Genomic DNA, 576716 nt, shown 5'->3' with positions numbered 1-576716 from the left:
GGGTGACAATATAGAGCCTTGATGTACTCCTTTCCCAATTTGGAACCAGTCCATTGTTCCATGTCCAGTTCTAACTGTTGCTTCTTGACCTGCATACAGATTTCTCTGGAGGCAGGTAAGGTGGTCTGGTATTCCCATCTCTTTAAGAATTTCCCACAGTTTGTTGTGATCCACACAGTCAAAGCCTTTGGCATAGTAAATGAGGCAGAAGTAGATGTCTTTCTGGAACTCTCTTGCTTCTTATATGATCCAGCGGATGTTGGCAATGTGATCTCTGGCTCTCCTGCCTTTCCTAAATCCAGCTTGAATATCTGGAAGTTCTTGGTTCATGTACTGTTAAAGCCTTATTTGGAGAATTTTGAGCATTACTTTGCTAGCATGTGAGATGAGTGCAATTGTTTGGTAGTTTGAACATTCTTTGGCATTGCCTTTCTTTGAGATTGGAGTGAAAACTGACCTTTTCCAGTTCTGTGGCCACTGCTGAACTTTCCAAATTTGCTGGCATATCGAGTGCAGCACTTTAACAGCATCATCTTTTAGTATTTGAGATAGCTCAGTGGGAATTCCATCACCTCCACCAGCACACCAAATTGTTTACAATTATCGTCTATGGTGGCAACTGTTTTTTATTATTTCTTTAGAGTTTTATATGTTTTCAAATTTCCATGACTTGTATATTTTTATGATCATAAGAAAGCCAATGAACTTATTTAAGGTTTAGAAACAAAAAAGTTTCATTGTGGAGACAGAAGAATAATGAGGCAGAAGACTCAGGAATTTTGACCAGCTCTCAAGGCAATTTAAGAGACTGGGAATGAAAGTCAAACCTCAGACACCCAGGAGAGGCTCTGTTCAGGTCAAAAGGATGGTCTTAGAAGTCCTTACCACTTCATGCCTGCTACAGGACCCTATTTGTTTTTCTTTGCCCTAAAAATATTGTGATTAAAATGTCTAATTCATTTGATTTAGTTAACATTATTAAAGATAACCACAATGTTACTTTTAGTTGCTGATTTTTTTCGAAATGCTGACACCAATGCTATGCTGACAATTATGCAGAAAACATTTCAGTGGGATGTTGCCTCCTGCAAGTCCACCAAACCACTTCCCAGTGTCCTTCAAGCCTCAAGGAGGGCTGTCAAGAACAGGGGATTTTCAAAAAGGTGGAACAAAATCAGAGTTGTGCTTAGCAGGAGGAAAAGGAGCAAGGTGGTGATGGATAGGGAAAGAAGAAAAGACTGGAAAAGCTCTGTGTGTGTGTGTGTGTGTGTGTGAACGAGAGCGATTTAGCAAGAAATTGTGCTGTTTTGTATGATGTAATTGTCCATCTTTGCTTATAACTTCAGTAAAGCCCTATGTTACATTTTCCACAAAAGTTATACATTTACTTCATTTACTCTGAATGCAATAGTGTAGTGAATTTAGCAAATTTTTAAAAAATTTTATTGGAGCATTGTTGATTTACAATGTGTTAGTTTCTGCTGTGTACCGAAGCAAATCAATTATCCATATACATGTATCCACCCTTCTTCAGATTCTGTTCCCATATCGGTCACTGCAGAGTGTTGAGTAGAGTTTCCTGTGTTATGTATGCAGCAGGTTCTTATTATTCAGTTCAGTTCAGTTCAGTGGCTCAATCGTGTCCGACTCTTTGCGACCCATGAATCACAGCACACCAGGCCTCCCTGTCCATCACCAACTCCTGGAGTTTCTTATTATTAATAGTTATCTATTTCATATACAATACTGTGCGTATGTCAATCTCAATCTGCGAATTTATCCCTCACCCCCTTTCTTCCTTGATAATCACTAAATTTGTTTTCAACATCTGTGACTCTATTTCTATTTTGTAAATAGTTTCAACATTTTTTTAGATCCCACATATAAGCAATATCATATTCATCTTTGTCTGACTTGCTTCACTCATTATGAAAATCTCTAGGCCCATCCATGTCACTGCAAATGGCATTATGTCATTCTTTTTTAGGCTGAGTAATATTCCGTTGTATATATATACTACATCTTCATGGTTCATTTTTCCATCAATGGACATTTGCATTGCTTCCATGTCCTGGCTATTGTAAACTGGGGATCATATTGCAGAGCCTGCCATTAGGAACTAGGGACCCAAGGTCCAGCGTTCACAGCTCTTCTAAAATGAAGCAAAGAGTGTAAATTCATCCGATGGCTGGCCTGCTAGAGCAAGGCACAATAAAAACAGAGCTATCTGGTCCTTTCCATTCCAAGTCAAAGTTGGAGCGAAATCATGGTGGCTACTGACAAATTGAATTACAATCTTAGGGACAAGACGTCTTATTGGTTAAATATTTCAGATGAAGCTATGAGCAAAAATTTCTATCAACACGTAAAATTGCTAAAGATAAATTTTTTCTTCAGTGGAGTAGAAAAAGTTTTGACTAGACTTATCTTCTCAGGAACTAAACTCAGTATTTTGTTATAATCTATAAGGGAAAATAATCTGAAAAAGAATATATTTGAATTTGAATCTCTTTGTTGTACACTTGAAACTAACACAGCACTGTAAATCAAGTATGTTAAAGAGAAAGTCGCTCAGTCGTGTCTGACTCTTTGCAATCCCATGGACTATACAGTCCACGGAATTCTCCAAGCCAGAATACTGGAGTGGGTAGCCTTTCCCTCCTCCAGGGGATCTTCCCAACCCAGGTATCAAACCCAGGTCTCCCGCATTGCAGGCAGATTCTTTACCATCTGAGCCACCTCCAATCAATAAACAATAAACAGAAGAATATCTTATCTTGGAAAAAATACGGGGAAAGATGAGTATACTTCCCAAGGTGGAATATGGCCAGGTTGAGCGTGCAGTCACTTAAAATGATACCATCCGTGAAGACGTGCAGGCAAGAGGCAGATGCGAATGAAATCTCTGTGTCCACTGGGGCCTCCATGAAGCATGAGAAAGGAGACAGAACAGAGCCACCGCCTTGTGGTGTGAGGCTGTGGGGAAGGAGACATCTGAAGAAAGAAACACTTCTGCAAACGCAAGCAGTTTTGTGGTGTCCTCTATATGATGTGTTCTCTTTCATTGCTGTTTTAAGAATCCAGGAAAAGACTGATATTACTTTAGTGTTTCTTTAGGATGCTGACCTTCAAAACTTCTTTGCAATGTGTTCTTGACAATCAAGACTTCTGATTTATGCTGTTTCTAATTCGATTTAATCAAAACAAAGAACAAGTTGATCACAGAATTCTGGAGATGGAAGAAATGGTGGACCAACTTCTTGCTGCAGTAAGTTCATCTCCGACCTTCAACTTCATGGTAATGTGATTTCCACTGACTTTCCAGCCATGACACTTGCCCCCTGGGTCTTCCTCCTGCACCAGGTAAGGGCTGCTCTTCCAGGGCTGTGACATAAGTATGTTTTTGCTTCCACCACCTTGCCTTCCTCCTTCTTCCATAGGGATTGCTTGAGTCTCTGTCTACATCTCTCTTCAGATTGTAACATGCCATGCATGCCTTTCCCCAAATGCCTGCATGCTTTGCTCCCTCATGTCTTCCCTGTTTCTGTTAAAATGCCACTTATCCTCCAGGTTTTCCACTCTCCCTGGTGTTTCTAGAGCCAGTCACAACCTGACATTACAGTGTATCTTTGTTTAGCGATTATTTTCTGTCTGACCAATCAGCACATTAACTCCATGTAGCAGGAATGTCTTCCTTTTTTTCCTTTGTTATCCCTCTAGCATATGGAAAAATTTGGTCCTCAGTAAGGGGTATTTGGGACTCATTCACAGAGAAATGAGGCAGTTCAAGCTGAAGACTTCTCTAACTTTTATATTTTCCCAATAGTTGGTATAAGATCTAGCATAGTAGAAACTCAAAGATTATTTATTGAATGAATGCTAGCCTCCCAAAATATTAGAATAGGAGGGCAATTATTGCATGGTGAGATGTATCTTTCTTTGAGACTTCCCTGGCGGTCCAGTGGTTAAGACTCCATGCTTCCAGTGCAGGGGGCACAGATTGGATCCCTAGTCAGAGAACTAAGATCCCACAAGCCAGAGGTATATATATCATATATGTATGAGGAATGCTTCCTCATCTGGAATAAAGTACATTATTTTTTTATAGTCCCTATTAAATTCCTTATTTTTGAGTGGTAAGTCTCTGGATGGCTTTTTCCATTAATGCTTTCTTGAGTTTTCCACTTTTCTGTTAAATCAGGCTGAGCTTCTATAATCAGCACAAATACAAGTGCTCTAAAAATTGCCTATGTACTAGTTTAAAAAGTACGAAAGGAAATTAAATGCATTTTGGATTTCACTCTGCTCCAACCTGACTACTGTGGTGTTGTCATCCAGGTGAACTCCTAAAAGAATTTGCAGCGTCTGGGTGTAACTAATGCCCAGCCCATATCCCAGATCCACCCAGTCAGAGCTAGTAAATTTAGTCACTGGGTGCTTTGGCATTGGGAACTGACTTGCTCATTGTATTGTGCAATCATGTTGCTTTTTCTACACAGGAAACTCAATCTCTGTCCAAATTCAACTACTTGATCAAACTCATTTAAATAGTAGTAGTACTTTTGAAAAGTTGGATTTTTCTTCTTCTTTTTTTTTTTTTTCTCTCTGCAGCTGTCTTGGCAACATACAATTCCAGGCTGGGCAGGAAGTATCCTAGTCAGAAATGAGGTGAAGTAGTTTTTCTGATGGGGTTCCCAATCCTCCCACAAGAATTGCCTCTCCTGGAGCCTTCTGCCTCCTTCAACAAATAGTCTGTAGAGAGTAGGAGGTTGTATGTAATGGGATTCAACCAAAGACATTCTCTAGCCCATTCTCGACTATATTTGAAAAAAAAAATAATAGTCATTGGCATAGGTCCTGTCCCCTTTAACATTCTCAGTAAATTAGCAATTCCCAGAAAACCTTTTTTTGTAGGAATGGGAATAAATAGACCCAGAAATAGACCAAGAAGCAGGGAGATGTGGGCTGTAGCTACTACAGCACATAATTTTGTAAGATATGCCTAGACAAGTCCAGAACGGTCCTGCCTGCCCACCTTAAAAAAAATAAAGTTTTGTTTGTTTTTTTTTTAAAAGGAAAGTGCTGGATTCTTAAGACACAGTTTGGTTCACTACTCTAAATAGTAAAGTTAATCTTTCTCCTCTATTTTTTTTTCCCCCTGTATCTTTCTTTCTTTGCTGGATGGTGGAAGTTTGGAATGTAGCTTATCTGTAATAATCACAGTTACTCAGCTTGTCTCCTCTACAAGGAAAATGCAAGTATTTCCTGTTTCTAAACAAAGACGAGTTAAATGTAATTGGTTTGAAGTGGACTTACCATGAGATGGTCCCAATATTTCTATCTCCAGACTTAATCTGTTAGAAGTCATGAAGCAACTCAATAGACTGACCAGACTGTGATTGGGTTTACCCAGGTCACAGTGATACTCTCCTGGTTTGAAGAATAAAGTGGTGAATATAACATGTGCAAAGACCTGAATTAGCAAAACTGCAAATAATTCAGTGCAAGTAAAGAGAATCATAGATGTGATTAAAGTGGCAGGAAGCCAGGCTGGAGATTTGATAAGATATTGAAACTTTAAAGATGGTGTGGTTTAGACTTTACCTTGAAGACAGCGTCTGCCAATGAAGCGATATTTACAAAATGTTATTTGAGTTTTAGGATTGCCATGGACAATGAAACTGAATGTTGGGGAAGGCTGAAGGTCAAAAGATCAAGTAAGAAAATGAAGCAATAATCCAGATGACCTGAACTTTAGCTTGTTAATTTAAATTTATACTCATTTCTTCTTCACACCAGGATGATTTAATTTTACTTTTGAGGCAATGAAAGTGAAAGTGTTAGTTGCTCAATTGTGTTCAATTCTTTTCAACCCCCTGAGCTGTAGCTCACCAGGCTCCTCTATTCATGGAATTCTCCAGGCAAAAATATTGGAGTGTGTACCTATTCTTTTCTCCAGGACATCTTCCCAAACCAGGGATTGAACCTGGGTCTCCTGCATCGTGGGCAGATTCTCTTCTGTTTGGGTGATGAAGTAGAAGAAAATTCCTTGGGAAAAAAGATTAATTGTGAAAAATATTGAGGTTTCAATAGCATTCAGACCATGGCTATGAAAGTTTTCTTGGAAAGTGGAATCACAGAGGTCTTAGAGGAGGAAGGGAAGAAAAAGGCATAATTTTATCTTGAATGATTCCACATACACACCATGCAATGCCATTTCTATGCATGTGAGCAGCTCTCCACAAACTGTCAGAGGTGTATTGTGCTCCAGGTCCAACTCTGCACATAGGGTATTTCACCTGAATCTTCATGGTGTGAACAGTCCTATGACGTAAGACCAAAATGGGCAAGGATGCAGTAGCATTTCTCAAGCACCTCAAGCATTCCAGTACTAAGCCGTCTAACAACGTCTTACCTCAGTGATTCATCTCCAAAGTGCATATACCATAATGAAGAAACTGGGGCTCAAAGATGATGCCATTTGCCTAAGAAAACAAAGCCAACATACACAAATCTTGTGTTTCTCTTGTAGACTAAACTGGTCCCAACACACAGCTCCACACAGATGTCTCAGGGCCCACGCCTGAGCTCACACTGCCCCTGGAATTACCTATCAACCGTCAGAAGAAGCAACAAGCATTTCACTTTCTTTCTAGATTAGCATAGGAATTTTAAGTGCAAGTTCTGGAGTTAGATAAATTTGGGTTCAAACCTAAGGTTTGAGACTTGCTATCCGACTGATAACAGGCAAATTATTTCATCTCTTTAAGCCTCGGTTTCCTCACCTACAAACTGGAATGATCGTGGAGAGGATCGCATAGGAATATTCCGAGGAGTTAATGTGTGATGGACTTTAGACACTAATGGAATATCTGGGGCATGGTAACTGCTCATAAATGTGACCTAATACCTGTTACCTTTTCAATGACTTTCCACTCTACTGTTTCTATCATAAAAGAATCAACTCATGTGTGATGTGAATTTAAATCAAGAATTAATGGGATTTTCCACAGCTGGCTGAAAATTTTATTTCTGTGAGAATAATCACTTGGAAGAAACAAACTTTTACTTCCAATGTCTTTTCTCTCCTTTCCAATTGCTCTTATTTCTGTAGTGAGGAACTGATGGGCTTTTTGCTGCTCAATTTATTCAAACTCCACAATCCTTCTTTATCGCCTTGCTTTGCTCAATAAACCTGAGGGATTTTGTTCACATCTCTACTATAGTGTGTATGTTGCTGTGATGACAGAAAGTAAGACTGAGTTATAATGTAATAGGGCCATAAGTGTTAAGACATCCTTCAATTTCCTCTTTGGTTAAATGAAATCTATCCTACGTATCTCACCACTATTATGAGAATTAAAAGATACAGCAGTGGTAGTACACATTATAAAACTTAAAGTTCAGTAAAAATAAAAGCTCTTTTCATTATTTTATTGCTGTTATATGATAAAGAGAAGCCATCGATTAAAATGATCACCCACCTGTTCTAAATGCTAGCTCCAATGGTAGAGAATTACTGAAAGAGCATGTTTGTTCTGAAAATGACATTCCTTTAAAAAGAGCAAGGGGATGGCTTATTTTAAAATCTGTGTCTGCTTTGTTAAACTTCATTAGAAATAGAAAGAAGCAGAGGGTTGACCATGACAGATCTTGGGGAAATACATGAGAAAAGACTCACATACACCTGATTTGGTTAGGCTTATACACATTTAACTGTAGAATCTAAAAAGAAGGAAGGTCAGTATTGAGGCAGGGATGTGTTTTCATGAGACCAACCCTTTTCAGTAAGGAAGATACTGCAAGATATTACATAGAAAATAGAGGTGGGGGGGTCTCAAAAGAAAGGCATTAACCAGCGAGAATGAGACCCAGAGAGAAAAAAATCTCACCTCCTCTGACATGTGCTTGCTTCTCATCCCCACCTTGGTCCCATAGCACTTGCTTACCATGTACTCTTAGACAATATAGTCTCTCTAAGCCTTATTTAGTTGTGCATTGGCAATGCTTCAAAAAAACATTCATGTATATACATACTTATGCTTAATATAAATTTTACTGACACAAAATATGTATACCTTGCATTTTCTAAATAGTAATAAACATATCACACTCTTCATTAGAGATTCCCTACAGCCAGTTGCTTGTTATTGAATGCTTTCATTGATTTTTGCCAAATTCTCTTTTTTTTTAAATTTATGTCATTGCACCAGGTCTCAGTTGCCACATGTGGGATCTTCATTGAGGAAAGTGGGTTCTTTAGTTGTGGCATGTGGGACCTAGTTCTCTGACTAGGAATCCAATCTCAGCCCCCTGCATTGGGAGCACAGAGTCTTAACCACTGGACCACCGGGGAAGTCCCACCAAACTCTTATACTTGCAGCCAATTTGTGGTTGCACTTGACTAATGGGTATCATCCTGAAATGAACATTGGTTGAGATTAACTTTACATTTGCAAGATGAAAATGAAACAATAAAGGTAGGTGGGAAATTTCATTTGTTCATCAGCAACCCAGGTGATCTTGTTGCAGAATCAGATGATGATAGTTTTTGAGGGCTGAAAGGATAGTTTATCAGTTTCTGTGCTAGTCATAATCTGATGGCTGTGAACACCATTTTTTAAAAATTTAATCTGAATCATTGATATTATACCTGCACATTTCTTCAGTCCAGACAAGCAACAAACCAGTGTAAGTCAAGTTATGGTTTATAAATGCCATGCAGTATGTATAGTATTGCTCATGCTGCTGCTTCGTGGCTTCAGTCATATCCGACTCTCTGCAACCCTATGGCTGTAGCCCTCCAGGCTCATCTGTCCATGGGATTCTCTAGGCAAGAGTACCAGAGTGGGTTGCCATCCCAACCCAGGGTTTCAACCTGGGTCTCCTGCATTGCAGGCAGAGTCTTCACCGCTGAGTCACCAGTGAGGCCCAGTATAGTTTATAGTATAGAGTATAAGCTATTATTTATAGTTTATAGTATTTGCTGACTTTTGGGTGTAATATTCCCATTGTGGTCTATTTCAAGCAACAAGATGACCTCACCAAGCGTGGAGATGGGGAAAGATGCACATTATCACAGAAATCTATAATCTTTGCGTTATACAATTACAATAGTTATATATATATTCTTAAGAGTATAAATATTAGTAAAATGTAGTAAGATAGAAATTGATGTCTTGAGTATTGACTTATTCACTATGATTTCTTTAAAAGTAAGCTTATTTTTTAAAAAAACAAATAAATAATGGCTGTATTTAACAATTGACTTGCAAAATCCCTGAAGTTTAAAAACCCACTCTCATGAGCTACTGGAACTTGACTCCTACTAGCGACCGGTCCTTAGTAGTGTTTTCCATGTAAAGAGGATGATCATATACAAGATTTTGAGAATGCATGCAAGGTACTTGGTAAGCAGTGTCTAGTTTTTAAATGTCATTAAAAAAAAAATTCAGGGCTCTTTGCTTTGGTCCATGTTGCATCTTGACTGAGAACCATCAACAGACCCCAAGTGAGCTTCCTTCTCTACAGTGTAACACTTTGTTGCATCTAAAAGCCACATACTGGGGCTTCCGTGGTGGTCCAGTGGTTAAGACTTCATCTTCTAATGCAGGGAGTGTGGGTTCAATGCCTGGTCAGGGAAGGAAGATCCCACATGCCTATGGCCAAAAAAACAAAACATAAAACAGAAGCAATATTGTAATAAATTCAAGAAAGACTTTTAAAACGGCTCACATCAAAAAAAATCTCAGAAAAAACTTAATAAATAAAAAATAAAAGTAACATAATGAAATTATTTCTGGTGTAATAGAATATGAATCTCAGATATCACATTAGCATTTGATGCTGATAGAAAAGGATAGATTATTACACAATTAATAAATCCACTTCTCTTGTCTCTGGAATACACATTTCTACAGTCATTAGAAGTCTCTTTAAAGCTCAGTCTCAAAAACAAGCTTTTTATCCCCACTTGCCTCATTTCACTTTTCCCATTAGCAGCAGTTTAAAAATTCTTCTAAACTGCAATTCTCATTATGCTTTTATTCCTTTCTGCAGACTAGGGTCTTTATTCTCCTTATTCTAAAGCTTTAATATTTGAAATTAGTCTCATAAATTTAAAAAGGACACCCACGTGGTTGATTATTTTAAAATTCAATCAAATGGGTTTATTTTATTTTATTTTTTTACCCTTTCTTGAAGGCAGTGGGGGAGTAATGGATAAATGTATAATCAAGCTACATAAAATTTGACAGACAGATATTTTATAATATTGCCATGCGGGAGTTCAAATACCAGATGCTCTTTCTCATGACAATTCAGTTCAATTCCCTGACCAAGAGAAAAGAGTATAGCACATTTGAGGACCAGCTGCAGGGACCTAACTCTGTCTCGCTGCCAACAGCAAAGCTGAAACACAGAATCCCAGCCTGAAATAGAGACAAGGGGCTTTGTGAGCTCACACAGACAGAGATTTTAATGACAGGCTATTAGGACATCTTCTGTTTGTCTCCCATATGCTCAGCTGAAGAACTGCAAAATAAGTCTGCAACAATTTGAAGTGCCAAGCAGCTAAAATCACTGGGCCACCTGTGTGCTTTGATGGTCCCTGCTTTAAGGCAGTTTCTGGCTAATAGGACTTGGAAAAGTCAGAGCTGTCTGCTCCTTGTTCAATGAGACATTTGCCAGTAGGGTTCAAGAAACCTGGACAGAGGTAGCTGTCCTTAGATTTAGTGCATTTCCAAATTGGAACCCACCAGGTTTAGGGCAGTTGATTCCCAGCGTCAGGAATGGGAGTCTGATCTTTTGTTCACCAGGGTCAACCTGAAGCTGACATTCACAAGTAGAGGCATGACTTTGCAGGTCTGTGCAGTATAAGGCATGAATCTGGAAGCAATGTACTAAATCCAGAGGAAGCTATGAGCAGAATCTTGAGGAGAATGTCACCTATAATGTGGGGTGACACGAAACCAATGGAGTGAGGAGACAGAGAAGAATGGAATCCTACTGATTTCAGTAGAATTTCTCCTCCTTTAAAAATGACGGGAATTTTCCAGTTTGAACATTGAACCACAGGCCCACACTTGAGAGTAGGAATCAGGAAACCACTGTTGAATGAGGTGCAATGGGGCAGTCCTGCTTCCATTTCCCAATTACAGCGTGCAGTCCGGAGCTCACCGACCTCCTCCAGGTACCCAGCTGGCTCCTTGGACAGGAACACAGCCTTGTGAAGAAGGCTGGCTACTTCAGAGGCCAGGATCAGGGTCTATAGCACTGGACCCAGCCCACAGAGGCTCAGGATTTTCCAAGAGGTTCCATAACAGTCAATGACTGCCTGAGTCTCTTTCCCAGTCTCTGTTCCGTTTCCCAGGCAGGACTGGTTCCCCTCTTTTTCCCTCACTCCTGTTGCCTCTCACCATGGACCATAAGTTAAGTAAAGTAAGTCAAGTGCTCACATGCTCAGCTGTGTCTGACTCTTTGCAACCCCATGGACAGCAGCCCACCAGGCTCCTCTGTCCATGAGATTCTCCAGGCAAGAATACTGGAATGGGTTGCCATTTCCTCCTCCAGGGGATCTTCCCAACCCAGGGATCAAAACTGCATCTCTTACATTTCCTGCATTGACAGGAGGATACTTTACCACGAGCACTGCCTAGGAAGACACCACAGACCATACCTCACCTCTAATTTTCTATGGAGCGTCCTGCACCTCCAAGCATCTCTGGTCCTGTTTATTGCACCTTCACTACAGAGAAGCCTGGTAGGCTACAGTCCATGGGGTCGCAAAGAGGCAGATATGACTGAGCAACTTCACTCACTCACTAGGGTTTGATGAGGCATCTAAGCCCTCAAAGCACCTAAGTTTCATAAACATTCCTTCCTATTTATGTTTCTTCCAAGCCAAAGAAGGCAGTTTGGAAGTTGTCCTCTACTCCATCCTCTTGGCAGCATGTCTTACAATAGTCATTCCCAGATAAAGAAATTGGTTCAAGGAGAAGTGTTAGCCAGGCCGAGGGACAGGCCTGGAGTCATGCTGAAGAGGAAAGAGAGCAGCTTAGGGGTCAGCTCTTAAGGGCCAACTGTCTAACCTTATGGGACCTCGAATTCCTCCCCCTAGAAAGTAAGCGGCAATGATGCAATAGAGTTCAATTTTTTTCTACCTTCAGACACGTTTATTAAATTGGAATATCATTCAGTATTTAAGCCTGTTTTTTCAGAGATCACGAATGAATTGGTTTAAAGCCCTGGCAGCCCACTGGGTCTCCCCCTCACCTACCTGGGTCTTCCAAAGCACCTCTGCATAACCTAGGAACTTCTCAGAATCCCGTGTGAAAACCACAGAGCTGAGTGCTCTATAAATTTGTTACATCATGACTATCCATGGTATCTTGGAGATCACATTAACAGGAGCTGAGACTCCAACCGAGTCTTTGCATAACACCTTCCTCCCCAGCATCTCCTCTTTATCCCAGACTGTTTCCAGCCCTGGGCGCACTCCACTGAGCTTGGAGCAGTAGGGTCAGGAAAAGTCAACTTTACACTTTTAGGAGACATACGACAGAATCACACAGCCTTGCCTTGGCTTTGGGGGCAACAACTAAACTTTGGGTTCCCAGTTCAGATTTACAAGTGGGAGTGGGAGCTCGGAGTTATTTGGAAGCACCTAACTGGAGAAGACTCTTGAGAGCCCCTTGGACTGCAAGGAGACCAAACAAGTCAATCCTAAAGGAAATTAACCCTGAATATTCACTGAAAGAACTGATGCGGAAGCTGAAGCCTCAATACTTCGGCCACCTGATGCGAACAACCAACTCACTGGAAAAGACCCTGATGCTGGGAAAGATTGAGTGCAGGAGGAGAAACAGGTAGCAGAGGAAGAGATGATTGGATGGCACCACTGAGTCTATGGACATGAGTTTGAGCAAACTTCGGAAGATAGTGAAGGACGGGGAAGTCTGGCATGTTGCAGCCCATGGGGTTGCAAAGAATGAGATGTGACTTAACGACTGAACAACAATAACAACTCCTGACGGTCTTGGAATAGTTCTCCTCGCAGTCACCTGAAAAGCTTTGCCCACCTCTCTATCTTTCACCTCCGGCCCTCATGTTCACAATGTTCCAGCCACTATGGCCTTCCTTCACTTCCTAAAACTGAAACACCTTTGGATGACAAGGCCATTGCATGTCTTGTTCCTTCTGCGCAGAGCACGTTTCCCTCTGCTGGCTTTTTGCCAAATTAACTTCTACTCCATCATTGCTGTGGCAGCTCAATTGTCCCTTCTCCCGGGAAAGACCTCTCTGACTGTTTAAGTCCACATGGAAGCCATCTGTTGTTCATGCTGACCATCAAATGCAGCCCTCATCCATGGCCCTTCGCCAAATGTGGTTTTACAGTCTGCAAAGTTACCTTTGCAAATAATCTGCCTGATTATTTGATAAGTATGCAGCTTTCCCCCTAGACCAGGGGTTGGAAAACTACAGCGCGAGGTCCAAATCTAGTCCCTTGCTTGTTTCTGTAAAGTTTTGTTGGAACACAGACATGCTTCCTACTTTGAGTATCACCCACTGCGGCCCTTGCCCTATAACAGCAGAGCTCAGCAGTTAGGATGGAAACTGTATTGTCTCCAGAGTCCCAAATTCCTGATTCTTCACAGGAAAAGTTTGCCAACTATTCGCTTAAGGCCATAAGAATTATTTTAAAAGTATGTTTATTTTGATCATCGTTCATCGTTTTATCCTGCCGGACCTAACACAGCTCCTGGCATATATTTCCAGCATAATTAATATATGTTTAATGAATAATTCAATGCGGGAATCCACAAGCATCATTAGTTGTATGGATATAATGTAGTCAGAATCACAAACAAACAAATTGTATCAATGGCTTAAGAAAGAAAGCCCTGTTTTTGTTCTTTGTTTATTAGGGTTTTCTTCCAGTTGTATTAAGATATAATTGACAGAGAGCACTGCATAAATTTAAGGTGTAAGCTTAGTGGCTTGACTTATACACATCATGAAGCGATTATGACAGTAAGTTAAGTGAACATTCATTGTCTCATACAGACACAATAATGAAGAAATAAACACATTTTTTGTCAGATGAAAATCATAGGATTTACTCTCTTAGTAACATTCACATATAACAGAGAGTAATGTTAATCATTTTTATCATGTTATACATTGCACGCTTAGGACTTATAACTGGAATTTTGCATATTTTTGACTGTGAATGAAAGCCCTGTTTTTGAAAGGCGTTTTTATTTGTTAAATTTTTTATCATTATCAAAACAAGCAAAAACTAGAAAATATATGAGTGAATGATTGTGTTATTCAACAATATTAGAGTTGGATTGATCAAAATTAAAACCTAATCTGGTATAGGGCTAAAACATAAAATCCTGATCAACCAGCCAAAGCAAATAGTTCCACACAGGACATAATGCCCTTAATTTGCCAGCCAGCAATTTAGCCTTTTTAAATGAGGCATGAAACTCACAGATGCTAGTTTTTAATACTATTATGAAATATGATTTGTTCCCACTTGGTTTTAAAATATTTTTATTTTTTTTGTTACATAGATGGTCTAAATTGTGAATAAAATAATCACATTGCCAATTCTCCTATTCCATGGCTAGGCATGCACAGGTATCAATTTTCCTTTAAAGGACAGATTACAATGTTTGAAGACAGTCTGTCTTTCAACTATTGATTTTATTCAGTTCCCAAGTCGTGTCCAACTCTGCGACCCCCTGGACTGCAGCACACCGGGCTCCTCTGTCCACTGTCTCCCAGAGCTTGCTTAAATTCACGTCCATTGAGTCAGTGATGCCACCTAACCATCTTTTCCTCCGTCTACCCCTTCTCCTTTTGCTTTCAATCTTTCCCAGCATTAGGGTCTTTTCCAATGAGTCAGCTCTTTCCATGTGGTGGCCAAAGTATTGGAGTTTCAACTTCAGCATCAATCCTCCAGTGAATATTCAGGGCTGATTTCCTTTAGACCTGACTGGTTTGATCTCCTTGCAATCCAAGGGACTCTCAAGAGTCTTCTCCAGCATCAGGATTCAAAAGCATCAATGAGCATATTAAACACACATACCTACATTCAGTAAGTAGCATTATGCTTCCTTTAAAAAAATGTTGCTTAATTTTTTTTCCTGCTTTTATAGAAAATAACCAATGTACAGACTGGGGCTAGAAAGGGACGGAAAGCTTTTGACCATATTGATAGATTCCTGCTTGGCGCCATCCTCTGCTTTCCACAGCACACCGTGAGCAATTTATGACAGCGATAAATAGCCAAGTATTTTCTGTATTCAAGGTAGCTGCCTGGATCCAGAAGAAACATAGCTCTGCTTTCAAATTTGATCCACGTAATAGATGTGGAAGCCAGTCCTAAGAAAGGGAGGTCATTAGATCAGGAAGCAGCTGTCTGGCTCTCCTTATTTCTATTCAGCAACCGTTCCCGAGGCGTGACTGTCACTGCTAAACAATTTCCCAAGGCCTCGTTCATTTGGCAATTTAGGAAGAGCCAGCCAGCGCCTGCTTGGTGCGTCTCAAAAGGCAGGTCTGCACTGCAGCAGATTAGAGCCCAGGCTCATCTCAGGGCAAAACCTGCTTCTGTCATGGAGTGACTGCCTCGGGTAGTGAATGGACTGCTCTGTGCCTCAATCCCTTTCTCTAAGAAGGTGGATAAAGGGATGACACCCACAAATAAAGTGGTAAGTGCTTCCCAGGTGGTGCTAGTGGTCAAGAACCTGCTAGGCAATGCAAGAGACATAAGAGATGTGGGTTCGATCCCTGGGTTGGGAAGATCCCCTGGAGAAGGAAATGGCAGCCCATTCCTGTATTCTTGCCTTGAAGATTTCATGCACATAGGAACCTGGTGGGTTACAGTCCATAGGGTCGCAAAGAATTGGACACAACTAAAGCCACTTAGCACAAGAACAGTAGCATGTATAAAATGCTCAATAAATTTGAGCTCTCATTACAGTTTTGAGGTGTTCTATATCTTTTTCCCACAAAGTTTGGCTTTCAGTTCCTATTTACGCTTATTCATGTTCTCAGTCATATGTTTAATCTAATTGTTCAAGGCAGTTAAAAAGTTCCCAAGCTTTACTTAACAAATTCCAAGCTGAGTTCTTTGGTTCTAAAACTTTTCAGCTTTTATTATAAAATGCTCTGGCCCCTTCATGAAAATAAAGAAGAGCTAGCATTTATTGACTACTTAGTTATATGTCAGACGTTGAGTAAAGTGACTGTGCTTTGCTGATTTGATTCATGTAGTCCTTAAGTGAAAGTGAAAGTGTTAGTCGCTCAGTAATGCCCAGCTCTTTATGACCCCATGGACTGTAGCCCACCAGGCTCCTCTGTCCATGGAATTCTCCAGGCAAGAATAATGGAGTAAGTAACCATACCCTTCTCCAGGGGATCTTCCTCACCCAGGGATCAAACCCAGGTCTCCTGCATTGCAGGCAGATTCTTTACAATCTGAGCCACAAAAGAAGCCCACGCATTCCTTATGATAATCTTAAAAGCAGGCATTACGATCTCCATTTGACAGATGGATAAGCTGAGTCTTAGAAAGGTAAGATATTTTTCTAAAGATTGTTAACAAGAGCAGAATTAAAACCCCAGTCTATCCTGCCCAGACTAGTCATGTGACCTGGGATACAAGTGGTTTTTGGTGGATGTTGTATGATGCAAACATCTTACAAGCAGAGACTTAACAAGTTTAGTTTGTCTAATAACTTATTTATCATCTCCCACTGGCTTGACAAATTCTGTGCCTTATTTAGTTCTTAGGCAAGAGATAGACATGCAGGTCACTTCAAGTAGCAAATGTGGTTTCTATTCTGAAACTGATCTGCCAGAACTTGATTTCACAAAATGGTCCAGCCACCTTTGAAGACAGTATAGTGATTTCTTATAAAAGTAAGCACATTCTTATACAATCCAGCAAGTTTGCCCCTTGGTATTTACCCAAAGGACTTGAAAACTTATATCCACACAAAAATCTGCCCACAAAATTTCTATCAGTTTTATTAATAATTACCAACAATTGAAAGCAACCAACTCCTCCTTCGGTAGGTGAGTGAGTAAATAAACTGATACATCCACAACATGGGATATTCTTCAGAGCTAAAAATACTAATAAATGGGCTATCAAGCTATGGAGAGACATGGAGGAAACTTAACTGTATCGGACTAAGTGAAAGGAGCCAATCTGAAAAGGCTACATATTGTATTTATTCCAACTGTATGGCATTCTGGAAAAAGCAGAACTAAGAAGACAGCAAAAAGATCAGTAGTGGCCAGGGGTCCGGGAGAATAGATGGCGCACAGAGAATTGTTTGGGCAGTGACAATCCTCTGTTTAATACTATAATGGCAGAGACACGTCATTATAGGTTTGTCCAAACCCACTGAATGTAAAAAAAATCAAGATACAAAAAGACAAAAAAACAAAAAAAGAAAAACCCACTGCTACTTCTGAAGACCCTGGAGGAAAAACACAGTGTTGGAAGCAAAAACAGGGAATTGGGAGCAAAAGCAAGGAAATGGGAGCAAAAGCAGGGTACTGTGCATGTCCCCCGCACTCAGCGCCACCAGAGGGCTGGGCAAACCACCTAAGGGCAGCCGTCCAGCCGAACGGCCCGGATACACCCCCACCCTCGCCCCATATAAGGAACAAGCTCAATGCCCCTCAGTGAGTGAGCAAGGGACTTGTAGTTTCTCCTGACTCCCCACCTGCTCTGGCAGGGGCCACAGCAAAGCCTTGCCTGAAAAAAAAAGAGCTCACCATAAGTTTGTTCTTGAAGTCTGTGAGTCTGATTCTGTTTTGGGCATAAGTTCATTTGTATCAATATTTTTAGACTCCACACATAAGCAATATCATTCACACACCTGAAACTAACACACTGTTAGTTTACTATACTTCAATACGAAATTTAAAAATTTAAAAAGAATAATCTTTTTATTAAAAAAACAAATCAAAATTTAAAACTAATGTGTGCTACAGATCTTGGGTAGCTTCATCAGTTGCAACAAATGTAGCCCTCGGTGGGGGATGTTGATAATGAGAGAGCATAATGTGTGGGGACAGGGTTTACATCTCTGTGCCTTGCCCTCAAATTTTCTGTGAACCTAAGACTACTCTAAAAAATCAGTCTTAAAATTTAGTGTGAAATCTTGGGTCTTCTTATACCTACTTCTTTTTTTTTTCCTTTTTTCATTTATTTTTATTAGTTGGAGGCTAATTACTTTACAATATTGTAGTGGTTTTTGTCATACATTGACATGAATCAGCCATGGATTTACATGTATTCCCCATCCCAATCCCCCCTCCCACCTCCCTCTCTACCCGATCCCTCTGCACTGTTTATAATAGCCAGGACATGGAAGCAACCTAGATGCCCATCAGCAGACGAATGGATAAGGAAGCTGTGGTACATATACACCATGGAATATTACTCAGCCATTAAAAAGAATTCATTTGAATCAGTTTTAATGAGATGGATGAAACTGGAGCCCATTATACAGAGTGAGGTAAGCCAGAAAGATAAAGACCATTACAGTATACTAACACATATATATGGAATTTAGAAAGATGGTAATGATAACCTTATATGCAAAACAGAAAAAGAGACACAGATGTACAGAACAGACTTTTGGACTCTGTGGGAGAAGGCGAGGGTGGGATGTTTCGAGAGAACAGCATCGAAATATGTATATTATCTAGGGTGAAACAGATCACCAGCCTAGGTTGGATGCATGAGACAAGTGCTCGGGCCTTATACCTACTTCTATCTCTTTCTTCTTTCTCTTCTTCCTCGCCGCTTGTTCTACCAGCAATCAGAGCATGCATCACTCTCCAGGTGGTCTGCTGAATGTCCTACTGCTAGAGTTTAGAGCCAACAAAGGTCTGTATAGTCAAAGCTACGGTTTCCCCACTCAGTCAGTTCAGTTCAGTTGCTCAGTGGTGTCCGACTCTTTGTGACCCCATGAATCACAGCACGCCAGGCCTCCCTGTCCATCACCAACTCCCGGAGTTTACCCAAACTCATGTCCATCGAGTCAGTGATGCCATCCAGCCAACTCATCCTCTGTTGTCCCCTTCTCCTCCTGCCCCCAACCCTCCCAGCATCAGGGTCTTTCCAATGAGTCAACTCTTTGCATGAGGTGACCAAAGTATTGGAGTTTCAGCTTCAGCATCAGTCCTTCCAATGAACACCCAGGACTGACCTCCTTCAGGATGGACTGGTTGGATCTCCTTGCAGTCCAAGGGACTCTCAAGAGTCTTTTCCAAGTAGTCATGTGCAAATGTGAGAGTTGGACAATAAACAAAGCTGAGGACCAAAGAATTGATGATTTCAAATTACAGTTCTAGAGAAGACTCTTGAGAGTCCCTTGGACTGCAAGGAGATCCAACCAGTCCATCCTAAAGAAAATCAACCCTGAATATTCATTGGAAAGACTGATGCTGAAGCTCCAACACTTTGGCCACCTGATATGAAGAGCTGACTCACTGGAAAAGTCCCTGATGCTGGGAAAGATTGAGGGCGGGAGGAGAAGAGGGCAGCAGAGGATGAGATGGTTGGTTGGCATCACCGACTCAGTGGACATGCATCTAAGCAAACTCCGAGAGATGGTGAAGGACAGGGAGGCCTGGGTGCTACAGTCCATGGGGTCACAAAGAGTCTGACATGACTTAACAACTGAGAAGCAACAACAAAAAGAGGTTAGGGAGGGGGTGGTGCCTGCCAACCCACGCTTCATTTGGCCTGAGAGTGGGGCAGGAGGAGGTGTTGACAAGATTCCACAGCTTTCTCCAAAACTCCTCACCAAGTTTTTATTTCTGTAACTTCTCCAATGCATTCATTGCCTTGGACTAGATGTGAGGATTCTGAGGGGCCCAAGAGTTGTGCAGGGAACTCTATCTAGCTTACTTATTTTGAAAATCCACATTTTTACCCTGGAACCTCACGTGGGTGTGCTGTGACTACTATGCCTGATTAACACATCAATTTTAACATCTTTGAATAAGTACAACAGACAAGAACAGTGTTGTCAACTGCTTGACCCTGGGACTTGGAGACCCAGAATCTTCCCAAGTTCTGTTTCTGCTGAGATATACAGGTTTTCTTCATTGAGCTCAGAACAGCTATAGGCAGCCCAGCAAGCATTTCCATGCTTGAGGGGCTGGCACAGAGTGTATTGCAGAAATCCTGTGCTCAAATAGTAGAGATACCAGGGTCCTGAAGGAAAATGACAAAGTCAGACTGATTTCTAGCTCTGGTCCCTATAAATTTATGTACACGGCCAGTGGGTAGGCAGCACTATTTGCAATAGCTAGGGCATGGAAGCGGTCTAGATGTCCATTGACAGATGGATGGATAAAGAAGTTGTGATACATACATACAGTGGAATATTACCCAGCCATAAAAAAGGAACACGTTGAGTCAGTTCTAATGAGGTGGATGAACCTAGAGCCTACTATATACAGTGAAGTATGTCAGAAAGAGAAAAACCAATCTCATATGTTGACACATACATATGCAATCTAGAAAAATGGCACAGATGAACCTATCTGTAGGGCAGGAACAGAGACTGAGACATAGAGCCCAGACTTGTGGGCACAGCAGGGCAGAGAGAGTGGAACAAATCGAGAGAGTGGCATTGAAGCCCATACACTGCCATGTGTCAAATAGACAGCTAGTGGGAACCTGCCGTATAGCCCAGGGAGGTCAGCCTGGTGCCCTGCGACCACCCAGAGGGGCAGGGGTGGGGGAGGAAGGTTCAAGAGGGAGGGGACATATGTATACTTACGGCTGATTCACGTTGTTAAACAGCAGAAACCAATACAACATTATAAAAAAATTATCCTCCAATTAAAAACAAATGAAAAGAAAAAGAATACATGACAAGTACACAAATTAGGAGCATCAGTAAATCTGGATAGAGGACTAGGTGTGTGTCTTTCTCTGTGCTTCTGTTAGATGATGCACCATGTCCCCTGCACTTCAGCAAATCCACAGTCAGAGGACAAAGGGTGAGAGAAGCACAAAATGTCAGAATTCCTCAAATATCTGATGGGGGAGCTGCAGCAGGAACAGAGGGTAGTGTCTTCACCCATGAGCAGACACGTCTGCGTATGGACTACAACCCAGGGAGCCCCGGGAAGATGGTGACATCAGGAGAAGGGAAAGTTGACTTTCCATAGAACACATGAGAGATCTATTGGGGCTCCCTGAACAAGCTGGGATGGACTAGGGTGGATCCAGGATTCACCCTATGACACGTGTGGGGCCTGATCTAGGACACTAAGTGGGACCCCACTACACCCAGGGAACCCAGGAGCAGATCTAGACCATCCTCGCCCTTCTCACGTCCAGTTTACCCCTGGCTCTCAGGAAGGTCATCTTCATGGCAGAAACCAGGGAACAGCAGCCCCTAGGAATGTTTGGAGTGCCTGTTCCTTTAGCCCTTGCATCCACAGTAACCTGGAGGACAGTCCCTTCCACCTCTTCTCGTCATTCTCAGGGGAGCCTGGCTGAGGGTCAGAATGGTTTTTCTGACCACCAAGGGGAGATCTGCAGTGGTCAGGGCCAGGCTTAGAAGCACCCAGATGAAGCAGAAAATGACCAACAACAATGGCATGCCCTTGGGTTGGTTTGGTCCTGATGGGGCTTCTAGGCTGACCTGCCAAGGTATGAGGTCATGACAATTTCTATTTCAGCACAGCCCCAGGTCACGCCCCACGTTTTCTTCTGGTTGGGACTAGTCCTTGTTTGGCTTAAGCCAGTCCGTTGAGCATATGCCATAGGAAGAGCTTAATGTATCCAGAAGCTGGGACCCCAGGGCTGAGGTGGGATCTGACGCTGAGGTCAGGTCCTGAAGATAACGCCCACCTTTCTGATGACTCAGGACTTGAATCATAGGGGCTTCTAGAAGGAAAGGTCTATTTTGACCCTCAGGCAGCTTTGAAACTGCCTGGTTCACATTATTTGTATGTTGCTTTGTATGTTGTTCAGTCACATTTCTGACTGTTTGTGACCCCATGGACTGCAGCACGCCAGGATTCCCTGTCCTTCACTATCTCCTGGAGTTTTCTCAAACTCATGCCCCTTGAGTCAGCGATGCCATCCAACCATCTCATCCTCTGTCGTCCCCTTCTCCTCCCGCCTTCAATCTTTCCCAGCATCAGGGTCTTTTCCAATGAGTCAGTTCTTCACATCAGGTGGCCAAAGTTTTGGAGTTTCAGCTTCAACATCAGTCCTTCCAATGAACACCCAGGACTGATCTCCTTTAGGATGGACTGGTTGGATCTCCTTGCAGTCCAAGGGACTCTCAAGAGTCTTCTCCAACACCACAGTTCAAAAGCATCAATTCTTCAGAGCTGAGCCTTCTTTATGGTCCAACTCCCACATCCATACATGGCTACTGGGAAACCATAGCTTTGACTATCTGACATATGAGGGGGAAAAATCTAGAGGGATAAACTAGCTCATCCATTATAACAGAGAAGAGTAGATTGCTCGCATGACTCCAACAGCCTGGGTAGCTGAGGTCCTCCTCACCACTTAAGACTCTGGGGAGGTTGCCCTTCAGGGAAGTAGGAGTTTCCTAAACAGGATTCTACTTCAACCACGGATTTTCTGAATGAGCTTCTGGCAGTTCATTTAAAGAAAGAAAGAAAAACACAGGCAAAAACAACTTCTAAATCAAGCGCACCCATTCCAAGTCTCCAGGCCCCAGTGCTGAGGCAGTTCTTGAGGTCTTCAACGAATCAGAGCAAAACAAAAATATTCCATAAGCAGGTCACGCAGCATTTCTCGTCTCCAACGTGTAAACCTATGGGGCTTTCAACTATTTGAACGCGGGCGGCACAGAGCCTTCTCCTTGGCAGAAGAGTTCACAACTTAATAAAGGTCGGCTCAAAGGGACACTTCCATGTTTAGCTTACATTTTTTTCTTTCCTTTAATTTGTTTTATTACTCCCAGACTCATTTCTTGATACTTGATACTTTGTCCACTTATGCGTTTCCTGTCATTAGCTACAGTCTCGGAAACTTTCATCACTTCTCCAGAGTGAAGGGGAGGTCAGGTCCTGCCTTTCAATTAGGGCTGCTAGATGGGGTTGTTGTCTTCTGCCCTTTCCAGAAGCAGAACACTCCACAAAGGATGAGACGTTTGTAACAGGATGTCTGGCGCGGGGGAAAAAAATATGTCGTGAGGGACCAGAGTGAGGGGGTGACGTGAGGGATGGGGGAAGATGATAACCCGGATGGCAGGAGGTTTCACTCTGTGCCCTGCTCCCTGATTAACGGAGGTGCTCTCCATGGACCAATGAGATGCACTTAAAGGGCAGCCGGAAGTAATGCTTTTTTTTTTTTTTTTTTTTTTGGTCTCAGCGGCAGGGGATCTTCCCAATCCAGGGATGGAACCCAGGTCTCTGCAGTGCAGGCGGGTTCTTTACAGTCTGAGTCACCAGGGAAGCCCAAATTGTTATTTAACAAACTTTCTAACTGTTGGCTAACCTTTCTTTTCTGATTAAAAGAAGGAAACATCACACTTCACAGAACCTTATTTTCTCATGTATGTAAATTGTTTTCTTTTTCCTTCATAACAATAGGCAGAGCTCAGCTGGTCCCTATCCCCGAAAGACTCTTGGAGCAACTGGAAAATTGTAATTTAAGAATCATCCAACTCCAAGTGCACTCATTTCACTCGCCTTAAATAAGGATCTTTCCATCATTACATGTTATAATTATGTCACCACATGCTATATAATTCCAATTAGATGATGATTGTATGCCATATATTAACATTAATTGTGTAACTAGACATAACCATATGTTTATATGTGGATTTAATTGCCATCTTTAAAAATCCTACCAAAGAACAAGTATGTAAGAGATTTTTTTAAAAGAGGGAAAATAGCAAGGAAAAGCATGTTCAAATGCATACGTAAAATCAAGTATATGGAGGAAAAGCAAATACTTGGAATAGGTTTTCAAATTTGCATTTAATTATCCTGGTTTTTGTTCTTTTGTTTGTAAAAATCATATTATAATATTATGGTAGTTCAAAATAATCAGGTAGATAGCCATGATTCCACTACAACATGTCTCCTTTCCAGACCCAGCTCACATCCACGTAGATCTGTGCACATCTGTGATGTTAGCATCTCATAAAATTTTGGGTTCTGCATCATCATGTAAATTATTATGAGTGATTTTTCCTTATTTGTTGCTAAGTCCACATCATGCACCACAGTACAATCCATTGATTGAAAGCACTGACCCTGAAATAAGACTGCCGGATTCTGAAATCCTCTGCTACTCACTAGTTTTGTGACTTGGTTGAGTTGGTTAACTTCTTTACGTTTCAGCATCTCCATTCAAAAATGAGCAATCATAAACATCTGCCTCATAATAGTACTGTGGAAACTAAAGCGGTTATTATAGGTGAAGGGCTTTGAAAATGGCACACACAAGGAGCTCAAGAATGGTTGAGCTGTACTGTTGGTGGTGATGTTTCCAGCCAACTGAGAACCATCATTTACGGGATTCTTTTCCTGTTTGGTGACATGAATGTCTCCGGTTTCTGATATCCTTCGGAAAGCTTTGCTTTTATTTTTTTAGTGGAAGATAATTGCTTCACAGTATTGTGTTGGCTTCTGCTATACAACAGAATGAATCAACCATAAGTAAGCATATATCCCCTCCTTCTTGAACCTTCCCCACCCCATCTTAACCATCTAGGTTGTCGTAGGTTACCACGTTGAGCTCCTGTGTTAGACAGTAAATTCCCATTAGCTATCTGTATTACACGTGGTAATGTATACGTTTCAATTATACTCTCTCAATTTGTCCCACTCTCTCCTTCTTCCCCTGTGTCCAAAGTCTGTTCTCTATGTCTGCATCTTTATTCCTTCCCTACAAATAGGTTCATCAGTACCATTTTTCTTAGATAAATATTTTTGTGCATATAACTTTTCTCTGTCCTTGAATTCTTCAGGGCAAAATTGTCAGCTAAACATTTGAAATACACCTGTGTAAAGAGCTTATTCTAACCCCATCTCAACACAGTCCTCAGCCTGAAAAGCAAAATCAGCTCAGCATAGAAAAATAACTGAAAGAGGTATAAATGCTTGCTGCATTACTTTTCAATATTCCTGAAAGAAGCAAAACTTAATATCCTCTTTTCACAAACCCATGTCTCCTGCCTCATCCACACATATATTTACCACTAAGTTAAATTCCTGCTCCAATCCTCCTTCCCCTCTCCCATTTAATTCCTTCCATAGAAGCTTGTGTTATCATCTCCTAAGTCTCCTGCCAATGACTTTCTAATCTTCCTAAATCCAGCTCTTACCTCGTTTGAATCTATTAAGAGGCCCAGGGCTGACCTGCCAAGAGTTCCCTGGAAACAGTCAGAGTGAGAAAAATTGAGTGGGGAAAGGGATATTCATTCACCTTAGCACAGAGAAAAGATAGGAGCATTCATTATCTATCTATCTATCCATCCACACCTCCTTTCATATGTAACATATACAAGCATTGATACATAACAACAAATTAAGTTTCTGCTATATGTTTACTGCTGGTTTTCTATATTTCTAATCGCTTTCTTTGTTTTAAGATCTTTTTATGTGGACCATTTTGAAAATCTTTATTGAATTTTTTACACTATTGCTTCTATTTTACGTTTTGGTTTCCTGGCTGCGAGGCATGTGGGATCCTAGCTCCCTGACCAGGGCACGAACCCATGCGTCCTGTGTTAGAGGGTGGAGTCTTAACTGCCGGAAAGCCAGGGGAGTTTCCCCAAATCACTTTCTTACAGTCTTATGCCAAGTGTTCAAATTACTAACAAAGTAAGTATGTGCGGTGCTTAGTCGCTCAGTCATGTCCGACTCTTTGTGACCCCAGCGACTGTGGTCCACCAGGCTCCTCTATCCATGGGGATTCTCCAGGCAAGAATACTGGAGTGGGTTGCCATGCCCTCCTTCAGGGGAACTTCCTGACCCAAGAGTCGAACTGGGGTCTCCCAAATTGCAGGCGGATTCTTTACTGTCTGAGCCACCAAGGAAGTCCAAGAATACTGGAGCAGGTGGCCCACCCATTCTCCAGGGGAACTTCCCAACCCAGGAATCGAACCAGGGTCTCCTGCACTGCAGGCAGATTTTTTTGCCAGCTGAGCTACCTGGGAAGCCTGTAAGTTAGTATAACACAGTTCATTACAGCTAAAATCAGCCTCATTTAATGGTCACTAGGCACAAGGGGCTACTTCTTTGAGCTTCTCAGAGCACAGACATCTCATTGACCCCTGAAGAGATGAACAGAGTTTAGAAGGCAAGCTTCAGCTCACTGGCTTCCATAATGAGACGTACCTGAGTTACACCTGGGCACCCTGGTTGTGCCATTGGGAAGCCTGAGGGCGGACGTGCAGGATGTGTGTAATAAGTCAAATGAGCCCGGGGAAGGCACGCTGGGACCTCAGCACAGCTGACCGGCAGGAAACGAAGAGAGGAGGCGTGTGAGCTGGACATGAGCTTGGGGTTGACGTTTATGGGGAGTTAACTGGATAAAAGCTCTTAGAGAGCGCAAATATAGTTTGGGCAGTTGCTGGTAATAACAAGAAATGGAGGCCCGTTTTGGTGAAAATTTTGGCATCAGAGGAGCACTGCTCTGTCGGAGCACACGAAGGACTGTGAGCAAAGGAAGGGTCAGGCGTCGCTGGCGGGATAGGGTGTCAGGCCCGGGTCAAGCCAGCCGGGGTGTTAGAGGAAACCTCTGGCAACGTGAAGAACTGAATATTCCCGGCGTGGGGACTCTGTGGTCCAGCCCCATATTGCCCAGGCTGGACCAGCAGAACAGAAATAGTGAAAGAGGAAGACCACGTGCTACCCTCTGCCATCAGGCGCCGCTATCTCACCAGGTTGTCTCACATACAGTTTCCTTCTTTTGCTCACTCACTGCTAAACTCTAAGGACAGGGCATCATTTCTTTTTTTTCCTCGAAGGGATATCAGGTCCTTTGTTTAGCCTCTCTAGAATGTTCTTCCTTCCCTGGTTCCTCTTCTAGGTAATTCAAAACTGAATTCCTAAAAGCCTTTCCAGATTAGTTTGTTAGTCCATTATTTCATTTATTCAGTAAATTCATTGTGCACTTCCTATGTGCTAGGCACTGTGGGGGAAAATCATAAAGAGAGCAAACCCGTGAACAGATAACAAATCAGAACCTACTATAGAGCTCAGGGAACTCTGCTCGATGCTCAGTGATGATCTAAATTAGAAGGAGGAGATATCACACACACAACACTTACACACACACATACACACACATACACACACACATACACACACACACATGCACACACACATACACACATACACATACACACATACACACATATACACACATACACACACATATACACATACACACAACACATACACACACATACATACATATACACACACATACACATACACACACATACACACACACAACACATACATATACATACCCATATACACACATACACACACACACACACATACACACATATACACACATACACACACACATGCACACACACATACACACAACACATACACACATGTACACACATACACACATACATACATACACACAACACATACACACACATACAGACATACACACATACACACACATACACACATACACACATACACAATTAACTGATTCACTTTGCTGTACAGCCAGAAACTAACACAACATTGTCAAGTAACTATATTCCATAAAAATTAATTTTAAAAAGGAGAACAAAGCCCTGCCTTCCTTGGGTTTACGTTCTAGTGGAATAGATAGCTATGAAATATAAATTAACACAAGTAAACTAGAGATTTATACACATTAGGAAGAACACACAAGCTAAGGGATTATAGCTGAGAAGTCCAATAGAATCTCCTGCAATAACAGAAATGTTCTGTATCTGTGCTTCCCATTACGGCAGCCAAGAGCCACAAGTAGCTATTGAGCACTCTAAAAAATGCAGTTGGTGTGACAGAATCAGTTTAGTTCAGTTAATTTAAATAGCAATATTTGGCTAGTGGCCACCATATTGGACAATGCAGCTCTATAATATCACAGATTTCGGTTTGGTAGGAATTATACCAATTTCTATGCTATATCTGCCTCTGTGATTCCTTGTCTAAAGCAGGAAGCATTTGCATTTTGTTTGTTTAACTAATGCACAACATCTCACCTTGTACCTAATAAGTGCTCAATTACAAACATTTTAATGAACAATGAGAAGTGAAAACATAGGAAACATAAGCGATTTGTCAGTTGCTCAATATATGGAAAGGAGATTATTTCCACCTTTCTCAAGACAGTGGACTAAATTGGCTACCGAATTCCCTATTCTTTCACAAAGGCAAAATACGAATGGACCCTTAATGGCTGTTGTTGGTCACTTGGAAGGGAATCACAAAGAAGCCAAGACATGATCATTGTGGATGAATTTTGAACTAAGCCTGGGATTTGGGATGTGTCTGAAGAACCCATTTTCCTACACAAATCCTTAAAATGTAGGAGTGTTGAGTCCAAGTGGTACCTGCTCTGAGCTTCTAGAACTTCCTTATTCCCTGAGTCTCTTTTGTTTCAAAAATGCAAAATGTGCCTACCTGATTAGGCTGTTCTAAGAACTATGAGATAGTATTCATTTTGTTGACCATATAGTAAATGAACATTTAATAGCTTCCGGCTCCTGTCATTTTCATTCACTCATCCCAGTGTTTGCCTTGGCATCCATATTTTCCAAAATTCTTAAGGAATAGCTGAAGGTACCGCCACAGAGAATGCTTTCTGAGCTGCAGGCATCTTGCCACATGGTCATATTCACATAGTGATATAGCGCTGCCTTTTTACTCTACAGAATTACAATATATGGAGCAAGCTGGAAATATTCTTGCTGACACATCGATTTTTTGCCCAACTCTTCAATTTCTATTTTTGAAAGTGTTTTCAATCATTAAAGGAAAACACTAAATGGTGAAACTTTAAAAATTTTAACCAGAGTGATTTTTTGAGAAGCTTAGACTGAATCCAATAAATGTTCCACTATTATTTAAAATAAGAGATATTATAAAGAAATTGAAAACACTTTGCAATTGCTAACTCCCATCAATAAACGATGAAAGTTTTTCCAGATAGGTTGGTCTGTAACTTTAGCCTGTTCACATTTCCAATCCAGATCAATTCTGCAGTTAAATTTTCCACAATATAAATTAATGTACATGGATATTTCAAAAAAGTATGTGTGCACTCAGTCGTTCAGTCATGTCCGACTCTTTGTAACCCCATGGACTGTAGCCCAGAAGGCTCTCTGTCCACGAGATTTCCCAGGCAAGAATACTGGAGTGGGTTGCCATTTCCTTCTCCAGGGGATCTTCCTAACCCAAGGATCGAACCTGTATCTCCTACATTGGCAGGCAGATTCTTTTACCACTGAGCCACCTGGGAAGCCCGTTTCAATGAAGAGGGAGATATTATTCATTACAATGATGCCAACACAAAGTTGATTTCATTTTTTATCAAGACCTGTTTTATTATTGTCTTGAGTGTCCAGATTTGACATTTTAGCACCACATTTCTCTTAGTCTCTCCCTTTTTTGATTCCTGGATCCAAGACTGAGGGTGGATGATTGTTTATCTGCTTGTGTATGGAAGGTAATTGCTTTTGGCACTTCATTTGTACTGTTGTCAGATCTGATCACATCACAGTCATGACATCCTTTCTGGTCTGTACGCTGGGAAAATGTGTGGCTGTTCCCAGCTTTATCAGCTCACTGCTTTAAGGTGGCCTGCTCTGAAATCCCAACAAGCACATTTGGTGATACAAACTCTGTCTCCATTTTTACCCAGAACTGTATGTCTGGACCTTAAAGCCCTATAACTTCTCCTAACTGAAGTGTATATCAAGAACAGATAAATAGGCTTGATAATGGTCTTTTAGCAATCTAAAAACACACCCATAGTCCAACAGCTCAGCAGTAAAGAATCTGCCTGCTAATGCAGGAGATGCAGGTTTGAGAAGATCCCCTGGAGAAGGCAATGGCTACCCACTCCAGTATTCTTGCCTGGAGAATCCCATGGACAGAGGAGCCTCGTGGGCTGCTCCACAGCATCGCAAAGAGTCAGACACGATTTAGTGACTAAGCAATAACAACAAAAAGTCCAACAGCCTTCTGAAGAGGTTTCATGGCTTCTTTTGACATGAGACTGTTGGATAGCCTTTGGTGTATGAAAGGTTATGGCTGCACATGCCTAATTCCTCCTATAATAGTTCAGAAACCAAAGGGATGCCCTACAGGCAACAGGGAAAATGCCCACAATATGCAATACTGTGGAAGGATTAAGACATAGACTTTGGAGCAAGAACTATATGGGATTGAATTCTGGCTGCACTAGTTAGCATATGCAAAGTTATTGGCAAGTTGTTAACCCATGCCTGACTCAGTTTTTCCATCTGTTAAGTGGAAGAATAATATTTAACCCATAGTTGTTAAGAACATTCTAGGTGTTATCACATTGAAAGGGCTTGGACAAGTGCCTGTACACAGTAATTGTTCAATAAATATCTATTGGAGACTTCTGGTTTCCATTTTCTATTTCCCCCACTCCAGTCCTTAACAACAATTTGTTATTGGTGTTTGAGTCTGTTATCAAGAGTTTTCATTTCTCATGAGTCTGTGAGTTTCCTAGGTGATAGCTCTTCTGGCCTTGCCATAGCCCATTTATACAGCAGGGGGCTCACCCTGGGGGACTGTAGGACCAGCTGTGACAGCTAAGTGTTCCCATGTGCGCTTTTCTCCTGGACTCCTTCCCAGGACAGTTGTCTCAGATTCCAAGTGAGAAAAGAAACTGCAATAGCCTCTTAAGCCCTAGGCCCAGAGGTTACATAATATCTCCTGAAACATGTTCTCTTGATCCAAGTAAAATATCAAGGTGAGCGCAAATTCATGAGATGGAAAACATCCCATTTTGGTAGGAGTGGCAAGATCACATTGCGAAGGGGTATGCACAGAGAGAAGGGTAGGATTATTGCAACCACCTTTGTAAACAATCTACAAAATCTCAGGTAGTACCAAGTCTCCATTATCTGTCTATGCTCATAACTATACCGGTAGTTGAAAACGAAAAACTGACCCATGAAAGTCCAAGCATCACCCTCTACAGTGACACATTGCTGCCTCTTGGTTGCTCATTATAGCCTGGCTCTTGCAGTTCTTCTTGCATCACCAGTGACCACTTCTCAGGGTGACTGGTGACCAGAGTCACACAGAGGTGGCGTGTCACCTAGGGTCAGACCTCATAATTAACCGGGCTTGAGCCCAAGTCTCCTCATTGCCTGTATCAGCATCTTTTCAGCAAGACATAGTTATCTCCTTGGCATATGTATATTTCCCCTCTGAGAGGGATTTCCCCAAATTCAGAACTGATATTAGGGAGTAATAAATAAAAATTGCATCTGAGAGTGGGGCCAATCCCCATGCTTTACGCACAAGGGACAGACAGGGTGGCAAGTCAATGAATGTTGGTTCAATGAAATGCACACCTCGGCTTTAAGAATCAGGGAACGGCTTCTGCTATCCTCCTCCTTCTGTGTTCCTGCTGCGGTGCCACCATTTAGATTCGCACTGCTCGGGCATTAAAGTGATTGTGAGCCGTATGTGGTTTCAGAATGAGGCTGTGATGTAGCCATCATCTTAGTTTTCAGTCCAGAGCAAGAGAACCATTTGAGATAATAATATTAGCATATACATAGAACTTTTGATCTTTAAACCTCTTTAAAGTCGTTAGCAAATTAATTTTCCCAGAACTCTCAGGAAGCAGGTAATTATTTTTACGGTTGGAGAGAGTGAATCTGACTATATAGATGACCTACAGATGCTACCCAATGCCAGCTCGCGCCAGAGTCCTTCTCCGTGTCACTTCTGGTTCATCAGCACATCGGTCACAGGGCTCTCAAGTGTCCCCAGGTAATAATGACGAGATTTCATCTCACCAGCACTTATGGGAAATATTTATCATAGACTCAGCCCTCTTTAGTGTTCTAATTGGGTGAAGGGGGAAGTCGATCAAGAAGATATGGCTTCTGATTTTAAATACCATAGCCACCAAAAGCAACCATAGATACATGGAAAAATGACTGAGTCTAGGACTGGCACAGGAAAAGTATAATTTGACCCTGGAACATCTTGCTGTGCTGGAAAGCAGCGAGTACTTCAAAAACTAATGCAAGGACTTCCCTGGTAGTCTAGTGGTTAAGAATCTGCCTGCCAATGCAGGGGACAAGGGTTCAATCCCTGGTCTGGGAAGATCTTACATGCTGTGGAGCAACTGAGCACATGCACCTCCATTCCTGAGGCCCGCACACCTAAAGCCCATGCTCCACAACCAGAGAAACCACCATGAGAAGCCCATGCAACAACAAAGAGTAGTCTCCAGTCTCTGCAACTAGAGATACCCCCACACAGCAAAGAGGGCCCAGCGCAGTCAAAAATAAAATAAGTAATAATAAATATTTTTTTTAAAACTGATGCAGACATATAGAAAGGAAAATATGCTGACTTAAGGAGACTAACCTGGCCAAATTTAGGACAATATGAGCATAAGATAGAATCATGAGAATGAATTATAACATACTGAATGAGGAAGAAGAAAGGTGTCCATTGTGATAGGCAAAGAAAATAGAATTGAGACTGAACTTTTCTTTGTGGAAGGGTGCCAGCTAATAAACTTGAAGAAGAAATTTTAAATATTACATAGCAAGCATTTTGTTGGGAACAGGGTATTCCCATAGTATCAAAACATCACCCCATAGATTACTTGTTAATTATGCAAGAGAAAGATATATTGCAATGGATGGATCTAGTAGGTAGCACCTGACCAAATGATCAAATTAAAAAAACAGGGAAAATGTAAATCATGTGCCCGTGAATGGCTGCAATGAGAAAAATCCAACATCATTTATGTTGAACATTTTAAAACTGTGAAATGTAGAATTTAAAAACTGAAATGTATCCAATTTGTGGTTCAGTGATTTTTAGTAAACTTATGGAGCTATGAAACCATTGATATGGTCCAATTTTACAGCTTTCTGTATTCCCCCAATAGTATTCCCTAGACTGTGTGTGGTCAATCTGTGGTCTCACTTGAAGCCACAGACAAAGACTGATCTGCTTTTGTCTCTACAAATTTGCATTTTCTGGGTGTTTTATATAAATGCAACATACTACATGTGATTTTTTTGTGCCAGACTTTGTACAATTGCAAACAATAGTTTTCAGGTTCACATATGTTATAGCATGCACTAATATTTCACTCATTTTTATTTTAAACAGTATTCTATTGCATAGATGTTGTTGTCATTCACTCAGTAAGTCATGTCCAACTCTTTGAAACTCCAAGGACTGTAGCACACCACACTCTTCTGTCTTCCACTTTCTCCTAGAGTTTGCTCAAAAAAATGTCCATTGTCAGTGATGCCATCCAACCATCTTATCCTCTGTCGTCCCCTTCTCCTGCACTCAATCTTTCCCAGCATCAGGGTCTTTTCCAGTGAGTCAGTTCTTCACATCAAGTGGCCAAAGTATTGGAGCTTCAGCTTCAGTGTCTGTCCTTCCAATGAATATTCAGGGTTAATTTCCTTTAGAATTGACTGGTTTGATCTCCTTGCAGTCCAAGGGACTCTCAAGAGTCTTCTCCAGTACCACAATTTGAAGCATCAATTCTTCAGTGCTCAGCCTTCTTTATGGTCCAATTCTCTCATCCATACATGACTACTGGAAAAAACCAAGCATTGACTATACAGACAATTCTAGGCAAAGTGATGTCTCTGCTTTTTAGTGTGCTGTCTATGTTTGTCATAGCTTTCCTTCCTAGGAGCAATCATCTTTTAATTTCATGGCTGCAGTCACCATCTGCACTAATTTTGCAAGATGTGCTCTGCATATAAGTTAAATAAGCAGGGTGACAACATACAGACTTGATGTATTTCTTTCCCAGGTTTGAACCACTCCGTTGTCCCATGTCCAGTTCTCATAGTTGCTTCTGGACCTGAATACAGATTTCTCAGGAGACAGGTAAGGAGGTCTGGTACTCTCATCTTTTTAAGAATTTTCCACAATTTGTTGTGATACACATAGTCAAAGGCTTCTGCATAGTCAATGAAGCAGAAGAAGATGTTTTTCTGGAATTCTCTTGTTTTTTCTGTGATCCATCAGATGTTGGCAATTTGATCTCTGGTTCCTCTGCCTTTTCTAAGTACAGTTTGTACATCCTGAAATTCTCAGTTCACATACTGTTGAAGCCTAGCTTGAAGGATTTTGAGCATTACCTTGCTCGCATGTGAAATGAGCACAATTGTACTATAGTTTGAACATTCTTTGGCATTGTTCTTCTTTGGGATTGGAATGAAAACTGACTTTTTCCAGTCCTGTGACCACTGCTGAATTTTCCAAATTTTCTGGCATATTGAGTGCATTGCTTTAACAGCATCATCATTTAGGATTTGAAATAGCTCAGTTGGAATTCCATCACCTCCACTAGCTTTGTTCATAGTGATGTTTCCTACAGTCCACTTGACTTCACACTCCAGGATGTCTGGTTCTAGGTGAGTGATCACACTATCGTGGTAATCAAGGTCATTAAGACATTTTTTTGTACAGTTTTCTGTGTGTTCTTGCCACCTCTTCGTATTATCTGCTGTTCTGTTAGGTCCATACCATTTCTTTCTTTATTGTGCCTATCTTTGTATGCAGTGTTTCCTTGGTGTCTCTAATTTTCCTGGATATCTCTAATCTTTCCCATTCTATTGCTTTCTTCTATTTCTTTACTTTGTTCACTTAAGAAGGCTCTTTTGTCTCTCCTTGTAATTCTTTGGAACTCCGCATTCAGATGGGAGTTTCTTTTCTCCTTTACCTTTCACTTCTCTTCTTGTCTCAGCTATTTGTGAGGCCTCCTCAGGCAACCATTTTGCTTTGTTGCATTTCTTATGTTCAGAGTATATGATAAATGTTAAAAGTTGGGTGGGAATCAAAATTCATGGGGCAGAAAGAGGAATTAAGTCAAAGAATTTTATGTCCTTTTAAATGTGGGAATTGAACCCAGAGGCCTGATGAGAAGGGAGGGGTAACATGAAAAATTATTTGCTTTAATGTATTTTGTGGAAATACTTGCTGATAGATAATGAGATCATCAAAGATAATGGTATTGATAAGGTTTAAATGCTGCATAGGAGAAATAGCATAAAGTTCAGTGATCTGAAAAGGGACTGAGAAATGAGGAGAGAGAGTCCCTACTCCTCTCTCTCTCTTTGCTTAATTTTATCAAAAGAGCAGTGATCCCATGGGCTTCCCAGGTGGCTCAGTGGTAAAGAATCCATCTGCCATTGCAGAAGATGCAGGAGACACAGGTTCGATCCCTGCATCAGGAAGATCCCCTGGAGGAAGAAATGGCAACCCACTCCTGTATTCTTGCTGGGAAAATCCCATGAACAGAGGAGCCTGGTGGACTACAGTCCATGGGGTCACAAAAGAGCTGGATATGATTGAGCACACACATACACAAGTGATCCCATGAATCCATAAAGAATCCAGGTCCCTACTAAGAAATAGAAAAATAATTTTAGGGTAAAGGAATATTTGCACGTAACAAAGATCGATTTTAAAAATCACTATAGAAAGTTGCGATGAACATTCTATAGTGATTTTTAAAATCGATCTTTGTTACGTAGAAAGTTAATAGCTGAATGTTAAGTTTCTTGGTTATCATTAAAATTTGAATTTTTCAAAATAAACTTAGTTGTTACTCTGTCCCTCATGAGTGTAATCAATTAACTCAGCTTCTTGTATGACTTGTCACTTCCTCGTTATGTCTCTTTCCTATATGTGGGAATCTCACTCAGTTATGGACTCATATTACTGTTGTCATTTTCATGAACCTTTCCCATGACAAGTTAGAAAAACCTTCTCTGGGCCAAGGAAACAAAGACCACAAAATCTATGTTCTGCCAGAAGTTATTCTTTCTAAGTCTCCCAGATACAAGTTCATGGATTGACTATAATGGGAAGCAGAAACCTATTAGATAGCTATAACATCGTTTTCAAAATAGTTCTTAAAAAATGACTAGCATATATATTTTATATATATTGAATTTTATATATGTTTTATGTTTCATGCAAAGATTCTAATATATATCCAACAAAAAATAATAACTTGCACAATAAAATTAACTGGCACTCATAACTTCTTCCTACCATCTGTAACTTTTCTTTATTTAACAAATAAAATTTAGATACTGTTTAGGACTGTGCTGGCTACATACATGAATATATCACAGTCCTCATCTTTGGGGAGCTTGGGAAAAATATCTTTTCTGAAGTAAAGAAGACAGGAGAGATGATTAACAATACGTATAATTTTATTTCCTTTTTGTGTATCCATAACTGATTCTTAATATGTATAATAGAACTGAATATAATTCAGTGATGTGGTCATAACAGTTCCTGGTTAGAACATGGACACAGTACATTCACCGTTCAGGGGATTATATTACAAGTTGACTTCCACTCTATTTCCGGTTTATTAAACATGTGAGAGTCATGTAAAACACAAGAGGCCAGCCACAGGCAATAGCACGTCTCATATTTCATACAACCCAGTCCTCCTGCCTGACACGTTGCTTTCTGCTGCTTCGGATCCCTAAGTACATGACCTCTGTGTACACTCAGTCGCCCAGTCATATTTGACTCTTTGGAAACCCATGGATTATAGTCCACCAAGCTCCTCTGTTCATGGGATTTTCCAGGCAAGAATACTGGAGTGGGTTGCCCTTTCCTCTACCAGGGAATATTTCTGACCCAGGGATTAAACTCATGTCTCCCACATCTCCTTCATTGGCAGGCAGATTCTTTACCGCTAAGCCACCTGGGAATCCCCATATGAACCCTACCTCTGCATTTTAGGTTAGATATTGATACCCTATCTTGTTCCTCTCTTTGACTGAGTGATCCATTCAGAACGCCCTTCTTTTTCTTTTTTTAATTGGTGGAAAATTGCTTTAAAATATTGTGTTGGTTTCTGTTGTACAACAACATGAATTAGTCATAATTATATATATATTCATAATTATATATATATATCATATTATACATACATACATACATATATATATATATATACACCCCTTCCCTCCTGAGCCTCCCTCCCCTATTCCCACCCCACCACTCTAGATCATCACACAGTACCATCACAGAGTGTTATTTAGCAACTTCCAACTAACCATTTATTTTACATATGATAGTGAACCCTCTTCTGAATTACTGACCTTAGCCTTCTACCTGATGCTCTACCTTATAAAGACCCTTGAAGAATTACCCATGGGTTTTAGGTAAACTTTGACCTTAGTCCTGGCTCTAGGGAACATCTGACAGACTGACTGACCATCACCCTTCCCTGACTCTGACAGTCAAGGCTGCTGCTGCTGCTAAGTCACTTCAGTCGTGTCTGACTCTGTGCGACCCCGTAGATGGCAGCCCACCAGGCTCCCCCGTCCCTGGGATTCTCCAGGCAAGAACACTGGAGTGGGTTGCCATTGCCTCCTCCGGTCAGTCAAGGCTGGGACATTCAAAAAATGGTAGAGACTCGAAATTATTAAAATATTGTAGTTTGTGGCAAACATGTAGAATCAATGTTTAAATGCACTAATGCACCAGTACATGGCTCCTTATATAATGATCCTTTAAGACTATTTATGTTCTATTCATGAAAAGGAATTCCTTTTCATCCATGGTTGATGAAACAACCATCAAACATCATTTATAGTTCAAGTTATTAAGCTTTTCCATTGTAACTAGCCAGTTTCACTTAGACTTGTAAATTTAATAGAATCCATCTGCCACACCTAGTCAATCCTGCCATATTTGCCTTCCAGAAGAAATAATAACCAATTTGCCTGCTTTAGCTTCAAGAATTTAAAGCCAATTTGTCACAGTACCCAAAAGTTAGTAAGTACTATAAAGTCAGTTAAACTGTAAAGATTAAATAAAGTTGATTCTTGTTTATAAGGCACTCTAAAACTCTTTCATGAATACACTTTTTTTTCCCTTGAAGCATAGACATTTCAATAGAGAAGCAGATGATCTGTTCTTAATTCTCCAAATTGTCTTTCCCATTACACTTGGTGAATTGTACCCTCAAGGCACAAAAATTCATTTTAATTTAATATAGTCTGTGTGAGAGAGACAGGGCCCAGTGCAAGTATATGGGGCTAAGAATGAGGGTTGGACATGGGGCTCATTCTCCCAAATTAGGGCCAAAGCAAGAAGTGTTAGTTATTGGTTTGATATTGATTGCCTTGGAGAGATCTGAGAAAAGAAACCTAAGTGGTTCTTTAATTATGGGAAACATTTTCCTTTGTTAATTGTCTAAGAGAAAAAGGGTACTTCAGTTCAGTTCAGTCACTCAGTTGTGTCCGACTCTTTTCGACCCCATGGACTGCAGCATGCCAGGCTTCCCTGTCCATCACCAACTCCCGCAGTTTACTCTAACTCATGTCCATTGAGTCGGTGATGCCATCTAACCATCTCATCCTCTGTCGTCCCTTTCTCCTCCCACCTTCAATCTTTCCCAGCATCACAGTCTTTTCCAATGAGTCAGTTATTCGCTTCAGGTGGCCAAAGTATTGGAGTTTCCGCTTCAACATCAGTCCTTACAATGGATATTCAGGACTGATTTCCTTTAGGATGGACTGGTTGGATCTCCTTGCAGTCCAAGGGACTCTCAAGAGTCTTCTCCAACACCATTGGTCAAAAGTATCAATTATTCAGCACTCAGCTTTCTTTATAGTCCAACTCTCACATCCATACATGACTACTGGAAAAACCATAGCTTTGACTAGACAGACCTTTATTGGCAAAGTAACGTCTCTGCTTTTTAATATGCTGTCTATGTTAGTCATAAATTTTCTTCCAAGGATAAAGTATTTTTTAATTTCAAAGGGTACTTTAAAACTAATAAATTGGTTGGCCCAAAACAGGTGAGGTAGAAAAACATAATATCTAATTCTTATGGAATATATACGACAAGTTACAAAATATTTTAGATACTTGTATATGTACATATACTCATGTAATCATACAGTAACCTGTGATGTCAGTAGAAATATTATTCCCATTTTACAGGTCTGGGATATATTTATGAAAATGTGAAATTAATCTTGATAACAATACTTATTGAGCATTTAGTAACTAGCAGGCACCATGATAATTGCTACATGGGAATTAACTCTAGGTCTCAGGGAATATTTATTAGGTAGGCACTATGCCTACCTATTTTATCAACTGGAAAATCTAGACTCAGTGATTTTAAGTAAATTGTCCAGTGGTCAGCAAGCAGTAGTCCTTATAACACTGTAGATGTCTTATGTTTTATCATTTTTCTATACTGTTGAAAGAGAAAGAGACTTTAGAGAATTCAAATATAGGTCAAACTTAAAGGTGACAAAAATAACCTAAATGTAGTGTGTGACTTATAGAACATAAAAAGTGGTCTCTTAAAAAATACATATGTGTGTGTGTGTGTGTATATTTACTTTCATTAAAACACTTTTTTCATATTGAACTGCTATTAGCAATTTATTTCTATGAGTTATGTCCTCTTTTTATTGGAAATACATTCACGTTAAACCTTCAGTGGTTAAAACTTGGAATAAGATGTTTGCCAATTGAGACTGAGACCCTGGGGTAATTAAACATAGGGCCAGGGGCTCTGGGAAATAGGTATGGCAAGGCCCAGGAGATAAACACAAATAAGAAAGCATGGACAGTCTCTGGGTCCTCAGTAGTTTTGAGAAAATGAAGTTTCTAGTACAAAGCACAAGCCTCCTCTCCTATCTGTAGCCTGGCTGCTAAGCAGTTGGGTCCCATCTAATTACTTAGCTTATCTTCTTCTCTCCAGGCCATGTGGATTCAATTTTCCTCATATGAGTTTGCTGAGAGCAAAAGCAGAGATCCCAAAGGACTATTTCTTAAACAAAAGGAGATTTATTACTTTTCACTGAAAGGGTATTTGTTATCGTTGGAATTGTATGTGTGTCAGCTGGAAGGACGAGGGTCCTGGCTGTGGACTGGAAGACTATAGAACAGCTCCAAGCAGCTCTTTAACCTCTCAGGGTTTTTCGGTTGTCATAGATGTAGCATTTGACCTTCCGAGTACACGCTGGAAAGGGAAGCAAGAGGTCAGGGCTCTGATGGCCTGGTGACACGTATACCTATAGGCCCTGACCTTGGAGCCCCAGTCAGCCCCCCTGTCCTACAGCTCTGAAAGGCTAACTGTTTTCATTGATAAGTGCCATGATGTGGACTTTTTTGTTCTTCCAGTCCCTGGGAAAGGAGTGGAGGGTGGGGAAGCCAACTCTTGGCTGGATTTCAGGTAGCAGGGAACATCTGGGATTAGATGTTCCTGCGATGAACTGAACCGTGTCCTCCCAAAATTCATACACTGAATCCCTCACCCTCAGTGTGACAGTTGTGGAGATAGGGCTTTCAGGAGGTCATGAAAGCTAAACGAGGTCATGAAGATGAGGTTCTAATATGGTCGTATTTTTTGGTTCTATTAAAAAAAAAAAAGAAAGAGAACAAGAGAGATCTCTGAGTGTGCGCAAACCAAGAAAAGGCCATGTAAGAAGACAGAAGTTAACTGTGTACAGCCCAGAGCAGGGACCCTTCCAGAGCAAGGCACACTGGCAACTTGATAAAATGTGAAATCGTGGAATGAAGACGTCCACTCAGGGAATTGTAGATAGAGAAGAAATAAAGCCCAAAGATTGCAACCCTGGACATTTTACAGATCCAAGACAAGTAGCACAGGCAAAGGAAGGAACAAGTGAGTGAGGAGGAGCAGACTGTGAGACGGAAGGATCAGCAGTAGAGACGGTAGACTGAAGAAAGAGCTGCAAGAAGCAGAACAGTGGACTCTGTCAAACGTGCTGATCCTCCAGGGAGGATAAGGATTAGGAATTTGCCAACTTGTGCAACTGACAAGAGCATTTTCAGGGGAGGTTAGGAGGCAAAGAGCTGATTGGAGAGGGTTTAAGAGATAGTGGGAGGATGAAAGTATAAATAGCAAGTAAAAATAAATGTTAAGCTTATTATATAGGGGAAGAAAGGAACAGCACAGTTATTGAAGGGAGAAATGGGGTCAAGAGTTTTTGCTTTGATTTTTTTTTTAATAGGGAAAGTAAATTTCTTTGTTAGTGGTAGAGAAAGAAATGTGAAAGAAACATTCTTATTTCTGTGATAAGTTGGCTTTTGCTAACAGCACAGAACCCGTGGTAACTGGAAGACAAGCAGAGTCTGAGGGCTGAGGGCACAGGTGGGTGTGTATGGTGGAGACACATGCAGAGAGGTTCTCCTTTTATTGCTTTTTTTCCTCAGAGAAACAGGAGTCAAGGTCAATACTTGAGAGTAAAGAGTGGGCAGAGGTGTTGTGGTTTGAGGAGAGAGAATAAGGTGACATATTTGAGGAGCGAGGATAAGGTCTGACATATGCGCATATGCACAGGGGAATGAATGATTTTCAGGCACCATTAATTGATCTGCTTGATGATGTTGGTCAGGAGTTTTATTTCGCCAGTGCTTTACTGGTGCTTACTTAGTCAGTTTTACCTGTAGGATGAGAGCAGTATAAAATGACTCAGTAGTTAAACAACTTTACAAAGTACCATGTCAGTTCAGTTCGGTCACTCAGTCGTGTCCAACTCCTTGTAACCCCGTGAATCGCAGCACGCCAGGCCTCCCTGTCCATCATCAACTCCCGGAGTCTGCCCAAACCCATGTCCATTGAGTCGGTGATGCCATCCAGCCATCTCATCCTCTGTCGTCCCCTTCTCCTCCTGCCCTCAATCTTTCCCAGCATCAGGGTCTTTTCCAATGAGTCAGCTCTTCACATGAGGTGGCCAAAGTATTGGAGTTTCAGCTTCAACATCAGCCCTTCCAATGAACACCCAGGACTGATCACCTTTAGGATGGACTGGTTGGATCTCCTTGCAGTCCAAATACCATGTACAAGAGAGTATAATAACATTCTTGATAAGATGGTGCAACACAGTTGTCACCACATGGGAGTGGATAATCTAGGAATTTGCAATACTACATTGAGGTTCAAGTAAAGTATTGAATTTCTAGATATTTTCATTTTATCAAATTCTTTAAACATTTCTAATGTTATTTTGCAATATCTATATTATATTATATAATCACACATGCTTATAATTTTAAAGTAAACAGGGAACCAGTGGATTTGAACAACACGATTGACCAAATAAACCTAACAGACATATAACATTTTATTCAAAAGCAGAGGACACACATTCTTCTCAAGCACAAAGAACATCATCCAGGATAGATCACACGCTAGGTCACAAAAGAGGTCTTAAAAATTTTAAGAAGATTGAAATCATCCCAAGTATTTTTTCCAACTTAAGAGAGTGAAACTAGAAATCTATTACAAAAGAAAAATGGGAAAATTCAAAAATATATGGAAATTTCAAAACACACTCTTGAATAATCATTGAGTCAATGAAGAAACCAAAAGGGAAATTAGGAAATATCTTGAAACAAATGAAAATAAAATCACAATATGTCACATTAAAATTACATGATGCAGCAAAAATAGTACTAGTAGGGAAATTTAGGGTGATAAATGCCTATATTAAAAAAAGAAGAAAGATCTCAAATAAACAATATAACTTTATACCTCAAGGAACAAGAAAAATTAGAATAAAATAAGCATAAAATTAGCATAAGGAAGGGAATAATGAAAATAAGAACAAAATAAACAGGATAGAATGTAGAAAAACAATAGAAAAATCAACAAAGCAATATAGAAAATTGAAAAAAATTTCAAAACTAAGAGTTGGTTATTTGAAAAGATAAACAAAATTAGCAAAACCTTACCAGGACTTACTAAGAAAAAAGAAAAAGCTCAAATAAATAAAACTAGAAATTGAAGAGGAAGCATTAAAACTTTTGCCAGAGAAATACAAAAGATCATACAGTTCTATTGTAAACAATTACACTCAAATGAACTGGCCAATCTATAAGAAATAGATAAATTCCTAGAAGCATGCAGTCTACTAAGACTGAAGAAGAAATGGAAATCCTGAATATACCAATAATGAGATTGAATCTGTAGTCAAAAACCTCCCAACACAGCAAAACCCAACCGAAGGCCTTCACAGTTGAACTCTACCAAACCTTTAAAGAAGAATTAATACAAATGCTTCTTAAACTCTTCCAAATTAGAAGAAGGGAGAATACTTCTGAGCTCATTTTATGAGTGCAGCATCACCCTAGTACCAAAGTCAAAGACACTACAAGAAAAGAAAATTGTGGACTAATATCCCTGGTGAACACAAACAACACAATCGTTAAGAAAATATTAGCAAACCAAATTCAACAGCACATTAAAGGATCATACATCATGATCAACTAGGAGTTATCCCGGGATGGAAGGATATTTGAGCATCGTTGTTGTTATTCAGTTGCTAAGTCATGTACAATTCTTTGTGATCCCATGGACTGCAGCACACCAGGCTTCCCTGTCCTTCACTAGTTGAAGCATAACACAAGTCAATCAATGTGATATACCACATTACCAGAATGAAGAATAAAAATCATATGACTATCTCAATAGATACAAATAAATCATTATAAAAAATTCAATGACTTTTTGTCATAAAAAAACTCTCAACAAACTAGGTACAGAAGGAAATTATCTCAAAACAATAAAGGCAATATATGAAATATCCACAGCTAATTTTATGCTGAATGGAGAAAAACTGAAAGTTTTTCCTCTGAGATCTGGAACAAGGCAAGAATGCCCATTTTTGCCACGTCTATTCAACATTGTTCTGTGAGTCTTAGCCAGAGCAATTAGTCATGTAAAAGAAAAATAAAAGGAATCCAAATTGGAAAGGAAGAAGTAAAACTGTAGATGACATGATTTTAAATGTTAAAAAAAAAATCTAAAAACACCACACATACAATTGCACACACACAGAGTTAGACCTAAAAAAACTCAGTAATATTACATAATACAAAATCAACACACAGAAATTGGTGGTATTGTTATATACTAACAATAAAGTATCCCTAAAGGAAATCATGAAAATAATTCTGGTCACATTAATGTAAAGAGAATAAAGTACTTAGGAATATATTTAACAAAGGTGGTGAAAGACTTGTAAAAACTATAAAACACTGATAAAAGAAAAATTTAAAGTTACAAACAAATATGGCATACACAGACAATGGAATATTCTGCCCTGAAAAAGAAGGAAAGGAAATCCTGCAGTTTGCAACAACATGAATGAACCCGGGGGACATTTCACTAATTGGAATAAATCAACACGAAACGACAAATATATACTATATGATACCACTTGTATGAATTACCTGAAATAGTGAAACTCACAGAAGCAGAGAATAGAATGGTGTGTGTCAGGAGTTGATGGGAAAAGGAAATGGGAAGTAGTCTGACCCAAAGGTATGAAGTTTCAGTTTTACAAAACAAGTATGTCCTGGAGATCTACTGTACAGAATAAAGTCTATGGTAAACAACATAGACTGTGTTATATACTTAAAATTTTGCTAAAATGGTAGATTTTGTATCGTGTTCTTATCACACATTGAATTAACAATAAAAATAATAAAGAAGTTGGGAAAAACTTTTAGAAGGAATGGAAGTGTTTATGACATAGATTTTAGTGATGGTTTCACAGGTACACATTTACCTCCAAGCTCAACAAGTTGTTTATATTAAATACATCCCTAAGAATTCTACACATGTTTTCAGTTGCCATTAGTGATCAATTATTTTAAAGACAGTTTAACATCCTGTATTTAACAGAGGAAATACAAAGCAAAAGAATAATGAAATATAGAGCTCCTGATACAAATATCACATCTTAGAATACAGCTGTTATTTCTCTTAACATAAAAAATTCATATGTAATTAAATTTTTTTCTTTGCTAACAATTTCCTCCTCTCAAAGAGTTTTACCCCATTTCCTAGTTCTCTTTCCATATACCCTTACAATTTTCCACTTACAAATACGTGATTATTTAAAATTTTCTATCTCCTTTAAAAAATAAATTTAATTATATGACGTTTTATGTTAGTATGTATGTTCACATACTGGAGAATTAGTTCATCTATCAATCTTCTATTAGATCATTTATACAAAAGGAAGAAAATGTGTTTCTGGGAATATATTGGATTTTCCAAGCAGATTTTTATATTCTTATCATGACCCAGTTTATCTTATTTTCATTGGTCTAAAAGGCCATGAATGTCTGTTAATTTACGATGCTGAATTTCCTTTTGCTTTCCCTGGGGTCTCATTTTTCCCAAACAATCCCTTCAGCTGCACACCCATTGAGCAAGAGAGACACTCTTTGATGATGGGAAGATTCACAATGAAGCTGGCTGCCTGCCTCGTGTGAGGAAATCACATTGGACCATCCTGCTCTGCTAAAACAGATGTCCTCCACTAATCCACTTAGACAACTATGGTCCAGAGAGCTCCTATAAGAAAACAATCTAGCGCCTGGCCCCAAATAAGAAACAAATACTTGACTCACAAAGTAAACCCTCTGCACTTGGATTTTTAAGATCCACACAACTAACACATTTTTAAAATCATTATTTTCCCAGGTATTTTAATTGTGTAATTGCTTTCTTCTCTTGATCTCAGGCATACTTATTATAAACCAAAAGATCCAGTTTGAGATTTTCCCCAAAGTTTATATTTTCTATGCTTGTTGCTTTTCAGCCATGAAGTATGACCGACTCTTTTGAGGCCTCATGGACTGTAGCCCACAAGGTTCTTCTGTCCATGGGATTTTCTATGCCTGTTAGAGTTGGATAAATGAAAATGGCAGTCTGCGGCGGCTCTTTAGATGCAAGAGCATTATAAAAAAATAATGTAGTTTGTCTTCTTTCTTCCCCTTTCCCCAGTCAAAGCAAGAAGAGCAAACTTGTCTTTAGAACTATTAAAGGGTTATTTTTAAGAGATGATACAAATGTGCCCCTTGTTAAAAAAAAAAAATGCATGTCAAAGACAGGTAAAATGTTTTGCTGTTGTTCAGCCACTCAGTTGTGTTCGATTCTTTGTGACCACACGGACTGCAGCCCATCAGGCTCCCCTGTCCTTTGGTATCTCCCATAGTTTGCTCAGATTCACATCCGAGTTGGTGATACTTTCTAACCATCTCATCCTCTGCCATCACCTTCTCCCTTCGCCTTCAATCTTTCCCATCATCAGTGTCTTTTCTCTGGTTGAAACAAAATCTCAAACAGCAGAGATGCACACAGGGAATTGGGGATTCTGAAATAAAAAAAGTACAAATTGATGCTAAATTGGTCTACCTGCAGGACAATAGTAAGTTGCATTCCATTAGACATGACTGGTTTTCAAGAATTAGTTTGCAATATTGTGATCTTTCTATAACTTAGAGAATTGTAAAATAGTTCAAAGACAATGAAAAACAGATAATTTGGATGGGTGGGCATGACAGAGCTCTTTTTGTTTGTTTGCTTTGACTCATTTTGAAGTTTTACAATTTTTTCCTTACTAAACTAATCAACCTTAACTTTTTAGAAAAAATATATGCATATATATGTGTACATATAGAGATATGTATATATTTATATGTAAGATTCCTATGGAAATTCCTTCTGAAAGGTTTTCTACAACTTGTTGTTCAGTTGCCAAGTTGTGTCTGACTCTTTTGTGACCCCGTGGACTCTAGCGCACCAAGTTCTTCTGTCCATGGGATTTCCCAGGCAAGAATACTGGAGAGGAGTGCCATTTCCTTCTCCAGGGGATCTTCCTGACCCAGGGATCGAACCCACATCTCCTGCATTGGCAGACAGATTCTTTACCACTGAGCCACCATTTATAAAAAGCAATAACTATTAGGGCAGAGTTTCAGTTATGGAGTGATGAAATTTGCTGGCATATGAGAGTTCAAGAGTACACACACACACATCAATTCCTTTGCAAGAGTAGAATGTTCCCAAGTAATGCAAGATCATTCTGTTAAAAAATGTACATTTTCAATTATTTCAATTATCTCAGTTACAAAAGAGTAGTCATTTAGGTTGTGCTTATCTGGCAGAGGGGAAAGCTGGTCTCAGACCCTCTGAACCCACTCATACTGGAAAAAGACTGAGTTAAGAGGAAAGATACAAAGATGAAATAATACATACATACAAACTTCAGCTAAGTGCTTCACAGATCACATAAATTTGAATCTAAAAAATGCACAAAGAAAGGATTATTTTCTTCATTTCATAGACTGAGAAACATTAAGTAATTTAACCAAAGGAGAATTGGGATTCAGATGCAACAGTTCTGATTCCAAAGCCCCATGTTCCTGTTTGCTCCCAAAGAAGGGGTGGAAAGATATAGTGACTTGGGATCAAATAAAAGCTTCCCACAGGTTGGGGTAAAATAATTAAATCATAAAATATTAGAGCAAAATAAACTTCCCTTGGTGGCTATATTTCTGAGAAGCAAAATAAAGACAATAAAGGCAGAGGGGCTATGGGGGGAGTGTAGATGGAGACCAGAGCTTCCTATGTTATGGTCCCCCTCTCCCACTCAAGTATTTCCTAGCAGCCTCTAAGGAACTTCAGAAAACAGTTTCAAATCCTGAGCTCATTCAATCTCAGCAAAGACATCTCTTCATTCGAACTATATTTTCTGATTCCAAATCAGTGCTCTTCCAAATAATTCATGTTGTCTTTACTGAAAATAAAGAGTTGTGCATGAACCAGGATTTAAATGTCAGATCCAATGCTGTAAGCAGATAACACTCAGATCTGATTTAGGGGAGACCTGCTTTCTTGTGGTTCTCTGAGCCGATCCATGTAGAGTCAAGAAAGAATTTCCCAGCTTCTTTTGTGGACAATCTCCATGTGGGAGGGCATATTAAGACAGCTCTTAGGCTGCACAACATTCAGAAAACTAAGATCGTGGCATCTGGTCCCATCACTTCATGGGAAATAGATGGGGAGACAGTGGAAACAGTGTCAGACTTTATTTTTTTGGGCTCCAAAATCACTGCAGATGGTGATTGCAGCCATGAAATTAAAAGACGCTTACTCCTTGGAAGGAAAGTTATGACCAACCTAGATAGCATATTAAAAAGCAGAGACATTACTTTGCCAACAAAGGTCCATCTAGTCAAGGCTATGGTTTTTCCAGTGGTCATGTATGGATGTGAGAGTTGGACTGTGAAGAAATCCGAGTGCCGAAAAATTGATGCTTTTGAACTGTGGTGTTGGAGAAGACTCTTGAGAGTCCCTTGGCCTGCAAGGAGATCCAACCAGTCCATCCTAAAGATCAATCCTGGGTGTTCATTGGAAGGACCGATGCTGAAGCTGAAACTCCAATACTTTGGCCACCTCATGTGAAGAGCTGACTCATTGGAAAAGACTCTGATGCTGGGAAAGATTGAGGGCAGGAGGAGAAGGGGACGACAGAGGATGAGATGGCTGGATGGCATCGCCGACTTGATGGGCATGAGTTTGAGTAAACTCCGGGAGTTGGTGATGGACAGGGAGGCCAGGCGTGCTGCGATTCATGGGATCGCAAAGAGTCAGATATGACTGAGAGACTGAACTGACTGACTAGGCTGCACAAAGAAAGAAAGCCAGCTTGAAGCTATCGTTCACTTTGGCTAGGGATAAAAGTAAGAGAAAGAAGATAGGATGAGTGAAGAGGAAGTTTGATTCAGGAACACAAAAGTGAGCGGCAAGCTAGAGTATCTCTGTTTGCCTCGTATGTCAAGTCTACTGAGGCTGGGGAGTTTGCAGCTAGTCATGTCCTTCAGGAATCTACAACAGACTTCCAAATACCTCCAGACACATTAGCAGTTGCAAGAGCACCAGTCGGGTTAGGCTAGGTTATGCTTCAGAAACATGTAATTCTAAAAGTCCAATGGATCATACAGCAAAACTGAATTCTGATTTCTATAGATATCCAGTGCAGATCATCAGGAAGGCTTTGTTCATAATGATCCCTCAGGGACCCAAGCTGATGTTACAAGCTCAACATTACAACATAGACTTCTGCCATCTCCACAGCAATGGAGGGAAATGTGGCCCTTAAAACTTTGTTTGTGATGCACATCGTGTTAGTCCTTTTTCAGTCAAGGCAAAACACGTGGCTGTACCCAGCTTTGTTGAGGACAGAGAAGTACTATCCCACCATGAAAGAAATGAAAGCCAGAATAACCCAATGACCCCAGTGCCAAGACCCAAAGCACAGGAGAACTTTGAATTTGCATGGTATGCAAGACCCAAAGCACAGGAGAACTTTGAATTTGCATGGTATGCATATCTTTCTAAGTGCATTACACTTCATGCATCCTTAATTCTCTTTGTGGGCTTCCCAGGTAGCACAGTGGTAAAGAATCCACTGCCAATGAAGGAGACTTGGATTCAATCCCAGTGTTGGGAAGATCCCTTGGAGGAGGAAATGACAACTTACTCCAAGGAAAATCCTGTAGACAGAGGAGCCTGAAGGGCTACAGTCCATGGATCAAAAACAGTTGGACAAGACTTATGACTAAGCAACAACAGTTCTCTTTTGTGCATTTATTATCTGTAGTCCCTAATGTTACTGTTTTTCTCAGGATTTCTCATTTACTACAGACTTCTTCACCCAAGGCGTTGGTCCCATCTAACTCCCCAGTTAGTCCTGAAGAAGGCTGGCCATCTCCCTGGACTCACTCTGCAGACACTGCCAGAATGAAAGACACTGCCCAGGCTAGAAGCTTCCAACTGTTCTTCCCATCTGCACATTTGGACTCATCTGGCTATTGGCACTGAATGCATCCAGCCTGACTTTGCACAACCCTTAGTACATTGACATTTGAATGCTTCCTTCAATGCAAAAGGGAGGTCCCCACAGATCTCCAAATGTCCTAACATCCTCCATTTCATCACTCTGAATGACTCATATCCATGTACTTAGTTATAATACTTCACAACTTTCTCCTAATTCTCTGATCTGATAAATCATGACAGATTTATATATAAATAACAAATACAGTTTAATTTCCCTTTGAGTTGAAGCTGAACTGTTAGTGTGGGGCAAGTGTCTACCTGACTAATGTCCTCAGCATCTTCTCCTTTCTTCCTTTCCCTAGTGTTTCATTCTGTTCTCCTCCAGAGCACAAGAGTCACAATGAATGGATGGAAGAACCATGAGCATGAGACAGGTTTGTGACTCCCCCTGCATGTGACTAGTTTTAAATTATATGACTGCTTCCTTTACAGTTCTCAAAATCCCTTGGAGGCTTGGAAGAAGGTTTGAAGAAATAAAATCCTCCCTCTTTCATTTCCCTAGATTTCTACAATGTTATTGAGTTCAAGTCTCAGTGTTTATTTTAGGACTTAGCTTGGAAAAGATGAGACATGAGAATTGATTGACCTCTCCATGAAAAATGTATTCTGTGTAATTTTTTCAATTTGTCCCTTTAGTGAAGATCATTTTGTCCCAATAGCCTTTGGCCCAGGGCTCATATGGAAACCTACAATGGAAGAGCAGCAGAAAAGGAGGTATCCTAAAGTCTTCCCTTCTGAGAGAATTCTGGAATAGTGTGAATCTATTTGGGAGTTTGCTGGAGATAAACCCCGCCCTTCCTTCAGGTTCCACTCACTATTTGCCTCTTCCTCTATAGGGGTGATTTCTCTCTGCTAGAGCTTCCTACGTGAAAAACCTGTATTGTTGGAAGCACCTGGGGATCTAGTCATGGTTCAATTGCTTATATTTAATGCAAAAAATTGGGCAATCTTTGAAAGTCTCTGAATTTCAGTTTATGCGTACATCAAATGCAGATAATGTTCCCCATTCCCCAAGTCTTGTTCACCTTAGCAAAGAGTTTATTCTGCTAAAACTTTCAGACATGAATAGCCAGGACTCAGAGAGCATTGTGCTATAGCTAGATTTCATTGAATTTTCACAATACTGTTAAGATATGATGACTAGTCCATCTTTTAAGAGGAGGAAGCTTAGAGTCAGCATGGTCAAGTAATTTGTACAGATACAGAGTTGATAACCAGTTGAACTAGTAAGAGCCATACATTCTATTCACTGTGACTCCAAATCCCAAACTCTTAATTATTAGGAAGCTCCTCTCAAATGAGCCAATGGGCTGATTCAAAATTACAGAAAAGGCTCTACAAGTATGAGAATTGCTCTGTAGTGTACCCTCCTATCAGGAGAAGGGACTTTGGCCACCAAGTAATGGTGGGAGTTGGATGAAACTGGAAAGAAGTAGCAGGACATCATAGGCGCCTAACTCACTCTGAGTTCATCAAATTCTCTTTCGGGAGACTCTCTGTCAAGCTGTGATTTTTGTCATCCTGGAGGAGTTGTTTAAAGTAGAGATGCTAGGCAGCCATATGTGGGAAGTTGATCTCAAAAGGCAATGAGACAGGAGCAGACAAGCAGAAGGTAGCAGAGATGAGGCCAGCTGACAGAGCAGAGAAAGGGTGAAGGCACATGCCCATGGCTTCTGCATCCAGGTGCAGCCCCTTCGGAAGAGTCACTCTCTGCCGTTCAGGACCATAAATCAGCCCCAATTCCTCTCCATTTCTTGTTTGAGCTATTTTGAGTGGTTTTATGTTACTTTATCCCAACCTCAACACTGCCCTCTCAAATCTACCCTATTTTCACCCCCAAACTCATGTTCTTACCCTCTGCTATTCAGGCGTTCTCTTTGGGCAGTCACTGGTCACTTTGGCTGATTACTCCAACAAGTCAATTGTCTTCATTTTATTGCAAAATTACATTGGTTAAGATTACTAGCTTTGGAAGCAGACAGACTAGGTATAGCTCTGAATCCATTTCTGACTGGTTGTATTACTTGGAATACATTGTCAGAGCCTTGATTTATTAATGTGTTGAAAGAGAAACAATAGTAACCTCTTTGTAGATCAATTAGGGAAGACGGAGAGCATGCATAGCATGGATGGCAGAGCATAGCATGTCTTTACTAGCTGATGGCCATTACTATCATAGTGCAATTTTTTGTTTGAAATGATCTTTCTAGATTTGAGTTCTCAAGAAGTCATTCCCTGTGTCCATTTATAAGCCCTAGGTAGATGGAGACCAATGAAATTGTTATTTCTTGGCTAATTTCCTGACTCAAAAACATTGATCAGAATTCAGTTATTTTAGGATAAAAAGCCCTGATTGCCCTTTGTTGTTAAAACCGCCATCACTATCACCCTTCTTGGCTTAAGGCCAACTTGATTTCTGCACTGGGAGACTTGAATTTTTCTTGTAAAACCAAATGGCTGCTGGGAACTCCTCCGATGCTGTCTTCGTGGTGATAGCAATAAACATCCACGGGGAATGTGTTAATTAGTCTTTATCTTTCTCATTTTCTGCCTCATTACTGAGCCAACACCAGGTAGACATTGTCAGCAAACAGACAACAGTGAGAGCCATCCTGATATAGGGTAATAAAGAGCTTTGGCGGTGGTGGCTTTTTGCATTCCTACTCAATCTCATTGACAGATTAAAGATCCCCCACCCCACCCCTGCCCCACACATGTTTCAACCGCTAGGTTAATATATGTATGGGCATTACTTCACCGGCTTTGTTTATCACCCATCTGCTTAAGAGATGGAAGATGATTTACTGCTTTGAAGAGGTTTATTTAAAAACCACTTCCTGGAGGCAGAGAGAACTGAAACACCCCAGCCAGATCTCTAAATACAGGCTTGAACGCCTGCCCTCCAATTTTACAGATGCCCCTCATCCCTTGCTGGGGCTAAGCGCTATAAATGTGAACCATGAATTTATACATGGACAGATTATCAACTGTGGAGGACTTATGGTACCTTTCCTCTTGCTAATTGAATGTATGATCTGGGCAAGTGTGTGTGTTTAGCTGCTACAATCATGTCCACCTCTTTGTGACCCCATGGACTGTAGCCCACCAGACTCCTCTGTCCATGGGATTTCCCAGGCTAGAATACTAGAGCGGGTTGCTATTTCCTCCTCCAGGGGATCTTCCCAAACCAGGGATCGAAACTGCATCTCCTGCATTGGCAGGAAGTAAGGATTAAAGATTATGCATAGATACAGATAATGACTAATGCATGGTAAAATGGTAAGTGTTGATAAAAGCATCGTTGTTGCGACTTCCCTGGTGGTCCAGTGACTAAGACTTTTTCTTCTGATGCAAGGGATGTGGGTTCGATCCCTGGTCAGGGAGCTAAGATCTCACACACCTCATGGTCAAAAAACAAAACATAAAATACAGAAGCAGTATTGTAACAAATTCAATAAAAACTTTATAAATGGTCCACATCAAAAAAAATCTTTAAAAAAATAGTTTCCATGATGGTGCAATGACAGCCATGCTGGTAATGTCAAGGGGCTCAAAGTCCTCTTATGCTTGAAGTCCTTGGTGAGAGGTTTAGAAGACACCTGCCCCTTTTGGACCATGAGTAGCAACACAACAGTTTTTAAGCTCCTTTCACCCTCTTGCCCGTAGTTTCTTGCCCAGAGACTGTGCACCTGCTTGTTTTCTAGTTCTCCAAACAGGAGTTCTTCCAACTGAAGTTACACCCATGACTTGGGTCATATGAACAGATGTGACCCTTGAATCAAAGGCTTATTTTGTTCTTACTTTTTAAACACTGTTGACCCTTAGATCCTAGCAAAATAAAACACCCTACATGAACCATGGTCTTCCAAAGCCACTCATACAGGCCTATGCCAGAGTTGGTCAGGAGCCTGGTTCGGAAAAGCCTGTAGAGAATTGCTGATGACTCTCCAGGGATCCTGGGAGGAAACCCAGATTCTATCCCTGAGTTGAGAAGATCTCCTAAAGAAGGGAGTGGCTACCCACTCTAGTATTCTTGCCTGGAGAATCCCATAGACAGAAGAACCTGGAGGGTTACAGTCCATGGGGTCGTAAAGAGTCCACACCACTGAGCTACTAACCATGATGGTGGGACTCCAAGGAACATGGCAGCCTGTATCCACTCAGCCCTGTAGTTAGCTCAGAGAGGTACCTTGAGGATTCTCTTCTTTTTCTGGAAAGCTATCACTGAATGCATCTTCTTCACCGGTTTGGAGGAGAATACAGTGAATGTTCCTCAGAGGAGAACTGAAGCAGAAATGGTGGCCTTGCTCTTTTGGGAAGCATTTAAGTTACTACTATATGGTAACAATCTATATTTGAAATGCTCAAGTTTCAGACTATAAATAGATTATTTTCAGTCGTGAAGGACAGGGAAGCCTGGTATGTTGCAGTCCATGGGGTCAAAAAGAGTTGGACACGACTGAGCAACTGAATAGCAACAATCATTTTGGAAATCCAGACAAAACAATATTTACCAAATCATTTTCAGAGGCCAATGAGGAAGTCTAAGATACAGCAGCTACACCCATGATTTTTACTTCTCTACGTTGAAAACAGGATCTCCCTCTTCGACTTTAGATAATTATGAATAATTTTGTATGTCCAGGAACATACTGCCAACCTCAGCCTTTCTTGCTTCAGCTCATTATCTGCTAATGATTTTCTTGGCCACGAAACTCAGAAAATTCCCTTGAGTTACTTAAAAAAAAAAAACAAAAAAACTCACAGGACACGGGTCCCATTTGTTCAGCATCTGTGCTGGACATCTGGAACCTGAGGAAATTCCACTGCTCGGGGTATGACGCGTAAATGAAATTACTTTTTCATGCACTTTAGAAAAGAGTCAAGAGCATCTTTCTGACCAAACAAGCCCATTTGTTCTCTTCCTGCAAGTGTTTCTCATTAAAAATGTCATATCCCTAATAAATTGCCTTAATGCCCCCACAGCTGGGCCTATTGTTTTCCTGGTTTTGTGCACTCTCTGATTCTCACAGGGAACAGAAAGTGAGAGAAAAATGGGATTTCCTCCCCCCCACCCCACTCTGTCTGCATGAATTGCTTTTCATTCACTCTCTGTATTGGAGTGGGAACTTGGCTTTTATCAGAGACGTCTAAGTGCTCAATATTCCCTACTTTTGGCACACTGTCCTCAAACACATCCTGTCAGATTTGCCTTTCCGATCCAGATATTGGATGGCAGTTTACTGTTAGTGATTGCAGGCTGAAAGGTGGCATTATTAAAAATTATTTCCTAGTGATTTATTTTTTGCAAGAAAATGACCAAGTCTTTAGTCTTCTTGCTATTTTTTTGCAAGAAAATAGCAAGTCTTTAGTCTGCTATAAGAATATGGACTTCAAGGGTTTCCCTGTTGGCTCAGTGGTAAAGAGTTTGCCTGCCAGCGCAGGAGACACGGGTTCGATCCCTATGCCGGAAAGATCCCACATGCCAAGGAGCAGCTAAGTTCGTGCGCCATAACCACCGAGCCTGTGCTCTAAAGCTGGGGAGCCATGACTGCTGAGCCCATGTGCCGCCACTACTGAAGCCCACATGCCCTAGAGCCCGTGCTCCGTAACGAAAGAAGCCGGTGCAATGGGGAGCCTGAGCACTGCAACTAGAGAGTAGACCCCACCCACCACAACTAGAGTAAAGCCCTCACAGCAATGAAGACGCAGCACAGCCAAAAATAAATAAAATTATAGACCCCAGTTTCAGTGAAACAAGATCAAAGAAATTAACTGAAGACAAGAATAGAGGGTGGAAGGGTGTGTGCGTGTGTGTGATCAGGCATTCCTTTAGAAGTCACACAGAAGTGTCACAACAATCTTAGAAGCAATCATCCAAATTGTGTCCGAAGAGTTGAGATGTGACAAAATGCCTGGTTTTTGTATCTCTGGCAGAACCAGCCTTGAATGTGATGGGTTCAACTTTTATCAATTTCTTTTCCCTATAGCTATCATTCCCCTCACAACCAACTTTTATCCACCAGGTCACTGGGGCTTTGTACACCCATTTTTCCAGTCATTCAATTCACTTTCTACATGTGACATAAAAAAATAAAATAAATGCCTAGTGGTCCAGTGGCTAAGACACCACACTCCCAATGCAAGGGGTCCAGGTTTGATCCCAGGTTGGGGAATTAGATCCCACACGCTGCAGCTATGAGTTCACACAACACAGCTAAAACCCCTGCATGCCACAGCAAAGACCCAGTGGGGCCAAATAAATAAGCAAACATATAAAAATTATAAAAAATAAAATTAAAATAAAAAGAATGGCCCAACTCAAAAGGACAAAAGTTATTTTGGGCACATAAATTTCTTTTCATTGGAAATTATTTTCAAGTCTCTAAACTCCCTCTGAATTTTTCAGCACCTATAAGGGGTGAATATGGGAGGCTAATAGACCGAATTGGTAGGTTTGTCATGAACTGGCCAAGTGGCCTGATTTTTCATTCAAGTTCCCAGAATTTTCTTCGCCAGACCCAGACGCAGGTCCTCATTTACATCTGACTTTTGTGATCCTTTTGCGACAGAGCTGTAGATTCTGGAGGCCGAGGCCCATTAGCAATGTGGGCAACAGAGTCTGCCTTGTGCCCTGGGGCACTCCGTTTCTAACTGAGAAGATTCTAGACTGGCAAGTCCCAGACAACATTCATCATCAACAAGCCATTAAAAGACGTCTGGGGGCACACAGTTCGATCCAAAAACTGTCTACCAAGAGTCTCGCAAACGCCTGTGAAAATCTACACTGGCCTCCTCAAAGTCCCACCTCTGTCCTGGGGGTCTTAAAGTCTACACTGGGACAAGTTTCTAAATATTTACACATTATGATAATTACAAGCCCAAGTTACAAAGACAAGAGAAGCAAAGAGTTTCACCTTCATGGGAAGGGAGTTTGGGGGAGAATGGATACACGTATATACGGCCCAGTCCCTTTGCTGCCCACCTGAAACTATCACAGCACTGTTAATCAGCTATGTGTGTGCTTGATTTCAGTCATTGCCAACTCTCTGTGACCCCATGGACTGTAGCCCACCAGGGTCCTCTGTCCATGGGATTTTCCAGGCAAGAGTACTGGAGTGAGTTGTCATGCCCTCAGGGGATTTTCCCAACCCAGGGATCAAACCTGCATTTCCTATGTCTCCTGCATTGCCAGATGAGTCCATTACCACTAGCGCCATCTGGGAAGTCCAATCAGCTATCAGTTCAGTTCAGTTCAGTCGCTCAGGTATGTCCAACTCTTTGCGACCCCACGAACTGCAGCATGCCAGGCCTCCCTGCCTATCACCAACTCCTGGAGTCTACCCAAACCCATGCCCATCGAGTCGGTGATGCCATCCAGCCATCTCATCCTCTGTCGTCCCCTTCTCCTCCTGCCCCCAATCCCTCCCAGCATCAGGGTCTTTTCCAATGAGTCAACTCTTCGCATAAGGTGGCCAAAATACTGGAGTTTCAGCTTGAACATCAGTCCTTCCAATGAACACCCAGGACTGATCTCCTTCAGGATGGACTGGTTGGATCTCCTTGCAGTCCAAGGGACTCTCAAGAGTGTTCTCCAACACCACAGTTCAAAAGCATCAATTTTTCGGCACTCAGCTTTCTTCACAGTCCAACTCTCACATCTATATATGACCACTGGAAAAACCATAGCCATGACCAGATGGACCTCTGTTGGCAAAGTAATGTACCTGCTTTTTAATATGCTATCTAGGTTGGTCATAACTTTCCTTCCAAGGAGTAAGCGTCTTTTAGTTTCATGGCTGCAGTCACCATCTGCAGTGATTTTGGATCCCCAAAAAATAAAGTCTGACACTGTTTCCACTGTCTCCCCATCTATTTCCCATGAGGTGATGGGACCAGATGCCATGATCTTAGTTTTCTGAATGTTAAGCTTTAAGCCAACTTTTCACTCTCATCTTTCACTTTCATCAAGAGGCTTTTTAGTTCCTCTTCACTTTCTGCCATAAGGGTGGTATCATCTGCATATCTGAGGTTATTGATATTTCTCCCGGCAATCTTGATTCCAGCTTGTGCTTCTTCCAGCCCAGCATTTCTCATGATGTACTCTGCATGTAAGTTAAATAAGCAGGGTGACAATATACAGCCTTGGTGTACTCCTTTTCCTATTTGGAGCCAGTCTGTTGTTCCATGTCCAGTTCTAAATGTTGCTTCCTGACCTGCATACACGTTTCTCAAGAAGCAGGTCAGGTGGTCTAGTATTCCCATCTCTTGAAGAATTTTCCAGTTTATTGTGATCCACACAGTCGAAGGCTTTGGCGTAGTCAATAAAGCAGAAATAGATGTTTTTCTGGAACTCTCTTGCGTTTTCGATGATCCAGCGGATATTGGCAATTTGATCTCTGGTTCCTTTGATTTTTCTAAAACCAGCTTGAACATCTGGAGGTTCACATATTCCTGAAGCCAATCAGCTATATCCCAATATAAAATAAAAAGTTAAAATGATTAAAAAGAAAAAAAGTTTCCCCTTAACTTGAAAATCAAGGGAGGCTTTACAGTGGAGTTAGTGATAGAGATAGATTTCAATGAATAAATCAGAGTTTCCAGGGAAGACAGGTGGGGAAAGGCTTTTATATCAAAGAGACTAGCCTCTGAAAGCACAGGGGTGCGAAAGATCCCTTTATTTGTTCCTTAGCTTATTCTTTGTTCTTTTCTTCCACAAATAGTTAGCACATACTATTAGGCGGGCACCATTCTAGATGCAAGCAATACAGTGATGTGTGCATGTGAGCTAAGTCACTCCAGTCGTGTCTGATACTTTGTGACCCCACAGACTGTTGCCCCCCAGGCTCCTCTGTCCATGGGGTTTTCCAGGCAAGAATACTAGAGTGGGTTGCCATGCCCTCCTCCAGGGGATCCTCTCAACCCAGGGATTGAAACTGCATCTCCTACGTCTCCTGCACTGGTAGGTGGGTTGTTTACCACTAGCACCAGTGAGAAGCTAATATAGTGATGAGCATGACTAATAGCCTGACGTTCTTTTTCATAGGGAATACAGACTAGGAACAAATATGCAAGTCAATAAGTAACATACAATGCTATAGAGAAAAATAAATCAGTATAAGGGGGATGAGAAAATGGTTAGGAAAAGGAGAGCTTATCATGGTGGTCTAGAATGATGTCTCTAAGGATGGGACATTTCTTATGAGACATGAATTTGAACAGGCAAAATGTGATGTGTTCCAGGGACCATAAATACTTGGTCTTTGTTGGAACATAAAGTGACAGGACATTTAAAGGTCATGAAGCTCCTGAAGGCATGTAGGGCTATATAACTAGTGACATTTTGTACACACTTAGCAACTTCATGTAAGTAGCATAGACAAGACCAGCAGTGCAGTCATTAAGGGATGGTATCCACGTGGTAGAGTGCAGGTGAAGATAAGGCAAGTGTCTTAGAAATACAACTAAAATATCGATATGTACAGGGCTTCCCTGGTGGCTCAGAGTAAAGAATCCACCTGCCAAGCAGGAGACACTGGCTCAGTACTTGAATCTGGAAGATCCCCTGGAAGAGAAAATGGCAACCCACTCCAGTATTCTTGCCTGAGAAATCCTATGGAGAGAGGAGCCTGGTGGGCTGCAGTGCATGGGGTTACAGACACAACTTGTTGGCTAAACAACAACCATCAATATGTACATTGCTTTAGAGTAAGGAGGCTCTGGATCTACAAACTTTGGCTTACAAGATGATGTTCTTGTTGCAGATATCATAATCAACAGCCGCAGTTAAATTCATTGAATTCCTCCCATATATAAGGGACCATCTTAAATGTGTTACTACAATTAACTCTTTCAATTCCTCAACAGTACTATGAGCCACAAAGTTCAAGGACCTTGCCCAAGGTGTCACAGCTGCTTCCTGGGAAAGAAGGAACACCACTTCAGGGTGTCTGGTGGGTTCAGAGCCAGAGCTGAGCCACTTCGCTGTACTACCAGACTCAGTGAGAGACCACGGGAGCCGGAAAGGAAGGCGTTTTTCTGGGAGACTAGACAGGAGTTGAAAGTTTTAAGGGACAGTAGCCGGCAGGACTTGCTTAATTGATTAAGGGGTGGCAGTGATGGGGAGGAAGGAGTGGAAGATGCTTCCAGGGGATCTAGCTTGATGAGCCTTGTGGCTCAGGATGCCTCCAACAGAGACGTGCCCTGGTTACCTAAGGTCCAGGCAGACTGCCCTGGGGATTACACAGGACACAGCTGGGCCTTTCTCACAAATGAGTTATTTGAGAGTCACCCAACAGGACCAACTTTTACTTGATTAGGGAGCAGATTCCTACAGGATATGACAGAACAAGCCATGTCTCTGCACTGCTCAAAATTTTTTTTTTATAATATCATAGTGCCTTCCGAATAGAGTACATGCTTCTCTTTCTGGTATTAAATTTCAAAACTCTACATTATAGTTCAAATAACTTTGTTCATCCCATTTCCTTCTGTTTTCCTACTAAAAGTCCAGTGTCCAGTCAACAGGACCCAGAAGAGTGTCTGGTTCCTGGTGGGTGTTCTGAGATTTAGACTCTGCCGGGCCTATGAGAAATGGCAGGATTTTAATATTGGAAAGACTGGGCTATAGTACCTAGTAAACGCTGGTGGGTCATTTAATTTCCCTTTCAATTTCCTGGCCAATCTTGGGATGATTTTTAACCCACCACCTAATGAAGACGACCAAATAATAATCATAATCATAACATTTGTTGTGCCCTTTCAAGTGCCTCAAATTCTTTTAAGGTCTCCAACCAAATGTAGTTTTTAAGCTGTATTTTATTTTTTGGCTGTGCCAGGCAGCATGCAGGATCTTAATTCCCCGACCAGGGATTGAACCCATGCCCCCTGCAGTGGGAGCCCAGAGTCTTAACCACTGGACATCCAGGGAAGTCCCTGAATGCAGTTTCTTGTCTGATCTTCCAAAGACCCTCTGCACAAGGTTCTGGTGGAAATTACCGAGACACAGGGCAGTTAAATAACTTGCCCAAGGTCACATTTGACAACTTAGCCCCAAGCATAACTTAAGCCCCAGTTGGCCTGGCGCTATCTTCTTAATACAGCATTAGGCTGACAAAGTGAGAATGCCTATCATGAAACATCAGACCCACAAGGGCCCCTCCACACATGCCCTTCCCCTCCGCTCTCTTCAACTCCTGTCAGCAGCTTCCAGTTCAACTGCACTATAGTCTTAAACTGGTTTTGCCACCAAATATGCCGGGTATACTGGAACTGAGCCAGTGAACACCTTGCCATGTTGATCACACTGTGCAAGAAAACATCTGCCTCTCTTAGTAAAACACCACTCCCATAATTAGAGAAACCCACATGCACCAAAACGCCTCCATTATTTTAAGACAACATCATCATTATTGTAAAACCATGTGGATCTTTAAGTGCTTATGGATAGCAAATCTGTTTCTTTTTAACTTTTTTATTTTATATTGGAGGATAGCCGATTAACAGTGTGACAGATTCAGGTGGACAGCCAAAGGGCTCAGCCATGCATATACAGGTATCCAGTCTCCCCCAAACTCCCCTCCCATCCAGGCCGCCACACAACACCGAGCAGGGTTCCCTGTACTGGACAGCAGGTCCTTGTTGGTTATCCATTTTAAATATAGCAGTGTGTACCTGTCGATCCCAAACTCCCTGACTATCCCTCCCCTCCATCCTTCCCCACTGGTAACCAAAGTTCATTGTCTGAGTCTGTGAGTCGGTTTCTGTTTCATAAATAAGTTCATTTGTATCATTTCTTTTTAGATTCCACATATGAGGGATGTCATATGATATTTTTCCTTCTCTGTCTGACTTCCTTCACTCGGTATGACAATCTCTAAGTTCGTGCATTGTTGGGGTCCTTTAATGGACCGGAACCTTGTGGTGCGGAGTCGACGATAAGAAAGTGAAAGAGAGAAAGAGAGAGAGAGAAAGAGAGAGAGAGAGAGACAAAAAGACCCGGGGACCTAAGCTCTGATGGAGCAAAGGTGCTTTAATGATTTTTCTATGAGTATATATAGGCTGCAGTATAAGAAACTTCTTTCGGGAATGATAGAGATCAGAAAACCAAATGTACAGCAACCGTTACCACAAGGTCAGGAGACAATCCATATCTCAAGAAAGGAGAAGGAGATTAAGCTGTTTTGTCTTAAGGAGAATGTTTACTAAAGGAGACTCATGCTTGCCTCACACAATGACCTCAGTCCCTGGGAGCAGCGTGCTGTTCCGCTTGAAGAGGGACAAAGGACTCATGAGAGACAGCATGTAGGAATCCTCCCGTCAAACATTCCCTGACAATTCCCCCTTATTTATTTACTTACCACAAAGAGATGTTTTGACAAAAGCAAAAAACAAACAAACAAAAAAAGAAGTTTTTAAACATTATAGGACACCTCCTTTCCTTTGCCCATTTGATATCAAGACGGGTTAACTAATCAATAGAAATCTAAGAAACTAATCTTACAGGGAAAGGATATGCTTCTATTTCTCCAGATAGATCCAACGAGCTCACATGACTTCCTCTTCAGAAGATTCAACCTAAGGGGGCCCCCAGCATTCAGACTAGAGATGAAACAGCAAAAAACCCAGGAAGAAAGAATTCCAATATAAGCCATGGCGACATTAAAAATTTCCAAAAAACGCCGCACTCGACGTCATCGACCTTATGATCTCCCTACTTGGGGACAGATAAAAACCCTTACTAATTAAACTGAAAACCTGATTTCTCAACAGGGAATGCCTCAGAATCCTAAAAATATTTTTCTTCGCTATGCTTGCTTTGCTTGCTTTTGCTTCCCCCGCTCAGGCTGACCTGATTGATCACACTTACTGGGCTTATATACCTAACCCCCCTTTTTTATTGTAGGTTTTAAAATGGACAGATATAGAACCAATCACATCCACTAATGAGTCAACACATATGCCCCCTCCTTGGAACTGGAGGGGCCCTCTCATCCTGAAGAAAAAGAAAAACTAATTAATATTGTTCTAGGTTATGAAGTCCTTCCTTTATGTATGGGCCCCAGAATTATGTATAAACGTTAGTCGACAAACTTGGGCTTTCGTCCTGCCTCCAGAAAAGGATTTTCGGACACTACTTGGATTATTTACTGCCCTTTCTTTGTCAGTAAACCATGTTTATACTACTGAAACTTTAGGGAAAGAATTAGGGAAAGAACAAAGAACAGCATGCCAAGGGTTTACTAATAAGAACTTTAAATATATTCCTGATCATTGGGACAAATGTCAGGCCAAACCAGGAAAATTAATGTTTATAGCTAATCATACAATTGTCAATTGGGGAACCCATAGTATGTGGTTATTGAACTGCTCAGATGATATTAACAATACTATGTATGATTATATTACTCAAGTAACATGGAAGGTTACTAATACTACAATGGAACATTACCATGACAGAGGACTTCTTGGCTAGCTTGATGATGGAATGGCCCCCACCTCGTCCTCGAATCATCTTTGATAAACAGGTTGGGCCTAAACAATGGGACATCTGGAAATTTGCTGCAAACACCGAAGAACTTAGGACTTGGACCAGACATTCCACAGGGACCAATCATAGCTATAACAATTATTTCTTTTGCTATAATCAATCATATTTTATACAAGCCTGTGTTCCATTTCCTTTTGTTACAGCTATAGGAAACTTACAATTCAATAAGACTATACGTTCTGTAACTTGCATAAATTGCAGATTATGTACTTGTCTTAACTCCTCTATTTCCTTAAGATATGATTCTCTTTTAATTCTTCGATCTCGACGTAGTCTATGGTTACCAATAAATCTCCAACGGCCCTGGGAAGAAGGTCCCATGGCTGGACTTGCTTCCTGGTTGCTTACTAAATTGCTCTAGCGATGTAAACGATTCATTGGATGGCTGATTTTTGGCATTATAAGATTAATAACTATTTGCACCATTGCTGTCATGACTAGCGTTACTTTACAAACCTCAATTCAAACACATAATTTTATCCAAAATTCGACTAAAGATGCCCATACTATATGGCCCACTCAGACTCAGATAGATGAGGAAATTCAAGAAGAAATACAGGAACTGAAAACAGCCATCGAATGGGTTGGAGATCAATTAACAGATGTACAAAAACAGGTGATGCTAAAATGTGACTAGAATTCTACTCAATTTTGTGTTACTCCTGTTCATTTTAATAATAGTGCCTACAACTGGAAACAAATCAAGTATCATTTACAAAACATACATGATAATGCCTCTCTGAATGTACAGTTATTACAAAAAGAAATATTTGAAACCTTTTCTAATAATCTGCCCTCTTCCATTGATATGGAAACTTTAGCTAAACAATTAGCTGATCAATTATCTGGGCTAGACCCACGTGGATGGTTTCAAAGTCTTACTCATGGCATTGGATCTGGAACCATAATTTTGGTGATTGTCTTAACAATTATATTTGTTGTCTACCGTTGCCTTCATGCAAAGATTGTCAAAACTAAACAAACTCTGATGGTCAGAACTCTTCTTACAAATATTATAAATAAATAAGGGGGAATTGTCAGGGAATGTTTGACGGGAGGATTCCTACATGCTGTCTCTCATGAGTCCTTTCAAGCGGAACAGCACGCTGCTCCCAGGGACTGAGGTCATTGTGTGAGGCAAGCATGAGTCTCCTTTAGTAAACATTCTCCTTAAGACAAAACAGCTTAATCTCCTTCTCCTTTCTTGAGATATGGATTGTCTCCTGACCTTGTGGTAACAGTTGCTGTACATTTGGTTTTCTGATCTCTATCATTCCCGAAAGAAGTTTCTTATACTGCAGCCTATATATACTCATAGAAAAATCATTAAAGCACCTTTGCTCCATCAGAGCTTAGGTCCCCGGGTCTTTTTGTCTCTCTCTCTCTCTCTTTCTCTCTCTCTCTTTCTCTCTTTCACTTTCTTATCGTCGACTCCGCACCACAAGGTTCCGGTCCATTAAAGGACCCCAACAGTGCATGTTGCTGCAAGTGGTTATTATTTCATTTCTTTTTAATGGCTGGGTAATATTCCATCTTCTTTAACTGGACAGTAATCTTATCCAGGTGTACTGGTTGTACGTTTTTGAGTTCTTCTCAAATCTTGTGTGTCTTTACATGAAGGTGATCAATTCTTACAGTCATCAGTAACTCAGTATATTGGTGGGAAGGAATCTGTATGCTGAATTTAGTGAGTGGATCCACAGGATGTAATTATGGACAAACGATTCTCAGTAGAATTGCAAATGAAATATACAGTAAACGATTAGCTGGTTGTTTATAAAGTTGATAATTTCTATTGGTAAATAACACAAACCATGTGTTTCCCATTTGACCTTAATTTAAACTTGGACAATTGAAAAAACCCTTTCAAACCAGGAAAGTAAATATTACTATTGAATAGCTTATCTTATACAAGAACACAGATCAGTATCATGGATAATATTTTCCCCAGGCAAGAATACTGGAGTGGACTGCAATGCCCTCTTTCAGGGGATCTTCCCAACCCAGGGATCGAACCCACATCTTCTGCATCTCCTAAGTTGCAGGCAGATCCCTGAGCCACCAGGGAAACCCAATGTTCACCCAGATTCAGCTGCAAAGCATAGTCCATGTAGGACTGGTTTTTCTTTTTTTTCTTTTTCTAAACTTTCACTGAGTTAAACACTTCCAAAGAAGTACAATGGCGAAATATGGTGGCTTCGAGATATGTCAGTTTGACCAGTTTGGTTTCTCTTTCCAAGAATTCTCTTCTCTGTATATTTCTTATTACAGTAGGTCACAGGAGAAGTTATTGGACAAGAGTTGGAAGGAGGAAGTGAAGTAGCAGCCATTGTTTTAGCTTCCCTATGATCAGAGGCTACATGTCTCAACGGCGTGAGGGCGGAGAGCTGGGCCTGCGCCTGCTCCACCTTCCACTGACTCCTTCAGCTTCTCTGACTCCTGGGCCGGGTTTGTGCGCTCAGCTCCAGGATGAAGGGTCCAGCCTCCGAAGGACACCCTCACCAGGTCAGAGACAACAAGAACTGACACAGCTTTCAATTCATTCTCAGGAACTCCAGCCTTTGCCTATGGGTTCCAATCAGCCCTTCCTCCCCGACTTTACCCTCCTCCTCTCCTTTTAACAGCCTGCCCTGTGAATTTCTGCATGCTAAGTCACTTCAGTCATGTCAATTCTTTGTGACCCTGTGGACCAGGGCCCACCAGGGTCTTCTGTCCACGGGAGTGGGTTGCCATGCCCTCCTCCAGGGGATCTTCCCCACCCAGGGATTGACCCTGCCTCTGTTATGTCTCCTACATCGGCATGTAGGTTCTTTACCACTAGTGCCACCTGGGAAGCACCTGTGAATTCGAAGTTCCGGCATTAAACACAGGGCTTCCCAGGTGGCACTAGGGGTAAAGAACCCGCCTTCCAATGCAGGGGATATAAGAGAGGCAGGTTCGATTCCTAGGTCGGGAGGAGGTCATGGCAACCCACTGCAGTGTTCTTGCCTGGAGAATCCCGTGGACAGAAGAGCCTGGCGGACTCCATAGGGTTGCACAGAGTCAGATAGGACTAAAGTGACAGCATAGCAACCAACAAGTAACTTTTTAGGGAAATAAGCCCTAAACTTAGTGCTCTGTAGAGAACATTTTGGAAACACTGGATTAAAGTCATCTCTGATTCCAGATAAATAGGCTATTTCTATCCTTCATGGCACAACTTAGTGTTGGACTGGCCAAAACATCTGTTTGGGTTTTCCTGTAACATCTTAATGGAAAAACCCGAAGGCAAGTTTTAATTAGCCCAGTATAATAGGAGGACATGAGTATGACACTCAGCCTGATTTGGGATAAAACTCACCTTCATCAGTCTCCTTTGGTGTTCACTTGGGCACATTATGTAATAGAAAAGGAACCAGCTACTTCATCTACAAAAAGCGGGGAACAATTTCAGAAACATCGCTTCATTGCTGAGAATTGAACAAAATGGAAAGGACTGAGGACTACTTAGCATAGTTCTTCATAAGCATTAGGCATTCTCTCAGGGATAATTCCTTTTCTTTTTTACTACAGCTTAGTTTGAGGCTTTGCTCCCATCCCTGGACTCCTGAAGGCCATTTCTAAAGATGACACTTATCAAAGTGATTCATTTATACATATACATATATATGTATATACACATACGTACGTACATATATTCTCTTTCAGACTCTTACCTTATATAAGTTATCACAGAATTTTGAGTAGAGTTCTCTGTGCTATACAATAGGTCCTTGTTGGCTAGCTGTCTTACATACATCATAAATCAACTCTACTCCAATAAATTTTTTAATCTATCTAAAGGAAATTACCAAAGATTTACACAACGATGCAAATCCCAGGCTGTTCTTTGCAGTGTTATTTTTTTTTTTGCAGTGTTATTTATAAAAATAAAAAGGAAAGAAAACTGAAAATCACCTGATCGCTCAACCATATAAAATGATTGTAGAGACTTCCCTGGAGGTCCGGTGGTTAAGAATCTGCCTTCCAATGCAGGAGAAGCAAGTTCAATCCTTGGACAGGGAGCTGCGATCCCACATGTCTCGAAGCCACAAAACCAAAACATAAAAAAACAGAAGCAATATTGTAACAAATTCAATAAAGACTTTAAAATGGTCCACATCAAAAAAAAACCTTTTAAAAATGGCTGTAATAAAGGATAGCACATGAGAAAAAAATAAAGACGGCACTTATCAATGGCCCTCATCCAAGGGAACATCTCACAAACATGATCTGCAGACCACAGGATGTAATAATTCCTGTCTAATGTGAAAATGTCGGGGTTCATTTTGCCCCTGTTCCACACTGCCATGGCATAATTTTATTTCCTTTTGCTCATAAGGGAAATTTTTCACTCTGCAACCTCTGACCTCTGCCTGCGTCCTCTTTTATTCTTTCAACTGCTTTCCTAGCCCATTTGGCCACATGTTACAACCCTTCACTCCCAAACCTGAAGTCAAATGAAGCAAGAGTGTGAAATAACCCTTATTTCATCATTCCGCATTTTGAGAGCCACTGGTTTCAACAGCATATAGTCAGAGAACTATAACCACTCTTTTCCTGTGGGAATATCTAATGGGCCTTCTGTGGACCAGCTTTCTCTTTCTCTCAAACTCTATCTTAGTATTGTTAAAGGACTTTCATGCTTTGTCAAACTTCAGCCGTGGCGGACTACTTCAAGACTTCAGCTCTGTAAGCGAGGTCGAGAGACCTATTTTCTCAAAACACCTTTTTGCCAGTTAGGTCATGTGCTTACTTTACTAAAATGTGAAATTCAGTCACTTTTCTACCAACAATTTTTTTTTTTTTTCTGGTGGGAAAGGGGATGGAGATGTAGGAAAGGAAGCAAGAAAAGGAAAGTGTCTGAAAACCTGTGCACACACACATACACATTCACATACACTCATACTCACAAACGCATTCATACACACAAATACATTCTATAATTCTGGGCCAGAAGAAAATAGGAAATATCACCTCACCATGATCTTTCTTCTTCAGCCAGAGAGGGAACCGAGCACCTTCTTAAAGAAAGTCAAGGTCAATGTATTTGGCAACTGTCTGACTCAGGGGCCAAATGGTAGATGAATAAGCCATTGTTTTATTAGCCCAAGTGGAACTGAAACTTCTGATCTGTTTATCTGACTTCATTGGAGGTAATCAGGATCTGCCATTATGTGAGAATAATGTGACTTTGTGCAGATATTTCAAGTAGGTAACAGCCTAAGTTACCCTTGGACAGCAAGGGGATCAAACCAGTCAATCCTAAAGGAAATCAGTCCTGAATATTCACTAGAAGGACTGATGCTGAAGCCGAAGCTCCAATACTTTGGCCATCTGATGCTAAGAGCTGACTCACTGGAAAAGACCCTGATGCTGTGAAAGACTGAAGGCAGGAGGAGAAGGGGACCACAGAGGATGAATTGGGGATGAACAATAAGACTGGCATACTGCAGTCCATGGGGTCACAAAGAGTTGGACACGACTGAACAACTGAACTGAACTGAGAGACTAGGAAGTTCAAAATCGAGACCCCTGCAGAGTTGGACATGACTGAATGACAACTGCACTGAACAGCCTGAGGGCCTTCCCAAAGTAAGAAGAAAGAAGCCAAGAAAGGGAAACCAACGCATACTGAGAGCCAACAGCCCTTCTGTGGTGCTGGGTCCTCTCAAAGGCATTTCAAAGAGAGGGTCTGATCTAGCTTAATCCTCACCATAGCCCTGTGAAACAAATATTAACTTACTGGTGAGGAAGAGGAGGCTCAGAAAGGTTATGTAATTTTGCCAGGTCACACAGCAAGTAATTAACAGAAAGAGGCTGAAAATCTAGTTCTGTCTCTTTAGGTTTCAGGACTCTGCGTACCACACTACTCTGCTTCCTGCTCACTTTACACCAGCTCTTACGGTCCATTTTCCCCCTAGATACCTCTCATTCATCACTTTCCTTTTTTCTTAATGAGAAATCAATTTTTTTTTTTTTACTGCATTTCCAAGCACCTGAGTAATCCCTGGAGGTCATTTTCACAAGACCGTGAAGAAGTTGTAAGACCTGATCTTCTTGGAATGCCGGCTATAAATGGCAATAGGACAGCTTATTTCCAAGAACTGTTCTCTCCTGTGTCCATCTCTGTCTTTCTCTCTTTCTTATACACACACACACACATTTATACTCTGAAATTCACATGCACATATGGCTTATTTGTCCTACAGTTTAGTAGGTTAGTAATTTTTACATTAGTTAATTCATTTTGCAAAAGAGAGAGAGAGCGAGAGTGCTCTGTTACCTGCTGGTGATTGGCATGGCTACAAATGCATATGAGGCAGAAGGGATGGCTAATACTCCTGGCCTAGAATGCAACTTAAATCATAATTCCTAAGATAGATCTCTTCTCTTAATGTTAATGAGAACCAGATGCCCCTTGTTAATAATAATGTATGCTCAGGGGGGATTTAAAAAAAGAGAGGCTTAAAAGTTTTGTTTTACTTTTCCAAAAATATCACTTCTGTCTAGCTGGAGACATTGTGCAATTCCAAAATATATTTATTTTGAAAGTCTACTATTACTCATGTAAATCACCTGCATCATTTATTTCCCTGCAAGAAGGTAACATGGAATACAAAAGATATTTTTATATTTTTATGTATTTTATTCATTGTTTATTGCCTTGACTCCCTCTTTCCAGGATACGTGACCAGCACTAATATTAGCATTATATATTCTTTTCCCATTTTAAATGATACTGTTTCAATCTTAATTCAATTTAAATGGTGATACTAATAGATGAGAAAGTTTACTGTTACTATGCAAATCATTTAATTATAGTAAAAATCATACATTTCAATCTCATTATTATTTCTATATCAAAACTTTATCCATTATAATAAAATTCATGCAATGAATAGCTCATTAATTGAAAACTTATACATTTAAAAGAAGACTATTTTAAATGATATACACAATAAGTTTTTTAATTAAGCCTATTTATATGCAGTGTTGGTCAATCATGTCCAACTCTTTGCCACCCCATGGACTGTAGCCCACCAGGCTCCTCTGTCCATGGAATTCTCCAGGCAATGATACTGGAGTAGGTAACCTTTCCCTTCTCCAGGGGATCTTCCCAATCCAGAGATCGAACCCAGGTCTTCTGCATTGCAGGCAGATTGTTTACTGTCTGAGCCACCAAGGAAGCCCATTTATACGCAATAACAATACCAAATAAGACCTATTCTAAAGTAGTTCTATATCCTGGACATGTATCTGGACAAAATTGTAATTCAAAAATATACTTACATTCCAGTACTCACAGCAGCAATATTTACAATAGCCAAGACATGGAGACAACATAAATGTCCATCAACAGGTGAATGGATAAAGAAGATGGACTATACAATGGAATATTACTCAACCATCAAAAGAATGAAATAATGCCATTTACAGCTACAAAGTGGAGAAGAAAATGGCAACCTGCTCCAATATTCTTGCCTGGGAAATCCCTTGGACAGAGGAGCCTGGCAGGCTACAGTCCATAGGGTCACAAAGAGTTGGACATGACTGAGCATGGACCTGAAGATTATCATACTAAGTGAAGTGAGATAAAGACAAATATCATGATATCACTTATATGTGAAACTAACAAATGGTACAAATGAACTTATTTACAAAACATAAACAGAGTAGTCACAGACTTCAAAAACAAATATGATTACCAAAAAGAGAGGGTGTGAATTAAGAATTTGGGATGAAAATAAGCACACTAATAAACATAAAATAGATAACCAACAAGGATCCACTGGGAACTATATTCAACGTCTTATAATCACATGTAATGGAAAAACTCTTGAAAAGAATAGATTTATGTATAACTAAATCACTTTGCTGTATACCTGAAGCTAAAACAACATTGTAAATCAACTATATTTCAATAAATTTTTTAAAAAATATGGTTCCATCTTTAGGAAATTTGAGAATAGTTCATTGGCCATTGAACAATCTTTTTCTTACCTTTTTTCCATTGCCATTTGCAGTTGTTTACTTCTTTTCAAGCTAAACTAAGTACTGCATGCTATATCCATGTATTTGTCAGAATTATACATTCTTGATTAAAATATATAATAAGATTTAGGAATAAAGCACATCAGTCAAATAGCTCAATTATTCAAGGACCCCAGTACTCCGAACTACTAATCTAAAATGAGGGTATAGTAGTTAAGACAGAAACTACCTGAGTGTCCATTATCAGATGAATGGATAAATAAAATGTGGCGAATGTAGCAATGGAATATTACCCAACCGTAAAAAGAAGGATATCCTGCCATGTCAACAATATGCATGAAAAGTGAGCATATTATGTTAAAAGTCAGAGAAGGAAAAATACAACATAGTCTCACTTATACATAGAATCTTAAAAAAAAAAAAAAAAAGACACACAGAAATAGAGAGTAGATTGGTGGTTGCTAGGATCATGGGTGGGGGTGGAGGAAGGCAGTCAAAAGGTACAAATTTCCAGTTATAAGATGAATAAATTCCAGGGATATAATGTACATCATGATGACTAGAGTTAACAATATTGAATTGTATATTTGAAAGTTGTTGAGAGTAGGACTTAAAAGTTCTCAACACACACACAAATTCTAACTATGTAAGATTCAAGATATAGTAACCAACAGTATTGTGATAATCATTTCACAATATAAACATGTATCAAGTCACTGCACTGTATACCTTAAACTTATACAATGTTATTTGTTAAGTATATCTCCGTAGAACTAGAAAAAAAGTAAAATGCAGGGAAACCCCACTGTGTGACCTTAGGTAATTCTCTTGACATGACTGTGCCTCCGTCTCTTCATCTGTAAACTGGAGGCTATTACTAACTATCTCACACAGTTTTTGTACAGGTTAGATGGGATAATTTGTCTAGTTTCTTTAATAGCTTTTGATGTACAGTAAGAGATTGATACACAGGGCTACAATATTAATTATGATTATTATTTCTTCCTGGTAGCTGTGGTTGTTCTCTCTAAGTCATATCTGAATGCTGTAAAATTACAATAGGTGGGATGAAACAAGAACACGCAACTCCTAGTTACCTTTTGGACATCACTAGAGGGAGCCAGAGGCAACTGAGCAACCATCTTTCCAAACTTAACTTCATCATGCGTGATCAATATTTGCCAAACTCTGATAGCGTATCTCTAGTGAATGCATTGTTATATAAAGTTGTTAGTCAATTCCAGTGATGTGTGTAATATAATTTCAGGTCTCAAGAAACTTATACTTTAATTGAAGAAACAAATAACATGCATTAAAAACCCATTAAATGATAATGCTTGACAATGATATATAGCAAAGCAGTAACAAATTGAATGCCTCATGGATAGGCATATTCTGTGCTAAAGAATGTCTGGAAAGGGAATACGGTGTCCTGGAAATGGTTCGTGCACTTAACATGGAGCTTGAAGGACGAGGAGGATTTAGAGCTTTGAGTTCAGCATTCCAGAAAAGTGAAACAAAGGAATCCAAGAAAAGAAATTGTCACTGTGTCCATCTCTGTCTAATGGAAGGCTTATATTTACCACTTTATGCTTAATTAATCTTCCCAATTCATGACTCTGACTCAGTTATTCCTATCAAATGTTGGCAATGATTCTCACTGCTTATTAGATTAAACAAAATGTTTAACCTGGCTTTGCATACCTGGATTCTTTTACATCGAAGGAAGGATGGAAAGATAAACTGGAGCTTGACTTTAAAAAGATTAGCAGGTCAGGCAAGAGCTATATATTATGGACAGTGGGAACCACTGGAGGTTTTTGAGCAGCTGATTGTCATGCCTTAGTATCAATATTAAAATTATATCACAGACACAAAGTCAAATAATCCAAGGTTGCACATTCTTATTAAAATCACTGCCTTAAAAAAATGGATCAATACAACTTCAGCGATGGGTAAGGGCTGAAATTACCAGTAAAAACTAGTTTTTAAGTTTCTCTAAAATTTGAGGAAAAAACATGGAAGAAAACTAAATAGAAAATAGTGCAGTTTTAGCTGCTTTATCGCCCTTTCCTTTTGCAGGCTGGGAACTTGGGAAGAAGCACAATTAGTAGTGGAAGTTACTTTTCCTGTGAGACCTATCCGATATGGGGAATGCCTGTTATGAAAGGGAAGGTTTTACAAGCTTCCAAAAAGTGAGACCTCGAGAAAGAAATCAATGAAATTTAAAAGGAAGTTACTTTTCCTCTTGCTTTTGGAAAAAAAAATCAAATCTCAGGTAAGATCAGTTACAGTAGCTACATGGAGGAGAGGGCAATTTTGAACAGCTTTGTCAATCACAGCAGAGATAATTGAGTAAGGCTTCATCATGATGCTGACCTTTGAAACACAGCCACTTAGAACAAAAAGTTTCCATTACAGAGTTAATCTATCATATGGGAAATCCATTATCACTTCCTAGATTATGAAATGTGTGTGTGTGTGTGCATACTGAATCGCTCAGTTGTGTCCAACTCTTTGCGACCCACCAGTCTCCACTGTCCAGGGGATTTCCCAGGCAAGAATACTGGAGTGGGTTGCCATTTCCTCTTCTAGGGGACCTTCCTGACCCAGGGAGCAAATCGGCATCTCCCACATCTCCTGCATTGGCAGGAGGATTCTTCACCACTGAACCATCTGGGAAACCCAGATTATGAGATATCTAAGGGCAAAATATGTCAAGTAACTTGGAGTATCTGATGTGACATTAGTTTCACAAACTGTGAAGGACCATCGTTTCAACCTCTTTTCATAATATCAAAGCATGTCTTAATATGTACCAGCCCACTAAATTCTCCACTATGTTTATTATCTTCATAGTACCCAACAGCTATTTTAGAGCAAATGGTCCATTTAAGGCCCTGGGTAACTTCTGGAGATCCAAGAAGAGTTAGTCTAGTCTCCGATCACAAAAAAACTGAGCAGGCTAACCACAGGAATCGGATAAGAGAGCAAACAACTACTCATGCCCAGAGCACATAGCGTGGTGGAGATTCACCAACAGAAGGCCTCTTGTCTCTTTTAAGCTAAAACCCTAAATACCAAAGTTATAGTATATAGTGAAGACATGGAGTAGGAAATGGGAAGAGGAAGAATCCAAGACAATGAATAACATGAGCAAACCTTTCAAATGAAAAAGACGTAGATCACATTTCAAGCAATATGACACAATAATAATCCAATTTAGCTAGACTGGAGAATGAGGAAGAGATAGGAGGTAATATGGGAACATCACTGAATAGCCGAATTGGATGTTCTCTGTATGTAGGCATGCAATGCCAGGTTAGGATAATTGGGTTTAATTTTAAGCAGTCAGGAGTTATTTATATCATTGATATGGGGGGTAGCTGAGTCAGAGTCACAACTTATGAAAATTAATTTGTCATAAAATGGCAAGTGAATGAGAAATGGGAAAATGCAGGAGGCAAGGAGACAGCAATGGTTTATTCTTCAGAAAAGCATTCATTTGGTAAGGTAGAAAAGCAGAGATATTAAACAGAGTTGACAATGATGTTGATGCACTAAAAACAGCTCAGATTTGTTGATCCTAAAAAATAGATTTGATGGTATATGTGTAACAGAAGTAACAGTGTTGGGAAGTGAATCTGTTGAAAATAAATGCTGTATTTCTAATATAAAAGTTACATGAAATAAATATTATTTTCTATTCCTGTGAGCATATTCTCTACAAATATATTATGAATCCTCTGTCTGATTTAAGTCCCTGTTCATTTAGTTCAATTTATTTCATTTCATTAAGGATTCCAGGTCCTGGACAATGTCAACAATTCTATTTTCTGTCCAAAGCAATGGTCAGAGTAACGATAATGACCACTGTTAATCTGTTTGAATAGTAATTGACCAATAGCAACTAATTTAAAAAATCTTTATAATGACTCCAATGATTTACCCTGATGATACCACTCAACTACAGTCAAAACTCTAGCTAACTCATCTGCAAGAAGCATACATTTTGTGCAACATTTCCCAAGCAAAATGTGGATACATATCAAAAACTCTAAAAAGAGAGCATATCATTTTACACTGCAAATGCACTTTCTAAGAATGTATCCCAGACAATGAAGCACTAATGGATTCATGTCAGCAATGCTAATAATAAGAGAAAACTGGGGATTGCATAGAATATCCATTTCTTGAGATAAGTAAGTTATGGCATATTAATGTCACTGACTACTCTATAATCATTAGCAAAGATGAAATACATGCAAATTTACCAAAAAGACAATCCAATTCATTTGTGGCAAATGACAAAGTAGTGTATAAAACTACATACACAGTATGTTGTTTTTGTTTTAGTTGCTAAGTTGTGTCCAACTTTTTTGCAACCCCCTGGACTATAGCCCACCAGCCTCCTCTGTCAATGGGATTCTCCAGGCAAGAATACTGGAGAGGGTTGCCATTTCCTTCTCTACATGCATAGTATAATCACTAATATGTTAGAATACAAACTTAGAGTGTTTTAGAATATATCTATCCATATTTTTGTATTATATCCATATTTTTATATCTATACACATGATAGAAAAACATTTGCAAAGATCTGGAAGTACATATATTAAATATCCGGCACAATTATCTTTGGAATATGGGATTTGGGATCTGATTTTCCCATATTGACATTTTCTACAGTTGACATGTATTAAGTGTATTTTTTAAAATCCAGAGATTTTTAAATATTTAAATTGATCGAAGTTATTGTTATACCATGGAAGTTTGACTTATGAAGAATATAGGTGAGTGGTACAGGTCAGATTATGAACTGAAGGGTGGCTTCCAATATAGGGCCAAAGCTGACCCCTCGAGCTGGTAGATTATAGAAGAGGGCAGACCAAGCCACAAGTGCCTGGGCTGAGAGAGTAAGTCAGAACTGGATGGATGGGCTACTGTGTGGAGCTGAGCGTGTGCCCAGAGGTGGAGAGATATGGTAGAAAGGTGGTGGTGTTGGTGGTGGTGGTTCAGTCATTATGTCCAACTCTTGCAACCCCATGGACTGTATCCCCCCAGGCACCTCTGTCCATGGAGTTTCCCAGGCAAGAATACTGGAGTGGGTTGCCATTTCTTTCTTCAGGGGATCTTCCAGACCCAGGGATCAAACCCTAGTCTCCTGCATTGCAGATGGATTTTTACTGACTGAGCCACGAGGGGAGCCCTACAATAGAAAGAGAATGGAGAAAGCATGTCAAAGAGCATCACGGCTAATGTTGGGTTGGCCAAAAAAAGTTCATTTGAGTTTTTCTGTACCAGCTTATGGGAAGTAAACCTGAACGAACTTTTTGGCCAACCCAATACAATGTCAAGAACAAAGCTTTGTTGTACTCTGTTCTTCTGAAAATCCTCCGTTTCAACTTCCTTAGTAATCAAGCCATCTGTCTCAACATGGCCACATTTTCAAGTCGCCTGATAGCTGACAAAATGCTTCATCTGTGAAAAGACCAATAAAAGACGGAAGTGGACAATGAGCCATCTAATAAGGTAGGATAGCAAATAGTAAGCGGGGCAGGGATGATGCCCCAAATAAAATTAAGAACATTTCTACATGAACCTGCTTATAATTCAGAGTAAAGGACTGGGAGGATTTTTTTAAGTGAATAACTCTCTATTCACTAAAGGAAATGTCCTTGGAAGAGCAGTGCTCACAACAGCAAGATTTTGATGATGGGGATTGACCCAAGGTCAGCCCAAAAATGCACTCTCTGGCTTTAGGAGAAAAAAATCCTAGTCAGTATTAGCATTTTTCTGCTTGCTATCAACTTTGGGGGGCTTTTATATCATCATCGTCATTATTAAAAACACATGTCAGATAAAAATAAAATGGATACACATCATCAGCCAGGGTTATTTAACAGGAAAGGGCTGGATTTGAATTGTTCAGATGTTTCTTTTAATTGTCAAAAAGTACATCTGGCTATTCTACCTCACCTATTGCCTCCTATTTTTTTCCCTCCTACTCCAAATGGAAATTGACTGATTATTTGGACAATATGTTAAGGGACCGTGCAGTGTTTGGGCAAGAAATCCACAATAGAAGAGGCATGTTGGAAGTAGAAAACATTACTCATGTCTTCTCTCCTAAAGTGATGGAGAGCTGGCCAGAGACCAGCCCAGGCCTAGGAAGAGGAATATGGGCAGAAGATAAGGCCAAATATTTACTCTTCCTTATGGTGCTGAGTTACTGATGTACTTCCCAAACCCCAAGACTACAATTCACTGACTGTCAGTTAAGATGTTTCACTTAATAAGAGAAAAAAATTAGTTTAAACTAGCTCAAACAGGATGGGCCTAGACATTATCATGGACTTCCCAGGTGGTGCCTGGTAAAGAATCCATCTGCCAATGCAAGAAATGCAAGACACGCAGCTTCAGTCCCTGTGTTGAGAAGGTCCTCTGGAGAAGGAAATGGCAACCAGTATTCTTGCCTGGAAAATTCAATGGACAGAGGAGCCTGGCAGGCTACAGTCTGTGGGGTTGCAAAGAGTTGGACATGACTCAGCGACTGAGCACACACACACACACACATACTAAGTAAAGTTGGACAAAGAAAAGCAAATATCCTGCCATATCATTTATATGTGGAATCTAATTTTTTAGAAAATGATACAGGTGAATTTATTTACAGATCAGAAGCAAGTCTTACAAATATCAAAAGCAATCTTATGATTACCCAAGGGGAAACATGAGAGGATGTTAAACCAGGAGCTTGGGATAAATATGTACACACGACTATATATAAGATAGATAATCAACAAGAATCTTCTGTATCGCACAGAGAACTTTACTCAATATTCCGTGGTAACATCTATCTAAAAAGAATGAATATCTGTGTATGTGCAACTGAATCACTTCGTTGTATACCTGAAAAAAAAAAAACAAACAAACACTGAAAATCAACTATACTCTAACAAAATTTTTTAAAAAATAAAGTGAAAAAAAAAACTAGCCCATATATTACAGAGAATTTATTAGCTTAAGCAACTATAAAGTCTACAGACTGGGTAAACATCAGGCACATTTTTATCAGGGTTCTAACTCCCCTTCTCTCTGGGTCTCTCAACTCTTCCCGTATCAAAGTTTCAGCTTCATCCATGTATCACATTTTCTATGAAAGAGCAGAGACTGCCGGTGTCCCAAAATTCTCAGCAAAGTTTCTGAGCATTTAATGGACTCATTCATCTTGTCCTTAGTCAAATATTGCTCTAGACTTTATTTCCTGAACCAGACAGTTGGTTGGGGCAGATGGCATTGCTTTGATTGGTTTAGACGATTCAGGAAGTCTACTCAGACCAGCTGTCTACTCCCCAACATGAAAAAGGAATGAATGTTGGTGAGTCAACTGATGTCCTCTCCAGTGAATGGATGGACTCTTTTTTCCCTAGCTAATGACATATCTAAGTTGCTTTAAAGAGAAAAAAACGAGCTGAGGAATTTCTTAGCTTCCTTTTCTCCGGTTCACACCCATTCCTCTAAGGATGCATTTGGCTAAACCCTCAGTATGTTCATGACTCTATAGACATGTCAGCTGAGTTCAAGGGAATTAATAAGTCAAGACAAAGTAGCTCAGAGATAAATTAGCCTTTTCAGTATGGAAAAGCACCCAAATTTCAGGAAAGATACTCTAAGGCCTATTTTAGAGTAGACTTGAGCAAGGAGAAAAGAGAAAGCATGCCAAAGAATTTAAACCAGAGGTGGTTCAATTAATGTCCTAGCCATTGATCATCCATTCCAGTCATTTTTATTCTGAAGAGGTGGGATGGGCAAGAAGTCCAAATCCTCCATGAAAAAGTCATAGATTTTACAGGCCACCATCTTTAAAAATCCATAAAGAAAGTGAAGTCACTCAGTCGTGTCCAACTCTTTGTGACCCCATGGACTGTAGCCTACCAGGTTTCTCCATCCATGGGATTTTCCAGGCAAGGGTACTAGAGTGGGTTGCCATTTCCTTCTCCAAGAGATCTTCCCAACCCAGGAATCAAACCCGGGTCTCCCACATTGCAGGCAGACGCTTTACCCTCTGAGCCACCAGGGAAGAATTTGGATGAAAATTCCAAAACCTAGACTACACACAGATTGCTGTGGAGAGTCTGCCTCTCCTGGTTGTCCTCTAAGTCCTTCCTCTGCTCCCATCTGCTTCCTCTTGTGATGTGTATCAGTGTCACGTCACAAGCAGTCCTTCAATATACTTTCAACATCCTAGAACAGTCTGACATACCATACACACTCAAGAAATACTTATTCTTAAATGATAAATGCATGTCCCAGGCACTGTATTCAAACAAAAGAGGCCATGAAAGCACAGACACACAGTGCTCCCACTTTTTCTCTGCTACTCCCTCCCCTCCACTCTGCTCTGCACACAGCCCCAGCTGTCCACATACAAACCTGTTGTGGGAATATTTAACTTCCAGGCAAATCAACTTATGCAAACACAGGCATGTAAACCCCGTCATATATATAATTAAGTCACTTTAGCTCTATGAATGAAACCATAGGTAGGTAGGTAGATAGAAAAATGACAGAAAGGTAGATGATAGATGGTTCTTGTTCAGTCACTCAGTCATGTCCAACCCTTTGCACACCAGGCTTCCCTGTCCTTTACTATCTCCCAGAGTCTGCTCAGGCTCATGTTCATTGAGTCGATGATGCCATCTAACCATCTCATCCTCTGTTGTCCCCATCTCCTCTTGCCTTCAAACTTTCCCAGCATTAGGGTCTTTTCCAATGAGTTTGCTCTTTACATCAGGTGGCCAAAGTATTGGAGTCTCAGCTTCAGCTTCAGTCCTTCCAATATTCAGGACTGATTTCATTTAGGATTGACTGGTTTGATGTCCTTGCAGTCCAAGGGACTCTCAAAATTGTCTTCTCCAGCACCACAGTTCAAAAGCATCATTTCTTCGGCACTGAGCTTCTTTATAGTCCAATTCTCACATCCATATATGACTAGTGGAAAAACCATAGCTTCGACTATATGGGCCTTTGTCAGTAAAGTGTCTCTGCTTTTTAATATGCTGTCTAGGTTGGTCATAGCTTTTCTTCCAACGAGCAAGTGCCTTTTAATTTCATGGCTGCAGTCACTGTCTGCTGTGATTTTGGAGCCCAAGAAAATAAAGTCTGCCACTGTTTCCATTGTTTCCCCATCTATTTGCCATGAAATGATGGGACAGGATGCCATGATCTTAGTTTTTTAAATGTTGAGTTTTAAGCCAGCTTTTTCACTCTCTTCTTCACTTCACTTCTCTTCTTCTTCACACTCATCAGAAGGCTCTTTAGTTCCTCTTTGCTTTCTGCCATAAGGATGTTGTCATCTGTATATCTGAGGTTATTGATATTTCTCCCAGCAATCTTGAATCCAGCTTGAACTTCATCCAGTCCAGCATTTCACATGATGTACTCTGCAAATAAGTTGAATAAGCAGGGTGACAATATACAGCCTTGACATACTCCTCTCCCAGTTTTGAACCAGTCCATTTTTCTATGTCTGGTTCTACCTGTTGCTTCTTTACCAGCACACAGGTTTCTTAAGAGGCAGGTAAGGTGGTCTGGTATTCCCATCTCTTTAAGAGTTTTCAGCAGTTTGTTGTGATCCACACAAAGGCTTTAGCATAATCAAGGAAGCAGATTTTTTTCTGGAATTTCCTTGCTTTTTCTATGATCCAACAGATGTTGGCAATTTGATCTCTGGTTCCTCTGTCTTTTCTAAATCCAGCTTGTACCTCTGGAAGTTCTTGGTTCACATGCTGTTGAAGCCAAGCATGAAGAGATAGAAAGACAGATAGATAGATTCCTGCATGCATGCTAACTTGCTTCAGTCCTGTGAGATTCTTTGTGACCCTATAGCCTATGGCCTGCTGGGCTCCTCTGTCCACGGGATTCTCCAGGCAAGAATACTGGAGTGGGTTGCCATGCCCTCCTCCAGGGCATGAGAATTTTTATTCAAAATCTGTTCCTGGGACTTCCCTGGTGGTCCAGTGGTTAAGAATCTGCCTTTCAATGCAGGAAGTATGGGTTCTATATCTGATCAGGGAAGATTCCACATGCTGTGAGCAACTAAGCTCACATGCCACAACTACAGAAGCCTGCATGCCCTGGAGCCCACACCCCACAACAAGAGAAGCTGCCACAACGAGAAGCCCACACACTGAACCTGGAGAGCTGCCCTCTCTCACAGCCACTAGAGAAAGCCTGCATGCGGTAACGAAGACACAGCACAGTCATAAATAGATGCATATTTTTAAAAAGCTGTCCTTAATAGTCTTTATTTGCCTCTGTATGGCTCCCATACCCCTTTGAACATTGTTGTAGACACCTATCAAGAACAACGGTGCAGAATGGACATACATGGTAAACCATGCCATCATAGACTGGGAATCCAATAAGGCTCATTCCTGTCTGGACATGCTGTGTATTACACCTAAACCATGAGTTATGGCACTGAATCTGAATCACTTCACCTAAAATTAGTTTAAGCAAGAAAATCTTGTGTCCCTGTTTCTGTAAACTAGTGTGTGTGAGAGAGTCCAACTACGGACTGACCATCTGATGCAGATCCTTGATTGAATCAGAGAAGGAAGATAGTAGTTTCTTCATGAATTAACTCCTCCCAAATTTCTTTTTTCTGTGTGAAGCAGGTTATTGAGAGTGGATGACAGCTGGGCTGTCTGCTTCTCTAAACCTCAAAACATGAGGGCCAGGTTGAAGATTCAGGTGAATGACAACTATGAGAAAGGGAAGACCTGTGTGCTATAATTTTGGGTTTCTGGAGTGTGGGGTCAGCTTGGAGAGGCATCTGGGCCCCATGTGAGACTTTCCAGGACCCAGCCTGAGACCTAATGCCTTCATCTTCAGACATGACGATGTGTGTGTTCAGTTGAGTCCGACTCTTCGCGACCCCATGGACTGTGACCCACCAGGCTCCTCTGTCCATGGAGTTTTCCAGGCAAGAATACTGGAGTGTGTTGCCATTTCCTCCTCCAGAGGATCTTCCAACCCAGGCATCAAACCCACATCTCTTGAGTCTCCTGCATTGGCAGGCATATTCTTTACCACTGTATCACCTGGGAAGCCCTCTGACTTCAGAATCTGGCCCCTAATCCTGAAGAGTGTGTGCTGGTCTGGACCTGGGGAATATTCCCTGCATTGTTTACATGTAAGCAACAGTGCTTTGAGCGTTCAGTTCATCCCCAAAAGGTGCGAGTGAACACATGAGGTAGAGAGAGAGAGATTTCCTCTTATTATCTCTATTGCATATAACATTTGCAAGTTTATAAGCCACAAACACAGCTTACATGTATTTCTTAGTCTATTAGTCAAATCACAATTCAGCTCTCCTCCCATAAAGATACAGTGAGAAAAAAAAAAAAAAACAAAGTGAAACAAATACAGGCATTTCTCCTAAATTCTTATGGGTTATAGTATCCACCAGTTTTCATTATAGTATTGCTATTATATACACAGAGGGTCCTGCATTTGGCTTATTGAGGAAATGACCTGCTGCCCAGGAGGTAAAGGCAAAGATAACTGTGGTTTTAGGTTCTAGTCCTACAGTCATGGGCTTCCCCAATGGCTCAGCAGGTAAGAATCCACCTGCAATGCAGGAGACCCAGTAGACACAAGTTCAATCCCTGGGTCAGGAAGATCCCCTGGAATAGGAAATGGGAACCCTCTCCAGTATTCTTGCTCAGAAAATTCCATGAACAGAGGAGCCTGGCTTGGCTCCAGTCCATGGGGTCACAAAGAGTCAGACAAGACCCAGCACATAGCCCTCTTACAGTCTTATCCAATAGCATCTTACCTGTTGGATTCTAACCAGTGATGTTCTGGTCAATGTTTAATAACCAATTCTCTTAAAAAATATAGACATATATGTATGCACATAAGTTTATTATGAATTTTACCTATATGAATGGTATATAACAACCTGTGTATAATATATAACATACAAAATTGTTGTTCAGTCACTCAGTTGTGTCCAACTCTTTGCGACCCCATAGATTGCAGCATGGTTGCAAAATACTCTGTTACAAATTTCATATTGCCAATTGAATATTTCTGTTGATATTTTCCTGAATCTAACATATCCATAACCAGTCTGTAACTGCAGTAGAGATGATTGAATGTAGTTTCAATGTGAATGCTGGTAGATGCTTTCTTTTCTTTGAGCAGGAAATATGAAGGCGAAATAACCAAGATGCATATGGAAATTCCACATATTCATTCTCTTCCTGAATCAGATAATAGTTTTCAGATAGTGGAAAGACTATTGTCTTAATTACTTGTGTAATTCACAAGGTAACAGATAAAGACTTCACACATTTTAAATTTAATCTGCACTATACATACTTTTCCCACAATCACTTTCTTAAGTCTAGAAAACCAGCAAAATAATAAATGAGTCAGCTCGGTGCTCCATGATGACCTAGAGAGGCAGGATGGGGGAGAGGGAAGCTCTAGAGGGAGGGGATATATGCATTCATACAGCAGATTTATGTTGCTGTATGATAGAAACTAACACAACATTGTAAAGTAATTATATCCCAATTTAAAAACTTTTAATAAAAGATAAGTCAAGTTCATGCAGAGACATGCCTGCCTGGGCCCCAGTATATCTAATTTTATGTACTTTGTGCATTTTTAGCTTTTCTTGATGTTAGTGCTCCCATGACTGCTGATTTCATAAACCACGAATCTGAAATCTTCAAAACTAGAATTGGGAAGAGAGGCAGAGGAGCTCACCATTCATTCCAGAAAAGACAGACGCAAATAGTTTTCACAGCATAAAAGTAGTAAATATCACATAGTAATTAGGAAATGAGCTTTCAGTATTTATTACCTTTGTTTTAAGATAATTCAACTGTAACTCATATATTTTCTTGTTTAACCATGACTGTGTTTAACAACCAGCACACAAAATTCCTGAAAATGAGGTCTCTCTCCCTCTGTCTACCACTTTCCTCTAAAATGTTAGCCCTTTGATGACAGTTTTGGGGGTGTTTTTTTGTCTTTTTTTTTTTCAGTTCCTCTGTCTCTTCTTTCCTCATCAAGGGTCATTTCAGTCGATTGTTTTTGTTGTTATTGTTGCTCTGGGCTTATTTTTTAATTCTTCCACCCTTCAATTGAAACAGTTGGGATTTTAGCCATCTTTTGTCTTTTTATTTTGAGCATTCCCTTGAAGTGAAAAGCACAAGTCACTTGATAGTGTGCGACTCTTTGGGACCCCACGGATTGCAGCCCACCAAGCTCCTCTGTCCACGGAATTCTCTGGGCAAGAATACTGGAGTGGGTATCCATGCCCTCCTCCAGGGGATTTTCCCGACCCAGGGATCCAATCTGGGTCTCCTGCATGGCAGGCAGATTCTTTACCGTCTGAGCCTCCAAGGGAGCCCTCAACATCCCCTTAGCCTCCTCCAATAATAACTAAACATGATGAGGGTCTGGGGTTTGAGATTGTTATTGGATATGGTTTGGCTGAAAATTAAACCTATGAAGCTTCTTATATTGATGAGGAAAGAGTGTCAGAAACATCGGAGTAACAGCGAAGTCCCAGGCGACTTGTGTGGTCCCCCGCTTCCCCTCGTCTGGAAAACCAAGTAGATCTAAGCTTCCTGAAGTCTCGATTTAAGGCTCACATCCACCCGTGGCCTCCTGCACACCACCTGGCACAGTGCTTGGCCCATCTTCCACTTTCAACACGTGTGGTTGGTTAGTGTCTGCTCCAGGAGGGCAATTTTCAGCCTTTCCTATCGAAACCCCCCTGCTGGTTTTGACTGGCTCAGCTTGATCCTTCCTCACTTCCACAGATGTGTTTTGGGACCTATTTGAATGGCTTGTCAGGCTCTTCCTGCCAGATTTCAGCTGCCTAAGCTGGAAGGGACGGTTCCAGACCTCCTGTTTATGATTCCCAACTCTGCTGACTTTGGCTGCCGATGGTGGAATCTGCGCTCGGCTGGAAAGTCGATTGGACGGAGCGCGCCTCTCCCGTCCTGTCAACTTTGACCTCGAGGAGTGTGTGTCCTGGCACGACAGATGAAGTTCCATTTTAAAACTCCAATTCAGGACACCCTACAGTTTCTGCTGGAGAATTTACGGAGTTTACAGGCTGAGATCAGGTATTCCAGGACGGTACCTTGTAAATCCAGGAAATAAAAAAGTAGCCCGGAGTGCTGCATGTTGGACCACAGTTAAGAGCTGATACAGTGTTCTCTTAGATCGGGGGGAGAGGAGGGGTCAGTCCTTCCCACGTGCCATTGAAATGATCCTGACAGGCTTCGTGAGCACGTCCTGTCATCCTCGCTGGTAACACCAGGACGCAGGTCACAGACTTGAAGAGATTTAGGGTTGCTGTGTAAATATCACTGGGGTACCCTGAGATACAATCAGACTGTAATACTAGAGAGTAATGTTGAAGACCCTGGGTTCTCTTTGCAAAGGAGATAAAGAAAGAGTACCAGTGACCAGGGGCACGTGGCATGTGTGTTCCCTTTATACGTTTATAGAATTTTATTTATTTTTGACCATGCTGGGTCTCTGCTGCTGCACAGGGGTTTTCTCGAGTTGCAGAGAGCCGAGACGACTCCAGCTGTGGTGCATGACCTCGCATCGCGGAGGTCTCCTGTCGCGGGGCACGGGGGTCTAGGGCGCAGGAGCCTCTTTAGTTGCAGGGCTTGGGCTCAGCGGTTGTGCCTCCCTTGCTCGAGAGCACAGGCTCAATAGTTGTGTCTGTGGGATCTTCCTGGATCAGGGGTCGAACCCGTGTCTCCTGCCTTGCAAGGAGGCTTCTTTACCACTGAGCCACCAGGGAAGCCCTGTGTGGTCCTTCCTAAAGGATCTAGTTTAGCCATCAAGTCAGATATAAAAAGGTAAGTCCTGCTTGGGGAAAAAAATACTATGTTACTTGTTGTTTAGTTGCTGAGTCATGTCCAACTCTTCTTGCAAGCCCTTGGAGTGATGTCTGTCAGGCTCCTCTGTCCATGAGATTCTCCAGGCAAGGATACCTCAGTGGGTTGCCATTTCCTTCTCCAGGGGATCTTCCTGACCCAGATATCAAATAGTGTCTCCTGCATTGACAGGCAGATTTTTTACCGTTGAGCCGCAGGGAAGCCCACTATATAATATACATGATATTGTATATATTATGTATAATATAGCATGATATGATATGATATAATATAATATATGCACACATACACACAACACACATACCTACATTACATACTGACAAACACACATACAGACACATACAGGCAAATTGTATACCCAGGTCAAATTATTTAGTATTTCCTCCCAAATAATGGTCCCTGGTGGCTCAGATGGTAAAGAGAAACTAGCACTGATGTAAATTTATATAACACTCATCGAACAGAGGGAGTTTGTTTTGCCAGCAAACACTGTAATAGTTATTTTGTAAATACTAAAATGCAAATGCTACTTGACCTAGGATATAAGCATTTTAACCAGGCTCTGGATATTATCATGCATGGATGTTACAAATGTTAGAGAGCAACCTATACAAAATTCTGGACTTCATTATCAGATATCCATGCGAAAAAAAAAAAAAAAGAAAACGTTGTTTGGAAGACAAAGCTCATAAGACCTGGGCTACCACAGCAATGAGTGTGTGTGCACTCAGTCTCTGAGCTGTGTCTGACTCTTTTGCAACCCCGTGGACTATAGCCTGCCAGGCTCCTCTGTACATGGGATTTTCCAGGCAAGAATACTGGAGTGGGTTGCCATTTCCTTCTTCAGGGGACTTTCCCAAATCAGGGATCGAACTCTGGTCTCTCGCATTGCAGGCAGACTCTTTATGGGAGGCACCAGGGAATCCCCGGAAGCTGAGTGTCCATATAGCATATAACACATGAGAATGATGTGGATTAGGACTGCTATAAAGAAAAACATACAAACACAACTATAGAAATAAGCCAGAAAGGAGAAGTGATCTGCAGTTTATTCAGATGGAGCTTCTCCTAGAAAAACAGACAGGAAAATGAAATGGATGGCAAGAGGGAAGCTCTGCCCCAAAGAATATGGCAGTGATCTAACAGATGTAGGTATCTTCTCTACCGCGATTACTGTAAGAAAGCCAAGAGAAACTAAAACTACCTATCTTTCCAAGAAAAGTTCTGTATCTCAACTCTTTTTCTCCAATTAATGTGGCTGTGTGTGTGTGTGTGTGTGTGAGAGTCGCTTAGTCATGTCCAGCTATCAGCGACCCCATGGACTGTAACCCACCGGGTTGCCATTTCCTTCTCCAGAATTAATGTGGCTAATTGTTCTCAATTGTATAACTAAAATTGCATTTTATGTCAAGAAGAGGATATTTCTACCATCATCACTGTTGCTTGATCTTCCCCCAAACTTCAGCATCTCAGAAGGAATAATACCACCCATTTTGTTTGACCTTGATTTCAAAATGTATCTGTTTTTACAGAGTAAACTGGAACCCACCAGAATTTGGAGAAGGAAATGGCAACCCACTCCAGTATTCATGCCTGGAGAATCCCATGGACAGAGGAGCCTGGCGGACTGTGATCCATGCGGGTCACAAAGAGTCAGACACAACTGAAGCAACTTGGCATGCACAAAACCAGAAATCACCAAAACAATCAACAAAATATTGAACTATGGAAGAAAAAGCAATTATGTAACAAATGATAAAAGCTGTGTTTTAAGATGATAAATAAGATCTTAACATATACAATATTAAAAAATCAAGATTGATTGATTGATAACCATCATTATAAATTTATCTAACCCAAAGTGTTTTTCTAGCTTGAGGAAAAGTATGCTTTCTGTTTTGGTCAATGTTTTGGGAAATTAATGTAACTTATATGATGTAGGTTTTATAATTTGCATAGTGGATTTTACATCCCTTTATAAGTTCTATAAGATTTTCTAAGTCACTCTGTTTACCCCTTTTGAAAACTGAGTGGGCTTGGACCTCTCCTTATTCAAGTTTTTTTTTTACTTTTTTTTATTGAATGGAATTGAAGAAGATACTGTGTATATAATATCCAGACAACTGAATACATAGTAATTAGGAAATGAAATGACCTAAGATATCTGTTTTGTTTAAATGCCTTTTTTGTTTCAACAAATTCATTCCTGATCTGCATTTAAGATGAGAATGTTTAGAATTGCATTGGCTTTATTGTGCCTCACAGATGTTTGCACAGTTTTACAAATTGAAAGTTTGTGGCAGCCCTGCTTGGAGCAAGTCTTCCGGTGCCAACAGCCTTAGCTCATTTCCTGTCTCTGTGTCACATTGGGTAATTCTCCAGACTGTTTCAAACCTTTTCATTATTGTTGTCTTTGGTTTTTGTTTTGCTTTGTTTTAAATCTTTAATTGAAGGATGATTGCTTTGTGATGGTTGTGTTGGTTTCTGATATACAACAGAGTCAGCTCTAAGTATACATATATCCCTTCCCTCTCATATTTTCCCCAAGCCCCTCATCCCCACCCTCCAAGGTCATCGCAGAGCACCAGGCTGAGCTCCCCGTGCTAAACGGCAGCTTCCCACTATCTACCTTACGTATGGTGAGATGTGCATACGTATATGTATGTTGATTATACTCTCTCAGTTTGCACCCCCTTCTTTCCCCGATGTTTTCTTAATGTCTGTACTAATAACAAAATCATGTCAGAAATACAACTCATTGTGGCCACCCCAGGTCCTTTCTAGGATTAGAATAAAACTGCCAGGGGCAATGCATTCATTCATTCAAATATTTGCACTTTTTAATAATTATATGTGCTGTGTTTACCTGATAATGTATAAAAGTTCACCTTAGGGAATCTTTAAATTCCAAAAATTACTTTGGGTATTTAAAAATTATTTCTAATAGCATATTGACATTTACATGTGGACACTGTTTTCTTTCTGTCATTCTTTTTTAGTGATGATTCAGGATTATCTTACACATACACTTCTATGTCCTGTCTTTTTCTATAACATTTTAGCATAACCCTGTCCAATGTTATAGAATAATATTTTAAAGTATGCATTCTAATGTTGATATTGTATTTCATTATTTGAAGCCATCACAATTTTTGTAACATCCTTCATTTTTGAAGTGGGTGCTTTCCTCCCATTTGTATTAATAAATAAAAACTACCATGAACATTTTAAAACATAGTGCTTGTTTTTGCTTCTTCCAGTAGTTTCATTATTAAAAGGAGAAGTGTCAGGTCAGAAATTACAAACTATTTCAAGACTCTTGATGTATATTTCTAAATATACATACTAAATATACTTTCTAGGAAAAAAATACCAGTTTATGGTCTCACTAACTGTGTTTGGCACATATTTACCATTCAGTTCAGTTCAGTTCAGTCGCTCAGTCGTGTCCAACTCTTTGCGACCCCGTGAAGCACAGCACGCCAGGCCTCCCTCTCCATCACCAACTCCCGGAATTTACTCAAACTCATGCCCATCGAGTCGGTGATGCCATCCAGCCATCTCATCCACTGTCACCCCCTTCTCCTCCTGCCCCCAATCCCTCCCAGCATCAGGGTCTTTTCCAATGAGTCAGCTCTTCGCATGAGGTGGCCAAAGTATTGGAGTTTCAGCTTCAACATCAGTCCTTCCAATGAACATCCAGGACTGATCTCCTTTAGGATGGACTGGTTGGATCTCCTTGCAGTCCAAGGGACTCTCAAGAGTCTTCTCCAACACCATAGTTCAAAAGCATCAGTTCTTTGGTGCTCAGCTTTCTTCACAGTCCAACTCTCACATCCACACATGACCACTGGAAAAACCATAGCCTTGACCAGATGGACCTTTGTTGGCAAAGTAATGTCTCTGCTTTTTAATATGCTATCTAGGTTGGTCATAACTTTCCTTTCAAGGAGTAAGCATCTTTTAATTTCATGGCTGCAATCACCATCCGCAGTGATTTTGGAGCCCAAAAAAATAAAGTCTGACACTGTTTCCACTGTCTCCCCATCTATTTCCCATGAAGTGATGGGACCAGATGCCATGATCCTAGTTTTCTGAATGTTAAGCTTTAAGCCAACTTTTTCACTCTCCTCTTTCACTTTCATCAAGAGGCTTTTTAGTTCCTCTTCACTCTCTGCCATAAAGGTGGTGTCATCTGCATATCTGAGGTTATTGATATTTACCATTGCATCATTACAAAAATTAAGCATCTTTAATCTCTGCTAATCTGTTAGTTAACATGTTAATTTTCAACTTGCATTTCTTTGATAATCATTGAGTTGGACTTTTATCTATATATTCACTAGTTGTGAATTCACTTTTGTGAATTAGTCATGAGTTTAGTCACATTTGGGCTTCCCAGGTGGTTCAAGTGGTAAAGAATCTGCCTGGCAACACAGGAGCCTGGGGTTCGATTCCTGGGTTGAAAAGATCCCCAGAGAAGGAAATGGCTACTCACTCCAGTATTTTTGCCTGGAGAATCCCATGGACGGAGGAGCCTGGCGGGCTACAATTCCGGGGTTCACAAAAGAGCTGGCTACGACTTAGTGACTGAGCACTTTACTCACATTTACATTTATTTTTGATCACCGATTTTCATATTTTTCAATGTTTTTTCAATGTGCATTTGTCCTTTAATCTTAAGAGGTCAGCTGGTGTATTGAGAAGTTTTCCCTCTTAGCTCCTCAAGCCCAGCAATCATTTTATTTGTATCCTTCCTTGGGGTTATGTTTAGAAAGACTCTTTCACCCTCCAATCAGATATACCCTCACTTATATTTTCTTTCACTTCTTGCATGGTTTCACTTTTTTTCCATTTAACTATTCAGTCCATCAGATGCATGTAATCGTTCCTCTTTTCTCAATTATTTGTGATAGTAGGTTTCCCATGTGTTTTAGTAATATCCACATAGGTATGCATCAAAAGAGGATGTTCATATATTATAAATTCAATTTCATTTTCTTTTTTTTTTGCCTATTAGCTCCTGTATTATTTAACTAGGGCAACTATGCATGATATTTTTATATCTGACAAGACAACAAATAAAGTTAAATTTGTTCTTTTTTCAAGAATATTTTTGGGGGCAAATTTTCTAATATTTATTCTTCCAGTATTTTGGAGATACATTGTGAACCCTTTTCCGTCTCACGTTTGCTTGCACATTTTGATTTTTATGATATTAAACCTAAAATTAATTTTGGAAAATAAACATCTGGGTAGTATTCCTATGCAGTAACAGTCACATTATTTCTCCAGGTCTTCCTTGTTTCTGGGTAAAGTTGTCGTGTGTCTTTATTGTTGTACCTAGTTTTGGCTGAAGTTATGCCAGAGTACCGTTTTGTTATTTTTGCTAGAAAGAGATTGCTTTTTCAGTGTGCATAATTTTTAGTTGTTCTCTTGTTATGTCAAGAGGGCTGGTGAGTCATTTGTAAGAATGATAGATTATTATCATGCTTTCCAGTGTTCATAACCTCATGTCTACTCATGGCATACGGCATTGGCTGGATCTTCCAGAACAAAGTTAATTCATAGCATAGCATTGACAATGAACATTCTTGGCACTAGAGAAATAAGTCACAAATCATGTTAATGGGGAGAGAAGGGGGTTAATTCTTATATTGCATATTAAATAGCTTCTTGGCATATCTACAAAACAGAAACAGACTCACAGATATACAGAACAATCTTGTGTTGCTGGGGTGGGGGGAGGGCAGGACTGGGAGTTCGGGATTACCAGATGCAAACTGGCATATATAGGATGGATAAACAACAAGGTCCTATTGTATAGCACAGGGAATTACAGTCAATATCCTGTGATAAATCATAAAGGAAAAGAATATGAAAAAAAATGTATGTATAACTGAATCACTTTGCTGTGCCACAGAAATTAACACAACATTGTAAATCAACTGTACTCCAGTACACATTTTTAAATGTTAAAATAAGTAAATAGCTTCTTAGAAACTCACATTCATATTAGAACATAAAAGTTTTTGAGAAGATCTGCAAATAAGAAATCTGGTTGCAATTGTTGCTGTTTCTCGCCTGTTATTTACTGTTTTAAATGGTATTCTTAAACCTCATTTTTCATAGAACCCATCCTTTTTTGATGCTCGTTAATGTGTTTTACTGTTTTTAAATCCCAAATACTGTGTTTTTTATCATGTTAAAATACTCATCTATTTCTACTTTAAAATATGTTTCTTAAAAAACAGGAATGGGCATGAATTTGTTCAAATGTCTATTCTCACTTGACTTACTAATTCAATATATTATTAGTGATGAGCGTCTTCAAAAATATATGAACTCATGGAATAAATCAGTTACCCATAAGCTATTCTTTAATATTTTGCTAAATTTGACATATTGGACTTTCATTTGATATTTTTGCACTTATGTTCATTAGCAAAATTACCCTTCATACTTAATTACTGGAACTCAGGTTTTGGTAGCAGAAATTTGCAATGTTTATTAACTAACTGGGAAACTTTCTGTTGCTTTTATGTAATGAAACAGATTGCATGCATCAGAATTAACACGTGTGTATATGAATGCATATGGGAACACACACAGAGAAGAATTACTTGGGCATGGGTCCCCAGATAGTTCATCTGTTAAATGGGTTCACAATGCTTTTCCTGTGTTTTCACAGGCACTCTCTGCTTAAGCTGGAAGACATTTTAATATATACTCTCTTTTAACTTTCAACTGACTAGCACATATTTATCTGGTATTTTTTCAATGATGTATAGAATAAGAATCACCAAATACTACTGCTCAACCCTCTTCCTATAACAAGGGTATTCATTCCTGAATACATTTTTTTTTTAAATGCAATCTGTTGTCTTTCTGTGGAAGAGGTATACAGGAAAATGTCAACACCTAAAACAAATTTTACATGACCTCGTCTGCCAGTCCCCACCATTTTTTTATTACTTTACATACAAGGATGTCATTTCTAACTTCTTCCTGCTCTAACATTTACAAAAGGGGACTCACAGATAACCTGATGTGCCTGACTTACTGGGAATGTGTTTTACATATCTGTCAGTGTTTGGAAGAAGAATTGCTAAGAGACACATAGCAAGCTGAGCAAACAAAAAATTCAAAACTCCAGGAAAACCAAAATTGTGTACAAGAAAGGAAATATAATCATGGCTTACTACAGGATTTGTTTGTGAACATTAGCTAAATTATGCTATCATAATAATATAAACTCGGGGAATTCCTTGGCTGTCCAGGGGCTAAGATTCTGTGCTTCCGCTGTAGGTGTAGATTTGATCCCAAGTGGGAGAACTAAGATCCTGCATGCTGTGCTGCGTGGCCAGAAAAACCAAGCATTAAAAAAAAAAAGTAAACATGTGCATGCATGCTAAGTCACTAAGTTGTGTCCGACTCTTTGAGACTCCACGGACTAAAGCCCACCACTAAATCCCTGTCCATGGGATTTCCCAGGCAAGGATACTGGAGCAGGTTACTATTTCCTTCTCCAGGGGATCTTCCCCACCCAGGGACTGAAACCGTGTCTCCTGCATTGGCAGGCACGTTCCTTACCACTGAGCCACCAGAGAAGCCCAATGTAAACATGCAACTCTGATATCGGGAGAATGGAAATGGTGGAGAAAGGAAAGGAAACATCTAGACTGGGGGTATAAGGATGCTGAAATCCTCATCTTCTTTAGTGGAAAGCAATAAATGATCTCTAAAAATGAAAACATAAAATGCATATATAAAATTGGTTATATACCAGTAGTATGTGGTTGTTCCTGGGAGACATGAATTTGGGGCCTTAGATAAGTGAAATAAATACTACACTTTTAAATAGAATTATTTGACATTTTGCAAGATGAATCTGTTATTTTATGTATTAACTTTAAAAAAATGAAATGAATCCAGGCAATTTCTAGTCATTGGAAGCTAGATGATGGCTTCCCTGCGTAGACCACCCCGTTACATCAACTTGGCAGATAGTAGAGAAAACCTTGCTATAGAGTGAGCTTCTCCAGTTAGTATTCGCAGCTTCAGTTGCCATTTCTGCACTTCCTCAGGTGCAATCATGAATATTTTAATATGGTAATAAGAGAGGGCAAGTTCAAGGCCATGAGCTGCTAACCACCACTACCCAGAACTGCAAACTTTACCTTTCCTACAATCCTCTCTGAGCCGGATCACCTTTGAAATGCACATATTGAATTAGACTGTCCTAATTTACATAACATCAATCACGAGGCCTGCCAGGATCTCCGTGTCATGAGCCTCTTCGACGCAGGCTGAAACAGGATGGGATGGGTGGAGCAGAGTGTGAGGTCTCAAGGACTGCCTGGTAGATCTAAATGATGATTTCCAGAGATAGAAAATGTTAGTCACTCAGTCATGTCCAACTCTTTGTGACCCCATGGACTGTAGCCTGCCAGGCTCCTCTGTCCATGGAGTTCTCCAGGCAAGAATACTGGAGTGGGTCGCCATTTCCTTCTTCACGGGATCTTCCCTACCCCGGGATTGAACCAGGTGGCCTGCATTGCAGGCAGATTCTTTACTCTGAGCCACCAGAGAATAGAGTCACCTTGATATTTACCAAGGAGCACTAATCTTGGGGATCCAAAGGGCGGAGAACCAGAAGAGACTCCTCCAAAGCCATTTGGGTTTAAGCAGGAGTCAATGCCGCTCTAGCATGAGGAGTTCCTTGGAGCAGAATTATACACAGAGGCTGGTAACTCAAGGCCTTGGTCCAAAGCCGGGGAAAGGAAGCCAGTATCACTGTGAGACAGAAATGGCTGAAGCTGGCCCCTTTAGGGCTCTTCACTACTATAAGCAAGAAAACTAACATTCTGATCTGCAGTTGAAGAGGAATTCAACTGTAGAAAGTTTATGAACCAAAGTGAGGATGGCAGGGGTGTTGGGGGGAAGGACCCATGGAAATACCAACTGGGCCATGTTTCAAAGAGCTAATGGGAGAGAATATGGCCCACTGGGAACCAGAAATCAGAACAGACTGAGTGGTGGACTTGTGGACTATGACCGCATTGCTGTCTTCACCCATCAAGTGTGCATCATTCCCAGGGCCTTTCTCCTGAAATCTGCAAAATTCTCCTGAACTGGCATTCTCCAGGTCTCGACTTGTCCAACAGGATTTCCATGAGGGCACTTTCCAGGAGCTATTTCCTGTGCACAGAAGACTCCTTCCCTTTCATCTCACTGAACTGACTCCCACAATCCTCCAGATCCTCCTAGAAACTCCTTGTATTTCTTTGACATTCCCAAAGATTAAGATGCCCCATCTGTATACCCCTACCGTCCTCTATGCTCATCCCTCTGAGAGCACTTGACCCATTGTTCCTAACGGGCTTCCCAGGTGGCACAGTCATAAATTATCCGCCTGCCCGTGCAGAGATACAGGAGACTCTGGTTCAATCCCTGGGTCAGAAAGATCTAGAGAAGGAAATGGCAACCCACTGCAATATTCTTGCCTGGAATATCCTGTGGACAGAGGAGCCTGGTGAGCTATAGTCCATGGCTTCACAAAGGGTTAGATGTGATTGAGCATGCACCACACAGCCTTTCTAACTGCCTGCTTCCTTGTCTAAACCGTCCATGAAATGATAAGTGCTTGGAGAGAATAGTTCATTGTTTTATTCAGCACTCAGCACACAGCAATCTGTCAAAAATATCTGTTAAACAAAGGCAGTAAATTGCAAACGTGTGTTCATTCTTAGACAATGTGTGCCCTTGTATTTATGGATCCCCACATTCCCAAGTCATTGGGTAGAGCCGTGTGGTTCCCAAATGTCACTGTACCACTCTTAGCTTGGGCTGTAGATCCCATGAATCTAATGCCATATGAGATATTCTTAGATCTCATCTAATCTTAAAATAGACAATAAAACAAAACTGTAGTCCTCAATCCCTTAAGCTCAACCTTTGCTCCTTCCTCGTAACCTCAAAATTTTTTGTTGTTGTTTTTAATATTTATTTATTTTACTTGGCTGCTCCGGGTCTTAGTTTCTGCATGTGGGATCTTTAGTTGCACCATGTGAACTCTTAGTTGAGGCATATGGGGTCTCATTCCCTCACCAGGGATCAAACCCCAGCCACTCCCCACTCCCACCGCCCATTGAGAGCTTGGAGTCTTAGCCACTGGATCACCAGGTGCCCATGTGCTAAGTTGCTTTAGTCCTGTCCAACTCTTCCACCCCATGGACTGTAGCCCCCAGGCTCATCTGTCCCTAGGATTCTCCAGGCAAGAATACTGGAGTGGGTTACCATTTCCTCTTCCAGGGGATCTTCCCGACCCAGGGATCAAACCTGCATCTCTTATGTCACCTGCATTGTCAGGCATTTTCTTTACTGCTAGCACCACCTGGGAAGCCCAGATCACCAGGGAAGTCCCTCAGATATTTTAAAGGAGGGTCCACACAGACTTCCTGCACTTCCCCACAACCTTCACTGCATCCCCCACAGGGCTCTCTGGAAACTTCGTACCTTGAAGCTATCCAGTGGGCATATTACCAAATTCAATGGCCTTTTTTTTTTATTAGACATTCACCACACCCAGCCTTGGTTATTTCATAAGAGGTGAAGAAAATTCTTGAGACCTTTCCCCACATCAGAGAGCTGGTAGCTTTTAAGACTACCCCACCAGTGCTTCTGCAAAATCACACCCACAGCGCCCCATGAACTGTGCAGTTGGCATAGACACTTTGAAACTAGACAGACCTTCTACAGTGTTTAGTTTTTGGCAGAATTTATGTTTTTGGCTGGCCGCCACTGTGAAATGTGTTTAGCTTTAACTGACAAGCCTGGTCAACACCACAGGTCATAGGTAAACCTGGCTGGTCTGAACTAGGCAAAGTCAAATTAAAAGTTAGACTGTCTTCCATTCCCAATTTTCTTTTTTTCTCCTTATTGCTTCGGGATGGGTTGATACTGGCAAAGCATTTTGTGCTTCTACCTGATTCTCTTCGACAAATACTTCCTGCTCCGTGATGACACTCTGCTTTAGAAACCAGGTATCCAGGGAGAGGGTGAGATTTTCAAAGAGTAGAAGGTTAGATCAAACACTGGGAAATAAGACTCTGTGGCATAATCTGGGGAAGACAGTTACTATAAGCAATCCTGAGAGATGTAATAAGGCATTTTTCCTTCTGAAACCTGGACCTGGGCGATGTCCAGGAGCAATTCACAGGATGCTGAAGAGCCAGTGACAGGAGCCCTGCCAACTGAACATGAGACTTTGATGTTTGCACACCAGTGTCCCTGGGACGCTGGGAGTTTTTGCTTTACTTTTCCCCTAAGAGGGATTTGCAATGATCCATCTTGGGACTGCTTGTTTTACTCAGTTCAGTGAAATGACTGCGCTTTTTCCTACTATCTCAACCAGAATCTGTACATGTGCCAGGCTAAGAGAGCATACACTCCCAGCATGAAAAGTGTGATCCAACCATTATGAGCTCCAGAGAGGCTTTGTGGGTCAGGGAATGGGTCAGTGAATTGTAGGATGGCACCTGATGATGGGAAAGACAGAAAGCAGGAGGAGAAGGAGGAGACAGAGGATGAGATGGTTGGATGACATCACCGACTTGATGGACATGAGTTTGAGCAAATTCTGGGAGATGGTGAAATACAGGGAAGTCTGGTGTGCTACAGTTCCTGGGGTTGCAAAGAGTTAGACAAGACTGAGCAACTGAACAACAACATAAATGTGAGGCTCAATAATAGTTCCTGGGTGACAGGAGAAAGACACCCAGAAAAGTGTCAAGGTCCAAGGTAACTTACAGAGTCTAAACCTTTATGATCTTAAAGCTAAGAGAAGCCATGATAATATCACAGTGAGATAGCAATAATCATTTCAGCTAGCAATAATAATCACTGAATCTTAAGTATTCAGTGTCTTCATTTTCATTATTTTGAAAGAAAATAAGTAAAATATAATTAATATTGTGAAAATATATGTTCCATGAAGTAAGCAGTTTAGTCTACATAATTTTATTGTTCACTACTAAATGGTAAATTTAGCCTGACACATAGTAGACACTCAGTAAATATGCCTCAAAAAATGAACAAACACATTAATTAAAAGAATATTTTTAGATGCCACTTCAAATGGGAAAAATCAGCATCCATCACATGTCTAATAAAATTTGAATTGAACTCTACCAAGTAAAACATCTGCTAATATGAGAAATTTTACCACATGAGTAATATTATTCTCTTTCTGGGTGTATAATTTAAACATTTGTATTGTTTTCAATTACAATACAAAGAATCAGACTTGATTTAACTGTATTAATTCAAACTGAAGTTTTATACAGAAAGAAATACACATATATACATACGACACTTGTGCTGTGTTTTCTTTTTATATATAATGAAGGAGAAAGAAATAAAACTGAGGGACAATAGTAAGCACAAAAATTGCTAAAAACTATCGAACACAGACAAGCAGGTGAAACAGAACATTGGATGCAAAAGACTTGGCTGTGGATTTCAGGGGCAAATGAGGCTTCATCAGAAAAAAAGGGACTGTACCTGCATTTATTTCTTTCTCCCTTCTGCTGGCCCTTGCTGGATTTTGGCCATGACTTCTGCTAACATGGGCTCAGCCAAGGAAGTTATTGATCATGAGATACATGTCCAGATGATGAGGAGCTTGCATCCTATGCTTCAATCAACCTTTGGTTTCTGAAGGAGTCTGGGGAAGAAATGGAATTCAGCAGTCTTTTCATAACAGACCTGCAGCTCAGGCACTGCTTGGACAGGGTCCGGCGCTGGCAGGCACTCCGGGAGAATGTTCCAGCAACAGTGTGGCTCCATTTGCCTCCTTCAACAGGTCTTCAGTTGGCTCTCTTAGTTCATCGACTTCAGACTTTGAATTGGCACATATGCATTGTACAGATGGGGCAGTCACATTGGCCAGCCTGGAACTAATTAAAAACTGGAATATGTTAGATCAGGAGGAGGAAATGTGGCCAGATTTGGAGGGACAGAGCAAGTGAGCTGAAAGAGCAAATTGACCCAGCCCTTTGAGAAAAACTGCTGCTGCCTGACCTGAGGTAGCCCCAACGGGGCTTGGGCACGTCCTACTGGGAGACAGCCCCTGCTAACCCGACAGGCTCTGAACCATTTCAACGGGTTAGGAAATACCTTATTAAAAAAAAATCTTCTTATGGCACATTGTTTTGTTACGAAGAACAAATTTGCCAAGCTTGTTAGCTTCAGGGAAAAACACGTTTAAGTGAGTGAAGGCCTGCGAAAAGCATTTGTAATGAGGGAAATCACTGCTGACTTGAGTGTCAGGAGCTGCGTTCAATGGACTGGACTTGAGATGGGCTGAAGGCACACCCAGCAGCCTCCTGCCTCAGCGGGAAACCAGCTGCAAGACTCCCCGCTACGTCCATCAACAGAGGAATGGGTAAAGACGACGTGTACGTGTTCACAAGGGAGTATTACTCAGCCAAAGAAAGGAATAAAATCGTCCTGTTTGCAGAGATGCTCATGGGCCTAGAGCCTGTCAGACAGAATGAAGTGAGTCAGAAAGAGAAAAACAAACAGTGTACGTCAACGCGTATATGTGGAATCTAGAAAAATGGTACAGATGAATTCATCTGCAAAGCAGGAAGAGAGACACGCAGGTAGAGAACAAACATGTGGACACCAAGACGGAAGGGGGAGAGGGGGGATGAACTGGGAGATTGAAATTGACGTATATACGCTCTTATATGTAAAATAGATTAACTAGTAAGAACCTACTGTATGGCACAGGGCACTCCACTCAGTGTTCTGTGGTGACCTAAACGGAAAGGAAATCCAAAAAGGAGTGGGTATATGGATGTGGATAACTGACTCACTTTGCTGTGTGGCAGAAGCTAACACAGCATTGTAAAGCAATATAAATTAATTAAAGGTAAAAAAAACAACCTTCCCTCTGGCCTTTCTTCCCAGGGCTATCTGGACTCATTGTGTTTCCCCTCTTTGCTGTCTCCTGTTGGCTCCATCCTGGGTCTCTAAAGGGATCAACCCTCACCTTTGCACAGGTCTTGTCTTGCAGCCTTGGCCTTCCTCTAACTGCTGTTTCAGTCTGTTTTTTGAGGAACGACTGTGGCCTGTTTTCAGCCTTAACAATCTCAGCTCAGAGCTAACTGTTGTTAAATTCACACAAACTCCACTTCTGGTTGTTGTTGATGTTTTGTTTTTGAAATTTTTTTCACTACAATTTATTTGATTTATACTTAGGTGCCACACACCAGGGTGTATCATAGCAGACATTATCCCATTTAATCCTCTCAATGAAAAAAAGTAAAGACATTGACAGTTATTCTGGTTTTTTAATATTTTTATTTTTATTTTTTTCCATTTATTTTTATTAGTTGGAGGCTAATTACTTTACAATATTGTAGTGGGTTTTGTCATACACTGACATGAATCAGCCATGGGTTTACATGTATTCCCCATCCCGATCCCCCCTCCCACCTCCCTCTCTACCCGCTCCCTCTGGGTCTTCCCAGTGCACCAGGCCCGAGCACTTGTCTCATGCATCCAGCCTGGGCTGGTGATCTGTTTCACCCTAGATAATAAACATGTTTCGATGCTGTTCTCTCGAAACATCCCACCCTCACCTTCTCCCACAGAATCCAAAAGTCTGTTCTGTACATCTGTGTCTCTTTTTCTGTTTTGCATATAGGGTTATCGTTACCATCTTTCTAAATTCCATATATATGTGTTTAATATTTTTAATTGTGGCAAAATACACATAACACAGGATTTCCCAGGTGGTACTAGTGGTAAAGAATCCAACTGCCAATGCAGGAGACATAAGAGATGTGGCTTCAATCCCTGGGTCGGGAAGATCCCCTGGAGAAGTAAATGGCAACCCACTCCAGTATGCTTGCCTGGGAAATCTTGTGGATAGAGGAGCCAGGCGGGCTATGGTCCATAGGGTCAGACAAAGAGTCGGCCACGACTGAGTGCCTTAGCATGCATGCTCAACAAGCATACACACACACACAGACACACACATAACAAAATTCATCATCCCAACCATTTTTAAGTGTAAGACTCAGCAGCAGAAAATATATTCACATTGTTGAGCAACTGTCAACATTATCCATCTTCCAGAACACTTTCCATCTTGCAAAACTGAAACTCCGTACCATTAAACATCTTCCCATTCTTCCCTCCCACCAGCCTTTGGTAACCACCATTCTACTTTTTGTCTCTATGAATCTGGCTACTCTGAGTACCTCCTATAATTAAAATCATACAATATTTGTCTTTTTGTGACTGACTGATTTCACTCAGGCTAATATCTTCAAAGTTCATCCATGTTGTAACATGTGACAGGATTTCCTTCTTTTAAGGCTGACTAATACACTATTATGTGCATGGACCACATTTTGTTTATCCATTCATATGATGTTGGACACTTGGGTTGATTTTATCTTTTAACTATTGTGAATAATACTGCTATGAGCATGAGTTCTTTGAGATGCTATTCTGGTTCATAGGAATCCAAGCCTCAGCATGGAGAAGGTAAATAATTTGCCTTGGGTTGCAGAATGGTTAAGTAATGAAACCAGGATTTAGACTCAATTGTTCTCACTCCAGAACACACCCTTTTTATCTCTGTCCTCCCCAACTTGTGACCAAAGAACAGATGTTTGTACCATGGTGATGAACTGTATATTATGGAGCTGAAGAGTGATCTAATTTGGAATTTTCCAAACTGCATCTTTGATGGTAAATTATACTACATCATTCCAAACATATCAGGATTAGATAAAAACAGTAATAATGATAATAGCAAGAGGAACCAATAATTTGATGCTTCTTATGTGTAAATCACTGTGAAAGTGTTAGTCACTCAGTCATGTCTGACTCTTTGTGACCCCATGAACTGTAGCCTGCCAGGATCTTCTGTCCATGGAGTTCTCCAGGCAAGAATACTGGAGTGGGTAGCCATCCCTTTCTCCAGGGGATCTTCCCAACTCAGGGATCGAACCCAGGTCTCCTACATTGAGGAAGATTCTTTCCCACCTGAGCCACCAGGGAAGCCCCATAAATCACTATGCTGGCCACTTAAGTATACTGATTCTTATCAAGAGTAATGAAAAGCTTCAGCCTTGTCAATCCACTGTGGACTAATCCCAATCACTGTGGCAATATCCGCAAGGCACCAGAACTAAGCAGTCCTCTATATATTTTATTCCACAAAATAAATATTAATGCACCATTTTACAAATGAAGAATCCAAAACACAAAATGAAATGTTGGAGTTTAATCTGCCATGAGTCTGGTCCCAATACCCAAGTTCCTTCTGTTACCTTTTATATCGTAGGCATTGGTTGCATTCAGTCATATAGCTGAACTTCAGTGAATCAGAGACAAACAAAATATCGGTCCATAAGCTGCTGTTAATTTTAAATAAATGGCGGTTGGGAAGATTTAGAATCCCTTGCGTGAACACTTTGTGAAGGTCTTTGAAGGACAGAGACTTATATAAATTAATTAACGAGTGAGCTATCAAAAAAGATGATCCATATTTAACATCTAGTAAAATTCCATAAATGCCACCACATAACAACTCAACGTTTATAGAAGGCTATGGTCTGGGAAGCTTGTTCAGCAAGCCCTAGCTTAGGCCACCTGGCTCCTTTTCAAAATAGTTCCAGTGTTTTAGCCTCCAACTCAACTGTTCAGCCTGGAAAAGTCTGTGTCTCATTCCAGCTCCATGCTGTGATTTATTTATGGCGGGTAAAGGGAAGAATTAGTCACATCTACCCTTCCATTTGAGTTTAATGGGAGCATTGTGGCTGGTGGTAAAGATGGTAGTTTATCAGGCTGGTGACTTGTAGAGTTTACAGCATGGGCCTCCTCACTTCTCTGAATTTTCTTTCCCTTGTGAGTCACTTTACAATAATAATGAAGAGGTGAGGTCCAGTGCCTGACAGTGGATCTCCTTGTACTGGACTTTCAGCATTGCAATAATGTCCATATTGTAGAAGGAAAGATGATGTCACCCCCTCGGCAGCTGAAAACAAAGAAGGGCAAATAAAAATGACCAGGGCCACCCAAAGAACTGCCAATCAATACTATTGACACTGAAGAGGAAAGCATTCTTTCTGTTGATCATAAAGTATGACTGAGCTAAGCAGTATTGACCTTGGGGGTAAAGCATTTCCTAGCATTTAATGAGTGGCCAGAAAGCTGATGGACTTTTAGTCAAACTGGTCATTAAGTGCTGAAAGTGCCTGACCCTGGAAGTCATAATTGCTGCTACAAATACAGAGCACATAAGAAAGCCCAAGTCTGGAACAGACAATGTGCTGTTGTAAGCAAGTCCCGATGCTGGACCATCAGACCGACCCTGCATAGCAGCTGGAGTGCCCTCTGCCACAGAACCACTCTTAATGGACATCATTCTATAAAGACTCACTGCTAGGTATGTGTTCAAGAAATATAAATGGAGTGCAGTTGTGCAAAACAGAGTATTATATGCTCTGGGTAGAACAGTGTACTTTAACCTGAGAGGTTGAACTATTATCACTATGATTACTAAGGTCTTCTCTGTCCATCAGAAATATAATGTGAGCCATGGATATGATTTATAAACTTCCACTAGCCACACTGAAAAAATAGGTGAAATGAATTTCAACAATGTATTTTCTTAACCTGATATATCCAAAATGTTAACATTTCTACATGTACTCAAGAAATTATTAATGAGATAGCATATGTTCATTTTATATATAAGTCTTCACAATCCAGTATGATAAAGTTAAAGCACACCTCAGTCTGGACCAGCTGCATTTCAAATGTTCAAAAGTTCCAAGGGGTTAGTGTATATCATTTTGGATAGTATAGGCAATTGGTTTAGTTTAAGCAACATATTAGAATGTTTAAATGAGTGAAATGGTAACAATGATGGGATGTGTTTTTCATAATGACCAGAAAAGATCTAACTTAAAAAGGGAGGCTAAATAAGTTTGAATTATATATTTAAGATGACAGAAATGCATTATAGTATTTAAGTTAGAAAAGAGTTTTCACAGACGTGACTCATTTTTGCCATGATCTCAGATACTGTGCTGATTTAACTTTGCTTACAGGAAGGTTTCTAGGTTTTAGGAGCAGGAAAACCATGGAACTGAGCTGCAAGAGAAGCAAGTAGAGATATTCTTTGGAAATACCCGAGGTTTGGGAAAGAGACAGACCTACCTGCCACTTTCCCACTTGATAATGTAGGGCAGACTATTTTACCTTTGAGGAGCTGGGTCTTCTGATCTCTGAAGTGTGGATGATAATGCTTACCTCCACTTCGTTGTTGCGTAGACTGAATGAGATTATGACATCCATGACATCCGTGACAAACTTGGATTTTCATATCACCATCACCATGTACAACAATGTCAGAAAGTAATAGAAAAATCATTCACTAGTGTGGTTTCTCAGCCAGGTTCAGGGAACACTGGGTGTGAAGGTACATTTTAGGAATAAACTAGGAAGATCCCATTAAGTCACATAATTGTTGATTTTCTTAATGGAAAGCCAGATTAATTCTGTGGGGTGGGAGCATCTGGAAGAAAGTGGCTGCAGACTAAGACTGAGGAATTGAAGACAAAGGGAGCCTGATGGAGAGGTGATGGATACAGGTTCGAGTAGATGGATACAGGTTCAAGTAAGCTGGTTGTCAGTAAAGGGTGGGTCAGAACATGAAGAATAGGATCATGGAGGAAAAGGGAGTCACTTCAACAGCAAGACCTGAAGGAAAACCAGGGAGTCAAGGATCTCTAAAGTGAAAAGTCAGTCCACAATCAGCGATTAAAACTTCAAAAGATATACTGAACTTCCTGAGGAGGAAGATCAAGTTGTATTTCATTTGGTTCTTTAGCAGTACCTGGTACGCAGCAAATATTTGGTAGATGTTTTGTGAATGAATGATTGGCAGTCTGCCTCACAGGTGGAGGAACTTTGTGTTTAGACCCTGAGCAGCTCCAAGCTCATCTTCAAATCGTCCAGATTAATAAGGTACAGAACAACACTACTGGAGAAACCAGTTCCCATCCTCAGCCCCCAAATGACCTAGCACTTTTCTGACTTCTGAAACTTTATCAAATTAATTCCATTTTTTACCCAGCGTCTTGTCTTACATTGTAGCCTTCTGAAATATACGTACTACATGAAGCTATGCTTCTGCCTAAGAGTACATAAGCTTGAGTCACAGGCAGACACCCTTTAAAAGAAAGACAAGCACTGATGTGCAGTCTCAGAATTGATGCAAATTGTTTTTAGGCTAATACAGTGATAAATAAAACAAAATCAAACTAGAAAAACTAGATTTATAATTAATACACAAAAGCATATTGGTAACCAAGAATAATAGCTGAATATTAAAGATGAATTGTTAAAACTAATTTGCTGTATTGAGTTAACAGAAGAAAAATACAACCAGAAATTGAGTTCAATAATTTTTCATTCACTGATTTGTTTATTCAACAAGTATTTATGATTGGTCCTGCTTCCCAGGTGGCTCTAGTGGCAAAGAATTTGCCTACCAATGCAAGAGATGCAGGTTCAATCCCTGGGTTGGGAAGGTCCCCTGGAGAAGGAAATGGAAACTCACTCCAGTATTGTTGCTTGGAGAATCCCATGGACAGAGGAGCCTGGTAGGATACAGTCCATGGGGTTGCAAAGAGTTGGACACGACTGAGTGATTAACACATTTATGATTGGCCATCTACTAAGCATCAGTCACTGTTGCGACTACTGGGAACTTAAACTATATCGGCAGAGTCTTCACTTTCACAGACTTTGTATGTTTTTTGCAGACACATACAAAACACAAGAAAGGCTAAACAAATAATGAGGTCATATCAGATAGTGAAATTGCTACAGAGAAATTCACTCTGGGCAATGACAGAATTCAGGTCATAAAATGGGCACATGCCTGGCTGTGCCAAGGAGGTGAAATGACCTTAAAGTGCCTGGTTAGGAAATGCTCCCTGTGTTGCCGAAAGGGGTAAGATGGGTCCACCTTGAGCAGATCCGGAGATGGAAGAGCATGCACACCAATACTTTTATTTCAGTAATGCAGTGTGTTCATGTTCCAAGATTGTTATGTGTGTGTGTGTATGAGTGTGCTAAATCACTTCAGTTGTGTCTCACCCTTTGCAACCCTATGGACTGTAGCCCACAAGGTTCCTCTGTCCATGGGACTCTCTAGGCAAGAATACTGGAGTGGGCTGCCGTGCCCTCCTCCAAGGAGTCTTCTCAACCAGGGGTCAAACCCACATCTCTTACTTCTCTTGCATTGGCTGGTGGGTTCTTTGCCACTAGTGCCACCTGGGAAGCTAAGATTGCTATACAAAATAAAAATAACTTCAAGACTTTATTTCCTACTTTGGGATGATCCAATCTGAGACTTAGCTGTTAACTCTACTAGCAAGGAATCATTAAATGCCAGTTTTACAAATATCACCCATATGTGAAATCTATGATACAGATAAATTTATTTGCATAGCAGTAATAGACTCTCAGATGTAGAGAACAAATTTATGGTTACCAATGCAGGAAGGAGGAATTGGGGTGAATTGGGAGATTGGGATTGACCTATATATATATATATGTTGGTGTATATATATATATATGTGCATACATATACATATACCTACACACATATATATGTCTATATATATATACATTACATACATACACACACACATATATATATACTATTGATACTATGTATAAAATAGATAACTAATGAGAACCCTGATGCTGAGAAGGATTGAGGGCAGGAGGAGAAGGGGACGACAGAGGATGAGATGGCTGGATGGCATCACCGAGGCAATGGACATGGGTGTGGGTGGACTCCGGGAGTTGGTGATGGACAGAGAGGCCTGGTGTGCTGAAGTTCATGGGGTCGCAGAGAGTCAGACACGACTGAGTGACTGAACTGAACTGAACGGAACTGAATGAGAACCTACAGTATACCACAGGGAACTCAATGGCCTGTGGTGACCTAAATGGGAAGGAAATCTAAAAAATAAGGGATATATGTATACATAAAACTAATTCACTTTCCTGTACTCAGAAGCTAAAGCAACATTGGAAAGGAACTACGCTCCAACTTTTTTTAAATGCCAGTTTTAAAAATTGTGCTGAGGTTTCTGTGATGTTGTCATATACTCAAGAAATCAGGTTAGCATCTTCCCTCAAAAGAAAACATCATTATGGTTTAGCAGTGACTCTTGCTAGTCACTCCCAATGCCTTTCTCTCCTGAGCAGGATATAGAGAAACCCTACGAAATTCTGGTTCCTGACTTCTCTTGTCCCTTGTTCCAATCTGATTATCCTTTTTTAATCTCATAGACTCTCCAAATAGAATCAAAGGCCACTGATTAGATTCCTGTTCACCCTGCACCCGTCACAGTCTAGTCCTAGTGTTGTCATTGTTCAGTTTCTTGGTCGTGTCCAACTCTCTGCGACCCCATGGACTGCAGCACGCCAGACTTCCCTGTCCTTCACCATCTCCCAGAGCTTGCTCAAAGTCATGTCCATTGACTGTGATGCCATCCAACCATCTCATCCTCTGTCGTCCCCTTCTCCTCCTGCCTTCAATCTTTCCCAGAATCTGGGTCTTTTCTAATGAATCGGTTCTTCACATCAGGTGACCAAAGTATTGGAGCTTCAGCTTCAGCATCAATCCTTGTAATGAATAATCAGAATTGATTTTCTTTAAGATGGACTGGTTTGATCTTCTTGCAGTCCAAGGGACTCTCAAAAGTCTTCTCCAACACCACAGTTTGAAAGCATCAGTTCTTCAGCACTCAGTTTTATTTATGGTCCAACTCTTACATCCATACATGACCACTGGAAAAACCATTTGACTAGATGAACCTTTGTTGGCAAAGTAACGTCTCTGCTTTTTAATATGCTGTTTAGGTTTGTCATAGCTTTTCTTCCAAGGAGCCTTCTAATTTCTTTGCTGCAGTCACCATCTGCAGTGATTTTGGAGCCTAAGAAAATAAAGTCTGTCACTGCTTCCATTGTTTCCCCATCTATTTGCCATGAAGTGATGGGGCTGGATGCCATAATCTTTGTGTTCTGACTGTTGAAATTAAGCCTGTCTTCATGATATCCTATCTTCCTGATATCTCAACCAAGATGAGTGTTTGGGAGACTCCCAACTTTTCCTCCCCACTTTGGTACAAAAGTTTCTGGCTCACTCATATGCATGGCTGAAACATACACTCCCATGTATTTTTCTCAGTTTAGATCTTAGAACACAGCTTCATTTTCTTATTGTTTTCACATTCACTTTCTGCATATGAACCACCAACTTGACTAACATGTTGTTTTATTATGTGATATTTACAGCACTCTGGGTGGGATTGAAGAGCACAAAATAAGGCCAATAACAATTTCCTCATTGTTCACATAGGAAACTTGCATTCTTTCTACATTTTTTGCAAGTACAGCAACAAAACCTATTACTGTTTCTGGTTTTGAGAGATTCAGTAAAATGCCATTCCCATTGAAAGCTCTCATTTCAGGCTGCTCGCCTCTTCCTTACCTGTTCCCAGCTGGGTTAGAAGCCAAAAGGTCTTACTCTGAAGCTTCTTCTGAGAACCGTTTCCACCAGCCGTATAGTTCTTAAACAAGATGGATTCAGTCATGTTTCTATGTGTGTTTCTCCACTTATTTAGTTCATTAAAACTTCAGGTCAAAAAGCATCAGTTTAAAGCTGGAAGACAAGATTAGTTTCAAGTTCTTGTTACCAGAAGATCCTATCCATACACTTACTGTCACACTCATATATAACACCTAAGGATACAGATGAAAAGCACAAACTATGGATAGCACTAGTTAATGATGACAGTTACCATTTATCAAAAGTGTTCCATATGTGTCAGACCCTGTGTTAAACCCTTTTCATCTATTATGCCATTTGGGCTTCACAATAATTTTATGAGACATAGTATTAGCCTCATCCCACGAGTGGAGACAGCAAGTTCAAATAAGTTAAGAGACATTTTAAATTCATACAGTTTATAAGTAGTGGAGTCAGGATTCACACCCAGGGTTGGCAGACTCTGGGGTCTATGTTCATATCCACATCAACATAGAAGTGCCAGACTATAAACCAGCATTAGCAGCCTAAATAGTTCCTGGAGGAATGCACGGTTAAATACAGGTAAATAAAAATGAATCTGTGCTAGCAGAAATAATAGAAAAGGTAGAAAATGTTCTTTCCTGCCTTTCCTGTTTAGCAAAATATATGCAAAATAAGGAGAGAGAATGGTGAGGAGCAGTAAGAAACACTGAGGGAAAGTTGGAGTAGAACGTGATCTGGAAGACATTGAAGGCATCCAGAGAAGAAAAGAAAATGACTCACTGTGCTTATGCTAAATAATCACGAGGGGACAAGCCTTGCACTTTATCAAATGGTTCCAACATGCCACAGCTTACGTTACTATCAAAATTATTTAAAAGCAATCTATGCTTAGAAGTCCTTTTGGTGGCAACCTCAAAATCTGCTCAGTGTCCAACCAAGATTCTCTCCAGTTCCCAAATAAACAGTTTCGAGACATAGCTCACAGGGAATTTATTTTAACCTGCTTTTATTTGATGGGTGTTTTCCAAGTTTTACATGTGAGCTACAAAGGGACAAATGTTTCCCATCAGGCCAGGAGGAGAAGAGATGGGGCATAAACATAATCCAGACTAAAAATACAAAAACCATCATGGGAGAGAAAATATTTATAATTCATGTATTTGAAAAAAACCACACTCCTTAGCCTAGCGAATCATTTCTGATTATTGGTGGTTTAGTCGCTAAGTTGTGTTGGACTCTTGTGACCTCCATGGATTGTAGCCTGCCAGGTTCCTCTACCCGTGTGATTCTCCAGGCAAGAATAGTGGAATGGGTTGCCATTCCTTCTCCAGGGGATCTTCCCAACCTAGGAATCGAAGCTGGGTCTCCTGCATTGCAGGCAGATTCTTTACCAACTCCAGCTATGAGCAAAATTCTGATTATTATCTAAAAAAGAAGGAATCCCTCTTGGGCCATTTGTCATATTTTGTCTACCTTTTAATAGAAGCCATTCATGTAGCAACAGCTGTGTGCAGGCGTGCACTCTGGGCAGCTTGCCCCAGAGTTACTTGGACACCACTGTATCCAGCCATTCTGACCTAGGCACACACCTCAAAGTATGAGGTGTCAGGGCTTCCCTGGTGGCTCAGTGGTAAACAATCTGCCTGCAATGCAGGAGATTGCCTGACCCAGGGATCGAAGTCATGCTTTAAAACATGGGTTTTAAAGAAGAAGATCCCCTGGAGAAGGAAATGGCAACCCATTTCTATATGCTTGGCTGGGAAATCCTAGGAACAGAGATGCTTGGTGGGCTATAGTCCATGTGGTCACAAAGAGTTGGACACGATTTAGCAGCTAAATCACCACCATGAGGTATCAACAGACCGTTAGGGAATCCTTGACCAAGAAAGGACAAGACTGTGGTTAAACATTTTCCTCCTCTCTCCAACTGAAGAGCAGTTTTGCAATACTCTTATTCTCTTTGTCTTATCAAAGTGTCCCTGCTAGGATCTAAGCCCTACTCTCCTTAGTCACAGTCAGCTTTTAGCACCCTCTTGGGTTGGCTTTTCTTTTCCCAATTCTCTCCTGCTCTGCTTTGATTTCACTGCCCCAAACAAACAACCCAAACTTGAGCACTTGCCTCAGGCTTTGCTTTTTAGGAGAACCTAAGCTAAGAACATGGTATTACCACATTTTATCACTGAAGCAAATGATCTATTTAGTTTCTCTTGAAAGTGTTGGATGGTGCATATTTTAAGCAATGTCTAAAAACTTATTTTTACTGGAAATCTGTTCAAAATACTTGCTACCCCTTATATAAGTTAATTTTCCTTGGGGCATGATAAAACTAGATTTGGCAATCACTAGTCTGGCAAGAAAGGTATAATATTTTAGTCTACACATAGTTTTATATTTCATATATTCCTATTTTGTGGATGGTAAAATTCCTTAAAAGTGTGTGAAACATATTTACCCTGTTTAAGACTTAGTTTACTTCTGAAAGATACATAGAAAGTGACATTTTAAAAATTAACCAAATTCATCTAAATTGCTTGATTTGACAGATGGCATCTCTTGAAATAGAATAAACAAAAATCTTTGAGACTCCCTTGATACACATATCATGTCACGTCTCTGCAAAACATTCCCATGAAGATCAAAGATGGTAGATGTTTTAATCTTAAGCTTTATTTTTTTTTTTAAGAATCTCATAGAGAGTTAACTGGAATTTCAGATCCTCCAGCCACATCAAGATGAGTCCAGGAATGGACCTCTTTAATCAACCTCTTAGGAAATTCCGACACAGGTGATTCTTGGACCACCCTTTAAGAAATGTCATTTATGGGAACTTTCAATTTCAAAGATGGAAATGCATCTTACAGCTAAAACATTTGTTTTGCAGATTAGAAAGATGATCCCAACAACACTGTTTTTGCTTTTGTTGACCAGATCACTTAGAGCACGGCTAAGAAAACAGAAACTACCTTGAGTATTCAAAGCAGAGGGAATTCAATGTAGAATATTGGTTTCAGAGGCACTGAAGGAGTTCAGAAGCCAAATAGAGGGCAAGGAGGCAACTGGGGAATTAGCAACATCAGGTCATTACCATCCTGAGGCAGAGTGATTGAAGAGAGAATGTCATGTTCCTGAATCCCTGGCACTGACGGCATCCTAAAGAATTGGGTACCACAGTCTTGTGCAGCAGTAAAGGGAGCGATGGAAGGAACATCACTGCTGATACCTCCACTTAGGTACCACATGAGACAGTGAAAAAGGGAGAAAAATGTCCTGGCATCTCCCACTCTCCTCTTGTCACTGCTTCCCACTGGCTGAATCCTTTTGGAAGCTAGATGACAAGGGGATCTGGGAAACAAAGCCTGCAGATTTCCGTCCCTCCAAACTCCCGTGGTTCAAGGCAAAGCAAGGGAAAGACAAGGGGTATGTGAAGCAAGCAGTCCCACCAGCATCACAGGTACCTGTCCATTTCACCATGCAAGCTCCTGCTAATATGGTGGGTGTTCACCTCTTTTTTTTCCCCACATACACTGGGTACCCTTGGAAACTGAATCTGCAGACGCCATGCAGATTTACTAGACAGTGTGGCTCACTTGACTTAATGCAAATGGACCACACCGCACTTGCTTTATTTAGTTGCTATGTCAATGTCTAAGATGGTTTTTGCTTTGTGAAGAATGGGTTGTTATTGTTCAGTCACTAAGTCTTGTCCAATTGTTTGGACTGCAGCATGTCAGGCTTCCCCATCCTTCACTGTCCACCAGTTTGCTCAAACTCATGTCCATTGAATCAGTGATGCCATGCAACTATCTCATCCTCTGTCACCCTCTTCTCCTGCTGCCCTCAATCTTTCCCAGCATCAGGGTCTTTTCTGATGAGTTTGCTCTTCACGTCAGGTGGTCAAAGTTTTGAACCTTCAGCGTCAGCATCAGTCCTTCCAATGTATATTTAGAGTTGATTTCTTTTAGGACTGACTGGTTTGATCTCGTTGCAGTCCAATGGACTCTCAAGAGTCTTCTCCAGCACCACAATTCGAAAGCATCAATTTTTTGGTTCTCAGCCTTCTTTATGGTCCAACTCTCACATCCGTACTTGACTACTGGAAAAACCATAACTTTGACTATATGGACCTTTGTCAGGACAATGGGTACCATATAGATATTTTGCAGGATATACAACTTACAAGGACTAAGCAGAACCTTCCCAAAGAGAAGTTCCCTCAGTGTCCGGGGGAATTAGAAGTTCTTTCTAATTCCAATATACTGATTCTAAGAAAAACACTAATTCTAAGAGTTAAAGAATATGAGGGAAAATGAAATTTGGTAACGTTGGGTTAAAATAATTAAACAGGTATCTTTATTGCCATTAATATGCTAACATGGGTCATGAATCACCAAAAGGGAGACAGTATTTTCAAATTTATGTAAATTTGTGCATACATTCACTCAACAAAGATTTATTTATTGACTATTCTGTGCCTGATACTCTCTAGGGTTCTGGAAATATAACAATATACAAGTAGACAAAATCTTCTTCCTCGTGAAAGATAGATTCAGTGGAAGAAGATAGTAACAAATCCAAAGAACAAATAAATGAATAACTAGTATTTGCTTTTTTTCACAGTGATTTTCCTCAAATTAACATTCAACAAATATACTTTGAGTAATGCTATAGCACTTTCAATTTTATTGTTAAGTTGCTGACAAATCTATCAGATTTCAGTATCTTCTCCTACAACTTCAAATTATGCATTTTTCTTTGTAGCATAGAAGTTATAATACTACTTAAATACAACAGAACTGGGTATATACAGCTATAATATAATACAGTTATATTAAATACAATATGATACTACTTAAATATAACACCCCTTTTCTAATTCTGGCTCTGCTCTTTCCTGGGAGTATAATCTCTGTGCCTCACTCATTCCCTAGTTCATTCATTCATTCAACGTATGCTCATCTTGCCGGTCCCAGTGCTAGAACCTCAGGATCCATCTGTAAACAGAGGAATAACCTGTCCTCGAGGAACTTATGTTTCAGAGTCAGTGTCTTCACTGGAAAATAGGATATTAATAGCATCTGCCTCCTCAGACTGTCCTGAGGATTAAATGACTTAATCCATGTGAAGCCTTTAGAACATTATCTGGCATATCCCTACCGTTAGCCTTTATTAGTCAATTATCCTCCTGTTTAAAATCTTTCAGAGAGTCACTACTTCCTTTAGGGCAAATTCCAAGCTGCTTAGCACAATAGACAAAGCCTTTAAGATCTGGCTCCTGATTTTGACTCCCGCTTCACTCCCTGCACACTCCTTCCCCTCCAGCCATATACAAAGATTCTTGGATTTCACCTTACACTGCAGTTTCCTACCTTTTGCCTTGAAACATCTGTCCTTTTAGTCTTGAATCATCTCCATTGTTTCAGTCGTTCAGTTCTGTCTGACTCTTTGTGACCCCATGGACTGCAGCACGCCAGGCTTCCCTGTTCTTCAGCATCTCATGGAGTTTGCTCAGACTCTGCCTGTTGAGTCAGTGATGCCATCAGATCATCTCTCCCTTGTGAGTGAGTGTCTTTTTTCTTTTCAAGAGTTAGCTCCCACTATCCCCTTGGTTAAGACTATTAAACTGGTTCTGGTTCCTCTGTGAATATCCATGGAGCTAGCTGGTCACATTAGCCCTCTTTCCCAGGAAGTTTTCATACCTGATTCTATTGAAACTTCTCACATGTAATATTTCAATTAACTCATTTGTGTCTCACACTGTGCCACAATGCAAGATAGTCTTGTGAAACCAATGGACCCGAAGGGCAGAAAGACAGGCCGAAAAAGAGAGAGCAGCAGCAGGAGAGGAGCTTTCAACAAATGGTGGTGGAACTGAGCTCATGTATTTATTTCCCATCCTTCCCAAATTCCCATACAGATATTAGTTAAAAATCCTTTAAAGGATTTAAATTGGTACCATTAGTGGATCAGAAATTTTGAGCTGCATCTTCATGGTAGAAACTAGAAAAGGTTGAATGAAAGTACAACCAAGATAAAGAATTCCATGATTGCAGGAGGGCGGAAGCATGCCTTCTAGCACACTAATCAAATGAGAGCCTAATATACTCAGGTAACCAAAAGTCACAGAGTACTTGAGGAAAACCAAGAGTTGGCAAGAAAAGATTTTAGTACAGAAACCAAGGTTTTCAAGAAAAGGTTTCAAGTGAATAAAAAGAATAACAGCCCTAAGAAACAAAAAATGGGAAACAACTAAACATTAAATATAATCTAAACTAAACAAAAATATAGTCAGCATTCAAAGAAAAGTTTGAGACTTTCAAAAGCAAGAACAGAGTATCATGAATGGTAGAATAAGAAATAAGGAAAAGCTATTAAGAAAATACTTATAATTACCAAAAAAAAGAAAAAAACACCAATAATAGCATAGAAATTTCTGAAAACCAAATCACTGACCCAAAACATAAACCTCTCAAAACAGATTAAAAATTTTTTAAAAATCAAGCATCATCATGAAAAAAAGATATGGAAGATGAATATAGAAAGTATATTTGTCTAATAAAAAAGGAAATAATCACAGAAACAAGAGACAATAATTTCCAAGCATGGAAGAAAGGGTTGAGTTCACAGATGAAATGAATACACTAGATGTCAAGCAGAACTCGCATGCAGACATGAATAGTGAGAGGAATAGGGAATCATGTGGAAATTCTTTAGATGAATGGTGATGGAATATTTTTATAAAGAGGTGATATTCAAGTTAACACATAAAAGATAAAATGTGTCAGGGTAAGACGATCTCAAGCATGGGCAGGAGCTTCTGCAAGAACTCAAGTTTGGAAAGAATTGGGTTAGCCAGTGGAATTCAAAGACCAAAGTGGGTCAAGAAAAGGCTAAAGATAAATTATTCATGGCTTTATAGATCCCATTAAAGTATTTAAATGTTACTTCATATGAACAGGGATACATTAGAGTATGTAAGAAGTAGAATATGAAGATCACTTCTGTTTCATGGAGAATGTGTTAGAAATGGGCAGAATGGAATCAGAAAGTCCAGCTGCAGAATTCCAAATGGGAGCTGATGAGGCCAGACCATCCTGGTGACATGGAGATAAAAATGAGCGGACAGATGTGCCATATATTCTGGTGGTAAAATCAGTAAGATATAACTGATAAAGAAAGGATAAGAGGGAGTGAAAGGGAGGGGCCAAGAGTAACTAGTGCATTTCCAGTTTGAGTAACAAGGTAAGTGGTACAGTCATTTGCCAAAACAGGGAAAGACAGGATGCTAAAATATTTTTTTCTGATAAAGGGGAAAAAGTTTTGCTAAGTCTGGTTAAGTTTCAGATATTTAAGAACTATTTCAAGGTGAATATGTGCAAGGTAGCTAAGTAAGTATCGACAGTTCAGAGAGAATTTTGAATTTGCAGGCAAACCTCAAGATATTTTTAAAAACCACTAATTATACTACTTAAACCCGTGAGAATAGAGATCACCTAGAGAAAAGTGGAGCAGTGGAAGAAACCAAAGACCTCAGAAATCAGCATTTGAGGTCATATACAGGTGCATGTGTGTATGTCCTGCCAGTCACTTCAGTCATGTCCAGCTCTTTGCAACCCTATGGACTGTAGCCCAAGAGAATCCATGGGGATTCTCCAGGCAAGAATACTGGAATGGGTTGCTATGCCCTCCTTCAGGGGACCTTCTTGACCCAGGGATCAAACCTGTGTCTCCTGTGACTTCAGCATTGCAGGTGGATTCTTTACCCACTGAGCCATGCGGGAAGCTTCATAAAGAGGTGCAGACACCAATGAAGGAAACAACAAGGACAGGAAAAGAGAAGAGTGCTGCTGGGAAGGCCAAGCATGGAGGAGGGAAAATGTTTCAAGAAGAGAGCAGATGATGATATTGTCTGCCACTGGAGGAAAAGTAAGGTGAAAACAGAAAAGTGATGGTTTGGCATCAAAGAGAAAATCAGTAAACACAGCTTAAGTGATTTAAGTGATGATTTAAATCAGGTGTTTCCATTTAGCGTTGGGACTAAAAACCAGACTGTAGTAGATGGAGACTTGACTAGGGGTGAGGACACAGAGACCATTTCTAGACTGATGGCTCTGAAGACAAGCAGAGGAATAGTCAAGTGGCTGGAGAGTGATGAGTGATCAAGGGAGGATATTTATTTTCTTTGCAAATGGATATTTGTATATAGATGAGCATGACACAGTAGTGAAAAGGATAAAATCGTAGCCAAAAGGTAGTAGTCGAATGTGCGATACCTACCTATCTTTTAATTGATCTAACAACAGTTTTCAAAGATTTTGCTTTACCACAACCCTCAGCGTCAACCAGTGATAGCAGACTAAGTACCAATATTAAGGGATTGGATCAGGTGAATAACCACAATGATGACATCTGTATTCCTCATTCTCTATTTATCAGATTCAAACCAAGAATATGCTCTAGAAAACTGTTAGATGCCATAAGCTATGTGCTTTTTAAAACATACTCTTCAGTGAGCCTCTGAAGAATACTGAATGAACTGCAGTTGACTATTATATTATATTCCTGACAGACATGTGTGTGGCTACTGGTAATAGCCTTAGAACGTAGCAAGAGAGGCTTGGTTAACATCATTCTGGAGAGCCACTTTGTAAGAACATCCCTTCAAGGATGAGCTGTGCAGTCACTGGGGTCAGGATTCTGCAAGGGAAGATTTTAACAGGCATTAACAAGTTTATTCACTATTGGACTCATCTTGAAATTGTTAAATTATTGACTTCATGGTGGAATGAAAATTTTTAAAGGCAAGAACTGTGGGATATTCTTTTCTGTGGTTCTATCATCTAACTCAGCATCTGACAATATATGGCTTTCATTACATTTTTCTTCTTCTTCTTTTTTTTTTTTTTGACTTTTTGACTTTTTTACTTCTCTGGGTCTCCCTTGCATGGCTCAGGCTCTGTGGTAGGCAGGCTTCTCTTGTTGTGGCACATGGGCTCTAGAGTGCAGGCTCAGTAGTTGGGGTGCACAGGCTTAGTCACTCCTTGGCATGTAGGATCTTAGTTCCCCAACCAGGGACCGAACGTGCATCCCTGCATTGGAAGGTGGGTTCTTAGACACTGGACCACTGGAGAAGTCCCCGCTCAGTAAATATTGATTGAAAGATGAAATAGATAAATGGATCCAATGACCAAAATAAATAAAATTATCGATGTTATAAACACACATTCTTTTTTTTTAATTGTCACCCTGCTTATTTAACTTTTTTTTCATTTATTTATATTAGTTGGAGGCTAATTACTTTACAATATTGTAGTCGGTTTTGCCTATATTGATATGAATCAGCCATGGATTTACATGTGTTCCCCATCCTGAACCCCCCCTCCCACCTCCCTCCCCATCTCATCCCTCTGGGTCATCCTAGTGCACCAGCCCTGAGCACTTGTCTCATGCATCAAGCCTGGACTAGAGATCTGTTTCACAATTGATAATATACATGTTTCAATGCTATTCTCTCAGATCATCTCACCCTTGCCTTCTCCCACAGAGTCCAAAAGTCTGTTCTGTACATCTGTGTCTCTTTTTCTGTCTTGCATATAGGGTTATCGTTACCATCTTTCTAAATTCCATATATATGTGTTAGTATACTTATTGGTGTTTTTCTTTCTGGCTTACTTCACTCTGTGTGATGGGTTCCAGTTTCGTCCACCTCATTAGAACTGATTCAAATGTATTTTTTAATGGCTGAGTAATATTCTACTGTGTATATGTACCACAGCTTTCTTATCCATTCGTCTGCTGATGGGCATCTAGGTTGCTTCCATGTCCTGGCTATTATAAACAGTGCTGCAATGAACATTGGGGTACATGTGTCTCTTTCAGTTCTGGTTTCCTCGGTGTGTATGCACAGGAGTGGGATTGCTGGGTCATATGGCAGTTCTATTTCCAGTTTTTTAAGGAATTTCCACACTGTTCTCCATAGTGGCTGTACTAGTTTGCATTCCCACCAACAGTGTCAGAGGGTTCCCTTTTCTCCACACCCTCTCCAGCATTTATTGCTTGTAGACTTTTGGATAGCAGCCATTCTGACTGGCATGAAATGGTACCTCACTGTGGTTTTGATTTGCATTTCTCTAATAACGAGTGATGTTGAGCATCTTTTCATGTGTTTGTTAGCCATCTATATGTCTTCTTTGGAGATTGTCTGTTTAGTTCTTTGGCCCGTTTTTTGATTGGGTCATTTATTTTTCTGGAATTGAGCTGCAGGAGTTCCTTGTATATTTTTTAGATTAATTCTTTGTCTATTGCTTTGTTTGCTATTATTTTCTCCCATTCTGAAGGCTGTCTTTTCACCTTGCTTTCCTTTGTTGTGCAAAAACTTTCAAGTTTCATTAGGTCCCACTTGTTTAGTTTTGTTTTTATTTCCAATATTCTGGGAGGTGGGTCATAGAGGATCTTGCTGTGATTTATGTCGGAGAGTGTTTTGCCTATGTTCTCCTCTAGGAGTTTTATACTTTCTGGTCTTACATGTAGATCTTTAATCCATTTTGAGTTTATTTTTGTGTATGATGTTAGAAAGTGTTCTAGTTCCATTTTTTTACAAGTGGTTGACCAGTTTTCCCAGCACCACTTGTTAAAGAGGTTGTCTTTTCTTCATTATATGTTCTTGTCTCCTTTGTCAAAGATAAGGTGTCCATAGGTACATGGATTTATCTCTGGACTTTCTATTTTTGTTCCATTGATCTATATTTCTGTCTTTGTGCCAGTACCATACTGTCTTGATGACTGTAGCTTTGTAGTAGAGCCTGAAGTCAGGCAGGTTGATTCCTCCAGTTCCATTCTTCTTTCTCAAGATTGCTTTGGCTATTTGAGGTTTTTTGTATTTCCATACAAATTGTAAAATTATTTTTTCTAGTTCTGTGAAAAATATTGTTGGTAGCTTGATAGGGATTGCATTGAATCTATAGATTGCTTTGGGTAGTATAGTCATTTTGACAATATTGATTCTTCCAATCCATGAACACGGTATATTTCTCCATCTATTTGTGTCCTCTTTGATTTCCTTCATCAGTGTTTTATAGTTTTATATATATATGTATATATACACATATATATATTTATATATATATACACATATATATATTTCTATGTATATAGGTCTTTTGTTTCTTTAGGTAGATATACTCCTAAGTATTTTATTCTTTTTGTTGCAATGGTGAGTGGTATTGTTTCCTTAATTTCTCTTTCTGTTTTCTCATTGTTAGTGTATAGGAATGCAAGGGATTTCTGTGTGTTAATTTTATATCCTGAAACTTTACTATATTCATTGATTAGCTCTAGTAATTTGCTGGTAGAGTCTTTAGGGTTTTCTATGTAGAGGATCATGTCATCTGCAAACAGTGAGAGTTTCACTTCTCCTTTTCCTATCTGGATTCCTTTTATTTCTTTTTCTGCTCTGATTGCTGTAGCCAAAACTTCCAAACTATGTTGAATAGTAGTGGTGAGAGTGGGCATCCTTGCCTTGTTCCTGACTTTAGGGGAAATGCTTTCAATTTTTCACCATTGAGGATAATGTTTGCTGTGGGTTTGTCATATATAGCTTTTATTATGTTGAGGTGTGTTCCTTCTATTCCTGCTTCCTGGAGAGTTTTTATCATAAATGGATGTTGAATTTTGTCAAAGGCTTTTTCTGCATCTATTGAAATAATCATATGGTTTTTATCTTTCAATTTGTTAATGTGGTGTATTACATTGACTGATTTGTGGATATTAAAGAATCCTTGCTTTCCTAGGATAAAGCCCATTTGGTCATGATGTATGATCTTTTTAATATGTTGTTGGTTTCTGTTTGCTAGAATTTTGTTAAGGATTTTTGCATGTGTGTTCATCAGTGATATTGGCCTGTAGTTTTCTTTTTGTGGCATCCTTGTCTGGTTTTGGTATTAGGGTGATGGTGGCCTCATAGAATGAGTTTGGAAGTTTGCCTTCTTCTGCAATTTTCTGGAAGAGTTTGTGTAAGATAGGTGTTAGCTGTTCTCTAAATTTTTGGTAGAGTTCAGCTGTGAAGCCATCTGGTCCTGGGCTTTTGTTTGCTGGAAGATTTCTGATTACAGTTTTGATTTCCATGTTTGTGATGGGTCTGTTAAGATCTTCTATTTCTCCCTGGTTCAGTTTTGGAAAGTTATACTTTTCTAAGAATTTGCCCATTTCTTCCAAGTTGTCCATTTTATTGGCATAGAGCTGCTGGTAGTAGTCTCTTATGATCCTTTGTATTTCAGAGTTGTCTGTTGTGATCTCTCCATTTTCATTTCTAATTTTGTTAACTTGGTTCTTCTCCCTTTGTTTCTTGATGAGTCTGGCTAACGGTTTGTCAATTTTATTTATCTTTCAAAAAACCAGCTTTTAGCTTTGTTGATTTTTGCTATGGTCTCTTTTGTTTCTTTTGCATTTATTTCTGCCCTAATTTTAAAGATTTCTTTCCTTCTACTAGCCCTGGGGTTCTTCATTTCTTCCTTCTCTAGTTGCTTTAGGTGTAGAGTTAGGTTGTTTATTTGACTTTTTCTTGTTTCTTGATGTAAGCCTGTAATGCTATGAACCTTCCCCTTAGCACAGCTTTTATAGTGTCCCATAGGTTTTGGGTTGTTGTGTTTTCATTTTCATTCATTTCTATGCATATTTTGATTTCTTTTTTGATTTCTTCTATGATTTGTTGGTTATTCAGAAGTGTTTTATTTAGCCTTCAAATGTTGGCATTTTTAATAGTTTTTTTTCCTGTAATTGAGATCTAATCTTACTGCATTGTGGTCAGAAAAGATGACTGGAATGATTTCAATTTTTTGAATTTACCAAGGCTAGATTATGGCCCAGGATGTGATCTATTCTGCAGAAGTTTCCATGTGCACTTAAGAAAAAGGTGAAATTGATTGATAAACACACATTCATGGTTTATTAGGTGAGTATTGTTCATATTACTGTGAAAACCATACTCCAGAAATTCTGAGCCATTCCCAGTTTCAAATTTGACCCATATTACATCATGTGCCTCATTATAGAGTTATAGATAGATGATAGCTAATAACACTAATGGTGAAGAAAAATAGAAGGAAGGGGAGAGAAAAAGAAAGCCTCTGACGGAAAACTTTTTCCATCTAGCATCTCATAGAATAATTATAATTATCATAATCTCAATTTTCTCTCCCGGGGTGAGAAAAAATGTGGCTCATAAAATTGTTAAAGTTGCTGCAGGATAACAGACCTAGTAAGTGGTTGAACGGCAGATCGCGAACCAGAGAGAAAACAAGCTCTGACTTAACCAGAAGAATGTAAATAACAGTATGTTGCTGGAAATCTACATCCGTAATGCTGTGGTGAATGCTATACTGGCCCCACAGCAGCCCATGTTTGGGGAGCTGAGACTGGTAAAGAAGAGGAGGAGGAGGAGGACCGGTGTGCCCCACGTGTAAAGTTGCTTCAGTCGTTTATGATTCTTTGCGACCCTATGGACTGTAGCCCACCAGGCGCCTCTGTCCATGGGATTCTCCAGGCAAGAATACTGGAGTGGGTTGCCATGCCCTCCTCTGGGGAATCTCCCCGACTCAGGCATTGAACCCTCATCTCCTGAAGTTTCTGCCTTGCAGGCTGATTCCTTACCACTGAGCCACCAAGGGAAGCCCAGGATTGGACCAGAAGTTAAATAGCAAAGCACAGACTCTGGAACCCAGAAAGAAATGTCAGAGGCTTGACAGAAGACATAGACTATGTTCCAGAAACAAGCTAACCTATTTCAAACTGGGTCTGTGCCCAACCCTTTGTCTTTAACTTGCAATGTGTGACCAGTGCCCTTTCTGGAGAGAGAATTTACAATACTAGAGGGACATGAGCCCTTGCAGACTGCAAGATGGGAACAATGACCTGTACTTTCCTGAGGAGAGCTATTTCCAAAGCTCTGACTAGTTTCAAACAGCTTTGGGGTTTCTTTGCTCTGAATGCTAACTTCATTTCAGAGAGGAATTTCTGCTTTACTAATTTGCCATATGAAATAAGGATGTTAGAGAAATGGCAGTATTCAGCAGGGAAAAAAGATGGAAATCTATATAGATAAGCTAGTCTGGAAGTTTTCAAAGATGGGTTTTGGTTATTAAAAAATTTTCTTACTTATGATATATCTCCTTGACCTTCCCTGCCAGGCATTTCTTCCCCCACCTCCCTCCAACCTAGAGAATTAGCATATGATTTATTTTCCCTCTTAGAGCTCCTCCCCAGTGAATCACTATGATTGGCAGCAGCCTTTGCTCTGAAAACCTGGTGGAAATATTTGAAAAGGCATGAGGGACCATATCTGCTTAGCACCCTGTGTGCCACCTCATTTAATTTATACACCTTCACTATATTGGAGAAAAGGAAATTGTGCTAAAGTTGCAACTGCACAGCTCCTCATAAAGCATGTTTCATCTTGCCCCAGTTGGTATTTACCTGTTTAATCGTCCTTTCCCTTTCAACTGTAAACTCAGCTGGAAATGGCGGAAAGGTTTATGCAATCAAATACAGTCCAGGGTGAGAGACTTTTTGGAAAGCAGTATTGCTTGTGTGAGCTTCCCTGGGGACTCAGACAGTAAAAAATCTGCCTACAATGCAGGAGACCTGGATACAATCCCTGGGTCAGGAAGATCCCCTGGAGAAGGGAATGGCAACCTACTCCAGTATTCTTGCCTGGAGAATTCCATGGACAGAGGAGCCTGGTGGGTTATAGTCCATGAGGTCGCAAGGAGTCGGACACAAGAGACTAAAGTTTTTTTATCACGCTGTTGTTTGTGTACACATAATGGGAGTGCAGATAATTGCCTCTTGCGTCATTTGTCTCAGAAGCATGGGTCTTATTGTGAGAGACAAAGCAGTCATGTGCCGTTCCATGAAGTATAATGGAGATGGGATAAAACGGGAGGCTCCACTGAGGACTGGTGGGAAGTTGATCTGAAAATTGTGATCAAATTTTTGTCTCCATCATTTTAAAATGTGTTAGGGACTTCCCTGGTGGCCCAGTGGTTTAGACTCCATGCTTCCACTGCAGGGGGCATGAATTCGATCCCTGTTCAGGGGAGTAAGGATCCTACATGCTGCGCAGCACAGCCAAAAGAAAAAAAAAAGAGAGAGAGAGAGTTACCAAAGAAGGCCTAGTAACTAGTGTGTGGAATATCCTTGGCTTCTTTTCTTTATCTGATGCTCAGTAGCAGGCAGTGTAGATCATCTCATGTGTATTACTACCCATTATCTCTGCTGAATTGTTGTTCTATTAGTAACATTAGTAAAAAATCTTTTGAGATAGGAAAATTTAAAATAAATTTTCTTTTGTTCTTTGGTTAATTTTGTTCAGCCCAGTAACACTGTGTGTAGACGGATGGATTTATCTCTGAAACCTCAATCACCAAGTTTGCTCTTTTGGCAGCTCTTTCCCAACATGTTCCTTTTATTTATTTATTTTTTTTTTTAAGGGCAAATCATTCATTTATTGTTTAAAGATCGCAAGACAACATCTGAATTTCTGTAGCACAATTTAAATGTTTTACTTCTTTGATAAAGCAGAGTATAATAGAAAAAAAAAACAATTAGTTTCCAGTAATATCTATATCTCTATTCAGAAATAAGTCCTCCACAGACATGTTACCTGGAAACAAAAGCCTGTTACAATAAGCAAAGCTTCAACCAGAGCGGCTACTTTTCGTGCCAGGAAAAGGTTCATCCCCATAGGAGGAATGATGTGCTATGTAAAATGGCTGTAAGGTCACAGCCTTGAGGGCACAGGAAGTATATTATCCTATTCCACATTAAGTAGTTTGGTGAATTTCAAACATCGATTTATCTGCAACCAAGCTGGCAACCTTTAACTGGTATCTTAATTCGATAAAAAATAAATTAAGAAATCCCTAAACTGATGTTCCTTGATTTACATTGTTAAAAGGTACACAAGTTCATTAACATGTAATTCTGGTTAGAATTACACTTGAGACTCTTTGCCAACATGTTCCTTTTAAAACCAATGTTATTCTCTGATCCTTTACCTCCTTTCCTGTCAAGCATTTATCCAACAAATACCTGTAATCCACTAAAACATGCCAGGTACTGTGTTAGAATCTGGATAAAGAGACGGCAGAATTTGTTAACTGTCCTACTCTTAAGAAAATATTTCAGCAATCAAACCATACAACTGCTACATAAGCCTGGGTGTGTTCATCACTAGGATTAGCTATACATTAGGGAAAGATAAACTCTATGGGTTATTTCATCTAAAAAAAATCCCATCTTCAGACGACTGGACATGGAGAAAACATGTAGCCAAGAAAATAATGTAAAAACTGGTTTAAAAAGAAATAATAATAAAAAAGATGCAAACTTGAAAGTAACCCCATGCCCTCAAAAAAAAAAAAAAAAAACCTGCTTATTAAAAAGAAGGACACATATTGGATTATCTGAGAAGTCAACAGAGGAAGCAGTAAGCAGCAAAATCCAGAAGCAAACTGTACTGTGAGAGAAAGTTGACTGGACCAATCACAGGGCAGTTCACGTCCCATGGCAACACGAAAGTCACTCGGAAACAAGTATGTTTAAGATATTCAGAGAGATAGCAATGAACAATATAACTGATACCTGAGAACATGTAAATGGAATAGGAGAAAAAATGCTGATTTGAAAGTGTATCAGATAAACTCTTGGTTAAATATCCTAAATATGGCTAAATCTCTATTTAACTCATAAAGCCAACTAAAATTGACTTTAAAAAATATATTAATCCAGGATTTCCCTGGTGGTCCAGTGGTTTAGATTCCACAATCAATGCAGGGGGCCAAGTTTGGATCCCAAGTCAGAGAACTAGATCCATATGCTGCAACTGAAGATCCTTTATGCTGCAACTACAGATCCCACATGCAGCAATGAGGCCCAAAATCCTGAGTGCTTCAAGGAAGACCTGTGTGGTCAAACAAATAAATAAATAAAATACTAACCCTCAAGTACGAAAACAAACAATGACAAACTGACAACAAATAAAGGACGTAAGTGTTAAACAAGAACAACAAGAAGAAGCAACTAATTTAAGTCTCAGAATGCTGAAAGTTCAGGCATTAAAAATGCCATGACCCTCTGAAAGCAGAGGGAGCAATGGATTTGCATTGATTGAAATGTACTGTACCAGGAGCTGAATCCTGGGTCCCCCTCCCTTCTTCCTCCACTCATCCCCCTCTCCCCATTCCCTCAACCATGACAAAATAGAAAGAGGATTCTCAGGACAACCCTGAGGGATGAGATGGGGAGGGCGGTGGGAGGGGTGTTCAGGATGGGGGAGACACATATAAACCCATGGCTGATTCATGTCAATGTATGCCAAAAACCATTAGAATATTGTAAAGTAATTAGCCTCCAGTTAAAATAAATAAACAAATTTTATTTTTAAAAAAGGATTTTCTGGAAAGGATGGACATTTCTAATCTTTGTGCAGGTGAGGGCAGGGTGTAGTACCCTTGAAAACACCAAAAGCAAGTCAAGCAAACAATTATACAGACAATCCACCACTTATCATGGTTAGATTTAGGATTTTTCAACTTTCAGTTCAGTTCAGTCGCTCAGGTATGTCCAACTCTTTGCGACACCATGAATTGCAGCACGCCAGGCCTCCCTGTCCATCACCAACTCCCGGAGTTTACTCAAACTCATGTCCATCGAGTTGGCGATGCCATCCAGCCATCTCATCCTCTGTTGTCCCCTTCTCCTCCTGCCCTCAATCCCTCCCAGCATCAAGGTCTTTTCCAATGAGTCAACTCTTCGCATGAGGTGGCCAAAGTATTGGAGTTTCAGGTTCAGCATCAGTCCTTCCAATGAACACCCAGGACTGATCTCCTTTAGGATGGATAGGTTGGATCTCTTTGCAGTCCAAGGGAATCTCAAGAGTCTTCTCCAACACCACAGTTCAAAAGCATCAATTTTTCGGCGCTCAGCTTTCTTCACAGTCCAACTCTCACATCCATACATGACCACTGGAAAAACCATAGCTGACCAGATGGACCTTTGTTGGCAAAGTAATGTCTCTGCTTTTTAATATGCTATCTAGGTTGGTCATAAATTTCCTTCCAAGGAGTAAGCGTCTTTTAATTTCATGGCTGCAATCACCATCTGCAATGATTTTGGAGCCCCCCAAAATAAAGTCTGACACTGTTTCCACTGTCTCCCCATCTATTTCCCATGAGTTGATGGGACCAGATGCCATGATCCTAGTTTTCTGAATGTTGAGCTTTAAGCAAACTTCTCCACTCTCCTCTTTCACTTTCATCAAGAAGCTTTTTAGTTCCTCTTCACTTTCTGCCATAAGGGTGGTGTCATCAGCATATCTGAGGTTATTGATATTTCTCCCGGCAATCTTAATTCCAGCTTGTGCTTCTTCCAGCCCAGAGTTTCTCATGATGTACTCTGCATATAAGTTAAATAAGCAGGGTGACAATATACAGCCTTGACGCACTCCTTTTCCTATTTGGAACCAGTCTGTTGTTCCATGTCCAGTTCTAACTGTTGCTTCCTGACCTGCATACAGGTTTCTCAAGAGGCAGGTCAGGTGGTCTGGTATTCCCATCTCCTTCAGAATTTTCCACAGTTTATTGTGATCCACACAGTGGTGCAAAAGCAATACACATTCATTAGAAGTCATATTTAAAATTTTGAATGGTAATGTTTTCCCAAGCTAGCAATATGTTGTAGGATACTCTCTTGGGATGCTAGGCAGGGGCAGTGAGATGGCTCCCAGTCATTCATGCGATCATGAGTATAAGCAGCCAATACACTGAATAATCATTCTGTATGCATGCAACCATGCACTGCAACCACTGGAGAAGGGAATGACAAACCACTTCAGTATTCTTGTCTTGAGAACCCTATGAACAATAAGAAAAGGAAAAAAGATATGACATTGAAAGATGAGCCCCCCCAAAGTCTATAGGTGTCCAATATACTACTAGGGAAGAGCAGAGAACTAGCTACAGAAACAATGAAGAGGCTGAGCCAAGCAGAAACAACACCCAGTTGTGGTTGTGTCTGGTGTTGAAAGCACAGTCCAATGCTGTAAAGAACACTATTGCATAGGAACCTGGAATGTTAGATTCATGAATCAAAGTAAATTGGATGTGGTCAAAGAGGAGATGGCAAGAATGAACATCAATATTTTAGGAATCAGTGATTTAAAATGGATAGGAATGGTTGAATTTAATTCAGATGACAATTATCTACTATTATGAGCAAGATTCCCTTAGAAGGAATGGAGTACCCTTCATAGTCAACAAAGACTCCCAAAATGCAGTACTTGGTAGCAATCTAAAAAATGACAGAACGAACTTGGTTCACTTCCAAGACAAACCATTCAACATCACAGTAATCCAAGTCAATGCCCAACCACTAAAGTCAAAGAAGTTGAAATTAAATGATTCTATGAAGACTTACAAGACCTCCAAGAACTAACACACAAAAAAATATATCCTTTTCATTGTATAAGACTGGAATGCAAAGGTAGGAAGTCAAGAGATACCTGGAGTAACAGGCAAATTTGACCTTGGAGTACAAAATGAAGTAGGGCAAAGGCTAACAGAGTTTTGCCAAGAGAATGCACTGGTCATAGCAAACATCCTCTTCCAACAACACAAGAGAAGACTCTACACATGGACATCACCAGATGTCCAATACCAAAATCAGATTGATTATATTCTTTGTAGCCAAAGATGAAGAAGCTCTATACAGTCAGGAAAACAAGACCTGGATCTGACTGTGGCTCAGGCCATCAGCTCCTTATTGCAAAATTCAGGCTCAAACTGAAGAAAGTAGGGGAAACCATTAAGCCTTTCAAGTATGACCTAAATCAAATCCCTTTTGATTATACTGTGGAGGTGACAAGTAGATTCAAAGGACTAGATCTGGTAGACACAGTGCTGGAAGAATTAAGGACAGAGGTTCATAACATTGTACAGGAGGTGGTGACCAAAACTATCTCTTAGAAAAAGAAATGTAAGAAGGCAAAGTGGTTGTCTGAGGAGGACTTACAAATAGCTGAGAAAAGAAGAGAAGCGAAAGGTGAAAGAGAAAGGCAAAGATATACTGAATTCAATGCAGAGTTCCAGAGAATGGCAAAGAAAGATAAGAAAGTCTTCATAAGTGAACAATGCAAAGAAATAGAAGAAAGCAATAGAACAGGAAAGACTAGAGATCTCTTTAAGAAAACTGGAAATACCAAGAGAACATTTCATGCATGATAGGCACAATAAGGAACAAAAATGGCAAAGACATAACAGAAGCAGAAGAGATTAAGAAGAAGTGACAAGAATACACAGAAGAACTGTACAAAAATGTCTTAATGACCTAGATAACCATGATGGTGTGATCAGTCACCTAGAGCCAGACATCTTGGAGTGTCAAGTCAAGTTGACCTTAGGAAGCATTACTATGAACAAAGCTAGCTCCAGTTGAGCTATTTCAAATCCTAAAATGATGATGTTAAAGTGCTGCACTCAACACTCCAGCAAATTTGGAAAACTCAGCAGTGGCCACAGGACTGGTAAAGGTCAATTTTCATTCCAATCCCAAAGAAAGGCAATGCCAATGTTCAAATTATTATACAATTGCACTCATTTCACATGCTAGCAAGATTATGCTCAAAATCTTTAAGCTAGGCTTCAGCAGTATGTGAACTGAGAACTTCCAGACATACTGGGTTTACAAAGGCAGAGGAACCAGAGATCAAATTGTCAACATCCTCTGGACCATAGAAAAAGCAAAGTAATTCCAAAAAACAAAAATCTACCTCTGCTTCATTGACTATACTAAAGCCTTTGCCTGTGTGGATCACAAAAATTGTGGAATATTCTTGAAAAGATGGGAATATCAGACCACCTTACCTGCCTCCTAAGAAAGCTGTATGCAGGATAAAAAAGAACAGTTAGAACTGGACATGGAACAGTGGACTGGTTCAAAATTGGGATGGAAGTATGTCAAGGCTGTATTTTGTCACCCTGCTTATTTAACTTCTATGCGGAGTACATCATGAGAAATGCAGGGCTGGATGACTCACAAGCTGGAATCAAGATTGCTGGGAGAAATATCAACGAACTCAGATATGCAGATGATACCACTTTAATGGAAGAAAGTGAGGAAGAATTAAAGAGGCTCTTGCTGAAGGTAAAAAGGAGAGTGGAAAAGCTAGCTTAAAACTCAACATTCAGAAAACAAAGATCATGGCATTCAGTCGCATCACTTCATGGCAAATAGATGAGGGAAAATCACAAATAGTGTCAGATATCACTTTCTTGGGCTCCAAAATCACTGCAGATGGTGACTACAGTCAAGAAATTTAAAAACATTTGCTCCTTGGAAGAAAAGCTATGACAAACCTAGACAAGGTATTAAAAAGCAAAAACATCACTTTGCTGACAAAGATCTGTATAGTCATATCTATGATTTTTCCTGTAGTTATGTACAGATATGAGAGTTGGACCATAAAGAAGGTTGAGTGCTGAAGAATTGATGCTTTTGATCTGTGGTTCTGGAGAAGACTCCTGAGAGTCCCTTGACCAGCAAGTAGACCAAACCAGTCAATCCCAAAGGAAATCAACCCTGAATATTCATTGAAAGGACTGAAGCTGAAGCTCCAATACTTTGGCCACCTGATGCAAAAAGCAGACTCATCGGGAAAGACCATGGTGCTGGGAAAGATTGAGTGAAGGAGGAGAAGGGAATGACAAAGGATGAGGTAGTTTGATGTCATCACTGACTCAATGGACATGAGTTTGAGCAGAGTAAAGAACGTGAAGGACAGAGAAGTCTGACATTCTGCAGTTCATGGGATCTCAAAGAGTTGGATGTGACTTCATGACTGAACAGCGACAACATGTTGTTTTTTACTTTCATCATAGTATCCAGTACATTACATGAGATTTTCAACACTTTATGATAAAATAGGCTTTGCATTAAATGATTTTGCCCAACTTTAGGCTAGTGTAAGTGTTCTGAGCACATTAATGTGGGCTAGGCTAAGCTAGGATGGGCTGTAGACTAGGTTATTGAATGAATATTTTTTCAGCTTATGATGGATTTATTAGGATGTAAGAAAGATCTATATATTGAAAAGATCTCTTTTTCTCCTCCCCCACTTTTATCCTAGAGTGACAGTGAAAGTGAAAGTGATAGTCATTTAGTGGTGTCCAACTCTTTGCGACCCCATGGACAGGGTCCTCTGTCCATGGAATTCTTCAGGCAAGAATACTGGAGTGACTACCCTTACAGTTCTCTAGGGATCTTCCCAACCCAAGGATTGAACCCCACATTACAGGCAGATTCTTTACCATCTGAGCCACCCGGGAAGTCCCTGAGTGCTAGGGACTTCAAAACCCTGAGGGAAGGTGCTGGAGGATTCTAATTTAGCTAAATAAAACCATCCAAGAGAAAAGCCATACAGTTATTAATATTTAGGCATCCCCAAAAGAAACTTCTAGATCCATGTTCAATTTCCCTCCAGTGAAGTTTGCCAGTTGAAAAATCCTTCTATGTACAGAGCTTACACTCAACATTTCAATGTCTCCTTATTTAGTAATAAAACATATATCACTTGTTATTTGTGGAAATCCCTGCAATAAATTTGATGGCCAAAAGAAACAAAAGATGAAAGAATGCAGAGGAAACAAAAAAAAAAATTGCATAGTATGGAAACAAAATACACACACATACACACACATGCCAAGACACTTCATCTTACAGTTTCAGTAGTTCAGAGGAAAAGGAAATAATCCTAAAAGCTTCCAGAGAGGGAAAAATTCAGATTTCATATAACTGGTGAAGAATCAGGGTAGTATGCAATTTCTCAAGAGCAATTCTTAAAGCTAGATGTCAATGAAACTGTGTAACCCACCACCTAACTATAGCAATTCTAAACATAACACTACAAAATAAAGTGTCAAATTGTTTAAAGCAAAACATGATTTATGTGACAAAATTGACACACACAATCATAGTGAGAGATTTAGCACTACTCTCAGTAAATGATAAATACTACAGGCACGAACAGGGCAAGAAAGCCAAATACAAAGGTCAGCACAATTAACAAGCTTCAGTTAAAACAGATGCAAACATTTGAGAATTTAGGAGAGGTATTATTGCCTGGTGGTTGAAAACAGATGATTTCAAGTAAGACATCTCACTAGATTCAAATTCTTGCTCAATGGTGTATGTTTGTTTCCTTTACTTCAAAATAGCCTTAGTAATAGTGCCTACTCCATAAATGTGTTGTGAAGAGAAAATTAAATAATGCCTGACAGGATGCTTAGAAAAGTGCCCAGCATTGAACACCAATGAGTGTGTGTGTGTGAATAATTCTGCACTAAAACAGACTCTAAATATTTTTTTAGAAAATGTAGAATATTTTTAAATTAACCATAAAAGAAATATATATATATATGATAAAATTTTAGAAGTATGCTATCTTGAATCATGTACAAAGTCAGAATCACTCTATTATTCAAAATTGCATGAGATGCTCAAAACAACAAAATAAGGGAAGAAAAGAACTGTAGTTAAGAGGGCTAGGAAGAAAGAAGCAAAACTGACATTACTCATAAACAAATGGTTGTCCAAAAGAAGGTATGAGTAACTATAGTCAAACTGATAGAATTAGTTAGGGACTTCAGCTAGTACACTGAATAAAAAGACAATTGTAGGAAAATATAGTAGTACTCCTATACTTAAAAAATAGTCAGTTGGAAAACTATTAGGTAAAACAAATATATCATTCAAATAAGCAACAAGCTACATAAACCTAAAAAGGAGATATAAGACCTATATGTGAGTGAAAGTCACTCAGTCATGTCCAACGTTTTGCGACCCCATTGACTATACAGTCCATGGAATTCTCCAGGCCAGAATACTGGAGTGGGTAGCCTTTCCCTTCTCCAAGGGATCTTCTCAACCCCGGGATCAAACCCAGGTCTCCCACATTGCAGGTGGATTCTTTACCAGCTAAGCCACAAGGGAAGCCCAAGAATACTGGAGTGGGTAGCCTATCTCTTCTCCAGCAGATCTTCCCGACCCAGGAATCGAACTAGGGTCTCCTGCATTGCAGGCAGATTCTTTACCAACTGAACTATGACATAACTGTATAGAAGAATGGAAAAACAAAAGACCTACAGGAATAAATTAGAAGAAATAACATGTTCCTGAGGGAACAAAAGCTATTTTAGAGTGCCAAATAATCACATATAAACTGTGCAAAATTAATAAAATTTTCATTAGAAAAGACCCTGATGCTGGGAAAGATTGAAGGCAGGAGGAAAAGGGGAAGACAGAGGATTAGTTGGTTGGATGGCATCACCGACTCAATGGACATGAGTTTGAGCAAGCTCCAGGAGATGGTGAAAAAACAGAAAAGCCTGGCATTCTGCAGTCCATGTGGTCACAAAGAGTTGGACACAACTGAGCAACTAGAAAACAAATATGTGATAAAATTACTGTTATTGGTTGATAATAACACCTAAGCACCAGAAGAGTGATGAATTGTATACATACTATTGGCTTTTTTACCATATTAAAATAATAGGTAGTTAATACCAAATAATTAAAAGATATGCTACAGCTGAAGTGAAGTGAAATGCTAGTCACTCAGTCATGTCTGACTCTTTGCAACCCCATGGACTGTAGCCCAGAAGACTCCTCTGTCTGTGGAATTCTCCAGGCAAGAATACTGGAGTGGGTTTCCATTTCCTTCTCCAGGGGATCTTCCTGGTCTAGGGATCAAACCTGGTTCTCCGGCATTGCAGGAAAATTCTTTACTGCCTGAGGTACCAGGGAAACCCACCTAAACATTAAAAAATAATAATAATAAAAATAAAAAATAAAAACTTTAGAGTAAAACATACAACAGCATAAACTAGAGAAAGTTTTTCTAATAAGACTCAAAAACCCAAAAGAAAATTATTGAAAATTTACTGCTTCTCAATGTATAATATCCAATGAATAACAAATCTTAAAGTTTTTTTAAACAAAGAAATAAAGAAAAAGGAGAAAGAAACACTATTGAAAAATGGTTTGAACAGGAAATTCATCTGTTCAATCAATCCATAGGAAGACTGTTCAGACTCTTGTAATTAAAAATGCACAATAAGAAACCACTTTTCATCCATCAGTTTGGCAAATTTTAAAAATGATAGCAATTGCTGGCAAGTAGGTGAGAAAACTGGAGAAATGGGAAATTTTACTCATAGGTTGTGGGAGTGCAAATCTTTTCAAGCTCTCTGTAAAACTTGTAAAAACACACTACAAGAAAAAGATTTACATCTACTTTCTGTTTCAACTCTGGCATGTAAAAAGCATGGAATTCATCACTTTGATCCTTACAACAAGAACAAACAGAAAGTCAGTAGCTTTTCTTGGACCTACCAGGTAAGTGAGACCAGAGGGCAAAGCACCTTACTGAAATCTGGAGAGAAGTTGGCTTCAGAGAGATACAAGAGGTGAGATTGGCTTACCTGGAGCAGAAGCTGATGAATGCCAAGCCAGTAGAAACACTTAGCTCGTTGTTGTGACAAGTTGCTGAAGGTCAGGTGTGAACTCGGGACCGGTCATCGATACCCCCATACTTTGGGTTCCTTCAAGATCTCACTGGACTCTCGCAGGAACGATCCAAGAACACCCACCACCACCACTTGACACTCTACTTCCCACCTTAACAAGGATGGGGGAGTAGTTATGATAAAACCCTCCCAGGACTGTCTCCTTAAAGTTCCAATCTTCAAGAATACAGACTGGGACAAAGAGCAAACGCTGCCATCTAATTTTGGAGAAGGGGAGCTGCTCCTTATTTCAGTCCTTCAGCCTTCCTGTCTCATTAAAGAGGGATGAGGGGAGTCTTAGATAACAAGAAAAAGGGCTTCACCCTATGGACAACAGTATGGAAGTTCCTTTGAAAACTAAAAACAGAGCTACCATATGACCCTTCAATCCCACTTCTGGCCACACATCCAGAGAAAAACATGGTCCAAAAGGATACATGCACCCCAATGTTCATCACAGCACTGTTTATAGCACCCAGGATATGGAAGCAACTTAAATGCCCATTAACAAAGAATGGATAAAGAAGGTGTTGTAGTGTTGTACATATATACAATGAACTATTAATCAGTCATTAAAAAAAATGAAATAATACCAGAATTGCAGCAACATGATGAACCTAGACATTGTCATACTGAGTGAAGTCATTTAGATAGAGGAGAAATATTGTATGGCATCCCTTATATGTGGAATCTAAAAATAAATGCTACAAATGAACAAATTTAAAATAGCTACAATTAATATTTTAAAGGATATAGTGGGAAAAGCAGGCAACACACAAGACCACATAAGTAATATCAGGAAAGTGGAAATTCTAAAGGAGAATCAAAAGGAATGCTACAAATAAAAATTTAAAATACAAGAGGGATGAAGAGTATCTTTAAGGGAATCGTCAATAGACAGGACATGTAGAGGAAAGAAACCTTAAACTTGAAGGTAGGTTAAAAATATGCATTTTTATTTACACCAGAAGCCAATTCTCTCCCTCAGAAGACACCTTTAAGAAACTCTCACAATTGGTGTGCATGTGCACTAAGTAGCTTTAGTCGTATTGACTCTTTGGAACCCCATGTACTGTAGCCCACCAGGCTCCCCTGTCCGCGGGATTCTCCAGGCAAGAATACTCAAGTGGGTTGTCATGCCCTCTTCCAGGGGATCCTCCCAACCCAGGAACCCAACTCGCATCTCTTTCATCTCCTGCATTGGCAGGTGGGTTCTTTACCCACTGAGCCACCTGGGAAGCCCCTCACGATTGGCACCTAGAGATACATATGATGCTGATAATTGTCATGTTTTGATTTTACTCATAGTTTTAAAATGATTATTAGTGGAGGAATGGATAATATCTTTTGTAGTGTCCCATCTATATTACACAGTTGTTACACATGAGTTGCATATGTGCTATGTATTTTTAGAAACAAACATATGAAGCAAATATGGCAAGTTATTATTTAAATTACTTGGTTTTTATTTTATTCCAAGTGGTGGGTCAATGAATTCTTCCTACATTAAGCTCTTTACTCTTCATTTTTTTTCAGGTTTTTAATTTTGTAAAAAATAAGGAAGTTAGGTTGTTAGTTGAGGAGACTCTGGTGTCATCCAGGCTTTGGGCACACCCCAGCAGTGCTCCATGTCACAGAACTTCTCCTGGAGTTCTGTAACCTCAGATGAGGCTGTTACTTTGATCCTGCGTCTCCATCCTTGTGGGCACTCCATCCCTCTCCTCCTGAGCTCCACCCAAGATTTCTCCCAAAGGATTCTGCTCCCTTCTTCCAGAACCCAAAAGAATCTCTCTTCTTTTTTCTCAAAATATCCCCAGATGTTTCTTCTGGAAGAAAATAATTGCCCTTTGATAATGAGAATGCCCTAAATCATTAGCATGTGAAAAGTGTGTGCCACTAATTTGGAAGTAATGGAGCTATTTTTTGTTTTTTCCTGGGAGACTTGCCTTATTTTAAGGCTAAGGTACATGACTTCTAAAAAAGAAGAAGAAAGGATAATTTTTTTTTTCTATTGGAAATAGGTTGAGAATTCACACCAAGCTCTATAAAATGTACAGGAGTCTCCCTGGTTGCTCATACGGTGAAGAATCTTTTGGCAATGCAGGAGACCTGGCTTCGAGCCCTGGATTGGGAAGATCCCCTGCAAGAGGGCATGGCAACCCACTCCAGTATTCTTGCTTGGAGAATCCCATGGGCAAAGGAGCCTAGCAGGCTACAGTCCATGGGGTCATAAAGAGTTGGATACGACTGAGTGACTAAGCGCGCGCGCACACACACACACAGGAACACTGTATACTTCAGAACTGCAAACATGAGGAATGGGGAATATTCCTCTCTCAGGAAATCTGCAGAAAGTCTGACTACCTTTTAGGTAATCAGGGAGTGGTACCAAGAAAACCAAGGAGATACCCTTAAGATGCATCTTCACAGAGATTCATGAAAACCCTCATTAGCTCAGGGAGGCAGAGAAGGAAGCGAATAAGACCTATATGCCTAAAGATTATCCTCAGCCCCGATAGCCCAGTAGTCCTTACACTGCATTGCAGTTATCTTTTTGCTCACCTCTCCTACAAGGGTCTGAGTTCCCACAAGGCAAGAGCCCTAATAAATTTTCAGATTTAAGCATTGCTGCCTGGTCCATAACAGGTCCTCAGTATACCCTTTATGCATGACTGAATGAATGAATTAATCAATGAAAAATGTTAAAGAAACAAAGGTTAAGCAGGAATGAACAAGGGTCATTCAGTACTTAGCATATTTCGCTCAGTCATATCTGACTCTTTGTGGCCCCATGGACTATACAGTCCATGGACTTCTCCAGGCCAGAATACTGGAGTGGGTAGCCTATCTCTTCTCCAGCAGATCTTCCCAACCCAGGAATTGAACTGGGGTCTCCTGCATTGCAGGCAGATTCTTTACCAACTGAGCTATCAGGGAAGCCCTCTTAACATGTTCCCTAAGGGTAATAATTCATTTCAGGACTCTTTCTTTCGATAGCTATTGATACATCAAATGGAATGGAAACATCGGTTGAAATAGAGATAGGTGTTCTGCATTACTGACAAGAAGCAGGCTACTTAATTTATTTGGATCAATACTTTTCTTTCTTTTGTGCTTAAAGATTATTTTTTTAAATGTAGTGAACTAAAAAATGTTTCAGTTCATATTAAAGTAACTCATACATACTGAAATACTTATTAGCGAAATGATATGTCTTAGATTTGCTTCAAAATAATATGTGTGTGAAGGGGAAAGTGAGTCAAGGGAGAGATGATGTTAAATTGGTCATAAATTGATAACTGTTAAGCTGTGGGATGATTATATGCACATTTGTTTACCTCCTATTTCTTCTCTTGTATATGTTTGAAATTTTTATTTAAAAAAATGTTAAAAAAAGATACAGCAATTCTTTATATGTAACCACTATTTTACATAGACACAAGAAGTCATTTGTTGCAGAAGATGAGAATCCATATGTTTGTGATTTACAAATATCATGACTCATAAACTTAGTTAAGAAATAGCCTCATTTCTTCTCTTTGGAAAAGCTTTGCAAAAAAATATGAGCATCTGCTTTCCCTTTTTTCCTATAAAAGGCACTTGAGCAAAATTGCATCATCTACAATTTGAGGAATATAAATGACACATACTGAAGACAGGGGATTGTGAAGAAATATGTGAAAAGTCAGGGTCAAACTTTTGTTTAAGGCTCTGAGTGCCAGTGTTTGGTGACTTCAGACCTCGGAATTTGACTTCCCACACCAACCAGGCCAAAAATAGCACCATCTTTCTAGACTGTGCCTTAGAGAAACGAGTCTCCCAGAACATCTGACCACCACTGTCAGAACAGAAGAATCACATGAGACTTTAGAAGTTGCCAGGCTTTCCTAGGGGCTCAGTGAGTAAAGAATCCACCTGCAGAGCAAGAGACCCAGATTCAACCCCTGAGTTGAAAAGATCCCCTGGAGAAGGAAATGCCAACCCACTCTAGTATTCTTGCCTGGGAAATCCTATGGACAGAAGAGCCTGGTGGGCTACAGTGCATGGGGTCACAAGAGTCAGACAAAACTTAGTGACTAAATCACCACCACAGCTTCAGCAGCACCTTCAGTTTTGTGAAAGTGCTGTTAAGCTTTGAGGATTTGTTTTGCCTTGTCTTGTGCTGCTTTGTTTTGACTTATCATTTGAGTAGTTTGTTTGTCCACCAGTTGTGGTCACTTCTCAAGAGGCCGCAGTGAAGTTTCTCATGATTATTTCAACACAGCGTGTCTGCTTTTTCTCTGAGTTTACTTATATCCAGTGGCTATCAATATTATAATTAGCTAAGGGGGATTTGCCCAGTCTCAAGAGTTTCAAAGAGCCCAGGGCCCAGATATAGATAGCAGCAGTCACTTTTGCCTTTATTTTCCCTGCTGTACTCAAGGGTCAGATAAAGCCCCACATTCTGGACACTGGCTTTGACACTGAATTGAAACCAGTAGTGCAAACATGCATTCTCCACTTACATTTTTTCATGTGTTTCCCAGAGGAGAGACAATCTCTTTTCAGTGGCTTTCACTGATAACTCCAGGTGATATTTATAGTTATTGTTTTGTTTGATGTAAAAACATGAACATCTGTCTTGACTTTCATTCAACAACTACCAAGCAGTTACTCAGGTTTAATTATGTACCCAGCATAGGGAATAAAAGAAGACAGATTTTGTTCTTGAGGAACTCAGAATTTAACAAAGGGGATAAACAAGCAAAAACAGAGATAGCTTCGCGATGGGCTCCATGATATATGCAGGTGTGCACAAGACACTGTGGAAGCAATGATGAGAGCATTATCAGATGGAGAGAGTGTGAAGTGTTTCGACTCATTTTTTAATTTTTTTTAAAATTGGAGCATAATTGCTTTGCCAAGTTGCATTAGTTTCTTTTGTACAGAATGTGAATCAGCTGTAGGTATACATTTATCCCCTCCGTTGGGAGCCTCCATCTAACCCCTCCCCCACCCCACCCCCCACCAGCTCACTTCTCTAGGTCATCATAGAGCACAGTCCACTGTCTTGAAAGAAAAGAAAGTCGTTATTAAGTAGTGAAAGGGGGAAAAGACATGTTATGAAGAACAGCATAGCCAAATGCCCAGAGGTAAAACAGTGCGTGGCACACAGTCCAGGTAGGTCGGATAGAAGGTAGGATGAATATGACAAGCACTGGAAATGAGGTTAGACAGGTGGGCAAGGGCCATAGAGAAGTGACTGTTAGAAAGGGTCCTATGCAGTGCTCAAAGCACACATCCCTCAAATATTTCTGGATCAACAACCCTAGACATGCCTAGGCGATTTACACATCTAAGCATATCTGACAGCAGTCTGTTGGGCAGATCTGCCAAGAGCACATCCTTTCAAGGACTGGGATGGGGAAATATCAAGGGGAACCTTTCAAAGGAAAGAAGGAGACAGGCATGAAGGGATCAGCTCTGGAGCTGAGTCTTGGTGCTGGAGGAATCAGCGATTCCAAACATAATGTGGCTTACGATAGTCTCGTGTGACTTCAGCCCGGCCTCAAGGATCTGTTTTGGGACCTAGAGTAGGAGGGAATATTGATAAAGAGATGGGGAAGTTCAATAAGTATCATCTGGTAACACTGCTTCATAAATTTCTTTAAAATATAAGACAGGAACTGTCCTACTCAGAATGCTCCTTAAACACAGGAAGGAACATTCTCTTTTTCCACTTGGCCAGGGAGCATGGGGCACAGTGGCATCCTGACAGCTGCACTAATGCTGCTGCCTGTGAGAATAGCAATGACTGCATCAGACAGGGGCCCAGAGTCTGTCAGAGCAGGGGCAGCATGGGCAGGAGAACCTGCCCGTGAAGCCTGGCTGCAGACCAGTTCACAAGCCCATCTGAACCAGCTTTGGCGGTAACCAGGAACTGCTCTGTTTATGGTTTTTGCCTTGCAATCACCACAGTATTATCTGAGCTGATTCTCACACCAGACACTCAGCAGATGCTCAATAACCATTTATTATATCCAGTTCAATTTATCTTTGCATCCACTGCAAAGAAATATCAACTGAATATAAATCAGCAAAGCCTCAGTTGTCCATATTTCAGACAAAATATGCAATCTATAAGCTACTCTCCTTCCAAAAAATTGTCACATAAATTCTTCCTTCAAGGACATTCTATGCTACGTTAAACTTTAATTTTTTATCCCAGATACATCATTGACTCTCCGCACTGCTCTCCTATAGAAACAGAGTTAACCTCCAGACCTCTGCAGGAGGACGGTCACCATGCTCCATTCCTCACTCTGGTTCCCTGATATACTCTATGAATTTCAGTTCCGACTTTCCAGTAAGATGTCTAGCTCACAATAAAACCCAGCACAGAACAATGAACACTTTTACAAGACATTCCTAGGTTTGACCTATTGAAGGTAGGGCTCCCTTGATTTCAGTCTGTCACAAAGTGGTGAGTGAGATGGAAGGAAGGAGCAGAAAGGTTCAGTAATGGTCTTAGAATAAGCTCTCCAGACATACTGTATTTTTTTTTTCTCACTTTAAGCTATCACCAACATTTCAACATTTAATGTTTGATTTCCTGTTTTCTTCTTGCCTGCTATAGATGTTGAGACAAAGTCCCCTCTTTGCAGAAAGTATCATACATATATTTTTTTTTTCTCTGTACTCTGATCGGTGAGCATCTTAAATAGGGTTTCTTTTGCAGATTGCATGTTAATGATCATGGAGGGGAGCCTGACATGTGAGTGCTGTCACACATCAATCATTTCCTAGTGTTCCGTGCTATGAAGTGTGCATTGATTATTCATTGCTGTATCTTCTTCCTGGGCTCCCCTGGTGAAGAGAGAGCATTCTTTAAACACAGAGAATTTAAAGAGGAGCACTTTATAAAGGGAATTACAAAATCTCACTTCACTCTCACTGGTGATTTCATGTGCTGTTCTGAAACTGTTGAGTGTCCCCTGCCCAAATTCTGCACCGTTCTCCAATGATGTCTTCATTTGCTTCACTGATGTCAAACCTCTTCAGGGATTTCCTTCCCAAAGTTTCCACCTATCAACAGTAGTTCAGGGGGAAAAAAGAAGAAATCATTTGCATCTCTTGAGAGTTGAATTATGCCAGAATAAAATTGACAGGGCAAGAGTAATTGAGAGGAAAATGCTTTCTAAGAGAAGTCTCCAATTTGGCTTTCACATTCTGGGCTCTGAAGTTCCAGGGGGGTCATTGCTTGAAATGGGGAAGCCAAGGAAGATATTACTGGCAAGGCTGACTTCTATTCCCTATTTCTAGAATAACTGTTGCATTGTTTGCCTCAAGTTATCAGAGCTAGAGCTTTACACCTAAAAACTTGTACCCCTGGCATAAACTGTAGGTCTTAATCTGCTGGTCAATTCTAGGAGAATTGCAATTCTTTCAAATTCTTTACAAATAAAGATATTGTTTACTTTCTGCAAAAAGTAGCAGTAGAAACTACCATGTATTAAAGACCTTCTATGAGTTTCCCTTCTGTATCAGCTGGTAAAGAATTTGCCGGCAGTGCAAGAGACCTGGATTCAAACCCTGAGTTGGGAAGATCCCATGGAGAAGGGCATGACTACCCATTTCAGTATTCCTGCCTGGAGAATTCCATGGACTGAGGAATCTGGTGGACTGCAGTCCGTGGTGTCACAAAGAGTCAGACACAACCGCTTGACTAACACTTTCATGGGGCAAATATGATAGTAGAATCATCCACACACATTTAATGTTGATCCATCTTATAAGCTGAGAGCGATCATCTTGTGCAGTTTAGAGACAAGCAAACAGATGATCAGGCAGGTTCAGTGCCTTGGCCAAGGCCAGAGACTGGTAATCAGATTCAGCCTTGTGCCCACCTGGCTCCTTCCCACTTTGGAACCTCTGGGACCTTTCCCTACCATCAGGATGTAGAGAGAGAGAGACAGGAACACATCTTAATGTCAGTGAGTGAGTTACATTATTTTTCTATAAAACAATGCACAGAATGCATGCTATTAGGTTTAAGGTTTCACTAGACCAAGAAAGGCAAGGTGTTGATGGGATCCTGGTATAAAAAACCTTGGCCATTTTGCTTGTAAGCCAGAGTGTCGCAATATAGCAGAAAACATCTCAGAAACGTTTGGTTATTTATTGCTGAAGAATGAATCACCCCAAACTTAGAGATCTAAACATAGAAAAACAGTATTTATTTGCCGACAATTTTGGAATTTGGCGCAGGCTGCAGTCTTCACTCCTTATAGCATCTGATGGGACAGTTTGACTCTGGCCAACAGATCTGCTTTCAAGATGGCTCATGCACATGGCACATCTCAAGTTGGTGCTGGCTGTCCCCTGGGAGCTCAGCTTGAGCCTGGAATTGCCCCCAAATGGCTCTCCATATGGCTAGTTGGGCTTCCCTCAGAATGAGACCTGGGTTCTGACAGGAAGTGTCCCAAGAGCTAAATTCAAAAGAGTAGGACCCACTGTGCAAATACAGACCAAGCATCAGCTTACGTTACACTAGCGGTACAGTAAGGCTATGGGCTTCCCTGGTGGCTCATATGGTCAGGAATCTTCCTGTAATGCAGGAGACCCAGGTTTGATCCTTGGGTCAGGAAGATCCCCTGGAGAAGGGAATGCCAACCCACTCCAGTATTCTTGCCTGGAGAATTCCACTAACCAAGGAGCTTGGGGAGCTACAATCCATGGAGTCGCAAAGAGTCGGACATGGCTAAGTGACTAACACACAACACACACACACTAAAGCTAGATTTGTGGCCAATCTCACTCAATATGGGAGGAAATCACACAAGGGAGGGCATACCAGAAGATCTGGTTCACTGGGGACCACCCAAGTAGCATTATTTTTATCAGAAACATATTGACTTTGGTCTGAATAGAGGCTCTAACCAATCCTTCCTTTATAAATTTGAGAAAGTTTTTTTAGCATCTCTGTTCTTTTCTTTCCCAATCTGGAAGGATGGGTTAACAAAATTTACCTTACACTTTTGACTAATTACTGTAACTTCCCCATTCACATGGGATTAGTGTTCATCTCTTTCAGAATCTGGTAAGTCTTAATTAATACTAACAAAAGAAATCAGGGATTAATGACCATGGAACATGGAGATCCAGAAATTGGGTAAGGGTTGCCAACCGCAAATCATTCAAATCACAGAACCCTGTTGCATTTTCTTATGAAGAAAAACTAAGAGGTTTTAAAGCACTTTACAGGGACTTGACATGAAAGAAGACTGACTGTGTGGGAACAGTACAACTGATGGCAAAGATTATAGTCTTGGGAACAAACAAACACTGAAAATAAATCTCACTCATGCTGCTCAGTGAATGTTTCCCTGGAAACACAAATGCTGTTAGCTTCAGTTTCTATATTTTAAAAGTGAAATGTTGGAAAAGGTAAATAAGGTATTAACTATAAAGTGTCTCTCATGCAGACTTATACAACTGTGTATACTCAATAAATGGTAATTGTCTTCACTTGTTATCACTATTAAATGACTAGCGACAAAAAATATCAAAACCTTAAAAGATGCCAAATTGCTCATATCTTCATTTTCTTTGGACTTTGGGTAGGGCTTTCAATACATCTATTCTAGATTCTGCTTTGTAATCACTCTCAAGCTCCATCCAGTTTACATACTCCTCTCTCAGAACCTTAGCTTTTTCTCATAAAATGTATAACGGGATGCTTCAATGAGATAGAGTAATTTTACACACTATTCAGTGTTTTATAATTGAATGAGAATTTTTAATACTGTAATTATTACCCAGTTCAGCTCAGTTCAATTTCTCAGTCATGTCCGACTCTTTGCAACCCCATGGACTGCAGCACACCAGGCCTCCCTGTCCATCAGCAACTCCCAGAGTTTACTCAAACCCATGTCCATTGAGTCAGTGATGCCATCAAACCATCTCATCCTCTGTCGACCCCTTCTCCTCCCATCTTCAATCTTTCCCAGCATCAGGATCTTTTCAAGTGAGTCAGCGCTTCACATCAGGTGGCCAAAGTATTGGAGTTTCAGCTTCAACATCAGTTCTTCCAATGAACACCCAGGACTGATCTCCTCTAGGATGAACTGGTTGTATCTCCTTGAGTCCAAGGGACTCTCAAGAGTCTTCCCCAACACCACAATTCAAAAGCATCAGTTCTTTGGCACTCAGCTTTCTTTATAGCCCAACTCTCACATCCATACATGACTACTGGAAAAACCATAGCCTTGACTAGATGGACCTTTGTTGGCAAAGTAATGTCTCTGCTTTGAATATGCTGTCTATGTTGGTCATAGCTTTTCTTCCAAGGAGCAAGTGTCTTTTAATTTCATGTCTGCAGTCACCATCTGCAGTGATTTTGGAGCCCCAAGAATAAAATCTGCCACTGTTTATATTGTTTCCCCATCTATTTGCCATAAAGTGATGGAACTGGATGCCATGATCTTAGTTTTCTGAATGTTGAGTTTTAAGCCAACTTTTTCACTCTCCTCTTTCACTTTCATCAAGAGGCTCTTTAGTTTTTCTTTGCTTTCTGCCATAAGGGTGGTGTAATCTGCATATCTGAAGTTATTTATATTTCTCCCAGCAATCTTGATCCCAGCTTGTGCTTTATCCAGCCCAGCATTATGTATGGTTACTCTACATATAAGTTAAATAAGCAGGGTGACAATATACGGCCTTGACGTACTCCTTTCGTGATTTGGAGCCAGTCTGTTGTTCCATGTGCAGTTTTAACTGTTGCTTCTTGATCTGCATTCAATGTTTACTTGGTTCAGTGTTATTTTTAAAATTTTCTCATGAAACATCTTCATGTGTCAGAATTCTGCTAAAGAAGGATGCTTAGCATTAGAGACAATGCTTAAAAGGAGGTATAATTCTGCATTTGGATATGAAGTAGCATGTATTTTCAAAATTTATCAATGAGAAAGTTCCATATTTTAATAAGCTAATACAGATTTGTGGGGTGGAGATAAGGGTTGGGGCAAGGAGGTTACAGGGAGAGTAGCTTACTTATAGGTATGGACAAAAACTTTTAAAGGTGAAATAGTAAATATTTTAGGCTTTGAGAGACCATCTGTCTCTGAAGAAACTGTGAGTAGTTTCTGCCTTTGTAGTACAAAGCAGTCATAGACAGTACACAAATGAATGAGGATTATTGTGTTCTGGTAAATCTTTACTTACAGAAGTGGGTGGACTACATCTGGCTCAGCGTGCCGACTGCCAATGATTGCAGTGTGCCAACTACTGCTTTACTAGCCACAGAGCTTAATATTTAACAGCAAAAATGTCCTGTCTCATCTTTATCGAAACCTTCTGAGAGTTACCATGTCACTATATATGTTTATCTTTATTCCATTGACTAATTATTTTGAGCAAAGAGAAGATGTTCTATACAGTGACAACTGTCACTCAGTCATTGACTCCAAATGAAATATAATATGGCAATTCTTGGTCCCTGAGAATAACTGGTTGGATATTTGGAATAAATCACTTTATAGAATCACAGTATATATAGGTAGAAAAGCCAATGTTTCAAATAGTCTCAATCTTGCATCTTCCATTACTCAATTATTTACCTATTAAGTTGGGGGATGGGACATATTCTGTTGTCAATAAAGTTGCTCCTAGTTCTAGATGTCTAGGACTAGTTGTAAAATTTAGTACTGGCAATTCCTCCAGAAGAACTCATTCATTCATTCACTAAATATGTATTAGACAGTTATGAAGGCTCAGGCACTGTTCTTGCCTATGTATGTATATAATAGTCATTGAATAAAACTAAATCAGTTTTTAGTCTCATGGGCTGTATGTTCTAACAGAGGGGAGGAAAGAAGGAAAGAAGGAGGGTGGAAGGGAAGAAAAGAAAGGAAACAAAGAAGGAAGGAAGGTCATTCATAGGCAAGGGGATCAACTAATACAAAGATAGGAGCTGGACATTTTCAAAAAACAGAAAATGGTCCTAAGTAAATGTGGCATAGGATAAGAGGGGTGCCAGAGGAGACTGAATATGTAGATGCTAAATGCATAACACAGGGTTTAGTAACTCATGGTAGAGTCTATTTTAAATCCAACAGGAATCTATTAGGGAGTTTGAAGCAGAGAAAGTACTGGGGGGAAGGAAGGAAAAATTATCTAGATAGAAAAAAAGCTCAAGATTTTCAAAATGTTTTACATTTGTTGAGTATTCTTGCTACAGTACAGAAGTTAATCCAAGAGGAAGAGTAGCCATAAGAAATAAAAAGTAAGTGGTGTTGTCCCAATGGGCAGGCATTTAGGAACGGGTTGTCAGAGAAAGGAAAGGTGGAGATTCACGCTATGCATTGTGAAACATTTGATAAAAAGTCTTTCTGAACTTGTAGCTCTGGGCTTCCCTGGTAACTCAGCTGGTGAAGAATCTACCTGCAAAGGCAGGTGACCCTGGTTTGATTCCTGGGTCCCTCCAGTATTCTTGCCTGGAGAATCCCTATGGACAGAGGAGCCCAGTGGGCTACAGTCCATGGGGTCACAAAGAGTCGGCCACCACTGAGTGACTAAACACAGCGCAGCACATCTCTGGGGCAGCTGCTTGGCAAAATTTAATGCATTTGTATACGTTGATTACTATTGGCTGCCTTTAGAGAAATATTACAAAGAAGAGATGAGCTCAGGTGAGAACTGGCTGTTTGCAAGCAGAAACTAACATGTAAATGGAGAATTAAGAGATTGTGGACTTTCTAGAGTTAGACAAGCCACGTGACTGGAAGAGTGGTTGATAGGGTTCCCCCGCTCAACCCCATTTGAGATCCAATAAAGACATTTGCACAACAGCTAGAGACCCTGAATTTTGAACAGTGCTCTGCATCAGAGGACAAGGAGGAAACAGATATGTTCTGGCCAAAAAGGTGAAACATATAGAAACTAGGTAGTTTCCTCTCCATCCCTTTCTCTTTGGCAGTTCAGTTTAAAACTTAGCCATGAGGGACTTCCCAGGTGGCCCAGTGATTAACAGTCCACCTTGCAATGCTGGGGACAGGGGTTCAATCCCTGGTAGGGGAACTAGGATCCCACGTGCCTCAGAACAACTGAGCCCACGTGCTTCAGCTGGAGAGCCTGCAAGCCAAAACTGCTGGAGCTCGCACCCTGAAAGTCATGCGCCACAACCCTGAGCCCCCTCATGCTCCTGAGCCCAGGGGCCACAACTAGAGAATCTGTGCACTGCAACAGAAGATCTCACAATGACACAAGGGAGATCCTGTATGCCACAGCTGGAACTCAATGCAGCCAAATAAACACATAAATATTTTTAAAAGTAAAATAAAACTTTGCCATGAAATGTAGTTACCAGTGACCTGTGTGACCTTCAGGACCATCCATAGACATCTTCCCTGCATGGTCCTCCATGCATTCTTTTCTTCTGTCTCCTTTATAAGGATGGACATGGAGATCTCAATAATGATCTGTTCTAGATGGTAGAACGATGAGATTTGGAACCAGAACCCTGAAATACCACCTAGAAATGAGCCACTGCTGATCAGGAACAGCTGTTTTTGGCTTTAACTGAATGAGAAACACACTTCTCTTGTTCTTGGGCCATCACGGGGTTGCATCATGGAACTGAGCATGCAAGCGTCACTTCAGTCATGTCCAACTTTTTGACTCTATGGACCGTAGCCCACCAGGCTCCTCTGTCTGTGGAATTCTCCAGGCAAGAATACTGGAGTGGGCTGCCATTCCCTTCTCCAAGAGATCTTCCCAACCCAGAGATCAAACTCATGTCTGCCTTTGTCTCCTGCATTGCAGGCAGATTCTTAACCCACTGAGCCACCTGGGAAGCCTTTTACAGCATTACCTTAACTAAAATGAGAAACAGTTTTGGAAAAGAGGGAAGCAAAATTGGGAGTGTTTTACTATTTTTTTGTTTGTTAGGTTCAAGATGGCTGTTAGATAAGAAGAAAGACTTGTTAGCACTTGGAATGTTAAGTCTGGGACTCCAGGGAGAAGTCAGGGGTGAAATTTGGAAGCCATTGAAGTCTGGATGATATCTAAAGCCGTGGGGCCCAGTTTATAGTTGAGACCCAAGGCTGATCCAAAAGTCAGCATTCACAGTCAGAAGAAAAGAAGGAGCCAGAGGGAAGGCCAGGAAGCACCTTCTAGTGAGAAAGGAGGAAAACTGGGAATGAGTGATGTCACCATCGGTAAATCCCACCTAAATACGAGTTCACATCTGAGGTTTCTAAAATACACACTACCCCAGGGGGTCTCTTTGGGAGGCAAAACTTTGCAACCCCTGGGGTAGAATGTCAAAGTTTGTTTCTACAGGAATAAACTGCAAAGGAAACCACCAGCTCAGCAGACCGCACACCTGTGTTTTCTGAAGTCCTTCTCTCAAGGGAATAGTGAGTCAGAACATTTGAATTTAACACTCCTGTTGCAATCCCCTGAGTACTAATGGGGCTACATAAACAACCATTTCCTGTAACCTCAGACCATACATCCAGTTCTCACCTCCTGCTTGTCACCCACACACACTGACAGGTTTTTTTCCTCTACAAGGTTTGAGCCATCCAAAAAAATAAAAAAATGCAGGTGAGGAGGAGAGAATAGTATAAGTGCCCACCATGAGAATTTCACAGGCAAAGCACTCAATTCTACAAAGAGGAGATAACAGCAGTGAAATAATCACTCTCACAGTCTTTTCACATTCAGATGATGGGGTTGAGAAAGGACCACTTGTTCAAGGCTGGAACAGAACATGGGAACACTGAGGAAATTTGTGGATTGTTCCAAGTTCAGTTTTGGGTCATTTTCCATCAAGTATCTGGTCAATGAAGAAAAAACATGTTACCTTGAAAGGCAATGAGTCTTTAACTTGTTATTTTGATACTTGAAGGATCAGTCTAAAGAGCTGTAACAAAGAAACCTCAAATGTCCATGATAAATAAAACAAAAGGTAGTTTTTTCTCTTCCCCACCCCCCACTCAAAAGGGTCCAGAAGGGATGAGTGTTCTAGAGAGCAGAGGGTAGTTCTTTATCCGCCACACATGGCTTCCATGTTAGAACCCAAGGTGACTGTCTCCATTTCTTCCCTAAAGGAAGAGAGGGTAAAAGAGAGGAAGTGGAGAACTAGGAGACGTTCCTTAAAGGAAATGACATCATGTTACACACACACCACTTCACTACGTATTCCTTTGGCAAGAACTTAAGCACACACCTATCTTCAAGGGAGCTGTGCATTGTGGGATCTGTAGCCAAAAAGCCACGTGCTTTGATAAAAGTGACATGTAGTTTGTAGGGTAAGGCTTCCATTCTAAGAGCAAGATTGGAAGAATGGATTCTGGAGGACAATTAGTAGCCTGAACCATAATGTTCAAAACAAGATCCGAGTTTCATGGTCTCATATTGGACTGTCATTTTGGACCTCCAAAAACCAAACCTCAAGCTCTAGGCCACCATCGTCCAACTTCTTTTCTCCTTTCAGGCTACCCATGGATTCTTTTAAAGTTAACCTCAATGCTATAAACAAATTTATGGCATCTCATTATTAGTATTTACCCTGAACTTCCCTGAATCTCAGGCTTATGGTAGAAATAAAAATCGAGTTTGCTGTATGTGAGAAAAAACTCTAATCAATGAGTGAGAATCCTTGCAGGAATTGAACTGAGTAGAGGACCAAAGCCAGATTTTAGAAAAGAGACAAAGAAGCCTAATGTATCAGTTTTCATAGTTCCCCCTTCTAAAGATCTGATAGAAGCCAAAACAATGTGCCTCACATGGTCATATAATTGTTTGAATATGTTAACATGAGAAAACTTAATTTTAGGTGTTTATAATTATCATGTCTGTGTGTTGGCAAGCTTCCAAGGTGGTTCCCAAATGTCTTAGTCACCTCCAACTGCTATCATAAAATTCAGTATAACTAATTGGCTTAAACAAGATTCATTTCTCATAGTTCTGAGGCCTGGAAAGGCCAGGATTGAGGTGCCAGCCAGATTCAGTTCCCAGGGAGATACTGGCTTGCAGAGAGCTACCTTCTCACCGTGTGTACCTTCTCACATGGTGGAAAGAAAGAGAGCTCTGGTTTCCCTTTCTCTTTTTTTAGGGACTTTAATCTCATCATCATTACAACTTCATCTAAACTGAATCATCTCCCAAAGGCCCATTCTCCTAATGTCACCCCATGGAGGTCAGAACCTCAACACAGGAACTTGAAGAAACACATACCTTGAATCCATAATATCATTGATCCTTATCTCTTAGTGTTTATTCCCATGTGTTGTTTTTTTTTTTTAATAATGAATGAGTCTACTTCTGCAACCATGAGTGAGTGTGACTTTTGAGAGCAAGTCATAGAAGACATTCCTGCTTCTATCTTGTACTTGGATTTGCTTAGCAGAAAACCAGTCCCAATATAATGGCACTCAAGCAGCCCTGTTTAGAGACCTATGTGTACAGAAACCTTTCTGAAGGTACCAAACTGCCCTCCATGTAAATGAGCCAACATAGAAGCTGATTCTCCAGCCCAACTCTTAATCTTCCAGCTGAAGCTCTGACATCATCTAGCAGAGATAAGCCATCACTTCTGTGCCCCGTCTGAATTCTTGAGCCGCAGGAACAAAGGCATAATGCTTGTTTCAAGCCACTAAGTTTGGGGATTTGTTTTGCCACAACAGGTAACATCTTTTCATTCTTGTTTCTTATCCATTACATTTCTTCTAGTGTTGAGTGGCACTGGAATAGCCATGGGCATTTGGAGGATTAGCTAAGGGATATTTTGGGAATACTTGTAGTTTTCGGTAACTGGAAAATATCTATGGGCTTTGCAGCCAATATTGTGTATAGATAAATTACTTACAGCTCTCTCAGCCTAAGTACAGCTCCCAAGTTTTCTATATAACCCACTATAACAACTCATACAGCATCAAGACATAAAGCCAATAGCTATGTCACAATAATAATACGTACTTTGGAAACTGACAACATATAGACCAAGTAGGAGAAACAAGGTGTAAACCACACAAAGTCAGAATAGCTAGAACAGTCTGTGGAAAATTCCCTCATTCAAACGTGTAAGATTTTAAGTGGAAGATTCTTTTCTCACTAATACCCAATCAAAATCAGGAGGTTCTCTATTATCAGAAATATATATAATAATACGGTATATAAAATTTCAAGCGCATCATACTTCTCTTTTTTATAGGAGTTACACAAAATATAATTTAACAAAACTCCCCTATTCAGAGTAGAATATATGGCACAACCACAAATAAAGAATATATCTGTGTGGGAAATCACATGTTTTTTACATCCTAACTAAGAAATTTAAAGAAAAAAATCAACCATGTAGGAAAAAATATCTTTCAAATACTTTTATTAAAGTAATATAATAAAAGCATTGTAATGTGAAGAAATGGTAAAAGAATACACAGCCAAAAAAATGTTATAGAGAGGTTTATTAGGTTACTTTTTTTCCTAAAAGAACATATTTATCATAATGACACAGAAAACTTCATATACAAAGCACAATCCTTTCACACCCTAAAATATATACATGCACACATTGTACATATGTTTATATTATCAGTATAAAATATGTAATGTTTCTAAGGATGACAAATAGAAAACCAATAAATGTCTCAATTCTAAAACATCTACTTACAATTAAGTTTAGGAGAACAGTTTGACAATAAGAAAGAGGCAAGAACAGACAAGAAAAATAATTATATAGGTTTCAGTTATAGATTTGAACTTGTTTGGGGGGATATATCCTTTAGACAAACAAAATGAAAATGCAATATACCAAAATTTATGGGATGTAGCAAAAGCAGGTCTAAGAGGAAAGTTCATAGTGATAAATGCCAAAGCCTGGAAACAAGTGCAAAGGGTCCAATAAACAACCTAAATTCATGCTTCAAGGAACTAGAAACAGAAGGACAAATGAAACCAAGGTTAGAGAGAATGAAATAACAAAGAGGAGAGCAGAAAGAAGTGAAGTAGTAACTAAGAAAGAAATAGAAAGGATCAAGGAAAATAAGAGCATTAAAAAAAAAAAAGCAAGCAAAATTGAAAAGCCTGTAACTATCCTTCATTCTAAATCATGAAGGATAAAAGAACCAGAGCTCAAATAAAATAAGAAATGAAAGAAGAAACATTAAAACTGATACCACAGAAATACAAAGAGACTACTATGAACTAACTATATGTCAACAAGTTTGGCAACCTAGAAGAAATAGAGAAATTCCTAGAAACACACAACCTACCGAAAGTAAGTCATGGAAAAAAATAGAAAGTCTTGAAAATTCCCTGGTTGTCCAGTAGTTAGGACTCTGTTTCCACTGCAAGGGGTATACATTCAATCCCTGATGGGGAAACTAAGATCTGGAAAGCCATGCAGCATGACCAAAAAGAAATAGAAAATCTTAACAGATGGATTACAAGTAAGAAGACTGAATCAATAATCAAAAACCTCCCAAAAAATAAATGTCCAGGACCAGATGTCTTTGCTTGTGAATTCTTCCAAACATTCAAAGAAGAATTACTATCAATCATTCTCAGACTCTCCCAAAAAACAGAAGGAATGCTTCCAAATTCATTTTACAAGGCAAACCCAAACCAGACAAGTATGCCACAAGAAAAGAACATTATTATACAATATTTCTAATAAATTTACATATAAAAATTCTCAACAAAGTATTAGCAAGCCAAATTCAATAATACATTAATATGATCATACACCATGCTAAAGTGGAATTTATTCCAAGAATGCAAGGATGGTTCAAATATGCAAATCAATCAGTGTGATATACGACATTAAAAAAAATAAGAATAAAAATCCTATAAGCATCTCAATCAGTGTGGGAAAAGCATCTCACTTATTGTTGTGATCAAGTCTCAATGTGTGTATCTATATACCTATCATCATGACCTATATCTGAAATTGATGTAATGTTATATGTCAATCACAATTGAAGTAATGATGAAAGAACATATAGTCAAAAATAAAGGGGAAATGTATTAGAGAAGTTTAATTGTTAGTTACCCAATGAAAACTATATTATGCTATAACTCCAGATTTTGTGATGCTTACAATGTTTTCCAATGGTTTGTAACATTCTCTCTTCCTAAATAATATTTACTTTTTGGCTTAATTTTGCATTCATGATTTTTGTTGTTGTTGTTCGGTTGCTCGGTCACGTCTGACTCTTTGTGACCCCATTACTGCAGCACGCCAGGCTTCCCTGCCCTTCACCATCTCCCAGAGCCTGCTCAAGCTCATGTCCATTGAGTCGGTGATGCCATCCAACCATCTCATCCTCTGTCATCCCCTTTTCCTCCTGCCTTCAATCTTTCATGATATTACATTCCTCTTAAGAAGGGTCCCCAATATTGTATGTTTCAGACCCCACAAAACCTGAATATTTCCCCTACCTAATAATTTTTGCTTTTAGAATTTCCTCAACATGAATGCCTCTCTATCCATGTCTTATTTTTTTTTTTAGTTAATTTTTACTGAAGTATTATTATTTTACAATGTTGTATTAGTTTCTATTGTACAGCAAAATTAATCAGCTATACACATCCACATTTTGATGTGGTGGTTTAGTTGCTAAGTCATGTCTGACTCTTTGCAACCCCATGGACTGTAGCCTGCCAGGTTCCTCTGTCCATGGGATTTTCCAGGCAAGAATACTGGAGTGGGTTGTCATTTCCTGCTCCAGGGGATCTTCCTGACCCTGGGTTGGAAACCGCATCTCCTGCATTGCAGGCAAATTCTTTACCAACTGAACCACCAGGAAAGCCCTACATATACGTATATTCCCTCTGGTTTGGACATCCTTCATTCACATCTTTGTTCATTCATTCATCGATAAATATCCAGCCCCATTCATGCCTTTCCTGAAGCAGCCCTTGCTTTGGACCACAGGAGTCAGCATCTTCTGCCTTTTATATGTTGTTGATGTTCTTGTTCTTCCCTCCCATTGGCAAGCTCCCTGAGGGCATACAGAGACTCCTATTTGTTTTTAGATCAAGCACAGATTCAACAAAGTCTGGTACTAAGGAGATGCTTGTTCACAAACAGTCAGCAGCACAGGTCCACACCAGGATCTGAGATGCACAGAGCACTCAAACCATTTATTCTGTTTTAATCTACCTCTAGCCCTACTCTTCTTTTCTGGATTTCACTAAAGATTGACTTTTTTCCTCAACTGGTTGACTTGAAACCTCAAATGCCCACTAAAAGGTATGGTAGGCAGAATATTGGCCCCTGAAAACTGTCCACATGCCAATGCCTGGATCCTGTGAATATGTTCTTTTACATGACAAAGAGGATTTAATGTTACAAATGGAAATAAGATTGCCTATTAGCTGACCTTAACGTAGAGATATTATCCTGAATTATTCAGAGAGGTCCGAAGGCCTTGGCTCAACATTACTGACTTTGAAGGTGAAGGAACGAGGCCACAAAAGAAGGAATACAGAAAGTTTCTGAAAGCTGGGTCAGGTAAGGAAAGGAATTCTCATCTAGAGTCTCAAGAAGCTACCCAGCCCTGTGTGTGTGCTCAGTCGGGTCCGAGTCTGTGTGACACCATGGACTGCAGCCTGCCAGGCTCTTCTGACCATGGTATTTTCCCGCAAAATTACTGGGCTGCCATTTCCTCCTCCAGGGGATCTTCCCGATCTGGGGATCGAGCTCCCATCGGCAGGTGGATTCTTAACCACTGGACCATCTGGGAAGCCCAACACAGCCCTGCTGACACCTTCATTTGACCCAGTGAAACCCATTTGGAATTTCTGACCTCTAGTCGGTTAGTTCAGTCGCTCAGTTGTGTCCGACTTTTTGCAACCCCATGGACTGCAGCACGCCAGGCCTTCCTGTCCATCACCAGCTTTCAGAGTTTACTCAAACTCAAGCCCATTTAGTCAGTGATGCCATCCAACCATCTCATCCTCTGTCGTCCCCTTCTCCTCCTGCCTTCAATCTTTCCCAGCATCAGGGTCTTTTCAAATGAGTCCGCTCTTCACATCAGGTGGTCAAAGTATTGGAGTTTCAGCTTCAACATCAGTCCTTCCAATGAACATTCAGGACTGATTTCCTTTAGGATAGACTGGTTGGATCTCCTTGCAGTCCAAGGGACCTAGAGCTCTAAGATAATAAATTCATATTTGTTTTTGTAAGTCATTAAAATTATGGTAATTTGTTATACCAGCAATCGATAATTCATACAATATAGTATGTCTATGTAGTATAAGCCTTTGTTTAACTATAAATCATATTCAGATAGTACCTTAAAGTGTGGTGCTTATTGAAATCAATTTTGAAAATGTGTTTAGAAATTTGTATGAGATAAATAACTCTTAGCTTACCAGCAAGTGTTCCCTTTGGGAGAAGCCTGGCCCTGCTAAAATTAATCCAGCAGGCTTGGAATCCAGCCAGATAGCCCCAGGATTTTAGCTGAGATCAATTAAAGGGAAAAGCTCGAATGGGTTTAAATACTCAACTAAATAACATAAATAACCCAGTGCTCATGTGACATCTTGCACTTTGAAAGCTTTAACTTATTAATACTCCCTTGGGTTTGGTTATTGAATATTTACATTCCAAGGAAGGCAAAACAACAGGAAAATAAATAATTTCTTCTATGTTTAACATATTGACTATTAATGAATGAAATGAGTTAGTGGAAGGTATGCACATTCACAAAATCTCTTCCAAAAATCAAAACTCTATTTTAAAAACAAGTCATCATATCAGTATATTCTTGAAAGTTTTCTACTCTCGGGGCAATCATTTTATCCGTCTATGCCATTCAATGAGTGGTCGATGAATTAGCACGGTTTTTTTCTTGTTTTGGCTGTGTCCTCATTGCTGTGCAGGGCTTTCCTCTAGTTGTGGCTAGCGGGGGGTGCTCTCCAGTTGTGGTGCGTGGGCTTCTCCTTGCTGGGGCGTCTCCTGTTGTGGAACACAGGCTCTAGACACATGGACTTTAGTAGCAGTGGCACTTGGGCTCAGCATGTGCTGCTCCCCAGCTCTAGAGCACGGGGTCAATAGATGTGCCCCACGGGCTTAGATGCTCCGCAGCATGTGGGATCTTCCTGGATCAGGGGTCGAACCCGTGTCACCTGCATTGGCAAGCAGATTTTTTACCACTGAGCCACCAACGCCAATGAAGCTCATGCAGTTGTGTGTTTGGTCTGTGTTTTTAAAGAATTTTTAGCTTTGAAAGGTTGAATTCAGGAAGATTCAGCTTTCACTTGAGTGAGCTGTCTTTCTTTCCTCTATCTCCTCAAAGGATTTGAACAAAAATAACCAGAAAATTAATTAACATGACTTGCACTTAAAGGCTATCACTTGGAAATGAGAGGATGTATCAGAAAGTATGAGACTAAAAGTGAGGAGTTAAGAGATTATTGTAGAAACATCTCTGATGTCTAACAAGATCGGATATCCGTGCACTGGCATACTTAGCCACCTTGGAGAAAATAGAACTATTCCTGGTCAAATTGACACCATGTGTACTGTGGGTTTCATATTTTATGTTAGTAGACTGAAAGCTCTTTAAATATAATAAATCACATTGGCCTACATTTCTATCTTCTATGTTAAAATCATTGCTAATATGAGCAATAATAATCATCATCATCTTGTTCAGTGGCTAAGTCATGCCCAACTCTTTACAACTTCAAGGACTGCAGCACACTAGGCTCCCCTATCCTTCGTTGTCTCCCAGAGTTTGCTCAAATTCATGTCCATTGAGTCAGTGATGCCATCCAACCATTTCATCCTCTGCCAACCTCTTTTCCTCCTGCTCTCAATCTTTCCCAGGACCAGAGTCCAGGCCTATGAGGTGGCTCTTCTCATCAGGTGCCCAGAGTAACGGAGCTTCAGCTTCAGCATCAGTCCTTGCAATGAATATTCAGGGTTGATTTCCTTTAGGGTTGACGTTTGATCTCCCTGCAGTCCAAGGAACTCTCAAGGTTTTCTTTCAAAACGGTTAAGGCTTCAGATGTGTGTCAGCTTCCATGTTTATGGGGATGGTCATTGCAATGCTTTGAATGCTAGTCTCGGTATCCAAATTAAAGGGGCAACCAGAAAAACAAAGAACAAGGGTGGGGAGAGAAGGGAAAAAAATATTTTCAAAGTTTTATTCCATTCTTCAGTCTCCCCAAGCCCTTTGACTTTCCCGCCTCTCACATGCACAGTTAATAATACTTGACATTTATAGAGCTGCTTGCAAAATGAAGACACAGAAGGCTTAATGCACCATGGTAAGAAGCAGTGGGGAAATCAGCTCGCACGCCAGGTGCACGCTGCCACCTTTGATGTGGAATGTAACAGCTGGGCCACAGCTGGTGGGTAATGAGCATCGGACAATGGCTTAGAGCAGGAAGTGAAAAGGAATCCTGGGTCCAGCTGAAACTTCAAGGGCAGCAGGAGGTGGCAGCATGAGCAGACACGCTGGAATGTTGCTGGGATATTTTTCTTACAAAATTTTCAGACTCCTTTGTGAAGAGTGGAGACAGACATTTTCAGGCTTGGCATGGGCATCCTTGGTGGTCAGGAACTCAGTCCTCCGAATCAGCCTTGACCAGAAGTATGGCTTGAAGACACGAAAGCACCAAGCCCAGAAATGGCACACACAGGCAGCAGAGATGCCTCTGCCATGGCGGCCTCTGCGGAGGCAGAAACAGAAAGGAGGGCCTTTCTGCCCAGGGCACTTCCGTGGGCAGTTTTGCATCCAAGGGTGGGGACAAGAACGATTGTTCTGAGGGTCTAAAGCAGCATGGTCAATCCCAAACATTTTAAAGATCGCCTCCTGGAGAGTCTGTCTAGCACCTGAAGGATGGAAACACTCATTCCATATCTGTTCATTTTTGACATTTTTAGTGTGTCTCCTCAAATTACATTCAGGCAGTAAAGTAAGTGGGGATGAAGACTCCAACTTCTGGTTGTTGTTGGCCTTTTTTTCCCTTTTGCTGTTCTTAGACGAAGGTTTGAAGAAGATAAAGGGGAGGAAATACCTCCCTGGTTCACTTGGACCCACTGAGTCCTTTCAGCTGACAGTGATGTAATAAAATCACTATAGACGTGACAAAGGTGAGGCCAACAAAAGACCAGGGTCAGGGCTCTGAGATGAGAGTCTCAGGGTAAGATGTGTGATGGATCAAAGCCTAAGTTCAGCTCAGGGGTCTCTTTCTGGAGAAAGAATAAATGGGTTTCAGCAGGCTTGCAAACACTGATTAATCAATGCTTTGTCATGAAGCACCATGTTAAAAAAGGATTCTATGACTACAGTCAATAGACTCAGCCAGAAACAATGACCTGGGGTGAGAGTCACACATATACTAGGCACTTGCAATTTTGTTAAGACTATGAATAAGAGGTAGGCACAGTGTAGGGTCATTTCCTAAAAGATGTTATAAGCAGTTTTCTGATTTTATTTTTTCTGGAGTTTTAATTTTTTAATTTTATATCAGAGTGTAGTTGATTAATGGGATTTCCCCGGTTGCTCAGAGAGTAAAGAATCTGCCTGCAATGTGGGAGACCTGGGTTCAATCCCTGGGTTGGGAAGATCTCCTGGAGAAGGGAATGGCAACTCACTCCAGTATTCTTGCCTGGAGAATTCCATGGAGAGCCCAGTGAGCTACAGCCCGTGGGGTCACAAAGAGTTGGACATGACTGAGAGATTAGCACACACATAAAGTTGATTGACTGTGTTGTGTTAGCTTCAGGTGTACGGCAAAGTGATCCAGTTATACATAGACTTACACCTACTCTTTTTCAAATTCTTTTCCCATTTAGGTTATTACAGAATGTTAAGCAGAGTTCTCTGTGCTATACAGTAGTCCTTATTGGTATATATTTTAAATACAGTGATGCATTTATGTCCATGCCAAACTCTCGATCAATCCCTCTCCCAAAAGAAAAGCCTTCTTTCAATGTGATTGTGGTATGTACTACGTTTTCCTGGGACCCAATAGTCATTCAGTAGATGAAAATTCTGCGGACCCTCCCTGTGCCCAATCACATTTTCTCCAGCAGTCTAGGTTATATCAGGCAACTGGGGTTCTAGGAGGCAACAAGACCTGGCTTCGTCAGCAATGCAGGTTCCTGAACTAAGTGTTTGAAGCATTTCCTAAATTCCAGAAAATGTTCGGGGAATTTTCTAAACATCAACATTTGTACTCTCTCCACATCACTCCCTAGGAGGCAGACAATTTTACATTTATTTTTTCAATGGGGGATCTGAGACTTTCTGCAGTTAACTTTAAGCACACTTGCAGAAGGGGGTCTTTAATCCAAGTCTGCCTGGCTTCCAATGTAACAGCATTTACCTATGTTGTCATGTAATGCTTGGAACAGTCCTACCCTTATCTGCATTTTATGGGTAATAAAATTGGGACCCCATAAGGCTAAGTAACTTACATATGCTGCTATGGCTACCACATAGCATAGCGTTCTTACCTAGGCAGGCTCACTTCAGTACTCTGCCGTCAGCAGCCATCACGTGCTTGAAAAGCCCAAGACCTTCCACTGTCCCATACTCTCTTCCACTTAAGGAACAGTGATCACTTCATGTATGAAAAGGTCTTTTAAATAAACTGAGAGAGAACTCTTTAGATGTGCCGCAATATATGGAAAGACAGCCATTGCAGCTGTCTTAGCAAATAGTGGGGCGGGGGTGGGGGAGGGACAGTATGCTGGAAGATGACTTTGGGAGGGGATCAGGGAACAGAGCATGTAGAATCATGTAGATCATGGGAAGCATAATTGTGAACAGAAACCCTCTCTGCTGGGAGAGAATTCCATTTAACCAAAGATAAAAAAGGGGAGGTTTCCTTTATGGGCTCCCAGAACGTGAGAATGTCCCTGTCTACATAGCTTGTAGCTAGTGGGGACTAGACATGCAGATTGGAGAAGGGATATGAGAGGGGGGAATAAGGTGGTTAGATCAGTACGGAGCTGAGAAGTTCATGAGAAGGAATTAGACCTTATAACACCAGGCTCTAGAATGAATGGATCTGTAATTTGGTTGAAAGTGTGAAAGTATTAATCACTCAGTCATGTCCAACTCTGTGACCCCGTGAACTGTAGCCCACCAGGCTCCTCTGACTGTGGAATTCTCCAAGCAAGAATATTAAAGTGGGTAGCCATTCCCTTATCCAGGAGATCTTCCCGAACCAGGGATAGAACTCCGGTCTCCTGCATTGCAAGTGGATTCTTTACCATCTGAGCCACCGGGGAATATTCCCACTCCTGGGTATTTATACCCAGAGAAAACCAGAATTCAAGCAGTTACATACAGCCCAATGTTCACTGTAGCATTATTAACAATAGCCAGGCAAAGAAGTAACCTAAATGTCTATAACAGGGGAGTGGATAAAGAAGATGTGATAAAAGGAATATTACTGGAATATTACTCAACCATAAAAAGGAACAGAATTGTGCTATTTGCAGAAATATGGGTGAATCTAGAGCCTGGCATACAGAGTTAAGTATTATAAGTCAGAAAGAGAAAAGCAAAACCATATATCAATGCATATATGTGAAACCTAGAAATGTGGTACAGATGAACCTATTTTCAAAGCAGAAATAGAGATACAGATGTAGTGAATAAATATATAGACACCAAGGGGGTAAAGGATGGTGGGATGATTTAGGAGGTGGCAATCAACAGATAAACACTACTATGTATAAAATAGATAACTAAAGAGAATCTCGATGCTCTGTGGTGACCTAAATGGGAAAGAAATCCAAAAAAGAAGAAATACATGTATACATATTGCTTCCCCAGTGGCTCCGTAGTAAAGAATTAGCCTGCAATGCAGGAGGCATGGCAGGAGACACGACAGGAGACTTGTCTTCTATCCCTGGTTTGTGAAGATCTCCTGGAGAAGAAAATGACAACCCACTGCAGTGTTCCTGCCTGGAAAATCCCATGGACAGAGGAACCTCATGGGCTACAGTCCATGGGGTTGCAAAAAAGTGAGACGTGACTTAGGGACTAAACAACAACATTGTATATGTATGGCTGATTCACTTTCTGTACAGCAGAAACTAACATCGTAAAGCAACTATACTCCAATAAAAAACTTAAAAAAAAAGAATCCCCTGGGGTGGAGAGAGGCTTTTTAAAATTCAGATTTCTGCTTTTTTGCTTAGTCACACTGAATCAAAATAACACAGGCTGGGCCTCCTCAGCCTCCCACAAGATTCCCTTGCACTCTTGGAACAGCTTTTGTTGAAGGTAGAGGCAATATTTTCAAGCTCCGAGAACAGGATGAATTGAGTTCCAGTCTGTGGTTTCATTACTTGCCAAGTGATTTTGGAAAACAACAATGACTAGTCTAATCACTGGTAGCTGTCACTCTCAGGGCTTCTCCACTTTTCCAAGCACATCTTTTGTCATCTTTTTCATCTGTTAGTGATCTTCCAGATAGGTGCCTTTATGTTAGTTGGGGCCCAAGAGTGAAAGCAACATGGACTAAAGCTTCAGCCAAGCTGCAACGAGTGTGAAATAGAATGTAGGACAAATTTCAAGGTCATTTGCTATTGCAGCACAACCTTGATCCTGCCTAATGTCATGCCCAAGAACAATGCCTTTCACGTAGAAACCATACGTTAATTTGAGCACCAAAAAAAAAAAAAAGATGCTGAAGTGAGGAAAACAACAGAAGTCAATCTCCCAAGGTGGTGATTATAGCATATCCAAGAGTCTCACCCTGACGATGCCTTTAAACTCTGGGGAGCTATAGAGAAACATTAATGCCTGAGCCCATACATGATTCAATTAGGTCAACTTTTAGGTATACATTCCAGATCGGTGTAGTTTTTGAGATCCCCCGCCTCCGTCAGATCCTTCTCTGGTACATCCAAGGTTGAGAAGTGGTGGTCATCAAATCCTTTATATTTATAATGAGGACGTAAGTTGCAGAGAGAATAGGCACCAGGGCTGGACAGTGGCAAGGTCGCAGTCTGTGTTTTCTGGGGTCTAAACTTAGTGTTTTTGCCAAAATAAACACTAATTAAAATTAGAATGATTCTCTGTTGGCTTTAGAAAACTGATAGAACCTGGGTTCAAATCTGGGCTAGAAACATATCTATCAAATCATTTTACTTTTTCTGAGCTTTGTATTTTTTTTTTTAATCCAAGTAATATTGATACAATTGCCTCACTGCATAGTTGTGAGTATTAAATGAGATAATATATATTTGGAGGGATGGTGGAGAAGAGGTGAGGCATAATGGTTCTAAAGCCAAGCCTCAAGTTTCAACGCCCACACTGAAACTCACTCTGTAATGAACCTATCCTTTAATATCAATGTGGTTTAGTTCCTTCAACTGTGCATGTGTGCAAGCTCAGTTGCTCAGTCATGTCCGACTTTAAGACCCCATCAGCTGTAGCCCTCCAGGCCCCTCTGTCCATGGGGTTCTCCAGACAAGAATACTGGAGTGGATTGCCATTTCCTACTCAAGGGAATCTTCCCAACCCAGGGATCAAGCCTGTGTCTCTTGCATCTTCTGCATTGGCAGGTAGATTCTTTACCACTAGCCCACTAGAAAACCCCAAAAGCTCTGCTGTGAGTTAAATATAACCATTTCTCTTTTAAGATTGTTGTGAAGATTACATGTAGTGCTGTTTCAAGACCCGAAAGTCACCACCCATTGTCCTCTATGTGTATGGCACCCCCTGCTGTTGTACATGTAGAAGCCGTGTACATTATTTCATCTATAGAATTTATAGGTGTACTGGCACATCGGAGGCGCTGGTTAAGTGTGTGTTATTATTATGGTGTCTAGCATACCGACTGGGACATGGAAGTTACTAAATATATATTTGTTGAATGAAAGCGAGAATTTTTATTCTCGCTTTATTTATTTTTTATTTATTTATTAATGCAATTAGTAAACCAGTTTAATCAAGGAAAGGGTACATAGGGAATAAGGAAGGTAGAAATTAGACTTCAGTGGATCTTGGATGAAACTAAATATCTTGGATTTTCTTTTCTAGGTAATAGGAGGCCACTATCTCTCAACAGAGGAGTAACACATTCAAGCGAATTTTCAGGTTGCTGAAGGTAGTGATGGATAGAGTGAGGTTAAAAAGGGGAAGGGTCATAATATCAGGTAAATAATCTGGCCACGAGCTAGAAGGGCTGGCAAAGCAGGGATCAACACGAAGGCAGAGCAAGGCATGAGAGGGCAGCAGCATCCCCAAGGAAACCTGGATAAACCCCACTCTGCCTGGACGCCAAGACCTTGGATCTCAGCCCCAGCTCTGCACTGGGTTCACTGTGTGTCCTCAGGATACAAGGGAAACCAGATCCCTCTCATGGACTTTACTCTTTAACAACTAAGATGATGTCAGGGTCCTGCTGGTCCCTAACATGCCTCCTGCTCCAGAACCCCATTCTTGAAATTCAGAACAAGCTGGGATGGTCCAGAACTCTTCGGGAACCTGGCTGTGGGCTATTCCATGTGCCTGATTAGCTGTGGAGCCCCATGTGGGAAACTTAATGGAAAGATTACGCCATAATCTAATTTTCTGCGTCTGTCTGCCGTCCCTTATTTATTTACGGGCAGTTGTGTGTGTGAGGCAGATGGGAAGGCATCTCCTCCGAGGTCAATTGTTTTAGCTCGTCAGTTCAGGGCAAGGTCAAGCAATCTGAGCATTAGGGTTCTGTCTCCTCCCTCCATGCCTCCCGCTCAGGCAGCTGCAGAGACTCCATCAAACACACAGGAACACACTGACACACACACTCACATCCACGTTCATTCAAAAACTCACTTAAGCCCACACTCATACACTCATGAGTGTATTCTCACTCATGCAGCTCAAAGGCACACACAGGCACACAGACACACATGTATGTGCCAACTCATTGATACTCATTGATACACTCATTGATACAATCACATGCTCACTCACCCACATATCGAAAGATGCCACCACACATTCACACACATTTCCTCATGAGGCACACAGATATGAACTCACCCACCTTAATGCACACCATCACACACACGTGCTCACTAACACACATGTGCAAACGCACTCTAAAATGTACACAGCCACACACAGGATTCTTTCCTGGGAGTTGGGTGTGAGGAGGACGGCATTTTTCAGCAGAAGATGATTGAGTCCGCCTGCTGTTCTGGCCCCGGGCGGCCGCAGACCAAATAATCCACTCTGCCGAAACTCCCTGGCTCCAGCAGACTTGAAGCAACATTGTATTTATGGAAGGAAGATTTGGAGACCTGAAAATAGCTTGCCTTCATGAGTAAGCTTTGAATCGGGGGTTTAACCTGGTAGATGATACAACTGGGAGGGACACCCAGACCCTAAGCTCCTTTTCTAGTTCCCCGCTCCAGCCTTCGTTTGCACGAGCACCCGCCTCCCAAGAGGACATCTGGCAGGGAGGTGATTAAAGCCGGCTTTTCTCTAATTGAAGAATAACCACTCTACCTTTCTTTCCAAATATGTTTGTTAATTTCTGGTAATTAAATTTCCCCCTCAAGGAAAGCCTGCTGCTTTCAGAGAGAAAATCAGTGGCATGTGGCCAGCCGCTGCCAGACCGTTCTGCCCTGATAAGGCGTGAGCTCCCTGCGGTCCAGGCAGGTGAGGGCACCGCGGTGGGGCCATAGTGACCCCAGCCTTCTGCCACCACATCTCGGGAACCAAAAGCCTGCCTAGTCCTCAGGGTATCCTCTTTCAGAATCACATCAGGACTACCAGAAAGGGCAGTGTAGACATGTTTTTCGAATCAGAGGTTCTGCGCAGGTCAGGGTCTGCCACTTACATGGTTCTGTTGGTTTGCTTTTTTTTAAATTATAGTCCTGTATTTATTTGGCTTCCCTGGTGGCTCAGACGGTAAAGCATCTACCTGCACTGTGGGAGACCTGGGTTCGATCCCTGGGTCAGGAAGATTCCCTGGAGAAGGAAATGGCAACCCACTCCAGTACTCTTGCCTGGAAAATCCCATGGACAGAGGAGCCTGGTAGGCTACAGTCCATGGCGTTGCAGAGTCAGACACGACTGAGCGACTTAACTTTCTTTCTTCCTTGTATTTATTCACAGCTGACCTCCAGTTCCCAAAGACTCTGAGGTCTCCCTATATAAATAAGTTGCATGGAGAAAACAAAGCAACTAAAAGAACGGAGAAAGAAACAACGCTAAGCATGTGGGCTGATTACAATCACTGACCACTGATTATTGCTCTGGTCTTCCTGGCCGCCTGGGGGAAAAGGGAAACAGGACGAACTTTCACTTATTCAGATACAGTGACTCCCAAGGAAGGAAATTGGCTCTTTTGTGGAATTTTTTTTCCTGAACATAACTTCTTAAAAGATATGACATGAAATATTTTCTAGTGGATGATGATAAACACACTAGACAAAGCCCTCAACATCGATTTTTATGCCATCCATTTCTGTGCTTGCCCAAATGTTTGGATTTTCTTTTTTGCTCTTGTGTCAGATGAGACTTACAAGCACCAAACCCAGGTTAGTGGTAGATATTAAATGAGATAGTGATACTAAGCAGGACTCCGTGGGACTCTAGGGCACAAAGTCTTTCTGTGACCCCCATTTTCTGATGACAGGAAATAGGCTTCATTCAGCCTCCATGATCTTCCCTGAGTTCCAATTTTGGTGCTCAGTCACTCAGTCATGTCTGACTCTTTGCAACCTCATGGACTGTAACTGCTAGTCCACTGTAACTGCCTCTGTCCATGGATTTTCCAGGCAAGAATACTGGAGTGGGTTGCCACCTCCTACTCCAGGGGATCTTCCTGGACCGGGGATCAAGCCCGTATCTCTTGCATTGGCAGGCAGATTCTTTATCACTGAGCCCCACCAGGGAAGCCTCTTTTCTTTTGTAGGGAGAAGTAAATAAGGTGATAAACAACCTATGAGAAGCAGGCAGTTACCACTGGAGCCCAGTGCCTGGGCTACAGCTCCCACTGAGACAAGGAGAGAGGGTGCAAGGTCCCTGGAGGTCCCCTAAGGTTTAATGCCTTCTAGGCTCTTAAGGAAAACAAGTCTAGAGTTGAAAAACTGGTAGGAAGCTAAGTTAGCAGCTAAAAAGATTTACAGAGTCTCCATCTGAACAGAAGGCTGGTTGTCTCTCCACTAAGCCTCAGTTGAGCCCTTCTCCTCCCCACCAGGCCCAGAGCGTGGACTCACCCCTGAGCATCAGGCTCTCCCCTCAAATTGGGCAGGTTCAAACAGATGCTAATTGGGGGAGGGAGGGGATGCAGAGACAAGGGAGGAACAGTTTAGAAACAATAGTGCAGCCTTGGGCAGGGTCCTGGTGCCCCCTCAAGGGATATACATAACAATATCTTTGAGCCATTTTGAAGATTCTGAAACCTCTACAGGTGGAAGAAGGTAACCATATGCTGCCCACAAGCAGGTAAACCCCCGGACGGGTTGGAACCAGAAGGTTGATATACTGTGTCCCACTTACCTTACCACCAACCACTCAGAAGAATGTTCATGAGCTGATCACACCCTCTTTGAACCATTACTATAAAACTCCTCACTATCCCTCCAGGTGGGGACACAGTTTTGAGAACATTAGCCCACCGTGTCCCGATTTGTCTGGCAAAGCAATAAAGCTTTTCTTTTCTACTTCACACAAAGCTCTGCCTCTGAGATTTAACTCAGTATCAGTCAGTTCAGTTCAATCAGTTCAGTCACTCAGTCGTGTCCGACTCCTTTCGACCCCATGAATCGCAGCACGCCAGGCCTCCCTGTCCAGCACCAACTCCCAGAGTCTACCCCATGTCCATTGAGTCAGTGATGCCACCCAGCCATCTCATCCTCTGTCGTCCCTTCTCCTCCTGCCCCCAGTCCCTCCCAGCATCAGGGTCTTTTCCAATGAGTCAACTCTTTGCATGAGGTGGCCAAAGTACTGAAGTTTCAGCTTCAGCATCAATCCTTCCAATGAACACCCAGGACTGATCTCCTCTAGGATGGACCAGTTCGATCTCCTTGCAGTCCGAGGGACTCTCAACAGTCTTCTCCAACACCACAATTCAAAAGCATCAATTTTTCGGCATTCAGCTTTCTTCACAGTCCAACTCTCACATCCATACATGACCACTGGAAAAACCATAGCCTTGACTAGATGGACCTTTGTTGGCAAAGTAATGTTTCTGCTTTTTAATATGCTATCTAGGTTGGTCATAACTTTCCTTCCAGGGAGTAAGCGTCTTTTAATTTCATGGCTCCAGTCACCATCTGCAGTGATTTCAGAGCCCCCAAAAATAAACTCTGACACTGTTTCCACTGTCTCCCCATCTATTTCCCATGAGTTGATGGGACCAGATGCCATGATCTTAGTTTTCTGAATGTTGAGCTTTAAGCAAACTTCTCCACTCTCCTCTTTCACTTTCATCAAGAGGCTTTTTAGTTCCTCTTCACTTTCTGTCACAAGGATGGTGTCATCTGCATATCTGAGGTTATCGATATTTCTCCCCACAATCTTGATTCCAGCTTGTGCTTCTTCCAACCCAGCGTTTCCCATGATGTCCTCTGCATATTAGTTAAATAAGCAGGGTGACAATATACAGCCTTTACACACTCCTTTTCCTATTTGGAACCAGGGGTTGATAAATGGAATCCTGCTGCTGCTGCTTCTAAGTTGCTGCAGTCAAGTCTTTACAACCCCATGAACTGTAGCCTGCCAGGTTCCTCTGTCCATGGGATTCTCCAGGCAAGAACCCTGGAGTGGGTTGCCATTCCATTCTCCAGGGGATCCTTCCAACTCAGGGATTGAACCTGCATCTCTTACATCTCCTGCCCTGGCAGGCAGGTTCCTTACCAGTAGTGACACCTGGAAAGCCCTGATAAATGGAATATTGCATGCTGTATCAGTAAACAAAGGATGTCACAATCATCAGCAATTGCAGCCACAGCCATTGGCAAGCTGGTGAGCCCTGAGGGAATTCAGAAAGGGAAAGAATACCTGCCATCTAGCAGACAGCAGACTACTACCCTAGGGTCAGCCCTGAGGAAACTCAGGATGTGAGAACACAGGATACTAGCCCCAGATAGCTGAGATGAATAGGAAAGGAATGAGTTCAGTGAGCCCAGACTCTTGCATCTTTCCATACAGAAGTGAAGTGAAGTCGCTCAGTTTTGTCCGACTCTTTGTGATCCCATGGACTGTAGCCTACCAGTCTCCTCCCTCCATGGGATTCCATACAGAAGAGAGTGCTAAATTCCTTAAGTTGAGATATCTGATTTTCCTTAATCAACAATAATCTTGATGTTCAGACTACCTGCCCTTTGTTGCAAAACTCCTATATATACCCTGGCTTTCCCCTCACCTCTTCAGAGCAGTTCTCTCAGGGTCACTTGAGATGCTGACTCCTGGTCTTGAAGTCCTAAAAATTCCTGTGGAATAAAACATAACACTCAACTTTTAGGCTGTGAATATATATTTTTTAGCCAACAGCATACAAAGGTCGGGTTGAGTTTCAACAGTATTTCAGATAGCATTGCATCTACAGCAACTACACAATTAGAAGCATGAAGGGTGCATATTAATTCCTATTTTAGGAATTAAATCTTAATTGAAGTTTAGTCACTCAGTCATATCCAGCTCTTTGTGACCTCAAGGATTGTAGCCCAGGCTTCTCAGTCCATGGGATTCTCCAGGAAAGAATACTGGAGTGAGTAGCCATTCTCTTCTCCAGGGGATCTTCCCGATCCAGGGATCAAACCCAGGTCTCCCACATTGCAGGCAGATACTTGACTGTCTGAGCCACCAGGGAATCCCCAGATCTTAATTAAATCGACTTAAATCTATGAAGATCTGGAGCACAACTGAACCTACAGATTCCATTCTTCACCCCCCACCCCCCACCCCCCACCCCCCCCCCCACGTAAATTTGACCCATGAGAGGGTCTGATCCCAGCCAGCCTGTGCATCTCCTAGTTTTATCAGAATGAATAGCAATATATTTTGAGAGGCTGAGAAAAAGAACTAGGGGGACCCCAAGCACAGCATCTGGGGGCTGACAGCCTCAGTGGTACAAGCCCCACCCCTTTGTCCCCCCAACCTGATCCTCAGCCAAGTCCTCCGCTGTAAGACCCTCACCTAGGGCAAACTGCCGCGCTCTCAGGCCACACCCTTCAGGGAGGGCTCCAGCCAGGATCTAAACCAACTTCAGCTGGTAATTTCACTACAAATTGCTGCAAGTGTCGAACCTCCTGGGGGCTGACTGAATAGCTCCGCCAGCCCTGCTCCTCCCCTCAGAGAGTCAGAATCCACTTGACACGCAGACAGCAGGAAGGGAGGCTGAGAAGGAGCTGGGCTTTGCAGTGAGTGTGAAAAAATTCAAAATAGTTCACGCTCGTTATTTGGAAATCTGTGATTCATGCTCATAAACTGGTGTGTGTGAGGGAGAGACCAAGGCAATGAATGGCTCTGATGAAGCTCGCAGGGTTGGAGGATGCCCCCTGCCCCCAAAGAGACCCACGGAGGCCGCCATTCTGAATGGAGCCCAGGGATTCAGTGGGCTTTCTATGGCAAAGCCCTTTCTTAGGTGCTGGCTAGAGCTTTGCCTGAGGAGCAAAACTGAACCCTGGGACTTCATCCTGGCTTGAATTCCAAGTAGCAAAACCGGGCCACATACTTGCTGGCTCAGCAAAGTGGCCTTCTGGCCCTCAAAGAGCAGGTCTGTGAGTCTCCCAGACTCTCTGGCCAGGGCCCCTGTGTGGGATTCACGTGGGCTGATGAACTGCAATCTGCAAAGCTCAGGCACTGCTTCCCAGAAGGAAATGAGTACTCTCCCCGATTTAGGGATTAACGTGTTGTTAAAATCACTCCCATGCAAAAGCAGTGGCTACGACTTGGCTTTGGGGTCAGGAAGCTGTGCATGGGGCCCTGACTCTGCTGGGCACTCCACTTCTCTGTGCAGCATTTGGCCACTTAGTGCCCTTCCCCTGAATGTTTGTACCCTTCCGTGTAGCATACAAATCAGAATAAACTCCTCAAAGTGTTCATGAAAATTTCATGTCACCTTCTGTCATTGCTTTAGAAAGAGTCTGGCTCATACACGCACTCAAAAAGTGGCAGCTCCTTATAAAGCACCCACAATGCTTATGTATATTCCAAAGAGAATCTCAAACACCCTCATTTATTTTTTCCAGCGATTGCTGTCAACCCTGTTCGTCCACATCCTTTCAAAGCCATAAATCCATATGGGTGTCATCCCAGCACTTCCATTTACGCCCAGTTACTGGCATAGTGTCAGCACAGTATTTAGAGTTTTGTTCTGTCCTGTCTGAAGCTGCGGGCTTCCACTCTCCTGTCTGCTTTGCCTCTCCTTTGGTGAGGAGGAGATATGGTCTGCAGTTTCCCTCTGCTTCCTCTCCTGGTTCAGGATTTAGGAGCTCTAGGAGGGCAGAAACATTTTCCTGAGAACTTCCTTCAACTCTGCTAGCGTCAGGCTGGGCCTGCAATTTTCTGTAGCTCAAAAAGCACCTGGCCAGGAGATGTGTGCGTACTTGCTAAATCACTTCAGTCATGTCCTACTCTTTGCCACCCCATAGACTGACTGTGGCCCACCACTGACTCTGGCTCCTCTGTCCATGGGATTGTCCAGGCAAGAATACTGGAGTGGGTTGCCATGCCATCCTAGGCCACTGAACGCCCTATTCCTTCAAATACCTCCAGTCTTTAATCCTCAAACAATTTAGGGTGGAGTGGTCCCACTTCTCCCTGTGAAAAATACAAAGATTTTGGACTCCAAAGGCTTCCTGCCTCGGGTTTGCTTGTACAGACCACTGTGGGAGAAGACGGAAGTGGGGTGGCAGGCCCAATGCGACCTTAGCCAGGACTCTGTGGTCTGCTGTCCAGGGCTCGCAGAGGCTCCCTGCAGAGCCCTAGGGCAGAGGCTCTCACACACAGCGTGTGTCCTCAGGGAGGCCTTGTTAAAACACAGGTCAGTGCAGCCAGTCCCGGGTGGAGCCTGAGAATGTGCACTTCTAGCAAGTTCTCAGAGGAGGCTGGTGCTGAGGGTCCCAGGACTCTGAGGACCTCTGGGCCCGAGAACATGCATCTCTTGTTAGGATAAAGACAAAATTGAGTTTTAGAGCAGGTCATTATTTGCTAAACAGCTAAGAAGAGGGAAAATGAGGTCTATGCCCAGATTTGCCTGATTCAAGTCCCTGACTTTTCCCCTCTGATGTGTGTTTTCATGGGTGAAGAGGGATTCTAGTAGAAAGCAAGACAGAACTCACATTTTCAGGCTGCAGATACCTTGGTTAGATGAAATCAGAATCTTTGCCCAGACACTGTGTCTTTTCCACAGCTGACCGAGCAGGGGTGGCACCTGGCCTGAGCTAGGAAACCCGTAGACACCGATGGAAAGAGAAATCTCCTTTGTCCCTGGACTGCAATGTGGAAAATTCAGGACACCCTCTGCTGTCCTGTGGCCCTATGTGCAGAGGCCTCTTCTGCAGCTAGAGAAGCATAACTTGGTAGCACACAGGTTCTCCCAAGCTCCAGTCCTGGCTCCAGGCCAAAGCCCCGGCAGCCTCTGTTTTGCGTTCTGTGAAATGGCCTTACAACCTGGCAATAACCTCTTTCCCCCATTGACTATCCGCCCCCTCCCCCCAACCATCATGCCTTTGCTCTTTCTCTTAAGCTGCCTCCAAGTCAGTCTCATGGTACTTGCAACTGAAAGCTTCTATATACTATATACTGTGCACATAGCTTGACATTCTCTTTGAAGAATTCCCTAATCTCATGGCATAATTATAAGGACCACTTCATAGGGCATTTCTGGCAGAGGAAATCTTGGTAGCCATGATGCTGTGTGCTAACACCTCCATTATTGTTTATTTTTGGGCCCCCCCTCCTTGGAAGAAGTGATGAGCCTGTGTAAGTTGTGTGGTGGGGAGGAAGGAAGTAGCTGGGACAAGGCCCGCAGACACAGACCACCCTGAGATCAGGGCCCTCAGCAGAGCCTGGCCCTGCTTGCTCCCAGGACCCCCGAATCCCTATCTTTCCAATGATGCTTCCCTCGGTGCTCCTAGATGGCTGGGCACGTGATGGCCTGCCCTCCAGGACCGTCCCTGGGTTTGCGAGTGCTGAGCGCCACGAGGTGAATCTATTTCCCCTGTCCTCCCAAAGTGAGTTTTTCCCTCCAGAAAGGCTAAAACAACACCATCCATCAACCAGGCTTGCTGCTCTTTGATTTCAAAGCTCCTGTCCACCAAGTGGGGATGAGCCCTGGGTGACGGCCCGCGCAGAGCCCCCCACAGAGTTCATCAGGCTCCCCCCGGGGGTTCAGGAAGCCTTGACTCACTGGGGAAGCCAGCTGAGCTGTGAGGTCTCCTGAGTGTAACTCAGCTGCCCGTGGAGCGCTGATTTATTTTTTTCCCTCCCCCAGAAAATGGACACTGTGACCGAGGGCTCCTCTGCTGGCGTCAGGGCTGTGGGCACCCTGGGATTTCTCCACCCTCCCTCCCAAGCTGTTTCCTGGAACACCTTTACGCTTCTCAACGCAGCTATCAGATGCCCCCATGACCTCGATTCACCTCTAGTCTGGCTCACACAGCCCATGAAGAGGGCCAGGAATATCAGAGCCCAGACAGAAGCAGGCCAAGTTTGGATTGGAGGAGGGGAGTGGGCTGGCCAGGCAGCCTGGCACAGAGCAGGAGATATGAAGTGAGGTCCGTGAGTCGCTCGGTGTGTCTGCAGGGGGTTAAGTGAAGCAAATGGACCTGTAGCCGGTCTTCCACATGCATATACGGCTGTACGGGCTTTTTCCCTGCACAACTTCAGGGGCCACCCTCCGTAGACTGCAGAACTAATGCCACTACCCCCAGCCTCCAAGCTGTGCAGCGTGCCACTTCTGAGCTATCAGCGTCAACCGAATTTATCGCCATGTCCCTGAGTTTCCATTTTATGATGAGCCAACGAGAAGTAGGGGCTTCTCTAGTGGCTCAGCGGTGAAGAATCTGCCTGCAATGCAGGAGAATCAGGCCAGAGACATGGGTTTGATCCCTGGGTCGGGAAGATCCCCTGGAGAAAGGAAATGGCAACCCACTCCAGTATTCTTGCCTGGAAATTCCCAATCCATGGCGTGGCAGAAAGAGTCAGAGATGCCTGGACAACTAAACAACAACAAGGGAGAAAGGCAGAGACAGGCCAGCATCATTCAGAGAGTCAGTGATGTGCTGGGCCCCAGGGATGCCAGCTTGCAGGAGCGATGCTCGGCGTCTCTACTCATCTCTGTGTTCAGTGATCTCACGCTAGAAGCATGAAACCTGCCACATGAATTATTTACAGGAGTCGGCAAACAGGGTAAGTTAGGGCCTCCCCACCACCCACTTTGAAAGCCAGTTGTTTAGTGTTAAACAACACACCACTGGACATGAGCCACATCCTGCCTTACTTTCTCAATTTCTATGAGGACCTAGGGAAACTTAAAAATGAGTTTATTTTCATATCTACTCTCCTAAAAGGAATCTTTGCTTAGTATACCCCATAAAACTACCCTTGGTACACTCCAGCTGCACCTGAGAGCCAGTCTGACCGCATCTTTGATCCTTACTTGATGAGTGGCTAATGCTGTTGTTGTTCGGTGGCTAAGTCACGTCCGACTCTTTGTGACCTCATGGGCTGCAGCACATTAGGCTTCCCTGTCCTTCACCGTCTCCCGGAGTTTGCTCAAATCCATGTCCACTGAGTTGGTGATGCCATCCAACCATCTCATCCTCTGTTGTTCCTTCTCCTTTTGCCTTAAATCTTTCTCAGCATCAGGGACAAGTCAGCCTCTTAAATTCTGTGTCTACATTAAACACAATTTCACCAAGTGACATTTGACAGACAGATTTATTTTAGAAATGTTTTCAGCCTTTTTTATTGGCTGAAACTTTGTAAACCTGAAAAAGTTTATCTGTAAAGATTTCAACTCAGCTTGTCTGAACTTTGTCAAGCCTATAAAGATGAGAGCATGTCATTTGTGCTTTGGAATAACTAAGGAGACCCTGGTTCTGATAATATCTCATTCACATTAGCTCTAAGCATGTATCTTGACATTTTTTAATCTTAAACTGAGATTTCTTTCTATTTAGCATGTAATAATTTCCCCTGAGGCATCCAGAGGAGGCTACTGAATTTGAAAGTTATGTTTCAACGCTTAGTGTCCATGTAGGAAGCCATAATTACATTGGTAGTAAGCATTTACAAGGTAATAATGAGTTAATTTACACTTATCTGCCCTTAAGATACTTTTAAAAAGAAGGAAAGAGTTTAAAACTTTTTCTAATACCAAGAACAGGGTAGAAAATGACATTTCCAATGACCCGTACCAAGTCCACTTGTCAGTTGGTCATTAAAGTGCATTGTTCCCAAAATAAAAAGGAAAATGTCCAGAGTAATATATGTTGTCAAATCTTTATTTACAAACATTTTAAATTTTGATTATAAAATATTATTTAAAATGGTTAGCATGATTCAGACAATGAGGTTAATAGGATGTTTCTCCATGCCAAAATAATCATTTAATTTGTATTTGCTTGGCACTGCTCTATGAATTCACATACATGCCTTCATTTCATTCCTGCAGGAATGCTGGGAGGGCAGTAAAGGTCAAGTTCACAGATGCACAGGTTGAGTCTTAGAAAGATCACTTACCATCCCAAACATGTGTGCTATTTCCAGAATACATGTTTATACCATTTATACAAATCACTCATGAGCCCATGCAACTGGAAAATCATACACAGCACTAGATCAATATAACCCCTAGGTAGAAGAGAAACAAAAAATATTCTTTTTGATATCCAAAGCCAAGTGAATTTTGGTCTTCAGAGAGTCCTGACTATTTCACTTAAGAAACAAACAAAGTCAGTGCTTTCTTAGTTTATAAACATCTATCGGTTGTCTTTTCTGGCAGTTGTCTTAAGAATGAGGAATTCAAAAAAGAAGCTGAGCACACAGCATCACTCCAACTCTATAGGCGCTCCTTGGGGAAGAACATCAGTGCCCTACAAGAACTTAGTGAAGGGAAAAGAAACTATGAAACAGTCATCGTTGGGGCTCTTAAAGTATCTGGAAATATAACAAATACAGCAATCAGTGAAAATGTGTTTGGATTCAACTGTCAAACTAGCTGAAGATGAAAAAAAAGAGTATGTCTTCAACAATAACAATATTTGAATCCTACAGTGCACATCTGTCAGACATTCTTTCCCAAATGACCCAGCTAATCCAAGTGCATCTCTGCTTACAAGAACAAGGCAAAGCCAAGTCCAAAGCCTATTAGGAAAAGAGAATAATTTTGCTGTCACAAAATTCATACTGCTTCGAGTCTCTCAGATTCAAGGCACAAAGTAATGAAAGTGAGATTCCACTTCTACTACCTTTGAAGGGATTATGAAACCTGCAGGAACCCCCCGGGATTTAAGGCTGCAGAAGTTACTCTCAAAGGTTAGTGGGTGTTAGGACTCTTAAGGGGTCTGTCTACAACTGTAGTTGCCCCACAGCGGCAGGGATTTAGTATAGTAGAGTTTCAGATCCTTTTAAGTGGTTTGCTTCAGACACCTCAAGCTTCTGTTTCATGTAAAAAAAAAATTATCTGTGTTTGTAAATGTACAAATTTCAGAAATAATAAACATGGAAAAGAGTAGGGACTCAGAAAATGTTAGAGTAAGTGACTTTTTCAGCCAATCTAGTGTTAACTCCTCCATCTAAACATAAGGAACCTTGAAAGTAAGGTCTACAGATAGGCCTGGTCACAGAACTCATTGGTAGCAATAACTAGGTCTAGGTGTACCCCCTCATGGTAATCAGTCACTATTGTGGTGCTGGAGAAGACTCTTGAGAGTCGCTTGGACTCCAAGGATATCAAACCAGTTAATCCTAAAGGAAATCAACCCTGAATATTCATTGGAAGGACTGATGCTGAAGCTGAAGCTTCAATAATTCTGCCACATGATGTGAAGAGCCAACTCATTGGAAACAACTCTGATGCTGGAAAAGATTAAAGGCAAAGGAGAAGGGGTGGCAGCGGATAAGATGGTTAGATAGCATCACAGACTCAATGGACATGAATGTGAGCAACTCTGGGAGACAGTGGAGGACAGAGAAGCCTGGGGTGCTACAGTCCATGGGATCGCAAAGAGTTAGATACGACTTAGCGCCTAGTGCAACAGTCTTGTCCCTAACAAATAAAACCCTGTGGCTGCTGCTGCTGCTGCTGCTAAGTCGCTTCAGTCATGTCCGACTCTGTGCGACCCCATAGATGGCAGTCCACCAGGCTTCCCCGTCCCTGGGATTCTCCAAGCAAGAACACTGGAGTGGGTTGCCATTTCCTTCTCCAATGCATGAAAGTGAAAAGTGAAAGTGAAGTCACTCAGTCATGTCCAACTCCTAGTGACCCCAGGGACTGCAGCCTACCAGGCTCCTCTGTCCATGGGATTTTCCAGGCAAGAGTACTGGAGTGGGTAACCTTGTGGCAAATTTGGCAAAAATTATAAAAGTGTGTCAAAAAATAATTTTTGGTAGTGGTAGCTACAGAATCTAGCTGATTAAGCAAAGGTGAAGATTTTAAGTTTTTTTCTTTTTTAATTTTCTTCCATATGTGTTTTCCCATTAATGATAAAGAGAAAAAGGTTAGAATTCAAGTTAATTTGGGGCTTCCCTGGTGGCTCAGATGGTAAAGAATCTGCCTGCAATGTGGGAGATCCAGGAGAAGATACCCTGGAAAAGGGAATGGCAGCCCACTCCAATATTCTTGCCTGGAGAATTTCATGGACAGAGGAGCCTGGCAGGCTACAGTCCATGGGATCACAAAGAATCAGACATGATTGAGCGACTAACATTTTCAGTTTTTTCAAAGTAATTTACTGATATTTAAGCTATGGCATGCAGGGTATACTCTACAATTCAGTTTTGATTCTCAGAGTATGACTAAAGGTCCAGTTGTAACAAACATGAAATTTAATAGAAAGTAAATTTACCTGAAAAATCTATACTGTAATAAATAACAATATTTTTCAATGTTATTATACTTCAAATTTAGTATATTAAATATGACAAGTAAAGCAAATTTCACAACTTTTATGTCCTAACTAACAACTTGACATCTTTGCATTTTTTCATACTGTTTTCAAACTTCTCAAGACTGAACATACAGATTTTCTTTGTCTCAGTGATTTGAACATTTCTGTATTTTTCAAGTCCTTAGTGGAAAGTGTTGAGGTGTATCTTTATAGTGGAAAACAGGGCAAAGTGGATGTGGCCAACCATTATAGTTAATTTGTCCAGCTACACATTTAACATGAGAGGTTGTATAAAACAAGGGCAGGAAAGGGGTTCCTAGGTTTTAAAAAATGCATGTATATATATAGATAGAGAGACAGATATCTTACAGATATAGTGAACTAAGATAGTTATATAGCTGAAAGAGAATGAGCTCAAAAGCAATGAATATAACAGGGCACTTTTCTCTCCTGTACCTTTTACCAAATGTTCATTGAAGTTTAGGCAGCATGAGATGGCCATAAATCTGTTCTGTTGTTTCTGGACTATTAATAATGTACCTGTTTATTTTTCAACAAGCTTCCTCATAAAGCGCCAATACAGCGAGATGGATTTATATTAAGGCCAAATTCTGACAATTCTACATTCTTATCTTCTGTTGCATAAACACAGGTCATTGAAACAGGAGAAGTGTGTTTTTCCTTAAGGTAAGAATCTGGAGCTTGCAACCCAGAGAAAAACCCTGAACTCCAACTGCCTCAAAGGCCCAGTGTTCCTTCCATACACTCTGAATTTTATTGCTGTCGCATTAGCTCTTAGGTGTAAAGTTTGTAACGACAGACTAGGCATGAATCATTCCGCTTATATGGACAAAAGGTCAGTGTCCACATTAGGGGATAATTGTGGGATCGTGCCCCACTCCCATTCCCACCCGCGAGAGCACTGACAGCCGGGTTCTGGCGTGAGATGCTGATGACAGCGGGGCGAGCAATCTTACCAGATGTTGGAGCGCCCCCTAAAGACTTGGAGGCTAGAAGTGGGCCCAACCTGGGGCTCCTCTGGCAACTTTTCCCAGTGAGATTTGAGGAAATGGAGAACAAACACTGCAAGACGGCTTTTGAACATTATACCAACTTTGCCAATAGAGGCAAGACTGAAAATGGTGCCCAATACCCCCAAAATCTTGTTAGAAAGATGCTCCTGATGCTCCAGAGGGCAGAACAATGCATTGCCAAATTGCTTACATTTGGAGAGCACTTTGAAGTGTGTAGAGCTTTTCAAGATTAAGGAGGTGGTTTGCTGCTCCCAGTGAAGACCCAGGGGCTTCCCTGATGGCTCAGCGATAAAGAATCCGCCTGCCAAAGCAGGAGACACGGGTTCGATGCCTGGTTGGGGAAATCCCCTGGAAAAGAAAGCAGCAATCCACCCGGTATTCTTGTTCGTGAAATCCCGTGGACTAAAGAGCCTGGCCGGTTACAGTCCATAGGGTGGTAAAGAGTTGAACAGGACTTAGCGGCTAAACAAATGAGGACCCACACTGGGGAATCCCTTCAAGGTGCTCCTTGCCGACCGCGCCCACCCATCCCTGGGACCTTCGCCTTAGCTTATCCTCAGCACTGATCCACTCTACTCCAGTCTAGCTTGAGCCTCTCGCCTGATCGGATACCCAGGGTCCACCTCAGCACCCTGCTCAAACCTGGTGACTGTTTTGGAATCTCTTGAGTTTTTACCCTTTGCTCCTGCCTCAAGTGTGGTTCTCTGGTTAAGCAGTGGGAGCTGTCCTGTAGGTTGAACATCCGCTCTTTCTGCCAGCTTCCCCTGGGGGCATCTTCAAGTGAAGAATGTCCACTAGAGGGGTCCACGTGGGGCAGAAGTGGCCAGTCCCTCGCATTGCTGCTTGCTCACTCATTGGCTGAGGGCCACCCAGGAAGGGTCTGACCTTGGCTACATCCCTGCCTTACTGGGTTACTGGCTAGGTCACTGGTTGGGGGCTACCCTTGAGAATAGCAAGACGTCAGCTGCCAGATAACTCTTCTCCTGGCAATTGGACAGCTTGGTCGAGATCTGCACATTTGCATGTCTGCCCAGCTAAGGGCTCTTCTTTCTGGAGTGTCACTTTTCATCCAGGTTTGATAGAATCTTGCAGGTAAACCAGAATATTGAGGTAGGTGGGTTGGGTTTTTAAGATAATTACATCATTCCAATAAAAAATGTTAAAGATCAATGAAGTGTAGTGCGTGCGTGCACACTAAGTCACTTCAGTCGTGTATGACTCTCTGCAACCCTATGGACGATAGCCAGTCAGGCTTCTCTGTCCATGGGATTTCCTAGGCAAGAATACTGGAGCGGGTTGCCATTTCCTCCTCCAGGGGATCTTCCTGACCCAGGGATCGAACCCGCATCTCCTGCATCTCCTGCATTGGCAGGTGGGTTCTTTACCACTAGTGCCACCTGGGAAGCCCCTCAAAGTGCAGTGACATGCCCCCAAATCCTATAAGTGCTAAGGGACAAAGGCAAGATAAAAATAAAGCAACTGAATGACTACTCAGTTTCCTTTAAAGAAACAGTATATGCTGACTTTGATTAAGGCTGTTGACAGTGTACTTGACCCCAGGCTACAAGCATTATCTACAGCCTGTCATTCGGTCCTCACAATCACAGCCAGATACTGTTGTATTCTCCATTTCATTGATGAGATGCTTGAGTGCTAGAGAAGTTAAGAGATTTGTCCCAAAGCATAGAGCCAGTAGCGCAGAAGTAGAATTTGAACCCTAAGGTCTCTACCATCTTCTCTTCTTCCTCACCAAGGCCATCATAGCACTGGAGTCATGCATTTCAAATGTAAGCACCCAGTTCCTCTAATATTATTTCTAAAGTGTATTCTTTCAGCTTTTGAGGGATATTGATTCAGGAAGCTGTTTCTATATTGTGAGCACTAAATGAAGGGAAATGGCCATTTTCCACCGTAAGAAAAATAACTCAAGTTAAACACATCTCAAGATTCCAGTGAAGGCACACTTTCACATTTTTTTGAGGAACCAAAGGAAAATGGTGAAAATAAGTTAAAGATTCTTAACTTATTTTAACTTTAAAACATAAGTTAAAGATTTTTAAGCACAAAACACTGCTTGTCATGTAGTTATGCCAGGTTCCTAAAATATGTTATACTGAAACAAACAAACAAACAAAAAAGCTGTTACTCTAAATAAATTGGACTAACACTGCTTGTCATGTAGTTATGCCAGGTTCCTAAAATATGTTATACTGAAACAAACAAACAAACAAAAAAGCTGTTACTCTAAATAAATTGGACTTTCCACAACTTTTGCAACCAAGGTTGACTTCTTAAGCTGAAAGCTTGACGTGTCTGAGAACTTAAGCAGTATGTATTGATTGAACATTAGCAGTTCCTCAACAGTATTATTTTAAACAACAATCAGATGATTCAACAATTATCAAATCCATTAATATCTTTGAATAATGACCTACATAGCTCATTAAGATGAAATGATTAAATGGAGAAGGTACTGAAACTTTGTCTTCACTTTCATAGCAAGATCTACATTTTTTTTCAGGGTGGCTTTCACAGAAAAACAAATAACAACAAAAAAGGAACATTTCCCAAGCATTTCTAAGCAATCAACTCAAATTGTGTAAAATAGAGTGAATATTTATTATGCTAGCCTGATCAGGAAATTAAAGACTAGAAAGAAGTAACTGTCGCGAGGAAGTGCAAATTAAATTATCGAAAAGAAAATCACTGTATTTTTAAAGTTAAGTCTGAAACACCGACAGTATTATCTCTCATAAGATTTTTAAAGGATTAAGGTTGTGTTTTTTAATACAAGAAATAATTCTGACAGTTTAAAATTTAAATAATTCTGTTATTTTCTTTTAGTAACCTTATAGTAAAAAGTACTTATTTCTAAATGTAAGAATTCACAAATTCCCTTCAGGGATCATTTTTATCCACATGTTTACTTTCCTTTAATTTGGGGGGTTAAACTATGATGAAAACATTCCTTCCTCCCAAAAGAAGGCAAAATTCAACAGGAAAACCACACAACAAAAATACGGTAGTGCCCAATAACATCAAGAATCCAAAGTCACTAAAACATTGTCTCGTAGGTGAATGCCTAGATACCCCAGTGTCCCTACCCTGGCACACAAGGACCTCAGTATGAGCTCCCTTTTATTTTAGGCACATTCTATTAAAGTCATCTGATTTCTACTTCATGGCACACACCAGACCCTTCCCCCCTGCCCAGAGCCTTTGGTCCACCCCAGAGCCCTTGGCAATGCAAGCTGTGTTTACTTATCAGTTTGTGCCATGGCCCCACTAAGACCTGGATTTATGTCTAGTTTATCTCCATATCACTCACACATAACTCCATGTCTTGTATATATAGATTAGTTAGTGTTCAATGAGTATTTGCTGAGTGAGTGAGCTGGTGAGAAAGCCAATAGGAAGGGGCTGCAAAAGATGGAGAGAAGGAGAAGATGATGCCATCCATGTGAAGAAGGGGGCGAAAGAGGAAAGCCTTTAAAAGCACACACAGGAACTCCAAAGGGGCGTGAGGAGAGAGGCAGGGGTTGCAGCTCCCGCACCTGCCAGCCACGTGTCTTACAACAAGTCACAAACCTTCTTAGGACTTTTTTTGTCACCTATAAAGTTGGAATAAGAGTATCTACCTTACTGAATTACTGTCAGGATTGGAAATTCCATGAGTGGGAGGGAAGGATTGAGAGTTTGGGACTAGTAGATGCACGCTATTATATACAGGATGGATAAACAACAAGATCCTACTGTATAGCACAGGGAACTGTATTCAGTATCCTGTGATAAGCCATAATAGAAAAAAATGTATATATACATGTGTGTATATACATACATATATACAAACATATATATATACCTATATATACATACATGTGTGCTTAGTCGCTCAGTCATGTCTGACTCTTTGCAACCCCATGAACTGTAACCCACCAGGCTCCTCTGTCCTTGGGATTCTCCAGGCAAAGTGGATAACCTTTCCCTTCTCCAGGGGATCTTCCCAACCCAGGGATTGAACCCAGGTGTCCTGCATTGCAGGCAGATTCTTTAGCATCTGAACCACCAGAGAAGCCCATATATACATATATGCATACATACATACATACATATATATATATGTTTAACCTATATATATGTGTGTGTTTAAGCTATGTTTTAAGATATATATATATATGTATATATATATATATATATATATATATACATGTTTAAGCTATGGTATGTTTTGGAGAAGGAAATGGCAATCCACTCCAGTACTCCTGCCTGGGAAATCCCATGGACAGAGGAGCCTGGCAGGCTACAGTCTATGGGGGTTGCAAGAGTCAGACACGAACTAGCGACTGAACCACCACCACCATCATATACGTGTATATACGCATACATATATACATACATACCTATATGTACATATATATACCTGAGTTATTTTGCAATACAGCAGAAACTAACACAATATTGTAAATCAACTGCACTTCAATAAAATTTTAGAAAGAAATACCATGAACAAAAGAACAGTTTATTTTCCTATGCACATGTGCATGCCAGGCTCTCTCTTCTTTTTTCCCCATAATTTATTTTTCTTCTTTAAAAAGAAATGTGTCTATTTAGAAATTTATAAAACAGGCAAATATAAGTCAACAAATAAACTCATAACTCACTCATAATCCCAACCTATAGAGGTAATTTAGCATTTAGGTATTTATCCTCTGGGACTTCCCGGGTGGTGCTAGTGGTAAAGAACCTGTCTGCTGATGCAGGAGACTTAAGAGACACAAGTTCAATCCCTGGGTCAGGAAGATCCCCTAGAGAAGGAAATGGCAACCCACTCCAATATTCTTGCCTGGAGAATCCCATGGACAGAAGGAGCCTGGTGGGTTACAGTCCATAGGGTCACAAAGAGTCAGACACTACTTGGAACATTTCTCCTAGTTTCTTTTTTTTTTTTTTTTTTAATGGGAATATTTAATGCCAAACACAAGTTGATATTTCCAGTTTAAAGAGATTGGTAGAGAACTTTTCATACCTAAGTTAAAAGTGTTATAGTTTAATATTTTTAAATTTCCTATTTGCTATTTAAATATCCTCTGGCTTTCTCTTACCTTTTTATAATCATCCCAACAGGCGTATGACATACCCTAACCCATTTTTACCCAGTAGTATATGGTGTGAACATCTTTCCACATTATTGTGTGATCCTGTATGTCACTACTTTTTAAGGATACATTCCGTTACAGTGTTGTGATATAATTTAGCTAAATAACCTCTCATTTGGAGATACTGCTGTAGGTCATTTGAAGTTTTCAACTATTATAAATAAAACTGAGATAACCACCCTTATGTGTGTTATTGTTATTTTTAATCAACATTGGCTGAATCCATTTAGTAGTATAAGGTAATAAGCAAACCACCGAAGCTATCACTCTTAGTAGAAAGGTCATGCATGGGCTTCCCAGGTGGCACAGTGAAGAATCCACCTGCCAATGCAGGATACGAGGGTTAGATCCCTGGGTTGGGAAGACACCCTGGAGGAGAAATGGCAACCCACTCCAGTGTTCTTGCCAGAAAAATCTCATGAACAGAGGAGTATTCTTGCCAGGAAAATCCCATGGACAGAGGAGCCTGGTGGGCTACAGTCCGTGGAGTCACAGATTCGGACATGACTGAGCGACTAGACACACACACACACAGGAAGATCATACACGTCATAGAACCTGAAGCCAACAACAAAAAATGATTTTGATTGTTTTATCCACCATGATATCCATGAACAATCACCATGGTAAGAGGTGGTACTGGTATCAGAAAAAATAACTGTGACTTAATGCTACGCATATGTGCTCAGTTGTTCAGTATCTATCAGTTCAGTCACTCAGTCGTGTCCGACTCTTTGCGACCCCATGAACCGCAGCACGCCAGGCCTCCCTGTCCATCATAAACTCCCGGAGTTGACCCAAACTCAGGTCCATTGAGTCGGTGATGCCATCGAACCATCTCATCCTCTGTCATCCCCTTCTCCCCCTGCCTTCAATCTTTCCCAGCATCAGAGTCTTTTCAAATGAGTCAGCTCTACGCATCAGGTGGCCAAAGTATTGGAGTTTCAGCTTTAACATCAGTCCTTCCAATGAACACCCAGGACTGATTCAGTCATGTCCAATTCTGTGACCCATGGACTGTAGCCCATCAGGTTCTTGTGTCCGTAGGATTTTCCAGGCAAGAATACTGGAGTGGGTTGACATTTCCTCCTCCAGAGGATCTTCCTGACCCAGGGACCGAACTTGCGTCTCCTATGTCTCCTGCATGGGCAGGCAGATTCTTTGTCACTGGACCACCTGGGAAGTTGGACCTAATGCTATGAAAGTGTCAGTCACTCAGTAGTCTCCAACTCTTTGTGACCCGCATGGACTGTAGCCCACCAGACTCCTCTGTCCACGGAATTCTCCAGGCAAGAATAATGAAGTGGATAACCATTCCCTTCTCCAGGGGATCTTCCCCACCCAGTGATCAAACCCAGGCCTCCTGTATTGCAGGCAGATTCTTCACCATCTGAGGCACCACGAAATACTATGGACATGACCAAATTTCATTGCTCACTAAAATTTAGTTTGCACTTTCATTCCATCTAATTTTAGCATTATCCAGTCATTTTCACACCAGACTTCCCAGGATCAGATTGTCCTAACTCTTTTCATGTTAAAGCCTGAGTTTTATGCTCCCCACTCTCCAATCCCATGATTAACACTCCTCACTTTCACCCTTTAGAAATAATTGTAGATATTTACTTGCACATAAATAAGAGCTGAAAAGAGTCTTTCAGGCACTTTGCATATTTTCTGGGAAAAATAAAAGGACCTTTTTAAAGGTTCAACAGAACAAAGAGCCAATCTGTACTCATCAGACATGCATTTCTTTATTCAGGAATTTGTAAACGGCACAATGTGTCCCTAAGTGGAACCAAGATTTATGGCACCAAGTGAAGACTGGGAGGGGAAAAACAAGAGCATGCAACACACGATTCAATCGCTTTGAAACATCTTTCTCCTTTCGTCTGATGTTGTAAGGAGCCAGCATTGTATTCCTTTCCAGATCCTATCTAAGAGTTATAAAGGAGGTCATGTCCTTGAAAGGAGACTGTGGCCAAGTGCAAATCTGCTTCATGTACATTTCTAGAATATTAATGTTTGATATGAACAATGAATGTTTCCTCAAAATCAGATAAAATGCCGTGTAAACAGTGCTTCAGTACGTCTGAGCTTTTTCCCCTGCCATAACCCCATCAGATTGCCATTCCACAGACTCTTATATCGATTTGCAGGAATTCTAACTGAAAACCAAAGATGCTAAGAGAACCGAAGGGCTTATTGTATGTTTTAAAAGAATCAATATAGCATCAGGATGAAGAATAGACCCGAAGGAAGCAAGAGTGGGAGAAGAAGGGCCAGGTAGACAGCAAGCTCTCATCATAGTGCAGGAAATATATAAATGTGGCTCAGGCTAGTGTGGTAACGCTGCTGTTGCTGCCGTTGTTCAGTGGCTAAGTCACGTCTGACTCTTTGCAACCCCATGGACTGCAGCCTGCCAGGGCCCCTTTGTCCTCCATCCAGGAGTCTGCTCAAATCATGTCCATTGAGTCAGTGATGCTATCTAATCATCTCATCCTCTGCAACTCCCTTCTCGTTTTCTTTCAGTCTTTCCCAGCATCAGTGTCTTTTCCAGTGAGTCAGCTCTTCACTTCAGGTGGCCAAAGGATTGGAGCTTCAACTTCAGCAACAGTCCTTCCAGTGAATATTCAGGGTTGATTTCCTTTAGGATTGACTGATCTGATCTTCTTGCAGTCCAAGGAACTCTCAAGAGTCTTCTCCAGCACCACAATTCAAAAGCATCAAATTAATATATTAAACACACACACATATATTTAGTGAGTAGCTTCATTCTTACTGGAGCTATTAGTAATTGTCCTTCGCTCTTGCACAGTAGCATATTGGACACCTTCAGGGACAAATCCTAAAGAAGTCAGTCTTGAAAATAAAGAGAGTAAAAATATTTATCAGAGACATCAAAGGCAATATGCTGCTGACAAATAAACTCCACAGAATTAGTCCAAGCAAGTCCTGAAAGAAACAAATATCAACCATCCCTGAATGTTGCAGGGGGTGAGGGGAGGGATAAAAATCCAGAGTTGCTACAATTGATTATTAAAAATGCCCAGTTTTCAATAACAACAACAAAAATACAAGATAGGCAAAGAAACAGGCAACAAGGGTAGCTCATCTGAAAGTGAAAGTTGCTTAGTCATGTCTGACTCTTTGCAACCCCATGGAATTCTCCAGTCCAGAATACTGGAGTGAGTAGACTTTCTCTTCTCCAGGGGATATTCCCAAACCAGGGATTGAACCCAGGTCTCCCGCATGCAGGCAGATTCTTTACCAGCTGAGCCACAAGGGAAGCTCATCTGAGAACACCCAAATGTTAGACTTATCAGACAAATACTTCAAAGTAGCTGTTATGTTCAAAGACCTAAAAGGAAATCACTTTTAAAGAAATAAAGTGAGAATTATTCATCAAATAGAGAACATCAATAAAGAGATAGAAATTATTTTTTTAAAAAGCCAAAACAATGAAATAAAAATTCTGGAGCTGAAGAGTAAAATAAAATAAAAATTCACTAAAGGACCTCAACAGCAATTTTGAGATGACAGAAGAAATAATCAACAAAATTGAAGACAGAGCAATAAAGAGTACCAACTTGAAAAACAGCAAGTAAAAAGAAGAAAGAAAGAATTATTCAGTAACCTAGTGTGAGACAAGAGTCAACACTTCTAACAAACCCCCAGGTGAGATTGATGCCATGGGTCTATGGGGTACTTTGAGTAGCCAGGCTCCAAACAGAGAACTTTTGGCTTCTCCAGGCTTTCCTCATAGCTCAGTTGGTAAAGAATCTGCCTGCAATGCTGGAGACCTGGATTTGATCCCTGGGTTGGAAAGATCCCTGGAGAAGGGAAAGGCTACCCACTCCAGTACTGGCCTGGAGAATTCCATGGTCTGCAGTTGAAGTCCGTGGGGTTGGAAAGAGTTGGACACGACTAAGCGACTTTTACTTTGACTTTTTCATTTTGGTTTTCCCAATAGCTCAGATGGTAAAAAAAAAAAAAAAAAAATCTGCATGCAATGCAGGAGACCCAGGTTTGATCCCTGGGTTGGGAAGATCCCCTGGAGAAGGAAAAGGCAACCCACTCCACTATTCTTGCCTGGACACCGGAGCCTGGTGGGCTACAGTCCATAGGATTGCAACGAGTCTGATATGACTGAGTGACTAATATTTTCTTTTTGGACTCTTTAAATATATATATAAATTTTTAAGAAGCTTAAACTGGTTTCAAATATTTTAAGAGCATCTATATCTATTCTGACAATCTCTATTTTTAAAATAGCTTATTGAAACATATTTAGTGAAATCTCTTTTTTGTTAAAGGGACAAATTTTTTCTATTCTTCCATAACAGTAAATTTCTTTTTCAGTATATTTATAATTGACATACTAACTCAGCCTGACTTTCCCATCTTTATTTGAACAGCTGATGTCTTATTGTGTTTCTAATTTGCTTCATCTTAGCATCTTCTTTAAAGCTGAATTAATCAATCTATTGAGATAACAGTGATCAAAATTCAGTGATACCTACAAAGGAGCATGCAGCATCAGTCAGAGAATGTCATAAATGTAACAGATCATTACCCATAAACAAGAGCTCATTTAGCCACTTTGACCAATGCCGTGTGCTAACTTGGACTTGTCTAACAGAGAGGCAGAAGGCAAGCAAGAAGGAGGTCGCCCACAAAAATTACTATCAGCAGTCTGCCTGCCAAGAAATAAACTCACTGAAAATTAACTAGGTTCCTTTCTTTGAATTATTACCTACTTTACTGATGCACAGCGCATTAGCCCCAAGACTCTTGGATCAATAGTTCAGTTGTGTAGATTATAAAATATTTTGTGTACTCTTTTGCCAGTTGACGTTTTATTCCTCAGATTGAAGTTAGAGTGATTTCAACTTAGAAGAGACTTGGACTTTAAATCAGAAACATTTATCCCAAATCGTTGTGCTTAAGGTTTGACATATCAAATATCTTTTCAAATGGCTTGCCTTGGGCAATAGGAGATTGTACAAAATATATTAACATGATTTTCTACCTACCTTGAAAAGGTTTTGATGATGAATCTGTGCATAACCCAGAAGGGCCTTGGCCTTTCCTGCTTCAAAAATTCATTATGTTAAAATATTTGCAACTGACACTGTGCAGAAAGAAAATAGAACAACGTGAAAATAGAGGGCGGTTTTTGCCCCTGTCATTAAATCTGGTTGACAGTAGTCGGATGGAAAGAATTGAAATTTCATGTCTGTAACAGCAAAATGAGAAAATTAATATTCCCTATTATTCTAAGAAGACATTTTAATATATATATGTTTGTATCATCAAGATAATGAGCTACCTTACTTATTTCAGAATTTTGTGGAGGTCAAATGCAATAATAGGTAGAAAGGTACTTTGTAAATTTTAACTGTACACATCAGGCATATTATTAGAGCATCACAGAATATAAACAGAGAAACTTAAATCATTCATGAAAATTCAAGGTTAGGGTATATGAAAACCAATTTTCAAAAGAATGGAAAGCAGAGGAATTCTGTCCTTTCTTCAATCAAAGTTGTTGTTTTTCAATATTTCAGTTGATTAAATTCAATTAATTAAATTGAATTGAAGGTGTTCTTGAAATATACGTGCAACATACCAGCTAAAGATAAAATTGGTTATATTTCAAAGGAATTAATATGACAAAAATGTTTAGAAAATAGCAGACAGGTACAACTAAGGTGGGCCAAAATCTAGTTCTAAGAATTTTCACTAAATAACAAAAATTGTCTGCAATTATTACTATGACTTGGAGGATGTATATGATAAAATAAAATAGAAACTCAAGAAAAATATAGTCATTCCTGTAATTGAGACTCCCTCTCCAGGGGATCCTACCAACCTGGGTCTCCTACATTGCAAGCTGTCTCATGCATTCCAAGCAGATTCTTTACTGACTGAGCCACTAGGGAAGTCTAAGGTCACATGGAAGAATATTTATGTGATGTTCAAGATAGTTTTGTTTTTAATCCTTCTGGATAACTCCAACCTGTGATAAGAAATGGGAGGCTGACCTCTAGGGTCAGGATCAATGTTGGCTTACCACTGAGTTTGCCAACAAGGAACACTAGCAGGTGTCTAGAGCGGGCAAAGAGAATGGAGATTAGACATTCAGTCACTTGACTCTGCATTTCATGGGCTTACTGCAACTTTTGGCAGTGCAGTTCATCCCTTGAGCCCACTTTCTTTCTCCCCATGTTCCATGCCCACATGCCCCTCTAGCCACTTCAAGTGTGGAGGGGTGCCTGCCCTATGATGCTGTCCTGTCTCTTGATGTTTCTCTACACTTTGCCTTTATCTTCACAAGGCGTCTCTTTATTAAGCTCTCTGAAGATCACTCAGTTAGAATGTGCCATCTGTTTTCTGTGGGACTTGACTAAACTCTGAAAAAGTCCCAACCCCCAAGCTTTGCCAAATGAATATTTATAGAGTTTAGATATGTATAAGCCACAAAAAAAAAATAGGGTGAAAAAATGGGAATTTTTTTGGTATGCAAAGTATAGCTTAGAATATGGTATATAAAACATAGTTGAAGCTTTATGACATTGAAAGAATCTGCATATTCAGGAAGGAAACAAAGAATACTTGCCGGCTAGCAGCCAGCAGACTGCAGTCAGTCTGTGCAGTGAGCTCTGAGGAGACTCAGGATGTGAAAACACGGGACACTGGCCCCAGGCAGCTGAGATGCGTATCAAAGGAATGGTTTCAGGGAGCACAGACTCTGGCATCTTCCCATACATAGAAAAGTGCTAAATTCCTTAACTTGAGATATCTAGTTTTCTTTTATTAACAATGATCTCTTGTTTCTACTACCTGCTCATTGCTGTCAAACTCCTGTATATTCTATATATCCTAGCTACCCACCTCACCTCCTCAGAGCAGTTCTCTCAATGTTACCTGAGTGTCTCCTGGGCTTAAGTTCATATTGAGCTATGTCCACTGAATAAAACATGACTCTCAACTTTAAGATAAAATTAGGTATCTATATCTTTAAAATGTTAATTGAACATAAATAAATTACATAAGGTAACCAAGGGATGTGTTAAAGACCTGTCATTGTTGTCATTAATTGATGGTTCTGAAAATTGAAAGATAGCATATTGCATAAAACTTAAATACTGAGCTACATAAACTAATATAAAACTAGCAATTTTCAATCAGAATATCTGAATTTATAAAGTGAATAAGGAATAAGGAATGTATGCTCAGTCATATCCAATTCTTTGCAACCCTGTGGACTATAGCCTGCCAGACTCCTCTGTCCATGGGGGTTTTTAGGCAAGAATACATTTCCTCCTCCAGAGGATCTTCCTGACCCAGGGATCGAACCTGCATTTTCTATATCTCCTGCATTGCAGGTGGATTCTTTACCCACTGAGCCATCAGGAAAGCCTTATTAAGTGAATACCTTGTCTCAGTGGATTACTCTGCAATTTAAAAGAACTTTGTTGATGAACAACTGACATGCAGAGAAACTTAAGGAGTAAATGATCTCGTTTGAACAGTTTTCTCAGCAACATCTGTTTTCTTTTGCTATAGCTTTGTTTTGAAACACAAAATTTATGAAATGTTCACAGCACAAAGTAGCCCTAAATCTCCCAGTTTATATTATGGTTAAGAGATACAGACATCACAAACTAGGCCACTGGATTCCACCACCATCATGCTTCCCCTGTATAAATGGCTCCAATATTTAGATTCCCAGCTAAGTAATCTCTGTTCCTACAATGTAGCACTTTTTTGTGTATTAAATTTGCATGCTTGAAGAGTCAAATGAGTAATATTTATATTTTAGCCATTTCTACTAAGCATCCAATAAAGACATTGGCCAGAACAAACCAGAACCAGTACTAGTATACAACATCAAATGTCAAATCTATTCATTTCTCGGAAGTACAGCTAAGTTCATTGGGCTGAATCCAATGAGGACTGCACCTACACCAAGACTCCTACCCTAGGAATCTATGGGAGACATTTTCAACCCAGTTTACTGAGGTCAATTTAGAAGATCCCAGTCTTGATTACTGGTCTCCTGTCCCTACAGCATCCTTCAAGTTGCTCACTTGCATGTGTGTGTGTGTGTTAGTCCCTCAGTCGTGTCCGACTCTTCGCGACCCCATGGACTGTAGCCCACCAGGCTCCTCTGTCCATGGGGTTTCCCAGGCAAGAATACTGGAGTGGGCTGCCATTTCCTTCTCCAGGGGATCTTCCCAAGCCAGGGACTGAACCTGAGTCTCCCACATTGCAAGGAGACTCTTTACTATCTCAGCCACCAGGGAAGCATTGCTAACTTGTGGTACTCTTAAAAAAGTAAAAAAGAAAGACTTAAAATTTCCATCCAGTGCTGTTACCATTGAATTAATTGGAAAAATTTTGTTTCCCATTATGTTTATCGTGGGAACACTTCTATGATCCTTTTTTTTTTCATTTTTATTTTTAATTGGAGGGTAATTGCTTTACAATGTTGCTAGCTTCTGCTATAGGACAACATGAACCAGCTATAAGTACGTACATATCCCCTCTCTCTTATGCGTGCCTCCCATCCCATCCGCCATCTCTGCCCTGCAGGTCATCACGAAGCCCTGGGCTGAGCGCCTGTGTTATACGGCAGCTTCCCCCAGCTAGCTATTTTACACGTGATATTGTGTATATTTCAATGCTACTGTCTCAGTTTGTCCCGTTCTCTCCTTCCCTTCCTGTGTCCACAAGTTCATTCTCCACGTCAGTGTCTCTTCTCCTGCTCTGCACATAGGTGTATCAGTACCATTTTTCTAGATTCCATATATGTGGGATATTGTTGTTCATTTGCTAAGTCGTGCCTGGCTCCTTGGGACCCCATGGACTGCAGCCTACCAGGCTCCTCTGTCCACAGGATTTCCCAGGCTAGAATATTAGAGTGGGTTGCCATTTCCTTCTCCAGGGGATCTTTCTGACCCAGGGATCAAATCCACATCTCCTGCACTGGCGGGCAGCTTCTTTAAGTCACCAGAGAAGACCATATATGCATTAATATACAATATTTGTCTTCTTTGCTCTGAATTTTGACTAGCCAGGGTTTCTTCCTTGAAATTCTTGTGGCCCAATCTTTTGAGTTTGTTTCTGCTGAGTCTTTAATAATAGCATCCCATTGAGTGTGGTTCACTACATGCAAGGTTTTTATTTAATCAACTTGCAGGGAATTTGAGGGCTCTCAACCTGATTACTGCCACTCACTGTCCTGAGAGCACACTCCCCATTTGATTTATAACAGGTGGTGTCATAGCCTTGCAAACGGCAGTAAATACTTCAATAACCTCCAGAAAGGAGACAAGGTTTTTCTCTCTATTACCCATGACACCTTAAAGAGCCCCTCTCCCCATATGGTACTTAAAATAGAGAATCAGGCGATCATTCTTAGTGCCCTGGCAACATGGCGCTCTGACCAGGGCAGAAAGAGCCAGTTATGACTCTCCAAGAAAGGGCATCTACAAACTGACCACATAGACATTTCAAATAGGGAAAGCATGTATTACATATACACACATATTCAACACTTCCGCTACCTACAACATCAACTTGGAAATGTGTGGCAGGGTCCACAGGAATGATAAGACAAGTCAGTGTAGCTAAGGAGCTTCAAGGGAAGGGAGACAGTCAAAGGGGAAAACAGGGATGAAATATTGGGGAGCAGAGGGAACTTTCCACCTTGGCAGAGCAAATGTGGAGTGTCATTGTTACCCTGGATTAGGCTGTGAATTTTAACTCTCTAGGAAGTGGAGGAAAATAAAGCATGGCTTGGTGATAAAGTATGAGGGATAGAGAACCGTGGAGGAGGGGCTTCTGCCCAAAACAGGGACTGCTGGTCTTCAAGCAGCCCAAGTGGAGGATTCCCTTCCACGGATGGGGAAGTAGAAATCAAGGGCATGTGATGTGAATGGAGACAGCAACCTCCCAACTTGAACCCAGAATTCTCATATTTCTTCAAGTCCTGCCATGCTTCAGGAGCCCTGGGGGGGTGAGACACGCTGTTAGGTACAGTTGTGTTTAGGCAGAAAGAGTCACCATGGCCAGCTGGACCAGGGCAAGGCTGCAGTTTGATATTCCAGATTCCTTGTGTGTGTGTGTGTGTGTGTGAGCACACATGCATATACACACAATGCAGACTGTGAATAGAAAGGATTGTTGCAAGATAACTGTTAATATCAGATTGCCAGCTTGCTCCCTGATGCCAGTAGTCAAGAGTAACACTGCTTCCCTTTATTTTGAATTCATTAGTTTGGGAAACCCTTGAGGAGCCAGCGAATTGCAGCAGGCACACTATGACATGGCTTTGTGCATAAACCCAGAAGCTTCTCCCCGGCCACCTGCACCACAACCCACAGTTTAGAGAGGATCAGGACGAGCAGGAAGCAATGAGGCACCTAGGGCCCAACTGCAGGAAGTGCCCTCTCCCAGGCGTGCAAGGGCGGATGACTTCCTTGTCGCATCCTGGTCCCACCCAACGACTCAGCATCGCTCATGGGATCAACAGCCCTTCAAGGTGCTCCTAAAAAAAAGGGGGACCTCTCAGCAAATAAATTTTAAAAATCTCGTATTATTAACAGGTTGTTAGGAAACTCACTTGGCAAACAAGCTTATTAAACACTTAAGTCTAGCAATGAAAGAAATCTGCTCCGCTTTGCCTAAGCCAGCATTTTCCAGACTTTTTTGCTGACTATACTTTTTTGCAAGGAATTTGTGTTGATATCCTGTAAACATGCTCTGGAAGTGCTAGATTTGGGTTATGTTAATGTGGTTCTGAGAACTTTCAAAACAGATGCCTCATTGGAGTCAAAACAGATGCCTCATTGGAGTCTAATTGTTATGCTGCTAACCTTGGGTAATTTCCCACTTCAATCTCTTATGAAATGGTAGAAAGAGAGTCTTTTCTTCCCACAGTCAGAAGGCAGAAGTCCCAACCTTCTAGATGCTTGCATACCACCATGATTAGCAAATTTCTTTAATTCTCATTGTAGAATTGTAATTCTCATCACATCTGTATGGAGTTAGCATTCATTCTCACCTGGTCCCCCAAAATGTTAGTAACTCCAAACTTACTCTAAACTCATCCTCAGACTTGTTCTGATCAGCATTTTTATCCACTACATAATAATGACATTGACTTCATGTTGAACAAACTTGAAAATGAAGTGGAGTTGGGAGAAATGAAAGAGCTAGTTTATCTGAGAGTGGATTATACCCCTACTAGGCACAAAAATTGCTGAATTGAAAAAGGATGAAATTTAACCATAATAAACACAGAATTGTGCAATGGCTCCAAAAAATTCCAAAAATCTACAAAGCAAACAGGACAAGGTTAGAAGCAGTATTTGAAAGATCTAGGGAGGCCTCAGTGTGACTCAACATAAGAGAGTATTTCTAAGATTGTGGTGAAAAACACACAACGAGACTAAGAATCCCCCACATGAGAGACATGTGACAACATTCTGTGACCCGGGAGAAACAGTGTCATGCAAGTGGTGATAACTGAACTAGATTGTAAAAGCCAAACTATACTAACAGAATTAATTCCATATAACACATGGTCTGCAAGGAGATCTAACCAGCCAGTCCTAAAGGAAATCAGTCCTGAATATTCATTGGAAGGACTGATGTTGAAGCTGAAGCTTCAATACTTTGGCCACCTGATGAGAAGAACTGACTCATTTGAAAAGACCCTGATGCTGGGGAAGACTGAAGGCAGGAGGAGAAGGGGACCATAGAGAATGAGATGGTTGGATGGCATCACCGACTCAATGGACATGAGTTTGAATAAACTCCGGGAGTTGGTGATGGACAGGGAGGCCTGGTGTGCTGCAGTCCATGGGGTTGCAAAGAGTCGGACACACCTGAGCGACTGAACTGAACTGAACACATGGCCTAGGAATTGGGGTGGGGCTTTGCTTGGCAAAAGATTAACCTGGTGAGAGATCTTTAATCATCATTATACATAAACAGGTTTTGAGAAAGGAGGACTCAAGAAGAAAAAGTAGTGAATCAAAAAAGCGCTGCAGACCGCATTCTGGTGGAGGTGACTTCCCTCAGCTTGATCGCATTGCTGATTTCTGTTAGCAAGCTCACACGCAGTGGGGACAGACTCAGAAAGAGTGGGGTTCCCTGGGGTGCCTTCCATGTGAACTGGAGGAGACTCATTGTGTAAATGAGGAGCCTTTTTCTGAAACTGCTGTGGGACTTCTACTGAAGTCCCATGTCCCTTGATTCTGCCTCGAGTCCAAAGAGACCCCAGCAGAGAGCCTTGTTTCCTGGTGAATTCCCCAGCTTGGCACCTCAAGTGTTGTCAGTCACCGGTACATGCACCAAGATGCTGAACACCAGGTGTGGAGCTTGCCCAAACTGGAAAAAAGAAGACTTGGGATCACACAAAGAGAGAGAAAAGGTTCTGCTTCACGGGCTCCATGACTCCTAAGAAGAAAGGCAGACTTGTTGCTCTCTATTGCCAGCAGGTCTAGAACAGGAAGGAAGAGAACAGGCTTAGGTGGCCGCAGAGGCGATAGGGTTAAGCTAGGGATTAAGAAGGATTTGTTCATTATAAAGTCTGTTGGTCCTATCCGTCTTTTCTGGGTGCCTTGGGCATATAACCACGCGACTGTATGGATGAAGTAGCAGGCTTTGCCTGAAGGATTCAATTTTTTGGACACTGAACATTTTTCCCACATTGTTCTGGACATGCAAATACTCTAACTCAAATCTTCTAATAAAGCGGATAACTAACATAATCCACTCTCTTTCAAGGGACTGCTAGAGATGACATGGTGTTCCCTTAAATCATAGGAGACAGAGCTTAAGCTATTCCTTATCTGGAAGAAGAACAAATTCAATCAGAGCTGTTTGTATTCTTTTCCAAACAGATGATCCTACAAAATCATGCATAGGAGGTTTTAATTAGGAGGTGTGAGGAAGAGAAGCCATAAATAACAAGTTCAATATATCCATGAGGGTCCTGAATAACCTCAGCTTCATCCTCAGAAATGCCTGGAATTCAGTAACTCTGTGTGTGTGTGTGTGTGTGTGTGTGTGTGTGTGTGTGTGTGTGTGTGTGTGTGTGTGTGTGTGCTGGAAGGAAGGAAGAGGGATAGTGAGAACTTCTGCAGCTACATCCCTCAAAAGTCTAATTCAACCTCCTTGGAGAAAAGCAGTCATGGGAAGGGAAAGGAAGGGCTGAACTTGCTAGATAAGCATCAGTGCACATATTAAGGGATGGAACAATGTCATCACTGAAAGCAAAAAAGACGCACTTTTGCAACTGTGGTCCTGTGGAGCATTGTCAGCTACCTGGGAGTTAAGGGCAGCTGATCCACCTGAGATCTAGTGAGAATCTCAGAGGGTCTCATTGCAACAGGACAGTCTGCAGTTGCAGCAGACCCACTGGCAACATCCCATCTATCAGACACAAAAGTGTGGTCCGGTGAGAAACAAGCAAAATGTCCCACAGTGGACTTTGTCAAGATTAGCCTCAGAGACCCTAAAGTGTATCCATTTTCCAAGCTAACAACAACATCTATTAAGCTTCCCTTTTGCAAAAGGAAGATAGCAGGGTGGTTTTACAAAGTATATAACTGGAACACTCTTGCCCAGAGGAATGAACAGCCCTTTGGGAGAGAAAAGTCATGCGCAGACTGAATAGAATTACTATCACATGTAATAAGTAATTACTTTTTCTGTCCAGGGAACATCCTGGTTTATGCACCCAAAAATAGCATATTTTGAGACATCTGTGGCCATGTCCTACCTTCCTTTTCAATCCTCAACTTTCTGTTTATTAAACATTCATGAGTCCTAAGACAGCCCCGAGAGACAGAAAAATAAAAGTGTGCTCGTGTCTGAAAATGGATTTGAAAGGTTAGAAGAGATGCCAAAACTGACGATCATCGGTGTGCTTTTGCTTTTGGGTTCAAGAGCCTGAATTACTGCCTGTTCTCGAAACTGCGGCTCCAGGGTTTATTGGTCTGGGCTGGTGCGGGTGTTCTGACTAAGATGTTTCTGGAATGCCAAGCAGTACAGACGCTTGTGCATACTCCAATCTTCCCTCATTATTCCTAGAAGATCCCTGCAGTCACCTCAAGAGCCTTTATTTCTCTCAGTCCGGCAGCTCCGACTTCCTTATTCTCTCACGAGGCAGATCTCCTGAATTAAGCCCCCGGCTCGTGGATGGAATGACGGGGTGAGGGCAGACTGTGAGTAGTGTTGATAAAGCTGCGTGCCCCAGTTTGAGCAGACCAGACTAAGGCGGTGAAGAAGAAAGGCACCCAGTCTGCTGCTCTGAATACCAAGAAGCATGTCAGGGGAGGATAAAAGGCAAACGAAGTCCCCGGGATTTATAGCAGAGACACGCAGGAGAATAGAGAAACGGGGCAGCCTTCAATTCAGAGCAGTTATGGTGGTGATGGCCCTGTCGAGGTCACCCACGAAAGCCTGAAAGCCCAGGACAAGCACTGCTGAGACAGAAAAACAGGGGAGATGCAAGTCTCTGTGAGCAAAACTGACTTTGAAAGGGTTAGAGGTGAAGAGCCATGAGGAGGAGTTCTCAGTAGAGTGATGGGGAAAGGAGAAAGAAATCACAGACACATGCCAAAGAAATAAAGTTAAAAATAGCAGCACTGCGGGTATGGAGGATGAGGCGTACAGACTCCTAATGTTAAATTCCAAAGAGGAAAATTTCAAAGCTTTAACAGACACTTGGCATGGATCAGATGGTAAAAAATCTGCCTGTAATGCAGAAGACCCGGGTTCAATCCCTGGGTCGGGAAGATCCCCTGGAGAAGGGAAGGGCAACCCACTCCAGTATTCTTGCCTGGAGAATTCCATGGACAGAGGACCCTGCTGGGCTACAGTCCATGGGGTTGCAAAGAGTTGGACATGACGGAGTGACTAACACTTTACTGTTCACTTGGCATGGATCAATTTATAGCTTGGCTTGCAATCCAAGTATTAAAATAATCCTGAATGTGTCCTAATTTCTCTGAAGAATCTTACCACCTGTAGCTTATTTGAAGCTAGAACTTTGCTCTGTGTGTGTGTGTGTGTGTGTGTGTGTGCACGCACGAGCACTTCACGCATTTAGAAAACATTCTTTAGGAAAAGCACCACTTTGCAAATACTTTGAGTATTGCCAAGACCACAGCATCTGATTCTGGATTAAAATTCCTGCTTTAGCCTCTGACTCCCATCAACAACAGTGAAGGGTCTGGGATTTTATCCCATTTGCAAGTGAACATGCTAGCTTGCCACGTTTTCATGGATGCAGACAGAAAACACAACTCCCGGGTCAGAGACAAGAGACGTGATTACCCAGCACAACAGGCAGCATGAACTTCGGAACATTCTTGTCAGTTTCTCTTGTTCCCCAAGTCCCAGTGGGCAAGGCAAGATGGAACCAGATGGCTGCACGCACGCAGTGCATTGTTGCAACAGAGGTACCTTGACCTGAGAGAATCTGAACCTTTTATAATATGGAATAAGGATGTCATATTCCTGAGCTTCCCAGGTGGTTCAGTGGTAAAGAGTCTGCCTGCCAATGCAAGAGACACGGGTTCAATTCCTGGGTTAGGATGATCACTTGGAGGAGGAAATGGCAACATACTCCAGTATTCTTGCCTGGGAAATCCCATGAACAGGGGAGCCTGGTGGGCTACCATTCTTGGGGTTGCAAAAGAGTTGGACATATCTTTGTGACTAAAACAACAATGACAATAACAGCAAATTCCTTATTCCAGAAGAATACACTATCTCTTTCTTCGAAGGCTGTTTGCTGAACAAATATACTATTTTGAGATAGTATGAAATGTAAACAGTCAACCTGATTTCTTACAAGACGGGCAGAAATGGGAGAGACCAATCATTACTTCCCACCTTCTCTAACCCTTACAAAGAATCTTTACAGATTTAAATCTTCTAATCTTTCCAGAAGTCTCTTCTCCTTTCTGGATATCATGGTTTCACATTTTTAAATAAAGAGGTTAAACTGGATCAAATCTAAGGTCATTTCATGGCAATGAAGTGAAGATGATTGTTCCTTTTTTAAAAATTGTTCTATAAAGATTCTACTCTTGAAAGTTTTATAATCTCAGAAGGTCATGCTTACATCCAAATGATCATTGTTGATTGTTTTATATACTCACAGACATGTACACACACAGTATCCATACCTCAGCAAGAGTGATGTTTCATTTCTAATTTTTGTGTGAAAGCCCAGTGAGGTGGAAGCTGATATTGGAATGAAAAACTAGCTGTGATTACAGCATATATCTTACCATCTCATATTAATTGGTCAGGCACTTTCCTTAATCCAAATATATTTAAAATAGCCTACGAGCATTTTGGTTGATTTCCTCACTTTTTATATTTTTTCTTCCTCACTCTCATTATGAACTTGTTCAGAGAGTGAAATAATCTGTTGAAATAAGAGCTTTGCAGGAGGAGCCCTGCTGATTCCTACAGGAGAAGCCAGGGTTATTAGGCAAGGACCTAATGCATCTGCTGCAAGTCGCCTTGGTAAGCTGCCAGTACTGACCACAGAGTGCTCATGATGAGAGCAGCTCTGTCACCTCCAGGCTGGGTGGACATTCTGACCTGCTGACATTGGGCTTGCAAGGGTCACCTTCTAAGTCTGGGCTCCCTCCACAAAATCAAACGGGCCATTGTCCCAGCGTCCCAATTCCAAAAACTACTTTGTCTACTAGGGTTCAAAAGCTCCATAGAAATCACCCATGTCTGCCAGGCCTTTCTTCAAAGGAAGATTAGACGGAGGTTCCCTGAACACAGATTCTGGACCCTCTCAACAGCTGGAATCTCCACCATGACTCTGTCCTGCCCAACTCTCGAGCTGAGCTCAGATGTACCAGCCAGCGAGGCCTGCTTTCATCACACTGTTCTAGTTCAATATTGCCATGGCTGGGCTGTGCCCTGGACGGCTTTATCCTCCACACCCCAAATTGGTGCAACCTTTCCTCCTTCCCACAGTATTTATTTCATTCTTCAGCAAGGTTTCTGCCTCCTCATCAACACATTGGTTACCATTATCACCCTCTCACTCTATCTGCCAAAGCTGATATTAATATAGCGAAGAGAAAGTCATTCAGTTGTGTCCGACTCTTTGCAACCCCCTGGACTATACAGTCCATGGGATTCTCCAGGCCAGAATACTGTAGTGGGTAGCCGTTCCCTTTCTCCAGGGGATCTTCCCAACCCAGGGATTGAACCCAGGTCTCCCACACTGCAGGCGGATTCTTTACCAGCTGAGCCACCAGGGAAGCCCGGATACTAATATAAGGTCAGATCAATTCTGAACTCCGTAACTCAGCTGGGCACCATCAAATAGACATTTGCCCAGAGTTGTATAGTAGCCAACCTACACAACCTCACATGGTGACCTTCCAGGCGTTCCTTAGTCACGTTACCTGCTGTTGATCATGTAACCCTCACAACAGCCCTATAAGGTAGGTGTTATTGTCTACAGTCTCACAAGAGAATACTAAACCAAGAGAGGCTCCATTTCCCAAGGAGTCATAGCTACTGGATGACCAAGTTAAGATGCATATCTCAACGACTAGATGTGAGCTTTTCACATTTTTTAAGAGCTAAATAAACCTCTGTTCAGGTGACGCTTGAGCAGAATGAAGTTGTATCGCCTCTCCTTGGCAAGTCCCTGCTTTTCCGGCCCCAATTCCCTGAGTTTCTTAAACCATCCTTAGTGGTTGGCTTTTTCCTGGGCTAGACTGAGGAATCTACTGGAACCCCGGTGAGTTTATCTCTTAAGCAGTGACCATCTGTGTGACACTTCATAACCTCTTTGCACAGTCTGGATCCTTCTGCCTTCTCCCTCCGTTTAGTTCCTCCCATCTGCCAGTCTTTGGCCATACCATGATCACCAGGTTCTTATCACACACTGAGTTTCACTAAAATCAAGACATATCCACTCACCAGTCAGCCTGAATGAGACTGAATCGCCCAAGCCACTGGGATCATGGACACCTGGAATGAGATCTACTTTCTAGCCCTGGATATAAGCCTTGGAGGACACAAATCCCTCTAACACCCCGGGCATCTTGGAACTTGCTGACATCCTCCTGTGTCATCTCCTTTTTCTGAGGCCCAAACATGCCTCTTGTCCTAAAGTAGGGTGACAGTACCAACACCAAGCTCCTCACTAAGAGGAGGTCTCTTTACTAATCCAGAGAACGTAGTGTTTTCCTCTGGAGAAGGAGATGAAGCATAGAAACATTTCTCCCTTCACCTGGCTTCCTCCAAATGAGTCTTCGTCTGAATAACCGTCTAGAATACCACTTCCCTGACGCCCCTGGAGGGGTTGTATACTTTTGGGGGTCCTTCCAATCTCTAATCATAGCATTCAATCTGTCTAATGTTTCTCTGCTAGATGCTCGGGCCCATGAGAAAAAAGACTTTGCTATTCAGGGCTTTACTCAAATCCTTGGCATTGAACTTGGTACATGGTGCCCATTAAAGACTTGTTGAATAAATGAATTTTTGTGAGTTTTTGATTTACAGCATAGATTTATACTTTACAGCCTCTAATGGCAATATTAATAACCAAATATTTGGATGAGACTTACTCTTAATTTTTAAGCTTGCAAGGAATTTAGTAAGATCACTAAATCCCCCTTTAAAGATGTGGCTAATATTTGATTCTTCATTGTCAAGAATAATGATAAAAATGGGTTTGAGTTCAGTTAGCTCTTCAAAATAAAGAATTCATCACCTATATCTTGTGGTCATCTTCAATTTGTCAACCTCTTAAACAGACTTTAATAATCTTTTAATAAGTCTTTTTAAGTGTGTTTCAAAGATTATGCTCTATTGGACTTAACGTTTTTTCAAAAGGTTATTTAACATTTGATGTAAACGTAAAGTGTATGCTTCATTTCACCCAAACCAGCAACAATCAACGTTTCAATTACTAAAAAGCAATTCTGAAAGTCAGGATCCGGTTTTTATTATCATCGAAGAGTTTGTTTTTGCTGCTAAATATTGAGCTTGCAATCCCAACATTGAAAATAACCTTAAATTTGGCAAAGTGTGCCCTTGTGTTGATGCCACATTTGTATTTATGATTTTTGAAATTCCCTAAACTAAAACCCTAAGTTGCCATTCCTCTGCAAGTGACTGAGGTATAGAGTTTGTGTCTCAGATTACAGGCTTTGTCGTTGCAGAATCACCACAGGTGAGGGAAGGCGCCCCTTTGATCTGTCCAAGTCTCAGACACCAAGAGAGAAACATCTGAGTACTGTGTCTCGTCCACTTTGACTTCCCCTTAACAATCTCGTTCTCACATTATTTCCAGAGACAAATATTTTGAAAGTGAAGAACACAAGAGGTTGCTAAATATTAGCTTTCAAAGGCTTGGAGTCACATGATATTTGCTTGGGTTACCTCTTCTTCAAGCCCATATAAAGAATCGTGTTTACCCTTGAACACTCTTCAGGGCTGAGGCGCTGCTGGGTGAAGAAATATGCAGGAAAGAATGTAAACATGGCTAAGACTTGCTGGGTTCTGTGGATGCAGAAATCTCTGCTTGCTTTAAGCAGACCAGAAAAACAGAAGGAGAGAATGCAAAACACATAAGATGGTAGAGACAAAAATGAAATCTTACACAAAATTCAAGAGAGTCAAGCATAACAAAAGCCTCCCTGAGCCCGGATTTTCTGCAATGTCTGGGGTGATGTTGTTTACAACAGACCATAACATTTTCTACTGGTGTAAAATTGCAGAGAATTACCAAATCTACCTTAGTCTACAAGCATGAAATGACAGATCTAGAAAAATCACATTTCAGACTCATTTAAGTAAGTGTTAGTCGCTCAGTCGTGTCCGTGGGCTGTAGTCCACCAGGCTCCTCTGTCCATGGGATTCTCCCGGGCAAGAATACTGGAGTAGCTAGCCATTCTCTTCTCCAGAGGATCTTTCTGACCTGGGATGTAACACAGGTCTCCTGCATTGCAGGCAGATTCTTTACCATCTGAACCACCAGGAAAGTTTGCTTAAGTAAACTCAAGAATAATTCATAAACTGTCAACATTCTAAATTGACCATTCAGCTGCTTTCCCTGAAAATGTTACTGGAAAAAGTTAAACTTTGAGAGTTTCCAGTATTTGAATTACCCTGGATTATTTCAATTAACAAGTGTTTAAATGATGCTTATGAATTTTTACCTAACGTCTTTCTAAAACAGCATGCACATTTTTCTGCCTTCTTCACGTTTTGTTGCGGAAACCTGTCATTACAGCTCCTGCTCATAGGGGGATGGTCATGCCTAGGTTTATTAATACTTGTGTGGGGCATTTGGAACATAAATTTAGTTTTTTGTGACAATTTAAGTCTAAATTCACATTGTTCTATTGAAGGCAATGTAATAATAATATGTTAAATGAGAGTTCATGCTCAGAGATTTACCAGCTTATGGCAGTCCACAAATAATTTAACTTTTCTGATCATCTGCTTCTTTCTTAGTAAAATGAGAAATATACCTACTGGCCTAACTCTCTACATGTCCGTGAGGGCAATGCAGTAAAGACCATAAAAAGAATTTACAAGCAAGAAAGTTCTCTAAGAATCGGGGGTTATGAGGAGGAGCTATCAGGTTGAAAACTTTATTCAAGACAGAATATGCAGCTACTTTTCAACACTGGTTGCTCTGTTTAGGTTCTGTTCCGTTGATGAAGTTTTGTTAATTTTGTTTATGTTTTCGGAAATATGCCTTTAAATTTTTTGGAAAATATTATACATGACTATTTTGTTATTTGGGCTTTCCTGGTGACTCAGTAAAGAATCTGCAGACCTCAGTTCAGTCCCTGGGTCAGGAAGATCCCCTGAAGAAGGGAATGGCTACTTAGTACACTACTCTTGCCTGGAGAATTCTATGGACGGAGTGGCCTGTTGGGCTACTGTCCGTAGGGTTGCAAAGAGTCAGACACACTAACACTTTCATTTTGTCATCACAGTATTTAAAAACTGCTCAACTGGTTTGTGTCATTATACTTATCCTTTGTTAACCAATGTTTCTGAGTTTTCTTGCTTTATTATAATTTTTCAAAGAATCAGTATTCTAATAAGAATAATAATTTCTTTAATCCTCAAAAGATTTCAATGAGGTAGATACTCTTTTTATGCCCATATTGAAGAACCTGAGCTGATTACATAGTTCATTTAGTTTCATTCGATCACAGTAATAATAAAAACATCCAAAAATAGGCTGTCCCTCTTGGTTCACTCATTGATGCTATTTTCTAAGTAACATTAATAAAAATTTATTTCAACTGAATGTTGTATTGAAGTCCAGAGTACTTACGGGGAAGTACAGGAAGTAGACACCTTAGTAAACACATTAATGGTTAGCCCTGGTCTACCCAGCAAGTCTCAACCTTCCTCTCCTCCTGATAGTCACACCTGGAGTGTTTCCGTACTCATTGAATTATTGCTGGACTGTGTAACCAGGACAATACTTTGGAAGGGCTATTGTATGGCTTCCAAGGCTAGATTATAAAATATATTGTCACTTCTGCCTTGGTATCTTGGGAGAAGTCATAAGAAATCTTAAAGAACACTTAATTTCAGAGTTTTGAGTAAAGTTCCCTGTGCTCTATAGTAGGTCCTTATTAGTTGTCTATTTTATATATAGCACTGTGTATATGTCAATCCCAATCTCCCAGTTTATTCCCAAAAGAGTGGATACATGTGTATGTATAACTGATTCATTCTGCTATACACCTGAAACAAACAACATTGGACATCAACTTTACTGCAATAAAAAAAAAATTTAAGTAATCTAATAAAAAAAAAACAATGCCACCTGTGAATGTGAAAATAAAAAATAAAAAAGATGTTCCATGTGATCATATTTTCAGCTACTAGTATTCAGGAAACACATAGGACTGAAAGCCATGTTAAACTATACCAAAAGATACACTCAGTAAAATCTGGACTGTAGATAAGATCACAGGACAAATGACCCAGTTTCTTCAACAAATTACAAGGGGGAGAAAAGAGAGAGTTGCAGATTAAAATAGAATTGAGGCATTTTGACAAATCTTAAGGTGTGGACCTTATTTAAATATCAAATTAAATACACCACAAAAATTATAACATTATAAAATAGCTGGAAATTGGAACACACTGAATGTGTTTTGATGATATCAAGGAGTTACCATTAATTTTATTTTGAGTGTCATCATGCTGTAGAGATTTTTTTTTCAAATTCCTTATCACACGAGAAGGCCCCTACCTTTTAGAGATCTATATTGAAAATTTGAGCTTCCCTAGTGGCACAGACAGTAAAGAATCCTTCTGCAATGCAAGAGACCTGGGTTCGAGCCCTGGCTTGGGAAGATCCCCTGGAGAAAGGAATGGCTACCCACTCCAGTATTCTTGCCTGGAGAATTCCTCGGACAAAGGAATTATGTTGCCTGGTAGGCTACAGTCCACAGGGTCGCAAAGAGTCAGATACAACTGAGTAACTAACACACACACACACACACACACACGCACAATGAAAAATTTAAGAATTAAATTATATGATTTCTGATGTTTGCTCCAAAATTATATGGGGGAGAGCTGACTGGGGAGTAGAGGTGAAGCAAGATTGACTATGAGTTGGTTGTAATTGTTGAAGCTTGATTAGCTATAAGGGGATTTCTTAGGCCACATTCTTCTGCAAATGTTTAAAAGTTTCCATAATAAAAAGTTAAATAAAACACAAGCTACAATGTGAAAAAAAAAAAGTTAAGAAATAAAAATAAATAAATAAAAGGACACTCAAGCAGCCCCATGAGTTTACACCTGGGAGCAAATCTTTCCACCCCACTCAAGTCACCAGATGATTCCAGGCCTCCACCTGTAAGTTTTTCAGCTAAGGCTCCAGATACTATACAGAAGCACACTACCTGCTGTGCCCCCTCTGAATCCCTGATGTACAGATACTGTGAGTTAATAAATTATTATTGCTGTTTTAAACTAACAAGATATGAAAGTGAAAGTCACTCAGTCATGTCCGAGTCTTTCCAACTCCATGGACTAAACAGCCCATGGAATTCTCCAGGCCAGAATACTGGAGTGGGTAACTGTTCCCTTCTCCAGGGGAGCTTCCCAACCCAGGGATTGAATCCAGGTCTCCCACATTGCAAGCGGATTCTTTACCAACTGAGCTATCAGGGAATTGAAAGACATTGTACACAATCATCCTTGTAGGCAGCAACATACCCAATGCAGTTAATTAGCAGCCTGGCAGGAGACACCTGGAGAAAACCAGAGATTTTGTACAGAAAGGAAGGGATATTTATTAACAGTACTTGTCTTTTAAAAGCTTTAATTTTTGTTTGGTGGAAGACAACAAAATTATGTAAAGGATTATCGTTCAATTGAAAAATAATTTAAAATTTTAAAAAGTCTTTATTTTTGGCAATGAAAAGCACAACATAAAAAAAAATCTATGTAGTTATAATACATATAGAGATATATAACACTACCCTTGGGACTTCCCTGGTGGTCCAGTGGTTAAGACTCCGCACTTCCACTGTGTGGGCATGGGTTCAATCCCTGGTAGCAAAACTAAGATCCCGAGAGCTGTGCAGCACAGCCAGATTTTTTTTTTAAGAATACTATTCCTACCACAACTGACCCCTTTCATGCTCTCTCTTCACTTTACCCACCCATTGTCTAAATTTCTACCATTAGTATTGCCAGCTTTTGAACTTCATTTTTTAAAATCCTTAAGTACATATTCTTTGTCCCCTGGATTTTTTTTTTCTTGACCACTATATTTGTGAAATTCACTCACATTTTTGCAGCTGGATGTAGTTAATTTGTTTTCACAAATGTATAGCATGTACAGTCTATGTCAGTATTCTACTGCTGATGGACATTTGAATTATTTCCAGTTTGAGGCTACTAAGAATATCAATGCTATGAACTTCTTGGATATGTCTTTTGGCACACACGTACTCTGAGGGATCTTACAACAGGACAGCTTTTACAGTAAGCAGAAACGGACGAGGAAATAAAGTCATCAGCTAAGAAAACATGGATGTTCGCTAGGGGAAATGACAGACTCGGGTGATGGTGATTTCTCATTGGCTGGGCTGCAGCATTATCCATTGGCTGGCTTGTTGCTGACTGAGAAGGAAGTCTTCCTCCCTCCTGCCAGGGTAGTAAAGCATCTCCACTTTCTTTTGAGGAGTATAAGGTACCTCTTTTCCCGCTGAGATGCATAACTGACTTCTTCCTGTTGGAGTCATTGACATCTTCCTGTTGGCAGTAATTGACATGAACGGTAGGGTGTGAGAGTTCCCTCTATAGGTCTTCCTGACTCCAATTTTAGTTGTGTTACGTCACTTTAGTCCGTGTCCAAGTCTTTGTGACCCCATGGATTGTAGCCCACCAGGCTCTTCTGTCCATGGGATTCTCCAGGCAAAAATACTGGAGTGGGTTACTTCCTCCAGGGCATCTTCCTGACCCAGGGATTGAACCCGCCTCTCTTATGTCTCCAGCATTAGCAAGCAGATTCTTTACCACTAGCGCCACCTGGGAAGCCTAATGATTTTTTTCCTTTAGTTGAAGTTTCCTTTTGTTAATTTTCACACCAGAATTACAATAAAAGCGAATCCTGAAGAGAAGAAAACCACAGGCTAATCCCACATCCTACAAAAGATAGTTGTGGAGAACATTATAAGAAAAACACGCTACAGTGAAGTAAAGTTTATGCCAACATTCAAAGATAGATCCTGAAAAAGGAAATCTATTACAATAATTAATGATACTATAAAGTGAAAAAAAATCATAAATGTCTCAATAGATGTCAAGATGGTATTTTAATAAGAGCTGATGTCCATCCATGATTTAAAATAAAATCAATCATTTCTAAATTGAAATAAATGAATACTTCTTTGACATGTTAAAAATACTACACATAGTAAACCAAAGTCAGCTTTATGCTCCATTATGAAAAAACAGAAATATTTCCATTAAAGACAGAAACAAGATCAGGATGTCATCTATTACTATTGGTTAATGGTGGGGTTACAATTTGAACACAAATTCTAAGTCTGTTGGGGATGATGACCTCCAAGAATCCGATCAGCAAATCGATCAATTTATCAAATTATATCATTATGTGAAAAGTGGATTACAAACCAGTATTATCCATGTTGGTAACACAAACTATGAGTACTTAGATTTGCATATTTATCTCCTATTTATACGTATTGAAGTCTCATAAGAAAGTCTATAAAGCATATTCAACCCTGACAGCATGATGGGGAAGGGAGCACTGTGAGAGGAAATTGATTTTTATGGCTTAGAAAGTGTCCATATAGTGTTTGACTTCCTGCCCCCAAAGGGCAAATATTACTTTCCCATAATCAGGAAAACTAACAAATAACTTTTCAACATATACAAAAATTAGATGAGTCACTTAGAAATATTATGGCAATCATTATTTACGAAAATATTTCTATGGCACAAGTATGAAGAATGATTTCCCTGCCAATAAAGCCAAAGGAAACAATCTAAGGGAGTAGATTTAGTACTATTTAAACGTTCAAATAGTGAATACTTCTTTGGGGGATGCTCTTTGAAGAAAACACCTCTTTCATAGAAACCTGCATTCTTTTTTAGTGACAAGTGTTCTGGAGATTAAAGAATTCACCTGCCAGTGCTGGAGAGGCAGGTTCAATCCCTGGGTCAGGAAGATCCCCTGGAGAAGGGAATGGCTTCCCACTGCAGTGTTCTTGCCTGGAGAATCCCATGGACAGAGGAGCCTGGTGGGCTACAGTCCATGGGGTTGCAAAGAGTCGGACACACCTGAGGGACTAACACTTTCTCTTTCAAGGGGCAAAACCCAGAGTGAGATTGTGTGGTGGTCCTGGCCCCCAGCATCCCTTTCTGGCCCCTTCTAGCCTCACTCCCGCCCTTCCTAACTCTTCCAGGAACACATGAGCTGCTGGCTGGCAGGCAACCCCTGCACTGAGCTCACAGCCGTCACCTGTTTACAGTAGGTCCCCTACACAGGAACCCTCAAGTTTCAAACTTTCAAAGATGCGAATGTGCAGTCCATCAACGTTAGGCGTGAGCGACACTGCAGGGTGCCCTCCGTCTCCTGTTGCTGACGACCCTTCAGCTCTACCGTCTCCCACCTCCGCTCCCTCCTCCATCAGTAACTGTTGTCTGTTCACTTGATGCCAGCCCCTGCGTGCCAGCTATTGTGCCGTGCTACTGTACTTTTCAAGGCACTGCCCTCTAAGATTAAAAATGTTTTCTCTATTTTTGTGTTTGTTTTTTATATATTATTTGTGTGAAAAGTATTATAAGCCTATTACATACAGCACAGTACTATATAGCCAGTTTTGTTATTTGGGTGCCTAGACCAGTCCATCCTAAAGGAAATCAGTCCTGAATAATCATTGGAAGGACTGATGCTGAAGCTAAAACTAATACTTTGGCCACCTGATGTGAAGAACTGACTCATTTGAAAAGATCCTGATGCTGGGAAAGATTGAGGGCAGGAGGAGGAGAGGACAACAGATGATGAGATGGTTGGATGGCATCACCGACTCAATGGGTATGAGTTTGAGTAAACTCCGGGAGCTGGTGATGGACAGGGAGGCCTGGGGTGCTGCAGTCCATGGAGTTGCAGAGTTGGACACGACTGAGCGACTGAACTGAACTGAGGCTACCTTTGTTGGCCTGACCAGCAAAATGGACTTTTGAACACTCTCTTGGAACAGAATTCATGTATAGGGGACTTACTGGAAATTATTTGAATTATTTGCCAATACTGGAGAATTGGGAAACTCAACATAAAAATGTCCAGATCTTCTTGAATACCTGGGGACTCCGGTAGACCTGATTTCAGAGTCCTCCAACCCCTGGGGTCTTTGGTTTCCTGCGTGTGGTGTCACCCTGGGGAAGGGATTTGACCACATCCTGTGCCTTACAAACCCTTCAAAACCTTACAAAACCTTAGAACTTTGCTCCTAGCATTCATCTTACATCACAAATGATTGATAACGATGTATGAGAAAGTCAAGCTATAAAGAGTTTCTGCCTACATTTCAGATACTAACCGTCAAATCTTTTTCTTACTTACTGTTTTACCCAAAATAATGCAAACAACAGTGGATGAAACCTGTTGAATAATCATCTTTAGCATTCTGAGAAGATAAAGAGGTACTATTTGTAGAGATACTACTCTTCAACCGTGAAAATGGTCTAAGCATGATTTCTGGGCTCTGGTAACGCAGAACGCTGTGCAATGCTGCCACCTTGCGGCTACCTCCATGAAATGGCCCAACATCCCTTCCCTAGGTAACGTTGCCATCTGCTGGGCTATCCTGAGATGTCAGGACACATAAAAAGAGTTCTCAGGGCCAGAATACAAACGAACGATCCTTCAAATTGCGGATGTGTGACTGCTCACAGTGCCTAATTATCTGTAGATAGTTGTCGCATGGCCAGTTTAATATCTGTGATGTCATGGAATCTTGGTGCTAGAAACATGCAAATTTTTACCTAGGAAGCGGGGCACCAGATTTCTTTGAGAATAAGAGAAGACATTCATGAATCTGAGAAACACTTTCTTCTGGATGCTTAAAAAAACAACTGGGGAGCTTATTAGAAATCTGGGTCTTGGGTCCTAACGTCAGAAATACTTGGAAACTGTATTTATGAGAGCACCTAGGTGACCCTGACTCATGAACCCCTGGGGGACGAGTCAGCCAGTGGCACTATTGCACTCATGCATTCATTCCAGTGGTCTTGCATGTTTAGGTGCAGTGTGCTGAGTTAGGTTTGATTTCAAAGTAAAGAACCCTCTCTGTTTCAGGATGCACACTATTAAATGGTGAACTACACGCATGCAGTTGGAATAAATGAAGCAATCTAGTTCCTGCAAGAATACCCAAAATATAGCAGAAAAAAGAATAGGGATTCCCCATGAGTTTTCTCCAGTGAGGAGAGAGTGGCTTTCCAGGGAGGTATATAAAGATCCAGGCAGGTGCCAGGAGACCTGTAAGAATGGAAGTCAAATATCATTCTAGGTAAATAAAATGCATGCACAGAGGGGCAGAGGTTCGCAGACACACATCTTCGCTGAGAATGTATAAGGACACATTTATTCCTGAGCCATGATGTTTTTGGTAGCTCGGTCAGAAAAGAATCTGCCTGTGATGCAGGAGACCCAGGTTCGATCCCTGGGTTAGGAAGATCCCCTGGAGAAGGGTCAACTCACTCCAGTATTCTTGCCTGGAAAATCCTACGGACAGAGGAGCCTGGAGGGCTACATTCCATGGGGTTGCAAGAGTCAGACACAACTTAGCAACTAAACCACCACCAAGAATTAAAAACTGCCCGAGTAGTCAAGACCCACATCAAAAACAAAAACAAACAAACAAAAAACCCCTGTAGATCCTGCAAACAAATGGACATTTAATCATATAGATGAGTTACAGGGAGCCACAGGGCACTTGCCCAGGGAGAGAATCTGATTTGTGGGAAGAGTATATGGAAAGAGGGTGAATGCAGATTAGACGAGCTGACTGCAGGAGGAGAGAGGGTAGGCAGAAATGCTAAGGGAGAGGTCAGCCTACGGTGATGGGCCCGGCAGTGGGGTTGGAAGGAGGGGAAGAGGCGGACATCCCCAAGCTGGACAAGTAGGAGTGTGAGTGGTTGGAGGTGGACAGTTAGGCAGAGGGAGGAAACCAAGGTAATTCCATGAGTCATTTCTCCCCACCCCTTCCCAATAGGGCTGAGCACCTGACTAATGAAGGTACCACTTCCCCAAAGAAGAAAATAAAGGGACGTGAGCTGATGCCAAGTTCAGAGAGAAATATAGCTTTAAGGAGAGAGGATATACACTCTGAAACACAGACTCTTTGGGTTCAAAACCTTGCTTTATCTTTTATCAGTTTTGTGTATGTGGGTGATTGTCTTAACCTTGCTGTGCCTTAGTTTCCTCATCTTATAGACAGGATCATAATAGCACCCACTTCAAGGAGTTGTTGAATTAAGTAGGGTGATCTGGCTTAGAGGTGTTATTATCTCAGGGAGAGGGAAGACAGCAGGGGTGTCTTCCTATAGGCAGCTATAGGTCTAGAATCTTCTGGAGCTGACTGGGAGCTCAGGAAGCATTTTGCTCCAGACCTGCACTCTGCAGGTGATTAAACGAAGGCCAGGGCTTCCCAGGTGGCTCAGTGGTAAAGAATTCACCTGCCAATGCAGGCGATGGAGGAGATGCCAGTTCAATCCCTGGGTCGGGAAGATCCTCTGGAGGAGGAAATGGCAACCCACTCCAATATTCTTGCTTGGGAAATCCCGTGGACAAAGGAGCCTGGTGGGCTACAAACCATGGGGTTACAAAAAAGTCGGACACTCCTGAGCAATGAAAGAAGAACCAATGATGGCTAAAGTCATGGAGATTATTTTTTAAATTGATGTATACTTGATTTATAATATTGTGTTAGTTTCAACTGTACAACAAAGTGATTTAGTCATATACATATATAATTTTTTCAGGTTCTCTTCCATTACAGGTTATAACAAGATGTCAACTAAAGATGATGGAAGAAACCAAAAGAAAAGTTAAGAAGATCTCTTTTTTTAATTAATTAACTAAATTGGAGCATAATTACTTTACAATATTGTGGTGGATTTTGACATACATCAACATGAATCAGTCACGGGTGCACGTGTCCCCCCATCCCTCTGGGTTGTCCCAGGGCACTGACTTTGAGAGCCCTGCTTCATGCATCAAACTTGCACTGGTCATCTATTTTACATATGGTAATAATGTACATGTTTCAATGCTATTCTCTCAAATCATCCCTCCTTGAAGATCTTTTAAGAATTCAAGAGTTTCAGCCAGTTTGAGAGTTATTTGTCCAATAAATCCTACTCCTCAAGTCTTTCTTTTTCTTGAAACAGGTTCAAGCTGAGATCTTCACATCTCTGGAGAATGAAGCTAGAGGAACTCAGTGAATGATTTAGTCTTTTCTGCTAACTGACACCAACCAACTTGTCACCGTATCTGGTGTCCCATACTTGAAAATACAAGGAACTCATATCTGTCTCTTTCACTAAGTAAAATCTTCCCTATTGTATTTCCTTTCTAGGCATTGCTACCATTTCCTTGATGGGTCAGTCGACTACTATATAGTTCTTAGTTTCTTGGTAGATTGCCCTTCTCTGCTTCACCCCAAGCCACATTGCTTCAAGAAGTGACCAAGGAAAAATACATGCATTCAAAGACCTCATGACATCATTCATGATAAAACCCTAGCCCTCCAGCAGAAGGCTACCCAGCTCTTCCAGACATAGGATATAATCAACTAAACAACGATTTAACCTAACAATAATATTTTTTCCTGCAAAAGGAATTATCAGAACCCAACCCATCCAAGAACAAAGGAGAAGCCCCAATAAGATGGTAGGATGGGTGAAATCACGTTGAGAATCAAACCCCATACCCACCAGAGCTGCTCAGAGAGCTCAAACATAACCTTGTGCACACCAGGAGAACCCACAGAGACTGAGCCAGACCTGCCTTTGAGTGTGTGAGCATCTCCTGTGGAGGTACAGGTCAGCAGTGGCCTGCCGCAGGGGCAGGGGCTCTGGGTGCAGCAGACCTGGGTGTGACAAAAGCCCTCTTGGAGGAGGTCTCCATTAACCCCACCATAGAGCTGCCAGAACTTACACAGGACTGGGGAAACAGACTCTTGGAGGGCACAAACAAAACCTTGTGTGCACCAGGACCCAGGAGAATGGAGCAGTGACCCCAAAGGAGACTGACCGAGACTTGCCCATGAGTGTCCAGGAGTCTCTGGTGGAGGCATGGGTCCAGGGCTGCACTGAACCTTCTGAACGAAGTTGCAATTACCTTCATTACTCAGGTCAAACAACAAGGAGGGAACACAGCCTAGCCTATCAACAGAAAATTGGATTGAAAATTTACTGGGCATGGCCCCACCCATCAGAACAAGACTCAGTTTCCCCCTTAGTCAGTCTCTCCCATCAGGAATCTTCCATAAGCTTCTTATCCTTATCCATCAGAAGGCAGATAGAATGAAAACCACAATCACAGAAAACTAATCAAACTGATCACATGGACCACAGCCTTGTCTAACTCAATGAAACTATGAGCCATGCTGTGTAGGACCACCCAAGGTAGATGGGTCATGGTGGAGAGTTCTGACAAAATGTGGTCCACTGGAGAAGGGAATGGCAAATCACTTCAGTATTCTTGCCTTAAGAACCCCATAAATAGTATGAAAAGGCAAAAAGAAATGACACTGAAAGATGAACTCCCCAGGTCAGTAGGTACCCAATATGCTACTTGAGATCAGTGGAGAAATAACTCCAGAAAGAATGAAGAGATGGAGCCAAAGCAAAAACAACACTCAGTTGTGGATGTGATTGGTGATAGAAGTAAAGTCTGATGCTATAAAGAGCAATATTGCACAAGAACCTAGAATGTTAGGTTCATGAATCAAGGCAAATTAGAAGCGGTCAAACAGGAAATGGCAAGAGTGAACTTCAACATTTTAGGAATTAGTGAACTAAAATGGACTGGAATGGGTGACTTTAACTCAAATGACCATTATATTCACTAATGTGGGCAAGAATCCCTTAGAAGAAATACAGTAGCCCTCATAGTCAACAAAAGAGTCCAAAATGCAGTACTTGAATGTAATCTCAAAAATGACAGAATGATCTCTGTTTGTTTCCAAGGCAAAGCATTCAATATCACAGTAATCCAAGTCTATGCCCCAACCAGTAATGCTGAAGAAGCTGAAGTTACAGTTCCATAAAGACCTACAAGACTTTCTAGAACTAACACCCCAAAATTTCATTATAAGGGACTGGAATGCAAAAGTAGGCAGTCAAGAGATACCTGGAGTAACAGGCAAATTTGACTTTGGAGTACAAAATGAAGCAGGGCAAAGGCTAACAGAGTTTTGCCAAGAGAACACACTGGTCATCGCAAACACCCTCTTCCAATAACACAAGAGAAGACTCTACACGTGGGCATCACTAGATGGTCAATACTGAAATCAGACTGATTATATTATTTGCAGCCAAAGATGGAGAAGCCCTATATAGTCAGCAAAAACAAGACTGGGAGTGGACTGTGGCTCAGATCATGAACTACTTATTACCAAATTCAGACTTAAATTAAAGAAAGGAGGGAAAACCATTAGACCATTCAGGTATGACTTAAGTCAAATCCCTTAGGATTATACAGTGGAAGTGACAAACAGATTCAACAGATTAGATCTGATAGAGTGCCTGAAGAACTATGGATAGAGGTTCATGACATTGCACAGGAAGCATTGATCAAGACCATCCCCAAGAAAAAGAAATGCAAAAGTCAAAACGGTTGTCTGAGAAGGCCTTAAAAATAGCTGAGAAAAGAAGAGAAGCAAAAGGAAACGGAGAAAAGGAAAGATATACCCATCTGAATGCAGAGTTCCAAAGAATAGCAAGGAGAGATAAAAAAAGCCTTCCTCAGTGATCAATGCAAAGAAATAGAGGAAAGCAATAGAATGGGAAAGACTAGAGATCTCGTCAAGAAAATTAGAGATACCAAGGGAACATTTCATACAAAGATGGGCACAATAAAGGACAGAAATTGTATGGACCTAACAGAAGCAGAAGATGTTAAGAAGAGGTGGCAACAATACACAGAAGAGCAATACAAAAAAGACCTTCATGACCTAGATAATCACGATGGTGTGATCACTCACCTAGAGCAAGACATCCTAGAATGCAAAGTAAAGTGGGGTTTAGGAAGCATCACTACAAAGCTAGTGGAGGTGATAGAATTCCAGTTGAGCTACTTCAAATCCTAAAAGATGATGCTGTAAAGTGCTGCACTCAATATGCCAGCAAATTTGGAAAACTCAGCAGTGGCCACAGGACTGGAAAAGATCAGTTTTCATTCCAATCCCAAAGAAAGACAATGCCAAAGGATGCTCAAACTACCGCACAATCACACTCATCTCACACGCTAGCAAAGTTATGCTCAAAATTCTCCAAGCCAGGCTTCAACAGTATGTGAATCGTGAACTTCCAGATGTTCAGGCTGGTTTTAGAAAAGGCAGAGGAACCAGAGATCAAATTGCCAACATCCGTTGGATCATCGAAAAAGCAAGAGAATTCCAGAAAAACATCTGCTTCTGCTTTACTGACTATGCCAAAGCCTTTGACTGTGTAGATCACAACAAATTGTGGAAAATTCTTAGATATGGGAATACCAGACCACCTTATCTGCCTCCTGAGAAATCTGTATACAGGTCAAGAAACAACAGTTAGAACTGGACATGAAACAACTCACTGCTTCCAAATCAGAAAAGGAGTACGTCAAGGCTGTATATTATCACATTGCTTGTAAGATGATCCAACCAGTCTATCCTAAAGGAAATCAGTCCTGAATATTCACTGGAAGGACTGATGCTGAAACTGAAACTCCAAAACTTTGGCCACCTGATGTGAAGAACTGACTCATTGCAAAAGACCCTGATGCTAGGAAAAATTGAAGGTGGGAGGTGAAGGGGAAGACAGAGGATGAGATGGTTGGATGGCATCACCAACTCAATGGACATGAGTTTGAGTAAACTCCGGAAGTTGGTGATGGACAGGGAGGCCTGGCGTGCTGCAGTCCATGGGGTCACAAAGAGTCGGACATGACTGAGCGACTGAACTGAGCTGAACTGAACTGAAATATCCCTTCTGTCTGGAACCTCACTCCCTCTATCTTTGCCTGTAGAAAATTGTTGCATCCAGCTGGGTACATCTCAAATGTCAATTTCTACATTAAGTCTTTGGAGACACTCAGAACCAATCGAATCTTCTTTGTTGAGTCCCTGTATCACTTACTTGTAAACACCCATTACAATCCTTATCACTATTTGTGTCTGTGTCTTCTTTCTATTTATGAACAGGGTTTCATTTTCAAAGAAGCATGAGACAGAGCTGGGGTGTTATCAGTTTTCAGGCTGACTGCCAAGCACTTCCCAAGTTCACCTCCCACTCCTGCACACTCAGCTAGATCCACACATTCTAGAAACTTTTCCTCAGGGTCACAGGCCTGGGAAATCAATTTTCTAAGTGTTCCAGGCCATACAGTCTTTAGGGAGGCTTGCTTATATTAATTTCATCAAAATTTTAAAAGTACACAGAATGGAAACTTACTAATTTACAATAGCTAATATCTGGCATGCTCAGATATTGGTAATAGTAAGATGTCTACAAGAATTAAGGGGAGGGATGGAAGGTGTTAGTTATATGAACAAAAGTAATTACTAGCATCACCCTTCTTGTTGGTGTTGTTCAGTCTATCAGTCATGTCCAACTCTTTGCAACCCCATGGACTACAACAGGCCAGGCCTCCCTGTCCTTCACTATCTCCTGGAGTTGGCTCAAACTCATGTCCATTGAGTTGATGATGTCACCCAACAATTTTATCTTCTTCCCCCACCTTCTCCTCCTGCCCTCAATCTTTCCTAGCATCAGGGCCTTTTTCAATGAGTTGGCTCGTCACATCAGGTGGCCAAATTATTGGAGCTTCAGCTTCAGTATCAGTCCTTTCAATGAATATTCAGGGTTGATTTCTTTAGGATTGACTGGTTTTACCTCCTTGTTGTCCAAGGGATTCTCAAAAGTCTTCTCCAACACCACAGTTCAAAAGCATCAATTCTTCAGCACTCAGTCTTCCTTATGGTCCAGCTCTCACATCCATACATGACTACTGGAAAAACCATAGCTTTGACTCTATGAGCCTTTGTCATCAAAGCGATGTCTCTGCTTTTTATTATGCTGTCTGGTTTGTCATGGCTTTTCTTCCAAGGAGTAAGTGTTTTTTCATTTCATGGTTAGTTCAAATCCTAAAAGATGATGCTGTGAAAGTGCTGCACTCAACATGCCAGCAAATTTGGAAAACTCAGCAATGGCCACAGGACTGGAAAAGGTCAGTTTTCATTCCAATCCCAAAAAATGGCAATGCCAAAGAATGTTTTAGCTACCAAACAATTGCCTCCTTTCACATGCTAGCAAAGTAATGCTCAAAATCCTTCAGGCTAGGCTTCAATTTTATGTGAACTGAGAATTTCCAGGTGTACAAGCTGGATTTAGAAAAGGCAGAAGAATCATAGATCAAATTGTCAACATCCACTGGGTCATACAAAAAGCAAGAGAATTCCAGAAAAACATCTACTTCTGCTACACCGACTATGCTAAAGACTTTGGTTGTGTGAACCAACAAACTGGAAAATTCTTGAAGAGATGGTAATACCAGATCACCTTACCTGCCTCCTGAGAAACCTGTACGTAGGTCAAGAAGCAACAGTCAGAACTGGACATGGAACAATGAACTGGTTCAAAATTGGGAAAGGAGTACATCAAGGCTGTATATTGTCACCCTGCTAATTTAACTTAAATGCAGAGTACATCATGCGAAAAGTCAAGCTGTATGAAGCTCAAGCTGGAATCAAGATTGCAGAGAGAAACATCAATAACAGATATGAAGATTATGCCATCCTTATGGCAGAAAGTGAAGAGGAACTAAAGAGCCTCTTGATGAAGGTGAAAGAGGAAAGTGGAAAAGTGGGCTTAAAACTAGCCTCAGCCTTGCTGCTCAAATTGATCCACCTCCATCAAAAGGTTTTGTCTGTCAAAGGCAAAGAAGATGAAGTCTAAGGGCAGGGTTAGGGAATCCGTGTCATGGTACTTCTGTATTTGTGCTGGCCATCTTCATTCTGTCCAAGCATTCTTTCTGCAAACAGATGATAATGCAACTGATTAGAGCTTCAGTTTCTATATTATAATCTTTCCCCTTTTCTACCATATCATACTGAGACAGTAACAGATTTTCTCAGGCTCATCAGCCTCTTGATAATTGACCATCTCTTGGTTTTCTTCTGTAGTTCATGTGAATCCCAGCCCATCATATGAGGCATTTACTAGTGTAACTCTCAGTTGGAACCCTAAGGTATGGTCCTCACACTGTACATTTCCCTAAGACAAAACAGTGTCTGGCTCCTTTTTAGGTTCATACCACAGTGCCTGGCTCAGAGTAAGTTCTCAATAAATATTTTAATTTATTTGAGTGGGTCCATTCAATTGTTTATTTCCCTCATGAGGTTGAGTTTGCATGAATTTGAGGAATGCTCCTACCACTACTAAGTTGGTGCCGAGCTAAATGACAATGAAAAAGAGCAGGATGGCATGGTCCTTTCCCTCATGTCTTCAGTCTTCCTTTTGTCTGCAGAAAAACTTTAGTCAAAGAATATGTTTAATCAGAGAGGTGAGAAAATGCAGAAGCAAAGGAAAACAAGCAGGACCAAATAACAACAGCTTGGCCATTAAACAAATTCAAGGACCTTTCATTTCTCTTCAAAGGCTATAGATAATAGTCTGAGCTGTATCCTTTTATCTGTTTAGAATACATTTAAACCCACCAGGTGGAAGGAGTTAAATACATGATGACCAAGCTGTAGCCATGACATAAGCTGCCACAATTCCAAGAACTGACCTCAAAGAAATGGGACAAACTGACCACACAGCTGAAGACTAACTGTACTTGAAACAATCAAGTTCACGTTGATGTATGGCAAAACCCATCACAACATTGTAAAGTAATTATCCTCAATAAATTAATTTAAAAAAAAACAGATCAGATAGCCACATGAGATTTCAAGATAGCTGTCAGAGCAGCTGTTTCTGCACAAAGTCCCCTCCCTCAGCCTATGAAAGCTCAGTGATTGTTGGTGGGGGTGGGGGGAACCGGCCTTTCAACAGGAGTCTATTTCTCCCCCCCCCCATGCCATCCCAGTTGCTAATCTCCAAAATAAACCAAACTTTCCTTTCCACCAATCTTGCTTCTTTATTAGATTCTGAGCGGTGAGCAGCCAGACCTCACTTTTGGTAACGATAAGTTTGTCATTTAGTTTGCTATCTCAGAAAATAAAGACAACTACTAAAATGTTTTCAAATGAGGGAAGAAATCACAATAATTGTGGTGGGGAGGTTGCATCATTACTGAATCAGTCATTTTAAGACAATGGTTCCCAAAGTGTGGTCTCTAGAATAGTGCAACTGTATCACCTAGGAACTTTCTAGAAATGTACCTTAAGCCCCTCCTCAGATCTATTGAATCAGGAACTCTGGGCGCAGAGCTCAGCAGACCATGTTTTAACAAGCCCTTCAGGCAATTCGGACGCACACTCACCTTGGAGGGCCATGGTCCTCGCGTTTTCAAGACCTCACGCATGATTTCAGTGGCTCTCACCTGCAGATAAGCAGCCGCCTTAAGTCTCCTGCACACTGAGGTTGATAGCATCAGATGAAAGTAGCCTTCAATACGGCAGTCCTGTGAGGTGCCAGTCAGTTGGCGTGTATCTAGTACCATACTGTACATGGAAGAGGGTGTCAGTCACTCAAGTCATGTCCAACTCTTTGCAACCCCATGGAAAAGCTCACCAGGCTTTTGGCCAGTTAAAAATCCATCCTAGTCATCATCACATCAGAAAAGAAGAGAAAAGGCAAAATATCACCAAAGCTTCATGAAGATGTCAGTTATCCCAGGGATGGAAAAAGAGTCCATCTGCAGTCAGGCCTATTCAAGACAATTAAGGAAACATTCCCTAGGCATCGGACTCTGAGGAGCCTTGCTGGATGGCAGCTCATCCCAGCAGATGGTGGAGGATCTGCAAGATGTACTGCAAGGGATGAGGACGAATGGCTCTGCCTTGAACGTGCGCAACGCTGGAAGGACCAGAGCTGTATATCCTGGCTGAGTGCCTGCCAGGCTTCTCAGATGCCCTCTGCTGCCTCTTTGGGTGACATAGCACAGCCATCTGTGGTTAGAAGGAGCAAAAAGAATAACTTCTGGGTCACATGCAGTCAAGAGAACTTTGCCCTATTTCTGGGGTGAATGGACAATTACAGCTTGCCCCAAATAGCCTTGTTTTAAATGCTGTCCTTGTACAGTTATGATAGAGTCCCCTTTCCTTTCAAAGGTGTCCCAGTTTGAACAATAAACTCTGTGGCCACTGTAACTATTACTCAAGTGTTCTTTTTTCTCCTCCTCTTTCTTCTTCTCTCTCTCTTCTCTTTCCCTCTCCTTCCAGCTCTCCTCTCTCCATATTTCCTGCCATCACTAAAGACTTTTAACACCTGTCTTCCTATGTTCTTGAAACCCAGCTTCTAAGAGACGCTGGAGTAATCCACAACTGATCACAACACTCCTAGGGGGCTGTTCTTACGAACGATGCCATTGGAATTGTGCCCATCACAATCTATAGAGATACATGTGGTACCAAACTTAAAGGAGCCCCCTGGGAAGAGATCTTAAACTCCATCTTGTGTCCATCTGTCTGGTCCCCAAACCTTTGAATGACTTGCTTTCCCCAAGCTGAAAGGCTGTATAAGGACCCAATCTTAGAACTGAAATTTTACCTATAAAATAAAACAGGAGTATGCCCCCATATCCATTCTTCCACTGCTTCTCAGATTTGGTTGGTTTCAGTACTCAAGTTTTTGACTTCTAGCCCTTTGATTGAAGATGTTGTTGACCTATGACATCTCCATCCTCTGAAAGATACAATCTCTATTTCTCTCCCCCTTGCTCCATATTCCAGTCTGCATGTCATCTGCCTTATTCATATCCAAGTGGTCTCCTAGAAAAGAAATGGAGTATAGAACCATGAATCTAGGCAAACAACTAATCCAGAGACCATTCTCTGCCTGCAGGAGATCAGGTGATCTTGGAAATTTCATGATCTTGGAAAGGCTGACATAACTCAATTTCTGTTTAATTTCAATCTCTAGCTTAGGATCCTTTAGAAAGGCCTGGAACATACACAGCTACTGTTCAGATAGCAGACAGAGATGCTCCAGGAACAGTCTCAGCCTCTGCAACACTTAGAGCAGAGGACCTCCAAATATCCAAAATGGTTCTGTGGAAATGGGGGTTATGAGGTCTGGGGAGACCACCTAGGAATGCACTTCTGAAGAGTACAGCTTCTTAACACCCAACCCAGTAGAGTCTTAGAGTCCCATCCTGGAGTGCACACTTAGGATATGCAATGCACTGTGGTCAGGATGAACTTCCCTAGATGCCTTGACCAAAGCGAATGTCTGCATAGATTTACTCAAGTCCCACGCTGGGACCACCTCCTCCTTATCACAGGGCCATTTACCTATTTCCCACTGTGCTTGCATGCTAAGTCACTTCAGTCGTGTCTGACTCTTTATGACCCCACGGACTGTAGCCCACCAGGCTCCTCTGTCCATGGGATTCTCTAGGCAAGAATGCTAGAGGTTCCCTTCTCCAGGGGATTGTCCCGACCCAGGATCAAGCCTGTGTTTCCTGCAGCTCCTGCATTGCAGGCAGATTCTTTACCCCTTGAGCCACAAGTGGAAAAAGGCAGGAAAGTCAACCTGCCAATGCAGGAGACACAAGAGACATGGGTTCAGTCCCTGGGATGGGAGATCCCTGGAGGAGGGCATGGTAACTCACCCCAGTATTTGTGTGGAAAATTTCATGGGCACAGGAGCCTGGCAGGCTATAATCCATGAGGCCATGAAGAGTCAGACATGAATGAGCAACTGAACACACACACACAGGATAGGAGTACCACGCATTTCTAAAAGGACATGCCCCTCTACTTTCATTCTCCTTAACCTGAACTTACTGGATGCCCTACGAAATCAACTCATCCTTGCCACTCTCACCAATCTCACTGGAAACCCTTCTGCCCAGATCACCTTCTGATTGGCAAGTCAAAGTATAATCTTCCATTTATACCACACATTTTTGTTTTGTTCACTTTTATTTCTTCCATTAAAAAATCACATTTGTATTGGCAAGTCAAAGGATAATCTTCCATTTATACCACACATTTTTGTTTTGTTTTGTTCGGTTTTATTTCTTCCATTTAAAAAAAATTACATTTGTACTGTATTTACATACACAGAACCACATGTGTTTTTACACACGTATAGACCAGTATGTATCAGTCTGTACTAGATAGAAGATGCAAAACAATTCTAATATCCCAGAGAATTCTCTCGCTCTGCCCCGCTGTATTCAGACTCGCTCCACCTTACCTCCAATCCATTGTCAGTGATATTCCAGGGTGGCAATACCATTTAGCATCTCTACCAGCAGCACTTTTGAGCTCCTGTTGCTCTGCCTTCTCATCAACACTTTCACCACAACTCATTTTTTGCCAGCATTTGACAATGCAGATTCTGAGATATCACCAGCACTCCAAATCCCTGCTAGGGGGGCATCTTCCTTTTTAAATATTTATTATGTATTTATTTGGGCTTCCCCCATAGCTCAGTTGGTAAAGAATCCACCTGCAATGCAGGAGACCCTTGTTCCATTCCTGGGTCAGGAAGATCCGCTGGAGAAGGGATAGGCTCCCCACTCCAGTATTCCTGGGCTTCCCTTGTGGCTCAGCTGGTAAAGAATCCACCTGCAATGTGGGGGACCTGAGTTTGACCCCTGGGTTGGGAAGATCCCCTGGAGAAGGGAAAGGGTACCCACTCCAGTGTTCTGGCCTGGAGAATTCCATGGACTGTATAGTCCATGGGGTCACAAAGAGTTGGACACGACTGAGAGACGTTCACTTTCACATATTTATTTGGCTGCATCAGGTCTTAGTTATAGCATTTGGAACCTTCATTGCCTTATGTGGGATCTTTCTCTGTGGGGAATGGATCCTCTAATTGCGACACACAGGCTTCACTGTTCCAGGGCATGTGGGGTCTTAGTTCCCCAACCAGGGATTGAACTCACATCCCCTGAATTGCAAGAGAGAGTCTTACCCACTGGACCACCAGGGAAGTCCTCACCTTATATTCTGATAAGGAAACTTTCTAACTGCTATGGCCAACTCAAAAAAAAAAACTTTCTCATGAAATACGAAAAACGTGAAGCATCAGTTTACTAAGTACAGAACACTTAGTGTACCTTATTAAACTGTTTTTCTCCAACATCCCAATTACTAATTCCCTTAGACATTCTCTCATATAATTTTATCCATTTCTTCTGATTGTTTAAAATCAGCTTAAACTCAGATTATTTTGGAAACTTTGAGCTTGATTTTTAAAATGAAAACTTACTTGTTATTAGGTTAATAGCATCTTTGCTGAGACTGATTTTGTGCTTACACTTTTTAAAAATATAAATGAAGTAAACAATTATTTTCATGTTCCATATTACTTGCTGTTCTCTCTTCATGGCATTTTCTAATAACTTTTTTCAATAATACTTCTTTGATTTGTTATTATAATTTGAAAAACTCATATCTCACATTAGTTAAGGAAATCACATTACTTGCTATTTGTAATCCACTTCCTTTATTGCTAGATACATATGTATTAAGTGATATTTTTCTTTTGGAAAGTTCAGAAAATAAAGGCTTTTTTTTGGAGGAGGGAGATTATATTAACGATATAATCAATATATCATTAATGCCTAATCCTAACCATATGATCTGCCATGTTTAACTTAAGAATTGCTGATGACTTGATAAGAGTTAGGACTTGGGGCAGTTTCTCTGTACTTTTCCGTTTTCCAGGAGTTTGCCCTGCAGATCTCAGCTGGTGTGTCAGCTTGGAATCCTGACTTCATATCTTTCCTTTAGTCAGACAACCACTTCCTGCTTGGCCTCCGTTTTCCTCCAAAGAAAACTGGAAAAAATGCCTTAATGGGAAAAGCCAGGATAAACGTGGAGTCTCCTGTGTGCATCTCTCTTCCCAGAGACCAAAGTCATGCTGGTCCTGCTTCAGCTATTTTCTTTCTATGAGCTCCAAGAGCTGTTTTATGTGAAGTTGTTAGTGGGAGGTTTAGTCCCGTTCAAAATCATCCATCTGTCCCCAAACCAGAAATGTGCAATGCTCAGTATGTTTTATCTGGCAATTTAAAGTATCCTGTGTTGAAAAATGTTTCTTCAAAATTCTACTTTGCCATACTTCCTCCTCAAACCTAAATGTGTAATAAACCTAAATCTGTAATAAACCATGGTACTTTGAGACTCATTTATAAAAATAAATGTAAAATTGTCTTTTCTTCTTAAATTTCAAAGTTCTATTTAACTGCCAGGTACTTGATCGCTTAGGTGACTTGGAGTCACATGTGTTTGCATTTAATGACCTATAATTTTTAAGAAGTTAGGATAAGAAAAAAAGAGTGTCGCATGGTTTAGTGAAAGATGAGATTAGAGAAAAACAAGATGGATAGTGTGACCATTTGTACTTTTCCTAGCTATAGTTTCATCATTTGTAAAATGCGAAAATAAATTACTCTGTTTTTGCATTGTTTATGGTATGTGCACTAAGATTCTTATAGTACCACTGTCTATAGGAGCAAAAGTTTTAAAACAGAGTAAATATGTTTCAATTAATAAGCCTATGACTGAATAAATTAAGGTATATCCAGGAGATGAACTAGTATGCACCCTTTAAAAAGAATATACCTATGCCACTTGACCTTGCGGGCTTGTTTTGAGGCATTAAATGGGAATACAGATATGTGGATACAATTTTTAAAATATGTGAATGTGAGTACACATATTTATACATTACACTGAGGAATGTCATAGAGGGGCATGTGTTTTGTTAGCATGGGTTCCCTGGAAGCCCAGGGGCAGGGGAGGCTATGGTGGGCTGACATGGGAGAAAGAGAAGAAGGGGAAGACAAGAAAATCAGAGGACCAAAAAAAAGGAAAGATTTATTTCAAGAAATGCATTATATGATTATAACTTCTATAAAATTTTATTTATAACTTAAAATTTTATAATTTTATTTAAAACTTTATAGGAATTAATTTTAAGTGTAGATTTTTCTTTTTTTAAATATTTATTTATTTGATTGCATTGGTTCTTAGTTGCAGCACGAAGATCTTTCATTGAAGGGCATGGACTCTCTAGTTGCGGTGTAAGAAGGGCTGACTCTTCAATCTTAGAAAGTAGACAATTAGTATTAGTGTAAGTTATTTAATAAAGTACCTGAGTTGTGAAAGGCCATTAGAGATGAATGGAGTAGATCCTAAACTTTCAAAGAATAATGCTCACATTACTTACAAACCAAGTCATCTTTTTGTTGAAGTATAATTTACAATACTGTGTTAGTTTCTGGTGTACTGAAAAGTGATTTAATTATGTATACATACAATAGTTTGTGTCTGCTAATCTCAAATTCCCAATTCATCCCTCCCCCTTGGCAACCCCAAGTCTGTTCTCTATGAATCTGTTTCTGTTTCATAAATAACTTCATTTGTGTCATATTTTGAATTCCATATATAAGTGATATCTTTTGGCATTTGTCTTTCTCTTTCTGACTTAGTTCACTTAGCATGATAATCCCTAGGTCCATCCACGTTGCTGTAAATGGCATTATTTCACTCTTTTGATGGCTATATACTATTCCATTGAATATATGTAGCCCATCTTATTTATCCGTTCATCTCTCAGTGGATGTTTATGCTATTTCCATATCTTAACTATGGTAAATAGTTCTGCTATGAACGCTGGGGTGCATATATCTTTTCGAATTAGAGTTTTGTCGAGTCCTGATATCTGTGTCAAGATAATCCTACTAGTAGACTTACTGGCCTGGTAACAATCTGCCCTTTAGCTCCAATATTCTGAATATTCATTTTAGTTTTAATGTTCTTCATATAAATTTTGACAATGGGAAAGCCAATAATTCAGACCAGCTATCTTTCTACAATGAATTCCTTCTTTGTAATCTATTCTTTGGTTCCAGATGAATGGTTGGCTAAAAATTTTCAAAGAGTGAATGTTTAATATGTGGACATAGGTATGCATTTAACTCAATCACTAAATTGTACTTCCTTGAATTTATACTGACATGCCCTTAACTTGCTTAAATCTTTTCAGTTCTTCTCCCATCACTACAATTTTTTTATAAATTTCAAATAGCTGTTTGGATAAATAATATTCCCCAAAGAACAGGCCTGCCATTGAGCTTTTGGAGTTTCTAGACTGCAAGGCAGTCAGCAGCTCTATGTAAAGGATCAGCTGTGACTAAGGAATGATGTTTGTGCCTAGGACGGTAGGCCGGCAGCACTGTTCTGCCAGTCTTGTGTGAAGACACCACACGTCTTACCCACCTAACCCATACTACATTTATTTGCCCTCCTTATAAAGGTTGGTGAGAACCTAAGTCCATGCTGAGATTTGCTAAATGATATTTGACCTTTCAACTCTGATATTTGGAATGATGTGTGCAGTAAAGGTAAATATGTGTGGCAGCATGATATTTGAGCTGGTAATAAAACTGATGAATCACAACTGATAATAATTACTGAACACATTATACATCTGTTTCTCTTAGTTAAAAGTCCTGTGTATAAAAAAAAAATGTGATTAATCCTCAAAAGCATCCTAGGAAGTAGGAACCATTACCACTCTTATTTTACAGATGGAGAAGCTGAGCCACGGGCAAATAAGATATGTTATAGATTGGACAAAGGACCACCAGTAGGGCTTCCCAGGTGGCACAGCAGTAAAGAAGATGCCTGCCAATGCAAGAACCACAAGAGATGCAGGTTCAATCCCTGGGTCAGGAGGATTTCCTGAAGGAGAATATGGCAACCTGCTCCAGTATTTCATACCTGGAAAATTCCCTGGACAGAGGAGCCTGGCAGGCTACAGTTCATGAGGCAGGAAAGAGTCAGGCATGACGGCACACACACACACCCCACTTGTAGGCAGCAAAGCTAAGATTTGAACCGAGCCAGTTGATACCCGCACATCACCCTGTCAACTACTCTGCTGTTGTTCCCTCACTAAGTTGTGGCTGACTCTCTGGGACCCCATGGACTGCAGCACGCCAGGCTTCCCCGTCCTCCACTATCTCCGAGTTTGCTCATGTTCGTGTCCACGGAGTAGCTGATGCTGTCTAACCATCTCATCCTCTGCCACCCTACTCTCTTACGTCTGTTTAAACCTGGAATGTCCCACAGTGTGCATTATCTTTCCCTCTTCCCAGAAATTAGATCTTCAATTTCTTTTGTAGGGACTAGTCCATGGACGGTCTCAGCTTCTGCAGCAGGAACTCAAGGGTGAGACTGAGATTTGAAGGTCCATTGGTTTTGTAATGGCCTTGCGTTCATCACTGCCTTATGCAGAGATCTTCGGGCTGAGGGTGGACACGCAGTGAAGGGATACAAAGGAAATGGAGGAAGAAGGAACATCAGGAGAGTAGGGGACTTAGTGGTTTGCTCTCATTCCCTGGCAGAGCAGGGACAAGAGAGAATGATGGAGGAGTCCCTGAGAACTTAGATGTGTTGGCAGTGAATGTGACCCAGACAAAGTATGAGAGCTGAAGTCTCTGAGACTAACAGTGCCCCTGGGAATATGGGGAACAACTGAACAGGCGGGTTAGACATAACATAAAATACCAGCATGGACCCTAGAAAGCCCTACACCTCATAGCCCTTGTTTAGATGTCTTGGCTCAGAATGTAGTCTAAGAATGTCTTCCCTTGGAACCTTAATTGCTTGAGGCACCTGCTTATGAATGATGGCTGTGATGAGAGCAAGTGGGTTCTATTGTGTCTGCCTTGTTAGCACAACTCTGGTTAGGAGTCAGAAGAAGAGAAGAGAAGAAAAGCCTGAGATGGAGTTTGAAGCCAGATTGTGATGGAATTAATAATCCTGAATTAATCCCAAACCTGTCATAGAGAAAATTTGGAGTATAACGAAGGAAGCTACCCGAATCAGCACAGTAACCATCAGTGGGAACACTACTCTTACCACATTAGCATCTCATTTCTCCCCTACCTCTCCTTGTGGAGAAGGAGGTGGCAACCCACGCCAGTATTCTTGCCTGGAGAATTCCATGGACAGAGGCTGGCGGGTTACAGCCCATGGGGCTGCAAAGAGTCAGACATGACTGACTAACGCAAGTCTCCTATTGTAAGGCTCCTTGAGTATAGCTCCTGCCTTCTTCCAACTCTTTAAAAATCAACTGCTGAACTCAGACAATTTCTGTTATATTTACTACAGATTTGAAAAGAATTCAGTAAGATCCCTTTCTGGCACTACACTTTTGGAGCCTGGGAGACTTTTAAAAAGTCATGTGTGTGTCTTTGTGTGTGTGTGGAGGTGGGGGAAGGGTCATAGAATCTGTTGCTTGTAGGAATTTCCTCTGGCTATATGAACTATATGAAATATTTTTCAATCTCAGAGCTTAAAAGGTATATTATCTTAGAAAGTGATAAACTTCTTCATAGGAAATAGCTTAAATCATGTGAACTATTTGGCATTAAAAAGAGGTCCTCAATCAAGAAACACTGGGGCGGAGGGCGATGTTCAAGACCCTGGATGCTAACCATCTTGGGGAATGCCTGTAACATATGGCACATTCTGTAAGATGCTGATAGCATTTTAATTTGAGTGCTTAGGGAGAACAATGCCACAGACTATAAACTATAGTTTCTGAGGCTTCCCTGGTTGCTCAGTGGTAAAGAATGTGCCTGCCAATGCAGAAGACATGGGTTTGATCACTGGAGTGGGTTGCCATTTCCTCCTCCAGGGGAGCTTCCCAACCCAGGGATCGAACCCACATCTCCTGTGTCTCCTGCATTGCAAGCCGATTCTTAACCCACTAAGCCAAGTGTGGCGAAAAAAAAAAAAAGTCCTCATCATTCAAAAATGTCAGGCAGATAATAGTTTTTGTTTTAGTTCACTTTATACCTGAGTAAAGCCTTTTCTTTCTTCTCTAAAAATGGAGAAGGAGGAAGAAGAGGTCAAGGAGGCTCTCGCTTCATCTACAATGTCATAAACTGATGGCCTATTGGTGCTTTTGGGGGGATATGAGCTGGAACACTTCAGGGAGTTGGGACGTATCTTTCTGCTGCTAAGTCGCTACTTAGTGAGTAAACAACATGCGATTCCATGGACTGCAGCCCACCAGGCTCCTCCGTCCATGGGCTTTCCTAGGCGAGAATACTGGAGTGGGTTGGCCACTTCCTTCTCTAGGGGATCTTCCCGGCCCAGGGATCAAACCTGCATTGGCAGGTGAATTCTTTATCACTGAGCCACCTGGGAAGCCGTGGACATGGATGGCCCACTGTACCCAGGACCAACAAGCGTGCAAATACATATGTCCCATATACTCCTCTTCTCTTGTAACTTCCTTGTTAGAGGTTCACCAATACTGAATGCACAGGCTTGCCTGAGGCAGGCTACATTAACATGTGCAAAGCAAGGAGATAAGAACTAAACACCCCATCTCACAATGAGACAGGAGCATCCTGGGACAACTAGAAATGAGTTTGAATGGCTACCATCTTGTCTCAAATTACACTGCTTGATTCAACACAGTGCTTGGTAGAACAAGAGACAATTTTTGAAGCCTCTCTTTAAAAAAAAAAGTGTGTAGTGTTCACATAGGAACAAGAAGAAACAGCCTACTAGTTCAGTTTCACAATTGCAATTTAGCACAAGCCCACAGATTTGACAAAGATAAATACTTTCCAGTATTTTGCAAACAGATTTTTTAAAATGCCTTTATCTGTAAATCTCAAGCAGGAAAAAGTGATATGCTCTCATCAACCTCACAGAACTGGTTAGGGACTGTACTCCATGTGTGTATCCAATTCAGTCAGTAAAAATTCACTGGGAGTCCATTGCTACTTGACAAAATGTAGTGTAAGGACTTGGGTAAAATTCTCACAGACCCCTGCCTGCTTGATACTTTCTCCCTTCCATCTTTTCTACTTCATCACAAATGATATATTATAAAGAGACATATTTATCTTTCAGTGAATCCCCAGTGGGTGAACTAAAGATCTTGACACCAATTTTAAGCTTTTCTTTTCTTTCTTCCCTAATCATCTATTGCAGAAGAAAAATAGTGCTACAAAATAATGGATTTTTTTAATAGCAAGCTCGATAAATCCTTGGCGCATTTTTCTTATTTTCTGTCCCTCTGCAAACATGACTCCATCAAGATTATACTAAACTCAGTCCAAGGCTGAGCACCAGATTTGAGCAATGACAAATTCCCCACCACATCTTCACAGATCTTTAACTTTTCCTGCTAAGTTGAGAATTTCAATTTTGCCCTGAAAATAGAAATGGTGGAAACGCATGCCTACCACTGGGTATAAGTCAATTTTTTAAAATTCTTACACACTGATACAACTGGACTTTATGATGTGTTATTTGATCTTTTATTCTAATAATTTGGGGGAGACCTTCTGCAAAATTTAGTTCATTCATAGCTGAGGTCAGGTCTAGTGTTTTGAAAAGAGAACAAAGAATGAAAAGAATATTTTTAGGTCAGTTGTCCCTAAACTTTGGATTTTCTCAGTAAAATATGTTTTTAAAGAAAACCTAGAGGATGAAAAGAAGATACAGATTCAAATTGTGTCAAGTACAGACATACATTCACATTAAAAATCCTCTTACTCTCTACTATTTTTTAATTTCAGAATAAAAATCTCAATAAAAATAGTTTAGAAAATGAATAGTTAGCTCTATGAAGATCCGCCCCCCCTCATTCTGTTGCAGATTCATCCTGATCATGGGGCTTAACCACCCCTGTGGCTCAGGGGTGAAGAATCCACCTGCAATGCAGGAGCCACAGGAGACATAGGTTCCATCCCTGGGTCGGGAAGATACCCTGGAGGAAGGGGTGGCTACCCACTCCAGTATTCTTGCCTGGAGAATCCCGGCAAGAGGAGACAGAGGAGCCCGGTGGGCTATAATACACAGGGTATCAAAGAGTCAGACATAGCTGAAGCTACTTAACATGCACGCACATCCAGCATACAATAGTCTGCACCTCTGCTCTTGGGGACAATGACATCAGACAAAGAAGTAGAGCTTTTGCTTACAGAGTTCAAGACAGAGACCAACAGACCTGGCCTCTGATACCAGGACTTTCCTTTGCTAAATAAATGACAGTTCTATGAACTTGCCTCTTCAGAAAAAGAACTCATTTTCCCTTCAGAAACTCACAAGTTCATCTATATTGAAAGTTCATCCTGGAGACAAAGAAAAATGTGAGGTACACTAACTAGGTAAAAAAACATTACTAATGGGCGTGTCCAGTGGGTCATCTATTTTAGTTATTGTTGGTTATTTAGACCAACTTTGATATGGTTCTCACTTGACTCATCACTAAAAATTGGAGACAGAAACATTCTTCAATTAAATTCTAACCACTGTCATGTAAACTGTGTAGAAGTATTGTGGACATTTTAATTTATATCTACTTTATTAAGTTAACCTTGAACCAAAAACACTGAATCACAAGAAGCCCAGTTACAAAAAGCAATCTGTCTTATTCCAAGTACAAAAATTCCTTTCACCTATTTGTATTCACACTTTGCTTTTGAAAGATTTTCTTCATTTTAACATTTATTCTTAGAATCTTCACCGCGACCTTGATTTAGAAGGCAATTTTGAGGTGATAAAAATTTCCTGGCGGCTTTCTATTCTATTTTGAACGTGAACTATTTGAGCTAGGCAAAAACCTGCCTCCAGAAAGTAATTGTAACCAATCAATTGCATTTTATTGAAATTAAGTGAACTCTGTAAACACCTGCTGAATGTAAGGCATTTCTGGGAAACCTTCCCTTAGTTTTCATACTGTCTGTTCTGCACCGGCAGAATGGTTTCACCCGTTCTATGTCCTTTTATTGCAAAAAATCGTCTCAAATTCTTCCCCACTCAAGAACAATGAGTCTGGGATTTGAGTTACAGAGCTTCTCAGAAGGTGGCACCAGTGGTAAAGAATCCCCCTGCCAACTCAGCAAACATCAGAGACTCAGGGTTCGATCCCTGAGTCAGGAAGATCCCCTGGAGTAGGAAAGGGCAACCCACTCCAGTATTCTTGCCTGGAAAATTCCACCAACAGAGCAGCCTGGTCATGGTTCTCAAACAGTCAGACACAACTGAGCACACACATCCCTTCCATCTAAGCCCTTCTCCACTGGATTCCCCTGCGGGTCTCTGGATGAGGCATGAAGCTAAGAGTGGTCTCCTGGCGGGTGATCGCCCTGGGTACTTTCTAAGTTCTGCTGGTCTAGAAAGACTACAACCAAGCAAGTGAATCCCTTAGCATCTGGATGGCTTTTTGTTCATAGATTCTTTCATTGATTAGAATGTGTGGCCCATATTGATTTTCTTTTTAAAAAAATGACCCAGTATTTTACATGTTAATTTATACTGAGGATGGAGAGGGAAGCTTTCAGAGAATTTCAACACCTGAGAGGCCACGAAAATGCATTGAGTGGTGAAGGTATTATGCAAAACATTAAAGGATGGGAGAGGGGTCAAGTGTAAAACCACTCCATTTCTAAACGGAGTATTTTATGTATTCTGACCCCTAGTCATATCCTGCTTCCTTGGTGGCTCAGACAGTAAAGAATCTGCCTGCAATGCACACAGGTTCGATCCCCAGTCTGGGAAGATTCCACATGCTAAAGGGCAGCTAAGCCACAGCTCTTGAGCCCACGCACCCTAGAGCCCTGCTCTGCAACAAGAGAAGCCAAGGTAATGAGGAGCCGTCACACTCAGAGCAGCCACCGCTTGCTGCAACTAGAGAAAGCCCAGGCGGTCTAAAATAAATAAACAATAAAACAACTTTTTAAAAAGGCTTGCAGAAAGAGTACTTTTCACAAACAGACTCAGCAGGCAGCCTTTTGATGAAGGAGTGGCTTACCTGGGCAGTTCACCTGGGTGGCTCACCTGGGCACCAGCATCTGGATGACAATAATGAGTCAGCTACCTGGTCCAGCTCCACCTACAGCGGGTACCAAACGGTGGCCTTTGGATCCACCTGGACTATGTACTAATTTGGACAACAGAGGGTTCACCTCATTACACCGAAGTCATCATTTAAAAATGTACAGAATTCACATCAAAATCTGAGTTATCGACATGTCTTGAAAAATTAGGAGATCTGGTGCAACTGGGCCAGCTTTCTCACAATTTGTTTAGTAATAGATCTTCACAAAATCATCCTGCCCAGACCACTACTGAATCCTTTTTTTTTGCGGGGGGGGGCATTTTTCTTCATTCATTAATATCACCTGCCTGAGGGACTTCCCCGATGGTCCTGTGGCTAAGACTTCAAGCTCCCAATGCAGGGGAAATTTTTTATGCAGTTCTTTCTCAGTTTGGTGTCAGAGTTATCACTAGCCTCAGAGAATGAATTATAGAGCCTTTTTGCTTTCCTCTAACTCCCTGAAATATTATGTATAAAATGCAGATAATTTATTTCTTGATTTTTGCAGAAACATCTGATCCAGAAGAGGCTTTTATTATTTGGGAGATAAACTTTTATTTACTGATTTTTTAAAAATTTTAATGGTTAAATGTCAATACTGGTTTCTATTTCTTCTTGACCCACATTTTAAAAAATTTATATATATACACATATAACATGAAAATTGAATAAATATAACAAGAAATAGATAATTTCTAAAAAGTAATCCATTTATCTTAGCTTTTAATTAATTAGTATAAATTCATTCATAGCGGGCTCTTAATAGTATCTGCACTGTATCTAACTGTGCACCCTCCCTAGTTCTTAATACTGTTTAATTGTACCTTTTCTTTCTTTTCTGGCTTAGTTGCATCAGAATTTTCCATTTTATTCATCAATTCAAGGTAAACAAGCACCTCTGATTTTTCAACAATAATTTTCTATCCTACTAATTTGTACTAATTTTTTTCTTCTTTCTGATCTCTTTGGGTAAATTATCTTTGTTAAAAATTTTCCTTGAGGTAGACACTTAGCTCATTCATTCTGTCTGTCTTTTCTAATAAAGATTCTACCTTTAGGTGGATTCCTACAACATTTAATGTCTTTTCATTATTGGCCAATTTTAAATAATTGCTTAATTTCCATGAGAAAGCCTTTGACTCATGAACTATTTAGATGTGTGTTTCACATTTCCAGGTAAGTAGGCTCTTTTGGTTATTCTGTCATCATTTTCTAATTTATTGTTATCAGACATTGGGGGCTGTATGATAGGAAAGCTGTATTAATTGTGGAAATGTGATTTCCGGTCTAAAACATGTGCTTGAAACAAATTCTATTTCTTCATATCCTCTGTCAATTTTTTCAACTGGTTTGTGCATTTCCTTCTTATCAATTTCAACATCTGTTTGTGTAGTTGAGATGGTAACACTCTCTCTGCCATCTGGGTTGCAAACATATTTTTCCAAATCTACTATTTTTCTATTGACTATGTTGAAATCATCTTTCACCTTACAAATATTTTTACCTAATATTTATAGAAGGAAACTTGCTTTTCTTTTAATCCTTTTAGGATTCTCTATTTCCCAAGACAGATTCTAGCACCGTAAATGGGCACATAGACTCCTATATGTTCTTGAAGAGTTTTTATACATTTTTATCAGGGTAAGATCCAGGTTTGAGGAATAGATTTCATAAAATTTTAACTGTCAAAAGATCTTTTTTGAGAAAAAATGCAAGCAGAAAGATTAAATACAAAGCTGAATATTTGTTCAAAACGTGAAAAGAGGTCACAACAGAATAAAAATTTTAATACGTTGACAAATACCTGAAACATTCCACAAATCCAGAAGAATTACAATATTTTTAGTAACTGACAGCTTAACCTCTCTTTATAGTCCTTTTACTTTCTTACATTTTTTTGGCTTCATATTTTGTGATCACCTCTCCATATAACTGCATTTGTATAATATTTTCTACAGAGAGAATAAAGAGTCTTCCCTTTAGTAGAGCTGATCAAAAATTGTTTTCTTATTGACAGTCGAGATGTGCAAACCACATGAGTTCAGACACAATCAATACTCACTCTAGGACCACTACGTGGTTGTCATTTCAAACAGGAAATCTGAAAAATGCATTTCATTCAATCCTAGCAATGATAAAAAAGAAAATATGGTACCTTTGTAATCATACACACTGTATTCTCCTGTTAGTTCTTAGGAAGGGAGAACTATCATTCTGACTACATTTGATACTTCAATGAGAATCCCATCTTCCACAATCAATTGTATATTGAATGACTGATTATTTGAAGAAGTTTCCACACACCGAGTTCTGGCCCCATGTATTCCAAATCTTGTTTCTCCTCCACTCCCCTTGTTCTTCTGGTGCCAGGCACAGTAGGATGTGATCAGAGTGTGGTAAAGGCCATGGTCCCATGTCTAGCGAGAGAATGCTGAGTGGGTCAGCGTGGTAGACAGTGCTAGCTTCCTAGAGGCTGGTCCTACCTACAGGCCGGTACCACTAACTTAACACAAAATAAACAAACCACAGCATAAACCCCACCAAGATTAAACTAAAGAAACTTAACCTTACTCTGCCTCCCCTCTGCCAGATCTCATAAACCCTTGAGTATTTGTTTTGTTTTTTTTCCAGTGCCATCTGATAAGAAAGGTATAGAAAGAAAAAGAAGAGTGAAAAGTAGAGTGACCAACTCATCCCAGTTTGCCGGGAACTTTGCTGAGTTTAGCACTGAAAGTTCAAGCTCCCTGGAGCTCTCTCAGTCTGGATCACAAGAAGGACCCTGTGGAGCTCCTGAGTACAAAAGCCTTTCTGTGATCCTCATTTCTTGATTACAGGAGGTAGGTTTCATTCAGCCTCCATGACCTTCCCCAAGTTCAACAGCTGCTAATAAGGAAACGGAGAAGATGAGGAGACAAAGGAGGAAGAGTCGAAAGAAACAATAGTGCAGCCTTGGGACAGGTCCTGATTCTCCCAGGAATATTTATAACTGTATCTTTGAGCTGTTTTGCAGATACTGAAACCCCAATCACGTGGGAGAAATTAAAGGTATGCTGGCGGCTCAGTGGTAAAGAATCTGTCTGCCAATTCAGGAGACAAGGGTTCAATCCTTGGGTTGGGAAGATCCCCTGGAGGAGGAAATGGCAACCCACTCCAGCATTCTTGCCTAGAAAATCCCATGGACGGAGGAACCTGGAGGGCTGCAGTCCATGGGGTCACAAAGAGTCAGACATGACTGAGCATGCACACACACCCAAAAGCATGTAGACACCAGACTAACTGGAACCAGAAGGTTGATGATGCTGCCTCCCACTTACCTCACTACCAACCAGTCAGAAGCATGTTCACCAGCTAATCATGCCCTCTTTGAACCATCACCGTAGAACTCCTCACTACCCACTCCAGGTGGGACACACAGTTCTAAGAGTATTAGCCCACTGTGGTCCCCTTTGCCTAGCAAAGCAATAAAGCTTATCTTTTCTACTTCACACAAAGGTCTGCCTCCAAGATTTAATTCAGTGTCTGGGTACAGAAGCCAGATTCAGCTTCAATCCCTCCTGGGCAAATGGGAAGGCTTACTGCTCTAGGAGAGGAGGCTGTGGTATTACTGTTGGCGGATAAAATAACTTTGCTTTATGGGCACAATGGAGGGGTCTTTCCTGGGGAGTTCGACACAACCCATGCAAGTGAGGGACTTAGTTTCAAGTCAGGCTGAAGCTCAAGTTCCAGTATGTGTGTATGAGTCGCTCCAGTTGTGTCTGACTCTTTGCAACCGTATGGACCATAGCCCTGCAGGCTCCTCTGTCCATGGGATTCTCCTGGCAAGAATACTGGGGTGGACTGCCATTCTCCCAGTAGCCTCCCAGTTCAATTCACTCACTCAGTCATGTCCAACTCTTTGCAATCCCATGGACTGCAGCACACCAGGCCTCCTTGTCCATCACCAACTCCTGGAGTTTACTCAAACTCACGTCCATTGAGTCAGTGATGCCATCCAACCATTTCTTCCTTTGTCATCCCCTTCTCCTCCTGTCTTCAATCATTCCCAGCATCAGGGTCTTTTCCAATGAGTCAGTTCTTTGCATCAGGTGGCCAAAGTATTGGAGCCTCCCAATAAATATTCAAATTTAAACCTTGATTCTATCTCCAATTTCTATCTTTAAGTTGTCAGTGTGTCTGATACATATTTTCAAATTGCATTCTTTAATTTTTGTCTTCCTCCCCCAGCTGCTGTGCTCCTAAGATGGTTTGCTATGTTTCTATGTCAGCATTATGTGACTCCAAGGGACTGCCTTGAAAGTCTCCATGTGGCAAGGGCTTCAGGACTGCTGGGAAGTGATAGAGCTTCTGGCCACCCTGCCCCCAGGCTGGTGGAGGAGAAGCGGAAACACTGTCCGCCCCGCACGGAGGACCGTGATGTAGGGAGCCGAGTCTCTCTCAGGTCCCACTCTATGCTGTTCACATGTGCTCAGTCGCTCAGTAGAGCCCACCAGGCTCCTCCATCCATGGGATTTTCCAGGCAAGAATACTGGAATGGGTTGCCATTTCCTTCTCCACGGGATCTTCCTGACCCAGGGATCAAACCCACGTCTCTTGAGCCTCCTGAGTTGCAGGCAGATTCCTCATCACTGGGGTTTCCCAGCTGGCACTTGTGGTAAAGAACCTGCCAGCCAATGCAGGAGACAAGGGTTCGATCCCTGGGTCAGGCAGTCCCCTGGAGGAGGGCATGGCAACCCAGTCCAGTAATTTTGCCTGGAGAATCGCATGGACAGAAGAGCCTGGCGGGCTTTGGTCCGTAGGGTCGCAAAGAGTCGGACACAACTGAAGTGACAGCACACACCCATGTCTTTGCTTCTGTTTCACGTTTTGGTTTTCTGTCTGCACGGCATGTGGGATCTCAGCTCCCTGACCAGGGATTAAACCCGCTTCCCCTGCATTGAAAAACAGTCTCAACCACTGGACCACCAGGGAAGTCCCCACATCCCTGCTTGTTAAATGCCAGTGGGATGTCTGTGGATGCTTCAAGGGCCTCATCAGTTCTGTCATTGGAAACATACAGCAAAGAGCTCAGTATGGGTCCCCTTGGGCTCACCTTCAGTTTTTTTGATTCAGCCACTAGATTAAAAGCTTTGCCAGAGATGCTGAGGTTGGGGTTGTCATTTATACTTGCCATACTCAGGGGCGGCTGAATCATAAACTCAGATGCTAGTGTATTCAGTTGCAGTGGGCACCATCTTTGGCAGGGTAACCAGCATATGTTACCCATCCTGTCTCAATGGATAGTCTGCTCAGAAAACCTCATTTGGAATAAGAATGTTTCAAGAGAGCAAAGGATGGGTGGGGCATTTCAAACACTTAAGGAGCAGGGAAATGGTGTGGACATTAAGCCACCCACATTCAGGTTCTAATTTTGACTCCAGTTACATAAAGTCATGTGGCCTTCAGCTCAGGAGTCCCCAGCCCCCTCTCTTCCTCCCACCCCTACGAGATGAGCCCCAGGCGGGCCGAGCTTCACCTGATGCTCCCATCACGCTCACAGTTCTACTGAACCACACCGTCCCCCACCCGGCTCCCGCCACCCTCAGCCTCACCCCTGGAAAAATTGTCTGCAGGGAAACCGGTCCCTGATGCCGAAAAGGTTGGGGACTGCGGCTTTAGCGGGGATTTTATTCTTTTATTTTATTCTTTCCGAGCCTCTCGATCCTCTTCTGTATAATGGGGATGATAAAAGTTGGGTGGGTCTGAAGAATAAATGCTGCAGCTGGTCCCAAATATGATCTCATTTCACATTCACAACCATCCTATAGGGTTGAGATAACTAGACTGGTTTTACCGATGAGAAGAGAAAGGACCAGATGTCCTGATCCCAGGGAGAGGATGTGCTGGAATTCAACGCCAGGTGTCTGGCTGCTCAGCCTCCTTCCAGCTCTTCCCAAGACACGCTCAGCCCCTCCTGGGAGGACGTGGTCACAGGCCATTAAGTAATGTCATCTTTCCTGCCCACACCAGCATTTCAGACGGTGTAAGGACACCATGATTGGCTCCAGTCATAAACGTCTACAGAAAAAGTTTCAAGACACAATTCTTCCTGCCTCGCCAGCAGCCTTGATCAGGGTGGTATAGTCAACATTTTTTGCCACCATTTCTATGATTTCATTATCATAGCAAGGGGGACAAGAAAGCCTCATAAGACCTCAGAGATCTGTTAGATATCCCCTCAAAATCTCATGGAGTACTTAAATTACATTTTTATAATTTTCAATACAGATAAAGGAAAACATTGAGAAAGATGTACATAAACTGGCAAATCAGAACCCACGTTGGGTCAAAAAGAACCCTAGAGTTTATTGAATAATTATCACCGTCTCTCCCAACTCACCAATTAATCCTTTTTTAGCATAAATCTTTAAGAAACCTTAAAGTATTAGCCTTTGGGGCAACCAAAATATGATATTCCTAGAAAGGATATGTTTGTGTGTTCTTTTCATGCATTAGGACTTTGTGCCTTCCTGGCAACATGTGGGACTTGTCATTGTAAAATCTGGGCTAGGATATGAGTTTCCCTAAGTACAACCTGTCTAACCTTGCACAAGTTCTTCACCCCTTTGGGGTCATTTATAAATGGGCCCAACGGTTTTATCCCACCAGTCTGTTCCAGAACATAAATAAATAAATCAGCAGATGTTAACATAATTTAATAGTATAAACCTGTTCTATCCACGGACTTCCCTGGAGACTCAGTGGTAAAGAATACGCCTGCTAATGTAGGAGATAAGAGTTGGATCCCTGGGTCAGGAAGATCCCCTGGAGAATGGAATGGCAACCTACTCCAATATTTGTGCCTAGAAGATCCCATGGACAGAGGAACCTGGCATTAGGGGGAGGGTAGATTTGGATGAAGATATGGTTTATACTGGAGTGAGAAAGAGGTCAGCCTGGAATGTTCAGTTCACACACACACAAATACACACACAGACAGGTGTTGATTCCCATCAATCTGGATTAAAACCACGACTTTATCACATACTAGCAAGATACTCAAGGACTTCCCAGGTGGTTCATTTGGTAAAGAATATGCCTGTAATGCAGGAGACAGGGGTTTGATCCTTGGGTCAGGAAGATCCCCTGGAAAAGGAAATGGCAACCCACTCCAGTATTCTTGCCTGGGAAATCCCATGAACAGAGGAGCCTGGTGGATTACAGTCCCTGGGGTTGCAAAAAGCGGAACACGAATCAGCAACTAAACAACAGCAGCAAGATAATCTAAATGAGATGCCAATGTATTAATAGAAAATGAACTTAATACCTACGTAGAAATGCTGGGGATGTAAATCGAATAACAGCCAGGAATGGAGGCAAGCTGACAGAGAGGCAGGGTCTGGGCAGGGGGTGAATTTGAGGATCCCCAGGTTTCCCTCCACAATTCCTCCCAACACAAGCCCCCGGAATGCAATGATGTACCAGGGAGAGAAGGCAAGGGGCAGCTACTGGGAAAAGCTTTGATTTCTTCCTCTCTCTACTGCTGCTTCTGTCTCCTTGGGACTTGAGCTAAGAACTTGAACTGTACAATTTCATATCGTTTAAGAAAGAAGAGATATTAGACAGTTCAAGGGGCAGCCACTTGGCAAACATGAAAGCCTGTTCCAAGACATCTTTATAAGCTCCATCCCCATGGGGGATACTGTCCCCCCTGCAGAGCTAACGGAGGCTTCGAAACAAGGCTGATTATATCCCATGGCAGCAATTAGAGGAGCTGCCCTTCAGCGTGGGGCTTTATTTTATCCTGTGATTGCTAGGGAGAGCTGCAAACAGCGTTCAGCGGGCAGCAATAGCATTACTTGCTATCATTGTCAATTTCGATTTCATTTATGTTTGACCGCCTTAAATACTGGAAAGGCAGTTTCACTTAAAAGGCTGGGCTCTGCACTTTCAGGTTTATCAGAATAAAGCAGAAATCAGGTGGGGTAGTTTCAAGGGTGCAGCGAAAAACATGGTTTTGGTGGCCAGAGGTTTTGAATTGTAGTTGGCAAAGATAGGCAAGTTCAGCTTAAGACTTTCAACATTCCAATAGGCTGCATTTAAAATAAACGTCCCCAGAGACTCCATCTGCACTCTCATGCCTTTTGTTATCAACATAAAGCAAGCCGCTCAGCAGTAGTTCTCATAAATTCCAAGGTAAAGCACACAGATTGTATTCACAATTCAACAGCACATTCTGAGGAAAAAAAAAAAACAACACAGTGTTTTTGTCTGGATCCTTTTCACTAGGGTAGTAACAGGGGCAGCTATCAGTGTTTGCAAATTTAGAAATGATAATCATTATTTATTGAGTATTTTAATGTACCAGGTAGAAACTATTCAAGGACTATGTATACTATTTCAGTTAATTCTCACAAAACCATCTAAAATACATAATATTAAGGATGAAGCAATCGAGACTCACAGAGATAATTAACATGCCAAAAATCAAACAACTGGTAAACAGTAGAGACTCACAATTTAAGAAAGAAGAAATATTCGAGATTCATGGTGGCAGCAGACCTTACACACTCAAAAACCCATGTCTTTTCCATCCAGTTACACCTCAGATATACGCAAACTAAATATTGCCATGTTTCTCCAAGCATAAAATGACATCAGTTGTAAGATGAACCTACATGTATCACCAAGGAAAATAAATCTGCCAATTCCAAGACACATCCTGACTTCAGAAATATAAAAACGTAGGGGCAAAAAGTACCTTTTAAGAATCATGAAAAATGGTCATTTAAAAGTTGGATGGAAATATTAAGAACTGAGAAGTCACATGATGGCCCAGCTTGAGCACAAACTGATGGTAATATACAATGCATGTTCTGGTTATGTTCAAAGTTCAGGTGGAGATTCATTGTTGCTATTGAGGACTTCCGCCTGCAGGTGGCAGTGCAGGCCACTGGATATGGCCTTTGGCTTTGGGTACCAGTTTCAGAGCACCAGGGGCAGATGGGAAACTTGTCTGCATGGCATTGTTCATCAGCCACTTCTGTGCTGGTTCAATCCCCAGGATCATTTCCATCCCATCTCCCTCTCCTTTGATCCTTTCTGATATCTTCTTTCTACCCATTAACTCTCCACCCATATTTTCAAAGTCCAAAACAGGTAGACTTGGAATAGAAATAAATGCATCCTTCTTTTCCCTCAAAAGTCAAATCAGAGGCTTGAGAGTTAGCTAAAGAGAAGGAACTTGGCGCTTTGATTATTCTAGGATGCTCTGGTGTTATGTCTATCTGAAAAATATTCTAGATATAATCCCAAAATAGAGATTATCCTATCTAAAGAATATTTCTCAGGTAGGTCGTCTGACCTCTTGAAGTAGTTGCTGATCAAATCTATTTCTATCACTTTCTTCCTAGACTCTTCAGCTACCTCTCCAGGGCCCATAGAATGAAGTTTGAGAGTGAAAACCTGATTCTAAACCACTTCCCCTACTTCCTTGGAAGTGAAAGTTGCTCAGTCATGTCTAACTCTTTACAACCCCATGGACTGTATTCTCCAGGCAAGAATACTGGAGTGGGTAGCCTCTCCCTTCTCCAGGGGATCTTCCCAACCCAGAGATCGAACCCAGGTCTCCTGCATTGCAGGCAGATTCTTTACCAGCTGAGTCACATGGGAAGCCCCGCCACCCCCCGCCAACTTCCTTACTATCCACCTATGCCAGGCTCCAGTTACCTGAGCACACCTATGAAAACACAGTGTCCACCCCCAAACCCAGGTCTCTTCTTGAAATGTTCTTACTCCTATTCTCTGCCCATAGAATATGCTCATCCTTCAGGTCCAGGTCCTCAGTGAAGCCTTTTCCCACTTAAACCTCATCGCCTCCACATATAGCCCTTAGCAACTCTATGTGCGTACGTTCATTGGTAGCCAGTCATTTCATTAGGTATCATGGTGGCAGTATTTCTCCCTGTCTTAATTATATCTGTACCCAAGCACCAAGCATACGGCTATGGGTATATGAATATTCAACTGATATTTCTTGTATGAATAATTGAATGCCTCTTTTCTAAAATATACCAGAACTGATATTCCCTGGGGAAGTTATATTTAACTCGTGCAAATGCATCAGTATCTTTTAAGGCTCCTCGAAATCAGTCATGGCAGTAGCTCTCAAACTGTGGTCTTATGAACATCAGCTTCAACATTACTCTCATTTTCTTTGAAATGAACATTTAACACCAAACTATAGAATCAGAAAGGTGGAGAGAAGAGTGATAAAAATCTGTGTTTTAACAAACCCTTCAGGTGATGCATAATAAAATTTGAAAAGCATTGCCTTAGAGGTTTACTTTAAATAAATCTATACGTCTATGAGTAAATTAATCCCTCCCTCTTTTTTCTGATTAGATTCTGGCTCCCATTTCGTCCATACAGCCATGCTCACAGACAAATAATAAACTCACTTTAGTTGATTTTCTTTCTAACTTAATTTGGTCTTGTGATCAATATCACATTATAGGAAAATAGCTAGAGAAAATGTCTCATAGTTTGACTAGATGGAGCTTTGTTGGTAAAGTAATGTCTCTGCTTTTTAATATGCTGTCTAGGTTAGTCATAGCTTTTCTTTCAAGGAGCAAGCATCTTTTAATTTCATGGCTGCAGTCACCATCTGCAGTGATTTTGGAGCCCCCAAAACTAAAGTCTGTCTCTGTTTCCAGTGTTTCCCCATCTATTTGTCATGAAGTGATGGAACCAGATGCCATGATCTTAGTTTTCTGAATGTTGAGCTTTAAGCCAACTTTTTCACTCTCCTCTTTCACTTTCATCAAGAGGCTCTTTAGCTCTTCTTCACTTTCTGCCATGAGGGTGGTATCATCTGTGTATCTGAGGTTATTGATATTTCTCCTGGCAATCTTGATTCCAGCTTGTGCTTCATCCAGCCCGGCACAAAGGAGGATAAGACTGCTATAAACAACTATGGGCTTCCCAGGTAGAGCTAGTAGTAAAGAACCTGCCTGCCAATTCAGGCAGACATAAGAGACATGGGTTCAATCCCTGGACCTGGAAGATCCCCTGGAGGAGGACATGGCAATCCACTCCAGTATTCTTGCCTGGAAAATCCATGGACAGAGGAGCCTAGCAGGCTGCAGTCATAGGGTTGCACAGAATCAGACATGGCTGAAGCAACTTAGCACACACACACATGGATGAGCAACTGTATGCCAATAAAATGGACAAGTTGCTAGAAAAGTACAGTCTCCAAAAATCAAACCAAAAATAGAAAATATGAACAGTTCAATAACCAGTATTGAAATTGAATCAGTAATTTTTTAAAACTCCCCAAAACCAAAAGGCCAGGAGCAGATGGCTTCACAGGTGAATTCTACCAAACACTTAGAGAAGAATACATCTCTATCCTTCTGAAATTAGTCCAAAAAAAAAAGGAACACTTCTGAACTCATTCCATGAGATTTGCATCATCTGGATACGAAAACCAGACAATGATACCGCAAAAAGGAAATTACAGGCCAGTATCATTGATGAACATAGATGCAAAAATCCTCAAGAAAAGACTAGCCAACTGCATGCAACAATACCTTAAAAGGATCACACACTAAGATCAAGCAGAATTTATTCCAGGGATGCAAAAATTTTTCAACATCCACAAATAAAACAATTTGATATATCACATCAATAAATTGAAGAATAAAAACCATATGAGCATCTCAATAAACGCAGAGAAAGCTTTTGATAAAGTTCAACATTTATTTATGATTAAAAAAAAGACTCAAGAAAGTGGGCATAGAGGGAACATAATATAATAAAGGCCATATACAAAAAACCCACAGCTAACATCAAGCTCAATGGTGAAAAGTTGAAAGCATTTCTCCTAAGATCAGGAATAAGATAGGGATGTCAACTCTCACCATTTTTATGCAATAGTTCTGGAAGTCCTAGCCACAGCAATCAGAGAATGAAAACAAATAAAAGGAATCCAATTTTAAAGAAAGAAATAAAACAGTCACAGTTTGCAGATGACATGATACTATACATAGAAAATCCTAGAGACACCACTAGAAACTACTAAAGCTCAGCAATGAATTTGGTAAAGTTGCAGGATATAAAATTAATATACAGAAATCTGTTGCATTTCTATACATTAAAACACTAGCCAAAAAAGAAAATAAAGAAACAATTCCATGTACCATTGACTGGAAAAGAATAGAATACCTAGGAATAAACCTGCCTAAAGAGGCAAAAGATCACTACTCAGCAAACTATAAGACACTGATGAAAGAACTTGATGACACAAACATGGAAAGAAATACTGTGTTCTTGGGTTGGAAGAATTGATATTGTTAAAATGACCATATTATTCAAAGCACATTTCTCCTGCATTGGCAGGCAGGTTCTTGACCTGGGAAGCCCAAGCAATCTACAGATTAATGCAATCCTTATCAATATGCCAATGGCATTTTTCACAGAACGAGAGGAAAGAATTTTAAAATTTGTATGGAAATACCAAAAAAAAAAAAAAAACCCCAAATACCCACAACAAGCTTGAGAGAGAACAGAGTTGTAAGAATCACTCTCTCCCTGATTTTAGGCTGCACTGCAAAGCGACAGTAATCAAAATGATGTGGTGCTGGCAAAAAAGAGATACGCAGATCAATGGAACAGAAATTATCCAGAAATAAACCAACACAGTTATGGTCAGTTAGCATACAACAAAGGAAGATAGAATATAGAATGGAGAAAAGACAGTCTTTCTTTTCAGTCCCAGGGGTGCTGGAAAAAATTGGACAGCTACATGTAGAAGAGTGAAACTAGAACATTCTCTAACACCATATACAAAAATAAGCTAAAAATGGATTAAAGACCTAAACATAACACTAGATACTGTAAAACTAGAGGAAAACCATAAGCAGAACGCTCTTGGACATAAATCACAGCAGTATCTTTTTTTTTTTTTTTTTTGATCCATCTCCTAAGGTAAAGGACACAAAAGCAAAAATAAACAAATGGAATCTAATTAAACTTAAAAGATTTTGCACAGCAAAGAAAAAAACCTACTGAGGGGGAGGAGCCAAGATGGCGGAGGAGTAGGACGGGGAGACCACTTTCTCTCCTACAAATTCATCAAAAGAATATCTGAACGCAGAGCAAACTTCACAAAACAACTTCTGATCACTAGCTGAGGTCATCAGGCGCCCAGAAAAGCAGCCCATTGTCTTCGAAAGGAGGTAGGACAAAATATAAAAGTTAAAAAGTGAGACAAAAGAGCTAAGGACAGAGATCCATCCCGGGAAGGGAGTCTTCAGAGGACGTTTCCAGACACCGGGAAACCCTCGCACTGGCGGGCCTGGGGGAAGTGTTTAATCTAGGAGGGCAACCTTACTGGGAGGGAAACAATAAATAAAACCCACAGATTACGTGCCTAAAAGCAACTCCCAGCAGAAAAGTACCCCAGACACCCGCATCCGCCACCAGCAAGTGGGGGCGGCACGGAGAGGAGCGGGCGGCATTGCTTGGGGCAGGGTCCGGGCCTGAGTGCCCTGAGGACAATCGGAGGGAGCTTTTGTGAGTTGCCAACTTGAACTGTGGGAGAGCAAAAGAGAGAGAGAAAAGTAACCGGCCGGAACACACTGCCGGCCGTTCGCAGAACAAAGGGACCGAGAAAGTCCAGAGGAAAGCTCGCAGACTGCAGACTGGCCCAGATGCGCCGGAGGCGGGAGCAGGTCACGGCGAGACACAGGGCGCAGGCACCGGACCGGCGCGGGCGGGGACCGGGGCTGGGGATGCGGAGGGCAGAAGGCGCACGCACCCGACTGGCGCCCTCGGAAACCGAGATTGGGACCGTGGAAGGGAGTGGGCGCGCTGCACCCGAGGAAAGTGCGCCTGTCAAGCACCTGGCTGCCTGGACCGCTCTGACGGGGAAGGCACAAGAGCGGACGCAGCCTTTTGTTCCGCGCTTTTGTGGAACACCCGAGGGCTGGAACTGCGCGCAGCGCGCGGCGCGCTTCATATGGAGCAGCCGGGAGCCTGAGCAGCGCAGACGGAGAAAGCAGCGCCAGCCCATCCCCGCAGCGTCAGCCCATCCCCGCAGCGTCAGCCCATCCCCGCAGCGTCAGCCCCTCCCCGCAGAGCGACGGAACTAGCTACCTGAATAAGAGTCCACCTCCGCCCGCCTGTGTCAGGGCGGAAATGAGGCTCTGAAGAGACCGGCAAACAGAAGCCAAATAAACAAAGGGAACCGCTTCAGAGGGGACTGGTGCAACAGATTAAAATCACTGTAGAAAACACCGACTACACCGGAAGGGGCCTGTAGATATCGAGAAGTGTAAGCTGGAACGAGGAGCTATCTGAAACTGAGCTGAACCCACACTGACCGCAACAGCTCCAGAGAAATTCCTAGATATATTTTTACCTTTTTTTTTTTTTTTTTTTTAGTAAGAAAAAAAAAAATTATTTTTTCTTTTTTCTCTTTTATTTTCCTTTAAAATTCCGTATTACTCCCCCATTACTCCTTAACTTTCATTTTCATAGATTTTTACGATTTTTTTAATTAGGGAAAATTCTTTTTTTTTTCTCCTTTTTCTCTTCTATTTTCTATTCTTCTTTTTCTCTTATTTCTTTTAAAGTCCTCTAGTACTCCTCTACTACGCCTTAATTTTCATTTTCAATACACTATAACATTACCAAAAAAAAGAAAAGAAGCCCTATTTTTAAACTGAACTTCATATATATTTTTAAAATTTTTGTGTGTGTGCTTTGGGTTTTGTTTTTAATATAGTATTTTTAAGAGTCTAACCTCTACTCTAGATTTTTAATTTTTGTTTTTCAGTATATGATATAAATTGTGAACATTTAAGAATCCAATATTCAGTTCCCATTTTTATTCAGGAGTGTGTTGATTATTCTCTCCCAATCTCGACTCTCTGTTTTCTACCTCAGAACACCTCTATTTCCTCCTTTCCCCTTCTCTTCCCAATCCAATTCTGTGAATCTTGGTGGGTGTCTGGGCTACGGAGAACACTCTGGGAACAGACAACTGCATAGATCTGTCTCTCTCCTCTTGAGTCCCCCTTTTTTCTCCTCCTGCTCATCACTATCTCCCTCCTCCCTCTCCTCTTCGTCATGTAACTCTGTGAACCTCTCTGGGCATCCCTAACGGGGGAGAATCTTTTTGCCATTAACCTAGAAGTTTTATTATCAGTGCTGTATAGTTGGAGAAGTCCTGAGACTACAGGAAGAATAAAACTAAAATCCAGAGGCAGGAGACTTAAGCCCAAAACCGGAGAACACCAGAAAACTCCTGACTACATGGAACTTTAAGTAATAAGTGACCGTCCAAAACCCTCCATACCTACACTGAAACCAACCACCACCCAAGAGCCAATAAGTTTTAGAGCAAGACATACCACGCAAATTCTCCAGCAACGCAGGAACATAGCCCTAAACGTCAACATACAGGCTGCCCAAGGAGACACCTAACACATAGACCCATCTCAAAACTCATTACTGAGCACTCCATTGCTCTCCAGAGAGAAGAAATCAAGTTCCACACACCAGAACACGGACGCAAACTTCCCTAACCAGGAAACCTTGACAAGCCAATCGTCTAACCCCACCCACTGGGTAAAACCTCCACAATAAAAAGGAACCACAGACCTCCATAATACAGAAAGGCCACTCCAGACACAGCAATCTAAACAAGACGAAAAGGCAGAGAAATACCCAACAGGTAAAGGAATATGAAAAATGCCCACCAAGTCAAACAAAAGAGGAGGAGATAGGGAATCTACCTGAAAAAGAATTTAAAATAATGATAATAAAAATGATCCAAAATCTTGAAAACAAAATGGAGCTACAGATAAATAGCCTGGAGACAAAGATTGAAAAGATGCAAGAAATGTTTAATAAAGACCTAGAAGAAATAAAAAAGAGTCAATTAAAAATGAATAATGTAATGAATGAGATCAAAAACACTCTGGAGGGAACCAAGAGTAGAATAACGGAGACAGAAGATAGGATAAGTGAGGTAGAAGATAAAATGGTGGAAATAAATGAAGCAGAGAGGAAAAAAGAAAAAAGGATCAAAAGAAATTAGGACAACCTCAGGGACCTCTGGGACAATGTGAAACGCCCCAACATTCGAATCATGGGAGTCCCAGAAGAAGAAGACAAAAAGAAAGGCCATGAGAAAATACTCGAGGAGATAATAGCTGAAAACTTCCCTAAAATGGGGAAGGAAATAGCCACCCAAGTCCAAGAAACCCAGAGAGTCCCAAACAGGATAAACCCAAGGCGAAACACCCCAAGACACATATTAATCAAATTAACAAAGATCAAACACAAAGAACAAATATTAAAAGCAGCAAGGGAGAAACAACAAATAACACACAAAGGGATTACCATAAGGATAACAGCTGATCTATCAATAGAAACCCTCCAGGCCAGAAGGGAATGGCAGGACATACTGAAAGTAATGAAAGAGAATAACCTACAATCTAGATTACTGTACCCAGCAAGGATCTCATTCAGATATGAAGGAGAATTCAAAAGCTTTACAGACAAGCAAAAGCTGAGAGAATTCAGCACCACCAAACCAGCTCTTCAACAAATGCTAAAGGATCTTCTCTAGACAGGAAACACAGAAAGGTTGTATAAACGTGAACCCAAAACAACAAAGTAAATGGCAACAGGACCACACCTATCAATAATTACCTTAAATGTAAATGGGTTGAATGCCCCAACCAAAAGACAAAGACTGGCTGAATGGATACAAAAACAAGACCCCTATATATGCTGTCTACAAGAGACCCACCTCAAAGCAAGAGACACATACGACTAAAAGTGAAGGGCTGGAAAAAAAGATTTCACGCAAACGGAGACCAAAAGAAAGCAGGAGTCGCAACACTCATATCAGATAAAATAGACTTTCAAATAAAGGACGTGAAAAGAGACAAAGAAGGACACTACATAATGATCAAAGGATCAATCCAAGAAGAAGATATAACAATTATAAATATATATGCACCCAACATAGGAGCACCGCAATATGTACGGCAAACACTAACGAGTATGAAAGAGGAAATTAACAGTAACACAATAATAGTGGGAGACTTTAATACCCCACTCACAACTATGGATAGATCAACTAAACAGAAAATTAACAAGGAAACACAAACTTTAAATGACACAATGGACCAGCTAGACCTAATTGATGTCTATAGGACATTTCACCCCAAAACAATCAACTTCACCTTTTTCTCAAGTGAACATGGAAACTTCTCCAGAATAGATCACATCCTGGGCCATAAATTTGGTCTTGGAAAATTCAAAAAAATTGAAATCATTCCAGTCATCTTTTCTGACCACAGTGCAGTAAGATTAGATCTCAATTACAGGAAAAAAATTGTTGAACATTCAAACATATGGAGGCTAAATAACACGCTTCTGAATAACCAACAAATCATAGAAGAAATCAAAAAAGAAATCAAAATATGTATAGAAATGAATGAAAATGAAAACACAACAACCCAAAACCTATGGGACACTGTAAAAGCAGTGCTAAGGGGAAGGTTCATAGCATTACAGGCTTACATCAAGAAACAAGAAAAAAGCCAAATAAATAACCTAACTCTACACCTAAAGCAATTAGAGAAGGAAGAAATGAAGAACCCCAGAGTTAGCAGAAGGAAAGAAATCTTAAAAATTAGGGCAGAAATAAATGCAAAAGAAACAAAAGAGACCATAGCAAAAATCAACAAAGCTAAAAGCTGGTTTTTTGAAAAAATAAACAAAATTGACAAACCATTAGCAAGACTCGTTAGGAAACAAAGGGAGAAGAACCAAATTAACAAAATTAGAAATGAAAATGGAGAGATCACAACAGACAACACTGAAATACAAAGGATCATAAGAGACTACTACCAGCAGCTCTATGCCAATAAACTGGACAACTTGGAAGAAATGGGCAAATTCTTAGAAAAGTATAACCTTCCAAACTGAACCAGGAAGAAATAGAAGATCTTAAGAGACCCATCACAAGCAAGGAAATCGAAACTGTAATAAAAAATCTTCCAGCAAACAAAAGCCCAGGACCAGATGGCTTCACAGCTGAATTCTACCAAAAATTTAGAGAAGAGCTAACACCTATCTTACTCAAACTCTTCCAGAAAATTGCAAAAGAAGGCAAACTTCCAAACTCATTCTATGAGGCCACCATCACCCTAATTCCAAAACCAGACAAAGATGCCACAAAAAAAGAAAACTACAGGCCAATATCACTGATGAACATAGATGCAAAAATCCTTAACAAAATTCTAGCAAACAGAATCCAACAACATATCAAAAAAAATCATACACCACAACCAAGTGGGCTTTATCCCAGGAATGCAAGGATTCTGTAATATCCACAAATCAATCAATGTAATACATCACATAACAAATTGAAAGATAAAAACCATATGATTATCTCTATAGATGCAGAGAAAGCCTTTGACAAAATTCAACACCCATTTATGATTAAAACTCTCCAGAAAGCAGGAATAGAAGGAACATACCTCAACATAATAAAAGCTATATATGACAAACCCACAGCAAGTATCACCCTCAATGGTGAAAAATTGAAAGCATTTCCCCTGAAATCAGGAACAAGACAAGGGTGCCCACTCTCACCACTACCACTACCATTCAACATAGTGTTGGAAGTTTTGGCCACAGCAATCAGAGCAGAAAAAGAAGTAAAAGGAATCCAGATAGGAAAAGAAGAAGTGAAACTCTCGCTGTTTGCAGATGACATGATCCTCTACATAGAAAACCCTAAAGACTCTTCCAGAAAATTACTAGGGCTAATCAATGAATATAGTAAAGTTGCAGGATATAAAATTAACACACAAAAATCCCTTGCATTCCTATATACTAACAATGAAAAAACAGAAAGAGAAATTAAGGAAACAATACCATTCACCATTGCAACAAAAAGAATAAGATACTTAGGAGTATATCTACCTAAAGAAACAAAAGACCTATACATAGAAAACTATAAAACACTGATGAAAGAAATCAAAGAGGACACAAACAGATGGAGAAATATACCGTGTTCATGGATTGGAAGAATCAATATTGTCAAAATGGCTATTCTACCCAAAGCAATCTATAGATTCAGTGCAATCCCTATCAAGCTACCAATGGTATTTTTCACAGAACTAGAACAAATAATTTCACAATTTGTATGGAAATACAAAAAACCTCGAATAGCCAAAGCAATCTTGAGAAAGAAGAATGGAACTGGAGGAATCAACCTGCCTGACTTCAGACTCTACTACAAAGCCACAGTCATCAAGACAGTATGGTACTGGCACAAAGACAGAAATATAGCTCAATGGAACAGAATAGAAAGCCCAGAGATAAATCCACGAACTTATGGACACCTTATCTTTGACAAAGGAGGCAAGGATATACAATGGAAAAATGACAACCTCTTTAACAAGTGGTGCTGGGAAAACTGGTCAACCACTTGTAAAAGAATGAAACTAGAACACTTTCTAACACCATACACAAAAATAAACTCAAAATGGATTAAAGATCTAAACATAAGACCAGAAACTATAAAACTCCTAGAGGAGAACATAGGCAAAACATTCTCCGACATAAATCACAGCAAGATCCTCTATGACCCACCTCCCAGAATATTGGAAATAAAAGCAAAAATAAACAAATGGGACCTAATTAAACTGAAAAGCTTTTGCACAACAAAGGACACTATAAGTAAGGTGAAAAGACAGCCCTCAGATTGGGAGAAAATAATAGCAAATGAAGAAACAGACAAAGGATTAATCTCAAAAATATACAAGCAACTCCTGAAGCTCAATTCCAGAAAAATAAATGACCCAATCAAAAAATAGGCCAAAGAACTAAACAGACATTTCTCCAAAGAAGACATACAGATGGCTAACAAACACATGAAAAGATGTTCAACATCACTCATTATCAGAGAAATGCAAATCAAAATCACAATGAGGTACCATTACACGCCAGTCAGAATGGCTGCTATCCAAAAGTCTACAAGCAGTAAATGCTGGAGAGGGTGTGGAGAAAAGGGAACCCTCTTACACTGTTGGTGGGAATGCTAACTAGTACAGCCACTATGGAAAACAGTGTGGAGATTTCTTAAAAAACTGGAAATAGAACTTCCATATGACCCAGCAATCCCACTCCTGGGCATACACACTGAGGAAACCAGATCTGAAAGAGACACGTGCACCCCAATGTTCATCGCAGCACTGTTTATAATAGCCAGGACATGGAAGCAACCTAGATGCCCATCAGCAGATGAATGGATAAGGAAGCTGTGGTACATATACACCATAGAATATTACTCAGGTGTTAAAAAGAATTCATTTGAACCAGTTCTAATGAGATGGATGAAACTGGAGCCCATTATACAGAGTGAAGTAAGCCAGAAAGATAAAGAACATTACAGCATACTAACACATATATATGGAATTTAGAAAGATGGTAACGACAACCCTATATGCAAAACAGAAAAAGAGACACAGAGGTACAGAACAGACTTTTGAACTCTGTGGGAGAAGGTGAGGGTGGGATGTTTTGAAAGAACAGCATGTATATTATCTATGGTGAAACAGATCACCAGCCCAGGTGGGATGCATGAGACAAGTGCTCGAACCTGGTGCACTGGGAAGACCCAGAGGAATCGGGTGGAGAGGGAGGTGGGAGGGGGGATCGGGATGGGGAATACGTGTAAATCTATGGCTGATTCATATCAATGTATGACAAAACCCACTGAAAAAATAAATAAATAAATAAAGGGGAAAAAAGAAAGAAAAAAACCTACTGAATGGGAGAAATATTTGCAAATGATTTGGTGAATAAAGGATTAATATCCCACATATATAAACAGGCCACATAACTCAATACCAAAAACACCAGAAAACAACAACTCAACTAAAAAAATGGGCAGAATTGAATAACATTTTTCCAAAGAGGAAATGCAGATGGACAACAGGCATGTGAAAAAGTGTTCAATAACACTAATCATCAGGGAAGTGCAAATCAAACAAGATACCACCTCATACCAGTCAGAATGGCTATCGTCAAAAAGAACACAAATAGCAAATGTTGGTAGGAGGTGGAGGAAAGGGAATCCTCATACACTGTTGATGAGAATGGGAATTGGGGCAGTCAATGTGGAAAACAGTATGGAGGTTTCTCAAAAAATTAAAAATAGAACTACTCTTTGATCCAAGAATTCCACTCCTGGGTAGAAAACTGAAAGAAACAAAAAAACACTAATTTGAAAAGATATGTGTACTTCAATGTTTATAGCAGTACTTACAATTCCCAAGGTATGGAATCAACCTCAGTGTTCATCAACAGATGAAAAGGTGGAAAAAAATGTGATATATATACACAGACTACTCAGACTGAATGGAAAAAGAATGACATTTTGCATTTTCAGCAACATGGATAGACTTGGAGGACATTATACTAAGTGAAATAAGTCAAGTGGAGAAAGACAGATATCAGAATATCAAACAGATATCATTTGTATGTGGGATCTGAAATATACAATCCACTAGTGAATAAAATGAAAAAAAACAGACTCACAGACGTGGAGAACACACTAGTGGTTACCCGTGAGGTGAGGGAGAGGGGGGCAAAACAAGGAGAAGGGGAAAAGAAGGGTTATTACGAGATTGTATAAATTATGCTGAAACTTTTAAAAATTGTAAGTTACTATAGAATTTAAAGAATCTTTCATTCAATTAAAAAGAAACAAAAGAAACAAAAATTTTAAAAAGTGAAGCAGACAAAAAATAGATAACATGGTTCATTTTATGCTGTGTGTTTTTTAACCACAATTTTAACAATAAAAATAAAGGAATGGGAGGCAAGTGGTGGGGAGTTCAATATTAGTTCTGTTTTTAACAAATGACTACCTTTTTTTTGGTTTTGTTTTTCTTACTTATTGAGGAAACTAAGCTAAATAACCTTTAAGGTCCTTTCCAGTTCTAAAATCCAATTTCATAGCTATGGGGGACTATCTTATCCATTGACTCGGAATAAGACAAAGTCCTCTAAAGTCAAAATGTTGACCTCCTTATCTTCCCCAAAATCCCTCTACTGTGCTCAATAGTATCAATGAGATAATCTATTCATGCTTGATGCTTAGTAAGAAGCTTCCCACAAAGTAATTCATGTTGAAGTAACATAATGATAACTTGAACAAAGATAGAGTTTCAGTTCAGTTCAGTCACTCAGTCGTGTCCGACTCTTTGTGACCCCATGAACCACAGCATGCCAGGCCTCCCTGTCCATCACCAACTCCCAGAGTTCACTCAAACTCATGTCCATTGAGTCAGTGATGCCATCCAACCATCTCAGCCTCTGTTGTCCCCTTCTCCTCCTGCCCCCAATCCCTCCCAGCATCAGGGTCTTTTCAAATGAGTCAGCTCTCTGCATCAGGTGGCCAAAATATTGGAGTTTCAGCTTCAGCATCAGTCCTTCCAATGAACACCCAGGACTGATCTCCTTTTGGATGGACTTGTGAGATCTTGCAGTCCAAGGGACTCTCAAGAGTCTTCTCCAACACCACAGTTCAAAAACATCAATTCTTTGGTGCTCAGCTTTCCTTATAGTCCAACTCTCACATCCACACATGACCACTGGAAAAACCACAGCCTTGACTAGACAGATCTTTGTTGACAAAGTGATGTCTCTGCTTTTTAATATGCTATCTAGGTTGGTCATAACTTTCTTTCCAAAAAGTAAGCATCTTTTAATTTCATGGCTGCAATCACCATCTGCAGTGATTTTGGAGCCCCCCAAAATAAAGTCTGACACTGTTTCCGCTGTCTCCCCATCTATTTCCCATGAAGTGATGGGACCAGAGGCCATGATATTAGTTTTCTGAATGTTGAGCTTTAAGCCAACTTTTTCACTCTCCTCTTCCACTTTCATCAAGAGGCTTTTTAGTTCCTCTTCACTTTCTGCCATAAGGGTGGTGTCATCTGCATATCTGAGGTTATTGATATTTCTCCTGGAAATCTGGATTCCAGCTTGTGCTTCATCCAGCCCAGCATTTCTCGTGATGTACCCTACATATAAGTTAAATAGGCAGGGTGACAGTATACAACCTTGACATACTCCTTTTCCTATTTGGAACCAGTCTGTTGTTCCATGTCCAGTTCTAACTGTTGCTTCCTGACCTGCATACAGGTTTCTCAAGAGGCAGGTCAGGTGGCCTGGTATTCCCATCTCCTTCAGAATTTTCCACAGTTTATTGTGATCCACACAGTCAAAGGCTTTGGCATAGTCAATAAAGAAGAAATAGATGTTTTTCTGGAACTCTCTTGCTTTTTTGATGATCTAGCGGATGTTGGCAATTTGGTTTCTGGTTCCTCTGCCTTTTCTAAAACCAGCTTGAACATCTGGAAGTTCATGGTTCATGTATTGCTGAAGCCTGGCTTGGAGAATTTTGAGGATTACTTTACTAACGTGTGAGATGAGTGCAATTGTGTGGTAGGTTAAACATTCTTTGGCATTGCCTTTCTTTGGGATTGGAATGAAAACTGGCCTTTTCCAGTCCTGTGGTCACTGTTGAGTTTTCCAAATTTGCTGACATATTGAGGATAGTTTATCTTAAGGTAAATGAGTACCTAATTATTAAATACTCTTATCATGATCATTATATTTTTGATCATTAATCTTTATTGCTTTGAGGAAGAAAAATTAGAGCAAAGTTCAGGAGAAAAAAAGATATAATTATTTTAGAAATTGTCCTAATGTCAAATGAAGACAAAAGAAGAAGTGATAGATGAAAATGAAGGAAGAGAAGAGAAATGTTGAAGGCGAAGATTGGTGGGCTTTAGGAATGTACCAAAGGTGCTTCTGAGACTTCAGTACAAGTGGATTAGAGTAACAATGATACAGTGAATATTTGTAGAAAGGATGGAACCTATGGTGAAATACACAGGTGAGAGGTTAGGTCCAGAGATAAAGACATCTTGATGAGACAGAATGGTTTCAGATGGAGTTTAGAGAGTGAGAGGAACAGCCAGTCTTGGGCTGAGCCTTGGAATATGGCTGCAGTTAGCCTAAGTCATTACATTTGGAACAGGTGCTTTAGATGATATACGAGTCAATAAATAAGGAAGTTTGTGAAGAATGAAGAAGAGGCCCTGAGATGGATGTAAACAGGAAGGATGAGGAAATGGTTAAGACAGAGGAATGAGGCCAAAGAGGCAGAAAAATGAAAGTGAAAGGGTTAATTGCTCAGTCATGTCTGACTCTGTGAAAATGGCAACCTACTCCTCTGTTCTTGCCTGGGAAATCCCATGGACCGAGGAGCCTGGAGGGCTACAGTCCATGGGGTCAAAAGAGAGTCAGAGATGACTTAGCAGCTAAAGAGTAACAACAACAGTAGGAAAGAAAGATGTGAGGATAAATGTTAAAGGAGAATTTATGAGCCAAACATACTGCTAAAACCCATAACAAAAAATTAGCTAACTTACGCAAACCGCAGTGTATTTGAAAGAGTTGGGGGTAACTCTCAAAATTCACAGGAAGACCAGATAGCTAGGCTCTGAAAAGGGCTGAGCCAAGGGAGATGGGTTTCAAAAAAGACATGTGAGTTCACACCACAGAATGAACTTAGGTCAGACCACCACTACTGGAGCGGCTGCCACTGGACTCTCAAACTAACAACACAGGGGTCATCCTTCCACACTTCCTGACAACTCAGAACTGTGAAACCCGCAGCTCTTGTCCCGTGACTCAAAAGCCTGGTGGCATGTGTCTTATTGGCTAAACCTCCATCACCTCCCTCCCTCATTGCCGGGACTTTAAAGGTACTTGACTCTTCTGCTTTGGCAGTCAGAGCTGAGGCATACTCAGTGTCCTACCAGGACACCCAGTGTGAAAAATGCCCTCAAAATGTAAGATTCTTGCGGTCATGAGTAGCCAAAAGAGGAGAAACACATCCACCATCCGCCGCACATCACCTTACCACTCTCCAGACCTGCAGCTCGAAAACAAAAGCAAAACAAAACTCACAAAGGCAAAAGGCCTCTGCCTAACTTAAAACCAACTCACCCTTGTGCAACTGAAAGTGTTCCACTCCCCAGGCCAAGTCAATAAAATCTCTCCTTTTTAATCACGCTCCAGTCCCAAGGCCCCTGGCTAATATCGATTCCTTTTGTTTTGGTTTTGTAGCAATTTTATTCTGATATATTGAAAACCACAAAATAATGACTGTGAGTAAAAAAAAAAAAAAAAATTCCCTGCCGTATTAGTACACAAAAGATGTTGCAGCCATCAAGCTATCACGTTACAGTGGCCTGATGGTGAGCCCTGAAGGAGCTCAGACAGAAACAGGATGTCTGCTATCACGCCATCAGCTGTGGTACCACCCCCCATGGGTACACTCCGGGGAGACTCACGATGGGAAAAACACAGGATACGGGCCTCAGGTAGTTGAGGTGCTATCAAAGGAATAATTTCAGTGAGCCCAACTATTGTATCCTCCCATGCATAGGAAAGCACTAAATTCACTAACTTGAGATGACTAATTTTCTATGATTAATGTGTTAAGATATTCTGACTACCTGATTTTTGCTGCAAAAATTGTTATATATATCCTGGCTCCACGCTTACCTCTTCAGAATGTCCCAGACTTCTGTCCTCAGTTTCGTCTGAGGAATAAAACAAATAAAACATCATTCTCAAACTTTTAGGATGCACTTTTTTTTTTTCAGTCAACATTACAAATGCATATGCAATCTTGATGGAAAGAGACAAAAATAAGGAAGTTAGTTGAAATATTTACATGATACAATGAGGAAGGAAGTTCTGGGTAATGACTCTAGGCATTTTCTCTGCAACAGGTCCGTGATGTGTGCATGTGAAAGTCGCTCAGTCGTGTCCAACTCTTGGTGACCCCAGACAGTCCATGGAGTTCCAGGCCAGAATACTGGAGTGGGTAGCCATTCCCTTCTCCAGGAGATCTTCCCAACCCAAGGATTGAATCCAGGTGTCCTGCACTGCATGTGCATTCTTTACCAGCTGAGCCACTAGGGAAGCCCAAGAATACTAGAGGGGGTAGCCTATCGCTTCTCCAGAGCATCTTCCCGACCCAGGAACCCAACCAGGGTCTCCTGCATTGCAGGTGGCTTCCTTACCAGCCGAGCTACCACTGTAGGCAGTATCAATGGCTTACCCATACCACAGCTCACTCCTCCATGTCTTCCCTGCTTTCTCCCACACTTTGGTATCTGGAGTGACTCAAAATGTCACACGTAAGTATTTTAGTGCCTGGTATCCGTCCTGCATGTGTAGGGTTAGAACAGTCCTTCAACTGTCTTTCACCAACTTTCTCACTCTCTTTAAAAAAACAAAACAAAAAAAAAAAAACTTCAGTTATGTTTTGGATAAGAACAGAGAAGAGATTACATGATATTAAATAAGCCCCACTGTATAATTATAAAATGATACCCTTTACCACGGGGCTTCCCTGGTGGCTCAGACCATAAAGAATCACACTGTAAGATTTTAATTATAAGCCAGCCTATTCCTGATTTCTTTAAGAAGGCTTACATAACATAAAATTATAAAAAAGATGGCTGTATTCCCAGTAAGTGATTTAAATCCCCACTCAAATTCTACACAAGTGGTCCCAACTGTTTATTATCAAAATAAACGCTTTTAACAAAAGCATGTTTAATAACAAATCGAAATAACTCCACAGCCTTAAACCAAACCTTGGTTTTACCTAGGTAGATAGTGAATCATATTTGCTTTGCTCTGATTAAACTGTTTTCTATTCAAAGTAGAATAAGAAGTATTTCACACTTGAAATTCTTATGCTATAAGCAATGGTTATAGACTATAATGTGCCCCTTATTCTTGTGCTGAAGTTCTAACCCCCAGTACCTCAGAATGGAAGTATTTTAAAAAGTAAGTTGGCCTTTTAAAAAGTAAGTTGAAGTGAAGCAGTTAGGGTGAGTCTAATATGATCTGACTGAGGTCCTTAGAAGAAGAAATGTGGACACGTACAGAGACACCAAGGACTTACTGGCACAGTGAGAAGGCAGTCATGTGCAAGCTGAGGAGAGGAGTCTCAGAGAAAAACCAAACCTTAGAAAAACCCAAACCACAGCTTGGTCTTGGACTTCCAGCTTCCAGGACTATGAAAAAACTAATTTCTGTTGTTTAAGTCACCCGCTCAGCGGTACTTTGTTACAACAGCCCTAGCAAACTCACACAGTAACCAGTTCAAGGAAACCAACAAAGCCATTCGTAAAGAAAAAAGTGTGCATTTATTGGTGTTTTAAATATTTTTCACATATCACAAGTGTATACATTTTATAATTCTTAGTAAGAAAGCGTACTCAAAAAGCCCAATGGCAAATCAATTTTAAAATGTTTCTGCTGCGTTGGGGCAGGCTGTAAGGATCACCTTTAAAGTCTTTCAGCTTACTTGACTAGAAGACCAGATGTTTGCTGGTTGTATTATTCTGAACTTAATTTATCTGAGTTGTTTTTCTTTCAGGAGAAGTTTTATTTGTTTAAGGGTGTTAGGCTTGACTTCCAAATTTAATTGGTCATTTACTGAGCATATTCATTTAAGTGTCTTAAGTCAACAGCTCCCAAATATGACTCTACGAGAGCACCATACAGGAGATTTACGAATGAAGTAAGCCCAAGGTTAAACTTGTGAGAAAGTGATGAAAGCAGGAAAAAGAAGGGAAGGAAGCAAAATGAAGGCATGGCTTCAGGCAAAGTTTTACAGAAATTCAGTCCAGTTTACCCAAGGAAGATCTCTAGGGTGCAATTTGCACCACGGCCCTGGTTTGACCCCAGGCAAAGGGCATAAGGCTTTCCAAGTCCCAAATTCATCAATCATTGGCTTAGAGGCAAGGAAATTCCCAGACCCTGCCAAAGACAGTCTGTTAAAAAAAAGGCTACAGGTGCTGGTTATTGAGAGCAAAAGCTCACTGAAGACTTGGGTCCAAGCAATAGAATGAAAGGAACCAGGGAGATCTGGTGGGAAGACCAACATCCTATTGTTGTTGCTGTCCAGTCACTAAGTTGTGTCCAACATTTTGCATCTGTAGCACAATTCAAATCATATACATATACCAATATTATAAACTATGGTGGTAATCATTGGGTTATTCCATTATTTCAACTTCTTTGGAAGATTTTAGGCCATCCTGGAAGATCTTCATAACTTTTGGAGCTGGCATAGCTCTAAGAACTTCAGTATTACTAAGGTTTTTATTATGCCTAGATACTTCCATCATTTCTACTATGCCTCCTTCTACTCCCAAAATTCCTTCAGAAAAATTACCAAACATTCCACCAAGAAAGCCACGTGGAATGAGTTCACTGAGCTGCAAAATATACTGCTGCTTCTGCTGCTAAGTCACTTCAGTCATGTGAGACTCTGTGCAACCCATAGACGGCAGCCCACTAAGCTCTGCCGTCCCTGGGATTCTACAGGCAAGAACACTGGAGTGGGTTGCCATTGCCTTCTCCAATGCATGAAAGTGAAAAGTGAAAGTGAAGTTGCTCAGTCGTGCCCGACTCTTCGCAACCCCATGGACTGCAGCCTACCAGACTCCTCCGTCCATGTCCATGGGATTTTCCAGGCGAGAGTACTGGAGTAGGGTGCCATTGAGCTGCAAATATAAATGAAGTCATTTTCTTTAATTTTCTTTTTCCATTTAGTTTTATTAGCTGGAGGCTAATTACTTTACAATATTGTAGTGGGTTTTGCCATACATTGATATGAATCAGACATGGATTTACATGTGTTCCCCATCCTGATCCCCCCTCCCGCCTCCCTCCCCATCCAATCCCTCTGGGTCTTCCCAGTGTACCAGCCCTGAGCACTTGTCTCATGCATCCAACCTGGGCTGGTGATCTGTTTCACCCTTGATAATATACATGTTTCGATGCTGTTCTCTCAAAACATCCCATCCTCGCTTCTCCAATAGAGTACAAAAGTCTGTTCTGTGCATCTGTGTCTCTTTTTCTGTTTTGCATATAGGGTTATCATTACCATCTTTCTAAATTCCGTATATATGCATTAGTATGCTGTATTGGTCTTTATCTTTCTGGCTTACTTCACTCTGTATAATGGGCTCCAGTTTCATCCATCTCATTAGAACTGATTCAAAAGAATTATTTTTAATGGCTGAGTAATATTCCATGGGGTATATGTACCACAGCTTCCGTATCCATTTGTCTGCTGAAGGGCATCTAGGTTGCTTACATGTCCTGGCTATTATAAATAGCACTGTGATGAATATTGGGGTGCATGTGTCTCTTTCAGATCTGGTTTCCTCGGTGTGTATGCCCAGAAGTGGGATTGTTGGGTCATAGGGCAGTTCTATTTCCAATTTTTAAAGAAATCTCCACACTCTTCTCCATAGCGGCTGTACTAGTTAGCATTCCCACCAACAGTGTAAGAGGGTTCCCTTTTCTCTACTCCATCTCCAGCATTTATTTCTTGTAGACTTTTGGATAGTAGCCATCCTGACTGGCGTGTAATGGTACCTCATTGTGATTTTGATTTGCATTTCTCTGATAATGAGTGATGTTGAACATCTTTTCATGTGTTTGTTAGCCATCTGTATGTCTTCTTTGGAGAAATGTCTGTTTAGTTCTTTGGCCTATTTTTTTTTTTTTTTTTTTTTTTTTTCTGGCCTATTTTTTGATTGGGTCATTTATTTTTCTGGAATTGAGCTGCAGGAGTTGCTTGTATATTTTTGAGATTAATCCTTTGTCTGTTTCTTCATTTGCTATTATTTTCTCCCATTCTGAAGGCTGTCTTTTCACCTTGCTTATCATTTCCTTTGTTGTGCAAAAGCTTTTCAGTTTAATTAGGTCCCATTTGTTTATTTTTGCTTTTATTTCCAATATTCTGGGAGGTGGGTCATAGAGGATCCTGCTGTGATTTATGTCGGAGAGTGTTTTGCCTATGTTCTCCTCTAGGAGTTTTATAGTTTCTGGTCTTACATTTAGATCTTTAATCCATTCTGAGTTTATTTTTGTGTATGATGTTAGAAAGTGTTCTAGTTTCATTCTTTTATAAACGGTTGACCAGTTTTCCCAGCACCACTTGTTAAAGAGGTTGTCTTTTTTCCATTGTATATCCTTGCATCCTTTGTCGAAGATAAGGTATCCATAGGTACATGGATTTATCTCTAGGCTTTCTATTTTGTTCCATTGATCTATATTTCTGTCTTTGTGCCAGTACCATACTGTCTTGATGACTGTGGCTTTGTAGTAGAGACTGAAGTCAGGCAGGTTGATTCCTCCAGTTCCATTCTTCTTTCTCAAGATTGCTGTGGCTATTCAAGGTTTTTTGTATTTCCATGCAAATTGTGAAATTATTTGTTCTAGTTCTGTGAAGAATACCGTTGGTAGCTTGATAGGGATTGCATTGAATCTATAGATTGCTTTGGGTAGTATAGTCATTTTGACAATATTGATTCTTCCAATCCATGAACACGGTACATTTCTCCATCTATTTGTGTCCTCTTTGATTTCTTTCATCAGTGTTTTATAGTTTTCTATGTATAGGTCTTTTGTTTATTTAGGTAGATATACTCCTAAGTATTTTATTCTTTTTGTTGCAATGGTGAATGGTATTGTTTCCTTAATTTCTCTTTCTGTTTTCTCATCATTAGTGTATAGGAATGCAAGGGATTTCCGTGTGTTAATTTTATATCCTGCAAATTTACTATATTCACTGATTAGCTCTAGTAATTTTCTGGTAGAGGCTTTAGGGTTTTCTATGTAGAGGATCATGTCATCTGCGAACAGCGAGAGTTTCACTTCTTCTTTTCCTATCTGGATTCCTTTTACTTCTTTTTCTGCTCTGATTGCGGTGGCCATAACTTCCAAACTATGTTGAATAGTAGTGGTGAGAGTGGGCACCCTTGCCTTGTTCCTGACTTTAGGGGAAATGCTTTCAATTTTTCACCATTGAGGATAATGTTTGCTGTGGGTTTGTCATATATAGCTTTTATTATGTTGAGGTATGTTCCTTCTATTCCTGCTTTCTGGAGAGTTTTAATCATAAATGGATGTTGAATTTTGTCAAAGGCTTTTTCTGCATCTATTGAGATAATCATATGGTTTTTATCTTTCAATTTGTTATGTGATGTATTACATTGATTGATTTGCAGATATTAAAGAATCCTTGCATTCCTGGGATAAAGCCCACTTGGTCATGATGTATGATTTTTTTGATATGTTGTTGGATTCTGTTTGCTAGAATTTTGTTAAGGATTTTTGCATCTATGTTCATCAGTGATATTGGCCTGTAGTTTTCTTTTTCTGTGGCATCTTTGTCTGGTTTTGGAATTAGGGTGATGGTGGCCTCATAGAATGAGTTTGGAAGTTTGCCTTCTTTTGCAATTTTCTGGAAGAGTTTGAGTAAGATAGGTGTTAGCTCTTCTCTAAATTTTTGGTAGAATTCAGCTGTGAAGCCATCTGGTTCTGGGCTTTTGTTTGCTGGAAGATTTTTTATTACAGTTTCGATTTCCTTGCTTGTGATGGGTCTCTTAAGATCTTCTATTTCTTCCTGGTTCACTTTTGGAAAGTTATACTTTTCTAAGAATTTGTCCATTTCTTCCAAGTTGTCCAGTTTATTGGCATAGAGCTGCTGGTAGTAGTCTCTTATGATCCTTTGTATTTCAGTGTTGTCTGCTGTGATTTCTCCATTTTCATTTCTAATTTTGTTAATTTGGTTCTTCTCCCTTTGTTTCCTAACGAGTCTTGCTAATGGTTTGTCAATTTTGTTTATTTTTTCAAAAAACCAGCTTTTAGCTTTGTTGATTTTTGCTATGGTCTCTTTTGTTTCTTTTGCATTTATTTCTGCCCTAATTTTTAAGATTTCTTTCCTTCTACTAACCTAGGTTTCTTCATTTCTTCCTTCTCTAGTTGCTTTAGGTGTAGAGTTAGTTTATTTATTTGACTTTTTTCTTGTTTCTTGAGGTAAGCCTGTAATGCTATGAACCTTCCCCTTAGCACTGCTTTTACAGTGTCCCATAGGTTTTGGGTTGTTGTGTTTTCATTTTCATTTGTTTTTATGCATATTTTCTTTTTTGATTTCTTCTACGATTTGTTGGTTATTCAGAAGCATGTTATTTAGCCTCTATATGTTTGAATTTTTAATAGTTTTTTTTCCTGCAGTTGAGATCTAGTCTTACTGCATTGTGGTCAGAAAAGATGACTGGAATTATTTCAATTTTTTTGAATTTCCCAAGGAAATTTATGGCCCAGGAAGTGATCTATTCTGGAGAAGGTTCCGTGTGCACTTGAGAAAAAGGTGAAGTTGATTGTTTTGGGGTGAAATGTCCTATAGATATCAATTAGGTCTATGTGGTCCATTGTGTCATTTAAAGTTTGTGTTTCCTTGTTAATTTTCTGTTTAGTTGATCTATCCATAGTTGTGAGTGGGGTATTAAAGTCTCCCACTATTATTGTGTTACTGTTAATTTCCCCTTTCATACTCATTAGCATTTGCCTTACATATTGTGGTGCTCCTATGTTGGGTGCATATATATTTATAATTGTTATATCTTCTTCTTGGATTGATCCTTTGATCATTATGTAGTGTCCTTCTTTGTCTCTTTTCACAGCCTTTATTTTAAAGTCTATTTTATCTGTTATGAGTATTGTGACTCCTGCTTTCTTTTGGTCTCCGTTTGCGTGAAATCTTTTTTTCCAGCCCTTCACTTTCAATCTGTATGTGTCTCTTGTTTTGAGGTGGGTCTCTTGTAGACAGCATATATAGGGGTCTTGTTTTTGTATCCATTCAGCCAGTCTTTGTCTTTTGGTTGGGGCATTCAACCCATTTACATTTAAGGTAATTATTGATAGGTATGGTCCCGTTGCCATTTACTTTGTTGTTTTGGGTTCGCGTTTATACAACCTTTCTGTGTTTCCTGTCTAGAGAAGATCCTTTAGCATTTGTTGAAGAGCTGGTTTGGTGGTGCTGAATTCTCTCAGCTTTTGCTTGTCTGTAAAGCTTTTGAATTCTCCTTTATATCTGAATGAGATCCTTGCTGGGTACAGTAATCTAGATTGTAGGTTATTCTCTTTCATTACTTTCAGTATGTCCTGCCATTCCCTTCTGGCCTGGAGGGTTTCTATTGATAGATCAGCTGTTATCCTTATGGGAATCCCTTTGTGTGTTATTTGTTGTTTCTCCCTTGCTGCTTTTAGTATTTGTTCTTTGTGTTTGATCTTTGTTAATTTGATTAATATGTGTCTTGGGGTGTTTCAATTTGGGTTTATCCTGTTTGGGACTCTCTGGGTTTCTTGGGCCTGTGTAACTATTTCCTTCCCCATTTTAGGGAAGTTTTCAGCTATTATCTCCTCGAGTATTTTCTCATGGCCTTTCTTTTTTCTTCTTCTGGGACTCCTATGATTCGAATGTTGGGGCGTTTCACATTGTCCCAGAGGTCCCTGAGGTTGTCCTCATTTCTTTTGATTCTTTTTTCCTGCTTCATTTATTTCCACCATTTTATCTTCTACCTCACTTATCCTATCTTCTGTCTCCGTTATTCTACTCTTGGTTCCCTCCAGAGTGTTTTTGATCTCATTTATTGCATTATTCATTTTTAATTAACTTTTTAAAATTTCTTCTAGGTCCTTATTAAACGTTTCTTGCGTCTTCTCAATCTTTGTCTCCAGGCTATTTATCTGTAACTCCATTTTGTTTTCAAGATTTTGGATCATTTTTATTATCATTATTCTAAATTCTTTTTCAGGTAGATTCCCCATCTCTTCCTCTTTTGTTTGACTTGGTGGGCATTTTTCATGTTCCTTTACCTGTTGGGTATTTCTCTGCCTTTTCGTCTTGTTTAGATTGCTGTGTCTGGAGTGGCCTTTCTGTATTCTGGAGGTCTGTGGTTCCTTTTTCTTGTGGAGGTTTCTCCCAGTGGGTGGGGTTGGACGATTGGCTTGTCAAGGTTTCCTGGTTAAGGAAGCTTGTGTCGGTGTTCTGGTGCGTGGAACTGGATTTCTTCTCTCTGGAGTGCAATGGCATGTCCAGTAGTGAGTTTTGAGATGGGTCTGTGTTAGGTGTGACTTTAGGCAGCCTGTATGTTGATGCTCAGGGCTAGGTTCCTGCATTGCTGGAGAATTTGCGTGGTATGTCTTGCTCTGGAACTTATTGGCTCTTGGGTGGTGGTTGGTTTCAGTGTAGGTATGGGGGCTTTTGGATGATCTCTTATTAATTAATATTCCCTGTAGTCAGGAGTTTTCTGGTGTTCTCAGGCTTTGGGCTTGTCTCCTGCCTCTGGATTTCAGTCTTATTCTTCCAGTAGCCTCAAGACTTCTCCAACTATACAGCACTGATAATAAAACTTCTAGGTTAATGGTGAAAAGAGTCTCCACCATGAGGGACACCTAGAGAGGTTCACAGAGTTACATGAAGAAGAGGAGAGGGAGGAGGGAGATAGAGATGAGCAGGAGGAGAAAAAGGGGGACTCAAGAGGAGAGAGACAGATCTAGGCAGTACTCTGTTCCCTAAGTGTTCTCCGTAGCCCAGACACCCACAGAGATTCACATAATTGGATTGGGAAGAGAAGGGGGAGGGAGGAAATAGAGGTGATCTGGGGGAGAAAAAGGAGAGTCAAAAGTGGGAGAGAGTAATCAACACACTCCTGAGTAAAAATGGGTACTGAATATTGGATTCTTAAATGTCCAAAATTGATATCAAACACTGAAAAACAAAGATTAAAAATCTAGAGTAGAGGTTAGACTCTTAAAAATACAATATTAAAAACAAAAACACAAAAAATTTAAGAAATATATATGAAGTTCGGTTTAAAAATAGGGCCTCTTTTTTTTTTTTTTTTGCAAGGTTATAGTGAAATGAAAATGAAAATTAAGGAGTAATAGAGGACTTTAAAAGAAAATAAGAGAAAAAATAAAAAAAGAAGAAAAATTTTTAATTAAAAAAACAGTAAAAATATATGAAAATGAAAATGAAAGTTAAGGAGTAATGGAGGAGAAATAGGGACTTTTAAAAGAAAATAAAAGAGAAAAATAAAAAGAAACAAAAGAAAAAATTTTTTTTTAATTAAAAAAATAAAAAAGTGAAAATATATCTAGGAATTTCTCTGGAGCTGTTACGGGCAGTGTGGTTTCGGGTCAGTTTCATATAGCTCCTTGTACCAGCTACACTTCTCAATATCTATAGGCCCCTTCCGGTGTAGTCAGTATTAACCTACAGGGATTTTAATCTGTTGCACCTGTCACTTCTGAAGAGGTTCCCTTTGTTTATTTGGCTTCTGTTTGCCAGTCTCTTCAGTGTCTAATTTCCACCCTGACACAGGCGGGCAGAGGTGGTCTCTTGCTCAGGTTCTCTGGTTCAGTCCTGCTGTGGGGAGGGAGGGGCGCTGCAGACAGATAGCGCTGTGTGTGGGGAGCACTCACAGAGTTCTGGCCACACTGGGTTTGCCCCCGCTCACGGGTGTGTGCTTTTCCCATCTACACTGCTCAGGCTCCCGGCTGCTCTGTATGGAGCAGGCCCTGTGTTGCGTGTGGTTCCAGTTTTTGGGCACTCCACAAAAGCGCGGACTCGGTTGGGCCTGCATTTTGTGCCTTCCCGGCGGAGCAGCTCAGGCCACCAGGAGCTTGAGGGGTGCACTCTCCCCTGGTGCGGTGCGCCTTCTCCCCTCCGCGGCCCCAGCCTCAGTTTCCATGCGTGCTGGTAGGGTGCGCCTTGTGTCTGTTCTCGGGAGCTGGCCTCTAGCTGTGACCCTCCCGGTGGATGTCGACCATCCAGAATCTCAGGAAGTCTTTGGTTAGAGACTGGGAGCCTGTTTGCAGTTTGGTAGGGGTGCCGTCTCTGGGGCTGAGTTTGCCCCTTTCCCCTCCCCCCTGCCTCCTGCCTCCGACGGGGGATGGGCCGGTCCACAGCCGGCTAGCTCTTGTCTGGGATCGCTCAGTTCTTCCTTTGTTCTGTGAACGGGCTGCAGTGTATTCGGGCCGGTTAATTTTCTCTCTCTCTCTTGCTAGCCCACAGTTTAAGTTGCTATCTCACATTAGCTCCCTCCGATTGCCCTCAGGGCATTCAGGCCCGGTCCTTACCCTAAGCAATGCCGCCGGCTCCTCTCCATTCTGCCCCCACTTGCTGGTGGCAGATGCGGGCATCTGGGGTACTTTTCTGCTGGGAGTTGCTTTTAGGCATGTAATCTGTGGGTTTTATTTATTTTTTTCTCCCAGTTAGGTTTCCCTCCGAGATTTGAAAACTTCCCCCAGATCCGCCAGTGTGAGGGTTTCCTGGTGTTTGGAAACTTCCTCTATTAGGACTCCTCTCCCTGGACGGGTCTCCGTCTCTAGCTCTTTTGTCTCTCTTTTTATCTTTTATATTTTTTCCTACCTCCTTTCAAAGACAATGAGCTGCTTTTCTGGGCACCTGATGTCTTCTGCTAGCGATCAGTTGTTTTGTGAAGTTTGCTCAGTGTTCAAATGTTCTTTCGATGAATTTGTAGGGGAGAAAGTGGTCTCCCCGTCCTATTCCTCCACCATCTTAGCTCCTCCTCCTAAATGAGGTCATTTTCTTAATTTCTGTTTCTGATAGTTTGTTGTTAGTATTTAGAAATGCAACAGACTTTTGTATATTGACTTTGTATCCTCCACCTTTATTGAATTGACTTATTAGTTCTAACAGTATTTTGGTAGAGTCTCCAGGGTTTTCTATATATGGTATCAAGTCATCTGCAAATACTTACAATTTTACTTCTTCCTTTCTGATTTGAATGCCTTTTATTTCTTTTTCTTGCCTAATTGCTCTGGCTAGGACTTCCAATACTGTGTTCATTATTATGTCAAATAAAGGTGGTGAAAGGGGATGTCCTCATTATGTTCCTGATCTTAGAGGAAAAGCTTTCACTTTGTCATCACAGAGTGTGATGTTAGCTGTGGGCTTGTAATATATGGCCTTTGCTATATTGAGATACATAGAATATCATTTTATTTTTCCTTCCATGGGGCCCTCTCACACTCTTCTCAAGTCTTCTTTACCCTTTCTTTCCACTCTTTGATCTCTTTCTCTCATGACATTCTTCATTCATACTCTCTGATGTTCTATATTTTTCTGTGCTGTTGGCTTTGAATTTTTTTTCCAGCATTGTGCTGGTCTCATTACTATAATCCAGTTTACAAGCAAGAACAAAATCATAGGCTGCTTTTTCTGTGTCTCAGGAGAACGTGTGCTTTCTTCTGTCACTTAAGGCTGGACTGAATCAGGATTTGTTTTTGTCTCTAGGACACAGCTTGGGATGGGAATATTAATATTTAACCTCTGCATGTTGGAGAATTTGGCTTAATATGGTATGGCAGAAGTAGGCATGAGATGTGAGTCATATCCTGATACAATTTATCTGTGCCTCTGGAGCCTGCTGAGACCTAACCTTTATGTAATTCCACATGATGATGCTTGCTAAGTAGAATAGATATGCAGATCATAATAAGTAACTCTGGGCCTATGGTCACCTGGTTTTGCATAATCAGGAAATTAACTTTAATCCAGGCTCAATAGCAAAACAAAAGCTCTTTCTGTAAAGGAGAATAACTTCCTGTTGAAGAATAACTCTACTAAAGCCCCAGTGGTCTGAGATTCTCCTATAAGGCTGTCATAGTCTCATACAACACCTTGATCTACTTCTAAAATTTTAAGTACCATCCACTGTGTGTGTCTGTGCATGTGTGCTGTGTGCTAAGTTGTTTCAGTCATGTCCGACTCTGCAACCCTAGGGACTGCAGCCTGCCAGGCTCCTCTGTCCATGGGATTCTCCAGGCAAGAATACTTGTGTGGGTCGCCATGCACCATTCACTAGACCTACTTACGCTGCAGTCTGGACTGCCTAGGGGAGCATCTTTTGTGCTTGGCCCCATTCAGATTGGGAAGTTGTATCAGGTTCCTATAGCTGTTGTAACAAGTCGCCACAGACTTGGTGCCTTGACAATAGGGATTTATTCTCTCCCCGGCCTGGAGGCCAGAGGCAAAAGTCAAAGTTCAGGCAGAGTTGGTTCCTCCTGGAGGCATTGAGGGAGAATCTATTCCATGCCTCTCTCTAGCTTCTGATGGTCACAGAACTCCTGTGCACTCCTTGGTTTGCAGACGTAACACTCCAACATCTGCCTCTGTGTTCAGGCCGCTTTTCTCTCTGTGTCTGCTTATATCTTCCCCTTTCTCATAAGGACACTGTCCTTGATTTAGGGCATGCCCTAAATCCAGGATGATCTCATCTCAAGATCCTTGACTTAATTACATCTGCAAAGACCCTTTTCCCAACTAAGCTCACATTCACAGGTCCTTTAGGACATAGGTGTATATTTCAATCAACTACAGAAATCTTTCTGATTAGTCAATTATTAGTTTTAAGTATTCATCCAAATAAAGTATGTGTTCTTAATAATACACAGTTCAAGGTGAAATAACATGTCCTTTACTTTGGGGGAAAAATTCCCAACCTATCTCTGACTATGAAGTAGAAACCTGTTACATTTTCACAGAATTGACCTCTCACACCATAACATGCATGAGTTTTATTAAGACCAAAGAATTTGCTTCTCTTCAGAATTTAGGAGCTCATATCACCAACATATTTGACCTCTGTGATATTATATGAGTAGGTAAGTCACATTTTTGTATATGAAGTTGTGGGAAGAGCCAAACAGTTGAAATCATTCCAAGCTAAGAGTGAAATGGCACACTGGAGGGTATCTACCTAACTAAAATTAAAATATTCCAGTGGATCAACAGGAGGACTTTTTATTGATTTGCTCCTTGAATGAGATTACATCCAAGAAGTAGATGCAACTGAAATATCTACATGCTAAGCTTAAGATAACTCATTTTCATCTCTAAGACCTGCCTAAGACCAACTGACTCTGGACAAATTTGAAAGTGAAGTAAAAATAAAATAGAAATCATGATCCCTGTACCTTTCAAGAATTTTTATGATGGCATTAACTTCAGGAACTTCTGCATGGAAATATTAACACTTTTACATTATGATTTGGTAGTTAGAGGGAGCTTCAGGGGCTTTAACCTGGCTCTTCCTACCTTAATAGCCCTTATATTAAATATAATATAATATTTGTATTATATTGTATAAACAAGGACTTCCCTGGTGGGCCAGGGGAAGCAAGGAATTTCCCTGTGGGTCCAGTGGCTAGGACCCCATGCTCCCAATACAGGTAGCTTGGGTTCAGTCCCTGGTCAGGAAATTAGATCCCACCTGATGCAACTGAAGATCCTATAGGCCACAACTGAAAAATCCCAAATGGTATAAATAAGACCCAACATAACCAAATACAAATAAATAAATATTCTTTTAAAAGAGAGAATGCATTCGTCCATGATAGAGGATACATGTAGCAACTGTATGCTCATGAACCAGATAATTGATGACAAAAATGGTTTGTGACCTACTAGAGGAGGGCATGGCAACCCACTCCTGTCTTCTGCCCTGGAGAATCCCATGGACAAAGGAGCCTGGTGGGCTACAGTCCATAGGGTCACAAAGAGTCAGACACAACTGAAGCAACTTAGCATGCAGAATTATGAGAGGCATTTGTGGATGAAACCTCCACTGATCCTTGTAGGACATTATTCTGACCAAAGAAAAACAGTGGTCTTCTGAGTTCCTAAGAACTGGTGTAACATATAGCTAGAGCTGACTCATTGGAAAAGACCCTGATGCTGGGAAAGGTTGAGGGCAGGAGGAGAAGGGGACGACAGAGAATGAGATGGTTGGATGCCATCATTGACTCAATGGAGATGAGTCTGAGCAAACTCTGAGAGACAGAGGAGGACAGAGGAGCCTGGTATGCTGCAGTTCACCGGGTTGCAAAGAGTCGAACATGACTTAATGACTGAACAACAAGAACAAATAGCTAGTGTCCAGTGATCCTCAAAAGATCTGTCTCACTTTCCTAAGGGAAAAAATGGACCCGATGAATAGCTTCAGGATTGTTGGATAAAAGTTTCAATAGTGTACTTCTTTTTTTTTTTTCAAAACCTGTCTTCAAGGGAAACCCATCTGGGAATTAGGCAGTGAATCATAAAATTTTGATTCAAATTAGGCCTCTATTCTTTAGACCAAGAGTAATTTTTCTATTATAAAAACCATGGTAAGGAATATTTCCACGTTGGGGAAGATATACTAGATGTTTTCTTCCCTGTTGCTCTCACTAAATACAACTAAAATCTCCATTAGAGAAGAAACAGACACATTCAGAAGTACAGTTGGAGACAGTCCATCTATGCTCTGCATGGGGTTGCTTTTCCTCTGTATGACCTCAGTCCCTGAAGATGCTCTTGCTTATCCTCTGAAATTCAGCAGACTTTCTGGGGCTTGCACTAACATGGAACAAGAATAATTAGTTCAAGCATGACATTTTTATTGTAACTTGACTTTTATCTCCTGAGATGTCCAGACACTTTGCAACACTCAGATTGGAGCTTTGTTTGAAGGTGGCACCAACGATGAGAGGATATGGGAAAACCCTGTGCAGGAGCGGATGTAGAAAAGGAAAATCTGATCTGGTTCCTGTCCATGTTTGTACATAATTGATGGCACTATGTCCATAAATGTGGGGGTTTACAGAATGCACTCGTAATTTATAACTTCACGCTGACAGATACAAGCTTAGCCAAAGCATTTTTTAAAAGAAAAGAAGTGATTCTTATCATCTTTGGTGTATTCTAGGTCTCAGAACTTGATCATAAATTAAAAATAGAATCCATTTAACAGTCCATGCTAACCAACCTTCCTGCTTTGTCTCAGAATGAGGGGTTTCATGGAATATAGCAATTTCAGTGCTAAACCTGAAATAGTCCTGAGCAAAATGGGATGAATTGGTCACCTTACCTAATACAAATAGCTATCATATACCAAGGGTTGGCAAATGACATGCTGCTTATTCCTTGTAAATAAAAATTTTTTGGAACATAGTCACAGCCATTCACTTATGTATGGTGTGTGGTTGATTTCAATTTCACTGGAAGAGTTGAATCATTGCAAGACTGTATGGCCTGCAAAGGTAAACATATTTAGTATTTGGTTCTTTACAGAAAAAGTATGTAAATCCCTGATCACATCACCTGGAGGAGATCTTAAAGAGGAGCTCTGTGCAAAGATAGCTAAAGGATTCATTAGAGATAACCAAACCCACATTTGAACTAAGTACTATACATACATCACTATATGATTGAGTGGTATAAAATGGCTTTATAAGCACATCTCAGAGATACTGTGCATTGCATTCCAAACCATTGCAAATGAGAGTCACACATTTTTTTTTTCATTTCCCAGTGCATATAAAGTTGTGTTTTCATTGTAGTCTATTAGATGTGCAATAGCATTATGTCCTGAAAGTTTATATATCTTGAATAAAAATATTTTATTGATAAAAAATGCTAATTATTATTTGATCCTTCAACAAGTTGTAATCTTTTTGCAATAGTAACATCAAAGATCACTGATCACAGATCATCGTAACCAATATAAAAATACTGAGAAAGTTTGAACTATTGCAAGAATTATCAAAATTTGACACAAGGACATGAAGTGAAGAAAATCTGTTTGAAAGATGGCACCAGTAGACTTGCTTGATCCAGGTGGCCACAAAACTTTAATCTGCAAATAATGCAGTATCCACGAAGCACAATGAAGTAAAACACAAAAAGACACATTCTCAAGGTGAAGTCCCGATACAGATATTAATGGACTCCTTAATAAGAAGGTAATAACTCTGAACCAGAAAGAACACGAGAAGAGCTGTTACTGTATTCTATGTACAAGTCTTTTTTTGCCTAAATTCTCTTTGCCCTGGGATTTAGATCCATTGCATCAGAATTGCTTGTAGGTCTGTAGACTCTCTCAGTTCTCAAAGTTTTAAAAATCAAGATTTAAATCTTATTATTTCAGAGGATGACTGCTTCCCATAGCTGTTTTTGCCATGAGGCTGCCTGCTTGCTTTGTTTATCAAAATGGACCCTAAAATCAGACCTCATTTGGAAATATAGTTCTGCCACAGACTTCATTAAAAGAAAATATTTGTAAAAACCGTTTTAAAAACCAGAATATATTCTGTTTCACAAAATCAGACTGTGGAGAACAGACAGGTGGTTGCCAAGCGGGAGGGGAGCGGGAGAGGGAAGAGGTGGACGTCTGGGCTCAGCAGACGCACATTGTCATATATAGGATGCGTGAACAACAAGGCTTAACCGTGGCGCGCAGGGAACCATATTCAATATCCTGCGATGAGTTATAATGGAAAAGAATACGAGAAAGAATGTGTGTGTGTGTGGCTGGGTCACTGTGCTGTGCGGCAGCATGCAATACAACATTCTAATCCAACTGTGCTTCAAGGAGAGTAAATGAAAAGAGTCCTCTCCTGTTAGATGCAGACGCTAGCAGAGGTGTAAGCTACTCCATATACCATCATAAGCGAAAAAAATTCAATGTCTCCAAAGGATGAAGCTTTGGGAGGCATGTACTAAACATTCATTTAACTTGCTACTGCTGTTATTAACATCAGCATTATTAATAATTCCTTGAATCATTAATTGCCCAGTCATTCTGGACTTTCACATCCTGCTTAATGTCTGTATTAGTCAGGGTTCTCCAGAGAAAGAGAACCCACAAATGAGATATATATATCTCATTTATATGCATATATGTATAGTAGATAGATACAGATATCTAGATATATGGTGGTTTATTCACCAAGTCATGTCCAACTCTTTGCGACCCCATAGACTGTAGCCTGCCAGGCTCCTCTGCCCATGGGATTCTCCAGGCAAGAATACTGGAGTGGGTTGCCATTTCCTTCTCCAGGGGATCTTCCCGACCCAGGGATCGAACCTGGGTGTCCTGCATTGCAGGCACATTCTTTACCAGTGAGCTGACAGGGAAGCCACTAGCTAGACATATACAGATAGATAGATGTGGCAGTGGGTCATGTGCAGAGAGGCTGTGGCTGGCACTGTGATCTGAAGCATGGGCAGTAAAGCCATGCTGGACCCTCTGCCCCCTACCCCCGACCTGCAGAGGAGATTCCCTATATATATATATATATGGCTTCCCTTTTCCCTGATGGCTCAGCTGGTAAAGAATCTGCCTGCAATGCAGGAGACCCAGGTTCAATCTGTGGATCAGGAAGATCTCCTGGAGAAGGAAATGGCAACCCATTCCAGTATTCTTGCCTGGAGAATCTCATGGACAGAGGAACCTGGCGGGCTACAGTCCACAGGGTTTGTGAAGAGTCAGACATGACTGAGCAACTAACATACACACACACACACACACACACACACATATATAATTTATGCTACACAGATATATGTAAGCTTTGTGGTTTACTCACTAAGCTGTATCCAACTCTGGTGACCCCATGTATAGATGATTTATTATAAGGATTGACTGATGGGTTTATGGATGCTGAAACTGACATGCTGGAGACCCAGGAAAGCCAGGGGAGTAATTGAAAGGCCTGAGAGCTGATGGTGTAGATTCCAGTTTGGCTCTGAAGGCCAGAGAAGCAGGCGTTCCAAGGACAAGAGAAGGTTGATATCCCAGCTCAGCAGTTAGGCAATGAGGGAATTCAAACTCCTTTTGTCTTTCTGTTCCATCCAGGATGTCACCAGATTGAGTGATGCTCTCTCACTGGGGAGGTGATCTGCTTTACTCAGCTCTCCAATTCAAATGCTAATCTCTCCTGGAAACACCCTCATAGGCACACCCAGAAATAGTGTGTAATCAGATACCTGAGCATCTCATGGCCAGTCTAGTTGACCCATAAAGTTAACCATCATGTGTCCAAACTGAAACAAGTAACACTCTAGGCAGAAAGATGAACACTTATAATTCCTGTCCTCAAGATCTTTCCGAGTAGCACTTGCTCGCAGACATTAGAATTGAACCTCACGGGACCCACTCTGTGAGCTGCACGCACCCATGGGTCCCGTGGAGCCTGCACTTTATCCATCTCAGCAGCTCAGCAGGACAGGCAGAGCTGGCCCTTCTCCCCTGGCCATCTGAGCCTGGGGTCAGTCACACAGGGTAGTAAGCCATCACCTCACGTCACAAAGTCGTAAGCCAAGTCGTGTGCAGCCAAACCCTGTCATTTTCTCCAAGTCTAGTGCTTTCCTAGCTGTAATTTATGGTCTCTGGTGTCTTGGGTGATAATCCCCAGGACAGCTTTGAAACAAAAAGCCTTATGTGGTTTTAAATATTGAAATATTTCTCTAAACGTCCTTACTAACGACAAAATAATTTATTCCCCAAAGAAGATAAAATCAGATTTTTTTTCCTATCTATCCTTTTGTAAGTGAGGCACTCAAGACCAAACTTGCTGCCTCCTAGGGCATGAGGACTGGCATTTTTCTCTCAGATCCTCTGAAACCACGTGAAGATTAGAGGACATTTGACAAAAACACAAGCCTCAGAGCATGGGGGTAGAGGCCTTAGGAACCCTGCCCCAGATACTGATCTAACTGACAAAATAGCCTTTCTTTCTTTCTTTCAGATTTCTCTCATGAAACCCATTTTGACCCAGAAAGTTTATTTTGGATGATCAGAGAGTTTTGGAGTTGGAGGACTTCAGAGGTAAATCCGAAGAACACAATTGTGTTGTCGGGGGTAAAGCTACACGACATGCCCCGGTCACACTGTTAGGGGAGCACTGACCGAGACCGCCCACCCTGGCCAGGCAAGGGAGTAGCTGCTCGCCTGACTTATCTCACAACAGAAAGCCCTGGTAAGAGACGAGGAGCTACCAATCCACCACAAACCAGAGTAATTCAGGAAGGGTCAAAAGGAGAGAGAGGAGACGCCAGCCCATATGTCCTACCAACCCCCCAGAATCCTCCTCGCTGGTGTCCACCTGGGCTGAGGGATGTGCACCCCACCAGGAAGGATGCTGAGTTAGAATGCCGGGCCAGAGACAACCCGGAAACGAACCGTGTCACCATAGAACCCAAGACCGCGAGCCACTTGGCAGAGTGATCTGGGTTCCCTTAGCCTACTGCTTCCTCCCCCCAGACGCCCCTTCCCAATAAAGTCTCTCATTTTCAGCACATGTGTCTCCTCAGACAACACATTTCCAAGTGTTAGACAAGAGCCCACTCTCAGGCCCCGGAAGCGGTCCCCCTTCTTGAGTGCATGAGTGCGTGCTCAGTCATGTCTGACCCTGCGACCCCATGGACTGTAGTCCACCAGGCTTCTCCATCCATGGGATTCTCCAGGCAAGAACACTGGAGTGGGTGGCCGTGCTCTCCTCCAGGGGGTCTTCCCGACCCAGGGATCGAACCCACATCTCCTGCATTGCAGGCGGATTCTCTACTGCTGAGCCGCCAGGGCACCCCACCACCAGCACCACTTCCTGCAACACCAAAAGGAAGTAGAATTTCCCTGATGTGATCAGACCTCTTGAATCTTGGTTCAGTGCCCTCTCTTCTGTAAGCTTTTCCCCATAGGTCCCTTATTAGACTTTTTATACCAGCGCAAATGACCTTCCCAGGGAGCTGTGAGCCCTGGCCACCAAGTACCCGCCACAGAGAAGTCAGTTCAATTTAAACCCATCTCTCTGGCTGTCACGGCTTAGCCTTGGGTAAGACCCGAGTTCCAGCTTCCACTCTAACTCCCTTACTTTTCTCCTCTGCTGTGTCTTGGTTCCTTTCCCTCCAAGTGGGCTTGATCAAGTTCGCCTTTATCTGCAGTCAGGAAATTATTTAATATGATACAAGGTCACCTGTGTGAAAGGGTACATGACAGACGGCAGTGATCACTTGGTGAAGGATCAAAGCCCAGTGAAGGAACACGAAAGCACATTTTCTGCTTCCAGCGAGCAGCACTGAGGGAAGCAAGTAGTCTGTGTGTGAGTCTGTCAATAAACTCAAGGCACAGGCTGGTGGAACTCCCAGAAGGCGGTCTGTGAAACAAAGAAATGAGGTCTGTAGAGAGCAGAGTCTCTTCCTGCGGTATTGTAATTAGGTCTCAGACACCCAGCCAGATGAACCTGGGTTGACATCCTCCCGTCCCTCAACCTTGTGAATTTTTGATGTTAGTCACACTGCATACCCTCTTTGAGCCTTAGTTTATTTTCAACAGAAAAAAAGGAGTTAAAACACACATTATAAAATAATACAATGCTTTTTTATAGTACTTTGCTGAGTTATTATGGAGGCTGGAAACAGTGTGTGACATTGAGCATGAAAATTTAAGAAATACTGTTGCTATTGTTGTTATTACTATTATCACATCACTAGAACTTTTATCATCATCATTCAGGCTTAAGTTATCCTGGTTTATCCTCCCTGGAAAGGATGAGTTTATCATTTCAACTATGTGGTAGTTTCGTCGCTCAGTCGCTCTGTGTGACCCCATGGACTGTAGCCTGCCAGATTCCTCTGTCCCTGGGATTTCCCAGGCAAGAATACTGGAGTGGGTTGCCATTCCCTTCCCTAAGGGATTTTCCCGACCCAGGGATTAAACCCATGCTTCCTGCACTGCAGGCAATCGCCTGCATTGCAAGTGGATTCTTTACCGACTAAGGCACCAGGGAAGCCCCATCTCAGATACATATACAAACTGTTTATATTTTATTTTATTGTATGTGTATTTGTGAACATTGTTATACAATCTTTGTATCCAAAATCACAGTTCACTTACACTTTGGAATTCAGAATTTGGAATTTGGGGATTTCAGGTAAGTTAGACAGCACATCCAGCATATGCTACATGACAATCCCAGCAAGTGGGGAAGCACCCCACAATCAGTCACGTCCACTTTAATGTCAGGGGTTCCCAGGACCGCCCCCAGGACTGGCGATTTACTAGTAAGACTCACGGGACTCAGCACATAGTCATGCTCATGGCTATGATTCATTAAGACAAGAGGACACAAAATGAGAAAGGGCTCAAAAGGCAAAGTCCAGAGGAGACCAGGCATCAGCCTCCAGGTGAGTCACACAGGACGTGTTCCCGGTTTCTCCAGCTGCAAATAACGACAGCACATGTGAAATGTTGTCTCTCACATACAATCATTAGAGACTCAGTGCCCAGCGTTTTTATTGGAGACTCGACACATAAACACCCTCTGCCCAGCACATACCATAGCTCCACTCCCAGGAGGGAAAAGACAGATTTTCAGCATACACCACATGGTCTCCATGAACAGTTCAGCACAGTAAGTCACCCACCTGCGGTGGAATGGAAGCAACCTCTTGAATCCAAGTTCCCGGATGACAGTCAAGGCACCACCTTGCAAGTAGGCTTTCCAAGGAGTGCAGCTCAGGCCTGACTCTGAGCTTTTCCACACAACTTTCTGTGGCAGAATATATGAATAATTACGCTAACAGTGGGAGAGGCCAAAACTAGCTTCATGTCACTTCACATCAGGCTTTCCCACCAAATCAACTCAGATAAGTTCAGATATCGCTGTAATGTGCCTCATAAATATCTTCTGGTTTGCAAAGCTTCTTGTGTTTTGTAATTGCAGATAAGCAATTATAGTTTCTTTTTTCTCTCCCCCTGTCTGCTCTTCCTTCCTTCCTTCATTCCTTCCTTCCCTGCCTCCCTCCGTCCTTCTTACATTTACTTTTGTTCAGTTTATTCAATAAAATATATAACAATAACGCAAAAGGTAAGAGGCTAGAAGTGGAAGGTTTTATACCACATGTACTGTGGTGTGACATCACTTGAAGGCATACTGTGTAACTTCAAGACCTAAAGCAATGACTGAAATAACAAAATAAACAGTACAGCTAAATGACCCATAAGGAAACAAAATGGAATTACAATAATATATTCAATTAATTCCAAAAAAGGTAGAAAAAGAGATAAAGGGAACAATGAACAGATGGGACAAATAGAAAACAAAAAACGCAAGATAATGCTGCTGCTGCTGCTAAGTCACTTCAGTCGTGTCCGACTCTGTGCGACCCCATAGACGGTAGCCCACCAGGCTCTCCTGTCCCTGGGATTCTCCAGGCAAGAACACTGGAGTGGGGTGCCATTTCCTTCTCCAATGCATGAAAGTGAAAAGTGAAAGTGAAGTCGCTCAGTCGTGTCCGACTCCTAGCAACCCCATGGACTGCAGCCTACCAGGCTCCTCCGTCCATGGGATTTTCCAGGCAAGAGTACTGGAGTGATAGATTTAACTCTAATTATATCTATAATCACAGTGAATGTAAATAGTCCAAACATTCCAACTAAAAAGCAAAATGTTAGTTTCGATAAAAAAGCAAGATCCACCTATATGCTGCCTAAGAGAAATGAACTTTGTAAGACTATGTGTACACAAGCTATCTATAGTAGACAGAATTTCAAAGTGACCCTAAAGATTCCCAGCCCCTAGTATACACACACCTTCTCCCAATTATTCAATCAAACAATAATCTAGGTGTTACTGTGACAGAATGCAATCAAGGTCCTGAATTAGTTGACTTTAAGATGGGAGATTATCTGGGCAGGCCTTTAGAGCTAGAGAGTTTTCTCAGGCAAGTTACAGAGGAAGAAATTAGAGAGACTTGGAACATAAATAGGACCTGATATACTGTTGCTGGCTTGAAGGTAGAGGAGGGCATGTGGCAAGGAATATGGTGAGCGTCTAGGAGATGAGAGTGGCCTGTCTAACACCTCACAAGGAAACAGAGACATCAGTCCTACAACTGCAGGAACTGAATCTTAACAGAAAGAATGAACTTGGAAGCTGAGGTTTCTCTCTGTGTCCCATGGTCTTTGTAGGCCCCTGCAAACATTTTTTGGGAGTGGGGGGGTTCAGACGTTACAGGATCCACCTGCAATGCAGGAGACCCAGGTTCAATCCCTGAGAGGAGAAAATCCCCTAGAGAAAGGAATGGCTACCACACCAGTATAATTGCCTGAAGAATCCCATGGATAGAGGAGCCTGGTGATCACAGCCCATGCGATGGCAGAGAATCCGACACGACTGAACGACAAAGCACAGCACGCACATGGGTGTCTATACACACACACACACACACACACACGTATACTAACAACAAGCAATCAAAACTGAATAAACAAATCAAAAAACAATAACATCTACAATGTTTGTAAACTGTAAACATTTAGGGATAAATATAACCAAAGATGTGTAGGATTTGTATCATGAAAACCACAAAACCTTACTGAGAGAAATTAAAGGAGATCTAAAAAATAGAGACATGTTTTCTTATTCATGTGTTGGAAGACTCAATTATTTTAAGCTGTTGCTGTCTCCAAATTGACCTATAGATTTAGAACAATGCCAATCAAAATTTCAGTAGACTTCTTTGTGAAATGGACAAGTCAATTCTTAAACTCGTATGCAAATACAAAGAACCTAGACCTCTAAAACATCTTTGGAAAAGAAAAATAAATGTGGAGTAATAACACCTCATAATTTTGGGCTCATCATAAGCTCCAGAAATCCACATTTTGGTATTAGTATCAAGATAAACAGATGGATCAATGAAACACAATAGAGTCCAGAGAAATACATGGACACATAAGTGCACCACTAGTTTTTGACAAACCTGTAAAATCAATTCAGTAGAGAAAGAAAAACCTGAAAAAAAGTGGATATACATATGCAAAGTAAAGACTGAAAAGAACATTGATCCTTAACACACACTAAAAAATTAAGACAAAACTGATCATGCATCTAAATGTAAAACCTAAGACTACGAAACTTTGAGAAGAAAACATAGGAGAAAGTCTTTGTGACCTAGGATTAGGCAACTTCTTTTAGATACAACATCAAAGCATAATTATAAGTAAATTATTTTTTAAACTGACCTCATTAAAATTTTAAATATCTGCTCTTCAATTAACACTATTGGGTGAATAAAAATACAAGCCAAAGACAGGAGAATATTTGTAAAACCTCGATTTGATAAAGCACTTGAATCCAGAATGCATGAAGAACTCTCAAAACTCAACAATAACAAATAACACAATTTTGTAAGTGGGCAAAAACTTCCTCAAACACTTTATCATGCTCGCTATGGAAATAGCCACTTAGTTCATGCAGACATGCTAAACATCACAAGCCATGAAGATTATGTAAATTAAAGCCACTGCATACCTATTAGAATGGCTAAAATCTAAAACCATGTCAAGTGCTGAAAAGCAGGTAGGGAACACTGGAGCATTCATACACTGCCATTGGGAATGTGAAATGGTACATCCAGGGCTCAGTAGTAAAGAATCGGCCTGCTAATGCAGGAGACACGGATTCGATCCCTGATCCAGGAAGATCTCACACGCTGGGCACAGATACTGAGCTTGTGCTCTAGAGTCTGGGAGCCACAACTATTGGAGCCCACATGCCCGGACTCCCTAGAGCCTGCGCTCCACAACAATGAGGAGCCCGCACACCCCACTAGAGAGTCGCCCCCACTCTCCATGTGGCCTAGAGCACGCCCACACAGCAACGAAGACCAAGGACGGCACCCCAAAAGGGTACCTTCACTTTGGAAAAGAGTTGGAGATGACTTTAAAACTTAAACATGCATGTGCCTTAAGATCCATTCAGTCAACTCCTAGCTATTTGGTCAAGAATATAGAAAGCGCACGTTCTGTCAAACATTTGCACACAAATGTCCATTGCAGCTTTATTTGTTATTGCTATAAATTGGGAAGAACTCAAACGTCCATCATCAAGTAACTGGATAAACAAACTGTAGTACTTTCATACCATGGAAATAACTCAGCAATAATTAATTAGCTATTGGTAGACACTTCAGCATGGATGAATCTTGAAGAATAATCCTGAGCAAAAGAAACCAGATAAAATATATGTGTGATTTCCCAAGGAAACCAGATCTGAAAGAGACATGGTCACCCCAATATTCATCACAGCTGTTTATAATTGCCAGGACATGGAAGCAACCTAGATGCCCATCAGCAGACAAACGGATAAGGAAGCTGTGGTACATATACACCATGAAATATTACTCAGCCATTAAAAAGAATTCATTTGAATCAGTTTTAATGAGATGGGTGAAACTGGAGCCCATTATACAGAGTGAAGTAAGCCAGAAAGATAAAGACCAATACAGTATACTAACACATATATATGGAATTTAAAAAGATGGTAACAATAACCCTATATGCAAAACAGAAAAAGAGACACAGATGTACAGAACAGACTTTTGGACTCTGTGGGAGAAGGCAAGGGTGGGATGTTCTGAGAGAATAGCATTGAAACAAGTATATCAAGGGTGAAACAGATCACCAGCCCAGGTTGGATGCATGAGACAAGTGCTCAGGGCTGGTGCACTGGGAAGACCCAGAGGGATGGGATGGAGAGGGAGGCGGGAGGGGGGATAGGGACGGGGAATACATGTCACTCTATGGCTGATTCATATCAATGTATGGCAAAACCCACTACAATATTGTAAAGTAATTAGCCTCCAACTAATAAAAATAAAGTAAAAAAAATGTGTGATTCCATTTCATAATCTCTAGGAAATGCAAATTAATCTATAGTTATAGAAAGCAAGGAAGGAGTTGCCAAAGAGCACAAGGAAATTTTGGGGATGACACTATGTTCAAGCTTTGATTGCAGTGATATATAAATAAATCAAAACTTAAATTGTGCACCTTAATAGGTATGCCTGAGTGTGTGCTCAGACGCTTCAGTCATGTCTGACTCTTTGCAACCCAGTGGACTGTAAACCACAATGCTCCCGAGTCCATGGGATTCTCCAGGCAAGAATACTGGAGTGGGTTGCCATGTCCTCCTCCAGGGGATCTTCCCAACCCAAGGATGGAACCCGTGTCTTCTGCATCTCCTGCATCACAGGTAAATTCTTAACTGCTGAGCCATCAGGGAAGCCCCTTAATAGGTATACTTAGTAAGCATGTATTATGTATCAACCACAGCTCAATTTTTTAATTGTGGGACTTACAGCAAATACCACTGTAGGATCCATTTCTAACAGTGACATATTTAATACACTCAAACCCTGTGAAATTGATTTTCAAGTTGACTGTGAAAGAATGCTTTGACAATTCCTTCTAAATTAGTCTCTGTAACTGAAACAGGGGACTCACTAAACACTTTTAATTTTTAAGATATAGTTAAATGGTTCTGTACAAGTCTTCTACTGTTCAGTTAAAACAGCAAACACAACAAAAGCCCATCTGTAGATACCACTGGGATTTGTGTCCCTTAGTGAAGCTATAATCCTTAGCAACAAATCCTTGTCATTTGCAAATCCTTGGCCCCTCCCTCCTCTGAGCTTCAGCCTGTGAGGAGCTGGAGTAGGAGACAGCAGCCTAATGCCAAGCTTTAATTATTCAAGTATATTCCTTTAATATGGGGCTTTCAGCCTCCTTTGGTATTTTTCCTAAGAGGAAGTTGGAGGAGCCTATTTTAAACCACCTATAAAATAAGCAAATAAAAATATATGTTTACTTCCCTCTCTTCCTTATGCTCTCTTAAACTTACCTAGAAGTAAAAGAGCTGTTTTATAGGAAAAGATCCATGCATACAGAGATTTATTTCCTTAAAATCTGGCATCTCTATAAATAAAAACTGCTTATGTATAGTCATATAAGAAAACAAGATGAGCCTTAAAAAGAGATGATTTTTAGACCATTGTACATGTATTTTAGAAATACCTTTGCCATATGAATTCATGAAGAAGAGTCTGTCTGAGATGTAATCGTTTTATTCTTGAAAAGAGAGCAACAGAGCAGGTTACCTATCAGTAACATGCTGTATTCTTGCTAAGTTGCTTCAGTCCTGTCCGACTCTTTGCAACCCTATGGACAGAAGTCCAGCAGGCTCCTCTGTCCCTGGGATTCTCCAGGCAAGAATACTGGAGTGGGTTGCCACTTCCTACTCCAGGAGATCTTCCCCACCCAGGGATCGAACCTGTGTCTCTTATGCCTCCTGCATTGGCAGGTGTGTTCTTTACCGCTAGTGCCACCTGGGAAGCCCCAAGAACCACAAGATGAGTCCAAAACGACTGGCAGGGGCTGAGTCCCTGAGACACAGCTGGGTCTCTTTTAATTTTGAAACTTACCTAGTCTTTTATGTCATTGTAATGGGGCTGCGCCTTTGCCCCACTTGCTCTCACACTTTATAGGGCTTGCTGGAGGAGGGGCAAGGCATGACTTAGCAGAGCTTCTTTGCAGATTACTGGAAGCCCGAGAGTTCCTCCTTCTCTGGCTTGTGCAAGAATAAATCAGCACCATTTAATAGGGCCATGATTTTTCTTGTCCTTTCCTGTTTGGAGACGGATATTGACAGCAGAGCATGCCAGGTCACTGACTCATGGACAGTGGAAACCGCCAGAGTGCAGAGTGGAGAATGATACCCAGCTCCAAAACTTCATGCTCTTTGTAGCAGTGATAAAGTACTCACACAAGACTCACAATTATTCTTAAAATCTCTGAGAAACTACAGCATAATAAAGGTTAACAACTCCAATGACATCATGTGGATATCACTCACACTACCCTGTACACCTCCCAATATGATGTGACAAAAATAGGTACTTCACCTGCTATGATGTGACAAAGAAATGTACTTCACCTGGCTATGCTGTGGCAAAGAAAGATACTTCACCTGTGTCACACACACACACACACACACACACACACCCCAAAACCCAAAAACTAGATCCCACTCTAATCAAAAGTCTTCCCAGGTGGCTCAGTGATGAAGAACCCGCCCACCAAGTCGGAGATACAGGTTTGATCTCTTGGTCTGAAGATCCCCTGGCAAACAGCCCCAGTATTTTTGCCTGGGAAATCCCATTGAGAGAGTTAATTCTTAGGTAGGTTTATAAGGAGTCCAGGGCCCTCAAGGAGGAAGGGGTCCAGGGCGCTTAAGAAGGGGAAAGTGGTCCAGGGCTCCCAAGGAGGAGAAAAGGACAATCGTCTTTTTCTACATTGTTTTGTCTTAGTCACATAAGACATTTTTTAAAAACTGAGTTGTTATGACAACAGTCTCTAACTTTTTTAAAGTCCAGAGCTAATGGTTCAAGGGTCTGTTGTTCCTTAAGCTCTGTACTAATGATTGTATAACGACAATGTATCTTGCTTGAGGGCATGTTTCTCCTTCTTAACAGGAACTTTCTGACTAATCTTGTTATCTTAAGACTTATGCTGTGGGAGTAGGTCTGGTAAAAGTATATCAGACCCTGATAAGACTAGTAAGTGGGACACTCTCCTTCCCCCTTCTGATGTCTCTGTTAGAAGCTTCCTCTGTCTTTTTTATACTTTAATAAAACACTGCTACAAAAAAGCTCTTGAGCGATCAAGCCTGGTTCCTGGTCCCAAAGCTAAATCTTCATCTTTGGAGATCATGAATCTGACATCGTTCACCATAAGCTATCACCGACAGTCCATGAGGTCCCAAAAGAGTCAGACTCAACTTAGTGACTAAACAACAACTAATAAAAATAAAAATAAAAATAAAAAAAGACCAACCCAGGCTGAAGGATGTTCTAAGCACGCCTGGCCAGTACTCCTCAAGGCTCTCAAGGTCAAAACCAGGAAACTGTCACAGACAAGAAACGGGGTAGTTGGGACAGCTAATGAGGGAATCAGGATGGAAGGTGTTCAGGAGCTCTGTGCTACCTTTGCAACTGTTCTGTGAGTGACCCTAAACAGAAAGCTATTATAAAATTTCAAATAATTCTAAGAAAGGGTGTTTGTACCTTCTTGAATTAAGTGTCTAAAAAAAAAATATTTAGAGCTGACAAGCATGATGGGTGATTAAATGAAGTTGGTAATGTTATCTAAGCAGATGACGTTCTTAAATATTTTTTTCTACTCTAAATTTCACTGTTGGCTTCCAAAAGAAAAGCTGGAAAGTCAGGTGAAACTAACAAGCAATTTGAATTTAAAAAAGAAAGTCTTTAGAAAAATGTAAGCCTCCACCAAGTCTATGTGACATGAAGAGCTACACAAGGGAAAATGTAACAATGGATTTTTTTCTGTGCCCCCACACCCTTGTGCAAACATATATCCAATGTAACACATAGCATATAGTTAATGTTTACACAACTGTTCTGTCCATTACACATTGATTTCTTTGTAAGGCAGTATTCTATAGATTGAAAAGTAGTCTTTAGAATCATTCTGTGTGTGTGTTAGTCACACACTCTTGCCCAACTCTTTGCAACCCATGGACAGTAGCCTGACAGGCTCCTCTGTCCATGGGATTCTCCAGGCAAGAACACTGGAATGGGTTGCCATTCCCTTCTCCAGGGGATCTCCCCGACCCAGGGATTGAATGTGGGTCTCCTGCATTGTAGGCAGATTCTTTACTGTCTGAGCCACCAGGGAAGCTATTTAGTATCATTAGATATAACATAAATCAGTTCAGTTCAGTTCAGTCGCTCAGTCGTGTCTGACTCTTTGCGACCCCATGAATCACAGCACACCAGGCCTCCCTGTCCATCACCAACTCCCGGAGTTTACTCAAACTCATGCCCATTGAGTCGGTGATGCCATCCAGACATCTCATCCTCTGTCGTCCCCTTCTCCTACTGCCCCCAATCCCTCCTAGCATCAGGGTCTTTTCCAATGAGTCAACTCTTCGCATGAGGTGGCCAAAGTATTGGAGTTTCAGCTTTAGCATCAGTCATTCCAATGAACACCCAGGACTGATCTCCTTTAGGATGGACTGGTTGGATCTCCTTGCAGTCCAAGGGACTCTCAAGAGTCTTCTCCAACACCACAGTTCAAAAGCATCAATTCTTTGGTGCTCAGCTTTCTTCACAGTCCAACTCTCACATCCATACATGACCACTGGAAAAACCATAGCCTTGACTAGATGGACCTTTGTTGGCAAAGTAATGTCTCTGCTTCTTAATATGCTATCTAGGTTGGTCATAACTTTCCTGCCAATGAGTAAGTGTCTTTTAATTTCATGGCTGCAGTCACCATCCGCAGTGATTTTGGAGCCCCCAAAAATAAAGTCTGACACTGTTTTCACTGTCTCCCCATCTATTACCCATGAGGTGATGGGACCAGATGCCATAATCCTAGTTTTCTGAGTGTTAAGCTTTAAGCCAACTTTTTCACTCTCCTCTTTCACTTTCATCAAGAGGCTCCTTAGTTCTTCTTGCTTTCTGACATAAGGGTGATGTCATCTGCATATCTGAGGTTATTGATATTTCTCCCAGCAATCTTGATTCCAGCTTGTGCTTCTTCCAGCCCAGCGTTTCTCATGATGTACTCTGTATATAAGTTAAATAAGCAGGGTGACAATATACAGCCTTGACATACTCCTTTTCCTATTTGGAACCAGTCTGTTGTTCCATGTCTAGTTCTAACTGTTGCTTCCTGACCTGCATACAGGTTTCTCAAGAGGCAGGTCAGGTGGTCTGGTATTCCCATCTCCTTCAGAATTTTCCACAGTTTATTGTGATCCACATAGTTGAAGGCTTTGGCATAGTCAATAAAGCAGAAATAGATGCTTTTCTGGGACTCTGTTGCTTTTTTGATGATCCAGCGGATATTGGCAATTTGATCTCTGGTTCCTCTGCCTTTTCTAAATCCAGCTTGAACATCTGGAAGTTCATGGTTCATGTATTGCTGAAGCCTGGCTTGGAGAATTTTGAGCATTACTTTACTAGCGTGTGAGATGAGTGCAACTGTGCGGTTGTTTGAGCATTCTTTGGGATTGCCTTTCTTTGGGATTGGAATGAAAACGGACCTTTTCCAGTCCTGTGGTCACTGTTGAGTTTTCCAAATTTGCTGGCATATTGAGTGCAGCACTTTCACAGCATCATCTTTCAGGATTTGAAATAGCTCAACTGGAATTCCATCACATCCACTAGCTTTGTTTGTAGTGATGCTTTCTAAGGCCCACTTGACTTCACATTCCAGGATGTCTGGCTCTAGGTGAGTGATCACACCATTGTGATTATTTGGGTCATGAAGAATTTTTTGTATAGTTCTTCTGTGTATTCTTGCCACCTCTTCTTAATATCTTCTGCTTCTACTAGGTCCATACCATTTCTGTCCTTTATCAACCCCATCTTTGCTGAAATGTTCCCTTGATATGTCTAATTTTCTTGAAGAAATCTCTAGTCTTTCCCACTCTATTGTTTTCCTCTATTTCTTTGCATTGATCGCTGAGGAAGGCTTTCTTATTTCTCCTGGTTATTCTTTGGAACTGTGCATTCAAATGGGAATATCTTTCCTTTTCTCCTTTGCTTTTTGCTTCTCTTCTTCTCACAGTTATTTGTAAGGCCTCCTCAGAAAACCAATTTGCCTTTTTGCATTTCTTTTCCATGGGGATGGTCTTGATCCCTATCTCTGTACAATGTCACAAACCTCCGTCCATAGTTCATCAGGCTCTGTCTATCAGATCTAGTCCCTTAAATCTATTTCTCACTTCCACTGTATATTCATAAAGGATTTGATTTAGGTCATACCTGAATGGTTTAGTGGTTATCCCTACTCTCTTCAGTTTAAGTCTGAATTTGGCAATAAGAAGTTCATGATCTGAGCCACAGTCAGCTCCTGGTCTTGTTTTTTTCTGACTGTATAGAGCTTCTCCATCTTTGGCTGCAAAGAACATAATCAATCTGATTTTGGTGTTGGCCATCTGGTGATGTCCATGTGTAGAGTCTTCTCTTGTGTTGTTGGAAGAGGGTGTTTGCTATGACCAGTGTGTTCTCTTGGCAAAACTCTATTAGCCTTTGCCCCGCTTCATTCCGTACTCCAAGGCCAAATTTGCCTGTTACTCCAGGTGTTTCTTGACTTCCTACTTTTGCATTCCAGTCCCCTATAATGAAAAGGGCATCTTTTTTGGGTGTTAGTTCTAAAAGGTCTTGTAGGTCTTCATAGAACAGTTCAACTCCGGCTTCTTCAGCATTACTGTTTGGGGCATAGGCTTGGATTACCATGATATTGAATGGTTTGCCTTGGAAACAAACAGAGATCATTCTGTCGCTTTTGAGGTTGCATCCAAGTACTGCATTTTGGACTCTTTTGTTGACCATGATGGCTACTCCATTTCTTCTAAGGGATTCCTGCCCACAGCAGTAGATATAATGGTCATCTGAGTTAAATTCACCCATTCCAGTCAATTTTAGTTTGCTGATTCCTAGAATGTCGACATTCACTCTTGCCATCTCCTGTTTGAGCACTTCCAATTTGCCTTAATTCATGGACCTGACATTCTAGGTTCCTATGCAATATTGGTCTTTACAGCATCGGACCTTTCTTCTATCACCAGTCCCATCCACAACTGGGCATTGTTTTTGCTTTGGCTCCATCCCTTCATTCTTTCTGGAGTTATTTCTCCACTGATCTCCAGTAGCATATTGGGCACCTACCGACCTGGGGAGTTCCTCTTTCAGTATCCTGTCATTTTGCCTTTTCATGCTGTTTGTGGGGTTCTCAAGGCAAGAATACTGAAGTGGTTTGCCATTCCCTTATCCAGTGGACCGCATTCTGTCAGACCTCTCCACCATGACCGGTCAGTCTGTGATGGCCCCACACGGCATGGCTTAGTTTCACTGAGTTAGACAAGACTGTGGTCCTGTGATCAGATTGGCTAGTTGTCTGTGATTGTGGTTTCAGTCTGTCTGCCCTCTGATGCCCTCTCGCAACACCTACCGTCCTTCTTGGGTTTCCCTTACCTCGGACATGGGGTATCTCTTCAGGGCTGCTCCAGCAAAGCACAGCCGCTGCTCTTTACCTTGGACGAGGGGTATCTTCTCACGGCCGCCCCTCCTGACCTTGAACGAGGAGTAGCTCCTCTCGGCCCTCCTGAGCCCGAGCAGCAGCTCCTTGGAGGTGGGGTAGCTCTTCTCAGGCGGGGACCCTGACCTCAGGCGTGGTGAAGCTCCTCTCAAATCCCAGCTTTTCCAAGTTCCTATCAGGGACTTTAAACATTTCTCTAAACTGTGCTTTAATCAAATTAGGTACTACTGACTAATCTTCCAATGTGCATACATGTATTTCACATGTACTCAAAAAATGTCACAAGACAGTGATATTTTTCATTAAGGTGCAGAGAAAAAAAATGTGTTTCTATGGAAAATTCTTCACTGCCTATAGCAAATCCTTCCAGATTATCTGATTGTAGCCTCTCTTCCCTTGATCTATTTTACAACTTGATTATTTTTAGCTAATTCATAGCAATGCAAAGTGATCCTTCTGTATAGTTATGCAAATTAATTTTGTCCAGTGGAGGGGCCACTCTCCCCTTCACCTTTGGAAAAGGTAGTTTTGCATCCACCTGTAAATTCATTTCAAGGATTTTTTTAACTCCATTGTTGGAGGAGGTCCTTGAGAGGATGTGACCACAAGTTGACCCTCAAGGGGGACCTGGGCAAACAGAGGCTCCTCATAGATCCCCTGTTGTTGAAATGTAGCTCTGCCCATCATTCCCATAGTGTAACCATTTTCAAGGATGTAACCTTGAGAGAATAAGGCATTGCTGAGACATTCTGAATCCCATTAAGGTCTCTGTATAGACTTTTAAGATTCTGGCAGGCAGGTTGTTCAGTCGCTAAGTTCTGTCTGACTCTCTGCAACCTCATGGACTGCAGCATGCCAGGCTACCCTGTCCTTCACTATTGGAGTTTGCCCACGTTCATGTTCATTCAATCAGTGATGCCATTCAACCAGCTCACCCTCTGCCACCCCCTTCTCCTTTCGCCTTCACTCTTTCCCAGCATCAGGGTCTTTTTCAATGGTTAGGCTCTTCACATCAGGTGACCAAGGTGCTTCAGCTTCAGCATCAGTACTTCCAAAGATTATTTAGGGTTGATTTCCTTTAAGATTGATCTGTTTGATCTCCTTGCTGTCCAAGGGACCGTCAAGAATCTTTTTCCTAGTACCACAATTCGAAAGCATCAGTACTTCAGTGCTCAGCCTTCTTTATGGTTGGACCATAAAGAAAGAAGGCAGCAGGTAAGGAGACAGTACACTGGATCTGTAGCTGCCCAAGACAAGCCTGCTGGGTAAGTTCCCTTGGTTATTAAACCTCCTAGCGACCCATGTGATGTGGACTGCCCTCTGTGTATGGGGTCCAGTTTGCAAACCAACATCCATGTAAATTTATTGCTTTGGTTTTTCTATTTTAACTGTTGTCACATTTTACACCTCTTACTAGTAAGTGGCTAAATAAAGATCTCTGAACACATGTTCACTTGACATCTGTAGAGGAGTTACAATTTACCATTTGGGGAAAATTATCCTATAATAAGGGTATGCATTTTATTTTACTCATCTTTGTATTCTCAGTGTCTACCCTGATTGATGATGTTTGGTAAATGAATAAACGTAGAAAAGAATTGACACTATTTCAGAAATGCAAGGAAGAAATCTTGCAAACTGAGGTGAAATTTGACAAAGACATTGGGATGCCTACTGAAGGTCTTCATAGAGTTGTAAAGAAGGATGAAAGTTCCAATGTGAGGTCAGCAGTATTCTCCTGTGGGAGGCAGCTGTGGCCTTATCCATTAAGACCCAGAATCCAGCCAGTCTTTACTTACGAGGAAAAGTAGCTTTTCCTCCTTACTTCACTCCATACTTCACTCCATACTTTTACTGCCATGGGCCATTTGATCCCTGGTTGGGGAACTACTTTAGAGAAAGTTATAAAAAAGGATGATGCAACTTTGAGTGAAGGAGGATCTGGGTGTCACTCTTGGTGCACCTGAGACCAGCATTCTGAACCTGAGGCACCTAAAATTTTGTACAAGGTCGATGACTTGATTACTTTAACTGGCAAAAGTAATCATTGCCACTTACAGGATGCTAAGAAGGCTGTAGCAGAGGCGGTTTACCATCAGCAATAAGGCATAATAATCCTTAAGGCATACCTGCTAACTACACAAATAGACAAAGGGCTCATGCTATTCCCAAAGAACTGTAGGAAGCATTACCCAAAGGTAATGCTTAATACCACGTCTTTTAGGTTCAGACCACACTAGGTTCAAATGCTTGCATGTATTGGCTACACGATCACAGAACTCGGAGGGGAATTTGCATGGCAACCTGGGTCTAACACACAGCATCGCTCAATAAAAGTAACTCTTACATTATAGTTACTGGATAACTGAGATAAAGTTGTTTGTTGTTTAGTTGCTAAGTCATGTCCAACTCTTAACGACCCCATGAACCCACCAGGCACCTCTGTCCATGGGGTTTTCCAGGGAAGAATACTGGAGTGGTTCCATTTCCTTCTCCAGGGGATCTTCCCTACCCAGGGGTTGAACCCACGTCTCCTGCATTGGTAGGCAAATTCTTTACCACTGAGCCACCAGGGAAGTCCAAGATAAAGTTGTAACAGATCGAAAATCCCAAAGAAATTCAAGAGAGAAGGCAGGATGGAATGTAGTGATTTCATTTATTTTTTAATTTGCAATTTCAATTTCATTTGTGATTATATTCTAAAATTGCCTTCACTAGTCACCATCATTGTTTAATGATCATTCAGCCCCTATCCCTGAATTACCGTTGGGAAGCTGAAGCCGCTGGGAGTTGGTGAAGGGCTTTCCCAAAGTGAGGTGTTCGGTGAATACCAGCTTCAGTTTTATTAATCGAACTTAGACCTCCAGACTCAGAACTCTTTCTGAAATTCTGCACCAACTCCCAAGTCCCAGTCAGATGGGATGAAGGCAGCTTTCTGCTTCAAACATTATTATATATAAAATAAGCTACAAAGATATATTGTACAGCACAAGGAATATAGCCAATATTCTATAATAACTATAAAAGGAGTATAACCTTTAGAAATTGTGAATCACTCTATTGTACACCTGTAACACATAATATTGTACATCAACTATATTTCAATAGGGAATTCCCTGGCCGTCCAGTGCTTGGGACTCCATGCTTTTACTGCCATGGGCCCAGGTTTGATCCCTGGTTGGGGGACTATTTTAGAGAAAAATATAAAAAAAGATTATACAACTTTGAGTGCAGGAGGACTTGGGTGTCATTCTCGGTGAACCTGAGACCAGCATTCTGAACTTGAGGGCCCTAAAATTTTTACAAGGTCGATGACTTGAATGGCTTCAGGTAGTTGACTTCTTGGCTCCTTGTCAATTAGATCAACTATTTTTACAAAATTTATTAACTAAGCAATGATATCGGATCACATTCTGAAATGGAGGGAGATGCTTACCCGTTCATTATAGGATTAAGACTGCAACCCTTCACAAAATTATAGAAATTAAAAACCTGACATTTCTATGCTTGTTAACTCATAAAAAGCCTTCCTTGAATAGAGGCAAAATAATTAGTCACCTTTTCTTCGTTTAGTCTTGCAATTAAGTTTGTGTGTGTGTGTGTGTGTGTATGTGTGTGTGTGTACATGTGTTCAGCATTATGTAGGTATTTGAGGAATAAAACAGAAAGGGACAAGGTATAATCCCTATGAACTAAGAACCTAATAAAGAACCATATATGTCCACACAAAGGCTTATTCAAACACGTTCATGGTAACTTTATCCAGAATAGCGGAGATCTGGCAATGGTCAGGAATTCCCTAATAGAATGGATAAACAAGTATGATATATTCATACAATAGAATATGACTCAGCAACTGAAGAAAAAACTACTGATATGCACGGCAGAATGGATGAAATCTCAAACAGTACGAGAAGTGAAAAAGGACTCCTACACAAAAGAATACAATACATTACCCCTTTTACTTTATGTTCTAGACTGGTGATCCCCCAACCTTTTTGGCGCCAAGGACTGGTGTCACAAAAGACAATTCTTCCATGGCCTGGGTGGGGGGGGGGGGATGGTTTCAGATGCTTCTCACCAGGAACGTGCAACCTTGAGCCTCCCACGCAGTTCACACTACGGTTCCCGCTCCTTCAAGAATCGAGTGTCACCGCGGATGTGGCGGGAGGCGGCGCGCAGGCGGTCATTCGATGACGGGAGCGACTGTAAACACAGAAGAAGCTTTGCTTGTCCACCTGCTGTCCACTGCCTGCCATGCGGCCCGGTTCCTACCTGGCCACAGACTGACGCTGGGCGGGGAGACCCCTGTTCTAGACAACAGGCAGAACTACTCTGTGATGAACAGTGTCTGAGCCGAGGCAGCCTGTCTGCGCGTGTGTGTGAGTGCTGTAGGTCTAAGTACATGGGTTTGTGTATGTGTGTGTGTGTGTGTGTGTGTGTGTGTGTGTGTGTGTGAAATACTGACTGGGAAGGAACACGAAGTAATTTTGGAGGATGAAGGCAATGTCCTAGGATCTTGGCTGCAGAGATGTACTTATTAATCAAACTCAGGAAATGTATACTTAATACTTGTACACTTGAATGTATGTAAGAATTACAAAAAAAAAAAAATTCTAGTCAAAGTAAAAAAGAACTCTAGTTTAAAAGTATACATGGGGGTAATGGGTAAGAATGTTCTGCAACTGATTTTGAAATGTGCCCCAAATTAAACAGATTGGTCGATGGACAGAGAGATATAGTTGTACAATGTATCACATAATGTGCAGTAAAAGCTAGGTGGTACATAGGCAGGTTTTCATGGTAAATCTTACAGGTATGTTCGAAATTTTTCATAATAAAATGTTGAAAAAAACCAATGAATTTGAGAAAAAGAGAATTATACAAAATGAACTTTATCATCTTCCTCATCATTATCATCACTATAATATCTAAATATTCCATTTATTGAAAATCTGCTTTGGCTTTAACATAGTTAAAATACTGACTATCTTTACCCTAGTCTGATATGAATAGTATTTCCAACACATATAAGAGAAATGAATTTGCTGAAAGTCACTAGTGTAAGTGGCTGAACTTGAGCTTATATTCTATACTAGTATCTTCCTTTTGTTCCTTGCTTATTATTGTTTTTGTTCTTTATTGCTATGTCAATTGCATAAGGTTATTGTTTATGACCACAGAGGGTCAAAAAAACAACTAAGAGAGAGTACAAGCTTCTAGAGACTCACGTTTGAAATTCTGTCATTCAGATTATAGGATACATTGGGTAAATAGCAAAAGGAATGATCATTGTGAGTAATAATTCCATGGAAATACGTGGTAAGTATTTTTACTTACGTGGACAGAGAGCTAATTTGAAATGAAAATGTGCATGACTGATATTGCTTAAGTTGCAGACGGCTTTAGGAGTGGTGAAGCCCAATTGCATAACAGGAGCCACTGGACTGGATTTGGGAAGGGAAGAAACACTGTCAGCCAAAGACAGTTTGAACGTACTGAAGTAACTCATCTGCATACAGTACTAGAGAGCCTGCCACTTTTATAACACTCTTTTGATTATAAATTTGCACCTTTACTCAGCTTGCAAATGAAAGATGAATAAGGGTGCTTTGAATCATGAGTCATCGCTTTGATTGTCTGCCAGTTACCTTGAAAGGCGAAGTGGTTCAGTGACTTCACACTTGATGACCAAATCCTTTAGGTTATGTTAATCTAGAATGCATTGAGATCTTGTTCAACCAAGGGTCTTGAGAAAAAATCAGCACGTTCTTGGTTTATTTCAAAAAGAATAGGAAGCAGTCTCCTGCTTTAGAAGTATTGCGAGGTGTCATTGAGAGCTGGAAATTTGTCCGACTGATATTAAAAACATTGGCTGATATTCAGGGTGGTCTTTAAAAAAAAAGAGCTCTAGTTAAAAGTAAAGTTACTACTTACTGAGGCAAAGACTGCTGAGATTTGAGCCCTAGAGCCCATAAGGACTCCTATTTGCATGTGTGCCGGCTCAGTTGCTCAGCCATGTTAGATTCATTGCGGCCCCATGGACTGTAGCCTGTCAGGCTCCTCTGGCCACGGAATTCTTGAGGCAAGAATACTGGAGCGTGTTGCCATTTCCTACTCCAGGGGAACTTCCCAACCCAAGGACTGAACCTGCGTCTCCTGGGTCTCCTAAATTGGCAGGTGGGTTCTTTGCCACTAGTGCCACCTGGGAAGCCCCAGCCTTACATTTAAGGACAGACTATGTCCCATAATGAGATAGTACAGGCTAAAATGCTACTTCCTTGCCTTTGGCAGAAATTGGATCAACTCGGCGAATCAACACTGATGTCATGGCCACCAGCTCTCTGACCAGGTGTTGATGGACCCCCGGGTTTAAGAAGCTCAACAAGCCCTACAGAGAGTGTTCATCAGACATTTTTACGAGGATGAGACCTGCTTATCAGAGCAGCCAGGAAGATATTCATTGTAACTGAATTGAAAATAATAATAGTAATGCAGTAATCTTCCAGGTGAAAATACTAAAAACTCTGATGTGGTCCAATTTCTTCAAGCAATTGACTGATCAAAATAATGACATTTTAATATGATAAAGAGTTATCAACTCAGATATCCTGACCTTTACTGTATTTCTCTGTGACTTTTAAAAATTTTAGTAAATTTCCCATAATCATTCTCAGAACTTTCTGAGAGGCTGTTCTCAGACAAAATCCTCAATTTTGCTTGAATAAAATTTTCAGTGTAAAATGTTCTGCCAGGTTCTTTTTTGGTATACAATAAATGTCATCTAGGTTACTGAGAGGTTATACGTTTGAGATCAAATCAGTTATCTATAGGACTGAACTTTAGCTTCTGGCCATGAGGGAGTAAAAGAAACAGAATAGCATGGAAACATATACATCCCCATATATAAAATAGATAGCAAGTGAGAATTTGATGTGTAAAACAGGGAGCTCAATTCAGTGTTCTGTGATAACCTAGAAGGGTGGGGTGGGGAGGGAAACTCAGGAGGAAGGAGACATACATATACCATGGCTGATTAGTGTTGATGCGTGGCAGAGGCTAACACACTACTGTAGATCAATTGTCCTCCAATAATCGCATTTTGTTCTATTTAAAAAAAAATTATCCTTAAAAAAAAAAGGAACTGCATTTGCCTTCATATACCTGGGGAGAAAAGATAACCGAAATATATGAAACAATGTTTTTCAAGCATTAGACAAGGAATAGCACAGTACCATGACCTCTGAGGGAAAGGATACAATGAGGTAAGCCCTAGTATCGCCCCTTCTTATGGCCTGGAGAGTTTCCAGGTCACAGCCCAAGGATGGGAGATCAAGTAAAGCCTGGAGTTTCTCTGATTTGAGAAGAGATTAGGGAGGCCGAGGTGGCCACTGTTTACAGGGGAAATAGACAGAGGGAAGACCTGCAGGGAAAGAGAAAAAGAGGAAGACAGGAGAGACACAGAGATCTGCAAAGGATTCTCTCAAGCATTTGGCCAAAGACTGATTAGCTCCTGTGCCTGAGGAAGCGTGAGCTTCCCCCGTGGTGCTAGTGGTAAAGAACCCACCTGCCAATGCAGGAGACATGGGATGCAGGTTTGATCCCTGGGTCAGCAAGGTCCCCTGCAAGAGGGCATGGCAACCCACTCCAGTATTCTTGCCTGGAGTGTCCCATAGATAGAGGAGCCTAGCAGGCCCCAGTCCATAGGGTTGCAAAGTATTGGACTTTGATTGAAGTGACTTAACACATAAGGAAACTGCCAAGATTAGGAAAGAACCAGTGGAAGGAATAGGTGAAACAACCCTTGAAATTCATAGAGGGTCAGGACAGTTCAAGTTCTCCTAAGGACAGTAAAGAAAGATGTCCTAACACATGGAGTAGAATCCTCAGCAAGTGTAACTCTAGACTAGACACTGTTTTGGATCCATCCAACAACGATTTAAAAAAAAGTCTCAAGAGAATAAAATTATTTCTAAGTAACTCGTCTGTATTTCAGTAAAAAGCCCCCAGATATTCAAAGGATAACATTTTAAAAAAATTCAGCACCCAACAATATAAAATTCATATTGCATGGCATTGAATCAAGTTTTACTAGGTATGCAGAGAAGCCTGGGAAGAACCTCCCACAAAAAACAGAAAAACTAATCAATAGAAAAAAATGAAACAGAAGATAAGAATTAGTATACAAGCAGGATAAAACTGTATTACAATATACTCTCCATATTCAACAAAGTAGCAGAAAGCATGAGAATAAGAAACAGAAAAGACATACAAAAAACCAAAACACAAATTCTCAAGAAGAAAAATAAAATGTCTGTGATGAGAACCCATTGGACAGAATTAACAACAGATAAGACATTGTGGGGGAAAAATTAGTTTCACTATATAAAAATGGAAACTACCCAAAATAAGACAAACAGAAAATAGAAGGTTAAAGAAGAAGAAAAAAAAAAAAATGAACAGAGCATTTGTGAGCTGTAGGAGAACATGGATTGAATGGGTTCCAAAAAAGAAAAAGGAAGGTGATAAAAATACTTTAAGAAATGATGAAAATTTTTTCAAATTTTCAAACTTGATGACAACTATAACTTTCCAGTTGAAGAATCTTAGCAAACCCTAGAGAGATGATTCATGAGACACTTACTGTATGTCTGCAGTGCTAATTGGGCATGATAAGCCACCCCAAATTTATAGTCCTGGCCTCCTGGTGCTCATGCCCTTGTGTAACCTCCTCCCACTGCATATGTGATGAACTGATTGATTTGTATCTAATGCAAAGAGCGTGGCAGAAGTGGAAATGAGGTGTCATTTCCATGACTAGGTTATAAAAGGATGACGGTTTCCATCTTGGTCTCTTTCTTTCTCTCTTTGATCACCAGTTCCCATGATGCGGGACACACAGCCACCAGGCAGGCAGCCCATATGGCTAGAAACTGTGGTCTGCCCGCAACCATGGGGGTGAGTTTGGAAGAAATTCTCTAGCCCTGTTTGAGCCGTGAGGGGACTCGCATTCCTGGAAGACAGCTTGACTACAGCCTCATGAGAGATCTGGAGCCAGAAGCACCTACCTAAGACACCTCAGAACCCCTGTCCTATAGAAACTCTGTGATAATGGACGCCTTTTGCTTTCAGCCACTGAGTTTTGGGGTAAGCGGTTACACATTGATAGATAACTAATACATTGGGTGTGTATATATATATATATATGTATATATATATATATATACAAGTATGGGTATGTAGATACACACCTATACATGAATCAGAAATAAAACACTTTCTATAAACTGTCCTCAAAGTAAGTATTCCAGAAATATATGTGAAACAAAAGATAAGGCTGTATACACACACATATATATAAATATAAATGTATATATGTATATAAATATATGTATGTATATATGTATTTATATATATATAAATATATGTACATATATTTACACATAAGTATATACATATGCTATACTTATGTATACTATACATATACTTACATATAGCATATTTACACTCACATAGTGTATATATATACACACACACATATATATCTCAACTGTTTTTATAAAGATAGAGACAATTTTTTTTAAAGGTTCTTTTTATGTAGCCCTGGTAGCTCAGCTGGTAAAGAATCTGCCTGCAATGCAGGAGACCCTGGGTTGGGAAGATCCCCTGGAGAAGGAAAGACTACCACTCTAGTATTCGTGGGCTTCCCCGGTGGCTCAGAAGGTAAAGAATCCACCTGCAATGCGGGAGACCCAGCTTTGATCCCTGGGTCGGGAAGATTCCCCTGGAGAAGGGAATGGCTACCCACTCCAGTGTTTTGGAGAATTCCATGGACGGAGGAGCCTGGCGGGCTACAGTCCCTGGGGTCCCAAAGAGTTGGATACGACTGAGTGACTTTCACTTTACATGGACCATTTTTAAAGTCTTTATTGCATTTGTTACAATATTGCTTCTGATTTTTATGTTTTGAGGTTTTTGTTTGTGTGGGATCGAACCCGTACCCCTGGAATTAGAAGGTGAAGTCTTAACCACTCGACTGCCAGGGACATCATGAGGAGGTTCTTGACTGAGGTTTTTTAAGATTGGTAAGGATATTGCTGTGAGAGGGATTGCTCCAGGATGAGAAATGGGTATTCTTTACAGAGGAGACAGTATTTTATGTGAGCTGAGGGGGACGGAGTTTGGCTACAACGCATCTAGATACTCAAGAGTGAATCAGTCAGGCAGTAGGAGAGATGAGGAATCAAGGGATTTGTATACTAAGCCATGAGCAGAATGCAGTGTGAGAAAATGAGAAAAAAGACACTGATGGAATAAAAGATGCTTTTTTGTACACAGATAATTGTAACTTCATTCTTGGGCTCATGTGATAAAGATATCACATATTAACACAAAACATTAATTCTTGCAAAGAACTCTTTTTACCATTATACTCTTTAGAAACATTGAGCATATGCACCTACTTTAGTTGAATGGACAGGGATGAGCTAATAATGAATTTTCTTATTCTCAGAGAAGTCAGATAAGGCAAAAATGATAGCCTACTAATCTCTTTGTGAAGCAGAGTATCACTGTATTTCAAAAACCAGCAGTGACAGCTACACCTAGAGAGAGGTGTGATCACAAAGAAGAAAAATCTATTTTCTTGTCTGACTTACAGCTACATGTGTTATGAACTTTGACCATATTGGGCCCATTTGACATATTGTCTATTCACACTTTCTGATTTTCTTGTCCGTGGTTTATAGTAGTTTTTCCTTGCCAATTTAAATTCCAGCTTGCTTTAAAATCAACGCTGTTCATTAATCACTTGCTTTTTCTTTTTAATTTTCGCCCTTTAGATGTCCATTCACACTTGCTACGGTGCTTCTAATTCTGTCCTTTACACTCCTGCCACGTTTTATCACTAAGTGACCATGGAAGCTTCCAGCTTGTTGGGGCCACAAGTCACCCGCAGCACACCTTGCTAAGATGAGCACTTCAGAGCTATGAAAAACGCATGCAGGTAACAGGACAATGTCTTCAACAAGCATTTTAAATGCTGGCCCTCTGAGCCTACTCACTCTGACTCTACAATTTAGAGAAACAGTTGATTAACAAAACTCAAGTTAACAAAAGTCTTCAATTTAACATAATTAAATTTCATGTAATACACTCAAATACAGTTTATTCCATTGAAATGGTGTCGTGTTGGGATTTTCTTCATTCTCCAGAGAAGTGATTTCATTGTTAGAGAAGAAAGTGTCAGAAATGAGGCAAAATGGACACAAGATGTAACAAAAACATGGAATGTTTTAATCTCCTGTACCAGCATGTAACTTGGATTCCCATCTTAGCTTTATGGAATTCCTGAGCATATTTTACCAATGAATGTGCAAGATGAAGCATGTTCAGTTTGAAATATAAAGCTGGGATTTTCATTAAGAGGTTCTAAAGTAGAATCATGTTTTGAAAATTCATCAAGCAGGTTCTCTCTTCACCAAAAGCCATCAGGAGAAAGGAGACAGGTCACAGTCAATTCTGAGGGTGGGTGCAAAGATCATTGTAAAAAAAATTCAAAGCTAAAACTAAATAAGTCTGACATTGAGCAAATAGGCTGAGAAACTCTCTTAAATGATCGAAAATATATTTTGTGTTGAACTAAATAGGGCTTTATCCTTCCTGTTCCTCATTTTAAAATCAACCCAATAGTAAGTTCCAACTAACAAAGCTATTTTTCAAAAGAATAAGTGCTTTGCAGAAGGTATAATTTTTCAGTATACATAGTTAGGTATTTTCCAATAATACAAAAGATTTTACTTCTGTATACTGGAGAATAAGAAATTAGTTTTGAGATCAGATTTCTTACTATTTTATTCTCTATTTTGGACCCAGATTGTTTTCAGAAAGTGGCAACAATAGTCATTCTAAAGATGCACCTAAAATATCAGTAAAGCAGATAATTGTACACCGAGCCAACCTGAAAATATTGTTATTACACATTTAATAAAGCCCTATGTGTTTTCTGACTACTCTTCAATCCATTCATTAGTGATTCTGTATTTTCTCTGCAGGTCATTGTTATATCCAGTAATTGGAGGCTGCGTGAATTAAAACCTAAATTAAATTATATGTCCCAGGTCACAAAGATAGACTGGAGGCTTGAAGTCCAAAACTTACTAATGTCTTTAACCAAAAGTGTTGTTATTATTTCTATGTCTCTATATTTAAATTTTATGATCGCTTGAGTGAACAATTAGGGAAATATGGATGAGCAGGTCTGATTTCATTCCCTGAGTTGATCTTCACTCTCCTGGTGAGGGTGGGTTCAGCCCAGTGCTGTGAGCTGGCTTCACACGTCAGGATCTCCTTTCTCAGCACTTGGGGCTCCGAGGAGTCGCCACTCCTGCTAATTCTCTTAATGTATCTTCTACTTGATCTCCTGCACCTGATGCTGGGCCCTGCAGGTACTGCTGTTAGAACCTCCTCCCTTGGAAAATTTATCCTGCTTGTTTACATGGTTTTCTCCTGTACCCAACTGTGAGCCCCTGGAGGGCAGAAAGTATCACATTTTATTTATCTTCTAGCCATTGTGTTTATCTGAGAGCTTGGACACCTTGTTGATCAGGGAACACAAATGGCTACCTGGCAGGTGGCCACCTGCATGCATTGGCCGGCGTGGAAGTTAACAAGAATAGAATTTGAATGCCTTTAGGTGAGCCTGAGCTCAGCAGGTTTGGACAGTCTCTATTTTCTTGAATTTGGCCGCGGTCACCCACTGATCTCACCACCGTGGTCCCTGTGAGCACCCTAATGTGTGATCCTGGTTGTAGCTGCTCACTGGATATTAGTTATGCAGATAAGTGTCTCGATAGGTGTGTATCTCATTGCATGGAAAAACATTATCTTAATACGCTGACCTTGAAAATCCCTTTATTTTCAGGCCTAGGACAGTCAGAAAAATGTAACTCTATTACACAGTGAGTGAAAAAGCATTTCTGAAATATTTGACAGAGATGGGTCACCCCGAGCATTCTCAAAGTCAAATTAGAACATCTACGTTGCTTCCATGTTCTAGCTATAAGTGCTGTGATGAACATGGGGGTATGCCTCTTTCAATTGTGGTTTTCTCAGGGTATATTCCCAGTGGTGGGATTGTTGAGTCATATGGTAGCTCTACTCCTAGTTTTTAAAGGAATCTCCATGCTGTTTTCCATAGTGGCTGTATCAATTTACATTCCACCAACAGCGCAAGAAGGTTCCCTTTTCTCCACATCCTCTCCAGATTGTTTGTAGTTATTCTAATGATGGGCATTCTGATGGGTGTGAGGTGATACCTCGTTGTAGCTTTGATTTGCATTTCTCTAATTAGGAGCGATGCTGAGCATCTTTTCCTGTGTTTGTTGGCCATGTGTCTGTCTTCTTTGGAGAAATGTCTGTTTAAGTCTTCTGCCCATTTTTTTGAATGGGTTGTTTGTTTTTCTGGTATTGAGTTGCATGAGTTGCTTGTATATTTTGGAAATAAATCCTTTGTCAGTTGTTTCATTTGTAATTATTTTCTTCCATTCTCAGGGTTGAAATGTAAAACAGACAGCATGTGGGAGTTTGATGTGTGACACAGGGAGGTCAACCCAGGGCTCTGGGACAACCTACAGGGGTGGGAGGGGTGGGTATATATCTATATATATATATATACCTGTGGCTGCTTCACGTTGATGCCTGGCAGAAAACAATACAATATTGTAAAGCAATTATCCTCTGATTTTACAAAAAATGGAACAAAAAAAAATTAGACAGGGAAACAGATCCACATGAGTTACTTGTGGAAGCCAGAGGATGCAAACAAGCCAACTGCTTCGGGAAAGCCTAGATTTGCATTCATGCGATGATACACAACTTCTGCCTTGATCAGAGGAATTTTAAAAGCAATGATCCTGGCTAACATTTCAAGTGTAAATTCAAGAAGCCACTTCTCTGGGCTGATCCTAAGACGCTCCTCACTAGAGCCCATGGAAACACAATAGAGCATGTTCTAGAAAAGTGATTCCACAGGGGCCACAGCAACGATGTACAGGGCGAAACGCTCTCCTGTTCTGGTTCAGTCTGGAAGAGTGATGAAGCACCTAGCTGCCGCTGCTGCTGCTAAGTCGCTTCAGTCGTGTCCGACTCTGTGGGACCCCATAGACGGCAGCCCACCAGGCTCCCCTGTCCCTGGGATTCTCCAGGCAAGAACACTGGAGTGGGTTGCCATTTCCTTCTCCAATGCATGAGAGTGAAAAGTGAAAGTGAAGTCAGCTAAATGGATGTAACTCACATCACCAGACATAAGCGTGTCGGCGATAAAGGACAACCCTGAGCCAGACCAAGTTTCCCACGAAAGCAGTAAGTTTGGGTCTGTTTAACTCATCTGATGAACCGGGGATTAAGGTTCTTAAGATTTACTCTCATGTCTCTAATGATTTTAACATTTTAATTTAGTTTTTATTTATTTATTTAACATTTTAAAAGCAACAATTAGCATGTGTTCACACTGGTCACAGAAATTCTCACCTGTAGAAAGCATAATATCCATAAAAGTGGAACTTTGAGGAAGCGAATGCCTGTGAATATTCCCAGCTAATCAGCTTGTGGTGGCTGTGAGAGGGCTTCCCTGGTGGCTTAGATGGTAAAGAATCTGCCTGCAATGAGGGAGACCTAGGTTTGATCCCTGGATCGGGAAGATTCCCCTGGAGAAGTGAATGGCAACCCACTCCAGTATTCTTGCCTGGAGAATTCTAAGGACAGAGGAGTCTGGCAGGCTACAGTCCATGGGGTTGCAAAGATATGGACACAACTGAATGACTAACACTAGATAGTTTAAATACTGGGTTGGCCAAAAACGTCTTTTGGGTTTTCATGTTCCAGAAAAACAAACTTCTTGGCCAACCCAATAATTTGCTACGTAGAATTGCTATTAATATGACCAATAGTTGGTTTCCAAAGAAAGGCTTTACAGTAAGTCTTCTTTCTGAGTAATTAGAAAGTAACACTCGTTTCTGTTGGAGCCACACCTTTATTCAAGATACGGAAACCCTGCAGGAAAACACACATCTAGTTGGCAGAGTCAAGCCTGGGGTGAGTCACTGAATTTGATCTTTCCACAACTGCCACTATAAAAAGAGAATATGCTTTCTATAATCTGCCATGACAATTACAAGACAGAAAAAAAAATCCCTGAGTAAATATAATAACAAATCCTATTTGCACGAACAATAAAAGAAATGCCATTTTCTCAATGCCATGTAACAAAGTACACAAGCTTCCTCCTTAGAGCACACACTAAACACTGGCCACCTGGATCATAGACTAAATTTTGCTTGGCATCAGTTTCACTGCCTAATAGTTCTAGATTTATATGTTTATATCACAATTGATTTTCTATTTCAGCTTTTGTTGGCCCCGAAATGATAAGAAGCACCAACAGAGATAAGAGATGCTAGGTGCCAAGCCCTTAGTATCTTTGTCAGTAGAACTCAGAAACCTCTTTCTTGGGCATTCAAGGGAGTTGTCCTCCCAGGATTAGCCTTGAGCCCTTCAGTTCGAGCTGGACTGGGCTGACCATCCGGCCAGCTCTGTCAGGAAGGCAGGAGGAGGCCTGTCATGATTTCCTACCAAAGAGCTGGAGTTCTTGCTCCTCTGCATTTATAGACATAGTTTTCTCTCTTTAGAGATGACTCTAACACCCTGGGCAGAGGTTCTAGGTGACCACAAACCTCGTCCTGTTTAAATTGCTCGGGCTCATTCAAACAGGCACCACGTTCCTCACATCCCCCCCGACAGGGCTCCAGAAGGCAGGACAGCTCTGACGGCAAAGCGGCACAGGGGACCCACAGAAGACACATCTGCCATTTCACAGTTTTAAAGAGGGAAGTCATCAGACTGTCTTGCAACCAAGCATAAGTTCAATCACCGTATTGACAACAGGGCTGTTTCTTCAGAGGTCAAATATCTTGTTGCTCTTGTGAACTAACAAGCAAGGTTTGAAAAAAATTGGTGTAGTCGATCTTATTTACAAAGCAGAAATAGAGACACAGATGTAAAGAACAAATGTATGGATACCAAGGGGGGAAAGCTCAGGGGTGGGGGTGGTGGTGGGAAGAACTGTGAGATTGGGGCTGACATATATACAGTACTATGCATAAAATAGGTAAATAATGAGAAGCTACTGTCCAGCAAGGGAACTCTAGTCAATGTTCTGTGGCGACCTAAATGGGAAGGAAATCCAAAAAAGAGGGAATATGTGTGCGCGTTTGCTGATTCACTTTATTGTGCAGTAGAAACTAACATAGCTTTGTGAAGCCACTATACTCCAAGAAAAATGGAAAAAAAAATGCAGGGAGTTCTGTTTTTTTAAGAACTATGACAGGGTTAACAGGGCCTAGAGGACTTGGTTCAAATCCTTTTAAAATCAAGAAAGTCATTATAACAACAGTGTATCGAAATCAGCCACTTACAATGAGTCCAACTGCTGTTCCAAGTGCTGTTTGCAGTTATGCAGCCAAGTTACACTGGTTAAAACAACAGGATTATTTATTCACTGGGTGAAATATATTAGAAAGAGGCAGATGACATGTATGGGTAATTAAAAACCCCAAAACTCAAGGAAGATGGACAGAAGAGGGTACCGCGTTGAGAGAGGAGACATGACCTTAGATTTCTATGATCTTTCGACGTTTCACTTTCTGTAGCATTTAATGATTGAAAAATGCTGTTAGTCATTTTCAACTTGTGGTTAGGCGGCAGGAACCACAGAACAGGAACTCCACTGTGGCAGGAGTTTTAGAAGCAAAAAGCTTTTTGTGTGGGTGGGTTCATGTACTATTTTAACTCGGTTGTATCCTTAGTCTCCTTTAAAGGTGTGGTTGCTATTTCTCCTACGCAGTGTCCCTCCTTCTTTTCTAAGGCGTTTTCCCTGTTTCCTTCTGGAGCTGCATAGGAAACAGAGGGAAAAAGCCCAGGTTTGCCACCTACCTCAGGTTTCTCTGACTCCACTGCTCACTTGATTCATTCCTTCAGGCTGGTTATTTCATGGTTCTGAGGTTAACTTTCCTCATCTTAGCTGAGGGATGCTATGAACTTTCTCTCAGGTTTCTGAGCATTAAACATGATCACGCGTCTCATGCCAAGCACAGAAACTGGTGACCAGTTTAGCTCATCACCAGTAGCTGTTAATGAGAAGTGTGCTTTTCACCATGATGGCAGCACTCCTAATACTTCCTCCTAAGTTTTCACCTTTTCTAACTTTTTATCTCCCCAGCCTCCATTTCCTACCCTACTCTTATCATCACCTAACCTCTCTTAAGTGCTAAACACAGGCTAGAACACTGTGCTAAGTCCTTTACATAAATGAATCATTGCTCAGATCTATGCAGGTTTATTACATTAATACCAGGTTTTTTTGTTTTTTGGTTTTGGTTTTTGTTTTTTTTTTTAAGGGAGAGTTGAATTTCAGACTTTAAGTGAAGTTACTGCTTACACAACCAGTTGCCAAACCAGGATTGGATTTGAGGTCATTCTGACTTCAGCCTCAGTGGAGCTCTTCGAAGCCACCAATTACATCAATTACACTCCTCACCAGCTCACAGACCCACAACAACCTATAGAATGCCAGGTCGGTCTGACAGCCAGTTTAGCGTGTTTAACTCTCTTGTATCTAATTTCAAAGCTATTTTCTTGTGGGTGGTGGGGGTGTCTTGTGAATTCCTGACCTCCCAGGGGGCAGGGATCTTACAGAACATCTCCTAAGAACCCAAAGCCTTGCAGCGCACAGACTCGGAGCCCAGTAGATGAAGGCTTAATAAGAAAGTGACAGGGCAGAGATAAAGAGTAAATACAGTGCATGATTATAGCAGGAGGAAAAGGAAAAGGAAGAAGTAGAAAAAATTCACAGGTAAGGAACAAAAGCAAATGTTGACTCAACGCCTTAGTGCCAGTCATCGCACTTAGGCATCTTTAAGAGACTCTTGAGACTGTCACCTCACCTTTAAAGATGAGAAACTGAGCTCCGTGTATCTGGTTGGCCGGCTTCCAGCCACAATCGCAAGCACGGGGCACAGGTTTCCTGGGACGCCTGCCTCCGGCACCTCTTAGGGTCTGCGTGGTAAAAACGGAGGCGGTTCCCCTCCCACCGACCCTCTGCTGCTGCTGCTCAGTCGTGTCCGACTCTCTGCGACCCCATGGACTGTAGCCCACCAGGCTCTTCTGTCCATGGGATTCTCCAGGCAAGAACACTGGAGAAGGTTGCCAAGCCCTCCTCCAGGGGATCTCCCCAACCCAGGGATCTAACCCAGGTCTCCTGCATTGCAGGCCGATTCTTTACCGTCTGAGCCATTTAGGGAGAGACAAGGTGTGCGCATCAGCGAGACAAGCGATTAATTAAGCGATTACAGGTTTGCCAGCCACACTGGTCCACACTTCGTTCTTCCCTGCACTACAACGCGAGGAATCTCAACTCCCTTAACCAGACTTTTTGGACACATCTTCTTTTTCCTGTGAATCAACTCAGACGAAGGAGATAAACGTAACCGCTTGCTCTTCACCGAGCCAGAAGCCGGCGGCGGAGGCTCCTTGCCGCAGCCCGCGGAGCTCCTCCGCGCGGCGCCGGCGCCGGGACGCCAGGGCTGCGGCTCCGGGGCGGTGCTGGGCCGCCTTCCCGCTCCGGGGGCGGGGCCGGCGGGGGCGGGGCCGGCGGGGGCGGGGCGCGGAGGCGGGGCCGGCGGGGGCGGGGGCGCGGAGGCGGGGCCGGCGGGAGGCGGGGCCGAGGAAGTCGCGATGCCCCGGCCCCCGCCGCGTCCCTTGGAGCTCGCGAGTGGCGGCGGCAGCAGCCCCGGTGGCTGGGCCCACGCAGGTAAGGGGCTCGCGCCGGCCCCTCTGCAGCTCCCGGGACGCGGCCTCTGACAGGTGAAGCCGCGCGGGCCAGCGGGGCAACCGGGCTGCTCCTTGCTCCTGCGGGGAGGGCAGGGGTGTCCGCTGCCAACAGAACCTGGGATCCTGAGCGGCCGGGAAGGGAAGCCAGTGGAGCTGCCGGTTCAGGAGTCAGAAAGGTACGCCAAGCATCGGGGTGCGGGAGGGCGCACCAGGGCAGGGCAGCCTGCCCCGGGATCTCTTTGCATTTTGAAGGACCTACGTTTGGTCTCCCTGGGGACTCCTTTCTGAAGAGGCCAGTCCCTCATTTGGGCGGAATTAGATGCTCCCCCTTCGTGGAAACCCGGAGAATCCACTTGGGTTCCTTGCTCAGAGAGCCCACTGATAATTGTGTATAGGTTACAGAGTGTCTCGTAACAGTAAAAAAAAAAAAAAAATACGGCGGTAGTGGTGGCGAACTCGAGAGGCAATTGCTTCAGCAATTAGTTCCCCAGCGCACTGTCCATTTGTTAAGCAAATAGTGCGTTGATGGCTGGTAAATCTGGTTGGGTTTCCACGAAGTGGATTAGAGCGTCTGAAGCAACTTGCGCGCGGTGTGTGGGGATTTCACCCGTGCCTCGGTGCTTACCCGAGCCTGCTCTAGAAATTTCATCGGCATCGGGCACTTGGAGTTACCGAAGAGCCTCGCGGTGAACCTGGGGACTCTAGAAAAACCTGCTTCACCGACGCACCAAATCACAAACAGGTGTATGGATTCGATTCCATTAGCAATCACTTTTTGCTTGGATCAGCAGCATTTCAATTTAACTGATGTTAGTTGCACGTCTGTCAAGGGGGGAAGCTCTAGGAGAGCACACAGGCTGGTGTGCTGTGAGTAGCACAGGTGTGGAAACAAAAGGGAATTTTTGGGCAGTCCTTTCTCACAGGTGAATGTTTAGATAGCAGTGGCACATTGTGCTTTTGTCTTTGCGGCACCTCTTTGATCTCTGGTAATAAGCATTTTAAATGTAGGGGAAATGAAAATCTTTAGAGAGTATTTATCGTTAGCCTGGTCACAACCAAAGTGGCAAGGATTCTCCAAACATCCTTAAAATAAGGTTAGTTTTGTTGTTCAGTTGCAAAGTCATGTCTGATGCTTTGCAGCTCCACCGACAGCAACACCAGGCTCCTCTGTCCTCCACTATCTCCCGGAGTTTGCTAAAACTCATGTTCATTGAGTCTTTGATGCCGTCCAACCGTCTCATCCTCTGCTGCCCCCTTCTCCTCCAGCCCTCAGCCTTTCCCAGCATCAGGGTCTTTTCCAATGAGTCCACTCTTCCCATACGGTGGCCAAAGGATTGGTGCTTCAGCATCAGTCCTTCCAGTGGATGTTCAGAATTGATTTCCTTTAGGACTGACCTGTTTGATCTCCTTGCAGTCCATGGAACTCTCAAGAAAAGTCAGCTCTGTACCAAGCACCATGCTAGTCACTTTACGTAAAATGTTGCATAAAATTCACCAAGAAGATGTTACTAGCTCTGAACAGATGAGAAACTAAGGCAGGGAAAAATCCAGGAATTTGTTCACAGGAACTGGTGGACCTGGGAGTTGAGTGTGGATATTTCTGAGTGCAGAATCCATGCTTTTTCACTATTCCAAGTTACTGTGAGACAGTGTAAATATGCAGATTTAATAGAAATGAGCATTCAGATTTACACATCTTGAGAGTTAAAGTTGTCATTTAGCTGCTACGTTGTGACCGGCTCTGCGACCCCATGGACTGTGGCCCCCCAGGCTCCTGTGCCCGTGGGATTTCCCAGGAGAGAATACTAGAGTGGGTTGCCATTTCCTTTTCCAGGGGATCTTCGCAACCCAGGGATCAAACTCAAGTCTCCTGCTTGCCAGGTGGATTTTTTGCCACTGAGTCGCGTGGGAAACTCATCGTGAATAAAACGAACGTTTGTTTTCATTCTCTTTGGGTTGTTAAACTGGGACTAATCTGGGACAAGATGAACAGTATTTTAAAAAATACGAAATTTATTATGTGTCTTCCTTAGCATGTTTTTAAGGACCTAATATAGCCAAACTGGGCAAATTAGTAAAACTTTATATGTATCCTGTGTGTATTACACATTGAAGTATCAGCTAATTTTCATATTATTCATATGCTTTACTGTATTTCATCTTGATTTCTACCCAGAGTTTACAGGTAAATAGAGGTCACTGTTGCCACCTAGAAAGGACTTTGTGTGTATGTATAAATCTATAACCGTAGCTGAATATATATAATATTTATTTTAAAAGGTATATCTGTTTTTCCTTAAATGTCTCTCTAGAAGTACAGAGTACTCCAACATGCTTATTTAGGAGAGAATCCTAAAATATCAATTTAGCCTTTTGAGTGAATGATCCATAACAGCTCAACGGATGATTTCTTTAAGTGCATGTAAACCGCACAAGTGATTTTCAAATTAAAGTTATTATATTGTTTAGGATGAGAATGAAAATAGTACTTAGAATTTTAAATACTATCTTCTGACATGGAGAGCACTTCGTTTCTTAAAACCTTCCTTGCAATTGCTGGTAATTACCTAAGAAAATTGAGGGGTTTCATATCGAAATTATCTTCAGCTGTAGAAGAAAGAGTTTTCTGTTGAAGAAAGGCTTTTTGCCTGTGTTGGGAGGATCAGGTAGATACTCTGCCTGGACTGTGTTTGGCACATTTCGCCCCCACCCCATCTTCATTGGATAGAGAGATCGACAAGACACCTTGAACTTCTTAAAAGCATTTGAAGTCCTACCTGGCTGGTGTTTATAAAAGTGTGGTTGGCTTGGTTAAGATGCTGTAAGGAAGGGGCACGATGGATGATGTTTTGGAGAAATTTACAGAAAAGATAAAGGACCAAGGAGAAGTGTGTGCATGGGGTGTGAAGGGGGCAGTTCCCGATTTTGTGACACCTGAAAGGTAAATAGTAAGGGGATCCTCATTAAGAAAAATAATACCAAATTAGCCATGAAAGTGAATACTTACCCAGAACAGAAAAAAATTACAACCATTTGCTGGTGATTGCTTTCTTGTTTCTACTGAGATCTTTTGGGGCCCTTTACCAGAAATGCTTACATAAAAATGCTTACTGATTGCAACCTTGTCCCTGAGAACACTCAGCATCTCCTAGCGAGAGGCTTGAAGCCCTCGGGGCGGTGGGGGCGGTGGGGGCGGGGGGGGGGGCGGGGTTGGCCAATGCCAGTGAGAGACCAGAAATTGAAGCTCCCTTACCTTCAAAGCGTGGGAGCACCCGTTGTGGTTGGAGGCCAAGAATGAATGGTCCACTGAGTGGAAAAGCTGCTGGCTGGGGTGAGGGGATCGTGGGCTCATTGTGGTCTCAGGGCCCTTCCTTTCCAGTAAACAGTTGTGAGAGGAAGCTCCTGTCGGTCCCTGAGACTTTCCATTTTAGTTGGTTCTCCAGGCATGCCTTTGATTGTTGGCGCTCCGGCTTTCATTCTCTGTCGCCATTTATTGAGGGTTCTCTGTGTCCCGTGCACTGAGTAAGGCCAGGTTCTGATTGTCGGGAAGCTCCTGGTCCCCTGGAGCTGATTTCATGGATGCCAGTATGGTGTTCATGCCAGTGCAGAGGTCTGATGCTTGAGTTGAGTTTGGAATCATGGGTGGAGATATGTGGACAGTCATAGGAAGCCCCGGAAGTTTGGACCCATACACCGTCCTCCACTGATGCAGAGAAGCCCCGTCGTCAGTAATTTTCCACAAGTCTTTCCAGACCAGTAGCAGCCCCCATGTCCCTGAGATGAACTTGTTAAAAATGCATGTTCTCAGGCCCCATCCCAGGCCACCTGAATCAGAAGCTCTGTGTCTATGGCACAGTGGTCGGTGTTTTAAGATGCCTCCCAGGTGATTCAGGTGCAGGCTATAACGTTTGAGAACCATTGCTTTTAGCGTTTAAGAGAACTGGTAGGGCATAGAATCCCTTGGGAAGATGAGAGGCATGAGATTAGTACTAAGGTTTATATATTACTATTGTAATATAGTTATATTGATAGAGCACTTAGATTATGCCAGGCATTGTGATAAGAAATATTAATTCCTTTAATCATCAATGCAACCCCTGATCGCAGAGAATTGGACACAACTGAGCGACTCAACAGCAACAACCACCTGAGAGCTATTATCACTCCAGTAATTTATTTAAATTTATTTATTTGGATTCTTTTTTTTTTTTTTTGACAGGGGGTGGGGGGGCTTCCCTGGTAGCTCAGAGGGTAAGAATCTGCCTGCAATGCGGGAGACCTGGGTTGTTCCCTGGGTTGGAAAGATCCTCTGGAGGAGGGCCTGGCAACCCACTGCAGTATTCTAGCCACTGCAGTATTCTAGCCTGGAGAATCCCCATGGACAGAGGAGCCTGGCGGGCTACAGTCCATAGGATCTCAAAGAGTTGGACATGACTGTGTCGCTAAGCACAGCACAGCTTCCTTTTTTTTAAATTGGAGTATATAGTTGATTTACAGTGTTTTGTTAGTTTCTGATGTACAGCAAAGTGATACAATTATACATATTACACTGTATCATATTCTTTCCCACTATGGTTTATTACAGGAAGTTGAATATATTTCCCTATGCCACATAGTAGGACCTTGCTGTTTACTTTTTTCCCCTTGGGCTCTTTCTCATCTGCCTTTCTGTTAACTGTTGCTGTTTCCTGAGGTCCCATCCTCTGTGGAGATGGACGTGAAGATTGCTCCATTTAAATGTGAGAAAGCCATAGCACAGACAGACAAGGGTGTTGTCCCAGGCCACACCGGTTCAGCCAGGATCCAAGGCAGGCAGTGTGGTTACAGTGCCCACCTTCCCTCTCTGGGAAGGCCATCTCTGCCTTTGTTTTGTGTTGGTCTCGTGGGAGAGGTCTGGAAGGTGGGCGTGGGTCGTCTCGGCATGGCCCTGTTTGCCGACCACTCAGGGTGAACAGGTTTCTCTTTCGGGAACCAATGCCCGATGAGAGAGGAAGAATGTTGTTGGCTTTCAGTCTTACTGCAAACTTTGACATTTCGTAAGCAAGTGGACGTGATTGCATATATATGATTACCTAACGTGGAGCACCTCTTTCCCCAGCTGAATGACGGGCTCACGTGGATTTCCCCAGTAGGGGATGGTGGAAAGTGGCCTTGTTTGGTGATTCTGGAATTTGATCTGGGTATTAGCCGACCCCTCCTCAGGCCATGGAGGACTTGAAGATGATGGAGGCACCTAGGACACCTGTGCTTTTGCATTTTCATAGTTTTTCTTTTCCTTCTGGGAAAGAAAGATCATTCTCCATGATTCTGTACATTTTATCATGAAATAGCTCCAACATGTCAGGCAGCATGAAAAGAATATGTATTTATATTATGAGTGCATGTGGCAGTGTGTGAAATGATGATTTACCTTTGGGTGTGAGCCTCAGATTAATAAGTCTTTTTACCTCTGCTTCAGAGACAGACTTTTAGACACTGTCAATTTGAGCTTATGGCAGGCAGTGGAATCTAATTCTGTGAGTACTGACTGTCTTTCTCATGTGGTCATTCATTCATATGGTCATTTTTGCCTCTTCAGTTGTGCTCAGCATTCATTTAGGCACTGGAGAGAAATACAGTGGTGACCAGCCAGACACGATCCCTGCAGACTAGCAGAAAAAAACTCGGGTGAGTGGAGTTACATGCCCTAATTCTGGCAGTGAGTTGTTAGGAGAGGAGTTAAATTGTCAAAGTTCAGAAGTGATGTATGGGGCATGGTTTAAGGCAGTAGGAAAGCAGAGGTGTGGAAGGATCTGCGAGAGATATAGATTACAGAGGTGACCAGGTGGATGTGGGTGGTGAGAGGGATTGTCAGGGCTGAGGTCTGTGTCTTGGGCCCCAAGGTTGGTGCCAGGAGCATAGGACAGGACTAGAGAAGACTGTTCTCTACAGAATAATGGATGTCGTGAGTTTGAAATGTGTGGATGGCTCAAAGGTAGAGATTTGGGTAGGCAGATAGAATAATGCAGCTGACATGACAACTGAATAATCCAATGGATGGAATAATATCAACAGCTAAATATGTTCTCTCTTGAGGAGAGTGGGGAGGAGACGTTCACTGAGGAACGTGAGCATTTCTCCTGGGTGGGCGGGATAGCAATTCACTCCAGTTCCTTTGACTTGGAAGATGCTCAAGGTTTCCCTCCGCGCATTCTTTCCAGGGTGGAGACAAATCCACTCCCTCTGGCCTTTTGCATATATGATAGCCTGAGCTCTGCTCCGTGGGAAGAGGCCCTCAGTGCGGAAAAGCGGGCTGGGCGGGTGAGTGACAGGGGGCTTGGTCAGATTTTGAGCCCATCTTACTGTTACAAGTTAAAATGACTCACCACCTTTCCTCTTAATTTGTTATGCTGCGTTGTTAGAAACACTCATTTGTCATTCATGTGTATCATGTTTGTTGTAAATGAACTGTATCACCTGGGTAGGCTGTATATATACACATATACATGGGGCTGTGGTAGAGAATCCACCAGTCTATGCAGGAGACACAGGAGATGTGGGTTTAACCGCTGGCATCGGAAGATCCGCTGGAGGAGGGGGTGGTGACCCACTCCAGTGTTCTTGCCTGGAAAGTCCCTTGGACAGAGGAGCCTGGTGGGCCACAGTCCATGGGGTCCCAAAGAGTCGTACACAACTTTAACGACTGAGCACATACACATACATATACTTACATGTACACATGCATACACACACACATACATATAGGTAGTTTGTATATATTATGTAGATTGCCCAGGGCTGTTTTGTAGCTGCTACAGATGTTACAAGATTCCTTTTTGTATAGAGGATGTATACATTTTTGTATACAGAATGTATCCTTTTGTATAAAGGATGTAGGTTTTTCTAGGTACTCAGAGTTAAGCAGAAGGCTTGTTTAAAACATGTGTTAGAAAGTAGCTGGAATACATATTTGTTCTTTTATCCAAAAGCTGTGTATTATGAGTGTGTATTATGTTTGCTGTGTGCTAGAATTTTCCGTGTGAATAGACCAGAGAGCGCCCTGTCTCTTTAGAGCCTAGAGGGGAAGTCAGGCAGCGTGACGGGTGAATACTATACCCCTTCCTTATAGCTCAGTTGGTAAATAAAATGCCTGCAATGCAGAGAGACCTGGGTTCAATCCCTGGGTTGGGAAGGTCCTCTGGGGAAGGAAATGGCAACCCATTCCAGTATTTTTGCCTGGGAAATCCCATGGACAGAGGATCCTGGCGGGCTACATGGGGTTGCAAGGGTCGGGCACAGCTTAGCGATGAAATCACCACCAAGTGAGGGTGAGGCATGGCGTGGGGTGGGGTGGGGTCGGGTGGGGTAGGGGTTATAGGAGGCAAGCAGTGAAGGGTGGCCTCCAGAGGCAGGATTGCCAGCGCTTAGCGGGAGGAATGGGCAGGCACATCAGCCATGGAGGAAGATTTGGAAAAAAGAGATTGTTTTGAGAAACTGATGGATGGATGCTTTTGAGAAACTGAAAGTTTCAGATAGTTCATTAAAAGTCAGTCATAAAAAGGAACAAAATTGGGTCATTTATAGAGACATGGAGGGGCCTAGAGTCTGTCATATGGAGTGAAAGTCAGAAAGAGCAAAACACATGTTGTATATTTGTTGTAAAGTCTGTCCGGAAACCAAGCACCACACTTGGAGAGTTGGAGAACTCAGGTTTATTACGCTGGTGGGCCCAGAGGAGTTAACACTTCCAGCTCTGGGCCCCAAACAAAGGAGTTACAGAGTTTTTATAGACAGTGCATGACCCCAGACTTTAGTGGGCAGTGCTGACTGTGAGTAGGCTAGTTCAGAGTAGGGGTTTCGTGCATGCAGGTGGTTAGGACAAGCAGTGGGGGATGCCTGATCTTTACACAAACAGACATGATTTTGCCTGAGCACAGGGGCTGGGTAACTGACAAGGGGAGTGAGGTAAGTTTCAGCTGCAAGCATTGTTGCAAGTTTCTTTCTTCCCAAAACTAGGTAACTTACATGACTTTGCAAGGAGCTAGCTGAGTTGCAGAGGCAGAAGTGAGCGTGAGGTTATTTCTAGCTGCGTGCAAGATTTCAAATTTTCCTCTTGATATTAACGCAGGTATGTGGAAGCTAAGAAAATGGTACAGGTGAACCTGTTTGCCGGGCAGAAATAGAGATGCAGACGCAGGGAACAGGTGTGTGGAGACGGTGGTGGTGGGTAGGATGAACTGGGAGATTGGGATGGATGGATGTGCTCTGCCGTATAGTGCAGGGAGCTCTGCTCACTGCTCTGTGACGAGTGAGCTGGGGATACAGGAGGGAGGTCCAAGAAGGAGGGGATGTATGTATACACAGAGCTGATTCACTGTGTTATGTAGCAGAAACCGACACAACTTTGTAAAGCAACCATCCTCCAACTTAAATCAGCTAATAAAGAAGAATGTTCATGAGAGACCTATGAACCGATCAGGAAAAACCAAAAGTATTGAACTTACGTCTCTGTGACCATGACTATGTCCAGAGCTAAGGTGCAGAAGCAAAGAACAACACAAACCCTCCAAGCCTCCCAAAGTCAAATGAAACCACAAACAAATAATGATTGTGTAATACTTTCTGGTTTTGGTTGTGAGGGTGGACCATTTTTAGCGTTATGAAAGAAGTTCAGGGTTAGTCTGAAAACTTAGGTAGTATGTCAGAGAAGAACATTGTATTACTTGAACAGTAACCGGCATTATTGGGATATGATAGTCTTGCATAATATGGAAGATTAGATTTAAATATATAAATTAGTGTAGCTGTATAGGTTTGTAGTCTGGAAATGCTTTTAGGGTTTCAGCCCTTTCTCTGCTGCATGGCCCCTATGACAATTTGGGGCCTAGAGATTTAGAGGCTTGTTTACCCTCTCATTGGTAACAAAATGTCCTGTACGGTGTATCTATTAATCTTTGTCCTACAGTTTCTTGTCTGTTGCAGGATCATGCTCTGAAATTCAATATCCTCATCTTCTCTGACTCTTTACCTCCACAGAGTCCCTCCACCCCTTTCCTTATCTCCTCTTCTATCATGCGGGTTTCTTCCTACCTAGTTCACTGTTTCAGTTCAGTTCAGTCGCTCAGTCCTGTCCGACTCTTTGCGACCCCATGAACCGCAGCACGCCAGGCCTCCCTGTCCATCACCAACTCCCGGAGTTTACTCAAACTCATGTCCATTGTGTCGGTGATGCCATCCAGCCATCTCATCCTCTGTTGTTCCCTTCTCCTCCAGCCTTCAATCTTTCCTGGCATCAGGGTCTTTTCCAGTGAGTCAGTTCTTTGCATCAGGTGGCCAATGAGTATTGGAGTTTCAGCTTCAGCCTCAACATTAGTCGTTCAAATGAACACCCAGGACTGATCTCCTTTAGGATGGACTGGTTGGATCTCCTTGCAGTCCAAGGGGACTCTCAAGAGTCTTCTCCAACACCACAGTTCAAATGCATCCATTTTTCAGCACTCAGCTTTCTTTATAGTCCAACTCTCACATCCATACATGACTACTGGAAAAACCATAGCTTTGACTAGACGGACCTTTGTTGGCAAAGTAATGTCTCTGCTTTTTACTATGCTGTATAGGTTGGTCATAACTTTCCTTCCAAGGAGTAAGCGTATTTTAATTTCATGGCTGCAGTCACCATCTGCAGTGATTTTGGAGCCGGAAAAATAGTCTGTCACTATTTCCATGATTTCTCCATCTATTTGCCGTGAAGTGATGGGATCAGATGCCGTGATCTTTGTTTTCTGAATGTTGAGTTTTAAGCCAGCTTTTTCACTCTTCTCTTTCACTTTCATCAAGAGGCTCTTTAGTTCTTCTTCACTTTCTGCATTAAGGGTGGTGTCATCTGCATAGCTGAGGTTATTGATATTTCTCCTGACAGTCTTGATTCCAGCTTGTGCTTCATTCAACCCAGCATTTCTCACGATGTACTCTGCATATAAGTTAAATAAGCAGGGTGACCGTATACAGCCTTGACGTACTCCTTTCCCTATTTGGAACCAGTCTGTTTTTCCATGTCCAGTTCTAACTGTTGCCTCCTGATCTGCATACAGATTTTTTAGGAAGCAGGTAAGGTGGTCTGGTATTCTCAGCTCTTTAAGAATTTTCCACAGTCTGTTGTGATTTACACAGTCAAAGGCTTTGGCATAGTCAATAAAGCAGAAATAGATGTTTTTCTGGAACTCTCTTGCTTTTTCGATGATCCAATGGATGTTGGCAATTTGACCTCTGGTTCCTCTGCAATTGCTAAATCCAGCTTGAACATCTGGAAGTTCACAGTTCACTACTGTTGAAGCCTGGCTTGGAGAATTTTGATCATTACTTTGCTAGTATGTGAGATGAGTGCAATTGTGCAGTAATTTGAACATTTCTTTGGCATTGCCTTTCTTTGGGATTGGAATTAAAACTGACCTTTTCCAGTCCTGTGGCCACTGCTGAGTTTTCCAAATTTGTTGGCACATTGAGTGCAACACTTTCACAGTGTCATCTTTTAGGATTTGAAATAGTTAAACTGGAATTCCATCACCTCCACTAGCTTTGTTCGTAGTGATGCTTCCTAAGGCCCACTTGACTTTGCTTTCCAGGATGTCTGGCTCTAGGTGAGTGATCACACCATCATGGTTATCTGGGTCATGAAGATCTTTTTTGTATAGTTCTTCTGTGTTTTCTTGCCACCTTTTCTTAATATCTTCTGCTTCTGTTAGGTCCATACCATTTCTGTCCTTTATTGTGCCCATCTTAGGAATGAAATGTTCCCTTGGTATCTCTAATTTTCTTGAAGAGATCTCTAGTCTTTCCCATTCTGTTGTTTTCCTCTATTTCTTTGCATTGATCGCTGAGGAAGGCTTTCTTATCTCTCCTTGCTATTCTTTGGAACTCTGCATTCAAATGGGTATATCTTATATATTGTTTCAGGACCTTGTTAAAATGCTTTTGCAGAAGTTGCCTTCCATATTTTAGGCATGTTGAAACAAGTAGAATTTCTCTGAAATTTCTTTCACTCTGTTTAATCTCAGGTGAGCTGGCACAGAGATACTTAGCTTTAGCCAAGAATGAGAAAGAACGTTCCCAGGAAGTTTCCTGTGTTAGTATTTGAACCAGAAGAGATAGCAGCACTGAAAAGGTACATGACAAATTGTTTTTTAAATGTCATGAACTCTGTGTGTGAGATACACACAGATGAAAGTTTAAACACAAGAGGCCTAGCCCTGGTCATTAAGAACAGCGTAGTATTGAGTTGTTCTGTTAATTACTTCCTTTCCAACTTCCAGTCTTATGTCATTTTTGTCTTTATCACCATAAGCTCAAGATCCTAAGTCACTAATTTATTGCGTAGTTTTAGGGTTCATTGGCCAATATGTGCCTTTTCATTGGCAGCGTTTTTTTTTTTTTTTTTCTTCTTGAATGGAAGATGTTTTTGGCTTTTCCTAGTTTTTAGGACATACAGGCCCAGCCGCTATATTTCATTTAATGTACCAGCAGCCTGCTATTGCTGAGTTTGTTAGGTGGCAGCATTATTTTATTTATTCTAATCTTGTCATGGACCCTCCTAGGTAGTATGCGTGTGTGCTCAACTCTGCCCAACTCTTTGCAGCTCCACTGACTATAGCCCACCAGGCTTCTCAGTCCATGAGATTCTCAAGTGGTTTGCCATTTGAATACCACAGTGGTTTGCCATTTCCTACTCCAGAGGATCTCCCCAACCCAGGGGTCGAACCCACGCCTCTTGGGTCTCCTGCATTGGCAGGTGGATTCTTAACCCCTGAGCTGCCTGGGGAGCCCCTCCTAGGTGGGGGTCATCCCTGTTTAATAGAAGCAAACATTGAGACTCAGAGAAGCCCAGGAACCCCCACCGGGATGGCATGTTCCTTTTTTCCCAACTATTCCATTCCATCCAGTGCTTTCAACCATTCTACTCTGCCTCGCTTCCCAGTGAAGCTGTTTAACCACAAGACTAGAGTCTGTTCCGAATAAGACTCCAGGAATTTCCCTGCATCCTGGGATTGGAAGCAGCTGGTCCTCTCATCCCAGGGTGAAGGCGGAGTGGAAGCCTTTCACCTCAGAGGCTGCTTTCAGCGCAGCCATGAAGCCCTGGAATTCTGCTAGACCCTCCTCTGAGGATGAATTTGACATGGTTTGATAAATACATCCCTTCAGAGCAGTTTCTTGCCCAAAGATTACGAATACACAAAGTTGGATATTTTGAAAGGGTCTCTCTCCTTTATCTGACTCGAGTGATGCATAAAACATGCAATTGTTGTCATAGATTTGTGGAGTAAAGCATGTGGTCCCTTCCACTAAACACCTTGCGTCATTCTTGAATGTTTACAGGAGAACTGCCTCCTGGTATTCTTGTGGTTTTAAATTAATGTGAGCTTTTAAATACATACAGATGTTGACATTTCAAACTTTGGATAAAATTCCTGCTGAGCAAGTGATTAATGCTTTTTTGTTACTCATTCGTTCACTGCTATGCATTAAATGCATTTGTCAAATAGATCTTTCGAGGGTCCATAGTGCGCCGACAAGGTTGATGTTTTGTTTAATGTGGTCTTGGGGAAACTGGAGTGACTTGTGCTGGACATTCTGCGTGTCCCCCTGGGGGCTTCTGACACATCACCTAGGTAACCTCCTCTAGTGGACTTTGAGTCTGGCCTCGTGGGATGTGATAGCAGCTGATGCAGTTGACGTGGTGGCAGTCGGGATGGAGAGGGCGTAAGGAGGGCTCCTTAGCACCCTGCCGACTGAAGTCCTGCGCACGGCGCCCTGTGCTTTTGAACAGAACACTCATCAAGGTCATCTGCATTCATTCCAGTTGGAAACCATGCCGACATTCATATATGTCAGGAGAGAGAGGTTGGTGCTTTGGCTAAACTGGGTTTTTTTTTTTTTAATGCAGATTTTGCTGACCAGTTCTGGATGTCTTGTCGGTGTGATTTTGATAGTTCTTTGGTGTAATAACATCCTGAATCTAACCAGTTGGAAAACCAACAACCTGGCCTTGAAATGTTTTTTTGGTAGTGACTATGAGTCAGGGCTAACTGAGTGAGAACTTAGAAAGCAGATTTTATGGTTGCTTTTAATGTTACATGACAAAGTAGGGTGTGAAACAGTGTAGAGCAAAACCCCTTTTACACACACACATATCACTGTTACTATGTGCAAGTGTATGAGTGAGCTTCCCCGGTGGCTCAAGACGGTAGAGCATCTGCCCGCAGTGCGGGAGGTGTGGGTTTGATCCCTGGGTCAGGAAGATCCTCTGGAGAAGGAAATGGCAACCCCCTCCAGTATTCTTGCTTGGAGAACCCCATGGACAGAATCCTATGGACCACAGTCCACGAGGTCACCAGGGGTTAGACACAGCAGCCCACAGTATGTGCATATGTGTGTGTATTTGTTCGTTGTTTTGGAGATGAGCACTAGAAACTTACTAGTGGTTACTTTATGGAAATGGTCTAGTCGGGGCGGGCTGAGTCACTTTTCATTACATGCCTCTCTGCATGATTACAATTTCTTAAAGGCACATGTGGAAAAAATATCCCCATGGTTAATTGGATGGTGAGATGATAGGTCTTTTATTAATGTATTTAAGATGTCATTAAAACTCCTTGGACATGAGAATATTAAAAATACTTTGAATTTGTTTAACATTTTATAGCTTTTAAAAAGTCTTTAGTATCTTTTGTTAGGTTTTATCAGCCAAACATCTTCTCCATTCGAGATCCAGAAACATTACAGTGTCTGGTAGTTGAAATGATTAAGCAGAGAAAAGTTTTCAAAATTCTGTCTACTCAGTGGGCCTTCCTGGAAGCCACTCTGACATTTGTAGGACTTCGTCATGTCCAAAGCTTCGTCATTATTTTTAAATGGAGATGAAAATACTTACCTTGGACTGCTGTGATGCTTAATAATAATAATCCCTGAAGAGTGCCTTGTGAATAATAAGTGCTTTATAAATTCCTCTTAGGGCTTCTCTGGTGGCTCAGTGGTAAAGAATCTGCCTGCCAATACAGGAGACATGGGTTCAGTCCCTGGGTTGGGAAGATCCTCTGGAGAAGGAAATGGCAACCTATTCTAGTCTTCTTGCCTGGGAAATCCCATGGACAGAGGAGTCTGGTGGGCTGCAGTCCATAGGGTTGCAAAGAGCAACTAAACAACAACAGCAAATTCCTGTTATTCAAGGAAAAGAGGAAGTCTGACTACTTGGTAATGAGTAAGCCTGCAGAGGATTGGGTGAGTGAGTGCCCACAAGTTACGGGAGCTTTTACCCGAAGATCAGACCCCATTACTGCTGATGTTTTGTTCTGCATTTTCTTCCAACCAGAATAAAAGAAGAGGGAAGGCAGGAAGCATGAGTAGGAGCTGGTACTAAATGACAGTATTTCAAAAAATACCTGGAGACACATTTTAGGGAGCAGTAAAATTTATTCAATTTGGTCTTTTTTATCCAACTTGAGGCCATTCTCTTTAGAAATGAGACACCACCTTTCCTTTTTAAAAAAATTTTGGATGTTTAGTTTAACTTTTAAGGTATTTTTCCTTTTGCATTTTTAATTAAGTCTTGAGAGCAGAAAGTAGATATTGGTCATGTACACGTTCTATTGACTGTGCTGGATTTAGCATTTTCTTGGTGATTATGGTATGATTTGTTGAAAGCCCAGCCATTCCTGGGGAAAACCTGACAATGTTTTGTAAATATATATGGGTGAAAGAATACCTTGGATGGCTGTCTTTGGAAGGTGACAGCTAATCAGTGGCTTTATTGAATTTACATGGCTACATTTCTGGTTGCAGAAAAAAAGAAAGAAAAAAGGATTATCCATGATTTCCTGTTTATATGGGGCAAGAGAGAAAATAGGAGTTGGCTCCAAGTTTCATAAAACTTATCTCCTTGCAGAGTCAAGATCCATCTTTGTGAAAAGATTAGTAGTAGTACCCTGTTGGGAGCAGAGAGGATTTTTAAAGGCAGGTGAGGTCTGTTTAGGCTGATGGAGAGGGAAAATGTGATCTGAGTTTGGAAGGATGGAGATGCAGTGACCCTGAGAGGCTTGTGGAGGTCCCCCGGAGACATCTCACTGTTGATCTCTGCTCCTTTCATAGTCTGGCCACCTGGAATTTGACTGAAGGACCCTTTGCAATGCTGCTTGTTTTAGGACTGGATACTGTGAGGCAGGAGGTGAAGTAACAGAAAGTGGGGGCAAGGTGGTGTAAAGATCAGGAATGTGGAGTTGGGCCGCTGGACCTGAATCTTGGCTCTGCTGTGTGTCGGCTTTGTGATGTGTAAACTCTCTGTGCCTTAGTGTACCCGGCAGTGACTGAGGCTTCTAATGGTGCTTACGGCCGTGGCAGTCCAGGCGTGGGCAGAAAAGAATTTCCAGCCCTAGAGCATTTCAGAAGGGAGTGAGTTTATTCAGAACAAAAAGCAGAGATAATATGGGCACTGAGAGCGTAGCAGGCTGATCTCCTGACAGGGCAGGGAGAGTCATTGCTTTTCATTGTTTCCTGGGGTGTGTGTGTGTGTGTGTGCGCACGCACTTACTGGTGTCCAACTCTTTGTGACCTCAGGGACTGTAGCTGCCAGGGTCCTCTGTCCATGGGATTCTCCAGGCAAGAATTCTGGAGTGGGTTGCCATTTCCTCCTCCAGGGGATCTTCCTGACCGAGATCGAACCCACATCTCCTGTGGCTCCTGCATTGGCAGGCAGATTCTTTACCACTGAGCCACCTGGAAGCCTGACATTGATGCTGGGGAGGCTCATTTTAGCTGAAATGAACCAGAGGGTGTCCTGTTTGCCCTTCTTAATAGACCCTCAAAGTTGCTTCATATTTAAAAATGCACTTGCAGTATGTTAGCTCTGTGGGAAGACTGGTTTGGGTACTTTTGATCACTCCAAGCCTTTTCCTAGCTGATGTCCTAGTAAATGAGTTGCACAGTGCATGGGCTGAGACTATAGAAAATTAGGAAAGTTCACTTGGGAATTATCAATATAAGCTGTTACATGATAGTGGCCACTTCATGGAGCTGACACTGGCATTGATGGAATCAGAGTGGTGGGGAAAATCGATGTAGCCTTTTTAAAAGATGGATGGTTTTAATATTGATAATAGTGTTCTTTACCTTTTCATTTGAGAGATGCTGCTATAATGGAATGCTTTATAAATACTAATGTGTGCTGACTGCATTTTGAGAGTGAGCGGTTCCTTTGGGTATTTCGAGACAAAAGGTTCTGTGATCTGGGCAAATGTCTCTGTAGTGCACAATGGAGAGATTTAGAAATATATTCTTCAATAAAGCATGTTGCACATGAGTGTGGGAAACAGTCATTAATCTGTATTTTAAAAACCTTTTTTAAAGAGTTTTTTAATATTAGCAGTTCTGTTTTGAGCTATATTTTAGTTTATTTTTAAAGTTGAAGCATAGTTGATTTATTAAACAACAAGAGCTGACTCACTGGAAAAAAACCTGATTCTGGGAAAGATTGAGAGCAAAAGGAGAAGGGAGTGACAGAGGATGAGATGGCTGGATGGTGTCATGGACTCAGTGGACATGAGTTTGAGCAAACTCCGGCAGATAGTGAAGGACAGGGAGGTTTGGAGTGCTGCAGACCATGGGGACTTAAAGAATTGGACATGACTTAGTGATTGAACAACAACAGGAAAATTATGTTAGTTTTTAGGTGTATAGCAAAGTGACTCAGTTATGCATATATATGTATCAGATCTTTTCCCTTATAAGTTATTACAAAATCTTGAGTATAGTTCTCTGTGTGATGCAGTAGTCTTTGCTGGTTGTCTATTTTAAATATAGTAGTGTGTAAATGTCAATCCCAAACTCTTAATTTATCCCTCCTTGAAAACATTCATCAGTCAAGGAACCGCTGGGTGCTTGGTGTGTGTGTTTGTGTGTGTGTGTGTGTGTGTGATGAATTTTAATTCATTTCCAACAGTTCTCTTCACTTGATTTGGACATTTGGATTAGTTCAGGGGTGATCAGGTGCACATATATCAATTCCTCATGAACGCATCTTGGAAGCCTCACTTGTTATCTTTACTTGATCCTGACATGCTGGGGGGACACTGTTTCCAAGAGCCTCAGGATTAAGGAGCATCTTAGATGACTGAAATCCAAATATTGATGGGAAGAGATGAGGGGGGCTGGGTTTGCAGGCTTTTGTAGTCAGGCCTAGTGCTAGGATCTTGCAGTTCTTGGTGAGAGTTTCAGAGATGAATTATGTGGGCTTCATCCTGTGGTGGAGCTCAAGGGCTTCACTGTCAGCTTGCTGGCCATGATTTTATAAAGTTAATAAACAGTGGATCATTCCCTTACGAAATGAGTGGGGAAAGCCGGAGACAACGTGCATGCTCTTCCTCTCAGCAAGGTGACGCCTGGCTCTAATGAGGCTGTGTCAGGACTAGTGGTGGTTACTGAATTAACCCTCTGAATACGGTACAGGAACCTGCTAACACGCCTTATCACAGAGCAATGAATATATTGCCCAATGTTATTTAATTAATGATTAAGCATGTATTAAAGAACTTAAAGGCACTTTGAGACTTTTCAAGTTGATGGAATATACTGGTTTCTAGGTGGGCTTAGAGTTCTGGAAAATACTCAGTCATGATACAGTAGAAGGAGTTGCCCTCTGAGCCCCTTTCTTCTTTCTTTCTTCTTCCCTTTCTTCCTCCCATCCATCCATCCAGACTTAACTGCCCCGTGCCAGGTAAGGGGCACATCTTCTTGTGCTGAAGATGCAGATGTGGACTCGGCCAATACGGCCCCATCAGAGGACTTAATTATGGTCGGGGAGTGGGAGGTGGATGGGGGAGACTAAGTAAACAAACTGATGAGGTGATTTTGATCATCAAGGCCATGCTGAATGTCAGGTGTGACAAGAGATTATGGTACAGAAATGCAACTTTATACCAGAGGGTCAGGGTCTGGATTAGGGTCAGGGTCAGGCTTGTAAGGAAGTGATGCTCGATCTGGAACCTGAAAGAGCCAGAGTTTGATAAGTGGGGAGAACAGATTATGTAACTGCCCCAAAGCACAGGCTCCCTAGACCTTCATCCTAAATGTTTCAGCTTAGTCCAGTCGCTCAGTCGTGTCCAGCTCTTTGTAACCCCATGGATTGTACCATGCCAGGCTTCCCTGTCCATCGCCATCTCCTGGAGCGTGCTCAAACTCATGTCCATCCAGTCGGTGATGCCATCCAACCATCTCATCCTCTGTCACCCCCTTCTCCTCCTGCCTTCAATTTTTCCCAGCATCAGGGTCTTTTCCAAGTAATCACTTCTTTGTATCAGGGGGCCAAAGTATTGGAGCTTCAGCTTCAGTGTCAGCCCTTCCAATGAATATTCAGGACTTATTTCCTTTAGGATTGACTGGTTTGATCTCCTTGCAGTCCAAGGGACTCTCAAGAGTCTTCTCCAACACCACAGCATCAATTCTTTGGTGCTCAGCTTTCTTTATAGTCCAACTCTCACATCCATACATGACTACTGGAAAAACCATAGCTTTGATTAGATGGACCTTAGTTGGCAAAGTAATGTCTCTGCTTTTTAATATGCTGTCTAGGTTGGTCATAGCTTTTCTTCCAAGGAGCGAGCATCTTTTAATTTCATGGCTTCAGTCATTGTCTGCAGTGATTTTGGAGCCCCCAAAATAAAGTCTGTCACTGTTTCCATTGTTTCCCCATCTACTTGCCATGAAGTGATGGGATCAGATGCCATGGTCTTAGTTTTCTGAATGTTGAGCTTTAAGCCAACTTTTTCACTCTCCTCTTTCACTTTCATCAAGAGGCTCTTCAGTTCCTCTTTGCTTTTTGCCATAAGGGTGGTGTCATCTGCATATATGAGGTTATTGATATTTCTCCTGGCAATCTTGATTCCAGCTTGTGCTTCTTCCAGCCCAGCGTTTCTCATGATGTACTCTGCATATAAGTTAAATAAGCAGGGTGACAATATACAGCCTTGACGTTCTCCTTTCCCTATTTGTAACCAGTCTGTTGTCCCATGCCCGGTTCTAACTGTTGCTTCTTGACCTGCATACAGGTTTCTCAGGAGGCAGGTCAGGTGGTCTGGTATTCCCATCTCTTTAAGAATTTTCCCCAGTTCACTGTGATCTACACAGTCAAAGGCTTTGGTGTAATCAATATAGCAGAAGATTTTTCTCCTAAGTCTTCGCTACTCCCATTTCCCCCTTGATCTGCCGCTGCAGTGTTCTCTTCATTAGGGTACTCTTGTTAGACCTGCTAAAACTGAGCATTCTGGAAATGCTGACCTCTCCCTGGACAGGTGTTCTCCGTGGGTTGGTGAGGTTTCCTCTTGGCACATGGCCCACGTCGACTGAACTTTGCCCCAAGTAAGAGCTCTTCTGTGTTTACTTTCCTATTATCCTGGCTGGTTAGTGAGCCCAGAGCTTACCTGAACTTTCCTCTTGTGGCTAATCCATGTGAGATTTCACCTGGCCTCTAACTTTCTGAAAATGACACACGAGCCTTCCCTGTTCTCACATGGCCAAGACTCTGCCCCCGGGTGTTAAGACACCTGCTGGAAATTAGAGCTTCCTCTTTTTTTTTTCAGTCTCTTTTCAACTGTGGATTATTTTTAGCCTTTTTCTATTTTCTCTGAAGTTTGAATTGTCCTGTATATTTATAGAAAATGAATGAAAGCAGCCAGTGAGGCTTAGCATGGGTTCAGGTGTCTGAATCAAGAACCCCTTATGGTCAGGGAACTCGCTGAGTGATGTCAACCCTGCCACTGTGGCTTGAGCTGGTTCTCTGTATTTCTTGTTGATTAACTCTGAGTACAAGGCAGTACCTTTGCTCCTTTACAGTAGAAGAGAATGGTTATACAGAATTATAACCTTATAGGAAAGCAGACATTTATTAAATAAAGTATTAACCCCAAACTTAGATGGTGCTCAAGCCATGTGTTTTGTAAATAGATGTTTACTCGGGCTCTTCTCTCTTTGAAGTCTTCTGTATTATGTAGAGGCAAAACATTAGAACATTTTATTGCAAATAAATAGGAATTGGGTTTACCTGGTGGCTCAGATGGTAATGAATCTGCCTGCAAGGCAGTAGACCTGGATTCAGTCCATGAGTTGGGAAGATCCTCTGCAGAGACCATGGCAACCCTCTCCAGTATTCTTATCTGGAGAATTCCATGGACAGAGGAGCCTGGTGGGCTGCAGTCCATAGGGTTGCAAAGAGTCGGACATGACTGAGTGACTGAGCATGTAGGCAAGCACAAGTAGGAATTACAGCCGCCTAATAATAAGACAGGTTAACTAGGTGTCTATCCTGATTGCAGAGCACACGTCTGTGCCATGTCAGTGAAGCAACTGTGTTCATTTTTAGGAGTTTAGTTTTAGAATATTGAAAATGGTATGCATGGACTTCTCTATATTGTTATCTAGTTAGTTAGATAAGAACTCATTAGCTATGTCATGTTTTGAGTTGCCAAGGCCTCTTGAGTTGATTGTTCTACAGAAAGCCATGGAATACTCTTGGTCCTTGCACAGAATCCATGTTTTTGATGTTAGTGCCGAGTCGGAGTTGGCGAATCGCTGGCATGGAGCGATCTGCCCTTCCAAATCCCAGGGCGGGTGTTCATGCTGTTGGCATCGCCTTTCCCACCGAGCCGCAGCATCCTTTGCAATGACAGCTCTTCTGGCAGCTGCCGTCAATTGATTTGAGTTGTTCCTCAGAAACCTAGCTGTCATTCAAGATAATTTGGGGTTGATCTTTTCCTTTATGTTGGGGAAAAGGACAGACACACACATCCACAAAATACATTGTACATATTTTTATGTGGATTGCACAGACAGCAGGTTGTCAATACTAAAGTGAGTACAAACTAAAAATTTTTGAAGAAAGCAAGTATTCTCTGCATTGAAAAAACTAGCCATTAAGTTTTTTTATATGTATAAATATGGACTTCTGGCCTCGTCTATACTTAATATATCATTTTCTGGGGCTACAAACATAGGTTAGGTACAATTTCAGAGTTTGTGTTTTCCATTTAAAATTATATCATAAATCATTTTCCAGGTGGTTACATAGATCAGGAAATTAATTTTTAATGGTGGCATTGATGAAGATTAGTGGTTCATATTTCTGTCCACCATGTGTGTGTATCTCTACAAATATATCACTAAAATAATGTGTATTCTGTGCTAAATGCCCTGGGCTTGTAGTACATTTATACTTTATATTAATGTGACTGTCACCTTATGCAAACTGTGCATTCTGTTCTTTACCTGTGATCAAGGGGTAATTTAAAATTTCATGCGGTGAGCATGCATGGGGAGTTAGTAGAGAAAGATATGAACTATGTGTTTTTGTGTGGATTTTCTATAATATAGTGTGAATCTAAACACACATTAAGGCAAATTGCTGGGGTCTTTAAAGAACTGACACTGTGGAATAACCTTGCAAACAAATTTAAGTGAATTTATACCCCACGATGCGGACTGGGAGTTGTGTATTTTTCCTTTTATTAGCGCAGGGAGGGTCTTTGTATCTGAGTTGTATTAAATATCAGGAGCTCTGCATGGTGATATCACTCAGAGAGCAATCATAAAATTAAAGGAAATGTGGCCTGAAACAATGCATTTGATTTTATTTGTAGAATCTAGCATGAAGGGAACCAGAGAGCAAAACTGACAACATAGCCCAACAATTTTAGTATAAAAACGATCCTTTGTGGGGGAAAAAAGCTGTCTTCATTGTGTGATAATAAATGTGAGTTGATGTTCAGTATTTATAGAGAAGCAGAAAATGTCCCTTTAGTTAAGTTTTAGCAAGTGTCTTATCCAAATTAGAAGCTATACATTGATATTGATATACTGACTTAATAAACATGACTATGGAAATTGACTTGAAAATAGTGACCTGTGGGTGACTTTCGTTTGATTGACAGTGTGTGGAAATTTCACATAGAGATTTGGGCTGGGAGCATCTCTTGAAAGCTCAGAGTGTCAGCACATCCCTTGGCTGCAGTGAGGAGGGCCTTCACCCGGGGAGTCCTGTGCCTTCTCTAGCTTGTCTCGTCCTCCACCACAACTCACTTGCCTGCATTCCTGTTTTTCTTCTGTGACATGCATGATCACCGGAAATTTTGACCCTGCTACAGAAACACTTGTCTATTTTACCTAATATATCCTCTTAAAAGCTGTAATTTTATGGATCCATGTATCCACTCTAAGCTTAAAAATCAATTTTATAACTAAATTAAAATTTTTTGATTGTCAGAAAATATACAAACATCAGATTTACCTCCCTAACCATTTCTGAGCATACAGGTCAATGGCATTAAGTACATTCGTGTTATGTAACCATCACTACCATCTGTCTCCAGAACTCTTCTCATCTTGCAGAACTGAAACTCTGTACCCGTTCAACAACTGCTTCTCATCTTTTCCTCTCCACAGACCCTGGAAACCACCACCATTCTGCCTTCCGTCTTTCTGAATTTGACTACTCCAGGTACCTTACATAAGTGGAATCATGCAATATTTGTCCTTTTGTGACTGGCTTGTTTCACTTAGCATAATGTCCTCAAGGTTCATTGATGTTTTAGCATCTGGCAAAATTTCCTTCTTTTTTAAGGCTGAATAATTTTCCTCAATTTGCTTTTCCGTTCAATCAGCTGATGGACAGTTGGGTTATCCATCTTTTGGCCATTGCTAATGTTGCTGCTCTGAAGATGGTTGAATACATGCCTCTTCAGGTATCTGCTTTCACTTTTTTCAGATATATTTTCAAAAGTGGAATTGCTGGAACAAATGGTAATTCTGCGTGTGATGTTTTTGAGGAGCCATTTTATTGTTTCCTGTAGTGTATAGAAACAGTTGCACCATTTTGCAGCAGCGGCCAAGGATTCCCATTTCCCTAGATCCTCGCCAGCACTTCTTATTTCTGTTGTATTTTAGATAGTGGCCATCCTAGTGGGGGTGAGGTGGTGTTTCATTGTGATTTTGATTTGCATTCCCCTAAGAATTAAAGATAGTTTAGAGGTTTACTGTAGGTGTGAGGAATGACCTTCTGAGTTGTCGTTGAAAGAAAATTACCTGGAGAATCAAAAGAAGTGGATACTAGCCAAATCTCTAGCCTAATTAGCCGTCTGACCTTCAGTTCCGTTTAACAAATGTTACTTGGGCCTCTGCCAAATGCTGATTGCTGCACTGGATGCCACAGGGAGGGGAAAAATAAATCACAATTTTCCTATTCATGCCTCTGGTTTATAGTTTTCTTGTCTCTGAAAGTAAAACACTGGAAATCTTTGTGATTCCGAAGTTTTTAACCAGTGATCTAAAGATGTAAATATCACCCAGGGTTCTCTTCAGGCTAGGCAGCATTGCCTGCCATCAAAATAAGATATGAAAACTATAATGTAGAGGGGAAAAGGAAATTGTGAGATTTTTGAGGGGGTCTCTGATTAAAATCTGAGTTTCATACATTTACAGCTTCCACTTAGTCTTACTTTATGAGCTTGGTGTTTGAAAATTTACCCTATTTTAGTCAAATGATGCTGTTTATTACATTGTCCCTGGCATGATGTGCTGTGTGCTAAGTCACTTGAGTCATGTCTGACTCTCTGTGACCTTGTGGACTGTAGCCTGCGAGGCTCTTCTGTCCATGGGATTCTCCAGACAATAACACTGGAGTGGGTTGCCAAGCCCTCCTCCAGGGAATCGTCCTGACCCAGGGATCGAACCTGCATCTCTTAGATCTCTTGCATTGGCAGGCGGGTTCTTTATGACTAGCTCCACCTGGGAAGCCCCCACTGGCATAATACTACAAAAATTTTCTCTCCTCTTCATGGCAGAGCTTCTCAAGAAGGTGTCTCTTGTCACATCTTGGTTTCCGGCTTTCTCGGCCCCCTGCCTTCTGGCATCCATGTCTCCGAGGGGTCTGTGCCTGTGTGCTCAGGGCCTTGGTCTTAGCCGACTCTTGGCGACCCCATGGACTGTGGTCCACCAGCTTGTGGACAGCCCACGGTTCTGTCCATGGAATTTTCCAGGCAGGGATGCTGGAGTGGGTGGCCATTTCCTCCTCCAGGGAAATCTTCCAAGCCCAGGCATCCAACCTGCATCTCCTGTGGTTTCTGCACTGCAGGCAGATTCTCCGCAGCTGAGCCCAGCCACGGATGCCGCTTAGCTTTCTTCAGGTTACTTCTCTGAAGTATTTGAAACGGTTGGTCATTCCCTCTTTGAAACTGTTCCCTCTTCCAGTTTCTTTGATTTTGCTCCCTCTTCCTGCCTGACTCTCTTGTACCTCTCTGGACAGTGCTCAGCTTGTATTGTGAATTCTCTTTTCTCTTTGCTGCTATTGAAGCTATGTGATCCCTATGGTTGTGTCCTTAATTCTGTTTTCTTTTGACTTTACACACTGGCCTGGGAAGGGGGGAGGATTCCTATTTCCTTTTTTATTGTAAAGTAATTAGCCTCCAACTAATAAAAATAAATGGAAAAATTAAAAGATGATTTTATTTATTGATTTTTTGGCTGTGCTGGGTCTTCCTTGCTGTGTGGACTTTTCTGTAGTTGCAGTGCAGGGGCTTCTTATCGTGGTGGCATCTCCTCTGGAGGAGCAGAGGCTACAGGGCGCGCAGGCTTCAGCAGTTGTGGCTTACGGGCTTAGCTGCTCCTCGGCATGTAGAAATCCCCCAGACCAGGGATCGAACCCTTGTCCTCTGTGTTGACAGGTGGATTCTTTACCACTGAGCCACCACGGAAGCCTGTCCTCCTCATTTTTATCCAAACCTTCTTCCTAACCTCTTAAGTCCGGACAAGCAGTTAGGCTATTTAGTCTGTCTCCAGTTGGATAACTTGTCAGTCCTTCCAGTAGAAGATGTTCAGTGTGGAATTCATCTTGTTTTCTGTAAATGGCTCTTGTTCTGATTTCCTTGTGTTCACTGGTAGTTTCCACTGGATTCCCTGCTGCCAGTCAAGACATTGTTCACATCTGCTTTTGCCTCACTCCTACCCACCCAACACATGTAAGCAACAGATCACATAATTCATCTTCTGGACCAGTCCCCTCATCTCCATTCTGATACCGTTTCCTTGGCCGATGCTCTTACCATGATGGGTTGATCCATCCGAAGTGCTCCACTAGCATCTTATCCTTAATACCTCATAGATGACACTGTATTGAAATTGTACCGAATTGAGTGCATCAGAATGATTGTGTGTATATTTTATTCCTTGAACTTAAACCTAAGGGAAAATACCATACACTCATTACTATTGTACCCAGTTTGAAAAAAAGAAAATCATAAAGCATGAATAGTGTGATAGTTCCTTGTCTTTTCATGTCGCAGATCTAATTCTTTTGCAGTATTCATACAGTTGTAACTCTTAAAATCCAAAGATGGAAAAAGAAAGTTTCTCTGCTGTTATTTTAGCTCATTGTGGGTTGAAACCAACATCTGCCTTTAACGTGGCTCTTTATGCTCTGGAACTCACTGTTTACTTTCACCTTCAATGACTCGAATTTCAAACTGTGTAAGTCAAGGCTGCACATGTGTGCGCTGAAACGATGGGGTGGTGGTGGGTGATAGGACAGAAGGCGTTAAATACCTCGATGGTGGCTTGGTGACAGCACTTTCTTCATAGCATTTGGATGTTCTTTTAGTTACTTTCTAATTACTTCTGTTTGTTACTGCTCCTTGTTTCATAGCATATTTAAATTCCATCACTTTTTAATTAGCAGTTATTTCATACGTGGATGAAATTGAAATCAATGACACTCAAGCTATACTAATGTTAAGAAAACACAGACTTTATATTCTTGTAAATAACTAAGTTGTAGACATACTTGTTGGATGGAGGAATGAATGAATGAATTTAAATTATCATCCTTGTCCTTTTAAGAGCAAACATTACTTTATCACTGAACACAACCTTGGATGACTGATGACTTTTCATTTAGAAACTAATGACTTTAACCAGAGAGAATTTTCAAACTCTGTTGCATGGCTTGTAATTTCAAGTGTTACTGTATCATTTTTCTAAAACTTGAAATTTTCAGATAGGTTTAACCTGGCATTTTTATAAAAGATGTATGACATTTGAGAAGGGTCAGCAATGTGATGCCAGGCATGGCAAAGCTGAGATCGGTGGAAACATAACTTTTCTGAATCACCCACTGGAGGATCAGACATGTTCTTCCTCCTCTTTCTAAAAACAACTTTCAGAAGATAGCACTGGTGAATACTTTTAAAATAATTCCTAACATTTTCATCTTATAGCTGCACACTGCGTTTCCTGGTGAGATGATTCTGTCTAATCAGGACTGTTGACTGGAATGATTTCTAATATATCTTTATGGAAAGCTGCGAAGTTTCAAGTTTGGCCAGCCAGGTACTTTGGAGACCTGAGAGAGAAGCAGAAGGTCTTTTTAGATTTGTTACTGTTTCAAGTAGAGAGATTTTCTTCTGTGGGAGGGAGATCTTTGTTTTTAACAACCATTTAGATATAAGTGACTATAAAATTAACTGTTTTTTTTTTTTCCAGCAGTTTTGTTTTTGTCCTAGCCCTATCACCATTTGACACAGTACTGTTTTGATAATTATTTATTTTATTTGTACCTGTTTTCCCTGTTTGATTCATGGCTCAGTCGTGTCTGACTCTTTGCGACCCTGTGGACTACCAGGCTCCTCTGTCCATGGGATTTCCCAGGCAAGAATACTGGAGTGGGCTGCCATTCCCTTCTCCAGGGAATCTTCCTGACCCAGGGATCGAACCCAGGTCTCCTGCACTGCAGGCAGTTTCTTTACCCGCTGAGCCACCTGGGAAGCCCCTGGGTAGTGATAAATTCCATTTAGATAAGACCCCCAAGTAGGGACAGTGTTCGCTGTGATGAGGAATCCTGGGGTGCTTTACTAGGAGGAACTGCAGGAGGGCTCTGGGCCTCCGCTGGATGGTTTTAAGGAAGAGCCAGGGGACACTGAGACCACCTCCATGCTGGGTGCCGCCCTGAAACCAGGGCAGTTTCACAACTGGCTGTTCCAGTAATCTTTGCACAGGAGACGGGAAGAATAAATTTGGGGGAGCTGTTATGAAGGAAGGAATCACTCAGCAGGTAGGGGTTAATACACTATTTGGCAGCGATGGCACGATCTTGGCAACAGGTTCTTTGTTGACTTTGCTGCCGGACTTCTCTCTCTGTGGATATTTATCAGTGTGAGTTTCAGGAGGGACAAATCCTCTTTTCTTCCCGTGAAGAGTTTTGTCTTTTCCTCACCACCACATTCTAGTGTCCAGAACAATTTTTGACAGATGGCAGGAGTGAAATACACCCGTCCCCTCCTCCCATGTCTGTTGGAGGAATAACAACTTTGATTGATGAAATACTTTTCTTTGTCCTTAAGCTGTTCCCCTACAAAATACGGGACTCCTTTCATACAAAAAGAAAAGTCCCTGTAAATAACTTGTAAACATTTGCATGGCATTGCTTAGGTTGATGCGCTGTTAAAATATCACTAGTGAATATCAGGAAGGCAGCTGGCTCAGGGATTGGTGTGTTTTCAGTAAGAGTAATTCTCAGTGAGGTTAAGTTGAGAGTAAGTGTAACTTTCTCAGCTTCGTATTTGCTGCGTGGACCTTTTTCAGAGGCGGTGTTACTCACATGCTTTCATTTCCTGCGTGGCTGGATTAGACAGTGGATAATGTAAGATGTGGAATATAGGCTTTATTGTTTGCTGTTTAGTTGCTCAGTCGTGTCCGACTCTTGTGTGACCCCGTGGACTGTAGCCCACCAGGCTCCTCTGTCCATGGGATTTTCCAGGCAAGAATACTAGAGTGAGTTGCCATTTCCTTAAGCTTTATTGAAATCTGAATAACCAGAAAACCTAAAATGTAAAAGGGAATAGTGGTAAACCAAAGAACCTTTGGTCTTTTAGCCTCATCTCACTCCTCTGACTCTTGTGTGGGACAGTCTCCACAGCACCCCGTGTGATCCTTAGGTTACGCACCACATAAGATCTAAACTCTGACCCACCTTCCGTTATCCGTCCCTTCCTGCTGCACGGACTTCCCAGCTCACTTAAAATCTGAAGTCTTAGTTGAGCCAGCCTCTTCTCTGATGTCATCTCTACCTGCTGCCCCTGGGTCCTGCAGGTCTGGTTGTATTGGCTTCTTTGCTCTTCTAGGTAACAGGGAGCATGCTTCTGGATTTGGGCTTTGCGTGGGCTCTCCTGTCTGTCTGGGATTCCCTTCCCCAAGTAGCCAGTGTTTCTCCTCCTCCCGCTCACTCGGAGGTCTGCTTCTGTGTTCCCCCTTCCTGTGTCAACACTCCCACCCGCCCCCATGCATGTATAGCCCACTTCAAGAGAGCAGATGCCTCTCATTGACCTGGCCTCTGAATTGATGAATATAATACAAGAGGTCAAGTAGGCTTGGGAAGCTGCTCCTGGGAGTCCATTTAAAAGAACTTTCAGAGTGTGTGCTAGACCAGACCGAATCCAACCTCATCTTCTACATATTTTGCATCTGCAACAGGGCCATGTGCTCACAGCCATGAACTGAAAGCATTACAAAGAAAACCTGTTTTGTTTGGGAAGTGTCATCGTTGAAGGAATATTTACGGTCCGTTTGGCATGTTGACCTTTCGGTGTGCCCGAGGTGGTGAGGGTTTCTAACCACATGTGTTATTCCTGATGCCGCAGCTAAATTAAGCCTTCAGTGAACCAGATTTCTCTAACTCCACTTCATGGTAAGTGGATCTATCTTAATGATGTGAATTCCTGCTCTAATGATGAGTGACTTCTCTCTCAGCTGTGCTTAGTCGCTGGGTTGTGTCTGACTGTTTGCAATCCCACGGACTGTAGCCCACCAGGCTCCTCTGTCCATGGGGTTTTTCAGGCAAGAAAATTCGAGTGGGTTGCCATTCCCTTCTCCAGGGGATCTTTGCAACCCAGGGATCAAACCTGTGTTTTCTGCATTGCAGGCAGATTCCTCACCTGCTGAGCCATTGGGGAAGCCCCCTTCTCTCTCAAAGCAGATGCAAATCTTTTTTTTTTTTTCCTACTTCTGCCTCATCACCTGGGTACAGAGAAGGACATCTGTGTCTACTTGTCAAAATGCAAATTATATGAATGGGCCGGAAGAAGCAACAGGAACAGTGTACAGTGTAGTCTGTAAATGTTAGAGTAAACTTGAGACAAGTTTTTGAAATTTGAAATTTGAGACATTTATTAAAATTCCTCAAGGGGAACACCCTTTAGCAGAGGTGGCAACAGTGCTTACCTGTTTGAAGTCGCACTTGGATTTTTTATTTTTTAAAACAAGGATGTTGCCTGTTTTAGCTTGTCTGTCTGGTTTGTATTATGTTGTAACCTGGTGGTTTTTTTCTGAAAGAAGAGACACAGTTCTGAAAATAGTCATTGCCTAAAGGGGAAAAACAAATTCTTTTCTTAGTATTGCAGGCTTTTTTTTTTTTCCCCAGCAGATTAAAGCATTTCATTGTCCAGGAGCTCTGGAAATGTTCTTACCTTGCTTTTCTGATCATACATCCTATTAGCAGACACTTTTTGAGCAGGCACACCCAATATTTACTTATAAATTATGTACGTGTGCTGTGATAGTGATAGTACATATATTATTAAACACTCACAAAAATAGAAATTAAAAAGACACAGGAGTGGGTCAGAATGGACGGTCCAGTGTTTCTGTGCACGTCCCAAGGCAATGTTGGTCCCTCCACGGGGCTTGCTCAGCCCACCCTGGGAACGCCCTCCCCCAGCCCAGAATCCTTGGGTTTGCAGGATCTCCATGCAAATGCACCATGAGAAGGTGCTCAGACGCCACACAGGGAGGCTGGATGAAGAGTCTCCTGTTAATGGTTGTGCTAAACTCGCAGACTTCTCCATTCTTCATAACATGCTATAGTGTGTTCACTGCCTGGGACGGGGTGGTGACCAGGGTGAAAACATTCATGTTTCACATCTGTTTCTCATCTACTCCTGCAGCTGCTCCTGATGCTTCTTAAGTCTTATCCGGAATTTCAAAACTGATTTTTTTTGACAATGGAAAGTTTGTGTTTTTTTTTTAACTGTGTATGTTAATTGCTCGGTTGTGTCTGACTCTTTGCAACCCCATGAACTGTAGCTTGCTAGGCTCCTCGGTCCATGGAATTCTTCATCCCAGAATACTGCAGTGGGTTACCATGCCCTTCTTCAGGGGATCTTCCTGACCCAGGAATTAAACCTGGGTCTCTTACATTGCAGGCAGATTCTTTTAAGTCTGAGCCATTTGGTAGCAAATTCTGACCTTTACTCTTAGGAAGCTGTTTGGTTTCTATCACATTTAGGGGGAATCTTATGTTTAATTATAGGATGCTGACTCAAATACCCTTTAGGTTGTTGTATAATATACAACACTTTCTAAAATTTTAAGTTCTATATTCTGGAGCCAACCTGGCCTAAGATTTTCATATAGGGAATGTGGAAATGTGCTGCTCCTGCTTCTTTGAAATGTAAATCACCCTGTTGTTCAGGGTCCTGCTGTAAGACCATTTTTGTAAGGATGCCTGAGTTTTGAGGGTTTTGATTACTTGAAAAGACTGACTCAAAAATCTCTGCCACTGAAAAGGGCATACCTGTTCTTATTTGGTCACTTGTGCCAGTGAGGTCATTTCTGCCTTACTGTGGGATGGATGGAACAGTAGACTGTAGCCTACCAGGCTCCTCTGTCCATGGAATTTTCCAGGCAAGAGTACTGGAGTGGGTAGCCATTCCCTTCTCCAGGGGAATCTTCCCGATCCAGGGAGGGATCAAATCCAGGTCTTCCGCCTTGCAGACGTATTCTTTGCTGTCAGGCCACCAGGGAAACCAGATGATTTTAGTGTAACCTGTAGTTGCCAGATTACTGCCCTCCAGATCCCTCACCTTTGGTAAGCAGCCTCTGACCTCACTGTCCCTCATCTCTCTCAATCCCTCTGTCCCCCTTGTGTTGGTTACCAGCTAGGTCATTTGCCTTATCTTGGGAATATATGAAAAGACACTACCCCTGCTTCAATCCCTGGTCCTACCTCCGTCAGCCCAACTTCTACCCTCATCATCTCTGTTTTGTCCACCTGCAGAATCTTGCTGGACCCTTTCTGGTGATTCTGGTCACTGAGGATCTCAGTGGAGATACTAAGTCTATGAAAAATTACTCTCCAGCTCTGTATCCCGTGGGGCTTCCTCCAACATGGTGTATTCAATCCGAGAATGCTCCATGGCCTTTATCTTTCCTTCCCAAGGCTGCCAGCTGCCCCCTGAGACAAGGCAACCTCTGTATTCCTGCTGTTCAGCTGTTGGCATCATCTCTTCATCTCTTGATCATAGGCCAGAGCCCTCTTAACAGGCTGGTGTCCTTCTAGACTGTTCCTGTCCTTTTCTGTCTGACCCCTCATCTTCTCTCACTTTTCACCATCTGTGGAATGCCTGGGCATACAGGTTGTAGCCAAGTAGTTAGTGGGGTTTCAAATGCCACGTGAAGGACTGCACTTCTTCCTGCAGGCAGGTCAGGAGCCTTTACAGGGAGTTCTGTCTCTCCTTTGGTGAGACCCTGGCTCTGGGGTTGCACAAGAGAGAGTGCAGAGCACAGAGTCTTGGGAAAGAGGCAGAGACTCAGAGAAAGCTCCGTATTTCACTCCAACTTCAAAATGTTAAGTTAGTTGATGACTTTATTACTTGACTGGTAAAATGGTCTGGCAGTATGCATAGCACATGGATCCTGAGCTAGGCAGCTACGGGTTTTAGTGACGATTCTGCCAGTGAAAGCAGATCTGTTGACAGAGGGCACGTTAATGTGTTAAGTAGAGACTTTAATGATTACTCATAATTCCTGAGGATTTTTATGAGTATCATATAAATTAAGTTGGTGACAGGTACTGAGTACCAGGAACATAGTACCCATTCAGGAACTGTTGTTTATTCTCCTGCACCCCACCATGAGGTGTTGGCACTGTTGCCCAATCTTGTGAAATCCTAGCATCTGAGGTTGATTCTTTGATATTCCAAATAGCATCTGTGTTAATGGACATAGACAGTATTAGATCATGTTGATAAAAGGAATAGTTTTTCTAATCATATACTAGGCTATTAAATAAAATCCCTGCTTAACAGGTATTTATGCCTTTTAGGAATGAATTTGTGCCATAGTTTAAAACTGATGATAATCGCTTCTTGACCTTTGAGCTAAGGTCAAGTGTAAAACTAGAGATAAATGTGTTTCCCATTATGCATAACTTTGGATGGAACATCTCATTTAAGACTGTGCAGTATGTGAGGTTATGAAACTTTGTTGAATAGGAAAAAGTATTTCAGGAGTTTGAAAAACATAATTCCTTGTATATGTCAATCCATCTGATTGAACAAATATTTCATTACTTTTGGGAAATTAATACATTAATGACATATTCTTTCTCTTTAATTATTGTCATTATACATTTTCTTGAGCAATATAATCTATCTTTTATTCAGAGAAATGTAGCTGATTTTATTATTCTTTTTAAAAATATTATTTATTTATTTGGTGGCACTGGGTCTTAGTTGGGGCATGTGGGATCTAGTTCCCCCACCAGGGATTGAACCTGGGCCCCCTGCTTTGAGCGTGGAGTTTAAGACACCGGAGCACAGGGAAGTCCCAATTTAGCTTATTTTAAAAGATAAAAAAATAAATTATACTTACTGAATTTTTGGTTAATGTCCCATAAAATACGTTAGTGTTACTAAGTATCAGTAAGGGAAACTTTGTAGTGTTATTATTACACAGTTATCATTGCATTATTTCTTGGTACCCTTTAACATGTGTAGTGTTCGCTAACTGAGATTGCTCTGCTGGGAATTATTTGAAAATAATTAAAATTGAAATTAATATTAATTAAATCAATACATTTAATTAATTAAATTAATGTTAATTTATTTAATTAAATTCAAATTAATATTGAAATTAAAAGTTGCACTTGTAATTTGTGCCATGTGTGTGTGCACCTGTGTTCTAGGTGCTATATTCCCTAGTCTGTCATATAGCAACTTAATTATATGAACTTTTCCTTTTGGGAGATGACTAGGACATTGCCGGAAACATATTGTCCTAGATCAATGGTCAAAATCAATGGTCTATAAACTGGCTCCTAATTTTCACTGTGAAAACAAATTCAGCAGTGATTACAAGATTTATATAAGTCATAGCTGCTGTATTTATAGGTTCCATTTAATATGCATTTAAAATATTTATTGCTTCTTAAAGTGTATTTTAAAAGGTTTGTATTGTGTTATGGAAAAACAGATTATTTTTTCTTCTTTATAGTGCAAAATAGAATCTTAACTTAAATCTTTGTGACCATAAACCTGTTGGTGGAGCAGAACAGGACACATTATACACTTGCGTTTTTGGCTGAGTACTGACTGGACAAAATGTCTATCCAAAGAGACATATATTTGATTCTCATTATTCACTATAACACCATGTCTGGGGCCATTATAAACAGCAGGATGACCAAGAAAAAGCAAAAACTGTGAAAAGTGGCACCTAGTGGACTTCACAAAGGTTACTTGTTTACGGTGTGAGATCTGAGATAAGAAGGGAGAACGTTGCCTTGTTCAGCCTCAATTGGGAATGTGTGCGTTGGGGAATGTGTGCGTTGGGCAACTCCAATTTTTTGTCACCCTGTGCATGTTCATGAACGGACCTAGAAAATGCTGCTGGGAAAAGTCACAAGTACAGGATTCATGAGTGATGACTCACCTGAATTAGCATAATGTTGAGACCACATGTGTGCCTTGAATGATGAGTTGAGTAGTTAAACTGTTGCTTCCCAAGAGCTGGATCTGGTAACTGTGAGTGGATCCAAGCTTTCGTACCTGGGATGGCTGGGTTCTCCCCCTGATAGGTGGAGACCTGTCCGATGCACCTTGCCTCTCCTGGATCCCGGTCCCTGCCTCCACTTGCACGAGTGAGTTGCCATTGGCCTGCCATGGCCCTGCAGTTAGCGTCCGCATCCTATCCTAGTCTCTGAGTTGGGAGACATTAGAGTGTATGATTAAGAGCAAGCTGTGGATTCGCATGTCTTGGGTTCCCATTCTGCCTCTGCCACTTGCTACCTGCCTGCCCTCCGGCAGGACTGCTTAGCTTCTTTGCACATGCTTTTCTTCTCTGTAAAATGGGGGTAACGACATTGGCTACCTGGTTATGTTAGTAGTTGTTGAGACACTGTGTGTTTCAGCTGTGTCCGGTATTTAAGACAGGAGTTGGTTTATAAGCCCTCAGAGGTAAGCTGTTAATCCACCCGGTTATCCCATACCCAACTGGCCTTTTCATTTTTCTTAAGGATTTTATGATACGCCACCAATAAATACAACCCCCACTTCAAAATTTCCTTTTTAAGGAAAAGAACGAAAGTGCAAGGTACCAAAGTGTACAGAGGTGAAGCTGAAATGATGCTGGAACAAACTATTAGGTTAGGCGGGGAGAGAGGAACTCTGAATTTAGTCCTGAGTTTTGATCTGTTCCCAAGAAGAAAGGCCTGCTTCGCATTATCTTTTACATAAAAGCTGTTGTTCAGGAAGTGCGCGGCAGTTTCTGGAACTGAGTGGTTTCTTTCTTGATTATTCACAAGACTGCTTGGTATTCAGATGCCAGTCACACTGATTTGCAATACACTTGTGTGTACCCACGTCTCTCTCTCACCCTGGGATCTTGGAGGCTGGGTGTTATCTCATTGATTTCAGATCTCCAGGCTTAGCCCAGAGACACTAACTCTGCTGCAGAGTCTGCTTGTGATGGTGTGATTGCCAAACACTTGTCTCTACACGGGCCCTGTGTGTGTTCTTCCCCTGATTTTATCGTGGATCACAGGCACGCTACTCTAGTGCGGAGAAGGGCATTCGGTGTTCTATAGAGATAATGAAGGCGCAAAAGGAAGATAAAGGGACCAAGTCCAGGGTGGCTTGTTTATGGGGCCGCGTGGACTTGGGGGACACAGTGACTGGGGCCCTAATGCCATGTACTGCATGCTTTTGACTTGGGGGACACAGTGACTGGGGCCCTAATGCCATGTACTGCATGCTTTTGACTTGGGGGACACAGTGACTGGGGCCCTAATGCCATGTACTGCATGCTTTTGACTTGGGGGGCACAGTGACTGGGGCCCTAATGCCATGTACTGCATGCTTTTGACTTGGGGGGCACAGTGACTGGGGCCCTAATGCCATGTACTGCATGCTTTTGACTTGGGGGCACAGTGACTGGGGCCCTAATGCATGTACTGCATGCTTTTGCTTCATGCCTCTTGAGTATTAAATATTTTAAAACACCTGTCCCCGTGTATGCATTTGTTTACCTATAGACTGCATGTACATGGCTCTTATAGACTATGTGCTGTGCTTAATCACTTAGTCGTGTGTTCATGGGGATTCTCCAGGCAGGAATACTGGAGTGGGTTTCCATGCCCTCCTCCAGGGGATCTTGCCAATCCAGGGATCGAGCCCAGGTCTCCCGTATTGCAGGTGGCTTCACTGCTGTCTGAGGCACCAGGGAAGCCCAAGAATACTGGAGTGGGTAGCCTACCCCTTCTCCAGGGCATCTTTCTGACCTAGGAATCAAACTTGCGTCTCCTGCATTGCAGACAGATTCTTTACCAGCTTGAGCTACCAGGGAGGCCCTATATACATTATAATTAGTATTAAAAAGAGGTTGAAAAGGAAGGATGACTGTTCTCAAAGTAGATTATGGAGATAATTACATAGCTATAAAAATTGACTAATATTATTTACTCAACTATGTGCTTAAAATTGGGTGAATTTTCTATTCTATTAATTAGGCCTTCATAAAAAATTCTAAAAAAGGAAGGATGAGATGGAGATGGAATTTTCAGTATCTAAACATTTTAAAACCTATTATAAATATCAAGAATCCTTTTACTCTCACCTGAGTTATGGAGAACTAAATACTTATTACTAAGAGCAGTGTGGTTAAACATGGAATCTTTAATGATTTTAATCACTTAATTGTTTAATTGAAAAGAAAGCTCACTTTAGGAGTGTAATTACCACTCTCTATTACTTTTGCCTGTACTTAATTATCAGTGTTCTCTTTAGCCCATGGTTTCTTTGCAAGGATCTTTTTCAGGGAAACTTGATAACATTTTAAATTTTCTTTAGCCAGGTGTGTGACACGCGTGCGCACACACACACACCCCTACCTACCTTTCAGTTTGCAGCTTACACATCCTGAGGAAGCCTGTGATCTCTGTACTGTGAAATTTCCATCTTTCCCTCAGAGCAGCTCAGAATCACTTGTGATTGGTTGATACGTGGATTAGGTGTGGGGACCACATTCTCTTCCCTTTCGTGGCTTTATTAGTGCCTTTCAGTAGGGGAATTGCATGCAAATACTTTTTGGTTTGTTTGTGCTGTATTTTTATTATAATCTCTTATCTGTCCCCTCCTTCAGGACACACACCTCCTGAGTCCAGGGACTTCAGTTCATTGTGGCATTGTTAGCACTTTGACCCATTCCTAGCACAAATTCTTGGCTCAATAAATAATGTCGAGTGAATCAACCTGCATATTAAATTTTAGCAATAATTAATTCTTCTCAATTTAAAAATAAAGATAAATGTATGTAGAAGTTCTCTTCTTTAATTCCTGCCACACTGGAATTGCATCCTGAGATGCAAGCAGTCAGCTTCGGAGACCACTCACTGCCTGTGAGTGGGTGTACTGTGAGGAGCAGGGAGGAGGTGAAAGGCTGGGGCCACTAAGAAATATGCTTCACTGAGAGATCAGACTCTTCTGGCATCTGGATCCGACCCATCTTACCAGTGGGCGCCCCCATAGCTCAGCGGGTAAAGAATCTGCGTGCAATGCAGAAGACATAGGAGATGCAGGTTCGATCCCTGGGTTACGAAGATCTCCTGGGGAGGAAATGGCAGCCCACTCCAGTTTTCTTGCCTGCATAATCCCCTGGACAGAGGAGCCTGGTGGGCTACAGTCTTTAAAGATTCAGACACGATGGAACGACTAAGCACACAGATACTTTTCCAGTATCGTGTTTCCCTGGTGGCTCACTGGTAAAGAAGCCGCCTGCAATGCAGGAGACCTGAGTTTGATCTCTTAGTTGGGAAGATCCCCTGGAGAAGGACACGGTGATGCACTCCAGTATTCTTGCCTCCTGGACTGAGAAGCCTGATGTGCTACAGTCCGTGGGGTCACAAAGAGACACGACCGAGCGACTAATCAACAGCAACACAACAAATCCCTCTTTAGAACAACATGAGGCGTCCTTGAAATACAGTGCAAAGGGCTGTCGGTGGTGTTTCAGGGATTTGTGAGATTGAAAGGGTGACTCTGTGCTCTATGACTCTCCATAGTAGCAGGACTGGCAGGGACCAGGAAGTACTCAGGTGAATTGCATCATTTCGGTTTGTTTTGAAGAACTGCCTTGTAACTTGGTTAAAATCCAGTTCGTTCAGTTTTTTTATGATCAGTTTTATTAAGGTGCAATATACATAGGCTAAAATGTACACTTTGGAGATAAATAGTTGTCTGAGTTTGAGAAACAGCCATGCAACCACCACCACAGATCATGATAGAGACTTTTTATCACCCACCAAAGATCGCTTGTTCTCTTGTAGTTAATTGTCTTCTTTCCCCAGTGCGCACTGATCTTATCTCTTCCGTCCAGTTTTCCCTCTTCTAGAATGTCATAAAAGATGGTATCATACTGTATATAGCCTTTTGTGTTTCGCGTCTTTCACTTAACGTTTTTATGTCGATACCCATGTTGTTTTGTATATTAGAAGTTTATTCCTTTTTATTGCTGCATGCTGTGCCATTATATGGATGTACCCTATCTTTAAAAGCCATTTACTTAGTTTTGGGAGAGTTGGGTTGTGTTAAGTTTTTGATGATTTTTGAATACAGCTTTCATAAACAGATATGTTTCAGTTGTATGGATATCTGTTTGATTTTTTTTTGAGTGAATACCTATAAGTGGTGTTGTTGGGCTATATGGTAGGTATATGTTTAAATGTATAGGAAACTGCCAAAGTGTTTTCCTGAGTGTTTGTGCCAGTTTGCATTCCTGTCAGCAAACAGGAAAGTTCCAGTTGCTCAGCATCCCTACCAGCACACTTGTGTCGTCCGTTTTTTGCATCTGCTTGTTTGGTTTTGGTCATTCTAGAAGATAGTTGGTTTAGTCTTGAGTATAAGGGTATGGGCATGATCTTATGTTCATTTTTCTTTTTTTAATTCTTTAATTTGTTATCACTTCTCTTTTTCTTGAGGAAGTCTTCCATCTTGCTTTTCCTCTTCACTGACTTCATTTGTATAGACTGTAGGATTAATACCTCATTAAATACCATTCCAGGTCTATTTCTGCACATTTGTAGTAGGTATAACAGCACTTTGCTCCTTGCTTTGCTCTTGGTATTAGATCGTTGAACTTATGGGTAGGCCTTGGGCGACTCTGGCAAGAACCAGTAGTCACTCAGGTAATGTTCTCTGCTGCTTGAGTTGTAGGGGATAAGAAAGAATAGAATCAGTCTTGAAAAAATTATTTTAAAAAGACTCTAATTTATAATCTTTTGGTATATTTTTGGACCTAAAAGAAGCCTATTTTGCCAGATTTTCAGTTCTGAGTTGTGTATCAATTGGCAGAACCCTGTTATTGACGTTATTATTTAAGCTACTATTATGAGTGCTTTTAAATTGTTTGTTAAGTTGGCTACATTACTATGGGTTCTTCATTGAGTTTGCCACTTCTGAAGTGTCCATGGAAATGTCTCCTATTGAAGCAGTTAGGTTTGGTTGGGCTTGGTTTCAAATTCTGCCAATTTTCAAGCTCTCTCAAAATTCAGTTGTAAGCGTAATTAATGTTTTAGGCAGATAATACTAATTTTTTCTTGCGACTTTGGTTATCTTGGATCATATCATTTCATTGGTTGTATTATAAAGATTTGAGCTTGGTTTCATGTTCTGCCAGTTTCAAGCTCTGATCAAATTCAGTTGTAAGCATAATTAATATCTTAGATCCTAATATGGATTTGTCCCTATAACTTTGAATGTCTTGGGTCAAATCTTTTTAGTGACTACCTTCTAAAGACTTATTGAAAACTGTTGTCTCAGTGTTAATTTTTGGTGTTTCTTACATAAATACTCTGATACAGATAAAGCAGCTTTTATAAGAATTGAATTTATCAGGCTCACATGATACGGTTATGCATTACTGTGTGTAATTTCCTAGCATTTTTGTGTGAGTTTTTCCTCTAAGCACATTTTTATATATAAAGTTCTGAAGAAAATCTTCTCACCTGAGTGTCTTTCAAAGAGCCCATTGTATTCCCAAGTCCACAGCACATTTTTATTATTCCAAGGACTTGAAGGCTCAGCTCTCAGTATTCTGAAGTTATGTTATGTTATTCCCTGTCCTAGACCATTGTGTTCCAACTATGACATTTAGCAGGGTTGTTTCAGAGTTTTAAGTGAGAGGAGAGGGTGTTCAAAACAAATGGTTTCAACAGAGAAAATACTTGTGTTTTAAAATGCTTCACTCATCCACCCATCTTTCTTACAAATTTTGTTCCAGTCACCAGCTTTCTTTTTAGAGCAGGATAAACCAAGGGAGACAGAGCAAACTGGCAGAGTGGGCAGGCACGGTCCTGGTGGTTCCAGCTAGTGGGAATGATGTGCCTGTTGGGGGTTTTTGAACATGTGTATGACGTTTTAGATTGTCACAAGAACAAGGGGCCATTGCTGGCATTTGATGGTGAGGGCTGGCAATGATAACTGACATCCTCCAGTCCATAGAACAGCCCCATATGATGAATTGTCTTGCTCCAAATGCTAGTAATCCCCTCTTCCATCCTTGTTAAACAATGCTGATCTGGATCAGCCTGGGTTCCAGTTTCCAGAACTGTGGACCTGAACAAGTTGCATTTTCCTCATCAACTTGGAGGAAAGTCGGAATGAAAATGCATATTGTCTAAGATCACTGGGGGCTTCTCAGGTGGCGCAGTGGTAAAGAATCTACCTGTCAATATAGGAGACTCAAGAGATGCAGGTTCGATCCTTAGGTTGGGTAGATCCCCTGGAGGAGGAGGAGGAAGCTAAATGGCAACCCACTCCAGTATTCTTGCCTGGAAAATTCCATGGACAGGAGAGCCTGGTGGGCTATAGTCCAGGGGGTCGCAAAAGAGTTGGACACCACTGAGTGACTGAGTGCGCCCACACACAAATGAGATCATTGTGAGCATCGCTGATGATGTAAGTGAAGCAGTGAACACGACACCAGATACATAGTAAAATCAGCAGAGCGTGGCTGGCTGGAGTAACTTTCCAACCAGCTGAGGGTAAAATCCAGGCAGGGACCTGCGGGAACTTGCCTGATCCGACCTGCTCCTCTTGGAACTCATCTGCGGTTCTCTCTCCTGCCTCTCCCGTCACACGAGGGACTGCTTGTGGTTTCTCCGTCTCCCTGAGAGATCTGCCCGCCTCTGGACCTCCTGCGCTTGTTCCTCCTTCTGAGGGCAGGCACCCTCTCCCCTATCCACTGGGCACTCCTCCCCGCCTGCCTCCCTTTCCTCCTCTGCCCACTTGATCTGAGGGAGGCTTTCCTGCTTTGCAGAAATGGCAGCCTGGCTCTCCACAGCCACCTCTTCCCCTCAGCTCTTGTTCTTTCCCTTACCATGTTTCAGTATATTAAATATTTTTGGGCTTATTGTTAGTCTTTTTCAAGTGGAACATACGTTTCATGAAAGCAGGGACTCTGTTTTGTTCACTGATGAATGCCCAATGACTGTAATATCCCCTAGTACATACATGCCAATAAACGTTTACTGAATGAATGAATTATTAAAGATAGCAAAGAAAAGAAATTATAATTGGTTTGTATACATATGCTGTGTATAAGAGAGAGAGACTGTGTGTAATAAAGTTATACTTTCTAATAGTTTCTAATCCAGATGGAATTAATCAATTATGGAAATCTCTCCATCTAAACAGTTTTGAGAAATAGTGTAAGAGGTAAGAGACACCAGGTTGTCTTAAGAATCAGATTTCTCTACTCTCATTCAACTCTGTGATTCTTCCTTCACTTTTAATTGAGGAAAGCATGATACTTTTATTTTTGATAAGAGACTGCTCTAAGAATATAATGATGTGATTTTTCTTTGACTATATGTTTTGCAATTGGTTGCAGATCTCTAGAGGTCATCAATATTATTACCCATAGCACCTTAGAATGATTTGAGTTTTCTTATCTGCTTGGAGGAGGTGTAATTGTTCTTTGGCTAGATGATAGATATTTACTGCTTCTGTTTATATAGGCATAGACTTGGGAAATGCTTTTAAGGGTTGTATTATTTTAAAAAACCTACTGGCTGGATGTTTTGGGACCAGGGGAATGATAAGCTGTGTGAGATGCCTATTTAAAAGAGAGTATTCACAAGTGAAATTTCCTTCTTGTAGTTGATTGGTTCAACTATTTCTCTGATAGGTGTGGTTTTATATTCTGAAAAATTTGTGTTGATTTGGTGACTTATGGATAAGCACAGATTGCTAAACAGGCTCTGTTCCAAGCAAGAAATGACACATGAAGATATGTATAAGGTTTCCTGGGTTTTAAATTATTGTGTCTTTAGGCTAACCTTTTAATCATATTTTGTGTCCTAAAATAGCTTCTGCAATATGCACTTTACCCAGGTGGGATAATATTTTTACTGGCAATTAAATCTCTCTCATACTATCCCTCTGCTACTGAAGTCCTAAATATACTTCAGGTATTCTATTTCTACAGATAATTTCTAGACAAGGCAATCTTTACATGTAATAATGCTAGACAGGCCATTTGAGGTTTGGCAGTTGTTTTCAAATGTAGGTACTGGTTAAGATGTCTGTGTGTGTGGTTTACCATGGGGCCATTAAGCTCAGTTGTGTGGAAACATGAATTACATTCTCTCACACCTAGTGTGTGGGCTTTCCTGGTGGCTCAGAAGGTGAAAGAATCCACCTGCAGTGCAGGAGAGCGGGATTCGATCCGGGTCCAAAAGATCCTGCGGAGAAGGGCATGGCGACCCACTCCAGTATTTTTGCCTGGAGAATTCCATGGATAGAGGAGCCTGCTGGGCTACAGTTCATAGGGTCACAAAGAGCCAGACACAGTTGAGTGACTCACACACACATACCTCGTGTGTATTAAGACTCAGGAATTTCCTTCAAATCTGGACATTTGAGTGAATGGCCCTGGTACTCACTCTTCAATTGGATGGACTCAATTCTGACATCCCGTCTTCCTCATCCCCTTTATCAAGTCCTGTCAACTCAGCATCATTACTGTTTCTCAGTACCTGTCCTCTTTTCTCTACTAAAAGAACAAGAAGACAGGAGGATCAGAAGACAGATCTAAACAACAGGGACACAAATTCAACCAATTGGCATATATAGAACCCAGAGCTGCAGAGCTGACTGTGGCTGGGCAATAAAGAATGCTTTCATTCCTCTTTCAATGAAGAGGAGTGAAAACATCAGGGTTTTCTTTCTGATTTAACCATTAGGAATTAAGATAGAAGTCGATGTAAAGATGACTAGACAGTCCCCTTGTTTATAGTTTTATGTATTTACTGGCTGTGCCGGCTCTTCAGTGCTGCGCAGGCTTTTCACTTGTTGCAGAGGAGGAGGGCTCTCTCTGGTTGGGGTGTGTGGGCTTCTCCCTGCAGAGGCTTCTCTTGTTGTGGAGCGTGGGCTCTAGGGCTTGGGGGCTTCAGTTGTTGAGGCCCTGGAGTTCAGTAGCTGCTCCCAGGCTCTGGGGTGCAGCCTCAGTAGTTGTGGGGCATGGGCTTAGCTGCTCTGCAGCACGTGGGATCCTCCTGGATCAGGGATCGAACCCATGTCTCCTGCAAGCAGATTCTTTACCACTGAGCCATCAAGGAGGTCCCCACTTTTTTTTTTTTCAAGAAATTAAGCACTGTACCTCTAGGAAAGGGACTTCCCTGGTGGTTCAGTGGTAAAGAACCCATCTGCCAATGCAGGAGACGTAAAAGACACGAGTTTGATCCCTGGGTCGGGAAGATATCCTAGAATAGGGTGTGGCTACCCTCTCCAGTATTCTTGCCTGGAGAATCCCATGGACAGAGGAACCTGGCCGGCTGCAGTCCATAGGGTCCCACAGAGTCAGATACGAGTGAAGTGACTTTGCATACACTCATGAACCTCTAGGAAAACCTCTGTATCATAGAAGAACTCAAGATAGAAATTAGGAAGTATTTTGAATTAAATGGTAATGACTTTGACATAATGATTTGACATAATACTTGTGGGATGCAGCTAGTCTGAAAATCAGTATCTAGTTTTCCATGTCAAGAATCGAAATGAAAAACAGAAACTTAAACCCAGAGGATATAGGAAGAAAGAAAAAGTAACATATGGAACAGAAATCAAAAGATAAATCAGCAAAGGAAAAGTTAATTTTAGAAATATTAAAAACTAATAAACCCCTTAAGACTGATCAAGAAAATAAGAAATAAAGCATATTATCAGTATACTATTCCATATTGAATTGGAAACTCTGAGCAGTGAAGGAAGAGAAAATATTTATTTTAGAAAAGATGAATGCATAAATGAACTGTGGTATATCCACACTATGGAATATTATTCAGCAACAAAACAACAAATTATTATATTATTCAGCAACAAAATAAAGGAGCTATCTATCAAGCCACAAAAAGGCATGGAGGAAATTTAAATGCATATTGCCAAGTGAAAGAAGTCAGTCTGAGAAGGCTATGTAAAGTGTATTTCCAACTATATGACATTCTGGAAAAGGCAAAACTATGGACAGTGAAAAGATTAATGATTGCTAGGTTTGAGGAGGGGGGAATGGGTAGGTGATTTTTAAAACACTGAGACAGTTCTGTATGAGGCTATGGTGGTAGACACATGACCTTATACCTCTGTCCAAGCTAATAGACTATACAATACAGAGGTAAATACTAAGGTAAATTATAGACCTTAGTTAATAATAAATGTATCAATAATAGTTCATCAATTGTAACCATATTAGTGTAGATCTTAATAACTAGGGATGTTGTATATAGGGAGGAAGAGGAGATATGAGATTACTCTGTACTTTTCAATTACTCTGTATACCTAAAATTGCTCTAAAAATTTAAATCTGTTACCAAAAAAGAGATATATAGTAAGTTACCATATTCATAGCTAGAAAGAGAACAACATGAAGCTGTTCTCAGATTAATTTGTAAAGCAGTTCACAGTCAAAATCTCCACTGCTTTTATTTGGAGGTGGGGATATTGGACATTTGAATTCTGAAATTTACATGGAGGTACAAAGAAAAAAAGAAATTAATCTGAAGGACCACAGCAAGGTGGGGGACTTACATTATTGGATATCAAGACTTGCTGCAAATCTATGTAGGAATTAATTATTATGAGATACTGGCACAGGTATAGATAGAGAGAGATCTTAGGAGTGGAAATTATATACCTGATAGAGGTGAAGGTCATTGGGAGTTAGGGTAGGTCTTATCAATAAAAAGTGCTTTGAAGTTTGATTACCCATATGGATAAAAAATAAAATATCATACCCACCTCAAACCATAAGTAAACAATTCAGGATAAAGTTTGTGAAAGGCAAAACTTAAGAACTTTTCCAAGAAGATGTATGAGAATATATGTGTGACCTTGGGTGGGCAGGGAGAGGGGGGGATTTAAACCATATGCCTGAGATAAATGCCACACACAAACACACAATATGCAAAGAAAAATACTTATAAATTCAGCTCACTAAATTTTTTATACATGTGAATCTTGATACCTTAATAGAAAGCTTTCTTTTTTAAGGTTAGATACTGGGTGAAGAGATTCGCAACAAAAATACAAAGAAAGCATTATTATTAGATTGTTTAAAGTACCTTTTCAAATAAATAAGAAAAAAACTCTGAAGCTATCATGCTAAGGGAATAACGGATCAATCCCCTTTCACAATTTCAGGTAGGCACATGTTAGAAAAATCTTTCAATGGTAGGTGCAGGCAAAGATGTTGCACAGTAGGAAATTATTGGCTTATTTTAGATACATTAATTAATATACCTACTTTGAAGACCAATTTGGCAATACCTCGTGAGTCAAGTGTAGGAACTAGATTACCTGCAAACCAGTAATTCAACTCTGAGATGTGGTGTTTCTCAATGGGACCTTACTGGTAATTTGGGCAGGGCAAGCCTCTCTTCTGGGGTGTCATTCGTATCTCTGAGTCACACCCACTGTGTGTGAGATATGTCTCCTACTGTGGCCATTCAGGCATCCAAACATTCTTCAGACATTTCTGATCACTTCTAATGGGGCTTCCCTGGTTCAGATGGTAAAGAATCTGCCTACAGTGCAAGAGACCCAGGTTGGATCCCTGAGTTGAGATCCCCTGGAGAAGGAAATGGCAACCCACTGCAGTATTCTTGCCTGGAGAATTGTATGGACAGAGGAGCCTGGTAGGCTACAGTCCATGGGATCACAAAGAGTAAGAAGTGGCTGAGTGACTAGCACTTTCACTTTCTAACAGAGGAGTCCACAGCTGATTGAGAACCCTGAGAGAAATTGACTTACACATCAGAAGATATGTCTAAGAATCTTCTTTAAAGCTTTGTGTAACTCTGTAGTTGTAAAATATGGTAAGCATCTTAAGTATCCATCAGTAGGAAAATTAAATTGTGGAATCTTCTGAAAATGGAAATAGGATATGACTGTTAAAATGTCTCTAATAAAATGATGTTTATCATTGTGGATAAAGTTCTTGAAAGAAATGTTGATTTAGAAGCATGATTCAAGGATGTACTGTCCAAAATGAGGAGTATAGTCAATATTTTGTAATATCTGTAAGTGGAAAGTAACCTTTTAAAATGGTATAAAGTATTTTAAAAATTGAGAAAAAGGATAGAGGAAGATTATTATTTCCCTCAGGTATCTCTGAATTGTTAGACATGAGAAAATAAATATGCATTACTGTTAAAAATATAAAAGTTTGAGGTAATATACAATTTATATAAAGCTTGCAATAAAGTTTATAATTATGAAAGGTAGTACTATGTTCAGAGAAGGCAATGGCAACCCACTCCAGTACTCTTGCTTGGAGAATCTGGCAGTCCATGGGGTCATGAAGAGTCAGACACGACTGAGCGACTTCACTTTCACTTTTCACTTTCATGCATTGGAGAAGGAAATGGCAACCCACTCTAGTGTTCTTGCCTGGAGAATCCCAGGGATGGTGGAGCCTGGTGGGCTGCCGTCTATGAGGTCGCACAGAGTCGGACATGACTGAAGTGACTTAGCAGCAGCAGCAGTACTATGTAACATATCCCTGAATGACCTCTAGCAATCTGATCTCTAACAATAACTGTATTATGATAAATATAATTTTAGAATAGTGGTTCCTTCTGGCAGGACATGATGGGAAAGTCATCAGAAACAACCGTATAGCAAGTATCATTGCAGTTAAGTTTTTATTTCACCAGTACCTTGGTGTTACATAATTTTCTATACATATTCATAGGGCTGATTTTTGTTTTTTAGAAAGTTACGAAAGAAAACACAGTGTGAAACAAACAAACAAAACCAGCAAGAAGAGGAGATGTAGGGCTCCTACATAACCAGGGCTGAGAATGTCTGAGTGTTGCTACGAGGTCCAGAGATCTGAAAATGATTATGAACTGAAGTATATATGTAAACAGTGCCAGGGTGAAATCAACAAATCAATAAACAGACCAATTAATAAAGGAAACTCTTTAGATCAAGGAAAATCAGGAAAGATCCAGAAGACCTTAGGGTAGGAGATATACTGTTAGAACCCACTTAGTTAGTGTTTATTTAATGTTTGCCAAGCACTTTGATGGTATGGTCTCACTGGATCCTGACACAGAATTTGGCAATAAAACCAGAGACACAGACATAGAGAGCAGACACGTGGGGATGGGGGAAGGAAAGTATGGGATGGATCGGGAGGTTGGGATTGACATAGATGCGCTCCCATGTGTGAATTAGCTAGCTAGTGGGAACCAGCTGGGTAGCACAGGAAGCTCAGTCTGGGGCTCCGTGACGACTTAGGGGCGTGGTGGGATGGTGGCCGGGATGGTGGCGGGGAGCGCGGCTCCGGAGGGAGGAGATGTGTGTGTACACAGCCTGGAGAGTCTCACGGACAGAGGAGCCTGGCGGCTGCAGTCCACAGGATCGCTCAGAGCCGGACACGACTGAAACAACTTGACCGGCGCGCACGCGTAGCTGATTGACTTCATCATACAGCAGGCGCTAACTCAATATTGTAAAGCAGCTACTCTCCAATTAAAACAACAAACGAGATGTCACGTGAGGAAGGACTGGTATTGACATGGTGCTCGGCTCCTTCTTGTTCAGTTGATTTCCTTTCTCTAGGTGCAGTTAAAGGGAAAACAGTGCTGAAGAAATCTGCGTTTGTGAAATCTGAGGGTCCGTGTTCACGCTGACTATAGCACACTAGAAGGCTACCAGAAATGATGAGTGCCTGGTAATCACTGCCTTCTCTCCCTTCTCTCTCCCATTTCTCCAGGGATAAAGGGGAAACTCCCACACTGCAGAATATTATTCAGGCCACCTACCCTGCCACAACTCCAGACATTGATACTTTGATAGAAGACAGATGGTAGAAACCCTTGGGAAGGGTGAAGGTCCGCATGGTCTCGGTGTTCCCTGATAACACTGAGGTTTTCTTTTCAGGATGTCCAGCACCAGGCTGGCTCAGCTTTTACTGCCAAAGCACCTCCTGCCCCCTCAAGTTGAGTTAGGCCTCCTTAGCTGTTAGGTCCCTGCTGCTTCTTGAATGCTTCTGAATGGGCAGATGCTGCTCATAGTTAGCCTAGCCCATAGAATGAAAGTGAAATGTGAAAGTGTTAATTGCATCTGACTTTGCACCTCCTTGGGCTGTAGCCCAGCAAGCGCCTCTGTCCATGGAAGTCTCCAGACGGGGATACTGGACTGTGTTGCCATTCCCTTCTCCAGCAGATCTTCCAGACCCAGGGATTGTATCTGGGCCTCCTGCATTGGCAGACACGTTCTTTGCCTTCTGAGTGACCAGGGAAACCCATAGCATTCCGCTGATTTAATTGACCATTTCTCATCTTGTTTCCTACCCTCCCTGCAGACCCATCCATTTGTTGTTTTTTTAAGTTGAGCTGACTCTTTTCATGCTTCTACTTTTAAAATTTTTAATGCTTTGAGATTTCATTTTTCCTTTCTTTTTGGTTTCTCTCTCTCTTTCAAGAAAAATCTGCTTTGTTTTCTTTCAGTTACTCTTGCTAAAAGTGTATCAGAGTAATTTAGATGGTCTGCATTTCTTCCCATATCTGTTCATTTTGACAACTTACATTAAAGCATTGATATTCTTAATAACATTCCTATGTCAGGAATTCCTAAGACCACCCTCAGGTCAGATGGCTCTCAGAAGGACTCAGCATTTTGTCTTACTCATAGCTATGATTTCCTAAGGGGAAGGATGCACAGCAAAATCAATGAAGAGAAAAATGCATACAGATTCCCCCGTAATCACTTAGGGGACAGGCTTGATTCCTCTAACAAGAAGATGTGATGGCACCTGAGAAATGTTGTCTACCAGGGAAACTCATTAGAGAAATTTTTTTCTGGCTACCCAGAATTTAGAAGGTAGTACACGGATCTCCGGATGTAAGGAGCGCTGAAGAAATAGACTAATTGGACCAAAATTTGAGGTTGTGTCCCAGCCAACATTTTATCTTGCAAACAGGAGCATCTCTGGCTCTGCTGTCCCTGGACTGGCCTCCAGGGTGTCAGTCCCTGTTGTCTAAAGCATCTTCATCCTTAGACACTCTGCTGGTACTTAACTCTCCACTTCACCACAGCTGCTGTTAGAGAGATTTTTGAAGTAGATTTGTGTTGGGAACTTGTCACATAGGCACCCTCTGCCTAGCATATATTACTTGTCCAGACTTTTAGATGGAAAGCCAGTGTTCAGCATAAGACAAATGGTTTGCATCCATGGTTTAGGGACAGTGAGATACTCTTGTCACTTAGGATGGTGGGAAACCTTGGCATCCAAGTTTCTAGATACCACCCTAGGAATAGCCTTGCACATAGGTCTTTTCAAAGATAACAATCTCAGACCTGCTTTTCTGTGCAATTTCTTTATTCTCTTGGAGTGGAGTGTTAACCCAGGACTCATTTAAAGATCATGTATACCTTTTGGTCTTCTGGGCATTACAGGGCAAGCTAGTAACTGTGGATCTGCTGTCAGAGATGGAATTAAAGTGAAAGTACAGGCATCTGATGCTTCAGATAACCTAGCCCCTTCCTCTCCTTTCCTCTAGTCTTCTCCGTGCACAGACTGTGAACTAGGAGTGATTGATAAAAAGGTAAGAAATTCTGAGCTTTATTTTTTCCTGTAGATGAGATTCTTAAGAGAGCCATAGTGTTGGCAGGGTATGTCATTAACCAGAGGAGATAGAACCTACTTCTCTGGTTTTTTGTTTTTTTTTTTTCTTTCCCAGAACGTATGTAATGGGACTGAAAATGCATCTAGTCCTTTTGGTTGATCTCAATTGTAGAGAGCTTTCTGTCTCCTTGATGTTGTTGTTTGTGTTTAGTTGCTAAGCTGTGTCTGACTTAGCATGGATTGTAGCTTCCAGGCTCCTCCGCCCATGGGATTTCTGAGGCAAGACTACTGGAGTGGGTTGCCACTTCCTCCTCCAGAGAATCTTCCTGACCCAGGAATCGAACCCACAGCTCTTGCATCTCCTGCAGTGGCAGGTGGGGTCTTTACTGCTGAGCCGCCAGGGAAGCCTGTCTGCGTGATATATATATATATATATTTTTTTTTTTTTAATAGAAGTCTGGTATGTGGAATGATCTCCCGTCCCTCAGTTGGCTTACAAATTTAGTAACAAGTTAGATGATAGATTGGGAAGCTATATTTTAGAAGAGAAAAGCCAATTGACTGTAAAAGCAGAGAAATCGTTTGTTCTTTATATGAAACTGATTTGGAGACCTTTCCATTAAGGATAATCTCTTTCAGATAAATGAGGCAGGGGTTATTTCTGCTACAAGTATAATTAAATATACCCAGGGGTACAAACTCTAGCTCTGTTCAATCAGAATGCTGAATAATCCTTCTTTAGAATTTCATTTGCCTTTATCTTTCACTATTAGGTAAGCGTACATCATCAGATTTTCACCTATATTGAATTTAGTTTATATTCCCCACCCCCCCCCCATTTTAAGAGAATGTATTGGGTTGCCCAGAAAGTTTGTTCAGGTTTTTCTGTAACATCTTATGGAACAAACTTTCTGGCCAGCCTATAAATAGGAAATTTTCTTTCCACTGGTAAGAAAAAAGATACTGTGGTTACCTAAAAAGATACCTCAGTAATATTGGTAACACATTCTGACTTGTAATGACTGCTTCCTGCCCTGTCCTTGGGATTGATATTTGTATTGTGAGAAGAAACCCCTTTCATCACATTCACACTGGAGGAGAGCGTTGAGAATCAGTCTGAGTCAGTGTCATTGAAGAGCTCTAACGCGCATGATGGTAACGTGCTCTCCTCGTTCCCAGAATGGCTTTCCTGTCTTGTCTTTCTCACTCGGTGAGCTTGTGGTCCAGGTTCAATCAGAAACTTTTGAGCTGACATTTAGAAGGTTTGCTCTTTTGCCATTTGGCCAGCCAGCTCGGGAGGATGTCTGGGTTAAAACCATGATAAATGAAACTTCCATTAGGTTTCTTGGCTTGGGGCTTGTTTCCTGTAAAAACTTTGTCCTGACTTTAGTGGTTTGATGAAGCAGAATACTTATTTTCGTTCAATAAATGAAAACTGAAGTTTAGCAGGTCAGGTAGCCTAGGTGTCTTGTTTTGCGAAGAGATTCTGCTTCTAGTGCTGACGGTTTGCAGAGCCTGGGTTATGTTTCAACTTGTGGCCCATTGGGTGTTTGTGGAAATAACATATGAACTTTTCTTGTTGTAGAAAATGGAACAGATGTTTGTTTCTAAATATCCTTTGAGATGAAGAAAACTCAGTATATTTTATATACTATATCTATTTTATATAATATATATATTTATATCTGATACTATTTTTATATCTAATATCTCTATATATAAGATATATTTTAAATATATATTTTAGATATTTATATCTGATATATGTATTTTTATCTAATACTCAGATAGCTAGATTTACCTCACCACCATTTTCTTCAAACATTAGATTTACTCTAATAAGTTTCCTTTATTCTGAACAATACATTATGACTTGGTGGGATGACATTTTTATTTTTTATTTTTTTGGGGATGACGTTTTTAGGCATCAAAGAGACCACAGGCCAACGTGTATTATAAGCTTTATGTACACTTTTAATATTTGCTTTTTTTTCTTGAGCACATAGCTTTTGTGTTTATGTGTTTGAGGTTCTGCACACCAGGCATTGGGCGTTTGGGGAAATTGGTAAAAATGCTTTTGTGAAACTTACTAAAATAATTCTGGTTCCAGATGAAATTGAATAAAACCACTCCAACCTTTTTTCCCCAAGGAATACAAACATGAATCTGGATGAAGTGCCAGGTGAAGCCAGTTGAGGTCTCTGAAAAGTAAATATTAGCATGTCGACTATTATCATGTTGCTGTTTAGTCTCTAAGTCGTGTCTGACTCTTTGGCAGCCCCGTGGACTGTAGCCCACAGTCTCCATCTGTCCGTGGTATTTCCCTGCCAAGAAGACTGGAGTGGGTTGCCATTTCCTTCTCCAAGGGATCTTCCTGACCCAGGATCGAACCTGTGTCTCCAGCACTGACAGGCAGATTCTTTACTACTCAGTCACCAGGGAAGCGCAGGGAAGAATATTAGTATGAAACACCACTAAACTAGAGGTGGGCTTACAATTTTTCTCTCTGCTTATCCCCCCATCTTGAAATCAATGCAGTCCAAAATCTAGAAGTCAGTGTTGCAACAGAAGTCCAGGAGACCCTGCTAGTTCTGACTCAAGGAGTAGGAAAGAAGCCTTAAAGCTTCAAGAAAAGGGAGAAATCTCTGATCTTCTTCTGTCTCCTTTTCCCCCGTTTTGTCATGCCCCAGCTCCCTGACAATCTTGTGGCAGAGGCAGTAGAAAAAAGAAGAGCTGGCAGTGGGAAATTGCTGGAGCCAGGGCAATAGTTAAGGGACCATCCTGTCAGTAAAGGCATAGTCATGAAAGGCAGGGCTGAGGCATGGCTTGCTTCTCCGGCCCCCAGTCCTCCTATGAGTATAGAAGCAGGTTGCTGCTGACTGAAGCGGTGACAGGGGCAGTTCCAGGGTACTAGAAGCTGTCAGAGGAGGCGAGTGAGAAGGAGCTTGGGATTGATCCCAGAAATCTATTTGTGAACTCACAGACTTACTACAGTCTGCATACGAATGGATCTGATCCTTCTTACTCAAATACCAAGGGCTTTGAGGGTGGAATTAACAAACAGAAATTCACTCAGGTCCCAGACTTATCTCTACATGGGGCACACCCAGTGAAAATTTGAATGGCTTTGCTTAGCTTTTGAAAATGGAACTGACATGGGAACTACAGCCCATAGAAGGTGGGTTGTAAGTAATCAGTTCAGATCAGTCCCTCAGTCATGTCCGACTCTTTGCGGCCCCATGAATCGCAGCATGCCAGGCCTCCCTGTCCATCACCAACTCCCAGAGTTTACTCAAACTCATGTCCACCAAGTCGGTGATGCCATCCAGCCATCTCATCCTCTGTTGTCCCCTTCTCCTCCTGCCCCCAATCCCTCCCAGCATCAGGGTCTTTTCCAATGAGTCAACTCTTCACATCAGGTGGCCAAAGTACTGGAGTTTCAGCTTCAGCATCAGTCCTTCTAATGAACACCCTGGACTGATCTCCTTTCGGATGGACTGGTTGGATCTCCTTGCAGTCCAAGGGACTCTCAAGAGTCTTCTCCAGCACCACAGTTCAAAAGCATCAATTCTTTGGTGCTCAGCTTTCTTCACAGTCCAACTCTCACATCCCTATATGACCACTGGAAAAACTATAGCCTTGACCAGACGGACCTTTGTTGGCAAAGTAATGTCTCTGCTTTTTAATATGCTATCTAGGTTGGTCATAACTTTCCTTCCAAGGAGTAAGCGTCTTTTAATTTCATGGCTGCAAACACCATCTGCAGTGATTTTGGACCCCAAAAAATAAAGTCTGACACTGTTTCCACTGTCTCCCCATCTATTTCCCATGAGGTGATGGGACCAGATGCCATGATCTTAGTTTTCTGAATGTTGAACTTTAAGCCAACTTTTTCACTGTCCTCTTTCACTTTCATCAAGAGACTTTTTAGTTCCTTTTCCCTTTCTGCCATAAGGGTGGTATCATCTGCATATCTGAGGTTATTGATATTTCTCCTGGCAATCTTGATTCCAGCTTGTACTTCTTCCAGCCCAAATAGCCAGAAGCTAACCAAATCAGGTGCTTGATAATAAAGTAATATCAACATTCACCATATATTTAAATAAGGCACAGGATTTTGTAAGAACATTCAAGATGTTCAGGATATAATTCATATTGACATATGAAGTAGTACAGAAATCTCAAGTCACATGGGAACAGACAACAGAAGACAATGAAAAGATGACTTTATGGAAACTATTATAAAAGTGCTCAAATGAATAATCTTCAGTCCTGAAATAAAAGTTAGTCTAGGAAGTATCAGTAAAGAAGTAGGCAATATAAAGTAAAAGCAAATGCAAAATTTATAATTAAAAAAATAGCCTCTACACTTTGTGCCCCCCCCCAAAAAAAAACCCAAAACTTAACAAAATAGCAACCTCACTATATGGATTCAGTAACAAAATCGAAACAACAAGAAAGAATTTGGAAACTTGAAAATAAATTGGTTGAAATTGTGAATATGGGAGAGGCAAAATATTGTAGAGACCCTGGAACTAATGAAGGATAGCAAAAAGGCATAATGTTTGTATGATCAGAGGCTCAGAATGAAAGAAGAGTGTGTGGCTAAAAAAATATTCCAAGAAATAATGGCTGAAAACTTTCCAAGTTTGGCAAAAGAAATAAACCTATAAATTCCAGAAGCTAAGCTAATCCCAAAGAAGATAAATCCAAAAAAATATACACCGAGTCACATCATAACTGCTGCAAACTTAATGACAAAGACAGAATCTTGAAAGCAGTCAGAGAAAAGTGACCTTATCTATAGGAAAACAGTGATTGAAATGCCTGAATTTCTCATCAGAAATCACGGAGGGCAGAAGGAAATGTCACATTATGTTTAAAGTGCTGAAATAAAAGTGCAGAATCTAGTATCCAGTGAAAATACCCTTGAAAATGAAATGGAGACATTCTCAGATGAAGGAAAACCAAGACAACAGACCTTCTAAGAAATAACTAGTTAAGGAAATTCCTTGGAAAAATGGGGAATAATACTAGAAGGAAATTTAGAATATCAAGAACGGAGGAGGTGGTAAATATAACAGATTTATTTTCTTGAATTATGAAAAGATGGTTCATCATTGATATCCCAAGTAAAACATTGTCTTATGGGAATTTTCAGTGTATTTAGATGTATATATAAAAGAGTTTATAAAAAGGAGATGATGAGAAAACCTATATGGTGGTGTGGAAGGCAGAATAATCTACTTCCTGTCCCCCACAAATGTCCACATTCTATTACCAAAATTCTGTGGCTGTGATATAATAAATGGCAAAAAGAACTTTGTAGATGCGATTATGACTGTAAATCTTGAGATGTACTGTCCTGATGGAGCCAGTTATATCATGAGTCCTTAAAAATGGAAGAGGAAGGTGGAAGAGAGGATGAGAGAGATGTAGTATTGAGAATGACTTTCCTTACTGTTGGTGGCTTTAAAAGTGGAGAAGAGGGCCCAGGCATGTGGGCAGCCTCCACAGTTGCAAAAGGCCCTCCATGGTCAGCCAGCAAGGAAATGAGAACTTTTTGGTCTGGAATGACGGAGAAACAGATTCCTCTCTGGAGCTTCCAAGAAATTATGCAGTCTTGTCAACACCTTGGCTTAATTTGATGAAATATGTATTAGACTTCTGGCCTCCAGAATTGAAAAATAATGAATTTATCTTAATAAGCCACTAAGATTGTAGTTTTTTATAGTAGCAGTAGGAAACAAATGCATGTGGTTTGGTTTTTCTATTCCGGTTGGAGTGCTGAACTATTGATTCCAAGTAAAGGGTAAAAGGTTAACTCTGCATGTTGTAATCTGTAGCTAGATCAGCCACTAAAAATTTACACAAAAATATAGTAAAAAAATAATGATAATTTGAGTTAAAATGGAACACTAAATAAACCTAACCAATGTAAGAAAGGGGAACTAGAACAAATAGTAGAGGAAACAAATAGGAAACAAAATGCTCGACCTAACATATTATTACATATTATTATTACATAACATATTATTACATTAGATATTAACGGTCTAAAAAGTGAGAGTTGCTCAGTCATGTCTGACTCTTTGTGACCCCATGGACTATACAGTCCCTGGAATTCTCCAGGCCAGAATACTGGAGGGGGTAGCCGTTCCCTTCTCCAGGGGTCTTCCCAACATGGGGATCGAACCTTGACCAGCTGAGCCAGCAGGGAAGCCCTTAATGGTCTAAACAAACCAACTAGAGGATAGAGATTGTCAGATTGTATTTCAACAGCAAGAAGACAACTGTTTTAGTTGTAACATGTTTGCAGATAACAACAGGCCTTCAAAATACAGAAGCAAAAAATGATAAAGCTGACAGGAGAAATAGACAAATTCGCAGTTATAGTTGAAAAACAAACACCCCTCTTTAAGTAGCATAAGGATTAGGGTATAAAAGAACTAAACCATCAACCAGCTAGAGTAACCAACACCTATATAACACCCCGGGCTTCCCTGGTGGCGCTGGTAAAGAGTTCGCCTGCCAGTGCAAGAGATGTAGGTTTAATCCCTGGGTCTGGAAGATCCCCTTGAGGAGGATATGGCAGCCCACTCCAGTATTCTTGCCTGGGAAATTCCATGGACAGAGGAGCCATGAACAGGGCTATAGTTCGTGGGGTCACAAAAGAGTCAGACACAACTTAGCAACTAAACGAAATAACACTCCATTAAAGGCAAATTGACTAAAATATTTTCAGATGAACATGGAAACAAACATTTTGAACCTATGTGCAATTTAAACTGTAAGATGTTAATTAAATAATGTATTTGTGTTCTGCTAATGTGATTATGTTTATGTTTATAGTAGCATTTTTAAAAGCAGCAAAGAATTGTAAAATATTTTTAAAATTTAAAGCTGAATGACCCAATATTATATAATAGAAATAATGTTAATTTTAAAGCTGGATAACATTGTATTAAAAATTTACTCTTTGTGAAGGAATTTTCTAATCGCTTTATATGGACTAATTCATTCAGTTCTCACAAGACCCATATGAGGTAGTTATGGTTAAATTTATGTATAAAATGGAAATAAAACCAGTACAATATTATAAAGCAATTATCTTCCAATTTAAAATAAATTTTTAAAAAGCTAAAGAAAATGAAAGTGATGAGACACAGAACTCTTAAGTGACTTACGATATCAAAATATGACATTATGACAATATCATCAGTAAGAATGAAAACATAGCTTTTCCTGATGCACTTTCTCTGCATCAGATACTCAGACACTGGGACTTTATTTTGTTTTTAAGCTAGGTTATATATTCCCTAGTGAATAGGTGAAAACATTGAGATTTAGTCTGACAGTATACCTGAGTAGAACATAAGAAATTAAAATTCCAACTTGTGGAGTCTGTGTCTGGAATCCAAGGTCTTCATCTCTGCATCGCCTATTGAAGGTACCAAGTTTACCCTCAGGCTGATGGTCGGCAGTCCAGAGCTGGAGGACTGTCATCTACTCCTGATCTTCAGCAGTGACTTCCCAGTGACTAAATATCCTGGGCTGGGCGCAAATGCATGGAGTCCTTGGTTTTGGAAAATGCTTTTTATCATAGCTCTTAGCCTTTTTTGTCATTAAACAAATGTGACAAGCTGAGTATAGGCCAGCTTAGACTGACTTGACCACACTGTACTTTTTCATATTGGAAAGATTTATCACGAGGCACTTGACACATTGAATGAGGGTTATGGCACCAAATTTGATTTTAATCCGATTTCCTAATGAGTCCAACCTATTGTATCTTAAATTACCCCCTTTCCTGCATAGCATTCAGCAGAATGTATTATATTTGTTTGTGAAGCTTTCCTGTCACTCACACCTGTTTGTGGGAAACATTTTCTCTCTTTCATTCTCCGGCTGAAGCTCTGAAGGTTGCTTTTCTTAGGATTTCCCTTGTAGAAGCTTTCGTAGTTCTTCTGGTCTGGTGCATCGGACTAAGGCAGACCTCTCACTTTTATAAATGTTTTTATCTTTACTCTTATTTTAATATAAATTTTGAGATACTAGATGGAATCCTAGTTGATATGAGCTTGTATTGGTCCTTCAAAATGCACACTTAACTCTAGAAAGGAAGATAATAAAATTAAAGCAGGGTTGGCAAACTATAGTCTGTTGCCTGTTTTTTTTTTTTTTTTTTTTTGCTGTTGCAAACGGCTTTATTTCATTTTTTTTTTTTTTCCTGGCTTATATACTCTATTTTATTTTATTTTTATTTTTTTAATTTATTTATATTTTTTCAGTGGGTTTTGTCATACATTGACATGAATCAGCAATAGATTTACACATATTCCCCATCCCGATCCCCCCTCCCACCTCCCTCTCCACCCGATTCCTCTGGGTCTTCCCAGGCCGGAGCACTTGTCTCATCCATCCCACCTGGGCTGGTGACCTGTTTCACCATAGATAATATACATGCTGTTCTTTTGAAACATCCCACCCTCATCTTCTCCCACAGAGTTCAAAAGTCTGTTCTGTACTTCTGTGTCTCTTTTTCTGTTTTGCATATAGGGTTATCATTACCATCTTTCTAAATTCCATATATATGTGTTAGTATGCTGTAATGTTCTTTATCTTTCTGGCTTACTTCACTCTGTATAATGGGCTCCAGTTTCATCCATCTCATTGGAACTGATTCAAATGAATTCTTTTTAATGGCTGAGTAATATTCCATGGTGTATATGTACCACAGCTTCCTTATCCATTCATCTGCTGATGGGCATCTAGGTTGCTTCCATGTCATGGCTATTATAAACAGTGCTGCGATGAACATTGGGGTGCACGTGTCTCTTTCAGATCTGGTTTCCTCAGTGTGTATGCCCAGAAGTGGGATTGCTGGGTCATATTGTTGCCTGTTTTTATAAATGAAGTTTTACTGGGACCACAGGTATGCTTATATTTTGGTATCATACATGTCTCCTCTGGTGTCACAATAGGATTGAGTAGTTTGAACTGTTTCACTCTCAGTCTATAATATTTACTAACTGGCCTTGTTCAGAAATTGTGTGCTGACTCTAGGTTTAGAGACATAGAAACTCATTCCCTTGAACATAATAGTTAAAAGATGCTGTTATTTTTCTAGTAAATGTCTTTTGCTCTACTTTCTCTTGAGAGGAAATGAGAAAGAAGTTTTCTTTTGTAATTTTTTATTTTAATTCTTGTTTTTCCCCAAGATTTATTAAGGTATAATTGACAAAAATTGTATATATTTAAGATATATGGTGGTCAATATACATATTTATTACAAAATGAGTACCACATCAAGTTAATATCTCCCATCACTTCTTGTACTTACCATTTTGTGTACATGTGTGTGTGTGTGTAGGGATATAGAAACCTAAAGATCTATGCTCTTAGCAAATTTCAAGAATACATGGTGATTATAAATGTAAAAAAGACAAAGAGATGAGCGTTGTTGAAGGTGTGGAAAATTGGGAACTCTTACATACTCTTGATGGAGATATGCATTGTTATGTGTGCTAAGTCGCTTCAGCTGTGTTTGACTCTGTTTTCCTAGGGACTATAACCCACCAGGCTCCTCTGTCCATGGGATTCTCCAGGCAAGAATACTGGAGTGGGTCGCCTTACCGTCCTCCCCGGATCTCCCCCACCCAGGGATCGAACCCCCGTCTCCTGCATGGACAGGCGGGTTCTTTACCATCAGTGCCACCTGGGAGACCCCCTCTGGACCCTTAAAGACCCACAGTTTAAACATAAACACATACATATAATCTATAAAAAGTTAACTATGTTGCACATGTGAAACTGAAAAGGAGTCTCCTTAAAGCCAAGATCCCTTATTGAATTTATGATTAATCTCTCTATCCAAAAACTTGATTCATTTCTTTCTCCCGTTTAACTTCAATCCTGTGCTCACAGAACACTAACCAACCACAGTCAGATGACTAAAGTCACTGCCCTTGATAACATCTTTGCGAGTGTGCTAAGTCATTTCAGCTGTGTCTGACTGTCTGCAACTCTACCAGCCATAGCCCGCCAGGCTCCTCCATCCATGGGATTCTCCAGGCAAGAATATTGGAGTGGGTCGCCTTACCGTCCTCCCCGGATCTTCCCCACCCAGGGATCGAACCCCCGTCTCCTGCATGGACAGGCGGGTTCTTTACCATCAGTGCCACCTGGGAGACCCCCTCTGGACCCTTAAAGACCCACAGTTTAAACATAAACACATACATATAATCTATAAAAAGTTAACTATGTTGCACATGTGAAACTGAAAAGGAGTCTCCTTAAAGCCAAGATCCCTTATTGAATTTATGATTAATCTCTCTATCCAAAAACTTGATTCATTTCTTTCTCCCGTTTAACTTCAATCCTGTGCTCACAGAACACTAACCAACCACAGTCAGATGACTAAAGTCACTGCCCTTGATAACATCTTTGCGAGTGTGCTAAGTCATTTCAGCTGTGTCTGACTGTCTGCAACTCTACCAGCCATAGCCCGCCAGGCTCCTCCATCCATGGGATTCTCCAGGCAAGCATATTAGAGTGGATTCCATTTCCTCCTCCAGGGGATCTTCCTGATCCAGGGATAGAACCTGCATCTCATCAACTATACATTGGTATAGTTATTATAGAAATCAGTATGGAGGTTCCTTATAAAAACTGAAAACTAGAATCAAACCAGCTATCCCATTTCTGGGTATATATTCAAAGAAAATGAAATCAGTTTCTCCAATAGAACTCTGCATCCCTTGTTCTCTGCAACATTATTCACAGTAGCCAGGATATATTAAAAAAAAAAGTGGCAATTGAAGGATGAATGGATAAGAAAATGTGGTATACATGCATATACAATGGGATAGTTATTGAGTCATAAAAAGAAGGAAATGCTGCCATTTGCAGCAAGATAGATGAATCTGGAGTGAAATAAGCCAGACTCAGAAATCAGTCCTTTTATGAAAACTTTTTGTGTGTGTGTCAACCTTATAGTTTCATTCATTTATTGCTGTAACTTTTCTGTAACTACTCCAATTAAAGAGATCACTAAGATTCAGTTCCTTAAAAATGTTTTTCCTGATATTTGTGAAGTGAAGTCGCTCAGCCATGCCCAACTCTTTGAGACCCCATGGACTGTAGCCCACCAGGCTCCTCTGTCCATGGGATTCTCCAGGCAAGAATACTGGAGTGGGTTCCCATGCCCTCCTCCAGGGAATCTTCCTGACCCAGGGATCGAACCTGGGTCTCCCACATTGCAGGCAGATGCTTTACCCTCTGAGCCACCAGGATAGATGTTACCAATTATTTTTTTGGTAGATGTTACTGGTTAGATGTTTTGGTCTTGATCAGTTAGTGGGAGGGATAAGATTCCTTGAGTCACATTTCCCACGTTGATGTGCTCTGACAGTGCAGAGAAGCTTCACATCCTTCCTCCGTGTCTTCTGTTTCCTAGGAGTCACGGAAGTGTCCCGTAGAGACGTCCTCTTCCCCAGAGGGACTGCCTGTGCTTCATGCAGCCATGGACCTTGATAAACCGTCTGTCTGGGGCTCATTTAAGCAGCGGACCAGGCCTTTGTTGGTCAACCTGAGCAAGAGGAGGGTGAAGAAGACCTCGAGCAAAGCCCTGGACTTACGGGCCCAGCATCATCTGGACCGCCGCCTGAGCCTGTCCGTCCCTGACCTCCTGGAGGCCGAGGCCCTGGCCCCCGAGGGGCGGCCTTACTCCGGCCCCCAGTCATCCTACACCTCGGTGCCCAGCAGCCTATCGACCGCCGGCATCGTCCCCAAGAGCAGCAGTAGCTCTTTGAAGCAGTCTGAAGAAGAACTGGATTGGAGTCAGGAAGAAGTGGGCCCCTTCCAAGTGGGGGAAACAGACCCCGAGGAGCCCTTCACCTCTCCCACCGAGGACAGGAGGGCTTCCAGCAACGGCTCCTTGGGTCTGCTCCAGAAAACACCCCCTGGAGAGGATGCCCCCGAAGGGCCAGAGGTGAGGCCCGGCCTGGGCGTGTTCCCATTTTTCTATTTTTCTTCTTTCTAAGTGCATTCAGTGCCCTTGGAAATTTTGATTGGGATTTATTTTTGTGGTTAGTTTGAACAGAGAGGATGTCATTTACAACCATTTAAATGAAGGTAATATTGATTGTACCCAGTGTTCCCCTTCGTTTGGGGGTTGACCTCTGTGTATCTTAAAGTATTACAAATGACCTTCCTAGGACACTTTAAGGCATTAAAAGCCCCGTTGGATGTGTTTTCATTTTTCCATCTCCTGGCAAAGAAATCAAGAGTGTAACTTTTCCTTTAACTTTTTGCTGAAATCTATGTCTGATTCTGTCTCTCTGTCTCCGCCATTGCCTGGTCCTACCCACAGACAAAAGTGCACGTTCACATTCCTAAAAAATGTAGGAATATATGTATCTCCTTTTGACTGCCAGAGAATTAGACTCTGTGCTCCCAGTGCAGGGGCCTGGGTTCGATCCCTTGTCAGGGAACTAGATCCCACACGCTGCAACTTAGCGTTTGCATGGTGAAGTTAGAAGATCCTGCATGATGCAGCTAAGACCAGCAAACTCAAATAAATAAATGAATAAATACCAAATATCTAAAACAAAAGCCAAACACTGAAGGAAACAAATTCTTATCCATTCTGAAATTTTTATAAAGCCTTATAATTTCTTTAAGATAAAATAACCAAATATAATTATGAGACAAATACTACATTTCTAGGATGAATTTAATTTAAATGTAGTTATGAGGTTACCAAGCTATGATTTGGATAATCAATTTGATCAGTTTTTTTTTTTAAATGTCTTCCATTAATGGCACATGAAGTAGGTTTCAGTGTTCAGGTAATGGCTTAATTTTTCTATATTTGAGATTAGTATTCTAATTGTGTACAAAACTGGTTATTCAACTAGGATTTTTTATTTTATTTTTAGAACCAAAGCCTGTTAATTATGCCATATGTTTGGATTTCATTGGAGGATGGGATTGTGGATATTTGAAGGCCTTATCTTTTGGAAAGCATTACCAGTTAGGATACCATTAACCATTAAATGACACCTATTTGTTTCATTGGCATTAACATTTATGAAGTCCTTTTTGTAAAAATTTTGTGATTTTTTTTACTATTATTTGTGAATTTGAAATGTTTCCACTAATTAAAATATAAATTGAGTTATTAAACATAATTCATAATTCATAGTTCAGTATGAAGGAGGTAAGATGTTAAGTTATATACTCAGGTTAATCTTATCTTCTTGCTATTTATTAACTGACCAGGAAAAAATAGGTGGGTTCCTTGGCCTTGATAGCCTAACAAACTCAAATTAGAATAAGTTGTTTTAAAAGTTAGTGCTGCTAAACTGTTTCACTGACTATACATATTTAGTGCCTACTCTATCAATCCCATGGACAGAGGAGCCTGGCAAGCTACAAACCATAGAGTCACCAAGAATTGGACATACTGAATCGACTTAGCACGCACGCGCTATCTGGGGCACCACAGAGGGTCTGTTGTAAAGAAGAGGTGGATCAGAACATAACCCTGCCTTCAGGTTTTGGTCCGTTGGGACATAGCTTTGCACAGCATTACGTGCAGCATAAGCGGTAACAAAATCAGGACTGAGTGTGCGTCCAAGCCTTTGTCCTGGCAGCTCAGTGAGCCGAGATCAAATGGGGGGATCCGGGGACATGTCCTGTGGGAGGCAGTATGCAGGCTGGCGCAGAGGATAAGTAGGATTTGACAGGTAAGGAGATATGACAAACACAGGCCTGAAGTGTGGGTGGTGGTGGTTTAGTCACTCAGTCGTGTCTTGACTCTGTGACCCCATGGACTCCTGCCTGCCAGGCTCCTCAGTCCATGGGATTCTCCAGGCAAGAATACTGGAGTGGGTTGTCATTTCATTCTCCAGGGGATCTTCTTGACCCAGGGATCAAATCCAGGTCTCCTGCTTTGCAGGGGGATTGTTTACCAGCTGAGCCACCAGGGAAGCCCCAGTGTGGATGGGGGAGACCAAAGGTGGGACGCATTCTGCTCTGCATGCAGTGAAGGCTTGGGGAGCTTTCTGATGTGGTGTGTGTGATGTGTGTCTGCAGCGGGCTGTACTGAGGGCTGGTCAGTGATGTGATGGCGAATGGATGGATTGCAGATGGGTGGTTGGTAGTGGTTATTTTATCTTTTACCATTAATGCAAAAAAGCCTGGATAGTACAGCTTTTTTAAGAGTAGGTAATTCTGGGTAATCTGATGAAACTCAGTCATTAAGCAAACAGCAGTAACTGTTGGCTTAACAGTTACTTAAACTGTTCAACAACAAAAACTTCTTGCTTGAGAAAGAATCTTCTGCCTGTCTTTTCCTGCCCTAAGCATAATTGACATAGACTGAGGCTGTATTTTCCTTCTGTGGCCACCCGTTGCCATTCGTCAGCGTGGTGAGCTGTTTGCAGAAGATGGAGACACTGGGCTGCAGCTCCTCAGACCTGTAGGATCACTTGTGGTCCGCCGCAGTCCTCACCTACTTGGCCCGCCTCCCCTGTATCCTGTGGGTGTCTCCCACTACCTGAGGTTGCAGTTTATTATCACATGGTGCAGAAGTGAGCCCCTCCCTTGCTAGGGTTTTGCACTAGGCTACGTTAACTGGAGAGTGGGCGTGACTGGAGGAGGCTTGTCTAACTTGTTTTGGTTTTCTCAGGGCCCAGCTCCATGCCTGGCCCCTGGTATGTGCTCAGTGGTGGTGTTCTGTGTTTTTTTAATAGAGAGATCGGTGATGGTGGTATATGCCATTCAGGTTCATAAGGCTGTTTTAGTGTTTCTCTTCAAGTTCTCTTCATTTTATGGTTTAAAGTCATGTCTTCTTGGCTTGACCCTTCGATCATTATGTAGTGTCCTTCCTTGTCTCTTATAATGTTCTTTTTTAAGTCTGTTTTGTCTGATGTGGTAATTGCTCTTCCAGCTTTCTTTTGATTTCTATTTGCATGCAGTATCTTTTTCCATCCCCTCACTTTCAGTCTGTATGTGTCCCTACATTTGAGGTGTGTCTCTTGTAGACAGCATATATATGATTCTTCTTTTTGTATTCATTCAGACTGTCTTTGTCTTTTAGTTGGAGCATTTAATCCATTTATATTTAAAGTAATTATCGGTGTATATATATTCCTTTTGGCATTCTATTGTTTTGGGTTTGTTTTTGTAGGTCTTTTCCTTCTCTGTGTTTCCTTTCTAGAGAAGTCCCTTGAGCATTTGCTGTAAAGCTGGTTTGGTGGTGCTGAATTCCCTTAATTTTTGCTTATCTGTAAAGCTTTTGATTTCTCCCTTGATTTTGAATGGGAAGATTCCCTGGAGAAGGAAATGGCAACCCACTCCAGTATTCTTGCCTGGAAAATTCCATGGACGGAGGAGCCTGGTGGGCTACAGTCCATGGGGTCACAAAGAGTCGGACTTGACTGGGCAACTTCACTCACTCTCGATTTTGAATGAGGTTCCTTCTGGGTAGAGTAATCTTTCTTGTTAGGTTTTTACCTTTCATTACTTTAGATATATCCTTCCATTCCCTTCTGGCCTTTAGAGTTTCTGCTGAAAGATTAGCTGTTAACCTTGTGGGAATTCCCTTGTATGTTACTTATTGCTTTCCCCTTGCTGCCTTTTTTTTTTTTTTCATTTTATCCCAAATTTTATTTAGTGATATAAGGGATTCATCTTCCCTCCTTGCTGCTTTTAATATATTTTCTTTGTATTTAATTTGTTAGTTTGATTAATATGTGTTTTGGCATGTTTCTTCTTGGGTTTTTATCCTTTAAGGGACTCTGTGCTTTTTTGGACTTGATTGACTATTTCTTTTTCATGTTAGGGAAGTTTTTCACTATAGTCTCTTCAAATATTTTCTGAGACTCTTCAACTTTTTTGTCTTCTGGAACGCCTATAATTTTTGTTTGTTTGTTTGTTTTAATTTTTTTATTAGTTGGAGGCTAATTACTTCACAACATTTCAGTGGGTTTTGTCATACATTGACATGAATCAGCCATAGAGTTACACGTATTCCCCATCCCGATCCCCCCTCCCACCTCCCTCTCCACCCGATTCCTCTGGGTCTTCCCAGTGCACCAGGCCCAAACACTTGTCTCATGCATCCCACCTGGGCTAGTGATCTGTTTCACCATAGATAATATACATGCTGTTCTTTTGAAACATCCCACCCTCATCTTCTCCCACAGAGTTCAAAAGTCTGTTCTGTACCTCTGTGTCTCTTTTTCTGTTTTGCATATAGGGTTATCATTACCATCTTTCTAAATTCCATATATATGTGTTAGTATGCTGTAATGTTCTTTATCTTTCTGGCTTACTTCACTCTGTATAATGGGCTCCAGTTTCATCCATCTCATTGGAACTGATTCAAATGAATTCTTTTTAACGGCTGAGTAATATTCCATGGTGTATATGTACCACGGCTTCCTTATCCATTCATCTGCTGATGGGCACCTAGGTTGCTTCCATGTCCTGGCTATTATAAACAGTGCTGCAATGAACATTGGGGTGCACGTGTCTCTTTCAGATCTGGTTTCCTCGGTGTGTATGCCCAGAAGTGGTATTGCTGGTTCATATGGCAGTTCTATTTCCAGTTTTTTAAGAAATCTCCACACTGTTCTCCATAGTGGCTGTACTAGTTTGCATTCCCACCAACAGTGTAAGAGGGTTCCCTTTTCTCCACACCCTCTCCAGCATTTATTGCTTGTAGACTTTTGGATGGCAGCCATCCTGACTGGCGTGTAATGGTACCTCATTGTGGTTTTGATTTGCATTTCTCTGATAATGAGTGATGTTGAGCATCTTTTCATGTGTTTGTTAGCCATCTGTATGTCTTCTTTGGAGAAATGTCTGTTTAGTTCTTTGGCCCATTTTTTGATTGGGTCATTTATTTTTCTGGAATTGAGCTTCAGGAGTTGCTTGTATATTTTTGAGATTAATGCTTTGTCTGTTTCTTCATTTGCTATTATTTTCTCCCAATCTGAGGGCTGTCTTTTCACCTTACTTATAGTTTCCTTTGTAGTGCAAAAGCTTTTAAGTTTCATTAGGTCCCCTTTGTCTAGTTTTGCTTTTATTTCCAATATTCTGGGAGGTGGATCATAGAGGATCCTGCTGTGATTCATGTCGGAGAGTGTTTTGCCTATGTTCTCCTCTAGGAGTTTTATAGTTTCTGGTCTTACATTTAGATCTTTAATCCATTTTGAGTTTATTTTTGTGTATGGTGTTAGAAAGTGTTCTAGTTTCATTCTTTTACAAGTGGTTGACCAGTTTTCCCAGCACCACTTGTTAAAGAGGTTGTCTTTTTTCCATTGTATATCCTTGCCTCCTTTGTCAAAGATAAGGTGTCCATAGGTTCGTGGATTTATCTCTGGGCTTTCTATTCTGTTCCATTGAGCTATATTTCTGTCTTTGTGCCAGTACCATACTGTCTTGATGACTGTGGCTTTGTAGTAGAGTCTGAAGTCAGGCAGGTTGATTCCTCCAGTTCCATTCTTCTTTCTCAAGATTACTTTGGCTATTCAAGGTTTTCTGTATTTCCATACAAATTGTAAAATTATTTGTTCTAGTTCTGTGAAAAATACCGTTGGTAGCTTGATAGGGATTGCATTGAATCTATAGATTGCTTTGAGTAGAATGGCCATTTTGACAATATTGATTCTTCCAATCCATGAACACGATGTTTCTCCATCTGTTTGTGTCCTCTTTGATTTCTTTCATCAGTGTTTTATAGTTTTCTATGTACAGGTCTTTTGTTTCTTCAGGTAGATATACTCCTAAGTATCTTATTCTTTTTGTTGCAATGGTGAATGGTATTGTTTCCTTAATTTCTCTTTCTGTTTTTTCATTGTTAGTATATAGGAATGCAAGGGATTTCTGTGTGTTAATTTTATATCCTGCAAATTTACTATATTCACTGATTAGCTCTAGTAATTTTCTGGAAGAGTCTTTAGGGTTTTCTATGTAGAGGATCATGTCATCTGCAAACAGTGAGAGTTTCACTTCTTCTTTTCCTATCTGGATTCCTTTTATTTCTTTTTCTGCTCTGATTGCTGTGGCCAAAACTTCCAACACTATGTTGCATAGTAGTGGTGAGAGTGGGCACCCTTGTCTTATTCCTGATTTCAGGGGAAATGCTTTCAATTTTTCACCATTGAGGGTGATGCTTGCTGTGGGTTTGTCATATATAGCTTTTATTATGTTGAGGTATGCTCCTTCTATTCCTGCTTTCTGGAGAGTTTTAATCATAAATGAGTATTGAATTTTGTCAAAGGCTTTCTCTGCATCTATTGAGATAATCATATGGTTTTTATCTTTCAATTTGTTAATGTGGTGTATTACATTGATTGATTTGCGGATATTAAAGAATCCTTGCATTCCTGGGATAAAGCCCACTTGGTCGTGGTGTATGATTTTTTTAATATGTTGTTGGATTCTGTTTGCTAGAATTTTGTTAAGGATTTTTGCATCTATGTTCATCAGTGATATTGGCCTGTAGTTTTCTTTTTTTGTGGCATCTTTGTCTGGTTTTGGAATTAGGGTGATGGTGGCCTCATAGAATGAGTTTGGAAGTTTACCTTCATCTGCAATTTTCTGGAAGAGTTTGAGTAAGATAGGTGTTAGCTCTTCTCTAAATTTTTGGTAGAATTCAGCTGTGAAGCCATCTGGTTCTGGGCTTTTGTTTGCTGGAAGATTTTTGATTACAGTTTCGATTTCCTTGCTTGTGATGGGTCTGTTAAGATCTTCTATTTCTTCCTGTGGAACCCCTATAATTTGAATGTTGATGCTTTTAATGTTTTCCCAAAGGTCTCCAAGACTGTCTTCAATTATTTTCATTCGCTTTTCCTTATTCTGCTCTTTGCTAGTTATCTCCACCATTCTACCTTCCAGCTCATTTATCTGTTCTGCCTCAGTTATTCTGCTATTAATTCCTTCCAGAGTATTTTTAATTTCAGAAGTTTCGCTGTTCATCACTGCTTGTTTATTTTTTCTAGGTCCTTGTTAAATATGTTAAGTGATTCTTGCATTTTCTCTATTCTGTCTTGAGATTTTGGTCATCTTTACTATTGTAGCTCTGAATTCTTTTACAGATAGTTTGCCTATTTTCTCTTCATTTATTGGGTCTTGTGGGTTTTTACCTTATTCCTTCATCTGCACAATATTTTTGTCATTTCATTTTGTCTAACTGACTGTGTTTGAGGTCTCCTTTCCCCAGGCTGTAGGGTCGTAGGTCTTGCTCTGGTCTCTGCCCTTAGTGGGTTAGGCTGGTTCAGTGGCTTGTGTAGGCCTCATGTTGGGAGAGTTGCTGGGTCATGCAGGGAGCTCAGCCGATTGCTCCGTAATGACCTGGGAGTGTGGTACGGAGCCCCAGGAAGGAGGGGATATATGTATACTAATGACTGATTCATGTTGTTGTTCAGCAGAAGCCAACACAGCACTGCAAATTAGTTACCTCCAATTAAAAACATTTTTAAAGTCAGAATTTTTGGAGTTCTGTTGGAAAAAACTTATCATATGGTCAACCCTTTTTATATAGTTTTGACTGAAAATATAGAGAGATTTAGAAAGGTGTAGAGCCCAAGTTCAATACTCATTTAAAATCTGAATTTGTTATCAATTAATTAAATTTTTTGTTGAAATATAGTTGATTTACACTGTTGTGTTAATTTTTGCTGTACAACAGAATGATTCAGTTATATATATGTGTGTGTGTATATTTATATACGCACATTCTTTCTTTAAAATACTCTTCCATTATGACTTGTTACAGGATATTGAAAACAGCTCTTTGTGCCATACAGTTGGATCTTGTTTTGATCCATTCTGTATATAAAAACTTGCATCTCCTAACCACAACCTCCCATTCCTTCCCCTCCCCACGCACTCACCCTTGGCAATCACAAGTCTGTCCTTCCGTACTTTTTAAATGAACGGGAGTCCTGCTGAATTCCTGTCATCTGTGAGGGAGCATTTCATGCAAAGATGGGCAAAATAAAGGATAGAAATGCTATGGCCCTAACAGAAAATATTAAGAAGAGGTGGCAAGAATACACAGAACTATACAGAAAAGACCTTAATGACCTGGATAACCATGATGGTGTGATCACTCACCTAGAGCCAGGCATCCTGAAGCGTGAAATCAAGTGGACCTTAAGAAATATCACTTTGAACAAAGCTAGTGGAGGTGAGGAATTCCAGCTAAGCAATTTCAAATCCTAAGAGATGATGCTGTGAAAGTGCTATACTCAGTATGCCAGCAAATTTGCGAAACTCTGCAGTGGCCACAGGACTGGAAAAGGTCAGTTTTCATTCCAGTCCCAAAGAAGGGCAATCCCATGAAATGTTCAAACTACCACACAATTGCACTCATCTCACACACTAGCAAAGTAATGCTAAAAATCCAAGCTAGGCTTCAATAGTATGTGAACCAAGAGCTTCCAGATGTACAAGCTGGATTTAGAAAAGGCAGAGGAACCAGAGATCAAATTGCCAACATCCATTGGATCATAGAAAAAGCTAGAGAATTCCAGAGAAACATCTACTTCAGCTTCATTGACTACACTAATGCCTTTGACTGTGTAGACCACAACAAACCATAGAAAATTCTTAAAGAGATGGGAATACCAGACCGCCTTACCTTGCTCCTGAGAAACCTGCATGCAGGTCAAGAAGCAACAGTTAAAATTGGACGTGTAACAACAGATTGGTTCCAAATTGGGAAGGGGGATGCATCAAGGCTGTATATTGTCACCCTGCTTATTTAACTTAACATTCAGGGTACCTCATGTGAAATGCTAGGCTGGGTGAAGCACAAGCTGGGATCAGGATTGTGGGGAGGAATATCAATAACCTCAGATATAGAGATGACACCGCCCTTATGGCAGAAATTAAGAGGAATTAAAGAGCCTCTTGAAGAAGATGGAAGAGGAGAGTGAAGAAGCTGGATTAAAATTCAACATTCCAAAAATGAAGATCATGGCTTCCAGTTTCCTCACTTCATGCCAGATAGATGGGGAAAGAATGAAAACAGTGACAGCTTTATGGTCTTGGATTCCAAAATCACTGTGGATGGTGACTGCATCCATGAAATTAAAAGACACTTGCTTCTTGGAAGAAAAGCAATGACAAACCTCGATAGCATATTAAAAAGCAGAGACATTGCCTACAGAGGTCCATATAGTCAAGGTTATGGTTTTCCCAGTAGTTATGTATGGGTGTGAGAGCTGGACAATACAAAAGGCTGAGCACTGAAGAATGGATGCTTTTGAACCGGTGTTGGAAAAGACTCTTGAGAGTCCCTTGGACTGCAAGGAGATCAAGCCAGTCAATCCTAAAGGAAATGAACCCTGAATGTTCATTGGAAGGGATGATGCTGAAACAGAAGCTCCAGTGCTTTGGCCACCTGATGGGAAAAGCTGACTCATTGGAAAAGACTCTGATACTGGGAAAGATTGACAGCAGGAGAAGGGGGTGACAGAGGATGAGATGGTTGTATGCCATCACTGACTGAATGGCCAGGAGTTTGTGCAAACTCCAGGAGATAGTGCAGGACAGGGAAGCCTGGCGTGCTGCAGTCCATGGGGTTGCAAAGAGTCAGACACAACTGAGCGATTGAACAACAGCAGTCCTTGTCTCAGATCTGGTTTATCTGTTTCCTCTAATGAGTAGCAGACAGCATTCTACTGCTTTTATGAAATGGGTGGGAAATGAGGAGGAAGGTAGGGGTTGGCCTGTGACACTCCCGGTTTACAACAAATTTAACAATTGCCAGTATCCTAGGTGTAGCTTATTTCGTGGGTAACTTTCCCAAGGGGGTGAGGGATGGAACATCTGTGGCCTGAGGCCTGCACTGGGATTTGTCTCATTTGCTAATGAAGCCAAGATTCTTAACGTCCTATGGGATAGGCTTCCTCTCCTCTCTACAGGGTTCAAACGGGCAGGTCATTTTACTACATTTTCATGTGAGACTTGTCCCTCAAATGATTGATATTTTATTAGTTGTACTTTTTTCACTGGTTGCCTGGCAACCAGATTGTCTCCTATAGGTGACTATGTATGTCCCCTCTCTGAGGGATGAAAGTGGTCCTGCAGTTTCTTTCCCATTGCTCTCATCACCATGACTCTGGGCTCTAGATGCTAAAAGGGCATCTCTTGCTGTTGCCCCACACTGTCAGCACCACTGTGTGTTCGGCCAGCTGTGTAGAAGTCAGTCTGTCTTGTTAGATTGGAAGAGCAGAGATGATGTCTTCTTCCTTTTCTCCCAGTCTTTCTGCAAACCTAACTTATGTAAAATATATTGATTCACTTTGTGTCTGAAGTTGACTGCTATGTGCTGGCGGGGTGGGGGGCATAGAAATTCAGCTTGCTTGGGGGAAATACTGATCCATGGAGACCTTGAGTGGGTAGGTGAGTTCTGAAGGAATTCCCAAATGTCTCCTTTGGTATGAAGAAGATAAAATTAGGGGAACTCAAAGGGAGAGTCACTTTTTTTTCTTCTTTTTATCTTGCTGTTTTTTCTTGCTTCTTCTCCTGTCAACATTCCCCCTAGTAGATATTTCACAAGGTATTTTTTCACAGTTAAGAATTTAGAAAATACAGAATCACCTCTGGTTCTCGTTCTTGGTGTTGATGATGAGTTGAGACGAGACCCGATTACTGGAAACGGTGACCAGCACTCTGAGGCAGTCTCTAGACAGTGTGAGATAACCAGCCATTTGAGGTGAAAGGGGAGCAGGGTGATTGCTCTGAGTATGTGGCCGGAAAGGCCTGAGGCGGATGTGTTTTGAGGTTAAGACTCAGATAGGTGGGGAGTAAATTGAAGTAGTTAAGGTTGTTGTTTATGACTCTAGAAGAATAGAATGCTCATAGCCCAGTACATGGCAATCACAAGTGCCCAGTGAGGACTCACTGCTAAGATAATGGTTGTATTTATTACTGTTATTATTTTTACCACTACCTTTTCAGCATGAAGTCGAGGGACAAAGAGGTTGAAAGACTTGCCTAATATCCAGCTAGTAAGTGTCAGAGCCAGGAACTAAATCCAGGATTGTTTGAATCTAAAGCCCATGTGGGGTTTAGAGAAATGTAGATCTGCAGTTGAGGAGAACTCAGAGCTGGTGCTCTAAAAAGAATTGATCGTCAAAGCAAGGTATTTGTTTTTCAGTGTCCACTGTGCCCTTTTAAACCCCCCTTTAAGTTACAGTGATGGAATGGCGTATTATCATGGTCTGTAGGCAGTAGTCCTGAAGGGAAGGATTAATACCATCCCTGCCCCACCATCCATGTTACTCCACAATGGGGTTCTTCCTTCCCTAACACTTTGACAGTTGGAGTTTTAAACAGCTCACTTTGGTGCAAGCTTATGTGGACAAGTTGAGTGGTTTAGAGGAATACCTTATTGGGATAGTTCCAGAAACTCTGCATGGCAACCACAGAGCTTCAGTTTAGTGACCACAGAGAAGCAAGATGACAAACCACAGAAGAGAAGAAACAGCCAACATCTTGCAGAATTAAACAAGGGCATCGGTTTCTCGACACTTGGGTTATGTATTCTTTACTATTTTGGTTTTATGTCAAAAATCATTGCTCAACATAAATGAGGTCAGTGAGACAAGCGTGTAAGCTGTGCCCCAGAGTCCTTCATGGGCTGGTCCCTTTTTTCTTTTTCCCTCCCTGCTTCCCATACCTGCTACATGCTGACCCTGCCCTGAGACACTGGGAATGCAGCCGTCAACCAAGCAGACCACGGTGTATTTCCTCCTGGAGATCCTACTTTAGATGGTGGTGGGCTCCAGATATATTCAAAAAGTGATAGATTAAATGGAGAAAAGCAAAGCAAAGGAAGCATTTAGGAGTGCTGGGGTGGAGGTGTGACCATTTTGAACACAGTGGTCAGGAAATATCTCTTCTGAGAAGATAAGATTTACGCAAGACCTAGAGGAGGTAAGAAAGCAAGTTGTACACGTGTCGGGAGAAAAAGCATTGCTGGGTTAGAGAAGAGACAGCACGCAGATTCCAGGGAGGTAGGGGTGTGCCTGGTATGTGTCAGAGAGAGCAGGGAGGCAGCGTGACCGGAGAGGATGGTGGGAGGTGTCAGAGTTACTTCTGAGGATGTAGCGCAGGGGCTTTCCCAACCTGCCAGGCGACTCTGCTACCATAGCAACTGCCCGGGATGCTGGATGAGCAGATGCAAAGATGCCCTGTGGGCTGGGTGCTGTGTTCACTCACAGGCAGGGCAGGATGGATCAACAGCATGCAGTGATGCTTGCTTTGCCTGCTGTGGACACTGGGAATAGCAATAAGTGAGTTTGCCTCAGGTTGGAGTTGTGGAGGAAGCAGGTACAAGTTAATAAGCTGAGAGAAGAGAGGAAAACAGCTCCATCCTGAGATCTGCCTTGATTGTGTATGTATATATGTGTTAGTCGCTACATCATGTCTGACTCTTTGCAATCCTGTGAACTGCAGCCCGCCAGGCTCCTCTGTCCATGGGATTGTCCAGGCAAGCGTACTGGTTCAGTTCAGTCACTCAGTCGTGTCTGACTCTTTGCAACCCCATGGACTGCAGCACGCCAGGCCTCCCTGTCCATCACCAACTCCTGGAGTTTACTCAAACTCATGTCCATTGAGTGGGTGATGCCATCCAACCATCTCATCCTCTGTCATCCCCTTCTCCTCTTGCCTTCAATCTTTCCCAGCATCAGGGTCTTTTCAGATGAGTCAGTTCTTCCTATCAGCTGGCCAAAGTATTGGAGTTTCAGCTTGAGCATCAGTCCTTCCAGTGAACATTCAGGACTGATTTCCTTTAGGATGAATTGGTTGTATCTCCTTGCAGAACTTTGTGCACACCAGGACCCAGGAGAAAGGAGCAGTGACCCCACAAGAGACTGACCCAGACCAGCCCGTGAGTGTCTAGGAGTCTCCTGCAGAGGCGTGGGTCGGTGGTGGTCTGCTGCAGGGCTGGGGGCACTGAGTGTAGCAGTGTGTGCCTTTTGAAGGAGGTCGCCATTTATCTTCATTACCTCTGCCAGTTTGTCCCCTGGTAAATAACAGGGAGGGAACACAGCTCCACCCGTCAACAGAAAATTGGATTAAAGATTTACAGAGCATGACCCCGCCCATCAGAACAAGACCCAGGTTCCCCCTCAGTCTCTCCCATCAGGAAGCTTCTATAAGCCTCTTATTCTCCATCAGAGGGCAGGCAGACTGAAAACCATAGTCACAGGAAACTAACCAATCTGATCATATGGACCACAGCCTTGTCTTAACTCAATGAAACTAAGCCATGCTGTGTAGGGCCACCCAAGATGGACAGATCATGGTGGAGAGCTCTGACAAAACGTGGACCACTGGAGAAGGGAATGGCAAACCACTTCAGTGTTCTTGCCTTGAGAACTCCATGAACAGTATGAAAAGGCAAAAAGATAGGACACTGAAAGATGAACTCACCAGGTCAGTAGGTACCCAATATGCTCCTGGATATCAGTGGAGAAGTAACTCCAGAAAGAATGAAAAGATGGAGCCAAAGCATACTAGAGTGGGTTGCTATTTCCTCCTCCAGGGAATCTTCCTGACCCAGGGGTCAAACCTACATCTACATCTGCTGCATTGCAGGCGGATTCTTTATCACTACACCACTTTGGAAGCCCCTACCTGGATGGTCTATCTGCCATCATAGCAGTGTCAGTGGGGAAGGGATGGTCAGATTGAAGGGGTGGACTTGGGTTACTGACCACCTTCATTGAGTTGTTTTCTCCAGTCTTCCCAAACACATCCACTGTCTTCATAGTAATAGAAATAATACAATTGCAGCACCATAAATTGGTGCACTCTGAGAGGTTATGTGGAAGGAACTCTGCTAAGTGCTGTGTAAATGTTCTCTTGTTGGGCCACATCTATTGGGCTCACTCTTTATACAGAGAGCCTTGTACAGTGACTGGCCCAAATACGGAACTTGGGTAGGTATCTTTGAAGGAATGAATTTTTCTCCTCACTGCCTGTAAGGGTAATAGATTTTTTTTGCGCCTTTTAGAGATGCTCCTGTGGCCGTGAACTTTAAGTAAACTTTTCAAGGCCACACGGCCAGGAAGTAGCAGAAATGGGATTCAGACTTGGGTTTTTGTGGCTCCAGGGCTTTGTCTACTACTGGGCAGAGCTGACTATTGTGCAAGTCAGGTGAAGGGTTCTGCTTTTGGATTCTCCTAGTTCTGGGTGCAGTTGTGTGCAGTGAAGAGCAGATACCAGGTGAAGGGCTATTTAACATCTCTTGCTTCTCTTTGGCAACCGTCTAGCCTGTTAGCTCTGGCTCTCAATTTGTAAGTTGGTAAATTACTAATGACAGCCCATGGACTCCTTATAAGAAGTCAATAGAAGTGTGCATTTGTCAATTATGAAGTGCTAACCAGAGTAAAGAGGGGACCATTGTTATTTCTAAAGTACCTACTGCTAGCAGTCTTGAAAATGATTATGGAAGGTCAGTGGGCACATGTTACTGAATGTGGTAAGTGAAGTTCCCTATACCAAGGTTGGCAAACTTTTTCTGTAAAGGGCCAGGTAAAAAAATAGGTACAGTTTTGGGAACCATAGCTCTTGCTCTGTTGCAACTACTCAACCCTGGTGTTGTAACATGAAATTAGCCATAAAAGTATATAAATATATACGTAGGCAATACACAAATGGATAGGTGGGGCTGTGTTTCAGTGTTTAAACTTTATAAAAACAAGTGTTGGGCTTTAATTTGCTGGTGTAGGCAGTGAATATTCACACAGATGCACACACTTGACTTACATTTTGTGTATTAGATAATACTTTAAACAATTTTGGGAGTGGGGGAAAGTAAATGTGTATACCATGATTGTATGATCAATAACCTCCTGAAAAGTTACATGAAAATTGCATACACATAGACTCAGCCATTTGGTAGACCTGAATTTTTCTGAACAGGCATTCTGACTGTGACCTCTGACTGCCACCTGAGTTGTTTGAATTCCGTCACTCTTTTCAGGCATCATGTAATGGTCTGTCTAGTCATCTGCCCTCTGCCCTTCTTGTTACTTCCTTTCCCTGTAGGTATTTGTGTCTGTGACTACACTCGTCCTGAGTACCCATAGTCTTAATAGTAGGTTGGCCAAAAAGGTCATTCGAGTTTTTCCATCACATCTTTTTTTCTTACTTTATTTATTTTTAATTGAAGGATAATTACAATGTTGTGTTGGTTTCTGCCATGTATCAACTTGGTTCAGCCGTAGGTATTCCTATGTCCCCTCCCTCCCATTATATCCTATGGAAAAACCCAAGCAAACTTTTTGGGCAACCCAATAATAGATGTGGGTTAAGTGATTAATTAAATTTGTATTATATATATCATTTGCTATACTCATGTCCTTGGATAGAGTATTTCCCAGAGACCATCCGAGTGATCTTCTCAGCCAACCTGTTACTCTTATTTGGCTTTCCTGCATGTGGGTTTACATCTTCTTCCACTAAAGTTTTAAACAGTCAGTGATTGTTTACTTTGCTTATTATTAGACTTCCTGTGTATTCTTCATGGTAAGATCTTTCAGACAGCCACGTGGGAAGTGATATTTGTACAAGATCACACATAGTGTAAACAAAAGAAAATGTTGTTTTTTTCACATCAGTGTCTTGCTCTCAAGATCCTTTGTGACTGGAGATTTTCTTTTCCTTTTTTAAACAATTGACCGATCCATGCCAATATCTCCTCATTTTAGTAAGTTGTGCAGTTCTGTATGTTTTACGTTTCCATAAATTACACCTTAAAGCAAGATAAAATGGAAATACTGATGTAAATTTGCTGTCATTAAAAAAAGAAAACATACACATATGCATGCACATATGCAAACACACACAAATCCCACTTACCCGAAAGGGGATAGGGAGAGTGGTGTGAGAGATGACTGGCCTTCTGCCAACATGTTAGTGCTGAGTTTCTGGATGTTGTATATAATTAGAGAGTTTTGTCATATGAAGACTTTTCATCACTGATGATACTCAAGATTATTTGTCTTTTCCTGAGTATGCTCTTGGAAACATTTGTTTAAAATGGTTAAAGCCAGTGCTTAATGGATACACAAACTATAGTACACTCATAATTGTGGAATACCATTCAGCAATTTAAAAAACTGCCAGTTTGAATGGGTTTCAGAGGCACAGTTCTGAGTGAAAGATGTTCAGTTCAATTCAGTCGCTCAGTCGTGTCTGACTCTTTGCGACCCCATGAACCACAGCACGCCAGGCCTCCCTGTCCATCACCAACTCCTGGAGTTTACTCAAACTCATGTCCATTGAGTCGGTGATGCCATCCAGCCATCTCATCCTCTGTTGTCCCCTTCTCCTCCTGCCCCCAATCCCTCCCAGCATCAGGGTCTTTTCCAGTGAGTCAGCTATTCACATCAGGTGGCCAAAGTACTGGAGTTTCAGCTTTAGCATCAGTCCTTCCAATGAACACCCAGGACTTAGCTCCTTTAGGATGGACTGACTGGATCTCCTTGCAGTCCAAGGGACTCTCAAGAGTCTTCTCCAACACCACAGTTCAAAAGCATTAATTCTTTGGTGCTCAGCTTTCTTCATAGTCCAACTCTCACATCCATACATGACCACTGGAAAAACCATAGCCTTGACTAGATGGACCTTTGTTGGCAAAGTAATGTCTCTGCTTTTTAATATGCTATCTAGGTTGGTCATAACTTTCCTTCCAAGGAGTAAGCGTCTTTTAATTTCATGGCTGCAGTCACCATCTGCAGTGATTTTGGAGCCCAGAAAAATAAAGCCAGCCACTGTTTCCACTGTTTCCCCATCTATTTCCCATGAAGTGATGGGACCAGATGCCATGATCTTAGTTTTCTGAATGTTGAGCTTTAAGCCAACTTTTTCACTCCCCTCTTTCACTTTCATCAAGAGGCTCTTTAGTTCCTCTTCACTTTCTGCCATAAGGGTGGTGTCATCTGCCTATCTGAGGTTATTGATATTTCTCCCGGCAATCTTGATTCCAGCTTGTGCTTCTTCCAGCCCAGCATTTCTCATGATGTTCTCAGCATATAAGGTAAATAAGCAGGGTGACAATATACAGCCTTGAAGTACTCCTTTTCCTATTTGGAACCAGTCTGTTGTTCCATGTCCAGTCCTAACTGTTGCTTCCTGACCTGCATACAGGTTTCAGTGTTAGCTAGTGTCAAAGTTTGCACAGGTATGATGTTCTGAAAAAGATGAAGCTGTAGGGTGAGAACAGGTCAGTGACTGCCATGGAGTAGGGAGAGGGGACAGCTGGATCACAGTGGCATCACATGCAGGACTTTCTTGGGGGAGGAGCTGTTCTGTGTCCTAATACTGGTGGTAGTTACACGAATACATACCTGTATTAAAACGTCATCATACTATACACACATGTAAGAAGCCAGTTTCAGTATGTGTTAACTTTTTTAAAGTAAAATTTAAAAAGAAAAGTTACAGTGCTTGATTATGCTCGTTGAGAACAACAACAACAAAATCTCAAGATGGCAGATGCCAAGTATTCCTACAAGAAAAATACTAATTGTAATTTTTTAAAGAAAAAATTACCAATTTGTTAGTAGGTTTACAAAAAGCTGAAAATAATGCAGTTTCTACTCAATCAATAAACCCTTTGTCTCCACGTAGAAGGTAAGGAAATGTTCAGTTATATGTTCCCCAGTGGCTGTAACCCGGTTCCCCCTTTGCTTCTGTAGCCTTTCCTGTCTTCTTTATGGTGATCACTTTCCTTCCTTGGTGTGTATATACAATGTGTGACAGTTACAGGGGCCATGGGAACCATAACTTTTAAGTTCCGTGAATTTTCTGTGGGTAAAACCAGCCATCATGTTGAATTAATGTCATTCTTCAAATTTAATTTCCATGTTATTCTAAGCGGGAGACTTAGCATATATCTGAAGGAAAGGTTCTTGATCGTTTCTGATAGCATGTAAATGATGGTGGTGATGTGGGCTCATTTGTCACTTCATGAGCATTATCATTAGTTGTCACGTCATCAATTATCATTAAGCGCAGGGAGGCCTCTCTTGGGAGAGTGTGTAGGTGTGCTGATTGAGGAGTGATGCTTCTTAGGGAGCATCCTCTCTCCTGTTTGGACGTGGAAGATACTGGGCCCCTGTTACTGAGCCATAACCACTCACTCTGAACAGGAATTCTGGTCCCAGCACCAGTGGTTTTGCAGAACTGCCTTCAAATAGGATTGATTCAGTGGGGCATTGATTCGTTTCATGAAACTGGAGACACTGACGGGGTGATCACACACAGATGTTACTTGTTGGTTCTGCACATGAAGACCTGATCGGGCCATTTTGGTTTTGCAGATCAGGCAAAGGAGGAATTGCTGAGCTTCCAGGAGATGACCGTGGGGGATGCAGTAGTGTAAAAGGCATGAGGAGACATTTTCTGAACTTGAGAGAGTTGAGTTTGGAATATTGATGGTCCTCATAAAGCAGCCTGCAGGCTGTTCTGTCTCCCTCTCCTGGGTGACATTTTACACATAACACAGTAGATATTAACCAACTGGGAACCAGACGGGAGGTGGCCAGAGGCCCAGCTGCTCCCTTCCTTGTCTACTGCTGGGATCAAGCCCACATTGGGAGAGATGGGTGGTCGTGGTCCTTCCACAGCTGGGGCTTCCAGTGACTGAAGTGCTGGGGTCCTCAGAGCAAGGTCCAAGTGCCTGCCGTCACCCTGGGTCCTGAATGAAATGTATTCACAGTTGAGGGGCATTTGACTAAGACTGGGAGAAAGAGGCAGATGTGATGAGAGAAACTCAGGTGCAAACATCTATAGGAGCACCCCTGTGCTTACTGCTGAGGGCTTATGAGGCCCCACGTGACTTGTGATCGGGGCTCGTTCCTGCCTCGCCACAGCGCTTAGTGGTGACAATGTGTGCTGAGGGGGTGGACCAGAAAGCCCCTGCTTGTTTTCAGCCCTTGGTCAGCCCTCTTAGCATCTGAAGAAATGCCCTTTTGCTCTAGAATCCAGGTTCTGTTGCTGCCTAAGCTCCACTCGAGAGGAAGAGAGAGAGAGAGAGACAGAGAGAGAGAGAGACAGTGTCTTGGAAGGCAGTCAGCCTTCCACCCAGGCAGGCTCTCTGAGTTGAGTCTGCTGTGCCAAGGATCAATGATCACAGTGCATCCGGTCCCCACCTTCACCCCTGCAGAGAGCTTCAGGGTCATCTGAGCAATCTCTGCAGGACTGCTGCCTGTGTCTAAATTTACCCACAACTTCAGAGTTACTCAGCCTTATTTGGAGGGAGAAATCTCATGTTTTCCCACAGGAAATGAGCCCCAGCTAATGTGTCCAACAAACGGGGACACACCCCAAGTGCTGGGAGGCCTTTTGCTCATTTCCCTTCCACTCTCTGTGCCTTTTCATGTAGGCATCTAGCCTCACATCGAGCCCAGAACTTCATAAAATCCCAGAGCTCCTGGGGACCTCACATGTGCATAAAAACCTGGTAAGACTGCAGATGTCTACTGCGTCCCATACATACTGCTGAGCCAGACTCACCTCATTGCCCAGTGGCATCATCTCCTGGTTATCGGAGGCATGTTTAAATTGGGAAATACAGACACCTCCCCATCTGAGATCATTTGTTGAAAATCTGCATTTCCTTATTGGTTCTTGTTCATGAGGTTATGGTTGGAGGAAGGTCTTTGTGATCATGTTTGAAATGGGTCCTACCTGACTGAGGAGCTCAGGTCTCTGGTACCTGTTCTGCCCTTTCCTCGTTTATGGCCGGGGTCCAGGCAGGCCCCTGATGCTCCCACTACCTCCTCTGGGACAAAGCTGCTGGCACATTGATGCCTAGTGTGAACTACTGACGTGCTGGCCGCCCCACAGGAGAGGAGAATCGGCCTTATCTACACGCTGATCAGTGACTAAAAGGGCAGAGGCTGCAGCCTCATGGACTCCAGTGAGTCAACCTTTTACTGCCAAGACTAACCACACGCTCTGGAAGGCAGCCCGCGCATCTGAAACCGAGTATGCAAATGGCAGCTTCAAACCTGATAAAGGGTATCCTCGTGGGTGGATATTCTTTTGCTTTTTTAAAGCAGGGTTGTTATTCCTTTTTTTCTTCTTGTTGACAGAAGCTCTGTGGAAGTGGTGATCTGAATGCTGCTCTGACATCTCAACATTTCAAAGAGCAATCTGTAAGTGACATTCCTTAAAAACAAACACTAAGTACTATAAATATTTCCTATCAAATGTTTGGATCTTTGCCTCTTTTTATTTCTAAAGGATGTGAAACTATAGTCACCCGCAAAGACAGACCCTGCAAATTGTGGCTGGAAAAGATGAATTCAGTGTCTATTGATTTGTCAGAGTGGAATAGATTCTTCTAAAAATACAAAGCCTTGAGAATGAGGGAGATGGTACAGGAGACAAAGCCATTTTGAAGTGCTTTGAAATGTGGGCCGAGAAACTTTCAAAAGAAGGCTGTGAGAGTGACTTAGCCACAGATCGATTAATTGAAAGTTAAATAAGTGAACAACACATCATTTTATCTGTAGGTTTTCTTTCGAAAGACACACCTTTGCTCTTTTCAAAACCTGAATTGGATTCGTTTAAGAAATATTCAGAAACAGACTCAAATTTGATGTAATGGCTTATAGAAGTTGATGTGTTCCTGGAGAGGGAAGGGAACTTGGGAGAGGTGAGACTGTGTTTAAGTGTAGGAAACACTATAATGGGGCTCAGGGGGTGAAAGAAAAATATGCCCCAGAGAGGACGTGTCTCCCGTGGGGACCCAGGGAGGGATATGTGTTAGTGGCCATGGATCAGGAGGCTGTCATCTGAGTCGGTGTGAACTAGAATCTTTCTATTACACGTGAACTGATGGAGGTGGGTGGGTGAGGGGAGAAGAGGAGGGAGACACCTCACATCTGAGCTTGGAGGTATGGACCAGGCCCATGGGAGCCCGCCCCATGGCTGGACCTGTGTGTGCTGAGTCCTCTCTGGGTGATCCACTGGAAGCTGTAGGATAAAGGATCCTGCAGGACATGAGTGAATTTAAGGGGATGTCATATGTCAGCATGCAACTCATCTATTAGTACTCCTTCTTGAAAAGTTAATATTGCAAAACTCTTTTCATGAATTCTCATAGAATCCCTCTGGGGAGAAAGATAAAGAACAGGGTAAGCATGTCATCAATGTAGGTGTGCGTGGAGTATGCTAGATTTGCCATGATTGCAAGCATCCTTTTTCCTGAAATGAAGAAGCATTCCCACATTCTGTTTCTCGGGCCGAAGACAACTGACTTCACTTACTTCTCCATCTGTGCAGGGTCTCAGGGAAGCTGGCGATGGCTTGAGTAACCTGCCCAGCCCTTTTGCCTACCTTCTCACCATCCACCTGAAGGAAGGTCGGAACCTGGTGGTCCGGGATCGCTGTGGTAAGGCCTGGCCCTGTGTGCCGTTGGTAACCTGGGGACCTCTTCCTCCCTACCCTCTGTCAACCCTGCTAGTCAGCCTTTTCTGTCTCAGCACGGCTGGTGCTAGACTGGAGCTCTCGATCTCAGTTTCTCCAGGTGTCAAGGTATTTGCTGTGAGTTATTGAAACACATAAAATCTTACCATCTTTTTCTCTGATTAAATCAATAATAATCAACAAGTATGAATAATCACATAAAGTTGTAGAAGAAAACGTCACTTTAAGTGCTTTATGGGGCTTCTCTGGTAGCTCAGTGGTAAAGAATCCACCTGCAATGTAGGAGACGTAGGTTCGATCCCCTGGGTCAGGAAGAGCTCCTGGAGAAGGACAGATCTATTTCTCCTTTGTTGTCCTTTTTCATTTATTTTGTCTAGAAGCTGCAATCTTTTTATTCTAAAGAGTTTTGTGTCTCTCTTTGGTTTTTGCCAGCCTCTCCAATCTTTGCCAGTTCCTCTCTACTCTGTTTTGGAACAACTGTGAAAAGGGTCACCCTTCCATCTGTCTTCTCTGTCTCTTACCTTTTCTTCCTCATTCTTGGCATTACTTTTTTTTTTCAGGAAGAATTCCTTAGCTGGGCCTTCCTGCTCACTCATTTTCTCATTGATTGTTATAAGCATTGTGCTACTCTGTCTTTTGAGTTGTCTTTTTAATAAAATTTTTAGAACAGTCTATGTTTGTTTCGGGCTTCCCTGGAGGCTCAGTGGTAAAGAATCTGCCTGCAGCGCAGAAGACTCAGGAGACGTGGGTTTGATCTCTGCCGGGGTTGAGAAGATCCCCTGGAGGAGGGCGTGGCAGCCCACTCCAGTATTCCTGCGTGGAGAGCCCCATGGACAGAGGAGCCTGGCGGGCTACAGTCCGTAGGGTTGCAAAGAGTCAGACACGACTGAAGTGACTTAGCACACACAGCATGTTTGTTCCATGCGTAAGACACTGCCGTCAGCTTTGAGAGCATTAAGTGTACATTAAAAATCTCCCGCTTGCTGCTTTCTCCCTTGGGTGTTCTTTTTGTTTTCCACTCCTCTTTTTGTTTATGTGTCCCTGTTGCCGTCTGTAGATGCTGTTTTGGTGTACCGTGTCCTGTCTTCACGGAGCAGCATTGGAACATGCATCTGGACAGGGAGAGCCAATCGCTGAGGCCAGCTCCTTCCCCCCCTCCCAGTTAGCAGCAGCTCCTGGTTATCCCCGGTCATGGAAGGCCTCCCTCTCTGCCTTCGTGCCCACGCTCACCATTCCTGCTTGCAAGTCACTGCTGGTCTCTGCTCGGCCCCAGAGGGACAGGGCGGTGCTGGCCCACCCGGCTGCTGTGTGTGTGTGCCAGCCAGTCACGCTGGTACTTGCTCGGGCCATCTTCTGCTTCCTGCCTCTGTTGCCTCGACGCTTGGAGCATCCCTGATCCTCCTGCCATCCTATCCTCTTGCCTCACCTCTGTCCCTGAAACTTTCTGTGCTGTGACTTTCTTTCTACTGCTCCCGTTTAGGAGTGTGGTTTCGTCCATCAATGTCATCTGAACTGACATCCATCTTTTAGGGTGGAGTTTTTAAAAACAAAACTATCTCTTTTTTTGTAATTTCTCAGGATTTCAAACTAGCAAACAAATCTCATTTTCTCTTTGTTGGGAAATAGTGTTTTCCGTCAAAGTTATAATTTCTTATCTATGAATTGTGCAACTTCTTGGGTAGTGGTATTGTATACTCTTTATTGTAAATGTCTGTGCTGTATTAGGTAGCTCTCTTATGGTTATTTTGAAGGGTTTGGGGCAGATAGCATTTTGCACCTGGAATGACATATGAGAGACACAATCATAAACCAGAGTCAGGTAACTGTCCACCCACAAATATCCCAACTCTTGTTCAGAACCCACGGTATCTGGTGGATGCTTCCATGAAATGGTGATCATTTCAGAGCTTGACTGGGGACACCTCATCTGCAGCTTAGAAATATGTTCTACCAAGAGTTCATGTAACCTGACTGGAAAGAAAGTGCTGTAAACTTTAAAATACTTGTCCTGTTTTGAATTTCTGAAACACTTTAAAAGTCTGTCACTTTGGAGATGTGCCCAGACCTTGGGCTTCTTCCAGGACCAGCTCCCCTTTCCCAGTTTTGCCATCTGTTCTAGATGTTGTATCCCTTATCCATGTGAGTGGTCTGGCCACGCCACCCTTGCTGAAAAACGCTGGTACACTTATAGCAGACACCCAGTAGATGCTCAGTAAACCTGGCAAATGATGGGGAATCCATTGCCTGCATCAGAAAATGACCGGAACAATAAGGTTTATGTGCACCTCCTCCACACCTCACTGCTTCGGGGCCAAAGGAGAGGCTGTGGTCTGTGCTCTCACCCTATCATAGTCATCTCTGTCTTCATGGTTTCATCAGAGCTAAACATCATATGACAGGTTGGCTTTATCTTTTGTACACCTAATATAATCCAAATATAAATACCTACTAAGGTGTCTAGGTCATAACCTGTTCTAGCACCTGTGTCTTTTATAACCAGTAGTAACTGTTCCTGTCTCTTTTATTTATTGGGAAGATTAATCATTATCCATTAAGAAAACATCCCCTCCCAGAAAGTGTTTGTAACTGCATTCATTACTGCTTGCTTTTCGCAGGTATTAGGGTGTGATCAGGGCACGCTGGCCGCCCACTGTTGATTTCTGCAGGGATCACAGTCTTTGGCATCTGTGCCCTGCCTCCTTTGTGTGGGGTTGGCATGTCTTATCACTCTGACAGTGTTTTCCATGGAGCCCAACTCAGAATTTTATCCATTGCAGTCCTTTGGGCCAGTAGTTTTCAAAATTGAGTGAACGTCTGAACAGCCTAGAGGACTTGTGAAAATACGCCTTGCCCACCCGCAGAGGTTTCTGATTCAGTATGTCTGATGTGGTGCCAGAGAACTTATAGTTCTAACAGGTTCCCAGGTGATCACAACGCAGCTGGTCCAGAAACCACGCTGTGAGGACCACTGCTCTAGGCAATGAGCCGTGGCAGGCGAACAGAAACACGTGCTTCTCCTGATAGGGAGAGTTTCAGTCCTCTCTTAGACATAGTGTCTTCTTTTCCTGGAGCTGGACCTCATTATGTGTTTGCTCTCTTACTTAATTTGTATTCTCTGAACATAATTTAATTTGGTGTTCACCTAATTAACGTAATTAGGTGCAAAGAGCATTGTGATGTGCTGAAATTTACACCATGTATTCTGTATCCCTTGGACTGCAAGGAGATCCAACCAGTCCATCCTAAAGGAAATCAGTCCTGAATATTCATTGGAAGGACTGATGCTAAAGCTGAAAACTCCAATACTTTGGCCACCTGATGCGAAGAAATGACTCATTGGAAAAGACCCTGATTCTGGGAAAGATTGAAGGCAGGAGGAGAAGGGGACTACAGAGGATGAGATGGTTGGATGTCATCACCAACTCGATGGACATGAGTTTGAGTAAACTCCAGGAGTTGGTGATGGACAGGGAGGCCTGGCGTGCTGCACTCCATGGGGTCACAAAGAGTCGGACACGACTGAGCAACTAAACTGAACTGATCACATGGACTCTGATTTTCTGAATATAAGATCAATCGCTGGTTGTTTCAATACTAAATGTCCTTCAAGATCTATTCAAATGTAACTTCTATCTAGTCTTTTATGTTTTCCACAGACACAGGCTCCTTGTCATCTCAGTGCCATGAACGTTTTTCCTCTGCAGACCATATGCCTTTGCCCTTAGTGGGATAAATGATTGATCCTCCCTGTAAATATTGGTGCTGCATTAGCAGGGTGACCGTTTTATTTATCTTCATACATCCTGCAGTGCCATGTGTTGTGTGCGCTGTCATGTCCAACTCTGCAGCCCCACGGCCAGACTGGTGGTTTATACACACAGTGCTTCTAATGCATTTTAGTTCTTCATTAGGGAAATCCAACTGAAGTTCTGGCCTTAAAGACAAGGAGCATTAAAGACTATCGTGAAAGGGAAAACATCTGCCCTGGAAGGAATAGAGCTCCTTCATTCACTCCTTGATTCAGCGAGTGTTTATTTGGTCCCTTCAATGACATGAGCATCACACTGGAACTCGACTGTGACCTGGTGATAAAGTCTGGAAAAAAAAGAAAAGACATATATACAATTTTAAAATGTCACACAGATCACCAGCTTCAACCCATTTAACAGGAGTCCTAGTTCAGGTGACTGAGGTACAGAGACTTCATCGGGGACTTGCAGGGAGGCTGTGGCTGGGGCAGGTCTTGGCAGAGTGGGTGGCTCTGGGATCAAGTAGAGGACTGGGACGTGACAGTCTACTTCCTGCCTTGTGACTTCCTATGGCAGCTCGCTCACTCTGAAATGGAATTTACCCATCTGCAGAATGGGCATGATGCAGCTTGTCTTAAAATGTAGTTGTGAGATTTGAGAAAAAGATGTATAACATAGTGGCTTCCCGGGTAGCACTGGTGGTAAGGAATCCGCCTGCCAGTACAGGAGATGTAAGAGACGTGGGTTTGATGCCTGGGTCGGTAAGATCCCCTGGAGGAGGAAATGGCAACCTCCTCCAGTATTCTTGACTGGAGAATCTCATGGACAGAGGAACCGTCGTGGAGTTGCAAAGTCAGACACGACTTGATGCAACTTACCATGCATGTATGCACACAGTCATAGACAATGTGTAAATCAGTGGACATAACTGTTTTCCAATACAACTTTACACTAGGTTGGATTTGATCCTTGTCCAAAATTTGTTGACCTTGATCTAGAATATTCTGATCTGATTTTGGATATTTCCCTTGAAGAAACTGCTGTTCAGAGTAGTAAAGTACATCTTTATTTAAAATAAGGAGGTATGAGCTGTTGAAGAGGTGATCCAAGTTGTGAAACTCATGTTTTCAAATGAAGTGTCTGGAAAGCATCTCAGTAAGGTGACATAAAATAGTGCAGAGAAGTCTAGAGATGTTGAATGGTAAAATGTCCCCTCCCCCCAATATTTTCACTGGGCAGTAAAGTGAAATATCATATTTCTCTCAGGAAAAGATATTTCCAACAAACCTCAAACAAGGCCCTCCAGGGTTTATGACTGAACTGGACACTTTGTCACTTGGCCCACCCAGAAACAGTGAGGGAACCTCCCAGGAACAGGCCTTCCCTGGTGAAAAGAGTGCTGTGAACATTTTATCTAAATTTCTCACTTCTCTATCTCAGACACAGGGCTGATTTGTTAAGTAGACTATCAAGGTGGGATTTCAAGATTTTCTGGATAAAGTTTGTTACACTAGGAAGTTGCTAATTCTGAATGATGCCCAGGCTTAGCAGTGGTATCAGGAACATACTGTTACATAGTCACCACCAGGAACATCCCAGGGTCTTCAGCTGTCAACAACTGTATTCCTCGTACAGAATATATAGACAAGGTGTGTGTGGGGGGGGGGTGGGGGGGTGTGGTGTGTACACTGAGGAAACCCAGCAAAACCCACAGCTCATTAAAAAGAACTGGAGTTAGTGAGTGAGTGAATTCACCTCACCGTCATGGATCTGCCTGTTGTGCATGAGCCACCTGGACGGAAGGGTCATATCATGGAGTACTGAGAGGTTTTGAGGCGGTCGCTCTACAAGTGTGGCCACGTTGAGGAAATTGCCTTGTATAGCTTATTTTCCTCAGGAACTTCTCTTCCACTCCCTGACATGCAGTCCTTCAAATTTGTCTCGACCTGACCCACTGTTGGCGAGTTCCGGCAGACTCTCCCCCTCCCCTGGGCAACCTGTGCTGCTCCAGTGGTCTTTCTAGGATTGAGCCTTACTCGGATGCTGTCAGATGCTCTGGCACTGCCTTAAGCCCACCTTTCTGAGCCGTCTAAGGAGAAACCTCAGCCCCGTCTTCTCTCTCTGCCCTGTCCTGGTTCCTCTCTGTCGCCGGTCTGTAGGTCCCACCTTCCCTCCTTTTCTGACGTCTAATTTTTCCTCTCTTCTGTCTTTCTACTCCTCTTCCTCCTCTGAACTTCTTCCTTTTATTCTTTTATATTTTCCTTTTACTCTTTTTTATATTTTCCATTTATATTCTTTTTTTTTTTTTGAGTGGGGGGAGGTTCTACAGATTGTATTGTCTGTGATCTAACCAGACAGATGTTCCAAGTTCTCTGAGCCATTGTCTGGTAACTCTTTGTTGGTGCTGTTTAGGCGCTAAGTCATGTCCAACTCTTTTTCGACCTCAGGACTCTTCTGTCCATTAGATTTTCCGGGCAAGCACACTGGAGTGGGTTGCCATTTTCTTCTCCAGGGGATCTTTCCAACCCAGGGATTGAACCCACGTCTCCTATATTGGCATGCGGATTCTTTACCACTGAGCCACCACAGGAACAAGCCCCTGTGGTAATAACTCTTAGGGGGTATATAATTTTGAGATTGGTAAAGCAGAAGGAAACCGCTTCATAGTTTGGTTGACAGGCAGCGAGATTTGAACCCTGGCTGTTTCCCGTGAAAAATAATGTGAGCAGGAACGTATTTTGGTGCCCTGAAACTGACATTGCTAATGCCAGCAGCCGTGTTTTCTAGGCCTGGCACGAGCACCATGTGACATGGGAAGGCCTCTTGTCTTTGGGAAAATGCTCCCCTCCATATTTACATCCTGAAGCATTAATTCCTGAGAAGTAACAGCCCTTGCAGTGAAATCCTTTTATTTTCCATTGATGTGAAAGCATCCTTGCTGTGAACTAGCATATTAGGTTGCGGATGCCCTCTGGTGGCCAGTTTGCAGTATTGCAAAAGGGAAGGAAAAGGCCACTGCGGTTCAGGGCCAGTAGCATCCCTGGTACACAGCTGTAGGGCTGAAGGTTCATGGTCATCTTCTTGCTGTGAGTTTCAGGCAATGAAAATTCATGACTCATTCATCCATCCAGAAAACGGTTATATGTAGGTTAGATAGATGAGACCAGTTTTGTTTGGTTTGGTTTTTTTAGAGCAGGGTCAAGTACTTTTGCAGATTACAGGAAGAGAGCATTGGATAAGTCATTTTCCTATTCGAAAGGAATGGTTTAGCCAAAATTTTAAAGATCTCCCACTAGTGTGAAAAGTTGTCCTTGCAAAAGGGGTTTTATAAATTACTAAACTGCTACTAAAATGTTCAAATGTTACCTGTGATTTGGTGACATTTGGTGACAAATCATTTGGTACCTCTGATTTGAATTCTATTTATCTCTTGCAGTTTATCAGTTGTTGTCATTCCGCTGCTAAGTTGTATAATTCTTTGCAACCACATGGACTGTAGCACATCAGGCTTCCCTGTCCTTCACTATCTGCTGGAGTTTGCTCAAACTCAGGTCCATTCAGTCGGTGATGCCATCCAACCATCTCATCTTCTGTTGCCCTCTTCAGTCTTTCCCAGCATCAGGGTCTTTTCCAATGAGTTGGCTTTTCCCATCTGGTGGCCAAAGTATTGAAGCTTCAGCTTCAGTATCAGTCTTTCCAATGAATCTGTAGGCTGATTTTAAAGACTGTACTATTTTTATGATTCTACATTTCTCTTTAAAAAGGGAAGGATGCTCTTGTATTTGACCTGGAGAGAAACATGCTCCTCATGGCAGATGTGATCGAGGATAGAAGGGGTGCTTCTAGAACTGTCCGTCATGTACCAAGGAACGACCGCGTAGCATCCCAGCAGGCGTGCTGTGAATGGGGCTGAGGGTTCATCCCTTTGCCTCTGGGCAGCTCTGTTGGCTTGGACCAGCCCCTCAGCAGTCTCTTCTCTATACCCCGTGGTGTCCACAAAAGTGACCTTTTTGTGCTAGGATGGAAGGTGTTAGGGGCACCGTACACAGTTCAGAGTCACGGACTCTGGGCACCGACCATCTGAGTTTGAAAACCGGCTCAGACACCGTCCAGCCATGACTGCGGGGCTGAACTTGGTGGGTGGGCTTGCGGGGGTGTGTGTGGTGGGCTGCCACAGCCGTTTACAGTGACCCCGGGGGCTGACGTGACCCATGTTCGGGACCATGAGCCATGGCGGTTGCTGTGTCTGGTTCTAGTTATTTCTCCTTGGGTTTAATTTCTGTTTTCCCTCTGAGAAAGGCAGTGACTTGTGGCATTTCTGCCAGTTTTATTATGGCCTTTCTTGCCAGTTTCTCGATAATTTGACCCTCTTTTTGCATACCTTTTGCTTTTCTCTTCAGATTTCGTACCCCTCAATGCCCTGCCCGCTGCCAGCAGGGCAGATGGATGGTTCACGGTGTTTGTTAAGACCAGTTCCTGCTTTCTTGCCAATGTGACAGCAGGAATGAAAGAGACACTAGTTCTTGGTGGTGCAGTATTTGAGAACTCCATTCTGGATTGATGGTTTTATTTTCTTCATCTTAAATTTGACTCAGAAAATATCCTTCAAGTTTCACATCAACCAATATGGAACACCTTGGTGTTGGTCATTACTTATTGGAATGTTTTACTGAATCTACTGTGCTGACCTGCTTTTTTTTTTTTAATATTGAGTTCTAAAGTAAAACAGGATCTGGCTTCAAATAACTTGATTATTTGCTGTTGTTATCACCCATATATTTTTCTGTATTATATAAATTTTTTATTTTGAAAAAAAATAGTACACCCTTCTTTGTTTAGTTAATATTCCAGATAAGAGTGTCATTCAAGATTTTTAGTAACTAGTAGTAATGCTACAGTTCATGTCCCTGTGCTTGCATCTGTGTGTCAGGCCATATCTTTGCAGGTCAGGTATGGCAGTGAAGTGGATGTTCCCTATCACGTGATCTGACCATTTCAAGGGTCTCTGTACAGAATTGCCAGTTTACTCTTGAGAAGCTCTCCTGTTCGGCTCACCCACCAGGGGCATACGATTTATCCACTTACCATTTCTCACCTACTCTGTGTAGATTACCTCTGTTAATTCTGATAGAGAGGAAGTATCATCTTGGTTTTGTTTCAGTTGGTGTGAAGAAATTTGGTCCCTGAGATGTATTTGTTTAAGAGATATTTGCTTCTCTTTTGTACACGACAAATTCCATCCATCTCTGTGGCTAACTAATTTTTACGGTTTTTGGATATGTTCACGGATATTTTTCTAACTTGTCATTTGCCTTTTAATTTTGTTTACAAAGTTTTTGTTGCAAACATCTTTTCCAGTCTTACAATTTTATTCTGTAGAGTTTCTTCTTTGGTTTTTGTACCTTGAAAGGCTTTTACTCTCTTGGTAGAAATACATAATTACCTATATTTACTCTCTTTTCTGTCTGTTTTTTCCATTTTTCCATCTATCTCTTTCTATCAGGTTTATTTTGATTTCTGGCCCAGAATCCCGAACTTAGTTTTACTTCTTGCCAAATGGCTATTTAGTTAACTAGAACTACATTTTCCTTTCCCTAATGATTTGATGGTCACCTTTTGATCGGGTATTAAGATGCAGTCCACACGAGGGTCTGCTTCTTGGGTTTCTCTTTGATTCCTCTGGGTGTGTGGTCTTGTTCCGGTGCCAGCACCACGTCACAGTTGGACTGCATTGGAAGGTCACAGCGAGTTCTTTTTATTTTGCAAAAGTTAGGGCTTTGCTTCGTGTTGGAGTCCCTCCTCTGAACACCAGGTGGCGAGCCCTCATGGTATGTTTGAGTGGGAGGAACAAAGATGCAGCTGGCCAGCTTGTTCAGAAAGAGGCACATTCAGCAGCAAACTTGGAACTTGAGTGACGCAAGCGCCCATCCTGAACTCCAGATAGCAGTTAGATCTCCTCCACTTGCCGGGTCTTGGTAGCCTGCCAGGATCTCAGCAGGGACGGACTTCGCTTTCCGCCCTTTCCACTAAGATCCAGGCCAGCATCGCTCAGCCGTCTTTGTCCCCACGGCTGTTTGTATGTGTTAGTCGCTCGGCCATGTCCGACTCTTTGCGACCCCATGGACTAGCCAGCCAGGCTCCTCTGTCCGTGGGATACTCCAGGCAAGAAGACTGGAGTGGGTTGCCGTGCCCTCCTCCAGGGGTTCTTCCCGACCCAGGGATTGAACCCGCGTCTCTCATGTCTCCTGCATTGACAGGTGGGTTCTTTACTACCAGACCACCTGGAAGCCCCCCCATCCCATAGCCCTTAATGGAGTCTCACAACTAAGCTCTTTCCTCTGGAGGGTTTTCTTGATGACGTTATATCCTTACGGGCTTCCCAGGTGGCTCAGTGGTGAAGAATCCACTTAACCAGTTCAGGAGATGTGGGTTTGATCCCTGGTTCGGGAAGGTTCCCTGCTGAAGGAGACGGCAACCCACTCCACTCTTCTCACTTGGGAAATCCCACGGACAGAGGAGCCCATGGGGTTGCAAAAGAATAGGACATGACTTAGCGACTAAACAACAACTGTATCCTCAGTGGTTGATCAGAAGGTACCCGTCCTCCCCTGCTTTGGATAGCTAGTTACCTGTCCCTTCAGTGGGGTCCCATCTCCATTTCTGTGAAGGATCCTGGAGCAACACAAAGGCCTGCTTCCTGTGTCCACTGCTTGTAACAAACAGCCTTTCCACCTCCCTATCCAAGACCATTGACTTGAATATCCAATGCCTTCTGTTTGGTTGAATGGGATTTCTCTCTAAGGACTGGTTGGATCTTTTTCATTTCCATACTGATGTAATATGTGCCACACGGCATGCTATGTTTGAGTAGTTCTTTTTGCTTCCTTTGTTGGATTCTGATGTTGCTATGGTGAGTTCTGCTGGAGGGTGTATGCATGGTTTGCACAGAGGCTGAAGTCCACAGAGGGTGTCTCTCCACATGTCTGTGATTTTCCTTGTGGTTTAATTTGGATGTCAGGTACAGCGCTGGGCAGCTAATTCCATCATGCCATCACACTTTGGGTTTTTCCAGCATGCTGCATGTGAGGTGGGGAGCATCATGGCCGATGGTGAGGGGCATTATTCCCGAGACTTTCAGCATCTTAACAAATTACCTGCAATCTCAGCAGCCCAGAACTGGTGAATTCTGGAGTGAGGATTTGCACGAAGCACCACAGGGATGGTTTGGCTTTGCTGCACATGGTCTGGGACCTCATCTGGGAAACGTGAAATTTAGGGCATGATTTGACTGCAGGGACTTCATCATCCAAGGACTCAAAGGCCTGTTCACAGGCGGGTTGGGGGCCTGAAGTGTTTGCTTGAAAGAGGAGGGTTATCACACACGAGGCCTGGCTTCCTCACAGCCCGATGCTCTCAGAATCTTCACCCTTCTCCCGTCACAGCTCAGGACTCCAGACGTGAAGGTCCAGCGCACGGGGCAGCCGCTGGGTCACTGTGAGAAGCCTTACGAGGAACACGGTGTTACTTTCACCTCCCTGCGTTGGTTAAAGTGGTGGCCCAGGTGATGGGGCAGGACAGGCGCCCTGCTTCTTGATGGAAGGAGTGTCAGAATTCAGAGGTTATGCTTGGGGATTAACTGTGGCTGCACTTAAGTAGGGGCTTCTCTGGTGACTCAGATGACAAAGAATCTGCCTGCAATGCAGGATACCTAGGTTCGATCCCTGGTTTGAGAAGGGAATGGTGACCCACTCCAGTATTCGTTCCTGGAGAAGTCCACGGACAGAGGAGCCTGGCTGGGTTTGTCCATGGGGTCACAGAGAGTCGGACACAACCGAGTGACTAAAAAAAAAAATGTTAGAGTGAAATGGGTCTGGGACTAAGGCTTGGGTCTAACAACTCACTCACCATCCTCATCCTAAGACAGTAACATAAATGGTGTTTATTTCACAGCTTTTGGAGGATTCAGACTGTAAATGTTATTATACTAAACTTCAGCAGTGTTATTTATCCCTTTTCCATGAAGGCTGGTGTTCAATTCATTAGACTTAAAATTATGCTGAAACAATATTGTGAGCAGGGGACATCTGAAGTATTTCTATTAATAAAAAGAGGAATGTTAAGGTATCAGTAGCTGCAATATGCTTTGTCGGCGTGGGTTTCTGAAACACTGAGAACTGATGTACACAGAGATCTGGGGGGCTTGACCAGAGGCTTCAGACAGCTACACTGATTGGCTTTCTGGCTTACTTCCTTTTGTCCCCCTGTGCTTTCTGTTCTGTTCACATTGATATATCCTGGTCACTGGCTCTTCTCTCCTGTTTTCTGTGTGGTCATGCCTTCTTCTATCTTTTACCCTGGTTCCTTCTCTTTTGGTGTTACAGGGACAACTGTGCATGCTGTCTTTAAGCAGAAGGTTATATCCCTGCATGCTTCTGATCGAGAAACACTGGATCAAGAAGCGGGGTGCAGGCACCTCTTCCTAGTAACCACTTCAACAAGGGCCAACCTGTTCAGTAATCCATTTACCAAATGGCACATTTACCGAATTTGTCAGTATATTGACAGTGTTTTTCGTTCATCTGTTTATAAGATTAAGTGTATAAAATTATTGGATGAAAACATTTAAAAGCAACTTTTGAAGGTCTCTGGGTCATATTAGTTAATTGACTCTGAAGACAAAGCCAAAACAGCATCCTAAATAATATTTAATTTGTCTCAGGTCAAGAAAAATTATAAAAAGGAACAGAAGAGACCCAGCTTATGCTGCAGATCCCAGAAAAGGGACGATTAAAGACAGAAAGAGAGAAGTCTCTTTAGAGGTAACAGACTTGGGGAGGGGGCAGAGAGTAGGTAAAGTAGGGGAGTCTTGGGGTGCGGTGAGTCAGCCGAAGGAAGATGGGGGGCCCATGGTAGAGGGGGAGAATCTGAAGGCCCCAAGAGGAGCTCGCTTTCCACAGCTCTCTTAATTCCCATTATTTATTCCATACGAACTTTATAGTGAAAAATAGCATTTTGGTAAAACTTTGTAAACAGTTAAAATAAGCAAGTTCTGTGAATTACGATCCTTGATCTCACTGCAAGTTGGCCGCTGGATGGTCTTTCAAAAAATGGAATTTGGTGACTCTGGTAAATGACATCACAGGGTCCAGCCGTGGACAAGCCCTGACCAAGGTGTTATCGGGCTGTTACACGTGCTGGGCTCCCCAAGAGGAGCAGCATCAATCACCCTGGGAGAAAAGTTCAGGAATAGTTTAACCAGGATGTGCCAAGGGGGAAAACATGGCCAGCAAGGCCCTTAGATGGTCCAAGAGGCGTCTGTTCTTCTGAGGTTGGTACCAAAAGAAAAGAAGCATGTAGCCACCACGTGCAGGAGGAGGGGCTAAAACAATCCTGGGAATGTATGTTCCCTTCATCCGATTTTAGTGGATGCAGCCTGGCTTGGAATTCCCCTGAACCTGAATCTACTGCTTGAACCTGGCTGTTAGACTTGAATCCACTTCTTTGTTAAGAAAAGTAGACCGTGCTCTACTAAGGGAAAGTTGTTTTTCCTGTCCCATGGGCTGAGGAAGAGTGGCCTTTGAGTTTCCATTAAGCGTATTATCGTCTCTGGAGGCGCCTGTTAAGGAAGCTACAGTTGAAATGTCATACAGAGTGAAGTCAGTTAATGCATGTAAGTGAAATCTAGAAAAATAGTATAGATGGTCTTATTTGCAAAGCAGAAACAGAGATGCAGACGTAGTAGAGAACAAACATAGATACCAAGGGGAAGGGGCACAGTAGGATGAACTGGGAGATGGGGATTGAGACATACACACTGTTGGTCTCATGTATAAAATAGGTTGCTCGTAAGGACCTACTGTAGAGTACAGGGAACTCTACTCAGGGCTCTGAAATCCAGAAGAGAAGGGATACACGCACACATGCACCCATGCGCGCACTTCCCAGGTGACGCTAGTGGTAAAGAACCCACCTGCCAATGCAAGAGACATGAGACATGGGTTCAGTCCCTGAGTTGGGGAGATCCCCTGCAAGGGGGCCCAGCAACCTACTGTAGTATTCTTGCCTGGAGAATCCCATGGACAGAGGAGCCTGGTGGGCTAAAGTCCATAGAGTCACAGAGAGTCTGACACGACTGCAGTGACTGAGCGCGCGCACACACACACACACCCCCAAGATAGGCAATTCACTTTGCTCTATAGCAGAGACTTAATACGACATTGTAAAGCAACTATGCACCGATTTAAAACTACAGCTGCAGTTGGACGCAGTTTAATCTGGATTTCTCAGTGTAACTGCTAGAGGGCAGCAGCCGCTGTTAAGAAATCATCACTTGGTTGTTCTCTGCAAATCAGGTCTGTTTTTTATTTGGCCAGCTTCAGAGAAAGTTAGAACTTATAGATCCCTTATAAAAACAGCTCAGATTTACTTTTTTTTTTTTTACCTTCTGGCAAGAAGAGAATTCTAAATAAGTGTATGAATTGAAAAGAGTCTAAGCATATGTGCATAAATAAAATAATAGTCACTTATTACTCTGAAGCCAGAGGATAGAAAAAATGTTGAATGTATGCTTTTGATATGTGTCCAAATACTGTTTATGCAGTGTGAATTCATCTATATGTATCTCAAGTTCCCTAACGACTTAGTAAATAATTCTTGACTTGGAACTAAACTCTTTGGACCCCCTGACCAAAGTATTCAGGCAGCTCCTTCCTTCTACAGGTGAAGATAGTAAGGCCTAAGGAAATCACAGTGCCTAAGGTGATATGGTTATTAAAAGGAAGGTCTGGGATTTTAATCCACCATGCCTATCTTACTTTAAAGTTTATTCATTCATTTATTCACTTCTTCATCTAATTCAACTACTATGCATATTAGGTAACTCTGGGCATACATCCTACCTTCCAGAACTTTGATTTGGAGGAGTTTAATATTATGTGTTCAGGTGCCCAAGTAAAATGTTTTCTATATTTAAATGATTTTATGAAATACAGAGTAGAAAAGTTGAACCCTGTTTTTTTTTATGCATTTGAATTTATGTATGTGTCTTTAACTTGGCTGTGCTGTGTCTTGGTTGTGGCATGAGGGGTCTTTCACTGCCCTTTGTGGGCTGTTTGTTGCTGCGGACGGGCTTCTCTCGAGTGGCGCATAGGCTCAGTACTTAAGGAACACAGGCTTAGTTGCCCCGCAACATGTGGGGTCTTAGTTCCTGGACCAGGAATCAAACCCACGTCCTCTACATTGGAACGTGGATTCCTAACCCCTGGACCACCAGGGACGTCCCAGACTGTTTTTATTGATTGCTTTTGTTTGTCATTAATGCACTCCTTGGGCCTGCGCAGTTTAATGTTTTACTCTACAGAGGAAGTTCCGAGTAAGGGAAGAGTAAACAGCTTTTCCCAGTGGTTCCGATGACAAGACCCTTTCAGTCTGTGGCGCATCGTGAAATACGAGAGTGTTCCATGAATCATGCTTTGTGAAACCTCGCATTGCTGCTTCTTAGCGTCTGGGTATAGCTCTCTATTCAATTCCCCGGTGCTATAGTATCTCAACTACCAGGTTTCTTTGCTTCTGCCTTTTTGTTCTTCCTTCTAAATTATAAGCTGCTGCCAGATTTATATTTCTAAAGCTTGGCTCTGATCATTCTGCTCCCCTGCTTATAAGTAAACCTGAATTTCCTTCCTCCTTGCACTAAAATAATTCCAGATGGAGCAAAGACTTAAGTGTAAAAAACGAAAAACTACAAAAATCGGTGGGAAGAAACATGGCTGAACTAATTTAAAATCCTTTAGTGAGGAAACTTCTCCTAAGCAGAATGTTAAATGACAATGTCATAAATAAAACTGGTAAATTTGCCTAAATAAAAAGTGAAAATAACTTATTGCAAGAAATAATGTAAGTCTAAACAAAGTATGACAAGATTTACAGTCAGCGGCTGCTTTCCATAATTAAGGGCTCATTCAAGCCCATAAACAGAAGACAACACCATGAGCTCATAGAAAAATGGGCAAATGCTATCAGTGAGAATTTCCCTGACAAAGAAAGACAAATGTAGGTCATGAAAATATGAAAGATCCTAAACTTTACTCAAAATGTTAATGACAGAGAAAAATAAAGATACTATTTTTTTTTACCTGCCATTAGTTCAAAGTAAAGGTTTATGACATCAAATATTGGTGAGCATGTAAAGAAAAAAATAGAAAACATATACTTTTAGTGGAAGTGTAAATTTTGACAGATTTTGGCAGAATAATTTGACTGTGGTTGTCAGAACCAGAAAAGACACACATTCATTTGTTCTGCCTTTAAAAAAAAAATATCATGTGTGAACTCTGAGACAGACATACACAGATGCTTGTAGTATTGTTTGTGCTAGTAAAAAAAAAATTGTCAATGAAATAAATGCTCATTATTTGGTAACTAATTACGTAAATTAAGATACAACAACACAATGAAAATGTACGCAGTTGGTAAGAGTTAAAAAACTGAGAAATCTGCATTGTTGATACAAACAGAGCTTCAAGGTACTTTAATTGTGAAATTAGTGCATCTAATATGATTACATTCAAGTTAAAAACAATTCTTGTATTTTTTCCTGTAAAACAGTCTAGAAACTGGTGCAGTACAGGAATGGGAATGAGGAAACATTAAGAGGGTGGAGAATTTTCGTTTCATACCTTTCAGAATCATGTGTGTGTACTACACTTTTTTTGTACTACACTTTTTAAACATTTTTATATAAAAAAAGAACAAGAAAAACAAAACCACCCTTTATTTCTTACAGAGCAAAACCATAACTTTTTATTTTGTGATTTTAAGGCATTTTAGCCTCTGATTCAAAACTGGATTTTTTTTAACTTTCTCATTAACATTTTTTCCCTTAATTTTTGGATGAATTAAAATGCTTGCTGGACACCACACAAATTCAGGCATTTCTTAATTGCCAGTCTCTTTCCCCTTTCAGTGCCGATCCCTCCAGCCGAAATGGCCTTGGGCCTTCTCTGTGTGGCCAGATCCACCCATGTTTCAATTCCCACCTCCTTTATTTCAGCCTCCACTGATACCCCAGTTAGCACTGTCAATAAGCCTCCAACCCCCAAGCTCTGTTCTCTTTTGACACTTACCTTAGACCTGGTGATATATATGCCTTATGTCTGCTGTCCGCCAGGTGCAGAAGGAAAGGCTTTGGCTGGATTTCCCCCTGCAGCCCCCCTTGGTACCTAGCAGTGGACTGTGGTCCGAGGCAACCTGAGTTTGCAACCAGTGAGTGATGGTAACCCACTGAGACGTGCCCATCGGGGTGTCGTGAGCAGAAATAGGGACTGCCCTGCTGTTGTCAGGAGCGTGAATCGGAGCAGCCTGGAGGAGCAGGAAGTGGCATCACCCTCTCTGAGCACACACAGACCACCACAGCATGGCGGGCAGGGGAGCGGGAGACCGTGGCCATGGATGCTTAACGCTCGCATGGTCTAAACCTGAGGCTGTGTGATCCCGGCAAGTCCGCGTGGCGGAGCGGGCGGTAACCCGGGGTGGACGCCTCGTCTCAGGCCTCCTGGTTTCATTCTCCTAAAGTTCCACAGCACCTCTTTATTCCCGAGGGCCTCATTGTTTACGAAGCGTCCTGTGGTGGGGGGGGAAGGTTAAAGTCCACCCATTCAGGTGTCATCTCACCATTTGTATCATCTGGGCCTTGCATTCCTGAGCGGCGACCCCTTTTCAGAACCGGCCTAGTTAAGATGTCACTTGCCTGACAGCGAGGCACTTAGGCGCTGAGAGAAAAACCACGGCGTGCCCCCCCAGCCCCCACCCCCGCGTTTCTCAGTTTTTCCCTAACAATTAACTCCGCGCTCACTCGACACCCTGGTTCCTTGTTTGGTTTTGTAAACCCCGGTCCTCTTTTTTCTATTAATTCCAGACATTAATATTTTCTTTCACGCGCTGCCGCCATTCACCCGTGAAGCAGTTTGAACATTATGTAGCTGTCAAGATGCCTGGGGATTACCCAGCGTGCTTTGCCTCTGAGAAAGCCAGGCCACCGAGGCCGGCTTGTGAGGTGTTTATTTTGAGAGCACGCTGACAGGCATGAAGGCCTGATCCCTGAGTGGCAATTTCATTTAATTAAAGGCCTCTTTTTATTAGAGGTTCCCCCCCTTTTTTTATCTATATATATATCAGAATGATTGTTAAAATCTGACTTGCCAGAGGTGTTCTCTTTTACTGTGAAAGGAGGGAGGTGGGCCGGATTACTCCCTCACTAGTGACTGGGCCACTGAATGGCTGGGAATGCCTTCATTTTTGCTCTCCTGCTCAGAACTGCGTGCATATGTGTCCAGGTTTGAAAGAAATACTGCTGGGTTCTTGAGAAAGTCGCACTGACATATGGACACTATGGTGTGTAAAAGATAGCTGGGGGAGGCTATTGTATAGGCCAGCTCTGCGCCCTGTGAGGACCTGAAGGGTGGGGAGGCTCCTCTGTGTAGTGATGACTGATTTGAGTTGTGTGGCAGAAACCAACACATCATTGTAAAGCCACCTTCCTCCAATTAAAAAACAAATTGAAAAATTAAAAAAGCAAAATAAAGACTGCTGGGTTTCTGTGCCTTTGTTGCCAGACTTAAACTGTGGGAGTTGAATATGCATCCGTGTCTGTTTGTCATTGGATTTCTTTGTTTTAAAGTTAGTAGCTTTGCCATCCTGGAATGGCTGAGTTAACACTCGGGGACCTTGGTTCCTCTGTTAGGACTTTTAATCAGTTTGTTATCTTGCCCTCGAGTGACGTGACTGCCAGTTAAAATCTTCGGGATAAGGATTGCATTCATGTTCAGGAGTTTTCCATCCCGCAGAAACCTCAGAAAGAACTGGAAAAAAAAAAAGATTGAAATGATTGAAATGATTCATGGTGGATATTAAGGAGTTGGAAATATTTGTGACAGAGTAGCCTAATTAATTTTTGATGTAATATTCTTAGACTCTATCAGCTTGACTTTAATATCAAGAACTCACGACAGTAAATCTGTGGAGGCCTCTGTTGGGCATTGTCCAAGACACCTGGAATGTGTCAGTGAACAAAACAGACCGTTGGGCTCTGAGCTCAGACTTATGCAGAGTCTGGTTCACAATGAATTATACCAGCATACCTCCCAAAATTAGAGGTTTTTTTTTTTCTCTCTCTCTTTGTAGCATGATCAGCTGGCCTTCATTTTTGCCCTCGTGGGTTATTCATTCATTCATTCTTGCCTCCTTTCCTTCTCATTCATTGACTGGTAGTGTGCAAGGATGTTCTAGGGAGTGTTCTGTGCCCTGAGTGTGGTGGTACGCTTGCACGCGTGTAACACACATGCACAGCACAAAATCCTGGTATTCTATTTATGGGCATTTTTTTTTTTTCTCAGTTGATCTCAAGAGTGTGGAGGAGGGTCCGTCACCGGTCCCTCTTTCTGCTTTGGACACAGTGGCTCTGGCGGCACATTATTCATTCCTCTTGGCGTCTGTTTCAAAGCTCCCCGGGAGGAGGCCGCAGGTCAGGGTGTCAGCCCGGGGCCCGCTGAGGGCCTGGCCGAGGGGTGTTCAGCTGGCCGGGGGAAACAGCGTTCTCTGCTTTGCTGCAGGTGCGGGGGGTGGCGAAGAATGGCAACTTTGTCGGCTTAATCTCTGCGGCCCCCGTTCCAGTGTGAGTCCCTTGGCCCCATCTTTTGAGCCGATGGTTCCAGAGATTGATTTATTTATTATGATTATATTCTAAAGTACGGGGTTCTCTCGAGTCAGCCATCTGGCCAAATGTTTGAAAACAGTTTCTTTCCCTTCTCTTTGACTCACGGCCATCCTTGGGTGGGGTCGACTTCTCTCCAGGACCCCTGACATCTGTGGCTGGTGCCGGTGGATTTTACGTCTTGGATTTTTTGTGGGTAGGAGAGTGATGACATACCCACAATGAAACCACACAGAGAAAGTTCAAGGACCCCATTTATATTCTATCACAAAAGGCAAGGAAGAATCAGCGTTTTCCCCAGATTGTTTCATTTCTCTCCACTCTCAACCCTTAGTCTCTATGCAGGGAGACATTTGTTCTGGGTGTGCTCAGCGATGTGCTTTGAGTCTGGAGTGTGGGAAGGATCTTTACTTAATGGAGATTCCACGGTTTCTACGTGTATTTTTTAAACCGGTCCTGCTCTCTTTTTCTGTTAAAGGCACGAGTGATCCCTATGTGAAGTTTAAGCTGAATGGGAAGACCCTGTACAAAAGTAAAGTCATATATAAGAACTTGAACCCAGTTTGGGACGAGATAGTCGTATTGCCAATTCAAAGCCTTGATCAAAAGCTGCGTGTGAAGGTAATCCCAGATGACGTTCAGATCTCCTCTTTTATTACAAATATTCATTTCTCAGCCATCTTTGCCTTCTTAAAAGTCAACTTCCCCAAATTCATTCTTGTATAATTCCTAAGTGTTAAAAAATATGTGTAGAAGGGATTCTTTATACCCTTGGTTCAAAACTGTATGTTACTCTCAGATCAATCGGAGTGAAAATAATATCCCCATTGATTGTATTTAAACTTACTGAATGTGGAAGAATTATTACTGCCAATGTAGTGGTGACAAGTACTAAAGCCTTTCTCATTAGGAATAACTTTATACTTAATAGAGCTTTAAGCTACCAGTTATAAGCATCAATTGCTCTAACATCTGGGTTAAAACTGCATGAGTTGAGCACAGGATGGGATTGCTGTAGAAAATTTCACAAATTTCTATTTAACTGGCAGAGTTGCCCACAGTGGAAAATACTAAATTTTAATGAGAGACCATTTAAACTACAGAGTGGTTCATTGTGCAAAAATGTCTTAATGCATATGAATACTGCCTTAAAAGTATTTTCTGTTGTTTTAGCCATAGTAAGCAAAATGGACAGGTTTGAATAATTTTGTTCTCTTCACCAGCTTGGCTAAATTCTTCTTTAACTATATTGTGCAAATTATTTTTAGATCTAGAAGATTGAACTCAAAATTCCCAGGCTGTTGCATTTATCTATACTGTGATATACTCAATTTGTTTACCATATTAATGCATTTTTGGCCCCCCTTCTCTTTGTAGGTATATGATCGAGATTTAACTACATCTGATTTCATGGGTTCTGCATTTGTCATTTTGAGTGATCTTGAGCTTAACAGGTATTGTAATTTTACCATCTAATTGTGATTAGTGAATTTTAGAGGTAACTCAAGGTAATAAAGTGAAAAAAATCTGAATAAATGAAAGAGTGCTTTAAAATGTGAGATTTTCTATGACTTTTGCTTTTTAGCTTCCAAATATATATTGGTCTGACATTAAATCTTCCGTAACGTAATTTAAAAGGTGTGAACATAATTTAAAAGGGGTGAATTTTGTACTTCTCTTTGTTAATATTCAAGTTCATTAACCTACTTACCTTAAAATTAAAGCAAGTATTTACATTTTCCTTGGGCGGTAGGGGAGAAGAATCAGTTGACCATCTGTTGAATTAGGCAGTGCATTTCTTGACCCTGAAAAATTGGTTTATTTTCACTGAATTTGTTGTGCTCTTTAACTTGTGTCTTAGGCCTATTTAGAGGTAGATTTTTATCATAAAAACCTGATGTATTTATTCTAAGACAAAAAAATACTAACCCAATAAATGCTAATGTCATTCGTTGCCTTTTGCTTCTAGAACGACTGAGCATATCTTAAAATTGGAAGATCCAAACAGTTTAGAAGATGACATGGGAGTGATTGTATTAAATTTGAACCTAGTAGTAAAACAGTGTGATTTCAAGAGACACGTGAGTCTGACCCTTTTGTTCTTTTTAAAATTCTCCATTGAAATTTTCCTTTGATAACTGGGTTACCAGGTGACTGACATTTTTGTCATTATTTGAGTAGGGGGAAGAATTGCATAGAGACTTAAAGTTATCTCTCTGTGATAATGTACAGCCTTTCTTTTGGAAATCTGGAAAGAAAAACCCGTTAAGGAATGATCTCTGTTTTGGCTAGGGATGTGAATGTATTGCTGTTATTAAATATACACACTGCTTACGGTTTCCTTGCAATACATCATCCAAAATATCACTTTTACTTAGTGTTACTGTTTCCATTTACCGTTTTCTTAATTACTAGATGACTTAGGCATTATTCAGGTATGAAAAGCAATTTCTAGGATTCAATAATTGTGCTGTATGTACATTATTTAGGTGATCAATGCATCATTTCCATCTCAACTTTTTCTCTTAGCTACCACATTTTCTATTGAGAGTACTTCTGAAGAGATACATATTTTAATATTCTCTGTTCTGTTAAATGGAAATTTCTAGTTAATGTACTACCTATTAAAGATATCTATAACATCAGAAAAAAGCACTAGATTTTGTGACAATGTGATCAGCACTCTGTTTTTAGGAGCAAATATCTGAATACAAACTATAATCTTATTTTATATTTGGGTATTATATGTTACAATTCCAAGAATGAAAATGAGAATGAAAGCATCCTTGATTGTAAGTTATTTGAAAGGTATTTTAAAAGCCAATTAAAAACAGCTACTTGAAAAAGGACTAAGATATGTTAAAATTTAAACTTGATAGAATCTGGTATGAAAATCTGAAGCCTGTTTTTAAATTAGGCCTCCAGTAATACTTCTTGAATTGAGTCACTGGGGTCACTGTGGAGAGTATTCTTCATTTTGACATCACCTTTGCTGTTGGCTGTAATTTATTTTCCTGATGAAAATCATGAGTGATTTACTAGTGAACTTACTGAAGATAGTTTAAAGGAGTTAAAAAAAAAAACAAAACTGCACAGTGACTTTTCAGTTGCCAGAGGGTCAACTGCACAGTTGTTATTTTTAATTTGAATTCTTTACTTATGAGCATTTACTTGACGATAACTTCAGGAAAGTGATCTCCATTTATTAATGAAGAAGTGGCATGGTTAAAACCTGAGGCCTCAATAGCACTGATACTTTGATGTTAAAATGTCTTACATTGATGTTGAAAATACTTTTCCATACAACCTAATGATGGAGGGATTTCCTTTAGCTTCTCATAGTTTTGATGGCTTTGCCATTGAATTCAGTGTCTGTGCATCCAGTAGGTGACCGCTTCCATGAGCTGGATGCCCGGTTAAAATGACATGCCGTGTAGATGAGCATTGTGTTTGCCACATGGTTGCCCAGTTGCCAGCTGGTATATTCTGAAAATTTCTTACATATTTAAATGGGGTTTGTAAATTTGGATAATGACCTCATGAAGAGAGCTCCATAACAGCAGCCTGTTTATTCCACTTGTGGATTTTTCTGTAGTGTATCGGATCATATTTAGCAATACTGCTGGCACTTAAAATATGTTGAAATATTGCCAAAATTTGGAGTTTTTAAAGAGAGCCATTCAGTTAAAGTTTATTTCAAGTTGCAGAGCAATTAATACTCAATGCTGCTTGAGTTTGTTTTTGGAAAACATCTCAAAGCCTGTCTATTCAGAGCATTTAGTGAAAAGAGAGACACTTCTCACTCAGTTTGGTCCTTCTTTCCTTTGACTCCTCCACCCCCTGTTTTTGAGAGTTTGTCAGGTTGTATGCATTACCTACTTGATATGATTTTTCATTTTCTTTGTTCTTTACTTGTTTGGCAGGGACTCTCGGGCACACTATATTTTCTGTATGTGTGTGTATTTTTATGTATATGTACATACATGTATATACATGTGTACATATACATTACACATGTATATATTACTATATGTATGTGTGTTTATATATGTATATGTAGTCTATGGGGTTGCAAAGGGTTGGAAACGACTTAGTGACTGAAAAATAGCAAATATATAACTAAAATGGAGTATAATAATAATAATTAACAATGCCTGTTCTATTTGTTCTGATTGGTAGTGTAATTTTCCCATTGATATACTTGTTCAGAGTACAGCTGAGCAGGGAATAATTTATCCTGGGTCATGTGTGGCTATTCAATTTAGTATGAATATCGGGGGCTCTTTGGATAGAGTAGATATCAGAAAACACTCGTTCTTTTCCTTGGGTTTAAGTTAGTATTTAAAGATGTATTATATTGGGTTTTTTTTTAATGGGAATAACTAACAGGGGAGACTGGGGTTCCTTGGAAATAATTTGTTTATAAATTTCCATTTTAATTTAAAACCTGATGGAGAGATTTCAGTTTGAATTCACAGTTCTGTACTGGTGGTCATTGAGGCAGTGTTTGTTGTTTTAGTGTCAAGCTGATAAAAACCTTAAAATGTGCAAAATGTCTGTGAATTGACCCTCAGGGCCAGGGTGTATGGGCATGGTGCAGTTAGAAGGTAAGACCCTGGCTGGAGCACTGACGAACCTGCCTTCTGTCTCTTTTTCTTGACAAAATTGGATTATAGTTACAATTATGGGCTCTGTCATCAGACTGCCTGGGTTTGAAGCCCAGCTCCACTATTTTTAGTTTTGAGAAGTTAAGTGATCAGGTCAGATTCACAGAATTGCTTAACCTCTCGCAGCTACAAGTTCCTCATGTGTGAAATAGGGATTAAAAAAAATCTATTTTATAGGTTTGTGAAGATCACGATGACCAAAAAGAGTGCTTAACAGGGAGCAGACACTTGATATAAGGTAGTGTTAGTATTATAGTGAGCAAACAGTGGTACTCATTTTCCATTAATTTTCTTATCTATTTTTTAGTCTTTGGGGATATAAAAATCAAATGAATTATATTTCAAAAAGCTGTTTAGAAATAGCCATGTGTATTTACAAGATAGTGATTAATTTTAGTGCTTGTTCTGGGTGAAAATATTTGTCCGTATGTTGGAAAAATACAAAAAGAACTGATTTTAACACCCAGGTTGGAGTGTCTATAACTCTGGGTCACATGCTGAGTGGCTGAGCTCACAGTGTCTCCAGGGGCAGTGTTTTTACTGAAGAATAGTTTCAAGACATTTCTGTACCAACATTTCTAGGTGTTGGTCCTTGGAATATAAGTGGACTTCCCCCAAAGATGATTTGTCTTCTGGTTTGTAATTTATTGGGGAGGTGTATTGACAAAGCGGACAGGTTATTTGCCTAAAGGTATTTTTTTTTTCCTTAATCATAATAGTTACTATGAGCTGCTCAATTAGATGCATAATTGAGTTATAATCTGCCAAATTTATCCAGTTAGCTGGTTAACCAGCCAGAATAGAGCTTTGCAGTACTGGACGGTGACAGGGGTAATGAGGGATTTTGTTAGGAGAGAACTTTAATTATGGACAAAATTCAGCAGCCTTAGCTCAACAAATGAAAGATCAAAAAGAGAACAATGGTGAGGTTACCGGCTGTCCAGAATACTTTTTTCCTTCCCTCCCTGACTGCTGCATTAGCTTGTTTTTCTTAACTGTGCAGGAATGACTCCCATTGTTTTTCCTATTATTTTGAATATTGAGATTTACTCAGCAGAGGGAAATGGAATGATTTTTTTTTCCTGTATCTAAGACTACAGAAACTTAAACATGAACTGCCTTTGTCCATGAACTTCTTAAACATTTTCATAATGCACTCTGAATGTTTCAGGTAGGAGAAATCTGCCTTTCCACTTTGCTTTTAGAGGTAAAATTATAGTGTTTTCAGGTGAATAAAAACATAAATGTGTCTTGTAAGGACTGAGTAGTGTTACGTGTCCTTGTCTTTTCGTTTTTGAATACTGTGAGAAAATGGTGTAACACAACCATGGAAATGTGATTTTCCTAGGTTTCTAACTCTTCTTGTTCTGTGTGTTTTCTCTAACCTCAGAATGTGGGTGTCAGTGGCTTGAATGCAGTCTGCGCCATCTAAGTAGCATAATAACACGATCATGTTGTTAACAGCTTCATTTCTCTCTTTTATTTTGCTGTTTCACCATCCAATGGACGTAATCCTTAGCGTTGGTCGAATCGGAAGCGGTTAAGTGCCAGCAAGGTAAATATAGCTGTTTTCCTTCTTTTCATCATGTGGTTCATCTTCGTAGCAAAGGCAAATGTAGACATGACTGATACTGTCCAACCTTTCCATGTAAAGACTTTTATTCCCTCTGACTGCTGATATGAATAAAAAGGAAACATACTCTCTTTTAAAAATTTCATTTAATAACAGCATAGCCAGATGTTAGAACTTACGCTTGTTTTAGAGGTGAACTTTTATATGTGCTGGCCATGTTAGAATGTTACACTTCAAGATGGGGGACACATGTATACCCATGGCTGATTCATGTCAATGTATGGCAAAAACCACTACAATATTGTAGAGTAATTAGCCTCCAATTAAATAAATAAGTTAAAAAAAAAAGAATGTTACACTTCATTAAGCTTGAATTATTTGTAGCTGCAGTGCATTAGACTTAGTCCTTTAGAAAGTTATTTACCATTAGGTAGAAGCTAATTTTGGTGCTATAAGGGCAACGAAAAGATTGAGAGGAATATGTGGTATATTTTATAAATCTTTTTTATACTATTTCTATTTTGCCATTTATTTGTTTATTTTTGTGAGTGTTTCTTTGTTTCTTTAAAGATTTCTCCATGAAAAATAGTTCTATGCAATTTAAGGTAGGGATGTGTTATCAATTCATCAGGTTCTGAAGGTAACACGTTGTCACTGAAGTGACTAAATGTCAAAATTCACTAAATGTAAACAAATAAAAAAAAACCTCTGTATAACTTACTTTGGCAGCTCTGCTGCTTTCAGAAGAGGAATAATCAAGATGGAGGTGCCCATGATGGGTCTGTGTGCTAGGGGCGGGTGCATGGGCAAGCTCTGTTTATGCATTTATTTATACACACACACCTGTACACAGATGTATCCCAGTTCTCATTTCTAACCTGTAGTTGTTTACTTCGCTGTAAAATAAGGAGATTGAAACAAAGATTTTGTGCATTACAAGAGTGTGTGTATGTGTGAGAAAGAGAGAAATTTGTAACCTGACTAGTCATTTAGGAAGGCAAACTTTCCCAGCCTTGCTTTTTAAAATCCAGAGGAATCAAAGTTCTGACTCTTCCTAAAATGTATATCCTTTGCATTTTGGGAGCCCTTTAAAAATAACCAGGCTAAGCTTTTTGCTTTTTTTTTTTTTTTTTAATTTAGCTTTGTTTTAATCCTACCTGTTCACTGGGGTTTCAGAACTCTGGTTCTTTTTAGAAATAAAATTAAGAGGCAATAAATAATCACATGAAGCCGTCTCAGAAATCCCTCCAACTTTTGTCTTACTCCTTTATAGTCACTAGAGGGTAGGAGAACATCATTCTCTCCTCAGAGGGGAGCTGGCTGTCCCTCTCGCGTATTAAGCGTTGCTGTAACCATCCCGAGCAGTAAAGTTTCCCGGCATGCTCCGGCGAAGCCTGACAAAGCAGTATTTTCTCGTTTATTGATTCTGCTGCTGCATTAAAGCACTGGTACTGTACATCAATAACCATCTTTAGTTAGGGAGCTCCGGCCTGTGGACGAGCGCTGGCAGTTTGTGGGAGAACATAAAGGCTCGAAAGAAAAATTGTGAGCTTGGGGAATATTGGAGTCTAGGGAGGACAGGAGAGGTTAGGAAGAATGGCCCAAGGAATGAAGAGGGGAGAAAAAATGTTGACGGCCAGGATAAAGATATCAAAAATATGAAAGGAACAGAGGATCCTGGAGAGCAGTATTTATATCTGTACTGCAGAGTTGTGTCTTACCACTGAGCTGTTGTCTTCTTTTTTCCCTCTCGTCGTAGTTTCTAGAATTTTGATTTCAGGGTACTGGGCTCGGAGACTTAATAAATGCCTGCACCTAGTACAGTGTTTCATAAAACCGTTGATGAATAGAGGTCGTTGAAAGCTACTTATGATCATGTATGAGAGATGCAATTTATGTATTGGTGCAGAATTTCAATTGTTAGGGTGACTTTTTGCTGCTTAGAGTCTGCAGTTATAGAGGGGAAAGTGAGATAACTTCTAATTTAGCTCATAAAAGTGAGTCACAGGGAAAATCTATAGTCTGTGATTAACTCTCTGTAAAAGTAGTTAAAATACCCTGATAAGTCTCTCTTGGTAGTTCTAAACTATAAACTGCTTTTTTAGGATTTCCATTTAAAAATTAGAAAGCAGAAATTTAACATAAAGAAGATTACTTAATCTGAGTATATAAAATTTTGCTAGTTCTAAGTGATATATTACCTATAAAATGTCATTGACTCTTTCACCTCAGTCCTACTCTTATAATAACTTTATTTAAATAATTGCTTCTTAAGCTCATAAGTTGATAATTTTGCATCACCCAGAGTGGCAGTCTTGTGTAGAATTTTGCGTCACCCAGAGTGGCAGTCTTTGAGGATGGTCTTCTAAAGCGTTTCCTTGAATATATATATATATATTTTTTGGCTGCAGCATGTGGCTTGTGGGCTTAGTTCCCCAACCAGGGATTGGATGTGTGTCCTCAGCCCTGAAAGCAGAAAGTCCTACCCACTGGAATACCAAGGAATACCACATTTCCTTGGTTTTGTTACTAACCTTGGTTTTAATACAGTGAATACATAAAGATTGCCTGTGAAAGTAGTTTTAGCTTTCACGCAAAAGCCTTTGTTTACCTTCAAGCGAGCATTTTAAAGAGAGAACTGAAAATCCGATGTAAAAGGGCCTGAATCAGATAACTGCTTCTTTTCAGATGTTTCCTTTGCATAATCTTTTCTGTGAATAGATCTATTTCCATACCTTCCTCCTCTCTAATGTATATCACAGTTAAAGAGCTAGAACATTAACAGCAGTTACTTCTCTTATGTCAAATAGTCTAATGGGATAGAAACATGATGATAAAAAGTGGAATTGGCAGGTCACTGATGTATTCAGAAAATCTCTAACTGTACATACCCCCCTTTCATTTGGGACAGTATTATGGGTGACCACATGCGCTTTGAGTTACGAATTTTCTTTATTTTAGATAATTTGCACCGAGATACGTTTTTACTGTCATATGGCTCCTCTTTTGACCTATTGTTTTATGCAGTTATATGACAGCCATTTAAGGTAAAAGACATCCTTGTATAGGGCAACATTTTTTTCGGTATGAAATTAGTTGATTAGTGGTTTCACTTTTTGGTGTGTTTGGCTTCAGGTTTGTTTAGCAGGGTTCCTGCGTTATCATGGAGACTGATCCCTACAGGATGCGTTTTCTCTGTCCTTCTGTCAGGTGGCCTCTGACTGGCTGAGAGGGAGGGGCAGGATGCTGCAGGGTGGGACGAGGGAGAAGTCAGGGTCTTTCTCCGCTTTCTCCCTTTTCTCTGATTCACATAGTGTCTGTCTTTGTCCCTTCCACTAGCCAGCCCTGCTGTGGTTTCTGCTTCTCCCAGGTACCTCTGACCCGAGCATTTACTCTTTCTCACTCTAGCCCAGGGGTCACTGAACTGCAGCCTGAGGGCAAAATCCAGCCCTGTATCTGCTTCTGCAAATACAGTTTGGTGGGAATGTCACTGTGCTCATCCATGTGTGCTCTGCCCCTGGTGGGCAGGGTGGAGCAGAGTACTTGGGACAGAGCCTAATTCTTACTACCTGGAACTTTACAGAAAATTGCACCACCCCTCCACCCCACCCTCCACCCCCAGCCTAAAAGTGCTGGCCACTTCCTGCTATCGCTAACCTTAGCTTTTCTTCTTCTTTAGTTCTATTTGGTGTCCCAGCATTGTATTATCTTATATTATATTGATTATATTGTGTGCTCAGTCACTCAGATGTGTCCGACTCTTTTGTGACCCCAGGGACTGTAGTCTGCCAGGCTTCTCTGTCCATGGGGATTCTCCAGGCAAAAATACTGGAGTGTGTAGCCCTTCCCTTCTCCAGGAGATCTTCCCAACCCAGGGATCGAACCCAGGTCTCCTGCATTTACAGACAGATTTTTGGCTGTCTAATTCACCGGCGAAGTTGGGGAAACTTAAATTGAAAGAGGACAGTCAAAGAATTTGGAGAGAAGATTGTTCAGTCTGCCTGCCTATCTATCTTGTCTGTCTGTCTGTCATGATGTCCTTGATGAGCAGAGCCCAGGTGAGAACCAGAAGGAAGTTCTGATGGTTGTTTTGTCTGTCGTATAGTTTTGAGTTGAGAAGAAGCTGCTTAAAGTGGAAGGAGTGCCTCTTTTCCACCTTAGAGGTAAATGCCCTCTGTCACTGCACCTCTTTCTCTCCTTGAACTCGTTTCACTATTGGTGAAATGAGTTATTTCACCAATTTCACCTTTATTACACTATTGGTCCTGGAAGTAGTACAAGCAAAACCCTTTGCAAGAAGTGTGGTCTATTTGTGGAACCAAGATGAGAGTATCGTGCCTGGACCACTTCCCCAGTTAATAGAGTGCTTTCTGTTCTGCTGTTTCTCATTTTCACACACTATTCACTGAACTCAAATACCCATCCATAGTATCACCTTTTCCTGTTTTGTTTTCTTGGTTAATTTTAAAGGATTGGAGGATGGTAAATTCCAAACAGTCACATATATTCATATATCTGTTTATTTCTATCTTCCTACCTATATATGTCTACCTGATTTTTTTGTCTATCTATATGCCTATCTACCCCTTCTCTACCTACTTATTATCTCCCTCTCCATCTAGAAGTAACACTGCTGAATATCGTAACCTCGATGTTTCTGCTGCATTATTATGAAGTCCAGGGCAGCATTATCCTAGACAGAATAGTTTCTAGAGGTCTTCCTCATTGCTGGGGGCCTCAGTCATGCGCAGCTAAGGCCATGGATCTATTAGAATTCTCAAACCTTGTGTATCTCCAGCCCAGAAGAATAGAGCCACTTTTCACAAATCTGTCATATCGGTGACATTAGAATCACTTTTGGCCAAAAACCTCTCATTGAGCACATACTATACTGGCAGGAATACTGTCCTGAGACCTCAGAGATGAGTAAGACTTAGACACCATGACTGGTGAGATATTAGGAGAGATGGAACAATGGAAACAGTGACAGACTTTATTTTTGGGGGCTCCAAAATCACTGTAGATGGTGGCTGCAGCCATGAGATTAAAAGACGCTTACTCCTTGGAAGAAAAGCTATGACCAACCTAGACAGCATATTAAAAAGCAAAGACATTACTTTGCCCACAAAGGTCCATCTAGTCAAGGCTATGGTTTTTCCAGTAGTCATGTATGGATGTGAGAGTTGGACCATAAAGAAAGCTGAGCACCGAAGAATTGATGCTTTTGAACTGTGGTGTTGGAGAAGACTCTTGAGAGTCTCTTGGACTGCAAGGAGATCCAACCAGTCCATCCTAAAGGAGATCAGTCCTGAGTGTTCATTGGAAGGACTGATGCTGAAGCTAAAACTCCAATACTTTGCTTTGGCCACCTGATGTGAAGAGTTGACTCATTAGAAAAGACCTTGATGCTGGGAAAGATTGAGGGCAGGAGGAGAAGGGGATGACAGAGGATGAGATGGTTGGATGGCATCACCGACGTGATGGACATGAGTTTGAGCAAGCTCTGGGAGTTGGTGATGGACAGGGAGGCCTGGCGTGCTGCAGTCCACAGGGTCGGAAAGAGTCAGACACGACTGAGTGACTGAACTGAACTGATTAGGAGACATGAGAGTGGAAAGGTGTGGTATTCAGAGACTAGACCCTTATCTTGACCTTGCAGGTGGGTGGGGTGGGTTGAAGACTGGAGAACTGAGATCCATTTTTCAGAGAAAGGAGACAGGAGTGAATCTCACCAAATGAGAAGGAGGTGGAAGTGCTTTGAGACATGACGGTCACAAAATAATGTGTGTGGCAAGCGCTCCAGACTCTGTGTCAGTTCCAAAGTTGAGCTCTCTCAACCAGCAGCGTTAGCACCACCTGGAAATCATTTGAATGCAGATATTTCTGGGCCTCCATCTCAGCCCTTTCAGATCAGAAACTCTGGAAACGGGACCCAGCAGCCTATTAGTGAGCCTTCCGGGTGACCCGGAAGCATATTTGTGTTTGGGAACCACTGGTGTGGACTAGGGCGTGGCGTGGGATGCTGGGAAAGCAGGAGGTAAAGCCAGGGATGTCAGAGGGGCAGGCCCTGTAGAACTGCAGGGGGCGCTGCTGGGTCTTAGATTCCTGGGGTTAGAGGGAGGCAGGCACGGTGCCAGGGGTTAGAGTGAGAAGGCCATGGGGCCAGCCCTGCCCTCACAGAAGCCTGGGCATGACCACCGCCTTACACGGTTCATCCTGAATGCCTCACTCGCCTCGCCCTAGTGCTAGTCCCGCTTAGGGCTGCCCTTGACCTATTTTAAGTGAAGGAGAGCCATAGAAATATGGACTATCGGAGTTAAGGCCTGCAGATCAAGAAATAACAAAGGCCTGCTCTAGAGCACCGGGAACTCTGCTCACTCTTAAGTGGCAGCCTGGACGGGACGGGCGTTTAGGAGAGAATGGACACATGTATATGTATAGCTGAGTCCCTTCGCTGCCCACCTGAAACCATCACAACCTTGTTAATTGGCTATATTCCAATGTAAAATGAAAAGATAAAAAAATAAAAGAAGTACTAGTTGATGATTATTATTGCAGATGAACCCTGCATTTTGAGCTTCCTAGAGGTCAGGGCAAAAAGGGAAATCTTATTTACTCACATGGCCTTCATTTTCCCCCCCCTGGATCCAGAACCCTGAGGGTCATTGGGTATTTATAGACTTTATCAATTTTTTAAAAATCTTCTCATAATCTAATTTTTAAGTTCAAATATTGAGTGAGGATATTCTCTCTTAATAAAAAAAAATGTAATCCTTTAATATCTTTGCACACACAGATTATTCATATCCTTGGAACTATGATATAGTTTTCATCTATAAATATGTCTCATCTTCCATGCCCATGCCTCTGTGGGAAATTTAAAAGGCTTGTTTTATATCCCATGCAAAAATGTGTGTGTCGTTCTAGGAGAATTTATGCCTCCAGGGTTCTCTTCAGATGATATAAGGAACTGCCAAGTAGGAGCTTTCTGGAAGCCTGTTGCATGAGTGTATGGATCTTCTCATGTCATCCTATAAAAGCTGTTGACAATGAACAGTAGTTTTAACTTGTTGAAAAAGCTTGAAAGGAATATTTCATGGAAACCTTTTATAGACTGTGTCTTCTCCCTTCATTTTTCTAAGCATTGACAATATAGTTGGGATCTTGCTTTACTCTTTAATTTGCTTACAAAGTTAGTTAATTTTTGTTTATGCATTTGTTTCCATTGACTCCCTACTTCCTCACAATGACTTAGAGAAAGATAATTAATGAGAATCAGAATAAGATGTATTGGCAACATGGGAATACATATTTTAAATTTCCATCACTGAGATGATCTAAAAAGTACCCATACAGTATTTGGTGCCAGTAAGGTAGAACTATTGGAAAAACCTTGTAAAAACGTCTTTACAGTGCCCCTATTTTTAATTTTAATTTTAAAAAATGTTTTGGTATTTTTTTTAAATAACAGATTTTATTTTTTTTTATTTTTTTTATTTTTTTCCATTTATTTTTATTAGTTGGAGGCTAACTACTTTACAGTATTGTAGTGGTTTTTGCCATACGTTGACATGAATCAGACATGGATTTACATGTGTTCCCCATCCCGATCCCCCCTCCCACCTCTCTCCATCCCATCCCTCTGGGTCTTCCCAGTGCACCAGGCCTGAGCACTTGTCTCATGCATCCAACCTGGGCTGATGATCTGTTTCACCCTTGATAATATACATGTTTCGATGCTGTTCTCTTGAAACATCCCACCCTCGCCTTCTCCCACAGAGTCCAAAAGTCTGTTCTGTACATCTGTGTCTCTTTTTCTGTTTTGCATATAGGGTTATCGTTACCCTCTTTCTAAATTCCATATATATGTGTTAGTATACTGTAATGGTCTTTATCTTTCTGGCTTACTTCACTCTGTATAATGGGCTCCAGTTTCATCCATCTCATTAGAACTGATTCAAATTAATTCTTTTTAACAGCTGAGTAATATTCCATGGGGTATATGTACTACAGCTTCCTTATCCATTCGTCTAGGTTGCTTCCATGTCCTGGCTATTATAAACAGTGCTGCGATGAACATTGGGGTGCACGTGTCTCTTTAGATCTGGTTTCCTCCATGTGTATGCCCAGAAGTGGGATTTCTGGGTCATATGGCAGTTCTATTTCCAGTTTTTTAAGAAATCTCCACACTGTTCTCCATAACGGCTGTACTAGTTTGCATTCCCACCAACAGTGTAAGAGGGTTCCCTTTTCTCCACACCCTCTCCAGCATTTATTGCTTGCAAACTTTTGGATAGCAGCCATCCTGACTGGCGTGTAATGGTACCTCATTGTGGTTTTGATTTGCATTTCTCTGATAATGAGTGATGTTGAGCATCTTTTCATGTGTTTGTTAGCCATCTGTATGTCTTCTTTGAAGAAATGTCTGTTTAGTTCTTTGGCCCATTTTTTGATTGGGTCATTTATTTTTCTGGAATTGAGCTTCAGGAGTTGCTTGTATATTTTTGAGATTAATCCTTTGCTGTTGCTTCATTTGCTATTATTTTCTCCCAATCTGAGGGCTGTCTTTTCACCTTACTTATAGTTTCCTTTGTAGTGCAAAAGCTTTTAAGTTTCATTAGGTCCCCTTTTTCTAGTTTTGCTTTTATTTCCAATATTCTGGGAGGTGGGTCATAGAGGATCTTGCTGTGATTTATGTTGGAGAGTGTTTTGCCTATGTTCTCCTCTAGGAGTTTTATAGTTTCTGGTCTTACATTTAGATCTTTAATCCATTCTGAGTTTATTTTTGTGTATGGTGTTAGAAAGTTTTCTAGTTTCATTCTTTTACAAGTGGTTGACCAGTTTTCCCAGCACCACTTGTTAAAGAGGTTGTCTTTTTTTTCATTGTATATCCTTGCCTCCTTTGTTGAAGATAAGGTGTCCATAGGTTCGTGGATTTATCTCTGGGCTTTCTGTTCTGTTCCATTGATCTATATTTCTGTCTTTGTGCCAGTACCGTACTGTCTTAATGACTGTGGCTTTGTAGTATAGTCTGAAGTCAGGCAGGTTGATTCCTCCAGTTCCATTCTTCTTTCTCAAGATTACTTTGGCTATTCAAGGTTTTTTGTATTTCCATACAAATTGTAAAATTATTTGTTCTAGTTTTGTGAAAAATACCGTTAGTAGCTTGATAGGGATTACATTGAATCTATGCATTGCCTTGGGTAGTATAGTCATTTTGACAATATTGATTCTTCCAATCCATGAACACGGTATATTTGTCCATCTGTTTGTGTCCTCTTTGATTTCTTTCATCAGTGTTTTATAGTTTTCTATGTACAGGTCTTTTGTTTCTTTAGGTAGATATACTCCTATGTATTTTATTCTTTTTGTTGCAATGGTAAATGGTATTGTTTCCTTAATTTCTCTTTCTGTTTTCTCATTGTTAGTGTATAGGAATGCAAGGGATTTCTGTGTGTTAATTTTATATCCTGCAGCTTTACTATATTCATTGATTAGCTCTAGTAATTTTCTGGTAGAGTCTTTAGGGTTTTCTATGTAGAGGATCATGTCATCTGGAAACAGCGAGAATTTCACTTCTTCGTTTCCTATCTGGATTCCTTTTATTTCTTTTTCTGCTCTGATTGCTGTGGCCAAAACTTCCAAAACTATGTTGAATGGTAGTGGTGAGAGTGGGCACCCTTGTCTTGTTCCTGATTTGAGGGGAAATGCTTTCAATTTTTCACCATTGAGGGTAATGTTTGCTGTGGGTTTGTCATATATAGCTTTTATTATGTATAGGTATGTTCCTTTTATTCCTGCTTTCTGGAGAGTTTTAATCATAAATGGATGTTGAATTTTGTCAAAGGCTTTTTCTGCATCTATTGAGATAATCATATGTTTTGGTATTTTTTGCTACCCAAGGGAATGCTTTGAATTGTTACCCAGTGGTATTGGTTGGCATAGTTAATTATCAATGGTGGCATCACTAGAGAAAGAATTGGCTACCCACTCCAGTATTATTGCCTGGAAAATCCCATTGACAGAGGAGACTGGTGGTCTACAGTCCATAGGATTGCAAAGAGTTGCACATGACTTAATGACTAAACAACAACAATCACTGACTATCACATTGCTTTTGATGACTGTAGGTGTTTCCCTGGCTCCTGAACTCTATGCCTCCCTGCCAGGATCCTTCTTTATACCTGACTTTTCTGCTGTTCTTCCTGGCTTGGGATGGACAAGAGGCATCAAGCTGTTACATCCACCATCCTAGGGTTTCCTTTGGAACCACGCTGAGTAGTTGTGGTCCTGGAATCCACTTTGCCATCTTCACAGCATGCTGCTTGGCCAGAATCCTCCAATAATGTATGTTTGCCAATCTGTAATCCTTTTTCTTTTATGTCCCAGGAAGGAAAATCTATTCACTGTTTCTTTCTTTGGGGCTCTGCTTGGTCGTCGTTGCTACACATGGGCTTCTCTAGCTGTGATGACCGGAGGCTCCTCTCTAGTTGGGGTTCATGGCCTTCTCATTGCAGTAGCTTCTCTCCTTTTGGGGCACAGCTCGAGGGTGAGCAGTTGTCAGTAGCTGTGGCACATGGGCTGGGGTGCCCCACAGCGTGTGGCGTCTCCCCAGACCAGGGATGGAACCCCTATCCCCTGCAGCGACAGGTGGATTCTTAACCACTGGGCCACCAGGGAAGTCCCGTTCACTGTTCTGAGAGTCTATTCCTAGATCAGAAACTCCTGAGAATTCCCCACCTGCTGGAAGTGAGCAGAAAAACCCCACAGCCTGTGTCTTCTGTCTCTCTCCCTTTCTAAATTTTCATGACCCGGGAGTAAATGAATGTTTGGGAATCTGTTTCATTTTTTATGAAAGTTAGAGTGTTTCTAAGTTAAATATCCTAATTTGTTTTCCCTTAGTCATAACTAAGTTGCACGTGTCAGGAAAAAGTCACTCTTTCTGGGAGTAGATTTGGCAGGGGTAGGGGCCAAGGAAGAGAGCCTATGAATGAATCCACATAGAAATAGTAAAAGGTTCTGATCCTCTGGGAGGAAGGAGAAAAATAGCAAAACCCTGCTGGGCTGTATTTTATCCATTATGTCTGCTGAGAAATTAGGGTCAGGACCCAGAAGCTTTGCGCTATCTCCCGGTGTTTGTTTCAGCTTAGGTGGGGTGGGCTTCTCCCTTTGATGGGTCATTTCCTTCTCTCCTTTCACATTCCAGGCTGCATTAAGATGACAAATTTCACTTACAGGGCTTGGGCACAGACATGAACACTTGAGCTATTGAGCTAACAGAGTGAGTGCAGAGGAGTCGATTTATGGTGGGGAAAATGGGGGTGTTTGAGGAAGGCAAAAGTTCCGGAGAGCTCAGCTCTGCATCTGAGCACAGACGGGGTGGCCCAGGTGCTGCCCCCACCCCAGACCCTCCCTCTCAAACCTCATCACAAGTCTCAAGGGTGGAAGAGAAAGGCGAAAGGGATTAAGAAATGTGTTTAAAGCTCATGCTCACATCCTAGACTGCATCGCTTGCACATGAAACTTTTTTTTTTGGACATAATCTTGTAGAGGGCTTTGCAGAAATATTTACGGTGAAATAGGTAGAATAAAGGTCCTGTGTCCTTTTCTATCTGTGAACTGTGCAATAAATACTTCTCTTTTCTTACCCCTCCTTTAGCAAGGGAAAAAAAAATCTTGGACGACAAAGAGCGAGTCCATCACATCAAACATGACTGCGTTAAATGCTGAAATGTTCAAAGTCCGACTGAGATAGATAAAGGCTTTGATGGAAAGTGGATATTTCCCAGGGACATTACAAGCAATAATCCAGATGTTAGAGTGTAATGCAACGAGTGTCCCTGGATTGATCAGGAGCTCCAGCCAAGCCGGGCCTGGTGTAGGCCTTTGCCTTGCCCTCCCATGCTGTTCCGCCATATGGAACCTATCTCTGAGTCCCGTTAATAACCAGCTTTGGATTCCATTTTCACAGAGCTCATAGAGCTAAGTGGGGCTGTTTTATGGACAAGTTAGATAGAAGCCTTTCCAAGATAAACATCCAATTTGAAATTAGGACATACCAAGCCACAAAATTATTTTAGGGCATATTTCATGGAAACACTGCCATTTTTCTTAGGCAATTGCCAGACTGTAGGATGCCCTTTGATCCCTTGTGGACATTACTCCCTTCTTTATAAAAAGGATTTTGAAATAGTTGCAGTGTTTAGGGAGGAATATATCTGTCGGAACTTTGAAGCATGGCCCTGGGACAGGTCATGCTTCAGCTTATTGGTTGGCAAGTCAAACTTTAAGAAGAAGAAACATAAAAAAAGAAAGTGCAGCAGGATGTATGAATCAAATTCTCATTTTCTTTTTAAAGATGGAAGTTTTCAGCCTGTGTGCTTAGTAAGCTAGAGAATGTTTTAAATGTATCTATATGCACACACATAGAGTATAAACACATCTACATATGTATTTATATATGTACCTGTCTATACATTCTGATGGTATACATTGTTTTTAACAAATACAAAGTTACTTAACTTTATTTAATAGATTTTCATGATTGAATGTATTCTTTGTATAACCCCGCTTCAGATACAAGTTAGAGAAAGAATTGTTCCTGTTTTCAAGAGGAGAGGGTTTTTTCTCTTTTAAACAAATTATTTTCCCGTCTCCCTTTCCTGTTCTGTTTCTGCACCTTCAGAACTCTGTGTGTGTGTGTGTGAGAATTCCAGTTTCCAGAGAAAAGCAACCTAGATATGAAATTGGGAGTATACATTTCCGTAAAATATTTTTGTTTAAGGAAATCATAAAATGACCCAAATGCTCGGCATCATTGCATCATTTATTAAGAGGGGTGGAGTGACGTGTGTCGGATGAGGTAAGCTGGCATGTAATTAACCCGGCACTGACATACCGTTCGTTGTGATGAATTGTGAGGAACTGGTGTCCAAGCAAATTGATACCTAAATGATCTCAAAGATATAGTGAGCAGATGACAGGAATGAATATATAGTGTTAGAAATTCATTGCTCTGCTGTGATTCTCGACACCGTCTACGTTCTTGAGCCCATTTATTTCTCCCTCAAATTAAGCCATCCACCCTCGTGGCAGTCACTTACTGAATGGAGAATGTGAATGAATTCTGCCAACCGAACACAGCCTGTGGATCGTGTCAGGGACTCTCACTCAAACAAACTCACCATAAAACGATACTGTCCAGACCTTCAGGGTATTTAAAAATGTTAGAGGAATAGACGTTACTTGTATGGAGTGTGATCATGGCATGGTGCTTATGTAAAAACAGATAAGTATTTTGCTTTCAGATATTTCAGCCAGAGAAAACGTTAGTGAAGCAGGGAAAGATGTGACAAGATTTGACAAAATGTGATGAATAAGCACGTGGAGGTTTGTTGCGCGGCTCTGTGTGTGTGTGTGTGTGTGTGTGTGTGTGTTTGAAGATTTATATAATGGAAATTAAAAATAAAGTGTGCTTGCCCTCTTTATGATTTAACTATAGGGGATATTTGCCTCTTTCTATATTCTGTTTAAGCTGTGTGTGATGTAGAAAAGGAAAAAAAAAAGGGAAGGTAACAGTTACTGAACACTTACTGGGTCCCAGGCCCTAGTCTGTATTCGTTATCCAACCTTCCCCTCCCACCAGATCTGCAGAGTTCATTTGGCTCTCAAGCCGATTATAGGCTGTATCTGGACCTGTGAATCTTGCAGTGTTATTAGGCTTTTTTGTTGTCCCCTAAGAGATAAGGCTCAGCAGTAAAGAGTCTGCCTGCAATGCAGGAGATACAGGAGACTCAGGTTCGACCCCTGGGTCGAGAAGATTCCCTGGAGGAGGAAATGGCACCCCACTCCAGTTTTCTTGCCTGGGAAATCCCATGGACAAAGAGGCCCATGGGGCAGCAAAAGAGTTGGACACAACTTAGTGACTGAGCACAGCAAGAAATAAAGGGAGGTGGGGACAGATTCAAGTGTGAGGGATAACTTCAAAGCCGTAATTTTGAAATGCCCAGAGGTGGTTTGTTTCCCTGCAGAGCAGTGCCTGCTTCTTATATCTCTGTTTCCCAGAATGCCTCTCTTCCCTTTCTACTGTCAGAGTAGCCAAAGGCCCATTTGGAAGATTCTGCCAAAGAGCACGTGTGGGTGGGCGTGAAGGCCGGTGCCAGGTGCAAGTGTTGTTTGAATCCATCCTTCACTGGAGGCTCCGAGTCCAGTGCTTGAGAAGGAAGTCACGTAACTGTGAGTGTAGGTTTATAGAACCAGTGAAGAATATTAACGCATTCACTAGGCAGGGAGTGCTGTTTCTCATGAATATTGAAAGCTGGACCACCCCCTCTGATCACCAAAGTCACACTCAAGAATTATCAGCAAGTTTATATGTCATCTTTATTTCTTTGCTTTAGTCCTCTTTGATACGCAACCTCCGGCTCTCAGAGTCCTTGAAAAAGAACCAACTCTGGAACGGGATTATAAGTATAACTTTGTTGGAAGGAAGGAATGTCTCAGGCGGAAGCGTGGCAGAGATGTTTGTCCAGTTGAAACTGGGAGATCAGAGGTATAAAAGTAAGGTAAGTTCTGTCAATTCCTAAAGGAGAACAGTGTCTTTAAGATGAAAACAATGGGGAAAAAAAATGTATGTTTTCCCCTTCTAAACTTTGCAAGAATAGAATTTATTTTTAACTCTCTTGTGTGGATTAGGAGCACCCCAGAAAACAAAATAAATATACAGATGCTGTCTGTTAATATGGGCATTTGATTGCTTAATGTCATTTGCTTTAATATAGTCACTGGAGCTAGAGAAAGCTTATTAAACAATAGATTTGAATGCATGGCTTATTTTCATTTTGAAAATAAACAACTGTGTTTCAGAGATTGTGCTGAAAAGGATTACTAAATGTTTTCAAAAATCCTACAAAAATAAAATAGTGTAATATGTTATAGTTGAATTAAAATACTTGAGTTAAACTAACTAAACGTATTTTCAAAATTATACACTCCTGGCTTTCTCTACCTTGTTGGTATGAACACCAAAAATAGACATCTAACACTGCTGTTTGCTTGCTCTGTTTTTTTTTTTTTTAAGCTATCTAAATGTATTAAAAATGATTTGTTTTGAACAAAAGTAATAGTTTTTTTTTTTCTTAGCCGTCTTTAAAAATCAATCATCTTATTCCACTGATCCAAATTCCATTTAATTTTTAATCTCAGTAATTCGGTGTGGTTTTTATTTCAAAAACCCTAGTCTCCAAACCATGGTAATTAATTAGTTTTACATAACTGTCAGACAGGAATATTTCCTATGTTTTATGGATTGAGGGAACTAGGGTACTTGAAAATTAAGTCACTTGCCAAAAGCCACATAGGAAGAAAAACATCAGAGTGGAAGACTTTGAAAATAGGCCCGAGGGTATTTGCAGTTGGGGCTTTCCAGTGTAGCGGCCTTAACTGAAGCAGACTAGTTAGAGGATGACTTAGTGGGACAAGAGGTTGTCTCTGCTGCACAACTTTCAGTGCAAAATCAAATATTAAAGGTCATTTACTCCAGCGCAAGCAGTAGAGAACTGAAGCTCATGTTGAAGAATTGTTGATTATGAGAAATGCAAAAAATTGAAGCAAAGTTATGGCCAAAATGTACAGATGATAATTTTACGCAGGCAGTTTTAGGCTGTACCTCACAATGAGTGTATCCAGGATAAGCAGAGCTCTCCATTAAGATTCCTTTAACCATCCAGCATCAGGGTAAGGATTTATAGAAAAATTATTCATCACTAAGCGCACTTACCCTTTTAGACTAAGGTGAAGTGTAGAAAGAGTCCAGTATCTGCTGCATTCCCCCTTGGGGAATATTGCACTTAATTTGTGATCAAATGGGCTTTTTTTCCTGCATAGTTTCTAAATTCTGTGATCTGATATATTTAAATCCAATGATGATGAAAAACAGCGTAGATGATGTTATGTGATGTTGGCTGCAGTTGAGGTCTAAGCAGTTCATTTTTTCCCACGCGAAGAAACTTGGCCCCAAGATTTAATCATTGGCCCTGAGTTCCTGGTATTTAGTGGCCCACATTTTTGCTCACTTTTTATTCACAAATTGAATCTCTGTGTAAATGAAACAGAAAAGAAAGTCTTGCCAATGAATCAAACACATAAGCAGTTTGAAATCCCTCTTGGAGAACATGGAAACACTTGTGGAGTTTTCCAACCACGCATGTTCATTTTTAGGTTTGGCTGCAGTGGAATTTCCTAGTCTTCCTCTGACTCCAGTGACTGGATTCAGGAAATTTGAATTTAGAAATAGGCAGTCACATACAAGTTATGGGTTTCTCCTGTAATGCATCTGACAGATGTTAATTAAGATCCCAGATTGTTAATTTATATAGTTCCTAAGCCAGCGCTGAAATGGATGTGCCAATAAAAATGTTATTTCCATTTGATTAACCAATTAGAAGTATCTTTTGTAAGAGAGAACAGCTATAAAATGTCTATTGAGATATAATATTACATAGAGAGCATAGCTCAATAGTCATTATTATATATGTGTAATAAATATTATCCATGTATCAAAAATAGATATTTTGTATATCTGTAGCATTTATTGTTTCTTTGGGGATAACAGTGCTCTTTCTCATTTGGTGGATAAATGAGTGAATCAGGGGGTCAGCTAAAAAAGTATGATGTTTTGCCAATTCTTAAAACCTCGACATGCCTTTCATTTCCGAAAAGGAAAATTTTAACTGTATAAGAGTGATCATAACCATCATTATGATCGCCTTCCTGCTGTTTAGAAATGAAATGAATGTGTAGCTGCAATAGTGATGAATGCCATTTTAAGAAAATAAATATTATAACTGCATGTTTTCTAGACACTGTGTAAGAGTGCAAATCCGCAGTGGCGGGAACAGTTTGACTTTCACTACTTCTCTGACAGGATGGGCATTTTGGACATTGAAGTGTGGGGAAAGGACAGCAAAAAGCACGAGGAGCGTTTGGGCACGTGAGTCTCTTCTGCTTTCTAAACAGTGGGAGACGCGTCTGCATGAGGCTGGTCTATAGCATTGTCTTTATCTGGTTGATCTTAGAGTAAAACCTCATATTCCCACCCCAAGGAGCTATAAGTTAGCTGGACCTTAACCCAGGGAAGACTTTTTCATTTATTAATTGATATATGCCACTTGGTATTGATTACAACAGAAGAAAATCGTTACATGTCAGGAATTCTCTTAAGAAAGATAATGTCCCATCTCAGACTCTTTGGGAAATGCTGGTATAAGTTTCCAATGTACTCTATGAGTTTGGTTTTGCTATTTAGTGAAAATACCATATAATTCAGTAACACTATGAAGGTAGGTGTTCCAAATGGATGGAAATTTTCCACTGTCCTCTGTGAACTTCGTGGCAAGTCATAATAAAATCTGTTGAGGCCAGGTCAGTTTTATTTGTGTACTTTGGATCTTCCAGACTTAATTGAGGTGCTTGCTTGTATATAATGAGAAATATTGTAAGTATTTATGGTTTCCCTATAGGATTATAGGAAGACTATAGTTAAATGCGATTCTGCCCACATTGTGGCTGCCTCATGCCTCAGCATGAAGGAGATGCTGGTGGAAGCATACATCTCTGATCTTCCTGGGAAGCCTGCAAGTTCACAATATTATCCTTATTTTATAGATGAGGGAATGGGGTGCTGAGGTTTGCAGAATCTTGGCAGAGTAGTGAGTGCGAGAGTCAGGATTATCTGTTTTCAAAGACCAAGTTTTTTCTCCCAGACCACTACATTTTGTTCAACCCATTAGGCATCCAGTGTGTCCACCCATCCTAAATTTAGAATACAGCATTTAAAGGGCTCTCAACGTCTGTTTGTGGTCTTTTTCAAACCAAGTTCCCTGGAGCCCTGGGTTCAGGGAGGTGCGATGGGGTCAGCCTTCAGGATAATCAGGCTCTTCTGAAACCAGAGCATCTCCACTTCTGCCTGTGCGCTGCAGCGGGGCTCATCCCAGGCAAGAGTTTTCCTGCTGGAAATAAAGGTTTGAGAGCCCTTCATCCAGTAGAACCCCTTCATTTTTCAGATGAGGAAGCCCAGAGGTCCAGGATGTTCTGTTTTTCTATCAGCAAGGAATTTAGGGGTCAAAATAGGCTGTGCCCAGCGAACCCCAGACCGGATGCAGTGCTTTTTTTCTGTGTAAAATGCTTAGCAGAGGTGGTTGCATGAAACATCAGTTTTCTTTGCTGCTGTTATCCCATCCCAGGATTCTTGGGCTTCTCTTGTGACTCAGCTGGTAAAGAATCTACCTGCAATGCGGGAGACCTGGGTTCGATCCCTGGGTTGGGAAGGTTCCCTGGAGAAAGGAAAGGCTACCCTCTCCAGTATTCTAGCCTGGAGAATTCCATGGACTATATAGTCCATGGGGTCACAAAGAGTCAGACATGACTGAGTGACTTGCACTTTCATCCTATCCCATCTCAGTAACTTATCCTGAGACACACAGGAGGAATTTTGGAGACCATGGCATGTTCCTCCATGCTTGTCTGCAGAGGAACCCTGTCGACAGAATGGTCTGGTTTGTCCCACGGTGCTTAATAATCCGGGCTCTCACCCCCCTGATGGCGACACTGTTGCCCATTTATCATGTGGAACACACACACACACACATCCACCCATGTAAACACTGGCTAGGAGGGCCGGGCTGCCTCCAACTGAGACCGGGGCGCTCTTCCTGCCGTGTGCGTGTCGTGGCCCCGGTTCCATTGCTTTGCGTAGCCTGCTCATCCCCAGTTCTCTGCTGCTCTGGTAGGTAGTAGCTGTGCTTCCCTGGAGATCTGCAGGGCCTTTGGGCACCAAACTGGGTCCTGTCACTCTCCTGCGCAGGAGAGAGGTCTTCCTGTGGTCCAGAATGCCTAGATTTTTCTCTGTCAGATGCTTTCCTAGTCTCCCCGCTTCTCTGTTCTCACAGAATAACTTAGACACCTGAGTGTTCTCAGCGCCTCCCACGCTGGGCACCGCTGTGACACCCCTGTGCCCTGTCAACACCCACGGCAGAAGGATCAGACAGTCTGTGCTAGCCAGCGGAGCATGGATAAGTCACGTCAGTGCCCAGATGCAGAGAACTCTGTGTCCCAAAGCGTTATCTGAATGATGGCATGTGAGCCCCCGGTGATGGATGGCCCGTGTGTTATTTCAGTAGGTGCAGAGAGTAATGGCCTTTCATTTCATGTGTCATTGTGCCGTCGTGTTTCCTTCACATAGTAGGAAATGCTTTTTCAAATGAGTGTTAAGTTTCTTTACAGACACAGAAAATAATTGGAGATGTCCCTCTTATGCCATGTTTTGTCATCTGGGTCTTCATTTATTATTTGCGCTGTTTCCTGTTTGTAACTTAGACATATACCTGCCCCAAGTGGCCATTCTGCCCTTCCTCTTCATGGGCTTTAATGGAATTTTTTTGGGTATCCTTTTCCTTTTTCCTCTCCTGAGGTACAGAAGATAACAAAAGTGTCTCTTGGGTTGGCTACACAGCGTTACCCAGAGTGAACTTTGAGGTGGGGTGAGACATCCCCTAAAATATACCGCTGCTTGTCATAGTGAAAGGAGAGATCGTGTTGGCATATGGATATCACAGACCTTGTTACATACTGTTCCTTCTTACATAAAAGTGGTCACTCTTTGTTTTCCTGTTCTTTGTTGTAATTCTTAAGGATCAGTTATTTTCTCTCCCAACTCTTGGGAAGTACCTTTTTGTGTCAGGAGGGTCTTTGGCAATGTTGAATGTTCTCAGACCTGTCTCATAATTTGTCTTTGGATAACACCATGATGCTAGCAATTTAAAGTTCTGCACGGCCTCTCTGAGAAAGTTTTCCCCCACTGAAGCTTCCCCTGGCAGGCATTGTGAGAGGAGGGAAGGAGCACTTTGAGTTGTGTTTCCTGGGCTATCTGGTAACCACAACACTTGGAAGCGAGAGACCTTGGGCAGTGGCCTTTCTTGTGGTTTTTCCATCTGTGTAACAGGGTCTTCAGCCAACTTGCAGGTCATCATGGCAACCGGCAACCATGTTATTGTTGGTTGCTATTATTACTCCTATTAATTTTGAGATTTTTTTTTTTCTGGAGAGTAACTGCAGATCCCCACAACTAAATTGTGCTATTTAAGTATTTGAGATATGAGTGGTTAAAATTCAGCTCAATTTTGTTTATTCAAAACAGAATAGAGATTTTTCGTGTGTGTTTTTTGGTAGAAGTGAGCAGTGACTATCTTCCAGGATGTGATGGGAAGGACATTTAATGACTGGAGAACTGAACAGTGTCAATTAGCCTGACCGACATTGGTTTTGTAGCCGTGGATGGTGGTCAACTGGGACAGTGGTCAGTTATGGTCATAACTGGCATTTGTGTTGGCATTGGTGGGTTGCTAGCTTAGTGATAGTTTAGGCTTGTCCCGCCTCCCCAGCCACATGGCAGCCAGCCTCCTCCAGGCTCTCCTGAGTCCTGGGGAGCTTTCTGAAATTCCTTGTGTCCTCATGGTCCACCTGTGGGCTTCCGCTGAGCCACAGGTAACTCCTGAGGAGGTCAGAGCTGGTGAGATGAAGGTGCTTGGGCAAACCAACACCCCACCCCCCAATCCAGGGTGCCTGCTAACTCAGGTGTTTATTCATGGGCAAAAAAAAAAACCCAAAAAAACAACAGTCTTTTGAGTCCATCAATGGTCCAGAAACAGTGGATTTTTAGGAGGAGTAAGAAATAAAGCTAAATATAACATGCCCCAGCTTTTAAACAAAATGGCAAGAGTAGAAATATAGGTTCATCTTCTTGTCAACCTGCACCATTTCAACATAATCATACCATTTTCTTAAAGTATATTTTACATTTCCCTGTGATTCTGGTGATTAATTTGTTACAGAATATTCTAGCTTCCAAGGTGGCAGTGGTAAGGAATCTGCCTGCAAATGTAGGAGACATAAGAGATGCAAGTTCTATCCCTGAACTGGGAAAATCCCCTGAGGGAGGAAATGGCAACCCCCTCCCGTATTCTTGCCTGGAAAATTATGTGGACAGAGGAGCCTGGTGGGCTATAGTCCACGGGGTTGCAAAGAGTCAGACACGACTGAGCATGCATGCACAGTCGCATGCAGACTTAGTTTGGAAAAGTTAAGAATGAGATTGCACAAGCTCCTTTTAACTGGGCTGCCACAGAGCCAATCCTGAGTCCCACGTGGTGCCTTGGAAAGTGGCTCTGACGTGCTGCCCATTTACTTGTGACCCCGATGCGCAGGAGACTCGGGGTATTTCTTTGGGCAGATCACACCCCATGTCGCTGATCTGCTTTTACAGCAAGCTTGACACAGTCTCCATTTGCTTCCTATTCACCCCCGTTCTTAGCCTCTGAGATTTACAGCTTTTAAAACTCTAGGACTCTTTTCTGCCCCCTTGCATTTAAGTTAAAAGCTGACCAGTCTATAATATAAAACATAGAATTATGGTAATGAATAAGAGGTTAAAAGCTATCATGGCAAGTGGAACTTAGCAGGTTTGGCTGACTGATATGGTAAAAATTATGTGTTGAATTAAAACATTAAAATGTGGTGGGATTAATGGAGAAAGACAGGAACAGCAGGTCAGAAACAATGCTAAATCAGCGCATTAACTGCCGTTGGGCTGGAGAGGCTGGCTTTAATATATGCAGAGAAAAAAATAAAGCTTGCTGAGGGAAAAAAAAGAAAAGTAATTTAGTCATTGTTTTCTCCAGGTGAATAGAAATGCAGACATCTGAATCTGGGGGGCATCCAGTACATATATTTCTTTCCCTTTCTTTTTTATATAGAGGAGGAAATAGACTCTACAAAATGTTCAGTTGGTTAACAAAAAAGAAACACTGACTTTATAATTTGGAGTGTTTGAATTTTATTTTGCCACTAGGATTCATTTTGTTTGTTCATTCATTTTACTCAACAAACACTGAGCATGTTGTGTATCAGACATCCTACCAAAAGCTGGGGGTTCACGTGTGGATCGTGTCCTCAGGCACTAGGTTGTGGGCAGCTTTCTGGAAGAAGAGCGTCTCAGCTGAGACCTGTAACATGGGTGGTGGTTAGCCTGACTAGATTGGAGAAAGAACGTTTCAGGAAGTTGGGACCACATGGGCAGAGACTTAAAGAGGGAGAAGATGTTCTGAGAAACTTGAAAGGAATGCGAAGAGTGGGTGATGTCAGGCAACCAGACTAGAGCGGAAGCTGGAGTGAGGTCACAAAGCCTTCGGATTCCATCTCCTGCCCGTGAACCATGGCTGGACCTGGCTAGACCCAGACACACCGGTGTCCTGCTCCTTCCTGTTCACCACTTGTTCCCACAGTGGACCTCTGATGGACTGAATGATCTATGACCTGACTTCAGAATGATGATTTCCTGGTCCCCTAAGGGCTGGTGTGTAGCACCTCTTGAATTATGGTCCACACATGGTTAATCCCCTTCCCGTTGGAGCTGCACATGAGACGCCCTGACAGCATACCTGATTGGTTAATGCTCATTACTCGTGTGTTTTGCATGGATGCTCTGCACACTGTTTTCCACATTGTCTCTTTCAGTACAGTTTCATAAGTTTTATTGCTTTATCAGTTTTTGTTAAAAAACACGTCTTTGGATATGTTGGCCAGAGTCTCTTGGGCTTTGGTGAGTTAACAGGTATTTTTCCTTTTAAATTGTTCATAGGGCAGTTATCTCTGATACCTTTATCAGTGTGTCTGTACTGTCATTTACTAACCTGGGAAAAATTTTAAATACTTCCCCTGTTGTAATTCATCACAGTTGAATGATTAGCATTTCTTTAGATTAGGGGTCAGCAAATTAGGACCTGCAGGTCAAGTCTAGAAGGCTGCTTGTTTTTGAGTAAAGTTTTATTGGAAAAGAGCACTGTTCATTTGTGTACATTGTCTATTACTGTTTCCATGTTACAGGGGAGAGTTGAGTAGTTGTAGCAGAGACCATGTAGCCCCAAACGAAATTACTCTCTGGCCCTTCATAGAAAAAGTGATCTTCATGCCCCATCATTTATTAATGTTGGTGTGGTTTTTAATGATAATTGGAACATTCATTATGAGAGCCTTTTAAACCGTGTATCCAAAAACTGAGTTTATTTTTCAAAGAAAATTTGCATCTAGAGTAGTTAGCTTAGTTCTCATCAAGCCTCATACAAGCTTGCCATTTGGGTAGAGTTTGGGAAGAAATTTGGGGGATACAAAAGAGAAAAGAGCATATATGGCAATACCTGAAAAATTCTAGAATTGATGAGTGAGTGAGTTGTGTTTATAAGAATGAGCAGGCATGAGGAAAGGAGGAGGTGGTGTTTTGCGTTGCTGAGGAATCTGGGCTGGATCTGTACTTCTAGGCATCCTCAGGGGCCAGCTCTGCACTTCACCTGTAACTGGTTACTAAACAGGTAACAGAAAGCCTTGGGGAAGAACAGCAGAGTGGCTAGTGCTTCAGGAGCGGTGAGAAAGATTGAAGTGCTGGCCAGATTATTTAGTATTTTCTCGGGGTAGAATGTGGTACCCTGTAGAAAATGAATGAAGTAGCCCAGAGTCTCCCTTTAAGATTTTTGTATTAAACTTGTCTTTGGTGAATGTATTTCAGAATGATTATATCTTAAAGATTTTATTTCCTTGCACCTGAAGAAGATCATTTTGTTCACATGATACTCACCTTTCTTCAGAAGTTTCAATGAGTATTATGGTAAAAGTGTTTTGAAATATGGAAGAAAAGTCCTTATTTTTTTCTTCCACTGCTTTTGCCGGTCATATAGTAACCAGTTCCGAGCTTGGGGTTAATGTAATTATTTCTTCTGCCTCTGACTAACCTCCTGAGCATTCTGGTTCTCCTTCCAATGTGAAGATGAGCTGAAGCCATGGAGACAGAGGATGACACAGAAAAATGGAAGGCCTGAGGAAAGGGTTTTGTATGAGAGTCATTTCTTCTTACTCTCTTCTTCCCTCCTTTCTTCCAGAATGTGGAAGTGAATGGGGCAGCCAGCTGGATAGAAGAGATGGGGAGAGAGCAGTTCAGTTCTAGAAAGTTCATAGAAAGTCACCCTTAGAGTTGGTGGTTAACACTAGGGAGAAGGTTGTTTTACATTAATTCTTAAGACTAAAGACGTCAGTGTTTTAAGAATCGATTAATTCATATGATGGGGCAGGGACCCTAAGAGACGGGGGTCATAATCCGTGTGCAAAAGGATCAAGGATTAATTTTGACTCACCCGATGCCGTTGTATCAATTTAATTTGCTCTTTCAGGTCACTAAGAAAAGAAAAGTAAGCATTTGATTGAATTCACTCATTAATTAACTGAGAATGTAGAATCCATTAGGTCTGTCCTGAAATTACCTCATCTGGTGTTTATGTGGCTCTTATAACTAAAATAGGCAAGACTTTTTTTTTGTATAGGAATTCTTTGTTATCAAAATAAACTTTAAATATGAGATAGGTGCAAAAGTTTCATAGTGGGCAGAAATGATTGAAAAGTTAGTGAAAATGTGTAATTTCTGAGACAAAACCAAATATTTAGTTTGATGTGATTCACACTTGTTTAAATTAGTAAACTGCTGTGTTTAAGGAAGCTGTTCCTTTAAATAGGAGTATAAATAAATATTCTCCTATTTAAGGTTACCACTAGAGAAAAGTCTTAAACAAATTTGGATCATTCATCCTTCCATAGAAAGAGTTTTATTAAATGAAACTGTATATAACGGTGTAAAATAATGCTTAGCAAATATTCTTAAACAGATGTACTACTGCTTTATTTATTTAGAATTTGCAGGTCCTTAGTTTTGTAGAAATGGCATAAAGCACTTGATGTTTCTTCCCCAGCAAAATTAACTCCCTACTCACATACTTGCTTACAAAATTTACTAACCTCTCTGTTCACAGTAGTAAACTTACCACTACAGAAAAATTTTTGATTCAAACCATAGAGGGTTATTTAAATATGTATGCATAAATTTTTTAAATATGTCTCCAGTAGAAACACATGATGAATTTATTACACGTAAAAGCTCTAATTGCCACCTCTTCTTATAACTGGAATCACTTTTGGTAATTTGGAAATAAATACCCACATAAATTTAATTTTATAGGTACGTACCCCTTCCTGTAAAAATATTTTTTATTCTGTACTAAAAATAGGCATAGACTTTTAATATTGGTAGTTTTTCTCTTTAATTGGGAAGGGATTGCGAGCTTTCTTTCAAATTTATTTAACTGGAACTTTTTCCTCATCCATGTGGCTCAAAACTGTCATTGCTTTATATATGAGGTAGGTTTGCCTATTTGCTATTGTCTGCAAACTTTAAAAGTGCATGAATGATGTGGGGTAAGAATCTATCCTTGTCCGACATTATGAGGCGGTGCGTCCATGTTTTAAATAAAGTCTTGAATAGTCATCCGACTCAGTAACTAGAGATGGCAAATGAGAAAGAAACCCACGGTGCCCTCCCTCCCTCCACGCAGCCCTGGTACCTCACCCACCTGGACGTGAACAAAGCAAGTGTGGTCCAAGCAATCCCAGGATTTTCCGTGTTAAAGCAAATAAATGGCTTAGCACCTCAGCCCCCCTTTTCAGTGTTTGCTTCTGTATTTAAATGTGTTGGAGGTTTTCAACATCACCAGAACATTGACTGTTAAGAGGCGGAAAACATGCAATTTATAGCAGATGGGTGCAGCCTTTTCTGGCTGTGCCGCTGAAATGGGATCAATCAACAGCACTTCATGCTCGATTTGTCTAACAGAAACCCACCTGGGGAAACCCCGCGGAACGGTGCCTATTAGGAAAACACCTTAACACATTTCTTTAAATAAAAACTCGCCAGTTGGCATTAATCTGGAAGAAAATGGTTTCTCCATTAACTCTCTCCCGCTTGCACAGGCTCCTGTCTTTTTGCCTCTTTTTTGAACCAACATCTCTTATTCTCTTGGCTGGTAAAAAAATGACACAACCCCCAAGAAGCCTTGTAGGGCCCGCATCATAGTGCTGAAACTCTGAAACTTTTTCCTTCCTGGTTCTTGGTCTCATCAGCTTTCTGCAGACTTTATCTGGCAAAGATCCGATGCTTCTCGGTTCGTTTGCCGCTTTCTCCATGCTGCCTTTTCTTTGAGTTTCTTGACATCTTTCTCTCCTTTGCTGAGGGTGTGGTGGGCCCCGAGGGAGTGTTAGCAGCCAGGGGAGCCCCTGCAAACTTCACTGCTCAACCAGCCAGTGCCCAGACAGCGGGAGGTTTCATGGGGGGATGAAATGAAAATCAGGTGCTTTGGAGGGTCCACAGCCGCCACACATTAATCGCTTTTCTGTCTGCTTCTGGTAACTTTTCCAGGTGTAAAGTGGATATCTCAGCCCTCCCACTCAAGCAAGCCAACTGCTTGGAGCTGCCATTGGAAAGCTGCCTGGGGACCCTTCTGATGCTGGTCACCCTCACGCCCTGTTCAGGGGTCTCGGTCTCAGATCTGTGTGTGTGCCCTTTGGCAGACCCCAGCGAGAGAAAGCAGATTGCCCAGCGCTTTGTGAGTGATCTGCCTTGCTACGCCCCCTCCCCACCCCACGCCCACCTCCACATTTAAGCTGAAACACAGTCTGGGAATTGAAAAACTGCATCCAAAGAGATCTTTGTCCAAAGTTCACTGGTATGTCTTGTAAAACAAGACATCAGACCTGGAGGTTAATGCGTTAGTGAAAAGGTGAAGGTAGATTTTAGAATTCACCTTCCCATTTAAAAGCCAGAGAAAGTGTTTGGATATTTTACCATTCAGGATCTCTTTGGAGAAAATTGACATCCTCAAGGGGGCAAAAGCTTGTTTAGCATGTTTGTATATATGAATAGGTGTTTTTATTTTATTTTGTTTGTCTTTTAATTTTATTTTATATTGGAGTATAGTCGATTTATTGAGTTGGCCAGGAAACGTTCTTTTGGGTTTTTCTGTAGGATGTTAGGAAAAATTTGAATGAACTTTTTGGTCAAACTAATGCACTGCTGTGTTAGTTTTAGGTTTACAGCAAAATTATTCAATTAAACTTGTACATACATCCATTTTTTTTTCAGATTCTTCTCCCATATAGGTTATTGCAGAATATTGAGTAAAGTCCCCTGTGTTATACAGTAGGTCCTTGTTGACTATCTATTTTATATATAGTAGTGTGTATGTTAATCCCAAAGTCCTAATTTACCCCTCCCCCCAAGTTTCCTGTTTGGTAAACATAAATTTGTTTTCGAAATCTGTGAGTCTGTTTCTGTTTTGTAAAAAAAATAATAATTTATATTATTTTTAAGAACTTTAGTATAAATTCACAAAAATTGCCTTTTATAAACCAAATATTAATGTTTGCAATGTTGTGCATACATTTCTAGACACTCTTAAGATCAAGTGAGAAAGTACTTGTGTCTTATAAAGCAAAACAAAGCCCTAGAGAGGCATGGGAGACTTGTTCCACATTCCCCTGGATAAGAACTGTTTATGAATTTTTGCCTAACTAGTTGCAATGTTCTTAAAAGCCCACTCATCATTTTTAAATCAAATGGGTTTGTCCTCGTCATTATTTCTTGTGTTCTTGCTTTCTCGGTGTCTTTATTTGCATTCTGGTTTTATTCCATCTTCTTTGTAAATCAATACGTTTATTTTACTGCCACACACATGAAAGGCGCATTTTAAGAAAGTGGCATGGAAATGAAGCAAAGATGAATCCCCATTTAATGGGAGTATTATTCTCAGCGTAAACTTAAGTGTCTCCAGACTCCTTCACTGTGCAAGGTGTATTGATTAATTGAATAGCCCTTTATCTTCAGGAGTACAAAGTCTAGCCACGCATCTTATTGACAACACAAGATTCTGTATGCAAGGTTGACATACTTTAAAGAAGTTTTGACAAAATCCACTTTTAATATTCTCTTTGATGACTTTACTTTAGCAAATGAAAATAAAGCAAAAGTCCCCCAAATTTCCCATGGACAAATCACAAAATTTTCCAAATTCATGAGGAGTTTCATGTATTTATAAGGTGACATTAGGTAAGATCAAAATGACTGCTTTGCATAATGCCTCAAGATTTGGGGAGTACTAATTTAAAAGAGGTTTGAAAATGTAGAATCAAAATAAAAAGATCAAGTGTTTTGTTTTGTTTTGTTTTTTTGAGCTAGAGAGCTGGCCAGTGTTTAAGAGGGAAAGAATACTGCATTGCAAGATACAAGTTCCAGATCCCTGGATTTGTTTTTTAGGTTTTGAGAGTAGATAATCTTCAAAGGCATTTCACCTCAAAATTATGAAAATATTTTATTTCAAACGTGTCCATCTTAAATACTAGTTTTGCTTTTTTTTTTAAGATTGAAAATACTATTTGAAGAAGCAACTTCTAAAAGTTCTTAGGAATGGTGCACATTACATTAGGCAAACCTTAACTGTTATTAAGCTTTTGTGATTCTGACTTGAAATGCCTAAATAATAAGGGCCTTACTACCCTTCCATAAATCTCTGGGATCAACTTATCACAGGTTTTTAGTTATCTAGTGATGATGGAAATATTGTATCCAAAGGTTTGAAAGTACATCTTTTTCAGCAGATGTGTTTTGGAGGCAGGCAAAGAGCATTTTTCTGCTTATCTCTTTCTTGCACAATTTCTAAACGATGTGGTGTGATAGACAATTAAATATTTCTGTAAATGCTTAAGAATTATCAGTAGGTATATTAGAGGTTTGGCACATGCCAACTAAAAACTAAAGTAAATATGATTACAGAGCAATACTGGATGTGCAGTCTCTAATGAATAGGCTCTAACATGGACTAGAAAACTCATTCTATTTCCATCCCTACTCTCTTTCTGGTGGTAATATGTATCCAGGAAGGGTCCAAGTTTAGTTCTCTGATACCCATCAAGTTTATTCTGACTAAGTCAGAATAATGTTGCCTTTTGGGGTGATTTAAAAGTTTCATTATAGAGAAAGAAGGAGGAACAGAGAATCGATGTCATTTTACCCCGTGTTCCTGGTGGGATGTCTGTGCTATCACCAGGGGGCGCTGTTAAGAGTAGATTGCATGTGCTTTGCAATTTGTTTATTTTGAAACTGAAGTTAATTAATTCTCAGTCAGTTTGAATCTGATTGTTGCAAATGCTGAAGTTCCCTGTTGACTGATACAAGGAGCTTTGAAACTTCTCCTAGCTTTGCATGAGAAAGGTGATGATACATCTAGAAGGTACTTCCGGTAGGACTTGCTGGCATTAAACGATGTATCAGAAAACAGTGTTCATTGGCTCTCCTTTCCTCCCGCAGTGCTTACAGAACTCCCTGAAAGATATGAAGGACGTCGGCATTTTACAAGTGAAGGTTTTAAAGGCAGTAGATCTCTTAGCAGCAGATTTCTCAGGTATAAAAATCTTTTTCATCTTTTTTTTTTTCATTTTTATTTATTTCCTGCCTTGAAATGATCCGATGGCAAAGCGAAATGTTTTACTCAGTAGAAGCATGTACAGAGAAATCATGCTCTTTCAAACAGAGTCACAGAAGAAAAAAGTGCAAGCAGGTTCTCTCACTTTACATTTTTCACATTATCCTTTGCAAATAATTTTGCTGTGATTAGAAAATGTGCTAGTCCCTTTGGCTTTCAAAGATATTTGTGAATGATCTGTGTCATGACTTCTTAACTGGTTAAATGTCTGATGATGTTTTTCAAGAGGACTTCAGAAGACAGACAGACGTCCGTCCTTTTCTCTTGCGCACTGTGTACGTAATGTTCTGTTCTTGGCAGAGTCTATGGTGTAGTGCAGGGGTCCTCAGTCTGACTGGCTGGCTGGCTCGTTTCTGTAACAGTAACCAAAGTCTAGGCCATGGAATCACTTTACCATTGATACTGTGTTATATGAAATTTGTCTTGGTGCTTCGTGAATTAGAACTTATAGACAGAGGCTACAGCAGACCTGCTCTGTGATGAATTATGCTTGACTAAGAATAATCCAGACATTCCCGTGTCTGAGTAGACAATGGCGCTCCTCTCCTTGCTGAATTAAACCCTTATACTAATGGTTTAAACACCTACATGACAGTTTACTTACCAAGTAAACTGATGAATATGAAGAATGTTCTACAACATGGAGCTATCTATTAATGCAGTAGTGCATTTTTGTTGTTGTTATAATCTTAGAATGTGGTCTGCTCTCTGTATGTGTGTAACCTCAACTTCTGAGGCTGGGGTAGCTCAAACTCTGGAAAAGAGATTGTTAATTAGAAGCACTTTATATTATAAAAATTATAGAATATATGTTTAGAAAAGAGCTCTCCTCACTCTCCTTCAAAAAATGAGCCAATGGAAATCATTCTACAAGATGATCACAGTGTTAAGGAAATGCCCAGTGAGAATATTTAAAAAATGCTTTTTTGGCCAATATGAATGTAAAAGTTCTCAGTCTGTGGATGAAATACTCCAATGGAGGCTTCTGATATTCATCAGTTTACTTACAAATGCTTATATAGGCTTAGATTGATTTAAAAAATTTTCCTTTGTTTTGAAACTTAGTTTATGAAAACACTTATTTCAGACGTTTCATGTGCCTTCATCAGAAGTTATTTTAGTTTTCATCACTAAAACGCATGTAAAATTACTTACCAGTTTTCCTGAGCAAATTGTGTTTTACTTCCATTTCAGTGTTTCGATATAGCACTTTTTGAATCTGTAATTGTCGATGGCTTAGTAAACATCATCTCAAGGCCCAAGAACTCATATGTGACTTTAAGCAGTATTTTCAAAAAATCTTTTTGTAGTTTTATATTTTGTGATCACCAGGAACTAATTGCAGTGCATTAAAAGACTTGTGTATAGCTACATCCATATGTGGAAATACTCTTTTAAAACTTACCTTATTTTATGCTTCCTATCAGATGACTTCCATAAATCATCCTCAAAACTAGGATTTATGGAGGTTGTTTCAGGCCAATGTGAATTCTCCAAAGAGTATTTTCACTGTTAAAGTGAATAGGAGAGAAACCTGGAAGATGAAAGTTTTTGTAAAGATCAGTCTATAAGGCAAAACCCTCTTTTCAGAAGAATAATATTGGTAGAAAATGCTACCATTTGGTCATTTTCTTTATATTCAAGATATGCAGTAGATAGTTTTGGAGTGGATAAAGGTGAGTATTAGAAGATTGCAGTAACAAAAAGAAGTAGTTAGTAATGCTGTGTTATTTGACTAAATGCCCTGGTGTTTTACTGTCTCTATATTACCTATGAGAAAATTATCACTCTCTGATTTGAAGCAGAGATCCTTGTCATTAGCTAAATATGCCTTTGGACCATATGGATCTTTATTGTTAGAATCAGATCTCACAGTCTAAGTTCTTCATAGGTTGGCTCACTTCACAGGTGAACAGACTCACTCAGTCTGCTCCAAACCAACGTGGAGCAGACTGGACCTAATCCAAAGAGTTCTAAACCAACTTTTCTCAGTGAAAGAAGAAGTGAATTGTGGTTGCTGTGAGGTAGCAATAGGATATAATTAATACCTCCAAGATGTTAGCCATTATATCATACAGTGGCAACTTACCCTTTTTATTACTGTTGTTGTTATTATCAATTCACTTGATATGCAGTAAAAAAAAAAAAAAAAAAGCCAGCTTCACTTGATCACGGATCAGAAGTACGCATATTGCCAGTACCAGGAACATTTAAGAAATAAGTAACTATTTGTACCCAGCATTTTCCAGTCAGCCTTGTTTATAAATGAGTATTTCATTTTAGTTGCTCAGGGAACAGAGTATTCACGCCTTCAAATAAAAAAGAACTACACTTAAAAATAATTAGTTATTGCATGTCGATGTATGGCAAAAAAATCACAATATGGTAAAGTAATTATCATTCAATTAACATAAATAAATTAATTAAAAAACTGCATTTACTCTGCATAGCTGGGGATCTTCTCAAAGAACAATGGTCGTTTCAAAACGGAACTTTCCAACCTTTTTACTTTTTTTTAAATGATAGTTTGTGTTTTTTGTTGTTGTAATTGTTCCTTAGAAACAATACCAAATAACCATGATAACTGTTGCTTCAAGTTTGTTTTATCTAAAATTCAGGGACTCTGATGAAACAAAAGTCCATGGGGGCAGATCTTGGCAGTGGTCCCTATGGAGATGAAGGTTACAGTTTGCAGAATGCAGGGACCTGTTGTCCTAGAGGAGAAATGAATGCATTTGCCAGCTCTGCAATCAGTGGGTTTGCCAATTTTAAAGTTTTATCTTTGCAGGTAGCAATTAGAAAAAGAAAATACTGATCACTCATGCTGCTCTGATCAAAGTTAGGAGGATGTTCCTCACTAGTGGTTACTGATGTTTTGATAATGTGGCCATAAAAAGAAACTTTGGAGAAATTGAATTCTCATTACTTTCCTGGTATTTCAGAACATTGGAATAATGTGTATTATATATATATATATATATATATAGAGAGAGAGAGAGAGAGAGAGATACAATGTTAGTTGCTCAGTCCTGTCTGACTCTTTGCAACCCCATAGACTGTAGCCCACCAGGCTCCTCTGTCTGTGAGATTTCCCAGGCAACAATACTGGAGTGAGTTGCATTTCCTCCTCCAGGGGATCTTCCCAACCCAGGGATCAAACCCAGGTCTCCTGCATTACAGTGCCTACATTGCAGATTCTTTACCATCTGAGCCACTAGGGAAGCCCTTATATATAATGTATCATATATATATATACATATATATATATATAATATGTACATCATATATATAAGCATGTGTATGTGTGCACTAAGTCGCTTCAGTTGTGTCTAACTCTTTGCAACCCTGTGGACTGTAGCCCGCCAGGCTCCTCTGTCCATGAAATTCTCCAGGCAAGAATACTGGAGTGGGTGGCCATGCCCTCCTCTAGGGGATCTTCTTGATTCATGGATCAAACCTGCATTTTCTGCACTGCAGGCAGATTCTTTACTGCTGAGCCACCCAGGAAGTCCCATATATATATATATACATGATATATTATTTATATATTATGTATATACATATATATGTACATTCACTGAGGTGGATTTCTTTGCTATTATTAATTTAATTTTTATATAAAGATAAAAATTAGTGCAACCTCCCAAATCTTACAAGATATTAATAACCTAAATCTACAAGTTACCAGTGTTAAGATATTTACAAAAGATAAAGACTTCAGTGTTCTAAAGTATAAAAAAAATTTATAACTTTTTCAAACTAACTCAAATCTTTGATAAATATACTGTTTTATTGTGTGATTGAACCTACTCAGTATTAATTTAAATTTATATATAACTTGGCATTTTATATGTGTGTCTGACATTTGTATATAAGTGAGAAGACCTTTTATTTTAAAGAATCAGAAGTAATCTAACTTCCCTTGTAGCCCATCCCTCTAAAATTGGTGAAAGATATTTTAATGTTCTCTGTAGCCAATATGAGATATGGACAACCATGTGCAGTTATTCTAATACAAGAGCCTGTCAGATATTTTTATTAAAGCATTTGTCTCACAAACACCTTGCCCCAATGTAACCTAAAATTTTTAAGTAATAGGTTATCTAGTCTGATGTCAGTACTTCTGTAGTAAACAAGGCCATAGCCTTGATTCACAAAACAGATGATAAATTGTACTTTGAAACTCAAGGTGAGTATAGCTGTTTGTAATGCTTAATAAGACCAACATACTTCACTCAAAACTCAGCTGTTTGGGGAAGAAATTAATAAAAACCAAGCAAAAACAATGCAGAGTTTCTTTCATAGACTATAAAAAGATAATCAAGTAGTTAATAGGTAAATAGAAAAATAGGGGACTGAAATATTTTCTGGCCAGAATTGTATTTCAGGGACTTTTCTGGTGATCCAGTAGTTAAGACTTCACCATAGCTGGTAAAATTCTTCATTCATTCTTTAACTACATAATCCTTTCCCAAGAGACTGCAACAAATGCTTTGGGTAAATCAGTGTTCAGTTCAACAATTCATTCATTGAAGATGTAGATCAGTCCCTGTTTGATTTGTCCTTTATTTTTATGGTATCTGCCTTTCATTTTAATTCCTGTATATTGTGGAAAAGATTGAGAGTGGGAGGAGAAGGAGACAACAAAGGATGACTTGGTTGGATGGCATCACCGACTCAATGGACATGAGTTTGAGCAAACTCCAGGAGACAGTGCAGGACCGGGAAGCCTGGCGTGCTGCAGTCCGTGGGGTTGTAAAGAGTCAGACATGACTGAGTGAATGAACAACAGCAACATACTATGGTATAGAAGATGTATAGAAATAGGTGTGCAAATCTTGGTTCTGCCACGTTCTAGCCATGGGTACACTTAAGCCTTTAGCTTCTCATGGGTGTTTTAACAGTTAAGTTGGTGGTGGTAGTGGTAAAGAACCCGCCTGCCAATGCAGGAGACATAAGAGATGCAGGTTTGATCCCTACGTTGTGAAGACCCCATGGAGGAGGATCTGGCAACCCATGTCAGTATTCTTGCCTGGAGAATCCCGTGGATAGAGGAGCCTGGTGGGTTACGGTCCATAGCAAAAGAGTTGGACTCAACTGAAGTGACTTAACACACAAAATAAAACCTAAATGCACTTACCATACACATTATTACATGCTCATTAAATGCTATTCCCATTCTTTGTTAAATTTATTTTTCTAGAGTGTAGTTGACATGGGGAATGTCACAGGTTATTGTCTCCTTGATATTTTGTTCATAATTTTGCTGAGTTATAAATAATGTTGGAAATAACATTGCTAATCACTGGTTAATCATTGCTAATCACAATAGCTTTTCAGCACTTTTAGAAATCTATAGTTACTACTCTATGATTTTTTTGTTTGTTTCTATTTTATTGACTTTATTGATAAAAGTAAAGAAAAAATATGCTTCATAGTGGAAAATTCTCATGCTGAAACCAGTTTAGTGCTTCTATTCACATTTTGTAATATGGATAATAGTTTTATTGATATAAAGTATTTTTGTGGGCTCATCAATTTTTGTTGTACGTAAAAGTTCTGTTTTGAGAAAGTGTTGACCAAAATACTGCAGTTAGATGCCATATTGTAGCATAGAAATATTCCAGCCGTATGCTATAATACTCTTTTGAGTAGTTTTTATAAATTATAACAGTATGTTTTTTGTTGTTTTGGGGGTTTATTTTTTTGAAACATAAGACTGCTTGTATCAGAAGAGAAATAGTCTTACAGTTATTGTTCACTGGGACTTTTAAATCACATGTCCGTTTTCTAGTTTGTTTTCCTGTATATTGTGCTGTTTAAAGCTGTGTTCATAACAATAGTTCCCCTCTTAAAGATACTCCATTTTCAAAGGACGGACTGTAATTGCAATTTCTAGGAAGCTCAGCAATAGTCATTTAATGCTGTTAATTCATGAGAACCTCATGGCTAGCTGAGCCCAAATCAAGACCAACTTTAAAAAAACACATCAAAAATGATACAAATCTTCCTTGGCAGGCCATCTGCTTTAACAGTCTGCCAAGGAACATGAACTCTAGTCGATGTATCTAGCTCTGATAGATGCAAGTCTATCGGAGATATAGCCATGTGTAACTTACTGGCACCTTAAGAGTGAATGAGTTCAGTTCATTTGTGGTGCTCTATGAATTAACAGCTTGTTCTACTGGTTGTGTTCTTAGTAAGATCTTTATTTATTCAGCCAATGTACCGCCTCTGTGTGTGAGCCTGTGGTGGGCCCTGCTGACACGGTGGGGAGGGTGTGGAGAAATTAATCACCGCCTTCACAGGGAGTGACTACTAACCCCCCAGTGGTATCTAATGACCGTGCTACTGTTGAGGTCAAGAATAGGCTGTCTGGGTTCATTAAAAGGACACCTGTCTGGTGTTCTGCAGGTTGTAGCTGAGACATCAGGGATGAGGAGCAGTTAACACAGTAAAGATGAAGGAAAAGCATTTTCAAGTGAGGGAACAGCGCATTCCAAGCCTGCAGGGCTTTTCCAAGACATGCAAGAAGCGAGTGAGACTGGAGAACAGAGGACGGTGACCCTGAGGGGTGGGAAGGCTAATGTATTAGGTGGGACTGGATTATATAGGAACATGGGGTCCAGGGGAAGAAATTAGAGATCTTTCTAAGTAGGGGAGTGATACGATCTCATATGAACTTCAATACTAGAATACTAGTTGATTCTGGTGGCTGTGTAGAGCAAGCATTTTGGAGGTGCAAGAGTGAATCATGGGAAGGTGTTAGGTAAATTCAGATGATGCTATTTCAGGGAGCTTGAGTGAGAATACTGGAGTGGGTTGCCACTACCTCCTCCAGGGGATCTTCCCGACCCGCGGATCAAACCCCAGTCTCCCGCATTTCAGCAGGTTCTCTACAGTCTGAGCCACTAGGGAAGCCTCTCACAGGGAACAGAGTTAGAAGAAGGAAAAATTCTCATGTCACCAGTTCTTGCTCTGTTTGTGCTGGACGATTATAGCATCAGAAACATAGTTAAGCAACATCTCAGCAAAATTGTCCTCTTCCTTTGTGGACTTCATAGTCCAAAGCGAGACCTGTCTGTCCCCACTTCAGCTGGACGTCCACCACTGGAAGTGATCAGGCCCTCGTCTGCTGGACTCCACCGAGGCCATCAGCTGGATCAGAGATGCTTGCAGCCCACTCGGGAAAGTAGGACATACATGAAAGTTAGGTCCAGAATGAAGAGAGATCAGGATTTTCTCTTCTGTTAAGATCCCTCTCAGAGCCCAGCACAGTATTTTCCACATTTTAGGAAACCATAAGTTACTTGTTGAAGGAAGGAGCAGGCACATCATAGCATGTGGCATTATAACACCTAAACTAAATGATCGTAGGAGGTTGAGAGGGGAGCTCCCTGGAGTTTAAGGTGGCAAAGAAAGTCCCTTGAAGATGCTACATCTTGATCTAGGTCTTGGAGGTTAGCTGGTCTTTGATTTTGTTGGAGAGAAGTGGGGCTTGGGAGAGCATTGCAGGGAGAAGCCATTCCACACGCAGAATAAGAGGCAGGGCTGAGCCCCGTACCTCTGTGCTGCTCAGGGATGGAGCACAGATGTTCCTTTATCAAGGTTGGAACATCTGTAGGTGTAGGATCGGGGTCAGATCAGGATGGATGGTGTGGGTACGTTGTGAGAGAACATAGATTTTCAGGATGAGTGCTGGAATTGGCTCAAATACATGATAGTAAGGGTTATCAACAAATGATTAGAGACAATAATGGAACTGAAGGGAGTGATTTTTGGAAATGAATTCTGGGGTGGCTGTTGCCCTTATCCACACTCCCAGCCTGGGCTGTAATGCGCCACAGTTAGCTTCAGAAATTAGCTTCTAGAAATTCTTTCTTCTAGCCCTGCCCCTTGTATTGACTGACAGTCTGTGGTGGTTCCTGGCTGCCGGATAAATAAAAAGAAATAAAATTTTTTAAAAAGTGCACTGTTCATGGCCTTCCAGGCTTTCAGCCAATCTCTTCCTTTATCCACCAGTATCTTACATTTCCTGATCACCACTATTTAGCGGTGTGTGTGTGTGTGTGTGTGTGTGTGTGTATGTATGTGTGTACCCCTGTCTGTATTTGTGTATGCATGCTAAGTCGCTTCAGTCATGTCTTGACTCTTTGCAACCCCATGGACCTCTGTCCATGGGATTCTCCAGGCAAGAATACTGGAGTGAGTTGCCATGCCCTCCTCCAGGGGATCTTCCTGGCCCAGGGATCAAACCCAGGTCTCTTAACATCTCCTGCATTGGCAGGTGGGTTCTGTATCTATCCCTATGTATGTATGTATCCCTCTATCTATGTATATCTGTCCGTCTATCACTGTATCTATCTTTCTCTGTATCTGTCTCTATCTGCTTAATGAATGTAATGCTCTGATCTCTCCCTGTCTCCTCAGCAAGGACCTACCTATTTCTGCTGGCCAAGTCAGCCACCTCCTAAACCTTGCTCAGAATTCACCTCCCCTGTGAAATCTTTCTGGACTTCAGCCAGATAAATTAAATGTCTGTGAACTTTAGTTTCTTATCTGCAAAAATGGCACAAACACTCTTTACCTCATAGAATGGGCGTGAGGATTAAAGGAGAACTGCATGACGCATGGCTTCTTACCCAGAGTTGGGAGAGCCTGGCTCCCTCCAGCCAACACCCATCCCTGGCTGCCGAAGTCCCCAGCTGCCCCCTCCCACTGGGCCAGGACACTCCTCACAGGGGAGGGGGGACACGCATACCTTGGTTGTGCCTGCATCGGGTCCTTTAAATGAAATTCAGGCTGAATATAGAACAGAGATGTACAAATGTGCAATAGAAGGGAGATAAGGACAACATGCAGTCAGAGGTACAGAGGAGAATGGCTCAGTCCGCTGGAAGAGGGTGTGAGGGAAGTTTTCACTGAAAAGGTGACATTTGCTGAAAAACTTGATTATTCTGAGAGCTCCTTGAAGGTAATGACTTGGTGGTCCATGTACATTGGGGCCTGGTTCATTGCCAAGAGCAGAATGGGAGTTTAATAAATATTTGTCGGATGAATGATATGACCTCTCAAATACTTTCATTGCTTGTCAATCAATTTCTGTAACTGATATAAAGGTAAAATTATTTAAATGCAAAACCTCCACTTGCTGTTGGAGGAATACAAATGGATTTTAACGTGCCTTTTGAAAATAGCAAAGGCTATTGAGAGCAAGACGCTGAAACACCACCGTGAGTCTGAACCACCAGGGGTGTAGCCGTGTCAAGGTGACATGGCATATAGATGCAGGAGAGGTCATCTGGATGGTTGACTTGTAAAAACAGGGGGACCAAAGAAAAAGAGGGCGGACTCAAGTGTACCTATGTCCTTTTGCCTGGTACTGTTTGCTTGGTTCTCTTGGGAAACATTTGGATATTTCATTTGTGATGGGAGATCATTTTATCGGATAAAAATACTATTTAAATTTTACTGAAAGCCCCCATCTGTGTGGAATCTTCTTTTTAAATTTTATCTACTCACCTGTGTATTTTTAATTTTTTTGGCCATATCCTGTGGTACATGGGATCTTAGTTCCCTGACTAGGGATTGAACCCACACCCTCTCCATTGGAAGGCAGAGTCTTAACCACTGGGCCACTAGGGAAGGTCTATCTGGAATCTTTGAAGGGCAAGAAATCATTCCTAAAGGGTGCATGTATTACTCTATAGATGTTTTAATGTCTTTGCTTCTTCCTCCTCGTCTCTGCCTGTTTCTCCTGGAATATTAATAAATATAGCATTTTAATGAGCTTTGATGGGATTATCTTCAGAGAGTTGGTGCAGTGTGGTCCTCGGAGACACACAACTGAAGCTCCCAGTTTCTGGAAGGAAGTCTGTTCCTCATTACCTGGGACAGCAGAGTGTGTGCTTGATAGCGGGGTGGGCAGGGCTCAGCCCACCGGCACAGGCCGGGCCCCTGATGCCCTGCTGGGGGGAACCTCAGGGCTTTCAGTAAAAGTGTCAGACGGTTTTCCCCGAGCCAGCGCTGACAGAATGTCATGTCAGTGTCTCCGGAGGAGCAGCCCTGACACCTCCCAACAGTCCGATGAACGGTTAAATAACTGTTTTCAGTTTGGGTTGAGGAGCTCAGCATAGTCTACCAGAGTGTTAAGCCAAGAGCATGTGGGTCCTTTCAGGTTCACAGTTATTCAGGAGATGCCGTGACCTTCTTCACTGTGAAGTACCTCTCACCGAACGCCCACCCCGTACCCTGTGACACAGCCCCAGAGTAAGACCTGACTTTCTAAGAAAATTGAAGAATAGTTAATTTACCTTGTTGTATTTCAGGTGCACGGCAAAATGATTCAGTTAAACACACGCGCGCACACACACACACACACACACACACACACACACATTCCTTTTCAGATTCTTTTCCATTAGAGATTATGGCAAAGTATTAAGCATAGTTCCTATGCCATACAGCAGGTCCTTGTTGGTTATCTGATTCATTAGTATGAATAGGCTTCCCAGGTGACTCAGTGGTGGAGAATCCACACGCAATACAGGAGGCACAGGTTCAATCCCTTGGTCGGGAATATCTCCTGGAGGAGGAAATGGCAGTCCTGTCTAGTATTCTTGCTGGGAAAATCCCATGGAAAGAGGAGCCTGGTGGGCTACAGTCCATGGGGTCACAGAGAGTCTGATGCCACTGAGCACGCATCATACGTACCTACAAACAGTATGTATCTGTTAATCCCAAATTCCTAATTTATCTCCCCACTTCCATCCCCTTTAGTAACCATAAATTTGCTTTCTATGTCCCTGAGTCTATTTCTGTTTGGCAAGTAAGTTCATTTGTATCTTTTTTTTTTTTAAACCAACTTTACAACAGATACCAAAGGACCTTCTCTAGGTAGAAAAGGCCACAACGAGAAATGGGAAAATTATGAAATGTATCATTTTTTCAGATTCCACATATAAGTGATCATATGGTATTTGTCCTCCTCTATATGACTTTGCTTAATATGATAATCCTTAGGGCCATCATGTTGCTTCAAATGGCATTATCTCCCTTTTTCATGTCTGAGTAAAAAACTTCTTAAAGAAGCAAGACTTTTTAAAAATGAAGATAGATAGATTTGTGTGTGTTTGATTTGGGCTGCTCAACATCTGAAACCCCTTGTAGGACTGGGGTGCTTCTCTCGTATGTTTTGGAGAAGGGGTTCTGACTTGCTTGCATTCAGTGGGAAGCCAGTATGCTCTTCCTTCTGAGCCCTGGAATTTAGGAGATGGGGATTTGCTAGGCAGGGCAGTCCCTTTATATCTCCATCAAGTGAGGCAAAGGAGCAGGCTTGGAGAATACATATTAGAAGCAGCTGCACTTAGAGGGGCTCCCTGGTGGCTCAGCAGTAAAGAATCCACTTGCAATGCAGGAGATGTGGGTTTAATCCCTGGGTCATGAAGATTCCCTGGAGAAGGAAATGGCTACCCATTCCAGTATTCTTGCCTGGAGAATCCCATGGACAGAGGAGCCTGGTGGGCTATAGTCCATGGAGCCTCAAAGAGTCGGACATGACTAAGCTACTAAACATTAACATTTAGGGCCTGGATCAGAAATCTCTGTGAGGCCAGTTTTCCTGGGAAGAGAGGTTGACTGAGATTCTGTGCCTGAGTATCCCTCAGCCTTTGGTTTCCAGTAACTTCAGACCCGAATTTCCAGTCTGTGCACCAATCCTGAGTTGTTGTTTAGTCGCTAGTCTTGTCCGGCTCATTGAGACCCCATGAAGAGTACACACCAGGCTGCTCTGTCCTCCGCTTTCTCTCAGAGTTTGCTGAAACTCATCTCCATTGAGTTGATGATGCCATCCAGCCACCTCATCCTCTGCTGCCTCCTTCTCCTTCTGCCCTAAATCTTTCCCAGCATCTCGGTCTTTTCCCAGTGAGTCAGCTCTTCTCATCAGATGGCCAAAGTATTGGAGCTTCAGCCTCACCATAAAGCCCTTCCAATGAATATTCGGGGTTGATTTCCTTTAGGATTGACTGATCCTGAGAGCTGTTTGCCGTTATTTTGACAAATTCCTTTTCTGTTAAGTTTGGACAGGGATCCTTTCCACTGCTTGTAACTGACAACCCGACACATTCATCTGTGTCCACGGCTCAATCCCTGTCTACTGGCCACTGAGATAATAGTCTTGGCTTAAAAGCTCTGGCCAGTCATATAAGTGTCCAGGCCACTAGTCAGCTGAATGGAATCTCCCGTTAATGCTGACTCTTAGCCAGGCAGCTGCTCTTCTTGTCTTCTGGTTTTGAAATATGTTAATGTGAGTTCCTGCACATGTGTCTCTCTAAGGCGTGCAGCACCTCGGAGCCCTTGGTTATTAACAGCATTGGATGTAGGTTCAATGACCTGAATGATAAGCCAGTAGGTCACGTGGCCTGAGTAGTGTCTGTGTTAGGCCTTGGTCTGGATTCCTTGGCCATTTGTTGGAGGTATATCTGTCTTTATGCCCCCAATTTATTCAGTATACACTGCTTTAGAGAGTGCCTGTGTGTGCAGAGTCTGGCCATGTGTTCACATCCTATGGATGTCAGAGACCCTGACGGTTCTCTAGATCCCTCTGTCAAGCTGAACAAAAGGGGAGACTTCTTACCTGGTAACTCTCTGGGTTCCCCTTTGGATTCTGGTTTTTCTAATGTTTTGTCTTGTTTTTTCTTTTGGAAGCCATATGAGGTAGGATAGAAGAAGAAGTGATTTGGGAGAAGTAAAGGTTAAGCCTCGTTATTTTTTAAGATAAAAAATGTTGAATTTACCTTGTGAAATTAGACTTCTCCATGTCTCTGAGCACCAAAAGTGTCCCATGTGTGTTCTCATCATTTACTGAATATCTAAGATCAGATGTGTGTGTGGCCACTCAATTCCAGAGCAGAGTTTTAACTGCTAAATAGCCATCATGGTGGTGGTTTAGTTGCTAAGTTGTGTCTGACTCTTGCTACCCCGTGGACTGTAGCCTGCCAGGCTCCTCTCTCCATGGGATGCTCCAGGCAAGAATACTGGGGTGGGTTGCCATTTCCTCCTCCAGGGGATCTCCCCAACCCAGAGATTGGGAGATTGTTTATCGTTGAGCCATCAAAATAGCCGTGATTACAGTTTTTCTCATTTCTCTCATCACCCTGTAGAAGCATGTCAGTTATCATAGACTTGCAGTTGTAGACAAGTAATTATCTTCCCTCAGAGAATTTAGAAAGGAAACAGAGATGCGCTTCTGTTTTCAAACAAAACACAAACTCGGGCCCTGTCACGCGCCACGTCGGCACCTGCTCTTGGGAATCCTGTGTTGCCGTTGCTCCCAAGGGGGTTACATGTCAGTCCCAGCCCTGTAAGTTCCCTGACACCTGGCTTTCCCACACGGAGTTTACAGCACTTGCTAAAAAGAGAGGCTCACCTTTGATCTTTCAGCAAGCACAGGTGGTTTTTTTTTTTTTAATTGGAGTATAGTTGATTTACAGTGCCATATTAATTTCTGCTGCACAGCCAAGTGATGGTTTTATATATATAGTCATCTTTTTCATGCTGTTTCACACTCTTCTTTTTCATATTCTTTCTCATTATGGTTTGTCACAGGATATTGAATATAGTTCTCTGTGTTCTACACGGGTACCTTGTTTATCCATCCTCTGTATGATACTTTGCATCTGCTACCCCCAAACTCCCACTTCGTCCTTCTCTCATGTTCCCCCTTGGCAAACACATGTCTGTTCTTTATTAGCACAATTGTATGACTATAATATGTGGAATCTTAAGAAGTGGTACAAATGAACTTATTTATAAAACAGAAACAGACTCACAGACTTAGAAAACAAAGTTAGAGTTGCCAAAGGGATTGAGGTGAGGGGAGGGATAAATTAGGTGTTTAGGATTAACATATATACACTGTTACATATAAAATAATCCAGAAGGACCTGCTGTGTAGCACAGGGAACTCAATATTCTGTAATAACCTAAATGGGAAAAGAATCTATAAAAGAGTAGATATATGTGTAGCTGAATCACAGTGATATATGGAAACTAATACAATGTTATAAATCAACTCCAACATAAAAATAAATTTTTTTAATAATATTATTTTTGTTCACTCAGTCGTGTCCGACTCTTTGTAACCCTATGGACTGCAGCACGCCAGGCTTCCCTGTCCTTCACCGTCTCCCAGAGCTTGCTCAAACTCGTGTCTGCTGGGTCAATGATGCCATCCAACCATCTCATCCTCTGTCGTCCCCTTCTCCTCCTGCCTTCAGTCTTTCCCAGCATCAGGGTCTTTTCCAGTGAGCCACTGTTCACCTCACATGGCCCACGTATTGTAGCTTTACTTCAGCATCAGTCCTTCCAATGAATATTCAGGGTTGGTTCCCTTTAGGATTGAATAATAATTAAAAAAAAATACCTGCATGATTTTTGTTCATTTTTGCCTCTGTCATTTTTGAGACTCATTTGCTTCTGACCATGAAGATTCCTTTGTCTCTGACCCTTGTCCATTTTCTCTTTGCAGGGAAGAGTGATCCCTTTTGCTTGTTGGAGTTAGGAAATGACCGACTTCAGACACATACCATTTACAAAAACCTCAACCCTGAGTGGAACAAAGTTTTTACATTGTAAGTACTTTAGCCCCTGGAATATCAAAGAGCAGCTTTAACTCAGAGACCAATTATCCCTGATATGTGTAGGGCAGTCTAGGGCTCTTGAGTGGAATTTTCTGTCCATTTTTATGGGCAAAGAAGGAATTTTATTGTTTTTCTCCTTCTGAAAACCTTTTATGCTTTCATTTTATAGAGTATAGTGTTAATAATAGAAGAGACCGTTTGGAACTGCAAGAGTGTTATAGGAGGCATTTGTAAAGTAGGTCTCTTAGTGACTCAATTAATCTGTGAGCAGAAGAAAGCTTCCATATATCGAGACTATTTCATTCCTGAGTTAAAGGAAATTACAAATGTAGACGTGTCTTAAAATTCAAGGAGCTTATATTGTACAACAGTATTTTAAAATCAGAGTGCTTGCATTCTGCCAGAGCCTTTTGGAACATACAGATTATGTGTGATTCCTTGAAGACTCCCCAAGGCCCCTTGTATTCCAGCTTGTCTGAATGACCTACTCTATAGTGATGCCTACTTTTTAGACTCGGGTGTTCAGGAAACTGGATATCTTCCTAGTTGCTTTAGATTTCAAGGCACCTGGCCATCAAAGGGAGGCTCACCCATTGTTGAATCTGGGTGACATGGTGGCATACTGCCTCACAACACTGAGGAGCTTTATCTGTGCCTATAACTAAAATAATATAGTTTGTTGTGAATATGAATTGGTAGCTCCCAAGCAGAATGTTTATGGGGACCTATGAGAAGAGGTTGACTGTGCTAACCAGGTTTGCAAGAGTCTCTTGTTTGGTCAACACTTTGCCAATGATCATGGCTCCGTGTTTTCATTATAGCTGACGTCTGGCTCTGGTCAACATTGAAAAATTTTTAAATATGTGAATATGCATGGCCTTCTAGTATTTTGTGTTTCTACCATAGGATGCTTTCAGGGGATCTTGGGAAATAGTGATTTTGACTACCTTTGTTTTTTTTTAAGGGAATTCTTCATTAGTTTAAAGTAAAGAAAATCTTATTTTTGCTCTTCTCATCTGGAAGTCACTTTGTCGTCCTTGTTCTGTCCCCTGTTCTCTTTCTTTATCCTGTTTCTTTAACAGTGCTACCCCTGAGTACACATATACATGGAAATGTCATAGTAAAAAAGTTGACTTTTTTTTTCCGTATGGATGTCTGAATCTTCGCTGATGGAAGGTTTGGGAATACAGTCAGTTTGATTTAATTTTTGGAATTTAATTAAATGGTAGTTTTATACTCTGAGGACATACAGACTTAATTAGTGAAAACGTGTTTTCAGATCTTCATGGAACAGCCTTCACTTGTGTGTTTTTGTGTCTAATTCATGGTGTGTTTCTCGTTTCAGTCCCGTTAAAGATATCCATGATGTTTTGGAAGTGACGGTATTTGATGAAGATGGAGATAAACCTCCTGATTTTCTTGGAAAAGTCGCCATTCCCTTGCTGTCTGTAAGTTACCTTCATTAATACACAATATGTGAATCATTTTGCAGTTGACAAGTTTCTGTGATCTAGAATCGCTTTGTCTTTGTCCGTCTGCAGAGGGGGCAAGCCCTCCCCAGCTGTGTGCTGTGCTATGCTCAGTTGCTTTGGCCGTGTCCGACTCTGTGCATGCCAGGGACTGTAGCCCGCCAGGCTCCTCTGTCCGTGGCATTCTCCAGGCAAGAATACTGGAGTAGGTTGCCATGCCCTCCTTCAGGGGCTCTTTCCGAGCCAGGGATCGAACCTGCGTCTCTTACCTCTCCTATGTTAGCAGGTGGGTTCTTTACCACCGGCACCACCTGGGAAGCGCCCCCACCCCCCAGCCATAGCAGGAAGCAACTGTTTTATTCCTTATCCTTCTCCAGTACTTCCAGTAATTTGCAATGGAAAGTCACATAATTTCTCTCTGAATGTGTCAATTGCATATTGATTTAACCATCCAAGATATTTTGACCAGTCTCTCAATCCACCCTGGCTCTTTCCATCTTGAGATAGAAGTTTCACTTTGGTTTCTGGGAACACACATCTATGACTGATTTTCCATTGGTGAATGAAGAACATACATATTTTTCTTTATTACCTTCTTCCTGCCCATTTCTTCAAAGATTACTTGCTGGTAATTGCACAGTTTTTCTCAATTCTACTAAAGACCACTTTCTCAAAAGTTGTCAGCCTTTGTGTGTGTGTGTTGAGTCGCTCAGTCGTGTCTAACTCTTTGAGACCCCATGGACTGTAGCCTACCAGGCTTCTCTGTCCGTGGAATTTTCCCAGCAAGAATACTGGAACAGGCTGCTGTTTGCTCCTCCAGGGGATCTTCCCGACCCAGGGATTGATCTTGCATCTCCTGCACTTCAGGCAGGCTCTTTACCACGGAGCCACTGGGTAGGGCTTTTTGGCAGTCATATTTGTTTTCAGTCTTCAAAAATAATTTGTGGAAGAAAGCAGAGAGCCTCTCTTGAAGAAAGAGAACTGTTATGATCGTCCCATTAAAAGGTAGGCTTCCTAGGTGACTCAGTGGTAAAGAATCTGCCTGCGATGCAGGAGACACAGATTCGATCCCTGGTTGGGAAGATCCCCTTGGAGAAGGAAATGGCAACCCACTCCAGTATTCTTGCCTGGAGAATCCCATGGACAGAGGAGCCTGGTGGGCTACGTACGGTCCCTGGGGTCACAGAGAGTCAGATGCAACTGAGCATACATTGAAAGGTAAATGCGGGGACTTTCCTGGTGGTTCAGTGGCTAAGACTCTGCACTCGGTGCAGTGTTCCATCCCTGATCACGGAGCTAGATCCTGCATTCCTCAAGTAAGAGTTCACACGCCACAACTAAAGACCCTGCATGCCGCAGCTAAGACCTGGAGCAGCCAAATAAATAGATCAATGAATATTCGAAAAAGCAAAAGGTTATGTGTCAGAGTGAGCTAAAAGTTAAATGATAAAAATACCCTATAACATTCAGAGGAGAAAGCACCAAATGATGTCTTTACATGGGCCAACGTGGAAAGCTGGGATCTGAATTCGCCTATTAAGTGGGCATTTATATACTCTTCCAGAGGAGGGAATTTCAGTTTTTCATCCAGTCATTCATACAGTGTATAGTAGAATTGTTACAACCTTTATCAGTCAAGAAGGATTTATTTTTTTCTTCCCAAAGATGTATTTCCCCACAGTTCTTAGCGCGTGTTAGAGCAGTCTGTAATTTATCCACGAGATTAGACCAGCTCACGTGGTGTTTACAGAGGGGAGGGCGCTGTCTCAGTATCTCTTTTCGTTTTGATTGCTTGGTTAATTTCTCCCCGAATTCTCATATCCCTGACGTGACTTGAAGACTGTGGCGGAGCAGCTGTTCCCTTGTAGATCCGCCTGCTGCCAAATGTTCTGAGCCGTTAGCCGCAGGCCATGCCAGCTCTCAGAGAGGACACGGTGATTTGGGACTCCCCTCCTTTTTTTTATTATGACTTGTCAGTTATTCCTGGAAGACTTTATGTGATAAGAACATGGGGCACAATTTTTAAGGAGGTCTAAAAGTACAGGAAAGCAGGGCTCTTCTTTAGAATTTAGTGTTCTTTTTCCCTCTAACATATTTTGGACATTTCTCCTCTTGTTTTAGTAGGTAAATCCTTAGTAGCATGTTGGATACCTTGAAGGGTGAACACTTAAACGCTCATGCTCAGCTATTCCTGTGCTGTCTGACTCTTCGCGACTCCGTGGACACAGCCCCCCAGGCTCCTCTGTCCTGGAAATTTCCAGGCAGGAATACTGGAGTGGGTTGCTATTTTCTTCTGCAGGGGATCTTCCTGAGTCAGGGATCAAACCTGCATCTCCTGGGTCTCCTGCATTGCAGGCAAATTCTTTACCATTGAGCCACCAGGGAAGCCTGGTTGAATACTACTTCATATCTTTATTAAACTCCCTTTGTTTCATATATTAACATTTCGTGTATTCTGTCTTTCTAGAATACCAACAAGTTAACCCAACTTTCTTTCCTCCTTCCCTTGTAACATACAATCACTGTATGCTGTGGAGTTAGAGCTAAGAAATTACCTCTGACTCAATCAGAGTTTACAGCCAAGACTACTGGAGTGGGTTGCCATCCAACTCACCTCAGATTCTCCAGGGGATCTTCTAGACTCAGGGATTGAACCTGTATCTCCTGCATTGCAAGCAGACTCTTTACTGCTTGAGCCATTGGGGAAGCCCTTCAGAAATCAGATTCAGGGTTTCTCAACCTTAGCACCTCTGACATTGCTGGATGTATCATTCTTGGCTGTGGTTCTTTCCTATGTGTTGTAGGAAGTTTAGCAGCATCCCTGATCTCTATCCACTAGATATCAGTAGTACCCATCCACCCATCACTATTGTGATAACCAAATATACCTTTGCAGACATTCCCAAATGTTCTGGAGCAGAATCACTACCAGTGGACTGGAGAACCACTGATGCAAATTAATAAGAGTTTCCAAACTATAGCCTTCAAAATATAAGATCGAGTGATCTGTGATAGAGTGATTCATTTGATCTCAATGAATGCAAGTCCCCAGTCCCCTTAAGTTTTTTCAGGTTGTTGATAAGCTACCCTGCAATGTAAATATTCATTTGTTTGATAAATATCTATCAAGTGTTCAGTGTGTGCCAAGAACTGTTGTAGGTTGTAGTATGCTAATGATGACCACAGTGAAGCTATCTCCTCTTTTGGAACTTACCTTTGGATTATAAGAGGCAATATACAAACCAGAACAACATCAACAAAAACACTAGATAGTAGGTTAGGGTTACCTTGGTGGCTCAGACAGTAAAGAATCTGCCTGCAGTGCAGGAGACCTAGGTTTGATCCCAGGGTCAGGAAGATCCCCTGGAAATGGGCATGGCTACCCACTCTAGTATTCTTGCCTGGAGAATCCCATGGTCAGAGGAGCCTGGTGGGCTACAGTGCATGTGATTGCAAAGAGTCAGACACCACTGTGCAACTAACACTTTCATGCACTTAGATGGTGAAAAGTGCTATGTAGAAAATTAAGCAGAGAATTAAGCAGGCGGAGGAGCCTTGTAGAGGATGTGTGGGGGGAAGGGATGCAATTCTCTGTGATCTCAGCAGGGAGGGCCTCACTGGACAGGGAACGTTTGAGAGAGAGCTTCAGTAGGTGAGGAAAGGGATATGTGGGGAGATTTCAGGCAGGAAATCTTCAAGTTCAAAGGCTCCAGGCCAGGCGTTGATGGTCAGATTCCAAAAATAGCAGAGTGGACAGTGTGGATGGAATGGAGTAGGGAACAGCAGATATGGGATAAGAAAGGATAGGAGATAGAGTGGCATGGGAGAGGACTTGTGAGACCCTGAAGCCTGAGAGGTAGAAGGACTCTGACTCTTCTTTACTGATGACAAAACCACTGGGAGGTTTCCAGCTGGGGAGTGCTTCATTTGGTTTATACTGCTTGTTTCTATACACATGTAGCATGTGGAGAAAAATGCCCAGATCTGAAAGGTCTCCATTGTGTCAAGGCAGACTGGCCTGAGCCACTTTTCCTCTTAGGGACTTCAGGGGCCCAGAGATGTTGAGCTGAATAAGACATTTCAGCCCCCATTGTTCAGTGTGGCTGTTTCAGTTCAGATGTATTTCCAGTGCTTTGACCAGTAGGTTGGGAAGTGATCATATATTACACAGGATCTGTGTGGCTCTTCCTGATACACCTGCAACATACCTTCTCCAAATGAATTGATCCCCTACCTAAAGAGAAAGTATAAATGCAGTAGAAAACAAGGCCATAAGCCTCAGTATCTGTAATCAGCAAATTTTGTTTATTTCATTGCTCATTTGATTTTTTAATTTATATTATTCATATTTACAGTATTTATATTTATAGTTTTCATTGCTTATAATTATTTTCAAAGAATTCTAGCTTGTGATTTAGAGGGTGTGTTTTAAAATGTATTTATTTAGCTCTAGTTTTTTTTTTAATTTAATGTCTGTGAGCAATGCTTACCTAGATAGCACTGTGCACTCCCCATATGGCACATCACTAATTCTGTGACAATCTAACAAGGCATGCTTTGTTATTACGACCATTTACAAATGAGAAAACTGAGGCAAGGAAAGACTCCTGTAGCTGAAAAGTAGTAAGGCTAGGTTTGAATTAGGAAATCTCATCTAAGAGCCACCCTGAGAGGATGTTGTGCTGCTATAATGAGTAGCTACTAAGCAAATATTGAGCCAAGAGCAATAACCGATATCTCTTTTGTGCAACCACTAGGCTCAGCACAATGGAGGTAGAGGGTGGGCATTCAGGTGGGACAGAGTTTAAGACTTGCATGTCATGGGTAATGTCCGTGAGGCAAACATTAAAGACCTGAAATGTTAGGTGCCACTAAAGGGAACAGGAAAATGCATGGTGGGAGGGCTGAATTTAACTTTGGGATGACTTCAGGAAACTGGTGTCTGGGCTGGCCAAGAAGGAGTCGAGTGTTGATAGGGACCGCTGAATGAGGAAGAAGGAAGGCCATTCCAAGCAGAGAGGAAAGCCTGACCAGAGAAAGAGCGGGGCAAAGGAGAGGCTGCAGTCTGGAAGCAAAGAGCGGCCTGGGTGTTGCTGACTTAAAAAAATGCACGATGTGAGTTGCTGTTCTTCTTCAGTCTCTAAGTTGTGTTCCACTCTTTGTGACCCCGTGAACTGCAGCACGCCAGGCTTCTCTGTCCGTCACTGTCTCCCTGAGTTTGCTCAAACTCATGCCCATTCAGTCAGTGATGCCATCCAACTGTCTCATCCTCTATTGCCCGCTTCTCCTGCTGGCTTCAGTCTTTCCCAGCATCAGGGTCTTTTCCAATGAGTCAGCTTTTCGCATCAGGTGGCCAAAATATTGGAGCTTTGGCTTCAGCATCAGTCTTTCCAATGAACATTCAGAGTTGATATCCTTTAGGATTGACTGGTTTGATTTCCTTGTAGTCCAAAGGACTCTCAAGAGTCTTCTCCAGTCCCGCAGCTTTAAAGCATCAGTTCTTCCACACTCAGCCTTCTTTATAGTCCCACTCTCACATCCATACATGACTACTGGAAAAACCATAGCTTTGACCATTTGGACCTTTGTCAGCAAAGTGATGCTTATTAAAACACAGTCTAGGTTTGACATAGCTGTTCTTCCAAGGAGCAAGTATCGTTTAGTTTTGTGGCTGCAGTCACTGTCCACATTGTTTGGAGCCCAAGAAAATGAAATCTGACACTGTTTCCATATTTTCCCCACCTATTTGCCATGAAGTGATAGGACTGGATGCCATGATCTTAGTTTTTTGAATGTTGAGTTTTAAGACAGCTTTTTCACTCTCGTCTTTCACTGTCATCAAGAGATTCTTTAGTTCCTCTTCTCTTTCTGCCATTAAAGTGCTATCATCTGCATATCTGAGATTGTTGATATTTCTCCCAGCAGTCTTGATTCCAGCTTGTGATTCATCTAGCCCAGAATTTCTCATGATGTACTCTGCATAGAAGTTAAATAAGCAGGGTAACAATGTACAGCCTTGATGTACTCCTTTTTTCATGAGAGTTGCAAGTTAGCTTTATGGGAGCAAAATGAGGACTATAGCCTGGGAGACAGCATTTCAGACAGCTCTGAGAAACTGCTCCAAAGAGGTAGGGGGAAGGTCAGTATATATATGATTTTGGTGAAGGGGGAGTACATGCAACCAAATGCATATTTTTGCAGAGGTTTCTGATAGTTTCGAGGAGCAGTTATCACCGTGATAGATTTTAGTGCTTTTCTAGATATGAGGAGCTATAAGAATTAGGCTCATAAAATCAGCTCCTGAAAATTTCTCACTGTCTGAAGACCTGTTCTGCCAAATTTTCCCTGAGTACAGAGTGCCTCATTTCTGTTCTCCACCCTGAACTCCTTCCAGGGGTGTTGAAAACCACCAGCAGCTGCACATGATTTAATCCTTGTATTAGATTGCAGGTGCCATGGTGGTGGTGGTTTATTTGCTAAGTTGTGTCCCACTCTTTTGAGACCCCATAGACTGTAGCCCACCAGGCTCCTCTGTCCATGGGATTTTCCAGGCAAGAGTACTGGAGTGGGTTGCCATTTCCTTCTCCAGGGGATCTTCCTGAGTCAGGGATTGAACCCAGGTCTCCTGCTTTGCAGGTGGATTCTTTTACAACTAAGTCACCAGGGAAGCCCTGGCAAGTGCCTGACAAATGCTTATTTGTAGCTGATGGTGCCTGGCACTCAGGGTGAACAAGGAGGCAGGAAAATGCAGCTTGTGAGGGGTGGAGGGAGCTTGGGGCTTATTCTTTGAGCAGGGATCACTTGAAGACTATGGGCCTGGGATAGATATATCAGAGAAGTTTGCTAGGAAGAAAGTTGTGGCTCCAGGGTGAAGCAAGATATAGGGGAAGAATACTTCCTAGAGGAATTGGTTGCAACTCCAGAAATAAGCATCACAGAGAAAACCCTCCAATTCTGTGTTCTGTGTCTCTTAGGAGAAGGATTTATTTCCCTGCTCTTTTAATATCAGAGAAAATCATAAAAATTGATTTGTTGGTGCTTCACTATTATCTCTATAGGATATGGAATGATACCTGAAAATACCTTTATTGCTCATACGCTGAGTTGTGTCCGACTCTTTGCGCCCTTGTGGACTGTAGCACACCAGGCTTCCTTGTCCATCACCAACTCCTGGAGCTTGCTTAAACTCATGTTCGTCAAGTCGGTGATGCCATCCAACCATCTCATCCTCTGTCGTCCCCTTCTCCTTCTGCCCTCAGTCTTCCCCAGCATCAGGGTCTTTTCCAAGGAGTCAGTTCTTTGCATCAGGTGGCCAAAGTATTGGAGCTTCAGCTTCAGCCATCAGTCCTCCCAATGAATATTCAGGGTTGATTTCCTTTAGGATTGACTGGTTTGATCTCCTTGTTGTCCAAGGGACTTTCAAGAGTCTTCTCCAGTACCATACCTTATCTCATATTTAAAATTAAAAATCGTATTTCTTAGAGTGCATAATTTTTGTGAGAACACATTTTCTTTAATCAGGTTATAAACTAAAATTTGACTTACCCTTTCAGAGAAAATGCAGACTACATTTTTAAAATGTCTAAGTGTTAAGTATTCAAAGTACTTCAACTTTTGCTCTCTCTCAAATTGGTAATGTGCTAAGTGCATCTCAGCCTATTAAATAAAGAGCCTGTTCTGAATTCAATATATCTTTTAATAAGGGTGAATATATTGGGTAACTCCTTTAAAATTCATATTCTAAAATCAATATATTAATGGTGGTGAATTGTTCAAAGCATATACATGTGCTCAGGTATACATCTGAATTGAAAGAATCCAGGACAATGAGCCATCCTGCCATAGATTTTATTTCTGTTCACCTTTTAAAAATAGCTTTAAAAAATGATTATATAGATATGTAAAGCTTTTCACTCATGATGAAAAGCAGTAGAAAATTATAATTGTATCAGATTATAATCTGAATTTTTTTTCCTTGGCTGCACCATACAACGTGGGGAACTTCCCCAAACAGGGATGGAACCCCTGCCCCCAGGCGGAAGCTCGGAGTCTTAACCACTGGACCACCGGGCAGGCCCTTCTAGTTCTTCATTTTTAAAATGAAGATAATGATAGTTTCTACTGCTAGGATTGCTTATATACTTATGAATTGACTATTAAAACGAAACCTTTAATATAAGATCCAGGCAATGCACAAGTATAAGAAAAATAAATGATACTTTAATGAAGGAAACACATTATTTGCAAGTACTAGCTATCTTAGAATATCTATAAATATAAAGAAAATTGATAGACAATATATTGGAATTTACAAAGTCAGTAATGTGTAAACAACATCAAAATTGAGAAGATGAAAACCAGTGGCCATACCCAGTAGAAAATATTTTAAAAACCTAAAAAAAGAAAATAAATAAAACCACCAAAGGTTTGACAGCAAGAAACAAAGACTATTATAATGCTTAAAAACTATGTGAGGAAGTTCTAGAACTGTACTGAGGACATGAAAACACTAAATAATCATTTGAATAGCTAATTAGTTGAGAATCACTTAATATATAAAAAGCTTGAAACATGAAGTCATTGAGAGGATAAACTAAATGGTCACTATATTAGTAGGGTGAGTTGGTTGCTATTCATCAGGGCAGAATACATCAGCAAGTTACACGAAACACAGTAACTATTTCAAGAGGAGTTAAAGGTCAAACACTTGGAAGAAACTCCATAAACAAAACTATTAAAATAGTGGAAAGTGCTATACAAGCAAACTGAAAAACAGGAATGATAACAGAACTAGATTTAAGATGTCACAATGAAAGCAAAAATTGCCTCTGAAGATTAGAAGCTATAGCGTAGGTTGGTTTAAAAAAAAAACAAAACTTGCAGCATAAAAACAAATAGATGACAGCAATAATATAAAAGTTTTTAATCAGTAAGCAAAAGACAGTTCAATCTAGCAGAAAGTTTAAATCAAGGAGGCAGAAATGTGAATAGCTAATAAGCATATGAATGGCTCATGCTTTCTTCAGCCACCGTAATGGTTGTTAAGACTGCAAAAGAGGAAGCCAGAGCACCTGGGTTAACACTCAGTCTTCTCCCCAAACTGGCTGTGTGACTTTTGACACCTTACTTAACATTCCTGGCTCCCTCTCGTCCTCTGTGAAATGATAATTATCACTGTACTTGCAGTGGAGGTCTGTGGTGAGGATTTAAATGGTTTGGTAAATGTAAAAAGAGTACTCAGTAGCACACGGTAAGCACTTAAAGTGTAAACTGTCACCTTCATCACCCTTGTTTTAGTAGCTTAAATTACCAAATTAGTTTAAGCCATCAGATTAACAAATATAGTCAAGATTTTTCAAGAACAGTGATGATTAAGTGTAGCAAAAGGACTCTCTCCAGTGTAGTTGGAGGGAGCATGACCTGATACAAGCCTCCTAGAAGGGACTTTGGATTAAAATTTAATAGACATATCTTTGCGCATTTATGTACTGAATATCTATTTCAGAGAAGTAACTGGGGCTTGGAGAAATACAGTAATTAGCCACAGTCACACAGATGCTAAATGCCAGAAATGGGAATTGAATTGAAGTCTCTCTGGTTTCATGGTCCTACCATGGCCCACTGTTAATAAACATATGACAGAAAATGTTCGGTTTCATTAGTTATAAAAAAGCACATATTAAAACAACCTGAGGCCATTTTATTCCTATGAAATTGCTGTATATTAGATAAAAATGCCTGTGGTTGGCAAAGCTGCAAGGAAATGGACAGGCTCATTCAGTGGAGCCAGGAGAGTAGAAGATAACACAGTATTTTAGGAGAGCAAATTGGCAGTACTTGCTCAAACTGTAAAAATAGGTATACCCTGTTATTCAATAATTCCACCTAAAATTTTTTCGGGGGAAATGCATCATGGAAACATAAGGATATCTATGTAAAAAACTATCACAGTGTCTGTAGCTATTAAAAATTGGAAACAATCTTAGTTACAATGTTAGATTTGTTTTTGTTCAGTTGCTCAGTCGCCCTCTGACTCTTTGTGACCCCATGGACTGCAGCATGCCAGGCTTCCCTGTCCTTCATTGTCTGCCGGGGTTTGATCAAACTCAAGCCCATTGAGTCAATGATGCCATCCAACCACTTCATTGGCCTCCCCCTTCTCCTGCCCTCAATCTTTCCCAACATCAGGGGAGACTTTTCCAATGGAAAGAAGCTGGAAGATTGGTTAATTACAGAATATTCTTTTCCAGTGGCAGATTGGTTAAGTTAATTATGGAATATTCATAAGATAAAGAACTACTCTGAATTATGGAGAAGTATCAATTTTTACGATGGAGACTATTTCCCGTACTTTTTGTCAAGTTTAAAACACAAGTGGTTAAAAAGCATATACATTAAAATAAGGCTGAAAAATCATGTTATTTCATAAGCAGCTTCTATGTACTTGTCACTGTTCTTACTGCTTTTTGCTGATTATTTCGCAACAACTGCTGAGATATGTATCTTTTTTTATTTACTCTTTACAGATTAGGAAACTGGAGAGAAGTTATGTAACTTATCCAAAGTTTAATAGCCACTGTGAGCCAGAGCCAGAATTTAAACTCACTTCATCTGCCTCTAGGGCCCCAACCTTTATCCAGTACACTGTGATATTATTTTCCTAAGATGTTGTTTAGTTGATAAGTCATGTCCAACTCTTTGCAAGCCTATAGACTGCAGCGTACCAGGCTTCCCTGTCCTTCACTATCTCCAGAGTTGGCTTCAGCTCATGTCCATTGAGTTGGTGGGCTTTCCTGGTGGCCCAGACAGTAAAGAATCAGCCTGCATTTCAGCAGACCTAGGTTTGGTCCCTGGGGTGGAAAGATTCCCTGGAGAAGGGAATGGCTACCAACTCTAGTATTCTTGCCTGGAGAATTCCATTGACAGAGAGGCCTAGCAAGCTATGGTCCATGGGGTTGCAGAGAGTCACATTATCATTTTCTTAAGTTAAATACATATTTAAAAGTACATTACAAATTAGAGCTGTGTGTCTGTCAAAATATGTAAAAGATAAAAATTACATTTTTTTTCTTTTTTAAGCTGTTTTTGTAAACTGTATAGCATTCATACAATCAGTGTATAATAGTTTGTAAAGACAGCTTACATTTTAAGGAGAGGAGTTGACAGACTTGCTGGGTACAGCAAGGTTTTCTGATTTTTTCAAAGTTCAGTGCAGGGTTTTGGATTCAGGAAATGGGTGGGCACTTGCTCCTTGGAAGAAAAGCTATAACAAACCTAGACAGCGTATTATAAAGCAGAGATGTTACTTTGTCAACAAAGGTCCATGTAGTCAAAGCTATGGTTTTTCCAGTAGTCATGTTTGGATGTGAGTGTTGGACCATAAAGCTGAGTGCTGAAGAATTGATGCTTTTGAACTGTGGTGTTGCAGAAGACTCAAGAGTCCCTTGGACTGCAAGGAGATCAAATCAGTCAATACTAAAGGAAATCAGTCCTGAATATTCACTGGAAGGACTGATGCTGAAGTAAAGCTCCAATACTTTAGCCACCTGATACAAAGAGCTGACTCATTGGAAAAGACCCTGATGCTGAGAAAGATTGAAGGCAGGAGGAAAAGGGGACGACAGAGGATGAGATGGTTGGGTGGCATCACTGACTTGACGGACATGAGTTTGAACAGGGATGGGGAGATGTTGAAGGACAGGGAAGCCTGGTGTGCTGTGGTTCATGGGGTCGCAAAGAGTTGGACACGACTGAGCGACTGAACGACAACAAATGGGTGGGTTGAATTGCCTTGCTCGAGGACAGGTGTGGTGTATGAGGAGGGCTGGGTTGATGAATTCAGTGCTGCCTTTACTGTGAGTGGTTGCCTTTGTCAGGGCAAATCGTGACCTCATGAGCTTTGCAATCTCATGTTTGTAACTACTACCATGGGAAACAGGCCTGATTCCAAGCGGGGACATAAATAGAATCACAACCAACTAAAGGATAGTTACTTTCTTCTTCCCCAGCCATGTGTCTGTCCATATCATTTTATTGGTCACTTTGCATGTGCATCAGTGGGAACCAGCTGCTATATTGTGATGTCATGTGAGAATGTTTTCCCTTTTGTATGCAGTGAAAAGCTTCTGATAGAATAAGGCTTGTTTACACCCAAATGTTCTCCTTTTATTCACATGAAGGTTAAAATGGGGAGTGGAAAGGATCAATATGACTCTTCAGTTTGGATGTAGATCTTAAGTGTGTATCTTTCCTCCTTTAGCCAACAGATGGTTTTATTCATATTGATTTTGATTAACTTTGCTGTTGAATCAATTGATATCTAGTTACATCAAAGAAATTGAGTAAAGCATAATAATGAGAATTCTTTAAAAAGAGTTTCAGCTGAGAAAAATACTTTTTTCTGTGTCCCACATACTTTTTTATATGCCAATTTAAAACAGTTTCATTTTCTAATATAATGGATAGTATCTTTTTGACACAAAACTTAGTTTTAACATCCAACTTTTAAAAAGTTCTTTATATTTAAGTGCTTAAAGCTTGTGTAAGCACATTTAAAATTCTTTTATACAGAGAAAAATTGCATAGTTTAAAGGTAATTTCAGGTCAGATTAAAATCTGTTACTTGTCCTCTGGCTCTGAAATCCTGAATTGTTACTCAGACACAGACTTCCTGTGTTCTTTCATTCACTAATTTAACCAGGAATTCATGGTTAGCATGTTCTTGATCGGGCATACCAGGTGGCACTTGTGGTAAAGAATCCACCTGCCAATGAAGGAGACATAAAAGATGCAGATTCAATCCTAGGCTGGAAAGATCCCCTGGAGGAGGGCATGGGAACCCACTCCAGTATTTTTGTCTGGAAAATTCCATGGACAGAGGAGCCTGAGGCTACAGTCCATAGGGTTGCAAAAGAGTCAGACATGACTTAGCACTTATGCACATACTCATGTTCTTGATAAAAGCCTGCTGATACATCATTTTGTTTCTGAAAAGAAGGTAAAGCAACATGGAAATGCCCATTTCCCTGATGGTGGAAGTTTTATTCCTAAGTAGGTTACATCTGTATTACCTTCCTACAGTGCTGCCTTCCCCAAATGATTGTGTGATATCTGTGCTTCTTACCTATGAAAAGGTGAGCTTGCAAAGGTGTGTGATAAGTCCCTATGAAGAATTCTCTTGCTACACTGAAGTAAAAGACATTATCTATTATTCATTCTTCTGTTTGAGTGAAATGACATCCTCTCCGAGATCAATCCAGGAAGACTCTCCTGTTGAACTGAGAGACTTCCGTTTGTCATAAATTGAAAATGGTATCATTCCTTTTTGCCTTGGGTGCCAGAGATCTTGGGTCTTAATTGAAGTGCCTTTCTCATACCCAAAGATAAAAGTATATATAGAGTCTCTGCTCTAAGTTTTCTTTTGGCTGTGCTTTGTCTGTTTTCATAGAGGTTTCAACATTAGAAACTGCTAAAAATAATTTTCACAGTTAAGTATAAACAATAAATATAGTTCTCAACTGGAAAAATATGTTTATCTTTTATTTATTATATAAATACTCTCATGTAGGAGTTTGGCAAGTTGAGATGTTGTGGAAATTTTTATCCTATATTCATGTGTTGAAAGTTCAATTAGGTATAAACCTGGGAAAATGAAAATATTTTAAAAGTTTCTTTGGTTACTATTTCAATGTTAATTATAACACTAAATGTTCAATGCTTTGATCTGTGCTTAACTCAAGTATATCCCAGACACAAAGTAGTCTATTTCCTCTATCTCCCACTGTTTATCATTTCCCCAAAGATATTTCTTATAGAGGACAGACTGAAAAAGTGGAATCAACCAAATGTTCACAAATAGGATTCGTAAATTGTGGTTTATTCAAATTGTGAAACTTACATAGCAGTTTAAAGAAATGAGAAATACTAATACAGTCATTATCAAATCATATTGAGAGATAAAAAATGAAACTGAAAAATATATTCAGTTTAGCACAAAACATTTAAAATATGTTTTTCTCAGGAATATAATTATGAATATAGATTCTCAAAAAATTTTAGAAATGATACGTGTCAAATTGCAGTCTAATTTCCTTCTCCAGGGAGGAATTGTAGTATTTATGGACATCCAGAAGGACTTTTTTCTGTCATGTTTCAATCTTTTTACACATTTTTAAACTTGGAATTTCTGTACTTAAAAGTAATCTATTAAAGTGCCAAACATAAGTAGCCTTAAGTATATCTCTAGCTTTATAAACAGCATTAATGTCCTAGGTGGATTCTGTGCTTTGCTGACACAATTCTAGGACATTGAGAAAGAGGAAGCGATCATTTACCCAAAATAATAATTTAAAAAAACTTCTTTTACTATGAAATGTTTCTTTTTATACAGATATCTCTTGTTCTTCTGTTGCCCTTCCCGAAGCGTTAAGAAATCATGGAAATTTTAAGATAACGGTACAATGACTGTGGATTGAGGCAAAGCTAAATTGGACCAAAGTCATCTTGGCAAATTGTCATGCTGTCTTTGTATTTATTTCTTTCAACTTTAACACCCACAATTTATTAAGTGAGACAGAGGATACAAGAGGAAGCTCAGAATCCTGTTTGGATACCGTTTAGGAAGGAAGCCAGGTCTTTATGGGGCAGCCCCTTCCTCTTCGCCACTGGCCAGGAAAACCATCTTTCTGTTTAAAACCTATTCAATCTGAGAGAGGTGGGGTGACTTCGGGAAGGAAGGTGACCTCTCCCTTGTAAAGTGGAAAGGCTCTGTCCTCCGCCCGCCCCACACCGTGACTTATTCAACTCATTTCCACCACTTGTGTTGAATGCTTGCAGTGACAGTGTTAGTCATTTAAAATATAGCTCAAACTTCATGCCCTCACATTTCCTATGTTATTTCAAATATTTGATCATTATAATCCCAAATGGAGCTTTTGGTCAGCTCAAGTTTGCCTCTGCCCTGTTAGAGTTAGCAGAGATGTTTTGAACAACACAGAAGTTTAATAATACATATGCCACTCCTGTGAACAATATAAGCATTGCTTCTTGCTATCAAATCTGAAAAGAAAATGCCTTAATGGGAGCCAAGTCATTTCCAAAATGATACAGCGATGTTTTTCTAAGATGCCTTAATTTCTGGGGTACACAAGTAGTTTGATATATGGAACTGATGTACATGCTGGCTGAGGGAGGCCATCAGTGAAACTTGTTTAAACTTTGATGGTTTATCAGCATGTTGTTCTTTTAAAATGTATTTGAATTTTGACCTCAGCTTTAGCTATGCAGATTTATTTAATTTGCTTTGTACCGTGGCTGTGAAATACTGGTCATTCTTTAAAAACTGGCTCCTTAATTCATTTCTTTAAGGTATTTTGTAAGATTTGTATAAAATAATGTCCTAAATTATATTTTATATTTTATAAATATTTTTATGAAATAATATTTTAGAAGATAAAGGACAGAAATTGTAAGGACCTAATAGAAGTAGAAGAAATTAAAAAGAGGTGGCAAGAATACACAGAAGAACTATACAAAATAGTTCTTAATAACCCAGGTAACTATGATGGTGTGATCACTCACCTAGAGCAAGACATCCTGGAGTGCAAAGTTGAGTGGGCCTTAGGAGGCATCACTACGAACAAAGCTGGTGGAGGTGATGGAATTCCAGCTGAGCTATTTAAAATCATAAAAGATGATGTTGTTAAAGTGCTGCACTCAATATGAAAGCAAATTTGGGAAAATCAGCAGTAGCCACAGGACTGGAAAAAAAGTCAGTTTTCATTCCAGTGAAATGGAAGGAAATCTGTGACAAACCTAGACAGTGTATTAAAAAGCAAACATATCACTTTGCCAACAAAGGTCCATCTAGTCAAAGCTATGGTCTATCCAGCAGTCATGTATGGATTAAGAGTTGGACCATAAAGAAGGCTGAGTGCTGGAGAATTGATGCCTTTGAAGTGTGTTGGAGAAGACTCTTGAGAGTCCCTTGGACTGCAAGGAGATCCAACCAGTCCATCCTAAAGGAGATCAGTCCTGAATATTCACTGGAAGGACTGATGCTGAAGCTCTACTACTTTGGCCACCTGATCAAAGAGCCGACTCATTGAAAATGACCCTGATGCTGGAAAAGATTGAAGGCAAAAGGAGAAGGGGTCGACAGATGAGTTGGTGAGATAGCATCACCAGCTCAACAGACATGAATTTGAGCAAGCTCTGGGGGATAGTGAAGGACAGGGAAGCCTGGCGTCCTGCAGTCCATGGGGTTGCAAAGAGTCAGACACAGCAACAATTTATAAGATATATCTAATATTTTTATAAAATAAAATACTATATTATAATTAAGACATCTTACCCTACAACCCTTTTTTGGGAGTAATTGTAAGTTTACAGAAATGTTGCGAAGAGGATGCAGAGTTCCCATATGCCCTCACCTTGTTTCTTCTCGCCATGATGCATTTATCAAAGCTAAAAAAAATCTGTCATTATCCATGGCTATTATTAACTAAACCCTGGTCTTTATTTTGATTTCACCAGTTTTTCCACTCATGTCCTTTTTCTGTTACAGGATCCAACCCAGGGTACCACTTTGCGTTTTGTCATCTAATCTCCTTAGTCTTCTGACTTGCGACAGTTTCCAAGTTTTCCTTTTTCCCATGACCTTGGCAGTCTCAAGTAGTACTTGCCAGGAATTTTGTAGAATATTCATCATTTCTTAACAAAAATGTTTAACCTCTGGGATTTTTGAACGAAAGCCCTGGTAGACTTAGCAATAGTTTGTACCACCAATTTTCCACTCATATATCAGTTTCAGCCTGGTGATTTTTTTTTTTTCTAATTTTTGTTTTGTTTTTTATTCATTTATTTTTTCATTGGAAAAGCCTGGTGATTGTTACTTTATCATCTTATCAGTTATAGAAGTACTTTAGAATTAAAAGTTGATTTATGATTAATATTTATATGGTTTGATTTTGTTTAATATTGGCGTCATCTGTGTATGCATTTTACATTCTCAGTGTTGTCAGCTTGTTCAGTTTAAACCCCATAGAAAGTTTGTGTTTTATCTATTGTTTATCAGATTCGAGATGGACAGACAAACTGTTACGTGTTGAAGAATAAAGATTTAGAACAAGCTTTTAAAGGAGTTATTTACTTGGAGATGGACCTCATATATAATCCGGTAAGTCTAACTAGACTACCTCCCAACTTTCTTCTATAAAAAGTAAAAGGTAGCCAACCTGAAGAGATTCAAATCACTATAAAATGTTTCAGAATTTTTACAGCTACAGAGAAAATAGTGTTTCTAAACTTAGCCAAAAAAAAATCAGTGCTGGACAGTCTCATATTAATCCTGTTGGTCCAATAGAATTGATGGTGTGTAATTCTCAATAAATCTAAATGTAAAGAAACAAAAAAAACAAGAAATAAGAGGAAAATTAGGTTCTTGGCTTTATTACCTTTAATCTTCTTTCATTGACTATTGAACAGAAATGTTTTCAAGCCTCTATGTTATTTAACTATAGTTAGATGCTCTACAATCAGACATTATCAGGACAAATAGTTAATTGAAAACAGCAGTAAAAGGAGGATTTTTTAAAATGTATCTTGTACTTTTAGCATAATATAAAATGCATGAATATATATTGTTCCTGCCAGTCTTTAGGTGCAGGCCTGAAACCTTTTTTCTAATAGCATAGACTTACTATTTTTAGTTCTACAGTGTATTCCTTGCATACATACACCTGTAACATCTATAATTTCTAATTTCAGTTTCTTCAAAGTAGAGATATTCTTTAAAGACACAGAACAGTCTGAATGTGGAATCCCTCTAGGTTATTTTTCCATAAAATCATCACCTCAGTAGCAGTATCTTTGTATTAACTGACCTTTCTCAACACTTTCCAGAACAACATTGATTTCAAGTCTTTTGATCTGTATTAGGGCTTCCCTGGTGGCTCAGCAGTAAAGAATCCGCCTGCAATGCAGGAGCCCCGGGTTCAATCCCTGGGTTGGGAAGATCCCCTGGAGAAGGAAATGGCAGCCCACTCCAGTATTCTTGCCTGGAGAATCCCATGGACAGAGGAACCTGGCGGGCTACAGTCCATGTGGTCTCAAAAGAGTCAGACACGACTGAGCAACTAATACTTGTGTAATATATCAATAATCTCTATAATAATTAAAATACAGAATTACAGTATTGGACAAAATTGGCATAAACAGGTTTACAAATTAGTGCATTTGGTTCTGATGGACATATATTTCGACTGTTGGGAGCAGAAATTCCTAGGCATGTGGGAACGTGGCTTACTTATCTGTGAGCATTCCTTTGTGATGGTATCAGCAGCAGGTTCTAGAACGGGAAAGGACAGCACAGGTTAGTTAGTGGGGTCCATGAATATAAGCTAATGGTGCCTTTACAGTAATTAGAAGAATGGCTACCATTTATTACCCACCTACAATGTCTCAGGCTCAGATACTGTTTCATTTCATTCCCAGAAGAAGCCTGGTCCATAGCGATCATTAATGTCATCTTATAATGAGCAAATGGAATTAAACAGGAGAACTGATTTGCTAATAAATGAGTGAGTTAGGATCCAGATGCAGGTCTTCCTGACTCTTATCCCTGATGCTACACTGCTGATTGTTTGCCTTGTTTAAGAGATTATTCATAGAATCAGTAGCAGGGAAGTTTAATACTTTATTCCTGGAAATGTTAGGACTCTGGGCACAGACTCCAGTATGGGGTCTGTTGTTACTTCCTCTTTTTCCCCATTTAACATTTCCCTTCAAGGAGAACCTATGGTGTAGGTTACACACGGATCACCCTTCATCTCCTGTTTTGTTCTGGCAAGGACTTGTATATAGAATATGCATACATGTAAAACTGGAGTTTTAGGAGGGAAACAGCCTTAAATTCAAAACTGTTAGTTAAGTGATATTCTAGTTGTCCATCTGACATAGAAGAAAAGGACTTGAATGTTACTTTTGAGGTTTTTCCCTTAATATAGTCATTTGGACAAACCGCAAAATCTCTCTGACCCTCAGTTTATTCCCTAAAAACAGGACTAAGATGACTCACGTACTTATTTTTCTGGATCATTGAGAGGAAATGAGATTCTCTGTGGGAAAAAAATGTTTTTATAAGCCGGAAACTGATTTTCACATTGCAAGGTATTACTGGCAAAGGGATAGTTCAAAACCATGATGTGAAGGGAAGTTTGACGTTTTTAGAGACTTTAGTTGGAGGACTTCGTGAGTCAATCTCTGCAGTGGTTTAAAAAAATCTCTTCAATTTGCCGCATCAGAAGAGTCCCCAGGAGTCTCCAATTTGACCTCCATTCTCATCTCTCATGACAGTGATGTTCATGAAGTGAGACCCCAGAAGCCCTTGCAGAGCACCGGGGCACCCCTAAGTCTCTGCTCCCCACCCCTACCCCAGCCCTTAGGGTCAGAAGGTGTTGGTTTCTAGGGCTTCTCAGTCATTAGAGTGAAGTCCATCTCAATGCTTCCATTTTTAACACTGATGTCTCTTTCTAGATCAAAGCAAGTATTCGGACCTTTACTCCCAGAGAAAAGCGGTTTGTTGAAGATGGCCGCAAGCTGTCCAAAAAGGTGGGTCAGGGCAGTAACCTGGCTTGTTGGGACACTAGCACCCGCACCTAGAGTAGTCACTGCTCATGACTTGGTCTCATTTCCTCCTCCCTCTCTTCGCTATTCCCCCCATCATCTCCCCTTTCCTCCCTAGATGAGCAGTTGGGTTGGGTTCGGTAAAGAAGGGAAGGGCTGAGAACGTATCTGTTGATGATGCAGAGAGTGTCGGCCCTCCGCTCAGCCCTGAACTGTGTTGTAAGCAGGAATTCTGAGCGTCAAGCCTCCATAAACCTCCTGAGTGTCCTGGGCCCCTCCGCCCTCCTTCCATCACAGCCGTGCCCTTCTTCATCCCTGCAGAGTTCAGAGAGGCATTTTGCTTATGACGTCCGGCATACAGGGAAGCCGGTGGCTCTTTCAAGATGTCTAGCCACAGATTCACCCACAGCTGTTCCTCCCGCTTCTGTTTTGCCTAAATTTGGGATGTACCAGCATTTAACCCTCTGTGGAATTAATCCTCACTCCCCCTGCCAGGGGCCCTTCATTCCTCTCTCATCAGCTCAACAGAAAGTGAAGATCGGAGCTGAGTCGAGGAAGTTTCACATTTTTCTTACCACGACCTTTCCAGCTCTTTTCAGAGCCCCTCCCTGTTCTAGTCCCAACAGTTCAGGATTTCACTCTGTACGTACTGTCCCTCTTCAGTTGTGTAACAGCGTGTCCCCTTTTTAAAGTGTTTATGACTTCCACCACATCCTGTGGGGTGAGCAGCTGGGGATTACATAAAGCAAGTTAAATATAAAGGCAGCTTACCATCCTTTGGTTTCCCATGAACTTCTGGACACACTCGGGAAGGGCCTTAAACCTCTTCTGAAGGGAACATCTAAATGCTTTGTTTTGTTCTGCCACAACATTGAGTGTAATATTTATTTTGTGTAATCGGAATCAGTGGATTTATTATTGTTATTATTATTGTCTTTTGCTCTGTTTGCTTGAAAAATTAAAACCTGAATTGGGGTAGGTGGCATTGCTGTTTTTGCAAACAAATTAAAATGAATCTACCAACATCTGGGAGAAAAGACATTTCCTTTGCCAAACAGGACCTTCACCTCCATGTGGAGTGGCTTTGGGAGGTCGGAACACGAGGGGATTGGGGGCTGAGGCCCTGGGGTATGTTAGGTTTCTCCCTTAGGGCCTCTCACCACTAAGTGTCACCAGATGGTTGCAAAGTTGAAACCTGTACTTGTGACTCAACTACTTAATCCTTCAAATGTCTCCACAACCTCCAAGGTTAGCACTCCTATGTCAACCTCACTGAATAAGAGAGGTTAAGAAACTGGCCCAACGTCACACAGCAAAGAGGTGGGAGAGCGGGATTCCCTTCCCGGAACTTTACTTTCCTGTGTTGCTCTTATTGTTCAGTTGCTCAGTCGTGTCCAACTCTTTGCATCCCCATGGACTGCAGCACACCAGGCCTTCCTGTCCTTCACTATCTCCCGGAGTTTGCTCAAACTCGTGTCCATTGAGTGGGTGATGCCATCCAACCATCTCATCCTCTGTCGTCCTGTTCTCCCGCCCTCAGTCTTTCCCAGCGTCAGGGTCTTCTCCAGTGGGCTGGCACTTCACATCAGGTGGCCAAAGGATTAGAGCTTTATAGACTTTTTCTTCTAGATGTGATGAGCTAGAATACATTTAGATTTCTACTAAAACTACCCAGTTCCTTCCAAACTAAAAACTAAACAGCACAAATCCTCACTCCATTCTCTCTTTCTCAAACACACACAGACAAATTCACACATGTCACATTGCTGACGGCTGTATTTTTTACCAGCTCAGTTTTCTGCTGAACATTATTGAAACAGCCTGTTCTTCAAAGGAGCTATAAAATGCATTGGATTTTCTTTTCCTCCCTGAATGGTCATATTTTAAAAATGAATTCTAGAAAAATTTTAGGACTCTTCTTTATTGTTTTGTTAGTGTCTATATAAAATATAATTCAAATGACCAAGCCGTCTGATCTAAGGATAATAATTGAAGTGTGTAAATCTTGTTCCCTGTTTTCCATTTTTTAAAAATCAGATCTTATCCAGAGATGTAGACCGAGTGAAGAGACTCACCATGGCTATGTGGAATACAATACAGTTCCTTAAAAGCTGCTTCCAGTGGGAATCCACGCTGAGAAGTACAGTAGCATTCATGGTAAGGTTCCTTTAAAAAAAAAATTCAGATTATTTGCTCTGAGTTCCAAATCCAAAGGCAGGTGGGCTTTATTATACTTAGATGAAACAGAATGGTGTACATTCAGCAAAGCTGAAGTTTATACCAGTAAGAAAACTTAAAAAATAGCGGATATACAGTCACATTCCTAAAATATATTATGTAGGAGACATAGGAGACTATGGAGGAGGTTTCTTTCTAAGTCCATCCTTATCCTTGGGAATCCCTAAACTTACCCAACTCATGATTTAGTCACTCAGTCGTGTCCAGCTCTTGCAACCCCATGGACTGTAGCCCTCCAAGATCCTCTGTCCATGGGATTCTCCCAGGCAAGAATACTGGAGTGGGTTGCCACTCCCTTCTCCAGGGGATCTTACCAACTGAGGGATCAAACCTGAGTCTCCTGCATTGCAGGCAGATTCTTTACCGACTGAGCCACCCAACTTATACTCATATACCATCTCTTGATAGGCTTCCCTGATAGCTCAGTTGGTAAAAAATCCACTTGCAATGCAGGAGACCCCTGTTCAATTCCTGGGCTGGGAAAGTCTGTTGGAGAAGGGACAGGCCACCCACTCTAGTATTCTTGGGCTTCCCTTGTGGCTCAGATGGTAAAGAATCCGTCTGTAATGCGGGAGACCTGGGTTTGACCCCTGGGTTGGGAAGATCCCCTGGAGTAGGGAAAGTTACCCACTCCAGTATTCAGGCCTGGAGAATTCCATGGACTGTATAGTCCACAGGGTTGCGATGAGTCGAGCATGACTTTGAATGTTCTTGTGGTGGTTATAGTCATTGTTTAGTCACTACATGGGTCTGTTTCTCTCCTTCTGTGCCCTTAAGTGCCAGTGTTTTTTGAAAAATGGCAGATGAAAAATCACATGACTAAATGAAGACTGCCTTGCTCTAATTTATGTTTTAAGGAAATCATTGACAGACTTTGGTATAAAAAAACATGTGTTCATATCAAACCTCTTGAGTCAGAACTGATGACTACAAGTTGACTCCACAGCACTGAGGAGAACCATGATGTCTGTGAAATACACTCTTACAATACCATCGGCCCTTCCTTATGAGCCTGCTGAAATCACAGAATCTCAGACCTGCACGTGATCTTCAAATCACCTGGGTGAACCACCGAGAGTCCCAGAATCTAGTAGGGACTTGAAAGTTATTAATAGCACAGTGTCCTCCCTTGGCATCTCGGGGCGTCCTCCCTTGTCTGTAGAGGAACTTGTCATTGATCAGATTGGTAGCATCGGTGTGGGAGGAGGAAAAAAAAAGAAAACAGTCACTCAGCTGCTCTTCTTGCGCCTTCTGTGTTACGCCAGTGGTACCCCGCCTTTTTGATACCAAGGACTTGGTTTCATGGAAGACAGCTTTTCTATGGACCAGCGGTGGATGGTGGGGGGATGGTTCCAGGATGATTCAAGTTTATCACATTTATTATGCAATTTATTTCTCTTCTTATTACAGCAGCTCCACCTCAGGTCATCAGGCATTAGATCCCAGATGTTGGGGACCCCTGTGTGATGTCATTGACTTCTGTCCCGTGTACAGGTCACAGTGTGACCTAATACGTGTGTGAGCAGTCTAGTCACGATCGTGGCTCTTCTGTCCCCTGTGTCCTATTATCATTGCGCTCCTTCCTACCCACCAGGCATATCTGCATTAAAAAAAAAAAAGTCCCAGAGGTCAGTGGGTTCAAAGTCACTTCCGTTTTTATTATGCAAGCAGTGTGCTGGCTCCACAAGAGGCCTTTTCTCAGCCACTGGGGCTCATTCTGTTTTGTCTTTAGTTAATGCTAGTTTTTCATTGATTTGGGAGGCAGAAGTTCTATGACGGCTGCAGCCTTGGCCTTTAACATACTTTTTCTTTGGTTTAAAGTTGCTCGACCAACTGGCCTTGGTACCACCATGAAGAAGGATTTCTTTAATCCCTATCTGACTTTGACTGGGGGTCGATTCACCCACTTCCTTTCTCACGTTCCCCCGCAGCTGGGGGCTGCTCCTTTTCAGCCTCCCTGCCTCTGTTTCCCACCTGAATTTTCTTTGCAAACTTTCCAGGGAACCTTCTCTGTGATTCTGGGCAAAAGAGGCCACTTACCACCACTGGTGTCTTCTCCCACTCAGCACCCGGGCCAGCCGCTTGGAAGGGGAAAGGGTTTCCTCTTTCTGGTTTCTGGCACTGGGATTTTTAGAAAAACAAGAGATCTGTTGCACTGGATTATGTAGGGGGATGACAGAAATGATTAATGGGCTGTCAGCGTGATCTGAAGAAAGATTACCACAAGTGAATAGAAGTAAGTTGTTTCATGGAAGGGGCTTCTACCCGGGAAGCGAGCCTTGGCAGGCGGGGACGGGGGGCACCGCCTGCGACCTGAGTGAACCCTCCATGCCAACACCACGTTGCAGAGTCCTCTGCCAGCCTGGCTGCCAGGCACAGGCTGGCACATCGTCTTTGGACATCCCTCAGTCCCACAGAATGAAAGATACAGGGATGCTCTTCTAGAAGGTTTGCCAAAATGCGATTTTGCAGGAATCCCTTAGAGGCATCCAGGACTGTGAGAGGCCCCACTGGCGGTGTGGATAGGGGATGTTTTCAGCTGGACATCACTGGAAAAATGCAGATTCAATTAACAGTGATATGTGTGTCCACTCTCACTCTCTCTGGGTTGTCCTGAGAGCTTCACTTAGATAACACTTAATTTCCTGTTGTCCTTTGGAGTTTGACTTTTGAATGACTATCTCACATTGACCCTGACCAGCCACGGCGGATCTCAAGAGATACCGCAGGTGTAGACATGCGTATCTCCTTTCTCTAGGCTGCGGATGTGTGATTTCATTCAAGAATGTTTTTGTCACTACCATCATGATGGTCACTCCAAAACCATTTATGCTCCTCAACACGAGAACACCTAAAGAACATGCATTATTAGGATAAAATTTTAAAAATGTGTCATAGCCTCCCTTATTATTTATTTATTTTTTAATAAGATCACAGGTAGCCGAGCCTTCCTATTTTTTGGAGGACATTTTGCTTTCGTGGCTCTTACTTACAGACTTAATGTCAACTGCTCGTGGAGGACTGGTGAGTGAAGCCACACCTGGGTGCTGCCACTGGCCGTGTCCCTGACTCTAGGGCTCCCTTCAGGGTGGTCTTTCTGCCAAATGTTGGGTACCCCGGTGACCTGAGCCAGACAGGGAGGAGGGGAGACTCTAATGCTGAAGCCTGGCTTCCCTCCTCCCATCCCCTCTTGGGAATACCATATTTGTCTTGTGGGGTATGGTACAAACATTCTCCTATAGTCTGCCGAGGACACACTTCTGCTCCTGGTCTTGATTCATCCATGTGATGCCTTAGTTCATGCTTCTTCCACTTGCTTGATGTTACAGGGGCAGAATAATTTTTGTGCTGTCTGAAGCAAGGTCTTTTTTAAAGTAATTTTAATTTCTTTTTAAAAAATATATTCGCTGATTCGGCCCTGTCGGATCTTAGTTGCAGCATTTGGGGTCTTCGCTGTGTCATGCAGAACCTTTGGATGCAGCCCCTGAACTCTCTTGCTGTGGTGCTCGGGCTTAGTTCCTCTGTGTCTTGTGAGATCTTAGTCCCTTGAGCAGGGATCAAACCCACGTCCCTTGCGTAGCAAGATGGATCTCTACCACTTTGCCACCACGGAAATCCCTGAAGCAAGGTCTTAAGGCAAGGATTTATTTAACAATAGGACTGCATGTAAAAGCCTGTCTCTGTTAGAAATTAGGATAAGTGCTACTTGAGGGTTCATTGCCCAGATGTGCAAAGAACCGGGTTGGTTGAACCAGTCTCCACTGGGGCTTGTCCTTCCCCTAGAGGTACAGCGCTGCAAGCCAAGGGCAGAACCCTCGGAATTTTTGTTCACTTCTGTTTTGTCAGATAACATAAAGTTGCCTTACTAACATCATGTCTGTGTGTCTATTTTCAGCTGATAAAAAGCAGGAATGTTATAGGATCATGTTTAGGATATTCTGGCTGTTAATTTTAAGACTTTATGAAAGCAAGCCATACATTTTCTAAGGGAGCCTGTGGATGTGTATATGAATATATCATATCTTGTTGAAAGCGGGAGTTAAAGGAAAGCAGCCTGTTAAGATCTAGGTCCAGAATCACAGGAGAAAAAGAAAATCTAGGTCCATGTGGTGTCCAGTCAGATGAACAACCATGAGAAAATATATCTTTTTAGGCTGTCTAATCATCAGCCTACCCCACGGGGAATGAATCCCCTCTCCACATAAGATGGGTGGTTCTATTCCCCATAGTAAGAGAATAAAATGATCTTTAATTCCCTGACACCTGCTATGTGAATGTTGCTGTATACTGTTTAATTCATTGTTATTGTGAGAAGTTAACTGTGGACTTTTCCTTTCATTTTTCTTGAAGTATAGTTGATTTACAATGTTGTGTTAGTTTCAGGTGTATATCAGAGTGATTCAGTTATATGTATATATGTCTATTCTTTTTCAGAATTTTTTCCCTTATAGGTTATTACAAGATACTGAGTATAGTTCCCTGTGCTATACAGTAGGTCATTGAATGTGGATTTTTTTTATAGCAGTCAAATTCTAAATCACATTTCTATAGGCTCAAGGGTTTTTTTGGCTAGGATAATTAGGGGAAATCTTGCTCATTACTGCTTTTGAGTCTTTCTCCTTCCCCTAAGTTTTCTAGATTTTTTTTTCTTACTATGTTATATTTTCTGAGCTTGATGTGTTTTAAGTTAAAGTTAATTGTTTTTTGCTCAAAATTTCACAGTCTAGTTTCTTCAATTAAAAGATAAGTTCATATGAGATGTTGGCTTATTGACAGAGGCCACATGTAGCTGAAGCATCATGTCTAGAAGAAGCACATCTGTATATTTCCATATGAATGGATTTTTAAAATATACATGGTGTTTTATATACATGCTCATGATCATTCCCAGTCACAGGCTTTGACCTCTAGGGATAACTAATGGCGCACGTGGCTTCAGTGTTTATTGCATGTCAGGTACCATCCTAAGCATGTCATAAAGGTTCATTCATTTAGTTCTTGCAACAACTTGCAGCTGTAGGTGCCAGTTACAGTATTTCCTTCTTTTTACAGATAAGAAAAATGAGCCCATGGAAGTTAAATAAAGGTTAATAATAAGGTGATGGAGCTTATATGCTTTTAAGAGGCAGAGCTGAGTCCTTGCACTTAACCATTGGGCTACACTGCCTCTTATATATGCCAAAGATGCAGTGATTGTAGTCTTTATATTTTAAAGACCCTTGTTTCCAGGATCCTTGTCCTTAGAGCCAAATACACGAATTGTGGTCCTTATTTAGATAGATAGATAATGACTCTTCCCAGGTGGCGCTAGTGGTAAAGATCCTACCAATGCAAGAGAGGTAAGAGGATTGGGTTTGATCGATGGGTCAGGAGGGTCCCCTGAAGAAGAGAATGGCAACCCACTCCAATATTCTTGCCTGGAGAATCCCATGGACAGACAAGGCTGGCAGGTTATAGTCCATAGTATTGCAAAAAGTCAGACTGAAGTGACTTAGCACCACACAGTCACATAATAACTCTAGGAACAACCATATGAGTCACTTCATATATGTATCTAGATATTATGAATGGGAGTTAAGCCTATCCCAAGAAGGTTTGGGAGAAAGAAACCATCAATATATGGGTAAGAATAATTCTCAGATATAGTCATTATATTCACAAGAACTGGAATAAAAGAAGCGAAAGGTCTGTAGCATCTTTGGGGAACATCCCCGACTGTGGGAATCACATGCTTATGACATCCTTGGAATTCAGCTTCATGGTCTAGAAAACCTCAGTGCTTGGTTCAAGACTAAACCCCAAATTGAGGACTGAGTTATCTTTTCCCACTTTTGGAGGAAGTTCTTAGATGATGTAGAAGGATTTTCGAGGGGGGAGTGAAGAGTGAAAAGAACTAAAGGAAGGAACCATGGAAGAAGTCTGTTCTTTTCAGATTTGCTTCAAGTATTTCAAGTTGCTCAGAATAAGGGCTAGGAGTCAAGAAGAGTGACTATCTACATTAGTAAATTATTACAGAATATCTTAAAGCAATAGCTTTCAGAGGCATTAGCCTAATTTTCTAGTGTGTGAGGGCCCATATTTCTAGTGTATATTCCCATGTCTAGTGCAAATTATTATCTGATGATAGTTAAAAGGAATTAAATTTTTTTTTCAAAAGATAATTTTGTATCTTGACACTTACACTGTACAATCATCTTTTTGTTTTTCTCTTAGGTAACTGTATTTGACAAGCACCAGTATTGTCTATAAAAAGACCTAAGGGGATATCATGGCGTAAATGCATTGATTTTTTTTCATGTGACAGAAAATATTTACTTGACAGTTGGCATCATCAGAAGATTATTTTAAATAGCAAAGATCTCCCAATGCTGTTAAAAAAAAGTTGCACTTATATAGTTTTGTTTTTCCATCAATCTTTCAGGCACTTACCTCTTATATCAGGGAGAGAAGTCTGTGGGGCATCTTTGATGGATTCCTTATTTATTAAATTTTTACTTGGATCTTTGATGTTAAAAAGCAATCTAAGTCTACCATATATCAATGGGTATCTTCATAAAGCTATGCTTTTAACATCTGTGACTTTTTCCCTGTATTTCTTGATGTAAGAAACCGAAGAATTAATTCTTCAGAGTTGACAGGTCCTGCAATATGATATATAACTTAAAGCATCAATCAACCCCCCCATGAGGTTAAAATACAGTTCTCCACTTTCATACTGGTAGCTTCTACTTAACACATACAGAATTCTTAGCTTTTAGAGATCCTATAATTTTGAGAAGTGTGAAATGATTTCCCATTAAAACTGAAAAACAACAGCAACTGTAACAGAACAAATGTTTCCATCATGCATGAATGTGTGTGTACACGCACACACAGCCCTGAGAAGCAGAGGGCATTTGGGAAGCAAAAAGTTATATTGCTGAATGTTTTCTGAGAACAGTTTGAAAAAATTTCATGAGACCTGGAGAAGTACCCCTTCTCCAAGAATTCAGATTAAATTTACTTTGGTGCAAATGACTACAATGGATGTTTTGTTTTCAGACTGGCCTATTAAAATAGTGCTGGTCATAGTGTCGAGCACAGCGAACTCTGCTCAATGTGAGGGGGCGGCCTGGATGGGAAGGGAGTTTGGGGGAGAATAGATGTATGTAAATGTATGGCCCAGTTGCTCTGCTGGGCACCGCAAGCTATCACAACCTTGTTAATCGACTATAAAAAAAATTCACAGTTACAATCACCATTTTGTCTTGGAAAAAAAATTTTAGGCATCTCAAATGCTACAAAAATGTATACTTATGTGCAAAAATCTCTAAATATATTACAAGGATGCTTAAGATATTTGCCAGTTTATTATTTTTCTATTTAATATGATCTCCAAAATCTTCCTTTTCGCAGAGTACTAGCTAACGTACTTTCAGAAATACCATGAAGTTCTTTTTCAGCAATTTTTTTCATAAGAACAATCCATTATTGTACATTGTGATTGTAATTTTTTACAACATAATTGCACCTTCTATTGACATCTTCTCAGGCATTAACTAATTATGCCATTTAATAAAATTACAGTAATTGCATTAAAAGATTATCTGTTGAAAATTTAAAAGGACACTCTTAGCTATTTTAGCATATTTCATGTTTATATTTTCAACTTCATAATTGAATTGCATTTTCAGACAGAATTCTAGCTATACTGAATGAAATCAGTTGGTATTTTGGAGCATCCCAGTTTTGACTGGTAAGCATTAGGTCTTAATTTTTTTAAATTCTGCAACAGCATATGTTGTCAGTCTTCACATGGCCCTGTGGGTAATTGGTGAGTGGTTCTAAGCTGGGTGCCGCCCCTGATGGGAACTCTCTTGTCCCTACCTACTGCTTTTTCTGTGCTTTCTCTTAGGGGGTATTTGTAAGCACACACTTTTTCGCCACCTCTGAATTTTCTGGTTAGGGACGGTGTTCTTTGCAGAGTCCGGAGAATTCAGTCTAGTTCACTCTGCTGTCCAGAGATACCCTCTTGTTAATTTGAACTTGATCCTGACTCTCGGAACTTAAATCTTAGAGAAAGAAAAGACTTCAATGTCCATGTTACTCCTAGACCCGGGCCATGTTTCACGGCCTCCTTCAAGCTTGCCCATCTCCCTCCGTCCTTGGTTCCCTCCCTCCCTTCCCACAACCATTGTCTGTCCAGTGTTAGATACTGAGATGCAGAGATGAAATGATCATAGTAAGTCTTCTGTCCATCTATCCTGGGCTTCCCTGGTGGCTCAGTGGTAGAGAATCCATCTGCCAACACAGGAGATGTGGGTTCGATCCCTGGGTCAGAAAGATCCCCTGGAGGAGGTCATGGCAACCCACTCCAGTATTCTTGCCTGGAGAGTCCCATGGAGAGAGGAGCCTGGTGGACTCCTCCGGTCTATGGGGTCTCAAAAGAGTCGGACATATCTTAGTGACTAAACAAACAGCATCTTCCTCTCCTCTTTTCTTCTCTCCCTTCCTCCTTCCCTCCCTCCCTCCCTTCTCACCCCATCCCCCTGCATCCCAGCTTCTCCCCAGCATCCCTTCCCACCTCTTTTGCTGCTCCCTCTCTGTCTTTCCCTTATCTTCCCTCCAACGTGCTCCTCTTATACTTGAAACCAAAGTGGTAACCTCTTAATTATTAAAGCACACCATAAGAGAAATTAAACTTGCCCTTTAGAGAGAAAATTAAGTAATAATCACAAGTATTTTTAAACATATGAAGTGAGCTACAAATGTGGGTAGGAATTGTTAGCTGATATAGCTATTGGGAGGCTGGGTGTTGCTGCCCTAATTCAGAGAAAAGCTTCACTGAAATGGGTACAGGTGTGCACACACACACACAGTTGCCGTTTCATTGCAGAGGTTGTGAAGGACCTGTTTGAGGATGGGGTTGAAATGCAAAGCATTGTCTTCTGTGTTATTTAATTAATGTTTAGGAGTCAACTATCTCTAGGGCTGATGAATGTGCATGGAAATGCTGAATGCCAAATCATGGGGTTCTATCTTTCAGGCTATGATAGTACTTTTCATGTTTGACCTAATAAATTATGTTCTCTATATCAAAAAAGGGTTTTATTTTAATATTTCAGGGTAATGTCATATGCTTAAGAAATCACTCAGTGTAACTTAGCCGTATGATTGAAGGATTGCGTTAGGACATTGTGAGCTGTGGACTGAATGACGGAGGCCCAGTCTTTTATCTGTGTACCCACCCTTACTGCTTATCTCGGTACTGAGTATACTGCAGGCGTCAAATCAATGCTTCTTAGAAGAGTACTGGAACTCATGCACACCATCTGTTATTGGATCCTGTTTGAATCCAGTTACTATTCTGACCATAGCAACCTGTGACCCCACCAGAGGGTAAGATTCAGAAACAGCCCAAAATAGCTTCATTATAATCTTTTCTGATGTACGTTTTCTCAACTTTTTCTCAACCCTGTCCATGGTGGGGTGGGGACTGGTGCTAATTTGCAGCTAAATGGCCACAAGACATCGGTAGGAAAACTGGGGGAGTAGGAGGGGAACTGGCAAATCTCTAACCCAGATCCACAGCCCCTGAATCTGCAGGGATTTTATTTTTGATTCTTACAGAGCCAAGTGCGTCCCCCCCGCCCCAATCTGTTTCTAAATATGACACCTGGATGTGCCAACATTTTGTGTGATGCAAAAATGGAAAAGGAGATTTACAAATAAAAGAGAGGGCTTAGGCAGAGAGGAGTAGGGTGCTCATGTGTCTGAACACAGGACTGATTCCTGCTTCAGTTCTGACCTGTTGAAGAACCACGCTCAGTGCTTGCATTTCCAGCTAATTCGATATTGCTTTTTTGGTGGTCCGAGCGTTGTCATTTGTTTGGAAGCTGTCATCTTTATTAGTGTCTCTGGCTGATCTTCGAGGCTCCCCATTAGGTGGCGCGTGCTCTCCGCTGTCTGGCTGGGCTTGGCGAGCCGCTGGCCCTTTTATTGCTGTGTGACACGGGCATGCTCGCTGGGCAGCCTGTAATTAGACCCACCACAGATGACAGCTACAAGAGAGCATGGTAATCATTCGAGCTGCCTGATCTGATGTTTATGGAGAGAAGCCTTCTTTGTGGTCTGGTTAGGGTTTGCTATACTGTATTGTACTTTTGCCATTTGATTTATGATTCAGAAAGGTGTGTTTTGCTCCTTCTCTGCTGAGCTTGGAGTCATGTCATTGGCCTTTGAAATGATGGCGCTAATTTGGGGGAGGGATGTTTTCATTGAGCTGGCACTCTCCCTCCCACTTTTATTTAAAAAGATAGGAAGACAGCTAAATAAAAAGTCAGTTGATTATGTCATCATCTAAAACCCTGTTCCTGTTCAATGTTTATTGGCTATTTTAATCTCCTCGGGATTTTCTTATAGCCCAGAGCCATGCTTTTTGGCCCCTTAAAATAGATGTGCCTATTTCTGTCCTCGCTTTTTAAAATTTTGGTTTTAACTCACTGCCAGAGATACTTGATTTTGTCATGGAAAAGTAAAAAGAAAGGAATACACTCCTTAACTCGGTTGGTATTAAGGCGAGACCCCCACGGCTACGATTTTAAGTCTGGAGAAGCATGGCACTCTATGTTCTTTCACAGGGGAAGAAGCCGAAGGTTTGGGAAAGTGATTTTTCCCTACTGGCCTCTAGAACGGAGGATCGTCAGCCCTGATGCCATTTTCACAACGTATGGCTTGTGTGGTCATAAATTTTGCAATGATGGTTTCATTTCATGAGTAAGAGCTGTATCTACACAGTGTCCACAGATTGTGTTATTAAAAATTCTTTAAAAACACACTTTTCTGCAAGTCTTACCTTTGGAAAATATGCATCTGGAGAGTCGCTACCCAGAGGGGTAATATGCCCTGGAGGAACAAATATCTGTAATGTTACTTGGTGTGGGCTTGGCGGACCCTTTTCTTTGTAAGAAGTTGTTTCTTTATTTGTTTTTATTTTTGGTTGCACTGGGTCTTCCTTGCTGCCTGTGAGCTTTCTCGAGTTGCAGCGGATGGGAGTTGCTCTCTCGTTGCGGGGGCATCTGTTGTGAGCATGGGCGCTGGGCACACAGGCTCAGTGGTTGTCACACCTGGGCTCTAGAGCTCAGGCTTCAGTCGTTGTGATGCACAGGCTTAGGTGCCCCGTGGCATGTGGGATCTTCCCGGATCAGGGATCGAACTTGTGACCCCGGCATTGGCGGGTGGACTCTTATCCACTGGACCACCAGGGAAATCCTTGACTGACCCTTTCCTCGCCGCAGATGAGTGTTCCTCATCAGGACTTGATGGGGACAGTGCTGCTGCTGAGGGTGAAACTGATGAGGATGATAATCAGCGTTTGCATGTTCTGGGTGTTTAAGTTGTGACTTCTGCTCTTCAGCTTGTTCTTACTTTATTAGGCCACAGTGACACTTTTAGATTGAAGGCAGGAGGAGAAGGGGACGACAGAGGATGAGATGGCTGGATGGCATCACTGATTCAGTGGACATGAGTTTGAGCAAGCTCTGGGAGTTGGTGATGGACGGGGAAGCCTGGCGTGCTGCAGTCCATGGGCTCGCAGAGAGTACACGACTGAGCAATTGAACTGAACACTTTTAGCAAAATACTGTCTCTCATTTGTCTCTTGTTTTAAAGAGCAGCAGAATACTAACTATGAATTTGCAAACAGCAGCATTTCTTCTGCCCTGGTATAAGCCAGGCACATGCAACTGTAACTTTATTTTCAACTTTTCCATAGTAAAAGTGCCTTTCCTTGGAAAGTGTTGAAGCCCTCACATTGAGGAAATTTCTATAGACTTGTTTCTCCTCCAGTTTCTACTTTGCAGAATAGGAAAATGTGACCTGTGTTTAGCTGTTAAAAAATTAGCTACCTAGGCCTCAGTCGCCTTCGCTTCTTTCTGTAAATTTTGTTTTTCTTTTCATTGGTGATCTTTAAACTTTTAGTAATGGACGTGTTTCAAGGGAAAAATAATTGATTGCCTTGAAATTTAGTGCATGTGCATATACACATGCATGGCCATACCCAAGGAATGAAAGAGGTAGTGAATTGGGAAGAGGAGCCGGAAGAGGAGAAAGGAAAAGAAAAAAGAATAGCAGATAGCCTTTCTATTTCTGGAGTTTATTTAAAGACCGTCCTGCAGGTGGCGATAGAAACTCATAAATGATAAAAGTCCCAAAGTAAATTTCTGTGCACTGTTTCTTGGGGATTTTAATTTTGGTGATTTATTTTTAATTTGATACAGTCATCTACAGGCAGAAATCATTGCATTAGAAAAAATTCAAATATGCGTGTTATGTAATCTCTGTTTTTATAAAAATTTTCTCAGATATTCTGTGGCGTGTTCATCTGTATGCACAAGAGATAAGATATAGGTTACTGCTGAACTGGTACAGATTTTATATGGCAAATAACCATTTTAGCCTCTTTTTAAAATTTTTTCTTTTACTTTTCTTAACCTGTAGGTAAAATTTGATGCCTGTACCATTGGTTAGGTTTATAAAGTCTTTTGCTATTGAGCGCTGAGTTGCATGAGTTTCGTGATATGTGTGTGTACGTTTGTATGTGTGTTTTCTTGGGTGTCATTTCCTCCTCCTCCAGAGGATCTTCCCTACTCAGGGATTGAACCTGTGTCTCCTGCATTGGCAGGCAGATACTTTTCCATTGAGCCACTTGGGAAGCCCTCTTGTGTCAAAAGATAAAATCAGTTGCTTCCATAGGGCATTTTCTTCCTTAGCCAGTTGTTGAAGGTTAGTTTTGATCTGAGAGGAATCACAGATTCTTTGAAAGCTATTTATTTTACCCAGCAATAAAAACACAACATAAACAATTTGTTGTGAAAACAATAGAAATTGTATGCTACCTCTGCGAAGTCGCTTCAGTCATGTCTGACTCCGCGCAACCCCATAGACGGCAGCCCACCAGGGTCCTCCGTCCCTGGGATTCTCCAAGCAAGAATACTGGAGTGAGTTGCCATTTCCTTCTCCAAGAAATTGTATAGTGGATATGAGAACAGTTTTTAGTTATTTTAATTATTTCATTTTAGATATCAGGCATTGTTCAAGCAAAGTTAAAACATTCAGTAGATATTTCTTCCCTGCTAGTTAACGTTCAGAAGTTCTTAAGTTGCTTTTTGTGAATATATATTTTCATTTGCCATTTTTCCTTAAGTTAGGGTTTGAAGATGCAAACTCTAAAGTGATTTGCTTAAACATAAAGCTAATTTTCAGCTCTCCTCTTTTCATGTAGCCTCATTTAAAAAACCTTTGCAGTGCACATTTTCAAGGGGAACTGCCTTGATTCCAGAAAATGTAATTATTTTGGTTTAAATGCTTTAGGCTGTAGATGTTGAGTGTCATCAACAGTCAGCCATGATAGTCTCAAGCAAATTGTGTGAAATTCAGTCTTTGTCCCTCTCCTGAACATTTCGCTAAGTCTTGTGGTGAAGTTCAGAACCAATAATGTCTTGTATGCTGTACCCTCAAATACAGAATTTCTTAGAATGGGGGGGAAAGAGAAGAGAAAAGAAACCTTCTAGCCTTCTTATATTCTATTTCAGTTGCTGTTCCAGTTACTCATGAGGATAGCAAGTCAGACTCTTGGAAAACCTATTTTTCTGCTTTCACGTAAAGAATATTCAGTTCTTTGCTCTGTTAGCAACTGACCACAAATCTAATCCATTAAAAAATATATCGTGGTAAGCAGTTCTTGAAAGTGTTTATAATAAATGGTAAAAGCCAAGCTTCTGCTGTGAGATTAGCAGTTGCAACAGGATGTGTTCATCAGGAAATAGGTTACTGCCTTAGCGGTGTGTCCTGCCGTGTAACCTGCAGGATAGAGGAAGATTTAAATGCTTGCAGTGCAAGGAGTTTATTTGACTTCCTCTCTTTGCTTTCTTTTGCATATTACAGTGTTGTTTACACACATGTGCTTTTCTCAACAAATCTATTCTGAAGTTCATATTATAGACAAAGAGCATCCAGTACTTTGGAGGTCATCCCCCACCACACACACACACACATCCATATAAGACAAATTCACTTTCACGGAATGAACTCTGTAGCTTAAGAAAAAATAATAAGAGAGTGATGAAAGATGATTTTCCTGAAGTCTAGAATCACCCTTAAACCACACCCCCCCCCCTCTTAAAGATGCAGGAAATACTGCTATGGATTATAGTGATTTTCCTGCTTTTTGCTTGATTACCTTCCAGTGTCGGAGCCAGTGGACAGTAGTGCTAATGAATAATGCCTTCTACGTGGATGATACCTATAGTCACACACATGCAGTGACTAAGAGATCAAATATACTGGCTAAAAAGCCTTAGGGAAGCATTATGTGTCTGAGGTCTGATCTATTGTCTGGGAGGTCGGAGAGTGTTAATGCACTCTGCAAAGATTACACTCCCTCTCTAATTGCTCCAACACTTCCTTAAAGGATTGAAACAGTCAGGAAAGGTGATGCTCCTTGTCAGGTTTTGTCTTCCGCCTGCAGTTGAAGTTTATCTGTCTTTCCGCTGAGACCACTAGATCAAGTAGCCTCGCCAGTGTCAAAGGCATAAACTCTGAATTAAGAGTGAAAGCAATGAGAGATGTTATTTACAGCTCCATTATGACTTGCTCTTTAAATGCTTTGCATTCCATCGCTGGTGTTTACATTGTGAAAACGACAGCATATCCGTGTTCAGAAAAGGGGGGCTGAAAGAAGTCCAAGGCTTCACTTTGACTTTTGATCAGATTTGTTTTCATAATCTTTTCTCAATGCCATAAGGGCCAGTGTGGCATTTTGCATTGAAGTTATTTCCGGTAAAGACAGATGTAAATAGTGGACTTCAGCATTTCCTCTCTGCCGCTTCCCCCACCAACACGTACACACATACATACACACTTATGAAATACACACTTTGAAATACTTATCTTGAATTAGGCACGTACAAGACTGACCCACACATAGACATGATAACTTTGTCCAGAACATTATTGGAAATTTCATATGTTGTGCAAACGTATTTTTAAAAACCTCACCTTTCTGCATTAAAGAATGCTTCCTTATTCTTGTGTGGTGTCCGAAAGCTGAGATCATAATTTTAATCAGACTCTGTATCTCTTAGATTGCTTTGATTTTAACTCAGCATTTTCTAAATAACACTGAAAAGCTTAAAGGAACCTTTTACCAATTCTTCCATGATGTGAGTGCATGAAATCCTAGGATTCTGTATGTTGCAGGCACCATATTGCACTCCTTAAATTCATAGTCAGCCTTGCTGAAGGAGTGGGGAGGGCAAGCTTGCATTTCACCCTGAGCATTTTCTGCCCACTATATAGATACAGTTGCATCATTGAGAGATAAGAATTCCGCTTAGATCAGTTCAGATTGCTAATATATGTGGCCTAGAGCTTGCAATATAATATTTATGTTGCTTCCAGAAGAGACTTGGGAAGATTCCCTGTAAATCGAGATGGTAGTCTGAATAATGGCTGTAGATGCATTTTTTTTTTTTTTTTTTTAAGAAATCCTTGTTTGTCCCACGGGACTTTCACACTTTTCAGCTGACGGCACTGTATTTTACTCATATTGTGTAAAGCTGTCAGTGTATGCGTTACATGTGTCTCCTGAAGCCTCCGAGCAGATGACGAGAACTATTGCTCCAGGGGGGAAAACAGCATTCGAATCAATATCTTCAGGAGAGGATTTCTCCCGGGTCTCCCGTGCCTGCCTCCTACGTGGACTGTCCCTCACACTTCTTCTTGTATGTTCCCTTGCACTGTTGGTAGATTACACTGAATGTTTCATCTGTATATAAAAATTAAAAATTCAAACAAAAATCTGGCCCACATGAAGAACAGGCCCTTTGGGCATATGGTTCATTATGCATATTCGTTTAATTACTAAAACACTTGGGATGGCTTTCCTGCCCTTGCTTTCAACTTGCAAAGTTGCATCTCTTCTCTTGCACAGAAAATGTAGCCTAGGATTGTTTTGAAGGAGAAAAAAAAAAAGAGAAAAAAAAAAGGGTGTGAGGCGGGGGGGAAGTGCCTTTGAAGAAATTACTAGAATTCACCAAAAGGAGGTATGATGCTCAGTATGAAACCAATGGGAGTCAGAGTCTATCTCTTCTTCTCTCCTGTTTTCATCCCTTTCTCTCTCTGATTTCTCCCACTGGCCCTGAAGGCTAGCTTTACTGTGGTTGGTTTATATGAACGCAAGCAGGGCAGGAATGTAAGACTAAGGGTTCAGGTTTCAAGTACATTCCCTCTGAGCGACTCGAGTCTCATGATGAAGCTGTCTAAGTTTTATTGGTTAGAAAGGCCGTGCTGTGAAAGTGTGACTTTAATTGATTTTTCAGGGCAAACAGGTGGTGATGGTTTAGACATGCCCTAGCCTCAATGCCACTCCTAATTTGGAGCAGCGCATATAATAGCTTTATTAAAATAAACAATCTCCTGGCTTCGCTTTTACCTGAACATCTGCCTCTTGGATTTTAAAGGGCCTTTTAAAATAGTTTCACTCTGCACTTAAATGAATCCGATCCTGAAAAAGCTGAAGAAGACTTTTAATTTTCTATTTGTGTCATCAAACTTATTATTTTTTGTTTGAAAGGAAAAACATTGAAATTCACACGGCATCTCTAAATAAGATCATGCTTGTTTTGGGAATATTGGTGCTTATTTTGGGCACATTTGCTTACATGATGCGACAGATTTTAAACGTAAGAGGCCAAAAATTGAATTTGTATTTGCTGGGCTTTGATTTGAGCCATTGTTTTGGTGGGCAGAAGCTTGTTGAGTGTGAGTGGTATGTGTGTATGTATGAGAGTGTGTTTGTATGTATGAGTGTGTGTGTATGTTTGAGGGTGTATGTATGAGTGTGTGTGTGTGGACATACATGCTGAAAGACCATATTTTAGGTTTCTTCCCAGTTTATAGTGATGCCCAGTGTTGTCAGAAATCTGTTTGGATTAAAATAAACTCAGGACTCCTGAGAGCATTTTTAAGGGGAAGGAAGATCCAAACTTGGCATCCTTTTTATTGTTAGTGGCTCTGAAACAAGCACAATTTTCTTTCTGATTAAGCAAATAGGTAGTTGATCCGAGTAATGGGAGACCATCCAAGACATTCTTATTCCATTCCCTAAAGAAATTGTCCTTTGCTATAAAGAGCATCGCTCACTAATCCCTGCTGGAGGCTTTCCGAATTAAGGCACCTTAGTCTATTTTAAGCACATTGAACACGTACAGAGCTATTGCAGGCTTAATGTGAATGTATTGCAACCCTGATTCATTTTAGTGCCAGAAATAAAGCTGCAAGTGGAGGAACTTAATACAGAGAACTGCTTTATTCCATCACTGTGCTCATGCTAATTAGATACACTTGCGTTATCACCTGGAGCACTTTTCCTGTATTCATTCTGATCCAATCTTTCTATGAATATGAAGGAGTAAGTCTTCAGTGCTCAGTTGAAGTTTCTAGTCACAATTACAGCTTGATGTTCATGTGAGCAAAGTCAGCGAACACTTGTAGAGAAAGCTTTGCCCACTTAGAGTACAATTAGAGCCCCACTGACTCCCACCGAGGGTGCCCACGTGCCAATATTTACGCCTCTGAAATGAGTGAGACACTTAGCGGTACATTTAATATTTTTTCTTGACCTCCTTGAGATACCCAGATTTTGGGGGAATAAATAAATGTGTGAGGATTTTTTTTCCTCCCTCCATTTAATCAGAGCAGATATTTTGCTGATTGCTTTGAAATATGTGTTTACCAAAATCAGACTTTCCACTGCTCAATTACCAGCTTTGGCAAAAACGCATAATGAGAAGTTTATTATCTGGTTCTAGATATGATGACCATTATGGAATTATCATTCTAGGGGGAAAAGCCAATAGTTACAGCACATTACATGGTTTTTTTTCTTTCACTTAACTTAGTGCTTTTCTACTTTTAAAACTAGTTGTTCTGCCTTTCTGAGTGGTGTGGGGATTTTTATTAGGCTATGGGGACTTGTTTGACTTGTTCCCATTTATGTAGAATCATCAAGAAATGTAAAGTGTAGTGTAGCCGGTAACATGATGGGATTTTTATAAATACTTTATATTTAAAAGAGGGAAAAGATGATGTATTTAGTAAGAAACGTGTGCATAAATGCAAGTTAGAATTTTTTTTTCGTGTTTTCAGAAAAATCCCATTACACAGTCAAAAGGGGAAAATGAATGTTAACAAAAACTCTCTATCTAGAAAAAATACAGTCTAAAATACAGTCTTTAATTCATATTTAATATTAATACAATGTGGGCTTTCTATGTAGAGATGTCCTCTTAAATCAGAATGGAATAAGTTACATTCTTCATAGAAATATTCAGTTAATGTAATTGTGACATTGGCAGTTTGAAAATTACATGCATTGTTTATTTAAACAGTTATAGAGGATAATAAAAGCAAGAAACACATAATACAGATATCTTTCTACAAAAGTATTGATAATAAACTGCCCCTTGTGATTATTCTTACCCAAAACCAGAGTTAATTGATGGAGTTTTGTCACTAAGATTAGACAAGGTAAGACACCCAGTTTGATTTTTCTCCCAATGAACTGACCAGATCATTGCATGTCTTGTAGAAATAAAGACAATACCAAACAAGCACCATAAATGGTGTTTTCCAGTGCCCAAGAAAATAGGCAGTTAATCAGTGTTGATCTGGTAAACTTCCTTGGTGTCTTGGGCTTCCCTGGGGGCACAGTGGTGAAGAATCTGCCTGCAATGCAGGAGATGCAGGTTTGATTCCTGGGTCAGAAAGATCCCCTGAAGAAGTGCTTGACAACCCACTCCAGTATTTTTGCCTGGGAAATCCCATGGACAGAGGAGTGTAGTGGGCTACAGTCCATGGGGTCACAAGAGTCAGACCTGGCTTAGTGACTAAACCATAACCACCACCTATGTGTATTATGGTAACCTAAGCATGACATAAAGCCCAGGTTGAAATAAAAAGGTTTTATTAGAGGACAGAGGAGAAAACTGAGGGTCTGAGCAGGAAAGGACATTTTGAGGTTTGCCAAAGTCGTTCTTCTTTGGTTGGTGCTATCTTCCTCTTTGCTCTTTCTAGGTGGAGACTAGACTGGGAAGAACAAATTCTCTCCTAGACCACTGCTTCCTTCCAAAGATGTAGACTTGTTTTTCTGGTCAGTCTACCATAATTTCTTTCCCTAGGTGTGTTCACCTCTTTTACATTTTACTACTTTATTAGTTTTCTACTGCTACAAGTTACCATACACATGAGTGGCTTAAGACAACACAAATTTATTATCTTCCTCTTCTGGAGGTCAGAAACCTACATCATCTCACTGCACTAAAATCAAATGTTGGAAAGGCTGTGTTTAACTCCGGGAAGAGTATGTTCCCTTTGCTTTTCCAGCTTCTAGAGGCTGCCCTTGGCTCATGGCCCTTTCTCCCATCATTAGATGCAGCAAGGGCACAAGGTCGAGTCCTTACATGGCATCACTCTGACCTCGCTTCTGCCCCCACGTCATTTCCTGAATTTCTTTTTCTGACTCCATCTTCCACTTTTAGACTCTCTAATTATATTAGACTCAACCAAGTAATTGATGATGATATCCCTGTGTTAATGTCAGCTGATCAGCAGCCGTAACTCCATCAGTAATCTTTATTCCCCTTTGCAGTGTAACATGGTCACAGGAACTGGGGAATAGGATGTGGATATCTTTGGGGTACCATTATTCTGCCTACCACAGCCTGTTATGACTATCTTCTATTCATGTTGCTTTCTTGTAGATAAGGGTTTCTGAAGCAAGTACTGGTTCCTGGCATAGAAATTAATTTAGCATATGTTTGGGAGGAGGGGGGAAGAGTTTATATATTATGGAATTTTAATCTGAGATTGGCTGGGAGAACTGTAGTTACAAATATATGGGAGTCACATGCGATTAGTAACTTGAAAGATTGTTGGTGTTTATGACTTGCTCAATCTGTTCCCCTGTGGCTGATAGTATGTAGCTGGTGGTGTTGGGGTGGGGTGGGAGGGTGGGTCAGACAACTAGCAGGAAGCTGTGTCCCTCTCCACACAGCAGATTTTGGATATCAGAACCCCAGCAGAGAGAGGAATAGATGGGCTAAGGGGACAAGTCTATATTCTCAGTAGAACATCCTTCAGCATCCCAGAAAAGTGATTTTGCCCATTTGCCTTGGCCATTTCTGTTTCTTTATAGAATTTTTCTGTTTCTCATTTCCTTACCCCATTCCCATCAGTGTTACCCTGATAGTATCCTCCTGTAGTGCAGGAGATACGGGAGACCCAGGTTCAATCCCTGGTTCAGGAAGGTCCCCTGCAGGAGGAAATGGCAACCCACTCCAGTATTCTTGCCTGGAAAATTCCACGGACAGAGAAGCCGGGCAGGCTATAGTCAGTGGGGTTGCAAAGAGTCAGACACGACTGAGGACATGGCACACACATACACATTTCCATAATTAAGGGTACGTCACTACTAGAACTAGATAGTTAAATATCTGGTCTTATTATTATTATTATTCTCTTTAAAAATCTATTAATGAATTCCCACTTAGTTTAGGATCACATCTTCAACTTACTACCATGACATACAGGTCTTTTCACAAACCGGCCTATGTTATCCTTCTCAGTGCCTTGTTCCTGTGTCTCGAGGAAAGTTCTATCATCGTGAAAAGCTCATTTGTATTACCCCTTAATGTTCACACACCCCCAGCTGTAGCCCTGGCAACCACTTTCCCATCATCATCACCATAATTTTGTCACTTCTCGATTGTCATATAGAAGGAATCTTATATTAGATAACCTTTGCAGATGCATTTTTTTTTCCACTTAGTGTAATGGCTTTCAGATCCATCCAAGTTGCATGCATTAGTAGTTCACTCCTGTCTTGAATTTTTGAAAAATCAGAGTACCGGGTAATAGCAAACCTAACCCTAATCTCACATGAAAACAGCTGTAGTTGGAAAAGAGTTGCAGTCTGAGTACCCTGGTCACCACCACTCCTTCTGGTCTGACACCCGGGCTTCCTGTGCTTTATAGTTCACCCTGACCCTCGTGGGCACCTGGGTCTGCAACCCTTGACAGAGCTCAGTCACTTCAGTCATGTCTGACTCCTTGCGACCCCATGGACTGTAGTTGCCAGGCTCCTCTGTCCATGGGCTTTTCCAGGCACGGGCCCTGGAGTGGGTTGCCATTTCCTAGTCCAGGGGATCTTCCTGACCCCACATCTCTTGCATCTCCTGTATTGGCAGGCGGGTCCTTTACCACCATGCCACCCAGGAAGCCCCCTCGTTCACTTACACCCAGCTTTAAAAGTGAAAACTCTTACTGCTTTAGAAGGCTGCCCCTTCACACTTCAGAATCAGCCTCTGCCTCTTTACTACTGAATCCTTCTTCCTTTATCCCCAGAAGTAATAGTGACACTGAATGCTGTCTCATTTATTCATTGTGGTTTTACCACTTCTGCATCTGTCTTTGAACAGGGTAATTCAATTTTGTCTGCTTTTTAAGATTTTATAACAGAATCATGTAATACTTTTAGATCTTTCTCTGTGACATGCAAATCAATTCACTCACTTTTGACCTGCATCCATGTGATCAATATGTGACCTTCAAGTATCTTCATTCTATATGATATTTAACTTGGTATGTAAGTTATTTACCCATTCTACTCTAGAAGCACATTTGAATTGGTTGCAGGCTTGGTTGGGGGTTTTGATTGGTTGGTTGCTAGTATTTTGGCTGTTAAATGAAAAGTGTTTTTGTAAACATTGGACATTTCGTCTGGTGGACAAGTGCCAGGGTTCAGAGCAGTGGTTCCCAGTGTGTGGCGCCCGGAGGGCAGAGTCAGCATCACCTAGGAAATTTGCTGAAGTGAGTTTCTGGGGCCCCACCCCAAACCTGCTGAACCAGGAACTTGGGGTGGAGTCCAGAGATTGATCCTGTCTATACCAGTCCTCTGGCATTTTTCCTGCATGCTAAAGTTTGAAAGCCGCTACTCCCAAGTTTATACCTAGGAATGAATATGCATATTATCTGATATACACATTCTGCTTAATTAGTTGCTGCCAGCCATTTCCCAGATTACTGAACCATTAGCATCCAATGAAAGTTATCAATGCTCTGCATCTTAGAAAACTCTTAACATGCTGTAACTTCAAAATCATGTCAATCCGATGAGTTAAGTCACACTTTGGTGTGATTTTAACTCCCATTTCTTTCATTACTAATAATATTTATAAGTTTGGGGACTTTTTTCTCCTTTTGACTAATTTTCTCCCCCCTCTTACCTTTTTTATTGATTTGTAGAAGTGTTTTATATAATCTAGATAGAAATTGTAATAGAAATATCTTCTCCAATTTTGTGGCTTGTTTTTTCCCACTGTGTTTTTTGATGAACAAAATCCTTATACTTAATGTCAAATTTATTAATTATTTTTTATATGGCTTGGGTATTTTATGTCATTACTGAGATAAAATGTCATACATGTTGTTCCTAGCCTAAAGTTCATGAAGATGCTCTTTACATTATTTATGGTTTTACTTTTTATATGAAATTTTAAAATCTACCGGTAAGTATATTTCATTTTTGTATTCTGGATACCACCTGATCCAGTACCATTTCTTAAATATTCTGCTTTTCTTCAGAGATCTACAATTCCACAAGATCATAAATCAGGTTACCTTATATAGGTGGACTTGTCCATACCATTTACTGGTCTCTTGTCTACACCTGTACCAATGTTACACAAGCATCATTTGAATTTAGCATTGTCCTTCCCAATTTGCTTTTCATCTTCAAGAATGCCTAGGCTCTTCTTGATATTTTGCTTGTGCACATAATAGAATTGACATGTTGTGTTTCATAGAAACAAAGAACAAGACCAAACCAATATGGAAAATTAAGTCAGAATCACAATTATTGAGTTGGCTTTCAAAATCACACCATTGAAAAACAACAGCAGAAGGAAGCCAAATTAACTAGAAGTAAAAATAAGAGAAAAATCACTGAAGTAGAATATATGTGTGAAAATGAAAAGGAATAATAGAGTATTTCCTGGCAGTCCAGTGGTTAAGACACCACGCATTCACTACAGTGGACGCAGGTTCAATCCCTGGTTGAGGAACGAAGATCTGTATGGCTAAGATAAAATAAAAGGAATAACAATTAAAAGCTGTCTCTCAAAAACTAACAAAACAAGTCACTTTTCTGAGAGTTTTCAATGTACAAAGAGTACACAAATAAATTACAGCAGGCATTGAAGGGGAGATATTTCAAATGAGGCAGAGATTAAACACAAAGAGGATATTATGAAGTTTTATGCTTAAAATGATGAAATATATATGAAAGAGGTGAAACTTGTAGAGCAGTGTATCCAGTGACTGAAAAAGAATAAGAACTTGAATAGTTCTGTACCCACTAAATAATTCAATCAGTGGTTTAATGTCTTAATCAGAAAACAAAACATAGGCCCCAGAAACTTTAGAGACAAGGTTTTAGTAAACATTCAAGGAGCAGATAAATCCTATATTATACACATTCTTTTCAGCTGTCTTTTGGCTGTTTTCTTTTCTGGTGAAAAATCAGTTACCATTTAGATTGTTGTTCTAAACAAGATTTTTTGTTTACAAGAGTAAACATGATTTTTTTTTTTTTAATCTCACTATCTGCCTTTCCACTTTCTTTTGGTCGTGAATTATGTGCAGTTTTACTATGAACTGCCTGCATGTGATTTTTTCCCTCTTTCATCCTATTTGAGGTTCTTTAAATCTGCAGCTTCACAGCTTATATGTTAGATTTTTAGAAATTCTCATTCAATATCATTTATAGCTTTTTTCCATTTCTCTCTTATCTCTCTTTTTCTGGACTCCCAGGTTTTTATGTATAAATTAAGCCTTTATAAATGTGCCGTGTGTCTTTCTTGCTATATTTTATTATCATGTTTATATCTGCTTTAAGTATAGGTATTTTCTACTAATACTCCAAATCACAAATGCTCTCTTTTCTGCTCTGCTGTTAAATTCATTTAGCAAATTCTTCATTTCACTTATCTTTTAAAAAAATTTTTTTTGGTTTCCATTGGAGTCTATTTTATAAATCCCAGTTCTCTTCTGATATTCTCCATAGATTTTTTAAAATCCATTTTCAGGTATATATTAATATGGTATATATGCATATATGAATATCCATATATATATATTGCATTTGCTATGCTGTGCTTAGTCACTCAGTCGTGTCTGACACTTTGCGACCCTATGGACTGTAGAACCCACCAGGCTCCTCTGTCCATGGGGATTCTCCAGACAAGAATACTGAAGTGGGTTGCCATGCCCTCCTCCAGGGGATATTCCCAACCCAGAGATTGAACCTAGGTCTCCCACATTGCGGGCAGATTCTTTACCATCTGAGCCACCAGGGAAGCCCATATATATTACAAATTATGGTACAAATATGTACATATTAATCATGGCTATTTAAAAATTTACATCTGGTAACTCTAACATCTAAATTAGCTTTTTGTTCTCATTGTCCATTTTTCTCTTGATTTTTGGTCGTTGCTTTTTTAATCCTGACCATTGTAATTACTTTTTAATCAAATACTGGATAAAATTTATTAAAACACTTTAGAGGATATGGAATGTGTTATTTTCCACCAAAGAGAATATAGAGAAGGGAATGAGGGTCTAGCAAATCAGAGTGATCCAATCAGGGATTGAAATGACCCAAGGTAGGATTTCAAGCATCTTGAGGACTGGTTTATTTTGGTTTTAACCCCATGCTTAGTGCATAGTCCTTCAGGAGTCTTAATAAAATCCTGTAGTGTTTACCAGACCCCTTCTTTCATAAGGGTCCCTAGCCTTCAGTTTTTATTCCCCAACTCAGTGAGATTGCCAAAAACTTTTGGTTCTCATTTTCTGCTTGGCCTTAATTTTTCATCCTAAGCACACGTGCTTTAAACAGTAAATTTCTCAAGGAGATATGCATTTGAATGTCTGCTGTTCCTTTTGTTCCTCAAGTTCTGGCTGCCATAGTTCCCTTGCACCCCAGTTTTTACCTCCCTAGATTATTAAGATTGAAGCATGTTCTAACTTGCTCCTGTGTGCTATGTCTTAGACAGTGAATTGGCAAAAATAAAATGTAACAAAAACTCTAAAGAAGTCAAAGCAGTGGCAGACTAAGATGTACCTTTCTACATTTGCCTGTTATCCTTGATCTTGTCCCTCAGACCCTGGGTGCCTTTGTTCCCCTCGAATGTCTTCAGTTTGTGTAGATAATTCAGTTTTCACAGTTGTTTGGTGGGTGGAGGGGGTTCCATTTGTTTTTCGTGGGTGATGTTGTTTTATGCAGAAAGAATGAGATAAAGCTCAGCTCCATACTGAAAAGCTGGTTTACATGTCTACTTAACATAGAGGCTTAACAACAAGGGAGTCTTAGAATTTTTTAAAACCAACCCATACCTTTCCCAGTTTACAGACATTTGCTGTCCCCATTTTAAATTGTTTCAACACACCTAAATTAAACCTTTCTAATAAGTCCATGTTTATTTAGATTGGTATGCACGTTTACTATTGCTTTTGAACACATACATTCTCACATTCAGCCTTTTGATGCCAGAAACGGTTTTCCTTTGTCTTTGAAATAAATCTATTATATGTACTTTCATGAGTGAATCTTCATGTGATAAGCACTGCTGGCTCATGCTTTTCTGAGAAAGTCTCTGCTTTACTCTTAAGACAATTTGCTAGGTACAAGTTTTTGAATTGAAAGGCCGAAAGCGTATGTAAAGTTTTTCTGCTCTCTTGTTTCGCTTGTTGCATTGAGATATAAAGTCACTCATATTACTTTTTCTTCACAGGTGAATTGTCTTTTCTCTCTAGCTGCTTGTAAATGTTTCTGCTTTTCTTCCCAAGTATTTTTCAATTCTACCGTGATATTTTTAAGCCCAAACACCTCTTTATTTATCTTATTAAGGGTTTATTTGGATCTTCCCATTTGATACATTTCAACAATTCTGGAAAATCCTCAGGCATTTTATCTTCATATATTGCCTCCCTGTTCTCTCCTTAACTCTTTGCCCCTTCAACACCCATCAGGTGTTGTCTTAGACCTTCTTGTTGACATCTTCCATGTCTTTGACCGTTCATATATCTGTATTTTTGTTTCTGTCCTATACATTCTGAAGAACTTCTTTGGAATTATTTCTCAGTCCAGTAATTTTCCTTTCTGTTAGTTGGTTCTCTTCTGTTTTTAACCTGTTAGTTAATAACAACCACTGTGTTTAAATTTTATCGTCTCCACTTCACATTGTTTCTCAGCCACAATGCAGCCCAGCTTCCATGGTCCATTTTTTGAACCACTTTATTTGTGTATTGGCTGTGCTGGGTCTTCGTTGTCTGTGCAGGCTTTCTCTAGTTGCAGAGACCAGACACTCTCTCCAGTTGTGGTGTGTGGGCTCCACGTTGCGGGGCCTCCTCTCGCTCCAGGGCACACGGGCTTCAGTAGGCGCAGCACGTGGGTCAGTAGAGGACGCCGCCGGGGCCTGAGAGCGCAGGCTCAGTAGTTGCAGCACATGGGCTTAGTTGCTCTGAGGCACATGGGATCTTCCCACAGCAGGGATCGAACTCGTGTCGCCCTGCATTGGCCGGTGGATTCTTTACCATTAAGCCACCAGAGAAGCCCTCTGTGGTCCATTTTAGAAATAATTTCTTTGCCTTCTCTACCTTCATTATACTTGATTAGCAAAACCTCAGCTAAACATGGGTAGAGGAAAACAGTCAGTACCTCCTGACATCTATATTACATTTCTTTGAGCCATTATCCTCTCTTCTGGACTATTTTATAATTTCTGCCCTACTTTTCTAATAACTTCTCCCTGTCCTCACTCAGATCATGACCATGGTTGGCACATGTGCCAGTTTACTGCTGTTTTGCCCCTGCCGTATCTACCTATCCCCCTACCAACATCTGTGCCTGTTATCTTCTGCTGTCTGTCCTATAACTATGAATCACTGAATTGTTGCTTCTGAAATATCAATAACCTCAGATATGCAGATGAGACCACCCTTATGGCAGATGGTGAAGAGGAACTAAAAAGCCTCTTGAGGAAGGTGAAAGAGGAGAGTGAAAAAGTTGGCTTAAAGCTTAACATTCAGAAAACTAAGATCATGGCATCTGGTCCCATCACTTCATGGGAAATAGATGGGGAGACAGTGGAAACAGTGTCAGACTTTATTTTTGGGGGCTCCAAAATCACTGCAGATTCTGACTGCAGCCATGAAATTAAAAGACGCTTGCTCCTTGGAAGGAAAGTTATGACCAACCTAGATAGCATATTAAAAAGCAGAGACATTACTTTGCCACAAAGGTCCATCTGGTCAAGGCTATGGTTTTTCCAGTGGTCATGTATGGATGTGAGAGTTGGACTGTGAAGAAAGCTGAGCACCAAAAAATTGATGCTTTTGAACTGTGGTGTTGGAGAAGACTCTTGAGAGTCCCTTGGGCTTCAAGGAGATCCAACCAGGCCTTCCTAAAGGAGATCAGTCCTGGGTGTTCATTGGAAGGACTGATGCTGAAGCTGACACTCCAATACTTTGGCCACCTCATGCGAAGAGTTGACTTGTTGGAAAAGACCCTGATGCTGGGAGGGGTTGGGGGCAGGAGAAGAAGGGGACAACAGAGGATGAGATGGCTGGATGGCATCACCGACTCGATGGGCATGAGTTTGAGTAAACTCCGGGAGTTTGTGATGGACAGGGAGGCCTGGCGTGCTGCGGTTCATGGGGTCACAAAGAGTCGGACACGGCTGAATGACTGAACTGAACTGAAGACCAACTCTCCGTCCATATGCTGGATCACACCCCTACCCCATGATTCAAAAATATTGTTCGAACTCTTCTTTCTTCTGCCTCCTACACCATCATTTTTTTCCCTCCCTCTCTCCCCTGGTCCTTGCTACATCCTCTTCCATCCTGTTTCTCTTTTATTTATTAGGCTGTGCTAGGTCTTATTTGCAGCATGCAGTATTGTTGATCTTTGTTGTGACATGCGTGACCTATTTTTTTAGTTACAGCATGCACGATCTTGTAGTTGTCGCAAGCAGGATCTTTAGTTTCAGCATTCGGGATCTAGTTCCCTGACCAGGAATTGAACCCAGACCCCCTGCATTAGGAGTGCAGAGTCAGCCACTGAACCACCAGGGAAGTCCCTCTCTGCTCTTCTTTATAACAGACTTTCACAGAGTTGTGTAATCACTGTCTACAGTTCTCTGTTCTTTCTTAAACTCACCCTCATCTGATTTTTGTTTTATCACTCTAGTCAACTGCTCATTTCAAATCACCAGGGACCAGTTTCCAGTGACCGTCTTATTTAGAAATTTATTTTTAAGTAAAAGTGTCTCAGTGTTAGTCGCAGCTCTTTGTGACCCCATGGACTGTAGTCCCCCAGGCTCCTCTGCCCACGGGATTCTTCAGGCAAGAATACTGGAGTGGGTTGCCTGCCCTCCTCCAGGGGATCTTACTGAGCCAGGGATCCAACACGGATCTCCTGCATTGCAGGCAGATTCTTTATCATTTGAGCCGCCTGTTCTTGCCCTCCTCTTTAAAGATCTTTGTTTATCTTGTTTCCTAGGACAGCACAGTCTCCTACACTATCTCTTTTGCTCTGACAGCTCCTCAGTATCCTTTTCTGATTCCTTTTAATCTTCTCCAACTCATAAATTTGTACTTTTTGTACTTTTCTAGGGATCACTACACTTCTGAGCCGCTTCTCTCTATGATTATTTCCTTGTCAAAATGAGCCAGTCTGAAACCTTTAAACACCATCTGGATGCTGATAATATGCAAACTTATGTCTCTAGCCTTAGCCTCTTGTCTGAACTCCAAACCTTCTATCCGTTGTCTACTCTTTGTGTCCACCCAGATGTCAACAGGTGCCTCAGACTCCCCTTCTCCAAATATGCTCTTCCACAGACTTATAGCTCCATTAATGAATCCGTCCGCTCTTGCAGTTTGTCAGGCCCCACCATTTAGTATTATCCTTGATGATTCCATTTTTATAGGCTCATTCAAGTTGTCTGAAAATCCTCTTGGTCTACTTTCTAAATAGAGTAACATGGCCACTTTTCGGCAATGGCACTGCCATCAGCATGGTTCTAAGCTACAGTTAACTTTCACCTGGATCATTGCAATAGCTTTCTAAATGAAGCCTCTGCTGCTACCCTGTGTCTTTGTGGTATGTTGCGATGTACCAGAGTGATATCTGAATCACTCCAGAATCACAGAGCTGTATGCACAACTTTCTGAGAAGCTGTCATGTAATATTCCAAATTTTTTGCAATCAAATATTTTGCCAATTTTTATTGAGGTGTTTCCATACCAAGTTGTAGAAATTCTTTATATATTCCAGATACATGTTCTCTTTCCGTACATGTATAGAAAATATTTTCTCCCATTTTGTGACTTTTTTCATTTCTTAAGTGTCTTCCGAAGAGAAAAGGGAAGAATAATTTTAATAGTTAATTTTTTTCACTTATTTACATTATTCTGCTTTTTGTGCCCTAAGAAATCTTTGACCTACCCTTCCTTATGCCAGAGGTTTTTCTCATAATTTTTTCCTAGATGTTTTGAAGCTTTAGTATTTAGTTTTAGATATTATGATTTATTTAGAGTTCATTTTTATCTGTGGTAAGGGAGAGTGATTTTTTTTTTCCATACATATATTCAGTCATTCCAGGGCCATTTGTTGAAAAGACTCTGGTTTCTCCCATTGGATTACCTTGGCAATGTTTTTTTATTTTTTTACTAGAGTATATAGTTGCTTTACAATTTGTGTTCGTTTCTGTTGTACAACAAAGTAAATCAGCTATATGTACACATATATAGCCCCTCCCCCTTGAACCTCCCACCCACACCCCCCACACCCCCATCCCATCCCTTTGGTCATCACAGAGAGCCGAGCTGAGCTCCTTATGTATACAGCAGCTTCCCACTAGCTATCTCTTGTGTTCACGGCAGTGTATATACGTCAGTGCCACTCTTTTCAGTTCATCCCAACCCACATTCCCCTTGTGTGTCCACAAGTCCATTCCATACGTCTGCTTCTCTCTTCCTGCCCTGCAAGTGGGTTCATCGGTACCATTTTTCTAGATTCCATATATATGCATTAATAAACGATATTTGTTTTTCTCTTTCTAACTTACTTCACTCTGTTTTTCTTTCTGACTTAGTTCACTCTGTGTAACGGACTCTAGGTTCATATACATCGCTATAAATGACCCAGTTTTGTTTCTTTTTATGACTGAGTTATGCTCCATTGTATATATGTACATCTTCTTTATCCATTCCTCTGTTGATAGACATTCCATGTCCTAGTTATTGTAAACAGGGCTACAGTGAACATTAGGAACATTGGGATACATGTATCTTTTTGAATTGGCAGTGTTTTTAGAAATAAGTTAATTATATATTGATATATGTTGATTGTATTTTCTGTTCCATTACTGTATCACTTTATAATAAACTCTATTAGGTAAGCTTTATTTTTTAAAATTGCTTTGACTGCTCCATCAAATAATATTCCCATATATAATATTCAGAATCAGCTTGTCAATTTCTACAAAATTGGGATTGCTTGCTTCTGAGGATCGATTTGTGGAGAACTGTCATGTTAACAATATTGAATCTTAAAATCCATGAGCTAGTGGCATTTCTGTACATTTCTTTAGGTATCCTATAATGTTCCTCAGTAATACTTTATAATTTCCAGTGTAGTGGTCTTGGTCTCATTTTGTGTATTTTATTTCATTGTATTTTATGGATTTTGATTCTACTGTAAATGAAAAATCTTAAGTTTTATTTTTCAGATTTTTGCTTCTGGTATTAAAAATAGAATTGATTTTTAAAAAGTAACTTTATACCCTCTGACTGCTGCATTTAATTGTTATTTTTAGGATTTGCTTTGTAGATTCCATAAAATTTTCTATGTAAAAATCAGGTCATCTATAAAAAGTGACAGTTTTGCTTTTATCTTTTCTGATACTTATGGCTTTTACTTCATATATTTTCCTTTATTACAGTGGCTAGAACATATAATTCAGTACTGAATAGGAGTAGTGAGAGCAGATATACTTGCTTTGTTCCTAATTTTAGAAGGAGATGGTGCAGTTATCCTCGTCATAGAATCATTTTGTCTGTTCTGTAACTTCATCTAAATGGAATTATATAGCTTGTGCTCTTTTTTGTATAAGACTTTTTTCACTCAATGTGTTTTTGAGACATATTAATATGGCTGCATGCCTAAGTGTTTTCTTCTTAGTATGTATTTTTTTAAAAAATCAGCTTCACAAAGCATAATTTATATACAACAAACTGTTGCCAAATATGATCAAATATGGTAACTATAAGATTCTTGTTAAGTGTCCTTTATCAGATCAAGGTAATTTTTCTTGTATTCATTGTTTGTTAGTAGTGTTGAGTTTTTTTGTCAATTTTATTTCCACATCTATTGAAATAATTGAATGTATTTTCTCCTTTATTCTGTCAATATGGTGGATTATATTTGTTTTTAATGTGAAATTAATCTTACATTCTTGGGCCATATTCTCCTTGATTACACTATGGTATATGTTTTGTGTGTATTTCTTGATTTGATTTGTTATTATTTTCTTAAGGATTCTTGCATCTTTGTTCCTGTTGCATGTTTTCCTATAACTTATTTTGTCATAGTGGCTTTGTCAGGGTTTCATAGGGTAAAACCAGCTTCATAAAATTAGTTGTGAAATATTCCTTCCAGTAGAATGTTCTTTCTTCTTTGAATGTTTGATAGAATTCAACAGTGAAAGTATTTGATTTTGAATATATCTTGATGGAGACATTTGTTCAATTTTGTTCAGTTGTATGTTTCAGTACATTTTCCCTTGTTTAAGAGGTAAGACTTTTTTTTACTTTGCCACAGAGACATTCATTCTATTCTCATCTCTACCTTTTATGCTTGCAGTGTTTATTACAGTAACATTCAATGTAATTATTGATGTACTGAAATTTGGTTACTGTTTTATTATTTTGTATTTGTCTGCTGTGTTTCTTGGCCTTCCCTAGTGGCTCAATGGTAAAGAATCCACCTGCAATGCAGGAGATGTGGGTTTGATCCCTGGAGAAGGAAATAGCAACTCACTCCAGTGTTCTTGCCTGGGAAATCCCATGGGCAGAAGAACCTAGCGGGCTACAGTCCATGGGGTTGCAGAAGAGTTAACATGACTTAGTAACTAAAACAATGTATTACCATGTATTTCTTGATTTGATTTGCTATATTTTCATAAGGATTCTTTCATCTTTGTTCTGTTGCATATTTACCTATAATTTATTTTGTCTTAATGGCTTTGTCAGTGTTCCATATCAGGGTACAGCTGGCTTCATAAAATTAGTTGTGAAACATTCCCTCCAATAGAATGTTCTACATTTCTTATTCCTGTTTCCATCTTCTCGTCTTTTAGAATTCTGTTTTAATTCATCTGTTGGCTTTTTATCTATTCTCTGTTTGTTCTTTGGTGATTGTTCTAGAGATTAAATATACGTGTGCAAGTATGTTTGAGTGTGTGTGTGTGTAATTTCCACTTAACTTTTGACACCCAATTTGGGATTAATTTTTTCACCTAAAACATAGAAATATTGCAACTCATCTAAGTCCATTTGTCCACCTGTCCCTCCCCTCCTTTTTCTTTCAGTTTTCACATGTCTTGTACTACATCTAAATACATTATAAGCACCGCAGGAATGATGCTATAAGCATAGCTTTAAACAATCATATGAGTTCTAAAGGAAGTAAAAGAAAAACTTGTCTTGTATATTTACCTATGTATCTACCACTTCTGATGTTCTTCATTTCTTCCTGAAGTTTGAGTTCCATTAGGATTCCTTTCCCTTATTCTGAAGAAATCCTTTAGTTTTATTGTTGTTCACATATGCTGGTGAAAGATTATTTTAATTTTCACTTATCTGAATCTTTATTTCACCTTCACTCCTGCAAGATATGTTCATTGGATATAGAATCCTGGGTTGACATTTTTGCTTTTGCTTTTACCTAGCACTTTAAAATTGCTGTTGTACTTCTCCTCGCCTCCATGGTTTCTGATGTGAAATCCATGAACATTCAGGTAGTTAAGCTCTTGTACATAATGTGTCATTTATCTTTAGTTGGTTTCAGAATTTCATCAGTTTTGTTTTTCAGAACTGTGATCATGACACATATATGCATGCATGCATGCTAAGTCACTTCAGTCTTGTCTGCCTCTGTGGGACCCTGTGGACTGTAGTCACCCAGGCTCCTCTGTCCATGGGATTCCACAGGCAAGAATACTGGAGTGGGTTGCCATACCCTCCTCCAGGCATGGAGGGGATCAAACCTGCATACTCTTAAATCTCCTGCATTGGCAGGCAGGTTCTTTACCAAAGAGCTATAGTAAATAGTTCTTTTGCCTGCCAATGCAAGAGATGCAGGTTTGATCCCTGGGTCAGGAAGATCCTCTGGAGAAGAGATTGGCTACCCACTTCAGTTTTCTTGCCTGGAGAATTCCATCGACAGAGGAGCCTGGTGGGCTACACTCCATGGGATTGCAAAGAGTCAGACACAACTGAGCAACTAATATATGGGTATTAGTATATAATATATATATATATATATATTTATTTTCATAAGCCTGATTTTCTTTGAATTTATTCTGCTGGAAGTTCTCTAGGAAGTGTTCAACCATTAGTTATTTACATATGTCTCTAACTTCCCTCTTTTTCTGAGATTCTGAATATCTATATTAGAACTTTTGAAATTATTCAGTGAGCAGTAATAGTCCATTCATTTATTTTCATACTATTTTCTGTCTTTCAGGTAAGGTGATTTCTTTTGATATCTCTTCAAGTTCCTTAAGTTTTTTTTTTTAAATTCTGATCCTGAACATACTTACTGATTTTTTTTTTTAGTTTGAGATATTGATTTTTTAGTTGGACATTTTCCCTTTTATTATTTTGTGCATTTATTTACTAACTTATTTATTATGATGTCATTTTCCTTCATCTCACTGAGCATATTTTTAATAGGTAGTCTGAAGGTCTTGTCTGATAATTTTAACATGTGCGTTACCTTGAACTTGACATCTGTTGATTGCCTTCTCCTTGATAATGATTCCACTCTCCTGACTGTGTATGTCAAGTGATATTGAGTTGTGTCTTAGACAGTAAGAGGATTATGTGGTGAAAACACTGAATCATCCTACATTGTTTCAGATAAGCTTGGTTTTGTTTTTTAAGGAAGCATTCACTTCTGTTAGACTCAAACTGGACATTCAGTCACACCTGCCATGAGTGGCAGCCTTGACCCCAGTCCAGAGGCCTCTGAGTCTGGTCCGTGTGTGTGGTGGTGGCTGTAGCAGAGTTCACGTACAGAATCTGGTGTTTTCCTTCGCTGACTCTCCCCTCCTGATGTGCTTGTGTGTTCTCTGGCGGCCCTGATCGTCACTGACTCCGTTGCCTACATCCTTCACAGGCATTTAGAAAACTGGCAGGTTTTTCTGTTGAGTTTTAACCAACTGGTGTCATCTCTGTGTCTTCAACTCTTCTTGAGCGAAAGATGCAAAAATTATTCATGTGGCCCCATGCAGATCTGAGTTCTTGGCCCAAGGTTTCAACTCCTCTGAGAAATATATTAACTTTGTTTCATACTCTCAAATACTTGGTCTCCCCTCCAGTCCTAAAGGGTTTCTGTTTTTGCTAGATGATGTTGTTAAGGAACTTAATCCACCATTAGAGAAGTAAAAATTATGCATTGATTTTAAAAATGTTTATAGAAGTACTAGTTTCTCACTCTTAAAGAATTTCAAGTTCTTTGAATGAGAACTTTTTTTTGTAAAACACTTTCTGGACTTACTTACCAATATGATAAACAAATATGATAAACGAGGTGTTTGTCTAGCATAGCCATCCCTCTAGTTTTGGTTCATGTAAAAGTAATTTTGTTGAAGACATTATATAAATAGTTGATAATGAGGAAAATAAATTAAAAATATGTTGTTTCCTATTTTGTTCTTAATAGTTTTAGGTCAGCCTCTTTTTACTTGAAATTATATTTTGCAATTTGAAAGAACAACAAAATTCCACTTATCCAATAGATAGAAATTAAGAAATAGTAACCTTTTAGAATATAATTAAAACCTCTAATCTTAAAAGAACTTTAAGAACAGGGAAAAGGAAATAGGTAACAATGAAGAAAATTACTAGTTTTACATAGTAGAGAAATTGATGTACTACTTTCTCAACTTCTCTCTCTGTTGTTCACAATAAAACAAAACATGACAAAAAAGTAAAAGAAAAAGAAACCTTTAAACACCTAGAAAATTAGAGGAGTATACATATTATTAAATAATAAAATTGGTAAATCCCATCCAGTTAATAAACTGGAAGATATCAGTAATGTAATGATCTTCATTGATTCAAAGAGTATTTCAAAAATTCTATACTTGCTCATTAAAAAATGCACAGAGGTTTAGCACTAGAAGAAAATATAAATAACCTATAGATTGGGGGGCTAAAGGAAAATGTCATGATTTACAGTTTATAGGATTTTACACACCAGATCTCCAAAACGATGTATTTTCAATTCCCTACAAGTAATAAGAGGGCTCAGAAATAATGTGAAAAACATATAAATCAGTGTTCCTGTAACTAGAAGTAAGTAACCAACTAAAGAATATAAATTTGAAAATCATCCCATTCATAATAGCATCAAAATTCTTAAATTACTTTCCAAAAAATAATAAAACATATGCAAAATCATTATGTAAAAAAAAGAATGAAAAAGATGAAGTTCTGAGTATATGGAGAAATAAATATTCCTTATAATTCAGAAGGTCAATATCAGGGTGTCAGTTCTCTTCACACTGATAAGTATGTTAAAGGCTCTTCTAATAAAATTTCACCAAGAATTTTACAAACTGTTTTACAAATTTACAATTTACAAATTTACAATTACAAATGTAAAATTACAAATTTTACAAATTTACAAACTGTAGAATGTTACAAACTGATTTTTAAATCCATGTGGAAGGATACAGTCAAATAACAATCCAAGATAATTTTAAAAGTGAAATAATATCTACTTATGTACTCAGATACCATCTGATTACTGAAAATGAAAATGTTAGTCACTCAGTTGTATCCAACTCTTTGCGACCCTATGAACTGTAGCCCACAGGGCTCCTCTGTCCATGGGATTCCCCAGGCAAGAATACTGGAGTGGTCCTGGTGAAAGAACAGTAATGTAATTCAGTAGAAGGGGTTAGAGAGTCTGTATGGCTTCCCTTGTAGCTCAGTCAAGGAAGAATCTGCCTGCAGTGCAGGAGACCCGGGTTTGATCCCTGGGTCGAGAAGCTTCCTTGGAGAAGGAAATGGCAACCCACTCCAGTATCCTTGCCTGGAAAATCTCATGGACACAGGAGCCTGGTGGGCTGCAGTCCATGGAGTCGCAGAGAGTCGGGCACGACTGAGCGACTAACGCTTACTTAGAGGGTCTGTAGACAACAGTCATGGGAAGCTGATGTGTGACAGAGTGGGAATGCAGAATCAGTGAGCAAAGTATGGAGCCCTTCAGTAATCCAATTCTAAAAGTTGACTATACTCAATATTTTGTAATAACCTATAAGGAAAAAGAATCTGGGAAGAAAAAAAAAAAAGTGTGTGTGTGTGTGTGTGTGTGTGTAATCCTGAATCACTTTGCCGTATACCTGAAACTAATACAGCATTGTAAATCAACTATGAGGATGAAGTTCAAATTGGGTGCTTGTTTCTACCTCTAAACCAAGAGAAGGAACACACACACTCACACAGTTATCTTTTGAAAGAAGAGACAAGAAATCACTTTATCACCTCAGGGTACCATAGATTTCTTAAGTAGAACACAAAATATTAAAGGCAAAAATCCTCAAGTTGAAGATTAATATATTTGCATTAAAAAATAAAACCACTATTTCATCCTAAGTTTTCATTGGTAAGAGAATATCATGGAAAAATTGCAAAACATTCATTGTAATGGGGTACCATATACCACATGAAATGAATATACTTGATTTATATATACCATCAATAGATCTATATAAAATGCAGTATTAAAAAGTTCCAGAATGATCTCAAAATTTTGACACTGTTTATTCTAATTGAAACCTTAGGTCTCCTCAAGTGTTAAAGATTCACACTGATCATCATTTTCTTGTGGCCATCTAGCCTCAAAATTGGAAGATTTTAAGATTTTTATGGATAAACGACAAGGTCATACTGTATAACAGAGAGAACTATATTCAATATTCTGTGACAAGTCATAAGGGAAAAGAATATGAAGAAAGAATACATATGTGTATAACTGAGTCATTTTCTTGTACAGAAGAAATTAATATAGCATTGTACATCAGCTATATTTCATCCAAATTTTAAAAAATTTTAAAGAGACTTCAGAAAACTAAAGTTTTTATCCAAAGTATTTGAATTTTTCAGCACTGGCAGCCTGCTTGAAAAGGAATTATCCGCTCTGGGGCTTCCCGGGCGGCAGTAGTAATAAAGAATCCACCTGCCAGTGTAGGAGATGCAAGAGACGGGGTTGGATCCTGGGGTCAGGCAGATCCCCTGGAGGAGGAAATGGCAGCCCACTCCAGAATCCTCGCCTGGGAAATCCCGTGGACAGAGGAGCCTGGCGGGCTCCAGTCCATGGAGCCGCGAAGAGTCGGGCAGGACTGAGCCATGGAGCACAGCACACGGCCCTAGTTCAGATAAATCTCACTCTTGGTAAAATTTGGCCTGTAGCCTCTTAGTGACCTTTGGATTTTCCATGCTGTGTACTTTACCTATATTCTGGCGTGCCAAATCCAGCAGCAAAAAACTAAATAAGGTTGGTAGAGTAATGAGGTTTCCAAATATGGGAACTCTATTCCAGAGTGTGATGGGCCAGCTCATTTCTCTGCCTTCCTTATTCTGCTACTAGTTCTAAAACTGTGCTAATGATCGTGTGTGTGTGTATATTTTAATCTACTTGGAACTATACAGAGAGTCCTGGGTTTAATCTCCTGAAGTCAGTGAGTAGGAGCTGAGGATTGTCCCCATACTGTTTTTGCAAGCAATCATTTGCTCTTTGTCTTCCAATCAGGTGTTCTTAGTCACTGTCTGGAACTTTGAACTCTACATGATCCCTCTGGCTTTATTGCTCCTCTTTGTCTACAATTCGATCGGAACCGCGAGAGGGAAGGGTGGCAGCATCCAGGACAGCCAGGTGAGCCCAGATTCCAATAATTCTGACATTTGATTAGAAAAGAAAGTGTGTTACCAGTAAACCACCACCACCACAGCATGACCCGATCCACTGCATTTGAGACTGGAGGAGCAATACTGCTCATGTATTCACGTTACAGGGAAGATACTCATCATGTGTAATCTGGAGTCTTCCTTCTAGAGACTCTGTGTTTCTGTGTCTGGGCCTGCCTCCTTAGCTTAAGTGAGCCATCTGGTTTTTCGCCAGCATTTCCAGGCCGGCAGCACCTGTCTGGGTGTCCATGGAGTTCCTGGGAATAAGAATCTCTACTTCCCAGGTGGTACTAGTGGTAAAGAACCCACCTGCCAATGCAGGAGACGTAAATGATGCAGGTTTGATCCCTGGGTCGTAAAGATATCCTGGAGGAGGGCATGGCAACCCACTCCAGTATTCTTGCCTAGAAAATCCCATGGACAGAGGAGCCTGGTGGGCTATAGTCCACAGGGTCGCAGAGTTGGACATAACTGAATCAACTTAGCATGCCCACACACACACAGCAAGCCTTTGGTGGCTTCTTGAGCCCCTTCAGGGAAACACAAGCAGAAGGTGCCTCAGACTTCCCCAGTTAGTTCTCCTGTGCAATATTCTCCTATAGCCTAAGGCCTCAGGGGGTCCTCTGAGGCTGGCACACTTCCAGGGAAGTCAGAGAGAGGGTGGGCACGGGCACCCTCTGTCCTCAAGTGCCCAGGTTTTTTCTGCAATTCTCAAGCCCACTGGGGTGTTAAAGGAAACACGGGCCGCGCCTCTTCTCCACGACATTCCCCCACATCTACTTTTCTTACTTTTTCTCCATCTCTCCCTCCCCTACCCCTCTTATTCCAGCCCATAGAATCTTTTTCTGCTCTATTTTAGAAGGAACGTGTGTGTATAGACTTGCTTTGTGATATAAGCTTGTTATTACAGGTTTAAGAACCAAGTTTTCAAAACAAAAATCAAAGATCTTGAGACTTGGTAACATCCTTTAGAAAAAAATGACCTCCATGTTGGGTTTTCTAAGACTCAAGCTGACCATCTTCACCCATTTTTCCTTATAATGTTCTGATTATTAAAAAATAATTGTCTCTGAAATAACAGATGTTTAAGGAATGTTTCTGGTTTCATTTGGGGTGGTGGGAAATGAGTGTAAGGCCTGGAGTAAAACCTCAGACAAACTCAAAATTCTGTTTGGGTTTTGATTGTGTAGTTCAATAAGCATGTGCTTGTATCAATAATGAGGAGCCTGGAGATGCTAGAACCAACTAACAAATAAATAGCATTAAAATACAAGTTTATGTAAGGATTAAGTTTCACGGAGCTACAAATGAAGCTTTTTACAGAGAAACATCTGTTGTGGAAGTGCTGTGTTCAACTAACATTTTTACAATTTTAATCAGATTTTACTTTTCCAGCTATATATATGATGTACCTGTTTATAGCATGTGTGTGTGTGTGTGTGTGTGTGTGTATGTGTATTTGTAGGCAGGTATGGACTTCCCTTGTGGCTCAGATGGTAAAGAATCTACCTGCAGTGTGGGAGACCCAGGTTCTATCCCTGGGTCAGGAAGATCCTTTGGAGAAGGAAATGGCAATCCACTCTAGGATTCTTGCCTAGAGAATTCCATGAACAGAGGAGCCTGGCGGGCTACAGTCCGTGGGGTCGCCAAAGAGTCAGACACAACTGAGTGACTACACTTTTTTTTGATACATCTGTATGGGTTTCCCAGATGGTGCTACTGGTAAAGAACCCACCTGTCAATGCAGGATTCTTGCCTAGAGAATCCTGTGGACAGAGGCGCCTGGCAAGCTACAGTCCGTTTGTGTGTGTGTGTGTGTAAGTAAATATGGGTACGTAAGTGTTCTTGTGTGTATATATGTATAAATGCGTATATATATATATATTTGTGTATGAAATATTTTTTAATTTACTAAACATTTTGTAATTCATTGTCTAATTTAAACTTGGTAGCATAACCCTGAAGGAGTCAAGAACTACTATTTTCATTTCATGCTTGATGCAGCTAAGGTTCAGAGTGGCAGGGTGATTTGCTCAAAGTCATACAACAAAACAGTGCTGGGACAAGGTCTCCAACTGAAGACTTTGTCTCAAGATGAAGACTTCTAACTCCTAATTAGAGTTTTTTCCTCCCATAGCAGGTTTTCATTGTATTCATTTTTATCCTTGGTTATCCATTTGCTCTCATGGAACATGCTTGTTGCTAGCATTGAATAGGTTAGTTCTCCAGTATCAGTAAGCATTCCACAGACTGCTCGATGGAGTTTGTAGGAATTCTAGGAGGTAATTCAGTACCAGCCCTGCCTGAAGAAATTGCTCAGTGGTTTATGGAGGTCTTCAGAGTTATTCCCTCCCTTGTACAAGCATGATGTTCACCATTCTTTTTTCTGTTGGGACAATGGCAGCTACTTTGGTATGCCTGAGTTTGCAAGGTTAAGTAGAAAGGTAAGTGTTTAAACTGAAAATACACTTGAGTTTTCTGATACCCAGTGTTCTTTCAGAGATCCCAAATCATTGGATTGTGTACCAACACGTGTTAGCTTTAAAATGTAGCAGTAATATGATTCAAACGTACCCATTAACTAGCCAGGGTTTCTAAATGAATTTGGACAAGCCTCCGTGTGCAGCGCCGCTAGTGCTGTGGCCCCAGAACTAAAGGCAGGCCCCCCTTTAGCCCAGACCTGAACCTGGAGTTTCCTTCCCTCATCTGCGCCGCACCCCTCCCAACTCCAAAGCCCAAGGAAAACAATAATACTGTATAGAAACCTGTATCTTATTCTTGAGATTGATTACATTCAGACTAATGCATTTTCTACTGTCTAATGTTTCGGTAATGGCCCCAGAGGAAAAGTGCAGTCATTATAGCAATGAGCCCAGCACACACGGAGTATGGTGTTCTCAGCCTTAACGCAGCAGCTGGTTCATTTGTCAAGAATAAGAACAAAACTGTTTACAGAAGGTACAACTCAGCAGTGCGGTTTTTAAAGCTGGCTGCTTTCAAGGGGCACTTGCCTAATAGCTTTATTTATAGTTCACAGTTTTATGTAGATCATGCATATTGTTTACAGTCTTGTTTCAGCATCCTTTAACTTTAAAAGGGTCCTTTTTTAAGAGGGCACGGTGTATTTCAAAAAGACGAGTGTTTCAATGATGTAGGAAAAGTTGAAGCCTGGGTATGCATGTGTTTGTACTTGGTCATTTCAGTTGATGTTTTATTCACATGTTGTGGGTTTTCCTCTTAGGAGAGCCCAGACATGGATGAGGAGGAGGATGAAGATGACAAGGTGGGTATGCTCCAGAAAGGACAAAAAAGGCAGCATGAATGCTTTTGATTTTTTTTTAAATTTTTTTTTTTTTTTTATTAGTTGGAGGCTAATTACTTCACAACATTTCAGTGGGTCGATGGCATTCTAGCCGGTTGAGTCAAGCTCTGTTGTATCATCTTACTACCGTAGGGTGACCAGTATAGTGATCAAATTCTCATAATGTGTAAAGGTTATCCCTTTTCAAGTTTTAAGTGAAGATGAAAAGAGGTGGAATACAAGAAATAACTGGACTGTTAACTAGGAGGCCTGTCATTTGAGGCAAAGTGTAGCCTTCCCCTTGGTGTGTGAAAGGTAGATGAAAGGTAATCCAGGAAGCCAAAAGTAAATCAGGTGCAATCGCTGTTCCTTGAGGCTCATGTCTGCACTCTGCGGGGTGGGTCACCCGCTTCAGAATCTGTCACTTGCCCAGCTGTTGCTGGCATCGTTTTCAGCTCCACGTCTGGGTACATCTGTCCTTTCTCTCCTCCTGGGAGAATCTCTCAAATCTGCTGCTTTGTTGTCATTACGCTTTCAGACAAACCTTCTGGAATAAAACGGGAAAAAAAAGTAAAATGCCAAATGAGATGCTACTAGCTTCACAGTCGCCCAGTCCCCTAGAACTTGTGGGTCTGCCGGGCTCTGGGCGATAGTGTGTAGAAGGGTGACAGGAGAGGAGAGAGGGAAAGGGAAAAGTTAAGGGTCCGATATAAAATGTGTAGGAAACAGAAATGAATTCAAAAACACCAACTTCATGACACAGACAGCCTTAAAATCCATCGAACAAGCAGGATGCTTTTTGCCCATTTGAAGGAAGTTGGACAGATTACAAAGTAAATCTTACTTGTCGTTCTAAAATGATCATTAAGAGCAAACTAATAAAGTGTGACTTTTTAAAAAGAGAATCGGGACCCTTTCAAGAATGAAAGTCCCATGACGCCACTTTCTTCTTGATGAATTGATGTGAGTGGCTTCTGAGTGATGTCAGTCCTTGAACATTAAAAATAGTCACAGCTAGGGACTTCCCTGGTGGCTCAGTGGTGACGAATCTGCTTGCCAGCGCTGGGTTCAATCCCTGGTCCGGGAAGATTCCACATGTTTCAGAGCAACTAAGCCCACGGGCTGCAACTGCTGAGCCTGTGCTGTAGAGCCTGCGCTCGGCCACGAGTGAAGCCCCCGCAGTAGAGACTCAGTGCAGCCGGAAATAAATACATGGAATCATTTTAAAAAGTGGCCACAGCTAAACTAATGTGCCTTCGGGGATGTTTCACCACAGGAGATACAGTTCAGTTCAGTCGCTCAGTTGTGTCCAACTCTTGGCAGCCCCATGGACTGCACCATGCCAGGCCTCCCTGTCCATCACCAACTCCTGGAGCTTGTTCAAACTCATGTCCATTGAGTCGGTGATGCCATCCAACCGTCTCATCCTCTGTCGTCCCCTTCTCCTCCTGCCTTCAATCTTTAATGGAATTATTTTAAAGCTACACAAGGAGTAATCATCAATTTTATTAAGCAAAGGTTGGAAGTGAGGAAGATTTCTTTCTCTTTGGTCTAGTCTGTATTAACGAGGCACCTATGGAAGAAGACGTCGCCCACCCTAGAGAGATCATTGTGACTGTGGGGCTTTATCCCCTCTAAGAGAGAAGAAATGCAATAAGAAGGTGATGAATGAAAGAGTGGTGTTGAGTAAACAGGAAGGCAATAAAGTCATCCATGAAGGGATTCCAAGCTCCCAACACAGGGGCCCCAGGTTCAATCCCTGGTTAGGGAACTAGATCCCACATGCCACAACTCAGAGTTTGTATGTGCTACAACTAAAGATCTCACATGCTGCAGTGAAGGTCAGAGATCCTGCATGCCACAGAGAAGACCCAGTGCAGTCAAACAAGAGTATTTGAAAAATATCAGCCATGAAAGTTTAGAGCAGTGGTTGCCATGGTCTTAACTTTCCATTGTGGCACCTCAAGGGCTCTCTGGGGGTGTGGAGGGAAAACCACTTGGGCTGTGATCTACATGGATGAACCTGGGAGCTCTTGCTGTCCTCTAAGCATCACCCTCCTCACAGAAGATACATCAGCCCACCCACACTGAGGATGTTGGCACTGGGGTCTCCACATCTCCTCCAGGGCACTTTCGTTCTTGAGATACTTTAATTGATTGTAGTATGTTTGTAGGGCCTTTAAGAGTGCCGTATGGTCTTGTTTCTTTTGCTTCCTCAATTTCATACTTCTGTGGAAACTTCTTTTTGCCTTTTTATACTGTGGATGGGCTTCTTGGGGCAAGGATACTGGAGCGGTTTGCCATCCCCTCCTCCAGTGGACCGCGTCTGTCAGAACTCTCCGCTGTGACCCGCCCATCCTGGGTGGCCCTACATGGCATGGCTCGTAGCTTCATTGAGCTCCACAAGCCCTTCACCACCACAAACTGTGCTCCATGAAGGAGGCCTGGCGTGCTGCAGGCCATGTTGCAATGCGTGGGACATGACTTAGCGACTGAACAGCAACAGCCTGGAAACTTCTGAAGGCATAGCTCTGACGTGAAAGGTTGACTTCTGTTTAGGCCTCTTCTGCTGAACACAAGCCTTGTGTTGTGAGGGGAGACTGACACGCTTCAGCCCTTTTCCACATCTCTGCACTGTTACTTCTCTAAGAGATGTGTGAACTAGAGGGACTTTCAACTGGAAGACCTCCAGAGCGCACCTCCACTTACAGATTATTAGGCTTTATCATTTCTCCTCCATGTAGAGCAGCCTCCACACCCAGAACTGGTCCCTCAAGCAAGGAGGCCCTGGGCCACTCCCCTCCACAGTGTTCTGACTCCGGGGGCTTCCCCACAGTGCCCTTCTGGCTTCTGTTGTGTGTTAGACATGACAGACGGGCTTCTGGGAACTGTAACACACCCAGTGAGAGATGGACTGTTTACAAATTATAAACATCCAGCCATCTCCTTCCAAACCAGGAGAGGAGGGGAACTCCTTTCTACTCAAACTATCCATCTTGAAAGTGACACTCCTTAATTGCCAGCGCCCCTTCCCACCAAATACCATCACAGACAACCATGGAAGATGAAAGCGTGCCGGGGGCCCCTTGGCACAACTTCCTCAGGAGATGGACGTGTTCCCATATTCTGTCTGTCTCCGCTGCACAGACCAGGACAAGGTCTGGGGTCTGTCATCCTTTTATTGTCTGGAACAGGGATGGCTGTAAAATGACATCACCGTAGCCTCTTGCTTCTTCTCATTGTTAAAAGTCCACGGTAATGCCCTCTATTTTTTTCGAAACCAAATCAGACTCCACAATTTTGCCTTCCTTTCTTTGGTGGGCTTTCAGTTACAATGTAGAACACTTGGATAACTAGGTTTTTGGCTCTTAGGAAACTGAAGGTACAAACTCAACTTTGAAGAGAGGCAATCTTTCTTAGACCTGATGGCCCCATGCAAGAAATTGTTTGTTACGAGTATAGTTTGCTGGGGACCCCAGAACAAACAGATAATGGCTAAGTTCAGCCAACAGCAATCAGCTGACATTTCCTATTTGTATTAGATTCCATATGTGAATTTCTTCTATGTGGACCTTATTTGTACGGATGGATTACAATGAAAATTGCATTAATTTGCTACACAGTAAAGGTCAGTAATTGAAGCATGAACCAAGAAACTATTGTGTAAAATGCTGTATCCCATATTTAGGAAAGGTCATGCAAAGCAATAATATCTTGTTTTCATTGCAGAAGGTATAAATACTTGCATTAGTGTTTCTTTCTTTTTTCCATCCCAGCAATCATTTGTATAGAATATTTCAGGGTTTACTGTTAACAACAGGAAGAAAGAATAATAAGGGAATGTAATTAAAAAAAAAAACCTGCCTATTGCTGTCATAAAGACACTGCATCACGATGCCTGCATTTTGGGTTGGTTTGTTTTAACTCAGCTGTCAGAAATAGGATTGGATCATCTGTTCGAGATTATCAGTGAGTTCACAGTTGCTTTACAGTGTTTGGTGGAAGGGGAAAAGATCCTCCTTTCATGTCAATTATGGGTGAAAAACATGTGGATCTTTTCCTTTAAGAAAATAAGAGACATACATTTTTGTGGATTGATGACTTTGTAATGAAAGAATGTGAATAGATATTATATCCCTATCCTCTTTTCACATATTAGGATGTTATCACTAAAATCTAAGTATATTTTAACCATCAATCCTAGTTTTAAAAATGATTTTTATCCTCCCAAATGATTAGTCCACTTCCCACCACCCAGGTAGAGCCTTCTTAGAGAGAGAAGGAAATGTGTGTACATTTAGAAGCTCTTGTAAGTTCACTTACATAGTCTTTGGGTGAAGTTGTTCAGGGCCAGCATGCCTTATTCCCTGCGTTTTCTTGTTCCAGAAAGAGGAGATGACCTGTAATGTCTCAGCCAGGAAAGACTGTCATTCTTGGAGGAAGTCTCCTTACAGTTTGATAGTGAGAGTAGTTTTGTTTATGATTCCTTTGCGCCTTCTTAAGCATGTCCCAAACACAGCAAATTAGTTTGATAAGTGATTTTTTTTTAATCAGCTAAGTCATGCTACTTTTAGATGGTGTGGTATGTTTAAGAAAATGAAAAATCAGATAATATCTTCGAAAAGTTAACAATAGTTGAATACACACACACATACTTTCAGGGCATATACAGTCTACATACAGGATATATTGTAGAGAATCTTATGGATAATTTTCAGGGGAATAAAGTAAATGGTTGTTCTGATGTAACTTCTTTTAATTTGAATTAATAATATTTTCAGTGATGAAGTGATTTAATTGCTAACATTCCTACCATACCATCTTATTTCCGAGACTTTAATATTAAAATGGATTCCAGCCAATTCTTAATTATCTGTTTATACATGTTTTGAATTAAAAGGGATTGGCTTCCTTATTCTTACAGTCTTTTCCCTGACACATTGACTTGCTCAGATCCCTTTTAAAAAAATCAAATGCCCATCCTTAAGATGTTTGGCTTCATTACTTTCAGAAATAATCCAGAAATGTTATTAATCTAGTATTTTGAAGCATTATTCAGCCTACTCCTCTCAGGCTCACTGGTAGACCCAGTACTTGTGGATTTTCTTTGTGACTCCTACTGTAAAGATTTTCCTTGTATGTTGCTCCCAAATATTGTGAAATATGGTACACTAGACTGTAAATGGTATTTATGTGGATTATGCTCTTATTAAGTAATTTACAGTAACAGGCGCTGATGTTACAGAGTGTACATCTGGATATTTATCATGCCATTGCCTAAAATTTTTACATTATGCTAATAGAGGAGACATTGGACATTGTATCTCCGTTATCCACAAGTCATTATTTTCCACGGTAATAGCCGTTCCTCTTGTTTTTCCTATTGAAATCCCGTCTGGTTCAGTGTGGTTTGCCGTAAGTCCCCATCAACCCATGAGTTTGCAAGGTAATTGACAGATAATTTACAAAATATTTGATAGGTAGGGACACCACTTTTTTCTCAAGGGAGAAATTGTAATTTAGCTTAAGTAATAAATGACATAAAAGCAATAATTTAAAATGAGACCATTTTGGAACTTCCCTGGCAGTCCAGCGATTAGGACTCCACACTCCCACTGCAAGGGGTGCAGTTTGACCCCTGGTCGGGCCAGTAAGATCCCACATGCTGCGGGACACAGCCAAAGAGTTAAAAAGAAAAAAGAGAGAGCGACCATTTGAGTAAGAATTATTTAAATGATTAGATTATTCATATTTGTAGAGTGTTTACAATTTACAGACTGTTTCTATGTGCTTTAACTTAGTACTCAAAGTAAACTTTTAAATTTGATATTATTTTCCCCATCTGTGAATGAACTAACCCAGGTTAAGTGAAATGTAGCAAGGCGTTGGAAAATTTCCCAGCCAGGAGCAAGATTCAAATCCAGTCCTTCTGATCTAAATCCTGTTTGTTTTGGACTCTGTTATGTTGATACAAAGGAAACGTTATTAATTTACTGGCCCGTTTTTCCACGTTGTTATTGATAACATTTAGGGAGTGTTGTCTCTGTATCTGTGATTGCTCCTTTTCATCAAAATTTGTAGACTACATTGGATGTTAGAGATGCAGTGCGTGGGTGAGTCAGGACTGCTTAAAGGTGGTATTTGTGCTGAGTCATAGGTGATAACTATTTTATCTTCCACACGCCTCAGTCCCCCCACCTCAAAGGAAACTAGAGGACACACACAGCTAAACCAGCAACTGCGGCGTATTGTGTGTTTACCTGTGGGAGTGACAGCTGGGGAAAGCCATCAGCGTGTCTGACCTCTAACACCGTGGCGCCTGTCAGTTGGCTCAGAGAAACTTTTAAGGAAGTCAGTCTTCCCAGGGTCTAAATTCCAAATAATTTTCTCCACAGTGTTCCCAATTTTTCAAAGGTGTGTTTTATCCACATCTTCCTCGTGATGATGATATTTTTTCCTCTTACTTTTTTAGCCCTTTGGTTTGATCCCTGATGAAAATCCTGTCGCAGACCAAAGAAACCTGTTGGTAAAGATCAGTCAGTGTGGAAGGACTTTGTGTGATGAACAGGTCGTGGGAGCAGTTTATAACTGCTTCGAAATGATATTGATTCAAAATCCAGTCTGTTTCATATTCATTTCCCAAAGCAAAAATACTACCTGAGAAGGAAGTACTCTCTTGAAAGAGGACAGAGATTTTTCCTCACTTTAATAGTGCGCCATAAAGCAGGGTGTGTGTGTGTGGGTGTGTGTCCATGTGTCTGTGAACACAGGACATATCTCATGGGAAGAACGCTTAAAGACAGTTCCCAGTGCATACGCCAGATTCCTGGAGGACAATTTTTAATCTCATATATCAGAAATACTACTTTTTATTCTTTGTTATGACAGATGCTGAGAGGTTTTTTTTGCCCCCCTGCTAAATGCCACTCAGTCTGTTTCTGATGTTTATAATTCTTCAAGTTCTCAAATTGCAGGCTTTTAATATTCAGTGGGATGAAGTAGACCAAACAGATTCCCATTTAAAATCTGAAGTCATATTTCTGCATCTTTGCTCTGGATGGTTTGCATTATTGGGATGATCCTAAGATAGAAATGTTGCATCTTTCCCTTTAGGGGATCCTGGGCATCCTGTAACAAATACTACCCAATTTTTAAGCATGTCACAAAGATCTTTCCTGATGTGGTCAATTTTTAGGACTATCTCTTTGGTTATGCCTAGGTAATTAGTAGAGAAAGATTTTCTTGACTCAGAACATGTATGAAAGACTTAAAGTAACACACTGATTATATAATGAATTCTTAGCTGTAAATTCATTCTGATGGTGTTAATTCTCTCCTAGAGGCTCAAAGCTACTTTATTGCACCTACAGTGCTATGCTCTTTGGAGATATTGAGGAAGCCAGCAAAGCCTCGAAGAAGGAAAAATCCACTGCCTGATTTATTCATTTATTTATTGGCTTTGTTCTTAAAGAACAGCCATGTTGCAACACAGGCATATTATTTGTTCTTCATTTAGCTGTTTTTAAAACTTAGCTGAAAGACTCAGTGGGTTTTTTGGGTTTTTTTTTGACATTTTATAAGCAAATGGTCAATGAAAAAAATAATACTCAATACATTTTATATAATAATATGCATTTTAATGTTAGTTGGAATTTGTAATTAGTTTCCTTAAAATTATTATAATAATTGCATTGTTTTTCTTATAATCATTCTCTATAGCATAAAACAAAGGATTCTTTTGAAATTTGAGTTCTGGATCTGAAAAGTTCCGTGCTTTCATCTCTTCTGTTACATGGTAATACCTACTTGTTCATGAAAGTGTTAGGCGCTCAGTCATGTCTGACTTTGCGACCCCATGGACCGTAGCCTGCCAGGCTCTCTCCGTGGAATTCTCCAGGCAAGAACACTGGAATGGGTTGCCATTTCCTTCTCCAGGGGATCTTGCCAACCCAGGGATGGTGAAGTAGACCCTAAATCATGCGGATTTTATTTATGCCTTGGTGTTTTCTGAAATTCGTGTTGAGAAGTAAAACCCATTCTTTCTCAATGTAGGAATCTAAAAATACACATGCAGCCACAATTATCTTGTTCATTGGTTTAATCACACCAGTGGCCATCACTGTTTTTATTACACATTTCCCTCTATAAATGAGAAGGCTTGTATGTTAAGGGAAAATATAAGCACATGTAATAACAGTTTTGTCTTCCTGAATGAGCCACTATTACTCTTCCCAGACAATTTGGTAGCAGCAGCAGATGGAATGCTGTGTTTGCTAAACTGTGTTATCACCACATCCCCTGGTTCAATCTGAAACGTGTAAATAAAGCCAGCGTGATGCAGATAGAACTGCCAGATGATCTTTCATACAACGCAGGGCAACATGAGTGGACTTGTCCTGGGAGATCCTTGCTTTTGAAACATAAATGAACCCCAGGATTCTTTAAGCTAGACAAAAGGTGATTCTTTCTTTTTCATTTCTTTGCTTTCTCAGTGGGCAAGGACTTGGCATTTATGAAGCACTTGGAGTGTACCAAATGCTTTACATATAACATTTAATTCTTCAAACACTCCAATTAGGGTCAGGATTATGATCCCCCTTTTTCAGATAGCGGAATTGTGACTCCAGAAACCATTAGGAACTTGAGATGATCACAATGCTAGTAGGTGGCAAGACCAGTGTTGAACTCACTTTCTCCTGACTCCATAGCCTGTGATTAATAAAATATGCAGACCTGAGGATTTGGTACATCTTAAGTCCCCCCTACCCCCGCTGCAAACTTTTCATCTGCTGTTGTAAACCCTGGCTACTTCAGCTCCTAAATAAGAGTGGATGCAGTTTATTATGTTGTAAATTATGGTATGTATTTTTTGCAAGTTGTGCGTAAAGTTTGCTAAAATATTTCACAAGACAAGTTATAAAAATAAGAATGGAAAGAAATGTTTTTCCCCAAATATTTTCAAAAAGCATAATTTAGCATGCATTCTTATGAAAATTGGGCAAAGAATACTGGAAATGAACATTGGATAGAAGTATATAACTGAATAAGATGTCTAAAAACCATGTGTTGTATAGTAAGTCGAGATCCATAGACACCAAAGAAGCAAATGACAAAAAGAACACGTTGAGCTGAATGCCTCCCCTGTGAAATACCCACACCTGCTCTGGACTTAATGATCCTGGGCTGGAATCCGCCGCCACATATATGTGGACACAGACACATCGCCTAACCTCTTTAGACTTTGGTTTCCTATTAATGGAAATGCTAATATCAAAGACCATATAACATGTCCATTGGTATACCAGTAGATATAATTAGAGAAAATTCCCATCAAGAGTAGTTGTTTTTCAGTCGCTAAGTTGTGTCCAACTCTTTTCGACCCCATGGACTGTAGCACGCCAGGCTTCCCTGCCCTTCAGTGTCTCCCAGAATTTTCTCAAACTCATATCCATCCAGTCAGTGATGCCATCCAACCATGTCATCCTCTGTCGTCCCCTTCTTCTCCTGCCCTCAGTCGTTCCCAGCATCAGGGTCTTTTCCAGTGAGTTGGCTCTTCACCTCAGGTGGCCAAAGTACTGGAGCTTCAGCTTCAGTATCAATCCTTCCAATGAATATTCAAGGTTTATTTCCTTTAGGATGGACTTGTTTGATCTCCATGCTGTCCAAGGGACTCAAATATCTTGTCCAGCACCACAGTTTGAAAGTGTCAGTTTTTTTGGCACTCAGCCTTCTTTATCGTCCGATTCTCACATCCATACTTGAGTACATTGCCTTTAAAGGTAACCTTTGCAGTATAGAGAGTGAAAAGAACGTTTGCTGCTAGGGTGATGAAAAGGATAGAGGTGTGATGCAAACTGAGAGAACAAGACAGTAGTTGTTGTGGACTGGCATCCCCTGGAAAGGTCTCATGGAGACCAGGAGTATAAGTTGGACCTTTAGGTCGTTCTGCTGGAGTTGGGAGGCCTGAAATCTTCTCTTTAACCCTAAGTACTTATTTCCTGGGTTGATGCAAATGATCTTTTGATACTAATATAAACCTGATTTCTTCTGTTCTTCCTCTTCATCCATTCATTTCTCCATCAAATATGCACTGTCTCAGCACTAAGGATGTACCTACCACGGTTGTTGGTACTGAGAGCACAAGTTGAGGTAGGGCAGTCTGGTCTTATCTATTGATCCACCAATTCAAGCAGGGCATAGCGGAACAGGAGGCTCTTCTAATTTTTTTTTTTTAATTTCACTTATTTATTTTTGACTACTCTGGGTCTTCATCGCTGTGCACAGCCTTCCTCTAGTTGTGGCTAGCTGAGGTGCATGGTCTTCTCATTGTAGTGGCTTCTCTTGTTGCAGGACATGGGCCCTAGGGCATGTAGATTTCAGTAATTAGTTACACAGCACAGGTCTTGTTGCCCCATGGAATGCCCAGGTGGAATCTTCCTGGACCAGGAATGGAACCCATCTCCCCTGCATTGATAGATGATTTCTTAGCCACTGGACCAGCAGAGAAGACCCATTTCTTCCAGTGTTAATGAAGCATTCAAGATATGAAAGTGTAAATGTCATCTTATAGCATAGAAGCTACCATGCCTTGTTGAATACACAGATTCATTACCCAAAGGCAATTAAAGCCACTCAGAGAACAAAAATGACATTTACCACTAATCCTCAGAGTACCTGCCCTCAGCTGAATTTTTCCCTCTCATATATGGCTAGCGTGTGTTATGTGCAGAGATTCCAAGGAGGGGGTAGAAACTTATACTAAAGAAAAAGCCTTTTTCTCCCTGTCCAAGAAGAATACTTTGGACACAATTGGTCCCTTCCTGTGCTAATGAATTTTAGGTAAAACTGATTTAGGTTCATCACGTGCTCCTATTTGCCCAAATATTTCCATGTACTGTTTTTATAGTCCCCCCCTTTTTTTTTAAACTGAGTATTATATTTACTGTTTCCATAAAAATAAGCTAGGACAAGCTGCTCGGGCTTTCAGTTTGTGCTTTCAGTCTCTGCTGTAGTCTTTCTAGCAGCCTAGGAAATAGATGTCAGTTACAAGGGTTCTTGGGCTTCCCCGACGGCTCAGCAGGTAAAGAATCTTCCTGTAATGCAGGAGACATGGGTTCGATCCCTGGGTTGGGAAGATCCCCTGGAAGAGGAAATGGCAACCCACTCTAGTATTCTTGCCTGGGAGATCCATGGACGGAGGAGCCTGGCGGGCTGCAGTCCATGGGGTCACACAGAGTCAGGCATGGCTGACCAGCTGAACATGAGGAGCGTTCTCACTGATAGCAGGTTAAGGCCAAGCAGGGGTGACCCATCTATTTTCCTAATTCTTTCTAAATAAAACTTAGCTTTAAAGGAAGGCTTTTGGATGGTCCCTGATAAGACAAAGTGCTCTTAGGCAATTGTGGAGAAGCATGTGATGATCCCAGTGTACCAGCCTGTGGTGGCAAGGTCATTGCCAGGGCCAGTCAGACGCATTAATGTCCAAGCAACCAGGTCAGAGTGCCCAGTGATGAGAAAGATGGGAAATGATAGCAACTGTAGCACTGATATATAGTAAATACATACAGAATTTAACCAGTCCTACAGGTAGGGGAATAAAAAATAGTCTGCACATTTTTACTATAATGTTTTATTTCACTCTTTATTTTTGGTAAATTTGCACGTTGTTTTACTTCTTGATAATGCTTTTTCAGTGAGTAAATAATAGTAAAGAGTTGCATGTTTAATGAATAATATGAATAATATGAATAATGAATAATCAAGTACTGATAATCCATTTTTCAAGATAATTGTTAATGAACTAACATTCACGTTTCCTATCTACCATTGGGACCATGATCACATCACTGATACATGTAAGCTTAAGTTGCCAACCTGCTGAAGAGCCTTCAACTGTCAATAGTTATTTTTAGAAGACCACTTCTGGAAACGTGGTTTTAAATTACACAGCCCAAAAGATGTGTTTACACACCCTTGTGTGCAGCATGAGTTTTCGTTTGGGTCAAATGACTGTTCTTACACACTTATCTCATCTTCCATCCCAAAGTTTCATTATGCATGTATGAGAAAGGGCAAGGTACATGTTAATATGCTCACTTCAGTAGCATCAATGTGTCAAAAACCTTGTGAAGAGTCAAATGATGCCAGTCTTATCGGCAGGCCATCAAATGACTCAGACAATATCAAGTAAGTTAATTCTGAAATCTGTTGTAGCTTTGCACAGTGGCAATATTGTAGCCAATGAGGTTTATCTGAGGGGTGATTACTGCTAATTGAAAACTTTTCCAGTACCCTGCTGTGACAACCTGAAATGTTATATTTTTACATCCACTGTATGGAATCAAAATAGAGCTTTACAAGTTAGTTTTACAAAAAATGAAATCTCTGACATCAGGAATGCTATTGTAAATGTATTTGAAACATGTAGCATTGAAGGTTATTTAATTTTGTAGTGATAATATGAATGCAAATTTTGATGAAGCACAGCACCATGGCTAATAAGATACTCATGTAAGTTGAATGGATCTTTGAAGCAGAAATTTACAAGTGATAGATCATGGTACCCTATTATCCATGGTTGCATACGGACAAGTGATAATGCATAACCAATTGAATTAGCAGCTGTGGTGTCCACATTTATAAATATTTTATATATACAGAGTTGGGATAGCAACAGCAAAGTTTTCATGGCAAAGATATGTCAGATATAAAAATATATTTCATTCAGCATGGCTGTGTGCACTTTCTTTTTGCTGCCAGTCATCCATCCATCAGTCTGATCTTAAGAGTGTTTGAAACCTTTGAACTCTCAGTCAACTTAAACATTCTCCAAAGCTATTGAACTCTTGTGGGGAAAAAAAGAAATCTTTTCAGTGTTTGTTGCATTTTGGTCATGTCAGTTGGAAATTTTTTAATCAAAATTTTTGATAACTGAAAATTCTAATTACCTCATCTTTGAAAGCTTTTAGTAAATGGAAGTCAATTTTAAAAGAACTGGCAAAAATAACAATTTTTTCTTTGCAAAAGCAACGGATATTCAACACAAAGTAATCTGTGAGGTCAGATCCTATGCATGATTCGGTGTTTAAATTCACAAGTTACAGTTTGGATTATCTCAGTTGGTGGGATTAAAAAACTTTTGATTTTTAATAGGATAAATATAAATTCTACCCAGGAATGGAAGGAAATTGAGAAGCCACTACTTTTCAGAATAAATTTGAAGAATTTCAACTTTAGAAGAATTTGAAAAATTATACACACAACTTAAAGTTTTATCTTGAAAAAAGTTTGATAAAGTTCGTATGAATGAATATAGTGCCTTTGAAATTATTTGGGCTGAAATATATACAGATTTTAATATTTAAAAAACAGAATCGAGAATATTCTTCATGTATCACATTTTTGTTGTGAATTTTCAAAGTACCCCAGTCCCTGGAGAGAAAGTATTTTTGTAATTAAAATTATGGTCTACAGTAGAGTCAATTTAATGTATCAATTTAAAAATGATTAGGTGCAACTCTGAAGATAGGTAAGAACAATTTTATGAAATGTAAGTGAAAAGATGACATTAAAGATAATATTACTTTTGTGGAAAAGTAATCTTGACATGGGACTATAAACAACTATAACTAGAAAACCAATTAAATATATGAATATATGGAATGAATAATCATTCTTATGTATCGTTTTACAATTCACATAGTACGGGCAAGTTTCTTTGTTCTAATATATGTGAAGTATATGTTTTTATCTTGAAACAATGTCATTATGAAAATAACAATGAAATAATTTTATAGATCCACTAATACAATAAACCAAGTTGTCAGTTGATAAATACTTCAAATATTACATAGTTCTGTTTACTTTCACTCTTAAAAGTATACATTTATGGTTCATAAATTATCTTGTTACCCTAGATACAGTGAAATTTTTAGCTTAGTCTTTAAATACTGATTATTCAAACTAAAACATCAAATTCATTAAAAAGTGAGAGAATCTTGTGAGAATCATTTATTATTTTGATGTACTAACCCAGGCTTTTCATCACAACCAGAATCTCTGCATTTGGGGTGTTTCAGGAGGGGGAAAAAAAAAAATCAGTCAACTAAAGTAGGGCATTGTTATGAAATAGAGCCACATGGAAATTTGAGTCATTTTCCAAAAAATTGTTTTGACCTAAACTGTATGCTGTTGAAAAGAGGAAGCCACTTTTGCCCTTTGGGTCAAATTCCCTGGTGCTTTCAAATCCTCCTTTATAAACATGAATATTTCTGCAGCAGACAGAGATGGGTTTTCACCACTGTGCCCATTAATAGATGTTGGTGGATTGTTGAACATGAATTAAGTCGTTCTGGCAGTATATCCAGTTTTTAATACAAAACCACTTGAAGAATTAGAGTTAGAAAGAGAGTAAGGGAAATAAGAAATTGAAAATTGGAGTGAAAAAAGTAAAAATGTCTTGCAAGTTTGACTTGCAAGAGGAAGCAATGAGTATGACCTCCTACTGTACAGGATCATTGGATAAATGGGTGCAGAACAGATGGTGAGACGTTACTCAGACCATCCCAGCACCCTTACCATAAAGGAGATAGAAATGGTACATCCTAACCTCAGCCCATCTCTTTACTCTGTTTCTGCCAGTAACTCCATAAACAACAAGGGAAATTTCTGCTTTTTGACATTTCTGTCATATTGATGCTTTTATCAGTCACTGAAATCGCTATGAGGTAGTGTGTTTTCCTTCCTCCATCCGTGGGTCCAGTTTGATGGAACAGAGAATACAAGATGAGAATGAATTTTTTTTTCTTTTGTTGCAAAGAAGATTATTATAGAAATGGTCTCTTGGATTTAGAAGATAATTTAGTATAATTCTAACCCAAGTAAAATTTTAAGTAGAAAAAATAAGTTTTGTTAGGTTTATTTGAGGTTTTAGGTATTATATATTAGATGTAACAGCTATACTGACTCAGCTTGGCCTGAGCTAAGAAGTTAGTAACTAAATCCCAGTTACAATAGAGTTCATAATGAAGCTAGAATATGGTATCGGACTATAACATATAGTGTGAAAATGCCCTTCTTTAGGGAATCATCTTTTATCCAACATGTGAGTGATTTCTAGATTATTTTTATAAGCATCAGCTACCTAACATGGATAGATCATGGCATCCAGTCCCATCCCTTCACAGCAAATAGAAGGGGAAAAAGTGGAAGCAGTGACAGACTTTATTTTCTTGCACTCCAAAATCACTGCTGATGGTAATTGCAGCCATGAAATTGAAAGACTCCTTGGAAGACTCCTTGCTCCTTGGAAGGAAAGTTATGACAAACCTAGGCAGCATATGAAAAGCAGAGACATCACTTTGCCAACAAAGGTCTGTATAGTCGAAGCTAAGTTTTTTCCAGTAGTCCTGTATGGGTGTGAAAGTTGGACCATAAAGAAGACTGAGTGCCAAAGAATTGATGCTTTCAAATTGTGGTGCTGGAGAAGACTCCTGAGAGTCCCTAGGACGGCAAGGAGATCAAACCATTCTGTCTTAAAGGAGATCAACCCTGAATATTTATGCTGAAGGTGAAGCTCCAATATTTTGGCCACCTAATGCAAAGAGTTGACTCACTGGAAAAGACTCTGATGCTGGGAAAGATTGAGGCAAAAGGACAAGGGGACGGCAGAGGATGAGATGCTTAGGTAGCATCACTGCCTCAGTGTAAATGAATTTGTGCAGACTCCGGGAGATAGTGAAGGACAGAGGAGTCTGGTGTGCTGTATTCTATGGGGTCCCAAAGAGTCAGATACAGCTTAGCGACTGGACAACAACAGCCTAACGTGGGAAAACCCATTTTAAGTTTTCTTTAAGCAAAGTAAGGATAATATTCTTAGATAGCTGAATATCATCTGGATGTCCAGCATGCCCTATTGCTACCTGCTGGAAGCCTTTCTGAAGAACTATCAGAAGAGGGGTAAGTAAGCTAACCTTGTGAAGACAGAGCAACTCAGGATCGGCCAGTGAAAGAAGATGCAGAATTCTCTGAGAGAAGCAGCGACTCTGCAGGGAAATGAAGTTCTTTGTTCTCTGGAGTTCCCCTTCATCAGCTCATGATATTGAGATGGTGACATGCTTGCACACGACAAGTGGTCGCATCTCATGAGTAGTCAGGAATTTGGGGAGCTGATAAGTAAATTGTAAAAAATGTAAATTTATCTCCTGAAGTCGCTCGGTTGCTAATAGCCATGTTATGATAATACTGGCATGATGATTTCTATAGCGGACCAATAAAAATGAAGTAACTTGAGTTCAATCTTTTGTGTTTCTTAGGAATCTGAGAAGAAGGGCTTAATTGAAAGAATCTATATGGTTCAGGATATTGTCTCAACTGTTCAGAACATCTTGGAGGAGTTAGCCTCTTTTGGAGAAAGAATTAAGAAGTAAGTTCTACATTCGTATTACTGTGTTTGGAGTAAAACTGCCATGCTCTTGGACGAGCAAGGGGGAGGGTCTTGGGGAGGGTAGGATCAGAAAATACCAAAATACAAAACCAAACAAAATACAAAACAAAAACAAAATACAAAACCAAACAAAAAACGGAAACAGTCTTGGGCCTTTTAACTTTGGTTGGTTGGTTCTTTAGGTTTGTCAGCTTCACAAGGGTGGACCACATGACCCAATTTATACTAGCTATCCGAGCATAATTATTAATAGTGCCTTTTTTTTTATTCTCAAAACATTCTGGTTTAAGTGATAAACTATAGGTTAAAACATAGATTTAATTCTCTAATGGAGTCTCAACGGAGAAAGCCTCTCTGTGATTCATGTTTTTATTTTTTATTTTTTGCTCACACTGTTTTACACATTGTGAACTCTGTGTAACTTGGTCTTCATTTGATACCCATGAACAGAGGAGGTTTTTTTCATTGTAAGTGATTGCTCCCCACTTTAAATCCAGAGTTGTGTCAGCCACATTGTCCTTTCTGAAAAACAGCTACTGTTCTTACTTTCTTGGCCATTCTAGTTTCTTTACATAAAGGACATAATTTTTAGAAATTACATGGGTAAAGAAGAGATTAAAATTAGTACTAAAAGCCAAGTGAAATTTTGTCTGTGAAGATGTAGGGAAATCAATAAGCGGTGGTTAACATCAGGAAATATAAACAGCTAATGTGGAACTTTCTGTGGTTACTGATTTTCTTCCTCAGTCACTTATTATAACAAATTGCCCTTGAACATCCATTTATTATTGGCATAGAAAACATGTCTCTTTTGCTTAAAAGGCAGGTTAAAAGTTATCTTTAAACAAGTTTAGTGAGTTTTTACTGAATTTACGCATTGTTATTTTCATGAGCAATGTCGAGAAAAATTAAGGAGCAGTAGGATTTTTGATCATGTATATTGATATCTGTCTGCTTTATCTCTCTAGGTTTCATATAAATTGAAAAATGATTCCTGAATGTACCCTCAAAATTGCCTAGCAAAAATATAACTGACAGTAAAAAATGGTGAAGTGATGAAGAGGGCATTATAATTTTTCATTCACTCAATCAACTATCAGTGTTTGAATCTCAGGCACTGACTTGGTTTAAGAATAAGAAATGCATCCAAAATAACAATGACAATAGAAACCAACTAATGTCATGTGCCAGCCAGACACTGTTCTAAGTCTTTGACATGTAGCAACTTCTTTAAGGAGTCATTTAAAGAAATTGGATTAAATGATTCCAGTAACACTGCAGAGTAAGGATTGTTAGTATCCCCATTTTACAGATGAGGAAACTGAAGCACAGAATGATTAAACATGAAGCCCAGATCACACAATGAATAAGCCATGGAGCTTGGATTTGAACCTGCCTGCCTCACTTTACACTATAATGTCATTATCCTCTGGGTATCTGGATTTTTTGTGTGTGTGTGTTTTTGCCTTTATGTTTTGTTCTCTTTTCTATTGTGGTATAGCTGATTACAATAGTATATTAGTTTCAGATGTACAGAATAATAAATTTTTATAGATTACATTCCATTTAAGGTTATTATAAAATTGGGTATATTCCCTGTGTTGTACCTGTATATCCCTGTAACTTATTTATTTTAAACATGGTAGATTGTACCTTTTAATCCTCTCCCTATGTCTTGGTACTCCCCACTTTCTTCTCTGTAGGAATATATTTTCCAGTGGAGGGAGAGAATACTAATAAGACAGCTAAAATAACATTGATGCTAGATAGAGGCTAGGTGGGATGTGGAGATGGGTACTACATCCCCAGAAGGATGTAGGGTGGGGAGAGAGAGAGAGGCAGAGGAAAGTTCTGAAGAGGCAACAACTTACCAGCATCTCTAAGGATGGGAAGAGCCAGCTGGGCATAGAGCTGATGAATGGGGTCTTCAGTGGGTGGGTGGCTTTGTGCATAGGCTCAAAGCCGAAGACTGTGCTCGATGGAGGGAGGTGGAGGGGCGTTAGCATGTCTGTGCCACCGGGGAAGGATGTGGCAGTTCCTGGAGGTGAGGCAGGTCACACGGGCCTTGAGTGGATGCAGAAAGTCAATGAAAAAAAAGTGAGCAAGGGACGTCCTGGCAGGAAAGAAGATAAGAGGATGTGGAGTGGGGGCAAGGCTGAGGACGGAAGGCCGTGTCCTTTGGTAAGACTGTCTCCGTGCTTGCATGTCTGTTAATAGACAAATGTGACTGTTGTGCAGTTGATAATGGTCAAGGAAATGTGTCTGATGAGAAGAGGGCAGAGTGATTTAAGCAGGCCCCCAGCTCTGCAGTGCCTTTTGACGGCGGCCGTGCCCAGCACAGCTGGGGTGGCCATGGCTCGAGACGTATTTTCAGCCATGAACAGAGCACTGTTCTGCCCAGCTGTGACACAGGAAGGCGCATGAGGCTCAACTCCTATTAATTCTTCAGCCATTCATTATTGCAGTGACCTTAAGGTTCCCGCTGGGCATTCAAGTGCAACATCGTGTGTAACTCTGTTGGAATTCCATTGTAACTCAGTGCGTAAGGACCAGGAAAACTTTTGCCCAACTTTTGGCAACTAGAGAATAAATAAGCATGCTTAAATCTCTCAGAGCAAGGCTTCCCTTTTTGCTGCCAGAGAAGACCCTGATGACTTTGTATTCATTTGGAGCAAATGGTATTTCCTTTTCTCTACATTCTCCAATTACCTTCTCACTGTATACAGATTTCAAATGTATGTATACATCAGGCTAATATTTGCTTAGCATGTGGCATTTGTGTTATCCCAGGCAGCAAACAGGATGGGTCAGAAGAGTAATGTATATTATTTGTCCTATTGCTATGAAGTGTTGGCTACAACACTAGTGTCCTTGAGTGGTTAGGGAAATCTCCCCTCTGCAGAGAAGATAATGAGATTAAGGTAGATCTAGGACAGGGGAGTCATCCTTGCAGATGTTCTGGAGTAAGGCTTAGAAGGCACGTTCCTAGGAAGAAGTTCTCTGACTCAGAAGTCATGCTGTGAAATATTGACAGATGAGAAAGCAGGATAAGTGAAGTTTGGATGAAGGTGAGCACAAGCAGAAGGACAGATTGATGTGTCTTATGTTTAATCTAAGGTTACATGTTGAGAGACTGCCCTTGCAGCCTGTTGGCTAAGACTCTGCTTTTTCAATACAGGAGGCCTGGGTTCAACCGCTCATCTGGTAACTAGATCCCATATGCTGCAACTAAGACTCAGCACAGCCAAATGAATATTTAAAGTTACATGTTGAAAGGGACAGAAAATGAAGGCAGAATGACCGGGGTGAGGGCAGAAGGCCAGTTGTGGGGAGAGAGTTCACAAACTGGGGCGAAAATCATGAAGGAAAGCATCCTGTGAGGTAAATCACAAAAGAATAGTCTGGGGCTTTTATGACCCCATGTCTCTGTTTCCATGGATAGAAGAGTCCAAGGACTTCATCTTTCCATGCTTAAGAAATGAAGAAAATAATGAATCTGTTGACACAAAGGTCAACCAGTGGGGTACCCAGTTGGGGGAGGAACACTAGAATGGAGTTGTACCCAGCTTCCCGGATGTTGAGACAGTTATTTGTGGGTTTTGTTTTGAAATTTTGTCAAAGATATTCTTAGGATATGTTAGTGAACCTGAAGAGTTGAATGAATGAAGGGGATTCCTTGAATGTTTTCATTAATTGAAATGTTCGAGTCAGGGATTCCCTTAGGATTTAATGGAGAGCTCCCAAGTCGGGAAATCCATTGAAGTCCATGGAAATGTTTAACAGACTGTTTAATTTTGAGATAAAAAGCTGTGACTTACCAGAGTTCTTCAACCTTGGGTGTTCTTTGAAAGACCAGCACTACAATGTATTTCCATGGTAACTGGAGTGAAGAGTCTAGTGAGGTTTTGAGGATTAGTGCTACTCTATACTGCTCAGTTCAGTTCAGTCGCTCAGTCATGTCCGACTCTTTGTGACCCTGTGGAATGCAGCACGCCAGGCCTCCCTGTCCATCGCCAGCTCCCGGAGTTAACTCAAACTTATGTCCATTGAGTCGGTGATGCCATCCAGCCATCTCATCCTCTGTCGTCCCCTTCTCCTCCTGCCTTCAATCTTTCCTAGCATCAGGGTCTTTTCCAATGAGTCAATTCTTTGCATCAGATAGCCAGAGTACTGGAGTTTCAGCTTCAGCATCAGTCCTTCCAATGAATATCCAGGACTGATTTCCTTTAGGATGTACTGGTTGGATCTCCTTGCAGTCCAAGGGACTCTCAAGAGTCTTCTCCAATACCACAGTTCAAAAGCATCAATTCTTCAGCGCTCAGCTTTTTTTATAGTCCAACTCTCACATGCCTACATAACTACTAGAAAAACCATAGCTTTGACTAGATGGACTTTTGTTGGCAAAGTAATGTCTCTGCTTTTTAATATGCTGTCTAGGTTGGTCATAGCTTTTCTTCCAAGGAGCAAGCATCTTTTAATTTCTTGGCTCCAGTCACCATCTGCAGTAATTCTGAAGCCCCCAAAAATAAAGTCTCTGTTTCCATTGTTTCCCTGTCTGTTTGCTATGAAGTGATGGGACTGGATGTCATGATCTTCATTTTCTGAATGTTGAGTTTTAAGCCAACTTTTTAACTCTCCTCTTTCACTTTCATCAAGAGGCTCTTTAGTTCAAATGATCATTGAGATCTTTATAAGGATTGCATTAATTGGGAAAAATTAACATCTTGATAAAATTTATTTTTAATATATGAGTGTGACATATTCCTTCATCTACTTGGGTTATCTTTAATTTATCTTAATATTACTTTAAGAGTTTTATATATAAATATTTGACACATTTTTGTGAGATATAGTCTGAAGTACTTGATTTGTTTCAGTTATTTTAAATGGCCTCTTTTTTTCAGGTTTTATATCTACCTGTTTGTTACAGGATAGAAAAGTGAAATTTGTTTTCCATATTGACTTTGTATTTATCAACCTTGATAAACTTAGTTATCTTAATTTTTATATGAAGATTATTATTCTGGATGTTGTATTATGTAAACATATTGTCTAGGAATATTTTTTTTTCTTTCTTATTTTTCAGTCCTTATACATTTTACTTTGTTTTCTTGCTTTATTGTCTTGGCTAGTAATGCCAATACAATGTTGAACAGAAGTGGTATTAGCAAACATTCTTTTTCTCATACTCCTGTCTTTTTCAGAGAGAAAGCTTTCAACATTTTGCCCTTAATGATGTTGTTTTCTGTAAAGATGCTTTATCAGCTTCAGGAATTTACTGTTTATTCCTATTTTGCTGAGATTTTTTTTATCATGAATGTAGGTTGAGTTTTCTCAAACTTTTGTCTGTGTTCATTGAGATCATCTTTTGGTTGTTTTTGTGTTCTTCTCTTTTTGTTAATGTGCATTGTTATTGTTGATTTTCAAATATTAAACCAATCTTACATTTCTGGAATGAAAGCAGCTTCATCATGCTATCCAGTCTCCTTATATATGCTGGGATTTTATTTACAATTTTTGTACTTACAATTTTTGCAGCTTTAATCATCAGTGAGATTAGATATACAGTTCTTGAAAATTCCTTATAGTGTGAAGGTTATTCTAGACTCATACAATAAGTGGGCAGTATTCTCTCACATTATCTGAAGTTTGTGTAAACCTTGTGTCATTACTTCCTTTGAGACTTTATGGAATTTTCTGGTTAAGTCTCTGGGTCTGAAGTTTTCTTTCAGGAAAGATTTTAATCAAATATTCAGTTTCTGTGGTATATATAGGTCTGTTCAGCTATTCTGTTTCTTCTCATATCTGTTTGTGTATCCTTTTCTAAGAGTGTGTCCATTTTAAATTTTCTACTTGTTGACATAAAGTTGTTTATATAAAAAAAATCCTCTTATCGTCGATGACAGTAGAATCTAGCATTGTCCACTTCTTTATGTTTAAAATTGTGTTTTCCCTTCTTCTTGACAGTCATTTATCAATTATATTATTCTTTAGCAAGAACTGTTACCTTTGTTAATCTCCCTGTTGCCTGTTTTCTTTTCCATTAATTCCTACTCTTATCTTTATTACTTTCTTCCTTCTACTTTCTTTGAGATTAATTTACTATTCTTATTTTAACTTTCTAAGATGGATTGTTAGATCATTTATTTTCAGTCTTTCTGTTTTCCTAACATAAGCATTTACAGTGCCTACACTTTCCTAGGTGCTTAGCTCTATGCCAAACATTTTGGCACTGATATTCATTATTAATTCACATTTAGTAAAAACTTGTTTTCTAATTACTGTTTTTATTTGTTCCTTGACGTGAAGTATATTGCTTAATTTCCAAGTATATGAAGGTTTTCTACCTATCTTTCTGCTCCTGGCTTTTAACTGTATTGTTTTATGGTCAGAAAATAGAGACCTAAGTGAGCACCTTTTTGCCGTTCCACAGTCTAATATTCACTATTACTTTCAGCATCTTCCCAGTCAGTTCAGGAACCCTCTTAGTCTATGTTCTGTGTCTCTTCTTTTTGACATCTATCTTTCTACTCTTTGTGATGCCTTTTAAGTCCTTTTTTGGGCTGCTCTGCACAACTCTATTTTCTGTGGTATTTAAAATCCTGTTTAATCCATGCATGGAAGTGTTAACTTTAATCACTGTGTTTCTTTTTAAAGTTTTACTTGCTTTGTTTTCAGATCTTCTTGGTCATTTTTTACAATCTCGTCCTTGACCATGTTTTTAAGCCTTTGTTTTATGACTTCTGAAGTGTTAAGCATTATTATTTAATGTGTTATGTTTGCTTTCAGTATTTGAGGTCTTCTGTTTGGGGTTTTGCTATTATTTCTGATAGCCCTTACTCGTGATGCTGTGTATCCATTTATATTTTACTGTTTTAACTATGAGCTCACATTCCATGTGTGTATGTGTGTGTGTGTGGAGTATACTCAGATATATGGGTTGATAATGCATTTCCTTAGAGAAGATTACTGCTCTAGTCATTTTGGGGTGATTCAACCTGGAATCTCTTTTTTTAATTAAATTTTTGCTGAGGTTTTTTAAAAGTATACTGGTAGTATAAACTTAGTTGATAAATCCTGGTACCAGCATCAAGACACAGAGAATTCTTTGCATCTATTTGTATATGGTAGATTTGTTTTCCCTTCTTTTCATCTTTTTCCAGTCTGTCTTTCTACTTGTCTCTCTCAATTCATCCTTACCCTGAATATATAAGTTTTATGCAGTGTTCTTCTACTTGAATCTTATTTTGTGGAAACCCTAGGCTATATGTATCTTCTGCCCCCCACACAGTTAACAGATATAGAAGTTCAAAATTTTAATATCTGGCAGAAATTATTAGAGTGAAATTGACTTTGGAAGTTGGTAACCTCCAGAATTCTTGCAATACATTATCTTTTACACTCTATTGTTTCCTTATTATTAAGTCAGTTTAGTGGTAACTTTCTCTTTTTTTTTTTTTTCAAGGTACTAAAACTATTTGTCTATGATTTTATTTAGATATTATTTAATACTGAGGCTATTTTCTTTTTTAACTACTTACAAATCATACTGCATCAGACATTAATGTACCATCTCTGCATCCTTGTGCAAAGATATTTGCAGGTTAAATTTCTTGCCCTGGCATAAAGGGGCAATTATGGATTCCATAACATTTTCACAAATATTGTGAAGTTGCCTCCTAAGAAGTTCTACTATGGAAGAGAATAGTCAGGAATGGACCTACATATATGCAAAAGTTTTGATGAACTTGGTAGTGTAAAATCTATAATTTTTATCTTTAAAAACTATAAACAAGATTTTTTAAAAGACAAGCTAACAAACTGAAAGTGTTTGCAACAAATATGACAAAGAACTGATTTCTTAAGTTTCCAAAGAGATTTCATTTGAGGAAAATATCCAGCAACAAAGTTCTAGGGAAAACAGATAAGTAGTAACTTCTTTGTGTGTGGTTAAAATATGCAAGAAATAGAGCTAACTATTTTTTTTTTATAAACTTAAGGTAAAAATTTAATTTGAATACTAAACTATCTTTCATGTGTTACCAGAGCTATTTTTTAAAACTTATTTTTAATTGGAGGATAATCAGTTTACAATGTTGTGTTGGTTTCTGCTACACAACAGCGTGAATCAGCCATAGGTACACTTATGTCCCCTCCCTTGGACCTCCTTCCTACCCCCGACCCCATCGCACCCCCTAGGTTATCACGGAGTGCTGGGGCAGAGCTCCCTGCGTTACACCGCAACTGCCCACTAGCTGTCTGTTTTACATATGGTAGTGTACATGAAGAGCTAAGTATGTTAAATGCCAGTTCCTGTTTAATTCTAGCAAAACTCTATGCTGTGGGTATTATTATTATTATTCCCATTCTGTGGAGAAGAATTTATTGTTCAGATTGAAAGACTTTCCTGTCTTTCTCAGCTTTTCAGAGATAGAGACTGAACTCAAATCCATGCCAGTTTGCTTGTAAATTTTCTTAAGTACTTTCTTAAATAGTTGCCCCTGGCAAGGATATAAGCTGAATATCACTGAGAATCAGAATGACCAACAATCATATTAAAATGTGTTCAACCTTGCTTATAATTTAAAGACACGAGATAGCAAACACACACACATGCATATGTAGTATTGTATCTCCCCATAGGCAAGCTTTAACAAGAGATTGAGGCGTGAGTTGATTTCTCCTATATTTTTCTATTTTTTATTGAGTAGAGTTAATTTACAATGTTATGCATGCATATATATGTCTGTATATGTATGTATTTTTTCAGATTCTTTTCCATTATAGGTTAATATAACATACTGAGTATACTTCCCTGTGCTATATAGTAAGTCCTTGTTTCCTTGTTTTATTTATAGTATTTTGTATATGTTAATCCCCAAATCCTTACTTCAGCCTTGATTTGCTCATCTGTGAGAGGGAGATAAACCTTACTTGAAAGAATTATTGTTAAGCATTACAATCTCTGTGTGTGTGTGTGTGTGTATATATATATATCTTAGGACAGTGACACCTACTAAGTGCCCAATAACTATTATAAGCTGCTATGCCCAAATCCCCTGATATGCCCCCTCCCAAAAAAAAGACAACAGAAATAAATCTTTCGTCTCTTTTATTCCTAGCCCAGGGCAAAGGGTCAATAGACAGACATATTAAGTGAAGATACCTGGAAGAATACTCTAGACACTCATGAGCTCTCATCAAGGCACTGCATTTAATGACTACTTTCTAGGATTCTGCAAGGATTTCCACAGTACATTCAGTCCCATATCTCATATTCTAGATCTCAAGTCAAAACAGGCAATAGACAGGACAAAAGGAGCCAGGTCCCATGAAAATGATATGCGGCAACATTCCCTGTGTTATCGGTGGGTTGGTGGTGTAATGGTTTATAGCCAGAAGCTCCGTAGCCCATTTGAGATCATCATTACCCTTCTGGAGTCAACGAGTCTGGAAATTCTAAATATAAGTTATTAGAAAAACACAAGAGCACTGTAATAATAGCCTCCCGTCTCTAAATATTTACTGGCAAGCATGTGTTAATTGAGAGAGAAATATTGACTTTGAAGTGACCTAACTCACCTTTCATTTTGAAGCTCTGCGTTCACAGAGCCACATGACAATATTGCAGTGTTTAATCACTTTTGAGAGTCTGAGTTTTCTCTTAAGTACTGTCGGTTCCAGGAAGGCAGAGTCACCAAGATCCAGATGAGCTGAATGGCAATTGGTCTGCGACCTTCACCTCAAAACTGTTTTCCAGTGTCCAATCATTCTGGCAGACTTTTATATCCCAGTTTTGAGAAGCAACGTCTCCAATAGACCTTTTTTCATGTGTATAACTAAGAAATAAAAACATGGCAAAATGAACCTACTGCTTTTCCTGAGCATCAGAGACAGTGACATGTGTGTGGTTTGTCTGCAGCACGTTTAACTGGACGGTCCCATTCCTTTCATTCCTGGCCTGTTTGATACTGGGAGTTGCCACCGTCACACTGTATTTCATTCCACTCCGGTACATCATTTTAATCTGGGGTAAGTTTGGCACGGTCCTTTTGCTAGCAGTCAATTCCAGGTAAGAACCAATTACTCATTTTTAAGTGCAGCTATAAACTTTAAATGTGCTTTTGTTGGCAATTAAACGAGATTAAGAAAAGCATTTGGGGGTCAAAAACTTTGCAGGACCTCCCTGAAAAGGCCAGTGGCATAAACGGTCAGCATAGATACTTATAGGCCTCTTGCATAATTGCAATCAAATAAAAATGTGATTGTGCATGCTATTTCCCTTTGGGCTTCCAGAGTCATAAATACTCCTGAATAATATACTGTTGTGGCCCAGTAACTTTCAGGAAACACTGTTATTCAAACAGCAAACACCTGCATCTTGCCCTGTATGTTATATAAAAGTAGATCTAGCCACTGCTAGGCTGCTCCTGACATTTCATCTCCCCTGGAAGGAAAAAAATAACCTAACCCAATATTTAAAACCAGAAGCAGTGAGGTGAAAGGGAGTGGCCCACAGTGACCACCTAACCAGTGCCTCACAGGAAAGGGAAAGGTATTACTTACCAGGGGAAATGGTAAGCCTATATAAAGTTCAGCTGCTTTTTAAAGAGTAGAAACAAAAATGGCACACTGGAAATAAATTTCAGGACTTGACTTACTACTCAAGCTTGGAAACTGGAAAAATTACAAGCAGCTTTGTGAATATTTGTGTCTGTTGCTGCGTGGGCACCGGGTTGATATAAGGAGAGTGCATTGCAGTTAATTAACTAAGCAATCACCCCTCTTCTGGAAGAATCTCTCACTTCTGGTTTTCCATGGCTTGGCTCCTGTAACCATTTCTCAATTCTTAACCATAGTCATCTCTAGGGATCTGCAGGTGTTAAGAGGTTCAGGCAAGCTACAGATACGTGTGTTGAGGTGCATTCCTCTTTAAGCAAAAGCTGAAAGCCTGAAATGCTGGGGTGAGGGGGAGCTATAAAATATTTCTAAAACCACTAATTGTAGATAGACCATTTCCAAAGAGAACCCACAAAGGTAGAATCCTGCTGATGAGAAAGGCCAAACCCGGACATGACAAAATGGGAAAAGTCACAGGAAAAATAGAATAACTCATAACATTTCAGAAATAGAGCATAATCCCTTCATTCTCTGTTTTGTCCAGGAAGTGAAAATTCTATCACATAAAGTTTCTCTCCTTTGTAACAAGCCCAAGAAAAGGAAAAGATTTTCTAACTTCCTCTTCAGGGGTCCATTTTAATACTGGGCGATGCTCACTATTTGAGAAAGATCTCATATCCATGCTTAGTTTTCGTTCCTCTGTTTTAGCACATTGGCCCATATTTGACCCTTAGGAGAGGGAACATGGAGCTTCTCAGGGGCCCATTGGTTAAGAAGGAATATGTATTTTATAAGAAGCATTTTCTTGAATACTCATATACTGAATGTTATCTGTATAGACTGAATAATCTCATTCTTTCTTTCTTTTTTTGTACTAGTTTCTCAGTCCATTTACTCTCCACATTTAAAACACAGATCTTGAAACTCTTCTTGATCTGTCCCTAATGAGAATTCGATCCAAAATTACAGTCATTTGGCCAGTGTTTGCCTCATTTTTAAGATGATGTAAGATGATGGTCTTTAAGATGATGGTCAGCTTGGTAAACACCATTGCCCATTATTTCTTCATCCTTCTGGTAGAGAATGCTTTCCTGCACCTCACCCTAGAAGAAGAAGACTATACTGTATTTCTTCCTTAGGTTGTCCATTTAGGGATTCCAATCCCTCTTTCAATTTACTCCTAATCCCTTTGACCTCTAGTTTTATCCTCCAAGTTCTTGACAGCTTTCAACATCAACTTTTTGCATCTACTTAATGAGACATTGTTCTATTTATTGTTCAGCTTATGGATGAAATTATGAAATAGCATGGAGTTTGTGATGCTCTCCTGTACTGAAAGTAATCCTTTGAGCTTTATATTGTCTCATTTGTTAGTTTTAGATTCTAGACAGAGGTTTATAGTTTATTGATGAGTTTACCGTAGATAATGTAGTCAAAAGCTGTGACCATCACATCATCTCTTGCCTCTTCTCATTATCTAAAACCTGCTGTACTATCATGGAATATATTCTGCCCTCCTATTAGGACTTATTATTTTGTAAGACAAGTTAGTTATTAGCTAGCATAGACCCAGGGCTTTCCTTTGCACATCTCTTACATGATCATATTCTTGGCAGAGAATTTAGCATGTAGAAGGAAACTTTGTATGTCTTGAATTTCTGTTGTTCCCTTTAATCTTATTAAGGCTCAGAAGACTATTTCTTTATTTTTTTCAGGATGGAAATGAAAAAAAAATTATTTTCATTGTCAAACTGTTTGTAGTAGTAAATTAATTTAAAATAACAAAAAATGTTCAATAGTAGAGAAATGATTTAAGCACATTATGGTAAATTTACCCAAGGTACACAGTAAAAATTACATTTGGGGGGAAAATGATTATATGATGATATTAAATTATATTACATTATGATGTACTTTTATGATACATTTACATTATGATTTTTGTTGTTTAGTCAATAAGTTATGTGTCTGACTCTTTTGCAACCCCATGGACTGTAGCCTGCCTGGCTCCTCTGTCCTTGGGATTTCCCAGGCAAGAATACTAGAGTTGGTAACCATTCCCTTCTCCAGGGGATCTTCCTGACCCAGGGATCTGGCGTCTCCTGGATTGGCAGACAGATTCTTTAACTCTGAGACACCAAGGAAGAGCCTATATTATGATATTACATTATGTTTTTAATAAGGATATTTTGTATCCATGTATAGTGTGATCACAAATATGTTGAAAGTACCTATATTATATAACATACATGTTTGTATTTATTTTGACATTCATTGTGAGCAGCCCACTTAATATGAGGCAAGACCTTTTACTCTTTGAATATGATTCATGTTATAAATGCACAGCTGAAGGATTACAAAAAAAGAAAGACTTCCTTATTCTAAGTTACTTACTCATTTTCACCGAGCCCTAAAATTGGTAGATAAAAATCTTCAAAATTTTTGTTCACTGTTTTTAACCTTTTGGAACAAAATTATTTAATTCTATATTCCTCCAGAGTTACATACATATTCCACTATATTTCTGTATTCTTTACATCCAAATAACATTTTTATATGAATATTTCTTAAGTAGCACAATTATTTAACATAAACCTATGAAAATAGCCTAATTTCATGATGACCATGGGATATATTCCTTGATTCACCAACTTCACTGAAAGGTTTTAAAGGGCAAGATACTTTCTGTCCTCTTTACCATGTAATTCCTAGTGAAGCTACAAAAAGGTAATAGATCTTTGATGAGTACTTTGCAAATATTTTATGAGTGGATAAGTCTGCAAGTTTAATACCTATGATCTCATAGATGGCATTTTTTTGAGCCTGTCACCTCTCTTATTTGGCAGTATAGTTTTTGAAAATTAAAGGTGGTTTTAGAGGGATATCTAGAATTTTCTCTAGGAAACTGTAAATTTTCGGTACTGAATTTCAGTAATTTATTTGTTGTATGTATTTCTAGAAGGCAAGGCACCTTTGAGGATTAGATCCCATGTAGGTTTTCTGTATCTTTTGGAAGGTTTCCCATATTCCTTCCATTCTGTTCTTCATCATAGATGCTGTAAATATAGTTTTCAGTTCTGATCTGAGCCACTTCTGGTTTCCTCGTGTAGATTAAGAACTCCCCAAGCCAGATTTTGAGCATCTTAAAAGAAATTATGACTTATTTAACTCTGTGTCTCCATTTGATAGCACAGTGATCTTACATGTAAGACTCTGAGAGTCTGACACAGGAGCATGCAGGGACCCTCTGCCCCACCTCACCCCCCACCGGCATGCTGCAGTCAGGCCACATGCCGGCCACTCATACAAGGTTGTATGTGACTCAGTTCCCGCGGTTAGTCCCTGCTGACCACACGTGCAAAGCAGCCATGCAGTTCTTCCTCTCATTCTCCTTTTTTTTGTTTTTTTTTTTTTAAAAAACTGGAGGGATCTTTCCAATCTACTGATCTATGATCATTAAATGATAATGTTTTTCCCACATGTTAATCCCTGGATTGAAATTCCACTTTCTTTGTCTAAAAGAAAACAGAATAAAAATTCACAGCATATATGCTCTATTTGTATTGTTTAGGTTAAAAGAATCTAAAGGTACCTGCTACTGGAGACAGACACAACTTCCAGACTGGGTGTGTGATAACATGCTGCCATTGTAAATATTCTGCCATCACCACCTTCTTTATTTTCGTGGCTTATTGACATATACAGTCATGATGGTAGCCCTCTTCCTTGTGGTGAAACTCCAGATTTTAGAATGCTTTGTGATTCTCCTTTCAACCCATGGAGCTATGTAAGGCAGGCCTCTATTATTCAAAATTTAATATAAGAAATCTAAGACAGATTAAGTAAAGTGTATGAAACCACGCAGCTAATAATACACGGTGAAGCCAGACTGAGACCCAGCTATGTCTGTCCCCACACCCTTCTTATTTGCCCCGCTGCTCTTCAGAGATGACCAAGCGATCTCTGCTGCCGTGTTGACACCCGCTTTCACACAGTAGACAATACGGTAGAATTACTGACATTTGAGCCTGCGACACCTTAAAAAGATAAGGTGTGGTTTTGTAGCATGCAGTCTGAGTTCCGTATAATTTTCAGTCTAACGAAGTTTTTCAAACAGAGACTGTCGGAGTGCTTTGTGGACTTCCTTCTGCCCTTGTTGGTGCATTTGAGCTACTGGGCAGGTTTATAATCTTCTCAGTGACTAAGAATGCAGTGTTTTGATCAGCAGTGATATTATCCCTGCCTGGCTGTTCATTGTAAAGACTCCAGATGCTCACACTATATATAATTAACAATAGAAGATATATCTCTTCTCAATACGTCTTTGTCTCCCTTCGTCATTTTGCCTTGTCTGTTTTCTTTTGCCAAGAAGCCCATGCTACAATTAAATGTCTTTAGAATAACACAGTGAAGAGTGTTTTAAAGGAACACTGGGGGAAATTTTAGCTAGAAACATGAAGCTGGCTGTGGGGGCAGAGAAAAAGGGAAGGCACAGACAGGCTTTGACTTGAGATAAAGGGGGTTATTTGCAGGAAGTTTTCCCCGGCCCAGTCAACAAGCCACCCTTGACTTAGGAACATGTCTGGCTTCCATTTGCCAAGTGGATGTAAATCTGACCCTCTTAAAGAAGCCACCAGGACTTCGGCATTGTGTCAGGTATAGTGGCATGCAGAAAGTCCAGTTCTTAGATGAAAGCGAAGTAATATTTAATGAAAGAAGAAAAACATCAAACCTTTTCTGTGTTGTGGACTGTTGAATAGGTAATCTTACCTTGATTTGGGCATCAGCGCTAGTGGGAGAACACACAGTGAGCACGCAGCATTGTGGGGGTTGATGAGGACCTAGTTATGGTCCTTGATAAGCAAGCGCTCTGTAGCCAGACTTCAGGAGGCCACCTTGTCTTTCTGCTTCTAAAACACAGCACGAAATGCAGTTGACATTTGGTGAACAGATCACAGTTTGTGAGCTCTGGCTATATAGGCACACCCCTGCCCCTCGAAAGAGCTCTGAGGAACAGAGTAGGAGACCAAGCTGGAGGAGAGGTGCCTCCCTCTGGGGAGGGAGCTCTGGGCAGAGCTTGTCCTGGATGCGCCCATGTGCCCCCACCAAGGACAGCTTAAACGTCTCAGTTCAATCGCTCAGTCGTGTCCGACTGTTTGCAACCCCATGGACTGCAGCACGCCAGGCCTCCCTGTCCATCACCAACTCCCGGAGTTTACCCAAACTCATGTCCATTGAGTCGGTGATTTAAACATCTCACCCTCTTCTAATTACCGATGTCCTGAATCAGCACGACTCCATGGCCTAGCCAAACCCACACACCAGCGCTGTGGTCCATAAATTAAGCTAGCAACCAGAGTAAGATAATTTTCCAATAATAACTTTTCACAGTTTTCTGCAGCATCAAAGTACGATCAACATTCGAGTTCTGTTCTGCAGCGAGAGAAGGAAAACCTGTGAAAATGAGTTGGAAGGGGGGAGATAGATTTCTTGCGGGTTCTTTTTAACAACAACAACAAAAAAAAACAGCTCCCACCCTCCAGCTCCCACTGCTGCCTTTGGTCCTCAGCTCCCAAGCAGAGACTTGTTTGGGCTAATGAAGGCCTTTTCCCATCTGGGACATTCGTTTTCCTAGGCGAGGAGGCTGTTAATCAGCGTCGTCCAAAAAAACCAATGAGCTCCACGGTTTTAGTGTGTGTTTCTGCCACCCTGCTGTTGGGACTGTAATGGGATTTTCACAGCTGAAGAAGGCACAGCCCCTCTCCAACGATCCCCCCCTTTCTCCCTCCAAGAAAAGACATTTCTGAATGATTCCACATGACAGCAACGGGTACATGACTTGAGATCCAGTGATTATTTTCACACTAATTTTTACTTGTGAATGCTTCTCCTCCCCCAGTCAGGTGAGTTTTTAAAGATGGGTAGACAAATGGAGAGAGAGATCAACAGACAAAAAGATCTCCCGATATGTCTATTTTCCAGGCATAAACAAATTCACTAAGAAGCTTCGAAACCCCTATGCCATCGACAATAATGAGCTTCTGGACTTCCTCTCCAGGGTACCATCTGATGTTCAAAAGGTACGTAATGAACGGTCACCACCAACTGGGGCCCCAGCCCCAAAGTCTGGCCTGCCCCCACCAGCCCCCAAGCCGGAGGAGCAGGGGGCTGTGCTTGTGTGAGTCACTGAGATAATGAATCAGAAATCCTTCAAGAGGCCTGGCTGGCAGAGAGGTGGCCAGCAAAACCTTTGTCCAAAGCATGAGATGATGGGGGAAAATTATCCTGAAAAAGACTACTTAAGAATGATCTGGAATTCATGCTGCGAGGCTGCAGTGAAGAGAGGTTTGTCCTTTTTCTGACTGCTTGCCTCCCCAAAGAGGGTCAGATAGGCTCAGCAAGTGGGAACACAGGAAATCCAGAGCCGGGGGGAGGCCTGCCCATTTTCCTCCTCTTCCCGATCGCAGGCGTTCTCCAGGAAGTAGGGGACAAGAGGATTATTCTTTTGTTCCTTGTTTGCCCCGATTATCTCCCGGGCCTCCCCCCTCTCCCCTTCTGTCTGAAGACTTAAGAGATTCTGAGGACAGCTCCCACTTACTCTAATGCACATAAAGGCAGAGATGGCGTGCGATCATTTGAGATTAATCAGAAGTATTACAGGTAACGGTCCCTTAGTCCAGCAGTGTCCCGTTTCTGTGGATACGTAGAGATTAAGCAAGGCAACGGCACCAGAAAGTTTAGAGCAGCCTAATTCAGGCCCCCACTGATCAGGCTGGTGTAAACCCAGAGGAGGGTAGGGCAGGCAAAGGTAAATATCTCTCTAAAGGAGAACAGGTCATAGAATAGATAGTTGGGGAGACAGGGGCATGAAACATCATCAGGACGATCAAAGACGCAATCTGTTATTATGTGAGACAATCCCAAATCAAACATTAATTTCATCCTCAGGCCAGTGTACCGTAATTCATTTCCCAGCACCTCTGGGTGGAGTGCAGAGATGTAGGGTTGACAGGCGCTTCTTTCCCCTTCATTCTGAATTCTAGAGATTAAAATAGACCCTGTGTTGCTTTTTTTCCTTTAGCCTTCATTTAATGATATAATTATCTATTAAAATAAATTCTGTTAATATGAATTACTGGTTAACATTGCATTACAGGGATTGTAAAATAGTAACTTGGCCTCTGTTTGTTTTGCCTTGAAGATTGACAGGCATATCATCCCCTTGGGGACCTTCACAAAACAGCTCTAAGGAAAGCATGCCTTTTTCACATATCTGCTTTCCACCAAGTGTAGCTCAGCTTATGTGATGGGGTAGGATGTCCCTGGGGAATTTGGCACAAATACTCAAAATAGTGAGCACATGTGGTCTGTAATACAATACTTTGCACAAAGCCATCCCACAGTCAGCCTATCCGAGCCCACACACCAAAGCAATGTGATCGCAGCGTACCATCACTTGGGTTACAGTGCATTTGTGCCTGCATCCTCGAAGAAAGGAAATTCCCAGCAAGGCCCCCCTAAGGACTGTCTGTGCACAGTTTGGGGACCAGCCCTCAGCGAGGTCATTCAGTTGGCGCTGGCACGAAGACTGAGGATGCAACAAAAGAGCATTCGAGGGAGATGCCCGGGAAGCTAGTGAGATCTGCGTGTATCTCCAAGAACACTTGGTAATAACACAATAGGCAGTTTGCCACTGGGGACTCCCCACGTGCTCGTGTTTGTCGCAGATGTTTTAGCCATTATACTGTAAATGAAATCCATTTTGAAGAGAAATCTTTATTAGTCTGGGGCTGGTATCCATTTCAACATTCTTTCCCTCTCTGGCAAAAGAAATGGATATAATTGGCAGAAGTTTTTTTTCCCCCAAGATTTTAGATACTTCGAAATGAATAATTCGTAGTAAGTTGCTGTATCATATACTAAGATAAACATTCCCAAGGGGCCATTATTAAGCTCTTTCCTGGTCGAACGCGGGCACACAGAGAACTGAAATCTAGCAGTGCCCCGAGAGCAGGTAGAAACCCATGCATCTCATTAGAAAAATCTGCTTTTAATATTTTGGTTTCAAGAAATGATGCATGACTCTTCAAATCCTTCCTGCAATTAATCCCTCCATGTTCCTGTGTTTAGAAAATGATTCATTACCTTTGAACCTTCCTGCCTTTGCCGTGCCCTGTCCTCGGGGAGCCATTAACACACGGTGGTGAGCTAGGGTTACCTAACCGCCAGCGCCCGGTCCGTCTGTTTTCACAGGTGCAGTACTCGGAGTTGAAGCCGGGCAGTAGCCAGAGCCCCGTTCGGAAGAAGCGCAACGCGCTCTAGGACACACACTGACTGTGGACGCCAGCAGCCGATGGCGTGTTGGACGGATGAGACCCGGTTCTCTGTCGTTCGGGGGCAGCCGTGGTGTCTTTCTGAGATGCCTGCCGTGTGGAGCCCTGTCTTGACCCTCCCCGTCTTCACGGCATAGATGCACGTGCCCATGGGCGCATCCGTGTGCAGGGGTAATCGGCTTGCGTCTGGAGTCAGCCCAGCGAAAGGAAACACCCCAGAGACTGTAAAAGACCAACATCCCTTCTTCCAACAGGAGATTAAAGCAAGCGTCCAGGGGTCTCAGCACCCTCCTTGAGAACAGCCAGGAGGCCACTTAGATGCCAGCGTGACTTTGAACTTGTTTTCGCATCTCTGACAGTTTCGCATCAAGATTCAGTGACGTTCACTTGCACCCCCACCCTCCTTTCAGATGATGTTTTTTTGTTGTTGTTGTTTCCCCCTCTGAGTTAACAAGTCCTTGATAGCCACCATCTACCCAAATAATGTATATTATAAATAGATTTTTTTAAATTATTACCTGGATCATCCCCGTTCTTTGGGGATCTTTCAGCCATAACAACTAAAGACCTAGATGTAAAATTTCAGTAAGCTGCTTGGTGCTGGATGCCAGCCTGCCTCCTGGTCCATTGCTGGCCATGGATGCTCTAGAATGTTCTGAGAGAGCATTCACCCAAAACGTGAAGGACTCAGTGAAAATATTTGGAAGCTTCAAATAGCCATTTCTTCTGACGTTACTTTTTGCTTATTTCCCAAATGTAATCTCAGTAGTGTAGCTTGAGAAAGAGGGGGAGGGGGTGAATGAGTGAATTCTGAGAGTATTTAGAAAGATAGACTGAGGAGCAAGGGACCAATGAATGTGGTTGCTTATCTGAATGTCATAATCCTTTCACTTGCCTGCACTTTTAAGAAAGTAAAAAATGCTGAAGCAATCCACGTGGATCTTTTGTTCCTAAGCAAAATAAGCTACACATAATAAAAACATATATCTCAGAACCCCATTCCTAGAAAGGTACAGTCCCCAAAGTCTTTTTGAGTATACTATACTGTCCCATTTCACTGTAACCTCCTCCAAGTAAATATCCCAATTTTTGTGCATATATAAAGTGTATGCAAATATCTTTCTGTTCAAATGATATTTAAGTTGTAAAGACTATATTTTGTTGACACATACTTTGTATGTGCGGTTTTATATGTGTGTGTATATATATATATATGTATGTATTGTAAAGAAAAATTGAACTAAAAAGATCTGATTCAATAGTGAGTTTTACTGGGTTTTTTTTTTTCTCTCTCTGGGTTGTAATTTAATAATCTTCAAACAAAATGTTTATGAAAAATGCCAAAGATTCTAAACCTTATCATCCTGTGTCTGTTTTTCTTCATATTCTATCTTCCTGGGTTGCTTTCTCACTGAGCCAGATTTCTGCATGATTTGATTTACTTCAAGTTAATGAAGCTGGCTGAAAAAGAACCTTGCAGAAATTATAAAAGCTCCAGTAAATCTCTGAGTTGTACATACAATAGATACCCAAGAACCTCTTTTGTTAAACCAGTTACTCAATCTTCTGTGTAAACAATGCCTCATTGTCTCACTCCCAACTACCATCCAGTTTATCACAGTCTGTCATTTTGTAATGACCTAAGTCAGACATTTTTAAACAGACATGTGAGATCTGATCAGTCATTTGAATGAAAACTTTCAGCAGCAAAATAACCCCTTATTTATTCAAAAGTGGAACCAATACTTTATTGTTGCTCTTTTCTATAGAAACTCAAAATGAAATAATTCGCCCGAAGAGAAGGCGTCATTAGTTAGGCTTATTTCTTCTGTAGTCCGATTGGAATTTTCAGCATTGAGTTTAGGACACAAATAGCAGCTGAGATGCAAAAGCAAGGACAGAATCAACCTTTAATAACTTTGTATGGAAAACAATTGTTAATTGATTAAGTAGTCATGGGATGTCAAAAATGAATGTTATCTGCAAGTGAAATGTTAAGATTCATACAAGTTGTCAAACGCCATATGAAAGATTTGAGGATGCTTTGTAGATAAGATTTATGGGTTATGGTCTCGTCATGTGATAATTAAACATGATTTAGTAGGAATGTTGAAAGCCGGACTAAACTCTCCTGGTTCTCAAGCCCATCCCCTGCCCAGCCTAGATGTCTTACGGGCATCTCTTCCTCAGCAGGTCAGGAATTTAGCATTATTCCTGTGTTCAGGACCCCGAACTCCACAACTTCCTACTAGCTTTGTTATTTCCCTTACTGGCACAGGCATCTTAAATGTTGGGAGGCCCCTTGTTGTTGAGGTCTAAGTTGTATTCGACTCTTTTGCAAGCCCGTGGACAACTTCTCCAGGCTTCTCTGTCCATGGGATTTTCCAGGCAAGTATACTGGAGTGGGTTGCCATTTCCTTCTCCAGGGCATCTTCCTTGGCATCTTTTTTTTTTTTTTCAGTCCTCATGCCCTTTTTCCTGTCTCCCAACCTGTGCAATCTGGTAGATCCAGTGATGGCAAGTCATCTTGTCCATTTCTGATCATAACCACCCAAGCCTCCGCCCAATCCGAGGCCTCTCTAACCTCTCACAAGTCAAGGTAACAGTGCCAATTACTTTACGCCAGGTCAGTCTTCATTCAGACTATGATTTTCCCTTGAAACACTTTCTCCCCAGTTTCTACCAAGATTAATTCTGCCTGCCTTCAAAACATTCAAAAGTCCCCTGCCCACATATGCTTTATTATTAGTTTCTTGGCTGTGTTGGAGTCCACCGTTCTTGTTCACACCCCCTCAACTTACATGTTTCTGGCATCTGCTGTATTCTGCCATGACTCATAATTACCAGGGACCTTAACTCCTGCCTTCCTCTTCTTGGTAGCCCATCCTACCTGGCACCTAATAGACATTTAGAAAAAACATGATTAACAGATCAGGTTATAGAGACCTATTCTTTCTCTGCCCTTTCATGTGTGATTCTCAGAGGGCTGAGCTGGATAAATGAGTGTGGTCTATCCCAGGAAATAATTTCTTGCATTAAGTGCACAGCTTAGATTATGACATTATTTATAAACTCTGGCTGTGTTAATTATAAGCTTTTAAATTAAGCAATGTCTTATATTTGGAGAAGTCCTTACCTCCATGTCAATGGAAAATGTTTATTTGTGGATGAACCAAAGCTCTCTTGGTTCTCTTCTTAAGCTCAATTTTTGATTCTTTATCATTGAACAAACATATTGAATGCTGATGATACATTTGAATGAAACAGAGAATATTCCCTTAGTAGAGCCAGACATTAAACAGATATTTTTAAGCAGGATCATGGCATTACATTCTCAGATTCAACTTTTAAAAAGAGCATTCTTGCTGCAGTGGGTATATTAGTAATTATGAATGTCCAGAGAAGAGCCAGTTGCAGGGCTGTGGATAAGCTGATGGTAGGCTGGACTTTCAAATAACAGTACCAGAAAAAGAAAAATACATACGTGAAATTGGAGAGAAGTTACGAGATTAAAGTGAGCAGGACTTCACAGTTTCTTAACTATGGGGTGAGGGAGAGAGGAAGTAGATCAAAGATAGTGTTCAGTCCGCTTGTCTCTGGATCTAAGAAGATGGTCTTGCCTTTGAGCAAGAAAGAATTACAAGAGCAGCCAGGGAAGGAACTGCAGGAGCCCAGTGTTAGATAGTGTTGAATTTGAGATGCTTGAGGAGCCTCCAAATGGGAATGTCTAAGAGGTGACTGGATACATGAATATGGAGCTAAAAGAAGAAATGTTCTGTACTTGAGGTACACTTAAGGACCAACAGTCACAGAAAATGAAGTTACATGCTTCAAGAGATTGAACTCAACACTCATAGTCATATATATATACATACATATATATATATATATATATATATATATATATAATCTTTATAGATTAGTTAGCAAAGACTGTAAATAGAATAAAATTAAATAGGTAAGCAGTGAGCACATTGCCATTGAATATAAGGTGGAAGCATGTTTCCAGAAAGCAGGTGTGGTCCATAGTGCTGAATACCACTAAGCTCCTGTAGGTTGAGGACAGAATAATGAGCTTAAATGATGTGGCAGTTGAGAGGAACTTGGCAATGAGTCATTTCAGTGGAGTAGTTGGAGGAAACACCAGATAGTGGTTGACATGTGTGGATGTCTGGACATGGAGACTGGATGGAGGTAACTCTGAAAGTTTCACTGCAAGAAAGTGAGAGAGAGAAGAGATTGGGAATGAAAGAAGGTCTACAGGAAAACCGTATTAAGAAAAAAAATTGCATGTGTCATGAACTCAGTGTATATGCATCAGCTATATAAAATTCCTCATGAGTATGAGATGAAGTTGATTATGTTGTTGCTTAGTTGTTGTGTCTGACTCCTTTGTGACCCCATGGATGGTAGCCCACCAGGCTCTTCTGTCCATGGGATTTCCCAGCCAAGAATACTGGATTGGGTCGCCATTTCCTTCTCCAGGGGATCTTCCCGACCCATGATCAAACCATGCATCTCCTGCATTGGCAGGAGGGTTCTTTGCCATTGAGCCTGGGGAGCCCTGAAGTTGACTATATTCATTATTTAAAATTATATTCTGTCAAAACCCACCTCTCCTTTATGTTGTATTAATCCAACTTTTATAGCAAAAGAATGGCTGAAAAATTGAAATAGAATATTCTCTGAAAATATTATGAGTAGTCAATTGATAATTGAATAGAAGTCAAGGGTGACTTCTAAAGAATGGCTTAAAGCACATTACCTCTTTATATCGGTCTCCTTGTACAAAACCTGCCGTTCTGTTCTGGCATTTTAATGTAATGATTTACATGGGGAAAATGGATGGTCAAGCACATCAGAATTGTTAACATTTTATAGCACTTATCAAATGCCAGATACTTTCTAAGTGCTTTAGATGTAATAGCCCATTTAATAATTTTTAAAAAGCAACTATGATATTCTTCTAAATACTTATTTAAAAAAAAAAAACACCAATCTTCTGCAAACTGTTTTAGAAAATAACAAAAAATATTACACTTTTCTACACATTTTATGAGGCTGATATACTCGTCATCCCAAACACAAGATGATACAAGAATGGAAAATGACCAAAATCCCTCATGTACATAAATGTAAAATTATGCAAGATATATAGGTCTTTACACTGAAAAAAAATTAATGAGAGGTGGAAGATAAACAAATGAAGGGATTCATGGGTTAAAAGTTCAATATATTAAGACGTCAATAGATTGAACATAAGCCTGATAAAAATTAGAAGATTTTTCTTTGCAGGAATTAACTCACTGACTACAAAATGTATATAGAAATGTGAGAGTTCAAGAATAGTCAAAGCAGTCTTACAGGTAATAACTCTAGCAGATGTCCAGATGTATTACAAAGCTATTGTAACTAAGACAATGTGGTATTGGCACAAAGGTGGACAAATAGGTCAAAGTAGAAAAGACGAGGAGTAGATCCACACATATTTGGTAACCTGTGACTTAATTTATGTCAAAGGTAACATATTTGCAGTGCACAGGGAAAAGACCTTTTTGAAAAATGATACTGGGTCATTTTAGCATCCATGTGGACAAAATGAATCTTGATCTCTTCCTTATACAATTTATAAGAATCAATTCCATATGAGTTTGCAGATCCAAAAGTGGATGGCAAAATAAAGATTTCAGAAAAAGACGTAGGAAAATATTTTCACACCTATGTGATATGCAAAAATTTCTTCAACTGGAGATGAGATGCTAATCATAAAGGGAAAATACTGTTAAACTGCTGATCATTACAATTATCTTTTCCTCAAAAAATATGATTGAGTGTAAAGATAAGCCACAAAGTGGGAGAAGATATGCAAACTCTACCTGTAATCTGACAAAGGATTCTTGTCCAGAGCACATAAAGATCTATAATGAAAAGGCAGATAACCCAGTAGAGAAATGGGCAAGAGGCTTGAACAGGCACTGTGAGCCTATCTAAATGGCCAGCAAATACATAGAGAGGTGCTCAACATCATCAGTTACTAGACAAATGCCAACTGAAATCACAAAATGATACAAGTGCACATAGTCAGAATAACTAAAATGGAAAAGTCAATATTAAGTGTTGTTAAGAATGTGAAAAAAAATTCTCACACTTGCTGGTGGATGGAAAAGTAAACTGGTACAACCACTTTGGAAAACCATTTGGCAGTATCTATTAAAGCTAACTGCATGCATACCCTATGGCCTTTCCTCCAGTTTTGCTCTTAGGTATACAACCAGTAGATATGTGCCTGTTAATAAAAGACATGCCTGAGAATATCCATAGCAGCACTATTTATATAAGTGAAAACAGTCTGCAAGCATAAATATGTAGTGTGTATAAATTTACACACATGCATATGCAATCTCTGAATTGATCATAACCTGTAACTGACTCTACAGTGGAATACACAGAGAAATGAAATAAATAATAATGTTACGTGCAACAACATGGATACATTTCACATTTTGTTGAGCAAAGCAAGACACATGCACAATAAATGCAATGTATGATTTCATTTATATGACGTTCAGAAACAGGGAAAATACATTCTGTGGCTTTAGAGTCAAAAGCTCTGGGTATAGTGACCGAGTGGACTCCGGAATGATGCTACTGGTCAGTTGTTTTGGTTTGAACTCTTGTTACATGAACGTTTTGTTCATTTTGTGAAATTCCCTGAGCTATAACTTTATGACTAGTGTAATTTCCTACATGTTTCCTAAAAAGAAAGGAAAAACAATGGAGCACGACAATTTTATCCCTAATTTACAATGAAAAAAGCTGAGGCCAATCACTGTTAAAATATTTTAAACATAAAAAGAACCTATTCCAATAAGCCTTTAAAATTGTTTAAGAGTTGAGAGTCCTTTTGAACAATAAACCCAAAGAAGACAGTTCCTACCTAATCTTTTTGCTTTTGAATATTCAATTTCACCTTAAATCAACCATCAATTTTTAAAAACTCTTTATTATCAGGAGTACTAAGAATGGCTTCTAACTGATCATATGCGGAATCATTAAAAAGTTGCTTTACATAAGCAGACTGACCCATCAAACCACAGCATCTGGTGTTCCCCAAATTTTTAACTCTTTACAGTTTATACTTAGGTTCATTGAGCCTGGCATCCTAGGGCATCTCTCATATGAATCATTCATTTTTCTTCCTCTTTTATATATTAAAGATTATGAGAAAAAAGATGATGGATTTTTTTTTTTTTTTTTTGGTTCCATAGGAAGGCTACGTGTCTTCTCTCCCATGGGAAGAAAGAGAGATGGATGATTGATAGATATATATAGAAGACAGAAATCAATAATATAGTTGAGAGTGTATGTATATACATATATATGCATATATATACATATATAGTTGAAATTGAAAACTTTACCTTCTTTGCTCAGTAGTTGGAGGCCTACAAATTAAACTCACCTAACAGATTTACAAGAGAAAGAACAGATTTTAACCATGTGTGCACATAAGGCAGATCACAAAGAAATGTGACTCAAAGTGGGCAGTTAGAGTCTGGGGCTTAAGACATAAAGAAGAGACTTGTGGACACAGTCAGGGAAGGAGGGGGAGGACGAATTGAGAGAGTAGAATTGAAACATATACAGTGTCATATGTAGAATAGACAGCCTGTGGGAATTTGCTTATGGTGCAGGGAGCTCAAATCTGGTGCTCTGTGACAACCTAGATAGGTGGGAGGTGGGAGGGAGTTCAAGAGGGAGGGGACGTGTGGGGCTGATTCATGTTGATGTCTGGCAGAAATCAACACAATCTTGTAAAGCTACTATCCTCCAAGTAAAAATAAATTTAAAAATAAATTAAGAAAATATGAAAAGAAAAAAGAATTTGGGGCTTAAAGACCATCTTAAGGGGTGAAGGGAAGGAGGAGAAAGGCAGGTAAAATGGGAAGGTAAATGACTTGTTAGAGGGGGGAAGAAGGGATAGTACATGGAAAACTAGTGACTTTTAGGAAAAATAGATGGGTCCTCTGTAGAAGAGAGGAACAGGAGACAGGATGGTTTTGTGACAGTGGCCCTCTAGGTGTGGTGTCTTCTCATTGTCCCTGGTGACTAGAGTCTACCTTCCTATGTTACTCTTGGGCAGGGAATTTAAAACAATTCAGATATTTGTGGGAGTCTCTGCTTTTAGTCAGATAAAGGAGTTCGGGAAAAAATTTCATCTGTTGATTTTCAAATGCTCTCAGCTCAAAATAATTTGTGTATCACAAATGTACATTCTGGACTCCTTCAACATGTATGACACACATATAGTCATACGCTTTTGTGAAATTTTACATATCTCCAAAAATTGACCCAAAGATTCCAATTAAGAAGCCAATCATCGTGTTTTCAGGCAAAATATTAGAAGTTTGTCTCTTGCTGGGTTTGAAACCTCAGGGTACAGCAGTGTTTTTCTAGGAGCCCCAAATCAGTAGCTTGCTCATTGCCAGAATCCGACTCATTCACTTCTGATCCAGGTTTTCTCTGGGAAATGTTTTATTAAGTTAGTCTTTGTAGGCTGAAAAATTCTAAAATTTCAGTTGGTTGTTGTTGTTGTTATTACAATAACAAGCTTCTATCACCCATGTATTTTCATTTTTAGATCAAAACAGCTGGTTGGAAAAGTGAAAACACATGAAATCATTTGTTTAACTGCATAATAAACTGCTGCCCTAACTGACTGAGTGCGCATCTGCCCGGCAAAGGCTTGAGGTGAGTTTGCTTTTGTTTGGACCATTTTTATCCCCAAAAGGCCTGCACAGCTTAGAGAAGCAGTCGAGCCAAGAAAAGTTAACAGAACAAGTAGAACATTCCTGGCGCACTGAAGAGAGACCACAGATTTCTTTTTTCCCAGTCAAGGCATGAATCAACCACCTGTATGTTATTTACTTTGCATGCGGGGCTGCACCCAGGCAGAAGCTGGAAGTTGCTAGACGAGAATCTGGTATAACAAGCAGGACGCACCGCCTCTGATGGGAGAAAGGGTTGGACATCATGGTCAGGCTCTAGTCCGGCAACACATCACATCTGGATGGAGCTGAGCTTGGTTAGGGAGAACACACAGGTTCCTGTTGTCTCAAACTCCGAAAGTTTTGCCCTTGACTATATTTACTGACACCTTTCGGTGTAGCAACTTTTACCCGAAGAAAGTGTTACCTGGCTTATGACTCAGTAGGAAAAAATACCTTATCATATAAAAATTACCGTTTCTTCTTTTTCATATTGTCTGTACTATATATATCTCCTCTGGTGGCCCAGAAGGTAAAGTGCCTACATGCAATGTGGGAGACCTGGGTTCAATCCCCAGGTAGGGAAGATCCCCTGGAGAAGGAAATGGCAACCCACTCCAGTATTCTTGCCTGGAAAATTCCACAGATGGAGGAGCCTGGTAGGATACAGTCCATGGGGTCACAAAGAGTCAGACACATTACTATATATATACATATAAATATATGTATACATATATATATATAATATACTATGTATATTCCATTTTATAATCATCTGAAATGTTTGTGTTGAATATTCCTTTCTCTTCCAAAGCATTAATAAAGATGTTTGAACAGGTCAGCATGTAACATTGATCCCTTCAGTCCAGTGATCAGACACTTCTTTTAAACTAGATCCAGGAGCATTTATCACAATTACAGTCTTAAGAAGTGTTTGGTTTCAACTAATCAGTCTGTATTTTTTTTTTTTTCAGCAAATTAAAATTGGAGCTTTGTTAAATACCAATGACTCTTTTATACTGATTTTAAATAGCAAACAGACCTCATGGTCTTCTCCAGATAATTCCATGCACTGAATATCCTCAAGTTGAAGCTTCATAATTGATAGTAGTAAATTTGCTTTTAAAACCCTGGGTCATTACAGGCATCCCAGTAGCAACTGTTTCTTGATGGTCATTGATATTCAAGGCACTTAGAAATCATAGTTTTAGTCAATTACAACGATATTTTGCATAATTAACAGGGTCTGTCTAGGCCTAGGGTTTTGATCTGTGCTTCAATTCTTGATTTTACACGAACCACTTTGAAAGGTCCTGGTTAGGAGGTTGAGAGGAGGGGGCAGGGGTGAAAACTCTGTCTGGGTCATTTTAGGACTATTGACTTGAAGGATAAGGTTTCCTGACAGCTCTTTCCTGTGTTTCTTATAAATGGTAACTTGGTCAAGCTGTCCATTTCTATCAAGTATTCATATTGACTGTTCCTGTGAAAGATTTCCAAATGAATAGTGTCTCATTCATTTTAATAATTAATGCCCCCTTTTCTCCTAACCCTTAGATTTCAGCCTGGATTTCGATTATTCATAGTCCTGTGGGAACATGAATGCAAGGCACATGTTCTCTTCAAACTTGCCATTAAGTTCTAAACTTTATCGTTTTGCACTCCTCTTCCAACGTCCCGATAAGCTATACAACTGCTACCTTATTTAATCTGTTTCTCGCTCTCTTTCTCTCTTTTACAGCTGTCCATTTTCTCACTCAGAGGCAGCAAATATTTCACATATCCTAAAACAGGCAATTTAAAATGGGGGTGAGGGGAGCTCAGAGGGCTGGTTGAGCCCAGATTTGGACTATATTGAAATGAAAACCACTTTGCTTCCTCCAATTGCCTTTCATTAACATTTGATTGTTATTGGCTTGGGTGACCTCATTGACCTGGAGCTAGGAAGGGAGAAGTTCAAGTTCACAACTGGGTACTATGGTGGTAATTTACTGTATGTCTCTGGGCAGCACATTTATCTTCCTGGGGCCCCAATTTCTTCATTCCTAGATTAGAAATAATAACACCCAAATGATGGGGTTTTGAATAACGAATATAAATACTCATCAATGTCAGTATACTTTCATTAAATTAAGATACACACCTATGTATATATGTGCATGTGCTTATCTGGAGGAGGAAATAGAAACCCACTCCAATAGTCTTGCCTGGAGAATCCCATGGACAGAGTAGCCTGGCGGGCTATAGTCCATAGGGTCTCAAATAGTTAGACACGACTGAGCGACTGAGCCTACTCACATGTGTGTGTGTATATATGTAAGTGCATGTATCACTGGTGCAGTTTGATGAATCTTTACTAATTGAATATCGTTATGAAACCAGCACCCAGGTCAAGAAACT

General features: G+C 40.9%; 1 protein-coding gene and 1 pseudogene across 5 annotated transcripts; both read left to right on the top strand.

Moving 5' to 3' along the window:
• Window positions 1–312305: 312305 nt before the first annotated feature.
• MCTP2 (multiple C2 and transmembrane domain containing 2) lies at window positions 312306–566816 on the top strand. Of its 5 annotated transcripts, none has more exons than XM_043921523.1 (24): window positions 312306–312607; window positions 359879–359990; window positions 373345–373878; window positions 394028–394090; window positions 395223–395331; window positions 415300–415442; window positions 416199–416275; window positions 416791–416902; window positions 421008–421043; window positions 435461–435625; window positions 437921–438051; window positions 447406–447592; window positions 450349–450442; window positions 465051–465153; window positions 466508–466610; window positions 483706–483807; window positions 486165–486239; window positions 488292–488411; window positions 526699–526821; window positions 530095–530136; window positions 546468–546577; window positions 556521–556630; window positions 563201–563298; window positions 565472–566816. In XM_043921523.1, exons 3-24 carry the CDS (start codon window positions 373411–373413, stop codon window positions 565538–565540), a joined length of 2640 nt encoding a protein of 879 aa, XP_043777458.1. In that variant the 5' UTR covers window positions 312306–312607; window positions 359879–359990; window positions 373345–373410; the 3' UTR covers window positions 565541–566816. The 5 variants fall into 5 exon arrangements, with proteins under 5 accessions (XP_043777458.1, XP_043777457.1, XP_043777456.1 ...); XM_043921522.1 differs by lacking the exon at window positions 359879–359990 and adding an exon at window positions 334884–334938; XM_043921521.1 differs by lacking the exon at window positions 359879–359990.
• On the top strand, window positions 542366–542493 carry LOC122707269 (annotated as a pseudogene).
• Window positions 566817–576716: the final 9900 nt, after the last annotated feature.

The sequence above is a fragment of the Cervus elaphus genome, chromosome 13, assembly GCF_910594005.1.
Source record: "Cervus elaphus chromosome 13, mCerEla1.1, whole genome shotgun sequence".
Classification (NCBI taxonomy): domain Eukaryota; kingdom Metazoa; phylum Chordata; class Mammalia; order Artiodactyla; family Cervidae; genus Cervus; species Cervus elaphus.
Note: the sequence above shows the minus strand (reverse complement) of the source record. Positions and strands in the feature narration are given on the sequence as shown.

What these genes read in the sequence shown, in the direction of transcription:
- MCTP2 (XM_043921521.1), top strand. Translation starts at nt 373,411, where the DNA reads ATGGACCTTGATAAACCGTCTGTCTGGGGCTCATTTAAGCAGCGGACC. An exon ending in TTTGGAGAAAGAATTAAGAA is followed by an intron (nt 546,578 to 556,520) that starts GTAAGTTCTACA and finishes GTTTGTCTGCAG; the next exon opens with CACGTTTAACTGGACGGTCC. An exon ending in TACCATCTGATGTTCAAAAG is followed by an intron (nt 563,299 to 565,471) that starts GTACGTAATGAA and finishes CTGTTTTCACAG; the next exon opens with GTGCAGTACTCGGAGTTGAA.